This window comes from Ictidomys tridecemlineatus, chromosome 1 (assembly GCF_052094955.1).
Source record: "Ictidomys tridecemlineatus isolate mIctTri1 chromosome 1, mIctTri1.hap1, whole genome shotgun sequence".
Lineage (NCBI taxonomy): Eukaryota > Metazoa > Chordata > Mammalia > Rodentia > Sciuridae > Ictidomys > Ictidomys tridecemlineatus.
In genome coordinates this window covers 12,616,310-13,095,517 of record NC_135477.1, presented here as the reverse complement: position 1 = coordinate 13,095,517, position 479,208 = coordinate 12,616,310, and the positions used below count along the sequence as shown (strand labels likewise).

The 479,208-nt window shown below is 44.3% G+C and overlaps 7 protein-coding genes and 2 pseudogenes across 21 annotated transcripts; 4 read left to right on the top strand and 5 right to left on the bottom strand.

Annotated features, from left to right (window-relative positions):
* Window positions 1-7,261: 7,261 nt before the first annotated feature.
* LOC101971183 (inactive pancreatic lipase-related protein 1) lies at window positions 7,262-21,830 on the top strand. Its single transcript, XM_005320699.4, has 12 exons — window positions 7,262-7,307; window positions 7,832-7,986; window positions 8,449-8,574; window positions 10,425-10,559; window positions 11,859-11,967; window positions 13,313-13,432; window positions 13,532-13,651; window positions 15,024-15,142; window positions 16,014-16,143; window positions 17,984-18,092; window positions 18,759-18,926; window positions 21,708-21,830. The coding sequence occupies exons 1-12, from the start codon at window positions 7,262-7,264 to the stop codon at window positions 21,787-21,789; spliced, it is 1,419 nt and encodes a 472-aa protein (XP_005320756.2). The 3' UTR covers window positions 21,790-21,830.
* A 9,130-nt stretch (window positions 21,831-30,960) lies between these two features.
* On the top strand, window positions 30,961-48,074 carry LOC101971765 (pancreatic lipase-related protein 2). The gene is made up of 13 exons (XM_040272957.2): window positions 30,961-30,997; window positions 31,327-31,375; window positions 31,819-31,973; window positions 33,220-33,342; window positions 34,150-34,284; window positions 35,049-35,160; window positions 36,794-36,913; window positions 38,157-38,276; window positions 40,555-40,673; window positions 42,576-42,705; window positions 44,266-44,377; window positions 45,235-45,402; window positions 47,962-48,074. Exons 2-13 carry the CDS (start codon window positions 31,327-31,329, stop codon window positions 48,023-48,025), a joined length of 1,407 nt encoding a protein of 468 aa, XP_040128891.1. The 5' UTR covers window positions 30,961-30,997; the 3' UTR covers window positions 48,026-48,074.
* A 14,597-nt stretch (window positions 48,075-62,671) lies between these two features.
* On the bottom strand, window positions 62,672-67,925 carry Spmip5 (sperm microtubule inner protein 5). The gene is made up of 5 exons (XM_005320702.5): window positions 67,670-67,925; window positions 65,165-65,383; window positions 63,657-63,843; window positions 63,149-63,246; window positions 62,672-63,038 (listed from the first exon to the last, which is right to left on the bottom strand). The coding sequence occupies exons 1-5, from the start codon at window positions 67,722-67,724 to the stop codon at window positions 62,893-62,895; spliced, it is 705 nt and encodes a 234-aa protein (XP_005320759.4). The 5' UTR covers window positions 67,725-67,925; the 3' UTR covers window positions 62,672-62,892.
* Window positions 67,926-70,741: 2,816 nt separating this feature from the next.
* On the bottom strand, window positions 70,742-213,960 carry Hspa12a (heat shock protein family A (Hsp70) member 12A). Of its 7 annotated transcripts, none has more exons than XM_040272498.2 (14): window positions 213,821-213,960; window positions 200,452-200,514; window positions 200,196-200,283; window positions 99,304-99,389; window positions 98,311-98,438; window positions 94,973-95,159; window positions 92,800-92,904; window positions 90,491-90,607; window positions 83,085-83,256; window positions 79,711-79,797; window positions 79,088-79,192; window positions 78,220-78,478; window positions 76,190-76,293; window positions 70,742-75,561 (listed from the first exon to the last, which is right to left on the bottom strand). In XM_040272498.2, exons 1-14 carry the CDS (start codon window positions 213,821-213,823, stop codon window positions 74,924-74,926), a joined length of 2,142 nt encoding a protein of 713 aa, XP_040128432.2. In that variant the 5' UTR covers window positions 213,824-213,960; the 3' UTR covers window positions 70,742-74,923. The 7 variants fall into 7 exon arrangements, with proteins under 7 accessions (XP_040128432.2, XP_077899565.1, XP_021579017.2 ...); XM_078043439.1 differs by lacking the exon at window positions 213,821-213,960 and adding an exon at window positions 205,664-205,680; XM_021723342.3 differs by lacking the exon at window positions 200,452-200,514.
* Window positions 213,632-236,677, top strand: Eno4 (enolase 4). Of its 3 annotated transcripts, none has more exons than XM_005320813.4 (14): window positions 213,632-213,986; window positions 217,758-217,886; window positions 218,642-218,832; window positions 220,728-220,873; window positions 223,063-223,232; window positions 223,328-223,459; window positions 224,783-224,836; window positions 225,759-225,815; window positions 227,713-227,880; window positions 230,051-230,176; window positions 231,698-231,893; window positions 234,284-234,351; window positions 234,871-234,988; window positions 236,358-236,677. In XM_005320813.4, exons 1-14 carry the CDS (start codon window positions 213,822-213,824, stop codon window positions 236,498-236,500), a joined length of 1,863 nt encoding a protein of 620 aa, XP_005320870.1. In that variant the 5' UTR covers window positions 213,632-213,821; the 3' UTR covers window positions 236,501-236,677. The 3 variants fall into 3 exon arrangements, with proteins under 3 accessions (XP_005320870.1, XP_040128440.1, XP_077900162.1); XM_078044036.1 differs by lacking the exon at window positions 213,632-213,986 and adding an exon at window positions 214,065-216,060; XM_040272506.2 differs by lacking the exon at window positions 225,759-225,815 and having other exon boundaries at window positions 213,633-213,986.
* On the bottom strand, window positions 236,319-335,827 carry Shtn1 (shootin 1). 7 transcript variants are annotated; one of them, XR_013436659.1, is made up of 18 exons: window positions 335,451-335,677; window positions 320,445-320,497; window positions 310,426-310,486; window positions 303,336-303,430; window positions 298,671-298,839; window positions 296,731-296,828; window positions 294,837-294,918; window positions 290,915-291,009; window positions 286,028-286,174; window positions 282,696-282,849; window positions 280,598-280,697; window positions 275,365-275,447; window positions 267,781-267,890; window positions 264,795-264,848; window positions 259,679-259,799; window positions 255,533-255,725; window positions 238,884-241,217; window positions 236,319-236,787 (listed from the first exon to the last, which is right to left on the bottom strand). XR_013436659.1 is itself a non-coding variant. In XM_078043794.1 (17 exons), the coding sequence occupies exons 4-17, from the start codon at window positions 303,420-303,422 to the stop codon at window positions 240,995-240,997; spliced, it is 1,716 nt and encodes a 571-aa protein (XP_077899920.1). In that variant the 5' UTR covers window positions 303,423-303,430; window positions 310,426-310,486; window positions 320,445-320,497; window positions 335,684-335,827; the 3' UTR covers window positions 236,319-240,994. The 7 variants fall into 7 exon arrangements, 5 of the variants coding, with proteins under 5 accessions (XP_077899920.1, XP_077899780.1, XP_077899865.1 ...); XM_078043794.1 differs by lacking the exon at window positions 335,451-335,677 and adding an exon at window positions 335,684-335,827 and having other exon boundaries at window positions 236,319-241,217; XM_078043654.1 differs by having other exon boundaries at window positions 236,319-241,217.
* LOC101955354 (signal recognition particle subunit SRP54-like) lies at window positions 335,586-343,223 on the top strand (annotated as a pseudogene).
* A 12,852-nt stretch (window positions 343,224-356,075) lies between these two features.
* On the bottom strand, window positions 356,076-357,260 carry LOC101955648 (L-lactate dehydrogenase B chain-like; annotated as a pseudogene).
* Window positions 357,261-424,014: 66,754 nt separating this feature from the next.
* Window positions 424,015-431,044, bottom strand: Vax1 (ventral anterior homeobox 1). Its single transcript, XM_078043278.1, has 3 exons — window positions 429,283-431,044; window positions 428,012-428,199; window positions 424,015-426,248 (listed from the first exon to the last, which is right to left on the bottom strand). The coding sequence occupies exons 1-3, from the start codon at window positions 429,521-429,523 to the stop codon at window positions 425,673-425,675; spliced, it is 1,005 nt and encodes a 334-aa protein (XP_077899404.1). The 5' UTR covers window positions 429,524-431,044; the 3' UTR covers window positions 424,015-425,672.
* Window positions 431,045-479,208: the final 48,164 nt, after the last annotated feature.

Here is a 479,208-nt window from a genome sequence, read left to right as displayed (position 1 = left end):
GTTGTTCTTTTTAGGCATTTTGGTCACAGTCTCAGAAACTTAACTAACAAAATAGCCCATTTTTTCTTTCTAAAGCACAAATCAAACATCCTCTGGTGATCTGCAGGAGAGAATCCACATTCCCTAGGGAGTCTTGCAAGCTCACTCTAAGTCTGCCTTTAACCTCAGATTCATCTCCTAGAACATTCCTTCTGGAACTTCATATTCCAGCCCTGTCCCCCAGGAGGCTCTTGATCTCAGATACTAATGGACACTTGCACACTTTCTCTTCCTAGAATGTTCTTTTTCTGTTTTTCCATCTGTTTAATTCCTATTTTTTCAGGAGGGGGGATTTGTTTCGCAGTACTTGGGATTGGATTGAGGGGTGCTCTATCACTGAGTTAAGTTGTGCAGCCTGTCCTCAAACTTGTAATCCTCCTGCCTCAGTCTGCCAAGTAGCTAGGATTACGAGAGTATGCCATGGTGTCCAACTGTTGGCTCTTAAAGAGTCATGTTGATTTCATTCATCCAGGAAGGCTTTCCTCACCTCCGTTATTCACATTGCCCAAGATTGAATTAGAGTTACAGTATCCCTCTCTGCACTCCCACCAACCCCAGAGTTTCCTCCCTCTAAACTTACCTGTCCATATGGAACTTATAGTTCCATTTTTCTGTAGATACCATTTGTAAACCACATGATATGTGCCTGGTATATGTCTGGCAATATTTAAAAATGAATATTTTTAAAAATTCACTTTACCAACAAAATGAAGCAATAAGTCTATCAAAGTCCAGCACTTAAAATTAGGCAATATCTAAACAAAAATAATAAGAAGCAATAACTTCTTCAAAGTCTAGCATTTAAAATTGGGCAATATCTAAACAAAATACCCTACACGGGGAAGGGATATCCATGCTAGGTCTTACAAGATGGGTAGGGAGATGCCAAGAGGACATGGTGGCAAAGGCACTCCAAAGAGTAGAAACAAGATAGACAAAGATCCATGGGTATGAAAATATGAGAAATTGATAATGCCTTTCTTTCCATATTTCACTAAAATACATTCAGGTTGAGCATGAAGATTTGTTCTTAGGCCATCAATATGTGTCAAGCAGGATGCTTTCTCTCTCATGAACCAAAAGCACCAACCCACACTAGCTTCTATGAGGAAATGTATTGGCTCATGCAGCCGGAAAGTCCAGAGGTCAGAATGGATTTGTTGTTGCAGCAGCTCAATGACTTTTTCTCTTTCCATGCTCTTCTGTGTCTGGTGATGCTTCTCTATCAAGGATGGTTGCCCTCCCACTTGAAGGGAGCTGCAGATCTCCTCTTTCACACTCAGTATAAGAGAGAGTGGGCATCTACCTGCCTTCCCATCTTCCTCAACATTCCCTTTCTGAGATCCCCTCTGATTGGCCAGTGGTAAGGAAAGTGCTGGTTGCCTTAAGTCAATCAGGGCCCACGCCTGGGCATGGGAGGAGGTCAGCATGCCCAGTGTGCATGGAGCAGGTGGAGAAGCAATGGATACTTAGGTGAGAACAAGAAGTTGTCCTCCTGGTTCTCCTCGTAGTGGAAGAATGGAGCTGCTGTTGGCTGAAAGGGGTAATGTTTGGGGAGGAACAGGTTTGGGAGGGAGGTCAGAATGTCAGTTTTAGTCACGTCACACTTGAGGTATTCACCAGACTTCCAGTTGGCCATGCCTAGTGGGCAGATTTATACACATGCTCAGTGTTAAGAATATAGGATTAGTTAAATAGGTAAACTTTGGCATCTTCAGTGTACAAATAACATCTTTAAAAGCCCCATATTCATCTGCAAAGAGATTGGCACAATGCTCTCCACATGTGAGTACCTAATAAATGTTTACTAGTAGCCATGAGTACCTCATGTAAATATTCTGCAGCATTAATAATAATGATGATCAATAAAATCAATGAATAAAAGTATTACTTGCAAATTTATTCAAGTGATGAAGCAAAGTTATTTAAAATAATCCAATTTAAAATACATTTACTATGAAGAATTTTCATTTTATGAAAGTTGTTGGAATCAAAACAGAGTCACTTTTATTCAGCTATAACCACAAAATAAATTGATGAAGCCAGCAGGCTATAATAACGGACTCTCATGCGTGCATGCTGATAACTAGAACTGTTCACAAGAGGCTCTGCCACAATCACAACTATGCTACCTCACACGTGAGGACATCTGTCCACCACCTGTCTGCTTTGTCTGGGACATATGCCACTCTTGCAGCCAATGATTATTGTTTCAAAATATCTCCTCATTTTGCCTTTAAGAACTTCCCCCAGATTCATCCTCCTGATAACACATAACTTTATAGCTTGTGTCTTCCTCTTTCAAAGTTCTGTATTTCCCGAGTAAATATAATTTTCTTTGAAGCATCTCTCTTTGATTATAATTTTTGGACAATTTTCATCATAATAAATTTTTTTGAAAGTCATTTTTTTCAAATGAATAATTTTTTGTCTTTTTCCATTTATTTATTTATTTTACAAATACATGGCAGATAATATATTTTGAAATATTATACATACATGGAGTATAACTTATTCTAATTAAGATCCCATTCTTATGGTTGAACATGATAGGGAGTTACACTGGCTGTGTATTCATACATGAACATCATAGGAAAGTAATGTCTGTCCGATTCATTCTATTGCCTTTCCTATTTATATCCCCCCTTCCTTCCCTTCATTCTCCTCACTCAGTTTTATTTTCATTTCTTCTTCATGGAATATTTGAGTATGTTTTGCAGTGTAATCTTTCTGGTTGTGAATTCTTTTGTTTTTCATGAAAGATTTTTTATTTTGGCAATTCTGAAGCTTAATTTTGCTGGGTGTAGTATTCTTGATTGGCATCCATTTTCTTTTAGAGCTTGGCATATATTATTCCAAGATTTCCTAGCTTTGAGGGTCTGGGTTGAGAAATCAACTATAATCTGGATTGGTTTCCCGCTAAATGTGACCTGTCATTTTTCTTTGGCAATATATTGATGGACACTGTCTATTCTGTATGTAAGATATTTTCATAATAATGTGCCTTGTTGGGGTCTGTTATAATTTTGTATATCTGGGGTACTGTAAGCCTCCTGTATCTGATTTTCCATTTCATTCTTAAAATTTGAGAAATTTTATAATATTATTTCATTGTGCATTCCTTTGTTTTGTATCTCTTAGCCTTCATCTTTCCTGCTAAATCTTCAATTGTTCTTTTCATGTTACCCCATATTTCTTGGAAGTTCTGTTCATAGTCTTTTAAAATCTTTTATTCATGGCCAGCTTTATTTTCAAGATTATATATTTTGTCTTCATTGCCTGAAACTCTGTCTTCCAAGTACTCTGGTCTACTGGTGATATTTTTCCATTGAATTTTTAATTAGGTTTATTGATTCTTTCATTTCAAGGTTTTATGTTTAATTTTCTTTTCAGAATATCTATCTCTTTATCGAAATGATCTTACATTTTCTTTGTTTTCTCTCTGATTTCACTCCTTACATCATCCTTTACCTCACAGATCAGTTTAACTATGAACATTGTAAACTCCTTCTCAAACATTTCTTTCACTGTGGTGTTGGAGGATACTGTTATTGAAGTATCTTAGTTCTGGGTGGGTGATTTATTCCCTTGCTTTTTCATGTTGTTTGTGTGGATCTGAGGCAGTAAAGTTTCTACCCTGTGTAAGTATAGTGTCCCTTAAGGTTTCCAGAACCTCACCATTTAGGAGGAGACAAAGAATAACAACAACCAAAGCAAACAATATACAGCATTAAACCAAATATTTCCTGCTATGACATCTACAATATTAGTTGTCACAATAAACAGAAATGATGTGATTAGTTATCACCCACAGTCATAATAGTAAGTTTGCAAATGGGTTTGTAGTTTTGAATGGTGAGCAGGGAGAGAACAGAAGTGTTGTAGAGTGTGAAGATTATGGAGGAAGGGGAGAAAAAATAGCAGTAAAAAATTAAAGGAAGAGTGAAAGAGAGAATAATAGGGATTGGCCATCAACAGAAGAAAAGAGAAAAAGGGAAACAGATAAGTGAGAGAAAAAATATAGAAAGTAAAAAATTTTAAAGTTAAAAATAAAAATAAAAAATTCAAAGCAAAACCAAAATATAATTGGTTCCATGTTCCAAGTTGTATGTTTTCTCTCATATGTGGGAACTAGGGAGGAAAGGGGAAAGGAAAGGTTAGGGGGTGGATCTCATAAAAATTGAAGGGAAGCCAGTAGAGGAAAGAGACCGAAAAGGAGGAGAGAAAGGAGAGGGTAAATAAATAACAATGAGTCCTACCATTATAAAGCACCAATAAAAATACAGCAGGGAGAACGGTGCCTCCTCACACTTCCCAGCCCCCAAATCTACTCTGAGGATAAAGGGAAATAAAGCCTATAGAGTGCTCATTTGTAAATTACCCTTTTCATTAATTCACAACCATTTTAATGTTGGGTTCTAAAAGTTGGGAGTAGAGCAGTGGCCCAAACAGGTGAAGTCTCTGTCCTCTTGGCAGTACATTCTAAATGGGAAAAACACAACTGCTAATAACTAGGCTGATAAATAAGGAAGATCATGATAATTTGGGTCAATTGATCTGAAGGAAACAAGGTACTGTGGACAGGGGTCTGGGACCAGCCAGTGGCTACAGTGGAAGGGCCTTAGCAATGAAAAGTAAAGACCTCATTGATGAGATGACTTGTAAATTAATTTTTGAATGACAGAAAAGAGCCAACCCAGTGAAGGTCTAGAGTTCAGAGTTTTGGGCTGTAAATGCAGAAGCCCCAAGGTGGGAAGGACTTGGTCCCTTGATTGGACGTCAGCATGGCCACTTATAAAGAGTGAAAAGAAAAACAGTAGAAAAGATATCCAAGAATCAGATGGACCTCAGACATCTCCAGCCAACCAACCTCCTTGTTGATCCACCACTAGGCTCCCACAAGTCTCTTCTAGTGTCAAGCAGGCTATGCCAAAGGAAAACCTAAATGCCTTTGACTTCACCACAATCTACAATTCTCTAGCACATTCCCAGACTACAGGAGCTGACTTCCAAAGCTTCAACACATCACTAGACTGGTCAACCAGATGGCTCAGTCCTGGCTGAGTTTAGGAGAAGTCTATATTCTTTTTTTTTCATGGTTGGTATAATTTTTTTCTGCATTACAATTTTTATTACACATACAAAGCACAATTTGTCATATCTCTGGTTGTATACAAAGTATATTCACACCAATTTGTGTCTTCATACTTGTACTTTGGATAATAATGATCATCACATTCCACCATCATTTCTAACACCAAGCTCCTCCTTCCCCTTCCCACCCCTCTGCCTTATCTAGAGTTCATCTATTCCTCCCATGCTCCCCTTCCCTACCCCACTATGAATCGGCCTCCTTATATCAGAGAAAACATCTGGCATTTGGTTTTTTGGGATTGGCTAACTTCACTTAGCATTATCTTCTCTAACTCCATACATTTACCTGCAAATGCCATGATTTTATTCTCTTTTATGGCTGAGTAATATTCCCTTGTGTATATATGCCACATTTTTTAATCCATTCATCTATTGAAGGGCATCTATGTTGGTTCCACAGTTTAGCTATTGTGAATTGAGCTGTTATATACATTCATGTGGCTGTGTCCCTGTAGTATGCTGTTTTTAAGTCCTTTGGGAATAGACCAAGGAATGGGATAGCTGGGTCAAATGGTAGTTCCGTTCCCAATTTTCCAAGAAATATCCATACTGCTTTCCATATTGGCTGCACCAACTTGCAGCCCCACCAGCAACATATGAGTGAGCCTTCTGGGAAGTCTATTTTCTACTGTGACTTATTCTACTTATTCTACGTAAGCACCTCCCTTCCTCTATGTGATTGAGGCTCAACAGATCTTGTTGATGACTTGCTCAGCATAACAAGTTGTTCAGTATTCAAGAACTCTTTATTTCACTCTGTGCAGCCTGGATCCAAATCCCACCTCTTTGCCCATTGCCTGTATGACTTTGTAGGAAATTTATTTCTCTCTTTTTGGGGGTCTCCATTTCCACATCTGTAAAGGGAGACCAGTACTCACCCCGTGTGTCTGCTCTTGCACTTAAATTAGGTAATGCAACTAAAGGGTATGGAACTCTGGCTGTATTTGGTGAGCCTTAGGGACTGTGGCTGCTCTGCTCTTCATTACTCTGGGGAAAGTTCTTTTCATTTTCTTAACAGAAAGGCCCTTAAGCCTGCCCGCCCCCTCCACACAGTGTTCAAGCTATTCAGAAGTGCGACATTTGACATTGAGGCATATTTAACTTGGGGGTGAGGAGGGTACCCGCAGTGTTTGCCCTGGGGAGGCTTATCTTTCTTGTGTGTGAACTGGCCAGGCTGCACACAGATGGGCAGATCTGTGGGTGAAGCATGATGGCCTCACAGGGGCTGCGACTTTCCTTCAGGTGTTCAGTCTGTAGGACCTGGGAAAATGCAACAGATGTGACATTGGACTGCTGGTGTTGGCTTTGGGGGGCTCTAACTATTCAAATTATAATGAGACCATACCATGATTGCTGTTGTTTTTAACCATTATGATTCAGATTGTTTCCTTGCCTAGTGATAGTTAACCGGTAGTAGTGGGGAGACTGTGGGGCCATTGTGAGGGCTGACGAATCTGTCTCCAGAGTATGTGCCCAGGTGTTGCCAGTCTGCCAGAGAGAGAAAGAAGGCAGGTGGGGCAGGGGGGGGGGATTTTCTTAGACACTTTTCTTTGCTTTCAGCTATGTGGGGGCATTTCCTTCCATTCTGGTGGAGACCGACCACCCTGAGTTTTTAGGGTTTGCTGCTTGTAAACGACTTGGTGATGAAATAGAAAATAGAAAAACAGGACCTATGGGATGCACAGGTCCTTGCAAAGCTGCAGAGGCACAAAGTTGGTGACTTTCCTCCCCCTTTCATCAAGTATTCTTCCATCTTCTCAGACTTGTGGGAAGACTGGCCGCCATTACTAATCTCGTTTTGTGTATTTGAACAGATATAAATATTAAGTACACACGGCATGTGCTATCATCACATGGGGACCTGCTTCAGAGCATGCCCTCTGCCCTGTTTCTTGTCCAAATGATAAGGCTGGAGTATAAAAGACATCCCAGGGAACCCAGGGGAAGGGAGTGCCTGGATTCTCAGACAAGGTAAGCCACCTCTGCATTAGGGTCCCTCATCAGCTGAGGAGTGGAGAGTTTTTGTTCACTGCCCTGATCCTGAGTGTGGTTGAATTTATTGCAGATGATGATCTTCTGGACAGTCACACTTTTCCTGCTGGGAGCAGCCAGAGGTAAGAAATACCTCCCCTCCCCTGTGGGAGGGGCACAAGCCTGAGTTCTCAGCACTGGCCAAGGAAGCTCTAGCCCTGCTGGGCTTCAGAAACTGTAGGTTGCTGCAGGTTCCAGGAAGAGGCAAGTGGGGCGACACTGCCCAGTAGGGTGGACTGGGCAGTGTGAGGGGGACCTGCTTCAGAGCATGCCCTCTGCCCTGCCTTCATGCCCAAGGTACTGTGGCTGGAATTCTCTAGGAAAAGCATTAAACACCTGCCTGGATTAACCTACTGACTTATCAGTGCCCATTATCACATTAGTTGAATTATTATCAGAAGAGTTTGGGAGGAGACTTAGAAATCCCAAGTTTGAGATGGCAATTGTAAATGAAGGCTCCATTGGTGTCCCTGTAGAATTCATGGGGACTGGGCCAGGCCAGTTGGTGAGCACGAGGGGCCAGAAGAGAGGTAGAGGTGGTGCATTATTGTCTGCAGTCTGCCCTGAGCAGAAGAGGGACACCTGGACCCTGGCCTTTTCTCTTTAGGAAGAGAAGTTTGCTATAAGGACGTTGGGTGCTTTTCTGATTCTGAGCCTTGGGCTGGAACTGCAATCAGACCCCTGAAAATTCTCCCCTGGAGCCCTGAGAAGATCAACACCCGTTTCCTGCTCTACACCAATGAGAACCCAGACAACTTTCAGGTGAGACCTTGGTCCACTTGGCATCCCTAGGACTGAGTGAGGGGCTGTCCCACCCCATAGATCAGGAGTTTCTGATCTCTGGGTCTGTTCCCTCCACCCTACCCCCTCCCAGCCCTCAAGTTTCTCCCACCTGGACCTGGTGACTCAGAGCAAGCCTGCAGTAGATGGTGGCTTGAGTGAGAGACTGGTTCATACGTGCAGATTCTCTAGCTGCTTATGTGGTTCCGGGCTAAGCAAAGGGCTTACTGTCATCCAGCCTGACCCATGGGAAAGTAAGCCTGCAGCCACAACCCAGATCCCATGGAGGCCGGGGAGAAGGACTTGGGGAAAAGAGGTTCATGGAAGAGGTGGCTCTGCTCTAGCTGTGAAAGGCAGGGGCATCAAAACTTGCGGAGGAGGGGAGGTGGGGAATGGGCTGAGGGCCGGATCGCAGAGCCATGAAGCACTCTGCATCTGTCACAGATGCTGCAGCTCTCTGATCCATCGACCATCGAGGCATCTAATTTTCAAACGGACAGGAAGACCCGGTTCATCATCCACGGCTTCATAGACAAGGGCGATGAGAGCTGGGTGGGAGACATGTGCAAGGTAGGAGCTGGCTCTGGCCCCCGCCGGCTGCCGCTTTCCACTCACCGACTCTCCGACTCATTTTACCCAATCGCAATAGATGATTCTGATAACAGGAAACCCACGCGTATCTGTTCTCTTTGTGCACTCAAAATGCTTCTCTTCACAAACTTCAAATTCCTGTGTTTCCAGACCATTTCTGCAGCTGGAAGCAGTAGCATTTGCCATGTGAACAAATAGACCCACTCTCTCGTTTCTGGTTAAGCAAGGCTCAGTGTTTTCTGTTTTCATGTTTAGTGAGTGTATTTATGTATTTCTGCAAGTGAGGGGATTAGGTTCTTTCCTTTCAAATCTTGCCCACATCTCCTGGAGTCAGAGATGTGTTGCTGGAACTATCTACTTGAGATACGGAGACCTAAGATCTACCAAAAAGGCAGAACAGCCACAATTACATGTGAGACAGCATCTGCTGGTCAGAAGGACAGCCCCAGGGGAATCAGACAGGTTCCGTACACACGTGCACATGCACAGACACAAACGCACACCTGGACATCTGTGCACACCTGGACATAGGCACACACACGCACACACACACACAATATATATATATATATATATATATATATATATATATATATCACCTTTCTTTCTTTTCACGTGTACTTTGAGATTCAATCTAGTTTTCTGTCACCTAAGAATTTATCTCAGGAGTCTGCCTTCCACACATACATTAATAACAACATCAACTGATAGTGTCAACAGGAAAATCACAAACCCCCAAATTACTCACTGTGCATTTGGCCTTGGTTTACTGAGCTTTTAACTCTTGGCAACTTTCCTGTCATTAATCAGCATCTTCTCAATGTGGTTTATACCCCCAATTTTCCAGGTTTTTAAAAGATTCCTCAGGGTCCCGAGAAAAAGGAAAAAGGAAAAGAAATCTCGGCATGTCTCTGCATATGTGATCACACGTGTTTGTAACATATGTGTGAAACAGTTCCATGTGAATTTTAAATTTATATTTCTAAGTTGATCATGTGACTGCCTGGCAGAACTCTTGAGGACATATCAGTTCCTTTGACATCTGGGGAGCTTTTCTTTCAGAATTTTTTGATCTCTTTTAATCAGTAAATTTCTTTATTTTTTTATTTTAAAGTCTGAAGTATTTTCCCCCAGGAAATTCTGTGTCATCTTGACTGTAAAGAGAGAAGCCTCTCTCCCACTTTAACGTTCAAGAGATGTCCAGTAGGCTGAGGTGTCACCAAGAGGCGAGAGGACCCCTCGAATCCATAAGGTCATTTAGACACCAGCCCACTGGAGACTGTCCTTGAGACTTTCTTTTTTAAAAAACAGGACACTTCAGCGAGTGCAGTGGTGCACACCTATAATCTCAGTGATTTTGGAGGCTGAGGCAGGAGGATTGCAAGTTTGAGACCAATTTTAGCAACTCAGTGAAGCCCTAAGCAACTTAGGGAGACCCAGTCTCAAAATAAAAAAATAAAAAGGGCTGGAGATGCGGCTCAAGTGTTGAGTGCCCCTGGGTTACATCTCCAATAACCCCAATCCCTCAAAAAACAGAACTCTTTGAAGGATGCAATTGTTTTATCCCACCTGATAGATGTTGCCTGAATTTGATTGAAGAAACAAGAAAGTGCCCAACTTTTAATTAACCTGCAAGCTAGAGAGGAAACCACTTGCCCTTCTCCTAAGGTGCACCCTGGGGTCAGCCCCTGCTGGACTGTAGGATCTCTGACAAAGTCTAGGTCATGGCAGTGCCCCAAGTAGGAGAAGACAGAGTGGCCCTTTCTGAGCCCCAGTGGAAGGGATTTCCTGAGTCCCCGTGATAACACCTGGCCTCTCCCCAACACCAGAACATGTTCAAGGTGGAGGAGGTGAACTGCATCTGTGTGGACTGGAAGAAGGGCTCCCAAACCACCTACACACAGGCTGCCAACAACGCGCGCGTGGTGGGCGCCCAGGTGGCCCTGATGCTTGGCATCCTGTCGGTGAGTCGGCAGCGGGGGAAGCAGGGCTGCTGGTCTCTGTTGAGCCAAGGAGCAACTGGGAGCTACAAAGAAGTGGTGTTTGTCTCAGGGTCTTGTTTTTGGAACTCTGACTATTGCCTCAATGACACACCAGGGAAAGAAAAAATAACAGCTAACACTTAGTAGGCGGGGGGCTTTGATTATCATCTTCAGTTTGCAGGTAAGGAAACTGAGGCCTAGAAAGGTTAACTAGTTTGCCCCCCAAAAATTATAGAGCAGATAAATAGAAGAGTTTCCGTTGGGGTTCAGACTACCAGCACCAGGGGCCACCCTTGACACAGTTAGGCTCTATTTGGAGGAAAACATAGCGTGACCAGGGAAAACCAAACAGAGCCAAACGCCAAGTGTGCAGTTGGCAAGCTCCAAACGTGTCGGCCTGTGAATGTGGATCCTATTGATTCTGGGAAATTTCTTCTGCCATAATCATTCCAGTTGTTTCTTCCTACCCTGGTCTTTCATTGTAGCTAATTTTTTACACCTTTCATTCTTTAAATTAATTCAGTAATTCTTCATGATATTTTCTACACAAGGCCAAGGTTCCCGTCATTTCCGTCTTATAGCTAACAAGTCTACAGAAGAACCAGTTGGTTCTAGCTATTTCTGCACCCCTGCAGAAATCAAAAACCGGGGTGTTGGTACAAGAGGCATTGCAGACCAATCAGTGAGAGGCATCGGGTGAATATCCTCGAGGCCAGCCTGTGCAAACACCTTAGAGATTTATTGGCTTTGTTTGTTGCGCTCATGATTTTTGGAGGATGGTGTCCGGAGCGTGAAAGGAGGTAATCGAGACAGATGAGGTCCCAGGCCCACAAGGAGCTTCAGGGAAGATTTGCAGTGACAGTCGTGTGAGCTATTGGAGATGGGGACAGCGTGGGCCTTCTGGGAGTCCATGAGACAGGGAAGCCAGAGTGGTGTGGGGGTGTTGAGACTCCTAAGTGGGGAGCTGAAGGCTATTTGATGTTGGCTGGGGCGGCTGAGCAGGGGGCTGGGAAAAAATGGGACTAACCAGGCCCAGAGGTGGGGGGTGGGATGTACTTGAGGGCCTGGAAACTCATCAAAGGGTTTGGTTAGAGAAGAGGCTAGAAAAATAGCTGATGAGTCAGGAAAGCTCAGAGGCTCTTCATGATAAGATGGGGCTCAATCCCAAGGGCAGGGGGAGGCATGGCAGGATTCCAGCAGAATAGTATCACCATCAGGTGGGCATGTTAGCAAAACCAGAGCACAAAAACGCCCTGAAAATAACCCCCCCACACTCTCCAGACGAACTACAGCTACTCACCTTCTCAAGTCCACCTCATCGGCCACAGCCTGGGAGCCCACGTGGCGGGAGAGGCTGGGAGCAGGACCCCAGGCCTGGGCAGGATTACTGGTAAGGTCCCTATTGAGGCCCCAGGGTTTGTCCTTGGTAGCCCAGAATGTGGTCACAATCTGCAACCCATCTTAGAGCCACCCAGAAGGAAGGTGTCCCCTACAGCATGGCCGGGCTGGGTGGAGCCTGCACCGATCATTTTAGGAAGTCCCCAAGAAGCTCACGGGCCATCTTGGTGGCAAGGATGGTGGTGGTCCTGTTCCCCTTTGCTTCTTCTACCTCCATCCTGGCCCCTCCTCTGTACGTCCAAGTTCAGCCACTGGACACCCAGGAAAATACATAATAAGGCTAGTATGAGTATTTGCAAAATAGGATTTTAAAGGAAACACATTATCACCCTTTTCACCTTTTCTTGGAAGTCCAGGGCAGAGTAGAATCTGAAAATTGTTTTCCACTTTCTCTGCTGATAAAAAATTTCTCAGTCACCATCATTGTCAAAGCATCCTTTAAACCCTAGGAAAATCCTTGAATTATAGCCACAACAAAATATGTTCATACAATACAATAATATTAGTGCTATTATAATGATTTTGGAAAGCACAAATTCAGTGCCTGATTCTCCCCAATCCTGCACACTGTGCTTGACATTTCTTATTTAATTCTCAGAACTAAAGCAATGGGCCCAGGAAGCCCTATCTTTATAAGAAACATCCCCTTTTCTATCAGTAGATGGCCATGTTCATGTACATACCTTTTCAGCTGCTCTGATCAAAATTTCAAAAAACTACTAAGAAATCCAGGATCCCTGCCAAGAAGGAAATACAGTCAAAAGGAAATAATAACAACTAATGTTAATATCAGCTAGTATTAATTAATATTATTAACTAATATTAAATTATTAAATTAAATTAATACTAAATAAATATTAAATTAATATTAACTAATATTAAACGCCCATGTCTACAAACAGGCACAGTGCTAAATGCTATGTACTAATTTACTTAATCTATAACAACTATATCAAATAGATGCCGTGTTACCTTCATTATATCAAATGGACAAACTTACAAAACAAAAGGTTGGGTATTCTGCTCAAGGTCATATAACTTGCCCCAAAAATAGGAATTTGGAGCCAGGCAACCTAGCTCTAGAATCCTTGTTCAAACAAAATCTAAATTTCTTTACTCATCTGCACGCCTCTGTACTAGCCACCAGAATTCTCTTACAATGAGCAACATTGGAACTTTGTGTCTCCATATTCAGTACTCAGAGCCACAACACTGCACCACCTCAGAATGTGCCGCCCTTTGAGTTGGGCAGCATATAGCCTAGGCAACTGGATACTTCTGTCCTTCTGGTGCCAACAGTCAGGACTGTTGTTCTACACTGCTGCCATCTCTTTCAGGACTGGATCCCGTGGAAGCAAGTTTCGAGGGCACTCCTGAGGAGGTTCGACTTGACCCTTCGGATGCTGCCTTTGTGGATGTGATTCACACAGACGCAGCACCCTTGATCCCATTCCTGGGTGAGTCCCGCAGTGCTCCTGCTGCAATCCTGTGCGACTGTGTCTGAACCACAAGAGCCCTGCTTTACCAAAGGCATGTTGCTGTTCCAAACATCACAGGTTTTGGAACAAACCAAATGGTGGGTCACCTTGACTTCTTCCCCAATGGAGGAGAGAACATGCCGGGGTGCAAGAAGAATGCCCTGTCACAGATCGTGGACCTCGACGGCATCTGGTCAGGTAACATCATGGAGGGGACATAGGTAGGGGTAGTGTCAGGGAGGACATCCCTTCCTTCCCTGGGGTGAGCAGCACCTGCCATTGGAAATACAAGCAATGAAAACACGTCTTCCTTAAGAATATGCAACCCCTGCTTCTGGACCTGATTTCTGAAGAATAGAGCATATCTTTGTTGGAGTTCAGCTCTACTGTTTTCTATTTCCTTAAAATGTTGTCATAGATGTCCTTGAATGCACAAGCAACAAAGAACTACAAAACTGTTGGTTAAAGTTGTAGCTCCAAGAATCCGCGGGGAGCTGCAGAGCTTGAAAAGGAAATGTTATATCAGTAAACATCCTTTGTACACCTAAGAGAATTTTCCTGCATGCTCTGTCTTGGGAGTTAGTGATATGGTTCAAACTTATCTCACCTCAATATAGTAGCCATGGCTTCCATGACAAAGCCATTAGCACCATGAAAGTCACTGAAGCAGTCACAGCAAGGAGGCTGGAGGAGACCCATCTCTCCGCATTGACTAAACATAACTGGCATGAAGGGCATCTTTCAGATACTGCTCTGACCCTCTATCTAATGAGCTCAAAGGACAATGACCAGGTACACTTTTCATCCAAACTCATCATCCAGTGTCACTATCCAGGTTAAAACTTTTAATGGTCTGACCAAATCTATTGAGTATAGATTTTTATTGAATTTGCTCAAAATGGTTTGGATGTCTTCAAGGCGTATATTAAGATAGGACATATGAGGGTTTCCATGGAAAAGAGTGGCCCAGACTCTTTTATCAGTAATAGCCAAGCAAGTCCAGGCCAGGTCTTGAAAGTGTGCTGTGACATGTGTCCCTTGGCATGAGTCACAGGGAATAAGATGGTGTGGAGAGGATGCGTAGATAAAGCCACCCAAAGCCACCCAACCATCCCTTTTATTCGTGTAAGTGCTGGTTTTGTCACTTCTGGGAAGTCACATCACATCTGGATGTGTCTTTGCAGACTTCCAACCTGATCCTGGGACACAGAATGGCACAGAGGTTAGAGGGACGGCTCAAGCACCCGATGGGCTTGGGTTTCATCACAGTAATCTCACTTACCCTGGCAGCTTGTGAATCAGAGGCTGTAACCTGTAGCTATTTCTGTAACAGGCACAATTGGTGCCGTTCCTAGGAAAGGTGAGGTTCCATGGACAATGCCTTTAAAGTGATCAGAGCATTGCCCAGTCACCCAAGTTCCCTCTACATGTTCACTGCCATTGTGTGACTGAACTGAAGTTCTGAAACTGTGGTCCTACTTTGGAACCATTCCACTTGTCAAGAGCACCGTAGAATCTGTCACAGCCCGCCCCCATCCACCTGTACAGACTCACTCCTTTTCCTCCCCAGGAACCCGGGACTTTGTGGCTTGCAATCACCTAAGAAGCTACAAGTATTACTTGGACAGCATCCTCAGCCCTGATGGGTTCACTGCGTACCCTTGCACCTCCTACAAGGCCTTCGAGTCTGTAAGCTCCTGTTCTCTGTGACCTGGGCACTGGCCCACGGTGGGCCTGTGGCCTGCTTTGTTGAGGGTTTGCAGTGCTTCTCGTGGCATGTTTGCATTTCCCCTCGAGTTCGTGGTCCTGCAGGGTGAAGGAGGGGGGAAAGACTCTAGGCAGGAAGTGGCAAAGACTTAGAGCAGATGAGTCATATGGGAGAGGAAGACCCCTCGGGAGGTCAGAGAAGAGCAGACCTGGTCCACATAGTCTAGAAAGGCTCCAGCAGGAGGCCACTTTGGCTCTGACTTGCGAGATGACAGAGATTAGAAGGAAGAGGGGCCGAATTTCTAGGGAGGGCAGAGAAAGCATAGAGGACCTTGAGAGAGGAGCCAGCCACTCACCCACAGGAAGGGAAGGCAGTGCTGGGGGCCATGTGCCAGGAGGCCACAGGGAGAGACGGAAGAAAGCACCCCCTGGAGCCTGCCTATTCTGGCTCCCCAGGGCCACTGTGAGCATCCCTCCCAGCTCTGTGTCATCATGGCTGCAGGCTGAAATTGACCAGGACCAGAGTTTTTACACCATCAAAACTGGTAAATGCTACAATCAGGACTTTTTGTCCTGGAAACCAGCTTCTAATCACTCACCAGCCTGCTCCTCTACAGAAAGTGGCTGATTGAGCCTGGGCCCAAGGCCTCCATGCTTTTTAAAGCTCCCCAAATCAATCTAGTGTGCTGGGCCTCAGGGCTGGGAATCCAGTCAGAGATGGAGGCAGTTCAGAGCTCATCTCCTCCATCCTCTTTCCTGTTACAAATGAGGACCCGGGGGCTGTAGGGAAATTGAGCATCACTCTCCCAGCTGGTCTGGTCCTAAGAAGATGAATTCTGTCTCCTCACAATAGAACAAGTGCTTCCCCTGCCCAGATCAAGGGTGCCCGCAGATGGGTCACTATGCTGATAAATTTGCTGGCAAGACGAGTGCAGAGCAGCAGAAATTCTTTCTGAACACAGGCGATGCCAAGAATTTTGCACGTAAGTTGCCCTTGACTATTTGCCCAGGTAAAGAAAGTGTCGTTTCTGTTACAAATGGAGTCACATGGGAGAGGAAGACTCCTCGGGAGGTCAGAGACCTCCTAAAATATGTGTGGCTCATCTTAAACATCTTCAAAAAGATGCATCCATTCAAACTATCCCATATGAGACTCAGCTATGGCATGAAATGGGTGGTGGCCAACAGTATGATTGATGGGATTAAGGCAGTTGGCCTGGCTTTGCGATCAACTCCCTGAATTTTCACCACTCCACCCACAGTGTACCCTCCTTTTCCCTTTTAAGATCATGTCAAACACACCTAAACAGCAAACTCATTTGGTAGTAGCTCTTTGCCAGATTGAATGGGCCCCTTAAGAAGTCTACCTGCAATCTCCCTGACTTCCCCCATCTGTCTATGCAGCCCTGATGCCTAGAGGCTGCTTCTCCAGTGGAATGGGGAGTGGGGTCCAGGATGATTTCTTTCCAAAGCATGCTGAATGGACTAGAATGTAGGGTAGAGGTCAAGTGTGTGCCACTTTCTGACAACCTGCCCTGACAGCTCCATAAGGTGTTGCCAAAAAAAAAACAGATTGTGTTTTATGTAAATATAGTATTTATAATATTAAGGCAAAATTCATCCTTTTAGTGCAAGGTTCTATGCATTTTGACAAATGAGTAGATGTGTAACTACTTCAACTATCAAGACGCACATGGTCATCATTTTGTAAGACACTGACTAATCAAGCCTTCTACCAGTGTAGTGATGCACAAAATACTTGCTCATATTTTAACAACAAAGTAAGCATTCGAGAACCTTGCACTTATTCCTTAACCAACAGTTATTTATGGACCACAGATATGGACCACTAGACCCCTGTAGATGTGGGGATGAGCAGGACACTCCACTCACAAAATTTATAATCCATCAGAGAAGATGAAAACTGAGCAGCTACAGTGGTGTTGGGCTTGGAGGGTTGCTGCTGTAGCCTTAAGGGCAGGGGAGCTGGCCCTAACCAGAGGGCAGGACAGGGGCAATGTCTCTGAGGACATAAAAGATGCAGAGGAGTTAGACACAGGTATGTATCTGTGTATTTATATACATATGTGTGTTCGTGTAGGGGTGTGGTTATGGTGTATCACTGTGTGTATGGAGTGTGTGTATGTTTATATTTTAGTGTATATTGAGTGTGTGTTTGTGTGTGTGTGTGTAACTGTATAGTTTACATGAATCTGTGTGTGTGTGTGTGTGTGTGTGTGTGTGTGTGTGTGCAGGTATATATGTGCCCTTGGATGGTACTCTGTGCATCTACTCAGTGCTGGAGGCTTCCTGGGGCCTGGAGAATACAAAGATGAGACACAGAGCTGGCCTCAAGGGCTCTGCAGTCTGTGCTCCTGAGCAACCTTCCCACATGTGACTTGGACCCTAGTTCCTTTCCCACCTTGACCCACAGCCCGGCAACTCTAGCGTGGAGCTGTCCCGCAGAGCTTTCTGCGATGATGGGTGTGTTCTGCCCTGTGGGATCCAGAAGCCATTCACCCACCTGGCAACTTAGCACCTGAGGATGCAGCCAGTGAGCCTGAGAACTAAAATTTTAATTTAATTATAATTTTAGTTTTCATGAAGCAGCTACCTGTGTCTAGTGACCACCTTCCTGGGTGGAGCAGGTCTGGAGGGGGCCACTACTGAATGCATACTCCCTTTGAGGCCTAGTTTGAAGTGTGCACTAATAAATAGAATTGCTCATGCTTCCATGCCTCTGTGTAAGGATTAGGGCAGGATCTGGGATTTGGGTCACCTGTTTTGGGTGAAAAAAATCAAACCCTCCCATGCTCTGTGCAGGCTGGAGATACGGGGTTTCTGTAACACTGTCTGGAAGAACAATCACTGGTGAGGTCAAAGTGGCTTTGTTTGGAGATAAGGGAAACACTCGCCAGTATGACGTCTTCAGGTAACCCTGCTTAATGCCTCATCTCATTCTGTGCTACACGCGGCCTTCACACCTGCTCCCAAACACTGTCATCTCATTCTATATCCATGGGTTTTACTTTATGTACTGAAGTTAACCTCAGACTTCTGCTAATGATTTTAATTTTCTCTAAACATAGCATTTAGTTCTCTCTCTTAATAGGGACAAATTTAAAAAATAATAATAAATTTAAATTACCCCAGAGATCCTGTTCTCTGATTAGCATAATAACACAATGTTAAATTAAGTGGCTAATTTATTACAATATAAATAATTCTTCTAGAAAAAAAAATAATATGAAGAAATTAAATCATTTTCTATAGGAAACTTTTGAAGAGAAATTAACCTGAGTTTGAGAAACAATCTTTAAGTAGCGGTTTGAGGCTTCTGGCATATAGTCAGGTTTTGCATTTCTCCACCCTTTATTTGTAAGCTAATTTGGAAGGAGACTTTTATTTTTATTGGTGCGTTATAATAATACATAATTGTGGGATGCATTATGCTATATTTGTACATGCAGGTAACATAATTTGATCAATCTCATTCCTAAAGACTGTTATTAATCTGAGGTAAAGAAAAGACTTTAGCATGACTGTCCCTGGCCATTACAGTGCACTTCCATGAATAGCTTCTACTTCTCGTCTCAAGGGGGATCATCATGCCAGGCTCTACCCACTCCAAGGTGTTCGATGCAGAGCTCGATGTCGGAACGATTGAGAAAGTCAAGTTTCTTTGGAATAACCACGTGGTGAACCCGACCTTCCCCAGAGTGGGTGCAGCCAAGATCACTGTGCAAAAGGGAGAGGAGAAGACAGTGTATGTACCTTTGCTGGCTGTGTCTCAGGGTGTGCCAAGGGTCATGTCTTTGATGGGAACTCACCCCCAGAAAGTCAGGTGTGGTCTGGCCAGAAAGGCCAAGGAAATCTGCCCATCTGCAGCACTTTCTCCCCAGCAAACAACAGCTGCCAAGAGCAGGAGGCATTTCTGTTGGACGCACAGCACAGGGATTCTTGGCACGGAATTGCCTGTGGCAATATGGCAGACAGCATCCAGCCTTCATGGAAAAATAAGAAAGTTAAACAAGGAAATCATTTCTAAAGGGTAAAAGGTCCTAAGTGTGAAGGGACAAGCAGCTACATTTTGAAGAGGAGAGGACAAGTGACCTTTCAGGATAGACGAAGGAAAAAGAAATCAGTTTTAAGGAAAGATAATAGAAAGTTTTGAGCTCCAACAGGAGAGCACTGAGATGGCAGGACTTGAGGAGTGGAATCTGACCTGAGCCCCCTTGCTGTGTGCCTGGATGGGCACAGGGCCTAGGCTAGAAAGAGAAGGCAGTTGGTGTCCCTCTGAGAGGGACACAGAAAAGCTGACCCCAAGTCTGGCCAGCAGGACATTCCTGGTATGGCTTTGTGGGAAGGGAACCTGAATTCTCAATTGTGACCTTGAAGCTGGGGAGTTAGAGGGGGCCACCAAAGACAGGGCCCTAGGAATGTCACTCCCCCAGGTGGGAAGGGAGAATTGGCAGATTGGCCCTGGCGTAGACACATGTGTCATCAAGATGGATGACCTCTGAGGTCCTTCCTGTCTCCACGAGGTGGGAGGACAGAGAGGCTGGCCCAGCAGGAGAGCCAGCAGAACCAGAAGTCCTCTCAGCTGGAGCGCAGCAAGGAGGTGGCAGGCCTGGCTCTTGGGGGCCCCCAGCTCAGGTAGCAGACCCAGCCCAGGGCTCCCCTGTCAGTCCCACTGGAGGACACAGCTCTAAAGTCAGTTCCAGGGTCATTTTGGGTGTGTCCCATGGCCTGCATCCTGCGACAGTGTGGCTAAAAGTATCGGAAGAAGGTGGCATAATTGGAATATTGAAAATGAGAGGTACTTTCAGGAAATTTCCCACAGGTAAGAAATATGAGACCAGGGCCCGGAAGCTTCCAGGTTGATAAGCAGCAGGGCCCAGCAGCGTCCAGGTTAATAAGGAAAGACCAAGGCCTATTATCTATCTATGGATGAAACAGATGTAGCTGAGTTCACCCCTGAAACCCTGTACCCATGGGCTGCCCCTGAGCCCTCCCATAGCTGAGTCCATCCTCTGCAATGGACCTAGAGAGAATCTTTGGAGAAGCCGGATGTCAGATACCAGGCTTTTAAAATATAGAAAGTTCAGCAACAGCTTCAAACCTCACCAACTACCTTAGGGAATAAAAGACTCGCAATTAGTCAAGTTTTTCAGATTATTTGGTGGTATGAAAATAACCACCAATGTTTTCTTAAGTAGCACTGATAATTGCAAAGTTAAAGAAAATCAAGATTTGGCTCCCCCTCAGATGCTTTAGTCACCTGGAGAAGGTTTCCAGGGCTGCCCTGAAGACTAGAATTCCCTCCAGGGGCAGGAGACCAAAAGAGGAAAGTAGTTCTCCCCTTCTTCGCTTCTCCAGCCCCCTTATCCATGTCAATGGGTCTCGGGGCTGAAGGCCTGAGCCTGCCCTCAAGGAGTTCACAGTTCAGCTGTGGAGAAAAACCAGACTTAAGGCGCACGTGAAAGTTTATGTGACTCACCATGAGGGGCCCATGTGGAAGTGGCCCCCCAAGGCGGAAGTGTGGGAGGAGGGGCCCACCAGGCTGGGGAGATGTAGGGGGAGGGAGAGGAAGGGCAGGGAGAGGAAGTTCCAGGAGCAGGAACAGGTGTGCACAGGGCAGGAGGCGGCCAGGCCCTGATGACAGGGCTCAAGGTGCAGGAAGCCAGGTTAAGGCTTCTAGGAAAAACAAATCCAGAAGAGAACACGGCAGCGTGTCAGGAGGACAGGAGAGGAAGTGGGACAAAGCTTCAGAGCTCAGAGGTGGTGAGCCACAGCGAGGCCCTCAGTCCTTGAATAACCGTGACTTATATCTGCCTTGTGTGGGTGCTCGTCAGAACGCCTTTCACATTCATTGTCAGGGGATATTGTCAGGGGATTCTCGACAATTGCATGAGGGAGCCTCTTCTGTAAGGAGAATAGCTTCAAGTGACAAGCTGCATCTGTGATAGGAGATGGAAGGGGCGTGGGAAACAGGAGAAAGCAGGCCAAGGTCAAGGGAGGCTTGACATGGGACCTGCTGTAGCAAGTCAGGACTGGCATCAGGTGGGCTGTATTTGTCTCTTGGTTCTTCCTCTTACTAAGAGCTCTCTGTGCCTCAGTTTCCTCTCCCTAAAGCAGAACTCATGACCAGACCTCCTCAACGTGTGGTGAGGGTGGAGTTCACACATGGGGATTGTTCAGTGTTGTTACAGCTATGAGAGTAAGGCAGTGTATGGTATCCACCCTCACCCCAGATGGTCCCTAGAGGGAAGTGTCCCCTTGAAACCAGGCCACTGCATTCACAGAGGACCTGTGAGATTTAGAGAAGGGAGGGGTGCCGCCTCCAGGAGCCACAGTCCTGACACCTGAAGGTCCAGCCTCAGGGACATTCCAGGGTGACAGCAGGCCTGGTCCTGGGCCTGGTGGGCCTCTCAGACTGGAAGCCCGCGTGCCTGGCTCCTCGCATCTGAACTGTGAATCAGCAGCAACCTTTGATGAACAACTGAGGACACCCCAACATTTAACAAGCATTCATTTTTCTCCACAGGTACAACTTCTGTAGCGAAGAAACTGTGAAAGAAGATGTTCTGCTCACTCTCACGCCCTGTGAAACTCCAGACACACTGTAATCCCGTGTTAACACCAATAAAACCCTCTGCTGCCTCTGTCAGTGCACAGCGCCTGTCTCAGACATCAAAAATCTCTTGAGCACTTCTGCGTACTTGGGTCTCTTGCCGTTGACTTGGATCCCACACCACCATTTCCCCCACCTTCTCGGTCCCCGTGCTCACTGTCTTCCTTTCCCTGAGGGGATGGAGATTAGCAGCACACACAGACAGTGATGGGGGTGTCCTGTCCAAGCCCAGCTGGGCCAGGCCAACAGGTAGGTTGTAGACAGGCCAAAGGATATGCCCAGAGACAGCGTGCAAGACGTATGACTTATTGGGGAAAGTTTACGAGAGATCAGTGACTGTTCCAAGACAGTGGTGACAGGCTGAACAGATCGCATCCCTCTCCCCATCCTGGACATGCTTCTCCAAGCAGTGCTTCCCCTCCCTCATGACATTTTGTAGTGGTGGCTGGCTGGACAAGTGACATGTACCCTTTCCACAGTGCCCTCCGTTCCACACCTGTCCCATGGAGAAAGGGGATTTATATGTTGGGCTGCAGAAGCAGTGACATCATCAGCATTAGCTTGCTTAGTTAGCTGTCTGAGCAGCATCCAAGGGACAGTGGTCCTGGCAGTGCATGCAAGAGCACAGCCTTCTACAGATAACACCAACTGTATGCACGGGAGAAGCCAGCGTCCTTCAAGATGATCTGGACCTGGACCTTCCGACCCAGCCTTGCTCTCATTGTTCCCTTAACCTGGCTAGGTTTGGGGGAAGAGCTGGGTGCAGTGGCGCTTGCCTGTAATCCCAGAGGCTGAGGAGGCTGAGTCAGGAAGATCACAAGTTCAAAGCCAGCCTCAGCAAAAGCCAAGCAACTCAGTGAGACCCTGTTTCTAGATAAAATACAAAACAGGGCTGGGGATGTGGCTAAGGGTGAGTGCCCCTGAGCCCAATCTCCAGTATACTGCCCCAACCCCACCAAAAAAAAAAAAAAAAAGGCTCTCAGGGGCATGGTATTTTTCTGTCCCCCTTTCCTTTAAGAATGACACAAGGGCTCTCAGCAGGCCCACTGTCCCCACCCCTCATCTTGCAGGGAGAAGCTGAGGCACAGAGTGGGGAGTTGGTCGTATAGACTCCCAGAGTACATTAGTGTCCCTATCAGGATGAGGGCCAGGCCCTGCCTGCACTTTCCATGCTCCTCCCTGACTTAGAAGGATCCTGGAAAGGGATCGTGAGCACAGGTGCACAGCACACCCAGACTTCCAGGCCCCAGGGCCCTCTTCCTGTCTTCCATGTAGAGGTTGTCCCAGGGCAGGGCTGGGCACTCAGGAGGGTCCTGGAGTGAGTCTGAGGAAGGCACAGTGCAGGCCTCTGCTGGGGCAGGACTCCTCTGTCATCCAATTGACCAGAGCCCTCAGCCAGTCAGCCTCACCACAGGCCCCACACACAGCCAGCCTGGAAGGAGAGTGGGTTTCCAAGGTGGCCCCGCATGGGCCAAGATTGTCTGGGCAGGTCACTGCCTCCCCAGCCGTACCCGCTCTTGGCCTCCAGGCTCCATATTCCCCCACAGCGGTTAGAGTGACCCAGCTTCTCTTTCTCCCAGTGGTCATGTCAAGCTATCATTGAGCTTCAAATTTGAAGGTGGATAGGCTCTGAATTGTCTCCGGATGGCAGTGCTGTGGTGAAAATGGAAGGAGTGACCGAATCAGAGAGCCCCACAGCGTAACCAAGGGAAAACCTAAACAAACCCCTAGCTTCCCTGGTGTTCAGTTACTTGCTTGTAAAAATCACTAATGCTGGAGGTCACACCGCCCAATAATGTGTTATTAGATTCCCACCTAGGGTGTGGGTTCTGAGGATGATGGTCACCTAGGTTACTTGAAGCTACTGAGGCTGCTATGGTGGAAAGCACCAGCTCTTCGCTGGGCCCACGCCTGTCTGAGGGTGACTAACATGGAGTGAAAATGCTGGTATCTCTGCATCTATGTGATACCTGTCTCCTTCGCCATCTTAACCTTTGGGTCAGACTATTTCTGCTCAACGCTGCACAGACACTTTAGTCATTTAAGAAATGTTTATCTGGACCTGGTAGGACAAGGCTACCTTATCCCAAACTTCCCGAGTCTCTCTCTTCCTCCTTCAAGGCTGAAGACACCAAGAAAAGAGTAAAAAGGATATTTTCAGGATTTACAGGGGCAACATGACTAACAGATTACCAACCACCAGGTTTTGTAACATCCCATTCCTGACTACTATAGAAGGACCTGGAAGTGTCCAGTCACCAGTCTTTTCTGCTCCTGGCCCCCCGCCTCCCCGCTTGCTTGAGGATAGAAGGAGCTTGACATCTGGACTGAGTGAAGGTGGTCATTTTCAGACATCAGTCCACCATTTTACCACTCTTCTGTCATTCCAAATCTTTTTCCTTGCCACAATGACTTCCCCATTCACTTTTCAAATGGTGAGTAAACTGACGTGGGTTCAGTAACAATGTCACAGGGCAAGGTGAGGGCTTAATAAGCCATGGTACGGAAGGTGATAAAGATGACAGTGGTGGTAGAGTCACTCAGCACTCAGCACCTTGGAACCAAGTGCACTAAGCAAGAGAGAGCAGAGTCCCGGGGTGAAGTCAGAGATGCTGAATGCACACAGCCCTTTGCCAGTATAAGCCAGCATCGGCCCTGAACCTACACCCGGGCAAGGAGTACCATATTGGCAAAAGAAGTCAATCAGTGCAATGTAGATTCTAGAAACACTTGCACACCAGGTCTGTTCCTGCCACTTGCCAGGCACTGGGGACAGAGCTGAGGCCACCAACCCTGCCCTCAGGAGTATAAGAGGCAGGGAATTCTGCACCCAAATCAATAGCACTATACTGCTTTCTGGGCACAAAAAGCAAGGTATGTCCACCAAGAGGGTGCCAAGGGCGGGAAGGAGTAAAGGCTCCACAGAGGCGGTGGTTCTAGGACCAGCTCGAAGGAAGACATCTTCCAGAGTCTGCAGCCTGGGAGGACAGCGACGAGAAGTTCCTGGAGACTCATACTCAGGACAAGTGGAGTCCTTGGTGAATGTGATGAAAAAGAATTTCAGCACACGCCACTGATGGGTTTATTTAAGAAAGCAGAGACACACTCAAGGAAGAATGTGGGCTACATCAAGGGAAAGACATCTTTTGGGGTAAAGTAAGAAATACACATTCAAGGGAGCATGCAGGCTACCTCCAAGGGGAGCGACAACTACCCCTTGGCATAGGGTGCTAGTATTTATAGAGGAACAGTAGCTAGGAACTGGACTAGAGGTGGAACCAGGGCAGAGCAATGCAATTTCACTCCAGTTGTTCTAGAACTTGGGCATTGCCTTCATGTTTCTTCTTTCAGGTCAAGGGTCAGGGGTACAGGCCAAGGGCAAGGGCTAAGGACATAGGCTGCACTGTTCACCAATGCTTGTTTTGCATTTCAAAGGTTCATGGGAGTTTCCTGAATTCCAAAGGCTCCTGGACACTTCTCTTTGAGCCTCAGTATACCTTTCCTTTTCTGTATCCCCTAATTTGTATCTCAGGAAGACAGCAGACCCTATAGATATTCATGCAGGAGGGCATAAGGACCATCTGAGGTGGCCAATGGTACCCAGAAAGAATGGAGGGGTTGTGGCCAGTTGCCCCCAGGGTGACAGCCCTGCTCCCTGGTCAAGGACTGTCTGTCTCAGCTTGCTCACCAGACTAACAGGTATGGATGATGATGTGGGTAAAATGCTTTAAAATAGGGAGGAAGCTGAGAAGAGTGGGCAGCTATAAAGGGATGAAGCCAGTTGAGAAGGCTCCCCAAGATGGGGGCCATGCCATGCAGCCTAGACACTGCCCTGAGCCTCAGGGTGACCCGAGGTGATCTGGGTTCCAACCACAGGTTCGGAGGTTGCCATGCACTCCAGGGGTAGAAGAAACAGCCAAAGGGACCTCAAGCTGGAACAGAGCCAGGCCTCTGCCCTCTCCTCCCCTTCCTTTCCTGGAACATGTGTCCTTGTACCACACATACACCTGGAGAAAACCCCAGGGAGGCAAGAACAGCAGGTTCCAAGATGGCCACATGGGCCTGGACCACTAGTCAGCATGGTGATCGAGCACCACTTCCCGGTACCACTGGGAAGACCCAACTCAGCCCCACAGATCCATGCTCCAACACGCTGACCTAGGGAGGTGGGGAGGCTGGGACTCTCTGTGGTCATTCTGGAGTAGACCTGCCATGTTGCTGTGGCCCTGGACAAATGTGGTAGAGTCTCCCAAGAACCACTCCCAAGAAGCCCCTCCTCACACTTTAATTAGAGCCTACTTCCTGCGGAGACTTTCATCCTGATCAAGTAATTGGACTTTAATCATTTTGGAACTCACTCGCTGTGTGCTCACTGTCCCTGGTCTGCCGAGTGTCTTCTCTGGGTGGCTTGTTCTTGCTACTCTCTCCCTCTCTAACCTTTGTGAATCGGAGAGACGTTCTCTTCGTATGTCAATAAGCTGTGGGGTTCGTGAAATCATGCTTTGATCATCTCTTTCTGTCCACCTTGCGTAGCACAGATTACTCTTCAGTGTATTAACATAACACCCGGGTTCCACAGGGCCCTCTGTTCCACAGGGTGCAGTGCCTGGTTGCTTGGCCCTGTGGTGGCACAGCACATCATGGCAGGAGCACGTGGCAGAGGAGGCCTGTTCAACTCATAGAGACCTGGAAGTGAAAAAGAGAAACAGAAAGGGGCCAGGGTCCCAACCTCCCCTTCAAGGGCACATCCCAGTGACCTAACTTCCTCCCACTGGGCCCCAGTTCCTAAAGGTTCCTCATCCTCCTAACAGTGCCACAAGCTGGACACCAAACCTTCAACACGTGGGCCTCTGGGGGACATTTAAGAGCCACGTTATACAGAGCACAGAAGGACACCAACACACTGCAGCCATGGGAAAATGGACAGGCCTGAGCAGCCCCCGTGAGAATCACGCATCCAAAGACAGCGGGGAGCCACCAACGGCATTAAAACTGAGGAGGACCTCAGGAGGTCAGGAAATGCAGTGGCCCAGGAGCAGGACACGCAGGGCCTAGAGCCAGGTGCTGCCAGCCAAACAAGGGCAAGGGCAGCAGGAATGAAGGGAGGGGACAGATGTGGGACAAATGCAGGACAAGTGTGTTTAAACGGGCCTCAGGTGCAAGAGAAGGAGGCCCCAAGTCACCCCAGCCCTGGGCAGCTGCTGTGCCAACTGGCAGGGCTCACCAGCTGGCCCTGCTGCCTGTCGGCCATGTGGTTGGCAAGTGAGTTTTCCCACAGGTGCTGGCCTTCACTTCCTTCCCACTGTGGCTGAGCTGACCCTGCCAAGGGCACGCAAGAGGGGGCAAATGAGTGTCCCTGGGACTAGCTGGCCTGCCTTAAGCCACCCTGTGGAAGAAGCCAGGCAGCCTCTGGACTGTTCCAGAGCACCCAGTATGTCTTCCACCAACCACTGGTGACTGTGGCAGGGGTTCCCAGCCCACTCTGGAGGCAGCTGGGTGCAAGGACCATGTTCCTAAATCAGCTTAGAGTCCATCCATTGCACAAGTCAGCAGACTGAGAAGTGAGAGGAGAGCAGTAGCCCACTGGGAGGTCATGGAGTCCTGAGATCAAGGCCAGGCTCTTCCACGGCCCCTTGCACTAAGCCTCTTCACTTTTCTGGGCCACTGGGTTTCCAGCTGTAAGATGGGAATAAGCCAGGTCTCCATTTTTGAGCATTTTCCAAGGAGAATGGATTTGATGGGTGCCATCTTTCTGAGGTCAAGTTTTACATCACCAACACCTAGTTCCTTTCCCATGCTCAGCTCTCTCCATGGGCCCCCACACCTTTCTTGAGACTGTACTCTCCATATATATTGGTTCAGCCCACTTCACATTACCCTGAGCACCATGGCCTCTTGGGTGATTTCTTTTCCTCTTTAAAAGTGGTTTTTAAAGGATGTGCTCCTTGGGATGATTTTCTTGAATCAAAGGATGGCATCCTGCAGCTTCCAATATTTCCTGCTGGATCCCAGATTTGAAAATGACCTTGGAAGTATATTACCCAAGTGAACACCTGCTTGAGGCTTGATTTTTACCAAGACAAAATGTCACTCAAGTGAGGCAGGAACCTCACTCTGCATCAGCAAAGCTCTATTCTATTTTTCAGTGAGTCCAGCCTTGGAAAGTGCTTTCTTAGTGGAATAGATCTGCCGCGTGAGTCCTTCAAGAGCAGGGTGATGATGACCTGCCATTGGCATTCAGAACAGAGGTGGTGACCCAGAAATAAAAAGAAACACTTCTACCTAAAGGAATGAACTGTAATCTTCTCCTTCTGTCTAATTCTGCCCTCTGAGTGGTGCCGACCAGATAAAGCATCTCTAATCCCAGGAGAGAAACTTTCTCTGGATTTCTTGATGCATCTATGGCAAGAACAGGCGAGCATGCATGACAGAGAACTTGCAGATTTTCTGAAAGCACTTAACTAAACCTTTGCAAAAGCCACAATCAAGTCACGGAATGGACTGACTACTGTGAGGACCGGTGAGCAAACCAAACATCAAACAACTAATCCAATAAATACCAATAATACAAATAATCCTAATAAAGACGAAGTCCTCAGTAGAAATAGGGTACAGAATCAGGAAAGTGAGGTGCCCAAGCCCTAGCTAATCCCCCCAAACAGACCACAGGATCACCTGCTCTCATGTCATGTCACTCAGGGGATCATCAAAAGGGCTGCTTACAGAGGGGTAGACAGAACTAAGAACCCGATAAGTAAGGTGATGCTGCATCAGGAGGCAGCTCCTTCTTCCTTGGGGCCTGAAGCATGAAGGGAGGGTGCAGTGATGGATCTGAGATCTGGGGCTAAGGACTGAAGCACTTGAGAGGGCTGCAGCCCCGGGAGAGAAGTAGAGAAGCGGCCCAAACAGCACAGAGGGCGGAAGCACGGGTAAGAACTCCACCTTCTTCCTGCTCCTACCTGCTGAGTGGCCAGCGTCTCCCATTGGCTGAACCCTCCCATAAGGACAAAGCCAAGTCACCCAGGAAGGCAGTGACAGAGGCAGTTCAGGCAAATGGGAGATACCAGCTCACCGATCCATGGAGTCTCATCTCTCCACTCTTACAGCCAGCAAATATTTAGTGATCACCTACAATATGCCAGTGCTGTGGACTCTGGCAACATGGCAATGACTATTCAGGCCTTGACCCTGCCACCAGGCAAGATCTAAATAAATAATCACGGACATAAAATAATTATTTGATATTTTTTGGAAGAAGAAACAATATACAAAGAGACAGGCACTTTCAAGGGGCTACCTGAGTTTCTTGAGCAAGGGAAGGACACACAGGTGTGGCTGGGAAGGAGGCCGATCCTGATAACACTGCACCCTGAAGGCCATAGTGAGGAAGTAGGATGTTTTCCCAAAGCTACAGGCAGTCCCAGGTACCATGATAAGGGCCTAAGTTCATTCTTCCCAATTGGCCATGCCAGTTCCCTCCATAGGGTCCCTAATGTCAAGCCTTAGGCCTGACCTCCTCCCCTGCTGCTGAACACCTCCAGGGAAGCAGGTGGCATTCACTGAGGCTCAGGTGACCCCATGCAGGTTTCCTCATCACTCTATCAGTTCCTGGAGCCTTGGTTTCCTTAAGCCCATTGGAGAGAGGGAGGTTTATTGCTTAGCTTCCACCAGCTCCCCATCGTTGGGTGCAGCCTCATCATTCTGAGAAGGAGGTTTCTCACATATGCATGTAGACAGGCCTGTACTCGCCCACTCACACATATGTTCTATACTTGAAACCCTCAGGAAATTGCTGGCAATCCCTGTACTTCTGGGACTGATTAAAGGGCAGCTAGGGAATGTGGAGCACCGAGCCAACAGCTGCTTGTGGAGACGGCACTGTGTAAGCACCCTGGAAAACTATTCAGCAGTATCTGCTAAAGCCAGTGAGTGCATGTGCACCCCATGGCCCTTATAATTTCCCCGGGTATAAGCCCAAGAGTCATGAGAGCATGGGTTACTAAAAACCTGTCCTAGATTAAAATGAGCCTAGTGGTATCATTCATAAGAGCTCCAAACTGGAAAGAACCCACGTGTCCACAAACAGTAGAATAGATACACACATTGCAATCTCTTTCTCCAAGAATTTCTCCAAGTATTTTACAGACATATATTGGTTCTGCACAGCAATAAAGAATGAACAAGCTACTGATATGTGTAGCAACATGGATGAATCTCAAAAATGTTTTGTGTGAACAAAAGCAAAGCTTTCAAGAGCACATGTGGTATCTCCATTTACATAAAATTTGGGAACATGCAAAACTAGGGATAGGAAACAGATTACATATGGTGACAGAGCTGGTGGTAGAAGAGTCATGACAGGAACTTCTGGCTATGGAAATCATGATCTGGGGCATGTGCATGTATTGTCAACGTGCATTGAACTGTACTTAGTTTGAAACTTTAAGATCTATGCACTTCCCTGTATCTGCGATAGATGCCAGTTTAAGTTGTGGCAATGCAGCACCTGGCTATTCACCCAGGCTTTCCTCTTAACAGTGAGGGAAAGAAAACACCTCCACTTCTAATCTCAAAGGTCAAAGTGCAACCGGGACAACTCACAACACTTTTAAAAGTTCCTAGACAAGGCTGTGTGTGAACAGCATTCGTTTTGTTCCTGAGAACCTCTTGGTTTTCAGGGCTGTCCTCATTTTACAGACTCCGTCTAGGCTCACTGGGGCCAGGGGGCTGCTCGTCACCCACCCTGTCAAGTAGCTGAGGTGCGTGTCTTCACAGACACACACTCCCACTCAACAGTGAGTCCTCAGACTTCACCCTTTCACAGTCTGTCAACGGCAACAAGGAAGCGAGAGGAGTTTGGGGTCTCTGTTGTCTGAAGAAATTTGGTCAAGTCGTCCCCACAGCCTGATGTTCCCCTGTTATCATTTTGGAACAATCTTTTGGCAACTGAACTTGCAAAATCAGATCAATAGGGTCCTTTCCCATCCCCAAAGTTTTGCTCTCCTCCCATCCTACTTCATGCCCAGCCTCTCTCCCGGGTTGAGCTGGCTCTATGTGTTTATGATAACTAAGGTTCAACGCGCCCACGTGAGCCCTATCTACCCTGCCCTGGCCTTCCCCCAGAGGAGTCCAAAGGATAAAGCCTGGTTATAAAAAGCCAGGGCCAACCTGCTGGGCGTGAGTAGAAGTCACCGTGAAGCAGGGTAAGTCACAGTGCCACATGGGCAGGTGGCAAGTGGGAATGAGTAGCATGGGCTGCCAGGGGATGGGCCCCAGAGGGTGAAGCTGCTGCAGGGGAGGACCCTGAGTCTGGAGTCCCAGGGCCTCACCACCTGACTCCCTCTGCCTGGGGAGGCCTCGGCCTCAGTTTCCCCACGCCAAAGGAAGAGCCTGTGCAGCCCCAGCCACGGAGTTTCTTTCTACTCATTCACCATCGTGGGTGCATCTAGGGTTCCTGGCCTGTCTGGGCTCTTCCCTGCCAGCCTTCCACCCGTGCCCATGGGCGTGAGTGTGTCTGTGTTCTCCCATGCAGATGCTGCCCTCCTGGACCCTCGGCCTTCTCCTGCTGGCCACTGTCAGAGGTGAGGATGCTGTCACCATCCCTCTGAGGAGCAAGTGGTGGCCTGTGCTAGGTGTCACGGAGATGCTGAGATGAGCACCTCTGGGCTACAGAGCTCACAGGCACTTGATAAATACTTGATGTTAGATAATGCCCGATGTGCAAAAGGCCAGCTGGGCTCTTCCTGCACGAGACAGTTTGAAGGCCACTGGTTGTGATTCTCCGGCCTGTCTGATGATGAGGGTCTTACCCCAGAACCCTCTGAATAAGAATCTCCGAAGGAGGGCCCAGGGATGTGTACAGCACATGACATACCTATTCATCCAGAGTGCCTGGAGACACTGCTCAAATGAAGATCAACCTTAGCCAGCCCTGGGACTCATCCTGGAGTCTCCCTGGGTGGACATGACATCGCTCCTTCCCAGAACCTCATGAGTGTCCTGTTTGTGACTCTTCCTACCCCAGGGAAAGAGGTCTGCTATGAACCCTTTGGCTGCTTTTCCAATGATGAACCTTGGGCAGGGACTCTTCAGCGGCCTTTAAAGATATTTCCCTGGTCTCCAGAAGACATCGGCACCCGTTTTCTTCTGCACACAAATGAAAATCCGGACAACTACCAAGTAAGAGTGGGGGGGTGGGATGACATCATGGGGGAGGGGGGTTGGGGCTCCACATGGTCACATGGATTTCTAGAGCACAATTCAGTTCACTGCCCTGGAACTTTCCAGAGGCTACTGCACCCCTAATGTGAGACCTAGAGCCATCTTGACTGTAGAGATCATAAATCCCAGAGTAGATGATGAAATCATGTGAAATCATGAAGCCTAACCTAGAAACATCCTCCTTCCCACCTACACCGCTGCACAGATCTTCAGGGGCCATCCAGCACCAGCACCCTGTTCCCTGGGAGGAAGAGTATGTGAGCAGCATCTGCAGAGAAGCCACGTGTATCCCAGAAAAATGGGCAGTGGAGGGATAGAAGCCCCTTAGGTTTGGATGTAAGAGGGTATAAATCCTTCCTGAGGAGCAAGAAGACAATCAGAAAGGGGACGATTAACCACAAAAGAGAAAAAGTGACATCCCTGAAGCAAACTGTAGTGCCAGAAGGTCTGCCAGGTGGAAGCAGGACAGGCTTGTTCCAGGTGGTCAGAAGGGACCAGGCGACAGTTTCAAGGAAGACATTGCTAAGAATTCATGCAGCTCACAGCTCTAGAGAACAGGTGTCTGTCTTTAGGTCCCTGAGGTCATTATTGTGGGATTCTACACCACAAATTCCCCACGGGGTGCCCTCAGCCTGGAATCTGTTTAGACATGGTTGTTGTGTCACTTTGATTATGCGATCCTTCTGGTGTCTGGTCCTGGTGATTGGTGGAAGTGGGCCTGGTATGTTGAAAAGGACTTATCAAAACATTAAAAAAATATATAATATGGGTAGTATATATTGTATATGCTGCTTTTTTATTTCACTAAATAAGGAGATCTACGGGTTGATTTATTAACTATTATAATAGTGAGTCCAAATGACACTTGAGGATATATGAAACAACTTTCATGTGATATAAAAATGTCTGTGACTTCAGTTGAGGACAGAGTCACAGGTGCTGCTAATTCCACTGTGGTTTGTTGCTTGGCCTCATGAGTCATAGAAATGTTAGATTTGGGTTCAAGGTTCATGAAAATAGAAAAAAAAAGTAAGAACTCGAACTTTCTGAATTCTAGCCGTAATCCCAGGTCAGGAACTCTTTCTAGTCCCATCTGGGTGTCATGGGAGTTGTGTCTGTGGTCTTGGACTCTCCAGGACTGGCTGTAGCAGTCCCAGAGCTCGGGAGGACTTAACGTTTGAATTCATCTTTTCTACTTTTCCAGCTGATCACTGCTGACCCAGACACCATTGATGCTTCAAATTTCCGACTGGACCGCAAGACACGCTTCATTATCCACGGCTTCATAGACAAGGGGGAGGAGAACTGGCTGCCAGACACGTGCAGGGTAAGGGCCCACCTTCCTCACCTGGCCACTTCCTGGTGAGTCCGGTACCCCGCACACACATTCAAACTCTGTACCCCTGATGCCCCTGAAGCGAGGAAAGAAAATACTCCAGAGAGAGGGATCTTTCTAAAAACACCCAGGAAAACATGGTTATCTGGGTATTCATTGCCAACTTCTCATTATCCATCAACTTCTGCGGCTGAAGAAACCCAGAGTCCAGTCAAAAAGTCTCAGAGTGAAGGCTACACAACCACCCACAAGTCAAGTAGCCCACGCTGTGTCTTTGATGGTTGATATAAAACCCAAGACAACATTTTAAAAAATGATTAAAATTTGACCTCTAAAACACTGCTATCCCACAGAATGTTCTGTGATGACAGACATGTTCTATAGTTGTGAGGTCCACATCAAGAGCCACTTCCTACTTGTGGTATTGAGCCCTCCATAGGTGGCAAGGCCAACAGGAACTGAGTTGTAAATTTTATTGGGTAGTAGCTTACTTGTACTTGATCTAGGAAGTGACCTTCTGGATCTGGCTGTGTCAATAACCATCTGAAAAATATTAAGACACTTGCCCATTTCAGGCCTCAGTGTCCACATATGTTAAGCAGGGTGAGTGTGTCCAGTTCATAGTGCTGCCCTGTGAGTCAACTTAGGACACAACCAACCGATAGGAGGAATGTTAACATCTGACGTCAACCTGGTACTTGACCGACCTGGATTCATATCTCTGGGGTGTGCAACTTGGAACTGTTGATAAATTGGTCAGAGTCTCTCTCTCTTTCTCTGTCCTCTCATCTTCTCCAGAAAATGTTTCAAGTGGAGGAGGTGAACTGCATCTGTGTGGATTGGAGGAGAGGGTCGCGCACCACATACACACAAGCGGTCCACAACACTCGGGTCGTGGGGGCGGAGATCGCTTACTTAGTCCAAGTGCTTTCGGTAAAACCCTGTCTGGGCCCGGTCGGGGGGGGGGGGGTGGGACAGAGCGAGGGGGTCGGGAAGCACTCCACTGTACCCAAGGCAGCTGGGGACCCGCAGATAGGGGCTGCAAGACAAGTGGCCCAGGTTCTCAGTCTCCTCCTGAAATCTGGCCGCCCGCTTCCTCCCTTGCCGATTGTGCTAAAGACGCAGCACCCATCATTTCCTAGCTGCGGAGTCTGGGAAGACTAATCTCTTCCAACCTCAGTTTCCCCTTTCGAAATACCCCCTTCCTGAAAGGCTGTTCTGGGAATTGGAGAGCAACCTGGGCTGCCCAGCAGTTCCAGCCTCGGGGAAGATGAGTCTTCCTGCTCCTGCAGCCCGCGGGCAAGGCCCTTTACACCTGCCCTAGGCCGCTTCTCCAGGAATCGGAGCCGGTTCCCACCCCCAGGCGCCCGCCACCCGGCCAGGGACCAGGGTCTGCGGTGGGCGCTGGTGGTAGCCGGCCGTCCAGGGGCGGCGGCTGCAGTTGGCGCGGCGGCCGCTGGTCAGCACTGTTGCCGCGCGCACCGTCGCCTGCGGGACTCAGGCTCTCAGGCTGCGGCCCCCCCCCCTGGCTGTCGCGCTGCCCCAGGCTGCGACCTCCAGTGGCAGGTCATTCTTCCCCAGTTCTGAGCTGGGTCTTATCACCACCCGCCCGCCACCCTGGCAGGGACCTGAGTCCCCTGCCCGATCCACGCGTCCTCACTCGGTCCTGGGGTCCCCTGACGCGCTCTCCTCCGCAGACGCAGCTGGACTACAGCCCCGAGGACGTGCATCTCATCGGTCACAGCCTGGGCGCGCACATAGCCGCGGAGGCGGGCAGGAGGCTGGGGGGCCACGTGGGCCGGATCACAGGTAAGGGTCATGTGGAACGACCTGGGTCCCAAGACCCAGGGTGTGGGCAGCGGGCAGCGGGCAGCGGGCAGCGAGCAGCAGAAACCTCGACCCCAGGCGCTTCTCTTGGTGATGGTCACCCTTACTGGTCCTCCACTAGCCAACTCTTTAAGTGACGCCACGGACTTAAATTTTAAAATGATCGTCCGTGTATCTTAACGTGTATTAGCAAACAGATGACTGAAAATTAAAATGAATTTGTAAAACAAGAAAAATGTAAATAGTACATTAAACCAATGATTCAGGGGTTATTATTGCTAGAGTATGACAAAGTTGGGGGAAAAAATTGAGATGATTTTTTAAAAAAAATATTCATTGGTTCCACAAACAGTCCTTGAATATTTTTGCTGTGTTTGGCACAGACAGGAAATGAAAGTAGATACCTGAGACTTGCCACAAAGGAAGTGATTAATAAAGAATGAATGAGTGAGTGAGTGAACCACTACCTAGAATAAATCTACCAAGAAAGACAGACACTGACAACTATTTATTTTGGGCAACCAAATTAGTGTGTAACTTGGGCTGTCAGTTTGATTCAACATTAGATGAGTGTCCCCATTGCTCAAGGCACTGTGTGAGGAATTGAGGGAATTATGGCAGGGTATTAGTTAATAGTTATATAGAATTTTTCAGGTTACAAAATCCTTTCCTTTATACCTTTTCCCGGGGGTTTCACAATAACCCTATAAGAGAGATGTCCTTATTCCCACCTTCTGGATGAGGACAGACATTCGACCTTTAAAAGAACCAGGGCAAGAATATAGGTCACTGTGTGCCACACTTCTCCCACCCCCACCCTCTGCTTCTCTTTGAATATGAACTGGGCACAGGCCCTGCTTCAGGAAAACCACATTCCGGTTCAGGAAGCAGAAAACTAAGCAGGCAAATAAAATTCAAAGCAAAATTAACAAGTTCAAAATAATACAGTGTCTAGAATGGTCTGAGAAAGGAGAGGGTGAGTTTTCCATGAGACTGTGGTATTGGTGCTGAGTTTCAGAGCAGAAAGGTTTAAATGAAGGAAGAATGTGGGGATGGGCACACAGAACTGGGGACAGCATGAGAAAAGGCACAAAGGCTTATAAGTGTGGGGTTTCAGGGACTGGAAATAATTGGGTGAGGCCAGGGAACACACCGTCTCAGAGCAATGGCCAAATGGTAATGTGTGTGGGGAAAACAGGAAAAGAGAAATGAGCTATGACCAGTGTGATTCTGCAATCTGTACAATTAGAAAAATGAGAAATTCTACCCCAATGATTCAAATGTATGAATTGCCAAGATCATTGTAATGTCATGTGTAACTAATAAAAATAAATAAATTAAAAAAAAAAAAGAGAAATGAGGACCACAAGGGACCCACCCAGCCCTCATAGACCCAGGCACTGGAGAATTCCAGTTGTTCTTCAACAGGCAGTGTCCCCATTCCTGGCCTTTCTGTTCCAGCCTCTCTTTCCCAAGCAGACCAGGAGCTATAGACCCAGTCCCTTGACTGATAGCCACTGGGTTTTTGCCCAGACTTCTCACGCCCAGTTGGTGGGTGCAAGGTGTAGATCCTGGTCTTTGTCAGAGTACAGCCTGTCCACCTTCTCCTTTTCAGGGCTGGATCCAGCAGAGCCATGTTTCCAGGGCACACCTGAGGAGGTTCGGCTGGACCCATCGGACGCCATGTTTGTGGATGTGATTCACACGGATATTGCTCCCATAGTCCCTTTCCTAGGTGAGTTCCTCAGTCTCACTTCCTGGTGACCAGCACTATGACTGAAGACATTGAGTCCAAGCAGTCCCCACCCCCAGTATACACACAAACTTTTCAAAATAGTTAACTCAATCTTGAACCATGTCCTTTCCCAATCTACCAAGATCCGCAATGGAAATTGTGTTATAGGGCTGGGGATGTGGCTCAAGCGGTATGCGTGAGGCCGGGGTTCGATCCTCAGCACCACATACCAACAAAGATGTTGTTTCCTCCGAGAACTGAAAAATAAATATTAAAAATTCTCTCTCTCTCTCTCTCTCTCACTCTCTCTCCTCTCTCACTCTCTCTTTAAAAAAAAAAAAGAAATTGTGTTATAATCGACACTTGACCTATACCTACAAAACACAAAATTAATTTTTGAAATTTTTTTCTTTTCTCAAAGTTTGGGTATGGCTTGTTTTATTGGAGACTAACTGTGTCTTTGTTTAATTCTTCTAAAATCAGCATCTTTTTTCCTATATTTTTATATAACCATTCATGACACTTGCCAATACAGGGTGTGTTTTTAATGGTGGTGAAGATGATGATGATCATGACGGCGATGATATCATCACTTAACTAATATTTACCATGTGCTGCACTGGATGTCTTATAGTATTAGCTCATTAATTCTATAATACCCAAAATGTAGATATTATCACTATTTCACAACTGAGGATCAATAAGATTAAGTAATTGCCCAAGATCAAAAGTCGTGTAAGTAGAAGTAGGCTTTGATCACAGGACTTTGTGCCTCTGAAGCACAGCGTCTCATCATTGTACCTCGGCTCTCAAGAGAACAATATACTATTATGTGGTCTCAATAAAGCACTTTAATGTAGAAATCAAATTTTTAAAATAAATAAAGGAATACAACTTGTACCTGATACGAGCCTATTGGTGCTTAATGGTATCAGGGAATATTGGTATTGTCCAGGGCCTCCCCAAGACAGACAGACAGATACACATACAAATGTATGTGTGCACACTCCCTCAGAGCCCACCCCCCCATCTCACTTCCTGTTCTCTCTCCTCCCTCCCCATCCTGCCAAGCTCCCATCTCTCAGATCTTTCTGCAGAGCTGGAGGTAGTGGTAGCTCTGCTGAGGAGAGAATTTACCAGAAGGCTTTCACTCTTGTTAGAATGAGTTGAACATCTCACTTTGGCCATGATCTAACTTTTATACCACTGACCTCCCTGTTCACCTCTGCTTCAAATGTTTCAGGTTTTGGAATGAGCCAAAAGGTGGGCCATCTGGATTTCTTTCCAAATGGAGGAAGGCAAATGCCTGGATGTCAGAAAAATATCCTTTCAACCATCGTTGATATAGATGGACTATGGGAAGGTACGTAAATGAAAGCAGCAACTGCTATATTGGGGTGAAGGCAGAATATGTGGGGTCTGGCCACCATGATGCTGAATTTGCCACCATTGTGGAGTGTGTGCTCTGTGCCAGGTGCCTTCACAATAGTGCCAAGAGAAACTTAATCGGAGTAACTTCATTTTACAGATGCAGAAACTAGGAATCAGAAGAGTTACCTAGCTTGTCCCAGGCCACCCTTATTTCAGCCCATTTTCTAACTGCAAAGCCTTGTTTTCATCCAGCCTGTGGTCCTTCCCCCAGCTGTCAGGATGCTGGGACAATAGCTGGATGGGCACACTGGCAAATACTCCGCTCTGGCTTTGGCCACTGATCCTACCTTCTGCACTTGCTTCTGGAAAAACCACAGAGCATAAGCAAAGATCTGGAAGCCTTGACTTTCTTGTTTGCTGTTATCAGGTCCTAAGAGTAGAAGCAGATGAGATGATAAGAGGAGGAGGGATGTCCTCTGTGGGTTTAGGCTGTGGAGCAGAGCAGGGTAGGCCAGAGGTCTGGGAGACCCCTGGTGGATCTTGGCAATCTTCTGTGTTCATCTAGGAGAGCAGAATCCCTACCCCTGACGTTAGGTGACCTCCCATGTCCTGACCTTTGGCTATTCCACTTGCCCCTTTCCAAAGACCAGGCTTTACTTTTCTCCCTGAAAGAGGAGGCTTTATTTTTTTTGTCTTTATTTTTCTGAACTAGAAGTTCCCCATAGCTAAGAACTATTTCTCAGGCACCCAGATACTCCAGTACCCTGTTCAGGGCCCAAGCCAAAGAGGGCACTGTACACACTCTGTTAAATGGCCTTGGGTTGGCATTTTAATATTCCATGTGCTTAATGTCAAAGAGCAGAGTCAATAAAGCAACATCCAGCCTCGCCTGGCAAATCAGAGGAGCTTTTGAGCTCTCAGCTCCACACCAGGTAACTGTTAGGAAGACGCGGCCATTCCACTCTCCCTGAAGGAACCCTAGAGTCACAATAATAGCTGCCCCCTCCCAGAAATGACAAGCAGGGCACACATAATAGGAAGGAGCCCAGGTTTAATTAAAGAGGCAATTTAGAGTGAACAAGCCCATGAGCGCTAGAGTGTGCTTCTATTGTGTGGAGCTCAAGTCGCCCAGGCGCTGGGCCCTGGGAACAATTAAATCCACTTTCTCCTCTATTATGGGTCCCCGGGCAGCAATTTTGGATGAAAGAAACAATTAAGTTTAAAGCAGGTTCTGTTGTCTGTTGAGGAGCGCTGGCCTTGGCACTGGGCACTGGGGACTGGCTGGCTCGGCTGGAGGGCACTGGGCAGTGGGTGCAGCAGGGCTGGGACCTGCAAGAGTGAAGCCACTCTGGCTCAAAGGGGATGTGCCTTCCAAGGAGTGGCGCATAAAGCCCACCAGACCCCCGAGAATGGTCCCCAGGTGTGTCCAGGGTCACTGCAGAGTGCTCCGTGGGAAGTTTTATACCAAGTAGCTGGAGAAATGAAAAATCAATTTTCCAAACAAGATGAGTTTGTTTGCTTGTTTTTAAAGGTGGTAAATAAAAGGCCATGAAGGAATGGCAGGGTGCTCAGCATAGTGAAGACGAGAGGTGGCTTAGCCTGAGCAATTAGACACAGAAAAGGTGGGCTCAAGGGAAAGGTCAGGTGTGGTCCAGTGTCCTCCTGTGTGGCCACAGCAGTGTGGGTGGCCTTCATGGGGACTGTGGTTACAATGGGAATGCACTGTCATCAGTGAAGCATGGAAAGGTTTTTGTGTAAAACTCAAGATTCTTTTGAAAAATCAGAAGACCAAGCAATCAGATCTTTAACTTGTAACAACCAGCTGGGCTACGTGGCTCCTCTGAAAGCTATTATCTTCTGTTCTCTCTCTCTCTCTCTCTCTCTCTCTCTCTCTCTCTCTCTCTCTCTCTCTCTCTCTCTTCCCTATCTTTTTCTCTCTTTATATATAAATATACATACTGTTTCTATGTCTCTTTCTCTCTGTCTCTGAATTTTTCTGCCCTCTCTGTCTCTGCCTGCCCACCCCCACCTGGCCCCAGCTTCCTCATTTATGTTATATTCCAGCCCCTGGAGCACTGGACAAACGTGCCTGTTAGGACTTGTCACTCTTCAACGCTTGCCTGATCCTGAGCAACCCTCCTAATATGTCCCAAAGTGCTGAGGCGTGCCCCATCCATCCATGCAATGTGGAGGCACAAGGTGTGCAGTGGAATGGCCCACGCTTCAAAAGCGAAAGGCCTCCTCCAGCTCTCTGGCCTCTGCTTTCTCAGGAACCCGCAACTTTGCAGCTTGCAACCACCTACGAAGCTACAAGTATTATGGAAGCAGCATCCTCAACCCCGACGGCTTCCTGGGCTACCCCTGTGCTTCCTATGACGAGTTTCAGAAGGTAGGGCACCCAGGGCTAGGAAGATGCTGTGGCTCTGGCGTTGGTTTCACCCCTGTGACTTAGAACAGAACAAGGAGATACATGTAACTCCGCACTCATGGGCAGGAGTAATGGAAATGCCCAAGCTTCCAAAGCCTTTGTCCTATGGGGCAGGGCAGGCTGCAGGGCAGAAGTACAGCTGGCCATGCTGGGTCCTCCTGGGGTCCCCAGCTTTTCATTTAGGACAGTCTCCAACCTGCACAGAGTTGAAGAAGAGCACAGGAAGACTGTTACACCTATCACCTAGACGCACCAATTGCTAATGCTCTGTATGCGTATGCGTGTGCGTGTGTGTCTGTCTTTGTTCCTGAATGATGGGTAAATAAATTGAAGATATTCGGATACTTTGCTCATACAAGTGTCAGCATTCATCTACTAAGAGCATCATCATCCTCCTAGAGAACAACATTCAAGAAATTTAACTTGATGCACAATTTCTACCATATAACCCATATTAAACTTCTTCAGGTATCTAAACAATGTCCTCCAGAGCTGGACCTGCCTTCTTCCCTCCCTCCCTCCCTCTCTCTTTCTTTGCTTCCCTTCCTCCCTGTCTTTCTCCTTTCTCACTTCCTCCCCTTCCTTCGTTTCTTCCTTCCTCAATCTTTCTTTTCCTTCCTCTTCTTGCCTCTGATTTATTGCTTTGTCTCTGTAGACTCCTTTAATCGGGAGCAGTTTCCCATTTTTCCTGGTCTTCTGGGATGTGGAGTCATGATAACTCCAACCCAGGTATTTGATTAAATATCACACTCTGAAATTGTTTGATTATTTCTTTGTGATTCAACAGGCGATATTAGGTCCTTCTCAGTGAATCACAATCAAAGGCACTGCTTAACCCAACTTTGATTGATGATGTCAATCTTGATTACCTGGTTAAGGTAGTGTCTTCCAGATTTCTGTATTATTAAAGTACTATTTCTCTTAAATAATTTATAGGAGATATTGTTTCCCAACAATAAAACCAGCAGAACTTTTGGGTTCCTATGGAAGATCTGCACCTGAATCAATTACTACATTGCAAGATGCAAAACTCTGATACTTTAAAATATTTTCTTCTCAAAGATAAAAATAAAATGTGCTTAAAGTTAGATCTTTTTTTCCTTTCAAAACAAATTTTGATCTTGGCATACTGAGATGCACTATGAACAAAAGGACTTCATGTCTTATCCCCAAGTTTGGGGAATGTTCTGTGGGCCATGGGGTCTTCTGTAACTATTTCATGCTTCCCAAATCATGAAATCGCTCTGCACACCATGAATTTTGGGTGCAATATGAGGGCAAAGAACAGAGGCTGGTGATGCTGTGCCATAAAGCGCTCACGTGATTTGAAGGCCCAGAGCTCCTGGGAAGCACCACACTGGGATGAATTAATCCGGAGAAATAACTCATATTAAAAAATGAAAATGGGCATGGGTCTTTGCTTCCTCTTTTCATCTGAAATAACTTGCCATCTTTCCCATTGACTTCTCCCTCAAGGATCGACTTGCATTTCCCCTTTCAGACTTTAATGTCACTACTTCTCATGTCTGACTCATCTTGAAGCAATGCTCTAGGATTCCAAGGTGCCCTACTGGGTGCTGTACAGGCCTAGCTCAGTTCTATGCACAGTCCTGAGGACGGATGCATGGATGCATGGGAACGTGGGAGCTTGGGTAGAAGATGCCTGCTTGCATGGATTAGTGGGAGAGAAGAGTGGATGGCCACCAGGAAGCATAGAAGGGCGAATGAGAGGATGGGTAGGACGTGGATAGGTACAGGTATCAATAATTATAAGAGGAGATAGTAATAGATGAGAAAATGAGTTCATGGATAGAGTGAATGAGGCAAAAACCTACTACTAACAGACAATGTTTTTCCCATTAGGATGGCTGTTTCCCTTGTCCATCTGGAGGATGTCCCAAAATGGGGCACTATGCTGACCAATTTAAGGGGAAAACCAGTGCTGTGGAACAAACTTTTTTTCTGAATACAGGAGACAGTGGTAACTTTACCCGTAAGTTTCCATTTTCCTCAGTTAAAAATTCTTGCAAAAAAATGTTTAAAAGTGTACCAGCCATATTAGTCATGGTAGCAACCGAAAGAAACCATCTTTCCCATTGACTTCTCCCTCAAGGATCGACTTGCATTCCCCCTTTCAGACTGAAAGCTGAATGCTATAATGTAAAGACAGGAGAATGGCACTTGACTTGCATTTCATGCTCACCCCTTTAACAATAATCCCAAACAGCTGCCGAGCACAATGTGGTGAGTGACTCTGGCTAGTCACCACGTCCACCCATGCATGTGGCAGGAAGGCTGCATCCCTTAACAAAAGAAGCAGTCACCATGAGGCAATGTCATTTTAAGTCAAGAAGTCACTGCAGTGACAATTGTCAAACTAGTCTCCTACACACACACACACACACACACACACACACACTAGTGGTGGTGGTTGTTTGCTCCACTTCTCATTAAAAAGGAATAAGATGGTAAAAACATCAAGATTAATTTTGTAAAAGGAATATTATATTATGCCTGAAGAGAAAAACCTTATTTTCCAAGGGAGTTTTAAATTCAAAGGAATAATATAGCACTTTATAAAACACTTTTTATATGGAATATTTCATGCAATCCTATATTTTCCATAAAAGATACTAGCTTGGCAGTATCTATAAAGTCCTACATGCTTATACCTTTAGCCCAAACACCTGATTCTCAGAATGTACCACAGTGCATAAGAATTGTTCAAAGGTGTTTACTGTAGCATTGTTTTTTAAAAAAAAAAAGATTGAGGGGAAATTCTAAATGTCCACGAATTGAAAAATAACAAATTGCTATAGATTAAATGCTACATATAGCTATTGAGAAAAAGGATATAGTTCCACGTACTGACAAGAGAAAGCCTGTAAGGTCTGTGAAGTGAAAAAGCAAGTGGCAAAACAGCATGGAATCCAACGTCTTAGTCAGTTCAGGTTGCTACCACAGAATATCACAGACTGGATGGTTCAGAAACAATGGAAATTAATTTCTCACAGTCCTGGAGGCTGGAAGTCTGAGATGGGCCTGCTCATATGGTCAGGTTCTGGTGCACACTGCCAGCTTCTTGTCTTCTTCCCCATGGTGGAAAGGAGGCGAGTGACACTTCTGGAATAAGGGCACTAATCACATTCATGAGGGCCGCACTATCCTGATCAAATTATCTCCCAAAGGCCTTCTCTCCTAATACTGTCATGTCAGGTGTTAGGGTTTCATATGGATTTGGGGGAACATAACCATTGAGTTCATTGCCTCATGAGTCAGGTACAGTGACAGGTTGCCCTTCATTCCTGAGGGCATGTGCTTTCTTGTGCTAAACTCTAATGCTTTCTGCCTTCTGGGTCTCCACACCTCAACCAGAATCTGAATTCCTGGACCCCAATTCCACCAAAGGAAATCAATAGTCACAGGGCCCCTTCCCTCTCACTCCTGAGGAATTCAGGGCTTGATGGATTCATTTGCTTCTGTTGGATCGTTGTTTCAATAAGTTTGTTTCAATAAGATAAGTTTATTGAGCTGATTGTATTTCTTTGGACAGGTTGGAGATATAAGGTATCAGTCACACTATCTGGACAAAAGAAAGTGAGCGGGCACATCAGGATTGCTTTGTATGGAAGTAAGGGAAACTCAGAACAACATGAGGTGTTCAAGTAAGTTACAAGTAAAGTGAAATGGTCATACTTTTCAAAATAGGCTGTGCATAAAAGTTTGGGAATAAACGGATGTATAAACCCAAGTATCTATCCTATAGAACCATTGAATTCTAGACCATCAGAGCTGGAAGAAAGTCTTTGCATCTAACTCAATCATGCCATGTTCCATATGAGAATAGTGATGCCCAGAGAGAGGGGATTCACTGTTTAAAATAAGTCATATGCTAACCTTTGTTGGAATGTCAATCACCTGACTTGAAGTTTTCCTGGGGTCAGGTCGGTCTATGTGACAATTCTTCCTTCTCTAACACATGCTCTGTCCCCCACACACAGGTATACATGAAGCCTGGGGACACCTGCTTGTTGCTGTGGTGGCCTTGGCTCTTGGATTATACTGGATAAATGAGGACCTTAGTAAATAGGTGTTGAATGCATGCATAACCCATGTGGTGAAATCAGCTTCTGTTTTTGCACTAACTTTTAAAACTCAGCATGTGAGTTAAACTTCTTGGACAACTTCGTGTGCTTCATATGATGTGTCGACATTGTCTAAACTGAACCACATGCATCTTTAAACAAAAGACACTGCATCAGCTGTTCTGTAGCAAACTTATAGATTATGTCTCCAAATATTTTACTTCTCTCCAGGGACAAATTAAAATAATGCAAAATTAAAGTCAAATCTTTTTAAAAAGTGCATATTGCAAAAACGAGTGTTTGGGGGCAAACCCAGGATATGCATGAAGTCATCTTTTTGTACAAAACCAATGACAGCAGCTATTATTTGGAGGAATAATAGATTTATCTTGTCCTATGTATTCATAGATAAAACATTTTATCTTTGTATTTTCCAGGGGATCCCTCAAACCAGATGCAATCCACATGCGTGACATTGATGTGAAGCTCAATGTTGGAGAAATCCAGAAGGTTAAGTTCCTCTGGAACAACAACGTGATAAATCTCTTCCGGCCCACACTAGGAGCTTCCCGAATCACAGTGCAAAGTGGTGAAGATGGCACTGAGTGCGTATCTTTTATTCCATCTAAGTCTGGTTATTTCTATTTAAGTGTCGATCTGTCTCTGCAATCTATCCATCTATCCAATCACCCATCTACCCATCTTTGTATGTATCTACCTGCATTTGTCTATACGTGCCTCTGTATTTTTTCTGTACATCCACTTAGTCAGTTACCATCTACCCAGAAACCAGCCATCCCTTCACCTTTCCATCCATCCATCCATTAATCTTTCCATCTGTTCATCTCGACTCTCCATCTCTCCATCTGACTTACTTCAAAAAATCAAATATACTTTGCTTAGGCAATATTCAATTTGACAGGAGCAAGACACTGGTGTTAGCGCATAGTTTCAAGAAATAGGCAAATAGTAGATTGATTCTTCTTAAACAATAAGGGGAACATCCTGGAAGTACTTGGAGGGAGTCTCTGGTTATTTTCAGTTGGTCCAGTTGTTAATGTACATTTATTTGTTTGGAGACGATGGCGTGGGAGGGATGTGAACTGTGCTGGGAATCTGGCTCACAGAGGCGAGCTTTGTCATTCTGAAGGAATAGAATCGTACTTGGCAGGATTTGGGGGAGGGCATAATTGCTTGGAAAATATAGAAAGAAGGGCACCTCAAAAGGGGATAATCCAGAAACAATGGGCTGCTGAGTCTGAGGGACATGTCAATGTCACTCCTCATTTGCTTTCCTTTTAAGATGAAGAAAGAGAGATTTGGAGAGTAAAGTAGCTTATCCAAGGTCACAACAGAAAAGCTAGAGGCTAAATATTGGACTTCAAAATATTTCCCAAAACACATCAAGACCTTGCTCAGCAGCGTGGCTTAACTTTGCTGACTGCAGAACTGGCAATAGTCCTGGTCCCTCGGTGTGTTGTTGGAAAGCTCACACGTGACAGTTGGTGTGTTACTTTGGTGTGTCACCACCTCGTGTCCCTAAGTGCAGAACATTTGATTCATGACAAGGACCAGGACATGGGTCTTCTGATGCCATCAGTGCTCTTTCCACTGAGCCCATTGGCTCACATAGCCAGAGGGGAGCTGAGGAGATGCCTGGCCTTGTCATGCACTGTGAAGAGATCTAGAGGTCACTGTAGGTAGGTGGGGCGGCCTCATCAAGTACAGTATAATCACACACTGGACCTCCCAAACACCCCAGCCCTCACTTCACATGAGGCTCCCTCGCCCCAGAGACAGCCTGAGGCTGAGCCCTGAGGGAGGGCTGGCTCGGCCACATCATTCTCCTTTAGCCAAAGACTCCTACCAGGGAAAGAGTAGGTTGAAAGTGCCCTGCTCCTTGTGGCTTTTGGTGATCTCCATCCTGACCATATTCCATTGCCCCAAACCCAAGAATCTTCCTTAATATTTTTTTTGAGAGAAAGAGAGAGAAAGAGAGAATTTTTTAATATTTATTTTTTAGTTTTCGGCGGACACAACACCTTTGTTTGTATGTGGTGCTGAGGATCGAACCCGGGCCTCGAGTGCGCTACCGCTTGAGCCACATCCCCAGCCCAAACTTTTTTTTTTTTTTTTTTTTGAGAGAGAGAGAGATTCTTTTTTTGTAGATGGACACAATACAATGCCTTTTTTTTTTAATGTGGTGCTGAGAATTGAACCTAAGTCCAGCCCATGCTAGGCAAGCGCTCTACTGCTGAGCTACAATCCCAGCCCTTCCCTAATATTTTTTAAAACCAATATCACTGAGATATGATTTCCATACCATAAAATTCATTCATTCGAAGTGCACTAGTCAGTGACTTTTAGTATATTCAGAGTTGTACACTCATTACCACCGTCAATTTTAGGATATTTCCACACCCCCTCAAAGAAACCCATGCCCTGAGTCAACATCCTTCTTCCCGGCCCTAGATTTCCAATAAGCTGCTTTCTATCCCTGTGGATTTTCCTATTCTGGACATTATGTTTCAATGCCTTTGTGATTGACTTCTGTCACTTAGCATGCTGTGTTCAAGGTTCATCTAGGTACATGTATCAGCACCTCATTCTTTTTTAGCACCAAATAATATTCTAGTGTATGGATATGGAACATTTTATTTGTCCATTTATCAGCTGGTGGACATTTGGATTGTTTCTACTTTGGAAAGATCATGGATAATCTGCCATGAATATTCACATAGGAGTTCTTGTGGAGCTGTATTTTCGTTCTCTTGGGGATAGACCTAGTGTGCTGTGTGTGGGTCCAAAAGGGATGGCCAGACTGCCATGTTTTACATCCTCAGCAGCAGTGTACAGAGGACGCTCTATGAGCTTGACAGGGAAAGTCCCCTCCAGGCTGGTGGCAGGTCACTGCTGGCCCCTGAACTTGTTGCCAGGCCAAAGCAGCAGGCTCAGTGATAGACATTGGTTTGATATGACTGGTTCACTTTCGGCGTGTTAAAAGCCCACAGGAGAGGAAAATGTTCACGGAGCAGGTTTTTGTTGTCAGAATCACTTGGATCCTGCCTGGTGCTGCAAGGCTGTCCAGCCAGAGGGACAGCTAAGTGCAGCGACACGTCTCCACCAGCCAGACAGCCTCATGCTGTGACCATTTCCCTCCACAGGTATCATTTCTGCAGCAGCGACACTGTGCGAGAAGACGTCTTACAATCTCTTTACCCTTGCTAAAAGCACGATATGGCTCCTGTCCCTTCGTGGTAATAAATTCTCTAATGCACATCGTCTCAGGCTGAATATTGGTTTGACATTCTCCACGTTCTGGGGTCACAGTTTGGAAACAATTACTAGGACTGGAACCAAGCTCACCATAGGCAACCAGGGTCTGGAACTTCCTACCCACCCACCTTGTTATCTGTCTTCCAGGACATGGGTGCAGCCTGTGCTAACGCATTTTATTCCCTTAAACTGTGAAATGTTCCTGTTTGGAAAGGACATTGTTGTTCCCAAGTTACCCATCTAGTTTTTAACAACCTGGGGGTGAGGTATAGACCCTGTGGCCTGTGTAACTCCAAACTGTAATGATTCAGGTTAAACTCCACCTGTGACATGAAGGAAGAAGGCCTTAAAAAAAGTTAATATCCACACATCATTCTCGATGCAGAAGAGTATTCTTATGAAAGATATCTTTGTCCACCCTTCCCTTCAAGAATCTCAGTTCTTCCCAGAGACAACTTAAAGGGTTTTTTTTTCCAGAAATATTCTCCATCTACATCACATGTCTTTGTCATCACCCACCCTTTGTGTCCAAGCACAAGTGGCAGCATACTACCATACATGCTGTCACACTGCTTGAATGTTCCACTAACAATAAACTGGGAATCCTCCTCCTAGTACAGAAACAGCTTCCTTTATTTCCAGGGCTTTGTAGATTCCACTGAGAGACACACACAGGGAACACAGTGGAACCCACTGATGGACACCTAAGTGTTTTCCAAATTTCCTTATTACAAATATTCATGCAGTTAATAACTTTTTATGATATTTTCTACTTTATCCTATTTATCCAATAAATATTTAGAATATACATATTTTGATCAATATTGCCAAAATGGGCTGAGGCTGCGGCTCAATTGTAGAGTGCTCACCTAGCACATGCAGAGGCCCTGGGTTCAATCCTCAGCACCACATAAAAATAAATAAATAAAGGTACTGTGCCCAACTACAATATATTAAAAAAAAAATTGCCAAAATGCCCTCTATGATAGTTTTATCAATTGACACTCCAACAATGTGGAAGGTTGAACTATGTGAAGTTGCCACCTTTGCAGTGGGGGGGGGATATATATATATATAAAAAAACAAGCATTGACAATGCCATGTGATTCATTCTAACCTGGGAGTGCTTCATGCCCTCAATAATGTGGAATGTTGTCAAATCTTTAGCCAACTTGATGGGTAAAGTGCTTTGCCTTAAATTGCAATTTTTATTTATTGTGAATAAGGGTAAACATCTTTTTAGTGTTTTGTGACTCTTAAATACTTATTTCTCTGTGAACTGGCCAAATTCTTTGCCAATCTTCGGCATCTTTTTTTTAACATTATTTTTACTTTAAAGATCCCCTTTCATATTAAGAAAATTGGAATACTCTGGCATATGCAGATATTTCCCCCAATGTATCCCTCAGCCTGGGAGGAAATGGGAAGACAATGGAAGGGTCTGAGACTGGTACTTTCAAGGTGGATCCCTGGCTGGCCTGAGCCCTTAGCTGGTATTTGGAAGGTTCTATAGGTACCTGTAACCCCAGTGGCTGTCCACAGGGATCTGACTACCTGGCCAGGTCAAGCAAGACAGCCAGACCCGGTGCCTAGCTTGCTTTCTTGAGCTATATGCCAGCCTCCAGCCTGCCTGGTCTTTCTCCAAGGCTGTGCCCATTTCCTGGAGGCTTGTCACCTCCTCAATGCAGAGCTGCTGGGTCCCAGGCAGAGCTGCAGCCATCATAGCCTGGCCTTCTGCCCATGCACTGCTTCCTTCCTGACTCCAGCAGAACTGCCCACTCCTTTGGGGACCCCAGATGGATAAATGAGCTGGTACCAGCTACAGAGTGTCATTCTCAGGCCTGTGGGCCTTTGGGCATAGTGTACGGAGGATTCCTGGTGGGCCCAGTTTGGAGTAGTCACTGTTAAATTCTTGGAATCCAGAAAAGGCCTCATTTAGCAGATTCCAAGAATGTCATCATAACAGCAATGGCTAGTACATGAAGAGAACCGTAGGTGACTAATCCCCCGAGATTCAGAGAATGAGGATAAAAGGAGTTTGCAGTCCCCTTACAGGGAGGCCACCAATCCAAATCGAAATGAAAGTGCTTCATGAAGCTCAGTATCTTGGGGTTTTCAGCTAATTCTTCTCTTTCCTTTTTCTTAGTATTTTCCAACTTATTTCTTTTGAAGCCCTATATAGCATTTAAAATCTTATGTGTGAAAGAGGCCCTTGTCTGAGAACTGCTAAAAGTTCTAGATCTTAAAACAACCACAAAGTACAAGACAGAGGCTCTCAGCCATGGCTATATATTAGAATCATTGTGGAGCTTTAAAAGAAAACCCCATGTGCAGGCTCCATCCTGGGCTAATCATTATGTTTGGGGTGCAGCACCAGCGTTTTTAAAGTTCCTGGGAGATGTAAAGCCAAGAGTGAGAACCATTGGTACATTTTCTTCTAAGGGTTTATAATGACACTTTCTTTCCCTATCCCAGGGTGTGCATAGGGCTTAAACACTCAGCTCTGCAGTCGGGCCCAGCTGGCCTTGGGTGGCAGCTGTATCTCGTTCTACCTACACTACCTGGGCTGGCTAATTAACTCCTCTGACCTCAACACTTACTCAAGAGTAACAGTAGCCCTGCACACAGGGAGACTGTTAGGATTCAATAGATAAGCCATGCAAAGCCTTACCCCAGCACCCGGCGCATAAAGAGTGACTAATCCATGATGCAGGGAGGGCTGGCCGGCATACGTTGTTATTAACAAAGACACCCAAGACAAAATTATAGGATAAGTGAGGACTCAGAGAAGTATTTGAGGTGGATACAATGAAAGACAAGCACTCAGAATACATAAAGAAAAGAGTGACCCAGTAGAAAAATGGACAAAGGGCAAGAGCAGGTAATCCATGCAGATGATGTCTTAGTCCTTTCATGTTACTATAAGAAAATACCTAATGCTGGGTAATGTACCAAAAAAAAAAAGAGGTTTACATGGCTCACCATTATGGTGGCCAGAAAGTCCAAATGGCATTGTGCTGACATCTGGCAATGGCGCCTTGGCTGTGTCACAACATGACAGGTAAGGGAATACATGAAGAAGCACAGGTGTGAGAGCAAAAGTGAGAGAGAGAGAGAGAGAGAGAGAGAGAGAGAGAGAGAGAAAGAAAGCCAAACCCACTTTATAACAACTCATTCTCATGAACACTGATCTGGTCCCAGGACACCTGACCCACTCCCAGGAGATGACATTAATCTCTTCTAAGGGTGGTGCCCCAGAGCCTGCTCACCTTCCAGTAGGCCTCACCTCTTTTAAATATTTTTTTAGTGTTGATGGACCTTTATTTTACTCATTTATTTATATGTGGTGCTGAGAATTGAACCCAGTGCCTCACACATGTGGGACAAGCGCTCTACACTGAGCCCCAACCCCAGCCCCGAGGCTCCACCTCTTAGAGACCCATCACCTCTCAGTTACCAGCACAGTGGGGGCCAGGCTTGTAGCACGAGAACCTTGGGCACAAACCACACCCAAATCATAGCAGGAGAAAGTTAAATTACAAATGTTTGAGACTCAGCCTCACCAGAGGAATACAAATGAAATCCAAGAAAATAACATTCACAGACATGGGACCATCCAAAATATAACTGTAGCAGAGAAAAAGAACAATGTGGGATCCATTCACGCTAACACGGACAGGGCCCCAAAAGTCCTCTTGAGGAGGAAGTGGAGTGTAGGAAGGTACCCTAGGACACAGAAATGATGCTGTGTGTGTTTTCATTCACCAAAAATCTACTGCTCACCACACGGGTGGTTCAAATAGCAAAATGTGGCCCAGAAGTTCATCGGGACACCTTCTAGATGACCGCCATGTCATATTTCTTTTTCTTTACCAAAGAATTTGAAGTCAATACGATGAAAGATCCATCTTTTCTAATTCTAGGTGGCTAGATTGTCAATATTGTAGTTTTATTTTTTTATGTAAATTTAAGAGAAAAGGGAAGAAGAGAGAAATTGATTGATTCCAGGGAAACTGGGAGGGCTGCCAGGAGCCCACAGTACAAGGAGTACAGTACTGGGGAGTTCAGGACGTGTGGCAGGAGGAAGGTGATGGGACAAGGGACGGCTTGGCTGGCCGCCCCAGGGTGGTGCTGATTCAAATACTGATTTATCTGCCTCCATTCCAAGACCCACGGCAGGCACCTCTCTCCTCTCTCTCAAAGACACGTGTCTGTCACAGCAATCCTCCTCTTCACTTCCCTACAGTCTTGCCGCTTGTCCCTGGTGTCACACTGTCATCCCTGAGCCAAGTGCCACTCCTGATGAGGACCTGGACAGCACCCCACTGGACCAGCCGAGACTGCAGTTGTGTAGACAGCTTTATTTCATAGCACTCACCTTCCCAGGCCCAAGCTACATAATTCCATAAGATTTTCCTGAGTCAAGACGTTAACAAGAACAAAGGTGAGATAAAAAGTCACCCATCCCATCTTTTCAGCTTCTGTAGGGGAGGGAAAGTGAATACTTTACAAAGCTATTTCATAAAATGTGATGTTAAAATGAATAACAAATTACTTTCTCTTTTACTAGCTTTTAATGCTAATAGTGCCATTTTCCCCCTGACCTTCAGAAATATGAGATGTTTTAAATGACAACATAAAAAGAGTTCTTGTTTGAAAACCCAAGCTACTTTAGACTGCATATTATTACTTTTAAGTATAGTGTGGGCTGGCATCACTCATTTTAGCATTCCATTTATATCTAACTGGTATATATTTCAGTTGACATTTATTGTTCTCCTGCATACGTGTCAAATTCCTTAATGATAACTCTGACAAAGGCATGGTGCTCGGGATATATAAATTACATTCGCTACCATATAATCAGTGTTATCTATTAGAATGCTATTTGTGACAAATCATGTTCAAAATAAAAATTGTATTGATTTTTCTGTTATTTTAATATTGTGCCGCTCGCAGCAAGCCTTTGATTGAATCTTAAACACTTTAATGCTCTATTTTTGTTTGAAGCAGATCAGAGATGGAGTTTGTACTATTCACAAAGCTAACACAATTTACGAAACAACAAAATCAAATTTCAAAAAGCATCTTTATTTTCAAGCCAAGGGAATAAATTTGGTAAAACTATCGTTACGGAGGATGTGGCTTGGCAACGAAAGGCACGCACACGCGTTTAATTTCTATGCATCCATTTTCATCTAAATTAGATTTTAACTTTAATGCAGGGTATGAAAAGCCTCTCTCGGGCCTTTGTTTCTGCCTCCTCTCTCCAGCCCTTGCAGGCTTTCTCCCAGCTAATAGCTCCACATCCTGCTTTGTCCCCCTCCCTCTTGGCAGGGGGTGTGGGCAGCCTTCTCAGGGTTCTGGCTGCAGAAGATTCTGTTTCTGGGACCCTCCAAGGGGGCCTCTCCAGGGAGGGGGCCTGCTCCACTGAGATTACCAAACAGATAAATCACAACTAGATTCTGGCCAGCACCATGCTCTCGGCTTAAGTTGTGGTTTAGAGCAGGGGCTGTTGAATTAGGGTCCATGGGCCACTTATTCTTTTGATGCACCCCTAGCCCAGCTAGAATGGATTTCACATTTTTTAGTAGTTTCTTTTTTTCCCCATATTTTTGTTGGTGCATCATCATTATACAAAATATGGATTTGTTGTTGTATATCTGTACCTACACACCATGCCACAGTACAATTTGGTCAATATGGTTCCCCAGGATCTCCCCTTTCCCTTCCTCTCTCTCCCCTGACCCCTCTCCTCTCTTCTTACTGGCCTCCCTTCTATTTTCATAAGGACTCTGTCTCCACCTTTATTTTCCTTGTTTTCTCTCTAGCTTCCACATATGAGAGAAAACATATGATGGCCATTGACTTTCTGCACATTTGACTTATGTCACTTAACATATCGCTCAAGTTTCATTTATTTTCCTGCAAATGACATAATTGCATTCCTTATGGCTCTGAATACCATATTTTCTTTTCCCATTCATCCATTGATGGACACCTAGGCTAGTTCCATAACTTGGCTATTGTGAATTGTGCTGCTGTAAACCCAGGCATGCCTGTGTCACTACGGTATGCCGCCTAGACTCATTCTTCAGGATAAATACTGAGGAGTGGTATAGCTGGGTCATGCGGTGGTTCTGTTTCTAGTCCTTTGAGGAACTGCCATACTGACTTCCACATTGGCTGAACTAACTCCACAATTCCACCCATAGTATAAAAATGTTCCTTTTCTCCGTGTCCTTTCCAGCAGGGTATGTATTATTTGTATTCTCTATGGTTGCCATTTCTGATTGGAATGAGATGTAATTGCAGTGGACTTTTGATTTGCATTTCTCTAATTGCTAACGACATTGAACTTTCTCATATAGCTGTTGGCCATTGTATTTCTTCTTTGGAGAAGTGTCTGTTTAGCTCATTTGCTCATTTGTTGATTAGGTTGGGTTTTTTTTTTTTTTTTGGCAGAGGGAGGTATGTTTTGAATTCTTCATATATTTTGGATCTTAATCTTCTGTCAGAGGAGTAGCTAGTAATATTTTCTTCGATTCTATAGGTTCTCCCTTCACACCCTTGTTTCCTTTGCTGTGCAGAAGCTTTTTAATTTGATGTTGACCTATTGATTAATCCTTGGTATTATTTTCTGAGCTTTAGGAATTCTATTAAGGAAGTCATTGCCTGAGCCTATATGTTAGAGTATTAACCCTACATTTCTACCAGTTGCAAAGTCTAATTCCTAGGTCTTTGATCCATTTTGAGTTGATTTTTGTGCAGGGTGACAGATAGGGATTAATTTCATTTTACTACATAGGGATAACCAGGTTTCCCAGCACCATTGTTTAAAAGACTGTCTTTTCTCCAATGGTTGTGTTTGGAGACTTTGTCAAGAATCAAATGACTGTGTCTATGCAGATTGATCTCTGTGACTTCAGTTCTCTTCCACTAGTCTAGTCATTTTTCTGCCAGGACCATGCAGTTTGGGTTACTACAGATCTGCAATACAGTTTGAAGTCAGGTATTGTGATGCCTCCCCCATTGCTCTTTTGGCTCAGAATTGCTTTAGCTATTCCAGGTCTTTTATTCTTTCAAATGAATTTTAGTACTGTTTTTCCTAGTTCTGTTAAGAATGCCATTGGTATTTTGATGGGGGTTTCATTGAATCTTTAGATCATTTTCAGCAATATAGCCATTTTAACAATGTTAATTCTGTCTATCCATAAACATGGGAGATCTTTCCCTCTTCTAGAATCTTCTTCCATTTTTTTCTTCAGAGTTCTAAAATTTTCATTGTAGAGATCTTTCACCTCCTTGGTTATATTTAGTCCTAGTGTTTTTAAAAATTTTTTAAATTTGTTTTAATTAGTTATGCATGCCAGTAGAATGCATTTATGCACTTTGATAATGCCATTATTTAATTCTTCTTTAAAGTTGAATCATATTCTATTGAATATATGTATCACATTTTCTTTACCCATTCATCTATTGAAGGACACCTAGGTTGGTTCCATAGTTTAGCTATTGTGAATTGAGCTGCAATAAATATTGACATGGTCACATCACTGTAGTATGCTGATTTTAAGATCTTTGGGTATAAACTAAGGAGTGGGATATCTAGGTCAAATGGTGGTGACTTTCTGTGTTTTCTGAGGAGTCTCCATACTGCTTTCCAGAGTGGTTGCACCAATTTGCAGTCCCACCAACAATTTATGAGTGTACCTTTTACCCCACATCCTTGCCAACATTTATTTTTGCCTATATTCTTGACAATTGCCATTCTGACTGGAGTGAGATGAAATTTTAGAATAGTTTTAATTTACATTTCTCTTATTGCTAGAGATGTTGAACATTTTTTCATATATTTGTTGATCAATTGTGTTTCTTCTTCTGTGGAGTGTCTGTTCACTTCCTTAGCCCATTTATTGATTGGGTTATTTGTTGTTGTTTTGTTTTGGTGTTAAGTTTTTTGAGTTCTTTATATAGCTAAGAGACTAATGATTTATCCAAGGCATATGTGGTAAAGATTTTCTCCCAATCTGTAGGCTTTGTCTTCACATTATTTTTTTCTTTTGCTGAGAAGAAGCTTTTCAGTTTAAATCCATCCATTTATTGATTCTTGATTTTACTTCTTGTGCTTTAGGGGTATGTTTAAGGAAGTAACAAAATGAAATTAAACCTCTATCTCTCATTCTACACAAAACTCAAAGTAGATCAAAGACTTAGGCACTAGAACAGAGACCCTGCACCTACTAGAAGAAAAAGTAGGCTCAAATCTTCACCATGTCAGGCTAGGATCTGCCTTCCTTAGCTAGGAAGTCCTAGAGTTTTTATAGTTTTTTTTTTTTCCCGTGTGTGTGTGTGTTTGAGGATATTGGAATGGGCTTATTTCCAGCGAATTCATTATTGGTGTACAGGAAAGCTATTTATTTTTTATGTGGATTTTGTATCCTGTTACTTTTCTGAATTTTTATATTAGTTCTAAAAATCTTCTGATGGAACATCACATTATCTGCAAACAGTAGTAATCTGACTTCTTACTTTTCTCATTTAATCCCTTTGATTTTCTTCTCTTGACTATTTGCTTTGGCTAGAATTTCAAGTATTATATTGAATAAGAGTAGGGAAAGTGGAAGTCCTTGTCTTCTTCTTGATTTTAGAGGAAATACTTTCAGCTTTTCTCTAGTCACTATGATGTTGGCTTTGGGTTGTCATACATAGCCTAGTTTCTTCAGTGTTTTTATAATGAATGGGTGATAAATTTTGTCAAAGGCTTCCACTGTATCTATTGGGATAACTATGTGATTTTTGCCCTTAATTCTATTAATGTGGTGGACTACATTTATTGATTTGCATATGTTGAACCATCCCTGCAACATTGCAATGCAATCAATTTGGCCATGATGTATATCTTAATATGTTGTATACAATTTGCTGATATTTTATTAAGGATTTTGGCGTCTGTTAATCAGGGATGCTGTAGTGTTCTTTCCTTGATGTATTTAATGGTTCCTTAAAAATGCAAAAGACAAGTAATGTTTTATGACATATGATAAATGAAAAATTTCAGTGTATATCAATAAAATTTTATTGGAACACATCACTCATTTGTTAACATATTGTCTATGGCTGTTTTCCTGCTGAAATGGCAGACTTTTTGTAGTTGTGACAGAGTTCGGGTGTCCCCTTAAAGCCTAAAATATTTACTACCTGGTGCTTTATAGAAAATGTTTTCAATCCTGCCTTAGAAGAAAGGTCTTCGTGACCTATGTCCTATTAATGTGGGGGAGGGAGTGGCACCTTCAAGAGGGAAAGACGGGGAAGCATTCAGATAAAACATTGCATTTGTGAAAATCAATCTCATAAAAGCGTTTTTTGGACACACTGGCTAAAAATTTCTCAAAGTGTGAATAAGTAGGAAAAAATGAGGAGAAAAGAATGAAAGGAAGCAAGTCAACCCCATCTTCACAAAACTGCAGATGTGGAAAAATGTGCATGAGAATTGTAAAATTACCATAAATACCCTTAGATAGGTTGACAAATACTTAAAATGCTCACAAAAACTGGGGTGAGTTTCACCAGTAGAAGTGGTTTCAGGACAACTGACATTGGACAGAGTCTGCTACAGGGGACGGACACCAGGTTCTGAAGCCAGGGTATGGCTGAAGGGGGCACTGAGGGACCCAGGGAGAGTGTTCTCCTGTGACCTTCAGGATTGTGCCTATCAGAAACAAGAGCTGAAGGATGACCCCCAGGCCATGGAGTGCCTGGTGCCCCCTCCAGATGGTGCCCACACTGGTCAAGAGAGGCAAGGTACCCACTCCCTCTCGGCCTTTGGAGAATCAGGCAAATCTGATTCGAATCTAAATGTGCACATCCGGCTTTGTTGGAAACACAGCTGCCCACTTGCATGGAGGGTGGGGCTGCTCCTCTATTTTTTTTCTGTCAAGAAGGCCTGCTTTGGGAAATATGATGGAGGCTGCTGTGCCTGACTCTCTCCTACCTGCCAGGTCAGCTGAAGAGGCTGAGAGGATAGACAGGTGGACAGATGTCGTCACCCCACGACAGCTCACACTTGCCCAGTGCTCACCTTAGGTCAGACACCTGGGAAAACTCAGGAAAGTTTCACAAGAGGTAATTTGTTTACAGAAGCCAGAGACATTCTGGGAAGAAAGGAATCAAGACCTCAACTCTTGCAACTCTTTGGATGGGCCAGGTGCTGAGGGACAGGCGTAAGAGCAGGGGAGAGAGATGAGGGAGTCCAGTCTCATGCTGAACTGGACCTTATAGCTCTTGACCTTGCTGTTGTTATCCTTCTTAGTGCTTTTAGTTGCAGTTAACTGACATAGGCCTGCAAGTGTTCTGCCTGCAAAACACCATGCTAAGTCCTTTGTGCAGGTTCTTTCACTTAATTCTCCAAATTTCTAGCAGAAAACTGAGGCTGGGAGCAGCTAAGTTTCCTGCCTCACATCACTCAGCAGTTATATGGCACCAACAGGCATGTGGACCCCTAAAGCTCAGCCCGCAACATCCTCAACCTTGAGGGCCTACCTCCCCAACCACATTACATTTTCACCTTCTTCTTGCCTAGACTCTCATCTGTTTTCTTTCTGAATCGATTCCGTGTGAAAGCATGACTCATTTAGGAGTCGCTCATTTCACTGTGACCACGAGCCAAGGATCCACAGGCCGAGGCAGTATGGCATGAAGGTTAGGTGTGCAGACCTGGCCTCAGACTGCCAGGTCTGTGTGATTCCATGACCCTGAGCATCTCTTTCATCATCTGTTTTTTTTTTTTTTTTTTTTTTTTTTGACAGTGCTGGGGATGGAACCCAGGGCCTCATGCATGCTAGCCAACTTGTCAAGTTGTCTACCCCTGAGCTACAAACCCAGTCCAGTGGCTGCCTATTTTCTTAATCCTTTTAACCTAAACTGTTGGGGTAGGCTGTTTTGTTATCTTATTTTACAAAATAGGAATTTGATGCTCAGAGAGGTTAAGGGAACTATCAGAGTCATATAGTCTGAAAAATTCAAGAAGAGATATGAACATTGAGAGTCTACCTCCTGCCATACCTTTCAACAACGTTGAAGCTCAGATCAAGGTCCTGTTCATTACAGCCAGCGGATCACCATGGTGGGATGAGGAGCAAGGACGGAGAAACTTGATGTCTCCTCCCACTGGCCTCTGGGGGACCTGTCAATTCTTGCCCAGAAAGAAAACCAAGCTACCCCCTAAAGAAGACACGGAGGTTAAACCGTCCTGACAAAAGACCCAGTTTGCCCAGGGAGTTTCGTCTTCCCAGGTAATGGAATTGTTTTTAGTGGCAAGAATGAGCTCATTACAGATGCAGCTTGTGCTAATAATGATAATTTGCTGAGCATTAAAATCACTTCTCTGCATCTCCCCCAGTCGACAGTCGATGCTCTAGAAATTATAGGCTAGGGAGAAACAGAAAGGAGAAAGTCTAAGGGAAAGAATTGCGATGGGGAGCTGCTTCAACAAAAGGGCTCACAGTTCTGCACACTGAACTTGGTGATCTGAATCGCCAACTTGTGGAAAGGAGACGTGCAGAATTTTTGAATTGCCTTTATTCACTTTTGTTACTTCTGTTACTGGGTCGTTCGGGGTTCTGTTTCGGTTTTACAGCTAAAGCCATTTTTTTAAAAGTTGTGCCAAATGAATTCGTCACTTAAATATTGGTATGTAATACGATCCATGGATGAGAACACTTGGGACAGTTTAAGAGCCACATCAGTCCTGCCACCTCCTTACTTTCCTTGAAAATACTGCAACAGACTTGAGCCCCAAGTGGCCATCTGCAAACTGGGTTTGGGAAAAGGGGACAGACAGACTCGCCTCCCTTGTGGCTCATTTCTGAGGTGGGCAGAGATGCAGCCTGCATAGGAAGGGATCTGTCTCCTGGTATCCTCTCTGGGGCTTTGAGGTCCCTCCTTCAGGGTTTAGGAAAACTGGGAAAAATCTCAACTATTCACATAGATTTGCCCTGCCCTTTGAAGAAAGTGCTAGCTGTCTTCTACTGAAATGTGATTTTTAAAATTTAATTTCCAAAGTATTTAAGTATCTTTTTCAACAGTTCAAATAAGGATTTTAAAGATGATATTATTTCTTAGTTATGAATGCAATATCTGGAGGCTGTGGAAAATCAGAGAAAACACAAAGAAGAAAATAAAAGCAATCAGTAGCACCATCTACTAAATGACCATTGTGAATATTATGGGTTAGCCCCCCACCTTTATTAAATAAAAGACATGGTGTGTGTGTGTGTGTGTGTGTGTGTGTGTGACATAGGTTCACAGCTACTGCACATCTTAGGACCTTCCTTTTTCAAGAGCTGTATCGTATATTTCCACAACAGTATTTTCCCTTCACATCATCTTTGACATAGTAGCTCCTACTGCATCCCAAGCCCACAGGGATGGGGGTGGTGGTTATGTTTTGTGAGACCATTACTATTTACAACACCCTTAGGCACTTCTTTGTTCAAGACTGTTCAGTTCTGAGACCCTGTGGCCATCTGATGAACACTGTGGACTTGAAATATGTAAGATTACAAAGGAAATATCACCAAAATATTCAAGAGAGCAAATCTGGGTGAAATAGCCACGTCTTTTTTTAAATTTTTAATTTGTTTTAATTCGTTATAATTGACATTAGAATGCATTTATGCACTTTGACATATCATACATAGATGGGATATAATTCCTCATTTTTCTGTGTGTACATGTTGCAGAATCACATATGTTATATATATATACATAAAGTAATAATTGTCTGTTTCATTCTACTATCCTTATCTCCACATCCCCTCCCCTCCCCTCCTTTCACTTCCCTCTACCTAAAGTAAGGTAACCCTATTCTTCTCAGTGCCCTCCTATTGTGAATTACCATCCGCATATTAGAGAAACCATTCGGCCTCTTTTTTTTGGGGGGGGGGCTTATTTCACTTAACATATTCTCAAACTCCATCCATTTACCAGCAAATGCCTTAATTTCATTCTTCTTTAAAGTTGAGTAATATTCCACTGAATATATACACCACATTTTCTTTATCCATTCATCTATTGAAGGACTCTGAGGTTGGTTCCATAGTTTAGCTATTGCGAATTGAGCTGTTATAAACATTGATGTGGCGGAGCCACTGTAGTATGCTGATTTTAAGTCCTTTGGGATAGCTGGGTCAAATGGTGGTTCCATACTGCTTTCCCTAATGGTTGTACCAATTTGCAGTCCCATCAGCAATGTATGAATGTACGTTTTCCCCCACATCTTCACCAACATTTATTGTTGCCTGCATTCTTGATGATTGCCATTCTGACTGGAGTGAGATGAAATCAGTGTGGTTTAGATTTTCTTCACTGCATGTTAACATGAGAGTAGATTCTGAGGCTCTAGTAACTAATCGTGGAGTGAGGGGAGCATTAGCATGATTTCTAGCTGTTTGCCACACCTTCGTAGGGTACCAAAGGTCCACGGGATTTCTATGGTGAGTACCTGGCTGTGGTGTGCCCTTTACCTTCACAAATGAATGAGGTCTGTAAAACGAAGATAGGACTTTTTCTTATCAAGATTTTTCCATCCTCTGGACCTCTGTCCATGGAGCCTCGGAGCCCAGGGAGCCCTGGCAAAAACTCTCGCCTTGGGAAGCAGTTCCAGGAGCAGCTTGCTGCATCTCCAGCTCTGAGCATTTTTTAAATATTTATTTTAAGATGTCAATGACCTTTATTTATTTATTTGTATGCAGTGCTGAGAATCAAACCCAGTGCCCTTACACATGCTAGGTGAGTGCACCACCACGGAGCACAACCCCAGCCCCATTTTTTAGCTCTTTGATGCTGACGGCCTCCTTAGACCCCCAGCTGCTTTAGATTTCAGGGAACTGAAGGCTGCCAAGTGGAGTCAGGGAGAGACCTGTCAGTGACAGGCAGCAGTGACCAGTGCTAGGGGTTGAACTGTGTCCCTCAAAAGAAGAAAGTCTTGGTCCCAGTACCTGGGAATGTGACCGGTTTGCAAATAAGGTCATTGCAGGTGAAATTAGTTTAGGTGAAGACAGACTGGAGAAGGGGCCTCCTAATCCAATGTGACCTTCTAAGAAGTGGCCACATGACAACACAGACACACCCAGAGAGAACACCCTGTGCTGCGGGGAGGGCTGAGATGGGAGTCACATGGCCTGAGCTGCCACAACCCCCCAGGAAGAGGCAAGGACTTCCCTTCCGGTGTCCGAGGGAGAGGGGGCCCTGCTAACAGCCTGGATTTGGAAATTCCGGCCTCCACAACTGTGAGGCAATAAAGCCACCAGTTGGCCGTACTTTTCTTAGAACAGTCCTGGAAAACTGATGTAGCTGTATCTGCCAGTCGGGGCCTCAAAGGGACTAGGAGTCTAAGAAAGCAGGGTTGGCTGCAGGCCAGAGTTGGGGACATACCACACCAGGACCCAGCATGGCTGAGGTGGCAACAGTGCTGGACTGAGGCTTCAAAGTAGAGCCTGGCCCAGCTACACGAGGTTCCCTTAGGATTTAGGAAAAGAAGGCCCCACCCTGGCCTTTCTCAAGGTCAAGGCAACCTGAGAAAAACCCACAAAGACGTTTAGCACACTGAGCAGTCTCCTCTTTATTCCCACACAACAACAAGATTCGTGATTGCTGACAGCCACGCTGCAGCTCAGGGTGCAGGCCCGGGGGAACTGTGCTCTTACACTTTCCCATTGCCCACTAGGTGTGGATGAGGCACCGGCCCGTGCAACACTGGCAGGCTTCTGCCACTCCCCTGGGCTCCACCTGTCCCTGGAGGTCTAAGCCACATGCTTCTAGACCTCTGCATTCTTTGGTGAGGGCCGTGGCCCTAGATAAATCTTCGTGTTGCATGGAGTACTTAGCCTCTGAGGCGAGTCACATGTCACCGGAGCTCTGGGGTCTTGGCCCCAGGGTTTTCCAAAGGTAGGGCAGCTTCCACCTGGAAGAGAAACCCTCCACAGGAGCGGCAGGCAGGCAGCCAGCTCCGCAGACGAACACACCAGTGCCTTCTAGAACACGGTAGGAAGGAAGGAAAGCACCCTCACTCACCTGCGAGGGAGAAGTCTGGGTTTGGGGGTGTCAGCTCTTCGTGCTGCAAAACTTTTGGAGAAGGAGCATCGGTTTGTGTGGGGCTAATTCCACACAGTCTAAAGTAAGAACAAAAGTCACAGAGTTACTCCTTTTAACAATAAAAATAAGAATAACACACACAGGTCCTGGGGGGGGTCGTGTGTTCATGTCTAATCCTTACAATTTATCCTAACGGTTAGGATTGTTGTCCCCTTTCCAAAAGAGAAAACTGAGGCCACAAGGAGCCACCATATGCAGTGCCCATGGCGTCACCTGCCATCTCCCCCCCTCCATCGGCACCTGGAGTCTCTTAGGTCACTGCTGGACAGATGGCCGATGGGGAGAGCTGAGCTCAGACGGGAGCTGAGCCCTACAGACCAACGAGACAACTCCTATACACCCACCCAGACCCACGGCGGTCCTAGTGCAGGGGGGCTCTCGTCTCTGGGTCTTGCAGCCAGTGGTTTGACCCCCCACACACACTTACTCCTCGTATGGTTTCAGACGTGCTCTCTTGGCCCGCTCCACAATGTCCTTGAAGTCCTTGTAGCAGTTTCTGGCCATGACAGTGTACCTCGTGGCACAACCTAGTTCAGTGACCTTGGCTCTGGGGAGGTAGCCTGCCCAGCCAGGGATCGGGGGCTCATGGAGAGGTTTCTTCATGTTTTTGCATTCTGTAGAGAGACAGATTTCTTCCTGAAGGCTCGGGGGAGTTCTGCAGAGGGCAGTGTTCTCAAGCCAGCTGGCACCCCAACAGTTAGCCCAGGGGAGCTCTTAGGCCAGGTATTGTGGGAGGGGCTTTACAAATAGTATCTCATTTAATTCTCTCCCAAACCATCCAGGTTAGCACCACTGTTACCTCCAGCATAGGAAGGAGGAGACGGAGGCCTGCAAGGAGGTTCAGAGAGACCTGGCTTGAATCACATAGCCAGGAGGCGTAGGGCAGGACTCAAAGCTGGCTCTATGTTTAAAGTCCTGGCTCTGAGACAGATCCTGCTTCCTTCTCAGATTGATGGGGAAGCTTCAGGCTTTAAATAAGGCAGGGAATCGACAGCAGGCCAGCTTAGGAGGCTGCTTTCAGACTTTACCAAGAACCTGCTTCAGGTCCTGACTGTGATCCTAGCTTGCTGGGTGACCTTGGGTAAGTTTTACCATCCCCATAGCCTCCAATGAGGCCACTGAATTGGAGGACATCCCAGGGAGCATCTAGTCAATCCTTTCTTGTTTTAGAAGAAAATATTGAAGCCCAGAGAAGGGAAATAATTTGTCTCGGGCCACACAGCAAGTAGCCACAGAGGTGGGCTAAATCCCAAACTTAGGCAGAGATTCTTGGTAAGGTTTGGAAGATTTTTAAAGCGCAGCAAACATGTAAATTATCATTTGTTCATTTGTTCTTGAAAAAATTTTGAACAATTATAGTAAAAAGAATAAAAGCAATCAGTTTCTGGCTTTTACTATAGGCTTTTAGGCCTTAAAATAATCTAGGTCAAATTGTCGCTGCAATTCCTGTCGTATAATCCCATCACGGTGGTCTCCATTGTTGATATTGGGTAAGAAACCCCTTCCTCCTGAACTGGCACCCGGAGGAGGGGGAATCAGACCCAAGGTTGACCTCAGCACCCCTGCTATGACCTCAGCCGTTGACCCCAGCTCTGGAAGCCTCCCTCCTCCTGTCTCTTAGATGGGAATGACAGTCGTGACCTCACAAAGTCCTGTGGTTGGGGACAACTGTTCCCAGGACAGAGAAACAACCAGAAGCTCCAAGTGTGTTGTGACTGGCCCAGGGCCTCTTAGTGCTCAGGCCAGCACCCTCTGGCCTGACCAGGACTGTGTCCCTCTCCCAGGAAGTGTCTCCCTTGTGTGAAGAGACCGAGCCTGTCCGTGTGCCCTGAGCCCTGGGGACCTGGGGCTGTGCTGGGTACCGTGCTCTCTGTGGCCTGCGGGGATGTGTGCTTGGGGCCAGTCGGAGGGGCAGCTGGTTTGGGGGGCCCATACCCAGACTCAGGGGGTGGTACTTCCGAGTGTACTCGTGCAGAGCCCGCAGGACCGTGTCCTCGGAGCAGATGGGCTTCAGTTTGGGGGCAGCGTCCACTGAACGGTGAAGCTCCTCCTGCCGGTCTACGTATCGCTGCCTTTGCTCCTGGAAGTTTTCCAGGCAGTGGTCCATGTGGTCCTCGCCAGAGGTCCCCTGGCAGCTGAGGTAGGGCACGAAGCCTGCAAGAGCCGGGCAGAGGGCAGCCTTGAGCCAGGCCATCAGCAGGGATTGCAGAACCTGCCCATCGCCCCAGCTCAGCCCACCGCTGGGCAGGTCCCCGCCTACAGCGCTGCGTTTTCCCAAAGGCCATTAATACAAGCAGTGCTCTTGTTTCCACTGAGATGGGCCCTCCCAAGGCCACCCAAAATGACCTTGGAGCTGGGAAGTGAAGGCCCAGTTCAACAAAGGCGATGACAGTCATATTCTTTTATAGCAAAGCCCCTGACGTCTGCCAGAAGGCAAATGCGGAAAGCATTTAATGGTCCAAATGATAGTCTGAGGAGTAATTGAAATTATTCCTCTTTTTAGAGAGAAAGCTTATTTCCTTGACACTTCCCAAATGCAATTTGGGATCTTTCTTGCTGGACCATGGGGAAATTGCAGGCTTATTAAAAGCATAGACCTATTATACAAAAAGGTAAACTCATTATCTGCAAGACCCACCCCAAGAACAGTTTTTCACCGTTGCCCACAAAATAACATATAATCATTACAATGAGTATGGGTAAAACATGAGTATTTATTTAAACTGGATGCTGAATCCTAAGTACTATAATATTGTCACAATAAAACCATTTTAAAAGAACAAATGAGAAAAACTGGTTAAGAACTTGGTTTTAAACCACAAAGTAAATAAATAAATACCTCTCAGTATTAGAGCCCAATGTTTTTGCCTTTGTCCCTAAGGAAAGAAATCCTAGCAGTGGGGTTGAAAGCAGCCCCTTCCCAACCCTTTCCCCCTACTACAAACCACCTCCAGAAGAATCTCATTAATTGACCTTGATAATGAGGAAGTCCTTCACCCACCAACCCTCAGGCAATGAAAAGTACTCCAAGGTCACAGTGAAGATCACAGAAGTCCAGGAGCCTAGCCTTGGTGGCTTGCTACCTCAGGGACTACTTGGATCTGCATAGATTTTACGTGTGTTCACATGCATATGCACACCCCCCCCCCAACACACACACACAGAGGAATATAAGCTATTTTTATTGAGTCTAGCTAAGAACTCAGGTATTTAAAAGAGCAAATGTCACAACAATCATAGGGTGGTCTCTGCAGTGGTGTGCACTGGACCCCCAAATAGACACATCCAAGTCCTAACCTCTGTGAGCCTCACCTTCCTGGGACATAGGGTCTTTGCAGATGCAATTAGGGATCCAGAAATGAGATCATCATAGATTTAGGATGGACTGTAAATCCAGTGACTGGCATATTATAAGTGAAAGGAGGGGATACAGGAGACACTAACTTAGAGGCAGAGGAAAGGCCACATGAAGAGTCCCATGAAAATGGAGGCAGAGATCGGAGAGATGCTGCCACAAGCCAGGGGACGTCTGTGGCCTCCGGAAGCTGGAAGGGGCAAAGGAAGGACCCGCCCCTAGAGAGAGACATGGCCCTGCCCAAAACACCTTGATTTCAGATTTCTAGCCCGAAGGACCAGGAGAGAATAAGCTGCTGTTGTTTTAAACCATCCAGTTTATGGTAATTTGTTGAAGAAGCCCTAAGAAACGAAGACATCTATTTTACTTGAATTTTTTTCTTGCTTGGAAGCTGAGTCATTACAGTCACATGGATGGTGTCAAGCAGAGACTTGAACATCTCTCAGTTTGTCAGCCCCAAAGGCTGGGCAACTGTGGACTGAATGTTCCCCAAGCACCCCTTCCTCCTGAGAACAGCTCTGTGTAAAGGCTGAGGGCCCATGGGGACCACTGGGTTCGTCACCCATGGGGATGTGACAGATTAAGTTCTCAGGAGCCCAGGAGCCTGAGGAGTAAAAGCCTTTGGGAAGGGTGACCAACTGTCCTAGTTTTCCAAGGACTAAGGGATTCCTGGACACAGGACTAGCACTACCATGATTCCAAGAAAATCAGGGCAGTTGACCGCTTCCGTTTGGGGGACACAGGGGGACATGGAAGGATGAAAGCCCTTGTGGGAGACTAGAAAGACCAGTGTGGGGAGGGTCAGGGCCCCCACTAATGTGTTGTGTCTATCCTCACGGCATCCTGTCCATCCTGGTCTAAATTTGTTCAATGGACACGAAGTGCTTCCCATACGGGTCATGTCCCACAGGGTGCAGCCTAAGTTCTCTCTCTCCATCCATCAGAGCCATCTGTCAGCCATCTGCAGCCCTGGGCACTCTCAATGGGTCCTACAACCTGGAGCCAGTTTGTCTGAGAGGCATGGACAGAGGGCCGAGGCAAGCACAAGGACCAGTGCCACAGTTCCCCTGAGTGCTGTCACTTACCACTGTAGCCTGGTGTGACCGGAGGACGTCTAATGAAGGTCTTGGAAGTCTCCATGATTTCGCTGTCTGTTCATGAAGGGAAGAAGGAATAAATTGGTCTCCTTAAGTCTCTGCCTCAAGTACTTACTGTGCCTGTGCCAGAGCCCTTGGGAGCAAAGAATGGCTTTGCCAGGGGCTGGGACTCAGAGGCGGCACCGGCATCTTACTCCAAGCTGGCAGACAGAGCTGGCTTCAGTTACCAACGACGACCTGGTTCCAAGGGGCATCGCTTGTCATGCTACCTTTAGATAACCTTGCAGATCACTGCCCATAAGTGTCTCCCTTCCCGAGGAGGCCCCCCCCACCGTCCACCCAACCGTCATGAATGGTACACACACTGTGGTCATGAAACGTGACAGAGGTGGGGAATGTAAAGATGAACAGGACCCAGGAGCCCTCACATAGGGCTCATGAACCTCGGGGGAGGAAAGAGACGAGGCCCCCACCCTCCAGAGCTAGTTCTTTATGGAGATGGAATGTGGGTGCGGTGGTAATGTCTGCCACCACCCCCTTCAGCTCCACACCATTTGGCAATGTCTGGAGACATTTTTGTTGCCACGGCTTGGGAGATGGGACGCTCCTCATATCTAGTGGCCAGGACGCTGCCAAACATCCTTCAAGAAACAAGAAAGCTCCCTGCAACAAAGAATTGCTCGTCACTTCTGGCTCATAGAGATCAGAAAGTCCCAAAAGGCTGGCATGGAGTCCAAGGGGAATACAGGGTGGCGGGGGATGGTGGCAGTACCAGTTTATGTGCCTGTTGTCTGTGAATCAAGATTTCTTCCCCGCTCCAGGTCGCCAGTGGTTTCCCCAAAAGGCCCAAGGTCTGCATCTCCACGCTGTGGATGCTGCCGTGCCCTGTTCTGCCCACAGGTTCATCTCTAAAGCAATGCCCTTGAGGTCAGGAGAAGGGGCTTTCAGGTGGAGGGGGGCCATGGTCCTGGGTTCCTCAGCGGTGATGGGAGAGGCATAGCAACCCAGCCCCAGCAGGTTGACAGCAGTGAAGACCCAGCCGACCCAATTGCGGCAGTCTATGCCTGGGAGGAGGGACTGGCCGTGCATCGATGCCCAGTACACACTGTCCACCTGCTACCAAAATTTTTCTCCAAGCTTTACATGTGCTGACTCACCAAATCCTCTCCTCAGCCCTGTGACACACATGTGGCACCACTATTCCACCCATTTCCAGTCGAGGATGGAAAAGGCACGCCCATTTCCAGAACACTGGCTCTGCAGACAAGGTGGAAGGGAATCCCTGCAGTGTCCCTCAGGGTAACACCTATTGGGGTTCCCATGTGAAAGATGATTTTCAAAAGGCACAGAGAGATCAAGTAACATGTCCTAGGACTCTGGAGTGAAAGCAGACATGAAGGATGAACTCCAAACTCTCAGGGGCAAGACGGGTTGTCCAAAAGTGTTGTGCTTGGATAGGGTCCAGCATCCAGCCTGCCTGCAGGAGGTGGGCAGTGAGGAGCTTGGAGAGGAGGGGCCCTGAATGAGGGCCAGAGGAGGGGGCTGGAAAATGGACCACATGGACACCAACCCTTCCCTGCCACCTCCTTCCCACCCCAACCCCTGCTCTCACCTGGGTGGACTTGGACCTGGGCCATGCACTGGGCCAGGCCTCGGTTGTCCTGGGCCTTGGGCCATCCAGGCCTCTGCCTCATCCTCCAGGCCTCCCGTCCCATCTCCTGGGCTTCCACTGAGGACTCCTGGTCTCCACCAGCCTCTGATCTCCAAGCCTCCCACAGCCTTTGTGAGCTCACACCTGGGCGGGGCAGGGGGGGTGGAGCCTCAGGCCCCAGAGCCTGCCCCTACCCCCCTACCCTGGGGATCCACCTCCTCATCCCCCTCCTCATCCCCCTCCTCATCCCCCAGCACCAGAGATGAGGTGGGCCCAGTGAACTTGGGGGCACCCATGAACACCCGTTTAGTCCAGCCTTGAGTATGAAACAGACCTTCACCCAACAGATACCTGCCCTTGGAGCCCTGCACAGAGCCTGGTCCCCCATGGGAGGGTACCGCTCGGGGGTCAGAGCCGCCATTCTGCTGGTGTAGAGACAGTGGGAAGTGGGCGGAGGAATGGGCCCCCTTCACTTGTGGGTAAGGGCCAGTCGTGGCTGTGTGAGGAACCTGTGGGCAGGAGAAAGCCTGAGGAGGAGGCGAGGCCTTGTGTCCCCAGTGGCCTAGTAACGGGTGCCTGGCTGGGCCCAGCACAGCCCTGACCCCTTTCTGTCTCTAGGAGGGGCTGGACTTTTCAGGTGCCCGGTGCAAACAAAGGAGCAATTTACCAAAATGAAGGCATGCCTGGGAAGTCGAGTCATCCCTTTCTAGCCGCAATTTATGGGGGTGAAGAGAGCTGGAACCTGCATCTCATTGGATTGAAATCCACCAAGATGCTGCCCAATGACCCAGACAGGGAAAGGATGGCCGAAGCCCCACTGCCTAGTGGCACTACTGCTCTCCCAGTACCTTCTGAAGTTGGTTCGGGGACACCTCCCAGCCTTCTCCACCCCACTCTCTTGGAAAGTGAACTTCAGGTGGAGCCAACCACCAATTTTATCCTTCTTGTGGTCCTAGGACCCCCACCTCTGGCCCTCTAGAAGTTTCTAGAGGCAACTCAGAGTGATCCAAGTGTGGATTCTAGAGGCATCCCAAGGCTCTAGTTGAAGCCAGTTTCACCTGCTAGGATTCCAGTGAGCACGACACTGTCCCAGGCCTTCTGTGTTCTTTAGTGACTTTCATTTGGGTGCAGTGGAGTTGCCCGTGGCCACTCTGCATATGGGCCTACTTGCTGGCTAGACTACTTTCTTCCTGTTTGGAAGAAAACAGGGTTCTGTGGACATGAATGGAGCCTTGGTTCCCAGGAAAGGAAGGGCCAGTCATGTTGGAATGACTGTTAATAAAGCTTATTGCCCTCTAGGAAAGACCCGGAAATCATCCTGGAGATGGGGTGGATAGGGCATCAGTAATGACCCATCTAGAATTCCACATACAAAAACAAAGTGGGGGTAAAAAAAATCCTGGGCCATATGAGATCCAGAGTTTTACTTTATTAGACATCAGTGAAGATAAGAGAGTTTGCAGACACAGTCCTGTCCAGTTGTGAACTGCTGCGACATTCTGTGAAGTTTGGATCTATCTTGTAGTGAACAAGACCCTGAATGGCTGAGATTGTAGAACAGTGTTCCATAATTCAAGCAGATGAGAGGTGTTAGTGACAGGATGGCCAACGACTTTTATACTAGTCATCCACTTAAGTCATTTCCCAGCATCTGTAGGCAGCTTACTCACGGCGATTACATCTCTACAATGTGAAGTTTGATCTTGGACTAATAATGCATTTGACTCCTGTTTATATTGGTGCATGCGATTCTTTGCTACCCTGGCAATTAACCAGACCTGGACTCTAAAAGCTAAACTTGGTCTAAATAACATTCTAAGGGTGGGGCAGGCTCTGTAATCTGGACTCAGCCAACACTCTGCAAATACACTCTTGTGATTCCTCCTCTTTCCTATCATGTCTGTAAGTTGCCTGTCATTCATTAATGCCTCCTGCATACAGAAAAGGCAGTGACAAAGGACATCAACAACTCTGCTTCCAAGAAAGGTGACTATCAAATAATATGCCAGGAGCAACTGAGTAATGGGTCAGGACCACAGGCCTTCTAGAAACCTTCTAAGATTAGGAAATGTGTCCAAGTGTACTTATCCAGTGCTCTTACTCTAAAATATTTCAATAGGGGAAAGGGATGGATTTGGGAGTCTTGTCTAAGGAGTTGGATTACTAGGGCTACATCTCTGGGGCCAGAAGAAAGTCCAGCAAAATTGCCACCCCTTCTCTATCATCAATTTGCCAACACCGTAGATTTCTATCAGTTCATCGAAGAGAACTAGTAGACAAGGAGACATCCTTAATTCAAGGCAGGAAGAGCTTTGCGTTAGCAGCAAACAAGGGACTTGCCTCATCCTTACCCAACAGAAAAGCTCGGTTTATGTACCACTTGATTCCTGCCTTTGACCCTGGTGTACTGAAAACATCCACACATGGACCACACTTTGTCCTCAGAGTCACTACTTTGCCCCACAAGTACAGGTTGACAACCCAACAGAATGCAAAGAGTTTTCATAGGTTTTTCTGCACAGTCATGTTTGGTTACCAAACCAGAATGTTCAGCTCTCAAAGTCTGGACAGGAGAATTGATACATTACGCTCCCTTAAATATAGCTCCTGAATCTTTGGAAAGAATGTGCATGTGGAAGTTGGCGAAAACTGAAGAAGCTGTTGATCCAAGTGGTCCAGGTGTTGAGAGTATTAGCTGACCCCAGGGCACCTCTGCCTAATGCTCAGTCTTGCACACATAATCCATCACTTGGTATCGGTGCAAATCAGTGGTTAGTGAGAGCAATTAAGAAATGAAAATATGAAATATTAAGGGCAGTGATATCAACAAAAATCAAAGAACATTTTCCTTTTTTTAAAATAAGAAAAACATATTGTAGAAATAAAGATTCTATACAAGATTTCAACACTGTATGTACATAAAATTATATTACTCATAACTAAATGGAAAAGTCTTATTTGCAGACTGTGGCTGGCAACACCAAAGAGGGACACACAACATTAAGCTTCTGAAGCAGAGCAGGCAGCAGGAGACCCCGAGAAACACACCTTGGTGCCTGGCTATGAAATCCCACGACTCAAGTTAGGGAACTGGCTTTCTCCAGTTCTGTGCCTTATTCATGTTTCACTTTCTAGCAGGGAAATCTGCAGCAGGCGAAGTGAAAAAGAAGATGGGCTAAAAAGAAACCCGAAGTGCTGCTCACAATCTGCATATTGGCCGTGGTGATGGTTTGCGAATCCAACTTGCATTCAAAGCGCATTCCCTCGTTCTCGGTTCGCGATGCATGCCTTCAGTGACTTGAAATCGGAATGACTTCCAGCAGGTGGAAAAGACTGCTTTGACAGACCAGAAGGACTGTGATTCAGATCCTTGAGTCTCTGTCCTCAGTTGGCTCCTGAATGTTGGCGAAAACTGACTTTGGGTGGTGGGGAGGGAAAAATGCAGACCCACTGGCTGCCTTTCAGGACATCTTTTCCCTGCCAGACCACCCAGTGAGAATTTAAAGGGCCATCCTAGGTGACTAACGGAGCCCCAACCCCACTTACCAAGAGGACAAGGCCTGGGGTCCGCCCTCTTCCCTAAGAAAACTCCGAAGGGAAGAACAGAGGGCTCAGGCTGTGGCCTGTGCTTCAGCTTTGACAAAGTTAGGAATTCTCCAATTCCAGCTGAACCCCATTCACTTCTGGTATACACTACAAATGCAGATTCTGGACCCCTTCAAATTAGCTTCTGCTTAAAAGGGATGGGATCCAGGAACCTGCTCTAAGCGAGCACCCAGGCGATTCTGACGCAGGCAAGCCACAGACCTGCTTTAGAGAAGAAGTGGCTTGGTAAGTGGGGGAAATGGAGAATATCAGGCCAAGTGATAGCCAAGCCCAGAAGCTCAAAGGTCAGATGTTTTCTCTCCTATGCAGAAGCCAGAGTGAAATAAAGGAAAGGACAACAGAAGAAACCATCAAGTGCAAATTCATAGGCGAATGAAAGGAAGTTAGTAGAGGAAGGAAATGGGGAGGGGAGGGAGGGAGGATGAGAGGGAAAGGGGGGGATCATGAACCAAAATCAATATCCATGCCTGTATGAGTTTGTCTGGATGGACCCGATGATCATAAAGCTCTAATAAAAAAGAGAGAGAGAGAAAAGAAAACAACTGGCTTAATTCATCAAGTCTAGATCTATACATGAATTTAGATGGATTTGAAAAACTGGAGATTTTCAATGAAGCATCTCATAGAACAGACTCTCCTTTGATATTTCACCAATGTATTCCTTTCCCAAGATGGAAATGAATGGTCAGAACTCTCAGGGGGATGGAGATGAGCAGGAAGAATGGGGGCTCATTTAAAGTTTGGATGCTTTTCAAGGTTTAAGGGCTATTCTGGAGTCGGGGACTAGGAGATGTGAACAAAGCCATGGCAGCCTCATGTTCTCACAGTGAATTCCTCCAAGATTCACTAGAATTACTTTTGAACTCAGAAATCAGGATTTGGCATTCTGTGAGTTAGATCACAACGTTTGTAGTAGTTTCCCCTCATCCACGGTTTCAGTTACCATGGTCAACTGTGGTCCAAAAATATAGTAGAGTACAATGAGATATTTTGAGAGAGACCACATTCATATAAATTGTGTTACAGTTGTTTTGTACAATTTCCTTATTTTGTTATTACTATTATTCTCTTACTGTGTCAAATTTATAAATTGAACTTTATCACAGATATGGAGATATAGGGGAAAAAATAGTGTGTGTATATATAGGGTTTGGTATTATGGGGGGGTTCATGTCTCTACTGGGGATCTTGGAATGTATCCCCCACAGATGAGGGATGAATACTGTGATTTGGTGTAAGGCAGCAACTCTTCAATATCTTTTTCCATCAAAGCAAATTTTTACCTGCTGAAAAGCTGAGGTGTTAGCATTCCTACTCCCCAAAATCCTAGTGGGGTAGCCAAGGCTATAGTTATTTTTCCCCAAACCTTCTTGGAATTTAAATTATCTCAGAACCTAAAATAGCGCCCAGTGTAGGCAGTCTTCTCCCACCAGCTGACGATGCTCCAAGTTCCCTCTGAGTCACCGCTGTTCATTCCAGGATGAGAAGAAACTGACTACAGATGGGTGGCATTTTATATTGACTGCTATCCAAAAAGAAAAAGAAAAAAAAAATCTAAAAAGAAAAGATCTCAGACGAAGATTTTCTCCTGACTCAAAGATCTCATTTCAAATCTAAAAAGAAGGCAATAGGGCATTCTAAGTTCTACTTGGCAGAGATCTGTTCAAAGCAAGGCTCCACCACTGCTGCAGACTGTACCGATCCCCTTGTCGGGTGGTTGGTGCACCACTTTGGTACCTGTGAAAACTAGCTGCGCTTCTAGGATCCTTGAATTTCCTGTTCCTAGACCTCAATCGTAATTTCTGACCGCTTTTCTGACTCCAGTGTACCTTCCAAAAATCCCTAGTTATTTCTCACCCTGGTTGTTCTCCTGCTAAAGTTCAGGTGGGCAATGGCAAGGGTCAAGGTCAAGGTCAGGACAGTCAAGGATAAGGTCAGCAGATGCAGATGAGCTGGTCCTAGGGGCAGGCGGCAGGGAAGGATGGTTAGTAATTTAAGAAGTCGATCCCCACTTTGACACTCTTTGAGGTGGCTATGTCAATGGCTGTGGCCTTGATCTCGGTGTCCCCGAACTGCATGAGGGTCTGGATTTCCCTCCTGGCAGGCACTGCTGTGCCGCTGGTCCCTGTGAGATCCAGGCGGAGCGTGCCACACTTCTTCACCCCTGGGTCAGTGATGAAGCTGACGGTGTCATGCTCAGAGCTGTAGATGTTGATGACAATGACCAGCTGGGAGGGCTTGGCCGGGGTATAGCTACGTTTGACCAGCTCTCCCAGGGCCACCGACTGGTCGGCAGAGATGAACTTGTCAAACACGTCGGTGCACCAGCGAGTGCCGTCCTTCACCAGCAGCTTCTCGGGCGGGTGCTTGCCCTCCACGTAGCGGTTCAGCACGCCCACCCCGTAGGTGAGCGGGGACCTGCGCACCTTGATGACGGCGGGGTCCAGGCCGAAGAGGACGGCGCCCTTGAGGATGGTGAGGCCCACGTCCTGGGGGATGATGATCCGGCACTTGTCACCAAAGGCTGCATGCACTGCCTGCTGCAGGAGGGGCGCCTCGGCAAAGCCACCCACCAGGAAGAGGAACTTGACCGTGCAAACCTCCGGCTTCTGAAACAGGTCCCCTGAAAGGGAAGAAGATGTGGGAAGGTCACACCAGCAAAAGCCAGCAGGCAAGGGAGAGGCAGGCTGCTCGTCTCTGGGAAGAGACGGAACCACCTGGGCCCCTGGGAGCCTGGCTTGGTCTGAGCCATTGAGTTCTTATCAAGTGGGTCTTTCGTAGAAAAGGAGTTTTCACACCAGTGTGCTCAGCCGTAAAGGCCAGAGCAGCTGCGGAGTAGAAGCCCATTTGAACAGAGAGGCGGTGAACCTCTTAAGAGGAACTTTCTATGGAGAAAGGAATCTCTCCAAAATGAATCACTTCCCACGCCAGGTTCTGGTGGCCCTCTTGGTTCTCACCACAGTTCCTTCTCCTCTAGTAGGTAGGATTCCTAATCTGTCCTGGTCACACAAACAGGAAGCGCCCCCTAGAGTGGCTGTTGGATGACAGGGCTTCAGAGCTCCCAGCTCTCCAACCTCTGGGACCAAACTGAAAGCCCAGGACAGGTTCTCAGCTGCTTTGCAGTAGGAGAGGGATGCACAGCCTGTGTCCAGCAACCTCCCCCAGTTCTGTGGCCGCCAGACCCAGATCCCCTGCCAACCCGACTGCATGGTACTGGTTGGTGATGCTGGACAAGCCCCGCGGATACTCACGGAGGTGCTCAATGATGCTGTCTATGGTTGGCTTAAAAAGGGCATTCATGGCATCTGGACTCATCCTCAGCATACCCTGGGAGGACCACTTCACAAAATCCACGCTGTGGGAAGGTGACACAGACGGGAACAAGAGTGAGTGCCTGCAGGTGCCAGGGCTGCTGGGCTCTGGCATGGGCCCTGGCAGAACATCGGTCACATCATGGGGCAGAAATGACTTTCAAAGTCAAAAGCACCCTTGGAAACCCCCTCAACTGCCAGGGCCCGGACCCTCAGAACCTCAAGAACTGACGTAACCTCTTATATTTCTCTTTGCTTCCAACCTTCCCCTGGGATGATGGAGGCCAAAGTCTAGTGCAAGAAGGAAAGAAGTGCTTGCCCTCTGGACGACAGTGTGCTAAGGCCCACGAGATGCCTTCACTGTGCTACATAAGTTACAAGTGTGTGTGCTGAGGCGTATCTCCTCAGCCTCCAGGCAGCTGTCCCATGGCATGGACGTACAACACGTCTAGAAGCAGAAGTGTGGAACAGCAGGAGCTCTGGACGGGAAGCTAGGTGGCTGGGCTCCAGGCTGGCTCCACGGCTTAGTAGCTATGGGACTTGAGGCACTTTGGCCTCTGTTTTCTTTGAGCCTGGTCTTCTCTGATGCCAAGGATAATGGCACTTGCCTCACCCCCTCACAGGGCAGGTTATGAAGATCAAGATTCTCTCCTGTTCAGACTGGGCAACCAAACTACAAAGGGCAGAACTTTGTCCCTGTTGGAGTACTCCAGCTACACTAACTAAAGAGTTGTCGATTCCGATGATAACCCAGTGGTCACCCAGTGAATCAACAGACCCAGGTAATGCTCATCAGTCCCCTGATAGGATGCAATAGGAAATACCACCACCTGCTAAGTAGATTGCCAGAAATCCAAACTTGAATCCAATTAAACCACTAAGTCTATCTGTAAGCAAAAACATACCAGGGGCAGAATGAAAATCTCTGGGACACCAAGTGCATGCAGTGAGCAAAACCCAGATTGTAGGAAACTCTCGAGCCCAATCAACCAGTTTTGTCATCTGATTAAAAAAAAGGGGGGGGACCCATACACCAGGTGAGACTCGAGAGTTCATTAGGATGCTGATGCAAATTGGAAAACCTTTAGGAGACAGTTGGAAAAACTGTTGATGATAACTGGATATTTGATATCGAAGAATTATTAACTTTAGGTGTGATGATGTCATGGTTACAATTCAAAATTCATCTCCTTTAGAACCATCTGTTGACATATTTATGGATTTGATGACAACCTGAGATTTGCTTTAAAATAACAGGGAGAGGGTCGTGAGATGTAGGCTGAGTGGGAGCCAACAATCCTGAAGCTGGGTGATGGAGTTTCATTTCCACATGGGAAGGTATCTATGAGAGGTGATGGATATGTAAATTTCTTTGTAGTAATCATTTCCCTGTGGATATGGAGATATATTTATATATATATATAAAAAAACTTTAAAGTTATTAAAACCTATGATTTTTGTCTTTTTTTAAAATTCAGCTTAAAACCATCTTCCTAATACATTTATTTTACAACAAATACTTGCTTGTAACCAAGGGTCTCAGAGAAGCAGGAAACCCAGATTCCCATGGGATTTATTCAACAAATATTATATTGAGTCTCTACTATGTACCAGCTTTTCTTCTAGACACTGGGATTTCAACAGTAACCAAAACTACACTTCCCTGTTATCATAAAGCTGATATTCTTTAGAAAACATAATAACTAGCACAAAGGTGACACCTTTCAGGTCTCAAATAATGTGCTTAGTACCTAATGTTTATGAATGGGTTTTATCCTCACAACAACACTAGGAGGTAAGCAGAACTCTTCTCTCCACTTTCCAGATTTAAAAAACAAAAACCCTGAGTAGTAGAGAGGTCAAGTCATTTGCCCAAGACAGCAAATGTGTGGGACTGGAACTCACCACCCTCCCACCTCTGACCAACACAATCCACCCGAGACCGTCCCAAGCCAAGGTAGCCAGCTCACTTGCTCTTCCTCAAGGCGTGTTCCACGCTGTGCCCACGGAACTTCTTGTAGTAGTCGATGAAGGAGAAGGGCAGGGTGATGTTGAGAGGGTTGGTTCTGTCTGGAGCAGCGGCTCTCTTTCGAGACTCAAAGGCAATCATTAAGTCGACCCAGGCTGCAGGACGCTTGATTTTGAACTGTTCGATAAAATCCTCTCCAAATATTTTACACAGAAGTTTCTCAAATTCATAATCTACTCCCAAGGATCCATAGGGTCCACCTGGGTCAGGAATGAAATGGGAGCCCATGATGTCAAAAACCACCAGAAACCAAATCCAAACTCTGAGAAAAAAGCCCACACTGTGTCCTCCTCTGATGCACAAAGAAATGCAAAGTTGGACCCCCTCAGCCAGCGGACTGCAGAACCCTTAGGTTCTCACTCCATATGCAGAGGTTATTTTTTTTCCCACAGAAATCATCAGCAGTCTGTCTAAATCAATTATGTTTCAAATAAGATCAATACATTTAATTAAATAGGAGCAAGAACAAGCTTCAGTTTGGTGCCCTTGGTCCAGATGAGGTGTTGTGAGACCTCGTAGAAAGCTGGCCTTAGCTCTTAAATCATAGGTGACATCAGAACTTTCAGAAACAAGCTCCCTTGGCCAGACTCACCTAATGCTGAAACTCAAGTGGATGTGGTTAGGGCTTAAAAGAACACTTAACTGCATTTTCCTATTGGTGGAGATGTGAATGTCCTGCACCCCCTGTGGTCCCACAGGCTGGTGACAGCAAGAGAAAGAAGCACTTTCAGAAAAGAGTCTGAAATGAGTGAATTGGAACTATCTGGGAAGGGCTCATGGGTGAGAAAACCAGCCGTGCTGTGGCTCACCTGTTGCTTTATACAGTTCCTTTAGGTGTCCCTCGGGTAGCCGTATCTGATGGACTGTCAGGTCTACGGTGCCTCCGCCACTGTCCACAACCACATACTTGTCACCTGGTACAGACACAGCCATTATTTACATAGAACCACTTGTCAACCCGTTCTGAAACAAGCTGATGGATGATAACTTGGTCTACCCAGCTAAGCACCACTGGCACTGCTGGCTAGCACATGGTTTTGCTCATCAGCAGCCTAGCAGGTTATTCAGAGGGCCAGCGAAGCATGGATGATGAAGAACCAGAAGAGGGCTCTGGATGACCAAAGCACGCATGTCACACCATGCCACATACCAGGCACATACCATTACCTGCTGTTGAACACCAGACTTACTCCAGGACGAGGGAGTTCTGGTTCCTACCTTTCTTGGGAAGAGTCTGCATGATTTTACAACATGCAAAACTATAGCTCCCAAAAGGGCTCCACCTGGGTGAGTGGCCTTCCAAACCCACTGATTTTGAACATTTTCCCACAGTGCAGAAGGAACAAATGGGAGTGCAAAAACAGCAGCATACACACAAAAAATAATAAATACATAAAATTTAGCAAGGGCAAAGGATGTTAAAGAATACTACCTTCCTCCAGCTCTGACCAGATTTCTCCTATGACATTCTCCACCAAAAAGGTCCGACTCTGACGATTACGCCGTACGTGTTCCTTAGCTAGCAGCCAATAGAAAGAAAAGGACGATGGGTAAGGAAGCATGAAAATGCAGACAGTCATCTGCAGTTGGCAGAGATAACAGCAGGAGGAGGCTCAGGAATGGCACGGCTACTTATAGGTGATCAAAACAATTAATAAACAGCATTCGGAATCACAAAGCCAGTTCTTCCAAGAGAAGGTGGATCTTCACACCAGCCTTCATCTCTTCATCTCCTGGCCAGCTTTGGCCTGTGCCTGGCTGAAAGCTCACCCTGATGACTTTCCCTTCCTCTGGTGACATTTTTGGGGGAATGGGTTAATAAAATCAATGTCCCAGCTTTACTGCCCCAAGGAGGAAGCCCTGGAAATCAGGCTGCAGTGAGCCCAGTTAAACAACTTCACATCAAGGAACTTTGTCCAATTCAAAGGAAAGTGGAGTATGCCATCTGGATCTCAGGTAAATGGATTGAGCCCTTTCCTGACACTGTTGAAGCCAGTGTGCTCTTCAGCCACAAGGTGGCGCTTCAGCCACAAGGTGGCATCTGAACTCTGCCTGTCCTGGCACTTGCTCACCAATCCTGGGGACAACCTCTGCTTGTGTCCACAGGCCCTGCTGTGGCTTGGGCTGCTGGGACATGAGAAGGATAGGGTACAAACCACCGTCCTCTGTTCAGATGAGGAAACCAGGTCAGGCGAGATGAAGGACTTGCAACTCTTGTCTTGCAGCTCAAAATGAACCCACAGACCCTGTCACACTCATGATTTACAGGGACGTTTGATAAAGTAGAACAATGAGATGTTAGAAATGAGAAAGACACTGTGAAAGGACACAGCCAAGGTGGGAGTTGGGGATAATCACTTAACTCCTCTGAGCTTCATTTCCTCATCCATAAAGTGGGAATGTTGATAGTTGGCCTCAGTTCCTTTTTGGCATATAGTAGGTGATATTGAAGGCAAAGCACCTACTATGAAACCTGGTGCTCATCAAATGACAACTACCGAGTTAGACCAGGAAGAAGGCTCTGCCACCCATCCCCACCACCATGTTGTTGTTGGGATTTTTTTAGTTCCTGAGCTGGTGCTGCTGACTTTGGATTGCCCTTGGTTGCTGGTTACCCAATACAGCACCCTTGGCCCGCAATCCTCTTTCTGCAAGGAGCACAGTGTTTGCAAAACAGTTTCTCTGGGGATCAGAACTTCAGATGCCCCGTCAGCTTGGCTGACTCCAAGTGCTCAAGGCCTAGGTTGGATTGGAGTGGGAAGTTTCCCAGGAGGGCTCCCAAACTCAGGGCTTCTTTCCTGTTTCCTTGGGATGAACCTCTGTTACAGATCTTGCGGTGGGCATCTGCTGTTTGAGACAGTCTAGATGACACATATGAGGGCCTTCATGAAAACAGCCAAGTGAGGCGAACAGAACACGTACTGAGCTCTCAAAAAATTATCCTATTTCTTTCAGGCAGATTAAGCCCACTATTGTTTGTGTGTGGGGTGGGGGAGACAACGGTGTCCTTTATTGATCTCATCCTTACAATAAAATAGCGCCAATGGCAAACCTTGCATTCAGGGAGCTGCATGCCAGCTCTACTCCTTGGGGCCTAACTGGACCCCCTTCATAAGGGAGCCTCCTAGCACCTCGGGCATCCTGAATAAGTGCTCTGCTGCAGCACCCCCTCCTTCTGGGAGAGGCTTCCCAGTTGTAAAGCAAGGCTGACACCAGATCCCCTGCCTTAGGGCCCCTCGGAAATGTGGTGTCCAATAATTTGAGGATTTCAAAATCTAGAAAGCCCTCTGAGCACACAGAGAGAGCAGCACATTCCACGATCCACAGGACACAGACACAGAGCCCTGTGGGGGAGATGTGATTTGTTAAAGAAGAAGAAACACAAAACTGAGCTCTTGGGGAATGCCATGATCAGAAATCAGATTCTCCCCAAAATGTGTCCTGTTCACAGGGGACATAAGGAGAGCTATGCCAGAATTAGCTGATCCTGGCATGAATTTCTTTTCATGAACAACTGAGAATTTACATGTAAGATATAAGCTCAGTCTTTCCCCCTTTTTCCAATGAAAACAATAAAGAAGGAAACCTAAACATGTACATGTTGTCCCAAGTATGTCAGTGCTACCGTGTTTGACCTAGTGAGCTGTAAGGCCAGCCTCGACTTCCCCTGGGGAGCTACAGCATGACTAGGGGGTAATCCAGGCCTAGGATTTAAAGGGAAGCCTGTTTCATTATCTCTGGGGAAATCAGCTCTAAGGCACTATCACACAGCCCTAGCAGGCTGTGGCAGCAGCCTGGTGACAAACAAGCCTACTACTGCCTCCTGGCTGAGGTTTATAGACTCCTAACTCCAGGGATTCAAATGCAAAGAGGAGACCCCCCCCCCAGGGCGGTTGCCCCTGTGAAGAGGAAGAGGAGCAGCCTGGAAAAGACGCCCATATGCAGGGGCAGGAATGTGTATCTTCTCAGAGTCAGCAGAGGCCAGGGCCTTGGGACACTGACGCAGGCTTCCTGGTCCTCATCTGGGAATAAAGCAGAGCCTACAACTATGGAGCCAGGACCCACTGGCACCCATGCTCATGGGGTGCTTTGTCCCTGACCCAGTCTGTCTGCAAACGCTGAAGCCCTAAGAGGCCCACAGAGCCCTGGACACCAGGGAAAACAGTTCTGGGGACCAAGATTGTGACCCACTTGCATGCAGGTAACTAGTTGAAAAATAACTATTAAAAAGGAAACTTCCTCCAAATACTCACCCTGAGCCTCCCCTAGTGGGTGCTCTTCCCACAGCTAAGTGAGCCTCCCCTGGCCAGGAGGTCAGCCCATTCCATCTGTACTCTAACCTCCGCTAAGACACACAATGAGCTCATCACCCAGAAAGCAGCCCCACTGAGTGAGTCAGAAATAAATGGACAGTCTTAACGGAGGGAATAATAATAGGAAACTGGGATTAGAGGGAGAATCAGCTAGTAGGCAAGAAAGATCCAGGGCTAGAAAGCTGAGGCTTGCGAGTGTAGCTCAGTGGTAGAGAGTTTGCCTAGAGAGCATGAGGCCCGGGTTTGATGAACAACTCTCTGGTACCTTCATGTTCTTGACGAAGCCCCTCCAGGCACTTATGGGTGATATGCCAGGTGACCATTGCTTAGTCCTCCAAGAGGCCAGGAAGGGAGGCTGACACTGAGAGGCTTAAAGCCAGCCTCCTCCTAAGGTATCTTGATCCTTCCTGATGGCATTAAATGCCTCTAACATCATCAGAGGTAGAGAAACACCCGGGGCGGGGGGAGGGAGGGAGAGAGAGAGCAGAGGTACCCTGTGCAAACCCCGCTCCTACTGTGTCACTGGCGCTGTACCCATTGACCGCCGCCTTGCCGCTCAGCTCAATCATCTGGTGCAGACGCAGCTTCCGGCAGTAGATGGAGGCGGCCTCAGGCTCCAAGGCAATGATGAGCTGCTCCGAGTTCTCAGGAGAGGCCAGGCCTGCCTGCAAGACAGAAGCTGAGGCTGGGACCGGGCCTCCCTGGGCAGGCTGGCTCAGAGATACCATGTGGCCCACAGGAGGGACAGAGCACACAGGGTTCCTGTCACCACTGTGCTGCTTTGTGGCTGTCTCCTTGGTCTGACACTCCCAAGGAAGGGACACTCACGCTCTGCATGTTTGGGACAGTCCCACGCCGACTTTGGCATACTGAGCCCCAAACACTTCAGGGTGGCTAAAGAAATTGTACAAGCACCCTCAAGAAACACAAGGCTCTGGCCACAGGACCTCTTGCACTTGGGCCTTGATTGGCCCAGAATTGAGAAGTACCAGGGAGGAGGCGGGGTGACTCTGGGCTGTAGGGTGCAGATGGGGCTCTACACCAAGTGGGAAGGACAGAGTTACAAAAGTCTCCAAACTTTGAAAATCATCCCAGGTCAGAGGCAGGTGATCTGTTCCCTGGTGACAGTGGGCGATACAGCAGACCCCACCTTGTAGACCTCAGCTAGGCGAGCATCTGACTTGCACAGGATCTGATCTGCTCTCTGTGGAGCACTGGGAGGCCCTGCCATTTGCCTCCTTGGGGAAATGTATAAGCAGTCACTCCTGGATGAGGAAGCCCCTCCTGGAACCCCAAGGAATCCCTCATTTTCTAAATATGGGCAGTCATCGGCAAGTATCTTATCAAAGCCTTTATCCTTTTCCTAGTGTATATTACATATACATATCAAATATAGTCGTAAACAAGTTCTCATCTGTGGTCTCCATCTGCATTTGGGATCCTAGCCTCCAGGAGGCAGAAATGCTTCAGTTCTGTGACACGTGACCTGTCCCAGTCAAGCCCCTTCCAGGCCCTAAGAAGGGCCATCCATGAAGCCCCAGGACCACCTTCCTGAAGGTGCTCAGAGAAACGGGCCTGGCCTGTAACCAGATCCCTGCCACCTCCTACGGCCCTGAGCTGGAGCAGGAGGTCCACAGTGGAGGCCGCTCAGGCGCACGGGGTTTCCTTGGCTGCCAACAGGAGAGACAGAGCACACATGGTTCTCATTACCACTGTGCTGCTTTGTTGACGTTTCCCAGGACACCTGCCCTCCTGCCATATCCACTTGGGAGGAAGCCCCTTCCTGCAACCCTCTTCTACACCAGACCCTCAAGGTTTAGTGGATTCTTCCCATGGACCAGGCATGGAAGTTTTCCTAATGTCGTGCCTGCACGAAAACCTCTCCTCAGGAGGAGTGGCCTAGAGCCATGGTTGGAGGGGCTGAGGAGGGTCCATCAAGAGCAAGGAACAAGCAGATTCAGGTAGAACATCAGAAATGTGACAGGCCTTCGGAGACTTTGTCCACCTCCTCCACTTAATGTACAAAGACCAAGGCCCAGAGCAGTAGGGGCACCAGCTGTCCCAGAGTGCCCAGAACAAGGGGATTTCCTAGGACATGAGACTTTCAGTGTTAAAGCAGCACAGTCCTGCTGGAAGGTGTCCAACCCTTAAATGGTGGCACCAGCGCAGGCTGGGGTCTGGAGCAATATTAATCAGCATTTTGTTGTGATAAAAAAATAAACAAGAACAACTTAAAGGAGGAAAGATTTATCTTGGTTCCAGAGGTTTTCGTCCATGGTCAGCCAGCTCTGTTGCACTGCGTCTGAGGTGGGGATGAACAGTCTGGCAGAAGGGTGTGGTAGAGGGAAGCTGTTAGCTCATGGCAGCCCAGCAGCAGAGTTGGGAAGACGAGGCCAGGGACATGATATAGTCTTCAAGGACACCCTCCAGTGACCCATGCTTCTCCTGCCTACAGTTTCCACCAGCACCCAGTAGTCCACTCAAATTATTAGTCCACCAAATGAGGTCATCATCCAATCACTTCCCAGAATCCCCACCTCTGGACATCGCCGTCCTGGGGACCCAGGATTCCACACCTGAGCTTTGGGGCATTCCAGACCCAACCCATAACATGAGACCTGCAGATGAGGCTCTTTAAATTGCTACTGGCTCTCCTGCTCTTAGTGCCTCTAGTTACAGATCCCCAGCCAGCCCTGGGACGTGACAAAACTCTCCCGTGCCTCTCACACTCCCTCCTCGACGTTTCTGAGGCACCGTGTTTCACCAATGACTCTGGGACAGTATCAGATGACTCACTGCCTGAATGGGCTGTCAGAAGTTCTCCATGACAACCACACCCACAAGGAAATATCGGCGATGGTGTCCTACCGCATGTTGGTGACAGAAAATCACTCCGTAAATATCAAATGTCTCACAAGTGGCAGAGCCCCTTCTGGAAGATAGGCTTTATAAAACCAGATGGGAGCCACACCTAAGTCCTACACCATCCACAGGGAGCCTCCACCCCTGCTGCTCAGGACCCGCATAGGCAGACGGAGGCCCATCAGCCTGGTCCAGTGATAGAAGAGGCCAGGGCCACCCTGACGTGACACTGGTCCACAGGCCACTGACTAAAGCATGAAGAGATTTTTCCATTGCTTGTTGAAGCAATTAAAAGTTTCCATTCCCCAGCTTCACCTTCTCCCAGGGTCACATTAGACATCCTTTCAGCACTAAGGTGGTTGACAGTTAAGGGGCCCAAAGAAACAGGGTGTGGGTCACACATGTGCAGTGCCACCAAGAAACCTCAAACTCTTGAGTCTCAAGGGTCCCAGAAGAAGAAATCCAAATTAAGACCAGAAGGAACCCTTCTAAGGGACAGCTCATGCCTTGAAGTTTCCATTCTTGCATCTGGTGCATCAAGGGCCTCCTGGAAGAGCAGGAGGCCAGCTTCCCAGCACGGACAGGGAATAGGGAAGATGGGCTGCCAAGGAACAGCTGGGCCTGCATGGATCACAGTCTCTTGCTAAGTTGAGACGAGAAAATAATCTAGGCAGCGGGGGCGGTGAGGACTGTGGGGACAGAGCCCCACGGTGCAGCCCAGAGACTCGGTGTTAAAGGACACAGGCAAAGACCCTGCTGACTCAAAGGCCACATCACTGTTTGTCTGGGATATCAACCTAGAGAGACAGAGACAAGGGCCTGTGCTGTGACAGAAGGGGACAGGAGGGGAGAAGGAGCTACTTGTGAACTCTCGGTTCCTCTGCCTGCCCTGTTCCTGAGATTCTAAGCGGGAACTCCGACTTAGATGGGAAAATCTTGCCATGGAAAATCACATCAAGAAGTCCAGAGGCATGAAGTGCCTCGAGTGAAATGACACAACAGGAGGGCGTCTGGGTGTGCAGGTGACAACCCAGCAGGGCAGTGGGGACGCTCCCATATCCTAATATCAAAAAGAGATACCAAGCTCACCCCAGTCTGCCCCAAACAGCACTGCGTGGACCTGCAGGGGACACCTTTCATCTGTCCTGTCCCTCCCCAGCTGACCTGGCCTGGCTTCCATGGCAATAGTTGTGACACATTTCCTGACAGGGGTTCCTCACTGCATCTGGGAGAAGATACAGACGAGGGGTAAAGAGGAGCCCACTCCAGAGGGGAGCAAGCAGCAAGGTCAGAAAGGGGCTGTTCAGTGTCTGGGTGACCAGACAAAGCGAGCACCCCGTCCGTCACACTTCCCAGCAGAGGGACCTTGTTCCCACCAACAAACTCCTGCAGTGCCACAGAGGAGAGCTGCAGGGTGGGGGCGGGGCAGGCAGCTGGTTCTGCACAAATCCCATCTCCCCAGGAGGAGTCCCAGACTCACTTAAGATTCCAAGAACAGGAGGGAACGGGCCAGACTCTGAAAACTTTTGTTTCTTGCAGCCACTCACAGCCGCAGCCCTCTGGAGACCCGTGGCTCTGTTTGCCTGAGATCAGGCCAGGTCCGCTGGAGCAGAACATGCTCTTCACTGACTCTGCCTTCGGAACTGGTACCCCACTGCTCCTCGTCCACTGTGAGGGGTCCCTCCACAGGGGCCCTGGCCGCACACTTCACAGATTCTGTCTCCACCTACACAGACAGTGCCTTTTCTAAGGGCATCGGTCAGGTCTCCTCGACCTGTAGCACATAGTAGGTGCTCAGGAGGCAGCTGAAAAGGCAATGAATCGACCAGCCCTCTAGCCAGCCTCTCTTCTGCACTTTTCTGACCCTTACCTCTGCTGAACACACACGTTCCACAGGCGCAACCTGGGAATTCTACAAAGTGCCTGAACCAGGAGCCGTGCTACCTGCTACCCCCACTGACTCCTCTGGGAATCTGGGCCAGCAAGAGCAGCCTCCTCATAGTGGCTTTTCAGAGCCTCGCTCTGTGATCTCGAGCTCCACTCGGCAGGGGAAGGCCCTGGGGAGCCCGCGGAAGTGGGTGTTTACCCCGACTGCTCAGCTCCACAGCCCTCCTCCTCTGCAATCTGCCAGGAAGATCCGCCAAGAGACTGTGTCCATAGCTGAGAAAAACGGCCAGAACTGGTAAGTGCTCTGCCGGCCTGTCATCAGGCTAAAGAGGGCTACAGCTGCACCACTGCTGGGTGTGACGCACTTCTGTCCCCTGGTAGGACTGTTTCTCACTGCAGCTTGTTCAGACCAGGAGGCAAATGCAAGCTGCGTCTCCATGTTAGATGAGATCATCGTACATATGGGAACTTCATTTATTTAACAGGTTTCTGGAACCTACTACAGTTAGACATTTTAGGCAAGATGCCTTTAGAAAAATCTAGATCAGTCCAGTAGAACTCTCTCCTGGTTCCAGATCTTTCCCAAAGGCCTTGGAAGGGGGATCAGCTGTTCTTTCCACTACCGTCTTGTCACCAATGCTCTCAAAAAGTCTATACGTATCCTGAGTCTGTGAATTATAAAAGATTGAGGTTTGACTCATTTCTTCAAGAAGCACTGAGACCACACAAGTCCGGGCAGTCCCATAGATGAAATATACCCCCATGCATGGCTCTGCAGGCCTCATGGGCAAAGATGTGACTCACTATCGAGACCAGAGGATAGTGAGCAGAGGGCCATCCCAGGTCTACTCTGCCCCTCTTTCCCCTGCACCTGGCAGGTGGGAGGGTGAAGCCCAGCCCTATGTGACTGTGCCATGAACTTGTACCTGGGAAGCCTCCATAAGCCTGGAAGGGTCTCCACATGGCCCACCCAAGCAGAGTGGAGGTGCCTAGTCCCCCAGCTGCCCTGACTGCCCACCCATCCTACCTCATTCTTCAGGTTCTCATGCCTGAAGTCAGTCTGGTGGGATGCTCTGTGGGCAGACGGACGCCCTTTGAACATGCTCAGTAGTCGCTGGGCTGAGGACTGTGGGTTTTGTTCAGGTGCTGTATTAGCCAGGTTCTCCAGGGAGACAGAACCAGGAGGACGTCGAGATACATACAAAGAGACTGATTGGAAGGATTTGGCTCCCAGTTATAGTCTGACAAGTCCCAAGATCTGCAGTCAGCAAGCTGGAGCCCCAGGGGATCCAAATGGCGTGGATCCTACATCCAGAGGCCACAGGCTGGAGGCCCAGGAAGAGCCACATTTCAGTTTCAGTCCACAGGCAGGGAAAAAACCCAGTGTCCCAGCTCAAACACATGCAGGAGGCTTTTTTCCCCTCTCAGTGGAGGGTCAGTCCTCTGCCCTACTCATTCCTTCAGTGGGTTAGAGGACACCCAGCCACGCAAGGGAGGGTCATCTGCTCTATTCAGTCTAGCCATTTAAATGTCAAATTCATCTAAAACACCCTCCTAGGAACCCTCAGAATAAATTTTAGCCAGATAGCTGAGCATTTCACTGGCCTAGTCAAGCTGACCCATAAAATCCACTCTCACGGTATAGGTATAGTATCTTTTTTATCTATATAACAATGGCGGGGTGGTACAGCATGGAGCAATGTAGCAAGCCTGACTTGGTTCTGCCCCGGAACTCTTCAGAAGACAAGCTGAAGAGACCACCTAAAAGGCTACAAAACAGCCATGTCCCTAAGGCACCCCCTGTAGCCCCACACTGCTCCGCCACGAGCCACCTGTGCACAGGGACCTGTCTAGGCAGAAGGTGAACCCAGGGCCTGCCACAGTCGAGGCACACAGAGGCCTGTGGGCGTGTCTAATGAATAAACTAATGATCTGGCAAGAACGATCTCTGCCATCTTTAAATCCACTGGGCCACTGTAAACTGCACACAAGTATCAAAGCAAAATCATCAAGGGTTAAAGCCCAGAAAATGTCCCCCAGTATGGAAAAGCCAGGCCCTGCCTACAGGGTGCCTCTGGGCTTCAGAAAGCAAATTCACAAGGCTGGACAGCTGTCCCTGACGGGAGCTGCTGGCCCTTTCCTTTCTGAGGGACCATTTTTATTCCAAAGCCCTCCCGGGGCCTGGTGTCCTCCTCAGGCTCTCCAGTGAGGGCCTCAGCCATTCAGAGAGGTCATCCTGGGATGACCTGCCCTGGTGAACTGACCAGGAACTGCACCTCTTTTTTTTCTTATTCAGGCTAAAAATACAATTTGACCCTTTATCAGGTCACAAACTTGTTGCTCAAGCTTTCCTGTGGCCTGGAAACTGTGAGTCAAAGCCCTGAATCCTGAATCTCCTTCCCGAGGAAAGCTCTGAGCACGGGGCGGCATCTTCACAACGTGTTCCCCTGCCCCATCTTTGGACACTACCTCCATGACGAGGGCTTTTGTGAACAGCTAGACGGCTCCTTCCCCCTTTCCATCTTAAAGAAATGGCCTTTTTCTGGAACCTCCACCCTTTTCTCTCATGCCTATGAAAACAAATCTATTTTTGGCAGATCCATACAGGGAGCCAGATTCCCAAAGGAAGGCAAGAGCGGAGGAAGCAGCCGGGAAAGGGGAGCGCGTGCGGGAGGGGTGCTCCCGACCCTTGACGGTTGGCAAGGATGTTCTGGATGCTGCGAGGAGTAGGCCTCCGAGTGTCCAACCCAGGGTGCCACACTAGGGCTCCACGGTCGCTTCACTGTGCTCAGACTCTGTGGGGGTTTTGTATAGAAAGGCTCGTACACGTGGCCACAAGCCACGTCAGAATATCCCCCTGCGAAATGTGGTCAGGATGTCTCCTAAGAGGTGTGATGGAGGCTCAGGGACATCTACTGCCTTGGTGATGGGTCCCAGCTGGGCCTGAGGTTGAAGACACAGAATACTGACTCTCAGGATGTAGAGAGTTGTCCCAGGCCCCGGGACCCTCAAAGTCCCTTCCCATAGCCTCCTCTCTGTCCCCTTGGAGGCCTGTGAATACTGGGTGATACCTGAGCAGGGCGACCGTCACCACCACGGGCATCCTGGGTCCTTCTGCTGCCGTCCCACCTGCCCGGCCTCCGCCCTCACCTGGTAAGCAGCTTGTCTCATGAACTGCTTGGCCGGCTGTTTCCAGATGGCAGGCACCGTGATGACCCATCTGACATCCGAGTTCTCAAATTCCGAACCCGCCTGGTCACTCAGCTCCTACAGTCAGGGAGACACACGCCATGGGTTAGGGGGCAGTGTGAGTCCAGAGGCTTCAGTGAGAATCCAGCTCCCACCAGGGACTTCCCAGGAATCCAGCCTCTGCAACTTTCCAGGGTCAGTGAGGCAAGAGTCTGGTTTTTTGAATATTCAGCAAGAAGAGAGCTCACTGAATGCCACTCAGAAATGAGGGAGGTGTCAGAGGGAAATCCCTTTGGTCACTTCTTAGTCTTTGGACATTGGACAAATGACAACCTCCCAGGCCTCAGTTCCCGTGTCTATACCAGGGGGATGATAATTCTTAGGGGTTGTTGGAGGATGGAGAGCTGCACTTTCTGAGGGCTTACTACGTGTCAGTCCCTTTGAGCACTTTGAAGGGCCTTATCTCTGCAAGAACCCACACAGGAAGGGATACTCACTGGGCCCCTTTCCTGGATGGGAATGCTGAGACTTGGACAAGCTCAGTTCCTGTGACCACTGCATAGCTAGAAAGTGGCAGAGCCAAAATCGAGATCCAGACTCAGGTCTACCTGGACTCTAAAGGCCAAGGTCTTAACTAAATTGTCACATGTCGTCTCATGTCTAGAACAGTGCTGGACCCGCAGGAGCACTACTGGTGCCAGCCTCCATTGAGGGTGTCATCTACCTTACTGCAAGCCCAGCATAGGAGGGGAGCTGTCCTGTCCAAACAGGAAGGGCGCGAATGACATGACCTAACTGAGGACCACGTGGCCTTCTACTTTCAGTTAAGATTATTTTGCACTGGGGGACCCGTGAGGATAAATGGTATGGCCAAAGCATCAGAGGTTTTTCCACTGGCCACCATAGATACGTCACTGTCGGAGATCTCAGACTCGTGTTCTCATCTGCAAAATGGGGAGAATAAAACAAACCCGGAGCAAAACTGAGAAAATTTTGTGGAATGCCTGGCCTGAAGACAGCCTCTGATCAATGCTAGATCCTTCCTTCCTTCCCCTTCCCACTGCTGCATTTACCAGACCAATCTGAGATCAAACCTCAACACACACTAAGGCACTTCTATATCAAAGTTAGCTCTGGGGACACAAGATTAACAGGCTGGTTTAAAAAAAAAAAAAAAGAAAGAAAGAAAGAAATTACTTTTCCTAACGGTGTCTGATATTCCCTATTGTTTCAAATAATTATCCCCGGTCTGACCCACTCTCTCACTGAACTCACTTCCTCTTTGATCAGTAAACATTTTTTTTCTGTTTACTGAAAAGTCCTAATTTAAAAAATTGTGGGGGCTGAGGCTGTGGCTCAGTGGTAAAGCACTTGCCTAGCATGTGTAAGGCACTGGGTTCAATTCTCAGCACCACATATAAATAAATGAATAAAATAAAGGTCCATCAACATCTAAAAAAATATTTTTAAAAAAATTAAAAATAAAAAAATAAATAAATAATTGTGGTAAGAATATATGTGCCATAATATTTACCATCTTAACCATTTTTAAGTGTACTGACTAGTAGTATTAAGTACATTCAGTAAACATGATTTTTAAAACACCCCTGCCCTTGGTCAACATAAAACAGCCATTTTTTATGATTACATTTTGTTTCTTTGCAAGTCCTCGTGGGGCTTTGAAAAGCAGGGGAGCCGGCTGATGTGTTGGACCAATCACCACGCAGGCCAATTTAAACTCTTTGCACAGGAAAAGGGCTCAGGACATGAGGGATGGGCTTCCCTGGGCTGTCTGGGAGGCTGAGGGGAGCCCTTTGCTCCACAGTGGCTGGGGAGAGTGTGGACAGCAAAGGCAGGCAGGCTGGGGGTGTGGCTCAGTGATAGAGAGCTTGCCTAGCATGCACAAAGCCCTGGGTTCAATTCCCAGCACTGCCGCCCTCCCCCATTAAAAAAAAAAAAAAAAAGCAAAGCAAAGGCACCAACATGGAGGATCTTATTATGTCAGGCTCCTCCACCAGCTGCTCTCATACAGCAGGATTCGTAACCAGACTGCTTGGTGGAAGTGATCGGCAGATTCATTCTACCAGAGTTCATTCTGGTCAGACATGCCAGTCCCCTCCCTAACCAGCAACCTCAGAGGCTGCACCCTGCTGTTCTGAATCCAGAGCCTGCGCTCTCTCCCTCCAGGCTGCGCCTCTCCCTCGCTGGCAGGTGCATCAACCTGGAGATGGAGCCTAACATGCTCTGACAGGCATCCACCGCCACCCTACCTTCAGCGCCTGCTCCTTAAAGTACTGCAGGGCGTAAGCGAAGATTTCAAGGGCTTTGACTTTCTTGCCATTTGCTGCTGTCAGGTCTGTATCCATGGTGAGGTCCTGGTGGGGGGCGAAGGATGAAACAATAATAAGACAAAGGAGAGATACACCTCTGACTTTGGGAACTGATGCTTGGAGATCTGGACAATCCTGGTGAGCCATATATGTGTTCCCCCAATTGACAAGGTAGACTAGGATGGTATGGTCCCCCAAAGGGGCCGGGCAGCACTGTCCCTTTACTGCGTAAGAGGCTCCGGTTGTTCCCTATAGACCCCAACGTCCCTCCCTCCCTCTTTCTCCCTGGACCATCTGGAGGTTTCAGGGCAATAGCAGAGGCTGGGAAGAGAAAATGGGCAGCAGACACCACGCCTGGTGCGATTTACATACTATTTCCATATGTGGTCACACATGGTCACCCTCAGAGGCCCCTAGTGGAGGCCTAATTCATGTCAACTCACTGCCACGCATGACTCTAAACAGACATGAAGCTCTCACTCCCCGATTAGCTGCCAACCAAGCTACCAAAATAGAAGAGCTCCTATTTTAAGGTCTGCCCTGTCTAATCCACTGGGAGCGCAATATGGCCGCCTGCAGTTCTCTGCCAGAAACCAAAGCAGCTGCTGCACACAGTCCTTGGATGGAGACTGCTCTGTGGAGCCCAGATGCCAGGTGAACAGAGGTTATTTTAAAAATGATGAGAAAAGCATCTGTGGGGCTGTGGGGCTGTGGGGCGGAGGATGAGCAGAGAGTGGAGCAAAAACCAGGAGGAAGCCCCGGACCAATAGGCTCATTAATGCCAGGAAACAATACGGGCACTCTGGATTGAAGTAGGCTGGGTGACTATGCTCTGCCTTTGGAGAGACAAGCAGCAGCGGGTACAAAACCAGCCTGGTGTTGATATCTGCACGTTCTTGTCCCACCTGCCACCTCCCTCTCCTGGTGCTTAGCAAAGATAACCCAGCCTTTGGCCCCCAGGCTCAGGAAGGCCGGGGAGCACCAGGAAGCCACAGCTCTAAATTAAAAAAAAAAAAAAAAATGAACTTGAAGTCAACAGTGCACTGCCTCCAGCTGTACAGTCCCTGACATTCAGCATCAAATCCCATCAGGAGAGATGACAGGAGTCACTTCCGGCCAGAGTCCAGCTGCATCAGATGGAGAGCCTAGGTACGGTGCTCACAGAACCTTGGAAGGCAGGGTGCTGCCTGCTGAGTCTCCCATTGACGTTTGTTTTGTCAGCTGCAAAGGTTTGCTGGCTGACAAAGGAAAGTGGTGCTAATGGGAGGAGCCCTGGACTTGGCCCTACCCTGTCCCGGGCCTGGTTCTGAGAGCTTTCTGCATCTTCATTCCTTTAATCCTTACAGTTCCCCCCTGAGCACAGAAGGTGCTGTCATCGTCTCCATTTTACAGATGAAGCTGAATGAGGCACAGGCAGGTTAAGTGACTTGTATTAAATGTCTTGAAGGTACGAGAGGCAGCAGTTAAACTCAGGCTGCCTGGACCTGGGGTCTGGGGTCTCAAACCTCATCACTCTCTGCATCTCCAAGTCCGGGGACTTGCAGAAGAGAGTTTAGGGGATGAAAATGCTCAAATTGAAAACAACTCCAGCTTCCTATGAAGCTTCGAGCTTCAATGTCCTCCTTAAATTGGGTGTTGGTGTCCTGAGCTCCTCCTTCCCCACGCGGGGGCTTGATGTGTCAGCTGTTACTGGTTGTTTCTTCCAAACTGATTAGTTAATAACCACTGCCTTGAACCCCAGATGTTCTTAGCCCCTGAGGTGCCCTCTGAGGGGGCTCCCTGTGCTGCTCCCTGTGCAGAGAGGAGCTCCTGATCTCCCAACAATCCAACAACTGAAGGGGGAACTCCTGGGACAGAAGGGGGGCCCAGCATCCTGTACCCAACCTACAGCCAGGGTCCCCTCTGACTGACCAGTTTCCAAGACAAATGAGCAGTTCAATATTCTGAAAGTCTCTCTGCCCACATGGACACCAGAAAGCACTATGTGTCCCACAAAAAGTGTCGCGTGTTCAAGGTAAATGGGCCTGAATTTCTGTGGTGGAGAAACCTGAGGGCCCCTGGGCTGGGACACATCCCGCCCCTCAGGGCTGGCTCCTGAGGAGAACTCTCTCACCCCTGTGGTGTGCAGCTTCATCTTGAACTTCTCCAGATACAGCCACTGCTTGGCCTCGGTGGGATCCAGGTCATGGTAGAAGTCCCTGGCAGCGTATCCAAAGCTGTGGAACTTCCTCTCGGGGGTCAACAAGATGGTGGTCGGGGTCTTCTGGTTGGACACCCCAGGATCGCCTCCCTCCCATCGCCTGCCACCAAGGAAAGGCAGAGGTTATGAGGCCTTGGAAAATCCCAGTTCAGGCAGCACTGAGTAAGCACCCACTGTATGCATAGCTGTCATAGATGTGAAGGGGTAGGTACACTCTGGTCCAGGTGCCTGGCCAGTGGCCAGAGACACGATTTCAGTTAGAAGGGGAAGGGACAATTGCCACGTTCCTGCTCAATAACACGTTCTAATTTTACCCTCTCGTTCAGTACTTATGGAGGAGCTACTCTGTGCCACGTGCTGGTGACACAGGGACAGAAAATTTATGTTCTGCCTTCAAATAACTCAGTCAGGTAGGTAGGTGATTTGTTTTGGATTTTGCAGGGGTTGAGGGTTAATCTGTAAGCACTCAACAGCATCCGGTTGGCCTGAATCCTCTTTGAAAAAATATATATAAATGCCAGCCCTCTTAGATGGAAATGAGGGGACCAGGGAAGTGGTCTGAGGGGGTCAGAGAAGGTACAAGTGCCCATATGGCCATGTGGCCAGGAAAGTGTGCAGGACTCAGGGGGACGGGAGAAGCTAAGGAAGATTGGATCTGAAAGGGCAGAAGGACCGTCCTGGCTGCTGGCGGTGAACGGGTCAGGAGTGGGCCACGTGTGTAAATGAGAAGAGCCACTGCGTAACTGGAAAAGCGAGAAATGAGACTGGGAAAGTGGTTGGCCCTGGCTGGGGAGGACCCTAAGGACTTAGGAAAATCCGTGAATCATGGGGAGCCACCAAAGGCCTTAGATCAGGGCGTGACAGAATCAGAGCTGCTGTTCACGAGGGCAAACTGAACTAAAGAGGGCGGACAGGCAGCCAGCGGGCAGACGCGGAGTGAGGCCTGGCCTGGAAGCCACAGGAAGGGAGAGATCGGGGCAGAGGAGTGCCAAGCCTGCCCAGAGGGAGAAGGGAGCCAATGGGCATGGCCGTGAGCAGGAGCCCGGGCACCCTAGAGCCCGCAAGCTCAGGAGCCCAGAGGAGAGGGCACAGACAAGAGCTGAGAGCCAGGCCAGGGGAGCTGGAGGGAGGGGCGGGGTGTTGAACTTCTGGAGGGAGGGGTGGAGAACAAAAGCCCAGAGTTCATGGGAGAGATACAGGCAGGAAATGAAGCTCACAGATCAGTGACAGCCAAGGTGAGAAGATGGGATGGGAACATGGAGGAGGGAAAGGGCCACCACTAAGGCGGAGCCAGAAGAAAGGCGGAAGACAGACTCAGGTGGTGGAGCAGGGCAGGGGTAGGCTGAACCCCGGAGAAGCTTCCTTCCTCTGTCACCAGAAAGAAAGGAGAGACAGGGAAGTGGGATGGAGCGGGCAGGTGACTCATGCTTCCTCTCTCCACTGCAGAGAAGCCAGGGCTGCCAGGAGCCAGGCTGCTCCCTTCCACGCGACCCTGGGGGCAGCCTCAGGTGGAGACTCAGCACAGAGGGGAAATGAGGCGCTTCCCCTGGCCCCCCGGGGAGGTGGCTACCCCTCTGGCTGAGCTGAAACCTGCTCCCTGCACGGCACCACTGAGCCCAGATGGAGTGCCGACCTCCGGCGAGATTTGCTGCTCCGATGGCTCTGGAACCATCCCTGGCCACTTTCCCAGCCAAGCTCCATCAGGATGCAGCCTTCCACTCCAGGAGCCAAAGTCCCCGAGGTGACTGCATGGAGACTCAGGAATGATTCCCAGGCCAGGCAGCAGCTCTACACGCCACTTTTCACAAATGGACTTGTCATTACTATCAAAGGTGACATTTTCAGTAATGACCCCGTGAGCTCTTCCCTTCAAACTTTGATTCCTTCATTCCTATTTAAATGCAAAATATTACATTCCTCATTCCTACCTTTATCAGTCTGTATCATGGTTATGTTAATATGTTCTGACAGGAATAAAATTCGAGCAGAACCAACATCCTCCAAGGACTCTACAATAACAAAGGCCTGAGCCACAGTGATGGTCGCTCCTTCAGGCAAATAAAATGCTTTTTCACTCTTTCTTTTCTATTTTCACTGCCTGACTCTCCTGTGGAAATAACATTTGGAAGCAGACAAACATTGATTGGCATTATTTTCCATCTGGGAAAGCAGCACAGATCCTGCCAGAGATGGAATCCTAGGGGCCGCTGAGCGCTATGTGGTCTAGTAGAAGTGGCTTTTCATTATTTCCTAATGAGATGACACCCAGGCACCCAAGGGCCTCTGGAGTTTTTTAGAAGGACAGGGGCCTCAGGCTGAACCACATCTGGTTGTCAAGAGAATGATAAGCCAAACCTAGTAGGCTAGTGTTTTACACTGCCGTCATAAAAACACCCAAGATCTTACTCTGGGGGTGATGCATAAATTTCACAATTAACCAGTTAAAGGAAAATCAAAACCATTTATAATGAAACTCAAACCCTCTCCTAGGTGGAAAATCAAGATGATAAATCCCAGGCTTCCAAAGTTTTGAGGGGCCACAGAGTCTGCAAGAGGGTCAAAAATTACCACTGAGAGAGCCAACAGGACAAACCAGAGTCCCAGTGGACATTGGTTTCAAGGGTTGGGTGGTGTGAGGGCTGCCGGGTTGCTCCATGCATCATGGAGGGCACGGTGGGGGTGATCTGGCACAAAGTGTCCAGGAGGCCAGGGTTACTCTGCCTTTAGGGCCACTTGGCTGAGATTCACCCCTCCTGTTTCCTCCCGGGCCTGTGCCTTCAGCCCTTGTGATACTGTCACCTGAAAGAGCTGGTGCTTCTCTGCATGCTGAGTACTTGTTAGGAAATCTCATTTGCAGGAGGCAAATTCACAGGTGCCATTGCTATTGCCATTTCACAGATGAGGAAACTGAGGTTTAGATGGTTCAATCCAAAGTCAGACTGAGCAGCCAGCACCTGGACCTCCTCCATCACAGAGGCTGTGTAGGTCAGCTCCTCTCAACAGGCCATACCTTGGAGTCACCTGGCCAGGCTCCAAGCACAGGGCATGGCCCCTCCCCTGACCAACTACATCAGTATTAAACCAATGCTTCGGAGACAGGCACTGGAGGCCTGTGGGTCAGAAACGGCTTGCTCAAAGTGGCACAGTGGGTCTGGGCTAGAATCCAGGGTCCTCCTCCTACTGCCATTCACCTGCCCATTGACTGCTCTGACCCTGGTGCCGCTCAAGCCTGCCCCACCCACAGCACTCACCTCATCACGTGAATGCATTCTGGCTCCTTGGTGAAGCTGTAGGCATAGCCGCTGGACGTGGTCCCAAAGTCGATGGCCACCACCACGAGAAACGTCTGCTGTTCCGAGACGTTGGGGTCGGCATCATTCTGTAGATACAAGTGAGGCTCTGTGCCCGGGCCAGGCCTCCCAGCCCAGCGGCGACTCACTGCAGGCAGAAGGGTTTCCACATTCCTGCTCAAGTCTGCCACGTGGCAGCCCTGGGGACAGGGCAAGCCAGCCTCAGCCCCACTTGAGTGGTTTGGGGAGACAGAGGTGCCCGAGTGGGGACAGGACACCTGGGCAGGGCACTGCTTGCAGCTCATCAACCCTGCATGCCTGTGGCTAATTATGGAAGTGCTACCATGGAGCAGAAGCCCAGTAGCTCTCTGGTTAGACACTGTCTCCCCCACTGCCCTCCACGATCCTGTGCAGACCTCCAGTGACCGCCCCGAGCACTCTGCCAGCTGTGCATCATCATGCCCCCCAGTGATCTCTCCATCTGTGCCAGCATTTCATGCACCTGAACAGGCTGGGCACACCCAGGACCCTACCTGATCCTGCAAAATGCCAACCACATGACCCTGCCATGCCCATGCCCTCATCTGTCAGAGCCTTTCCTCATCTGTCAAGTCATTTGGGCAGACATTTTTTTTTTAAAGCAATGTAGACTTTCTTTCTTTTAACTCCCACACAACTCCAAATTATAAAAGAGCTATGTGTGCCCAGCCTGCCTACTGGTGCCACTCCCCTAGGCCCTCAGCTCTAGAAGCATGGGCCACATGTAGAAAGCCTTTCTAGGCCCCGAGTGGGGAAGGCGCTTGGCAGGGCTTCCATGGCCAGTACCTGGGATTTGATCTCCACCCAGTGAACATGCAGGGCTGCCCAGGGGCCTGAACAGTGAGAGCAGATGCAGAAGGAAAAGGTAGCCAGCTCACACGCACAGGCGCATGCACACATGCACACACTTCTTACCACGATATGGGAAGGGGACAGAGGCGTTATTCCTGTGTCCCCAAGACTCCGGGCTGGAGATGAATATGCAGAGGTGGGGGCCGTTTCTGAAAGGAAAGATAAAGTCCCCCCTTAGACGTGGCACAGGCTGGCCCGGGGACAGGAGTGAGGCCCGCAGGGTTTTGCTCCTCAGGCTCTGGGCTGCTTGAAAGCAGGGCCAGACCCCAGCCAGGAAGGCAGGGGGTCCAAGTCCACGCCAGCACCCCTTTGGGTTTGGAATTAGAACTTGACCCAGTGAGATGTCCCTGTCCCTTTTCTCCCAGTGACTACCAGGCTTCTCACTGTGCCACCCAACCCCACCAAGCAGGAGATGCTGTTAAGTCCTCCAAAGGCTGGACACTGCACCTATGAATCCCAGGAGCCACACGGGGCTTGGCATGTCCCGCTCCACTCAATGCATAGCCTAATACCTGATAGGAGGGCTCGAGGTGACTTGGAAAGGCATGGCTGCTTCTGAGGGAGCACAGGAGCGGCTCTATCTGCCTCTTCTGCAGAATCACTTTGCATTAATCTCAGGCTCCTGCAAAATCTCTTTCAATTGGGTGGGAACTCAAACCGCATCATTACAGTGAGTACCCAACAGCCCAGGGACAGAGCAATGGTGAGAGCGAATGTGAGAGCTGGAGTCTGCTCAGCTGCCTCCCCTCTCTGCAAGCTCATGATCTCTCTCCTCACCATGAGGCTCAGCTCCAGCTCTGTGAGAGCCACGAGATTACAGAGGCAAAAGGTTGAATGGACATTTCTCAGAGAAGACATACAAATGGTCAGGAGGCTTATGAAAACATGCTGAATGTCATTACTCATTAGATAAATAACGCAAATCAAAACTACAATGAGATACCACTCCACACCCGCTAAGTTGACAATTCTTTAAGGACAAGTGTAGAAAAAAACATGTGAAAAAAATGGAACTCTATGCATTGCTAGTGAGAATGTAAAATGGTACAGTTGTGGAAAATGGTTTGGTGGTTTCTTAAAAAGTCAAATATAGAATTACTATAATTCAGTAATCCTACCCCTAGGTATCTCCCCAAAGTAATTGAAAACAGGGACTCAAAGAGGTAGTTATGTGTGAATGTTCATTACAGCAAGGTTTACAATGATCAGAAGATAGAAACAACCCAAGTGTCTATGAAGAGATAAATGGATAAATAAAAGGTGGTATGTGCATACAAAGGAATAGTATTCGGCTATAAAAAAGGAATGACATTCTTATACATGCTACAACATGAATGAAACAGAAAACATGCTAAGTGAAATACGCTGGACACAAAAGGACAAATACTATATAATTTCACTTATGTTTAATATCTGTAATAGACAAATTTGTAAAGACAGAAAGTAGATTAGAGGTTACCAGAACCGGAGGGAGGAAGAATGGAGAGTTATTGCTTAACGAGCACAAAGGTACTGATTGGGATGATGAAAAGTTTTAGAAATAAATAGCAGTGAAGGTTGCACAACATTGAGAATATCATTCCTGCCACTGAACTGTACAGTTAAAAATGGTCGAAATGGTAAGTTTCGTTACATATACTTTATCATAGTAAAAAATGTTTTTTTTAAACAAGAAAAACAATTTGCTCATCTGGGAGGGAAAGCCATTTCCCATTTATTATTAGCTTCCATGGCCCAGGGATCTCAAAAGAGCATGGAGAAGTCAGCTCTTTTCCTCCACCAGCCTGCTAACTCCACCATCTTCGCTGATCTCCCAGCACAAGGGTCCCACCTTCCATAAAAGCCGGATGAACGCTGCCTCTCCACTTAGGGTCCCAGCCGGGTGATCCTTCCACCTGTTCATGACAGTTCCTTCCTGCCCAAGGCCCCTTAGACAACCCTTGGAGAGACGCCATCCAGCCCCAGGAGCTGCCCTCTCTCCACCTGCTACCTGGAAGGCCTGCGGCCCCGCGGCCACATTTGCACAGAAGGTCTTGGAAGGAACCAAATGTCTAATGGCCCAGAAAATCTGGTGTTGGCAATTAGCAAACAAGCTATTATCCACCGGCAGGCCCTCCACCCTGCTGCAGCTCGGTTCTAATTATCCTGTCACTCAGCCCTTCTCCAAGCTGGCCTGGGTCATCCCACTGACTTGCAAAATAGCATGGGTCCAGCCACACACTGAACATGTGCCTCGGGCCCCCAGGGGACTCCAGGGGACTTTGAGGGTAAGAATCAAGGATTTTTTGTTGTTGCTGCTCTTCTCCCCATATCTCCCTCCCCCACTGCATCCGGGGAAGTACTAAACAAATCATTTGACTTGCTGATTACTCGCCAGGCCTGGAGGCAGTTGAACTTCATGGACTTCTTTCATCAGAAATTAAAATTCATCTACATTATTCAATGACTTAAAACTGATCTGCTGAGAAGGAATGGAGGAGAAAGGTTTTCATAGATACTTGTGTTACTGGGCACATCCACATCTGTACATAGTCCAAGCTAAAGATAATTACCTGTTCATGCCCACCGACCCAGCACAGCAATATACAAAGGCGTCAGAGACACATTTGTTTTCAGCTGATATCTCTACTTTGCCATTTAGAATGTCAAAGTGGTGCGGAAAACTTCAAGGTGAAAAGCCAACCTTATCCCCTAAAGAGCAACAGTGGAAAGTTTATTAATCCTGGTGTGCTAATGATCCCAACAAGGCCTGAGATCTTGCATGCCTTAGGACTAAGCCTGAGAAGGTCAGTGGAGTGTGATCTATTCATCTCTGGCTACCTGAGCTAACAGAGGACGGGCATCACGCGCCCCCTTCAGTCCTGCACAGCCATTACCCACAGTAAGAAAGTCCAGGTACCGTTACTGTGGCCCTGTTCACTCTGCCTCGGTAAAGCTAGTACAATAACATCTGCCCCAGGCTGCTTCCACTGATGCAAGTTCCCAGTATACACAGGTCAGCTGGGGCACACTGGGAACATACGAGAAGCCAAAAGCTCAACCTGAATACAGGTTTTTATATTGCAGGTTTGCAAGAAAGAAAGAAAGCAGAAAAAAAAAGGAATTTCAGGCCCCAGCTGCGGAAACAGGGAAGAGAGACTGCTAAAAGGGAGATGAAAGGAAAATGCTTTATCAGGAAATGTAGTCAAGGGCAGAGTCCAAGGATCCAGGACACTGAAGAATACCTACTCCATCACTCCAGGTAGAGTGCATAAAGACCACCCAGAGCTCCTTCCTTGTCAAGCTCCGAGTTACCCCGACATCCACAACACAGGGTGAGTCCACGGTCTCACAGAATTAGAAATATGCTGACGGTTTCAAGAGTGCAAATCATCAGCCACAAAACTAAGTTAAGCGGAAGGGAAGCAACCCCGGAACTTTCTAATAACTAGAAATGAATTGTCAGGTCTCCTTTGCTATTAGATAATTTAATACCACTTCAGTCTCATAGTGTGCAGATGATCTCTTTAATGAATATAAATATATGAATATATTTATTAATGAATATATTAAGGTTAATGAATATAAAAATATGTTGATCAGGGCTGGGGCTGTAGCTCAGTGGTAGAGCACCTGCCTAGCATGCATGAGGCACTGGGTTCAATCCTCAGCACCACATAAAAATAAACAAATAAAATAAAGGGGACATTCTGTCCATCTACAACTACCAAAAAAATTTTTTTTCAAAAAACAAGTTGATCAAAGTGTTCACAGGTTTGCTCATAAACCTTGAACCCTCCTGTCCTAACACATTCATTTTAAAAAATGAATTTTAAAAATGTCATTTTAAAACCATGTCATCTTAAAACTAACATTTGCAGCAAAAGAAAAAAAAGGATATAAATAAATAAATAAATATTTTGAAGCAATGCACAGGATAAATAAATAAAAGAATCACTCGAACAACAAGTGTCCTACCACGGGGCTTCTTAGAACCCCAAACCAGGCATTTGAGGGGGACCTAGTTTAACTTGGTAATTGAATCCTCCTCACTTGCTTTAATGGAACAAGAATTAAAACGTAGACTTCATCTGGGTTCCTGCTATAAAATGCAAGACATGTACAATTCAAACACATTTTTATTTGCTCCCAGCTCTAATGGCTTTAATCAAAGCAGACGTTCTTAAAATTAAAAAATAGCCTTGCTAAGAGAACCTCAAAGACAGCCATAATTCACAAACTCGCTGCTCTCCTCCTCCTCCAGAGACATTAGTCAGCAAATGGCCGTGAGCAGCATCGCAGGCTTTGAGATACACGGATCGATCTGCTCCATAAATGCGACATTCTTTAAAGATGAAGACAGAACCATTGGGCTGGCTTTATTCTATGGAGCTCCAGACTTATGTGAAAGTGACAGGTGGTCTCAACAATAGCTTAGCGACAGGCTCGACTCTCCAAAGGGTCCTTCCCGCCAGCTTTCAGATTTATGTATCTATCAAAGAAATACCCATTTCTAAAGGATTTTTAAGGTCTGGTCCTTATTTAAAAAATTATACACACACATTTTTTTCCTCATTTTTCTTCCCCTGAAGGCTATAAAAGGACAGGCATTTGCCCCAGTGCCTAAAATCAGGCTGATTGAGAAAAAGCCCTCTCTATTTCTCTCCTGATACACCCTCCTCCCAGTACCATCTCTGAAAATTGATCAGTTCAAGGTCATGTGTAGGTTACTTGCAAATGTCTTTTAAGAAGGAAAATAAAAAATCTTTTATGACCCTCTAACAGGCGTCATGGCTAGCTGAACTAATGCATTATTACCGTAAGCTGAGCCTCCATTTCAGTAAATAATTTATGGGCTTTTATTTTTTTAATCACCATGGTTGATGTCCAGAGTAAATGGAAATTTTATTGGCATGAACAGGAGACCCTCTCACTATGAAGAACCCTGAGTGTAAAATAACCACTCTCCAAATGCTAAATAATAATTACGGAAATGAGTACTCACCGTGGCAGAGACCACAACACCAGGCTCAGTCTGAATGGGGGCGCTGCACCAGGTCCCCAACACCAGGCGGCACCTTCTAGTTACCCTTCCTGCCTCCTGGACAGTCCAAGAGATGAGATGCCCCAGCAGGAGAACAGGGGCAGCTGGGTTTCCCCAGATAGTGGAATCCCGAGTCACTGCCACCCCAGATGGTCAATGGGCAGTTAGTTCACTTTCTCTCTCTTTGCCACAGGTTCATACACTGATTTATGGGCCTCCCACTTGGGCCTCTATGTGTCCAGGCAATTGCTGGGAGAGGTAAGGAAACACTACCTAGATGAATAGTTTTCAAGAATTATATCCAGCAACCTTGCAGCTCCCACCCAGCTGTACCCAGTATCTGGTAGGGCTCTACCAAATCACCCCACACATGGTTCCAAGATGTCCACCTGGCCTCTCTTCCACAGACTCTGCTCAGTGGGGCAGGGCAATGTCTTAGTTCATCTCTGACCCTCAATGTCAACTGGATGAATGGAAGAAGGAACAGTGGACATTGCATGGATGGATGGGGGAATGGGGAGACGGATGCTTCTATGAGTGACCAAAAGTGAACTCAGTAGATATCCAGACTGGAAGGGTGTAAGGAGGGCCTTGGGCCTGAGCCTAAGCAACTCCATTTTAAAACTCCACTTTGAAACCTGCAGTCTCACCAGGCACGCCTACGGAGCCCTCCAATATGATCATCAGGCATAGTCCTGACATAAACAAGTCACTTCTCCCTTCCCTGACAAGCTCAGAGTGAAGTCTCTGGCTTGTTGTCCTCACCCTGATGGGGCAAAGGAACAGACAGACATTCAGCCAGCCGACACTGGCTGACATCTCAACTCTTCTCATGGTTTGCCTGATCCTCTGCATCTTCCTCACTGCTCTCAGACTCTACAGCCACATCTTGACCCTGGTGAGAACCAAACTTCTCCCTACGACCCTCTCCTCAACAGCTCCACCCCAGGAGAAGCCTGCCATGGTCCCTGACCTGACCGCTGTGGTCTGAGTGAGTGTGCACCTGCTGGACTTAGAGCCTAAGGCTTGAGACTTCTGATCTGACACTTGAACTTAGCATGCAGAGGGAATGTCTGTCATGAGCCTGTCATGATTAAGAGTGCTTGCAGTGCTTCGGATTAACCTAGAATCGTTTGCTGTGGATTGATGATGTCTATTGTAGTGCCTAGCATTAAGGATAGTCATTTTCTTGATTAAGAACCTATAGAGTAAAACTGTATTGAATGATTTGAGTAAATACAGCATTGACAAAGGCAGAAGTGCGTGGCCGTTCTTTATTTCTCCCCCTCAACTGCATATGTCGCACCTTTTGCCATCATGACAAAGGGCCAGTGAGGTGTTTCTCAGAGTGGGTAGCCACACCCGGGTTGGGACACTGGCAACGCACATTGTGAGTTACCTCCGATAATTGGGATCAGCTTCCAAATCTCCCGGATGTGCCTCCCTCCTCAGACACCCCTTTTGCCAGGGGAATAGCATGGCTCCCAGACGGGAGATTGCCATACTCCCTCCGTTCTTATCCCATCCCAAGCCCTGACATTCCTATTTCCTCACACCTCCCATGTTCTCTGTCCTCTGCAAAGTCACCGCCATAGCCATGCTCCAGGTCCTCCCAAACTGGACCAGGCTCCTGCTCTGTCTCCCTGCCCTGGGCCTGCCCTGCCCAAGCCACAGTCACCCTGTAGTCAGAGCGTCCTGGTCAAAGCACTGAGTCTGCTCACATTCTCAGCTTTGTCAGAGGGTTCCTGGTGACCATTCCACCCTGGGTAAAATCCAGGCCTTCACGCCCCACCTCCATCCATCTGTGGCCTCCTCTCTCCATTCCATCCTTGGCCAGACCAAACCTGCCCTCAGACCCTAGAGCATCTGTGCCTGACCAGCCTCCAGGGCTCTGCACACACTGGCCCCTTTCTGGAAGAGTGCCCGCCCTGGCTTCCATGGGCGGCCAACTCCGCCTTGTCCTCTAGGACTCCACCTCCAAAGGCCTGCCTCCTAGGAAAGAGGAGAGGCTTCGCAATTCCATGGTACAAGCAGATGGGAAACTGTTAATCAGTGCCTGGAGATCCACTGGCAAAGCCCAGATGAAGGAAATTCCACAATAGCCACATTTCTCCAAGAAATTACCACCAGGGAAATAAACAGGCAAGGAGGGGAACCTACAGACCAGGGGTTCTCAAACTTTGATGTGCATCAGATCCCCCATGGGCTTGTTCATGAGAATGATTCTGGTCCCACCCCGAGAGTTCCTGAGCCAGCAGGCCTCAGGCTGGGGAATTTGCCTCTGACATTAGCTCCCGGGCCCCTCCACTCTGCCCTGAGACCAACTGCTACAGCTTAAAGAGACTTCAAACACTTCAACCCCAGTAACTGCCCTGTGTGGCCATTCATTGGATCCTAATTCAAAAATCAAAACCTTTTTCCATTTATGAGATAATGGGAAATGCTAACATGGGCTGGATCTTGATGATATTAAGGGATTTATTCTTAGTAGCATAGCTATATCATTTTGAAGTCTTTGTCCCCTGGGAATACATTCTGAAATGTTCACAGATGAACTGATCACAGATGAAACGATCTGTCTAGGATTTGCATCAAACCAATGGAAGGGGAAGGGCAGAGATGAACAAGACTGGCCACAAGTTAATAATGGTTAAAACTCGTGGCAGATTCATGGGGGTTTGACACACGAATTTCTCTACTTTTGTATGTTTTAAATTTTCCACAATAAAAGAGTTACTGTTTTAACACACAGTACATAGAAAACTGGGGAGAGCAAGACAAGGATTTTCTTCCTTTCCTCCGCTGACTATGGAGCACCTGGCCCAGCCACAGTAGGCTCCACCAGACTTCTCAAGTCAGTGAGTTTGTTTAAATCAAAAAACACGGCCTTTGAAGGTTTGGGGAGGTTTGGGACCTGGTCTTAGAGCAGCTGAGGGGTCTACTGTGCTGGCTCCTCTAAGGCCAAGGCCATTGAGCTTCAGCAGGTGCCCTTGCCACACAGACAGAATAGCCACCAGCTGGGCACTCACCCACAGGATGGTCTCCAGGCAGCTCAGAGACAGGGTCTTCCTGGTAATCAGCCCACAGTTCTTAGACTTTGTCACCTCGCTGCAAACCTGAGCCTTAAAGGAGGCATGGGGTTGTTCCTGACCCCCTGCTGGAGGCCCTTCCAAATCTGAGAAACAGAGGAGCTGCCCCAGCAGAGAAGCAGGGTCATTTTCAGGACCAGACATGCTCATTTTGCTTTGTCCTTCAGTCAAGCTGGGATCCTGTGCCATACAGGTGGGGCAATGAGTCTCGGTGACAGCCCTGACATCTCTCTGTGATTCTCACCCCAGAGAAGAAGGGCAAGCTGAAACACTGATGTCAGATGTCACCATGTGACCCTCTGTACCATAAGAGCAGGCCCTGAGTCCTCCTGAAAGGTGGATATGGGTGCATGTTGCAGCGAAGTCCCAGCATGCAGCATGCAGCATGGTACCCTTCACTCTCAGCCTTGAGTTGGCCTTGGCCTTGGGGTGGCAGAGGTGGCAGGTAGGGCCATCAGCTTGGGGTAGAGGCCCAAGGAAGCTGTGGAACAGGAGCAAAGCCCAAGTGGGATCCTTGGCTGCTGTTCTTGGAGAAGCACAAGGAAAACAAAATAGCTTCAGACAATGACCAAAAATATTGTCATGGCAGATGGAGGGGACAGAGGTACAGAGTCTGTGAGCCTCGAGATGCTGCTTCTCCTTGGGCCCCTTCTCCCTCTGTGAAGTGAATCCCAGGGCCGCCGTTGCCATGCCTCAAGAGCAGAGGAGACACTGCCTGAGAAGCCCCCTGAAATCACAGCCCACCAACCATTTTCTGAATTCTTCCATGGGTCAGATATTTACGTGTATTTTTTTACTTTAGGCTCTTTTTCAAGGTTATTCAAACTCAAATTATTAATTTGAAGTTATTAGGAATTACAGGTCCAGAAGTCTATCAGGAAAGCTCCCGTAGTCTGCTCTCACTGAAAGTGGACTGTGTGCCAGGCTGAGAGCTTCGCAGGAGTCTCTCATGAAATCCTGCCTCGGGGCTGCTGTGCAGTGCTGCCGTCATTCCCATTCTACGCATGAGAAAAATGCAGCCTAGAGGGTTCACACTGTCACTCGGGGTCCCCCAGCTGGACTTGTCGATCTCTGACTCAGAACCTGACCCCTGCACCAAGCCAAACACAGGCCCACCCGCAAGTTCGGATTTCTCTTAACAGATAGAAGCACAAAATAGATGTGAGTTTGGGGAGCTGGGAATTCCAAGGTCTAGTGGCCAACATTGGGCAAGGTCCTGCTTGCTATGTCATCTCATGATAGAGGGCGGAAGGGCAAGAGAGCACAAGCGAGCAAGGCAGGAAGGGGCAGAACCCCTTCTTTTATCAAGAGCCCACTCCTGCAGGAGCTCACCCACTCCTGCAGGAGACCCATCCATCACCTCCTAAAGGGCCCGCCTCTCAACACTGTTGCATTGGGGATAAGTTTCCAACACCTGCAATTTGAGACACACATTCTAATCACAGTAGATGTGAATGTAAATCTCCATTTCTCAAATAAGCAGATACTGTAGGGAAGTCAGGAGGTCACAGGCACAGGGCATTCCCCAGGCCCCGTAGTCCCTCCTGCTGTCTCCAGGCTCAACTGACCATGTGGCTCATTCTTCCTTGGGCTGCAAAGCTGAACAGGGGTCTCTATTTAAAAAGCCTTTAATCCTTCAAAATCCAAACCCTGAGGTAGGGCATAGAGGTCAGAGATACAAGTTCAGAGATACAAGTTCTATGATAACATAGAGGTCAGAGATACAAGTTCAGAGTCAGGAAAGTCCAAACTCAAATCCCAGCCTGGCCACTTCCTGGATACATGCCCTGGAGTGAGTTACTTAACTTCTTGTTCTGACCTAGAAAACGGTACTGGTGGAGGTGGGTGCTCCTTAAGGAATAAATGAAACAAACCCTGTGAAACCTGGTGCAGTGGCAAGTGCCCAATAAATTATTATTTTGTAACTTATTATAATCATTACCATCACCATCATCTTCAATCATCATCATCAAATCAGTCCATCTTCTACTGTGATAAGGACCATGCCTTTCACCCTAGGACCGGCAGAACCCCGGCTTAAGTACAAAGTCAGCGCATGCATTTCCTTCACCTTTTGCTCCTCTGGGCTTGTGAATCTCACCAGACAGAAACTTGGCAAGTGAAACCTTCAGGGAAAACCTCAGTGATGGGAAGCATGAGGGCCACTGCTGCTGGGGTGCGGGGACCTGTCTGGCCCGACTTCCCACTCAGGCTGTCTGCTCAGGGGCACTTTCTAGACAACCAAAGAGAACTTAAGAAGCCACGTGACCATGACTTCAGCTTTCTGTCTTCTACAAGGAAGCCCCAGTTTCACATTTTAAAACTGAGCAGGTCAATGTACAAAACTCTTCCTCACTCCAAGGAAAAGATTTCACCAACCTGGGCCTCTGGAAGCCCCAGGCTTTTAATTCCCCAATTTAAGGTGAACCGCCTCAGGACAGATCAGCCTGCAGAGGCCATGGTACAGGGCTGCAGCTGTTCTGAGGCCAAGGAAAGCTGCTGTGCCATTCCAGGCCAGTGGGTCTCACACTGAGAAGAATCCTTCACCTCCCAAACGCTCACCTTCTTTCCCTAGGGAGCAGGGAGAGGTCAGAATGTGAGGGCAGGGGAGATGGTAACAGCTGGATTCACCTCCCTTCCACTGCACCCTCTAATGACAGAGAGTTGCACCACTTCCAGATAGGAAGCTCACCTTATCCCACCATGTGCCCTGTGCCTGGGGAAATGGAGCACAAACTTTCAACTCTGCCATCGCCTGCAGAGTTCCTTAATGGAAGCAATGCCCCAGGACAGCTGAGCGGTTTGTGCACTGCACAGAGATACACACCCTGGGGAAGATCTCCCAAGCAGGGCTGCAGCCATCCAAAGACAGGAGCACCATGTTCTCATACACAGGTACCATGCTAAGGCATGAACGGAAGGGCTACATCACCTAGTGGACACCTCTTTTGAATTTTCTTGCACCCAAAATGGGTCTTGCTTAAATCCACATAAAAGCACAAAGGTGGCCATGACACTTAATAGCAACAACAGCAACAAAAAGGGAAATTCCTGTTAAAATACGAAGTTCCCTATCCCTACAAGAGTTTCAAGCAGAGATAAGATTTATCTGAGGTACAGAAGAGTAACAGAGGGCCAAAAGAACTCAGGAAGTGGGGTGGGAACTAGCCTTTAAGGATTGGTGTAAGGCTCACTAAGTGCCTGCCGTGCGCCTGAGCTGCAGAGGCCATGTCTCCCATTAGGCACAGGAACCTTGGTCCTGAGAATATGCCATGGATATGCCATGTCCACCCCAAATCATTCTTCCCTTCTTAATTAGAACAAAAGTTTAGTTAAGAAGAGAGAAAGCAATACCTCCCCCGACCTGGGCTGATGTGTCCAGTGTAAGTCAGTCATGGCGAACCCCGTCCCTTGACAAGACAGCCAAGAACAGGTGTGTGGCCCACACACAGGGGAAGTCTGGCAGGTTCCTGGGAAAGAGACATCCTGCTTCTTAAGTGGGCTCCCTGGGAAGAGGTGGACACACAGGGCACGAAGCCAGTACACAGGAGTGGCCACCACTGGATAAACCTCAGTGAGCTGCGGAGTCCCCTCACCTCGGAGCCTGCTGTACCTCTGGACTCCCGATTTGGGGAATAATTAATTTTCCTTTTGCGTGAACAAGACTAAGTCAGGTTTTCCACACTTTGCCAAATAAAAACTGGCTCCAGGCTATGTAATCTTGAACAAGCTACTAACGTCCTCTGTAGCTTGGTTTTCCTTATTTCCGTATTAAGTTGGGATAATAATAACGCACACCCCCCCCCCAGGATTCGTGAGCATTAAATAAGAACAAAGCAGACAAAGGTTTTAACAAGTGCAGCTATTATTACTTACAGTGTCTCGTTTTATCCCTACCAACGGCCCATGGAGATAGGAAATAGGTAGTTATTTGCCCCATTTAACAGCAGAAAAAAACAAGGAAGAGAAAGGTAAAAGTCGCACAGCCAGCAGGTCCCTTCCTCAGTGGCTGAGCCCCTTCCCCGGGCCACATCCCAGCCCTGAGGTTCAGACTCCATGGCTGACTGAGTCTTCCCCACCCGCAAGGAGCAGCAAAAACAGGGAGCAGAAATGGGAGCGACTGCTAATAGGCAGTGGGCTCTTTACAAGGTGATGAAAACGTTCTGGAATTTAACAGCCGTGATGATGGCACCACCTTGCAAATACTAAAAACCACTGAATTATACACTTCGGAATGAAACTCCTGTTTATATCTCAATTTTAAAAATTAAAGAGCTGCTAGAAACAGCCTGGTAGGAAAACCGTTCCCTGCCCTGCCTGCCTGCCTCAGGAGCACAGCCCTGGGTCCTGGGAGCAACATCCCCAGCCCCTCCCCACCCCTGCCACCTGGGCAGGCTCCTTCCTTCTCCAGGGTGAACCTGGCTGGGGAGTCCACAGTGTGGGGCCAGCACTGCGGCAGCAGCTGGCATGGCCTCTCCACAGCACCCCGTGCTCTGTCAACATAATAACATGCAGGGACAGCACCATCTTGGCTTCATTTTCACTTTTTTCTTAGATATTCTGAAGCCACAGGTCCAAGAACAGCTGGCTACCCCCAAAATCCAGGCATTGTTATGCAGGCAGAGGGACTGAGCTCCGCCCACTCGCCCCATACCCTGCTGGTAAGATAAGCAGAGTCCAGGTGTTCTGGAACAAGAGTAGAAGACACCTAAAAACCTGCAGAAATTACAGCCCCGGCATTGCAGGAGGGCGCTTGCTGTCACCATTGCGAGGGCCAGAACTGTGTCCTGCAGAAGGTGACGGAAAAGAGAAGACAAATGTCAGAGGGCCCAAAAGGTCCCTTGGCTCCCCAAGCCAGGACAGGTCCCTTCGGCCTGGGGAGGAGTCCCCAGGGCAGAGGGACACCCAGAGCCACTGCCCTGCTGGAAACAGCCCGCCCTGGCGTGGGCAGCACCTTCCCGCGTGGCAGCCAGTTTGCAGGTTGGGAGGAAGGAGAGCAGATCCCTTCACAGACGGGCTAAGACCATTTAAGCTTAAAATCCCTAATTGCTCCTTACTTTTTAAATACAAAAACCTTCAGTGGGAGGTTTACGTTCTTACAAAGAAAGAATTAGTAAACTGGGTCCAGTTATTGATTAACGTTACATTTTGCTAAGTTAAGCACTCATGGCAAAATTTCAAAAATAACTACTCTCCAAGGGAGTGGAAACAGAATATCTTAACTTCCAGAGCAGTAAAGGAAGGTAAAACAAATGGAGATTTCACTGAATGAACAGTTGATTCCCTCAGGGCTGGATTTGCTCAAGTCTTATCCCAAGAAATACAAAGCCATAGAAGGGTGCTTTCTAAGGAATGGGGTTTACCTCCTGGCCTCTCCACAGAGCAGGGGGAGGGACCCAGAGCGCCACCCCCCAGCCCACACACACACCGAGCATCCCCTGGCTCACATAACGCCAAGCAGGGTGACGAGGCTGGCAGAGGTCCCCTCTTTTACACTATACCCAACTCAGCGCCTGCCCAGAGAAGGCAAACATTGGCCACCACATTTTGTAAGCTTTTGAATTTGAACTTAAAGCAAATCAGTGTCACTCAAAACAAAACAAAAACTCTGATGTGAACAACTAACAGCAGGAACAGAGCAAACAATCCCCACACTCCTAACCCCACCCTCCTCCCCACTCCTGCCCATGAGTCCCTCCAAATTCTTTACTGAGCTGCAGTGGGGATAGCAGGTCTCAGAGTCCTTAGAAATGCCAGGAAATAACATGGGCTTAAGGGGCCCTGGGGAGATCAGTTGATAGCTTAAAATATTCAGAATTATTGTGGGTGTCACATGGTTGAGTTGTGCATGTCACATACACAGGAGAGATTCAGCACACACGGCCTCCCAGGACCCCTTGTTCCAGCCCCCGCACTCCAGTAACGCAGTGCTTGCGTCCAGGGAACAGGACTTTGCACATTCACAGCCATGCAAGATGGCCAGTGGCCTGAGCCCAGGCTTAGGGGGGAGGCTATGGGTACCCGGGTGGTCTGTCTCTGGTTTTTCATTACTGCAGGCCTGTCCCTCCCAGGATGCAGGCCTGCCCACTTGATTAAGCCTGAAGGACGGCCTCTCTGACTTCACTGTTATCTTTAACAGCTCTGTCTGCAACTCAATTAATCAGCTGGCCTCTCCTCTGCAGAGTGGAATGCTCCAGACCATCACAGAGGGACCACGCTGACTCCCTGCAGGCACACCCCACTGAGCCCGGAATGTCTGAGTCCAGGGCACTGGCCATGGGAGGTGTCCACAGGAAGGCCTCAGATTAGGAAAAGCGGGAGCTAGAGGCAGGGACACCCACACAGGCCCCACTCTCTCAACCTTTGACTTCCTGGCCTCTCTCCCTCTCCACAGACCTAGCCTTGGAGGGTCCTGAATAGTGTAGACACGAAGCTCAGAGCCTTGTGGGTTAGTGAACAAGAAGGTTCTGGAAACTCAACAGGCAGTGGAGAAACAAGCCACAGAGCAATCACTTCAGCCCAACCTGGAAAGTAGGACACCTAGTGGCCATGTGAAATACCCCCTCCCCACCCACTGGCACCCTGTGTGTCTGCCCAGCCCTCCCCTGCCCACCCTACTGGGTGTCCATCAGTCTGGTCTAGAGGACACGCATCACGGTCACGTCAATCATGAGCCTCTGACCACGCATTTTAAGAGAGTGATTTCAAATGAAATATTGCAATTAAAAGCCCTGTGGGCTGGGGCTGGGGCTCAGTGGTAGAACACTTGCCTCGCATGTGTGAGGCACTGGGTTCGATTCTCAGCACTGCATATAAATAAATGAATAAAATAAAGGTTCATCAACAAATAAAAATATATTTTTTTTAAAAAAAAGCACTGAAAACTTTTGTTCTGCGCGTAAACTTCCTATGACGCTGGGGTGAGGGTCTAAGAGGTCTGAGGGCAGAGGACACAGAGGAAGGCGAGTGGGAAGGCAGTTTCTGGGAGGTGATGCTTGACTGGCGGCTGCAAGCGCTGCTGGGCTGAGTGAGCAAGATGGGAAGGGGACAGCTGTGGGGGCTGGGAGGGCAGAGCAAGGAAGAATCTTCCCAGAGGGCCCTTCACCCTCTGCCTCCAGACTGTCCCCGGGGTCTCCTCAGAACCACCAATTTCATCACGTCCTTCCCAGCCTCAAGCTGGAGCTCTCGACTTCATATCAGATCCAATATTTTAACCAATGGGGAGCCTCCATTAGCCCCTGACCACTGCCCCCTGTCATTACTGCCCCTCATACAATCCCCTGGACCAGCTGGGCTGTGCTCTCTGCCATCTGGGAAGCCATCTGCCATCCTCCAGCGGGTCTTGTGCACCGACTCCAGGGAGAAAGGCACTGCTGTCCTTCCTGTGGGAGGAGCTGACCCTCATGGCTGACCTCCAAGCAGACATGGCCCTGAGCCGCTCTTCCAGGGGCGAAGGACGCGTCTGAGGACCCAGAGTTAGCTGGAGGATACCAAGAGGGATACAAAGTTCTGTCCTCGCCAGCTCTGAGGCAGACAGACCCTGTGCCAGACCTTAGTTTCTACAACCACAACTGTCCCACTCACAGGGTTGCTGTGGGTCCCCAAGGGAAGACCTGTGAGAAAGACAAAGATAGACAAAGTATGGCACACCCTTGCAAGGGACAGCTACTCACAACCAAAATGGAGCCTCTCAAAGCACCAGGGAGAATATGAGACCCTGGAAAACAAGGTACACATTCCCCACAACTCCACTCACAGGGAGTTCAAGAACAGGCAAAACCAGTCCAAGGGGTAGGTAGGTACTGGAAAGAGGCACAGAGAACTTTCTGGGGGGATCCAATTTCCTGTATTTGGACTGGCATGGTTACAATGCATGGATTCCTATTGCTGCTATAATAAATTATTGCCATTGTGGGGCACTTAAAACCAGACAAATGTATTCTCTGACAATTCTGGAGGCCAGACGTCTGAAATGGGTCTCGCTGGGCTAAAGTCAAGGTGTCAGCAGGGCCAGGTCCATCTGGAGGCTCCAGGGAGGATCCATACCCTGCCTAGAGGACATCCACATTTCCTAGCTTATGTCCCTCCTCCAACTTCCAACTCCGCTGCCTCCCATTCTCCTGCTTTCTTTCATTTCAAAGGACACTGTGATCACACCGACCACCAGATACTACAGGATGAACTCCTCATCTCCAGGTTCTTCACCCAATCACATCTCAAAGTCCTGCCATGGTAACACGTTAGGAATGTGTTCCTGTGGGGGAAGGCACGGACACTGTCCTGGTCTGCTCAGGATAAACTGGGTGACTGATAAACAATAGAACCTAATTTTTCAGTCCTGAAAACTGAGAAATCCAAGATCAAAGCATGGGCAAATTCAGTGATGGGGGGTATTGGAGATGGCACCTTCTCACAGTGACCTCACATAGTGGATGGGGAAGGGCAATTCTCTGGGGCCTCTTTCATAAGGGAACCAACCCCATTCACGAGGGTTCTGCCCTCATGACCTAATCGATCTCAAAGGCCTCACCTCCTGAGACCATCTCCCTGGTGACTAGGTTTCAACATATGAACTTGGGGTAACACAAACATTCAGACCAGAGCAGATATCTTTGGGGGTCCATTATTCCACTCACCACACACAGGTATATCCATATGTAAAAATCCATGAGCTGTTTGCTAAACTTTGTAACCCTATGGAACATATACTGGACCAATAATATTAATGAAGACTAACAATTAAGCGTCCTCACCTGGGCTGCTGAGGCCATGTCCCTTACCTAGCTTTGTCCTTTGCCCACCCTCTCACTGTGTCCTCGCTCCACCCTGCACCATTACCCTGCTTTACAGAAACTGACGTGTCACAAGGGATAAAACCTCCCTCGCAGCCATCAAGAGGCAAAGCCGGCTTGAATCCAGGTCTGATGATTCCAAGCCCGAGTTCCACGTGCACTCAGGGATCACCAAAGTCTCCTGCACAGGAGTCAGGCAGGTGACCCAAAGAGAGAGGCATTGCTTTTGACGTCTCCCTGTTACTGGGTTGTCCACACGGAAACTTTCCCTTTGCTCTGCCTTAGGAAAACAGCAATACAATTGAGATGAAGAGAGAAAAAAAAAATTCAGCTCAATGGCGGGAACAGTACAGTGTGAAGAAGACCTCGCAAACCGGAGAGCCCGGCCGCTGCAGGGACTGCAGCGCTCTAGCCCAACAAAACAGCCAGAAAGCCAGACTTCGTGTGAACTCTCTCCTATTTTTAATTATAGGCAATGTATCCAATTTATCCAAGATAATGGATGAGCAAACATGTGTTTCCAGGCCCCCAGCTTGTCACCATGAGCAAGGTACACTGCCTCCTCCTCCTATCCAGCTGTACCACCAGCAGGCAGCAGCCTCCCCCCAACAGCTCTGCCCTCTGCAGGACATGGGGCATCAGCATTAGCACCAGCTAATAGGAAGCAAAGCTGCCCTGTGACAAGGGACCTGGAGCAGCTGGAATGAGGCTTCCTGCCCGCTGCAAACACACATTGCAGATGGGAGCAGAGGCCCCGGCGGGCAGGGCGCATCTCTGTCTGCTCTGCTCTATGGAACCCAGCTGCTCCCACCCACTGCCAACACACCTCCGAGGAGAGGGGCTGGCCTTCCAGACTCATCTGTCATTTTGCCTAATGCCCAGCTGAGGGCCTCTGACCACAACCCAATATCTGAGCCAGGGTCACCTCTGCCCAGGCACGAGCCATGCTCTGCTGAGCCATCTTTGTTGGAGCAGCCCCAGTTGAGGCACCACAGCACCAGCCCTGAACCCAAGGAAGAGAGCTAGGGCCACGTTCAGGTCTACTTCTGTGCCTTCTACTGAGCCTGGGGAGTGTCCAGGCCGTTCTCCTCCTTGGAAGGACCAACTGGGTCTTAGGAGTGGCTTTTTGTGGTTTGAGACAAGGCCACAAGGAAATGACACAAAAACTATCCAGGACAGGGATGAACTATCCATGCTTGGGCTCAGAACCATCAGGTTGCCACCACCCACTCTCTCCCTGTGGGGTCATACCAAGAAGATGCGGCTGCTTTTCTTGGCTCCATCTTCAGATTAGGAAACAGAAATGAAAGTTCAGGAAGGTTCAGGGCCTGTCCATGCACCCATCACCGGTAAACAGAAGGGTCGAGGCTAGTTCCCAGGACTTGAGCTGGTCCCCAGTACAACATTGCTTCCCAAAGAGAACACGTGCCAGGGACCCTTCCAGAAGGGGCTCTGGAACTGCCTCGCCCCACCCAGCCCACCCAGGCCCCAGGAGCTACACTTTATGGGTGTTGCTTCTGGCTTCAACTCTTGACCTCCTAAATGGGAATCTGCCGCCCCACAGAGTGGGGAGAACCCTGGACCTCACACACAGCTCCCCTGCTGACCTCCCGCTTTCCAACTGGCAGTGACCTTGGCTTTAGTCATTGACATGGGTGAGAGTTATGATGTTCAGTTGCCAAATCTGGGAGCAAGCCTGGAGCTGGGAATGGCAGGGCGCCACTGGAGCTGGGATGGTCACGTGGCCCCAACAGGTTCCGAGCCATGAGAGGAGGGGGAAACGGGTAGAGGAGCGGTGCCTGGAATTTTGTACACAGATTCAGAGATGGAAGCGGATTTACAAATTCTCTCTTAGAAAGACACCAGTTGTGAGCTGGAGCCTGGGCGAGTGTGGTGTAGGAAGAGGATCCTGGGAAGGGAGTCAGGCTGCTATCATGGGGCAAAAAACTCTTGAGTTTTCTGTGAGTCACAGCAGAGCCACTGCAGGGCCGCTGGGTCTTTGGCTTCTGAGTTTGTATTGAATGTTCACTGAAGGCCCAGTGAGTGCAGCGTTGGGGCAGAATCCACACAGTGACCAGTGTGTCCTCATGGGTTCACATCTGAATGCACCAAAGGAGCCCCCAGGGAAATCAACCAGAAGTTTCCGACTTCTGTCTCTCTCTTCCTGGGTCTGCCTCGCTCTCCCTCCTCCTCCACCGCTATCACTCCCTCTCCCTTCCCCACATGCACTCCCAGCAGCCTCTCCTGGAGTAGATCCGGCAGGACCCCACCAAGCAACAAGCAGAACTAGGTACCTGCTGGGCCTCAGGTACCACTGCCCACCGTCTTCCAATGACACCCCAAAAGGCTGATCTCCTTGGGCAGACAATCCTCTACTTCCCACAGTCCCTGCTACGGTTTGAATATGTCCCCTCAAAGTTCAGGTATTAGAATCTTAATCCTCAAATTCATATGTTTATATTTGCAGGTGGGGCCTTTGAGAAGCGATCAGAATAAGATGAGGTCATGAGGGTGAGCCCCCCCACAGCATTAGTGGCTTTTTAATAATAGGAAGAGAGATCGGAGCTAGCACACTTGCTGTCTGACCCTGTGCTACGCTCTACCAGGTTATGCTGCAGTAAGAAGGCCCTCATTAGAAGCTGAGCAGATGGCAGCACTATGTTCTTGGGCTTCCCAACCTCTAAAACCAGGAACCAAATAAACCTCTATTCTTTATATACTACCTGGTTTCAGGCATTTTATTACAACAACAGAAAATGGACTAACAAATTTGCCTTTTGGGGTGCCCTCACAAACCACCAGGCCCAAGTGGGATGATATAACCCCACAATCCCCTTCTCAGCCTTCTGGCCATCCCCAATACCCCACTGAGACATTCAGAACCTTGGATTGCCCTGAGGAAACAGCATGACCTTATTGCCCACAGGTGTGCTCATCAGCTGGTTGTCACTTTCTAGGATTCTGTTTCTTCATCTGGAACATGAAGAGGTGGCTCACAAAACACTGACAAGATTCTGATAATCTCACTCTGATCATCTAAGTCACACTAACTGGAGTGCTAATGACATTTAAAGACTGCACAGCCACTGCCACCCAGATCTCACTAATTCAGTGGTCCAAAGATGTCTCAATTTACCAAGCGGCAAAATCTCCCTCCTCCCCAAAATTTATGGACCTAAGTATCATCACATGTTTATTTTGCCAAGAGCAGACATGAGGACATTAGTGATATTAATATTATTAAATCCATCATCTATCTGCTGCCATATTCAGTTCAGAAAAGAAAGGGAAAGTAGGATCATACTAGTTACCTACCACTACTAAAATATTTTTTCACACCAAAGTTTAGTGGTTCCAATAATTGCATATGTGCACAGAATTCCGCAATTTGGGCTTTTCTCATCTGGAGTCAATTTATGTAGCTAAAGTCAGCTGAAGGTTTGACAGGCACTAGGTGGTCCAAAGCAGCCTCACTCGGGTCTGATGCTCGGCTGGATGCTCCAGCAGGGGCCTTGGCTACCCTCTGTAGTTTCTCCAGCAGGACAACCTGGATTTCCTAAATAGCAGAGTTACGAGTGGGCAAGTCCCAACACATTGACAGATGTTGCTATAGTTTGGATGTTGAATGTCCCCCAAAGGACTATGTGTTAAAGTCTTGGTCCCCAGGGTACTGAGAGGTGGTAGAATCTCCAGGAGGTTGGGCCTAGTGGAAGGTCCCATAGGAGGTGAAGAGTTTGCTGGGTCACAAGCCCTCCATCATGGCCCTCTGGTCTGGTCACCACCACCAAAGGCCTAAAAGCAACACATCTGCCGATTATAGACTAAGCCTCTGAAACCGTGTGCCCAAATAACTTTTCTCTTTATAAGTTACTTCTCTCAGGTCCAGGGATGGAAAGCAGACGAATAGTCAATGCAGTCTTCTGCTGGTTTTCTTTGCTGACATGCTATTGGCCAGAACAAGTCACATGGCTAAGCCCCAGTCCAGGTGGGAGAAGGTGTGAGTGCGTGGAGACAGGACTTACTGGCTGTTAGTGTAACACTCTCCCACCACAGCAGCGCACTCCCAGAAACTCTGAGATGGAATAAATTCAGCTTCATGAAAACCTACTACCCGGTGCTCTGGGTGACTTCCTCACAGGCCACGGTAGGTTTCACTGATCACAGACTATCACTTACTGACCCAGAGGCTGGCAATTGGGAGATGAGGCACTTAGCAATTCTCACATTCTTTCCAGCAGAGCTAGAAGTGGTCTTGGCCTCCTCAGCAATGTGCTGCAGGTGGCTGGCTCCCTGTGGGTCAGAGATGGCACACACAACTCAAAGCTCTTTGCCACTGCTTACCTAGTTAGGACTTCATCTGCAGAACAGGAGTTCCCCTTGACAAGAGCACACTGGGGAAATAACGCTCAGCCCAAAGGAACCTGGCACCAAATCACGTCTGTGTGACTAAAAGACACTCATTCCAGAGGTGGAACTCCCAGAGCTGTGGCAGTGGCAAGTGTGGGGAGCCCTCCCCAGTCCTCAAGCCATGTCCTTCTGGATGGGGCTTACTTTGACCCTGACACAGGGTCCCCAAACATCCATGCCCAAGTGGCCACATGCAAGCAGGGCCATGCACCCCCACTTTGGGCCAAGCCTCACTAGTCCTGGCTTTCTGGGTGCTTCACACAAACATGGGCTTGTTTTCGGTTCTCAGGCCAGTGGGTTCTCAGCCTCTGCCTGGCAAAACTGCCCAGCTAGGGCCTGACCAAGTTCACCTGAATGTTCTAGCTTCCCTTCTGCAGAACTGACGAGAAGCAGGCTGGGAAGGCCCACGGAATCCCACTCCCAACACTTGGCTATAAAAACCTCAGGGCAGGGCTGGGGCTGTAACTCAGTGACAGAGCACTTGTCTTGCACGTGTGAGGCACTGGGTTGGATCCTCAGCACCACATAAAAAAATAAACAAATAAAATAAAGGCATGCTGCACATCTACAACTACAAAAAAAAAAAAAAAGGGGGCACAGACTGGGATCCTTCCACTGGGTAGACTTCGGAGGTTCCTTCCTGGTCCAGGCCTTGGGATCCCCCACAATCTGAGTTGGAGTCCTCCACAGACAAGAAAAATCCTGTGTGAAAAATTCCCTGAATGATGAAATTCTCCCAGGTTGGAAATATTCTCTATATTGATGTCATGGTGGTTGCATAACTACAAGCCTTTGTCACAACTCATGCAACTATAAGCCTAAAAAGCATGAGCTTCAACTTATGTAATTTATACCTCCATAAATTTGACTTTGAAAATTTTCCCCAGCAGAGAACCCCCCCCCATATTTAGCCAGTTCCACTCTCTAATAGGCCCCTCCTGAGCCTCTCATGTGCCCAGGGGAGCTTTACATAATTACAACAATGCCGTGCTCTGTGGTCAGGGCAGGTTCTTTATATACTTTACATCATCTGATGCTCAGGACCATCCTGTGCTAGCAACACGTTTCAGATGAGGTCACAGGTCAGAGAGGTTGAGTCTCTTGCTCAGGCCAAAGTCAGATGACCAGCAGTGTGAGAGTCAGGACTCCACCAAGACTTTCTAATTCCACTAAGCTTGTTTCCCCCCACTAAGTACCCACCCCATACTAGCTGCCAGGCATGGTGTGTTGGGTGCTTTTTTACACTTAATTGAAGTCCAGAGAGGTCAAACGACTTGCCTGAATTCACACAATTAGGAAGACGTGACACCAGAATTTGAACCAAGCACTGATGGATTCCAAAACCTACTCTGCCCTGGTATCCACAAGACAGGCCTGGGGTCCCTCCCACCCCATTCTACTGCTAGGTCTTCTCCTCAGGGACTGCCTGGCCCTGGATGACTTCCTACCCTAACCTTGACACCCCCCCACACCTATCCCAGCAGGAGTCCTGGCCAAGACTACCAGGGCCAACCAGGAGGAATGGACTGTCTCTAATCTTCAAGACATCGTGCCAAGGCAAGATGATGTATTCAGTATCAGCAGGTCCCCTGCAGCTATGCTTTAACTGCTGACCCAGGGAAACTACAGGGACCTCATGCCCATGGTCTCTTCAAATGAGGCCAGCTGGCCAGTGCCACATGGACAGACCATGGCCCAGCAGGCTCCAGGAGAACATGCATAGGTCTGTACCTTAACACAGACCAAAGGGCCAGTTACCCAATGCAGCATGAAACACTTAGAGCAAACTTTCCAACAGGTTGCCCACTCATTCTCTAGGCATGGGTGGCCACTGACTAGGAGCTACCTACTGCACGTGGCTCACTCAGCTACTGTAACTACTTGTAGGAGATAATCATCTCTGATGGTCAGACAATGCACCCCTTTAATTCCCTCCCCCACTCCTGTGTTAACAAGGTGACTCTATCCTCTGGCCAGGGATAACTGTTCCAGGGTCAGGTTCCCAATCATCCCTAAGCCTAGGGGCATCCTCTGGGAATCTGGACTGGGGAGGGAAAGACAGGAAAACAGACAGATTGGCAGGCCTTCTTAGAACTGGAATTTGTCTTTTCAACATTAGTACCGTCTGTGGCCGCACTGGCCCTCAAGATGGCATGCACATCAAGTGGGTGACAGGCTAGGCAATGCAGAAGCAAGAGAGGGGGAGGAGAACTGTCAGGCTCCCAACACTTGTCACCACCCCGACACTTGTCACCACCCAAATCCTGCACTCCAGCAGCCAACCCAGGATGCTCACTTGAAGTTACCATTTTTACTTCCTCTGGCTAGAGGAAGTTTGGTGATCTGCCACCAAAAACTGTAATGAATGGCCATTTAGCTGATACTATGCAAAGGACAATGCACAGAAAAACAGGCAACCACCAAGGTTAAGTCCAAGGTCAAGTGAGGGACTGTACAAGAGTGCATACAGGAAAGCTCTGCCTGGGCTCCACCGTGAAGGCCTCTTTGATTCATAACAATCTGATTTCACACCTCATTTCTCTGGGTTAAGCTCTACTTCTTCGACAATGTTTTTAAATGTAATTGCTTCAGGGAGGGACAAGTCACTAACTTATTAGCAGCAAAGAGGTCTTGTTGGATCCTCACGCCATCTCTGACTGACTGAAGTGGCTACTGGATTCTGAGCCATCTCTGGGTTCAGCTGGGAGGCAGGCAGAGGGAATCAGCAGGCTGGATTCTTATCTGGGGCTCTCTCTTCCCTCCCCGAGTTCAAGTTGCCAACCTGTAAAGAGAGAGGACGGGCCATGCCTGATGTCTGACAACCCAGGTTCACCTGCCGCCATGAGCTCTGTTTTCTGACAATAACTTTGGAAACAGGACTCCTGAGTTTCGAGCTGGTTTCTATCTCAACTGATAGAGAGATGGTCCCTCATGAACAATGAGAAAAGGAAAAGGAAGGAAGGAACTGACAGGAGAAATTTAGCCTTTAGCCCAAGAAAACCTTGGGGAAAACACAGAGAGGCTGGCCAGAGGCCTCAGTCAGCAGGCTCCGCCCACTTGCCTGCATCTCTGGGCCCCAAAAGGAACCTGGAATCTGTGCACAGGGACCACTGTTCCTGGTCACAGAGAAACCAGCGAGACCATGGGCTGATTTACACAAACTAGGAGGGAACAAGGGAGGTCATTTTGCCAGTTTAGAGGAGACGAAGGACACTGGCCGGACCCTCTGAGGTCTTGGGGTGCTGGCTGGGCGGGTGGATCAGCAGCTGCATCCTACAGAATTGCTGCCTTCCTGGAGCCTCAGTTTCTGGTATTAAAACTAGAAAGTGGCAGGCGGAGCTACCCCAAATGCCTGCAAACACCTGGGAAGTGAAGCAGTCGGGAAGGTTCAGTCCAGACACTCAGATGTGAGGTGAGGATGAGGGAAGTGACCAGAGACTCTTGCTGTCAGCTGAGCCTTGCAAAGCCCCACTCCTGAACTGAGCAAAATTCTTTTAAATGGACACCCATCCCACTCGTCCCACATTAAAGGTAAATACAAACAGCTCTGCTATGATGCGGTATGTTTTCCTGAAAATCTTCATGTCTACAAAACCACACACTCCCCACGTCTACAAAACCACAGACTCCCAATAACAGGATTCACGGGGAAACTGAGATGGTGTACATTGCTGAACACCTAAGGAACCTCACTTCCAGAACTGTTCCCAAAACCAACACAGCTCTAAAGAAATCCCGGCACAGTCAAGCCGACACTAGCCAGGAGCTCCAGCGCCTCCTTGGAGATGAAAGGCCTGGGGGTCTTGCTTCTTAAGAGAACACTCTTATCAGAACTAAAATCCATGCAGGGCCTCGCCTGCACCCACTGCTTTCTCACACAGCAGGTCCCTGCAGCTCCTTCATGTGGCCTCGGCCTCCTCAAGACCTTAAGGGCAAGGACATCACAGAAGCAGCTGTGATGTGTGCTAAAGGCAAGTGTGTCTGTAACTTTTTAGCTTTTTACTTATTTTTTATTTTTCAGTTCTTCATACGTTACTCTTTAACCATGAGAAAGCGCACCCTGGTCCACCAAAACACAAAGGTGCTGGGAAAAACGGCAAAGAAGCCGACACAACTTTCACCCACACCAACACCATTCACCTGCCTGGGAGACGCCCGTTACAGCACAACAATTTTAACTGTAAAATGAACCTGTGCACTCGCAGAAGGTCTTCGGAAGATAGAAGATGTACCCGGCAAGCTGCTGTCTTAAAACGTGATACCATTTGTTAAGGCTTACACTTTGAACAGTTAAGTTAAGCTGATTGTTAGATTAAACACAGTCATAGATCCCAGTGGGGCTTCCCACTGAGAGCAGAGTCTACTTCTCCACTTTTGTATCTGGCCAGTCCTGCCGACTTGTACTGGCCACCAGAATACAGCAGAAGTGATTTTACATGCCTTCCCAGCAAGGCCTCAGGGATCTTGGAACTTTCTCTCTCACCCCCTTGCTGCCTGAGACCACCATATCAAAAAAGCCCCAGCGGCTCCCAGAGGCCAAAAGCCCCACCCATGGCCTGCACCAACCCCCAGGCCTGTGGGTGAGACCATCTTGGGACTGTCCAGCCCAGCAGAGCCACCAGATGGTTACAGGCACAAGCAAGACCAGCAAAAGAACCACCCAACAGAGAAATGCCCACAAAATTATGAGCAAATGAAATGATTATTTTTAAGCCATTAGATATTGGGATGGTTTGTTACATAGCAAGAGCAAATGGAATGCAAAGCTTTTTGTAGATGTTTTCCTAATTCTTTATTTATTTATTAGTTGATGATAGACCTTTATCTATTTATTAGTGGTGCTGAAAATTGAACCCAGTGCCTCCCGCATGCTAGGCAAGCACTCTTCCACTGAGCCACAACCCCCGCCCCTAATTCTTTAATACTCTGATAGTTTTCCCTGCTTGGGAGTCAAGAAGTCTTCTTTCTCATCTCAATGATGCCATGGACCCCTGGGAAAACTCTAAACCAGTTGGGAGAGTGGCAGTGTCTCCAAGGACCCCACTGAATGGGATAAAGTCAAGGACTGATCAACAATCCAAACTCCAGACCAGGCAACATGTAGCAGGTGCAGGAGGAACGGCCCAGGTAAGAACTGTGGAGGAAGCATCGCCAACATTCCAACAGCTCCCAAGGGAGGCAGGAGCCTCTCTAGCTAACACTCCTAAATCCAGGCAGACCCCAACCTCTCTGGCTATGCTGGGCTCAAGAGTAGCACCCTCCAGATGTCCATGTCCTAATTCCCAAACCTATGATTCTGTTATTTTCCATGACAAAAGAGATCTTGCAGGCATGGCTGAACTAAGGATCTTGAGATGGAGAGATTACCCTGAATCACACATGCAGGCCTTATAAGAGGTTCTTACTTATATCAGGGGCCTGGGGAGGCAGGAGGGGAAGGGGCAGAGTCAGAGAGGAGGGAGGAAGCAGAGAGGGAAGAAGGGGCCATGAGAGGTAAGGACATGGTTGGGATACAGCTCTGCCCACACCTTGATTTTAGCCTGGTGAGACCTGTTTGGGGCCTATTTCTGACCTCCAGGAATGTAAGCTAATAAACTTATATTGTTTTAAGCAACTACATTGGTGTTCATCTTTTCAACAGCAACAGGAATCTAATACATTGAATAAACCCTCCTCCCTTACAAGAATAAACTTGATGTTCATTCATAATTATAGCAACAGCTAATAACATAATAGTTAGCACTAATTTAGTGTCTACTTCACGCCCCGTTCTGTGGTAAGTGCTTTTCTCAAATGAATCCATTTCATCCTCACAAAAGCCAGTGAAGAAGACACGATTATAATTCATATTTTACAGATGAGAAGATGGAGCCTTTAAGAGGTTAAGTAACTGACCAAGGTTGCAGAGCAGGTAGAGGACACAACTCAGATTTGAAGCCAGGCAATCTGGCCCCGGAGCCCACATGGGATCATTAAACCTCCCAAATCAGCCTTCTGAAGACCATACAGAATAACACTTACCGTAAGCTCTCCTCATACCAGCTCTTGCTAAGCACTTCATATTGATCCTCTGACTTAATTCCAGCACCCCAGTGCAGCAGGGATTTTTCATCAGCCTTGATTACACAGGAGAAAGTGAGGTGCGGCGGTGTTAAACCCAGAGGCTAAACACATCTGAACCCACAGCGCCTGAGCCCAAAGTCCAAGTTTGACCAAACCCTCCTGCCTGCCTTGCCCCACTTGAGGCCCACATGGCTGAGGAGAAGACAAAGAAAAGTAGCGCAACCCCATGGTACAGCTTTCAAATGGAGATATTTAGAACATGAAAGGAGGCGCTATTAATAATTTCACTGGGACAAGAGGCATACACTAGAACTATCCCAGCAAACAGGACACAAGCACTCTTAAAGATGAGGGCACCAAAATCAAGGCCCAAACTCTGCAGCTCAGGGGTTCCCAGAAGGGGTTCTGTGGAGCAGCTGCGAGCCCCAGGGGACATCTGTAGCTTCCAGGTCACAGTCAAGGCTGGTGGAGGAAGGATGGTCCCAGGAGCTCAGAGCAGCATCCGCAAGGGGCTCCGCACTGCCGGCAGAGTGTGCCTGGGGGTGGGGGTGAAGTCCATCTGAGGACAGAGGTCAAGCAGCATTGGATACAGGCCAAGGACCTTGAACCTCACTGGCTGCCCTAATCAGAAAACTCAGGGAGAGCTTGGAGCTGTGGCAAAGGGCCAAGTGACGGGGCCAACAGTCTAAGATGCACAGCTCTCCGCCAAGGTCTTGGACCTGCTGGACAAAAGGGCTGTGGTTCTTGTCTGCCCCTAACTGGCTGTGGGTTCTCAGGCTAGCCCCTTTCCCATCTGAGCCTTCTGAACAAAATGCATCCACAGATAATGGCCCCACCCACCTCCATGGGATTCATAGTTTAGATAACAATTGCAGATAGTGGCAATGATGACCCATATGCAAGGAAATGTGCTCGGTGCTTAGCCTCGGATGTGGGAGTAAGTAAATAAAATCCACTCGGAGATGTGTACTATGATTATTCCCACTTTCCAGATGAGGAAACTGAGGAGGGGAAAAGGCAGGTAAGTAACTTGTCCAGAATCCCAAAGCTAGGGTCGGAATCCAAGCTAACTGACCCTGTAAATTCTGATAGAACATTCTTTCTTCTCTATCCAATCTCCCCAAAGCAGTATACACTGGTGCAGGGTCCCTGAGAAGACGATCCCATGTCCCTGGTGGACAGGATGTGGCTGTGGTGGCACATGGGCTAGCAGTACATCTCATCCTGGTTCCTCCTGACTTTAGGATTCAATGGTGAATTCTGAAAACACACATTCCCCGTCCCATGTTTCTGGAGGGTCAAATCAGAGTAGGTCAGGAATGAAAATTACAACGTGTCCCCTACGTCCTAAAGCTTTTCTCTTTCTGTTCAATCCCTTTCAAGTCTGATTCCATCAAAGAGAACATATCAGTATGGTGTTATCTCCTAACCCTCTCTAGTACCTTCTAGGCTCCCTTTGGACCCAGAGTGCAGCGTCCGCTCAAAGATTCCTATTGGTAAAAGCGTCTCCTAGAAGTGCAATAACCTCATTTGAGCCTCCCATGCATTTATTCCTGGGCTACCCCCTATTTATGGCGAGGGACACAGGTTTTCTACTTATGGAATTGATAAAAATAGTCTTTCTAAAATAAATTCATTTTTTGAAAAACAGTATATTGATTTTTAAAAGAATCAGTAAATCACTTTGTGGGGAGATCCATACACCAAGTGAATCAGGAGTGATTCTCAAGTGGCTGAAGTTTGGGAAAAGTCTTCTGAGAATATGACATGACATGCCTGTGACCAACAACCCTGAGCTCTGCTCTTGATCATCCTTAGGAGCCGTGTTTCCTGGGGAATGAACATAACTTCTCTGAGCCTCAGTTTCCCCTGGTGAATAATCACCTATTTTGCGGTATAGTGATGAAGATTAAATAAGATGACACAAGAGTCAGGTATGGCCATACTCACCTGTAGTCCCAGCTACTCAGGAGGCTAAGGCAGGAGGATCACTGAGCTCAGGAGTTCAAAACCAGCCTGAGCAACATAGTGAGACCCCAACTCACAATATATACACATATGATACAGGTACAGAACTGAAGCTTAAGAAAGCTTTGCTGACTAGGACATCTCTGAGCCAGGAAATGACCAGTCTGCCACTCCCTGCCCCGCCCCCACCCTCAGGAGCTGTGCCCATGGTTGACACTGGATGTGTGGGACTCCCTAACTGGTAAAATTGACTGTCCACTGGATCACAGTCAGGGCATCAGGACTTGTAGAAGTTCTCCAGGTGATCCCAAAAGGAGACCCACTCAGGTAACTGAACCCAGCAAGGGACATCCTCTGGCCAAAGAGAACAGCTCCAACATGCATGCCCCCAGCCCCCTAAGTGGCCGTTGAGCTGCCATCACTCCACCACCCTCTGCCCCACTGTGGGATCTGCAGGTGTGGGAGGCATGCCCGGGATACCTAAACCACTTCCAAGGGGCTTGCTTCAGAGAGTGAAATACTGTAGGTCTAAAGGAATGGGGATTAGCCCCGAGTCTGAGAAAACTCAGAGCACAGCCTGCCCTTCTCCTAAAGCCTCCCAGCGAGCAGAGCAGCTTGACCCACCACCAAGCCATGCAAATGAACAGCAGTCCTGTGGGCACAGCAGAGGCAAGGAGGCCACTCTCAATCCCTCCTATGGGCAGGTGATGATGGCAAAGCCGTTTCCTCTCATCTATTGTCTTGGCTGGGCAGGGCAGACCTGGGCAGGTTTCGTGCACCCCATTCACAGGCTAGGAAATGAAAGTCTAGCTGGAGTTTTGGCACTCTAGGCCACTCTGGTCCTCTACTGGCCATACGTGTGACAGAACATCTGGGAGAACAGGACAGAGTCATCCTCAATACCAGGAATGTAGCAAGGGTCTGCAGGCCTGGCCTTTGTGGGCCGGTTTCCTTGCTGAGCTCTGCCTCCTCCTCTCTGGGTATCTCCTGGGCCTACCCTGTTCTCTCCTGGGACATCCAGCCCCAGCCCAGGCCTATGTGCCCACAGGGGGCAGGGGCTCCCTCCCTGCCACATGCTACTCATTCATTAAAAGCCCCTGATTCCTCTGCCACTCTAATTATGCACAGCAGTAATAAAAGAGCTCTCTCCCTTACCAAAGAGGCCTATTTATAAGACAAGAGAGCATTTCGCCCCCACAAGATTGAGTCGTCACTCAAAGCCTTGTTGGAATCAAAGCCACATCTCTTCAGAGTCCCCCCTCCCCCCTCCAGCCTGGCCCACTTCTGCGCATCCAAGTTTCTAGAAGTGCCACTGTGGAGGGGGCAGGATATAGATGCCATTGCCTACTGCTGTGTTCTCTCCTCTTACTGATTGACAGTCATTCAACACAGTAAGACATCGATTGAGTACCTACTATGTGCCCTTGCTAAGAATATGGAAATGAAAGACACATTCAATTACCTTGTCAAGAGAAAAGGCACTGAGGGAAACAAGCTTTTGGGGTCCATGACTGACTTGTATCCTGACTTCAGCATTTACTGTCTGGGCAAGTCACCAAATTTCTCTAAGTCCTCAATTGTCCCAGTGGCAAAATGGGGTAATGATGAAACCAACCTCACAGGGTTGGTGGAAAAGTCAACGGGAGACATGCAAAAATGGGCACATCACAGGCACACGATGAACACCAGGGCATCACCAATAGCTAAGTACCAAAGGCTCTGGGACTACACAGGTAGAGTTCACCTGGACACATGGATCCAGGAAGACTTCCTGAGAAGTGATTGCCTGATCTGAGATCTGAAGGATGAATAGGAGTTTGATAGACAAAGAGAGATGTCCCCGACAGGGTGAACTGTATGCGCTGAGGGCCAAAGGGAGATCCTAGGGCTCTGGAAACACAAGACTCTGTATGGGAAGGGTATGTATAGGGGACATAGCTACAGAGGCAGGTGCAGGCACAGAAATGGATCACATCCCCAGAACCCTAACACAGAGCATCACCTTGACCTTCTCTTGGTTCCTTTGGGGGCCATAGACAACACCTTTCCACTTCTACCTGTAGTTTGGCAGCAATACTTTGTATTAGTCACAGGCTCGCTTAATTAGACACTCATCACAATTTCCTGAGGGCCAATGATGTGCCATGCATGTTCTAGGAGAAGCTGCTGGCTTGACCACCCGGGCCCGAGGCCAGTCCCTACTCTTCCCCAGCCCCTTTCCAACTGTGCATCCCTAAATCTGTCAGCATTCTCCTCAGACCTCCTCTCCCCTGCCCAGAGAGTCATTCATTCAACAAGTGTGGTCAGGGCTAAATGAGACAACTCGGTATTCCCAGGTTTTAGCATACACAAAATCCTTGATATATGTCAATGACCAAAATGTCTATTTTCACTGAATGCCAAGTTGGTAAGAAACAGAAACCCACCAGTGAAGCCTAATAAAACACCGAAAGACACACCCTGACCCTGGGAACCTGCCTTCCCACCACTGGTTTCCTCAACCCCCATTCCCAGAGAAAATGAATGGCTGTCCACTGTTCCAGCCTGCCCTAAGTCCGTCACCAGAGGAGCTATCCACTCTGTGCCACTTTTCCCACTCAATTCATCTTGTTCTTCTGGGCCTCCATGTGCCAACATCTCAGGACATGAGGAAGATGTGGGACTGAGGATCACTTCAGCTTCCACTGTCTACACTCCAGAGACTAACGGCTGTCCTTCCAAGTTTGAAAATTAACTAATTTAAATATTCTATTAAGGAAATTTGCAAACATGTCAAAGTAAATAGTAAGGAACCATCATCTACTCAGCACCCAGCTTCAACAACTACCAACATACTGCCATTTTTGTTTCATGGACACCTCCACTTGCTCCTCACCCCAGCATTTCTAGCACCTCCACCACCAGAGGTCCCACTGTACAAGAGTCCCAACACAGTTTGATGCCTGTGGGATTCATTCTTTTGCACCAATAGCATCCTTGAAATAACCTGAAACACAACCACTTCATGTACCAGATAGGATGGCAAGCACTGACCATATCCAGCCCTGGAATCAGATAGTCTGCATCCCAATCAACACTTCTAGATGTGGGACCTCAGACAGGTCATTAAATCTTTGTTTAAATATCCCACCAGTAAAGAAAATGCTGGTAACAAGAGTTAAGAGGCTTTAAAAAATAAAATAATGTATGTTCATTGCCCAGCACACAACATGAAATGAGGAAACCTTAGAAATAGATGTGAAAGGGGACAGACTCTGCTCCTATGAGATACTATTAATATCTCCCATTTTGCAGATAAAGAGATGGCACCCTAGAGAAGCACAGTGAGCTGCTAGGGGAAGCCTGCTCTTCCAGTTGCTGTGTCCTAAACCTGTGCACCTGAACTCACTAGAAGCAAAGAAACACTCTAACGGAATCCGGTGAGTGGTGGCAGGTGACCAAGCACACCCTGCATGTGTTTCCCCGTCCTGGGTGGGGATATCTACCAGTTGGGTGTGTGTGTGTGTGTGTGTGTGTGTGTGTGTGTGTGTAGAGTAGGAGTGCTGAATGATTCTATAAGACAAAACGGTGGTGCATAACTGTGGGTGCGTAACTGTGCTTGCAATTCTGACTTGACAAATCCTATGCCCAACCTTGTTTGATTCAACCACCCACACTTTATCTCAGCCTGAGAGACAAGAAACTAGCTCACTAACTCTCAAGCTTTAGCAATTCTGACACTCCTCAGGATCATCCTAAATTTTGTTTTCCAATTTAAAGAAAAAAAGGTGAAGGAAAAATGAGCCCATCCAGCTGCTGAGGGGTGTTCAGACAAAGACAGCTGTCAGACCCTTGCCGGAGCCTGACCGCTGAGGAAGGTCGAGGGAGAGGGGCAGATTCTGAGTGCTTGGTGTTTGGGCACTGCTTGGGCTCTGCACCTCCCCTCCCAGGAGTGAGTCAAGTCAGGATCCCCCAGCCCCCACCCGCACTCCCCCATCACTGCAGTGCGTGTGGGGAGGCACCTCCCAGATCCGCAGGAACAATGGGCTGGGGAGGGGGTAGGTGCATCTCCAGTGCAGCAGAGGGCGGGGGCCACGGCCACCAACCGGGAGCGCAATTTCAATGGTGGCTGCACTATTGGTGCTCTTGCTGGCCTCAGTTTCCCCGACTTTGGGGTCCAGGCAAAGCTGGGCGAGCCTTTTCTGGCTGGATTTCCCTTACGTCCGGGCATTTTAATTTCGTCCTCCCAAGACGGCTTGCCTGGAGCTCCAGGGAAAGCCGCTGGGCCGCGCTCCTCTTGGGGGATTGCTCCCGCCAAGGCCCTGCAGGTCAGGGACGCCCGGCGTCTCTGGCGCCCAACTTTCCCCACTTGGGACTCACAGGAAGACCGGAATCCTGGCCAGCCAGTTCCCACCGCGGGCGAAGGTTGATTTACTGCCCTGGGCTCAAAGAGCTGCTCCTCCTCTTCCTCCGGCCTCATTCTCCGGTTCTCTCTGGCTCTCCCTCCCTCCATCTGTGCCCGAATCACTCCCCAAAGAGAGCAGCCCTGGCACCTGGGCCAAAATACAAATGTCCTTCCTCCGCACTGTCCCCACCCTACCTCTGGCGAAGAGGGGACTGTCAAGCCCCTGCCGCTTCGCCCTTTCCAAGCTCAGGGAATCCTTGGAGATGGGTGGGGAGGGGATGGGATAACCTAAGGCGGGAGCTACTGCTCCCACTCCAGGCGCGTGCGTCCCGCCGCGGCAGGCTGGAGTAAGGGGACGGGTCCGAATCTCCGACCTCCCCTAGGATCCCACCCTCGCCTCGCTGAGTCACGGAAATGACCCTCTGGGGATACCCGACCACCCAGCAGCCGGCCATTTACCGGGCCAGCGCTGGCATCCCCAGCACGGTGCACAGGGATGGACAGAAGGGCGGTTCTTATCCGAACTCGTAATCGGCCCCGCCGGAGGCGCCACCCAGAGGCGGGGACAGAAGGGGTGCCCCAGCGGGGGCTGCAGTCCTCGTCGCAGTGTCCGCACCCTGGCCGGAACAGAGCACGTGACCCGCGGGCCACCTCCAGTTCCCGGAGCCCTCTTCCCTCCTAGGCGCTGACCCTGGCCTCTCCCTCCCGGGAGGGCAGGTTGGGTCCAGGGCACCCACTTTTCCATCGTCCACGAGGCGGTTATGGGGCGCCGGTCAGAGCGTGCCTCATCCCTCCCCTACACTGACAGCCGCAGCCGCAGCCGCAGGACGCGCGCCCTGAGCTCACCTCGGGGCCCGGAGTCGCTGCCGCCGGCCTCCTTGTCCGCCATGGTCGCTCAGCCCTGACCCGCGAGAGGAGCCTCCTGCGCAGCGCCGATCCGTGCCGGTGCGGGCTCCTGTCCGCGTCCCCGGCAGTGCTCGGGCCGGCTCTGAGCCTCTTGGCAGCGGGAGCACTGCTCTGACGCGGCCGCCGCAGCCCGGGCTCCTCCCCGCGCTCCTCCCCGGCCCGCCCCGCGCCCCGCGCCGCCCCGCCCCGCCCCGCCGAGGCCAGGCGGCCGGGAAAGGCTGGGAGGCCGGCGCCGCGAGGGGCCCCGCCCGAGGGCTCCGCGCCCCACCCGCCCAGAGTCGCCCCTCCAAGGCCAGGCCCCCTCCTCCCTCTTTGCTTTGGAGACCCGTCGCTCGCCTCCGCGTTGGCGATGGGGGCGATGGATGGTGGCGACGGATGGTGACGCGCGCGGAGCTCAGCGGCTCGCCCATTTGGCCGAACGCAAGGAGTGCGCAAGGTACCCGGCTTGGCGAGCAGCTGGGGACTGGTGTCCGAGACCCTGGGACCCTCTTTAGAAGGCACCACATATCGAAGCCTGAAGCCTACCACACAAAACCTATCCTCCCGAGGATGCTGCATCCAGTCCCCACCAGTTTATTCCCCACCCCCCATCCCACTCCTCAGTTCCAGAGAAGCAGTTCAGGACAAGCGCGGTCCCGGCGCGACCCGGAGCCAGGCTGCGGACCCAGGACCAGTGCAGCCAGCGAGCCCAGGACACCGCCTCCGGCGTTCCCCTCCCGGCCGCCTGCGGGACTCCATGGCAACTGGAGACCCAGGGAGGTGCTTGCAGCTGAGGCCGAGTCGCGCCTTCCATATATGGGAGGCGGCCCTGGCCCCGTTAGAAGTCTGAGAAAAACGACATTAATAATGCAGGGCTTCCATGGTGAATGATTCATGTTCTCTGTCCTCTGGCTTTGCCACACACGTGCCACCGGCACCTGTTAAGACCTGGTTAGGCAGCCGCTGTGTTGACCGTGCCACTACCCTATCTTGGCAAGCAGGGCAGTGATGTCCACAGTCACTGGGTCTTTCCCTGAGCCAGCACTATGATAAGTACTCAAGTTCATATCTCCTTTCTCCTCATAACTGAAACATTTTGCAGATAAGGAAAGCGAGGCTTGGCAGGTTTATGTGATCTCAATATCGGACACACAAGCAGGTGAATGGGGTAGCTAGGAAACCTACACAGGTGGCAACTACCAGCTATTCCCTAACTTCCTTAGATGCACAGATGGTATCTCCCAAAAGCCACCCAGGGAGGTTTGTCTTGCAGCCAGGTTATGCTAATGGAGTGGGTAGGGGCTGCTGGGAGAGCCCAGACACTGGGCTCTGCTCAGAAGATGAAACTTGGTCTGGGGACACACAGCTCAATGGTAGGTACACTGTCTGCCTAGCATTCACCAGGCCCTGGGCTCAATCCTCAACACCAAGCACCAAAAAAAAAAAAAAAAAAAAAAAAGAAAGAAAAAAGAAAAGAAAAATAAAAAAGAAACATCTTCTGTTTGTTGCATTAATAGTCCTAAATATCAGGGCTAGAGTTGTGGCTCAGTGGTAGAGCACTTGTCTGGCATGTGTGAGACCCTGGGTTTGATCTTCAGCACCAAATAAATAAATAAAAAGATCCATTGACAACTAAAAAAAAAGTCCTAAATAACCACTGTATGTAAGTCCATAGTCAAGTTGTATAATCAGTCTGAGCTTTAATACCCCCATCTTTGAAATGGGTATAACAGGAGAATCCATTCAAAAGACTGAAGAGGATTAGATGGTATGCTTAGGTTGGGATCTAGCACATGGTAAGCAGTTCAAAACACATTACATCGAGGAACCTTTTTAATGACAGACCATGGCCAGCTGTGCAGGGCAGTGGAGGAGGTACATGGAAGGCACTCCCAGGGTGGACGGTGTATTCCCACAGAGAGCACTTTCTCTACCAAGACTGCTTGCTGGTTGAGGTAATACCTGCCGTGTCAGGCAGAACCCACAGCGGGCTCCCAGTGAGGGTCCTGGAGACCAGGAGCCTATGGCACCCAAATGCAGACAGGAGGAAGGGTGGAGGCAGTTATGCTGGGCACAGACTGGCCCAGCAGGCTGAGAACAAAGAGACAAAGAAGGGGAAGGGCTGGCCCTGGCCCTTCATCCACACTCCACAGCGGCCTCCAGATTCTGCTCCTATCTCCCCACTGAGAAAATCTGGCTGCGCTGAGTCTACATGAGTTGGAGTGTAAGAGGGCAGGGAGAGCCACGTGCACTCTGTGCACTGAGTACCAGAGTCCCATGGACATATGTCTAGACATGGTTGCCCCACACAGCTGGCTACTCAACGTGGTCTGATTGAGTCTTTCTTGTGTCAAACTCTTGCTGAGCTCCCCCTTCCCCCCCCCACACACACACAGGAAAAAGCTCTCACTCTTTGGTGACATACTGAACACCTTTGACACCCACAGCCCCAAACTTCCTCATCCATAGTGTCTCCCAGGAAGCCTTCCTCCCCACCCTTCCTTATCAGGTTTACAAGCTGCTTCTGTTTCTTATCTCCTTCACTTCCCTCCCTTAGCAGCCTGCATCTGAGCATCCTTCTGGGTCCCAGTCCTGTGCACCCATCCCCAGGCTCCTGTGGTACTCTGCACACCCACACAACTCTGTTGAGCTCCATCTCCACTCTGTCAGCTCAGCACTCAGGAGGTTCCTCTATCCGTCTGTAGTGATGCCCACCTCTATACCCAGGGCTGACCTTCCCCTAGGACTCCAGACCAACTGAGCAACTCCCAAGGGTATTACCCAGGGTGCTCATACTAGAGGAAAGCCCAGGCCATCCTCTCCTGCCCTCTCTCCTGGGGGTGTCATCTCTGTAAAGGTGGCACCACCCACCAGGGGCCAGGTCAGACACCTGGGCATCCACTAACTCTCCTCCCTCAGGTTTATCCAAGTTCAGTCAATCCCCAAATCAAGTGTGGCCCTGTGGCTTTTGAAACCTTCTCTCCATCCTCCCTAACCCCAACTTTGTCCAGGTCCCCAGCTCCTATGACCTGCAGCAGCCTTCTCAGTGGTCTCCTCTTCTGCCCCTGTGACTACTCCCTGTGACTCTGCCCTGCCCTGCTGCAGCTCCCCATCATGGATCCGGTCCCTGCCTCTCTTTTACTGGGATTTCAAAGATATGGAAGTGTGTTGGATGCCTGGATTACAGGTTCCCTCATTCCCCCCCTCCCCACCAGCAACCTTTCCTGGCATGGACCTCCCAACTTCGGGAAGCCCTCTCCACACCCCTGGGCTGGCCAGTGTGCCCCTCTCCAGCACCTGCATGGGACCCCGTCCCTCCTCATCAGGAACCTGGCCTGGCATCAGGACATTGGCCTTGGCAGCCCGTCAGAGCCAGCAGGAACCATGCAGCACTCCCCCATCTGTCTCCTGCCCTCAGCAGCAACCCAGTTGCAGTGATGTGAGGGCACATGAAGAGGATGGGAGATGACACGCAGGCCTCAGTCTAGGGGCAGAGAGCAGGCGGTTTTGATATTCAGGGGAGCATAAAAGGCGGTGTATGCTCTGCCTCATGTTTGCCTTTAAAATCCATGGAGGGCTGGGGTTGTGGCTCAGTAGTAGAGTGCTCGCCTAGCATGTGTGAGGCACTGCGTTCAATCCTCAGCACCATGTAAAAATGAAATAAAAACATTGTGTTTCCACCTACAACTAAAAAATAAATATATATAAAAAATTCATCATGGAAATGAAGACGCACCCTGGTGAGCACAGGGTCCCTTGGCCAGGGGCTCTCTCACCTAATTCTCCTGGTAGTCCTTGCTGTTTTCACAGGACAGGAAAGGGAAGGAGCCAAAGGCTGAGGTCACACAACATCAAGAAGGGCTCCCACCTTCTTCCCTTGATCCTGTGGTTTCTTCCCCAAGAGCTGCCCGAGTGAGGTCACATCACTCTTCTGCTACCAGGTCCTACAGGAATTGGTCTCCTGATGCTTCCATGACCAAATGCCCCCACCCAAATGCACACAGACATCCCTGATTTGAATATAGCAAATCTGCTCCCATATCCCAGGAGGGAACCACAGACCTCCCTAAGCTATGGCCTCGCCCTAATGGAAATCGAGTCAGAAGCCCATACTGCAGCCCAACTAGAGCAGCACCTGGCATAGGCGCCTGTTATCCACTCTTCCCCTAAGGTCTCTGTGTGGACATCACTTCCCCCAGGACACCACCTGGCCCTCCAAGACAGCAAGAGACCCCTCCTCTGTCCTCTGTGCCCAATCCCCAGTGCAATCCTGTCATTGCTCTTATCACAACGACTCTGAGGTCAGGGTCATTATTAACTACATTGTACAGATAACAGAATGAAGGCCCTAAAAGATCCCCGAGCCCAGAAGCTGCAGAGCTTTGAGACTAGAACTCAGGTCTTTCCCACTTCAGGTTGCCCATCCCTTCTCCAGATGCGAACTCCTCAAGAGGACATCAGCTGCATCCACAGCCAGACCCTCAACAGGGCCTGCCACAGAGATCCAAATAGCCGAGGAAACACAGGTCTTTCCCATTCTCTCCACGCTCCTCTTTGCCAGCCTGCCCACAGACACTTCTAACCAATGACATCCCCTCCCCCACCATACCAACGCATGTGCAGAGAAGCCAGAACCCAGAGGCAGGCCCAGCTAACTCCACCAGGCAGCCTGGACACCCTGTCACCAGGCAGCGGGGACCTGGGAACCCAGGAATACACCTGGCTGAATCTGTTTCTTCACCTGTAGGAAGGGCGTGATGGCTACAGGGAGGATCATTGTGGGAGACACAGATGTAGAACCTTCAGCTGAGGGCTAGACTACATACAGCCTACAGTGTTATATAATTTTCATATTTGGACCACAAAAATGCCTTTTCCTTGTAAAGGTTACAGAATGGATTGAGGTAAAATGTCCTTGCCTGATGAGAACATGCAGAAGATACGGATGGGGTAAGTCACTTTTTTTTTTTTTTAACGTTTATCAAAGTATTTTTTTTAAGTTTAAGAAACACTAAGACTAATTCAAATCTGAACTTTTACATAGGAAGCGTCCAGAAAAAAAAAAAAAAGCTGCTTTGGAGTTTATGATATGCCTCTAGAATTATGTCTAAAAACAATATCATAAAAGCAACTCCTTTGTAACTAGGATGTCCAAGGAAACAAATTACAGGGAAAGTCTGGGCATGTGTCACACTCCTTGTCCTCTGACCTTCAGCACATTCTGAAAATCCAACCTCAGAACCAAATCCCGGTGGCCAGTGTATACATCCTTTCCCCCTGGTCTCCCACCCCATCTGGTGTGAGTCAGCCTCTCCATTAACATTCCAAAACACCCTTCACATATACAACATGAGCTGCCACATGACCCTTCCAGGGCAAAAATTCAAGGACCAGAGGAAATTATTTCTCTAAATATCACAGTCACTTGGGCTGCAATGTAAACTTTTGAAACGCCTGCTCAGGTGATAGAGGGTTATCCAAATATTTTTCAGAAGTATTTCAAACAGCAGAGGGATCTGTGGTTACTTTCTCAGCAGCCTTCTCAGAACTGCTCAGACCCTGGCCCTACAGAACTCCTCGTTCACAATAAAATGGGGCATTCTGAAAGCCACATCTCAAGGAAGAGAGAGCAAAAGAGAGACAAGGTTGAGAGAAGGAAAACTGAGATGATTGCATGGCTGGGAGAGCTTCCACCAGGGCTGCCAGGACCCAAGATGACTACAGCCAAAGGTTTCAGGCATGAAGCACAGCTACTGTGACCCTCTCCAGCTCACAGTCCATGCCTGGCTTGCAATGGGTGCTCAGTAAGAGTTTGTGGAAGAAATAAATGGATGGTCCAGTACACAAATAATGGAATGAAGACCAGAAGCCAGAGAAGCTAAATCTCTTGTCTAGGGTCAAGTTGTAGTCCTCCACTTCCCAGCTTAGCTTGAATCTCATTGACCCTCTCTGTGAAGTGCTGAATGGGAGAATGCTCATGCCCAGATGAAGCACTCAGCTACAGTCACCAAGGAGTAAGTGGCAGAGAAACAATTTGTCCCTCAGCAGTCTGCTCTTAGTAGAGTGTCCTGGTCTATCCTCCTGCACTGAGGAATCTGTCCAGGGCTGTGTCTCCAACATCTGGCACAGCACCTGGAAGGGCCCCAAGGAACGTGTCAAATAAGCAAATGATCCCACTGGAAGAGAGAGCGACGGTTTACAAAGCACCCTCACATCGCCTCTTGCTCAAATCCTACCATCCTACCGCAGCACAGGGAGGGAAGCATCCTTATTCCCAAATTTTTTAAGATGAAAAAACAGCAGACCCAGTGAGATCAAGAGCAAGCTGGGCTTGCAGTCATGATTCTAAAGAGCTGCTTTGAACTATTTGTTTCTTTTAAATCTTGTGCTTTATTTAAAAGTTGCATTATATTTTGCCTTCTACTGCATTCTATGTCTACATTTTCTAAGCAAAAACTAACATCTCAAGTTGCTATCAATCGCTTATAGAATGTTTTACTGTGAAAAATTTCAAGCATTCACAAAAGCAGAGATATTGCTATCATGAGCCCCCAGGTACCATCACCCAAATTACTTAATTTGTAAAAACCAACTTGTTATGGTTTGGATATGAGGTATCCCCAAAAGCTCCTGTATTACTGCGGAAGGTGAAATTACTACATTATGAGAGCTGTAACCTAATCAGTGGATTAATCCACTTTCTGGATTCATAATCTGAATGGACTAACTGGGTGGTAACTGTAGGCAGGTAGAGCGTGGGTGGAAAAGTGGGTCACTGGGGCATGCCTTGAGGACTGGTCCTGTTGTCTCCTCCTCCTTCTCCTCCCGCTCTCTGTTTCTGGCTGCCATGGCTTGAGCCTCACTTTGGGCTCAGAGCAATGGAGTTGGTAGTTCATGGACTGAAACTTCTGAAATCATGAGCCAAAATAAACCTTTCCTCCTCTAGGTGGTTCCAGTTCAGGTATTTTGGTCACAGCAACGAAAAGCTGACTAAGACACAATTTCTTAAGTAAATTGACTCCCAGGAAGAAATCACAGCAGCTGCCATTCACACTTTACATGCAAACACGATCATTTAATTGTCACGGTCCTCCAAGAAGTGCGTACCTCTACTACAGCGGGGGCAGAGCTGAGAGTCACCTAGGCAGTCTGCTTCACCACCATGGGGCAGGGCCAAAAGCCTTGGAGGCAAAGGCTCTAAGACAAGGCAACAGGATGGGTGCAGGTCCTCTTTCTTTTAAGCCTAAAGCTTGCATTAAAACTGCTTGGTTTCTAGAAGCAGCCCACTCCCCATCATCCAAGCACATGGATCCTCTCCCTCACCATTCTCTCTCGCCCTCTTCTCCATCAGACTCAGAAACATAAAGTCCACCCAGACACAGACCCAGCCCCCCAGGAGCAGGGAGCCTTAGTGAAACGGAGAGACGGATGTAACCAAAATCCCTAGCAGAGTTGGTGAGCATCCTAGCATGTGGAATTTACACGGATGTTGCTCCAGGCCTTGCCCACCTTCTGTCTCCTCCATCAGGAAGCAAGGGCAGGCTCAGGGAGCAGAGAGGGTAAGGGAGTGGGTTGGAGAGTTAGATTATACTGGGGTTTGAATCCTGGCTCCTTCCTTTCCCTGCTTTGCTGCCTTGAATGAGTCACTGACCCTCTCTGATTCACTTATTTGAAAAAAAAAAAGTTGACAGGACCCCCATATGTTATGGCCGTTAGGATATTACATGATAATGTATGACCCGGTGTCGGCAGAAAAGCCAGCTCTTCGTCCATGTTGCCATTATAATTGGCTATTACCCATAACCAGTACTCACTACTCTCGGTGACAAAAGTGAGCTCGCCTATGTGAAGCAGAAGTTTGTAGGAGGGCACACATCTGCAGGTCCTCTAGGATGCTGTTTTTGCGCTACTCCCCCCTCCGCCACAGTGCTAGGGACCAAACCCAGGGCCTCACACAGGCCACACAAGCGCTGGACCACTGAGCGTCGATCCCAGCCCCCAGGGTGTTTTTCTTAACCAGCCTCCCTTAGGAAAGTCGGCAAGTTTGGAAAATAAATAAAATAAAAAATAAAACCCAGCCTTCCCCACTCGGCTGGCAAGGGATGTCGGCCACGTGTGAGAACAACAATCTGGCAGTGAGTGGGGCTAGGACAAAGATACCCTGTTGTTTCCCAGGCTGGCGCTGGCACTTTGGCACACGGGCATGCCAGCAGGCGCATTCCATGATCCTGCTGGGCAAACCCACGCACAGTAGAGCTGGAACACCCAGAGTGAGGATGTCAGGCGTGGGCAAGCCCAGGTCCCCTGTGGCCTCTCTCCAGGACCTCCTGTGGGTGGATAAGGACCAAGAGCACCCCAGCGGGACACCTTGCAAACAGCAAGCGCTCATAACTCAATCGCTATGAACCCTGGTGACAGGGCATCAGTCCTGGTCTCAGGACACGTGGCTCCAAGACCAGACTCTGTCACGCATTTGTTGTGTGGCTTTAGACAGTCACCTAGCCTCTGATGTCTGGGCATATTGTATGTATAATGCTCTAAAACTATGCCTTTTAGGGATAGCTACTGCCCACAGAAAAATCAGGCAGTCCTGCTAAGGTGTGGGGAGAGTGAGGGGGCCCTTGTCCTTTTCAAGCTCCCTTTAAGACTTTATCATGGCACCCCCCTCTCTAAACGCTCTCCGGAAGCTGAGGCCTCACTTCCGGGCGGGGCCTGTATCCTGCCTCCATGACTCCTCTTGCACCCAAGCTCTGGAAGCAAACTGGCCAGCAGGTATGTGAGAGCAGACAAGGGATCTCCTGCAAAGATCTGCAGTCGGAGCCAACACACTGCAGGGAAAGCGCGGGGGCCCAGGACTGAGAAATGTCAGGCCCCAAGAAGGCCTTCTGAGGCCCGCAGAGTGAGGTCAGAAGGGCTGCCCTTCCCCAAGCTTCCCGCCAGGGCAGGCGCACAGGCTCGGCCCATGCCAGGGGCGGCTCACTCCACCTCCATCTCCACAGGCCCATGGCCACCTCTCAGCCTAGACTGGAATGACAGGAGCTCACACTGTGCCAGCCATTCTGGAGGGCTTGTGGATCTACATGGTGGGGGTCCTTCATTCATCCACTCATTTATGATCTCCAATAAGCATATACTGGGGAACCTATTATGGGCCAGGCCCTGAGGATAAATACGACAGTGGGAAAACAGGGCCCCTGCCCTGAAGGAGCTCTTGGTCTCAGGGAGAGATGGGAAACAAAAAGATACAGCTTCCAGTGGATCGAGGTGGGGCCAGTCTGGGTGTAAAGCTGAGCCAGTATCAGAAGCCAGTATCTAATGAGCACTGACTAGATGCTGGACAAGGTCCTGGGGCCTCACAGAGTAGATAACTCTTGTAGATCATGCTTAATTCACTTACTCTCTCAGTGACCCTAGAGATAGGTCACAGGGTTATTCTCAAGTTACAGATAAGGTCTGGAGGGTTAGAAGTTTGACAACTTCTAAAAGGCTGGTGAGTGAAGTCTGAGGCCTGGGGCCCTGAGCAGGACTGTCCACTCCAGCACTCAGTGGATCGAGGTGGGGCCAGTCTGGGTGTAAAGCTGAGCCAATATCAGAAACCAGTATTTATTGAGCCGTATTTATTTATTGACTAGTCCACAGTATGGCTTATCAGGGGGAAAAGGGGTGATCAGGAAAAAGAAAGAGCCCCCCCCCCACGGGGTTCTGGGGTTCTCTGTGTGCTATGGTTCAAATATGATTTGAAATCACGTTGAAGTCTAATCCCCTTGTGAAGTTGAAAGGTGGAAACCTGATCAGATGCGGTATTTAGAGGTGGGCTTTGGGGAGGTGTTAGGATAAGGTCAAAACCCGGACCCCATCCTATTCAGTCCTAATGGTTTTATAGGAAGAGAGAGACCAAAACACAGCTATGCACTCCTTGTGGGGTGGCATACGATGCCCTGTCCTACCTCTGGACTGTGCCAGCAAGAAGGCCATCCTCCAAAGTGGCCCCTTGCCCTTCCACCAAAACTATGAGCCAAAATAAACCTCTTTTCTTTAAAAATTTCCCAGTCTGGGGTGCTGCGTTATTAACAACTGAAAACAGGCTAAACACTGTGAGGACTGTACGCCGGTGTCCTGAATCCTAAATCCTGCGAGTGGGGTTAACCACATGAGTCTGCAGATCAAGCAGACCTCAAGTGGGCTAAGTCCCCCAGACCTGAGGACAAGACTAAGGATCAGGTCCAGACATTAGAAATCGCTCACCTGCGTAGACAGCCACACCTGTCTCCCAGATCACCTGACCTCCCTGCAAATGCCCCCTCCCTTCAGCAGGAAGGGCGACAGGTTAGTTTCACCGAGTCCACGTGAGCCTGGAGAAACACCGCATCACATAAAAAGACAGAATGTCTTGTGGGCTGACACGAGGGCTGTAGAGAGGCAGGGCAGGGTCAAGAGCACCAGCCTGGGTTTCATTCCTGGCTGCATCTGTAAATAACGACTGCACCTGCTGCATAGGGACGGGTGTGGAGAGTACGTGAGTGCACACCTGCGCACAGAGCAGCGCTGACGCCGAGCCAGTGCCAGTAAATGTCAGCTACTATTGACTCTGGATTGAGTGAGCAGAGCCACTGGCTAGATAAGTTCAAATGCCATTGATCTATCTATTTTTCTGTCCATCTACTTATAATCATACAGCGGATGCGTTTAATAAAGGCTGGAAAGAATGTACTGACATATTGAGCAGTCATCTAGCTCTGCATACTGAGATTATGAGTGATTTTTATTTTGTTCTTTTCACTTCCCTTTGTACAGTATTTTCAACACAGAGCATGTTTTTCTTTTGTAATCAGAACAGAATACAGAAAGCATTCTTTAACATCGAACCCCCTCTAAAAGCGGGGACAGGTGGCTTAGAAACAAAGAGTGGATCCAAAGGTCTGCTTCAGTGCTCCGTGCCTAACGTCATCTGAGGAAGGGACCTCTAGGCAAGGATTTCAGTCCCCTTAGAATCTTCCACATCACCCCTCCGTTGACCCCCTGCCTTCTGAGAAGCATTGCCATCTCTGCCCACCCCATTCACACTAGCTCTCCTTCCACCCTGCACATTCCATACCTCCCGTAGACAATGCCTGTGACTTCTGGTGGCTGTTTGTGGACTACCTGATATATGCCGAGCTCAAGGACAGTTACCATGATGGTCACCTCTGAGCTGAGGTTCAGAGAGCAAACAATTTGCCCAGGACCACCCAGCCAGGAGGTGATACGGCTGGAATTCAAATTCAGATCCTCTCACTTTGAGTCCAAGGCTCATCATACTGGGCAGCCCCACGATCTGGAGAAGTCGGGAGCTACAGGAATATGGCCCAGGGCCAGAGGGTGTGGTGCCTGTTTCCTGCTTAGAATCCTGGCCTGGGATCATTTGGGTGTTAACTGTGCACACAAGTGTGCTGGTGTACATGCATATGTATGTGTGATCCTGTGTGTGTCTTAGAGAGAATATATTTATCAAATGTTTTTCAAAGACTCTAAGAATAGATAGCAACACAAGCAGTTTGCTCAGGTTTTTCAAAGAATCAGAGAAACTGAATTTAAAGCCAAGAAAATAAAGAAGATGGACTCCAATGAGTAGAAAATGGAAAAATGTGACCCTGGGAAATTCTTCAGGGAGAAGACAGGCTTGGGCTGACTTTAGATCCTGGTTCCTGACCGCAGAATCCTGGAGGTTCAAGGTCATAAGGAACCTCCCTGGTTGATGTTGTGGGATCCAGCTCATGCAGAAATTCCTCCTGCCACATCCCTGGCAGCCAGCTTGCTTCCGTGTCTCCCTTGAAGGGAACTGAGTACCTGAAGGTGTAGCACGTCCCTTCATCTCAGAGTGATGACAGTGGCTCTCCTCTCATAGCTGTCTTTCCTTTGATCTATTAGCTCCATCCTCTGAAGTAATGCAGAATAAATCTGTCCCTGTAACCAAGATAATTTCTGTATCCATTAGGATATCTCTAGCTGCAAGTAATGAGGAGTCCTGGGGCAATAGCAAGCAATTCAGAAGTAGTTCTGGGCTCTGCCCAGTTCCACTGTTGGCTTGGCCTCACGGGGGCAGCAAGATGGCTGCTGCAGAGCCATGGTCCTGCTGAGCCACAGTATCCAGAGGAAGAAGGCAGTGTGTCTTCTTGTGGGTCTTTCTTCCCGGAAGCCCCCTAGCCCGCCTCTCCTCACTTCTCAATAGGCAGAACTAAACCACATGACCACTCTGGAGTCACAGCCATCCATGGCCAAGGACAACAGGAATACCTTAGTTGGCTGAGATGGACCTGGGCTTACCCCTGAGCTGAGGACAGGGTCACTTTCCATGAGGAAGAACAAAACCAGGGTTCTTTCACTAAAGAACAAGGGGAAATTAACGCTGAGTAAACAAGAGTGGCTTTGATCACTTCGATACTTGGTTTGCAGAGTGGAAGACATCTCCAAGGGTGACATTGATGCTTTGTGCCCACCCAAGATCCGTCGTTCCCTGTCTGCTGTTGGCAGCACCTTTTGTGGCTCTAAGGAATCACCTCTCCTTGAGACCAGCAGCCCATCCTCTCCAAGGGACTGATCAGATGTTCTTGTTTTCCTACGAGCTGCCCATATCTTTCTAGTAGGTTCATTTTTAGCTTCAATATCCAGATCCAGTCTCTGTTGCTTGCAGCCAAAGAACTCTAACCAGACCACCAGGTTCAAAGACCCTGAGAGCTCCTTGATCCGTTTTTTTCTGGGCTGGTGGTAGTCTAGAACAATAAGCAGATCCCTGGAGATTAGAACCTGGGATCAAGGGTCCGGATGTGGATTCTCAACAACCTCTGACTAGCTGTGTGACCACAGAGAAGACACTTGACATTCCTGATCAGTCAGCCCCTGGCATCCCCTTGTCTCCAGCAGGAACTGGTTAAAAAAAAAAAAGCACATGAATATTCTCATCCAACTCAAGAAATCTCACTGTAGTCAGGGCACCTAATAATAAGCCACAAATCTCCATCTACTTGTTTAGTGAATTATCAAATTCCAAATCACATCACCTCTCTATGCCTCAGCTTTTTCACTGGTGAAACAAAGATACAAATAAAATCATAGGGTTTTTTGGATAAGTACTTGGAATATTTATAAAAGACTTATTCCCAGTATGTGCTGGCGATGTCAGCTTATTTATTCACATAATAACTAAATAATCAATATTAAGTGATAAATGTGTTCAGTTTCTCCCCTCCCTGGTTCTAAAAGGATGCTTTTTGCATACGTACCTGGTGCTTGGGTTCCTAGGCTATTCGTGGAGATAAAGGGTAAGATACCTTTAAACATGTACACAGCCCGAGAAACCGGGGATAGGCATGAGGGACTGGAATGCAGGAGGAGAGAACTGCAATTCTCAAGTGTTAAAAAATGAAATTAAAATAAATGTTTAAAAACAGCCTTGATTGGGGCTGGGTTGTGGCTCAGTGGTAGAGCGCTTGCCTAGCACATGTGAGACACTGGGTTTGATCCTCGGCACCACATAAAAATAAAATAAAGGTTATTAAAAAAAAAAAAAACAGCCTTGATCAAGAAGGTGAAAGTGGAAAGTGAAAAAAAAAAAAACCAGATCTTAAGAGGAAAGTCTGCAAATCGGGAACGAGAAGAGAGATGTCGGAAGCGGTTGTCATGAATATGAGAAGCAAGAGGTGGGGTGCGGGCAGGCAATGATCATTTAAAAAAAAAATGGTTTATAAAAGTTTTTCCGGATGGTCCCCCTTGGCATTTTCGTGAGAAACTGCAGGAGAGTTTTAATCTGCTCTCTACTATTTTGGAATACTGCACTGAGGCCTATTTGAACGTAACATGGTGCTAAGCTGGTTTGAGTGGCAGCCCAGTTTTTTATGGATGACATACAAATATTCTCCAAGCTCCTCAAATGTGCCAGACATTGTGCCAGCTCCAAATCCACCATGGCTCTGTGTTGGGGGGGGGGGGGGCTTAGGGTGCAGCCCAAGCATCTGGGCCCCTCCCTGCCTCACCTTTCTCTCCTGGGCGTCGCCTGCAGATCTCCACAATTGTTCCTCTGCAGCCCCACAGGCGTGTCTTCCAATCAGGCCCTTGTCATTTCTCACCTGATTCCTCAGTCAATTTGTCTCCCTGGCTCTTGTCCCAACCCCTCACCCCTAATCCATTTTCTACACTGCTGCCAAAGTGTTTTTTAATAAGATGCAAATCCGACCATGGCTTGCTTCTATTTTAAATCTTGACTTCATCTTTGTCCCTTACAGGATGAAGTCATAATGCCCAAGCTCTTGGCATCTGGGCCCGGACTAGCCCATGACCCCTCCTCCTCCTTATCCGCTACATCTCATGTGCATGAATTTTCTCATGCCTGGAATCCCTCTGTCCCACCAAAATCTTCCTTTTCACCTTAAAATCTCCTCTTGCTCCTTCAAAACCCAGCTCGACATCGCCAGCCTCCTCTGGGAAGCTATCCTTCACCCTCACCCCTACTGCAGGCAAAGCTCACCTTCCCTGTCTAGGGCATTTCTCGCTGAACACCCGCAATTGCCTGTCTCTGACACCAACTGCCACCATGGTCACCTCTCATACAGCTCCGGGCATGTGTAGATGCACAAAGAAGTGTGTGGCTCACCGTGACAGAGCTGTCAGGGTATAAGGAGGGAGCTTAGCATTCACCTTGAACTCATGTCTGGTGGAAACTTGCTGAATGAATCTTGTTTTCCCCCATCTCATGGCGCATGTGAGCCAGGAGAAGGAAAATCAACTTTTAGCTAAAATTTTTAAAGAAAATATTTTCAAATGACACCATTGAAACACCTTTATTTTCAAACACTAACCAAATAACAATAAATGTAAAGACAAAAATAGAATCTCTATGAACATACCACCCAAAGACACCACTGTGACATTCTGATGGTGGTCTCTGCAGACCTCCTTCCTGTGCATGTCATACGTCTGTATAATGTGACATGATCTCGTCTTTCCATGCCCACAGGGCTTCAGCTTCCCAGAATCTGGGTGGAACTGCCTCCAGCAGGGTGGGGCCAGAAGACCCTCTCTTAGGGGCCTTGGCCCTGGGCAAAGCCACAGCTGGCCCAAGTCCCAACTTGGGGCTTTCTCCAGGCAGACACAAAGGGGTCATTTTTCTTTCTCTTGGGTACAAAATGTGCTCTGGGCTGGAAGTTTTTCTGGGTTACGAGATTCAGCTCAATAAGAAAAGATCATCTGAGGTTTTCCAAGAAAGTCAGATTTAAAGACAGCATAGACTCGAGCTTTACTTTTGTCCAAAATAACCATGAATTATGAAAGCTATTGGAAGCTGGGAAACAGCAGGCTTTTGTAGGGTATAATTTAGGGGCTGGTAGGAAGCAAATTACCAGAGGCTCTTCTGAGCCCCTCACTTCCTTCTCTGCCTCCTTGGGTGGGGGACTGCAGGCTACAGGTAAGTTAGTGTTGGGAATCTCCCAGTGCCAGGGCTGAGTCTCAGAGGACTCACGAGTGGGCCTCTGTCATGTTGAAGTCCTTTATAACCAGCTTCAGGGGGAGCCCATCCACTGGCACTACCCTGTTGTACAGTTATGATTGTATGTGAGTTTACTCTTTGATCTGGTAGGTCCCACAGCTAGGAATCTACCTACAAATAGGAGTGACAAGGCAAAAGGTTATCCTCATAGAATGATTTGCATTGCAAAATATTGGAAACAAGACAGATGGTCATTCATAGGCAAGGTCAATATAAACCATGGTATACTCACTCAATGAAATTCTATACCTCCATAGAAATGAACGAAGAAAATCCCTATGAATTGACACAGTACAATTCCCAAGATCTAAATTATTAAAGACAAGCAAAGTACAAAAGATTGGATAGAAAGAGTATTCTACATTGGTCACTCTGTCTTGGAGGGAGGCAAAATGTGTTCCTAGGGGATGTCAATCCTCTCCAGAAAGTTCCTGGGGATGCCCCTGCCCAGGCCTTAGCACCTGACAGTAAGAGACAAAGTAGGTTTCCTGCCTCCTCAGACAAGGCTGCCCCTGACCTCAAGTCCCCCATGATGGCCTCATTCCCTTAAAACTCAGGAGCATTCAGGACAAAGTCCTTTGCTTCCTCTGTGATTTAAATGCCATAAAAAATTAACCCAGATTGTGATTTTTCTCCCCATAAGTCAGTCAGCGTGGCCTGGCTGATGGGAATCCCATTCATTTAACCACGTTTCTCTTCAAAATCACTCTAGCTAGGAGCAAGGTCCTCCATCCCTGTATCTATGGTTCAAATTGTCTCTCATCTGTTCTGACCTCATAATTTAATAAACCACTGATTTCATACAGCAACTTCCTGTAGATAAAATGCCAGGGATTTAAAAAGAAAAAGCTAACATCAGCACCTGCAAGTTCCGGGAGCTCTGGGTGAGTGTCTCCAACCATCCCCAGGCAGATCTGTCAGGCTGGTGGGAGCAGAGGGCTGCAGTCCCCGGTGCCTGCTGTGACTGCTGCAGTCTGCTCCTGGCTCAGGACCCTCAGGTGGGCCAGCTGGGGGATGGGGTGAGGGCTGCAGGCCTCCTGGGGTTGCAGGAGGGGCCCTGGGCTGGCCCTGGCAGGTCTGATGACTCAGTTCCATAGTGCTGCCTTCTCTCCTGATGGACTGGGAGGGACAACTGGCCCAGGGGACACAGGCCTTAGGAGGAGGCAGCCAAGGTGATCAGAGGGCAAAGACCTGGGACACTCAGGTTGGAAGAAGCAAAGGGCTGCATGAGAGAGGGGGATGTGCTGACTCCCCTGCACCCTGCTCCAGGTTCAGGGCTGTGACGGACCCCAGCCACAAACCTCCCCTACCAGGGATGGGGAGGAAACCAGCCCTGCTCCAGCAGGGTACCTCTCCCAAGGAAGGGCAGACAGGACACAGGACCCTGCAATGGGAGCTCTCGTGGAGGCTCAGCCCTGGGACCTAGGGAGCTTCCCCAATATTCCTCACCCCCACCTGCCCTGGTTTCCAGCCTCAGCCCTTCATTCCTTCCACAAATGGCCTATGGGGAGGCATGGGATTCAGCCAGCTCTAGGTTCTTCTCCTAGGGCTCCGTGCAGTCTCTCTTGGCTCTGTGTTCCCTCATGGCACCCTCTTCTATATCTCAGACCCCCAAATCTCACAAAGGCAGCCTGTGAAAACAGTGGGGCAGTTCCTCAAAAGTTAGACTAGAATTATCAAGTAATTCTGCACTCCCACTCCTCGCTGTGTATGTAAGAAACCGGGAAACCTAACTTTACCAAATACCTTTACGTAAGTGTTCTCAGCAGTCCTATTCACAGTAGCCAAAAAGGTGTGTATGACCCAAATGTCCACCAGCAGATGAATGGGTAGACACGACGTGGCATGTCCTTATGATAGAATATTACTCATAAAAGGAATGAAGTACTGACACATGCTACAACATGCATGAACTTTGAAAATGGTGTGCTAAATGAAAGAATCCAGACACAAAAGTCTACACGTTGTATGGTCTCATTTATGTGAAATGGGCAAGGTAGGCAAATCCATAGAAACAGAAAGTGGATTAGTGGTTGCCAAGGGGCTGGGGAGGGAGTAGGAGCAGGAAGGATGGCTAATAGGGATGCAGTTTCTCTTTGGGGTGATGGAAATGTTCTAAAGTTAGATAATGGTGATGGTTGCAAAATATCATGAACTATATAGAAACCCCACTTTAAATTATACATGTTAAAATGGTGAAATTTATGCGATATAAATTCTATCTCTTTTTTTAAAAGCAGCTTGCTGGAGGCCCCTGACTTTGACTCCAGCACAGCTCCACCCACCTGGACCAAGGTTGCTCATCTAGGTCACCTTTAACTCCAAGTCCCTGCTTTCCCAGACTCCCCCAGCCCTATGTGTCCCCGGGAACACACTCTCTGGTTGGTACTTGGTTTGAGCCACAGGGTTGAACACTGAGATTGTCCCAGGCCCAAACATCCTCAGTGTATGAGAGCAAACTTTCAGGGCAGATTTGGAGAGAAGAAGGGAGTGACATTCAGCACAGCCTGGTGAGACATGAAAATCAGACCACTCAACCCCTCCTTGTCCTTGGAAGTCCCTTGGTCAAGCCATCACCAGTTCTCCTCAATGACCAATGGTGGCCTGGGCCTCCCATTCCTCCAGCCACAATCTTCCCCCTGTCAGTCAAATAGGCCTAAGGTGTGGTCTCTCTGGGAATTTTCTACAAATGCTTTCCTCCCCTCTCTGCTCCAGCTGAGGAAGCAGGAGGCAGTCATGCAGAGGTGGGGCCCTGACTTGGACCCCAACTTCCAACATGGAGCCCTGTCATCTCCAGGGAGAGACGCAGCCAAAGCAGGAGGAGCTTGCCCACAGGAGCTGTGTCCTCCTCTCTGGTCGTTACTTTTACTTGGAATGATGCTGTCATTAAGATTTGCATATCTTCCCCCATTGCCACCCCCACACCAGTCCCGGCCATTTTCTTGGCCCAGGGAAGCTTCTCGATCAATTTCCTCATCTAAGAGCAGGACTGGAGCCCCGCATGGCTCAGAAACATGCTAATTAGGTTTAGGCAATAGAGCTCAATAAATTAGAGCAAAACAGCTATTGATTCCGTTATCAACTCCCCTGGAGATGCAGAAAGCCGTGCTCCAAAGACCACAGAGAAACAAACAAACATTCAGAGGCCTGTTTACTCTCCAAAGCTTTGGTCTTTATAGTAATTTGGTTTTTTTTGTTTGTTTGTTTGTTTGTTTTTGTTTTTAAGAAAATGCAGGCTGAGGAAGACACCTTCACAAGGGCAGGCCTCGCCTTCTCCTGCTTAAAATTCCTCCCATCTTCCACCGGAGGCCCCCTCACTCGAGCACCAGCTCTATGGGATCAGGCTGCGAGAGGCCAACGGGTGCAGAGCTCCAAGGTCACCGGGGCCATTGTCCTGCCTTGGAGTGGCTCTGGGCTCCAGCCCTCCTCGATCATTCAGACAGAGGGACACCAACCGGCAGAGGTGTCCTGCTCTTACTCGGTGGTTCCTCACACCAGGCACTCAGCAAGGCCTATCTTGGCCCATCCTCCAAAGAGCCTAATAGAGGAGGTACAACAGTGTGTGTTCCTCATGTTGTGGATGAGCAATCAGGGCTCCGAGAGGATGTCCAGTCACACAGCTGCAGAGCAAAGAGCAGAGACTCTTAGCTGTCATGGAACTCTCAAGAGTTTCCTTCTGTAGACCCCATGAGCTCTCCTGGTGAGGTTCAGAGCAAGTCCCCAGAGGAAAGGCCTCCTGCAGCTCTGTCCACAGAGGCAGAAGGTGCAGACACAGGGAGCCTCTCCCAGAACCACTCTTGTAGGCTAGTATGCCCTCTTTTTTAGTTGGGCATATTTAAGAAGCTCAGAAAAGGGTGCAGAATGGTTCAGGACCATGACTCAGAGCCAGGAGGTACTGGGGACAGCAGGAAGTGGACCAGGAGGCAGCCAGGTATGGGAAAGTGAGAGGTGACTGAGGTTAGGCAGGAGGAAGAAGGGCCACCTGAATGTGGATGCAGCCAGAGGTTGTCCTGGGCTCAACATAACCCACAGGCCTCCCATTTCCACAGTTCCAAGGCCCCACCAATTGGGCCCCCACCCTGAGTCTGAGTGGGCTGCCCCAGCGTCCTGGAGGTAAAGGAGGACAAGGACGCTCACTGGGAGCTGGTGTCCTCAGCAACCTTGGCTGAGGAGGACAAGCCAGGGGTGGGGAGGACTGAGATCAAACCTGGAAACCTAGGAATGAGCCAAGCAGCAGGACAACCAGAGGCCTGATGGGGACACGCCTCCTGTGGGAGACAACTCGGGAACTGCTGGAGGAAGGGGGGTCACCAGAATAGTGCGAGCTGTGCGAGAGGCCAGGGCAGGCCTGGTCTGAATTACTTCCAGGTTGTGGACAGAGGGACCCTGGGAGGATGTTTCCGGAATGAATAAATCCCAAAGGATGGAATGGCAATTGCGAAATCCCAGCCCGGGGACTCCCAGTCTGCCAAATGGGCTCAAAGCAAGAAAAGGGGGAGGCAGGCGTCTCCCTGCAGCGATAGAGGTTTCTCTCCCAGTCAAGGGGAACTTCCCTGTCGACCCACAGGTGGCCCAGGGAGCCTTGGATGGCACAAACAGAGCTGGGGAGGTGGCAGCTGTTCTACCCACACTGATACCAAATCCAGTCCAGACAGGCTGCCCCAGGAGTTGGGCCCAACCCGCCCAGGACACGCTTGGACAGTCCCCACCTTATTTTCCATTTCTCACATTTTCAGGTGAGCTACACTTGATGATCATGGTGACAGGTGACATGGGAGAGGGACAAGCACAGGGAAGAGGCTGGGATATGTGCTGGGGCAGATAACAGGGCATTCCCAGAGATGAGGGCACAGGAAGGGCAGGAGTGGCAATGAGGACAATGGAGGTTCTACCTCGAGACAAACCAACCTGGGCATCTCTGGGACGTTCAAGTGGACATGTGTAGACAAGGCTGGATCACAGGGGACCGTCAGCACAGGGGTGGGGGAGAACTTGACGTCAGCAAATGGAAGAGCTGATCCTGGAGCCCTCTCACAGAAGAGAGGAGGGCCAAGGTGGGAGCCCCAGAGTGCAGACATTCAGGCGAGAAGAGGCCTTCAGAGCTCGCTCGCTTGCTCCAGCGGCCGGGACCTCGGGCAGCACACTGGCCTCTGGAGCTCTGTCTATGTGGAGGCACTTGCTGGGAATATTCCTTAAAGTCCTTTTGTCAATGTGGGAACTGAGACCAGCGAGGTTAACCACAGCTCGAAAGCAGGGCAGCCACTGGGGCCTGAGTCTGTGTGGCTCCAAAGTTCCAAGTTTCATCCCTGGACCCTGTCACCTCTGCTCTCACAGAACCTGTGGTTCCTCAGAGAAAGGGCCTTCTCTAACCAGGACCAAGGCCCATGGCTGGACTACAAGGGAGAGTGGGCCATGGGACCCCCAAACACCTGCGGTCTCGTGCCTCTGTTCGCTCCTGAGGCCTCCTTCCTTCCCCTCCTTTCCCTCTGAGCAGCCAAGTTCCAGTGAGGCAGCAGCAGGCCCACAGCAGAGGCCTGGATCAACTTCTGGCCTGGGACGAGGCCCTCCTCTCTTGTGGACGCTTCATCTAGCAGCCCTCCCTTCTCATACAGCTCCCTTCTCAGAAAACTCAGCTCTGGTCTGAGACCGCCTGGTGACGCCAGCCCAGTAGGCAAGCAGGGCAGAGGCCTGGGGATGTGCCTCGTTCAGAGGGAGCCAGTCGTGAGAGGGAGCGGTCTTCCCGGCTCCCTGCAGGTTATAAAAAGAATGGCATGGCCAGGATGCGTCCCACAGTCCTACTGTCACCTCTGAACCTGAACCTCACTGCAGCCCTGACTCCCCATAATACCGGTATTAATTAACTAACATTAATGTCAATAATATTAACTCATGAATAATAAGCAAACAAATTGTTTTCCTCCTTCTGCTCCCACCAACCTGCCAAACTCTCAGGGGTCTCTTGGCCAAGGGTCCCCACGGACCAGCCCCAGGCAAGGACTCCACTCAACTGCTCATAGTTAAGAAACACTGACGGTCCCAGGCCCTGGACAAGAGAAAAACTGCAAAACAACCCACAGGGAGCTCACAGTGCCTGTGCTGCTGCTGCTGATGATGATGAAAGTCACTTTCACAGTGAAAGAGTAGAGGACTTGGAGCCACAGACCTACCTGCCAGTTATGACTCTCCCACCATTCAGCGGAATGCCATGGGAAGGTGACTTACCCTCTCTGATCTTCAGCATCGTTAGTGGTGACATGGGTGTGTCTGTGTATTATCTGCCACTGAGCCCACTGTGAAGATCCAGGAGAAACAGGGCCAAGACCTAGGTCAGTAGCTCTCTGAGTGTGGTCCCTGACCACCAGCATACTGCGACCTTAATAGAAATGCATGTTCTCGGGCCTATCTCAGATCTACTGAACCAGAAACTCTGGGTGAGGCCCAGAGATGTGCTTCCCACTGTCCCCAAGGTTTGAGAACCTCAGAGAAGGAGAAATGCCAGCGATACTCTTCACACTCTTCAAGGATGTGGCCCTGCCAGCGAATATCCCTTTTGAAGCAGGAGTTTGTGGCCAGACACATCTCTTAGGAAAAAATACTACAGGGGGGATTGAGGGGATTTCTGTGCACCCCTAATCCCTGCCACAGAAAAACCCAGGGGTGCCATGTAGGAAGCTCCTCCCCTGTGGTGTGCCTTGCCCCTGAGCCACTGGCCTGATTCTTCCCTGCAGACCTCTGGATCCCTGAGGACCCCCTGTCCTGGTCCCCAGCCTCTGCAGGTCCCACTCCTCCTGTCTCCCAGCCTCCAGCTGGCATGTCATGTTGGTAGCACTGCCCAAGGCTTAGCAGGTCCAGCTTCTGCCCTGTCATTCCCTCCTCCCTCCTTCAGGCTTCCAGTCATCCCATATCCCAGCTAACTGTGAAGCTTGACCACCCGCCCCCCCGCCCGGCCCGGCCAACAGGCTCCTTCTGCTGGACATGGCCTAGCGCTCTCCCCACCCACTACACCTCCTCCCAACTGCACTACTGCTTTGAGGGACCCCAGCATTCCTTGCTCCCTCCTCCAGTCCATCCTGTGGCCTCTCTCTGCCCTCTTACTCTTTACTGATGCCCGACCATAAGCCTGGCATGGGTCCCCCCAAGGGACAGTGCCAGAAGCCGGTAATGGCAATTGCTGCCATTGACTCAGTAATTACCAGGTGCCAAGAAAATGTGTCCTCACACTCATTATCTCCACGACTCACAAACCAGAAAGGGGGCACCAGGACCCCCACCTATCTGTGGATGAACTGAAGCTCAGGAAGGAGACCCAGGGTCACAGAGCCATCAAGATGGGAGCCTGGCTTTGAATTTCTGCCCATCTGGCTCCAGAGCCAGCTCTGTCACCCCATGGCAGCTTTTAGGAACGCTGCAGAGTGAGTGAGGGGCCATTAAGTGGCAGCCAGAGGAGGCAGTCTTCTAGAAGCAGGAAATCGAACATTGACCGTGAACTTGCTTCCTGCCCTTCCTGTGTTAGAACACCTTTCCTCCTAGTCTTGAGGATGTGTCTGTTCCTGCTAACAACCTCATGGTACTGGACATGCAGGGCACCTGGGAGCCCTGGGAGGAGGCGCTCCCTTCTCTCCCCGACAGGGATGCTGGGGTAACTGCTGGCTTCCCTCGGGGGTGGGTGGAACGGCGCTGGGACCATTTCATTTGCTTTTAAGGGAGAGACAACACCCAGAAGACCAGAGAACTTGGAGGTGTTGAGCAGGGAAGGAAGTTGGGAGGTTCTGAGCCCTTTCCCAACGCCTCATGGATGGAATAGCCCTCAGCTCCAAGGGCTGCATCCAGGACATCCACGCCAGATACTTCCCCAAAGGTGGACGCACCCTGCTGCTTGGTGTGGAGCTACTGTGGCACATGGCTCTGCCCCTCTGCAGTCCCTCACAGCCCCAGAACACAGCCAGCCTGGAAGAGACCTGCCCTCGTATGTGCTGCTTCAAGGACCAGCCTGAGCTGAGGGTAGCGAGTGGCATCAAGGACATCAGTGCGGCCTCAGGGTGGTGATAGGTGAGAGGGTTCAGGTCCTGTCTGGCTTCCAGTTAAGTCATCTGTCCTGCTCACATCTGCTCTGCTGCATTGACTAAACCCCTACACACACACACACACACACACACACACACACACACACACACACACACTTTGACTCTCCCCCACAACCCAGGACGAGCTTCATTGCTTCTGGTTCCCTGGTCATGTCTTCAGGGGCCACCTTGCCCCAACCTGTCTCAGCATCTTTATGCCCCTCTCCTGGGTCTTCTGTGGCACATATGCAGGTTTCAGGGGTGGACACTGGAGCATGTATACATGGACACCTCCTCGCCTCAGGATTTCTTTCACAGTGGCTGGGGTCGTGGTCCCTCAGCCCCTGTCTTGTCCCTCTCCCAGCCAGGGTAGAACACTGTTCCCTCCACCAAGCCTGGGCACTTCACTTTCATCACGTTTTGTTGTAAAACCCTGTGATCAAAGTCTGCCAGTGTTGACTTTTCATATTCAGAGGGAAGCTTTGGAATTTAGAAAAATGTCCTATTTCTTAACAAAGCCCGGCGTTCAACACTATGGTTTTGCCAAGGAGACAAAACGGAATCAAGTCTAATTTGATTGTCAAAGCTGAGCGATGGCTTTATTATTATTCTAGCAGAAACCTACCCATTCCCGGAAGTACTTAAGTCATTGATTCAATGAATGTACAGAGCATCAAAATGTAAGGACAATTAAAAATAGATGATTTTTAAAAAAATATTATTTCTGCATATGTTCAAACTCCAAAAACTGGTAATAGTATGGACTTAATGTAATCTCATTTAGCTAGAATTATAAACACTATTTAGAAATGTATTTTTTGGTGCAGATATCTTTAAAAAGGGTGATGTACATAAGATAAGTTAGGAATGGCGAGCATCTTATAAATTGGTTAACGGCTGTACTGGGAACCTGGACGAGGTTCAAGAATGGGAGATATTGACAACTTGGCCTCCGTTCAAGTTTGCTTTTAATTTGATTTACTCTTAAAGCATCAAAGAAGCAATACAAAGGAGAAATAGAAGCAAAGAAAGCTTCTGGGTGCTCCGTGGTTCTGATGTATCCCACTGACTGCTGAGAGGTGATGGCCAGGCTGGAGGGGTACCAAGCTGCAGACTCTCCTTTTGTCCCACAGCCTCGCCACCACCTGGGCGTTAAAGTCTTGCTGAGTGGCAATGGGCACTCGCGCCACATCTGAGACTGCACTGCAGTCTTTTCCAATTTTCTCTCTCAGGAACTTTCTGTGGGCAGCTCAGGAATGGCCTCCCACACTGACAAGTGACGGAAATAATCTAAATAATAAAAGAAATAGTTTAAAATAGTATTTTTGGAATAATGATCACCTGTTTCTTTGCAAAACTCCACATTTACCAAGAATTAGGAGTCCTCCGGTGAACAGAGCCACAAGGCAGCTGCCGACCTTCCCTCCCTCCCTCCCTCCTTATCTACTGTCTCCACCCTCACACCCTGTCAGTACCAAGGAGCCCACACTCAAGCTTCCTCTTACCAAAACTGGACAGGGACATCTGCTGCAGAATGGGGCATGCCCAGAAGCATGTTTGCAAATGTTTAAAATTGGCTCTCTCGTGGCTTATTTCTGCATAGGGTTTGCAGATTTCTGGGGCATACATATTCCCACGATGGCAAATTTTAAGCTATGAGCATGCTGTCACTGAAAAAGGAGCTGGCAGAGAGGCAGCACACGATTAATGCTACGGTACTACTACAGGAATGGTGTCATGCACCATTACAGCTCAATTATAGTAGTGTTTCCATCATTTAGCTACAATACAAATAACAAGTGCATAAGATGATAAAATGTACGACATTAATTAGGATTGAGTTTTTGTTATTATCTTTGGTTTTAATAAAATTTATTTAATTGTAATATTCTTTCATTAAATTTTTAATAATGGCTGTATTTAAAAACTGGCTCACAAACTTTCTGCAAATTTAACATTATCATCTCTTAGGAGCCGCTTTGGGCTGACTCCAAGCCATCACTGGGCTATGGCCTCCGTGGGCAGGGTTGGGAAAAGAAAGGGAAGAGCATGCCTCTGCCACTAGACACAAGATGACATTTACAAAACAATAGAGCTTTTAAATATGCACATTCTTGCTGATCTCTAGTAGGTTTTTCTCCTGGCAAATTCACTTAACATTGTGTAGCTGTTAATTCACAAAACAATGGCGCTGACTATACACACTACAACCTCAAGGTGGCGCTCTAACAGCAGACCCTGAACAGAAGGTTCAGAGAAGGCTCAGTGCCCTGAGAAGCTAGTTCAAAAGGTGCTGCATGCATACAGGAGCTTTGTGTTGTTTGTCCTGACAACTCAGGGACAGGAGAGTCTTCTTTCTTGTCTGTAATTCTCATGACCCATGCCTGGCTTCATCAGAAGGCCATGGTAGAGTGGAAGGGTCCATCTGCCCTTCCTTGGGCAGCAAAGACACTGAGTTTGGTTAATTCCTTTCAAGTGAGGCAACAAAACATCCTTCTTAAGTTCTCAGCATCCCTCATAGGGTGGGATTCAAAGCCAGCCCAGGTCTTCATCTGCTGGCGCTCTCTTTGCTGCCTCACACGTCACAGAATCATGGATGGACTTGGGCAGAGGGCCTTAGAACAGCTGCAGTGGTGACCTGTCAACACCAAAGGGCCAGCACAATTTAGGTCTGCAGTACTCTCGGGTACGCAAACCAAGCATGAGAGTCTGAGAGTGAGACAAGTCCCCACTGACGGACCAGGCCAGGGGGTCTCAGGTGGGTCTGGGGGGATGATCAGAGATGGGACAATGAAGGTACAGCACCTCAAGGTCACGGTTCCCTCCTTCAGATAATGACATCCCTGACCTGATGACCTCAAGTGTGGTCACAGGATTCTCCCTGTCCTAAGAGATGTGAGGGGAAGTGATACTCAGTGCCTGGCTGCCATCTTCCTGCTCTCCTGCTAGGGGGCAGGGTCAGTCCATACTGGGTAGAAGCTGCTCTGTCCACCTCAGTCCCTGAATGAAGTCTACCTGGAGCAGAGCTGCACCCAGCCCAGGAAGGGATCTGGGGGTGTTTTGTTTCCAAAGCTATTGTTTGTCCATCCTGCCCAATATAGAGCAGATGGAGCAAAGTTTGGCAGTGGAGGAATGCAGGGCAGGCTGGGAACAGCACTGAGCCCAGTGTGGGTGGAAAACAGGGTGAGGTTTCTGTGGCCATGGAGGAGGAGGTAGCAAGGAGGAGCAGGGCCAGGGAGCAGGGCCAGGAAGCCGGGGAGGGCTGAGCACTGCATTCCCACAGTCCACCACCCCTCCGCACCCTGTGGGCCCTCAGCAACCCAGACTCAGAGGCTGCAACAGCCCAATTGCTTAGAACAAGAACAGGTGCCAGTCTGGACGTAGGGACTTTAGATCTACTGAGATAAGGTGGACACTAGGTGGGCCACTATGAGAGACCAGAGCAAACTGCTGGTCAGCACCAACCCATTCTCAGCCAAAGAGCAAGGGCCTGCTGTCATCCACAGGGACAGTCCAGCAGGGAGCAATAAGGCACAGCAGTAATTGCCTGACAAGCTCTGTCTCCCCTCCTGCTGAGCTGATGGGAATGTCCTCCTTGTGGGAGAAGGGTCCTCACCCCAGAGTCTGATCCTCAGCTTACCACTGGAGGAAACCTAGGGAGCCATCCTCAGAATAATACGTTCAAATACATAAAACACATCACAGGATTACCAAGGAACCTAATTATTTTGTCAATGAGAATACCAAATTCTTTTAAAAATTCTGAGCGCTGGTTCGTTCACACATTAAATAGCAAAGATCCAGTAGAAGGATATAACAACCATAATCTCGACGAAGTAGATTTTTCAAAACATTGTCCAGAACAATAATGCCAGGGTGAAAGTATCTGTGACGTCTATAGGTGACATGCTGACACTGGTTTGTGGCCACACTCCTAATTGGTAGGTAATGCTAAATTTCGGCCAGAGACTAATGAAAATGAGATCATAAATTTATTCGTACTCAATTTACTGATCGCCGGAGTGGAGCCTTCGGCCCCTGCCTGGGGCTGTCTCCCCCCCTCCATCAGTGACACCGTCCATCATGGTTACGATCCACGCGGCGCAGCCAGCCCCAGGGCTTTCACATGGCGCACGCGCAGACGCTCTCCGGGGCGCTCCCCCTCTTCCCCGGGAGAAGCGCGGGCTCCAGGAAGGGGCTCAGTCTAGGCGGCGGGCAGGCGGGGGGAGGGGTGGCAGTGGGAGCCACGTGGCCGCGGGTCCAAGGTGAGGCCAAGGGTGCCCGCTCCTCCGCCTGGCTGCGGTGCTCAGGAAGTCTCTTCCCCCGTCTGCCCACGGTGATGGCTTAATTGTTGCTAAAAGGATCAAATTCAAAGCACTCAGCCTCCCCCTCTCTTCCCGGGTCCTTCTCTCCCTGGCTCCGGTTTTTAATCAATCTCCCAGCTGTCAGTCACGCTGAGAGCCCCGGGGGGTGGCCAGCAGCGGCTCTGCCTGCCCTGGGGGTCCTGGCCACCCGAGCTGAGCCGGTTCCTGGGTCCCTGGGTCCAGTTATTTAACGTGAGTCAATCCAGAAAGGATTTCTCAGCACACGCACGCCACGACAGAGAAGATGGACTCACTCTAGCAGGTAAAATTAAGAACACAGTGCTCATCAAAAGATGCCAAAAAGACAGCAAAAAGAAGGTCTTGGACACGGGGGCGGGATTCATTACACCCGTAACTGACAAAGGACAGGGTGAATAAAAACGCCTACAGATCAATATTCAGAAGACACCGCACGTGAGACACAATGAAAAATAGGAACCACTTCACAAAGGGCACCCAAAGGGCAGAGAGGCATTTGTAGAGATGCTCAACCTCAGTTGTGACCCGAAAAATGCAAAGACCGTAACAGGCGACGTTTCTGTACCCCCTAGATGATCCGCAGCGATTAATGTGATGATCTCAAGGGCGGTGAAGTTGTGGGTGCTCATTAGGAATCCTTAGGCAGACTTGGTGAGAGGGTAAATGATTCCAACCTTAGGAGAGAAAATTGACAGATTCTGGAAAAGGTAAAGCTACGTGAACTTTTATACAGTGATTCCACTCTTAGCATATCCTAGCACCCGCACCTTTCATAATAGCCAAAATGCTAGGGGTCAGGTGGGGGGGCAGCAAAACACAAAAACAAGATATCCTTTGATTGGAGAATAGACGAATACATTGGCATCGGCATTCCCATGGAATACTATATAGCACGACAAAGGGTACCCTGGCAGGTGTACATGGCCACAGGATGTCTCAGGATGGTAATGGCCGACAACGGAAAAAGCAAGTCGCTGAGGGACACCCGCGGTGGTCCCACTTTCATGAAGCTCAAAGCCAAGCAGACGGAACAGATTGCTCAGGTGAGGCTGGATACACGTGCTGTGAACTGCTTTTTAAGTAATAAGGGAATAAATAACAGATTATTGGGGTGGTGGCTCGTGGTGGGTAGGGGAGGGAAGTACTCGAATGGATAGAGTCACAGGTATGGTGAAGGGCTACTCCTTGGGCTGGGCAGTGGACTTCCAATGCTTGTTTCACAAAATCACTGAGTGTCCGACTCCCAGGCAAGGTGCCAGGCAACCTGCAAAGTCCAAGAGGACACAGGGCCACTCTGGTGGGGTTGGCGCTGCAAGTCTTGGAAGTAACCCAGAGCAGCAGAGAACAGCCAGTGCTCAAGGTGGGGAAGGGAACCCACAAATACCCAAGGGGTGAGAGGTCCCTTTACATGTAATAAACACACACACACACACACAGAGAGAGAGAGAGAGAGAGAGAGAGAGAGAGAAACGTGTGAAATGAGTGCCAATCGCACCCAGTGCAAAGATGGGCAAACTGAGGCTCAGAAAGGTTGAGTCATTTCTGGAGGAAGAACAGCTGAGAAATACTGAGGCTGGCTCACCTCCAACCCAGGTCCCTCTGACTGCATAGGCTCTGCTTCCCACACCACCCACATGGCCCTGGGCTGATCAGAAGAAGCTCCTGAGGAGGCCGCTCTGAAGACGGGCCTGGAAGGACATGGACGTGGCAGCCAGCCAAGGAGCCTCATGGGAGGGAGGCCTGGCCTGGACCAGGTGCAGCAGGCATCACTAAGGTCCGGGACACAGCAAGCAGGGACAGCAACAGGGTCTGGTTTATGGGGCCAGCCCAGGGCCCAGGGTCTGCACATGATTAATGACCGTCCAACATCGAGTATGAGCATGTGGATAGACTTGGCCTGAGCACAGGCTGCACCTGCGCGTGGACGGAGAGCCACAGCCCACCCAGAGGCAGCTGTGGCAGCCACCTAAGCCATGTCCTGCTCCCCCTGGGCCCTCTCGTCCCACCAGCCAGAGTGAGCTTTATCAAGTATAAACTGGAGCACATTTTCCCCAAACTATAAGCCTTCAATGGTGTTCGTGAGATTTTTTAAATTATCATTTTGATTTTCTTTTCTTTCATGATACATTCTTCAGTGAAAAAAAATATGCAGAATAGTGTGAATAGTGAGCACAGTGCACCACCGTTTATCGTTTTTTGAATTTCACATGTGTAGGTGTGTACTTACATATCCATGAGAGCTCTTGGGAGGAGCACAGAAGGGCCTGGTTACAGTGGTGACCTCTCAGGGAACCAGGTGGCTGAGTGGGATGGAGACTGGCCGTGTGTTCCTAGCCAGTCTCATTTCCTCTGCCTGCTCACACAGGAAGTCCACATTTCCTAGCTAACCTTGTGGTTCCATAGGGGCCATGTGACTAATGCTGGGCAATGGACAGTGGTGGAAGTGATGCCTGTCCCTGCAGGCCAGGCCACTCGTGAAAGATTCTCTGCTTCCTGCCCCCCTCCCACAAAGCTGGAGGTGATGCACTCCAGGGAAGAAGAGGTGCTGGATGGAAGGAGATGGATCTCTGGGAACCATTTAGGGGCTGGGGGCAGTGGAGAGGGAGAGGATGCCATCCAGGGAGCCTGTGAACTCTCTTGAACAAGATGTGCTGCTGGTGTGCCATGTCATTGAGATTGGGGCATGTTTGTTACTGTAGCTCAGGGGAATTTCCCTGACCAATACAAGAGGAAAACTTCACCATATACTTTCATGTATTTTAAATTTTGTGCCATCTGCATACATTATATATTTTTTTAAAAAAACAAATACAGCTGAAAGAAAATAACTTTCCACAGGCTCCTCATATGCTCATAATAAAATCCAAACTCCATCCTAGCCACGCGGCCCCACATGCCCTCCTGCTGGTCTCTTAACACTGCAAGCTTGACCCCCACTCAGACCCCGTCCTCACTGCACCCTTGCCTGTGGTGTTCTGCATGTGATCTTCACCCAGGTGACTCCTTGCAATTCAGGTGCCAGTGTCAAGGGTCTCTGGCCAGTGTCTGTAGCACACTGCCCTGTCTCCCTGTCCTGCTGGGCCTTTCTCCTGACCTGATAATTATTTTCTTCTTCTTCTTCTTCCTTCTTCCTTCTTCCTTTTTTTTTATGGCCTTTCTCTTCCAGAGCAGCAAGAACCTTATCTGTCTTGGTCACTCTGTAAGCCCAGCACTTAGCGTAGTGCCTGGACTCTAAGTATTTAGTGAAGCCTTGTGGATGAACAGATGGATTAATGGATGGACAGATGGATGGATACATGAATGGACAGATGGATGGATGGATAGATGGATGGACAGATGGATGGATACATAGATGGATGGATAGATGGATGGATGGATGGATGGATGGATGGACGGATGGACAAATGGATGGATACATAGATAGATGGATGGATGGATAGATGGATGGATGGGAAGATGGATGGATGGATAGATGAATGGATGGACAGATGATGGATACATAGATGGATGGATGGATGGATGGACAGATGGATAAATACATGGATGGATGGATGGATGGATGGATGGATAGATGGATGGATTTCTAACAATCAAGTTTCAAAAGTCTAGCTGGCGTATGTTTGACCCTGTGAGGTCAGCTGCCCAGCCCCTCCTTAGGAAACACTCTTCCTGTTCCTGCTTCAGGGGGTGCCTTTGGAGTTACCATGTTCTTAAAAGGGTCTGTGCCTCTGGGCCCAGCTGATTGATTGAAGAGTGAGTCCCTTCCCTGGGATCTCTGAGTTGAGATGAGATGGATAAAAATCCACATCGACAGGGTCTCTGTGTGTGCTGAACCTGCGCCACTAGATCCTGAGCTGTGTCTGGCTGGCGAGGCTGAGCATCCTGCTGCATAGGGTCAGGGGAGGAGCCAGGGACCAACAGAAGGGCCAGGCCTGCTGCCCAGGGGGCATCTGGGAGCACCATGATCTAATCACAAGACCCACTGACAGAGGAGTTCTGGTCCTCACACCCAAGTGAGTCCTGCCTGAGCACCCAAGGACCAGCAGAAGGCCCTGGGCTGGATTCCAGGGGACACGTTTCCCAGAACCCTCACTGCGCCCACCTCTCAGCTGGCCCAGAGCCCCCCATTCCCGCTCCCGACGCCTTTCCTTCCTCATCCCGCCCTGCCATGGTTAGAGTGCTCAAGCCTGGGGTGGGGGCCGTGATTTCTAGAAAACTGGCAGCCGCTGATTCCTTGTTTGGGTCCCATCAGAGCCTCGTGCCCCTGTGGGAGGAAGGGCTGGGCCCAGAGCTGCAGCAGAGGGGCAGCATGAGCACCCCGAGCCATGGGCACCCGGCAGTCCTGGCACCAGGGAGGCGGCCAGAGAAGCAACCTGGCTCAGGCCCTGCCCGGAGCTCAGGACCCAAGTCCTTGCCTGCCCCCGACCCTCCCTCCACAGAGGTGTCTACAGGTGTCCGTGGCAAACACACTTGCCCTCTGAATGCCTCTGTCACCTGTCCCCAAAGGTCCCAACCATCCACTGGTTACCTCAGCCAGTAGCCAGGTGTCCAACTGGTCCTCCCACTAGCCCACTGAACCCTGCCCTCCTCATCCTAAAACCCCAAGAAATAGGCTGTTCCCTCCCTTGTCCCTCCCACCATACAGACTGCTGGTCCCCCCCATGGCCCTGCCTGGACCCTGACAGAGTGGCCCAACACAGCTCCCCTTTTTTCCTCCCCCTGGGGCCCAGAGACATCCCGGTTAATCTGCCAGTCACGATTCTCTCAGCGGAGAATCAGCCCACACACGGGCTGCGAATCTCTGCTGTCCCTCCAAGTTCACCTGCAGGACTGGATCAGAGACGTCCCCTGGAACTTCTTGGGCTATTCTGCAGGTGACAGGAGGGGGCTCTGGAAAGGAGCCTTCAGAAGATCTCAGCAATGGGGCTCAAGTTAGGCCAGGGTCTACCTGGGGCCCCAGGCGGAGTGTCCCGGGCCTGGGCACAATGAGGTGGGAAAGGCCAGGCACACCCACGGGGCCCTGTCTTTATCCTGGGCCTATGTCTTCAGGAGGTCTGAGGAGGAGCTCAGGGGTCTGTTAACTTAAATCACACATTTTCCTGGACATTAAGATTCTGTGCCTTTGTATGCTTACGTCTATGATCCAAGCCAGATCTAGATCACTGTTCTCAAAGAAAAATGTTCATCTTCATTTATAATTAAAGAAATGTAAATTTAAATCAACGAGATATTTTTCATCTGTTTCAGCGGTGTTCAGCCATGCCTGCCCCTTAGGATCTCCTGGAAAAAAATATTTAAAGGCCAACAACCAGCCCCCTCTTCCTCAGAGATACCCCCCAACACACACACACACACAGAGTCAGACTCTGCTTTGATCCATCCGGCATACAGAGCAGGGCACAGGAACTGGCCGTTTTCCAAGAGCTCCCTGGGTAATTCTGACTGGGATCGAGATTGAGAACTAGCGGCCCCTCCGATTGGTAAAGTGTGAAAACGTCAATGGCATCTCATGCATTCCGGATGGGAGAGTGCAAACCAGCTAGAAAGTTCTTTGGAGAGCAGTTGGCAATGCCTACTAAAGCTGAAAGTTCTCGCAACCTCTGACCAGCAATCCCACTCCTAAGAATTCAGCAGATCTTGCTCCAGTGCTTCACTCTCTGTACGGGATACCCACTGCCCACTGCTCCTAATCAGCAAAAGATTGGAAAGGGCCCAAATGTCGCCCAGTAGGGGATGGTTAAATCAAGCGTGGCACATCCACATAATAGAATACTCTGTAGCCAGCAAGAAGCCCCCGCAGGCAGCTCCCTGTGGACTTGCGCAGTTTCCAACATCCCTGGGAAATGCTGGGAGCTGGGAGTGGGGTGTGGTTTTTGAACACAGCCATGCGCATCTATATTTGGATATGCACTCAGAATCTCTGAAAAGGTTTGCCTTTCTAAAGCACTTAATGGTTATTGCCTTTGGGGAGAAACCAGCAAGTTGGGGAGGGGGGAAGGGGGGACTTGGTTTTCACCCAGTACCCTCTTTCACGTTGCTTGACTTTTTGTCATGAATATGTACTATTTTTTTTTCAAAAGAAAAAAAATTAGAAGGAGAAAAAGAAGAGGAGGGAGGACAGAAGGGAAGGTGGCAGCTATTTGGCACAGGAACTAAGATGACAAGGACCAAGTCACAGAACTAAGATGACAAGGACCAAGTCACAGAGGTGGGACCCACACAGAGCTCCAAAGGGGCCTCCGCCTGAAGGCAGGGGACACCGTAAAGGCCCCCTGTTCAGGTCAGGTCCCGGGGGTAGGAGACTGCTGGCCCTGAGGTGGGTGAGAAGTGCAGTGACACCCCTGTGGAGCCAGAGGGGTGGGTGCTGAGGGCAAATCCCTTCCTCAGGTCACCTCCGTGGGACGCCATCGAAGTACATTTTAAATTGCAACCCCGAAAGTAGAAGAAGGGGAAGCATCTGTGTCACAGCGCAAAAATGGAAGCCAAAGGACGTACATCCGTCTTTGCTCTGGCGCTGCCCAAAGCACACCCTGCAAAATCTAGACCCCTGAGAGCAGCGGGAGGCGGCCGGGCGCTGAACGTCCTGCAAACACCGCCCTCTTGTGGTGCGGACGGCGAACTGCGCACAGGTCCGCAATCCTGCCGCTTATGCGTTCAGACCTGGAGAAGAAAAAAGTACCTTCTGACGGGAGAAGCACCCTGCAGCAAGAAAAGCACAGACTCCATTCAAAATGCACAGCTTAAGAGTGGTTCATGGACTGACTTTCAACTAACTCTCCTCCCAAAATAAAAATAAAAGAACTTGTTTTTTTTTTCTCCAAAAAATGTGTTCTTGTGGAAAAAAATAATGCTGAAAGAGAAGAGACACCTGTGATCACCAGACTGTGAGCATTTTGGTGCACAGTCACCCAGACCCTCTATCAGTATGGATGCTCAGAGATGCATGCGAATTTACAGTGCACACTGCTTTTTAGATTAATATTTTTTCTGTCTCAATAATATACCGTGGACATCTGAACATTAAACACGTTATAGCATCATTTTAGTGTCTTAAATTGTAAAAGCTATATTTGTGCAAATATATGGAGAGATCAACTCCCACAGATGAGTCGCTTATAGTGTAGCCAGGTGGGAGAAAGAGCTAGGACAGACAGACAGACAGAAACCTCTCCGAGGCCAGGGTTTCTGGATAATAGGGCTCAGAGACCACGGACGCAAGCCAGGCCTCATCAAAATCAGGCCAGATCCTGTGTAAGCAGAAAAACTAACTGATTGGACCAAAGGGCATATGAAGAGGTCAGAGACACCAAGTGCCTTACCCGGGGTTGAGTTGGGGGCTAACTTCCTAAACCCTGTCGATTCATATAAACCCCGAGACAGCACACCCCCACTGGCAACCCTCCCAGGAAACCCCTCCTGCTTTGGGAGCTTGGCTGACTTGCTTTCTCTTCCTCTAATAAGTCCTGGTCTCACCCTTGTGTCGGTGGATTTCATTCCAAGAATTTTTGAGATGGAACCCACCACCCATGCTCCCTGCACCATAGTCTGTACATTCACTAAGCAACTACTAATCCAATGTGCTGCTGCGGAAATGTGTCTGATACATCACGTCATAAAATAAAATTGTACCATGAAGTTATGTGCATTCAAGTGTCCTGCTTTAGCTCGCAAAGATTATTCAAATATTATCTAGTATTTATATTACATATAGAAAGAAAAATCTGCCTGCATCCGAGGAGAAAGTGTTTCTTGAAGGATACTCCAGAAACTCTCTAAGGGAATAGGATGGAGAGCTGAGGACAAATTTGACTCACCTCTGTATGATTTCAGGAAAAAATATATTATCCTTCATTTATTTCGAAGCCTGAAGTTGCCACATCATATTTAAATAATCTTCTGTTAATGAGCATTCAGTTTAGTCCTGATTTTTTTACTAGGAACAAGGCCACAAAAGCCACCTTGTATGCGAGTCACTGTGAACTTCTCTGATGATCTCCTGCGGGGAAATCCCTAGATGTGCAAACCCTGGTTCAGTTTTCAATGCGCATCTCTGTGACATGGACCGTCAACATATGGCAAGTGAATGTGACATAGGCTGGAGGCTCAGTTCTTCTAGCCCAACTGTCCCCTACCAAACTGCTGCTATTTGTGGCCTCATCTCCCTGTCTGCTGTCACCCGAGTCTAGTTTCCTTGCAACAGCCGGTGGAAGCCTTCTACCACAGAACCTGCTCAGGGGCTTTATTCCATACCGCCAATCAACCCAAGGTCCAGGCACAACGTCTCCCAATGACTCTTCCAGCTTCGTGTCTTCTTCCTCTTCCTGCCCTCACTCTGCTTGGGCCAGATATGGACTAGCTTGCTGTTCCTGGAAATCCAAGCATTCTCCAGCCACAGGGCCTTTGCACTTGCTCTTCCCTCTTCCCAGAATGCCAGTCTCTTTAAAGAGTCACAAGTCTCTTTCCCTTGCTGTGTCAACATCTCAGCTCAAATGCTTCTTCCTCTGAGAAGCTGTCCTGACCACTTGGCCACGAAGGGCACTCTCCTTTCCCAGACTAATCATATTCCTTTCTCTTTACAGCCCTGAGACGATAGTCAACACCTCTGTGTTTACTGTTCTTTGAAGTTCCTCTCTAAGTTAGAAATGATCAGCCTCCCAAGAGCAGGAGACAGTCTTGTGGTGCCATGGCACCCGGGACAAGGCTGCTGCACACAGGCCCTCTGTAAGTGTATGGTACAGGAGCCACCGGGGAGCTGTCATCCCCTGGGTGGCCGACACTTGAAAAGCCTAAATCTGCCACTTTTCTGGACTGCCCCAGAAGGAGGTCAGGCGTGTTGAGATCTCTTCCACAGACGGGATTTTATCAGGAAGACCTGACAGAACCTTTTCAACGCAACAATTTGGGAGAAAATTTGCAAATAGGTTATTACAGGGGAAAAGAAAAAAAAACACCTTTCCTCTAAACCCAAGCAGCACATCTACCCACCGCACTGACTTCTTTAGAGAGAAGCAGAAAGGTTAATATCGCCCCGTCAGGGTAAAGGAGCCAATTAATGCAACTGTGATTCAGAAGAAGAATAGAGGTTAATTGCTTGGAGTCCACACGTCTCAAACGCCTAATGCTCTCTCATTATTTTTTAGCTACATATTATTCATTTCATACACTTAAGTCTTCCACCTTATTACTAATTAGTAATTCCTTATCCTCAAATTTTACCCAATTCAGGCTGTCATCATAGGGCCCTCCTCAGCCCCCATTCTCCCCAAGATGTAACAAAACTGTTGAGAAGACTTCGGCACCTCCTGCTCCTGGCTCCCACCTCCAGCTCCCACCAGCAGCTCCCGGGTTCCCCTCTCCCCTCCCTTGGGTCCGCAGTTCCTCTGGCTGCCGAATGCTGGGATGTTCTGTCTCTGCACCCAGGCCTCACTCTTGCCCTGTCCTCAGCATCTGCCCGTGTCCAGGCATGGTTCCAAGCTTATCTGTTAGGTAGACAAAAGATGCAAATCATTTCTTTTTCTTTTTTTTCCTCATGTGACCTTGTTCTTTTGAAAAGACCCACAACTTGTTGCCTTGGAAATGGTTAATTCAACGAATCAGTATCTCCTGGGAGTGTAATGATAACATTAGCAAGAATCACCGTGGCCAGACAGACCTTTGGAACCTCTTAGGTCCTAGCAGGGCACTAGGAACTCCATGGGTGTGATGTGACCCACGCGCGCCGTGCGCATGCTCGGCAGATCTGTGCACCCAAGGGCGGCCACCTGGAGTCCAGACCCAGATCTGCAACCGGGGGGCCTGACAGGGCCACGGGAAAGCTGCTCTCTTGTTCAGGTCCCACTTCTGCTGTTTGAAGTCTGTGGCCTTTGCCAAACCTCACATCTTAAGAGGCTGCGGGGGGGGGGGGGTAGGAGCTTTTCGGGGCACCTGTCCTCTTTTGGACTGATCTCTCTCTCGGGGATTAAAACCACGCTCTTCCTTCTCCCCAGCAGAGAGACATGGGTAAGGAGAGGCAGGATGCGATCCCAGCCAGAATCCCAGTCCCACCTTGGCCTTGCTGGATGGCGCAATTCTGCCCTAGGAAATGGTGGATTTTCAAAGTTGTCTGTGGAACCAGTTGCAAATTGAGGAACCTGGGGTGGAGGCCTGCGCTGCCTCTCCTCTTCCTTATGCTTCCGATAAAATGAGGGGGGCAGCGGTCCCTCCTTTTCTGGAATTAACAGTCGTAGATTGCAAATCAATGATGTTTACCCAGAGACCAGCTTAGATGCATGTGCAGGGAACAAGAAACTCGAAAGAGAGACCAAGTTGACTTGGGAAAGAACAAAGGCTCCAGCGCTGCAGGGAAGGACGAGTGCGGGCACACCTCCTGGGTAAGAGAAGCAGTGGTTGGGAGACACGTCCGAGTGGATTATCCATTCAAGAACAAGAACCAGACAGCGTGAGAGGAGGTTCAGAGACAGAGTAGAGATCAGGGGCTCTAGGAGGAAAGTGGTGAAAGGAATAGAGGTGATGTGAGAGGAGAAAAGGGTGAGAACCTTCCGGAACTAAAACTATCAATATCTGAATTTAAAAACCCAATAAGTGCCAAACAAGAAGAATAGAAAGATGCAGGGCAGAGATCTGGGGCAAGGTGTCCAGTCCTGGTACGTCTCCTAGAGCTGAGATCCTCAGTCCAGCCTACCCTCTGCTTGGAGGCAAACCGTGTGGTGGGAGCAGCCCCGTTTAGAGGATAATTGGCCTGTATAATTTGGCAAGAGTGATTTCTTGAGATGGTTGCGGCCCTCCTCGCACCAGGAAAACTTCCAAACTTCCCTCTTGCGGGGAGGGGGGCTACTGCGGATGGAAGGGGTGGGGCTCTTTTCCATTGACCTACATCTTCATCCCATTTCACTTTATTTTGAGACAGGATCTCGCTAAATTGCTTAGGGCCTTGCTAATTGCTGAAGGTGACCCCAGCCCCCGGAGTCTCCGGGATTACAGGGGTGCACTATGGCTCTCAGGCCAATCTTTCATTTTCCAATACGCTCTACATGATTTTTCTGCATCGTTCCGAGATGATTAGCAGAGATAGTACGTGGGTCCTTCCTTTGCAACATTTTCCCTTTCCCTTAACGATTGTTCCTGCCCTTGGCGACGTCCTTGAGGTCCTCCGGGGAAACCCCACTGAGCGAAACCCACCACCACCCTGGGATGCGCTTTCATTCCCAGCAGCTGGCTGGGAGCACTGACTTTCTGCAGCCGCCAGGGGGAGCTATATCTTTCTCTTTGGAGCCCTGAACTCCGCAGCCTTACTTTCTTGTCATTTTGCTAAGCAGAGAGGTTCTTGGGACACCCAGAGACTCACGAGGGGACATGTCTGTATGAACCCGATCTACTCTGGGGGCGGATGCACAGAGCAGACAGTTTTGCTAAGGGCTGCTTCCTCATTGGGGAGACTTAGATTGTGGACCAGCGTCGTGGATCCCACAGGGTTTATAGTCTGATTGCTGGGTGGTGGAAGGACCCAGCCACCAGGAGTCAGACACTAATGATTTTCAAATCCGTGTCATGAATAGGTATTCTGCTCGCTCAGGGAGCCTAAGGGAACGACAGTCGTGAACGTGTCACTTGTAATTAAAAGCACAGGGAGAACACACACCACACCCTGGAGCCACCAAGGAGGAAAATACTAAAGACTGGGCCTGGGGACCAGAGGGCACAGCAGGCTTTACCAGAAGCCCAGAAAGAAGGACATCCCAGCAGAGGGTAATTTGGGCAAAGACACAGCAGTGGAAATTATACAGTTTCCATTTGGGGGAAATAGGGGCTTTGGAGGGATGGTAGAGGCCAGGACTCTACATGCAGGACCTTCCAGGCCAGGCTGGAGGGACTGGCTCTGTTGCTGCAGTGATGATGTGGGCTTTTGGAAGGGGAGCGACATGATCAGGTCACTTGCTGGCAGTGTGGATGACAGAGGGTCGGAATGGGAGGCAGGGGGAGAGGCAGGAAGCTCCTATAATCTTCTAGAAGCCCTCTGAGATTATGTGGCCACCAAGGTGACCAGCTGTTCTGGTTTCCCTGGGATGAAGGGGACTCCCAGGACGTAGTTTTAAAACCAGGAAAGTGCTGGGCAAACTGGGGCATGTTGGTCCCCTGGCTAGCCACTGACAAAGCTGTGCCCCTCACTCAGCAATTGTGGAGTGAGTTTAGCAGCACAGCACCATCCTTAGACACAGTCTTACTCAGAAACTCAACACAGAAAACACAAAAGTGCAGCCACTTGGGCTGAAGGGGAGGATGGAACAGGATGGGAGAAGACTGACCTGCCATCCCGGGGCCCCAGCTCACCTCTGCAAACCCCCAGTGAGCGTGACAGTCACTGACCTAGACAGCAGAGGGTTCCACCCAGCTTCATGCCTACAAACATTTGTTGAACTGAAAACCCAGTGGATTCAAACCAATGTTCTGGTTCAATAGCAGGCTAAGGAGCAAAATTTAAACCCGATCCAATATTTGGCCCACCTCTTTGAACTGGAACTAAATCTATATTGTTTCTCCGATTATTGTCTGGGACTTACCTCCAATCCCCCTATGAACTGACCTTGAACCAAATGACCATTTCCTCTGCTTGAGTGGCTGACAGCACACTGCCCAGCCAGCTCCATCCATGACCACTGTCAGAGAGGGCAGAGAAGGACCAATGATGAGACGCTCCTGGTGTCCCTGACACTCATTGAGCCTTATGCCATCCCTAGGGGTCCAATTGTCCACTCCTACAGCCTGGTCAGTTTGCCAGGTTCAGAGGCATCTTCCACCTCTGGACATGGAATCAATTTTCTTTGCCCTGACCCTCAGCCACAAGCAAGGGGCCATCTCTGAGCCCTGACCTGTCCTTTTCCCCCCACCCCCCAGCCATGCGCACAGTTCTTGGCATAGTCTCGGCACAGAGCTTCCTGTGCTCACTTCCAACCTGTTCAGGGCGTTCCCTGAAAAAGGGGGCTTCTGTGGCTTCATCCACTGGACAGCATCTTGGGGCCCAGCTTGTGAACCAAACAGCACGTCTGGAGGCAGGAGAGATGCGGGCAGTTCTAGCTTCCCACATACAGCTGGGTGACCTGGGTGCATGTGCACACCCACAGACACGCTGGGGTCATTCCTCTGTTCTTACCAAGACTGACCCAGTGGAAATGGACTGGAAGATCCTAATAGAAAACAGGTTAAACGGCGTAGCTTTAGGAGATCTCAGAACATGCTGTGCCGTCTCCTGAGAGGTCCCTGCTGAGCCCACACCCACGGGATCACTGCCTGTCTCCTTGAACTGCAAGCTCATTACGGGGTGGGCATGGCAGCCTCCCGGTGCCCCACAAGGAGTTGGTGCTCAGCACCTGCCTGGTGAACAACTTACTTCCCTTCATTCAGAATGATATGTGGGAACCTATGGGCCAGGCCCTGCACCAGGGGCCAAAAATACAGCAGTGGAGAGAGCAGGAACCCCCTCCTCAGTGGTGCTTAGAATTCAGCCAGCAAATGAACAAGGGGGCAGGTGAAGGATATTCAATGCTGTGGTTTGGTTTTTTCCAAGGAAATCCATTAGGAAAACCCACTTCCTCTTACAGGAATTCCATCTCACCCGCCTAATACCCAAAATGGAAAAGGATGAAATAGAAACCCTTTTCTCCCACAGAATGAAAGCCAAGAAAGCTGACACCCGGGGAGCCTGATCCTCGATCCAAGAGAATTCCCGGTGAAAGCCACGGCTTTAGTGAGAGCAAGTGCGTCCCTTCAGTGACAAGATGGCCTTGTAGGGAAACAAAAGCTTTCTTGGTGGCCTCAGCCTTGTCCCCCACTCATCCCAGCTCCCAGAGCTGATGACCTCCGACCCCAAATCTTCCCTATCACAGGACAGCTTGGTGTGTCACCATGTCCCAGGCCACCTTATGAGTGGGTTAGATTATGTGGGTTCCCAAGTCCAACTCAGCTCCTAGATCCCACTGTGTCCCGAGGGCAGGAGTCGCAGCTCTGTATGAAACCCTGTCACTCCCTTGTGGGTACAGAGGCTGGTGCATGGGTGAGCAGGAGCCCCCAGCTGCCTAGCACTGCCTGGCTTTGCAACGGCCATGCTAAACCCAGGGGCGCCTGCAGTGCCTCACAGTCTGTCTCTTGTCATCTGAATGCCAGCTGATGACAAGAAGCCCAAAGGGGCCTTGGACTTTGTCTCCCAGGGGGAAGGAAGTGGGGTAACTTACAGGGTGCACCTTGCCTTGCTGTCCAGGGCAGGCTGGGCTCTGAGGCACTGTCACCTTACAGGTCTCGAGGCTACACCAACACTTTCTACATTCCGACGAAGCCCCTCATCAACAGCTTTCTGAATGCAAACAGCAAAACAGTCATCCAAAGACGCAGCCGTGAGCGATTCTCATTTCACCCTTAATGTACCACAACTGCAGTGGGGGCAGGGCAGAGGCCAGGTGGCAGCACACATGTGCACAAAAATCTCATTTCTTGGCCCAGGACACTGCCTGCCTGCAATTTGCTCTGACTCTCTGATGCAGAAGGATATGAATCACAGTTAAATTCTACCCAATAAATAAGCTACGTTTTAAAGTTCCGTAAAACCTACAATTTTAGAAAAGCTCAATGGTGTTGACCCTAAATTGAATCCAACATGTCCTATTTCCAGTCTAATGCTGGGTTCCTTTCATCAAGAACAAACATACCCACAATGGCTTGATTCTGCGAATGGACTCGGTATAAATATGCAGAAAGCGCCCGCACTCACGTTAGTCCCCTGCCCCTCGCCTTTTTAAAATAATAATAATAATAATAATAAAAGATGGTGTGCTTTGCTTCTCCGAGGTTATTTCCCACCAAGTTTCCCTGGCATGCCAATCTGAGGTTTTCAGGTGTCACCGTCAATCACGCTGCAAACTGAAAGCACACTTTGGGATTTTCATTTTAGTGCTTGCTTGCTAAGGTCAGAAGGTGTCCCGAGTGTCAAGAGTCCCTGTGCTGAAGGTGACTGAGGGAACATTGGAGAAAGTGAATTCTTGGTACCTGGGCACCATATTGAAAAACTGGACAGCCTGCTTTGTCCTGGATCTAAATTCAAGCAAGAACTCCGAGGAAGGGCGTGTCAAACAAAAATACACAACACAGAGGGGTGGGGGGAGTTTATTTCTTATGAACATACCTAACATGTTTTAAGTTTTAAAAGCTTTGTGGCAAATTTATAGATGTGATAAAATTTTATAGAACTATTCACCAAAAGAAAAAAAAAGAGCGCTTATAAAAACTGATGAAAAACAATTAAGGCTTAGTTCATAGTATGGTAGCAAAGTCACTTTCCTGGTTCGGGTCACTGAGCTGAGGTTATGTGAGAGGCTGTCTTTGGAAGGTGCTGGGTGAAGAGTACACTGATTAGGCTAATTTTTCTGTATAAAAGAGTACAGCCATGGGTTGTTCTAGGCTTGTGGCCTCTAAAATTATTTCAAAATGAAAAAAAAAATCATATGGGCTGGGTAGAGACAGGCATGCTTGCACACTTCGCTGGATGTGGGTAAACACCAGCACAGACTTTCAGGACAACAATCAGACAATATCCATCTAAAGGTAAAATATACTAATCCGGCCATCCCACTTCTAGGAATCCAGCGTATCAAACTACGGGTACGAGTGCATGTGAAATATTATTCACAGCATTGTTATCACAGGGCAAAAGATGGAAGCAAACCCAATCTCAAGGAGTAGGGAAAGAAGAGGTCAACGTGGAACACCGAGGAAACAGAGCGCACCCAGAGAGCCCAGGGAGCTCTGCGTGAAGATACCTCTGGTTCACTACCATCCACAAAATGTGGTCACAAAGCCCGCAGAGCTGTGGGTGTTGCCCCCATTTCCCTGGAGCCTTAGATATGTGATGCACTGATGTAGTGCTGCGAGCATAGAAACATCTGGAAGGCACACCCTCGACAGGCCAGAGCGATTGCTTCTGGGATAAGATGTTCTTCGCAGCTATGATAAAGGTCACTTTGACTTTGTTTGAAATATACGACAGTGAGAATGTGTTACTTTCAAAATTAGAACAACAGAAGAGAGAAATAAGAAAGACAATGGCGGCGTGGTGGGAGACCATGAAAAGTGTGCAGAGACTTGACCTGAGAACCCAGGCAAGGCTGACCCACCAGGCCACAAGAAGGAGATGGTGGAGCCCAAGTGGCTGGGCACCAGAGGCAGGCTGAGCCCATCCTGGCTCACTTGCCCTTGTCCCTGTGCAAAGCGAGAAGCTACAGATGTCCCGGTCTATGGCCATGAGAGATGCAGAGGCCTTCTCACGGGAAGAACCTCCTTCCCTGCCCTGCTGTTAGGTTTGCATGCATGACTGGCTTCTGCCAGTGGGATGTGAGCAATGGAGAAGTGTTTGAGCAGAAGTTTTAAGAGCCACTGCTTGGGTCCACCAGCTCTGGGCCTCTTGTCTCTTTGCATGTCCCTGAAGGGGGATGCCCCTTTGGTCTGGGCCCTGCCAGGAAGGAGACTCCAGTTGCAGACTGACAGGCAGCTGGCAACGGCCATGTAATGAGGGCAAGAAATAAAGCACAGTTGCAGCAAGCCACTGGGTGGGGGAGGGAATGTTGGTTCTTGGATGCACTGGCATGGAGCTTCTGGGGTGCACGGGGAGAGAGGGATGGTGGGACTGGAGAGAGACACCTTGAGGAGGAGGAAGAGCCCACGTTCCAGGCCCAGCACCCTTTGTGTGTCTGTATCTGACACCACAGGCACTGGCCAGGCTGAATCGGGGCACTAATAAGACATAAAAGCAAGCCGACAGGTTAACCCTCTGCCCTTCAAATCCAAGCTCCCGGGGGCAATGCTCAGCACTGGAGATTCTGGGTGGGCCCTTGGTTCCAGGGAGATGGACTGACTACTCAAGGGCCCTCTGAGTGATTATGTTCTGTCTTGGAAACAACCAGAGTGTGACTTGTTTCCAGAAACCAGCTGTTTCTCCTTAGGACAAGGTGCACCTTTCTAGAGAAGCCATTCTCTTGCAGGAGACAGAGGGAGGGGAACCCCACAGAGGGTGTGAACTCCAGGTATTCCCTCCTCTTCCTTCACTGGGTTTTCACGGTTCATTCGTAATCTGTTTCCGACAAATGGGCTACGCTGTCCTCCGAACCTGCACATTTCTGCTCAGACTTTCCCCATTCCGGCTCCTTTCCAGTAATGTCACAGGTAGGCCACTATCAGGTTCTTCTGTAAAGGACCGTCGAGTGAGTACGCAGAGCAAAACCTGAGCCTCCGACCCGGCCTCCTTCCCCGCCCCACGCCCCACCCTCTGGGCCTCCTTCCTGAAGGTCTCCTTTGTGGGGAGGTGAGAGGTACCTTTGCAGCCCATTTCCGCCCTTCCTTCCCGTCTTTCCCCTTCCTTTCAGGAGTGCACGCTTTTCTTTCAAACTGTTTGTTCCCGATTTTCTCCCTGGGCATGTCCAGGGTTCATTCCCGAAGCTCTGAGTGTCTGCTTGTGAGCAGTTTGGGCGGCCGTCAGCTACTAAACTCACAGAACGCCCAGCTGCACTCGGTTCTGCAGGGAGACGCCAAAGGAAAGGAGAACCGAAGCTGGGTTTGCCAGGAAGTTATCCAGGTCACCTTCGGGCACAGGTGGCACCAGACTTCCTTGGCATTCCTGCTATGGGAGGGGTTGGGCCTTAGGAAAGCAAAAAATCGGGGCGACCTCTGAGTCTCAAGCTCCAGAAGGGGCTGAAGAGTCTTCACCCTGCGCAGGCTGTGCCCTCCCTGAGTCCCTCGCTCCCAGCTGAGTGGGCCGCAGTCTGACCCCTCACCTTCCCAGCCCCAGCCAGGCCACAGCAGGACCGCTCAGCAGAGGTTGGGGAGAAGAAATGTCCCCGTGTGTCCCTATGCAACAAAATCGAGGGTATGTGTAGGGTTCTGTTTTTACAAACTCTCCTCCTTGGTTGTTATAAGATTAAAACAATTTTCTCCCTCAGTAAATGCTTCCCTTCAAAACCACTGGAAGCACATAATTCGCCGGCCCATTTGCAGCTCCTATTTTCTTGGGGCTGGGAGGAGACCGCAATTGTGGGGCCCGTTTCCTCAGAAGAGGCCAGGTTGGAACGAGTGACGGACACGAAGAAGTGATGTTTCCATGACAGCTCTGACCAATGTTTCATTTATTTCTGAAGTTCAAAAAAGATAGGTGAGCATCTCAGGGCCTGTGGGAAGGCACAGAGTGTGGATTTGGAGGTAAATTACTCTTTTATCCTCACTAAATTTAATGGACACTTTCATTAAAACTGCAGGGAATTTTAAGGTAGTTCGGTGCCTATTTTAAAACTACAGTTGAGGATTTTTCTTCTTCTTTTTTTTTTTTTTCTTTTTCCCTTTAAACTCCTGGATCATTTCTGCTGCTGAGAAATCTAAACATTTTAGCCACGCAGCCCATTTTATTTTCTTTCACAATGGTGAGAAATTCACACATACCGGAGGACATGGAAACACCATTTAAAACCACAACAGATTTCAAGGGAAAAAAAATGTATACAAAGGAGAAAATGGAAAAGCTGGCCCGGCTGATGTGGGGTGGGGGAGACACCAACTTATGTTTGTCCTTGAAAAATAAAAAAATACATTCACCTGTCACCGATCAAGGATGCCAGTTCGTCACCGTGCAGCTGAAAAGTGTGCCTGCCGACTGCAAACGGCTCCGTTGTGTGACTGTTTACATAATTACACGGCAAAACATTGCAATCTTTCTGATTTAATACGTGTTTTAACAAGCCCTTCAACTCCGGTGTAGGCTTCTATAATCAAATCAAGTCTTTTCAATTAAAACACAATTAGAAAAGGTGTCATGGTGTCACTGCTACACTTGGTTGCATGAAAGGATTCAAGAATCACTTGGCTGGAAACCTGAGCTAACCGGGTTGCCTGCGCTTGAACACTGCTTTGGACCACCTTGGAGGGCACCCAGGCTGGGACGTCCGTCCTAGGGGAGATGCGGAATGTCATCTTTGGTCTCTGTGTGATCAACCAAAGGCAGCAGCTGAAAACCCACGTGGCCCTAGAGGGCCTGAAGATATCCGTGACTCTGAGCTTGAGCTCCGGGTGCCAGCAGTGTGTCTGGTGGGTACCAAGTCACCAGAGAGATAGCCCACCTCGCCCTGGCATGGGTAAACAGCCCAGTGGGGTTCTAGGGGAGTAGACTGTTTTAGACATCCTTCATCTCACCGCTTCATTTTAAAGATTGTCAGACAAGCCTCATAGAAGACACCTGATTTGCCAAAGGCCGTCATGTGAGTGATTTGGAGAAGCAAAGGACAATGTGCCACCCCTCTGCCACCCCCCTAACTGAAGGCTCATCGTTTAAAGCAGATATGGAGCTCTCACCCCAGCCCAGTTCTAGAGGCCTTCAGGTGACAGATGGCCCCTCCATCTCCACTCCTCAGTTACCAAGGTCAGATGCGGAAGTTCGGTGTAGCGGTGGGAACAGTGGTTTCCAAAATGGATGTGCTTATATCAAACCCTTGAACCTGGGAATGTTGTGGTGTGGGGAAAAAGGACCTTTGGAGATGTGATTACATTGGGGACCTGGAGACAAGGAGATCAGCCTGGACTACCTGGTCATAAATCCAACGAAGTGTCTTTAGAAGAGACGGACACACAGACCCAGAGGAGAAGGTAACGTGAAGATGGAGGTAGAGATCCGAGCAACACACAGGGAACCAGAAGAGGCAGAGAATTCTCCCCTGGAGCCTTCAGAGGGATCGTGACTCTGCCAACACCCTGAACTTTTGGTCACCAGAACTGTGAGAGAATAAATTCCTGCTGCTTTAAGCCACCAGCAGTAGTTATGTGTTATGGTAGTCACAGTGGCCCCATGCCCACTCGGCCCTCCATCCAGGGAAGCTGACTTGAAGAGTCGCTCGGCAGGCCCACCTAGCTTCTGGCAGGGCTCCTAGAGATGTGAACTGTGTCTCCTCACGGAAGTGAGCCGGCGCGCTCAGCCCAAGGGACCCAGCTCCCCTCAGCGCAGCTGTCTCAAGGGATTCCCAGCTCCTGGGCCACTGGACTGGCCTTCCCTCCCCTTCCAGCTTCTCAGCTCTGCTGCTCATCCTGGTCTTACCTGCTGTTCTGCCCATTCCTTGGTAAACAGTCCCTCTATCAGAACATCCTCAAGTTAATTGAGTTCTTCGCGAGCGTCCTGCCAAGAGCCTGGTTCACATGGTTTACTGAAGTAGCAGGACTTCTTATTTTACGGTGCATTTGATCTGTTGATGCCATATTTTATCTACTTTATGGCACATTTAATTCCATCTACTTTATGGCACGTGTGATTTACTGTACAGTACACCTGCTTCTGGGCGTTTCACTCAGCACAGGTCAGTAGATCATTCAGTCTGCTTCTCTGTGAAATAGGGATGGTGGGTGCCTCGGTGAGGATCACAGAGGTGAAGTGTCTCCCCGACTGTTGTGCTGCAAGTGTGGAGCAAAGCAGGTCACAGTGCAGCCGCAACCCCCACTGCCAGGGTCTTTCCAGACTAGGTTGTAGTCCAGGAATGGCGGCACATCCCCGGTCTGCTGGCTGCTAGTGCCTCACATCACTACCAGGGCAACATCGCTAATCAATCATGACATTTGCTCAGACCAAGACCAGGCTTCTCATTCTGTAGCGCTCTGGGAGGCCAGATAACAGATCAACATTGCTACACAGGGGTGCCCTCTCTGCTCCTATCCAGTGGGCTTCCCTAAATGCCCTCTGGATCCCCCCAGATGTCTACAGGGCAGGGTTTCCCAAGGGCACTAGTTCTCTAGGTTCCAAGGCAATGCCATCTTTTTCTTTGGAGAGAGCTGTGGGTATGTGGATTATCTGAGGGCCACCAGGCTTGAGGGGGATCAAAGACTGGCTAAGGAGCCTTCTGTGGCTGGAGAGGACCACCGGCTGAGGGAGTCACAAGGTAGAGAAAGGAGCTTGGCTAGTGGTCACTCTGAGATGGAAAGGAAATGTCTGCAGCCACTGGGGAGGGAGCTTTGGGGGAGCATCTGGAGAACCCAAAAAAAAAAAAGAGAATTTGGGGAAGTTTAGAAGCAAGCAGGATGATGTGACTCCCTCCTCCTTTGGTTACCCCTAGAAACCTTTGGTAAGAAACCACCTTACTGTGATTCCTTTGCCATGTGACTTGTGTGCTCACAGAGGTGCCATGGTACGAGGTGGACTTCCAGGCTGAGCTCTACAATAACCTGTGAGCACATCAAGGGCTCCGTGAGTCCTGCAGCAAGGGCCTGCGAGGCTTCAGCACAGCATTTCCCTGCACCAGCATATTTCCAGAACCTGCTTTTTTGTCATTCAATGGATTCAGGTCCAGTGTGCATCCTATTCCACTGAACAGCCTGATGTGATGATGACAGGATCCACAATGCTGCTGCCCTCTTGCTTCATTTGAATTATGATTTAAGAGTTCTTTGGAGGACAAATGACTTTTAAATCCAGGTGGCCCTTGACTTTTGCAGCTCATACTCTTGTATAGTGTTTATTTATGGATATCCCTGCGCTGCCTGCCCTGTGTCCTGGTCAGACCTGACCAGGGTAGGGCTAGGGCATGGTGGCGCCTGCACCAGGCAATGATTCAGTGTCAGTCCCCCAGCCTGGTGGGGAGGGGGAAGAGAGGCCAGGAGGAGCTTCCTTCCCTAGTTTTCCTCCTTCTTTAATGATTGCCATCCCCAACTCCATTGCCCCCAGCTCCACAAGAAGCCAGGCTTGGCTCCTGCTTCCCAGGATACGTACCCATCTCTGGAGAAAGGGAAGACCTGTGATCATCAAATATCCCCTGCAGCTCTGCTCATTTAACAGACTAGAAAACTGAGACCCATGGTAATGTGGTCTAGCTCCTTTGTTTATTCACCCAAGTATGCAACACCATGCTAGGGATTAGAAATCTATTCATGAAAAAGACTGATGTAAATGTGGCCCTGTCCTCATGGAATTGAAATCAAACAAACAACAAAAACAGCAAAAAAAAAAAAAAAAAAAAAACCCAAAACACCAAACAAAGAAGATCACCACAGGGTGTGATTAGCGCCAGCAGGGAAATAAGCACAGGGATAAATCTGAGATGAACGGAGAAAGAGCTTCCTGGGACCAGGTAGTCAGGGATGCCTTCCTGGAGGAAGTGGCACTTCCACTGGAGCTAAAAGCTCCCACATTTACAGGAGGCAGAGGCCAGAACTTAGGCTTGGCCTCTTCCAGAAAAGGAAAACGCCACTGGGACTTGGTGAGTGAGGAAGGGACAGACAGACAGACAGACAGACATGGAGGAGTCATCTAGGGCCTCTGGGCCACACACTGAGTTCCCAACAGAGCCACACTAGGACCCTTGGCCCTCAGGTCACCTCCTCAGGACTCCTGCTACCTGCCCTCAGACTCCACCTGTTGGAAGGGCCTTTGGTCCAAAACACCAGTCCAGCTTCTAGGACCTTCCAGGGCCAAGGAGCTCCCTCCAAGGAGCTTGTCTCACCTGGAGGAAAGGCAGCCGGCCAAGCTCTGGGCAGTTCTCCTGTTCTCCCTCCGTGGGTCTGACTGGGATTTCTCTTTTGGATATTCAAAGAAGTGATCGGCCTCGTCCTTCCCACCATCTCTTAACGCAGGCTGGACATCTTTATGTCCATTACAAGATGGTGTGACAGTGTGGGGAAGAAAGTGAGTCCCACAATCAAACTGCCTGCGCCTCAGTTTCCCCAAATGTAAAGTGGACTTACTAGTACTAACCCTCGTGCTGTCACTCTATTGTGATGTTTAAATGTCTGGAAGAGATCCAGTAGGCATCTGGTGGGGGTTAGCTGCTCCTGAAGTGCTCAAAGGCTACTTCCCATTCACCGCACCCCACTGTTGGGCACCATGGATCAGCAGTCACCCCCAGGTGGCAGGCCAGGCCAGGCCAGAATATGGTGGGACTATTCCTGCTCCCTCTGGCCATGTGCATTCTAGAATAAAACCAGGGTCTGACTGAGAGAGAAAGAAGGGTTGCCACTATATTCCTTCAGGGAAATGATCCCTTTTCCACAGGCTGTGACATCAACACATTTTGTATGTATTTGCTCCTTGTTCTAATGAAAGAGCTGGACTCCCACAGCACTCAGGGAAACTGGCTTTGTCCTCTGTGTGAGATGGAGTGGCTCGCAGCAGACCGTCACCGTGATTCGCACCAGCAAGCAAAGCTGAGATCAAATCCAGGAATCTTTGCACAATGGAACTGGAGAATGCAGCAGCAACCTGGGCTTACGGGGACAAAAAGTCTCAGAGGAGGGACGAGTGGATGGTGAGATGAGCTGACACTCGGCTGCTATGTTCTACTGCAGGGAGTTTGCTAATCCTGGGTATGAAGCAAGACACTGAGGAGCTGGCAGTGTCATGGGAATGAGACCCCCAAATTAGGGATGTGTGGGGTCCAGATTTCTCCAAAAAGGCAGGGCAGACAAGTTATCCCCACTTGCTCCCCCTTTCCCTGTGAGATGTTTGCCAAGTTCTAAAACTAGCGCAGGTGGGAGAAGGCTAAGACGCTAAGCAGGACATTTTTGAAAAGCCAGAGAGGAGTTTCCACCTGTCTTGGGGATGCTAAAATGATAAGGACCTGTTAGAGAAGAGGGGCCCTGGTGAGCACTCTAGGCTCAGCTGTAGCACCTGTAAGTATGACCATCCAACAACAGCAAGCTAAACACAGAAAGAGCTGAGACCTTGACAGGGTTAGAGTCCCCAGCTGCCACTTCATCTGCCACAAAGGACAGAGGCCCCTTCAGAGTTCTTCACATTTTTATACACAATGTCTCATATTCAAAAAAAAAAATCTAAAAACATCTAGTAGCAGACTAGACAAGCACTCAAGCAGAACTGAATCATCAAAATCAGCCAGGGGAAAAGATAATAGAAACTCACAGGCAATCCAGACACTGGCATTAGCATACATAGGTTTTAAAGTAGCTCTGATGAGAATGTTCAAGAAAACAGAAAAACAGAGGGAGGAAATAGATGGAGAATTTCAGAAGAGTGTTAATTCAAGTGTTTAAAAAAGAGCTAAAGGGAAATTCAAAACCTGAAAATATAATAAGTAAAATCAAGAAGTCAAAAGATGGTTTTAAGGGTAGATTAGACCCAATAGGAGAGAAGATCAGTGAATGTGAAGATGTGAGAAGAAAATATTCAGAAAAAAGGCACCCAAGGAAAAAATACGAAGAGCCATAGAAGATTATAAGAGACTTATAAAAACTTGTGAAAAGGCGTAAAAGTCAGGTTACCAAGACAGAGGACCAGCTGCCAATGGGTGTCCTTACAGAGACCCTTCTTTTTGCCTCCTAGCCATTCCCTTATCTTGCTCACCTGTGACATATCTCAGCAAGTAAAAAGCCACATTTGTTATCTACACCATAGGTGTATGTTTTGCAACCATCGGTGAATGTTTTTCCCATTTGACTTGGTACCAAATTCCAGTCAATGGTGGGCTTCAAGATTTTTGCTAAATTGGAAAAACTGGAAATTCTCTGCTAGAAACACATCCCTTATCTAGCTGTGTCCTAATGAAAGGGCCACACCAGACTACTTAATGCCAAAAGGGGAAGGACATTTCTGGGACCACTGAGCCTCCTCTAGGTAGGGACAAGGGAATAAATGCCATAAACCAGTGAAAAACTGGTGTCATACCTCATTCGACTCCCACCTTCCTGTTACAACCTAGTAACACTCCTATCCTCTACAGAAATGATGATTGGTGGTAATTTTTTTTTTCAGAATACAGCCTATGCTACAGAGGAGAAAGGAAGTCCCAGAGCTATAATTTCCTAAAATCCATCAGATGAGGAAGAAACCTTTCAGATGGCCCCCTCATTGTGTAGCTATGCAGTTGATTTATGCTGTTGACTTTGGAACCTAAACACGGAACTCTAAATTTATCCAAACCCAAAATGTTTTTTGTTTTACTAGCATCAACTCTTTTCAATCAGTCAGCCATCCTCTCCCAACTCTGAGTCACACAAATCTGGCTAAAGTAGTGGATTCCATTTGCCTCCGGTCCAACATACAAAAATACAATAAAACAAACAAACAAAAATCCTGGAAAGGAGCTAGGAGATTGTTGCCATTTCATAAAATTGTGCGGATTACCCAGGATAATGCAGGCAGAGCCAGGGAACCGCCATTTTCCTTTGGACCTGCTCACCTCCACCCCCACCCTGAAGCTGCCAGTCACAACTTCTCCCCATCAGTGTGTTCTGCCAGCTGCTCAACTCCTGCTGTTGACAAGGCTCAAAAACCCAATGATGCAGCTGGGGTTGAGGCTCAGGGGTGGAGAGCTTGCCTAGCATATGTGAGGCACTGGGTCCGATTCTCAGCACCACATATAAGTAAATAAAATAAAGGTCTACTGACAACTAAAAACAAACAGAATGATGGTGGATGGGTGGAATTGTTGCACTCCTAAGCAGTACACCTCTTAGACACAATATGCATCTACCAAGGATTCCTGTTTCTGCTCTGGATCTCAGCTTCCTCCTCAGACGGAGGCCTTGGGCTCATATAGGAACAAATGTTATTTGAGCATTTATTTAGTGTGGCCAGGTGCTGTGCCAAGCTCTACAGTCTCAGTCAGGCCTCCGACACACTCTCTCAGGTGAGGACATTATTTCCTCCTTTTAGGAAGGAGGAAACCAAGGCTTGAGAAATCAAGGAAGTAACAAATGCTGGGGAGGGTGTGGAGAAAAAGGATCCCTCTCGCACTGTTGATGGGGATGTAAATTAGTTCAGCCGCTTGGAACCCGCAGGGAGGTTCCTCAGAAAACTAAAAATAGTGCTACCATCTGGTCCAGCTCTCCCGTTCCTGGGTGTGTACCTGAAGGAAAAGAAGTCCGCATACAAGAGACACCTGCATGCCCGTGTTTATTGCAGCACTATTCACAATACCCAAGACACGGAATTATCATGGGTACCTGTCAACAGATGAATGAATTAAAAATTAAAAACAGAACAAAACCCTTAAAGCTGAAAAGAAGGTAAACGCAATCAAAGCACGGATATTAGCATGTATGGAGATGCCCAGTGAAACCCATTACCTTGTACGATTAATACATGTTAATAATCATTCAAATAGAAAAGGCCAAGGCACGTGCAGGCGGGTGGCAGTTGGTGAGCGCACATCCCATCCTGGGTCCTCGCCATCTGAGTCACCGCCCCGAAGCCACCCGCGTACCCTCTCTGCACCACCTCTGCAGCCCCTTCCAGCTCCAGATCGTCTATTCTTTCTGCAACATTTGTATCCCCAGGCCCACGACAGAGGAGCGACTGCAGACATCCCAGAAAGCATTGTTCTCCAGCTCGGCTGCCACCTCCAGAGGGAGAGGACGCCCGCGGGTCTCCGCACCCGGCACCCGGAGCAGAGAATGTTGGCCAGGTGCCAGGCTGACGAGGCTCCAAACTGGAGTTTGATCAATGCACTCACGACCTCTTCTCCCAGGCCCTGGAGTTTTCAACAGCGCCCACCCCCGACTCCGCGGCGCCCAGCTCGTTCCTCGGAAGCAGCGCGGAGGAGGCGCTTGACGGCTCCGCAGACTTACCCACGCGGCCGGCTGACACGCCGCCACTGGAGGCACAAAAGGTGCCACCTGGCTCCAGAGAAGCAGCGCCCAAGTGGAACTCAAGGCCTGAGCCGCCCATTCCCCAGAAATGTTTTGCTGCTGCTGCAAAAAAAAATGCCTTAAAAACAGGGGTCTCCTTCTTTTCCGGGAGACGTGCTCTTTCTCATGAGACGTCACAAGGTCTAAAATGAATCCTCAAGAGATTATAGCCTAAGAGGCTCCTTTTCCTGCTGTGGGTTACAAAATGCTTCCAACTACACATTTGCTTAGCCATTGTATCGGGATGGCCTTTATTTTTCTGATGGGGAAATCCATCGTCGGGGTGTGTGAGAATAATTCCAATGAGGTGGGGTGGGGGGACAACCAGTCACCCAAAGAAAACAGAGACACAATTTCAACAGCTGAAGTCATGACCTCCGTGATCAGTATCCTTCTTTGTTTAGACCTATCAACTTGTTCTGTGGAATATTGAAAAAGGAAACCTGCAGTTTGCCAGAATCATCTGGATTGTTAACTTTAAACGGTATTCTTTAAATCAGATGGGAATAGTATTTATTGCAGCCTATCCCCCTTCCCTCTGATCAGACTTAGTTCATATTATTATTATTATTATTTTACAATTAACAAAAGGAGAAGCCAAATATGCTATTGTGTGTGTGTGTGGGGGGGAGTCTGGGTATCTGGAATTGAAATTTCTACTGCTAGTGGCTTATGATTTTCTCTGGCTCTTTTGAAGCCTCTGAGATCAGTATTTTTTTTTTTTTCCCTAACAGAGGCTTTGTCTGTAGTGCATGAATCCTGGCTACAAAGTCAGCTTTCTTAAAACAAGGGAGTTCTGGAGACAGTGGGAAACAAGGTGCTGCTTAATGTGCTGGGCACTAGCCTACAGTAGCACAGCCTCATGCAGCCATCTCAGCCCAACTGATAATGCAAGTTCAGGAATGGTCTCTTCTTCCCTGTGCTCCTCTACAGCTTTGGCAGAGGAAGTCCAATGCAGCATTCTCATTTCTACACATAATGAGTCTCTGTTCAATATTTCTTTGTGCTCCATCACCCTAGCAACTTATCACTGATGGTTCTTGGGATCATATTTTAAAAGGGATGTGAAATGAACAACCCAAAAATGAAAATAAGAAAACAATTACATGTTGGGTACAGTGGTGTGCACCTGTAATCTCAGTGACTCTGGAAGCTAAGGTAAGAGTATCACAAGTTTGAGGCCAGCCTCAGCAATTTAGAGAGGCCCTAAGCAACTAAGGGAGACCCTGTCTTAAAATAAAAAATAAAAAGGGCTGGTAATGTAGCTCAGTGGTAAAGTGCCCCTCGATTCAATCTGCAGTACCATAAAAAAAAAAAAGAAAAACAATACAATCCATTTAATAATGTCAACAAGAAAAAAAATATTAGGAATAAATTTAACAAAAGAAATGTAGAACTCTGAAAACTACAAAACACTGATGAAAAGGAACTAAGGAAAAAGGAGGATATTTCATATTCATGGATCAGAAGATTTTTAATATGATTAAAATATCAATATTCTCCAAATTGACCTATGGTTTCAACACAATCCCTAAATTTATAAGGAAAAGTAAGGGATCCATGTAAGACAACAATCTTGAAAAAGCAGAAGAGAGATGGAAACTTACTTTCTGATTTCAAAACCTACCATAGAGTTTCAATCATCAAGACAGTGTTGTACCTGCATAAGATTGGAAAGTAGATCAAGGCAACAGAATGGAGAGTCCAGAAATAAAGCTTCCCATTTATAGCCAGTTGAATTGTGTCTGTGTGTGTGTGAGTGTGCGTGTGCACACACACATGTGCATGCATACTGGGGATTGAACCCAGGGCCACTTTACCAGAGCTGCATCTCCAGTCTTTTTTTTTTTTTTTTTTTTTTAATCTATTTAAGGCAACATCTCTCTAAGTTGCCAAGCCTGGCCTCAGACTTGCCTTTCTCCTGCCTTAGCCTCCCAGGAGTTGAAATTTCAGGCATGTGCCTTAGTGCCTGGCATAGAGTCAACTGATTTTTGACAAAAGAATGTTAAGATAATTTAATAGGTGAGCGAATAGTATTTTAAATAAATGGTACAGGGACAACCAGTGGCACATCCACTTGCTGGAACAAACTACATGAAAAAAAAGTGGAACTGGACTCCTACATCACACCATTCGCAGACATCACCTGAACCTATTGTGCTTCCATTTCTTGTGCTTCGTTGATTTTGCAGTTTTTACGAATTAAAAGAGTGTGACAACCCTTTGCCAAGTAAGTTTATCAGTGCCATTTTTCCAACAGCTCAGATCATTATTAGTATTTTTTAGCAATGGTTTTAACTCAGACATATTTTTAAAATGATGTTATTGTACACTTAACAACAGACTGCAGAATAGTGTAAACAGACTTTTATATACACCGAGAAACCAAAATTTCATATTACTAGATTTATTGAGATATTCACTCTGTTGTGGAGATCTGGAATTGAACGGCAATATTTCCAAGATGTGCATGTATAAAAAAGAACTCAAAATGGGTGAAAAAGGCTGAATGTAAGAGTGTGAAGTCACAAAACTCTCATTAGAAGAAAGAGTAAAGACATAGATATAAAATTTTGTGACCCTATTATTATACAATGGTTTCTTAGAACATGATACCAAAAGCACCAGCCACAACAAGGTAAAGATGAATACTCCGGATTTAACTGAAACTGAAAGCTTTTGTTTTTAAAAAACATCATTCAGAAAGTGAAAAGACAACCCACAGAATAGGAAAAAAATTACAAATAATACATATTACAAGGAAGTTGTATTTAGTATATATAAAGAACTCTTACAAATCAATAGTGGAAAGACATAACCCAATTTAACATTGGACAAAGGATTTGAATAGGTATTCCTCCAAAGAAGAAATACAAATGTCCACTAAGTACATGATGAGATGCCAGTATCATAAAGTATCAGTAAAATGCAAATCAATGAGCTATCACTTTGCATCCATGAGGATGATAATAACCAAAACCACAGATAACATAAAGTATTGGCAAGGACATGGAGACGTCAGGACCCTCAGACACTGGTGGTGGGAATGTAAAATGGTGCAGATACTATGGAAAATGGTCTGGCAAATTCTCAAAAGGTTAAATGTAGAATTACTATATGACCCAGCAATTCCACTCCTATGTATAGACCCATAAGAAGTGAAAAGATATGTCCACATAAAAACTTATACATGAATGTTCACATCAGTGTTCTTTATAATAGTTTAAAAATGGAAACAACTCAAGTGTCCATCAACTGATAACAAAATATGATATATATATCCATCCGTATATATATGAAAACAATATATATATATAATTTTATTTTATATATACGTGTGGGTGTATATATATGTAAAATTTTATATATACATGTGGGTATATATATATATAATTTTACATATACGTGTGGGTGTATATATATAATTTTATATATACGTGTGGGTGTATATATATATAATTTTATATATACGTGTGGGTATATATATATAATTTTATATATACATGTGGGTATATATATATATATAAAATCCAAACATACAATGGAATACCATTCAATAATAAAAAGAAGTTCTGATATATATATACTATAATATGAAAAAACCTTTAAAACATTATGCTAATTGAAAGAAATACAGCCTATAGTTTAATTCCATTTATATGAAATGTCAAGAATAAACAGATCTATAGCAGTAGGAAGCGGCAATTAGTGGCTTCCCAGGGCTAGCGTTTTGGGGGGAAGTGAAGGAAGAGTGACTGTTAATGGGTGTGGGGTTTCTGGCGGGAGGATGAAATGTTCTGGAGCTGCCTGAGGTGACGGCTGCCCCACTGTGGCCTGCTCAAACTCCCGAGTGGTGCCTTTGAAGGAGTGGACTGTGCAGTCTGTGCATGAAGCTCACTAAGTTAGAATTCTTATAAAGGGAGGGGGGGTGAACACATGGGGTCTCCGAAGGTTGGAATCCCGTCCCAGGGAGAAAAGCTGAGGAGGCTGTCAGTGAAATGGAAAGCCTCTGGGGAAGAGGCCACCTTCAGGGAGCTGCAGCTGCATCATGTGGGAAGGGAAGTGGATCTCTGTGGCTGGGAGGCAGCCTCTGCTTCCCCATCTGCACTGCTCGCCACCCCACACACCCAAGAGCCCCGAGGCACCGGTCACTCTCCGCCTGGCTGTCACCTCCCGGGGAAGCCTCCCTTTGTGCCCCTGGCCCTCAGTTTTGCTGCACGTTGCCCATGCTCCTCACCTTCAGAGCGCTTCCCCTTGTGATGACAGAATTATTAGATGACACCCTGAGAACCTTATTAATAACCAGCCCCATCAAGGGACCCAGGTGTCCCCATGTCATTCATCTCCCCAAAACTTATCCCCATGCCTGGCATGTAGGAGGTACTCAAGCGTTTGTTAACTGAGTGGATGAATGAAGCCTAGATGTCGTAAACAACCTCCTGAGAGCCAGCGCTGTCCACAGGTGCAATGCACTGTCCCATACAGCTGCACCTCCCTGCCCTGGTGCCACTTGAGCACACAGGGCCAGAGGTGTCACCTACGGAGCTGAGGAAAGCGCCAAAGAGATGATCAGATGGGATCAGATGATCAGATGGGTAGCATGGGACGGCCTGGCTTTCCTCTATGCAGCACCCCATTATACTGATGACCAAAACTTCAGTTAACAGGGGATTATGTTACTGCATGCTTAGCTTGTGCCAGACACTGTGCTCTACACTCCAAGTGCACTCGATTCTCCTAAAACCCTCATATTATCCATATTTCATATTACAGACAGGGAAACTGGGGGTTGGAGAAATATGCTCAAGATCATAGACTAGTGAGTAGCAGAACTGGACTTTGGCCCCAGCCATCACTCATGAATAAATGAATGTGCACTCAATTGCCCCCATCAGGGCTTCTCTTAGTCCCTTATTAAAGCTCTGAATCTCATGCCACTCGTATCTTCTGGGTCACAGTGTCCTGAGGCTAACAATGGGTAATTCTGATAGTACCAAGAGCTTTTCTTTGGCTCCTACTCCCCAGTTATTGGAGAAGTCTTCCTTGAGAGGAACCTCAAATATCTCCTGGGGTAAGACTCTCCATGTCTCCCACTGTCCAGACCACTGGCACCCACAGAGCCATTCACAGGGCCTCCTCTGCTGGTAAAGGCCATGATTGGCCACTTCTGGCCACTCCCCACCCTCCACTTGTTGCTGCTGCTACGTTGCTGTGTCCACTTCAAAGATGCTGGGGCCACCTCTCCTGCTGGTACAGGTGCTGTTAGTGCTGGTGCCACCGCCACCGCCAGTGCTGGTGCCACTGCCACCACGCAAGTGCCACCAACACTGCCAGCGCCGGGCTCACCGCCGCTGCTGCTAGGTGGCGTAGAGGAGCGAGGAGCTTTTGTGTGCTGTTTGCTCAAGTTTGCAGGCAGATGGGGGACAGACTGAGTGACAGGACACCATGAAGCACAGTCATCCCTCGTTATCCAGGTGGGACTGGTTCTAGGACCAATGCGGTTATCAAAATCTCAAGTTCCTTTACAGAATGTCACAGTATTTTTATGTGACCTGTAATCCCCTCCTTCATACTTGAAATCCCTTGAGATGACTTACAATACCTTATACGGTGTAAGTAACTGCTATGCCAGATTTAGAGGAAATGACAAGAACAAAAGGAATATAGGTGTTCAAGGCTGATGCACATTTTCCCAAAAAAATATTTTCCATCCATGCTTAGTCGATCAAACCCATGGATATGGACTAGAGGATGCTAGGGACCCGCTGTATTCAAATAAAGCTTCACTCAGGACTCTCTCGGGATTTTCAAGAGACAGATTACTTGGTCCCCCAGGCAAACAGATTCCTAGAATGCCCAACTCACTCCCAAGACATCTGTACAGGTGGGGGGAGACAGTGAGGGCCAAGTTGAGACCTGCTTCCTGCCCCCCCACCACCCAGGTGTAGCCGATCAGGTGTCTCTTTGTTCTGCTGTTAGGAAGCTGAGGACACATTGGAGGCCCACCTTTTAAGAGTCAACAGGACCTCATGGCAGTCAAGCTTACCCTTGACTTTGCCCAGTTCTCCTGTCAGTCCTGTTTCTCAACAGTATCTGTATCATTTTATTGTAACATATGTCTAAAATGTCCCTTGTAGAATGATACAGAAGGCTACACAAGTAAAATAAAATTAAAAACGAACAGCTGGAGTAAGAATGTTATGTTACACATTTTAAAAAGAAAAGCCCATTTCTAAATTTGTTGTGTTTCATTAGGGATTTTTTTTTTTTTCCTGTAGGCTTCAAATAAGCTGAAAATCTTGACCAACTGACTTGGTATTTCCAGATAGAACACAGAGCTCTGGGACGCTTACTGTACCAGAATTACAGGTGACTGTTCACCTCTACGCCCTTGATGGACAGTCATGGAGACCACCGCTGGACCTGGCTGGCACAGCCCCACCCTCCACCTCCTCCACCCAGACTCCTTTCCTGGAGTCCTGCAGCCCAGGTGGGCTGGAATAACTAATTCAAGGTAAGGTTTTAAAGCTGCAATTCCACACCTTGCCGGCAGACAGGTGGCACGATCCCCAAAGGAGGGGGGTCACATAATTCATAGAACCCAATGTAAAATGAAAATGCAGGACCCCTCATTCAAGGGGCTGCAGGTATACCTGAGTGGTAGGGACATGGGTAGAGTGTACAAGGCCCTGGATTTCATTCCGAGTCACAAAACAAATACATCAAATTCAAGATGACAACGATAGACCATCAGACCTCCAAAGGGCCTTGTGTGACCGCACAGTCAGGTGTCCAGACAGCCTTGCACTGAAGATATATAAAGGTGTATTTCAGGAAGTTATTTTTATATATAACCACAAGTTCTGATCTTCATGGAAGAATGCTGAATATTTGCAAGTATTTTTAAAAAATTGAACAGAAAACCTTGCAGTCATGCCATTCCTACAGAGGTACCAGTTGGCTCAGTGCTGCCATCTGATTCTTTGGGTGCCAAAGCATGAGGAACTCCATCATACCTGTTACCATGTTTTCATCCAAGCCTCCATACCCTGCCAGAGTGCTGCAGCAAGGCAGGGAGGGCGGGGGTAAGGCCCTTGTTCCCGCCAGAGACCATCAACAGAGGTGAAGGAGAGGGTGCTGTCCTGGAACTCTACCCGACTCCCCAGATCTCATGTGAGTATCGTATACACATTCATACACATATAATTATATTCATATACATATAATTAATTTCAACTTTCTAAAATTTGACCAACATTGACTTGTCTTGTACTCAGGCTGTCCTCGGTACTTGGTCATTAGTCAGCCTGGCCATTACAGGGAGCACTGTGGGTGTTTGTGGCAGACAATGGCACCTGTGCCCACCATCATGAATAAGGGCAGGCTCTGGGAACTAAACGATGAGAGGAAATGCTTGAACAAAGGAGGACTTGTCACTACCTGTGACAGTGCAGGGAGAAAGCTAAGGAATACTGTCCCACCTGGGCCTCCTCTTCCTCTGCCGAGCTTTGTGACCCACACATATCACGATGCACCCAGGCAGAGCTTGGGCCAGGGTCACATTGCATCATCCCAGCTACCAGGCAGCCAGAGGAAAGCAGGATGCAAAGTCAAAGAGACCAGGTAACACAGGTAAATTCCAAAAGGCTGCAACTGCTCTTCTCTCCCCACCTCTCTTGCTTTCTTTATAGATACAAATACATGAGCATGTTAATTTATGTATATAGCTATATGTGTAAACTTTGGTACATGTATCTCTATGTGTTTGGTATATATGTTATATATGTGTATATTAAATATTAAATATGCATCTATGTACATATATTAAATATGTATGTGTATGCATACATAAGGCAAGAAGACAGGAATATATATGTATGCATACAAGTGTAGATATAAAATATGCATGTGTATATATTTGTATAGAAATACATAATAAATATGAATATGTTATATTATGCATATATGCACATCTATATGCATATATAAAGAGCATGGGAGGCTGAGAGAGAATGTGAGTATCATATACACATACATACATATATACAGTACAATTAATTTCAATTTTCTAAAATTTGACCAACATTAAGAGTCTCTGCCATGTCTAGGCCTTATCCTGGGCACAAGAACACAAACTTCAACGAGTGTCACCCACCTCAAGGAGCTCACCATCCAGAGAGGAGACAGACTAAAACCTCTAATACCCAATCTATCAGCATGGTGGCATTTATAAAGGAAGGCAGCATAACTTGGTGGATCTGTGTTGAGGGTGGTTGATGACAAGGACTTCAATCAGCCACGCTGGCTGGTCCAGCTCCTGGCCCACCACCTTGAACCAGTGCAACATCAAACATGCAGCTTGAGCTGCAGGATCTTCATCATCAACATAAAGATCCATAATAGTGCCTTTGTCACACCGGCTTCAATGGCACACCAGTGGAAAGCCCTGATGCCTCCTGGCATCCAGAGGCCCTCAATAAAAAGAAGCTGTCATGATTACTATGATTATTGTTACAATGATTAAGGACATAAGGTTGTGTAGGGGCACCAAAGAGAGAAAGGTCAATCTCACTTGGGAGGGATCAGCAGCAGCTTCCTGGCAGAGGTGAGATGGAGGTGAATCGTCCCTAGGAACAGGTGCTTGTCAGGAGAACAAAAGGGAAAAGGGCTCATTCTGAGGATAAGGAAGAGCTTGTTCAAGGGCTCTGAGGCATGAAACATCCCAGCATGTCCAGAGAACTGCAGGCAGATCAGGACCAGAGTAAGAGTTCACGGACAAAGAGAAACTAGAGCCAGCTCTGGAAGGGCCACCCAAAACCCTTCACAATGGAATAATAACTCAGATCTGCCTGTCACAAGGTTTAGGAGATAGTCACCAGAATGTGACTTCACTTTAGGAGGGCAGGCTCCCCCCTGGGATCAGGTATCCTGAATACCCCAGGAGGACATTATGCCTTAAGGCAGAGGACTGTTCATCTGCCCTATCCTCCTCTGCTCACAAATCTTCAAAAGCTTCTTGTTTTAGTTTTCGTAACTAATTGGCTTATTTTTCCATGCTGATCTGGATGCTGTTGAGGGCTTTCATTATAACTAATCCTTTCCAGAATGATTTTTAAATACTCATCTTCCCAACCACAAGGAGAGTCTTAAGTGGCCACTTTTTAGCTCTTATGAGAGCCACCCAAATCGTTTGCCCTCAGAGAACAAGCAGCAGTTGCATTTCTGCAGGTCCGGACTCAGAGACAGAGGTGGGTGTGGGGGGCAGAGCCAAGACAGGAGTGAGAACAGGTTCCTAGGAGCAAACAATGCCCCAGACAAAACCAGCATGAGTAAACAACAGTCCAGGCACAGGAGCAGCCAAGAGACCAGGAGGTCACCCAGAAAGAGGAACAAGAACCTGTGCTGTGGCGGGAAAGGGGCGGACCCAACAGGACAGGGCAAAAGTGCAAAGTAGATCTTTACAGGGAAGTTGGTGACAAAGGAGGTCCCTGGTGGTGGGGACTTTGAGACAGTCAATGAAACCGTTGGACCCTGTCTCCATCAATCTGTTCACTCATCATTCATGAGGTCAGCCGATTAGTCAATTCTATTTATTTCTCTTTGTTCAAATGTGTCCCAGACTCTGAAGCTGCGGAGCCCAATCAGCCTCTGGTCTGTGGCCTGGAGCTCCCCTGCTGGCAGGCGGAGAAGGTAACTCCACACCACAGGACGGGGACGTGGCCGCGACCAGGAGGGTCTGTGAGGGCGGGGAGGGGGTCACCTGGCGTGTCCCAGATATCGTCCTAGGTGTGCTTACCTCATTTGTCTTCTTCACTCTCCTTTGTCAAAAATAGACAATCTACTTTTCCTGGCCCCAATTTACACTGTGTCATATTGGAGAACAGAGAAGCAGTAAGTGGGGAAGGGGTGCTCAGACAAGGAAAGGAAGAAGAGAGCCCAGAGCTCCCGATGCCTTCCTGTTAGACCTCCCGCTCCTTCCCAGGACTGCCTCTGGATTTGGGCTTAGATTTTCATAAAACAAACATTGACTTTTCCATTTCATGCTTTCCTTTAATTTTAATGCAGCATCCCTCCCCAGATGCCCTTGTGGGAATCCTGTCATCGTGGTTCACAGACCCACTGAATGTACACGTGAATTTGCTCAGACCCAGCAAAGGAGAGCCATCATCCCTGCAGGACCCGCTGAAGCTGGCACAGGTGTCCCATCACCGTCATGGGACCATCTCCTTGTGTTGTAGTTGCTGCAGCCTGGGGGTGACATTATGCTTGTTTTATGATGTTATCAAAGCGAAACAGAAAGCAAGAGCATATCAGCCCATAATGTGGGACTTCACCTCTGCAGGTACTTTATGGTCAAGTAAGAAATTCAAAGAGCACTTCACAATATTTATCAGAAGTTATCAGGAGAACCTCATCTCTAACAATCATTATTTGTCTCTCAGGCATCATTTTTCTCCTGAAAAATCAAATCAAACAAGAAACTATTTAGTGAGCACCTACTATGAGACAGGTACTGTCCAATCCAGCAAACCTTCTAGGATGTTTTTTTCATTGTCATCTTTTCTTTCTTCAGATATTTAAGGTAGGGATCAGAATACTTCAGTTTTCCCTTTAAGCAGTTTTATTATTTGCAACGTCCTCAGAAGTTTAACACTTTAATGGGTACCAAGAGCTTTCTGTGTAGATTTTTGTTTTGTTTTTTTTCTTGCTGCTGTTGTTTATTACCCAAAGCATTCCTTTTCTTTTCCTGCTCTCTGATTTTTAGGGAGAAAAAAAAAAACCTAGCATCTGGGGTCTGAGACCACTTGAAACAGTCTGGGCTGGGACTGCTAATGACCTCCCAGAGATAACCCAAATTGCTGATTTAGCAAAGCCCATTCTTGACCTTGACACAAGACAAGACAGGCAAAGGGGAAGGACTTGGGAGGGGGTCGTGAAAGAAAAAGGATCATAGAAGCGCTCAGATCTCGCCAAGCCCCCTCCCCCATTCAGCAAACACCTGGCTGAGTTGGAAAACATGACCGGTCCAACCTTCCTATTGGCACCAATTGAAGCTGTCAGCTCTCGCTTGTCACCAGTTGCACTGGGAGGCCCCGGGCAGCCACAAGAGCCCTAATTAGGCAGAAATGACACTTCTACAACTGACCTGCCAGGACCTTTGGCAAACCATTTAACATCATTAGTTAACATTTTTTAAAAGTGTGAATGTAAATGAACAGCCAGTGGCTTTCAATGGAGTTTGTCGGTGGCATCTCCCCCCTCCTTACTCTTTCTCTTTTTACATGAATAGTCCACTTGTTTTCCCCAGAATTGGAGGGAGGCACCGAGGAAGAAGGAGGAAGAGGACTGGTCCTCTGAGCTCAGAGACATGTTAGAGCATAAACAAGCTCAGAACAGCAGAGAGACCACCTCTTCCTGCCTTTATAAGGGCTTGAACAGAGACAATCTCCCAGGGCCACCTGAGCAGAGCAGGGAGACGGCATGACACTCCCACACCCCACCCCCGAGGCCAGGCTGCAGCCAGGTGCCCGGCACTCATGAGTGTGGCCAGCCACAGCCCCAAGAGTCATCTCCTGGCTCAAGGGTACCTCTGAAATACCCTCTTCCAAACCTCTTCTGACTCGTTGGCATTCTCAACAGCAGACTATGTGGCTGTGACTTAGCAAATGTCTTGCATGTGACAGTTCTTATGTACCCAGTCCCTCTGGGAAGGTGCACAGTTCTGGGGGTGGTTTTCTCAGACACCAGTTGGATACTTACACAAATGAGCTCATTTCCTACCTGCAGCCGTTATTTCCCACCTCGAATCACACTTCATTTTGTTCTTTGCTTTACACCCACAGAATCCGTACACGCCAACACTCTCCATCTGTGGGAGGGGAAAAGAGTTTCACCGTGAACAGGTCATTTTGTCGGTTTCCCCCATAGCTCAAAAGTCGCCCACTCCTGCTGGCTGACAGTGGGGAGAGGTGGAGGAGAAGACCAAGTTGAGGGGGACCGCAGAGGAGGTGGGCTCCTAGGGGGCCTTTGCACTTACCACCCACTTGTTGTTGTGTGGCCTTGGGCAAAGTGTTTGGCCCTGAGTCTCAGATGTTTTCATCTGTAAGACAGAGATAATGCCTCACTGTGTCAAGTGAGAAGAGAATAGATGAGTACCACGAGAACCGGAAAGCACAGTGTACCCATAAGGACTCCACCGATGAATAAGAGCTGCTAAAACCAAGGAACCGCGCCACGCTCTTGTCACTCTCTTATCCTGGAGAGATGGCATGGAGAAAGTGTCCCCCTGCTTCCCCAGGCACACTCCTCCAAGTCACCAGCACATCCATCCCAGGCCCCCACCCGTCCTGTCCTCCCCCATACTCTACTTATTCTCAAAAGGGCTGTAAATACATCAAGACAAGCGCAGCTGGGTAAAACAAATGCCTCAACACCCTGGTCCCTTAGTTAGCACAGGGCGGAGGCAGAAGCTCTGCACACAGCGGCGGGTCCATTCAGACGCACAGTGGATGTTTAACCAAGTTCAAATGCAAGAACGCAGCTTCCAGATGTGGCTCTGCAAGGGTGGCCCAGGTCCTAAATTGTGAGTTGGACTTGTCCCTGAACTGAAGATGAGTGAAACCAAGCAGGCGGTGTGTGCTGCATGCCTGTGACTAGCCGTGAGAGCGAAGCCAAAGAAAACAATCTGAGTTTGGGGCAGAAAGAGGGAAAATACTGAAAAACGTCCTTAATAACAGCAAATGGAGAGGGGGAAACTGCTCATCACGATGGAGCGTTTAGTGCTTTTAAGCTAAATACCTCAGCATATTAAGCAAATAGAGAAAAGCCAGCTAGAAGATGTCATCAAATTGAACCGCGCAGTGCTCAGAAAGCCTCTAGGAGGTGTCTGCTTTGACCCCTTTTCCCGTCACATGCCTGGTCCCAGCCTGCTTGTTTAGTATTGCCGCTCCCCTCCAGCTGCGGGGCTTATTGAAAAGCTCTCACTCCCTGCCTGGTTTTGGCACATTTTCCGCAGGTGCCTCCTACTGCGGCCACAATGGGCTGCTCGGGAGGTTTAGACCTGTCAACAGCTACAGGGGAGGAGGGGCAGGAGTGGAGGGGGCACAGTCATTGTCTTAAAGGGCCAGTGACATTGTGTGCCGCCACCGCAGAGCCTGCAGCACTGGCACCTGCTAATGAGATGAATCCTTTCTCCCGCTCCCTCTTTCTCTCTTTAATGATTTAACTTGATCGCTTTGGTTCCTTTCTGGAAGGGGAATTGCTCCATTGATCATATAAAGTAATTGCCTGTAAAACACTGCTCTGCAGCAACTACGACTACTTCCCTGGCTGAAAATGTCACAGCAATTGAAAAGCTCTTAGCCCAGTTCAAGAATGAGGTTGCTGAAGAGAACAGTCTGCATTCAGCCCCCAAGTACTCGTGTGTTGGGAGAGTTACAAGTTTTGGGGTGTGACGGATTTTTTTTTTTTTTAAGACAGAGGGTTTACCTCTGGTGATAGGGTGTGATTTTTGCACGAGATTGTGGGAAACTCACCAGACACATCAAAACCAAAAGCGAAAACTCCCTCAACACTAAAAATCAGATATTTTCATTCAGGAAAAGAAATTGTTTCCTTAATTTCTCATGGGTTCAGAAAGACACCCCCATGGACCCAGGGCGGGTTAGGAGGAGAGAGAAGAAAACCAGACCCTTGCCCAGGAGGGGGCGGGGGCCTTGGTTTTGGAAGCAGGGAATGATGCTCTAGTTGTCTAGGGTTGATGTTTCTGACCTGTCACTTGGCGGCAGCAGCGACACACTGTGGGAACGGGGACCACACACTTGAGGAGTTTTCATAAATAGCTTTATTAAATAGTCGTCGTTGCCACGCCAATGTGAGGGAGTAATTCTCCTGGGGGAAAAATCACTTTGTGATAGGGAGGAAACTGCCGGGGGAAATAAACATGAAGCCTGTTAGTGATGGTGTCATTGTCCTCTGACAGGTGAAAGCCTCAGTTTGTATCTGAATAAGAGAGACTTTTTCAAGGTAATTGGTGGGAAGCACTACTTGCTGCATGTCAGGCTGCCAGTGACCAATTTAGGAACAAAGCTTCAGGTGAATCACCTTTCATCTGCACGAGCCAAGGGTTTTTTTCTTTTTTATTTTTGGTAGCTGATGAACTAAGGGCAGTAGATGTGCTTATTACTGTACTTTCTTAAAAAGGCAAAAACACCCATGCATTCTGCAGAGGCATAAAAAGACTGTCTACAATTATAAATCTGAAAAACCTGTAGGACTTTTTTACATTTAAACTTTGTGAAAGATCATGGTACAAGTTCCATAATTGTACATAGGTTTTTACATTTTATTTTCTTGGATTTTAGGGACTTGGGATCTTACATTTTAAAGTCTTTTAATATTGTAAGATCATATAGGATACTCAGGGTGATTACACATACAATACCAAAATATACTACATACACTAAAATGTATTTTTTTTCTCCTATACTGAGAATTCCAAAGGAGGGGGAGGTGTGTTTAAATTTAAGTCCATTAAGTAAACTAATTCCTGGATATGTAAAAATTAGGTTGAAACCAGAAGCTTAAATTTTAACTCTTATTGGAAGATCTTTTATTTTTGTCTGTAAAATGAAATAATAAGATATATAATTAGACAATTACTATAGAACTAGATCAAATATAGAACCAAATGACTTCAAAAGTTCTGCCTGGCTTTGAGTCCCTTATCTAAAAAACAGTTTAGACAGCCTCTTATCGAAAAAATACATTATGGGAAATAGAGGAGTGGTAAGTACGACCACAAGATTATTCTTAGCAACTTTGCCTATTAGGAGGTCAGGAGAGGAAAGTGGGTTGAGGTTAGCTCAAGAACAGGGGAGTCTGGAAGATCCTGGGGTAAAAACCAAAGGCCCACTGGCAGAGAACAGCTCAGGAAGCTGGAATGCACAGGGGAGGCCCGGGAAGGTGGCTCTCTGGCTGGGAAGGAGCCCAGGGTGGCCTGCCTGCTGCTGGCCCTTGGGCTGGGGCTGCATCCTCTGCAGGACTCTGGGAGAGAGAGTGCGTTGAAGAGGAGAAAATCAAGCCACACAAGCTCCACATCAGAGGAATGACTGTCAAATCTGACGGACGGGCTCCACTTCTGTATCATCTTCTGCTTTATTTGTGCATTAAGAGGTCTGACTAGCATCCAGAGTTCCCCAACATGAGATCCTGCTTTACAGCCTGTTCTTCACGGGACCTCTGCAGCACATTTTAGACCACCTGACTCCACAAGGCTGAAATTAACCTTTAGCTATGGAGGTTTGAACTTCATACTAAACAGGGCTTGTAAAGATGTCAGGCAGGCATTTAAAACTAAAAGAATGCCTTTTCAAATGTTACGTTATTCCTGTGCCTATGTACACCTAACTGATTAAATGTACCCAGAGTGATGAGAATTATATCCCAGGCTAATATGGGATTGGCCTGAGTGGTAACTGCTAACTCTTCCTAACTCAGACCTGTAAGTTTGCTCTGTAGTAAGAGTCACAGACACTTCACCCTGAACACTTTATTTACTTGGTATATCCATGTGTTTATTACAGAAAGGATCTCATCCACCAAAAGTTAACACATAGAAATGCTAAGATCCTTTATATAAGAAATAAAAAGCTAACTTCAGGCTGATGGGTAAGGGTACCTATCCAGACATTTGTATCTAGTATAGAAGGTTCATGTGTTTTCCAGTTAGAGAATGATGTCAGTCTGAGCTTTGCTTTGTAGCTCCTGAATGAGCACAGAACCACCAGCTCAAGGGAGAAAAAGACTGTACAGTGTTATGCCTCTGCAGAATGCATGGGATTGCTCTAGATGAAGATTTCAGCACGGCTGTGTGTTGCAGGCAGACATCACTGAGGCTGTGGGAACTCAAGCCACTCCCTCCTTCAGGAGCAGGCTTGCTCCAGGTTTCCATTCCCTACTTTTTTTTTTTTTTTTTTTTTTTTAGTATTCCATCTGCAAAGCTTCCAGTCTTTCAAAAGTCAGAGAGCACCGAGTAACCCAAAGAATTTCCCGTACTCTTGGTTTTCTCAGCTTGAAGCAGATCACAGCTCCCTCCTCCAATCAGATCCTTCCAAAGTTACAGCTTACTTAAAAATATCCACTTAAAATGGATGCGCTTTACGAGTATCACAAGTGTGGCTGATTCCCAGGACCAGTTACAGATGCCTCCTCTAAACAAAGCCTAAAATCTTATTTACATGTTTTGTCAAAAACAGATGAGACAGCAGGACGTAATGAGCTACGTAATCCCCAAGCCTAAATTTAAAGAGCCAGGTAAATCTGTCATAAACGAAAGAATCATAATATGGACCAATCTGGACGTGACTGCTAAGCCTTAACCCCAGAGGACTCAGGCAAATGTGTGACATATCTGACCACCAGCCAGGGTCTAGTTTGTGCCAAGGATAGTGCTTTTTTTTCTTTTTTCCCTTGGCATTAAGGCTTGAAAAAGAATGTGAAAAGTTCAAGGCAGGCCCTTAGTGAATCTGGGTCAAACACACACACACACACACACACACACACACACACACACACACTCTTTTTGTTCTTATACAACAAATAATATTCAGGGATAAAGTCTATTGTACACATAAATCAAAAAAGTTCATATAATTCAGAATTCTTTGTTTTGATTCCATCTCTGGCTTTTGCAGATTTATAATTATCTCTCCCCAAAAGGCAACTAATTTTCCGTGTGTCTGAAGCACAAAAAAATATTAATTGAATGGATAATATTTTCTTTGCAAACATCTTCCTTAAGATTTTTAGGGCTGGGATGTAGCTCAGTGGCAAAGCATCTGCCTTGCATTCGCAAAGCCCTGGGTTTGACCCTCAGTTCAAAAAAAAAAAAAAAGATTTTTAAATGGCTATATTTGTGGTAAAGCAATAAATGATGATACACAGAACACAGATGATACTTTAGAACACTATTTATTCTAAAGCTTATAAAGTGATAGACATAGTTTATTTATTTTAATATTCTTTAAAATGAAAAAAAGTTACAATTATAACTTTGTTCTTATCTTAAAAATTATGGCCTTTGATTCTGTCTTTTCAAAATCAGTACAGGAACTCTATTTTCCTGACAGCTTGGCTATAAAGAAAAACATTTAAGATCAGGCAAGAAGTTCAGATTAGATCCACAAATTAAGTCCCAGAAATTGCTGGCATGAAATAATTCTACACCAAAAAGAAATGTTAGTAGTTACCTCAAATAGGAATTCTTCTTTAAAAATTCTAAAGGTAGAAAATTCCCGTAGGAGGAACAGAGATCTGAGCTTAACTGAGATGGCTCTTCTCTACAAAATGCCCTGCTTTGGGAATTAGTTTCAAATCTTGTCGATTTTCAAACTCTCGTCAAGGTTAAAAGATTAGAGTGCAAATATCTGGATGTTAACCCTGAGAAGGACGATCACCTAGCAGAGCTTGGTGATAACTGTAGATCAACGGACTGTTCTTCCGTCTGACAAGAGTCTAACAGTAGATGCTGAACATGCTCAGCCTGGGTGGGGAGGCAGCTGCTGGAGTTCAGAGGGAGAATGTAGACCTGGGTTGCTTCCCCAGCTCACCTTGGCCCCATTTACAGGCACAACAGAAGAAATGGGATCAAGGCAGGCACCCAGAAACTTCTACTGCAAACCTCAGCTTTGTCTCAATATTTATTTCAAGTCAAAGTACCTTCTCATAAAAGCCTCCTCCCACCATCGACTCAGTTTTCCATCCTGAGTACCACTGCATTAAACCCCTTGGACTTTCCTATCTGCAAACTGCAGCAGTTGAAAGAGCAATGCAATGACAGTCCAGGCCAAACGTGAGCATTGTTAGTGACGTGTTAAAAGCACTTCCACTTGAGCAACATCTCAGTCTTTCATCTCAACAAACTTTTCTCCTTCAAGTATTAATGGAAATACCATTTTCTGAAAAAGCGATTCTGATCACACTACTATTTCTATAAAATCCACTTAAGGTTTTGAATGCACGATCACAAAATATAACCATTTTGCCACCGAATCATACATTATCAGGATCAATCACATTCTCCTTTGCTAGAATATAACATAATTCGGTGCATCAAAATTTCGATATGGAAATTTAACCAAATGCATTCAAGATTCATTTACATGTCACCTTATATGGGTCCAATGATGATAATTTATATGACAGTCATATATGAAAAAGATGCGGTTAAATCAGAATTGAGAAATTTGCTTAAAATGATCTTATTTGCTACAAGTCCTGGGAATGTACTCCCCCCAAATCATAATTCTTCAAGAAACATAATTCTCATTCTGCATTGTGGCCAGTCTTAAAAAAAAAATACTGAAAGAACTAGAATTCTCAGATTGCTTAAACAGAACAAAATAGGTGTCATTTCCAAAGGGCAAATCAAAGCAGAAAAAGAGAGAAAACAACAATCATGACACAAAACAACCACCATCCTATAGTTGGCTAATAATTAATGTTAAAAAAGTTCTGTCTCAATTTTTTGACAACTGATTTTTTTAAATGCATAATAATTTGGGGGGAGCTTTAATACCTCCATGAGATTCATGGCCAGGCCTGTAGAAATCATCAGATATAAAGGCAGAGACGGTCTTTTGATTTTGCTAATAAGAAACAGATAATTCCTCTTAAGCAGATTAACTTAAAGTACATTTTTAGGGAAGTTAAAATCCCCTTCAATCAGGTTCTTAAGTTTAATTACGAAAGTCAAACAATTTGTTAACTCTCATTCAAGCACAACGAGACAGAGAGGGGTGCATCTCCCAGGGGCTGGCACACCAACCCAATCGATATTCGCAAGAGTAACAGAGGAAGCACTTTCGGCCACAACTTGATGGTCCTCTTCATTCAAATTCTTTCTCTTCTCTGCTGCCTCTATGTAGAAAATATGTCTAACATTTTCTTCACCCACAATAAGTTAAATAGCCATCTTTATTTTGCTACTTGTATATGAAGAAAAGAAGTACAGACAAAAAAACTCGGGCTTTACAGGACATTTCATAAGCAATTCTTTTATTTGTCCAGCACTTACGCCATGAAAATACCAGTAAGTTGCATCTACTTCTATGAGGTTAAAAAATTATCTACTTAAAAATGGCCAAATAGCTTGCTTAAAGAATGTCTTTGCCTGATCTCTTCCTCGTCTCTCTACTGTCTGAATTCACTGGATAATTGCCCTACTTCCAGTTTCACTCTGCCCATACAGAAATTGTGTGTCTGTTCCCTGAAAAATACCAATTAAACTGCCAGCGTAGCATCTCCAGCAGTATCTTTGGGTCTTCAGTGTCAAAGGCCTTTGAACAAATGACCGGAAGGCAGAATCTAAAACAGCCTTTGATGGGATGCCAGCTCACTCACTCACTTCATGACTATGGGCTCTAGCTCTCTGCTTTACTTGGGAAGCCAAGACAGAAATAACACATCAACTTTATAATTCTGCATGAATGTAAAAGGTTAAAATAAAAGTGTTAGATTGCCAGCAAATTTAATCCCACCTGAAAGGTCACAAATGTTGTTTTTAAAAGGTGGGGGGCCTCTTTATTCAATTAAATCTGGATTCCTGTACAAAACTAAATAAAGGTTTTAAAAAAATACTATAAAATGGATAAAAATGTCACATCTCCTTTTCCTTTATTTTTTTGTCATTATTTTCAATAATAACATTGTTTACTCTGTGTAAGGCACAATAGGAAGAAGGAAGCCTGCATGGATTTTTATTTAATCTCACAATGATACTATGAAATGGAAATAATTCAATGAAAGTCATCTAGGAATTGGGTTCAGAGAGGTTAAGTAATTTGGTCACACAGCTGGAAACTCAAAGAACCAGGATTTGAACCCATGACATATGATTGCAACATTCAACACTTCTAGGCTTTCTTGGCTGCATCCATTATCAAATCATTTCCAGGTGAAGGCTTGGTCCATCTTTTAGAACAGTGGTTCTCAACCTCGGCTGCATGTTAATAGTAATACAAATATACACAAATATGTGTGGGCCCCATCCTTTAGAGATTCTGATTTAACAGGCCTGGAGAAAGGCCCAGGCATTGGTATTTTACAATATGATAGTGGTGAATAAAATCAATGTGTGTCTTTATAGTGCTAAACTTCTAGTGGTGCTTTGATTCCAGTAAAATCTAGAATAGAATCCCTAGGTAATCTAATGTGTTGACTGGGAACCGGTGACGGAGGGAGTTAACACCACTTACTTATTCAGAGTCCTTTCTCTAAGACCTCAAGGTGACCAACTCTGGTTCCTTCAGACAAGGGCACAAGAGTCTAGCAACAGCAGGCCTGATAGAGCAGAACCTACAAGAATTCTAGCTTGCAGAAGCAGTGGAGCAGGATGGGAAGGCAACCCACAGGCATCGGCACTGGAATCAGCTAGACCTGGGTTCAAGTTCTACCTCTGCTATTTATTAATGGTGTTAGCTTGGCCCGTGACTTACCTTTGACAGTGGTTCTGCAGATTCAGTGGGACAGTGGAAGTAAAGTTCCAAGCTTATGAAAAAGCTCAAAAGCAGCTGTTGTGTGTGTGTGTATGTTTGTTTTTGTATATAGTATTACTACCACAGGGGTATTGACTACTGTCAGGAGATATCAGCAATTAAACAAAAAAAGGTTAAAAAAAACTACTTTTTTAAAAAAAAAATTGGTCAAACCATCCTAATACTTTTACTTAGCACCATTCGTTTTACAGGGACCCCTGGTTGGCGATCCTGTTTCCCATTCTATTGGTCGGGGAAGGTTAGCACATCATCACTTCCATCTTCTGGATGAGCAAAGGCAGAACTTTCTGTCTATTCTGTCTCCAGTTTCTATGATTCTATGATTAAAGGCACCTGCAATCATGCTCATTAGTTCCCTATGAAAATGATATTCAACACAGATGTCAAATGCAGGGAAAAAGAATTAATAAGCACTTGATAACAACCCCAAAATAACATCTAAATAATCACTTCTGAACATTAAAGTCATGGCAAACAAGTTCCAATTTAAATGAAGGTATTGGGTAGGAAGAAGGGAAAATGAACAAATACATTTCCCTTTATCCTCATTCATTTAGGAAATGTCTGATAGAGTTAGCAATTCTTTTTGAATGAAGAATGATTAATTTCCTCTAAGAAGGGTCTTCCAGTAGCAGGTTGGAATAGACTAATATATCCTGATATTTTATCATGGATCAGAGCTACAAAGCAGAAGAGATCTAAGATGGAAAGATCCAATTCAGTAGTTCTCAACCAAGGTCACGGAGAACATCCTGGAATCTGAGGAAGGGGCCCCCAACTCCATACATTTACCAAACAACAACCCCCAACACTGAATAAGGGCTTGTTGGTACATGTGTTCTTTTTCACATTTCATTCCTTAAATGAAATACAAAGGCGTCTAGAAGTACTACTGAATTTATGGTCATTGTATGTAACTCCTATGAAATGCTGGGGGTGGTAGATGCTTCATTTTTGTTGTTAAAAAGGAGACTTCATATCTGAAAAGTTATAAAACCTGATCAGTCCAAACATCCTCCCTCTTTACTGAGAAGTCAAGATCTTTGAGATGACTGGGATCCCATTCCAGGGTTTCTCATTCCCAAATTCTCCCTGCCTCACATCATGCATGCCTTCCTGAGCAGGCACCAACTCACAGGATGGCAACAGTTGGGCCTCTAGCCTCTCCCCACTTCCTCTTTCTGAAGGAGGACAGCTCAGTCCCACCCTCTCTACTTGGATAAGTTCTAGGAACTTTCTAGATCTACTGAGCCTCTCCAGATTGATTATTTTCCTTCCTTCCCATCCCCAACTCCTAGGTTGATAATTTAAGGCTTAGCAACACCTTCAACCCCTTTCATGCTTTGGAACTGTGCCAGGACATTGAGTATCGGTGTGAAATGGAAATTTGATCAGCAAGGTGGTAAAACAAGGAATATGTGATGTGAAAAAAAAAAAGCACAAGTACAAGCATAACTGCTGGTGCTTCTAATAACTATGGAAAATAAGAAAATGGGAATATTCAAGAATCATCATTTTATTGACTCTGGATCTGTCAACACTAACAGGCTGCTAATAAGTCCATGCAAACAAACTTCCAAAAGGCTTTCACTTCTATTATTTCAGTTTATTGCATAATGACTCTCTCAATGTGCGTGCTACTGTATCACCAGAACTTGTAGTGTCACTCTAAGTCTCTAAGTGTCATTGCTCTTTTGTCAGTGCCTAGGACAGTGCCTGGCACATGGCAGGCATTTAATAAGTATTTGTTAATTGAACAATGAAAGAAGAACAGGATGGCAGCTCACCATTATTACTGTTTATCTTCAAATAGTCTCTTCTCAATCTTCAATCCTCCAATAACCTTTGACTTAACATCCTTCCCTCAATGTTTTTTTTTTTTTTTTTTTTTTTTACTTTTTTGGTACTGGAGATTGAAACTCAGGGATGCTCTACCATTGAGCTACATTCCCAGCCCTTTTTATTTTGAGACAGGATTTCGATAAGTTGCCCAGGCTCCCTCAAATATTTTTAATGGAATTTTTTAAAGTTACATGAGAAACTCATTCATTTTAGGAAAACTAGATATGACCCATATATTAAAAGAAACTAAAAGTTCCCTACGATCCTATCCCCCAAGGATCACAAAATTAACTTGCTCAGGGCCAGCCTTTCAGACTTTGTTCTACACATATGCACCCACACAAACACCCATTCAACATGTTCCCAAAAGTCTTTGCCCTGGACTTTGAGATTCAGAGTTTTTCCATTCTCCTTATGTTTTTTTTGTTCATTTCCCAGTAAGGCTCCTTGTCCTTCTCCTACAACCTAAATCTACTCCTTCTCTAATATTTATATCCTTACTTCAAGAGGATTTTCCCCCCTCCCATTACCCTCCAGAGCATTCATCTGTCCTTATTCCAACTTGAAACCCATTAGGATGATTTTGATCAGCAACTTGGGTCTTCCCATTGCACTGGGATGTCAGTGCTCCTCAAGTCCCACCTATCTTTAACCCAGTGCAGCATGTTCCATGGAGAAAAGTCATTTAACCCATTTCTGACAAATGCAGAGAACTAAACCCTACCTCAGGAGTCTTTGGTTTCCCATCCCCATCCAATCACACAGAGCCTTTTCCATCCTTCCTTCCTGTTCTGGCTCATCCATCTATTCTCATTCCTACCATTATCATTTAGACCCTTACACCTATATTATTTTCTACCTGGGTCTCCGACTTTCTGTACAACCAAACACCCATCAATCCTACCTATTACCGCCAGTTAACTGCTTCTATTTTGTCCATCCTGTATTCAGAAATTTGTGCTTCTCTCTCCTACTGAATGGGACTTTAGTTCCTACACAATCTCTCCAGACAATTTGTCATCCTCATTTCTCATTATTCCTCAAAACAAACCCTTTGCTCCAAACCAGGCTGGTGTATCATCCAACTCCAAAACACTTGTGAGTTAAGCATTTATTAACCAATTATAGGAAAAACGCGTTAATTCATCCAACAAATATTTACTGAGCACCTGTTCTGTCAGGTGACGTACCGATGCTGTAGACACAATGGTGAAAGAGACACACCAGGTCTCTGTCCTCAAAGAACTTAGAGGTCAATGGGTTATTGAGGGCAGCCCCTGAGATTTGTTGGTCCCAGCCCAGGACACTTTCCACTTTTCCATTAAAATGTCAAATAAGTCAATATATCTGTGAAGACTGAAATTGGGGAAAGAGTTCAGAAGAAAGGAAGGGCTGGCCAGAGGGAGAGTTGTGGCTTGCAGCTTATTTAAAGATGTGGGATTCAACCTAGATATTCAAAGATGGATGTAGGAGAGTTCTGGGTATGGTCCATCCGGGGACAGAGGAAAGGCTCAAAGGTGGAATGGAAACAAGGGCAACAATATTGGCTCCATTGGTATAAAAGTTCCCTGGGCCCCTAGTCAGCAGAGCACAGACTCTTTCTTGGCAGGGCCCCAGGCTCTGCAGTGGCCGAGCAGATGACTCAGCATCAGCTCCTAGCATCAAGGGATTTCCATCCAGCAAGGAGGATGAGGCAGGTCGGTGATGCTCTCATACCACAGAGAGGGAGACATTTCATGAGAGATTCAGAGAAAATACCGAGGGAGCATATCTGTGGGTAGATGCATATCTGTGTTTGTGTACAATATTTATAGTCGCTTAGTTTTATTCATCTACCTTCACACGTGCATTTATGGAAAATAACTATCTTGTTTCCAGGTGCTTTCTAACTTGCTTCCTCATTTTATGCTAAGTGACTTAGGAAGCAGGCAGAGTAGGTAAGATAATGTTTTCCAGACAAACAAGAGCAACGTAGATGTTTTAAGTGAACTGCGTAAGTTGGGAAAGTAAACAGGCAAAAGTAGAACAAGTACACCCTGTCCATCAAGGCCCATTTTTTGCAGCAGTGGAAATATCTAGAGCAGAAGGCGCACTTTAGGAAGGTCTGCAACCTCATGAATGATACCTGTGTAAGGTGCTCAGTAAGGTGTAAGGAAGCCAGGCAGGTAGTTTGGACTTAAAAGGAAGGAAGTAGGCAGCCTCCCAGAAAGGGAACATGAGCCAAGGCCCTTCCTCCATTCCCCTTCATCTCCCAAAGTCCTGCCTGCATTACCCCACTCCTAGACCTATCCTAACCATAACCATCCTTTAAGGTCCATTGCCCCCCAACCATTTTTCAGCTCACACTGTGCTTTCCTCGCATTGCTTTCACTCCCACTAACCTCCCCGGGGAGAGTGCATAACCGTTTCTCTCCTGGGCATCACAGAATGTGCAGCCAGCACATTGCTGGGCTCAGAGCAGGTTGTTTACAAATATCAGCTGACTGAACGAATTCCTGGGACCGCCACAGTTGCGTACCAACAGCCTGGGTTCTCTTGTCCCTGCCTCCAGGGGACGAGGCCTGCCAGGCGCGGGCCACCCTCGAAACCAGAGGAGCTCGCTGGCCTCGAGGAACGAGGAGGCGGACGGCGAAGGCTGCACCGCCGAGTCCCAGGGCCACTGGGAAGCACGAACTTGGGTTCGTGCCCCAAGTGGAAGTGGGGTCAACGCTCCCCTGCTCCTGCAAAACGCCCTTCAGGGAATGGTTAAATGTTTCCCCATCTGGAAAATCGTCGGGGAAAAGTGGTGAAAACGAAGCTGGGACAGTCTCAGAGCCCAACCCCTGAATCAACCCCTCAGGAGAGGGAGGGAGAGGGGCGCGAGGGGGTCGGGAAGGAGTGAGAGGTCCCAGCGGCAGGTGGAACCTCGCGAGATCTGGGGTCGGGATCTCGTTGCGTTGCGTTGCCTAGCGACGAAAGGACGCTCGCGGGCCCCCAGGCTAAACCCCGCTGTAGCCTTAAATCTCCTACCATGGGGGAAGAACGCGGCGGCGGCAGCTGTGGGATCACTAGGGAGCTGCAGAAGCTGAAGCAGCAGGCGATGGAGTACTACCGGGAGAACGACGTCCCGCGCAAGCTGGAAGAGCTGCTCAACTCCACCTTCTACCTCCAGCCTGCCGACGTCTACGGACACCTGGTAGGGACCTGGGACGCTCACCCTCCTCCCTCCAGCCCCTCTCCCCCCGCCCCACGCTGCGGCAACGCGCTGCGCTTGCGCCAAGAACTGCGCATGCGCGGCGGCGCCGGGACTGGTGGTAGGGGTTTGGAGACATTGGAGGCGGCGAGAGAACGAGGCAACGACCCCTGGGGCGAAGGGCTCTCCACAGGGAAAGTGCCGGAAAGGAGGCCGCCACAGCACAAAGGACTGTATACAGATTTGTAGCTGCGGCGACAGCTCAGAGCCTGGCTGCCCCTGTGCCTTCCTGCCCCGTGGTCTTTTACATGCGGATTGGAGTGGCTCCTTCTCAGTCATCAACCTTCAATGGCCCCATTTCGACCGGGGGACCAACGTCCTGGCATTTGCTAGGATTTGGCCTCAACCCATCCAGGGCCTCATCCAGCTGGCTCCCCTTGCTTCCAAGTGTCACTCGAATTTCAGGCCTATGCTCTTTGGCTTGTGCCAGCTCCTCTATCAGGGCCAGCTACTCCTTAAACTTCACCTTTTCGCGCAGAAGCCCTGTCCACATTTTCCTGCACCAGGAGTCTTTGGGTGGATATATCGCATTTCCTATGTGTACTGTATTCCTTTGCATCAGCTCTAGAGAACTGAGCATAGGGGCCTTTCTTACCATGTCCCACAGTCCTCTGCCCAACCCTGAAATCTGGCACATGCCTTAGCCTTCCTTAAGTGGTGAGCAGTTGAAAGGAAGGCATGTGTTTACAGATCCCTAACTACTAGGCAACACAGCATCTGGAAGGCAGTGTGGTTGGGCTGGTGGAAGTTTGCACTATGGTAATGGGAAGCGAGGAGGTGGCAGAAGGACAAGCAAAGTGTGCAAGTACTGTGACGGAGCATGATGTGCTGTGAGTGCACAAACTTACGTCTGAGCAGTTGACAGAACACTGTGAATGTACCTTCCATCCATGGTGTATACATCAAAGGTTTTTGGAGGGTCCAGGTGCCTTATGTTCACTGAGACCCTGTGCTTTGTGCTGAATGTTATCTCACTAATCCTTAGAACCACGGTGAGGTAAAAGTGATTCTCCTTTTCCAAACAAAGAGCCTGTGATCCTTGAATTTAAATTATTTTCTCAGTGATGAGGGGGAAAAAATCAAGCCAGCTCTGCGTCCTTTTATCTAGCAGAGTACAAGTATCTGGCAGCTTATAAATTGTTTAGGGACACTAGTCACTGATATAATAAATGGAGTAAAAGCTATGGTGATAAAGGATTGTGTGCTAGATTGAGGAATAGCTCACTTTGTCTATTAAAGGAATTCTGGGATGGGGAAGATCCCTGTAGTCTGTATTGGCCAAGAGAGCTTTGAAGGATGTTCAGAAATTGCAATGGCAAAAACACAACCTCCTTTCATTTTCTTAGTCATTCCCTAGTTTGGGCCATCCCTATTTCATCTAGTCTTTCCAGTCCATTCTTCATAGTGCTGCCTGAGTTCCTCACACTCTCTCACCCTAATTCTCTTGCTCGGAAATCTCCAGAGATTTCCCTTTCCTTGCTAAATAAGATCACACACTGTGGTACATGGTGTTTAGCCGCTCCCTCCAGTAACAGGCTTATCTTCTACTTCCCGATCCCTGCTCCTCTACACTGGACTGCTGTCCCCTACTGCCTGAAGTTTCACCTGCTTCTTCATGCTCATCTGCCTGAAGTATCTATCCTCCACTTTCCTGCATGTCTGCCTGTTGAAATACTATCCATCATCTAAGTGTTTACCTCAATTATCATTTCTCCTGTTTCTCAGGCTTCATAGGAATTCAGGGATGGAGAAGATCCCTGCAGGCAACAGCAATGTAGTGTGTTTCCTCATCATAAAACTCATGAATGAAGGAGCCTTGGTTGGAAATCAGGCAGATCTGGGTTTGATCCTTAGCTCCAGCACTTACTAGCTGTGGGAGATTATTACATTTCTGGGCCCCCAATGGACACATCTCCAATGTGAACCTCTGATGGAAGTCCCTTCCACATTGACTCCAGGCTCAGCCATGTGACTGGCTTTGATCAATAGGACCTTGGCAGGCATGTCCAAAGGCTTGGTAAGTGCTGGCATATTGAGACTTGTCTTCTTGGAAGCTAGTCCTCATGCTGTGAGGAAGTCCAATTATCCTGCTGGAGAGAGAGAGATCATACAAAGAGGCCTTGGCAGATGTCACGCAGCCAGGGTCCCTGTGAGAAAGACGGCTGCCCAGCCAGCCCCTGGCTATTCTGGCCCTTGTCAAGCTTCCAGATGATTTCATCTGCATAGGAGAACCCAGACACAACCAGTGAAAGAATGCCCCAGTTGAGTGCAACTCAGCAGAATTCTGAGCCAATAAATGGTTTCTGCCACTAAGTTCCAAGGAAGACTGTTTAAAGCTTTAGATCATTAAAACATGGGAATGCAATCTTGGACGTTTTATTTCTCTGGAGCTCAATTTGCTCCTCTGTGGAATGGAGATGATACCACCTACCTTAAACAGATTGGGAATCTGATAACAAAATATACACAGAGTGCCCAGGGATGAGTCTGATAATCATTAATTTAAATAATCTATTTATGCCAAGCACTATGGTGTGTGATACCATAGTGAAAGGAAGACATAGTCACTTTGAGGTCCATAAGAATGCTTCCACCATGCTTGCCAGAGCTGGTGGAAGCAGAGGAGGTAGAAAGGGGCCTGGCAGTGAGCACGGCCATAGAGTGGGTCAATGAAAAGTATTAAGCACTTGGAAATGTTAGTTCCTTTCCCCTCCAAACGCAATATGGTACACTGAAGGTCCTAGGCACTTGGTACTTGTTGAACACAAATTATATAAGCTTAGTAACATTTTTCATCCCTTAAGTATATCCACATTCATTTAGGCACTTACTTTGTAGCACACAAACCACCATCCTTAAATGCTCAGATGGCTGGAAATTGCTTCTGCTTCAGGTCTGCAAGGCCCCACCTTTGAGCTGGCTTGTTGCTGTGTTAGAATACCTGTTGTCTAGGCTGAAGCCACTGGCTCTTTAAATGAATGACCAGAGACCTAATCTGCTAAATGGAAATAAAGAGAGTGAGGAGGGTGCAGCTTCGCTTTCCTTGCTTCTATCCTCTCCTCACCCCAGTTCCTCTGCAGTGAACCACCACCTGGAGATTTTTCACTCAGGGTCCTGGAGTGGGCTTTCCACCTTAGCTTCCTTCTCTTTCCTCACTCTCTTCCTTGGATCACTTCCAGTTGGCTTCTGCTTTTCCACCTCAGTGAAATGGCTAGTTCTAAGTTCCCTATGAGCTTTTTTGCCCATGTAGGACTACGCATGAGCTAGTGCGATGCAGTGACTGCACTAGTCTTCATCCTTTAAAGATCAGGTGCCTTGCTGGGAGGGATAAAATTCAGTCCTCCACAGGGTTATTAAATTTGAACGTGTCACAGAGTTCTAGAGATATATTAGGGAATTGAGTTGACTATCAGAAGGCTTTCAGGAATGACATGAGACCTTAAAGTTTAGATTAAGAAAAGTATCATGGTTTCCATTGAGATTTCCAATGACAGCACATTGCCCCATGTGCCAGAGACTTATCGTAGGGTAGAATCCAAATCTCAATGATGGTGAGAGCAAGCCTATTCCCATGGAGCTGTAGTCTAACCCCAGTGCCAGGAAGGACACTCATGGAGAGGTTTTGTTAAACTAGTGTAAATGTGAACAACCTTTTGAAGATAAATTAGATGTGCTATTCTGATTTTTGTTTTTGTGTGTCTGTGTGTGTTGAAGGCAAACTACTTTTCTAAACTTGCAAAGCCTCCCACCCTATGCAAAATAGTGGGTAAAAATGTACTGGATGGACTGGGGCTTCCAACCCTACAAGTGGAAATATTCTGCACCATTCAAAATTTTCCCAAGGTATGAGCCAGTTTAAAATGTGTTCTTTAACACTTCTTGAATCCACTGCATTTATTAGCAACTTTTGTCTAAACTGTAGAAAATTAATGCTTTCAAATCCAGTGTTTGTAAAAAATATAGTTCATAGCTAGTCGAGTAAATGTGAGTCAACCAACCATGATTTATATTTTTGTTATGTTTAAGTGTAATTTTGATACAAATGTGACATGCTAACCTGAGGAATATCCAAGATGAACAAAAAAAAAATGAGGTAAAAATAGTTTTAAAACTCTGAAATTACTAATGTGATGAGTTTAATAAATCAACATACAGGTTTATAGGTTTGTATATTTATATATAGATTTATAGATATGTAGATTGATTTAAATGATTCATTTAAATAATTTCAGAAATTCATTTTAATTCGCCTTAATTGCACCATATTTGTTAGAAATTAATTTTGCTACAAACTCTAGGAGAATAATTATGATTAAACATGTTTATATCCTTATAGCTATTTATTGAAGAGGTAGTGATAAAAAATAAAGTTCAGTGTAGGGTTTACTACATTTTAAGAAGTAATAATTTTAAATGTTTCATGAAGTCAGGTTTTACAGTTTCAACAACTATAAAAATATCTCAAAGAAAATTATACATATTCTCATTTCCTTTGGAATTGGTGATAAAGACCATGCATGTTAAAAGATGGATTAATCCAATTTCCTATTTACTGTGAGAAATAGAGAAACCATAGATCACATTCATGTTATTTTCAGAACATCTGCTCCGTCATGATCCCCACTCACTTTGAGGTCCACGAGAATGCTTTGCCAGAGGTGGTGGAGGCAGAGGAGGTGGAAAGGGGCCTGGCAGTGAGCACCGCCATACAGTGGGTCAATGAGACCATCACCGAGGAGTTGCGGGGCCTGGTGCCCTCCAACCAGGCCCAGGTGGATCACATGCTCAGGTATAGCCTCCATTGAAATAGAAACCATCAAGAATATATAGAGTCTATTGTCTACCTTTCACCTGCCAATAAGTCAGAAATTTACAGAGTTGGGAAGTCAATTTAAAAAGCATATATTAAGGCAGCAAAATTTAACATAAAATATGGTCTTTCTGCTGAAAATCCTGCTATTAAAATCTTACTATGTAAGGTTACATAGGGCCTTTTTGTCTTTTTCTCAGGCATACAGCATCCCTAGGATTCAGCACAAGGGAAGGATCAAGTTACAAATCCAGATAATGTCCTCTCCCTCTTCTCACCCCTTCAGGGGCCACCTTTTGAGCTGCTCATGTCCTTCCATGTAGTCACAATGGCTGTTGCTTATACCCTGTCCTCCAACAACCAAGTCTTTTCATGCTTAGCTCATGGGTTGACTCCAAAAATCAAAAACCAAGGAAGCATTTTTCAGAAAGGGCTGTGTAAGTACAGCTCGGTACTGCACCAAGTAACGGGTTAATCACTTTTCCTGTTGTGCAGGCCTAAGGCCTCAACCCCCTTGGCCAAGCAAAGGCCAACTGGATTCTCTTTCCTTAAGCTTTATCACTTTTTAAATTGTGTATAACGTTTTAGTTTGCCTCAGAGTCTTTTACCTTTGTAAAAGACTTGGTGAAGTAGTTTTTGGTTCTCTTGGAGGTTTTGAATGCCATTCCACATATTAATTTGGGGGAGGGGGGCTTGCTCCTGGACTGGTTCCTCTCTGGGTCTACCATAGAGATATCATAAAGATTTATGTTCTCCTGTTTCTGGATTCCATATTTTCCTTTTTTGACTTGATGGATTCTATTAGAAAGTACAGGTGAGAGAGGGTATATGGGAAGTAAGGTTGTTGAGTTCTGATGTATGTGGAAATGTTAGTACTTTGTTTTCATGATTGATAGTTTGGCTGAATATAGAATTCTATGTCCAAATCAATTTCTCTCGGTCCGTTAAAGGCACTGCCTCACTAGCATCTAGATTATTTCACAAATATAATGTAAATCTGATTCCCATGTCTTTTTATTTGCTTGCTTTTTGTCTATGGAAATTTTTAGTCTTTTTTTTTAAATTTATTTATTCTGGGGGAGTAAAATTGTTGCCTAGTTGCACTTAAGTAGCGTTTCCCAAACTTTTTAAAAGTATTCCCTTTAAAGACCCCCAGTTTCCTCTTCCAAAAATAAGACATCAGCCACATACTGCTTTTTGTGTATTCCATTGTGTATTCTTGAAGGATTTGTCTTCCGAATGTCATTTATACAAAAATAATTGAGTAGCCCTTCATCAAATTAGGTTTTTAATTTTTTTATATTTATTTTTTAGTTTTAGGTGGACATAATATTTTTAATTTTATTTTTACGTGATGCTGAGGGTCGAACCCAGTGCCTCACGCGTGCCAGGTGAGTGTGCTACCACTTGAGCCACATCCCAGCCCCAGGTCTTTAAATTTTACTTTGAAATTGCAAACAGAGGGCTGGGGTTGTGGTTCAGTGGTAGAGCCCTTGCCTAGCATGTGTGATGCCCTGGGTTCAATTCTCAGCACCATGTATAAATAAATGAATAAAATAAAGGTCCATCGGACTAAAATGTATGTGTGTGTGTGTAATTTTTAAAAATGCAAACAGAACTCAAGTAATTTAAAAAATGAGCCCCTGAAAATCATTAAACATTTCTTTCTAGGCCAAAATGAATTTCAGTTCTTGAACACAGTTTTATAACACCAGCATTCTTTTTAGGTCTTGGAAATTAAAGCTGACTTGTCCTTAAGTTGCCATAGAGCATATTATTGAAGCACACTGGGGTCAGGTCAACTCTAAAACTCAACCAAAAGCACAGAGTGGTATTCCTAAATGTCACTGTAAAGCTGTTTTCTCGCCATTAAGGTTATTCTTCGCAAATAAAGTACAAGAAGACAAGGAAAGGAAAGAACTAGAGAAGAGCCTGGAAGAGTCAGTAGCGCCAGTACCTCCACCTGTAATGCCACCACCACCCGCTCCGCCTCCTGTCAAAAAGAAAGGGCAGAAGCCAGGTTGGTGGCCAGACATCTTCAGAACCTTTAGTGACAAACATGAGAGAAAGAAAGGCTGGCTGGCTCTCAGCCAAGTGCCACCCACCCTCCATGCCATGTCCCTGCTTGAAGCTGCTGTGCTAAGTTGGACCCACATTACCCTCCATTTTTATTTTTGAGAAAAAATGATTAGTTTATCACTTAGAAGTGAACACTTGGTAAATTAAGTGCATTGAGGACTGTGGGTGAAGGTCAGTGTAGAGGTTTGATCTCCAGCACTACAAAAAATAAAGAAAGAAGTTAAAGTACATTGAACAGTGGCAATGAGTGGTAGGGTGGGGATGGGATGACACTGGGGAACTTTCATCTCCTCAGTAAATTGCCATTAAGTAATCAAAGGGCCACTCCATATTTTAGAATACTGAATCCTTTGATATAATGTAAATCCGACACTTTCTGAAACCAACACTTTCTCGGGCTTATGTCACACGTAAATAAACATTTTCTTTAAGCAACTTTAGTATTTTAAAGCAAATTATACAGGTATCACTTTGCCCTTTGCTTCCTGTCTTCCAATAGGTAGCTAACATTAGCCCCTCCGGTGTGTGAGTGCTGGAACTTCTGCTGTAATTGTGCTTTTATGTCTACTAAACTGAGGGTTCCCTGCGGGGATGAGTGACTCCTGCCTCATTCAGCTTGCCATTGCTAAAGTCTAGCATGATGCCAGGCACAGCCAACCACCCAGTAAATGTGGGTACCGATGAATAACAGAGCACCAGACCAAAAAGTGACCAAAGAGACCATGGAGACAGGTCCTTTATTTCATTAATAGCAGCTGCTGAGGTCCAGCAAAGGGAAGAGAATTGACCAAGGCAAAATGTTCCTGGGACCCAGGCCAGAGGCCTCCCGGGGTCCCAACTGACTAGATTCAATCACCCACCCAAATCTGAAATGAGAGAAAATGATACAAAAAGAAAAATGAATTTAATCATAATTTGGCCCAAACTGGAAAGACAGCTAATCTGCCTTCTGAATATTATGATTTATAGGAACAAAGCCAGGAAATATACATATGTAGATTCAGCCAGGCTGTGCTAGCTGAAAGATTATGTTATGATTCTGATTTTCCAAATTGTGCTGGTGCCAGAGATTTGGGGGCAGGGGCAGTTTAGCTTCCATTCTCAGTGTGAGACTATCACCTGTAGGAAGCTGTGATAGAGAAAATAGCTTAATGAATAGGTTAAGGGGAAATGGCTGAGGCTAAGAAGGAAAAAACAATTTGGGGCTTTTAATTTTAAATGGGCCCCATTACGAACAGAATCATGCTAGACCTGTCTTCTGTCCCAAGAGTGAGATGGTCACTATTGAGTTACAATACAGGCCACCAATGGATGTTCATTTGGCAGCTGCTTCTGACTGAAAGAACTTAGACTTTATGAGAGGAGAAAATGTAGGAGGGGACAGTAACTTGCTAGGCACTAGATATCTAGGTATCTGGATATCTGCTGGCTGCTTAGGCATCTCATTTCCACTGAGGACCTGAGCCAGGGTCAGTACCTGTGGTGGGGAGGACAAGAGAACATTACAGGTTGATGATGAATTCTGTGGTACCTGATCAGACAGCATGGCTGAGAACCTGTGAAAGATGGCAAAGATTCTGGGTAGACTACTGGGCCTAAGGCATTTCTAGAAATGGTAAATAACACGGAAGCAAACATGAGTTTAGGATTGGTGAAGAAGGTGGCAAGTTAGATATACACATTGACTAGATGCTTAACAGAAGGTGGGGTATGCAGCAGCTCAAAGAAATGCAGAGAAGCAAAGGAGTTAGAATTAAAAAAAAAAACCATCCAAATCCTTTCTTCATTCACTTTTTGTAACATATTGCACAAGTTTTTTCATCTCTTGAAGCCCCAGCTCACTTACATAGGATGTTGGATAACAAACATCTACCTCATTTGACAACTGAAGGAGTTGATATTGCATTGGCCTCAAATTGCTTAGACAAAATTCACAGTTCAGAATTTTGGGGGGATCGGTAAGTGAAATCAAACAGAAAACTTCTGGGCACTTGAGGTGGAGAACAGGTTCTTCCTAGCCTGTTTTCAACCTTCATTTTTTGCTGGGCATTCCCAGCTATCCGTGAAGCATTTAAGGTACAGTTGTGTGACAGTCCAACTTCCTAGAATCTTTTCTCCTTTTTCCTCCAGGAAGGAAGGAAACCATCACAGAGAAACCTATCCCGCCTGCAGAACCTGCTGAACCCGTGCTCTGCGGCAGTATGGCCATAGGAGCTGTGTCACTAGCTATTGCCAAAACCAGCGCTATACTGGGCAGTATTCCTCTGTACTTGAACATTGCATTGCTGAAGCACAATCAGGTTAGGATTTGTTTTATTCCACCATGAGAAGCCCTGAGGGGCTCAATGTGAATGAACCACATTTCTCATTTTCCCCTTCTTTCCTCTTATTTTAGGAACAGCCAACAACACTAACTATGCCTTTGCTGATGGTATCTCTCGCCAGCTGTGGGAAGTCATCACCTGGAAAATTAAATTTAATGAAAGAAGTGATTTGCATTCCCCATCCTGGATTGACAACCAAACAAGTATCTTATATTACTCCCAGACTACATTTTCTTAAAAAAATTTTTTTTAAAGTAAAGAAAAAACCAAATACTCCATCATTGATGATTTTTTTTAAACATAGCTCCCTTATGACACCAAAGGGAAAGAGAATTAAAAACAAGAAAAAATATTTTAGGGAAATCAGGAAAGTGGGAAGAAAGTAAGACCCCCAAAGGGAGCAGACCCCGTTGATGTCTGGTTTGACACAGCACTGGCTCATGCCTCTGAATCAGAGAAGCAAGGAGCAAGTGACTCTGGAGACCTCTGTGGTGAGGGATGGTTGTTACCTGGGGGAGTTGGGAAGTCTGTGCCCTTCATTTTTTTTTTAATTGGCAGTAGCTAGTGGAAGCTGGCACTTTCCTGGCAGCCCACTCTGTGAAGAATTCCAGGCCTAGCAGATTGCCTGGCACGTAAGGGGTGTTTAGTGCATATATATGGAAGGAAGAAAGGAATCCTAAATTTCATCCTCATTTCTCAGAGGTGGGCTAGTGTTGTCTATGTTGCTCTTCAGTGGCCTGAAAGAGCCATTATGCCTCTTTGGATCTCCACGAATTGTTCTGCCAGTCAGGAGAGCTAAAGGTGTATGTTCTGCAGTCTACACGCTCAGAAAAAGTTCAGGAAGCTTCCTCTCACACCTCCCGGAATAAAGACTGATATTTTTCTAAGTTAGTGGAACTAGGTTTTAAAATAAACCCTCAGGATGCTTTCTTTATGAGAATTCTTTCTTCAGCAAAATCATTATTACCTTGCAATTGATTAGTCACAGAAGACAGATTGCTGTCTTGCTCACCATCTGCCAGGTCAGATTTGGATCCCCTCATCAGGATCTTTCCTTTGGATAGTACTTGTGCTGCTTGGCACCAGAGGCCTCAGCATGCCTTCTTTATGTCATCCTCAGAGCACACTCTTGAATTTTTAAGTGAAAGTGGATTTAAACTGATTTGGCCACTCTTATCCAGACTACGTTGTTGACCTGTGACACGTATTGCAATAATGTTGACTAGGTTGGCTTAAAGACCATGAAAGAGTCTGAAATTAACTTGGTCCAATCACAGGGCTAGTCAATTCTGAGCAATGAGGAGGCTGAGACAGAGGCTTTTGCTCATGCTCAGTCAAATGCAAGCTGGGGGCTGGAGATTTAACATTTAATCTTCCAATTCTGCAGCTCACTCTGTCCACCAACTGGGGGCCATTTTCAGGGACTCTACAAATATTCTGAGTTAGGAACAGACAGGTGGTGTAAGTGTTCGCATTTAATATTTGTAGACAACAGTTTTAGAAGATGATGGTTACTCTACTTACAGGGTGTGGAGATGCTTCTGGAAATTCAGAAACAAATTAACAAAGTAATGGAATCGGTAAGTAACGATCCATAGTGTCTAGTTACTGACCTTTGCCTTCTAGCATCGAACTCCTATTTCATTTTGTCATTAAGTCAATATTGGTATTACTGCTATAGAAAATACATTTATTTTGGGTTTCTTATGCAAACCAAGTGCATACATTCCTCATTTGCTATGGATCCATTTTCTAAATGTATTAAACAATCTCAGTTTGAAGATTTATTTTTTCTTTTTTTGAGACAGGGTTCATTAAGTTGCCCAGGCTAGCCTGGAACTTGTGATCGTCCTGCCTCAGCCTCCTGAGAAGCTGGGAGGACAGACTCTCATTTTGATTTCTGAGGTAGCTGGCTCTGTGCTAACATCATCCTTAAGGAATTTGTAAAGGATTTAAGGACCATTGGCTATTTCCAAAACCCAAATCCACTCTGCAAGAGAAAGTGTGTGTGTGTGTGTGTGTGTGTGTGTGTATCACACACACATATATATACACACATACCCTGAGAATATTAGAAACAATATGTTGGGCCTATAGAAGCAAATCCAATGGTAGAAGGTAATAATACTCCTTAAGACCAAGAGGGGATTTTGCATCCTCTGGCAAAAGAGAGCAGGAGTTCCACTTGATGTGCAAATACTTCATTCCCAAGAGTAGAAACACAAATCTATGGGTATGCACACCCCTGTGTGTGACTGGGGGCAGAAGGTAAGGGTGAACTAAAGGAAATATGTGCCTGAATTTACAGAATGGGACTTAAAAAAGTAGGGAGTAGCTGGACTTATCCTCCTTGTGTATATGTGCGTGGGTGTCTGTGTCTGAGATTTGCAGTGTGGCTGTGCAGTCCCCATAAGTGGATAGTTAGAAGATCTTAACTCTTCTTGCTGCCACAGCTAAGTCTCAAAATCCCAAGTGGTTATGTTTTTACCTTCTATTCCACAGCCCCCTCCTCCAAAAGTGGAGACCAAAAAAGGACCTAATGGAAGCAAAAGAGGTCAAGTGCGTATACAAAGGTGTTCACCACACTTCTGTAGGGTGCTTTATGTAACCTGCTTCGTTTTCTCTCCCATAGTTACTTTGCTTCAAGACAAATGGAAAACACAGGGTGATGTTGCTTTAAGGGCACCAACCCAGAGCTGGAACATCAGTTGGCCACTGCCTTACCAGCAACAGGCTACCTGGCCATGGCTGCCAGCAGCTGTCAGCCTGCCAAAGTCTCAGAGGACTCGGGAGCATTTATGAGGAACAGGATTATATCTGACCCTACAGTGAAGGGCTTAGGAAGCTGAATGTCCCCTTAACTAGCTGAAAGGCTTTTAGATGTTTTAGATTTTAATTCTGCCACTACCAATGATAGAATGAAAATGGCACAAAAAGATAGCCATTCCTTCTCTCTGGTTTTGAAAAGCACTACGTGAGAGGAGCCATTGTGGGAACTCAAGAGTTTGCCAGGAGAGTTCAGGCAAACCATCCTTGTGAAAAGTGGCCACTTGGCCTCCAGAGCCTTGGGAGGTCAGCTAATTTCACTGGTCAGTCACTTTGGTGATTGTGGATGCTCTGATACATGTACCTATTATATATGTCTAACTTTCCAAAGTATCTTCAGTGAGAACTCTGGAGGTGATGCAGGCGGGTGGCCTCTCAGGTCTACAGCGTCTCTGGGTAAGGCAGCAGTCCCAGCACACAGTCAGGGACTTCAGAGTCTGTTGAAGTCAACAAAGAGGGGGCAGCTCAGAAAGAAACTTAAGAAAATGTGAATAAATTCATCAGCAACTAAAATCCTTGGCAGTTATATGTTGGAATGAGCACAACACTCTAATTAGGCCTTGTAAGAGAGGTGGGGATGGAGAAGCGTTGACCAATTAACATTGTCCTCTTCATTCCAGCAGGTTGTCTTGCATATACTGAGAGGCTGAGGCCAAGATCTGCCCTGTGATCAGCTTCCCTTTAAAAAAAAATTTGTTTTTTTCCCTGTTAGAAACAGGTTAGATAATAGGTTCTGGAGAAGCTACCACACCAGAGTTAAGGTGTGCCAGCATTAAAATCTGTCCCAGATCACGTCATCTTGGTAAAATGGAGATAATGGCAGTCCTGCTTCATGGTGTTAGCATAAGGAACAGGTGCATTTGCTTCATGGAATTCAGCTGTAGCTTTACTAAACTCAATCAATAGGCAAAAATTTCCCAGTTGTTTCTTTGCTTGCTCAATAGAAGCTTCCTATTATTGACATTAAAAATGTTGGATGTTCTTATAATTAGTGCCATTACTAATATTTATACCTAGGTTCACATCTACTCTTAAGCCCTCAGAACCACGGGTATTGCTTCACCTTGCAATCATAATGTAACAATATAGGTGAGGGCACGTCAAGGCTGACCTTGCAGTAGAAACAAACAGCTGCTTTTTCCTGGGGTCATTTGGGTCCCCAGATCTTCCTTACTAAAATCTATCCCCAGTAATGCATCTTTTTAACCAAAGTCTTCAATCCTTCTGAAAATAAGACTTATGCTGAAGGAGGATTACATTTTTTAAGTTTTAGCAGTTATGTTCATTTACAGGAAAACAGAACATAAGAAAGGGCAAGTTTTGAGGAAGAGGACTGGTGAGTTGGAGTCTGGTGGACATTTACAGGGACAGCCTGGAGATTTACTGACCTAGTGGTGGTGGCTTAGGCTAGCTAGCCCCATGCACAGTGACAGAGCTGATAAAACAATAATATAGGCAGATAGCGCAGGTAAATCATATGCCCAAAGTCCTGAAAGTGGGACCTGGAAAGTAGGATTAATCAAGAATGGAAGGACTTGGTCTTGGAGAGCTGTGTCCCGTCATGAGCTAGGACTATCTCAGGACCTTAATGTGCTGGGCTGACATTCATCATTTTCTTCTGACCGTGTAGCCACCCATCACTAGCAAGATGTCCCATCTTGGTTGTTTGATCATTACCTGCGACACCGTAGAACAGCTGCTGCTTCTAATACAGGGAATCTGTGCCAACTTGGGGCTGGAACTGGGAACCAATCTGCATCTAGCCATCAACTGTGCCGGCCATGAGCTGATAGACTATGTAAGTTTCTACTTGAGAACATTCACTTCTTGTTAAGGTCCATGATTTTTAAATGAAAATTCAAAAGAAGGGCTTACTGGAATATTTTCCAACAGATGCCTTTTTTTTTTGGTTTTAATATTGTGTGAGGGATCTCATCTAAATGGAGTTGAGAAAGCCAAATTAGCTAATCACCAATGAATAACAACTATATAATTTTTAAAAATAATAAGATAAAATGCCATGCTCATATATAGGAATTCTATAATAAATGAATAAAATAGGTAACTTACATTGCAATCATGAACGCTACTGAAAAATAACCAACTGGTATATTTTACTGAGTGTAGTCACTTGGTAAATGCTGAATTTGTCAAGCATGAAAAGTGGATCAGTTGTAGCAAGGACTTGATAGACAAGTGGTTCTTAAGAATTTATGCTGTGACTCACTTCTTATTTTTGCAATTCTGGGGATCAAACCCAGGGCCTCACACTCGATAGGCAAGTACTCTACCACCGAGATGCAACCCCAGCCCTCACTTTTTATAGAAAAATATTTCTAGGTGATTGAAGTTTTTATCCAACTAGATACATTAAAGTATCATCCCCAGCCTTGGTTGGGGAAACAGACTCTCAGTGATGACATACTATCTGCTGATCAGGCCACTAGAGAGATCTTTTAAAGAGGAAGAAAATGGAAAACAGGTTCTGTCCTTACTTCCTCAGATTCATACAACTAAGTACCTTTACACTTGGGAAATCTGTATTCTAGGAACTCTGGAAGCTTTCTGTCTCACACACATATATACTTCCCATTTCCAAATATACAAATACTGAGTCTCAGTTTTATAAAATGGCAGCATATTGACAGGCATTTATAGAGTTGGTAATTAATGTCAAATTCAGGGGACGTGACAAAATACGTTTTTTTCTTTAACTGTGATCCTAACTTTGACTACAAAGGAAGTTTTGAATGGTATATAAGAGCCGTAAGTTTGGGCTGCTTTCTAAAGTTCTTTTACTTTTTTAAAGAAACTAAGCACATAAAGGAATGTTTAATTCCCAAGTCTTCACATAATGATTGGTTCCTAGGCATACCATTAAGAAAAATAATTGCATGTTTTCATCAGCAATGTATACCCAGAACTATGAAGATACTGATTGCTACAGCTGACTAGATGGGTATTTATTGCTTATATTCAGTAAAATGTATTAGCTTTATATCATATAATTCTTATAATCATATTAGTTCAAAGTCATTAGCATTTCCTCCCTGACAAGATAGGAGTTTAAAGTTATGCATCACAGAAGCTAAAAGTTCTTAATGCTTTATAAAGGAAGGAAAAAGCCCTATAAAATCTCTTCAATTATGGACTTCTTAGGAATCTTCTTAATTCCACGGTTTGTCAGCAGCAGTGGCTGGAAGCCATCAGCAAGCAAAACAGCCATCTCTCTGTCCTATCTCCCTCTCAGAGCCCGGATACCCCAGGCACTACCCCTGCACATAGCTTTGAACGTCAGGAGCTTTGGCAAAAAGACAACCCTGAATCTTCCAGCCCTGTTTATTTCCATACTTAATAACTCAGCTAAGTGGGATTGCCCTAGAATCTCATTTTAGGACAGTATGGTTCCCTCTGGAAGTTTCATACTCCCTGAAAACAAAGTGCCTTCGTTCACATTCCATATTGGTTGTTAGTACTCCAAAGCCTAGCCCTGTTTTCAAAGTTTAGAATATTTACAGTAAAGGAAACAAATCATTTGATCACAGTGAGTTGCAAGACAGTGGGTTCTAGAGAGTGGGCAGGTTTGCACTGCTATTCTGTTCATTGTTTTACGAATTCATGCTATTGTCCACCTACCCAGGCAGCTGGGCACCTGGCACCATATCAGAAGTCTAAATAAAAAACAAGTCCCCTCCCACTCTGTACCTGTTGGGTTTTTGTGCAGAAGGCTTCATCTGATGTCTGTGGGAAGAATTCCAAAGGCATCAAGAGGAACAGTGACTTGGCTTCCTAGGATAATCTTTTAAAGATATTTGAAGCCAAATGCATAAATTTATTAGAGGAATGTGACTTGAATCTGCTGACAGTATTTCATATGAAATGAACAGAAAGGAATTTGAATTGCATCTTTAACATCTGAAGAGTCCATTGCTTATTCTTTGTTTTACCGTTTTCCTTATACTCATCAGAGCAAAGGAAAGTACGAGGTGATGGCGGGCGTCTACAAGAGCGCTGCCGAGATGGTTGACCTGTATGTGGATTTGATCAACAAGTACCCTTACATTATAGCCTTAATTGATCCTTTCAGGAAGGAGGTAAGCAGGGCCCACCTTTTATATTTTATAACATATATTTTACACGCTATAAAGTAAGCAGGCTTACCTTTTGCATTTTACAACAAAACAGAATAAAACCTCATTCTTTTGGATCTCTGACATTTGGAATGTGTTATAATTTGGGCTGGGGTTAACTTGCTTTCTTTTGGCATTTATGAGAAAGGCACTTACTAAGCAAATGAATAGCAGAAACACAATTACCTGGGAGCATGCCTGTCTGTGGAATGAAACAAGCCATTCGCCAGCCCTTCAGGAGTACCTGTGTATTTACAAGCAACCTAGCTGATGGAAGCCACCCCCGCTGTGCTCGCTGGTGCTTCAGTGGGTTAATCATATGTCATTTTCATGTGCTCATGGAAACAGGACTTCTGCGAGGCCAAATATTTTTTAACCTAAATCCAGTTACTATATATGCATAAAAGTAACAAAAAGCCATCTTTTAAAAAAGGGTTTGAGATACTGAGATTTTTGTCCTGTTTAAACAAATGCACCCGACAAGCATTGTCTACAGATCATAGAAGGTCATCTCTCCCACCTTCAAACTCCAAAATTAGAATTCTTGATTTAATGAATTTGAGAGTCCATAGTATATTGAAAAGACAGACAAACATCCTTTCTTATTGAGACCTGGGGACAGTTCCTTCCATCCTTTCCTGGCCTCCGCTACTTATCAGTACTCTCAGAAGACACCCATTGAACTCATGCCAGACTCTCCTCGTGAGGACAGTTCTGAGGCTCTGACCACAGCTTTTTTTTTTTAATATTTATTTTTCAGAAGTAGTTGAACACAATAACTTTATTTTATTTATTTTTATGTGGTGCTGAGGATCAAACCCAGGGCCCTGCATATGCTAGACTAGCGCTCTACTGCTGAGCCACAACCCCAGCCCCCAGCCTCAGCTTTTTTTTCCTGTGATAGGGGGCACCTGTGTGGTCAGTTCTAATGGGGTAGGTTGAAATTAGCCTAGTGAATGACCTTGTGTGTAGATTTGTGCATATACAAATATATACAGACACACACACCATTTGTTAAATAAGCATTTCATTTCATATGACACCCTCACCAATAAAAACAGGGAAGGGCCTTCAGAAAGATGGCAGAAAGCCCTGGCAAGGTCCTATCTTTTCAGTTTTACGTTTATCAGAAATAACAGAAAAATCTTCTATCCAGTGAGTTGTGAACAGCATTAGGGGTGGTACAGTGGATGAGAACAGCCTGGGTTTTCAGAACACCACAGTCAATGTGGGAATGGCATTTAGCACATTCACATTTTATTCACAAGATTTTTTAATTCAAATTAAATCACTTGAAGTTTATCTTCCTTGAAGCTTGCTAATTTGTGTGGCTATGGTACAGGAATCACTCAGGCATGGATGTGAAAGAAAATGTTTTGTGTATCTCAGGAAAAGTGTATGACTTTGATTATGTGCTATATGATTCCTGAGGCTTGTGATTGTGTACTGTACATTAGAATGATCAATTCTTAAATATTTACCCAGGACGCTGAACAGTGGGACAGCATCTATAATGCTCTCAGTTCCAGGTGCTACATAATTGCAGGAACTGCATCCAAAAGCATTTCTAAACTTCTAGAGCAAGGAGGTATCGGCAGCCCCAGATCCCATGGACTGATCATAAAACATACAAACCAAACTACTATGTCTGACTTGGTGGAAATAACCAACATTATTGACAGTGAGTAAAATACAGATCTGAAAGACTCATAATGATCTGGTTATACAAGAAGCCAAAAATATGAAGTGTACCCAAGTTACTAAAAAGCAAGGAATAAATCTCCAAAGAAAAGAAAACCCAGCCATTTTATGGGAGATTCAGTGCTGGAAAACAAACCATAACTTGGTGATTCACAAGGTTCCAGAAACAGCCCTAGTCTACCAGGTCATCCCCCATACTGAGGGCCACCACACAGGTGTGATCAAGGCTACCCCATCAGCTTCACAGTGGGAAGGGCTTTTCAGCCCCTAACAGGAGGAGCAAGGCCTGATTTCTTATAAGGCACAGCCACTAGCACATTTCTCAGTTTGCTTGAGGCTGTGAGCTTAGGTGATAGAAAAGCTTTAGAGAAACCCAGAACCTTACAGCTAAAGGCTAGGTCACGGACTCTGAATAGTGGACAGAATAGTGGACAGAATAGCTGGTACTCCAGTCAGATTTCTAGACAGAGCACAGTGTTGAAAGCTCAGGAAGTCAGCTTAGCACTCACAAAGGACAAGGTGTCAGGCACCACCAGGGAGCTGCAGAGACAGAGACAGAGACAGAGGCAGTTGGCCTATGTCACTTGGCTAAGGTGTTACAGATTCCCTCTGTTCACTATCACTTTGTGCTCTAGAGAGCAGAGCCTAAGTACAGAGTAAGGATGTAACGTTACTTGATTGAAATCAATTTAGCCACTTGAACTTGCCTTGCCTTAGGGAAGTCTGGTGGAGGGATCAGAGTTTGAACTGGATCACCTGCAGCAGGGAATGGGTCTAGTTCCCCAGTTAAGAAAAACAGGCAGCAAGAGGACCCCATCAGCACAAGCAGGCAGTTTTCTGTTGAGTACAGTGACTAGGGGCAGAGGCAGGTTCACCTACAGCAATGGGAAGCTGCTGGGCAGGTGGGCAAATTGGGTAGCATCAAGGAAGCATCTGGAAGCAGGTCCTTAGCCCAGCTCTGGGGACAGCTGAAAAGTTTTGTTTTTGTTTTTTTTTTTTGATTGGCCTGGAATGGCAGAGAAGAGCATCTCTGTGTAGTACATAAGGCGTTTAGCTTTGGTTTTAATGCTCACTGCAGCCCTGTGAAGTGCACAGCACACACTGTCCCTCCATTTACCTAAGAGAAATGAGCCATGGCGGGGTTAAATAGCTTCCCCACAACACTGTGCTCATCCCACTGCCCATGCTTACTTTTTTAATTCCGAAACTTTCAAACTCTTTCCTACCTCTCAGCCTGCACATGCTTTTCCTTTGCTCTAGAATGCCTTTCTCTGGGCCATCTACCTGGCTAGCTACTCATCCTTCAAGTCCTAAGTGAAATGCCCATGAATGCATAGGCCTCCTCAGACCTCCCCCACCCTGATTCTGCTCCGAACCTTCCTTGTACTATCGCATATTTTCTTTTTGTAGTGCTGACCACAATGTCTGATTATTTAATGGCTGATATCTCCCACTGGACTGTGAACCCCAGTGAGTTCATGGGCATCGTGGGTCCTTATGTACGGTGCCAGACACATGAATACCATGAACAGGCTTTGGAAACTAGACACAAGGGCAGTCTCAGACCCAGAGCAGGACTAAGAGCCTGACTGGCAGCCAGGGGCCAGGGCAGGTGCCAGAGGACGGAATGGCAGGCAGGGCAGTCATCTGAGTCAGATGACCTTTCCCCTCAGGCCCACCCCTCAGTAGGCATTCTGTCATCACTGTAGATGGCAAACTGTCGCCACAGTAAGGACTCTGGCCTGTGCCCTTCATAGGCTTTGGCAAACTTTAAGGGTCCTGAGGCCTTCAAATGATTAAATACTACCCATATTGCTCTTCTAAATATCCATAAAGACAGATGCCTTTGAATAAAATTCTATATGAAGTGAGAAAGTCATAATACAGGCTATCAACTCCACAGTCGCTGCCCATGTACTTACCACAGTTCACTGACTTGAAGACACGTATTTTCTTATGTGGAATAGCAACAGAATGAATCATGTCTTGGAGCTGAGGTCCTAGAAACATGTCGATCCGAAGTGAACATTTCTTCCTTTCTAGTGGTGATAAAATGGCAGTGCACCTCATAAGTAACAAATCTTAAATGTGATGAAATGTGGTATATAGTGCCCACAGCACCTAAGCTACTAGAAAGAAGACTAAACAGATAAACCCAGCACAATGTTCAGATGAGAAAATGCAAGTGTCTACCTTAGAACTCTTAGGTGGTCAAATAATTGACTCCGCTCTCTGTTCTTAAAATTAAAACTTTTAAATTCTTAAAGTTTAAGTTTTAAATCTCTGGCCAATTTCTAATTTGAACCCCATGGCTGTTATGTGTGAACTGCTTCTGCCACCACACAAAACTGACAGGAGTTGCTCTCCCAGGTAAGAAGCACCTCACCATCCTTGGAAGTACAGAAGGAGAGTCTCCTGATGACAGCCTTGTCGATTTGGTAAGTGCTGAACACTGGTCAATTGCAGAATTGCCAAAACACTGCTTTTATCACGAATTGGTATTTCAGAGAAATGCTGTCTTTGGTGGAGAAAGTCATGTAACCTTTTATGAAATAGACTTGCTTCCTCCCAGACTGCTACCTTTTGTAAAGAGCTAATCTTTGAACTTTTAAAAAAGCAGCAAAATTGAAGTCCAAGGAAAATGACGAGCGCACTTAAATGACTGGGGTGTGTCCCTGCAATCTTCCCTCCTAAAATGAAGTGAGAAAGGCCAGCCTATTCTTAGATAAAATCAGCATGCTTACACGACTAGTAAAGCGCCTGATGGACAGTCAGTCACACCATCTGCCTGCCTTTCAAACTCTCGGTTTGTGAGCAGGTCACTTTACTTCCATAAAGATACAATATGAAGATACAAGGGGGAAACCCCTGCACAACACCGCGACAGCTCTTCTCTTCAAATCATTGTTGTAGCTCAGCAAAACATGACCCTCCCATCCAAAATGTTTCCTCTTCAGGCCGTTGGACTCGGGGTCCGGTTTATCAAGTTGGGGGGCCTTTCTCGTGGTGAATGGGTGACTAAATACAACCGCCTTCTGACTATAGAGGAGGAACTGGTCCACGAGGGAACGCTGGGTACGTGCTGCCTTCTCCTTTGTTTTCACTTCGCCATGAATAAGAGAACAAAGATTGGACCAGGGGGAATAGAAGTCCCTCGGCAGGAGGGCAGGGGAATCCAAAGACTATAAATAAGTGCTGACAAAACTAAGATGGCACTTGCCACAATGCACATTGTTGCCTTAATGGATTATCTGTTTACCTGAGTATTAAAATCTGGCCTGATGCTTTTCAATAGAATTAATTGATTGGAATCTCCAAGACTACCTTTTGTCATGGTCCAAATTATCCTTAAGGTTTCTTTGCACAGTTTGAAAGTTAAAGGCAGATGTTTTTCTGATGGTTCTTGGGGGCAACCTGGTTTACTTAAAACCAGGAGGCAGTGTGCTAATTCTACTGTATATTGGGAAGGCTAAGATCTCAAGAGAAATCAACTGATCGTTTAAGAAATGCTACCTTTATAAATCTGATATGAGGAAGCACCTTGTGTAGTGGTTGGAGAGAAACATCCTAAACATACATTTTTATTTTTTATATTACTATTGTGATACCTGAAAGGAGACCGTGGCATGCAGGGACATTTTAAGAGACCAGTAAAAATTGTGATTTTTAATCCACAGAAAATGAAAGTATAATTGAGAGACCAATTTTGAGTCATGTAAAGGTATCAACAGTGAATCTGGTTGTTTAAAAGTGTGTAACACAAAAGCTCATTTTTTTCAAATGTGTTATATTGTATTGTTCTACATGTTGTCTGTCATCTTGACTAGAAGAGGCCACAGTTTCCTTAAATGGCCTCTCACATTTCCAGCCACTTCACAAGGAACACAGCTGCTTCAGAGCATCACAAACCTAGGAACCAGAGGGACAAGCCCTCCTCAGGTGTTAGTGCAGCCATCTGGGGGTTCCAAAATGGATTAGTTGAGAATTTCTCAGACACTGGTCACTACATGCTAAGAGGACCCAAAACAGTCAAAACCAATCTCTCCACTACCACCTTTGATTAGAGGATATTGGCAAAATCTCAACCACTAAAACTACCACTGTGGGCCTGATTGGAATAGTCCAAGTCTGCCCCTGGTCCTCTTGGAGCAGGTGGTCTGCATTCAAGCAGTGTGGGCCTCTCCTCTAGTTTTTCCTGGTACCCTTTTCTGCTAAGCTCTGTCACAGCACATCAAACACTGTAGAATGTCCTGTTAGGTGTGTATGGTATAGCACAGTTAATGCCTAACCAAAGGCGGACCTGGTTTAAGTGGTTCTGGGTACTTTTCTGATAGTGATGTGACTCCTATTGATAGTTTTGGCGATGATGTCATTCAAATCATGTGATATATAATATCAGCACAGCTACATTAGACAGTAAATTTATTTTTGTTGTTTTTAATAGGTTTCAAAGAAGAACACACTTTTTTTTACTTTAATGAGGATGCTGAGAAGGCCCTTGAGGCGGCTGCTGGTGCTGGTGAGCTGCTTGAGCCTCCAGAGCCCATCTTCCCCACGGAGGTTGTAGAGGAGTTGGCCAAAATGTGAGCCTCTTCCAGCCAGGGGCAGTAGTGCAAGGCACGGCGTGCAGTGAGTGTCGGGCTGACAGCTGTGAAGTACATCCCTGCACCGAGTCTGCTCTTAAGCACCACCAACTCATGCGCTCTTTTTTTTCTTTTAATTTAGCTGTTTGGTAATATACTCATATGGTGTGTTTGCCTGAAATTTTATCTGTGAACTTTTTTTTTTAAGCCATCATATTTCCATGGGAACACGGGATCTTTTGTCCACTTTTCAAGATCATGTTCTGCTTTTATCAGAGGCCAATACTTGTACTGTTGAAACAAAATAATTAGTTTAGCTCTGGTTTTGTTCATTTAGTTACAACTGGAGTCACACTTTTGGGGCACCCTCTTTTGTGTGACATGTTGGCATTCAGTCAAACACCTCACCCTTTACCGAGCAGAACATCTCAAAAGCAAAAACCTAATTCAGCAAGAAGCTCTTGGTGCTGGAAGTAGGTGCCATCTCCTGGGCTCATCTGCTCCCCAACCCCACCTGGCCTTTCTGTGGCCAACCTCATAGGAGCAGAGCGTCGCCTTGTTTTCAACCACCAAACAGCTTTATTTCACTTCTCTACAAGCAATTCCCTTTCCTCTCCTTCCTGCTTCCTCTTAAATTTTAGTTTTCCTTATATATTATCTTTGTAAATCTCCTTAGATCTGTTTTAGAACAAGAATGGGTATAGATTAATAAGTACAGTACATCAGTGAATAAATAATCCTGTGGTTCTTAAATATCCAGTTGTTTATACAGCACCATTTAAAAAGTGATTAGCGAGTGTTTAGAAGTGAGATGCTGCTGACCTGGCTCTCTGAAAGCTAGTGTTACAGCAGAGGAGATAGTAAATAAACTCAAACACACATCTAGAGATATGATCATGTCCCACTGCTTTATATGGCTGGGTTCTCTGTTAAAAGGGCTACCATTTCCTTTAGTTAAAATTTACATAAATTGCCATGAACTGACCTGTAGGAGAGTTAGCTGAACCTGGACTTCAGACACAGTCTCTACATTTTTACCAAGCACACAGAAGGCCTCTCCTTTTGAAAAGTATGAACAAGGAGACTTAATGACCTTTTGGCAGAGCTGAAGTTACCATCTAAAGTTGGCTCCATGGCAGACTCAGAGCAGTTCAAGTTGGACTTGGACTGGGATAGAGAACTGGTTGGTATCACTCTAAGCTGGGAGAACTGTGTCCACCTCTCCTGACCAACACTAGGCAGGACAAACTGGAAGGAAAGTTCATTTTAAAGGGAGGACGAATATCCTCAGATGCACACACATACATAAATCTTAAGTGTGCCCCCAAACTGTGACATGAATTATAATAAAATCAATGAAACCAGAGCAAAAACTAATTAAATTCAATTAACCAAAGAGGTGACTTATCACCTTCACCAGATCAGCACTTTAATTTCAACACAAAGCACAGTCCACTCACGCTAACCTCACTTGAGGTCTGGGCTCACCTATGGACAGCAAGCATTTAAATTTAGACTTAGGGCCCCAAGAATACTTTCTATTTATAGTCTCTCTTTTATGTAATATAAAACATATATAATAATAATTCCACTATCTGCAAAATAGATGAAAGAAACTAGGCATATCCCAGTTTAAACCATTCTGACCCTGTCGCGAGGACTGCCTGCCCTTCTGAGGTCAGTGGTGATGGCGGGCGGTTACACACCACCCACAGCTGTCAGCACAGAAGCTGAGGTTATCACATGATGAAGTGATTACACACACGTAGTGTGCATTTAGGAAAATAACTCAGGCTCTGTTTTTAAGATTCCCTGACACAGACTTATCATTTACCTTACACTCAACCTAAGAATGTTCTGGAAAAAGAATCAACAGTAATTTGTACCTGTACTACTCCATTTCCAACAAACCTTTTACTGTTAACAAAGGTAAGGAAGGAGGAATTATTGATGAACAGTTGGAGCCAAAATATCCATCTTCTTTTTACTCAGACCAAACAAGGCTGGGTGCTAATGGCCCTGGTGACCCTGACAATCAGAACTTCCATGGGGCTGATCAATTGCTAAAATGACTGTGGGTGAGGAGTTTGAGACTAGCTCAGACACAAAAGGTGCAAGAATTTTAATTCAATTCTTCTTATTCTTCCAGAGAAGAGAGAGACATTTTTTCTTTTTTTAAGAAGCAACAGCATACAGGACCTCTATTCCTCTGTCTCACTGTGGTTATGAAAGTATATCAACGTTAGTTAAGAAAACTAGCAGAGATTTAATCTATTATCCCCCAGAGAGAAGGAGAAACAAATGCCCTTTTAGAGAAAACAAAAACATGGGGTTCCTCCCAGTTTTAAAGTGGTATATGTTTTGGGTGTAAATAGCCAAGAACATACCTTTAAGACAGAAACACTGGTCTCCCCATTTCTTACTATCTGGGACCAGCTGCTTTGTTGACAGTTACCCCCAGCAGGGGCAAACCTGAAAACTGAGGTGAAAGGGAAAAACTGTAGGAAAAAGGTGAGTAAACGATCTTCAAATATCTTTATGTCACAGTAACTTAAGGTGTGTCGTGGTCACGGGGGAAGGACAGTAGGCAGCTTGGAAAGAGAACATGGCACCAGGTGCGGACTGCAGCCTGGCCCAGGTGGCACGTCTCACCAAACAGGAAGTATTTTTACTGGACACAAAGGTGTTTTTATAACCATGTTATCCTGCTGGCATGCGTGGTGTTCATATTCCTAACCACAAACAACGCACACACCAGCAGGCCATGGCAGAAACAGAGGAGAGCTGCTCAATGGAAACCATTCTGTGTGTCATCAAAAATTACTAAACTCATCAACTTATACAAATATCTTATTAAAGAATGTCAAGGTTGGCTGAGTTTTGGGGTTGGGGATGTAGCTTCGAGGTAGCATATGCAAAGCTCTGGAGTTCAGACCCCAGCACCACCAAAACCAAAACCAAAACAACAAGTCAATAACCACAATTGACCCTTAATGGAAACTGTTGGTGCTTTTTTTTTTTTTTCTCTCTCTTTTAATACTTTCTGGTGAGGAGAGTTCAAATCACAGCATAACAGAACTCATCTAAGCGAATTCATCAGTTTGTAGTTAAATACCATAGAGCAGTATTATTCAGTTAGGGAAATATACAGTTGAAAATCATTACATTTTAATTCCTCACGAGTAAACTGATAGGAAACTGGAAAATCATCACTGGAAGAACATGGAAGGAGTTGAGCATAAGGAACCTACAGGAAGATAATTGTCTCCACTTGGAGGAAGTATGTTCACTGCCTCCCACCTCTCCAATGCTCAAGCACACGTGCAAAAATACAATACGACTACTGCAATTATTACTATCATTTTCTCCTGCCCTTAGGTGAGAAACACCTGACAGCTACATGCTGAGTCATGCTAACAAAACTAAACCTTTCACTTTCTTTAATAGTAAAATTACCATTACTGAATCGTTGTCATAAAAAAGTGCATTCAAGTACATTACCACTTATTTTAAATAAACACCAATTTTGAAACAATCAACTTTGAAAAGCTGCATAAGTTTTTTTTAAAAAAATCCCTGATTACATTTCTATTTATTCACTGTGGTAGCCTGAAACATTGTATTTTTAGAGACTAACTACCACTTAATTTCTTTAAGGGAAAAAAATAAATAAACCTGTGTAATGTAGAACAGCAGTGAAGCAAGAAAAATGTGTGCTTGTCACTTATCTTCACTGTACATAAGAACTGTGACAAAATATGGTACTTGTGCCACATTCGTATATGGGAAAACACAATTAACTCATAGGACAGAAAACATGGTTTACCAAGATATTACTGTGAAATTCGAGGTTTGGACCTGCCCCTCCACTCTGTATTCAGGCAACCAGAACATTCCCACTGAAGTCCCAGTTAACATCCAACAGTTAACACAGACCCAAGGGACTACTAGTTTGATGCCAGCTCCTGAGTTTGAAGTTTATCTGCATTTATCCTTGAATATTATTTGCATGCCACAGACCCCAACCATTCCCAAGCTGCTGCAGTTTGTCCATCAAGAGAGGACCAGACCCTAAACAGAAGCTTCTTGGGGGGGCTTTTTAAATCATGTGGAGTTGGTCAGTTCTGTTTACCCAATTATCTATAAACACCTTGAACTTTCAGCCTTACTAAAATTGATGAGTGTAATGCACATTTCCTAAAAAGATATCAACATCTGAGTCTTGTAACCTTCTAAAAGAAGTCATACTTAATACATATAGTAACTAGGAAATACCTTATCCCTATAAAGATCAAAAAACAAAAACTACTTAGAATGTGTATTTTGCTAAATAGCTCACTTATGCTTATAACAGTTGCTACTTACAAAAGTGACACCAGGAAAGACCTATTGAGTACAGTGACCAGAGAAAAGTGTCTATAGCCCTTGACAATACACCAAGATGAGTCATGTGCTTATTGAAAAGGACTTCCCAAGAGCCAGCCTTCTGGTTTGCAGATCAGCAGCTGGAGCTGTCCGTCTCTCTCGTTGTTTCAACGCTGTCTTCTTTGAATTCTGGTTCAGTTTTGCCTTCCTCCTCCTTGCACTGAGTTGGATCTTTTTCAACAACCTGGTCTTTGGTTTGGGGTTCATGTGAGGAAACAGGATCTAAAACTATAACTGGTTCATCTTGTTTTTCACTGCCAATGTATTTTCTCCTGTATCCAATGTTACTGGGAGGCCTGTGGATGAAGAGTTAAAAAGAAACATAAAAAGCAGAGAGAGAAAATATTTGTCTTCCATATTTCTGAATTCAGACCAACAACAACAAACTATAACGTTCCAAGTTTAATCAACATGCACATAGCAGTCTTTGAGAAGACAGCCATTAAAGAAAAAATAATAACGAAGCTATCAGATTACATATTAGGAGCACAAGGCCAGAAGGAGGAAGGCAGAAAGAGTCAGAGCGATTAACTACAGGAGCGTTAAAAAGCCAAAGCACCTACCTGCTTAATGGCTTGCTCTTCTCAGGAAGTTCAAAGCTTAGGGATCCCTTGGGCATCCCCCCCAGGGCCTGCTGCCCAGACCCCTTCCCTGCTGCCCTGCTTAGCTGGAAGGAGCCAGTCTGCTCCCTACCTACTCTGGCCCCTGGGTACAGCTGGCTGCATGCAGATTAGCTGCAAGGAGACTGCATGAAGAGGTGAGGAGTGTCAGCTGCAGCCATTACCAATAAGGACAGACCTGACCTCAAGGGTGGCAGGGGATGAATCAGAGAGTTCAGGAAATAGGCTCAAATGCTAAGACATCATCAACTTCTCCAACCAGGAGGACCTAGCTCCTTGAGAAATCTGACTGAATTTTCAAGGCAGTTTATTTTCCCACAGAAGCCATCTGTTTTCTGATGTATGAAACTATTGCTTCTTGGGCTGGATGGGTGAGTTTCCTTGTGGAAACGAGGTGTCCCTCAAGTGTTTTCTCTTGGAAATCAGGCTGCTGGCACCCAGTCCTCAGAAGCTCTGGCCTGAGTCCCCATGGGAGGCATGGGCTGCTGCACGGTGCCTGAAGGTCGAGGCAGCCATGGTGTGGGGCTGGGCTCTCCACACTGTTCTCGTCCTCCTGGACAGTTCCAGAATTAAGCTCTTTTGTTCAGAGAACTCAGTGTTAGCTGTTAGCCCACACTCCACTGTCCTGCCTGATCTGTGCTGGGGAGCTGCTGGCCAGCCCCTCCTCAGGAGCTGGATCCCACTATTCTGGCCTCTTGAGCCAGTGGGATTGGCCGGCAGACGCTCTTACCACCTAGTAGTTCTCCCTTGGTGGACTTACCACAGTTAATTAGTAGGTGTTTCATGTCTGCCTCTTCCAATAGAATGCAAGCATCCACAAGGTGAGGGTGTTCAGTTATGTGCACCTAGCACAGATCATTTTTGGAATAACCGAATGCACAAATGCTAACAAACCAGCAAAGATGCAGAATGAACAGAGAGAGACCAAGGTTTGGTGTGAATGGTTGGAGATCTCTCCTATACAACAAAAACAACAGAAAAAATGATCCACTACAAGAGAAAGTAGCCTGCCTGACCCATTCACAGGCACAAAACACTAAAACCCAAGGACCACATTTTTATCAAAGGCTTGGAAATCATTCTCTGTGGCCACTGGGTTATATTAACCACATGGCTTGGCTATCATCATACATGAGTAACATGTGAGTTTGTATTCCTTGGGGGTGGTGAGATCAAAGAGATCATCAGGGACCCAGGAGGATGGGCCTTGCTGCAGGGTGGACAGATCCTTCATCTGCACCATCATGACATTGTCCATCTGTGTTGAACAACAAGTCACTTTTTGAGACATACGCTACTATGCTCTGGGGATCAGTATGGGATGTAGTTTCCCCACTGGCACCATTTTGACTTTCTCTGACCCAGGCAACATGTAAATGCTGATGAGAGAAGCAGAACTAAGTGATGTGAAGAATCTATCACAGGAATTAGACCTTAGGCCGCGGGGGGCGCTAGCAGACAGTCCATAAGAGTCTTTTACCTTGGCATGTGATGCAGGCCCTGAAATCAGCTATTCTGGAAATTGGGGGCCTGGGGTGGGGGGATGGCTTTAAAGTGGCAGAGACTGAGGACAAATTAGAGATGCATCTGTCACCCACAAGCATTGATCCTGATGATGCACACACCTGCAGGATAAGCTTGCACATGCACCTGGCCCCAGGATGTGGAGGAGCTGAGGAGGAAGTTGGTAGAGCTGGAGAAACCAAGGGCCAGCCACTGCCACATGCCAGTTAGGTATGCTAGCACATCAATGACACTGCGCATGGGCTCCACCAGAGCCTTCCCCATACAGACCTTCACAGCTAAAAAAAAAGCTCATTTTAAGGATGACAACTTCACTTCTGCCATTTAAATCTCATGCAAATTTCTCTTCTGGCCAATTCTGGAAACAAATGGAATGGGTAAGCAAATTCTAGGAAGCAAAGCTGCAGCCTAGCTTAGGTTTCCACGAAAGCCACAATGAAGTCTGCAGGTCAAGTCTGGTCTGACTCCACCAGATTAAGTCTGAGACCTCTGCTACAAAAGCCAGCCAGTCCACTCAAAGCATGCAAAGGAGGTATTTGTCTCATTTGGCATTCTGGGTGGGCAACTTCCATGAACCCATACCAACCTTCATCACTTTGGCAGAACATGGAGGTTTTCATGTCCTGTGTATCTGCAGGTGAACTATCCTTAGAGAAAGCTGTCGTCAGCAGCTGGGAGATAAACACTGCAGGCAGTGCTCTCAAGTCTCCACAATGGCAAAAAGGAAAAGGTTGATTGAACTCAGAAACCTTGTACTGTCAAACTGCAACTGTCCTGGAATCATCTCAGTCCAGAGAACCATTCATCTGTCCTGAAGTTAGCTTCGCAACTCCAGGTTAGCCTCCTAGGTCACTTGTGGGCCAGTCTGAGAAACCCTCTGTTAGCTGTCACTGAATGAGGCACAGTGCGCAATTTCTCTGAATCTTCACTGAAGCAGAAAAAATGTTTTTTCAAGGATAATGACCACTGCCTTGGAACCCCAGTGTGTTAAAGCAGAAAGGGACTGGGGCAATCCTGTAGTCTCATCTGTCCTGCAATGAAGATGACAAGGTGTGCAGAAGAGAGGAGAGCCTGGCCTACACCACACAGCTCAGCAGCAGCAGTCAGGGTAAGAGTCGGGCACTGGCTCCCATCTCCTGCCTCGTCCACAAGCACCATGCTGTTTCCCAAAGGCATCTTCTCCTGTGGCATGGATACCACAGGCTTATTCTAGCCTCTTTATGGATTTATTTCCTTCTAAACTCCCATTTACATCTGCGTCTTTCAGATCTGTGAAAAAATAGTCCACCCCTCAGGCTATCCCTTGGTTTGTTTTTCTTTCCTCTGCAGTTTGGACTCCCCCTGGTTTGATATCATTAGGCCCATTCTTTGTTTCCCTGGGGAGCTGCCCAAGGTTCCTTCTGGAATGAGGGGCCTTCCTGTGCCTCATTCTATTCTATCCCACCCTATGGGACAGCGAGAGAGCTGTCCCTTCAGGGACAGTGCCGAACCCAGGCTCTTGTTCAAGGCAGCCACAGTGGCAGTTCTAGAGGGATAAGTCTAAGCTTCTTGCCCAAACAGAAATCCTGGAAGCACAACTGCAGCAATCCAATAGGGAATGTGCTTGACTACTATTCTTTTCATTTTTTTCTACTTTAATACAGCAACTAAAGACACTGACCAAAAATAAGCAATGACAAGTCAGTATTCATGAAAAGTAATGGCAGCCCTCCTCCCATATGCAGCCAAGTCTGCAAGTAAAACTTACACGTTATTGGTGGTAGGAAGTCAGACTTCAACCCTGGGACGCTCTGGCCAGAAGAGATCACTGATGTGAGCTAGTCTAAGTCTGTTACTTGTCAGGAGAAGACTCCAGAAGAGTGAGGTGAAATGATTTGTCCAATAGCACACACTTGTTAACAATGGGTAAAGGACAAAGACTCTGGAATCCTGATTTCCTGGCCAATACTTTTTCTTGCTACAACATACTGGCAGTCATTTATGGTCCATTCAAACAGATTATTTTTCATGAGTCATTTTAGACCATGTGCTCAAAGGTGATTTTGAGACAAAAACAAAAACCAACAAGCAAAATAAAAGTGAGGACACAATATACCAATCTACCCTACAAAGCCTCACACCCAAGTACAACGTGGGTGCCCTTTTAGAAAGCAGCTACTGTTCCCAACTGCAGGAGAGCCAGGATGTGGGCCTCTGGCAGGCGGGGCTCCTTGCTGGCAAAAGGAAAGACCTGACTCCGAAGCCTACCAGTACCAGAAGAATCAGAACAACTGCAAATGGTTCTGCCAAAGCTGAACTTGATAAAAGGATTTGGTGATTTCTCAAACTGTCACAAGAGAGGAAAGCGCAGCATTCTAATTTTTAAAAAGCACATCATTGTTTGCATTCAATGAAATTCCTTTCAAAATCAACTTTCCACGTTCCAATTATATTCAACAACATTCGAGCTAACATTTCGACTGCAATTCAAATTAACTAATGCCCAAAAGAGCCCTAATCGACATGGTTCTGAGCTCAATTGAATACAATCAAAGCTCATGAAATGAAGGGGGAAATGCTTATTTCATGCAAATTCTGCATATCACTCAAGCTTAATTTTACTGATAATATAAAGGTGGGACATTTTGAACATTACAGTGAATGAAACTTTTAAGCGGTGAGAGTTATTTTATAAAATGCTACCTCTGAAAAGCTGATTGCCAAACAGTATAAAAATGGTTTGAGGCATAAATGCCAAGTTCATTTTTATTTCACTTCTGAGGTAACTATCTTTCAAATCGCAACAGCTGGACTATTTAACACAATCTGGTGAATCAAAGTATAGCTCTTCTCTGGTCTCCCAGTGGGACGTCTGCATTAGTCTGTGGCAGCCATCCAACAAATGACGCACAGCCGGACGGTCTGAACTCTGTTTCATTTTCAATAAAAATGGATAAAACCACAATCATATTTACCACCTTCAAGGCCAGAAAACAGAAAGATTTAAATTTGTCTTTACAAAGTAGTTTCCTGGGAAAACTCCAAAGAGGAAGTCAGCTTTCTACTTTCCCTAGTGTAAAAATAAGTCTTACTTTTTTTTTGTTTTTTAAGCCTTTTACAGATCTTAGAGCAGTGAACAGAAGTGGCATTACAACTGGGATAGTTTTTATTACTTCTTTCTCAAACTCTATTTTGTAGGAGCTTCTCCCATACCTGTCTAAAATTTTACAAAATAATGTTTCAAACATAAACATAAAAATTTCAAACTGAAATTCTATCAGTTCTAGTACTTACAAAGGAGGCAGAACAAAGCTTGGTTTCTTTGGCTTTGTGTACTTTAAAAAATCTCTTTTAGGGCTGGGGTTGTAGCTCAGTGGCAGAGCACTTGCCTAGCATATGTGAGGCACTGGGTTCGATCCTCAGCACCACATAAAAATAAACAAATAAAATAAAGGCATGCTGTCCATCTACAACTACCAAAAAAAAATCTCTTTCAGCTTAAGATGTATACTACTTTTTCAATTCAGTTCTGTTTATTTGCAGGGAAAATAAATAAAAATACATAATTTTTATTTATAAATAGCAATGTTGTTCAACAGAATATGACTGTTTAAAAACCTAACAGCTTTTAAAAATGATTTGCCCTCAAGATTAACAAGAGTTCCTTGGAACACAGATAAAAATGGCTGAACAAGGACCCCCTGTGTCCCCAACTCAGAAATATTTCCTTTCGTTTGGTGACTGCCATGCAGGCATCCCAGCCTTGGGCTTACATCCCAGAGCCCGGGGCACACTACAAAGCCTGTACCAGTTCTTTTCTTCCTCTTTTGTTACATGGACCGCAGACATTTATAGATTCTGAAACTGGACCATCCTCATCAGCAAAAGCAACTCTGATAATGAGACAAGTAACTGGTTTTAGCTCAGGCAAAGGTTATGGGACACTTGCGATACTTTTTAGAGGCTACTTTTTTAGCTTTCTATAATTCTGCACAACTTTAAGTCAGCATGAAAAATACATCAAGATCCAAGATATTAAAAGCCGAGTGTTGGTCTAGGCATGTAGCTCATGGTGGAGTGCTTGCCCAGTGTGCAGGACTCTAGTCTGATCCCCAACACCACCAAAAAAAAAAAAAAAAAAAAAAAAAAAGTCGGGGGTGGGGTGCTAACAGGGCTGAAACAAAGCCACACATGACACTGGCTCCTAAAAAAGCTGCCAGGTACACAAAAAAATGCTTGTATTTTCAAGATAATTTTTTTAATTATAATTTTTCTTTTAATTCATATTCTATACTTCAAACTCTGTTTTAAGATGGAAACTCACAAAAACTCAGTTGGCCACTTTTCATATACTTATGTGAAATGATAAAGTATATGCCCAATGAAATGGTGTTGATCAGCTTGAAAAGTTAGGTAAATTTATGCTGAGATCTGAAATTCCTTTCGCTCTAGTGGGCTACTTCTGTTTGAATAAGTTTTTAAAATGACTTACTACATACAAATAAAAAGAAACATAAATACTGTAAAGACTATTGAAAATTGGTTTAAAAAAACTACAAAGTACCAAAAGCAAATGATACATTTTATACAAAGTCTTGTGAAATCGTAGGTGCTTGAGTCTGCAAGGCAGTTAATTCTCGGGGAGAACTGAGTTACTCAGCAGCAGGGTGAGGGTGACTTCCAGATTTACTGGGCAGCATTTACCAGCCACTTTCACACTTGCTGTAACACATCCTCAACCGCTAATCTGCAAGGAGCTGCTGTCTACACAGCACCTCGAAACACACACGTGGAAGACAATACCGGCTGCTGATCTTTCCGGCAGCCCACAGGATAACTCCTTGGGGGGGAGGAAGAAAAGACTAAGTGAGGGGATCTCAACTTCCAGAACATCCAGTTGTTCTGCTAATTTTGTTGTTAAAACTTAATTGTCCATGTACAGGCCACATGGAGAACCATTGTAGTGGTGCTTGGCTGAACAGGGCTGCTTCCTGCAGCGTCAGTACACAATTCAGCAGTACTGAGATTACAGGCGAGAGCACAGCAAATCCTTTAATTGTTTAAGAGCATCAGATTAAGCAGCAAAGTCCATGTGCTTCATTCTGCGGGCTGGCGGACCTTCTGAGGAAATAAATGTTTACTAAGTACCAGGAAGGTGCCTCCCCACTTCCTGCCATGCAGGACAGAAGGAAATAGGAAGTGATGAGGAAAATGGAAGGGCTGGGAATAACAGGAGGAAAACCAATCCTTCCAATGCAGAGCTACAACTTCCCTGGTCTCCAACTGAACAAAATGGGGACCTAAACCTCTCTGTAAAAATGGTTATTTGGCCAACAAAATTAATTTTCAGCTAAAAGCAACACTGGAGAGAATGATTTTATGCCAAGTTTCCCTAAGAGAAAATTAAGAATCTCAATTTCTATTTGCTAATATCTTTCAAAAGCTCCAACTTAAAATACAGGACTTTCCAGTTCATTTTTCTGTGTTAGCAACACACTGAAAAGAATGAATAAAACTGAAGGGCCAGGTAGAGGTCAAACAATGACAAATCAATCCCACTTTTAATTAAAAACCTGAAAGGCAATTAGATTTTTTTTTTCATGGAAATGTTTGATTGGTCACACAAACCATGAGACATCTAAAATTTCTGTTTTATCGGCTACCCTTTGGTATTCACTAAGTGACCCCAAAAAGATGAACTCTTACAAAAATAAATTTGTGTGGGGCCAAAAGTCACATGTTATTTAGAGAGACCATAGATACAGAAATTAAAGGTGAATTAAAATAAAAATGGTTTCACTGGAAATGGGACATTTTTCTATGGAAATTGAAGTCCTCTAATTGCTACATGGGTTTTTGTTTTTTAAATTATCCTAGGGCAGGATGTGACCTCTTTTGACCCCCTAAACAAAAAAGCAAGCTAACTGCCTGGTGGTTTAAAAGGAAATTGAAAAGCACTTGGTGAAGCCTACAGTTTGGGGGCACATGGGGCGGAAGGGAAGGTGGTAAATTAGAGAAATGTTAACTGGAAGAGCCTCTGGCAAGTGGGCCTCAAGAGGACCTTTGAGAGTGACGGGGGGAGAAGAGGACGGGGCTGGGAACCCTCACATCACACGGGTACAGGAGAACCTAGCTCCCTGGACAGGGGCTCTCCCTTTTGGAAAATCATCTTGAGGCTGACCACCTTGTTGAATTGTAACTGCTAAGAATCATTAGTGGAAAATGTGGATATGGATGAAAAAGCTCAACTGAGAAGAGCCAGGCCACCTCCAGATGACAGTTTCAGAGACAAAAAGCAAGATAGCAACACCACAAAACACCCCAGCTCTGGCCAACCGTGAGGCAGAAAGCTCTACGGTCAGCGCCGTTCTTTCCATGCTGCAGGCCCATCTGTCCTGCCTCTTGATAAGGTGTCCTAAACCTCAGGGTCAGAGGACAATGAAGCACAAACTTGAAGGACTTACTCAGTAATGGGACCAAACACAGTGCTCTCTCAAAAGGGCACAGTGCAAAGTGGACACAATGATCAAATTTATGTGGGGCTTTAGAATATATGTTTTTAAAACAAGTAGATTCACAGATAGTGATGCACCTTAAAGCACCTTCCTAATCCAATGATTAGAGCCAGACAGTTTCAAAGTATTTGACTTCTAGAAATAAACTATTCTTTGACATGTTTGAAGCAGCCAATAAAATAAAAAAGGTGTAAATGAAACACACACTGAGGACTAAAGTAGCTTAGGCTAATTTCCAAAGTTCATTTGGAAGCATGCCTCTTCACTGGGTATTTGGCACAAAAAATGTTAAAATGATCTCTTCCCAATTATCTTGCTAATTCAGATTGGCTCTCCTTTTCAGAAATCTTGGTTTTGAAGGTGACCTTTTCATTGCTTAGACCAGCCTTAGGAGGGGGAGGAGCAAAGGAGGAGGATACTACCCATTTGTGTGGAGGATCCGAGGGCAGGATGTATTACAAGGCCAAGGAAGTGACGTAATTGTGCAGAATCCCTGCTTCCTTGAGGAGAAAGCTTTTGATCATTTGCTCCTCTACCCTTCCTCAAGCTCTTAATACTCAGAATGCTATAGCTCAAAAAGTATGGGCTCGGGAGACAGAATAAAAAAGGTTCATATGCTATCCGACCCAACTATCAATTAGGAGTATCATTCTGTGCAAGCTGTTTATCCCACTGAGCCTCAGTTTCCTCATTTGTGACACAGGGATAACATCTAATCTATAAGTTTGGGAGAATTAAAAAAACACAAGAAAATGCCTGGCTTAATAAACTTTAGTGAAATACAGTGACAACAACAAACCATCATGGAAGCAAATTCCCAAATCCCAAACTTCCAAACTAGAAGCCTGTTCTATTGCCCATAGTCTCTGTCTCTAATCAACAAATACCTCCTACCTGCTACAAGTCCAGCACATTTCCTCTTGGATGTATACTGTTTTACTATGACTATATATGGGTGAACAATAGAGAAAATATTTACTTCTAGCACATGCACACTGTGCTGAGCTCACATGCTCTAATGCTGTAGAGTTTTTCTAATTTATTGTGGCTACATCAATCAAGAACATCAGACTTATGCATTCTGTTGATAACAGAGTTTCAGGATCTTGCATAGGATTAAAATGGAAGACAAAGGTCACCCACATCTAAGTCCACTGGGTTTTCTTAGTTATTGTTCAGCCTGTGCTTCTATTTCTGAAATACTAATCTCTTCCTTGCCCACCAGTCAATGTGCCAGTGCGTAGGCACGTGGGACTAGGCAACCTGAGTGAAAGCAGGAAGGCTACCCAGAGCCAGGTTCAGCCTGACTGTGCTGCGTGGCATTCTGTGTATGTTGCTGGGAGTTTGATCAGGTGTCTGTGTCACAATAAACCACATACATGCCAGCAAAGGTGGAAAACTGATGGTTACTCCCCTAAATTAAATCCACTTTCAAAAGCCAAAGTCTTTTGGAAACATGTTGAATAGTCAGTGGTAATTAAAATGGGAGACAACATTTTTTGATGCAAATAAGTACTTAACTAAGTCTCTTATAGGACCAAGAATGGCTCTGAAGTGGTCTTTCCTTCTCTTCTACTTTTTCTACCCCAAAATAGTCAGATAGAAAATTATTTCCTCTGAGACCAGGTGTTTCTAACCCAAACAGGTCTAAAAGCACTTGGGACAACAGTAATTTGAATAGGACTTAGGTGTGAACCCTGTGAGTTCTGATCATTTAACTTAAATATTAATTATTTTACACTTCTAGGTTTGTGTGTGTTTTACAGTAAGTTTATAAAGTAATGAAACAAGGTTGCAGGCAGAAAATATGTACTTAAATCTTGTTTCTAATTGAACATTTCTACCAAGCAACCACGTTTGTTAGGAATTTGGAGGAACCAAAAGGGACTCAGCAGACTCAATATCAGAGCATGAGGAACACAACAAACGGGAAACAAGACATGAGTGACATCCATGGCTGTGGGGTGGCATGGCAGCAGAGCCCCTGCCTGGCATGCGCCAGTCCTGTGGTTCCATCCCCAGCACCATACCCATTCACTAAGACTTGTCCAAGGTCACCTGGCCCACATTGACCAAAGTCTCCGGTATCTTAGCTTTCAGCTCTAACTCTTGTCCTTGGTGATCCATTATCCCAGCATTAGAATTTTAAGATAGGAATGTACTAAAATACTTTTCATATATTATCTGATTTAAACGACAACCATGCAGGGCGGAGGTTACCAAACACAATTTATGTAAGAGAAACTAAGTCATAGATTAAATAATTTGTCAAGGTCAAAGACAGTGAATAGTAGATGTGAGATCTGAACACTAGTCTATCTGATCTGCCACCCTGAGCAGAGGTGGAAAAGGCCAGGTTTAGAAAACTGATCACACTGTTTCTTTGTTGAGTCCCCTTTCTCCCAGGCTTTTGTTAATGAAGACACTACCATTCTAGTTTTTCAGACTATGCAACACTTGGATAGCCTATTTTCAGGTATTATAGCTGCCTGAAAGTAATAAGATAGTTTCTTTTCGCCACACTGGGGATCACGCAAGTGCTCTGCCCTGAGTTAAACCCTAGACCCCAAAAGATAGTTTCTTTTAAAAATTCTGTAATTTAGAACTTCCCCTCTTTTAATCTGACCATCTCACCCACTGAATAGCCTGAATCAAAGAATTTACTACATTTTAACATCATTGGATTATCAGATTTTAACAGTGTCAGGGAAAAGAGCACAAAAGCAAAAATTAGGTGTAAACCCTGTTCATTGCAGAGCTGACTCTTCACCCATCCAAACATAAAAGGAGGTTGCGAGCATAATTCCCATCTGCATTACAGCCACTCAAAGTTAATAAAATTTAAATTCACCCTGAGATTTAAGAAATCATGACTACGTAGTATATATATACTTACTGGAAATAATAGGACGTTATATTTTAAAAGTTATTATTAAAACAGAAACAGAAAAAATAGATTTCCATGCTCTGATTATCTTTTATCTTCTTGTTTCAAAACAACAACAACAACAACAAAAACACCCCCAAACCTTGCTTTGCTTATACTGGAGACAAGAATACTGATTCTAATTAATCTTTGTAATTAAGTATTAAGAGTGTCTCTTGATTTGTCATCGGTCCTTAGGAAATAAACCAATATGTATCTGACACATAATTTTCACACAAGAATTACTTACATGGGGAGCACACATGTATTGATTTTAGGAACTTATTGAAAGGAAAAAAATTTCCAGGCAGAGTTTGAAGTTATTCAATTTTCTGGGTAAGTGAAGACCTTACACAGAAAACACCTTTATGACTACCTTCACGCTGGAAAACTTTCTGGTTGATTAGCAAACTTTCCTGTCTATCTGAGCCATCCATTGTTTTATTCATATTAAAAAAAACGTGCTCACCCATTCACTTGAGAGCCTACTGGTGTTTGAGAAAACCAGAGAACAAATCAAACCAAAAAGTCCCTAAAAGTCCACTGAGCTTACACTTCAGTGCAGGGAGAGAAAAAGTGAACAATGAAGAGAATCTGTGTAGAGAAAACCAGCAGGTGACACCTGCCAGCAGGCGGGGTGGGCAACCAGAGTTTGGAGGAAGAGGGGCTACAGGTAAGCAGGTGGCCAGGAGACTGCATGAGAAGATGGGGCCCAAGCACAGAGCTGACAGAGGTGAGTGGGTGGGCCAGGCAGGTCTGGGCAAAGTGTGCTAGGCAGAGGAGACCACACAAGCAAAGGGCCCAGTGGGGAATGGGACCTGGCCAAAGAGGCCAAACTGGAGAGAGGAGAGGAGAGCAGGAGGGTGAGTGATGAAGGGTAGGTAAGGGGCACACACACACATGCTGGGGAAAGATGTGTGTACCAGAGGCCCCACTGACTGGCAGGCACCCTTGACCCTGACTCCTGTCAAGGGCAGAAGGTGCACGCACCTGAAAAGCCACGGTGGTCTTGCCACTGATCTAAACCAAAGTGCAATCCTTGGGTGTGAAATTGCTTTTTAAAAAGTAAAGGAACATTTCGTTTTTTAATTGCTGTCCTGACTTCCTAGTGCTTTGCTAGTTCAAGTCCATAAGGCGGGACAATGTGGTGGTGTCACAATACATATTAGTATAGCAGAGCCAGCCAGAAGCAGCCCTGGAAATAACCCTTCTCGTTCCTGGTTTCAAGAGATCCTAACAAATAACATGAGTTTTTACTTTTAAAGCCTGCAGGTAACTACATTAAGTTAAACTCTGAGTCATTACACTGCTAATCTACACACAGATGAATGAAGAGTGCCTGTCTAGGAAACGAATAATTGCCCTGTAGATACCCCAAATCCTCTGATTCCTTTGGTCTAGCTGTATTGAGGGAACGGAGTTCTCAGAAAGGTACTCTTATTTGCTGAACGCCTGTCAATATGAAAATAGGTGGCAGTAGTTATTTCAGCTACAGAATGTCAAGAACTGAATAATCAAGCATTAGGTTACAAAGTTTAAAAGTTAATACAGCAGCACAGAGTATTTGTATTAGTGCTTTAAGTGGATAAATTAAATTGAAATGTGTCCCTTAAGCAGTCATTGAACGAGCAAGATGAGAAATAAATTGAGCTTCACATCGGCCTTTATGGCATCTAACAACTGTGTCTGTCAACACATGGATCCTTTTCACTGTCAATTCAACACACATTTTGCAGACCTTGGGCCTGCAATTATTTCATTTCCTTTCTTGGAAATGTAATTTCCACTTACTTTTGGAGAATAAAAGGCAGACAAAAGGAAGAAGGAGTTGCAGTATTTTCTGATTAAGATTATCTGTGTAAAATGGTAAAGGAAAAAAAAATCTATACACACACACTGAAGCATTTCTCAGAAACTAACTTGTCTCAGCTAAATTGCTTTTGTGTCTAGGTATTGGTTCAAATGTAGCCAGACTGTTGATGTCAAATTAGGTGTTAAACAAATTTAATAGGAAAGATGAAGAGTGAATATAGATCATCTTTCTGTTAGAACTGTGCAAATGACTCCAGTCAAAAGAAAGGAAATATACGACTGCAGGAGAAAATGTGCTTTTAAACACAATGAAATTAGATAAAACTGTAAATCAGCAAGGAAGGCCATTCATTCCAAAAGAGGGGGGGGGAGTTAATAGCACCAATGAGAGAAATGCAAAGAGAGGAAGAAAATACCAGTTGGCAAAAATAGATCCAAATTGAATTTCAACTTCATTTGTCCAGGTTTCACCTTTTAAGCTAAGACAGCTAAAGCTACAAAAAAAGGGGCTCTTTCTCTCTTGACAGAACAGGAAATCAGAGGTTTAATTAACTGCGATTACAATATTCGGGTGATCTGATTTGCCTCACCTCTTCCTTTTCTTCAGCTGACAAACTAGCTGACATCCTGGCAAGAGAACTAAAGCAAAAGTGTAGACTAATTTCAAAAAGAGCTTGCCATTGTTATAAAACAAATTGATCTTCCACGAGAACTCACTGACAAAGTGTCACTTTGGAGCCAGTCTGCGTACACGACTCCTTACATAGGATGTTTTCATCCCAGGATACAGCAGGGTGGAGGCACATCTTTCACAGAGGACCAGGAAATACGTCTGTACAAAAGAATGCTTCAAAGTGGCTTCTGCAAGATCTAGCACCTTCTCCGGTTGCTCAGGAACCATGAAAGACAGATGAACCTAACATTTAACTTTGAAGGACTAGGTGTCTCCTGATACGGAATTTGAGTATCAGCCAGGTCAATTCTTTGTGTAGAAAAAGAACCTGTTGCCAAACCAGTTTAGGGAAGGAATTCCCTTTAGACATGGTATTTGCTCTGGATCTGAAGGAGAGCTCTGGGGCAGGTGCTTAGAAGCAAAAGTTGGCTCATCAAAGGAAGGAGGAAGAGAACTGTCTAGCCAAATCAAAACCTCTCTGAAGAGAAACAAACCAAAGAAACACAAGTTAGTCATTACAGATTCTTCTATATACTACTTAGTAAAGAGCATCGTTACTTACTGAAACGTAACCTTGGAACTTGTGCATCCTTCCAATTTACGGGGCCCTTCACCTGGCTCAGGTGTTAGGGGGGACGAACTGTTGAATTCTGCCTCCAGAGTTTTCTTGGTCAAGGCTGTTTTTGTTACACTGGATACAGAACCCAACACTGGCATGGATTTGGACTCTGAGGTGGCTAATATCCCGGTAGGACCTTAAAACCAAACACATACCTCAAGTTTAATTATTCCGTGTGATGCTTATTAATATGGTACTGAAAAACAGATTAGGTGAAAACCCTCAAGAAGTGAAAAGGACAAGTTGGTTAAAAAATTTCAAGAGCATGCTGAAAGTGTTCCTACTGGAAATCAGCTGCTGCTTTTCAAAGTACCAGGGACACGCTGAGGAATTGTGCACAGAGCTCTGGGAAACCATAAACCCCAACCATGGCTCCCTCGCGGACCAGAGTCCCCAGTGGCCCTGGAACTTCGAAAACTCTTTTCTGTCCCCAGAATATGGCTTTCTGGCAGCCCTGCCCAAGCCATCTTGCCTTTCAAGAGTTAATTCTTCCCAAAACTTGGCTCTGTGTTTTACATGGAAAATGGAACGATGTCAAAAGGCTCTTTTTAAAAGGCTCATGAAGGCTTCTTGAGCATTAAACAGCTTTTATGAACATTTTCATTTTAATGTGAATGAGAAGTAAGTGGATTTATTGCCTCTTAAAATACAGACACAGGATTATGAAAATTAAGAGGCAAAGGGTTTGGCTGTTTACCTTTTAGACTTTTCTGTTCTTTGGGATGGCATTTAACAACTACAATAGGGCTTGTTATTGAAATTACTGGCAAACTGGTCTAAAACTGCTGGGCATGTGAACAACACCTCATCCTGGTTTCCTTCTGTCTTTCTATAGGAAGACTGTATCCAAGGCAATTTTTCCTTAAAGCAAACTTCCAGTATGTCTTTCCTGAAACTTCAGAAGGCATGCTTTTGAAACAAAGAGATTTATGAGATAAGCCATAGATATGAAAATTCAATGACAATTTCTAAAAATTTGTTTGAGAACAACCTTGAAAGGTAATACTAAGAGGAGGACATAATTTGGGAGTCTCCATATCCATAAGAGATGTCAGATCATCTCTCAAGATGGAAGCTTCTGGTAGGTACAGTCTAAAATGCTAGCTCATCCTTGGTTATTAATATTTACCTCTGGAATTTTATTCTTAAATTTGGCTAAAAATTTGCCTGGGAGACACAACCCTCTGGACTGGAGAGAGTGCCAGCCCACAAAGCACTGGTGTGTAACTTCCTTACATATTTCATCTGAACCATTTGGGCAGACGGTTGGTGACACTACTGAATATTCAGATTGAAAAAGCCTTTTCCTTTTGGCTCTGTTAAGCCTTGTGTTGCAGGGGTGTGAGAGTAAAAAGAGAAGGGCAGAAAGACCCAGAGCGCTAGCTCCTGGAAACACAGAAAAGAAGCTGAATCCAGACTTTCTGCAGAGCAGCTCTCTTCTGCCTCCGGGTAACTGATGACTTCAGCCCTAGATAGCTTGAAACAATCTGCCCTTGTGGGAAGGCGTGATGCGTTTCTGAACACACCAACCCTGCTGCTTGTTCTGCAACTGAAGCCAAATCAAAAGGAGGGAGAGTAGTGAGCTGAGCCAGAGCTCTTATTTTTCTTACATACAAAAAGAAATTTTAAAAAATGCACGATGTTTGAGATTATTATTGCTGCACCCTGCTTGAGCCAACCCATGCTCTCTAAGAGGCACTGGCTGATCTTTAAGTCATCAGTTTGGCAGGCTCCAAGGCTAAGGAAAGCAGGGGAACATCACTCAGCACCAGAAGAAAAACTCAAGAAACAACGGTGCATGCCTGGCTGTTGGGGCGACACCCTCCAACCCAGGATCTGAGTCCTGCCCAGTCTGGACCACCTCCCTTTTGACACTTCCTTTGTCCAGGGTGTCCTCCCATCTACTTTTCTGTATGATTTTGTGTGCAGAAGCAAACAATGTCAAAGACTTCTCTGCACCAGAGGCACAAATCAATCCAAGACCTCAGCTCTGTCATTTGACCCCTGCCACGCAGCTGCCAGGCTTCGGCTGCTTCTTCAATCTCTTCCCTGGAACTTTACAGTTTGCCAGTCCATGACCTCTAGAAAAAGATGCAGGGAGTAAATGCCTCTTCCAGACTGATGCAAGGAAAATGTCTGCACCACAATGGAATGATTTCATTTGGATGAAGAGAGCTTGCCAGTCTGTTGTTTCCTTTTCCCTTGGCTATTAGGAAGCTCAAAGAAAATTTCTGTTCAATTACAAGTCACTCTCTCAGTATATCTCCACTTCACCTCACCAATGATAGTTCTTATTTCTCTATTCATGTTATTAGTGGTTCTACTGAATTTATATCATTAACTCTAACTTCCCTCAAGTGATACATTGACTATTTGGACACTGGTGAAATATAATCAGAAAAAACAAAAGGTCCTTACCACGCCTCTAAAATATGTTCCTTTCTCCACTTAGAATTATTCCTATTTCCAATCTGACTAAAATGAAAGTGTCTCCTCATTTCTTCCAATGAAAACTAACTGAAACTGTGAGAGTTGCATGTTTGATCAAATTTGTGAATGAAGAAATACTTCTGGAGGAACAAAAAGGTCTATGGCAAAGCACGAACTGTAAATGACAGCAACTAAAATGTCACCCACAAAGTCCTAAAACACTAAGCTGAAATACTGGAATGAGTGACTCAAGCACAAGACACCAGATGAGTAATAACTCATATAGAAGCTGCATAAACACTTGTATAGCAACCTAAGAGTGTCTCATGCACCCCTTTAAATTTCCTGACAGGTGGTTATTTTAGGGATTAAAAGGAAGAGTCCTTGCAGGATTTTAACAGGATTTGCAAACCAAACTGCAGACTGAATAGCTAAATTTAAAACAACAACAACAGAGGCTTCATCCTTTTATAATAAAGTTCGGCTAGAATGTTGCAGATTTTGATTCAAGGAATCAATTCACTCAGTTGTGTAAGTAAAGTCTTTAAAAAAAATACTAGTGCTTGAAGCTGGGTGGTACACACCTGGAATCCCAACAACTGAGGCAGCTGAGGCAAGAATGCAAGTTTGAGGCCAGTCTGGGCCACTTAGTGAGACCCTGTCTAAAACAAATAAATTAATTAAAAGAGCTAGGGATGTAACTCAGTGGTAGAGTGCCCCTGGGGTCAATCCTCAGTGTTGCAAAAACAAACAAACAAACAAAAAAACTAGAAGCTAATCATCAAAATCCCACCTTTAATATTCTTAAAACTTAAATTTGGTCAACACGGCTCAATTGTTTGCAGATTTAAAAGTTACAATGGACTATATAGAATCAACCTAGTTGAGCCTAAGAGATTCAGCCCATCAGCTATGGCTGTATTTCCACCTCCACCTCCAAAAGAGGGAACCTATAAAGGCTTCTGCTAATTCCCAGGACCAAGCTGATGAAAACAACCAAAGATATACAAAGTCAGTTCTGGCACACATTTTGAGGCCTAAAATGTGGCTAACATGACTGGAACCCATACTGAGCCCAGGCTTTGTTCAGATGGTACACCTTTAGTCTGGGACAGGGTTGGCCATGAAGAGAAAAGATAGTCTCTCTGCATTTGTAACTAATATGTAATTACTACTAAAACTACCAATTATCAGGTGCTTACTTGGGCCAGGCACAGTGCTAAGCACCTTTCCTGTATTCACTTCCTTAACCCTGAGAACAAGCCCATGGAACAGTGCTTTCATTGTCCTTATGCTATCAATAAAGAAATTGAGGCCTAAGGACAATCGGCAAGCAAGTGACAGAGATGGGAGGCAAACTCAGGCAGTCTGGTTCCAGAGCCTGGACTCAATGCTATATTCTTGGCCAAACACCAAATCAGGCCCATAAATGCCTGATTACCTACAAATGAATAAGTAAACAGACATACCAATGAATAAAAATATGTGAGTTCTTATGAGATATCCATGAATACCTTTGCCCATCCACTACTTCTCACTCATATTAAAAATAAGCATTTTAACAGTAATTTTTAAAAGATTATTTCAAGCTAAATAGGGATTTAAAGGAAGAGGTTTCAGAGGTGAAGAGTAGAACTATGGAGAATTCAAACGGCTTACTACTGCTATCTGCTTCTGCTGTCAACTTTCTGCGACGCAAAATCCTTTCTAACTCAGTTTCACTGTTTTCAGGGTCAAGGGATTTTAAGCTTCTTGAACTAGTGGATTTGTTAAGTGTCCCCTAAAGTAAAAACAAAACAAAAACAAAAAGGTTAATGTCTTAATACAATATACAAAAAAATTACAAAAACCAAACCAACAGAACATTACCAGAATTTGAATGGAATTAGGAAACAAATTTGCTGTACATATATTTTAAATGTGCACATCCTCAACAGAGGGTTGAGCATTTAAGAAGATGTTGCTGACGAGGGAGATGCTGGTTTTGCATCAGAAGAGCAGAACGAGAACACCTCTTGATGATGAGATGAGTATGAAATTCACCACTGGGAAAGTCCTTGCCCAATGACCTTTAAGATTCTGATACGTGTTGATCAGTGGAGAAGAGAATGGATATATCAAACTCACCTTAGAAGGGTATCTTGATACAGCAGCCATGAGCCACCGAACCCAAATCCTTGAGGCACTAAAAAAGTGTGTGGCTGATTCTTCAGAGAGAGGGACCCCCCATTGCACACTTGGTGACAATGGTGTTGCGGCTGCAAAGGAAGCAGGCTATGTTCTCCCAGGTGGCCTATCTGAAGAAGGACTGCCCTGATCACACCTTGACTTCAGTGTGCAAGAAGAGAGTTATAAGCACACAGGGAGGCATCCAACTCCATGTTCCTAACAGAGGTGATAGTGGAGGTGCTGTGCAGGGCCCAGAAGACACTGGAGGAAACAAGAGAAGCATCCCGCTGTGCTCCTGCTTAAATTGGCACCGACTTCCAAGAAGACAAAGATCCCTGCAGGGGTTCCCTGCCCCTGTGACAGAGGGAGAGCGATGCTTTCCACCTCCACTTCTAGTCAAGGGTTTGTAGAGAATATGGGTGATGTGCTTCTCCACTGTATTAAGGATGTAGCACTTCAACATTACCAGGTTTTCAGAAGAAAGGTCCGCTCTTTCTGTGAAGTGGTTCTCCTCAGCTATGCCAGAGGCTTGGGGTGGAGGGAGGAGCCAGGAGAACCATGGTCTTCTGATCAGAGGATAAAGGAACTCAAGTCCAATATAACTGGCCAGACTTCATGCCTGAGTCAGAAGGAGCTGTTGTCCACCCAGGCTAATTACCAAGCCAGCGTCTGAACAGCTGAACTCACTAAGCTCTGGCCTCACTCCTGTTCCCCCCTAATGCCAACTTCTGGAAGATTCTAAGAATTCTACCTGCTAAAAAACAGTAACCTGTGTTTCTTCTTTAGACTATAAAATAAAAAAAAAGGTCCTTGTAAAATCAGACGTTTACAAATTTCATATTGATATAGGTTATTATGTTGCTTTTGTTTAGGAAAAGTGCCCCACTCCCCCACCCCCTACTATCTGTTTGAAGTTATAAAAAAAGTATCCTGCTGTCTGGAGGGAAATTGACTAATAAGATTAGGAGACTATATTATTTTGCTGTCAGCTACCTTCACAACTCATGTGTGAAATACTTAGATAAGGCTCATATTTCAATCAGATAAGGCTCATATTTAATATAGTACTTCTTTCTATGGAAGTACCTCTTTTTGCTTTGCACTTACTACAAAAATTCATAAGACATATGAAAAGGAAAGTCACATCATATATAATACCACAGTAGCTTATTTTATAATTAAAAACCACGATGACCTGTTAAATTTAACATTGCAGGTCAGTATTTAGTTATTGAAGAGAAACAGAGTGAAGTATGATTGTCATTGACAAAACAGAACTATAGCTACTTTATAAAACTTGAAAAGCGTGTACTAGAACAACTATCCCCATATCATGTGTATTTATAATACTTCATACCATCTGTATAATATGCTACCAGATGTTTGAAAACTTAGTTATCACTACTGAAATAACTTATAAAATTTAATACTTTGTTTGAATGTCAAGGACACTATGGTTTTTCCTAATCGCTGGTATTAATTCAAAGAAAAAGTGTAGGGTATTTTCTATTGTTAAATTTATCTTTCACAACATCATTTAGTTTTTTTCATGTGGATAACACAATTATTCCCCCAAATTCCTGACTATAGTAAGCTATCCTGTCATACCTGAGATGGAGGAAGTCCACTTTCCAAGTTCTTACCTTTGAGCCTAACTTCTTCCTCCACTTACTGCCTGATGTGGTTGAGTAAACAAATACAAAAGCAAACTTTAAATCTACAGGCAACTTGGATGACAAAGATTCTAAACTCTCAGCAGAAACAAAGAGTTGGGCTCATAAAGTAATCTTGGTTATCTATGGTAGAATAACAGAATTTGAGAATGAGAAATTGGCTCATTAACCATGTGGTACATACAATTCCTTCATTTTACAAAGAGAATTCAAACTCAGTGGTGAGCTGAAGGGTCTGGGCAAGGTCCAGACTGACCTAGGCAGTGCTCCTTAGAACTGAACACTGGGTAACAAAATCTTCTGTTAATTCTCAAACCAGGGTTCCTTCTACCTCACACCACCCTGAACATGAAACCCTCTTAGGCTCCATGTTTGCTAAGTGCTCACTACACTGATCTCAGATGGCAAAATGAACTGTTCAACAATTCCTATGTACTTTGAAAAACTGAAAATGTTTGAAAAAGACCTAAGACAATTTGTTTAAAGTTGTTTTTGTTTTGTTTTTGTTTCTTTGGTTTGGAGCTAACTGAATTTAGATTTATTCTTCAGGAATCACCACTGCCACTTAGAGTGGCTTTAAAATGACTGAAGTGATTCGGTCATTTCCTAAACCTTAAAACTTGTGTAGTAACTATGAGAGATGAACTACACATATTTTATCTAAAAATATACAGCTTTAAAAATTAACTGGAAGTAGGTTTGGAATAATGAGTTGCACCATACTAATACCTTAAAAATTGTACAACTCAAAATATAGAGTAGAGTTTTCCAACTCCCCCCAAATCAGACATTTGTTCCTTCATGTGAGATTTGCTCAGCAGCCGACCAAATCTCTAAGGCTTAGTTAGACCTTGAGTCACATTCCACTGCAAAATATCCTTTACTGAGCTGCTTCCTGGTTCAGTCCTGGAAGAGAACTAACTGAACACATATTTCCTAGTGCCTCTTGGCACACAAAGGTGCTTGCTCTCCACTCCAGCGTGAAACTATGAGCTTTTTGGTGTTTTTCTACATTTGCTTCTCATTTGCTGTGATTGTAACGCTGGGTACCACCCTTGATAATCCTAATAGTCAGAATCCTGGCAAGAAGCACCAGAAGCAAGGTGAGCTGGGGGCTGGTTCTGCCTCTCTCATAAGAATGTGCCTGGTTTCCTGACTCCAGTTGATTGGGAGTTACAAAGAGTCTGCTGTCCCTCAACAGAAACTTCTATTGGGGTACAGGAGAATTGAAGCTTATTGCAGAGGTGGGTACAGGATCATGAGGTCCATTTTTAAAAGATACTTAATACAAAGAAATTATATTGCCAAAATAATAACTACTAGAGATCCACTAATGCCAAATAAGGTAGAACAATCTAATAATAGATCTAGGGCAAGAAGGATGGGAGCAACTTGCAAAATATGACTTTAAAATTTTTATAATTTGTAAATAATTTCTCAAATTTCTCTCCTTGGAGTGGCAAAAAATTATAGAGAATATTATACTTAAGAATATCTTTGGAGCTAGGGGTGTAGCTCAGTGGTAGAGCGCTTGCCTGACAAGGGTCATGTTGTTCTGGGCCTCCCTCTCCCCCAAGAAAGTATTGCTGAGATCCAGTAACTTGCCACCATCCAGAATTGTCAGGGAGGGGAGTAACCTGAATAATCAAGTGTTACCATGTTTCTCATATAAATTTCTAATTTTAAAAATAAGCCAAACACATAAGTCAAGTGCAGTATGTTCTCTATACTAATAGAGAGGATCAGAACTCTCTCCAGCACCTCAGAGTGCTCCTGGGGACATCTTCATCAACATTAATTAGCATCCTAATGCAGAGACAATAAAAGGGACTGTCCTAGGCAGTGCTCCTTAACTGAACACTGGGTAACAAAATCTTCTGATTAAAGAAGCCATTAGATAATAACTACATCGCTTTTTTTTCAGTGGTTTTAATCCTTGATTCTGTAGGTAGACCACCACTGTTAGCCAGTGATACACCTCTCTTCAGGGCTAATCCCACTCACTTAAAACTAAAGCAAACTAATTAAGCCATTCTACGTTAAGTCTACTGTTTGAAGACACGCTTGATGAAAATAATTCTGTTTGCCGTCATTATGTGATGTCTGCACGCAACGCATAATTAGCACAGTAACAACAAACAGGGGCGTATCAGTCCCGCACCTCCGCCCCCACATCACAGACTCACTGTGCAAAATAACGGGATTGGGACTGGAACAGGGTCTGAAAATAGAGCTCTGTGTCTGAAGCACTTGCTACGTGAGGCATTTGTCTCTGAAAGGGACATTTGGAGAGGGCAGCAATTTCCTCCATTGGAAAAAGCTCCCACTTTGGAAAACAGAAATAGAACTAGAGATGGACGTTATGCACTCTTCCAACAAATATGAATTACCTTTAGAAAATGAAATTAGCATATAGAAAGGGTCTCTTATTGTACCCTCCAATTTTTCACTAAATAATTGCTTCAACTGTGGGAAAAAGCAGACTGTGACCCTGAGATGAACATATCTGGGTGGGAGCTCAGGTTTACATGTAGGTGTCAAGAATCCCACTTTCACCCATCAAGGGAAAGCGCTCTCCATGTAAAGCACTACCCATCTATTATAGTGCTGTTATTCACAGACACGTACTGATCCCCACATATGGCCAGACACTTGACCTTCATGCTACAATGCCAGGATTAGAGGGCAAGAACAGGAAACAATGACTTTGGTGGAAGTGTAACCACTCTTTCAGAGTAGAAAGAGCAAAGTGATATTTGATACGTTATTCGAACATGTGATAGAGAAATCCATAAGTACAATCAAGTGAGCTGTCGAAGGAAATGTGAATTAAATGGAAATAAAACAGACAATCACCATAAAAAAATAGACAGTAACAATATTTTCCTTTCCTTTATCCATTAATTAAACAATAAACCAGTATCTATTCTTACCAGTATTCCTTTTAGTTCATTCACTGCACTTTCAGAGCCTTTTGAAGATTCTGGCTACAATTTTGAGAAGGAAAAAAAAAATTACTAGTTATTCAATTTAAAATTACCAACGATATTTTGTATTGCAAATTGTTGACAGCTTATATTGGTGCAATGTATGGCTATATAATTTTAAATTACATCTACGTCTTAAGGTTTGGAAAAAATATTAGCCATGTTAATGTTCCCAAGCTTGAATCGAACCAAAAATTAGAAGTTATACATTTAAAACAAAAGGGCTTGTGTTACCATCTCTTAAACATCATTTTGTACCTCTTGATTATCATCATAGATGGGAAAGATTTGGCAAACATCAGATTTGAAAGATTTGGTTCCAAAATGCTCAGAATTTTTTTATATCAACTGTTCTCTACATGCACAGCTGGACCTCTGCCAATAAACAAGGAAGAAAGAGAAGAGGGTGCAGAGCAGGGAGCTGGCGAGGGGCTAAGCCTCTCTCTGCTCCAGTAGCTCCAGGAGGGACTGGCAGATCTTGTTTCATGAATCTCACAAGAGGACTGAGTTAGGAGAGAAGGAACTGGGAAGAATATAGCTCACATTAGCATGCCTGGCTGCCAGAGCAGTCAGGGGCCTCTGAGGGGCAGCCCAATTATTGCATCTCATGAGGAAAGGTAGGATTTGAGGCAAGTGTTTAGAATCCAAGTCCAGCTCTCTTCTGGACACACCAACAATGAAATAATTTTAAATGAACTTCTGGGTAATTTCTGCCTATTCCACAATACCTAACAGTCTCTGAATTCTCAACCACCTTAAAGGAGGGCAAATTGAGCCTGGGCCCTTATGAAAAGCAGCTCAGGAAAGGCCTCAGATCCCCTGACTCCCACTTCCTTCCATAAAGGATTGAGATAAAGAGAAAACTTGGCAAGATATAGTGATGGGACCCTGGAGCCTCCCATGGCCAGAAAAAGAGTCAAGAAATGGGAAGCAATCAATAACACCACATTCCTTTCCCCTCCAAAGGTAGTAAAAAAATAAGATCCCATTTCAATTTTTTAAAAAATGAAGATAGAAAAAAAACAGACTGAGGCATTCAGTTCCCATGGGCTGGGTTTTCTGTGAATCACACACGCCCGCAGTGGAGCCCAAGCTCTGAGACACCAACTCCAGCTGTCCATCAGCACCACTGCAATGTCAAGGAACTTCAAGACCCTGCAGGTACATTAGTATTTCCCAAGGCAGCAGGACTCCTACAGGGAAGCTGTGCACATCTCAACTCTCATTTCTGAACAAACTGCCCTGCGAGAGGCATGAAGGTGCTGCCTCGCCCCGTGAGCGGCCCTGAGGCGGCCACCTCTGGCAGCCTCTCACATGGGATGGCTTAGAAAAGCGCTGATGGCACTGGGGAGGCAGTCCACACTCGAGCAAGCAGTGACCCTGGCGGTCACTCAGCCCTAGTCTACACAGTTTAATAGTTACCAGCGAATAACCCCGGCATCCACTGATGAGGGATGTTTTCTCAATTTTGAACTGACATTAAACCATGTATAACTGCTGGAAGAGTCATGGGAGGAAAGAAAGATTGCAGAGTGATATTCTGAAAATGAAAGGTACGTGTAGAACATGAATTGCTCACGGTTTAAGAAGTTTCCAACATTGTTCTCTAAACTAATTTTGCTTCTTTATGACACTGCATTTTTCTCTAGTAATAGTCTGGGTTTGCTTATTCTTTCCATAATAGTTGCGGCACGACAGTCGTAAGAACGTATTCTGTTTAAGACAAGCACTCAGACCCTACATTTTCTAAAGTGTTTTCATATTTTATTTCATTTGATCCTGACAACAACTCATGAATCAGAGAGGGCAGATGCTGACCCATTTTGTACAGGAAAAGCTGTAGGGAAGCTGGTGGCAGTGCCAGGGCCCTGATGCCAGCCCTCGACCCGTTCCATGGTCATTCTACACTGCTTCCCTTCTGGTTAATTTTTGTGACCTTTGCTTGGGAAACGGCTTCCAGGTCATTGGGGCACAGACTGACCTGCTCTGCCTGGTTGGCTGAAGTTTCTGTCCCACCAGGTGCACCTCCACTCTTGGAGCTGTCATTCTGCCCTCTTTTTCATCACCTACCCATGCACAGCCATGCCACAGCCACCCCTCCTTGCCTGAGTATCTTGCCTGCCTGTGACAAAATGGTCACTTAACAGTTCACCAGAATTACTACTAGTCACCACAGCAGGAGAGATTCAGGAAGTGCAGAGGGGCACCCTTGAGTACAAGAGAGAAAAACCAGAAAGTCTGGTGAAAAGGAAGAGAAAGAAGGAAGAAAACCTGTCTGTTCACACCTGATCAGAGTAGAAAAAGAAAGAACATTTTTCAAGAAAAATGTCAAGAATTGTTACTGGGTCTCTTTCCAGGTGACACACACATAGGGAGGGGAGCAGTACTGACTGGACTCAGCACCTCGGCAGACCCCGAGGGCTGGCTGCATCTGGGTTGGGAGGCAGCAGATGAGGTACAGGTCGCACAGGCAGACCATCCATCCTCACTCGCTCCTTCAGTTCTGTACTGCCTTAGCTCTGCTCTCCCCTTATCCTGTGACCCCACTAACGTGGAGCCTCAGAAGGCAAGAGTGCTCTCTGTTCTGTCTACTGCCTCATGGCCCAGTGCCTGGCACAGAGGACTCAGCAGATTCCTGACAAAGACAGGAAAGGGAGTCACAATTGTTAATCCCTGTTTGACGTGACAGTACATATCAAAGTCCGTCTAGAGGGGACAGCAGCTGCCTGCAATATACATGGCTTACTTTCTATCCTGATTAGGTTCACACCAAGGGTCAAAAAGTCCCCCCAAAACAGGCTTATACAGAAGTAAAAAGCTTTCATGATACCTTAGACTTATCTGAAACTCAAAAGTTGGTCCTGTAACTTCCAAATTTTTACATTAAAAAAAGGAAATATCAAGGGGAAAGGAGCAAGTGGCCACTGCATACCTTTGCCTTCGGTCTGGCTGTCTGATTAACAGGTCTAAGATGAACTCCCTTCTTAATTCTATCCATCATTTCTTCGACTGCTTGCCTCTTCAGATCCGTGACTTCCTCCGCTGTTCAAAGAAAACAGACATAAATCATCTTAGGTTACAAGAAAACAGCTAATTCCTATCTTTGGTGACTGAAGATTGCACTATGTAATTAATCACAGTGATTTTTCAGACAGTTGCTGAACATAATAATTTACTAAAGTTAGCAGTCACCAGGCAGAAATGGTTTTTTTAAAAAAATTTCTTAAAAGATCTGAAGAGTAAAACTTATACCGATTAAGATCAAATTTATAATATGGAAGTAAATATTGTTTCACCTAGGTTAAAGTAGATTTTGTTCATTCATCAACATAAGAATAAACTTGGATATCTCTAGGTATTTTAAAAATGAGACTGTGTCCCTTTCCAAATAATCATTCATCTTTTCCTCAAATTTCTTTTTTATAAGTTACAATACATTCTATGTCAAAGAAATCAGTCCAAAGCCTATTTGAAAAAAAGATCAGAGATGTTTTTCTTGTTGGAAGAAATCCATAGTCAAAAGATGGATAGCAGAGAAATAAAATCTATTTTTAAACTCCCACCTTTTGTTTACGAATCATGTGGAATGGAAACATTTAAACAAACCTTTTCAAGTCTTTTAAAGCTCTTTATGTTAAAGAAAACATACAGCCAGCAATAATTGTGATTAGGTAATTAAATGTGATTAAAAATTTCAACTATTATCTAACCTTTGAATTATTTTGCTGCAAAACAAATAAACCTGTTGAGGTGTATATCAACTAGATGAATGCAACTGAGTTTAGCTTAAACCTGTTGATTAAACCTCTCTCTTGTAGAATATCTTGGCCAAAAGCACAGAAACACTTTGGAACACTTGTCACCACTGATGTGGTTCTAGAAGTTCTGTTCATCTCCATTTAACTCAGCCAATGTATTAAATTGGAGTGTCTCATGAGGACCTTCTAGTCGGTGCCTTCAGTAGATACCACACTGCCTGACAAATGGTACTTGACAAGGACTTAACTGACAGATGACCTCTGAAGTTTTGGCTTTAACTGGATATTAATATTTTTACTATTTGAGTGAAAATAACCCCCAAAGGCTGGCTTCTAATAGGAGGAGATCACACCTGTACCCTCCAACAGATTGGCACTTGTGTTAGGCCTTGAGCCACAGAGGCCTAAATTTTGGCTGGTGCTTTTGGAAAGGTCTCAGGTTAACTACGGGTATTCCTTCCTCATACAGGAGTGCCCAGGGGAGTAGTGAGGGAGTCGCGAGGTTCCCCCAACCTCTGCAGCAGCACAATGACGGCATCTCTGCCACACTCACCATGTCTTGCAGGCTGCTGATGCACTCCGCACTTCAAAGAGCATTTTGTCATCCTAAGAAGTCACCAAAAAGCTGGGAACTAAAATTTCTCAATATCCAAATAACAATTTTCCCTTCAAAAGTCAAAATAGTATCTTTATCAGGCAACATGGGAAACCTGGTCACCAAAGGTAGAACACATGCACCAGGAAATGAAAAGTGACAGAACTGCAGGCCCATCAATCACGGGCCCTTAAGGGCATCTTCTCCCAATAGCCTGCCAACACCATCAGGTGGACAGACAACACATTGCTGTGGGGGAAATTCGTTTGTTCACCGGCGCATTCATGTGCTACCTGAATCTCTATTGTACACTCTGGTGCTTTTGCTGACCCTGTTCAAAATCAGGAGAGATAAAACCCACATCTGCCATGAGTATGAGATTCATTCCTGGGAACTGAGAAAATAGCTACAAAACACACTTGATTTTTCAGAGAGGCTGCCATTTTGAGTGAGACTGGGAAGAGCTGCGTGGCAATAGGAACACCGCCTACAAACAGATTAGCACTCTGCAAGGAATGACTGAAACCCAATTAAATGCACCATACAAAAACTAATTAAGGCAGACAGATGGAGAATTATGGTCAACACCATTCAAATCTGCTACAGCATCTAACATAGCAGGAATTTAAAGTAGTTTCTTATATTTGCTTGCCAGAATCATAGTGATAATTCAGAGAAGTGCCACTATCTGTATTGTGTACAGATTATAAACCAGGCTTTAATTTCTCAGCCTTTTTCAAATGTAAAAGCTTAATTGGTCTTAAGGAAAAGAAATCGCTCTTATCAGATTCCCTACTCAGGCGCAACACAAGGGCAGAGCTAGGCTGGCTGCACAAGCTTTCTCTCTCACAGACCCTGTTTTTGAAATCGCAAAAAGCAATCTATATGAACTTCTAAACTATTAAGCAGTTCTAATAAATTGGCAAGAATTGCCTACAGAGAGCTCATGGTATGTTTTGTAATTCTTTCTGCAATCACGCAGTTGGTAATTGTCTCACAAAAGCATGTAATCAGTGGGACAATAGAAATATGCAGGATACTGGAGATTAAAGAAAAGGGACAAATGAAGACAACAGGTCTAATGTTATTGAACTGCCACAGGAAAATAAAATCAAATGTTCTTTGAGTTAGTGCTTCAAGGTCAGTCTTGGATCAGAAAGCTACATGTAATTAATTGGGGCTTAAATTTTAAGACCCACTTGAAAAATAAGTTAGCTCCTCAAAAGAAAATAAAAAAGAGAGGAAAAAAAAAACCCCACAGATGAAACCATCACCTTGTTACTCAATAAAATCTTCTGTTACTACCTAGAAGAAGCTAAAATAAATTTCTAAATCCCACAGAATTATTTTTCTATTTTGCTAACTTTCTTTTAAAAAAGAAAAAAAAAAAACCCTCATGGCTTTATGCCATGATGTACAAAATTTAAAAAAAAAAAAAACCAACCACATTGTGGCTGAATAAATTTAAATTTTCTGTATGGTCACTACAACATTGCTAGAATCTACTGAAATCAGCACTTTCCTTGTCTTCCCATAGAACAGGTGCTATCTTGCCCATTTTCCTTAGCTACCATTTTGAGTATTGTCTATGTGCTGGGTCCTACATTTTTCATGGTATGAGACCCAGAAATCCTCAGAACAACTCCATAAAATAGGAATTATAGTATTTATCCCTTACCTACAGGAATGTGTTCCAAGATCCCCAGTGGGTGCCTGTAATCTTGGAAAGTACTGAACCATTTGTATACTAGGTTTTTCCCTATATATACATACTTCTGATACAGTTTAAATTAGGCATAGTGAAAGCCTAGCAATAATAACCAAAAACAGAACTATGATACCAATATAATGTACTAAAACTCATGTGAATGTGGCTGTTTTTCTCTCCACTGTGTTGGTAGCATATACAGTGTGGATACACTGGAAACATGAGATTTCATCACAGTACTACTTTAAATAAGCAATTTAAAACTTATATTTGTTTCTAGAATTTTCCTTTAATAGTTCCAGACTGTGGTTGATCAAGGGTACTGAAATACAGAAAAGTAGACTATAGAAAAGAAGGACTACTGTACTTATGCCTGTTATAGAGATTAGCAAGCTGAGTCACGGAGAGGTTAAAATAAAATCAACAAATTAATTCCTGAAATATATCATAAACTGCAGGCATAACTTTGAAATCTTAGAATTGACCTACTAAATATTCTTATAAACAATCAGCGCTATTAATTCCAAAGTTTATAATAATTTATTTTACTCAGATCTTAAAACTACAACTAAAATATTCCACTGACCTAATTTATTACCAAGCTTTCTAAGGGAAAAAACCTAGGAATTCCCCACTCATAAATTCTGAAAACCTTATCAACCAAATTTTAAAAACCATCATACAGTACTGACATAAGAAAGAAAACACAGTGATAGTGTGACAGTCCCTACATTATAAATGAGAATCCCAACATGTCCCAGATGATACTAACATTTGATGCTCTGCATTTGTTCACTGTATATTTAATAACCATGTGCACAATTAAGGAGACACTATCAGTAACCACTCTGCCAGACAGATAGGATGCTGCTCCGGCCACCTCTAGCTACAGTACATGTCATTCAAGCTGCATAATTTTTAGGTCTCTTCATTGCAAAAATCTCATGAGCAACTTCTGTGTCAGTAATTATTTAAGATTTCCAAAATAACAATCCAGTAGCTCAAGGATATGGGAGGAAATACCGCCACATTTCATCAATTGTTAATAGAATGTCATTTGCATGAGGAAAATACTATGGCTCCTGATGCTGAGGGTTAAGAAGTTCTAGAATACGTTTTTTTAATTAGAAAGATTTTAAATTAAAAATACTTAAATTTTTTGTTGAGATTAGCAAGACAATGTGATCTGTTTTGAAGGAAGAAACATTCTATTCTGATTGCCCTCCTTGAAAATATACTAATTGTTCCCCTAAAAATATGAAAAAAAAATTTCATTCCTGTGTCAGGCAAAATCAATAGCCCGTAACTCAAGAGCAGAGCTGCCCTGGAAATCACCAAAAGCCTCAGGACTACTTGGATTCCTGCAATGCCTCTTGCAAAACAGAATTTGCCTCAAAGTCCCGTAAACATGAAGAAGAACAGATTCCAAAGGGCAGCAGGAAGCAGGCATAGAAAGCCAATTCCCAGAGATGAAATCAGCTTTCATTTGTTTTGGTGTTGCAAGGTTCCTGATCAGAAAAAAAAGACTAAATCCAAACCCAACCCATTCAATACCATGAGTGCTGTCGGCAGCTGCAGAGAAGAGTAAACCTGCAAAAAGCTTGTAATCTGCTCATGGAGCAGACAAGTAACTGGAAATATCTCCAACACCAGACTCCAGAGCGGAAGACATTAAATACTTAAAGGAAAAGAATATGAAGTCGGATTGGGAATGTGGCTCAGTGGTACAGCATTTTCCTGGCATGCACAAGGTCCTGGGTTTGATTCCTGGCAATACCAAAAAAAAAAAAAAAATTAAAGTGAAATGTTATAGTAACTCATACTAATGAGTCATTCATTTGTATTATTAATACTAATTAGTAAGAAGAGGAGAAGGAAGCTCCTGGAACACACAAGTAACCTATAGGCAGAATATAAAATGTGAGTTCTGTGCTCATGCAAGGAGAAGCATGTCATAAAATGTAGGACAACACAATTAGATCTATGATCAGAAATTGTCACACTATCAATGACATGCAACAGCTGGCCTGAAGTGGGGAAAAGAGGTTCTAGAAGGATCTCATGTGTATACCTGGGCTCCATCTAGGCAAATGCTGATGCTTTCTAATAGGTCAGGTTCTACAGGCCTAAAGTGATAGGGACAGAAGTGAGTGGTGGGAACAGGAGGCTAAGGGGATAATTCCATAAAGTGGGCCTACTGTGCTGATCTCTACATGCTTTCTTTTCCAAAAATCAGTTTACCTGCAGCCCTATCTGGCTTAAGTGGACAGTATATATCACATTCCTCAGCAGACTACCTGTTATCTGCAGGAGAAAAGTAGGCCCCAAATAATGTTGGTAGAAGGAACCCAAGCTGGGCACGGCAGCACATGCCTGTAATACTGGCAGCTCAGGAGGCTGAGACAGGAGGATCATGAGTTCAAAGCCAGCCTCAGCAAGAGCAAGGCGCTAAGCAACTCAGTGAGACCCTGTCTCTAAATAAAATACAAAATAGGGCTGGGGATGTGGCTCAGTGGTCGAGTGCCCCTGAGTTCAATCCCCAGGACCAAAAAAAAAAGGAACCCAAGTTACCCTGAAGGGGGAGACTTTTGTGACTCTTTTCACAGATCAGATTCCAGAACTCAAGGAGATAAAGATAGTTCCTTCTAATCATAAAATCTGTAAGAATGTATGGTTAAGAATCCAATTAGAACCAGTCAGCATGGGCCAAGTGACCCAGAGTTGTCATGGCAATGGGGACTTGAAAGTCTGATGTCATTCTGCTGTCAGTCACATGTCAGGAGGTGGACCTGGGCTGGACTCTCTGGAAACTTCTTTGAAATTCCCAACAAAACTAGAGTTCAGGAGAGGCATGCTATCCCTCTCCTGAGAGGACGTCTCCCTTGATAGTGTCCCCTTTCCCTTTTCCTGTCCTTCAATAAACTCATGCTTGTTATTCTGAGTTACATGTCTGTAATCTTTCTGACTTGATCACAAAAATCTGAGTTTGAAGGAGGGCCTGTGTGCTGCCTCAGTTTCCTGGAAGGCCCAAACCTTAACAAAAGGAGCAAGGTCTGGCCCTGCAATTTTCAGCCTTTGCTGTCACAGTGGCTGCCCCCAAACTGCTGACAGCTCTGTGCATCTTCTCCCTCCATTCTGTCTACTGGTGCTGTCTTCTATTTCTCCATCTCCAATGACTTCCAGAGTCCTGTGTATTCTGCCTCTCTCAGCAGTTCCTGAGTTCATCCATCATGCCACCATCTGATCAAAGCCACCGTCAACATCCACCTGAATGGCTACAATCTCTTCTTGTCTATTCTCATCCTTTACAGTCTATTCTCTGTTACTTATTGCAGACAGTGATTTTTTTCTTAATTTAGAAAAGACAAACCTCATCATGTTACACCCCTATTTTAAAAGTTCTCCTGCTCTAGGGCTGGGGTAGTGGCTCTGTGGTAGAGCGTTTGCCTGGCTCATGTGAGGCCCTGGGTTGGATCCTTAGCACCACATAAAATAAATAAATAAATAAAGGTATTGTGTCCAACTACAACTAAAAAATAAATATTAAAAAAATAAAAAGTCTCCTGCTCTTAGGAGAAACTCCAAAATCTTCTCTCTAGCCTCCAGAATCTGGCTCCTGCCTACTGTCAATCCTCCTCTCCGGCTCCCATGCTGCAACCTTAGCAGTGCTCTCCTGGTTTTCTAGCACACCAAGCTCCTACCTCACTTTGCAGTTTTGAACATCCTGCTCGCTACCTGGACTGCACTGACCCTGAACACCTCACCCCGATGTCCTAAATGTATGGCCACTCAGCTTGAGCATCACCTCTGACACCAGAGGTCCACTCTATAACCTCCAAGAAACCTGTACTCCTCCTCCACTGTACTCGCCAAAACCTGTATTTAAACAATCACATATTTGCACAGATGCTCACTTGTTCATACTATGTGTAGTCACAGTGGAATGTGACTTTTATATCTTACATTTCCAGTACCTGACACTGTTGTAGTCCACTCTTAAGTCCCTGATAAAGTCCCATTCGCTTGCTCTCAATTCTACGAAGTCTTTCCTCTAATCCCTCATTTGGGATCACTGCCTGTTACACCCCAAAGCACTTGGTTTTTAATGAAAACATATTTCCCAGTGTACCTTCCATTAGAGTGCCATGTGCATGCACTTATCTCCTCCAATCAATCGACTGCAGGAAGGCAAGGACAGTCACCTGCTTCGCTCTTTCTTTCTTTCTTTTTTTTTTTCCTTTGATGCTGGGGATTGAACCCAGGGCCTTGTGCATGCAAGGCAGGCACTCTACCAACTGAGCTCTACCCCTAGCCACCTGCTTCACTCTTGTAGCTGCTTTCACTCTTCCAAAAACCTGTTCACAAAGTCACACTATTCATATGACAAATGTGTGAACTGTTGAAAAGTTGACATCACCAACTGCTTAAGGTAACCCAGACAGACATGATGCTTACTTGTTTCTGGTGGAGTTGCCTTTTCTTTCTTAGCACCACTGCCACTGGGGTGGGACCGTTTCCGGATCATGGACATGAGGGATCTTTGGTAAAAAGAAAAAGACCAACAGATCTTACTGGAGATTATTATGTACCTTACGATCCAACAGATAAAAATGTACAGATCCTAAATAATCAAAGTCCAACTCTTCTGCAGATGCATGAACACAGAATTTATGTAATCTATTTTCATTTTTGATACTGTTAAATTTTTTCATCTTTTTGAGGGAAAGAAATATGTCTCATTCCTTTCTGTGCAAAACCAAAGTAATCACCAGAGGAAGGGACTGCTATGGTTACTGAAACAATGCATACATATTTACAAAGGAAAACAGATACAGGAAAATATTCACTATGTAAAAATTCATATGTAAAATTCAGAAATGGCTATCGATTTACTACATTTTAGGGAAAAAGAAGAGATGAGAGAATTAGGAAATGTTTCATATAAAAAAGCAGTATATGTTATCAATAAATCTCTACTTGTCAAATATTGGCATAAAAATATCTGAATCTATATGCGATAGACCAACTATTTAAAGATAAAATATATTTAGACCACTGTTTCTCTAGCCTATTTTTAAAATGTATATAAAATTCAAATTATGATAAATTGAACCACATTAAAGTTTTAAAACCTCCATGCGTTAAAGGATATTATAAGGACTAAGAAAGACAAGTTACAAAATAATTTTTTTAAAAAAATCAATGAAAACAGCAGACAACACAATAAAAAAAAATGGACAAAAATATTTAGCTACTATAGAAGGACATCCAAGTTTCTGATATACAAACAAGAAAGCTGTCTGATTCCCTTAATTTTTAGGGAAACAAAAGTTAAACCCATACTGAGATATCACTACTTGCTCATCAAGTATGAAAAAAAAAATGTCTGATAAGATCAAGTGTTGGTGCTGAAGAATTCTCAAACCACAAGGGTATATACACCGATAGTGCCATTTTGGAAAATGGGCATTATCTGGTGGAGCTGAAGATGTACATATCCTGTGATCCAGATAATCCACAACCTCAGACTTTACAGAATCGAAAGCAAGCACCTGGGCTCTAGGATACATGTGCAAGAATGTCACACTGAATTTCTATAATTCCCTGAACTGGTAAGGACTCAAATGCGCATCAGCACCGTGATGGATAAGCACCTTTTGAGACATTCATCAAGTGTATTACATATCATGCACAGGAATGAACCTCAGTCACACAATATAACATGGAGAGTCAGAATCTATTGTGGTGTAAGAAGAGGAAGACACAATGGACATATAAAAATTCCAACTACACAAACTTCAACAACAGGCCACACTGATATTTATAGTAGTATAGAGGCCACTGGGTTTCAGAACACACTACTACAAAGTACAGCACCCTGGTATGCTTAGTACTTTAAACTGAAGGACACTGAGATGGCCCTGGAGGGTCTCTCCGACCTTCTGCTGCCCTCCTGTCTCCCGCCCCTCTTCTTCTCCCAGAGTAGGTAGGACACAGAAACTAGCAATAATACTCTAACCTTCCCTGGTCTTTCTATGTAGGAACTGGCCATAACGAGATCCTCTGACCTACTTGTCTGACAGTAGGTCATGACACTCTCATTCAGAGGGGTCCAACCTTATCCTCAAGAGGAAGGAATGCTACAGAGGCCAGGAACCACTGAACACACAGGCCTTGCTGGGTCCCTCCTCGGCCTACTACCATTAGCTCTACCCCTCCCTCCAGTCACATTTCCATGTGGCTGGCTGTTCCTCCTTAAACCTAAGCATATCAACAGTTTCCCCTAGGTCTTTGGGACTCTACTCTCAAGACATTTGTGTCACATAAGTAAATGGGTTTTGCTTATCTCTTGTTAGCCTGTCTTTTGTTAATAGGAGTGTCAGCAGTGACCCTTACCACCAGTGAAGAAAGGTACGATGCCTTTCTCTATCCCTACAGGACACATATGTAGACAAGACAAAAGTGCATTTAATAAAGGCAAGAAAATTATGCCTCTGTGTATCACCATTTCAACTTCACCATATCAAGCTTCAAACCACTGTCACCCTACATGGAATTATTCAGTGGTAATTTCTACCTCGTAGTTCTTCAAGAACTGTTCTTGTTAGAAGTGGAAGACACAATATCCTATGAACTATGGAACATGTGTATGTCAACCTGACTGGGCCAGAGAGTGCCCAGATATTTGATCAAAGGTGTCCTGGGTGTTTCTGTGAGGGTGATTTAAATGAGATTAACATTTAATTAATCAGAAGACTGAGCAATGAAGACTACCCTCCCTGATGTAGGGGGCCTCTTCCAACAGCGAGCACAACAAAAATGCTGGCCCTTCCCCCAGTAAGGAAGAACTGCTCCTGCCTGACACTCTTCAAACTGGAACATCAACCTTTTCCTGCTTTCAAACTTGAACCATCACCATGTGCTGAATCTTGAGCCTGCCAGCCTCTGGAATGGATCTATGCCACAGGTTCTGAGGGCTCCAGCCTCAGACTGGAACTGTACTACCATTCTTTCTCTATGGTCCCAGCTTGCTGACTCCCCTACAGATCTTGTGACTTATAAGCCTCCCACAACTACATTGGGCCAGTTCCTTGTAATGAATGACTGACTCTACTTGGTCATGTGCCACATAACAATGTTTCAATGACAGAGCATCATATACAGTGATGCTCCCAAAAGAGTATATTATTGCCTAGTGACATCATAACCATCTTAGTTTGTGTAAGTATACAGCATGATGTTTGCAGATTGAAACTGTCTTATTTGCATTTTCTCAGACGGAATTTCCATTGTTAACAACACATGACTCTGTTTATAGCTACTGACATCTACATCTGTACTCACACCTCCTGCTGGGTCTGGAGTATTTTAACTAATGTACCTAGCCCTCTCCCCAGGAACCATACTTGTCCAGGACCTGTCCTTCCTACACTCCTTGTTATTTAGGTCGAGGGGTTCCCCAAAAGCTCCTAAGTGAGACAATGCAAAAAAGTTTAGGGTAAAATGATGGGATTATGAAAGCCTTCACCTAATCAGTATGTTAATCCACTTGAATATTAACTGGGTGATGAGTGTAGGGAGGTAGGGTATGGCTGGAGGTAGGTCACTGGGGGTGTGCCTTTGGGGCACACATTTTGTACCTGGTGAGCAGAGCTCTGTTTCTTGATTGCCATGTCCTGAGCTGCTTTCCTCCTCCACACCTTTCCCCTGATGTGCTGCCTGGGACCAGAGCCATGGTATCAGCCATCTAAGGGCTGTCACCTCTGAAACCAGGAGCCCCAGAGAAACTTCTCTTCCTCTAATTGTTCTTGTCAGGTCTTCTGGTCACAGTGCCAAAAAAGCTGACTAAAATACTCCCCTGATACAAAATGAATAAGGTATGGCCTCTTCCTCTTTCTCCTAAAAGGTAATAAAGCTACTTAAGCTATGGGTCTTAGCCCTCAACCCCCAACACACTTTCCCTTCTACCTATTATCTATACCAGGGTAAATAAAGCACATGGCTCAGGAACAAAGTTGGAAAACCTTGACTGACAGGTTTGAAGTCCATCAAAACGTTTAAAACACATGCAAATGTTTCTTTGACAAGAAAGTATTTCTCATGCATAAAAAATTTCTAAAAATTATCTCCTCTACTATTTAAACTCATCTTAAAATATAAGCCATTCATATTATTCAATAAAAATTGTATTGAAAGAGGCTTATGAAAGAGTTCATGTCTGAGATATACAAAATCCTGAACTTATATCCATTTCTCAGTCTATTTGTAAAGTACTCTTTGGGGGAAAAAAATCTATTTAGGTAATACTTTACTTTTAATTCTAGGGGCTCTGAACATTTCTGAGACTAAAAATTACAGGCCAACAGCAAGATTGTAATTGCTTTTTAACAGTTTTCCCTCCTCAGAGAAGTGACCTTTCCTATCAGCTCAAAATTCTAGACCTTAGAGTAAGATCAAAGTGATGAATGTCTAATTTTAAATGTCAAATTTGGAATATCTCCTACAGATTTAGCTACCCAGGAGAGAAAGAATTTAAAATACCTAAAATTCTTTCAATTAACTCTTGGATCTATCACGTGTAAAAATTATTTAGCCTTAGCTACTTCAATGGCTTCAAGTAGATTATGTCATCCCCTACTCAGTAAGGAAAAGTAATGAGAATCTTTTTAAAAGGCAAAGTTCCATTTTCATAGTCATGTGGGAGGAACATGCTACACATTCTATTCAGATGGATCAGCAAAGGTGCAAAGCAGGAACAAATGGCCTCTCTGTGTGAAAGGATTAAACAAATCACATGAGTTAATGAAAGCTAAAAAATCTTGCAAAAGTTTAAATACCATTTGTTCAGGAATAAAGTACACAAAGCATATAACGCTGTGGCCTGAGGAGGCAAGTGGTCACCACTGCAGGTAGGCTGTCTTCTCTAATTGTGCATGGCAGTCTGGGGAACCACAGAGGCCAAAAATGACTCTAGATCTCCTGAGCCCATGATGCTCCAGAGAGGCCCTTCACTACCATCATGTACCTTGGTCTTCAGAAACAGTGAATTCCTGTCTGCATATGTGATTTCCTTTCCCAATAATTTAGGTGTACATTATTTTCCTTATAAAAGGTTCCTCTTTCAGCCTTATTCAAAATTTAAATGTGTGGCTAAGGATTAAAAAGAACAAGCACTTCCAGATTAATTACTAGTTTGTGACAATTAGTGGGCTTAGGTATTAGCTCAGTACTTTTATTTTAAAAATAAGTAAATCAACTACAACTTTTCAAATTCAAATTAGTGAGAGAAAATGATGAAAATACTCTGGAGACATTCCTTGGTCCTACAGGAATTTTACAAAGAAAATCCCAGTGCAACGGAATGAAATTTTTAAAGTGGAGTATCCAAGATTAAAAAAGCAAGATTCTAGATCCTGGGTTTGGAACACCCACATGGAATCTCAAGGTCAACAACAGATGAACACGTTGGCCATGAGAACTTCTTTACCAAGTGTTTTTTTTTTTTTTAAGCCAATATTCTACATATTACAAGGAGGGAATAATACATTGGTCTTTAATTTTTTTCACAAGAGAAGCAACCGTCACTCTTTTATGCTTTTTACCAACTCTGTCATGATTCAGTATAAACTGGTATTCAAAAGAAAAAGGTGACCACCAGCACTGCCACAGCAGTCCCTCTAGCACTTACCGGATGGGATTGGGCGGAGGAGGGGGCAATGGTGGTGGAGGCGGAGGTGGAGGAGGGACTGAATTTTCAGACTGGTTCACCCGTTTCTGGAGTTCATCAACTGCACAGAGGCAAGCATTCAAAACAGAACAGAAGTAAGCAACCTAACATCTTTTATCCATGTAGAAGAAGAAACATGACCTCCCTCAAAATCAAGTACTTTTCACTGAGGCAAAGTTAGAAATTTCAATATGAAACTGCAGTCATTTTAAACTGTTCATTATCTAGTCTGTCACTAAGACAAGAAAGGTCTTCCATCTGGTACAACAAAATTGTACAGTCTTTCTCCTGCATATGCAACTTTAGAAAAAAATTCAAAACTAAGGGGTGGGAAGTAAGGATTGAGTAGGTTGAAGAAATATTTGTAACAATGGAGCGCATACTACTGGAACACTAAGAAATTGTTAATGCTTGACTTTAAATGTGTGTGGATCAAGAGTTACTTTTAAAGATGACATTTAGTGATGGATTTTAATAGCTGCATACTTCTCTCCTCCGCTTAATTTCCTTCAGAAACTTATTGTAAATGCGAATGTCCTTGATTTTAACCAGATTCACATTCCTAAATGCCTGTAACTCAGAAACTTTCTGCTCTTTTGAAGAGCATTCTGGAGATATAATGTATTCATTCCATTCATCCAAGTCACTAATGAGACACATTTATTAAGGACCCACAATGTAAAAGACCCCATGAATAGTGTTATTGGAGACACAGTGTTCCTGGCTTTAAGGAGCTCAATTTAAATGTATATCACAGGGCTTGAGATGCAGCTCAGTGTACAGCACTTGCCGAGCAAGCCCATGGCCCTAGGTCCATCCTCAGCACTGAAAAAAATGTTTACATACAGATGCTAATCCTGTCATATGGGTTAATGGGTGACAGATACCACGGAGTACTGTGTGCACCCAGAGGTAGCACATACTGTCCATTACTGACTTCTGCTTTCCCCTACACACTACAATAGGCAGTGTGGACCAAGCTCTCGACACCAAGAATCCTCTAGTTATTCCCTGTGCATGCCTCACTCTCTTTAAAGGGATTCTGAGATCATCAAAGACAAAAGGGCATGGTTTCTTTTCTTCTGTATATATTTTTTTATATCCTGGAGTAGGACTGAGTACACACACTACAGCAGATTCTACATAAAAGCATTTAAATTGAATTTAAATCTCTGCCACTTCCATTCATCATAAAGATGGCCTTGGTTACTCTGCTATTTGCTTTAAAGAATGGAAAAATTCTTAATTTTGGATCAATTTTTATAAAACAAATTGCAATCAATTTTCTCTGTGGATTAAAAAGCATTGAATGTTTTTAAAAGGGGAAAAAAACCTACATGGTTCTTCTGCAGATTTCAAAATTCTAGTATAAAATTAACCAAAAGTATCTGAAGCGAATATTGAAGCTGTTATAAAGTGAATAGCCCTGCCTTCTTAAATTACCCACCTTCTCACAGAGACTTAGACTTACGTTGCGTAGTAATCCAACTTGCACATTCCTGCTAAGCCTTCCAGCCCTGAATGAATAAATCCTTTGATTTAAGCATCCCCTGGTGCTTTAAAAGTTTTTCCATTTAATATATATATTGTTGCCCACTTCATTGTTAGGTGTGGCACAGGAAGTATTATTTCAGGTGTATAATTAGACACCGAAGACAAATGGGAGTATAAGCACCAAAGATGAAGGTATTATTTTTTTAAAGTTTAATTCTTTTTAAAAAGCACTCTAAAATGAACAAAATAAAGTACTTAATGAACACTCATCTCTGGAGCCCTGAGAAATGCTGACATTTTTGGTCTCCCCATGCTAATGGCATCTTTAGGTCTTAATTCTGTACGTGATGTTCACAAAGGCTCCGTGTCCCAAATTGAAGTCTAAATATTTGTGAATGACTGGATTATAGACACTATTCTGCTGAATGGTCATAGTTAGAAATGAAGGGATTGAAAAACAAATTTTGGCATTTTTCTATTCCGTACAACTATACGCCAGGTTTTGTCCTTGGCATGAGATCCACAGGTGAACAGAGAGAGAGAGGAGCCTACTCAACAAGTTTACCAGAGTGCTTTAAATTTCTGGCCTTCTCCTCAGAATTCTGGTATTTCAATTCCAGTTCCTTCTTATCTTCTTCTAGAAGCTCCAGTTGCTGTTTGAGGTTATGGATCTCTTTGTGCAGTGTCTCATTTTCTAGTTGTTCCTCTAATTCTTTGACCTGTAAATTAGAAACAAACAATGTGGTTTTAAGTTTTCCTTTGTTGACAAGTAGGGAATTTTCATGTGGCTTTACAGAAAGATTGTAACCCATCTTAAAGTCACACAAATTCTGATAATAAATCATTACCGGTTCTTTGATTTCATATAAACTTACTAAGGAGTTATATACCAAACACTTAAATTTTTAAATGTGAGTCACAAAAGTAAAATAATACCTAAAGTAGATTCATATACTTTCATGCTCATTTTCAAGGTAAAAATTCAAGTAGTAGCTAAAAAGGTCCCTGAGGATCACAATTTGGTAATAAGTTAAAAAAAAAAAAAAAGGTTAGGCATGATGGTATATGACTATAGTCCCTGCTGCTCAGGAGACTGAGACCCCATTTCAAAAAAAAAGTAAAAGAAGAGAAAAGACCCAAAGGCCTTTATGATCCAGTAATACCTCTTTGAGGAATTTAAAAAAAAAACTCAAATATACAAAAATGTACAAACAGATTCACTAAAATGTTCCTTATAGCAGCAATGAAAGGCTGGAAATTACCTGAATGTCTACCAGTCTCTCTACTGATTTATGATATCAGGATGTGTCATTAAATGTAATACTATGCAGCCATTTAAAATCATATAACTTACTATATACTGAAAGGTGAACTGAAAAAAATGAGGTTATAGAAAACTATGCATGGTATGATTCCATTTAAAACACACACATATTCATTAAATCATCTACATATAAAGTTTAGATATGTACCAAAATATGATATTCTTGGGTAATGCTAATCTTAACTTTTCTATATTTCAAAAATTTATTATTAATGACCATATGCTATTTTTATAATTGCAAAAAGAATACAGCTGTGTTTAAAAGATTTTACTGATTTTCCCAGGGAATTTTTCAAGAAGAAAGAAATATTTTAAGCCACATACATGAAAGATTATCCAAAATAAATGTTCAGTATAACTACTGTGGAAGTAGTGATTGCTACATCATTCCTAACTCTTATCTAACTTCAGCATCTCTACCTCTTCCAAAACCAATTTAGTCCTGTATTTAGTTCAAGTCTGTAGGTTGCAAGCATGTATTATATACAAAATAAACTATAAGTAGTTCAACTTTTCAGAACCAAAGGTTAAATTCCAGCACAAACTGGGCTTGGTGGCAAATTCTTATAATCCCAGCAGCTCAGGAGGCTGAGGGCAGGAGGATCTCAAGTTCAAAGCCAATCTTGGCAATTTAGCAAGACCCTGTCTCAAAATAAAAAAATAAGAAGGGCTTGGGATGTGGCTCAGTAGTTAAGCACCCCTGGGGCCCCTGGTTTCAAATTCCAGTACCAAAAAAAAAAAAAAAAAGTGTGTGTGTGCACGCATGGGCACATTCCAGTATAAGCTGAACAAACGCATTTTCTCCCTCTCTGTATTTGAAATCATGGAACAGGAAAAAAGAAATTCCTTCTCTCCCACCTGTTCCCTAGTCCTCTTTCCCTGGGGGCAATCGCTGTCACCATATGTCCACCAAGAGGTTCTCCATACATACCTAGGCCAACATTTCTTACTGAGGAAACAAAACATCAGCCAGACCTCACTACTACCTTGGGGAAAACTTGAGAAGTTCCAAGGATTACATGTCCATATTGTTGCTCAGGGAGAATTTGACAGGTGAATACAAACAGAAGCTCACAGCCTTTCCTCACTGCTAGGTACATTGTAAGTAGTATAAATATTAGTGTGATTTTCCTTAAGTAGCTCCTTTAATTTGCAAGTCTTTGTTCCACCTCATTCCTGCCCCTTCTCACCAACCACAATGACTGTCCTCTCTGTCCAGCACAAAGGTCAGCTGAAGACCTCCACTTGTGCACTGAAATAACCACAGAGGAAGACTTTTACACATATCCATTTATGCAAAGCTGCACAATCAGAAATTCTCTAAGCAAATCATTACCACTAACATGGATTTTTCTTTCTCTCCCTGTTTGAATAAGAACTATGCCCTGCAAGCTCTGTGAGATTAATACACCATCCTCATGTATGTCATCTCTAAAAACCAGTTAAGTTCTTCTCCATCCCCCCTCCCCCCTCAAAAAAAAGATTTCTAGACTATGCATCACCAGAGACATTTTTTAATCATAGCTCTTTCCCCTTGCTTCTTCAAGAATATTCTTCAATGACTGTTTTCAAGATCTTTATAAAGTCTACAAAAGTGTGCTGCAAGGCCAAATGTGGTAGTGCATGCCTGTAATCCCAGTGACTCAGAAGGCTGAGACAGGAGGATCATGAGTTCAAAGCCAGCCTCAGCAAAAGCAAGGCACTAGCAACTGAATCAGACCCTGCCTCTAAAAAAAAAATACAAGTGAAATCAGCCAATCCCAAAAATAAAAATACTGAATGTTTTCTCTGATATAAGGAGGTTGACTCATAGTGGGATTGGGAGGGAGAGCATGGGAGGAATAGATGAATTCTAGATAGGGAAGAAGGATGGGAGGGAAAAGGAGGGGGCAGGGGATTAGCAAGGATGGTGGAATGTGATGGACATCATTATACAAAGTACATGTATGATGACTTGAATTGGGTGTCAACATTCTTTATAAACAAACAGAGATACAAAAATTGTGGTATATATGTGTATTAAAAGAATTGTAATGCAAAAAAAAAAAAAAGAATAGTGCTACCTTAGATTAGGTAGAGGGAATTGAAAGGAGGGGAAGGCAGGGGATGTGGGGATATGAAAGATAGTAGAATGAAACAGACATTATTACTGTATGTATGTGACTGTATGACCAATGTGATTCTAAATATGTATACTAGAAAAATGAGAAATTATATCCCATTTATGTATGATATATCAAAGTATATAAGTGCATTATACTGTCATGTATAACTAATTAAAACAAATTTTTAAAAATTTTTAAAAATACAAAAAAAGGCTGGGGATGTGACTTAGTGGTTGAGTGCCCCAAGTTAAATCTCTGGTACCCTCTTCCAAAAAAAAAAAAAAGTGTGCTACAATTTCAATTGGGCAATAAATTAATTCGGTAGTTATTCTTTCCCAAAAGATGATTGGAAGGACTTAGTAACTAAGGTCAATATGGAACTATAAAAGACTAGACTGACTCCTTTCATTTTAATATGTCTGTGTAAGTGTGTGTGTGTGTCTCAGCCCCCATAATAAAATCTGTTACCTTTTGCTGATGCTGAATTCTCTCTTCTTCAAGTTGCTGGGTAAGTTTTGCATTTTCATCTAAAGCTTTCAAAAGCTGCTGGTCAGGGACAGAGCTCTGAAGCAAAAGGTGGCTTTGTCTCTTTAGCTTGTTTTGTTCTATGAACATCTGCAAAAGTTAATTACAAAAATATACATACCAACCAATTCCACACATGTCCTCAACTGCAACCTAAGCAACAGGAAAGTATTCAGACATCAAAGGGAAGTCCTGAATTGTATAACAGTCATGGAGGAGGTGACTGCTAAGATTTCATTTCCAACAATCCTCATATCTTCATCTGCCTCAAAGGGGAAATATATACAACAATCCTACCCCTTAACTTCTAATATTTTATTATTGCCTTAAAATACAATTACTGACATAGATAATATCGAGAATTTCTCTTGTGCCAAATACTCCACAGAGTATTTCACAGTCCTAATTTTAATCCTTACATCAACTCTGAGTTAAATACTTCTGATACAAATAGATAATCTTTAGTAAATGCTACATGATACCCATAGTTATAATCATTACATTATCTAATCCTTAGGCCAATACTGTGAAGTAGAGACTGTCATCCCATTTTACTGATAAAGCAACTGAGGATCAGAGGGGTTAAGTGACCTTCCCAAGGACACACATAAATAGCAAGACCAGGATTTAAATCCATATCTGTCTGATTTACAAGCTCAGATTCCTAACCACCTGCCTAATGCCTGCTATTTACTAGACTTAACGTTTTAAGACAATTTGTTTTCCCTTCCAGTGATGAAAGTAGTTGACAGTAGGAAGACAAGGGGAGAAGGGAATCAGTATCCTATTTGCTGAGCATTTTATAAACAACTTACACTATTATTCATCTAATTCTCACAACTTTACATGATTGAAAACATTACTTTCTATTCACCTATTATTTCTTTTCCTTAATACCATATCCAAGTTGGCCAGTGGGTGATTCCAAGCACAAAATGTTTCACAAACTCTGAAATCTCTAAACAGTAGAGTTTCACACTTTCAGATTCTTAACAGCATCTTTAAAAAAACATTTTAACTTAATGGTAAGATCTGTATGTAAAGTAACTTTCTGTACAGCACATATTCGTTTGTCCAATAACTTCCATTTATCATGTAACAGAAAAAGTCAGCGAATAAAATTCAGGACAAACAATTACTTTCTATCAACCTTCATATGGAAAGACCACAGCTTTAATGACCGATGCAAACGTTAAACTTAATCCCTGGTCAGTACTGATTTCCAAATCAAAATCCAGTTGTGAACACAGTATATTAAAATGCTCACACTGTCTTCCCATTAAATCTTCCTATGAGGAAGAAAAACTGTCTGAAGCCAGCACTCTTTGCCTGTGCAGGATTTATAAAAAGCTCACTCAACTCTGACAGTGTAATGCAAAAACCAGAACTCTGCAAAGCCAAACAGGTAAATCCACAATTATACATAGTATGTGAAATCTGCATCCTTCCACTTGACTCCTCACCTCTATAGGAGTAAGCATGAGTGTGCATGTGCACATGCGTGCAGGGCTAGGGAAGAAGGAGCCTAGAGGCTTGAAAGTCCAGAAGAGTAATCAATAGTTCATAACAGTGCCTAGAATTTTAGACCAATAGTCTAACTAAAGTAATTTATTTCTGATTACCATTACTATTATTATAATAATTTCCTTCTTATACATTTCCCCTCTTGAAAGTAATTAGCTGGGCTCCTGGGGCCCACCTCAGAAAGTGCCTCAGGCAGTCAGCAGGAGGGGCCTGCAAACAGCCACTGACCTGGGGTTTCCTTCCACCAGGTGTGTTTGAGGCCAAGCCAGCAGGGTGACCAACCAGCAGTAAAACCAAGCAGGCACAAGCTGCCCATCAAGATAGCAGGGCGACAGCTTTGGACTTGGCTCTCTCTTGGCAAAAAGGAACAGTGCTCCTCGTCCAGGCAGCGCTCTGGAAAACTGTTCACGATCGCCTGAGTACAACCACCTCAACTGCGTCATCAACACATGTGACATCGAGTCAAGGTTGTTAATAACATGAATTCCTTTTGCAAAACCTCACAATAATCCCTGAACAGTAGTGTTGTAAGAGGAAGACATATATAGAAGATTTCCTTTAATAATAAGAATAACTTGAAAAAAGTACTCAGTAGACTATCTTCTCTGAACTTCAAGATGCCTAAATAAAAAATTACAAATAACTCCTCTTCTAAAAATAAAAAATATTTCAAGAGAATTCAGTCACCAAACACTAATGAATTTGATTTTCAGCTCTGTAAGAACTTGCTGGTTCAAATCAGGAAGCTGGTTTCATTTCAGATGAATAACACTGCAGGAATAAGAATTTCTGAGAAATTTTATAAATCTTTTCAAAGAGTAATAATGAAAAAAAAAATCTTATGTTGTTAATTTAATTCATTCTTTTCAAAATAATACTCAAATATCTAAAGTATTCAGAAAGAAAAAAGAATCATGTAACAGTCTCATAGTTTACTGGGAATACAGGTAGAATAAAGCATCTGTGTCTTAGAAAAGGAAAAAACTACACTGAAGAGCAAAAAAGAATTTTTTTTTAATTATACAAAAGTCTTGTTAAAATTTCTGAATCTGTTGAAATTTTAAAAACTTAACACAGCTAAGAAAACATCTGACTTTTTGTTGAAGGGAATTGTATTTTTCAAATGAACTAGTATGAGTAGGAGTCATTATACATTTGAGAACTGATTTGTGTTTTTTACAAGTACGAATATCCCTTTTGCAATTAAAAAGATAAAATAAATAAACTTTAAAAATTGATTTCTAGGCTCGAGACTCTAAGATCCAAAAAGGCAGAGCTCATCTTGCTTTCTTCAGCATTTGATCATCACGTCAACAGCGTCTAGTGCAATCAGATCTGCTACAGGTACTAAGAACAAAATGTAAAGAGGGAGTCCCTCGTGCTAAACTAAGCCATGTGTCTCTTAGCAGCTACTGTCTGCTGAAAACCTGAAAATCTGCCAGCCATGGGCAGGGGAAAACATACTGGCTCCAGTGGAGCACTATTTTTTAAAAAAGTTTTCTTCTCACTATTCTGTAGATCAACACTATATGTTTATGCCACCAGTAACATAAGCACCAACCCTCTGGCCTTCCCTTTTCAGAGGTCCTCCTCCTCACTCCAGGCTAATACAGTGCAGCATGTTCGCTCCCCTGCTAGAGGATAAGGCCCAGCAGCTGAATGGCTGAGTAAATCATTCACTTCCAAGCTCTTGCTGTAGTCTTGCTTCTCCTATCTATCTCCTCTGCTGCTGCACCGCCTTTGAGTTTTCTTTGAGCTGCTTTGTATTATAACATCATTTTACAAACAATACATGGAAAATTGAAAATGTCTTGAGATAAGACCCTGGCATCTGGGTCAAACTCAGTCTCTCTTTTTCAGTTTTGCAATGGAGGTGTCTTTGCATTCTCCCCAGCCTCCCACCCCCTCCACTGTTTACCTGGTTGCATTATTTATTCTGCTAAAGCTTTTCCACAGGGCTCTAACACACTTCAATTCTGTTTTCCTTTCTACCAGTAATAAGAACAGTATTCACTCATCTTTCATTAAACTCTCTGAATAAAATGAATCATAATATTTCAAATCAGCGGCACTTGGAGTTAACCCTGTGTAGAGTTCATTGCTAGCACAGCTATGCTCAAGCACAGAAAAACCCCACACACAAAACCATAATCTCATTGTTGAAATATCATTCCCATAAAACCCTGTCTTCGTCTACAGCCTTGATTCCTCTCCCTCGGTCTGTTTCACACCTCCTTAGCTTTTTCCTTCACCCCAGGTTATCCACACAGATACAAAATACTTAAACAACTTGGAGATCTCACTGCAGATCAGCTCCATACCATGACTTGAACCAACTAGCGATTCCTCATTCCCCTGGAAACTATCCCCAGAGCCAGGGGACACCCAATGACTGCATATCAACAGAGTCAGAACTAGAGAAGCTCAAAGCTTATCTCTAACGTGAGAGGAAAATCATCACACTGGTGAGAGGCTGAGACGATGGAGGCACAAGATGGTGGTGTTCCACAGCCAGTGGAAGAATCAACTCACGTAGTGAGTGCAGCAGAGAGAAGCTGGAGAGAGAGGAGGATTCCGTGGTGCTGTTATCTCAGATGACAGGTGGACTCAAGCCAGACTTCTCATCACAAGTGATGGGTGCCACTAAATGCAATTCCTTCCTACCATAGAGCACTTTATAGTTTAAAAAATACTTCTTAAAAATCATGCCATTTGGTTCTAAAATCCTTTTGGTTCAGTTTATGTATCAGTATCTATTTTACAGATGGCGAAAGTGGACTCTCAAAAGAATAAGGGTTGTTCTGAGAGAATAAGACTAGTATCTGACATGGCCAGAATCTGAACCCAAACCTTCCTGCACCAACTTTGGTGAACTTGATACCATTCTATAGCTATGTCTTGACCCAGGTACTCCTTATTGCAAACTGGTAGGTTTAACCTCAAAAGGTGTTTTCCCCCTTATTTCTAACTGATACACAATAAATGTGCATATTTATGGTGTACAGTACGATAACCCAATACTTGTGTATGTGCACATGTGTATGTATGATGATTAAATCAGGGTGATTAGCATTTCCATGTCCTTAAACATTTATCATCTCTTTGTGCTGGGAATCTTCAAATGCCCCTCTTCTAGTTCTTTATGAAATATATAATAAATTGGAAACTATAGTCATCCTACTGTGCTGCAGAACCCTAGAACTCACTCTTCTTAATCTGAATGTATTCTCATTCTTTTTTTGTTTGTCATCAGCAAAGTCCCTTGAGAAACAAAAACAAAACACCAGGTCTCCGCGAAATACCCACCTCCTGTGCAAACGACTCTGCTTTCTTTCGGAGGTCCTTCTCCAGCTCCAGGTTCACTTGCATCTCCTCATACTCCTCCACTGCTAACATGGACACTTAAAAAGAGGAGGAAAAGTAAGACTGTGTGCCATACAAGTTATCAGGAACACAGACAGGAAATAGTGTGGGAAAGAGACTGAGGCCTACGGGACCCTCATCCATTCCTGCTTGGCATGTAAAATTGATAAAGGCTTTTTGGAGGGTGTCCTGGTAATATGAATCAAAGATCTATAACTATTCATATCTTTTGATTTGACAATTCCACTTCTGGGAATGCACATCCTGAAAGAATAAATCACATATACACACACAGGTACGGATGCAAGGATGCTATGTGCACTATTGCTGAAAATAATGAAATCATCTAACATCAAAGGATCAGCAAAAAATTATTATGCCACCAAAATTATAATATTGCAAACACAGAATTAGTGAATGAGAAGACATTTATGATATATATTTTAAAATAAGTGAATTTCAAAAATTAGTGCAAAATTAATTCTTCTTTTTAAGCCACAGAAAACACATCAACAGGCATGTCACAGGACAGGAAGCATATAAAAAGTCAATAAACATGTAGAAAAATGCTCACTGTTATTAGGCATCAGGAAATGCAAAGTGAAGTACTTTTCTTTACCGAAAGAAGAAGAAATTTGCAAAAATTAAAGTGTGGATATCTTGTTTGGGAAGGGTATAGAATGAGATCAGATATACTGCTAGGAGGAGTGTAAAATGACATCTATTTGCAAAATAATCTGGCCTTACACAGAGAAACTGAAGATAAAATTTTACATGTGGCATATATATTAGAGAAATAAGGAGACATGTATGAGAACTTTCATAACACATAACTTAGAATAGCAAAATACTGGAAATAACTCAAATATCTGCAAAAAGATCAATGCATAAGTGAATTCTGATAGGGTTATCTTATGGAACATTAGGTAGTAGTGAAATAAATGCCCAACGTGAATAAATCTGCAGAGGTTATAGCAAAATGATTCCGTTATAGCAAGTCCAAAAACATGCAAAATTAAACAATGTACTATTTAGGGATACATATATATTTGGCAAAACTATTAAATAAGAGAAAGAAAAAGATAAAATTCAACAGAGGGGAATAAGCAGAGAAAGATGGTTATGGGTTTGTCAGGTATTAGTAGGTAAAGAGAGATTTCCTTTACTAGTATTCTCTTCCATATATATTGTAAACATATGTAACAAAAAACTTAATGGATACATATGTTTTTTAATTAGAAGAATATATTCTATTCCTGATCATCCTGTGAGCTGCTTCCCTCTGCCACACTCTTCCACCATGATGTTCTGCCTCACCTCAAGCCCTGAGGAATGGAGCCTGCTGTCTATGGATTGAGAACTCTGAAACCGTGAGCCCTCAAATAAACATTTCCTACACACTCACACACACACACACACACAAAAAAAAAAACCCATATCCTAAAATGTCAATAGTGCTTATCTCTGGATTATAAAGCTTCCTTTTCCTAGAAAAAATTTCAATTTTCTACCAAAAAAAGTGTAACCCAATAAAAGGAATATATATGTGTGTAAACACACACACACACACGCACACACATATATATTTTTACGTTACATATAAATTTCAAGTTATGTGTGTATCTGTGTGTGTTATTTTCAAGTGTTCTCTATGTTTACAATGAAGGGAAACAGCCTTAAAGACACCCAGGGCCAGAGGACCAAATGATTCCACAGGACAGACACCTTCAAGAAGAAGGTCCTCTCAAATAAAAGTGACACGCCTTCTTTCCTACTCTTGCCATTTAATGGCCTACTTTGTTAAATAATGGCACAGACAGAATGAAGGGGACAGTAACGCCACTAGAATTAGGAATGACTCCGGTGGCACCACCCAGTTGCTTCTGGTGAGGCGCCCTGTCCTGAGCTGAGTCATGTCACTAAAATTCTTCAAAAGGCCCTCTTAATGGCTGCTTTCACTCACTTTTCCCCAGGCACTTCAGTTCTAACTGACTAAGGACGGGTTTGCTGTGTAATGACATAGTATTTCAAACTCCACTCTGTAAATCTACTGCCTCCCCAGACGAAGGGCGAATAGTCTTACTCAAGTAAAGTAATGTAAGTGGTGGTTTGTGGTGTGAATTATAGGTCCCCGAGAGCTAAATGATTTTTAAAATCTATTTAAGAAAAGAAATTTTGTGAAGAAAACAAAGAAGACTACGACTATCTGAAGCCCTGGGCAAGATAATTGACTCTTTTCTATGTCCAGAACACTATAATAAAAAGTGAATTTTCACATGTCCAGGTCCCTTTGACTTGGATTCTGAAAGAAATGAGGTTGGTCCTGGTGCTGTGTTTATTGATAGCCGCCTCTCTGCCCACACGGGGGGCTCTCTGAAGGCAGGGCTGTGTGATCCACCTCTGCAGAACCCTGTTTCCAGCGCAGAGCCTCAAGATGGCAAATTCCTCGATACATTTCTACCTACAAATGAGTCTGGACCTAAAGAAATGCTACCATCCAATGCATCTCCCACACTTAACTACCAGGTCTTTTGTTTAAAAATCCCAGCTGATAAGTGGCACGAATTGACAGCTGTCACCAATGACAATGTGGAAAGCCCTAGGTCCAAAAGACTTCCTGTTAGTGTCTCAGCTTCTAGAGTAGGAAGCCAAGTGGCTGGGGGTGGGGGTGGGAGAGAACAAGAAGCATACTGGAGTCTCTGATACGGTCTGCATGAGGTTTGTCACCCAAAGGTTCATGGTCCCCGATATGGTGGTATGAAGAAGACCCTTTAAGAGGAGGGGCTTAGCCTCAGTAATTACCTCATTGTGTCTCAGAAAGGAGCAATGTTGTTCTCACAGAGTAGGTGAATTCTCACTAGAATGGACTGTTATTAAAAGAGCAAGACTGGTCCCTTCCTCAGCTACGGCTTTCCATCTTGCCATGTGATCTTGCCCTCTCAACCTGCATTCCCACCATGATGCCATCCATCAAGCTATGACTCAACCAAAGGGGGCCCTCACCAGCACCAAACACATGCTGTGCCATGCTCTTGAACCTCTCAAACTGGGAACAATAAACATCTTTTCTTTCTCAAGTTTTCAACTTTTGGTACTTTGTTACAGCAATGAAAAATGGACTGACAGAGTCCCCTCCCTTGGAATAAACTTTCTCCATATCTGTACTTAGCATCACTCCCTTAATTGGGGACATAAGCAACAGCCCCCAGAAGACTCTTACGTTTTACAAGAGTGATATGGTCACTGTGACAATTAGAATTACATAGTTTTCCTTGGAAGTAGTCACTGGAGACATTGTCTTCTCACCATGAGACCAGGTCTGACTTTCCTGATCGTTAGTTTGTTTTTACTAATTCGTTTAAATGGTTATGAATCCTTCATGACCTGCAGCTCAGAGCCGGATTTCAGACACAGACATGAGAGCAAGCATGCATCCACTCTCTACATCAATTTATACTCTCAATTCCCCTTTGTTCCATTTCCCATCCTCATAACTTAAAATGTTATCTCTTTGCAAGTAATCACTGTAGATGTCCCAATCTTTGCACTGAGATTCACTAAATGACCTATCAAATGCATAAATGCAGAAGTGTCAGCCCAGATGACTGTGGTCCCAGGACACATGTAGGACAGATGTGGCATTTATGTCTAAAGTTGCAAAACAAGTAGTTTCTGAGCTCCTCAATGAAACCACTTTCACATGCCCCCAATGACAAAAGAGTGGGAATGAAAGAGACCCACTGCTAGGAAAACAGTCCAGGAGATTTTGGACTGTGAGAGTCTTTAGGTAAAATGACACAAAATACATGTAAACGAAACAAATGACATACGCGGTGGGTCGAGAAGAAAGACTGGAACGACATACCTCTGTTGCATTTTTCTAAGACTTTTCTCTGTTCAAGAACTTCTGAATTTAAAACAGCCTTTTCTTGTTTAACTTTATTTACCTAAAAATGTAAGATTTTGAGGGGAGAAAACACCCAACATTGTAAAACGAGACATATGGCAACGTGTGATTCTCAAATGGCTGTTCAGTTTTCAACACAAAGTTTTCAACAGGAAGCTGCAGTGCTAAGCGAGACGGTAGGCATCGCCAGCGCTGTCCCCACAGCTTCAGAGGTGGCTATTCAAGGACGATCCCTTGGTTCCTAACTCAGACAGTCATGCTGGCACCAGCACCAGTTTCGAAAGATGACCATATCCTAACCCTTTAATGCATATATTTTGTATTTTTAACACAAAAATCTAATGATGGGTCACCCAGAAAATACAATCATTTAGTCAAGAGATCCAATACTCAATGAGGGGATGAGTTTCGAACTTTGGTGACTGTTTTCCTTACACAGAATACACATGAAAATATTCTCCCCCAAACTTAAATGTCTGAAAGAACATTTGACATCCATCACCACTCAAATACATTAAGCAGGTATGTTTATGTAATCTAAAAATACTCCAAACACTATGGATTGTACTAAACTTATAAATGCAAATGGTGAGCACCAAGTTCGGGGGAGCTGGGCAGGAGTGAGAAGAGGCAGCTGGAGAGGCACCAGCTTCCTCACTCGCCAATCTGTGTGTGCTTAGCCGGGCAGCGGGTAGAGGATGCTCGTTATTGTGCTCGTTGTACCTTTTCAGATGTCTGAGACAGTCACAATAAAAATACTTTCTGAACTGTCTTCCAATGACACCTCTAGGAGGAAGGAGAGAGAATCATCAATAAATGACCCCCACTATGGTTTGGGGGGCAGAAGAATGCATTTCCTGCCCCTCTCTGGTGGTGACTCGACAAACAAGCCAGGATGAGGATCCTGAAAGCAGCCGTGAGGCCAGCAGCACCTCCAGAGAGACTGTGAACCGGCATCTTTTCCTAGAAGCCTTACTTTTGCTTTTTGTCACTATCCAACAGGAAAGTCCCTACACAAGTATAATCACCCTTCTTCCCATTCATTATAATGTCCTGCCATAGTGAAGGACAAGCAGCAGGGCTGGGAAGGCTGGTGGGCACTGCTTCCCAATCTTTTTTACATCATGGCCTTCAAGGAACTGGTGATATATGTACAGGAATGGAGGAAACTGGGGAAGGCTGCTCGCTGGTGGGATCAAACCCTGGCACGTTTGGCAGCCACCTGAAGTGCTGTTGCCCATTCACTGTGAAATTCTTGAGCTACAGAATCTGAGAACCAGAGACAAGTTAAAACCATATGGTGAAATTAGACTCTCAGCCTCGAGCAAATACAAGGCAACTGTGTGGTCCTGATCTTAAAGACACCTCAAAGGGACAATAGAAAGAGTCTCCAAATCCCTGCTTGAACCCCCTCTCACATCTACCCTATCTGCCTGTGCTGGAGGGACACAAAGGAACAGCCCCTTTAAACGGAGCCAGACCATCCCACTGGAGAAGCAAGATACTCTCTTCCTTCTTTGCCAGAAGCAATGAAGTGCGTGACCTGAAACCGCTACCATTCTTACAAATCTGCCCCATGTAAGAAAAAAAAATGGGGACAACAGGGAGCATGTCAATGCTATCTAGTATTGCGTCATTCAGCTAGGTAATGGGTACCTGAGCGTTCAATGACCATGCTTCCTAACCCTTTTTGTATGTCTGAAATGGGGCAAAGGAGAAGATCAAAATTGTTACACAGTTCTTATATCAAAAATTAGCTAGCAATACCAAGTGTTTGATAGAGCCAATCCCAAAAAAAGACTTTTGGTTTGAAGACACATAAGGCCTTGCCTTTCAGGCCTAAGATACATACTTCTTCAATTACTTCTACAAGTTTGCTCTTCAGATTTTCCAACTCAATGGCTAATATCTTCTTTTCCTCCTGAACAGATACAATTTGATCTCGAAGTTCTGCATTTTTAAAGGAAAAAAAAGAAAAAGGTTTAAAAAATAAATAAATCAAACATATTCAAAAGAACTGAAAATGCCAGCCCTACGGCTTATGATCAAGGTTATTTGGCAAAAAGAAGGAAAATAAAAAAGCAAAGGACAATGGGAATCTCACCTGCATGCCCCACCCCAAACACTCCTGGTTCTATACCAGGCAATTTCACCATGTTAAATGTACCAAAGTGAGTTTTCTTTGCAATTGATCAAATCCAAATTTGAGAAAACTATCCAGCAATTGGGAAGTTAAATTTCTTCGGCTTATGCTTAATGCACCATACTAATTTCTTTTTTATTTCATAAAGACCATGGCTCTTGTCACAACACAGTATAAACAAAAAATTGGGCAGTTAATAATTTGGAGATTTTGATTTGAAGGAAAAAAGTCCTGACTTCCTGCCAATTTATAGACCATAAGCATCATTCCAACTAACTCAAAAATGTAAAGAAGGGTTAATTTTAGTAACTTTCTCTCCAGAGTTGTGGGTGCTTTATTTCTTAATTTATTTCTACTTTTTATTATTGTGATGTAATGATAAATGTTACTAGAATGCAAATATTAGCAACTTTAAGTACAAAAGCTTCTGATGTTAAAAGTTACCTCTGCCACTCAAATGTTTAAAAATACACATGGATTAGCACAGATTACTTAAGTTTTTATCCAGGCCTACTGTTTTGCCTCTTGTTTTTAATTGCTTTTAATTTCTTATCCTTCTCTGAGGGCAGTAAGAAACCTGCTATGTGGTTATTTAAAAATTGCATTAAACTTTGTACGTGGACCCAGCTTGAAGAAGTTCTCAGTGATTTGATTCTAAATCACCTTCTCCACTGGCTGGCTAACTACCAAGGAAGAACATGAGACCATATTGCTCAAGACCTAAAGAAAGGAGAATAATGAACAAAAGGAAATCCTTTAAACCTCCTCTCCCTCTCAGCCAGCATCAACTCTATTTTGTCTTGGGTTAAGAGGCTGAAGAGTCAGGTAAAGCCAGGTAAACCCTTCCATGTTTCTACCTGTACCTGAAATTTTATCTACCAAATAAACAAAAGAGTAGTACTTCTGAATGTGTACCAGGTTAAAATGCTCTGATAGTCATTAAGCCAGAAACTGCTTTGTGACATCTTTAACAAAAACAATGTGTGTGTGTGTATACACATATTATATACATATACATATATGTATATATGTACATTTATAAACATAAATAAAATTAATTTGCACTGAAGAGAAGTCTCCTATGATCTTGACTCTATGGCACTATTTGCTAGCCAACACAGTTGTTTAATACTGAGTATGCTTTTAGCTCATCGCTTAAATCAGATATTCTTAGAAGGCAGAGACTAAGTAATTTAAGGAGGAATCCAACACAGAACTAAACTGAAAGGGAATATTAACTAAACACATAGACACACACATATCTTTTGGTGCTAGGAATGGGATCGGGGCATCTAGTGCGCTAAGCTCATACTCTACCACTGAGTCAAACCCCAGCCTCAGAGAAATGAATTTCTATCTTGCATAACACATCTAAAATTCTCTTAACACCCAGCCCATACTCTTACGGATGTGGTCTAACTGGCTGTTTCTGGAGACAACACTCTCAAAGGTGTCAAATTCCAAACAAGAAAGCCACCCATAAAGCATAAGTGCTATACCCTGTGATTCTCAAATAGCCTCTAGGGGTGGGCCTGAGGCATCAGTGGTTTTTTTTTTAAGTTAACTATTTAGCATTTTACAGCTTCTCACGTGGCTCCAACATGCAGTCAGGGAGATGGAAGCCTGCTCCGTAGTGAGCAGGGTCCCACCTTTGATCTGCCTCTGACACTGCACTGACACACAGGTCTCCGCAGCTCCGTCTGTGTCCCCAGCAGGGTCCTCCTCGTCAATGTTTATCTCCTCGGTTATGACATCTGGTCCCAGCTTGGCCATGTACAACATGCTGATCCTTTTCAGTGTTTTATTTTCTTTATTTAGCTAAGAAAAAATGCAAACATAGTTATTTTAACAGCAGTCAAATAATTATCTTGGGTTTTTAAACAATAGACAAATTAAGCAGGTTTTTGTCTTGCATATTCACAACAGTCACAGCAGGACACAGGATTAGCAGATTCACTAAACAAGGTTGTGTTCACACGTTTTAATATTAGATATGTTACTTTAAGTAAGAACTGGTACCTGGATTACAGCCAGCAGCAAGTGGAAATGCTAGTCATGACCAAGAGGAAATACATATAAGGAATTAAAACACCAGTATTTCTAGTTATTAATAGTCTTAATATACATTCTTTATTTAAAGTAAATTTTCATCTTGATGCTGTACTGAAAACACCTCTTAAGTGTCTGCTTGCTTAAGTCCTTTCTTTTCTGGACATTTCCACTCATCTCCAGTGAGCATGTGATTTCTGTGGGAAGACCATACATCCCCAAAGCCTTCCCCAGCCATTAGCCACAGCTAGTAAGTCCAGAGATGAGACACGTGACCCAAGTTTGGCCAATCAGATCTCTTTTCTAGGAATTTGGAGGCTGGAATAGAAATGAGTTTCCCTGTGTCTGGACATAACAGAGGCTGGCAACCACACTCTACTACTGACCTGAGGAAGGGAGAAATGCAGTGTGTTGCAAAGGTGAAAATGAAGCTGATATGGAGAGAGAGGCAGAGAAAAGCAAGGAGAGAGGGTTCCCCAAGCCCCAGTCCACTCCCAAACTGCTCCTGACTCACAATTGGGATTCTCCAATATTTGTCTCTAACAAGTTCCCATATCTCTTTTCTTGCTTGAGCTTGTTCAAGATGTGTTTCTACTACCTGTACACAGAATTTTAATAAACCACAATACAAGAAAATTCAAGGTAGTTCCTGTTATCTCTTCAAAAAGAGTTCTAATTCACAGCAGTAAAAAAGAATCCTAATTTGTTAATGTATTTGTTATTCCTTAATAAAGAATAAGCAGGTTTGAGTTTAATAACTGACACTGGAAATAAATGAACATAATGTCACTGGGATGCTAGTTTATCTTCTTTATTGTAAACTTGACACCAGAACAAGAAGTTTAGTATGATACACATCTGTCTTCAGCCCATTTGTGATCATAATTTGGCCCTTCTGGGTTTCTCACAGCTCACTTCAGTCTGGAAGATCTGATTCTTATCCCAATAATTCAGAACAAAGTGCCATGGTCTGGAGCCCAGGAGGTTTCCCTAACTTCCCTGAGGAATCAGGAAGAATCTCTTAGAAAAAGCTATAAAAATTCCATGGATTCTTCCAGGGAAGACCCAGAAGCTCTACTCAGGGAATTCCTTTTTCCCAGTCCCTAGTCCCTATCTTCCCATGTTACTCTACGGGATCAGGGATAAGAGATGAGGCCCATAAGCCCCCAACCCCTCTTCCTTAAGATGGAAATTTTAGGAGATGCTGTCGTGGGTCCTGTGAACTAAGAATGCTACAGCTCAGCCTTCCAAGAGGCTCAAGGAATCTTGTCAATTCTTATACTATGACATCTTTTCTGAGTGTGAAACATCAATTTAAGAAGAAATTTTTTAAAATGAAGACAAATTATAACTCTGCCTTCTAATATTTAAACAAATGACTCCCATCCCTGCACATTACAATCTCTGGAGAACAACAGATTCATGTAAAGAAAAAAAAAAAACCCTTAAAAATGCGCTGTAACTTATCCAAGTCTCTGACCACACGGCCAGCATAGTACTGTTTCAGACTCAGTGAATCAACACTGAGCATCACGGATGCAGACTGATGGGATGCCTTAGCACACACGTCTCGAGAACTAATGTAATCCTTCAGTGTCTCATTTCTCATCAGCAAACTAAGGATAAAAACGGTTTCTATCCCCAATATGAAGATCAAATGAGATATTACAGATCAGGTTAGAGTTCAGTAAGTGGTTTAGCTACATCTACTAAAAAAGGAGGCTTAGTTTTAATTTTTCTTTGAAAAATCATTTATCAGCTAGTTTTCTTCAAATAAGGTGTGCATCTATACATTTTCTTCTTCCAGGATATTCATTAAAATGCTGATTTTTGCCATGTGGTACTTAATATATTTCTTCCCAGACCATCACAGTACTACTTGGTAACCTGAGAGTTAACAGTTCTACTCTCAAAAGAGCTTCAAGCCTCTATCAAACCAGGCACTCAAATCCATCAGCTACGGGTCATCTGTAATACAACTACTCAGTAGTCATTAGCTTGAGGGAAAAACTCAACCACATAGCATCCTAAGTCTTCTCTCAAACACCATTTTCATATTTTGAAAGAAGAAATACAAGATTTGCAATGCCTGATGTCTTATGAACATTTTTGAGAAGTCTGTACTCACTGATTTTGGCTAAGCAATTTCACTGCAGCTACTCATCAAGTTACAGATTAACGGCACACTGCCTGTTGCGTGGAATCCTTGTAAGTCATGACCCCCCCCCACCAAATGAACCTATTACTGTATTCAAATTTAAATAGTTTTTATATTGTCATAGTTCAGTGAATATTTAAAGAAACAAAGTAAGCAAATTAAATGGCTTTGAATTTTCTGACTTAAAATAATTGGTATACATTTATCAGTTTAGCTTCCACATTTTAGCAAACTATCCACACTTTTTTTAAGAAAATTATGAGGTCAAATTACATTGTAAGAATTAAATATTCCATTTGCCATTTATCTGAAGGCAAAAGTTTAGGAAAATAATTAACTTATAGAAAATTCTCTGCTCAGAAAATGGAGTCTACTTTCAAAAAATGAGAATTGATACTGAAACAGAATGTTCTATTATCACTTAGTGTCACACATAAAATGAAGCTTCCAAATTCTGCTTTCATATCTGCTGAGCATGTCTATAGATTAATAGGTTAATCTATTACTTAATGCTGGATTAATTCTGCTTCTTGATTTGTTTTTCACTCCATTCCCTATGAATTCACATCGCACCCTCAGAAACAAACTACATGTCCATTTTCAAGAAGGCTTCTTAGGATAGGAAACAAGTGGTGTAAGTTAAAAATCCAAGATGCAAGAATGACCTTAGGGATTAGGCAAGAGTGGTTTCTAAGTGGAGACAGCACTGGATACCTGGCAGCTTTCCAACATACACACGCCTGGACCATGCTCCTGGACCAAGGGGATCTGGAGAATGCCTAAGATGACAACCTTGGTCCACACAGACACTCAGAACATTTGGACTATATGGCTCAGAGAGGCAAATTCTCTTACCAAAGGCTACCTGTTTAATAAAGGTGGGCCATAAACTCTGCCAATCCTGAGAGGTGACCAGTGTCTATAATCCAACTGGAATTAATGTTAAGAATAAGAGAGAGTATAGAGGCTATCTGTAGGCCCCAGAAGAGTCACAGCGGCTACTCTGCTCTGTATATAATTTTTTTTCCTCTGCCTATTTCAAAAGAGATAAAGGAAATGGTAGGAGAATTCTTACACCATCGTGGACTGGGGAGCTCCGGTGCTGTGGCCCAGAGTAAAAGGAAGTAGGAGCACCCAAGCTCTTGGTGTTTTCAAACCAAGGGCCTTGGTTGCTATGCATCCTTCAGACAAATAACAGGAGAGAAGTCACACACACACAAATTTATGTTCTTAGTTAAGTTCTGATTGAATATCTTATGAATTCTAATGCAGTGTCGTTATGCAAACAATTAAGCAAATACCTCTCGCAAGCACACTGCTAATGCACACAAATTAAATTTATTTATTTATTTATTTATTGGTGGTAGGATTTCAGTCACATCCAAAGAAATACTCCCGAGGTGGTGGATGTTGGGAGGTTGGGGGTGGAAAAGAAACACAACCAGCATTACTAATGAAATTTGGTTGAAAATTGCTGTAATCCATTTTCTGATGAAGTGGTTCAGATGCATTTTACCCAACCCAAAATACATAAGACAGAGATAAAAACATTCTTTAATAATAATGTACTTCTGATGAGACAGAATATAGAAAATTACACACTTGGTAAATTCATCAGCTAGAGGCAATCAGCAGAGCACTGAGGTCACCTTTTGCATGCCCTCGCTTTGCTCTCACAAATAATCACCTGAAATGTAAGGCTGGAGGCTGGCTTTCCCATCAGTCCCAGCAGGGCCCACTCACTGCTCTTTCATGTAACACCTGGTTAGTTTTAAACTTGGTTAGCACTGAACCAAATGCAGAGATGGAAAGTCCAACACATTAACAGACTACTCCGGAACCCTGGTCCCAGGCAAAAAAAGCACAACTGTGGAAATACACACAGGCAAACCCTCCTTTTACAATCAAAACCACCTCTGCATCGAGGCAAATATTTACATAATCCCATTCCAGGATTCTGAGACCCGCATCCCTCTCTTCACCCTCAGAATAGGGAGATGAGTGACTGCAGTACTGGCAGAGCCAAACAGGGCAGAAGCCGCTCCCCAGCAAAACAAGCTGAAATCTGAAAACTCAAGAAATATCCCTACCTTGAAGAGAGACTCACCTTTGTGGCCAGAGCTTCAGCGCTTTCTCGACAAGTCTTCTCAATTTCAAGATGGTTCTGCATGAAATTAACTTCCTCTATAACCATGTGAGAAACTAGGAATGAGGGGGAAAAAGTCTCAGCATTCAAGGATTAGTCAGCTATTCCAGAAGCCCACGCATCGTCCCATGATTACGAATACTTCAATTCTTTCTCTGGCTGGCCTTTAGCCATTATCAAGAAAAGTTTTTAAGAAGCTGCCCTGACTTAACTTAGTTCATATTTGAACACAGAAAGAAAAAAAGAACACAACAAAGAACAGGCACTACTCTAACATACATTTAGGAGGTTTATAAAGCATATATTTTCTATGTGGCTATGGACACTACAGACATGTCGGCTAATTTAAATAAAAGATTCTCCCACAAATGAACAGCAGCAAGATGTCTTTCTTAGAAGAATATAACATGTGGATCTAATAAAGAAAATTAGGTAATAAGAAGTAAAATGAAAATAAATCTTAAGTTGACTGACATAACTATGTGGCAGCTTAACTAAGAGTTGTAATATTACTCTGTAAGAGTGACAAGCCAGTCACTGTTATTTCAAACTCCAGAGCACAGAAGCATAGCACTGAGATTTATGTAGCATGTGATGAAAACAGGGGTTTAAATTGTTTCTATCATAGGCTATCAGTAGGAATAAGGGAAAAAAATCAAATTTTACTTGATTTTTTTTACCAACATTTAAGAAACTGTTTTAGATTTTTGAGTAGTTGGTTTATGCAAATTGAGATTTAAAGGTACAGAGTCATTTAGAACTTGGATTATATTTTGAGGCTCAAGATCAACTAAGAAAATGCCAATTCCACTCACCCACATTTCTTGTTAAAAGAAAATCCCCAGAACCTTACACCTAACTGTAGACATGTATATTTATTGACATTTGTTTGACTTTAAAAAAAAAATTAAAGGACCCAAATGTGAAACTCAACAAAGTTAGGCAAAAAGCTCTGGGCTCACATAACACAAAGAGAGATTACTTTTGCTTCATTTAAGCTTAATTAACCTGCAATTATGATTAAACTCAGAGGGAAAAAAATTCTCTCCAAATTAAATACAAAAAATGTATTACTTCCTAAGTCTGTCCAAAGTTCTTATTATGTTAATATTCAAATTCATAAAGCAGCACTAAATGGCCAGAAACATCTCTAACCTTGACATTTTTTCAGGGGTAATAATAATCTGCCGCAAATGCAGGCCAACCAAAAACCACTTAACTAATTAGTAGTTGCAGTCACCGAGAAAAACATGAATCAACACTGTTATTACAAGTGGCACATTTGAGTGGCATCTAATTATGACTTGATGAGCACGATACTTGCATTATCAACATTACTACTGCATCCCATCAGGGCCTAAAAGCTGCTGATGGCATTGACTTCGAGAAACTCCCACTCAATGGTACAGCAGCACCCAACAATCGGCTTGGCAGGGGCCCCCCTCACTAAATGACACGTTAAGCGTAATTACTGGTAGACATTGTAAATAAACAGGATTGGAAGTGAAAATTGTACCAAGTGCATAAGACACAATCTGACACATTGGAAGTGGCAGCCTTAATTGAGAGTTTCTTTGACTGCTCAAGATCATTTCAACTGCATTTCTCAGAGGACAGTGATTATAACTGTGGAGACAGACGGCATAATGGTATCAGCACTGCTGACAGAGCAGTGAATTAAATTGTATCTGCTGTGGTGTGAAAGCCTTGATGAGAGGTACAGATGCCTTAGTGGTCTTATCATTACAACACAATGGTCATGTTGTCATCAACCTTTCTGGCTCCAATTGAAAAGAAATGATTGTGTGTTGAAGCTCCCCCACACCACCCCCCTTGTCCTCTTCTATCTCTTGTTCTGAATAGAACCAATTTTCAGAGAGCTATGAAATCACGCAATAGGTCCTAAAATGCAGCTGCTTGGCATACAAACGGGTCCCCATTAAACTGGAATCACACACAATATGTGTTTATGCCAGAAGAACAAATAGAAGCTGAACACAGGCCAAGTTTATTCACACACACAAAGCCCATGTAGCTCTTCATCAATATAATTGCCTTTTATATTGTAGTTTAAATAATAGGCTCTATTATTTCCTTAAAATCCTAATATTCCTGGCATTTTATCACTATGTTTACAAGGTAGGTTCTTCAAAAATGTGAAGGAAAGAGAAAAGAAACCTATACAATTTTTACAACATCAAATATTACTTTGAATTTTTAGCCTTAACTACTTGACATCTTCTGCCACAATCTGGTATTTCTACTCTCATAACAAAAACATAAACACTCTGCATTTTTCATAGGAATTTGACTTTTTATTCAATAACATTCTTGCTCATGAAAGAGTAAGAAAAATCATTCCACAGTATTGAGGTTTAGGCCTAGCAAAAGGGGGCGGGGGGGGGCATTTATTTTCTAAGTATTTTGTAAAAGCTGCGCTGTGATTTAACTTGATAGACTTGGCCAAGGAGTACCTGCCCACATTTTTTCCAAGGCTGATGTGGTAGACTCCATCAGGTGGGGTCTTCATTTCTTCCTCAAAGAGGGAAGAGTAGGAATTCTTCATTGTGCTATGATTTTTAGTTTAAGAAATTATCCCAATGCTAAATTAGATAACTCACTAACCAACTTCCTGGGTTCCAAAGGGAAGAATACTTTAAAGGCCATTTATATTTTTAGAAAAGCAGGACTCCATTTCCAAATGCAAAAGTCAGGTCACATGATATAAAGCAGAAATAGTCTTAATACAGAAATTTATGTGTATACTTTCAAAGAATGAAAGTTTTTAAAACCTTTAGCTGTCTATTTTTATGGTCCTGAAGTAGGTCTTCTTCCTAACATCCATGATCTACAGCTACCATACCTATGCCATTGCACATTTTAATGAAATAAGGTTTTAAAAAGATAAACTCTAAGAGAACTTAATACTGCAGTTATGCTTTAAAGAAAAAAAACTAATCTTTTAAGGAGTCCATAGTAAAATAGGTAGTGAGGAAATATTAAAATGACATAGTTACTGGCATCAGTTGTAAAGTAAGAGGTCAGTAGTAAGAGGGCCTGTGTACACAGAGAAAACATGATCAGCCAGGCTGACAACTGTTGACGCTGGACCATGGACATTTGAGGGTTCATTGAACTATTTTCTCAGTTTTGAAAAACTCTGAAATTTTTTAAAATAAAAAAAGGCCCTAAGAACTCAATAGTATAACTAAAAGCACATAAACTGTTATTTCCACCAGTCTAGCTGGATTAGCAAAGTTGGTCTTTCCTCATCTGTGACCTCAAAGCACTCTCACCTTTATGCCACCCACAGGACATGTCACATTGCAGGGAAACGGGGTGGCTTTGTTTTAATTTTTGCTCTTGTCTTCCACTAACTGTGACCATTAAAAGAGGGATTTTTGTTTCACGTGTGTCTGGTCCTTTTGAATCCAGCATGATGCTATGTACAAAGGACGTGCTCCTATTTGTGGGGAGGATGGAGTTCATCGTGAATACCCTCTTACAAGAACGTTCCCTGTAGTGGAGAAATGCTTAGGCAACAACTATCATCACCATTTGCTGAGCCAGATTATGTGTCCAGCCTCATGCTAAACCCTTTATACCTGTTCCCCTACAAATCCTCACAATGATCCTACAAAGTAGGTTTCATCACAGTAGTTTTATATCTGACAACATCAAGGCCTCCTAGTTGTTTGGGAGGCTGAGGAGAGAGGATCTCTTGAGCTCATGAGTTTGACATATGCCAAATCACAGAGTTCTACCAGGAAAAGCCAGGCCAAATTCACTCCCAAGGTGACTCCACTTTTTCACTATCCATTCTAGTTCATTATAGTTAAAGGCATCATTTTAACTACAAGGCGTTGTTTCCTGAGCAAAATTCCTGTCCATCTCCACCTCCCAGCAATATGTAGAAAGACATCTCTGCAGCACCCAGGGTGAACACAACACAGCTTCTCCTTCAACATCAGACTCCTCAGGAAACAGCCAGGAAGTGGGGCGTGGTGGCGCACGCCTGAAGTCCCGGATGCTCAGGAGGCTGAGGCGGGAGGATGCTGAGCTCATGAGTTTAAGAACAACAATAGTGAAACCCCATCTCAAAAAAAAAAAAAAAAAAAAAAAGAACCAGCCAGGAAGTTGGCACACATGTATGAAAACTGGTATGACCTAAAACAGAACCCAGACTCCAACTCTGGGGCTTCAAGTACTTGAAAGGACTTTATTTACTTCTCCTTTCACAAGAATCCGTGTTTGCAGAAACATGGTGTTGCTCTGTGTATAAAGACCAGGAGGCAGGCTCAGGGAGAACTGGCAGAGGACCAAGAATGGCATGGAACTATGGATAGGAACATATGTCCCCGAGGAAAAGCACACTGCTCTGGGGCCTGACAAAGGTGTTCCTGAGCCTTACTGAACTGCTCTTCCCACACTTGGAGAGCGAGGCCTGGCCCATGAATATCACAAGGATTCCAGATTTCAACTCTGCCAAAAGAAACTTTTCCCCACCGCTGTCCAGATGTACAGACCCATATACACCAACTTCCTAAAGGTCAGCAACATGAACTCTTACTACTTAATGGAGTCCTGACATTCTGGATGGCTTAGGAGATAACATAGTGGTAGTAGCCACTAACATTCATTAAGCACTTACTATATGACAGGTATAGTGTTAAGTGTTTTTACATAAATTACCCCATTTAATACTTAGCCTATAAAGCAGGACCATTAATCTCAATTTTACTAATGCAGATAAGTATCCACTATCTGGATTCACACCAAACGGAGCTCTTCACTGGTGAAAAATATGGCCAAACCCCCTTCCAGATCTGAAATTCTACCTCTGTTCAAAAGTCACGAATTGTTTAGCTCAGATACAATTTTTTAAAGAAATATTTAAGGCTTTCTTATTCCCCATTTTTTTTTACTTTAATTAGTAGGCCTAATAAAGGTAAAAATTAAAGGCATACAACGATACCGACTGTTGTGCTAGCTTCAATTAATCCTTTCAGGTCTTAACCTGAGTTTCTCAGAAGGAAAAAAATGTAAATTCTTTAAACTATCAAAGGTGTTTAGAGGAAGACACAAAGGAAAGGGAAATGGAAGATGGAAGCAGAGTTTACCTGTTACTCAAAAGGCCGAGGGGGGGGATTTGCTTCCATTTTTGCATAATGCAAGAAGCAAAATCCTTACCATCATCTGGATCAAAACCTTTTGTGATAAATCCAATCATAGGAAACTTGAACTATCCCCACTGTACACAATACTCCAATCCTCTATCAATAATTCAAGTACATTAATTGGTAACAATGCCAGTGGGATCACTGTTTCAGAGGTGATGGGTGCCAGCACAGTGTAAGCATACCCCACTGATCCTGCACTAGCCAAGGAGAAAGTCACGTGCAACTGCAATTCATGCATTCACAAGTAAGAGGTATTTCTATCACAGCATACCAGCCTCCCAAGATAGGTTATACCCGCAAGATTACCCTCAGATTTTCTTTCTTGTAGTCAGATGCTGAAATAAAGTGGTTATTGAAATTTAACTATAATGCTGCATTTTTATGGCTGTTTTACCTTCCAGAAGTGTCTAATGTTTTGAAGTGCCGTTACCAAGTCAACACTTTATGATATAATCAAATAACCTGACTGAGATAGCATCAGCAGAATGACAGAGAAAGCCTTTGCTTCCAAAGGAAGGGGGTCACTTTCCCTGCTACTGTCTGGCTCTTTCCCGGAGACATATTTCCATCTGACACTTCTGGGTCTGATTGGCTATGTTCTATCTTAGGGAATAAATAACAGATTTATGTCACATAAAAAAATAATAGTAAAAATTTAGAAGAATATTATTATTACTTTTGTGGGAACATAACTTTCCTTGGTTGGTGAAAGCGTTATTTCAAACATTCAAACTCTTAAACATACCTAAGCTCTGTGACCCTATAACTGCTTTTCTCTTTTTTTAACCATTTTATTAAAGCATTAAGTGACATGTAAAGAGCTATACGTATTTGATGTATATAGCCTGATGAGTTTAGGGGCAAGTATACACATCCATGAACCATCACTCACCATTAAGTCCTAGATACATCTATTACCTCCCACAGTCTCCTCCCACTCTATCTATCCATCCATCCATCCATCTATCCATCCATCCACCACAATGCCTCATGCATGCTAGGCAAACACTCTACCACTAAGTTATACCCCAACCCCTATGATTTACTTAGAACACTTAACATAAGATCTATCCTCTTAGTACATTCTAAGTATATAACACAGTATTTTTAGTTATAGCCACAAAGATGCAGAGTAAATCTCCAACATAATTCCTTTCTAAGAATTAACCTAAGAAACTAATCAGATTACTATAAAGCTGTGTACTTTGTGTACTTGCCATGACATTAATTTGTTAAAACCCATAAATAATCTATTAATGAAAGAACATGGTACCATTATATGATGGAATGCTATGGGCAACAATTAAAATGTACAGCTCTACCGACATGCAAATGTGATAACGTACTGTCTACTGAGAAAAGTAGGCCACCAGACCAAATGCAAAATATGCATTTTGATATAAACATATTACACAAATTTAAAAAAAAACAGGAAGGACAAGACTATAAAATGGTAACATTAGCTTTTCTCAAGTAGCCAATGTAACAAAGTAATTTTTTCTCTTTTAACTTTTTGTACAGTAAGATTTTCTACTAAAACTATAATAATAATGCCCTCATAAAATAATAATACTATTCCATTTCTTTAAAGATCACAGTAATATGGGCTGGGAATATGACTCAGTGGTAGAGCACTCACCTAGCACGTGTGAGGATACTGGTTCAATCCTCAGCACCACGTAAAAAAATTAATAAATAAAAATAAAGGAAATGTGTCCATCTACAACTAAAAAATGTTTTAAAAAAAAGATCCCAGTAATGTCAAGGCACCTTTTGGGCAAATGGAAAGACAATTTTAATTATATATCTCTACTCACATAATACAAAAATAGGTATATATGCATAATAATTCCACTGAAGTGCTTACATACTTTTCTGAAATTCTTCCAGTTTTTTAACAGCTTCATCTCGTTCTTGCCTAATTTTGTCACACTGAAATGAGAAAAAAAATGTTAAATTTATATCATAAATTTTAAGTTTGGAAAGGTGAACAAGGCAGCAACAATTTTCTGAAAACAAAACAAAACAAAACAAAACATCTTTAAAAAGCACCAATAGTACAAGATGGCTGTTCGGCTCAACCAGCACAGAACTGTCCAATTTTCTTAGACCTTCTAAGATAATGAGTCACCCTATGGCTCATTATCTCCTCAGTAACAGACCAATTTAATATCCTTGAGTTAAAGTGTACTCGTTCTTTAAGAGAATGTTTGCACTTCTTTTTAAGTAGAGAATGTTTGCACTTCTTTTTAAGTAGGTATGTTTGTACCATTTTTTCCCCAGATTAGGGGATCAAACCCAGGGTGTAGCACATGCTAGCAAAGACCCTTCCACTGTGCCACTTTGTGGGAGTGTGCATCTTTCTCAGGTGCCCCTGGCAGCCAACACCCTGCTCATCCACAAGTTGAGTTCCCCATGGGTTCAGCAACCCAGCTCACTGCTATACTCTTGGGGGCCAACGGAGATAGAACTGAATGAAGGCAAGGTGCTGCCATACACCCTTGCACACTCTCACCCAGGAAAACACGACATGCCATGCCCCCTCCCAACCCCCCAGTATTTTGGCTGCAAGGTAGCAAAGGAGAGAAGATAAACTTAGTTCACAATAAGCATGTATCATTTATAAAACTGGTTTTTAATTCAAAAAGGTGAGAGAAGTCCTTGAAAAGACTTTGAGGGACAAGACCATAAAAGGCAAAAATAACTATTAAAACGTGACAATCTTTTAGACATGTTGTATAGAAACAAATATCTCCTGTTTCAACAGCCCAGGATGGCATTAGTGATATTTTTAGGAATCAAAAAGTCATTATGAGAATTGAATTCAGTTCACCCTGAGTTACATGAAACAGGGAAGACATGATTAGAGATATTTTTATCAAAACTACCTGAAACTTTAAAAAGCAACTTTTAGTTATCAGGATAATAATTTAAAAATGATTTTTTACCTGGCATGGTGTACACACTAGCAACTGGGGGCTGAAGCAGGAGGATCATAAATTTGAGGCCAGCTTGGTCTAATAGCAAGACCCTGACTCAAAATTAAAAATAAAAAAGACTGGAGATGTAGCTCAGCAGAAAACGTCCCTGGGTTTAAGGCCCAGTGCCGCAAGGAAAAAACTGAATTTCCTGGGAATACTTAATTCCCTAAAAGAACCAAATAAATAAAGCAGAATTTTAAGACGCATTTGATGACTAACACGTCAAATAAATACAGTGGGATTTCAACTCGTTTTTAAATTTCAAATTCCAATGATTTGAAAATTATGATGCCACTAATAATGACAAATCCAGATTAAAATAGTGAGATCATTTTAGCAAAAACTAAAAAAAAAAAAAAAATCTGAGCACTTGAGCATTCTAAAATCTGGCAATTCATATTCTGCTGTATGTATAAATTAGGATAACTACTTTGGAAATAATATTCTATCAAAATTGATAACACACATCCCCTCTGAGTCAGCACTGCTGTTCCAGGTGTCTACACCTGGAGAATTTCCAGCCATGTTACAAGATGAACTGTACGAAAATGTTCAGGTTTTTTGTTTTTTTTTTTTAAATACCAGGGATTGAACCCAGGGGTGCTTAACCTCTGAGCCACATCCCCAACCCTTTATTTTTTATGTTGAGAAAGGGATCTTGCTAAGTTGCTTAGGGCCTCACTGAGCCTAGCTTTGAACTAGTGATCCTCCTGCCTCAACCTCCTTAGCCACTGGGACTGCAAAATGTTCCGCATTTCTAATAATGACAGTCTTGGTATATTCACAAAATACACTATAGAACAGTGAAAACGAATAACTTAAAGCCATATATACGCACACGCACACGTATATTATAATGCTTAATAAAAGGAGTAACAGAACACATATCAAATGATGTCTTCAGCACACAAAAAGATTTCATATATTTATATTATATGTACATATATTTTGATATGTATGGTATATACAAAAATATATGAGCATGAAATAGAAGGATAAATATAAAATTTATGACAGAAGCTGTACTCTAGGACAGGGAAAAGATTAGGGATGAATGGCACAAAAATCTTCAACCTGTGACTGGACTCAAGGGCCTGAGTCATGAGTGCTGATGAAATATCTATATCTGCTGTATAACTTCTGGATTAATTTTGTGTTAATTTTCTGTTTTACTCCTGAATTAATTTGGCATTTCTGAAAGCGTGGGATGCCCTGTGAAAACTGCCATCATCCAAGAGTTGGTGTTTGATAGTGGTTCTTCTGAAGGAAACAGAGGTTCATCCAAATCTCACATAGCTTGAATTATCACTAAGACTGCATGACAAGAACATAAACAGGAATCTCCATACTGCTCACCATAAGAGTTGCGCCAATCTGCAGTCCTACCAGCAATGTATGAGTGTGCCTTTCCCCCCACATCCTCACCAATATTTATTGTTGATGATTGCCATTCTGACTGGGGTGAGATGAAATCTTAGAGTAGTTTTTGATTTGCATTTTCTAGTTGCTAAAGATATTGAACACTTTTTCATATATCTATTGATCAACCATATTTCTTCTTCTATGAAGTGTCTGTTCACTTCCTTGGTTCATTTATTGAGTCAATCCCCAAAAAACAAAGGTTGAATGTTTTTTCTGACATGTGGATGCTAATTCACAATAAGGGGTGTGAGGGGATAGAGAAGAATATTGTTATTTTAGATTAGGTAGAGGGGAGTGAAGGGAGGAGAGAGGGCATGGGGGTACGAAGGATAGTAGAATGAATCAAGATGTTATTATCCTATGTACATATATAACTATATGACCAGTGGGATTCTACATCATGTACAACTAGAAGAAGGAGAAATTATACTCCATCTGTGTATGATGTATCAAAGTGCATTCATATTTAACTAATTAGAGCAAATTACAAAATAATAAAAAATATTTAAAAAGAGACATGAACAGCTAAGAAAAACAAACAAACAGACCAACCACCAGCCACCAACACAGCTACCATTTGCTGGTCGTCTCAGACAGGCGGGTACCAGTTACCCAGAAGACAGACTTTTTGTCTATGCTCTCTACTCATAAGGCCCAGGGAGACAGGCTCTAGCTAATAACAGGTCTCCACATCAGTCTCAGGCTGCCATGCAGGTAAGCAGTTTTGCAGTCCAGCTCACACTAGCCCTCTACTTAACACCAACAGATTCACATGGTCTCCCCCTAAGCCCAGCTGTGTTCCATCAGGGGCCTTCATATTGCTTTGCTTTCTATTTTCTGCAACCACATTATGATAGAACTGGCAGTCACAGAATTTACCATCTGCTATGCTGAAAAGGGTGTGTGTGTGGGGGGGTGAGTTTACACATGCTACAAATGCAGCTCACTTACTCCAAACTAGAACTGATCAAAATATGAAAGATGTACCCATTTGCTAAACAAGAATTCAAACGCCCACTTATTTCATTTTAGGTAGATCCAGAAACATCTCTTGCAATCTATCATTCTATAAACAGGGAGAAGTTAGCAAAGATTAGGGGTCTTTTTGGTAGAGATGCATCTTTCTGCCACACAGAGGCCCCTCACCCATCCCACCCTTTGCTCTGCCCTGCCCATGCAGCTGCACCATCTGTAAAAACTGCTTCTTTTTGTGTTGAGAATTGCTCATGAAGACTTTGCAAAAGCAACAGATGTTCCTGGGCCCACGTCATTTAATTAGGATGCCCAACAATTCTCTGCAGCTCAAGGCTGGGGTAAGACTTAGCAGCGTGAGTGCTGGCTGGTTTAAGCAAGCTGGGTAACTCTACAGCTATTCTAGAGTTTCAATTCTGGCTCTCTGTGGAGTAGTGAATTGACCAAACATTGGCCTCGCTAGTTTTGAAAATCCTTAATATCAGAAGCTCCGGCTATTTTCCATATCTCTTCTTTGAGCCTCATCCAGGCAGATAAAACCAAACCAGGATCTCAGAGTGCTGGCAGGCTGCTGTGCAGAGCAAAGTCCCTCTGGTGTGAACTAGCATCTCCGTACTTTCCCCCCTCCACCATAGGCTACTCAGTTCTTTCCCCCTCGACCATCATCCAACTATTGCCAACACTAAAGTGGCTGTTTACCAGGGCTCAGGTGAAGCACAGATAACTGATACAGATAGTAGCAAGATAGCTTTATCTTTTGCTTTGTATATATTTTATGCAAGAAAAACCTTCAACATTCTCAATTGTGTCTAATTTTAGTTACTATAAAATTCATTTTTATCTTTCTGGTACACAATGCAATGGAAGGTTGCCATCTTCTAGACAGGACAGTTTGCGACCCAAGAAGCAGATACACGCACCTGCCTGCAAACATCACCAAGAGGGGACAATCTATATACAAATACCTTACAGTTGACTGAATTGAACTTCTAATCACATGCCACCTGTGATTATTGAATATCTGGACTTCAGTCCTCAGAGCACTGAACAAATTCATGCCAAACCTATACCTGCCAGGCACTGTGCTAAGCACTGAGAGGAGTGTGGAACCCCACAGACACTGTGTGCTCATAAAGCATATCTTTACCAAGAGACCAACAATAAAACAAGCAATTTGTGAGGACACCTGGTAAAACGAGAAAAATGCCACACTGCTGTAGGAACACAGAGCAAAAGCAATGGCACTGGGTATGGAGAGGTCTCAACCCTAGGCCATCTCTCTTGCAGTCCACTTCTTTCATATCCGGTTACCATATTTTAAATTGTAAACATGCATAGCATCAGAATTATGCAGAATTACCTATTTACTTGCTTTTAGAATCCTTGGTAATGCGGTGAGAGGACCATCAAAACATTTTTAGTAACTGACACTTCTACTGTTCCACCTGTGTAAGTCTGGCTAGTACTCAACTGTGCTTTCTGGATTTCTACAGGTGTATCCTTAAAGAATGTGAGACATTAAATCATTCCCACTAGCATGGAATTCCTTTTACTCTCTTTCTCTTTTGGTGTTCTTTCTTCCAATTCAAAGTTCTTTCCCTCCAATTTTCATAGGCAATAAAGAAGTAGTAGCTGTCCCCCCAAGCTGTCTCACAGCATTCTCCAAATTCTAGGTCTTGTGTGTTAGATGGAAACACATGTCATCAGAACTGAGATCCTTGCTCTTTGTTTCTGGATAGATTGCTGTTAATAAGAGACTCATTTTCACTTTCAAACTGCTAAGTAATTACTTTTTCTCTGGCACAACCACTTGCCACTCTGTCTCAAAGAAACTGCATGTATGTGGATGTATTATGCATGAATAGTTAGCATAATGGATGCATATCTTGTTCTTTAAAGTGGCTTCTTTATGGGTTTTTTTTTAAATAAAATACTTTGGGACCTTCACCTCTGAATATTACACAAGAGGAAGAAATTTTAACAATAGACAACTGAGCCAACACGCAAACACTATCATATAGCCTGCTTCTTGAAACACAACTCTTGGAAAGTGTCTGCCTCATTCCCTTTTCAGTCATTGTTCCTGGCAAGCTGACAGAGCCTCCTGATGCACTGGTACAGCAGCTCACCCAAACGGCTCCTAATCAGCCACTTAAACATTTATGCATTTCAAAACTCGATCTCTGAACATAATATTAAACATAAATACTTACTATTTAACGACAGACATTCTTCTATTATACAGAGTTCCTTCTTTCTCTGCACACTCCACACACACCCCCGCCACCCTGAGAAATGTGAAAGCCATTCCATTCAAAGCCCAATAGGACTTTTCCCCCATATAAGCAAAAAACCCAGAGGATTATGACAAAGATGCTGAGTGAGTCAGAAGAGAATGCCCTTCAATTGTAAAAGCATGGCTGACCTTTAAATATGGTGACTGCTACACAAGCAAAGGGACACACTTTTATTTGGTTGATTCTAAATATATCATCATCTATTTTGCCAGGCCCCCAAATACAGACTTAGAAGAGTTGCTGCCTTCAATGTGATAGGCTCTCTGATTTTTTCATGTACAATTGATGATGCTACTTAGAAAATGGACAAAAATTAATGGTAAAAGTAGCAAATAGCACTCTTTCACAATTCCCACTTACCTTGATGTTAAAACACAAAAGTCTCAAGATTTTTTTATACTTTAAGGCAACCTGAACCAACTGCTTAGAACCTTTTTAATATTTTGATAATAATGAATTCTGGCTGATAAATGTGACAAGTATATAAGAAATATGCAGATGTTTTACTATAAAAAGCAATTAATTCTGCTTTTGAGAGAGTTCGAAGAGATTTTAAAAAAAAAAAATAAGTGACATATAATCCAAACATTCAAGTTGACCCAATTTTGTCACTTGGGAAGAACAGAAACCTTGTCTTTTTATGTTTTATTCCATTCCACCACCAGGCTCCAGACACCTGCTTATACAATGACTGCTAGCTCATCATGAATACTTGTCAACTTGTCTGTGCCCTGGACAGAGTTTTAACTCAAGAGTAGAACATTCATGTATTTTTCGTTATACTTTGGTGCTCAGAAGGCATCTGACAGAAAGGTTTTCCTTCAAAAAAGCTTTCCTTATAAACTCAAACAGAATCTGATTCCATCCTTAAAGTTATTGATAAAAACCATAAAATCGTCAACATTCTGTTGCTACTAGTCAGAATCCTGCAAAAGAGGGAGGGAGACAGAAATACAGAAACACACACACACACCCCGAATTCTTCTGACATGAGACTGATTTCATTTTTCAATTTTTCAACACAAACTGATGAATGGTAAAGGCACATGACCCAGAAAAGTACTGAGTCTGACAATTTGCTGTGGGAAATTCACACACCAATGATAAAGAATAAAATGAGGACTTTTGTGGGAAATGAGTCACTTTGCTCCCATCAGTTTACCTGCTTGTAAGAGAGCACTGTGTTGGAAGACCCAGGTTTGAATCTTGTCTCTGACACTACCTACCTGTTTGACCTCAGGAAACTCACTCCAGCTGAGGTCCAATTCATGCACGGATGAAATGGAGCCAAATGGGGCTATTTGGTGCATTAGATGAGGGAGATAGGAGGACAGATGTCCCACAATGGCTTCTTAATAAACAACCTCATAAGCAACTGCCTTCCCTGAAGACCATGGATCCTGACACTTGCCTCAACAGAGAAGACCCAAATCAGGCAAGAAGACCCTACCCAAAGGAGTCACATCCACTGCCTCTTCCAATTGACAAGGCTCCTGCCTGGCAGCTAAGATAATCAGACCTAACAGAAATACATGGAAGGGAGAAATACCTTGCCATCTATTTTTCTTTTCCCCTACTCCTGCCGAATTTCCCCATATCGAATTAAATACGGCAAAAAGGAAAAAAAAAAAAACAAGCCTTACTCTAGAAGGCTATCCCTGACAGATTTAACTGGACTCTAGGTGGGGGCCATCAGACAAAGATGGCGGCTTGTCTTTCCTGAAGTGGACAGCACAAAGCTCCCCCAGCCCGGCACAAGAAAGTGCTTTCCCAGAGAAAATGGTGTCCTCCATTTACCACCTCCGGAACTAAAGCTGCTTTTACTCATTCTATGTTGTATAAAAGGCTTTTATTATATGCTTCCCTCCTTTGTAACACGGCCCCCCTTTTGGGGAAAAAAATCTGCAGTAATAAGCAAGCTAGTCTTTTAACAGGAGGTAAACAGAGTGCAGTGAACTTAAAACCACTCTACTTTGTTTTACCCAACCACACAGCATTCCTTATTGCTTTCATTTCTTTTCTTCCCCTTTCTGTTAATAGTTATTTTTAAGAATTAGGACAGAAGCAGGTCAACAATGCCTACAGATGTTACAAAAGTATTAGGCCACACTCTGCACAGAGACGCATGTAAACAGTTAATGGGCTGGGCTAACGTATAATCCTTCTTTGACCAAATGCATTTTACCTATAATTCCACTTGCATAACAGACGGCTCACTTAAAACCTCCCTGCAGAAAGTGGCTCTCAGTTAAACAGCCATCACCACCACCAACAAGAGATGCTTACAGAGCACCTCCTATTTTTAGGGTGCTGCTAGGTCTACATAGTAAGGATTAAGGAAGAAGAAAAGATAAAGCTAAAATGATTTATGATTTAGTCTTCTCATTCCTCTGTTACTGACTTCTGTCTGCATCCTTCTTTCTCTACCACATGAAGACACGGGTTTGCTTTGTCCCTCACGTCTCCTGGGGTGTGTCAGAGTGTTCTTCTGAATCAACCACCTCCCAACTTGCCTTGCTCTCACCCTTCCAGGGCCAGTAGCAGCTAAGCAAGACTCCATGAGCTGACGACTTGGCAGCCTCTTTCTCCTCCCTAGTGGGAGGATGGGTAATTCATGAAAGAGGATCAAGCTATCTCATCTAAGCACCATGCAGTACATGTGTTTTGAAATTATCAGGCTTCAGGCATGCCAGATCAAGCACACCCTCTTCACCTGTTGATACGTTCAGTACATCTATTACTAGGGTGGTTATGGTGAGGGAAGTAGAAATATCTGGCCAAGCCAATTTCTATGGACGCTTCCCTTAACACAGAGGTGAGGACCAGCCACTTTTATCACGGACATTTTAGTCATCCCCACCTAGCATTCCCTGAATTGTATGATGAAGGAAAGAGAAGAAACTTGAGATTTCACAGACCACCAGGGGTTAACTTATAAAAGAACAAAGGACCCTTAAAAGTAGGTGGAAAGTAATTATCCAAAAATCTATTATAACCTGCTTTGAAACAGAGTACTTACTGTTAATATCACTGACCACACCACAACTAAAGGTGGCAAATTAATATGAGTGAAACAGTTAAACACGATTCTCCATGGCCCAATAAATAATACCAAATAAGCCACAAGGTTTACAACTATTTAGCTCACTACCAATTTTTATTACAATGTTACTCTGAAATTTTAATGATGAGATTTCATAATTTATAGTAGTGACAACTACCCTTCTTATTTAATAACCACTACAGACCTTTTTTATTAATTTCCCACTAGGGTTATAATGATTTAAAATAGTTGGTCTACACAAAAAAAAATAATTTTTAAAAGCAAATTTCATTTATATCTAAAAACAACCACAGACAATACTGTTTGCTACCTCTTATTTTTCATTTTCTACTCACTCCCTCTACTTTTCTGACCTTCTATTTGTCCTCCCTTAAATTTATAAGGGGCTACAGACATACACATACACACATGCATACACGCCACACATGTATGTATATGTGTGTATGTGTATATGTAGGTGCCACACATGTATGTATATGTGTATGTGTATATGTAGGTATGCACATGTGTGGGCGGATGGATACACAGACAGATATCAGCAAACATTTTCAAATCTTATATGGACATTGCTAGAGTCAAATGGATACAGTTTATAAAGAATTCGGCTACTTAACAGTTAAAAAATTAAACTGCCAGACTTCCCCTTCACCAGGTTTCCCTTCTTCACACTGGGTGCTTTTCGACTTCTCTCATATTATTCACACAGGCAGAAGAAGTATCTATACAGCAGGTTTATGGCAGCCAGGTTTCTGGGCTAACCACTAAGCACCAATTCCATGGAGTTCTCTCCAGGATCTTACATGTCTAGGTCCTAAAGGCAAATGTCCCAGGCCTTTAATTTCATCCCTAGAATCACAAATCTGACTGTCAGGAAAAAGTGCAATTCTTGGGGACTCACTCGCTTGGCCCAGTGCCTCACCACACATTTAGCTGTGTCGTTAATCTCCCAGAGCTGCGCCTACTGTGGCATGCCTGCTATTCTTTACCATCTGGAGCCTGGAGTTGATATTAGCTTGAACCACACATGCAAGAGAAAAGAAGGGGGAAAAAAAACCCTCATTCACATTTAACTGAAATTGGTGGCTGAACAATACACTACGCTGCCTAGGCTTTCACACATGGAAGAAAAGGGAAGAAAAGGGTAAAGTACAAACCTTCTCCTTTGTTTTCTGGTTCTCTGCTCTGAGGTCTTCATATTCGCCTATTGCTAAAAGAAAAAGGAAAGCAACATTACAACTCAGAGGAAAGTTTGCTGTGGGAAAACCCAAGAACCCAACTAACCCCACCGGCTCTTTACTAGGCTGGGAAGAATGGAGAAGAAACCAGGAGGGCTTCTGCTTTGGAGTGTAAAGAAGAAAACATGGGTTCTGGGTCATTAGGAAGGTGAGAGCCAGAAGTGCCCCAGGGCAAGCCGCTCCTCCTCCTCCATGCTCAACACCCTGTCCTGTGAAAAGATTCTGGAGGTGTTCCGGGAAGTTCCTCCAACACTGAGTCTGTGGTGTCACAACCAAGAGGTTTATTTGGGAATGGACCTCTAGAAAATGAAGCATACCTTTCAATGCCACGTAGCAGCTTTCTCCAGAGCAAAAAGTTGACCCCATGAACATCTGGCTAAGAACAACCATTTCCAGGCAAGACTGGCAGTCACCAAGCCACCACCAGGAATTGCCAGGCTCAGTTCACGGAGTCAGGAATACGTGTAAATCAGACGTATTTCCAACTATGTGGGGGGAAAAACAGTTCCCTACTGAAAATTCCCTGTAGCTAGAAAAATAAAATCACTAAACCCCTTCATTCAACTTTTAGCAAAAACCCCATTCTTAGGTATCCTCAAGGTAAACCTGAGACAAAGTTTTGAGCAACCACCTAAGATCATGGAGGGAACAGAACATCTAAGGTAAATCTAGAACTGCTTCTCACCTACCCCAGCTACCCCAACCACAAAGCCAGTGGATTATCAGGCTAGACATTCATCTTTTAAAAAATTAATTGGGATTTAGCTCCTAAAAAATTCTGTTTTTCTTTTTAAAAAAAAAAAAAAACTTCCTATCTCTACGAACAATCTGACAGAAATAAAAAATGGCTTCAAGAACATTCCAGATAATGTGGTCACTGGTTCTAGAAATGTATGATTGTGTGATTCTAAGTACTGGAGCAGAGAACATCCCAGAAATAAACAATCAACATGGGAAAGGGCACTCTGCCTTTTCAAGTGATCCTACAGGTTCAGAGAACTTGCAGTGATGGCAGCACCTAAATCTTAACATCTAATCTAAACTTCTTCCATTTAAAACATCCGATAATGGCTTTGCAAGCTTTTCTAAAACATGCATGCTAATCTTCCATTATACTGCCAATTCTACCCACAGGAAACACTGCAAACTCCCAATCACTGGGTCTTTATCAAGGGCATTTATTAATCCCACGTTTATGAGATTACACCAGCAATGTCCAGAAGTTTTATTAGCACCCCGTAAACAAGAAGTAAGAATTAATGTCAACTTTATTAAAGCCCCCCACACCCCCAAATCCTTGAACATTAGATAGCCCACTAAACAGCTCTGAATGTATATCCATAGAGATAAGAGCACTCTGAAAACAATTATATTTTCAACAGAAAAGATTTGACTGATCTCAGATTGAAGCCCTTTACACTTCAGCCCCTCATCAGCCCCCACCACACATGCCCCCACCACTGAGGAAAAACTAAAGTGTCCTTGGATCTTAAAAATCAATGAGATGGGCCCCCTTTTAACTAAGAAAGAGATTCTACAAACATCCACTTCTGCCATTGGTCATGGTTCCGAATCTTATTAATATATCTAATACTGCTTCAAAAAAATAAATACAAAAATATTTTATTAAGAGACTTTGATTTAGATTACTTGACATTTAAGAGTATCTGTAGATGAAGTTGAAAAACCAAAATTGATTTAACACTCTATTATTGGTGCCCTACTTTATAGACCTCCGCACAAACAATAAAGGCTTATAAAACCATAATCTCATATTGACATTAAGAAATTTTTTTCTATTTAAAACATCGGATAATGGCTTTGAAAGCCTTTTTAAAACACCCATACTATTCTTCCATTATATTGCCAATAGAACCCAGATGAAACATTGTAAACTCTCAATTACTGGCTCTTTATTAAAAGCATTAATTAAGAACCCTTCACCTATCACATTTTAGTGCAAAACACAGAAAATATGCTTTCTTGTGACTACATGAGACTCAAAAACAAAAAAAAAGCAAGATGCAAGGAAAGGAAAGTATTAAGAATTCAACCACTTGGCACCAAGCAGGGGATAACTGAGAAATGGGCATAAAAGAACAACAAAGCATGTATTTGGGGTTTAAAAACCAAGTTTGCTGCCATAAATAATACGTATACGTGCATATACACAATGCATATACACAAGTATCAAGGGGACACACGGGTAACCCCATCCTCAGCAAAACTTGTGAAAACTGAAGTGACCTATACTATTATTCAGACCTTTTTTGGCGGACAGCATTGCTAGGGGTCATAGGGTTTCTTCTTATTTCAGGACTGGCTCAGAGTTTGCAAATTTTAAATAATAAGCTTGCACAATTTAAGTGATTTGATAACAGAGATCCTCCAATCCTGGATTGATCCGCACAGCTTGGGGAGACTTCATCTCCTAGGTATACAGGTATAACAAATGTCACTATACCAAAGGGTCATCTAGGACAGTCATTAAAATGTACAGCCTACTTTCAGCTGGGCACTCATAGGCTCTAGGAGCTGGTAAAAGTCAGTTAATCTCTCAGAGTCTCGGGGTACCTCATCTGATAACAGTGTCTCCCACAAAGCTGTTATTAAGAGAAGATTTAACATGTGTGTCTAGGCACATGAAGTGTTCCACACATGTTAGCGATGGTTATTGCCAAACAGTAAAGTACATCAAATCCTGAGTGCATGACAAAAGAGATCAGGTTGCCCTGATATCCTGGGTTACTTTTGTCCCACAGGGCCCATAAAGATGGCCAACTGGAAAAATCTGAAACCCAGGGCACCATCATCCTTCACCAAATAAAGGGAGGGGTAAAGGGGTTAAAGATCAAGTGTGAATCATTTGTTGTAAAGAAATGTTTGCTACAAAGCAGTGGAAGCACATCTGAGGGACATACTTTTCAATCCTGCTGCACATTAGATTGGGCTGGGCAGCACTGCAGTCACACAGACTCCAGGCCCCTCACCTCCCACACCAAGATTCTGCTGTGACTCGTCTAGGTGGGGCTCAGGCACCCTTTGCTTTTCTTGAGAATTGAGTGCCCAGGTAATTCTAATGTGTAGCCAGGGTGGGGAACCCCACATAACTGTACGGAATGGAAGAAAAAGGAAGATGGTGGAGAAAACAAGGAGAATAGCAGGCAGAGCACGTGTATCCAGAACCATGCTGGTTTTCCATTTTCTAACTCCCTAATACCAAGAAAAGGAGTTTTCATTCCAAGCTGCAAATCATGAAACAGTCAGCTCAGGAGGCAGCTGAGTAGACGTATTTGTTTAAAAAAATGTGACAACTAAAGTCCATAACCACAAGTCAATAACAATGCCTCTGGCGAGAGTTAACAACCTTCATGGCTTGCCTGGGACTGTCCATTTTAGCACTGAAAGTACAACATCCCTGCACACTTCTCAGTCCCATGTGGACTGACTGACTACCTCTATTGGTATCTCCAGACCAGCATTTCCAACTAGCACTTTGTAAATCTGCACTGTCCAATAAGGCAGCCACTGGCCACCAGGAGCCATTTAAATATTTATCAATTAAAATGTAAAGTTCTGTTCTTTAGGTTCATTAGTCACAATTCAAGTGCTGAACATCCATGTGTGGCTACTGGATACCACTCTGGACACTGGACACAGAACCTTCTTAACACAGCAGAAAGTTCTACTGGTCAGTACTCTTCTGCACATCTCTGTCCTGATGTCCTATAAGCGCCTCAACTCAACATGTTAGAAAGTAAACTCAGCAATCTCCCTTCACTCAAACTTCCTGCTTCCAGCACACAGGGTCTCCTTCACTGGTGTCACCGTCACCTTCCACCCAGCCCCCAAGCTACTACCCACAGGGTCTCCCTTGAGTCCACTTCCCTCTACCTACACAGCATCAAACTCCTATATCTAAAAATGTCTCTCCAATCTGCCCTTCCTCTGTAGCCAGGATCTCTGTCCCAATTCAGACCCTCAATATTAACAAAACCCTCCAATCCAGCTCTACCTTCACTTTATCCCAAGTTGTTCTTTACACAGTGGGTGGTCAGCATATTGACAAAAAAAAATCCTTATTCCATCTTCTTGTTTAAAACCTCCAAAACCTTAGCTTCACAATCTGGAACCCACTTGACTGCCTGCCATTCAGTCTCAGAGTCCACCACAAGCTACTCCATCACACCCAGAGTCCAGGGCTTCCCTGAATCCTGTAAGACCTTTCATACATAGGTGCCTCTGCAAATGTTTTCTCTTCTGCCTGCAAGGTCTTCCCCATCTCCTTCCTTGCAATGCAGGTCTTCCAAGAGGCTCTCCTCATGTATCTCAGGCAAAGTCAGCACTTCTCTTTTAACACCAGAAGGCCCTGTTCATATAGGTTAAGCAGCCCTACTCCAAAAATCAGAAACTGGAAATGCTCTGAAATATGAAACTTTTGAGCACCAAAGTTTCAGATTTTGGAACATTTTGGACTTAAAATTTTCTTGTTAGATATACTCAACTAGTAATGTCTATGCAAATATTCCAAATTTTTAAAAATACAAAGTAAGCATCTTGGATACAGGAACTAAACCTGAAGCTCTGTTAGAGCCCCTACACACAGCCATCATAAATTAGTTGCATATAGGTTGTTTTCTCACCTTTCTTTCCACCCAACTGACTGAACTATGCCTGTGCAAAATACCAAACACAGAGTTCTTGCCTATGTTGAATGAAAGGCTATGTCCACTCGAATCTGTGATGCGAAACAATTGAGCCAAATATTAACATCCCCATTTTACAAAGGAAGACAGAAATCCACAGAGAAATCAAATCCCACAGTTTTTGAAAGCAGAACCTGTCTCTTGATTCCCAAAGTCATTCAGGGAAGAAGACAGTACTGAGCATAACTGTGCACAATGCAATAAAGCACTAAGTCGGAAATAATCCTCTAGGGTGAAAACAGTGCCTTCATTCATCCAGACACCCACATCCACATGATGCCTGACATATAACAGGCATTTGATAAACTGAGCAGGAAGGAAGAATGACTAAGGCTTCACACCAGCAACTCATGAAAGAGCACATACTCTCCTCCCTATAGGTCTTCTGCATCCTATGTTACATGGAAATCCTTAATCAAAATGAAACTTTAAATAGCCACCAAATGTAACTGGAGAAACACTGCCTCATGAGATCTTCTAATGTAGCTTTACATTCATTGAGTCTGTACCTTTGAGACTCTGGGAGCCCTGAAATGTTACTAATGGGGAATGAGGACATGAGTCACAAAAGACGGTGTTCAATTAGGGCTAGATTCCCTTCTGCACACATCCCAATGGGTCCTCCTCTTAAAGCCAGAGTAGAAAGAGAAGTCATTTATACCTCACTTGTTAATTAAATCATTATAAAAGCTGGGAAAAACACTGCTGGAAAAAAAACTGATCAAAAAACAAAGGTAACAGATTTCATATCTGAAAAGAAATTATGGCAAAACAGAAATTCACTCAATACTTGGTAGAACATACAATCTGGTGTTAATGAAGTAATGATGATTAAGAAGTACTCGCCACAAAACTGTATTAATGGCTTCAAATTAACCAACAGAAAAGAAGGAAACGGAGTATCTTTAAAATACATATATGTCGGATTTCTAATCTGGCATGTGAGGACCCTATAAATCACTTCTTTCTCACAAGGAAAAAAAAAGCAGAACATGCTGAAAATCAACAACTCCTCTTAGGTCTGTCAGAGAACTAATGTCACAAGGCCACCCCCCAAAATTAGAGGAACCCACAGGCAGATACAGACAACCACAATTTATGGGAACAGATCCCAGGAGCAGAAACCTCCTCAGAAACCAATAGCAAGACAGGAAAATCTAAGCTATAATTGACAAATTGCTGGAGGCTCCGTTTGGACAAGTGTGAAAGTTAAAAGTGGGTATCTGGGTGGGGGTGCACACTTGTTGGTTTTACTTTTGAGAACCTGGCCTGGTTTGTACAGAGAAGATCAGAGAGGGCAGGCTGAGGAGGAAAGCAGCCATTCTGAAATATGCTCAGGGGCATTCTGTTCTTAAAGCCTGGCCTCAAGAGAAACAGTAAAGCCTGGCCTCAAGAGAAACAGCCGTATTGGAGTCTAATGGATTTAAGGCAGGGCAATGTCCATGTCCAGCCTCCTCCAGCTTCTGTTCCACCTAATTAGAGAAGTGGGAGCTGAACAGAAGTGGGAGGTCACAGTCCAGGAGCACAGCCTCATAAAACCCAACCCGAGGATTCTGATCTAACCAGAACTACAGACTAATTTCATACCCTACCACCACTCACCAATGTTCAGAACATCGTTATTTATAATTGCTCAAACTTGGGAGGAACCAAGATGTTCTTCAAGATGTGAATGAAAAACAAACTGTGGTATATCCGTACAACAAAATATTATTCAGTGATAAAAAAAGAGATAAATGAGCCATCAAGTCACGGAGGGGAAACTTCAATGCATATTGTTAAGTGAAAGAAGCTCATCTGAAAAGGCTACATCTAGTATGAAAACAGCTATGTGAGATTCTGGGAAAAGCAAAACTGTGCAAGAAACAAGAGAGATCAGTGGTTGCCCCAAGTTCTGGGGGAAGGAACAATGAATGGGTAGGTCACAGGATTTTTAGAACAATGAAACTATTCTGTACTATACTGCATGAGACTTGTATGTACATCATATATTGGTAAAAACCCATAATTGTACAATACAAAGAGTGAACCCTAATGTAAACTGGACTTTAGCTAATAATAATTTATTAATATTCGCCTATCGGGTCTAACAAATTCACCACATTAAATAAAGCAAGATATTAATAGAAAAAATAGGGCTGAGGGGAAATGAGGACATATGTGGGAATTGTCTACTTTCAGATCAATTTTTATGTAAACCTACTTCTCAAAATAAGTCTTTTTTTAAAAGACTCCTAAATGAGCAACACACATTGCAAGCAGAAATCATACCTAGATTTGTGTCATGAGACAAAACCAAGTTACTAAAAGGATCTTGTACATTACTCTTCATGGTACCATATAAAAACTTCAGAATGTATGTTTGAAATGTTTAGCCAGCACAGCAAGGAAGAAAAAAACAAAAATTATATATGTTTTACATTTTAAAGCAAAGTCTAGCTGTGTAACAGCTTTAAAGAATAAAATCTAGGGCTATGGATGTGTTTCAGAATTTGTCTAGCATGCATGAGGCCCTGGGTTCCATTCTTAGCACCACAAAAACAAAAGTAAGAATAAAATGTAAAGCAGGGCAAAGTTTAAATGTTTCAGATTCCTCAATTTCACTTTTAAGAATTTTTCCTACTACCCATAGATAAATTTTCCCTTTTACCCATGAATATATACTATTATATAATTTTTTTAAAAATTGATGTTTTTAAAAAGAATTTGTCCTACAATTGTAATTACAAATATATGTACAAGAATGTATGCAGCATTATTATTTTTAGTAAACTTTAATTTTTTAAGCTTTAGAGAGATAAAAAAAACTCAAAGATAGTAAAATCATCCCTTGGTATTCACAGGGAATTGGTGGTTTAAGTGGATACCAAACTCTGGAAATGTTCTTATATAAAATGATGTACTATTTACATACAATCTACACATACACTCCCACGTTCTTTATATCATCTCCAGATTACTTACAATATCTAATTCAATATGAATGCCATGGAAATAATTGAATGCTGTATTATTTAGGGAATAATCATAAGCAAAAACAATACCTGTACATGTTCAATTTTTTTTTCAAATATTTTTGAACTGAAGTTGGTTGAATCCACAGATGTGGAACCCATGGATACTGGAGGGCCAGCAGTACAGAGTGCCCCTGTCTTCCCCTGTCATGAACATAAGCATTACTATGGCACATTTGTTACAACTAATGGACCCACAGTGACACCTTATTGTGAACTAAAGTCCACAGTTTATTCAGGTTTCCTTAGTTTTTACCTAATTTCCTCTTCCTCTGCTCTGGGATCCCATCAGACATGCCGAATTGTATTTAGATGTCATATATCCTTAGGCATTTCTTGACTTTGACAGGTAGACTGGCTTACAGGTTTTTAGGAGACAATCACAGAGATAAAGTGCCATTTTTATTATACTGTATCAAAGACATGAGTTATCCACATGACTTATCCCTGTTGATGTTGACCAGCATCACCTCACTGAGGCAGCGTCTGCCAGATTTCCATGGAAATTACTCTACTCCGCCTTTCTTACGCTGCAATCTCTGGAGAGAAGTCACTGCGAACAGCCCCCACTTAAGGATGGGGGAGTTAAGACCACACCTTTTTTAAGTGGGAGGAGCTACATAAATTATTTGAAATTGTTCTGCATTAGAAATTTGTTTCTTCTCCCTGCTAATGTATTGAATTACTTCTATTAGTACTGACTCAGAAATATTTATTTCATACTTTGGGTTACAATACAATATTTTTTTTTCAAATCGTGCTGTCTTTGCCCACGGGAAGCTCCTTCAGTTGGCTCCTGTGTCTCTGACAGCCCCATCACTGTAGGGTTATTAGTTTGTTCACTTCCTTAGTTTTGAGCACTACTAGATGCCTCAGGCTCATCTTGTATGTTTCTTTCCTCATTCTAGAATCTTCCGTTTCTCCCAATAACCCTGTTCCTTTCATGGTATTAGTTCCCAGCTCTGGGTGCTAGATGTGTTCACTGCTACCAGTGCATCCTGACTCTCATCTGGCAGAACAAGAAAACACATCTGTCTGCACTAACCCAACTACGTGTACATATCTGTAAGAATTTTAAAGATAACCATCTTTATCTACATTAAACTAAATATGAATTCATACTGATGTCTCCAACTTGAATCCATTACTGCAAACATTACTTTAAACAGCAAAAAAATAAAAACAAGAAACAGAAATATCCATCCAGAGGACATTAAATACACTGTGGTAGATGAATACAGTGAAACACTATCTAATCAATTTTTTTTTTTAAAGAGAGAGTGAGGGGGGGGACAGAGAGAGAGAGAGAATTTTAACATTTATTTATTTTTTTCTTAGTTCTTGGCAGACACAACATCCTCGTTTGTATGTGGTGCTGAGGATCGAACCCGGGCCGCACGCATGCTAAGCCAGCGCGCTACCGCTTGAGCCACATCCCCAGCCCCTCTAATCAATTTTTAATAATGTGACTCTCTATGTGCTGACATAAATTACATATTAGGTAATAAAATATGTGTGTACACAGAAATACACAATTTCTGGAAGGAAACACGGCAAAAGATTAACAGTCAGAAACTTTGAGAAATGGGAATGGGGTAGAGCAAGCACTGTCAATAGGGAGTAATATCATTCTCAACAAGGCAAAAAAGATCTTAGGTATTATGATGGTTTGTGGCCCTTCAAAGGGTCACAGTACATAAAATGTCTAAAAAGGCTCCTGAGGAGGAGAAGAATAATAAAAGAACTACTGAGAAACAATGAGTTATATAGAACAGATAACTGTATTTTTCACTTTATAAGCATGAGATTATTTTATGATTTAATTTTTTAAATTTATTTTTTAGCTTTAGTTGGACACAATACCTTTATTTTATTTATTTATATGTGGTGCTGAGGATCGAACCTAGGGCCTCGCATGTGCTAGGCGAGCGCTCTACCGCTGAGCCACAACCCCAGCCCATTATGATTTAATTTAAAAAAAAAAAATACAAGACTCACCTACCTATGGGAAGTATTAAGTGAAGAGAGGAATTCTGACTAGAAGATGCTACTCGCCAGCCATGCTAAGCACCGGGGTCTTGGAGGGCTGCCGGCCTGGCGTCTCTTCGGCAATGATTCACGGACTCTGGGGTTGGCATAACTACAGCCATCCTCCTTTCCCCACCCCCGCTGTTTGAATACTGTTCTTATTCTCAAGAGATAGAAACTTGCTAGCTGTGTTCTCTCCTTGAGAGATAAAAACCTGCCGGTCTCTGTTCTCTCCTTGAGCGATAAAAAGTTGCTCTTCTCTGTTCCCAAGGAACTGTAACTTGCCTTCCACAAAAACCAGGTGATGCTTGCTAGGCCAGTCACAAGGGCTAAAACCACCTCTAAAGAGTGGCCATGATTCTGGCCTCTAAAAGTCATGCTCAAGGGGGAGTTGCTGCTGCTCCCCACTCCCGCTGCTCTCCCTTCCTACTGCTGTTCTCTCTGAGCCAGAGAGAGCCTTGTCAGGTGCCTGGCAATAAATCTGCTTATGCCTCTACCTTTGATGTGCCCATGTGATCAGTCCTGCACCGTTTTCTTTCACCTGGGAGGAAAGTAAGTTTCTAATACATATCTGGTAACTCAAAAGTAGCTGGTCCCGGGGCTGGGGATGTGGCCCAAGCGGTAGCGCGCTCGTCTGGCATGCGTGCGGCCGGGTTCGATCCTCAGCACCACATACCAACAAAGATGTTGTGTCCGCCGAGAACTAAAAACAAATAAATATTAAAAATTCTCTCTCTCTCTCCTCTCTCTCTCTTTAAAAAAAAAAAAAAAAAAAGTAGCTGGTCCCTGGACCACACTTAGGAAAACACTGGTGTAAGGCCAAGTTTGTGCTTGAAACTAAGGCAACCATTTAATTCCAAATTGCTTTCTACTGAGTGACTTCATGTGGATCAGTGACTGCAATGCTTTAGCTTTTCCAGACTGATAGGGTCACTGTGATAGGCAACAGTGTGGGCCCCTTCTGACAAAATAATCCTCCTCTGACCCAGAAGCCAAGAGAACACTAGAAGCATACATAAATTACTAGCTCAGCTCTAAGAATGAGTTTTACTGAATTTCCATCTGAATCTTAAGCACCAGCTCAATAACTTGGGGGAAATGATATTAATTATAAAAGTGAAAGGAGGTTTCCTTGTTATAAAACCAATCATCTGAGCTGAGGATGCAAGCTCAGTGGAAAAGCCCTTGTCTAGCATGCACCAGGAGCTGTGTTTAATCCCCAATACTGAAAAAAAAAAAAAAAAAAAAAAGCTAAAGAAAATCCATTTTAGATAGTATTACCCAAGAATGATCCATACATTCGGGGAATTTGTTGTTGTTTGGTCTTACATGAGAACATCCTTAGTAGGGTTAGGGCTACAGCTCAGTGGTAGAGTGCTTGCCTAGCATGGCTTTGATCCCTCGTACCACCCACAAAAAAAAGAACATCCCTACTAGTAAGCAGCAATCACTCTCTTCAAAACTTTTGAGCTCCACAGGGCGGCCATTACTATTCTGACTAGGTTAGTGGGCACCTGTTGTTTATGTCACTCCAGTTGTATCCTCTCTTCTGATGATGGCAGGTCATTCATTCTGCTTTGGACAACTACTCCATTGCATGGATCTTCACGGAGGCTGCCAATCACAATGCTTCCCGGCCAAAGGATGTGAATCCATGACCCCATCTAGACCAATCAGACACTCTTCCTGGAATATGCATGCCTGCCATCATCTTCAGGCCAGAACTCCTCACCAGCAGGGACCAGGTCTTACTCATCTCTCTATCTCTGATGCCTAGCACAGTGCCTGGCCATGAATATTCAGCACATGCGAGTTCAATGAATTACACAGAAAATCAGGCACCTTAAACAAATGCTGAACTAAGTCTATCATTTTCCAACAGAATTCCGGAGAGGAGCAAATTGTGTGGTGTTTTGTGAGGGAAATGTCCACTTTAGTAGCTAGGAAATATGCATCGGAAATAGTATCCAAAGTTGCCATTTCTCTGTGCATTGAAGATGTCAATCAGTCCAATAAAATAAAGCCAGAAAAAAAGACAAAAGGAGAATTACCTCATTACCTCAACATCTGCTTGAACATAAGCAATCACACATTGGCTAATTTTTTTTTTAAGGGACATAATATAACTTTCTAGAAAGACATAATATAGCTAATTATACCATTCACTAGAAGGGAACATACAATGTTTTGAAGTAATTCAGAAGTGGGTGTGATTTATAAGACACAGAGCTTAGGGAATGGTAAGTATAAATTAGAGATTGTTCATATTATGACAGACTCCGTCACTGCATTTCACAACTTTTGTCAAAAGCAACCTCATTCACCACACCACTGAAGGCGTCACATGAGGGAAACTGCTGTCAGAGCTGCAGTTTAGACCTTCTTTCTGCATACCCTCCTGAGGAATGGGTTCGAATTTGAGACTTAAAACTCACTAAGGAAGGAACCACATGATGAAACTCAAACACCCGATAAGCACATAAAAATACCTCCAATTTCACCAATAACAAGGGCAATACAAATTTTTAAAGGTACCATTTTGCCCACTTGGCTGGCAAAAATTCAGAAACTTGTCAAGCTGTCAAATTAGTAAGGATGGCTAACAGTCAATGTTAACCAGCACGTGGGGATAGAGAGGCTACTTGGGGAATGTGAACTGATATAGCGATACTAGGGGGCATTTTTTTCAATATTTATTTTTTAGTTGTAGTTGGACACAATACCTTTATTTTATTTATTTATTTTTATGTAGTGCTGAGGACTGAACCCAGGGCTTCACATGCACTCCACCACTGAGCTAAAATCAGCCCCCTATAGGGCATTTTTTTTAACTCTCTAGCAGAACTTTATTATGTACATGACCTCTAACCCAACAATTTCATGTCTAAGAATCTATACTAGAAAAAAAATGGGTAATTGTACATTTATCAGTGTGATTATTTGATTAATGATATCTATGAGACAAAAAAAAAGAAAAAAAGCAAAGACAAAAATTTTCTAGTTCACTCCCTGGGCCCCCAGTGCCTAGCACATGGGCCCCACCTGTGGTAAAACATGTGTTTACTTGGAATTAAAAAAGGAAACTAGTATATCTACTCAATGATGGTTCTTCTCCTTCCTATCAAACAGGGGTAGTGAAATGAGGACTCAAAGCGTTAATGGGTAGAACACACCGAAACTTTACAAAATTCATCATAATACTGGAGACACCCAAAGAGCCTGAGTTCTCATTTCAAATCCCTAGCTTTCCAGTTAGTTCCATAAGTCAAGCAACAATTAAATACTCTTGAAATAAGTTAACTGTTATCACAGTCAATGATCCAATGGTAAATGCCCTGCTTTGAGATATATAAAACTCATACTATGGGCTGAAAAAAATCCTCACACCTGGATAACTAGACTCAACATCATTAAAAAAAAGTGTACTTTTAATAAACACAAATTTCAAAGTCAACTGTTCTATTACCTTTGATATGCCTTTAATCAAGGAAATATAGCCTCTGAAAATACCAACACCATGGATGTTTCCTAATACAACAGAAGAAACATAAACTTAGAAATACACCCTTTTTCCTCACTCCTTAATCCAACATGGAGACAGAGAACATGTTCCAAAATCAAATAAAAACAATTTGTGGGTTACTTGCATTGTTAATCTGCCCTTAAAAATATATACAGAATGAAAAGGAAGTAACTTTTTATTATTCGAAGACTGAGCATCCATCAAGAGATGTGATATCCAGTAATACTAATAATGAAAGTTCCATGTGTCCAGGAATATGAATCAAGAGTCTAGAAATAACATTCAAATAGAATGCAGCCCTTAATAAAACTTGAGATTTCCTATAAAGGAAATTCTGCCCATCCAGCAGATTCACTGGTTCTTGACTTCATGCCCTCAGGCTAGTCTAGGCTGGGAAGTGAGGGTGCTAGGACCAAGAAGACTAACATCTATCCAGCACATTCCAGATACTAGATATCAAAGAGAAATGTGCAATGTCCACTTTAGAAAAGTTAAGTAATTTCCTCCAAGGTCACACAGTACATGGTCCTATTAAGAATTTTTTGCAAGGAGTACCCTTGCAGATGGGAAGATGGTGTAATCAAGAAGCAACAGGTTATACATAGTACTGGACAGGAAGGACAATGTGACGTCTGGTTTAGTCCTTGTTTTTAGACAGGTAAAGCTTGACTGAAACCACAAGATCCAAGGAAGGGCGGACATTCCTCCAAGTTCACAAAGCTTCTGAGCTGAGCCAAGAGAAGCAGAAGAACTGAGACTAAACACAAGGGTTAGCCAAAGAGCAGGGCCCCTTTCACTTTCTGGCCATGTCAGCAAGTCACTTAGAGAAGCACAAGTACCTACTCGTTTTTTACTTCCTAAATCTCCATGTTCGGCTCCTTCTTGACCCACATTCTCAGACCACCCTTTGATCAGGGTAATAAGAATTTTTAAAATGTGTTAGATTAACAATGGCTCTCTGATCTGGCTTTGTTCAGAAGGGTGATAATGATGAAAATGATTGAAACAGCTCTTTATTGAGGGATAATCCCCAGTTACAAGCAGTAGAGAAACGTGTGCACAGGGCCTGGCTGCCCTGTGCCCAGCGCCAACACTGTCCATTCAGGAAACCAGGCGCACAGACAGGGTGTTGATTCACTGACTAATACACTGCTAAAAATGGGAAGTGATAAAAACACATCGCGGCCTGAGAATCCTGGCTAAGGAAAGAGGAACTGCACCGACCCCAATGAAATGCTGGAAAGGCTGTGAAGCAGCGCTGCAGGCCCGCGAGCGCCCCAAATGTGCAAGGGTGGGGCCAAGGCCAGGAGCACGGCCAGCTGAGCCGCCCAGAGCCGCCCAGCGTCCGGCCCCACCCGCTTCTCCCGCGTGGAATGGGTGTCGCGCGCCCCGGTCCGCGCCAGGTCCTTGTCCCCGGCCCGGATCTCCAATTTCGGGCCAAGGCGGCAGCGCCTCTCCCACTGCGGGGCCCGACCCTCCCCGACACTCGCACCTCGTCTCGGCCTGCGCTCTACTGCAAGGTGACGGAGCTACCGGGTGACCGCGACGGCCGCAACGCCCCCCGCCCGGCTCCCACCTGCCGCAGACCCGGCTCGCGAGCCGTCCCCGCCCACGGGCCGCGGCTCCCACACCTGGCGCCCGCGGGCCCGCCTACCTTGCTCCTTCAGGCTGGTGATGAGCTGCAGCTGCTTCTCCTCGTCCGAGCTGTTCATTTTGGCGGGTGGGGCTGGGAATAAAAGGAAAGGAGGAGAGGCGAGGGGGCCCCGGGGGAGGGGGAAGAAGCAGCAAGATGCCGGTGGCGTGCGGCGGCACTACCCGGAAGTTGGATCCGCTCCCGCTCCTCCTCCTCCCGGCGCCGAGCGCGCGAGTGAGATCATCCCCACGCACCTTCCCGGCGGCCGCTTCACCTGCAGCGGGCGGCGGGCAGGGCCCCGAGGCGCTGGGCCGCGGTGGGGGCGGCGGCTGGCGGGGGCGGGAACAAGTGTCCCAGCCCGCTGCGGCCGCTGCGGCCCGGGATCCTCCCTGGAGGCCCGCGCCCAGGACGCGCAGGCGGGGGGCGCGCGGCCCTGCGTGCGGCCGCTGGGCGCTCCTGCACCCTTCTCCCCGCCTCCGCCCCCGGACACGCGCGTTCAGAGAAACCGGCCTTGGGTTCTTAGCGCCGGTGGGAACTCCACCTTGGACGCAGCGCGAAGGTCACTACCCGCGCCACTAAGAGCCAACGATTTAGAGCGGGAAGTGGCGGGCACTAGAAGCCCCGAGTTCCCACGCAGTGGTCTATCGGGGAGACCTTTAGAGGCTGGAAAACCTAGGGGCCTGCACCTTGCGAAATAGAGCAGGGAGCGAAATAGGCCATCCTGCGCTTTGCGGGCCGCCCAGCTGGTAAGGTCACCACACAGTTGGGAGAGAGACATGGTAGTCGGATACCAGTTCTAGGGCCCTGGCGGGTTTCTCCACCTGACATCAGGTTTGAGTGGCTGGAACATGGGCCCTGAGGCGCGTAGGGATCTTGTGGTTGGCTTGAGAGGACCTTCACTCTAGGGGGGGGCGACCACTGCCTCTCAAATGCCTAAGGCAAACAGCTACCTGGCAGGAGAGCGTGGTGTTGTGAAATGAAGGCCAGCACTTGTTCCCCTTCACTGCCCTCTTGCCCTCTGCACTATTTAAACCCAGCTCTAGAATAGACCCTGACCAGGAGAGAGGCTGTAAGTCTGACTGGTTGAAGGGCAACTTTCCCCAGGCCCAAGTTGCTGGCTAACCTTTGGTCTAGTCTCCTGTGCTCTTTGAACTGCACCTAAAGGATGGGAACAGTAATAATGCCTACTCTCCAGGAGAAGGGTAAGGATTGAACAGAGAAGAAAAAGATCAAAACGCCAAACCAGAATGCAGCATTTAGTTGCTGGTTTTTTTTTTTTTAATTACCGGTATGAGAAAGGGTTATGGTTGCTAATTATAAACTGAAACAGGCAAAGTTCTTTTACACTGATCAGTTAGCATAGAAAATAAATCCAACCTGGATTAGACCTATTGCACATCTTGATTTTTCTATCCTAAACTCATAGGTAGGACACCAGCACAGTGCTTCTGATCACTCTTCATTTGATATTTTATGCAAATGTCCAACTCCATTTGCTGTGTCCCTCTCTCCGGTATAGATGGGCAGGAGGCCTGGTAATTTGATGAATCCTGTAACCAGTATCTTTCGAGTCAATAGTTAGTATATTACTAACTATTGACTCGAAATAAATTGAAAAAATGGTTGCACTGCTTTCTGCTTTTATAAAAACGGCAATATAGTGTTTTAGCATGGGTCATTTGGTAGTAGAATGATCTAAAAATAGCAACAAAGTATTTTTTAGTGGAGTGAATTAAAAATTAAAAAATAATTAGTTTGAGTTTTTAATCATTCAATCCTTTCCCTAATTTTTTCATAAAATAATTCAAAGTACTTGCAGATCAGCTGAAGATCTCCAGAAGACAACCACGTGGCCTTTTCCCTGAAACTGCAGTTTAGTCCTCAGAATTGAAAGAAGAGGCTAGAAGTATGAGCCAATCCAAACTTGACTCCACGAAAATGTCCTGCCACTGGGTATTTTGTGAAAAGAAATAATTTCTTTCCAGAGGGGAGTAAAATACAGGAGAACTGAGTGTCAAATCATGGCCATCTAGCTCTTGCATGGCAGTGGGGAAACATGGTAAACCTGAGCTGTCATTCTGACTGCTGGGCAATTTGGAAGAGTTCCCTCCAAACCTAAATAACCAGAGTATTTTCTCACATTCTACCAAACATAAGCAGAGTGTCCATTAGGTATTTGTATTCTTTTACAAAATTCCATTCTCTTAAATATCTGGTTTTATTGTGTACTCCAATTACACTTAGATAATATTTTTGGAGTTTAAGGATAAGTTAATTATCAAATCTATAATCAAACTAAGTGTTCTGGTCCCACACTCAATCCGAAGCCCTGAAGCCCCTTGAAATTAATTCCATTTACCCTCCTTGAAATTAAAATAGCCACCTGAAATACAATATGGTATTATCCTGAGGGCATGGAATGAATTATTAGGATGACTATTAGAGTTACTTATTGGGATGCAGATCTCCCATTACTTTATGGTTTATTTATATGATATGAATATTGATGAGAGGATAGAAGTGGTATAATTAGTTTTTGTTCTGTTAAATAATGCACATAGGGATTTATGTTACAGGCATCACATTGGAGCTATTAACCTGCATACAACATGCAATTTAAAACATTTAAAAATGAGTTTGTTTACATACATACATGTATATGTAGAGAGAGAAAAAATGCTTTCTAAAAATGAATTGAAAATATTTGTACAAAGTTCAAGAAAATTACTTTCTTCAGGCTACAAGAACAGGTCCAAGGGGTCTGGGTGGAGTGGGAAAGTGCTGTAGTAAAAAAGGATTCTTTCTTTAATATTTGTTTGATTTTTTCATTCTATATTAGTGGGTCCATCTTAAAAGGCTTCAGTACAGAGCTACTTATTGTAATGGTAATTATGATGCAAAAATGCAACATTGGAATATTATTTAGCAATTAAAAAAAGTACTGACACATGATATAACATGTATGAACTTTGAAAACATTATACTGAGTGGGGAAAGACAGAAAAGTCCAGATAGTGTATGACTGCATCTATATAAAATGTTAAAAATAGGAAAATCCATGGAAAGAGAAAGCTGATTAGAAATTTGTATGAAACTCAAGGCATGGGGGGATTACAGAGAAAATAGAAAATGGCTATTGATAGGTATGTGGTTTCTTTCTGGGGTAATAAAAATGCTCAAAAAATGCTCCAGGCAATGACATTCTCAGTAAGGCTCTGAAAACTCAGGAAATAATGCCAAGAATTAATAAATGGGATGGCATCGAATTAAAAAGCTCCTTTTGCACAGGAAAAAGGAAACAGAAATGAGGAAAGAATTTATAGAATGGGATAAAATCTTTGCTAGCTACTCTTCTGACAAAGGATTAATATACAGAATACATAAAGAAATTAAAAAACAACAAAAAAGTTAATAAATAAACAAATGAACTAAACAGACACTTCTCAAAAGAAAAAATACAAATGACCAAAAATATGTGAAAAAAAAGATTCAAAATCATTAACAATTAGGGAAATGCCAATCAAAACTACACTAAGATTTCATCTCCACTCAAAATGGCAGCCATCGAGAATAGAAAGTTAAGAGTTGCATGTTTTCTCTCATATGTGGAAGCTAGAGAGGAGAAAGGAAAAGGAAGGTGTGTATGTGAGTGTCTCATAAAAACTGAAAGGAGATCAGTAGAGGAAAGAAACCAGAGGGCCAGGGTTGGGAAGAGAGGAGGGAAAGGAGAAATACTGGGGAATGATATTGGTCAAATTATATTGTTATATTGTGTGCATGTACGAATACGTAACAACAAATCCCACCATTTTATACAACTATAATACACCAATAAAAATACAGAAAAATTGTGCTCATGGTTGCACAATTCTATGAATGGATTAAAAACTATAGAACTATACACTTTAAATGGGAGAATTTGATGGCATGTAAATTATATTTCAATAAACCAGTTATAAAAGAACAGATTTTTCAGCTATAATAACGAAAACTGCATGGTACTGGGCATAAAAACAGACTCATAGACCAATCATACAAAATAAAAGACACAGAGACAAACCCACGGAGATAAAGTCATCTCATCCTTGACGAACATGCCAAAAACATACGTTGGAGAAAAGACAGACTTTTCAATGACTGATCCTGGGAAAACTGGTTATCCATATGTAGAGGAACGAAACTGGATCCTAATTCCTCACTCTGCACAAAAGTTAAATCAAAATGGATCAAAGACCTAGAAAATAGATCAGAAATTATGCACCTCTTAAAAGAAAACATAGGGTCAACACTCCAGCATATAGGCACAGGCAACGACTTTCTCAATGAGACCCCTAACACTCAGGAAATAATGGCAAGAGTTAATAAGTGGGATAGCATCAAATTAATAAGCTTCTGCACAGCAAAGAAAACAATTGGGAATGTGAAGAGAGAATCTACAGAATGGGAAGAAATCTTTGCTAGCTACTCTTCTGACAGAGGATTAAAATCCAGAATAGATAAAGAACTAAAAAACTTTACACCAAATAATCAAATAGCCCAATTAACAAATGGGCAAACATTTTAAGCAAACAAATCTCAAAAGAAGAGATATAAATGGCCAACAAATATATGAAAAATGTTCAACATCATTGGCAATTAGGGAAATGCAAATCAAAACCACACTAAGATTTCATTACACACCAGTCATAATGGCAGTCATCAAGAATATAAATAATAGATGCCCCATTTCGGAGTTTCCCCAGAGCACCTCTTGGATCTAATCCCTTTTTCTTAAAGTAGCTCCTAGAGGCCTGGCTTTCTTTCCTAGTTTGTATCCCTAGAGACCCTATTTTGCCACTAACTTTGCTGCCTCAGTTATTTAATAGTAAAAAAAGTAAAACCAAAGCCAATCAAAACAAAGAAACATCTCCCCAGATCCTTTTGGAAGTATGTCCTCTTCCAGAAAGACTGGACTATGCTGAATGATGTCATCTCCTCATGAGGCAAAAGAGTTCCTCATAAGCACATCTTAAAGTTTTCAAGAATGTTCAAGCAGACCTTGGAAGAAAAATAACATCATTACACTCTTTGGGCATTGCCACCATCATCAATGAAGAGGTATTAAGTGCTATGCTAAAAGAAGTATGTAGAGCATTATTAGAAGTGGATGTTAAACTAATGAAGCAACTAAGATAAAATGTTAAGTCTCCTATTGATCTTGAAGTGATAGCATCTGATCTTAACAAAAGAAAAATGATTCAACATGTTGTCTTTAAAGAACTTGTGAAGCTTGTAGACCCTGGAGTTAAAGCATGGACACCCACTGAAGGAAAACAGAATGTGACTATGTTGGCTGGATTCCAAGGGAGTGGTGAAACAACAATGTGTTCAGAATTAGCATATTATTACCAGAGGAAAGGTTGGAAGACCTGCTTGATACATGCAGACACATTTAGAGCAGGGGCTTTTGACCAACTAAACCAGAATGCTACTAAAGCAAGAATTCTATTCTATGGAAATGAATCCTGTTGTCATTGCTTCTAAAGGAGTGGAGAAATTAAAAAATAACATTTTTTTAATTATTGTTGTTGAGACAAGTGTCTGCCACAAACAAGAAGACTCATTATTCAAAGAAATACTTCAAGTTGCTAATGCTATACAACCTGATAACATTGTTTATGTGATAGATACCTCCATTGGTTAGACTTGTGAAGCCCAAGCTAAGGCTAAGATAAAGTAGATGTAGCCTCAGTATGAGTGACAAAACTAACAATCAGTGAGGTGAAGAGAGAGCCTACATTTTGGAACAAATCTTTGCCACACACACATCAGATAGAGCACTAATCTCCAAGATATATAAAGAACTCAAGGAGGCTGGGCTTGTGGCTTGGGGGCTGGGCTTGTGGCTCAGAGGTAGAGCGCTCACCTACCATGCTTGAGGTACCGGGTTTGATACTCAGCACCCACTTAAAAATAAAAGAAAGAAATTGTGTTCACCTACAACTAAAAAATAAATATTAAAAAAAAGAACTCAAAAAATTTAATACTAAAAAAAAAAACAAAAAACCCAATCAATAAATGGGCTAAGGAGCTGAACAGACACTTCTTAGAAGAAGATATACAACCAATCAACAAATATATGAAAAAATGTTCAATATGTCTAGTAATTAGAGAAGTGCAAATCAAAACTACTCTAAGATTTCATGTCACTCCAGTCAGAATGGCAGTTATCAAGAATATAAATAACAATAAGTGTTGGCAAGGATCTGGGGAAAAGGCACACTCATACATTGCTGATGGGACTGCAAATTGGTGCAACCACTCTGGAAAGCACTATGAAGATTCCTTAGAAAACTCAGAATGGAACCACCATTTGACCCAGCTATTCCACTCCTCTGTCTATATAAAGCAGCCACATCAGTGTTTATAGAAGCTCAATTCACAATAGGTAAACTGTGGAAGCAATCTAGACGCCCTTCAATAGATGAATAGATAAAGAAACTGTGGTATATATACACAATGAATATTACTCAGCATTTAAAAAAGAATAAAATCATGGCATTTCCAGATAAATGGATGGAATTGGAGAATATCCTGCTAAGGAAAGTAAGCCAATCCCCCCAAACCAAAGGCCAAATGCTCTCTCTGATAAGTGGATGCTGATCTATAATGGGGTTGGGGGAAAATGGGAAAAAATGGAGGAACTTTGATTGGGCAAAGGGGAGTGAGGGTAGGGGAGGAAGTATGGGGGCAGGAAAGATGGTGGAATGTGATGGACATTACTACCCTAGGTACATGTATGACTGCACCTAGGGTGCAAACGCTACATCGTGTACCATCAGAGAAAAGTTATGCTGCAATTGGGTACAATGAATCAAAATGCATTCTTTTGGGCTGAGGTTGTGGCTCAGTGGTAGAGCACTTGCCTAGCACATATGAGGCACTGGGTTTGATACCCAGAACTACATAAAAGTAAACAAAATAAACGTATAAAAATATTTTAGAAAAGTGCATTTTGCTGTCATTTATACCTAACTAAAATAAATAAATTTTTTAAAAAAAAGAGTGATGAAATTTGATGGTCATGCAAAAGGAGGTGGTGTACTCAGTGTGATTGCTGCCACAAAAAGTCCAATTGTTTTCATGGGTACAGGGGAACATATTGATGACTTTGAGCCTTTCATCAGCAAGCTTCTGGGTATGGGTGACATTAAAGAACTGATAGATAAAGTCAATGAGTTGAAATTGGATGAAATGAAGGACTCGTAGAGAAGTTGAAACATGGTCAGTTTACATCGCAAGACATGTATGAATGATTTCAAGATGTCATTAAAATGGGCCCGTTCAGTCAGATCTTGGGGTTGATCCCTGGTTTTTGGAACAGATTTTATAAGCAAAGGAAATGAACAAAGGAGTCAATGTCAAGGATAAAGAAATTAATGACAATAATGGATAGTATAAATGATCAAGAACTGAACAGTACAGATGGCACCATGGTTTGTAGTAAGCAAACAGGAAGAACCCAAAGAGGAGCACAAGGATCAGGCATGTCAACAAGAGATGTCCAGGAACTTTTGATGTAATATATCAAGTTCACACAGATAGTAAAAAAGATGGGAGATATCAAGGGACTTTTCAAAGGTGATGACATGCCTAAGAATGTGAGCCAATCACAGATGGCAAAATTGAATCAACAAATGGCCCAAATGATGGATCCAAGAGTTCTTCATCACATGGGTGCCATGGCAGGACCTCAGTCAGTGAAGAGGCAGTTTCAACAGGGTGCAGCTGCCAATGGGATTCAATAATATGTAAAGAAGATGATTTAATATAAACTGACTTGGTTGATTACATTATGTGCTGAGACCTCAAGAAATTTCCCTCCATTTTGCAAACAGGGGAAAAAAAGAGTTTTTCTTGCCTTCTTTTTCTTTGCGTTTTCACACACACACACACACACACACACACACACCTTTTTTTTTCCTTTCTTTCTCCTTCCCTCCCTTCTTTTCATGTAAGGGAAGAATATAGGGTTTTTGTGAAAATTATATTTCTGTTTGAAAATTTTTCTTTTAGTTTTCATCATCTTAACCCTCCTTAAGTTAAACAAATCATGATGTCAAATTTTAGTACTTCAACGGTTTTAATTGTCTCAAAGGCCAAACATTACATTTGTAAACAGTCCTGATCAGTAAGTTACATGATGTCTCAATAAAAGTGCTGTAAAATAAACTTCTAAATGATTATTAAAAGAAAGAATGCAAATAGTAAACTTGTCCAATCTCCCCCCAAGATTCCTTATCTTTCACTGATGATCATTCAGTTTCTTAACATTTGCTTCCAGTAAAGGGGTACTTATGTGCCGCAGTCTGGCTGGGCACAAATCACCCAGCCGCCACAAAGCACTTGTATGTTCAAACAGGAAACTTTATTGCCTGAACTCCAACAGCACTCCACGCACACTCCCCGGGAACTCTCCCAAACGCCACCCACACCCCACACGGCTCCTCTCCGGCACACCACACCAACAGGAACTCCCTCTACCGGAACTTCCCCAATCAACGAAACTCCCCAGGAAATCCTCGCCTAGAACTCCAAAGCAGCGGGCAGCAGGGGTCTATATACAATTGAATCAATCCAGCATCATCTTAATGGCTCGCCTCACAACCATTACTTCTGGGCAAAATGGCTGTGGCTCTCAACACTTATGAAGCTCTCAAACCAGTTTATTCCATTTTTAAACAACTCTAATTGCTAGAGGATATTAGTTAAACTGTTCCACCATGCCTACTTCTGTCTCCCTCCTGCCTCCAGAATGACACAGGAGAGTTGTCGACAGGACTGTCTTAATGACTCAAATTAATGAGCATTGGATTCACTAAGGTTTTCTCTTTTTCTGTTCCAAATACCACCAAGCCTGTCACACATTCCTCAGACGTGAAGATTTTGGAAACCCTCCCCATTCTTGTCATCTTCCTCTGGATATGTTTCAGACCCTCGATGTCCTTCTTAAAATTCACTATGAAATAAATGCAATAAATGAACAATATATAACTAATACCATTGCATCTGAAGACAGCACACGCAAGGAACCAGAACCTTTGGCGATTTGGCGACATCATTCTCCCTAGGGGAAATAAAATGAATAAACTTATTTTAAAAAAGAATACAAATAATAATACATGCTGAAGAGGATGTGATGAAAAGGAATTTTATACTGTTGATGGGATTGTAAATTAGTACAACCACTATGGAAATCAGGTTCCTCAAAAGGCTAGGCGTGAAAGCACCGTATGAACCAGCTGTACCACTCCTGGGTGTTTATCCTGAAGAATTAAAGTCATCTTACTACAGTGATACAAGATTGCCCATATTTATAGCAGCACAATTCACAATAGCCAAACCATGGAACCAGCCTAGGTGTCCATCAACAGGTGAATAAATAAAAAGGAATGTAGTTATATATACAAAATGGAGTTTTATTAAGACATAAAGAAAAATGAAATTATGTTATTTGCAGGGAAATGACTGGAACTAGAGAATATTATGTTAAGTGAAATAAGTTCAACTCAGAAAGTCCAGGGTCATGTGTTTTCTCTCACATGTGGAAGCCAGAGAGAAAAGAGAAAAAGAAAGGTGGAGGTGGATCACCTAAAAATCAAAGGGACATTAGTAGAGAAAAGGGACCAAGGGGTGGAAGGTGGGGAAGAAAAGGGAACGTGCTGGAGAGGGATATTGGCCAAATTATATTGTTGTACTGTGCACATGTACAAATATGTAACAAATCCTATCAGTATGTACAACTATAATGCACCAGTAAAAAAAAAAAGTGGAAAAAAAATCAGATTTTCACATTCTTAAACATGTTTCTTCTGCAAATATTTTAATTTTCAAATATTTGTGTACATAATACTTTGTTCTACTTTTTACTAAACAGTATTTCTTGTTTGTGTACTACTGTGGTTTGAACTGAGGGTCTTGTGCCTCTACACAAGTTCTCTGCGACTGAGCTACATTTTTGTTCTTTTTGTAATTTTGAGGGAGAGGCTCACTAAGTTGCCCAGGCTTTCCTCCAACTTGTTATCATTCTGCCTCAGCATTTCAAGTAGCCGGGATTATAGGTGTGTGCCACCACACCCAGCAACTAAACAGTATTTTGTATGTACTTCTTCTTAAGCAAACTTAGCCCTCTTCTTCCATTAATCAAGTAATACTAGCCATTCTCAAATTCTTAGACATTTGGGTTGTCACTAAAATTTGTCTGTTTGTAAATAATGCACATGAATACAAGGCCCACATCTAGACATATTGTAGTGGAGCTGCTAAAAGATAACATCAGCTACAGAGGACGGGAGTTGTAGCTAAACGGTAATTTTGTGCTTGTCTAGCACATGTGAGGCCCTGGGTTCAATCCCCAGCACTGGGGGAAAAATAAAAGCAAAAACCAAGGAAAAATACACATTATGTATACATTTACAATAGCACTAAAAAATGTACTTATGTATAAACCCAGCAAAATTTGTGGAAGATCTAGATGCTAACCAAGTATAAAGCATTGATGAAAAATCAAAGACTAAATAAATGGAGAGATATATTCATTTTGAAGACTATATTTGTAAGACATCAATTCTCCTCAGTGGGTCTCTAGATCCAATATAATCCCAATCAAAATCCCTACAAGCTCATTTAGAGTCTCAATCCTCTGATTCTAAAATTTGTATGGAAAGACCAAAGATCTAGAATAGCCAGGATGACTCTGAAAAAGAACAAAGTCAGACTTTGTTTGAACAAACTTAAGCTACTGATTTCAGGTAGCTGATTACTGTAGCTTTAACTCAGCATAAAGCTATAGTAATCAAGACAATGAAGTACTGGCAAAAAGACATACTAAAAATTGAACAGAATGGCCAAGTCAGAAGTATGTCCACAAAATGCAGTCAACCTCTTTTTTAAGCAGCAAAAGCAATTCAATAGAAAAAGAATATTTTTTTCTCACAAATAGTGTAGAACACCTAAAAATCCACATACAAAAATAAACCTCAACACATACCTTAGATAAAAATTAATTCAAAATAAAATATAGACTGAAATTGAAAACCTAAAACAGTAAAACATTTAAAGAGAAACACAGAAGAAAATCGTGTAACCTGAGGCTTGACAATTAATTCCAAAAATAATACCAAAACATGATTAATTTAAAAAGCTGATATTTTAGGTTCTACTAAGATTAAAAGAAGTTGGAGATTATGAAGACTTGCTATAGATTAATATATTTGCAAGTCACATACTTGATAAAGTGTTTGTATTCAAAATATAAGAACTCTTAAAACTTGATAATTAAAAAACCAAACCTTTTATTGGCAAAAATATTAATAGATATGTTACCCCAAAAAAGATTCTTAAACAGCAAACAAGCATATGAAAAGATGCTCCACATCGTTTGAAACTAGGGAAATGAAAATTAAAACAACAATGAGATAATACTGAATTTCTGTTAGGATGGCTAAAATTGAAAAAGGACAATAGCAAATGTTGATAAGAATGCAGATCAACAAAAACTCTCTTATTACTGAAGTAACTTAAAATGGCACAGCCATTTTGAAAGACAATCAGTTACTCCTTATAAAAAAATTAAACATATGAGGTGTAGCACGCTTGTGATCCTAGTGGTTTGGGAGGTGAGGCAGGAGGATCACCAGTTCAAAGCCAACCTCAGCAATTTAGCAAGACCCTAAGTGTTATGCTTTTGATGTGAGATGTCCCTCAAAAGCTTATGTGTGAGACAATGCAACAGCGTTTGGAGGAGAAATGATTGGGTTATGAGAGCCTTAACCCAATCAGTGAATTCATTCCCTGATAGGGATTAACTGAGTGGTAACTGAAGGCAAGTAGGAGATGGCTGGAAGAAGTGGGTCATTGGGAGCATGCCTTTGGGGTATATATTGAGTGAGCTGAGCTTAGTCTCTCTCCGTTTCCTGATCATCATGTGAGTCACTTCTCTCCGCCACATTCTTCTGCTACCATGTTCAGCCTCACCTGGAGCCCGGGGAATGGAGCCCGCTGTCTATAGACTGAGACCTCTAAAATGGTGAGCCCCTGAATAAACCTTTCCTCCTCTAAAACTGTCCTCATTAGGTCTTTTAGTCACAGCAGGAAAAAAAAAAAACTGACTAAAATACTAAGCAACTTAGTGAGACCCTATCTCAAAATAAAAATTAAAAAAAGGGCTAGGAATATAGCTCAGTGCTCAAGCACTCCTGGGTTAATTCCTTGGTATAAACAAACAAACAAACAAACAAACATTTAGCATACAATCCAGCAATCTTATACCTCCAGATTTATCCAAATGAACAAAAACTTATGTTCATAGATAAATATATATATATAATTTTTTGTAAATGTTTGATTTATAATCACCAATAACTGGAAATGACCAAGAAGTCCCTCAATGGGTGAATGAATAAACAGATTATAGTAATCCACAAAATGGAACATATACATCGATTAAAAAAAAATGAGCTACTTAGTCACACAGCAATCTGGATAGATATTAAATACATTTTGTTAAGTTGAATAATCCAGACCCCAAAGACAGTATTATTAATGCATGACATTACTTCACTAAAGAGGAACAGTAAAAACAACCTTACCTGAGTAATCTAAGAAAACAGAATTTTCACTGAATACTGTAAATCTAAAGAGAAAAGAAACTGTCCATAAATACAAGTTGATAAATTTGCCTCATACTGGAGTATGGATTTGCAATTCTAAAACTTCTCTACAGGTATAGTAGAGTTGAATAAATAAGTCAATAAACCATAGATGATGGGCCGTGGGTTTCTCACTGTCAGATAGATAAGTTAGCCAGTTCTGCTGCAGCATGTCTTATGCATTCTTAAAAGTCATCATGCTGTGCAGAACTGCACAATAAAAACCATAGATGTCATGGGGGAAATGAGATTAGAAGCACAGCACTTAAATGCTTCTCCAACCACAAATAAATAAAATATAGAGAACCTAATAAAATCAGTAGCATCATTTTACACAGGTTAAATGATTAAGAAATGCATGATGCTACAAATAATTGGGCATTTGGCTTGAAAAACACCCAGTGTTCATGAGCATGGGCATCCTGAAGGCTGCATCTTTGGAGTCATTGTGAAGTGGTGGGGGAAGGGTTGTCTGAAATCCATTGGGAAAGTGGTAACACTGTCTGTGGATGGGTGTAACTCCTTGTCCACAGTTTGATGTTTGGACTCCAACATCACAGTCTTTCACAGTATTATTTCCCGAGGCTTTTTTTTTTTTTCTGAATTTGATTCGTAGGTCTTTCAAGGAAAGCATTTATAACCAAATTAGAATACCAATACAATATAGAGCATTCTCCAATTAACTTCTATACCACCATTAGAACTTCTCTTCCTGCTTTCTCAGCTGGGCTTGCTTTTCCCTGCTGAATTCTGAACCTACCAGCTGAAGGTTTGGAAATTGTGGTCATATTTGCAACCACTAACCCAGCCACTATCAGCACCAAAAGGAACCACTTCTGCAGGATGTGGCAATTTCAGATATCCTGCTTGCTTTGTGATTGTGAGAAAAGATGCTTCTGTTTTTTTCTGTTTGTGCTCAATTCATAAACTCAACAATCTTTCATTTCTTCTAATTCTTTAGACCTTGTTCTTATTGACGTCACAGTACTTGAGGTTATGCCATTGTAGATTATTTTTATTTTCATAGTATCATCTCTGATGGTCCACATATGGATCCTTTTATGCTTGTTGAATGAGAGATATTATTTGTCCTTTTATTTCTTTCAAAAACGCTTTATTATTCCAATCTTTTCCACAATACATATGGCTTTCCCTTTGCATTCATTGCTTGGTGTTTTTGAACCAGGACACTTAAATGTGTTTGGGGTATAGGAGGTGTGATGTATATGTCACTCCCTCATAAATGCAAAAGAGCAACAAAAGATAACTTTGTTGAAGACACGTGATGACTAAGGTAGCTATTGAAATGTGAGTGTGCACACAGGTTTTTTTGTATTCTACTTCAGCCTAATTACACTGGGTGTAGTTTCTTCTATTGATTTAGCATTCCTTGTAGATGAAATCATGCAAAAGTGAATTTCTGTTTCCAAAGCAAACATTGCTATCAGAACCATATCAATATGGAAGAAAGGAAGTCTAAAATGAATGTTGTGATGCTGGAGTACAATCAAAGATATCAGTGTGAATTCATGTTTCTTTTAATAGTAGACAAATAGGTAAGTAGATGAAGATGTGTGTGTGTGCATGGGTTAATGCACATCGCTATCTCCTCTCTTCATCCACTGAGAAGGCCTAGACACAGAGTTATACCAGTATCCATGAGCACAACCTAAACCAGATCTTGATTCCTAAATTCGATTATGTAAGAAAGGGAACCAGAACTCCTCAGGGAAATGGTTAATTCTGAGGTTGAAGCAGGAGGGATATAAGATGATACAACATGAGCAGGGAGTATATTGTCCATATTGATAGAAGTCAAATCATTATGTATAATTCCTCATAATGAGGAAGAAAGAACTCCAACTAATATATGTAAATAGTCCCCCTCCATGAGGCAGAATTTAATCTCCTTCCTTTATATGTAGGCTAGACTTAGAGACTTGCTGCCAAAGAGAAGAAATGGAAAAGGAAAAAATAGTAACTTTAAAATGGAGAAACTTAGTAAACAGCATTTGAATGGAGTGATCAAGGTTAAGTCACAGTAATATGTCATGTTGACAGCTTGTGCCCACTGATATGACAGGATAAGAAAGGTATTCCCTTTCTTGGTATTTTTCCTAAACCAATAACCTCAATCTATTAAGAAAAAATGTGAAGGAAGCACAAATTGAGGGACATTTTACAAACTTCATGACCGGTACTCTTCAAAACTACTAGATCATAGAAAACATGGAAAGACTGTCATAGACCAGAGGAGAGGAAAGAGGCATGACCAAGTGATGTGGTATCCTGGAGCCGACCCTGGAACAGAAAAGGGGCATTAGTGGACACACTGGCAAAATCCTAATAGAGTTACATTTAAGAGGATTTGTGCCCATGTTAATCTCTTAGTTTTGACCAATACAATGATCATTTACCTCGAGGGCTAGGTAAAGGGTACATAGGAATTTTAGGTATACTTGTACTATCTTCACAAGTTTTCTATAAATCTAAAATTATTCCAGAATAAGAAGTTAAAAGTCAATAGGCATCCACCATATTAATGGCAAAAAATAAAAATCAATATGATTCAGATCACATATAAATAATTTATATGTCTATGTAATTACAATTAGCAGAGAGTCAAACTTTAAAATTATTCCAGTTTTAATAACACTGAAAATAATGAAATCATTTAGCTTTACCAAAAATGTTATGTGAGATCTATACACTGAAAAATTTTTAAAAACTGCTGAAAAGTCAAAGACATAAATAAATAAAATGTTATACCATGCTCATGGACTAGAAGACAATATGGTTAAAATACCACATTCATCTATGCACTTAATGTGATTCCAATTAAAATTCCAGTAAGTGTTTTTTGTAGAAAATGTAAAGTCAATTCTAAAGTTTCTGGCAAAGAAAGGACATAGAATAACCAAAGAAATCTTGAAAAACAAGAATAAATTTGGTTCACTTATATAAAAGGAATTGAAGACTTAAGCTACAATAATAAAGACAGCGTGGAACTGGCATAAAGATAGACATACAGATCTTTGCTTAACACAAAGGGGCTGAGGATATAATTCAGTGGTAGAGCACTTGCCTAGTAGGCTCAGGGCCACAGGTTCAATCCCCAGCATAAGTGACACATAATCCTTTCCACAGAGCTCTCAGTTCCAAGTTGGGCTGCAGAAGCAGTGACATCATCAGCATTAGCTTGCTTAGTAAGATTGTCCAGCATCCAAGGAGCAACCATCCTGGCATACATGCAAGAAAGTAGCTTTCTACAGATAACACTAACTTGCCCTGATTCCCAGTGTACATGACAGAAAGCCAGTACCCTTGAAGGTAATCTGGACCTTGGACTTTCTGACCCAGGCTTGCCCTCATTGTTCTCTTAATTTGGCTCAGTGTAGAGAACAGAAAAGAAGCACTCAGGGACAACATGGTGTTTTACTGTCCCCCTTTCTTCAAGAATGAGACAATGTATAAATATAAAGGAACTAAAGTAGCCAAGATAATTTTTTTTAAGTGGACTCAAGGGATCCTCCTACCTCAGCTTCCTGAGTAGCTGGGACTACAGGCATATGCCACTATACCTGGCTCACCCATTTTTTTAAAATATAATGTTCAGTCCAGCATTATAGCTAAGTATGACTTCATTAATATATTTTCCTAACTTAAGTTCAACCATTGAGATGCCAAAGACATTGAAACAGAAAGTGACTGTTTTTTTATTTGACTTCTCAAAATTAGTAGCTACCCGTTTTTTATTAAAACTGATCTTGAGTATCAAAAGAAAAATAAAGTCAGTAAATAAGTGATACTCTTAATGAATCAGCATGTAATACCTGGGAGCCCAAAAGCTTATTTTTAGCCCAGGGCTCAACCCTACAACGTGTACTTCTTTTCTGTATCGCAACTGTTTGAGTGACAGACATTATTTCATATGAGAATACTCATAGACTTGGAGTCCAGGGAAGAGGAGAGGTTCCCTGGCTTAAAACTCACTGTCATGAAAAATCAGATTACTTTCTCAGATGAGCACTCGAGAACTAAAAGCACTTGTGATTTTCTTAGTTTTCTAGAAATAAATTAGAGTGGCTCTCATCCCACAGGTCTACCACTAGCCCATTACATGAGCAGACCTTTATTATCATTAGTATTATTGCACAGATTATACAGATGGAAGACTACATTATTCTTTGCAAAAATTCAAACATGGGGTTACTCATTCTCTAAAATAACCAATATGACAAATCATCTAATTTTAAATTTCCAAATCCTTTTTCTGATAGAACTAACCAAATGATAATACTGAAAGAACCTAAAATATCATCTGGTCCAACTTTCTCATTTTTACTGAAGTGGAAAATAAGATCCACAAAGATTAAATGACATGTTCTCATGTGCACGGGAAAATCAAAAGCTAATACCAAGCTTTTCTGTCCTAAGCAAGTCAGTTGATTTCAGGTCTTCGGGTGTATCTATGCTGGTGGAGAAAGGGAGGAGGAGGAGGAGGAAGTCGTGAGGAGGGAGAGAAGGAAAGCAAAACTGCATTTTGGTTTTTCACAGCACATTTTTGCCTTTTTTTTTTTTTTTTTTTTTTACATTTACAAGCCATCTTTGCCAAGATTGGTAGCTCACTGGCTTCAAAACCAAAAGGCCATTTGATGTTCAAAACAACTGCTCAAAAGTAGCATTTCCTATGTAATCAGGCAATTCTCATGCTGAGGAACTCCACCCCCTCATTACGGGGTACATCTTATTGCCTGTGATAGAATAGAACTCAGGCTACTCCCCAGAGCCAAGGATACATTCCCTGGTGATAAGTCTGAGATGTTCCTTCCACTGGCCTCTATCCTAATACAGAAAGTCCCACAGCAACATTAGCCATCTTTCAGTAATTACATTTGATAACCATTCAGTACACTCATTGACTTCTCTAGAGAGAAAAGTAAATGCTTCCTTTTATCATGACAACCATCCAATCTGGTGCAAAGCATTCCCAGATAAGGCTCCCTTGGGGATGCCTTTTCTTTATGTTCATGATCAATAGCTCTTGCACAACTCCTCTTTCTTACTCTACCAAATAATGTGGCATTGATAAACATAATCACTTAACTTGTATGGAGTTGAAAACCTTCCTAATAAGTACAGGTCATTGAAAGCAGTGTTTTAAGTAGTAATGAAAGATCATTGAAAGCAGTATTTTAGATGGACATGATAAATCCATTCTTATTTTTCCATGTATTTTTTCTCATTTACTTCACTTGATTTTCAGACAAATTTCCATCTCCTAAAAATGGAGCTTCATTGTTTACTGGGTACTGAGTAACTTGATAAAATAGAGAGGGGCTTTGTAGAGGAAAGGAAAACACAATGAAAATTGTATACATGGAGAAGAATGAGAAACAAAGGGGAAATTTGCATATGTTTTAATGCTGCAAACATTAAGTGATTCTCCAGGGTCAGCTTAGCTCCAGAACTATTTTATTAGTCTGTAGATTGCATGCCACATTGAAAATTGATTTTTAAAATAGTTTTTGAAAACTATCAAGGTAATGTTTGCTCTTTTGGGTCCAAGTATATTAATAAAGTGAGTCTTTGGCTCTTCCCCAACCCATACACTCTACCCAAGCATGACTGTTACTGTGTTTCATAGATATTCTTCTGGAAATGTTAATACATACTTCTATATACATATTTTATAAACATGGCTCATTTGCACTATTCTACCCTCTGCTTTTTCACTTTATAATATATTTTCAAGGTCTTCTCATATTGTCACATTAATTTGCCTTTTAAAATTTTTTTTATTATTTAAACTTATTTTTATTAGTTCTAATCAGTTACATTTGCCTTAGTTTTAAAGCTACATGGCATTCAACTATATGTAAGTAGACTACTTGTCTACTCAACTACATAAGAACCTTATAGATATTGAAAACAAGAGGCCTTAAAACTGAATAAAATAGATTATAAACAACTTTGATGATAATGATGCAATTTGTGTCTGAATAAGATATTCCATGTAAGATATCATTCTCAAAACTGCCATAAATATATGATGTAGAGAATCCATTCTTGAAATCTATGCTGACTATTCTATATCAATTTGAAGGCAAAGAAGCAATTTAGTTGGGAACCTATAAGTACCCCAAAAACAGGGTCAAAAACATTATAGCTTGGAATTTTTCTGACCTAACAGAGTGGAAACATCAGAATTGAAAAAACATGTCTCTGAAAACCTCTTGGAAAAGTTGAGCATAGTGTGCCAAAACACCCATGAAGAAGTGAAAAGGACGGGGCTGGGTTGTGGCTCAGTGGTAGAGAGCTTGCCGAGCCTGCAGGAGGCACTAGGTTCAATTCTCAGTACCACATGTCAATAAATAAAATAAAGGTCCATTGACAACTAAAAAAAAAAGTTAAAAAAAAAGAAAGAAGAAGTGAAAGGACAGTCAGAATATTTCAATGTAAAACCCAACAAGGAGAAACAATGAAATCTCATCATTGGCTTATAATCTTTTTTACTGAAAGTTCCAATTTTGTCTTACTAAAGCGTTAAAAAGAGGGCTGGGGTTGTGGCTCAGAGGTAGAGGGCTCGCCTACCATGTGTGAGGCACTGGGTTGGATCCTCAGCGACACATAAAAATAAAATAAATACATTGTGTCCACCTATATTTAAAAAAGCGCTAAAAAGAAAGGATGTTTCTGAGTGATTCGTGTCATTTAAAAATTCAGCTAAGTTACATAAGACTATATATATATGGAGAGGGGAAAGGAGAGAGCAAGGGCTTAGATCAGACACCAATCCACATCTTAATTAATATTAGCAGGATATTCTGACAACTTCCCAAACTTACAAAATCTATCTTGGTGGATTATTACTGCCAAGCCTTTCTATAAGAAATGGAAATTTGTATTAGTTGCAAATTCTTTTCTTTAATATTTTTTATTTGTTTGTTTGTTTATTTATTTATTTAAATGTGGTGCTGGGGATCAAACCCAGTGCCTCATTCATGCTAGGCAAACACTTTATCACTGAGCCATAATCCGGGCCCTTATTTGCAAGTTCTCAATTCATTATTTAAAAATAGTCTGGAATGGTGTTGGCCAATATGGAAGAGTAACAAAACCTGGAAATTCTCCTTTTTAAAACAGCAATGAGTAGATGGAGAGAAACAAGGGAAGGGGGGAGGGAAGGGAAAGAGGGAAAGCTGGGGAATGAAGGAGGGTAAATTCCACTAGGTGTGTGTCTGAATGTTCCACAGTGAGTTCCAATACTCTATATAACTATAACACATCAATTAAAAAATAAATAAATAGAAGGAAAACTAGTATGGTAGAGGAAGGGGATCAAGTGGGGAAGGAGGAGGAGAGAAGGGTAGTGCTGGGGATTGAAAGGGAGAAAACTGTGTTATATGCATTTACAAATATGTCAAAATGAGCCCCACTATTATGTATAATCATAATGCACTAGAAAATTAAATGCAAACACTGAAAAGAATTGCAAAAAAATCAACTTTTTCAGAAATCTAGAAAATAAGCAAAAGTTTGCATCAATCTAGTGGGCATGTATTAAAGAAAAATATATATTATATTTTTAATATATAAAATATTATAGTAAAAACTATAAATTTTATGGCATTTTAACTCAATCTATTCTCATCCATCTCTCCCCAACTCCATAGTAGCCTTAATTAAATAGCAGTAGTCTTTTTTTTTTTAAGCACATTAAAGCAAGCCTGGGATTTGATTCTGTAGCCCATATCACATATTAAATAAGAAGCAAATGACCCCTATACATGGATGGAGAATAAAGGCTCAAGGTGAATCACCCTGCAGTGTTCCAATTTCTATAGCATGGAGCTCAGCAGTCACAGGTCTTTTAGGTCCTTCTGGATGTCCCACAGGGTACATCACTTTTCTTGAGCTGAGCAACCTCATCATCCTTCAGCTTCTGGTTGATAACGCTGGTTAATCCCAGAGCATTGAGGACTTAGGGAAGGCTCAGAAAGATTTCATTCTCAATGCCATACCTCCCTGTCACCATGGTTGAGACTGGATGAATCCTGCATAGATTTTTAAACATGGATTCAATGAGGTCAGCCACACTTCACTCAACAGCCCAGTTGGTGTATCCTTTTAGTTTGGTGACATCATAGGCACTTTCAACCACCATTTTACATACTTCTGTCCAGCTTTCACTCTCATTGTTCCCATTTCTGGATTTAGTTCCTGGAGAGAACTACCAGCCACGTTGACTCCACTCCACACAGCCACACTTGAGTGGCCATGTTCTCCCAGAATCCATTCATGGCAGCTGCTAGGATGAATGCCAAGTTTCTCAGCCATAAAATAGCAAAATCTAGCAGAAGCCAGACTGCACTCCCTTCTAATCACACGGTGTTGGGTAATCCACTTAGTTTCCAGGTAACATATGTAAGAATGTCCACTGGGTTGGAAATCACAATTCTGATGCCATTGAGAGACTGTGCTTGATGATCTGAGGAATAATGAATCTGAAGACATTGACATTTCTCTGCACCAGATTGAGACAACTGCCCCGCTCCTGCCGACGGACTCCTGCAGTTACTATCACGATCTTAGAACTGGCAGTCACTGACTAAACTTTATCTGCTACAGTTTTGGGTGTTTGAAGAAATAAGCTTCATGCTGCAGATCCATCCTGTCTCCTTTGAGCTTATCTTCTAAATCATCCACCAGGGCAAGTTCATCAGCCAGAGAAATTCCCAGAATGCTGATTGCACACGCCATATCGACTTGTCCAACAGCCATTACAGTGATCTTATTGTTTGGGAACTTCTGCCTTCTCTTCTGCAACTGGTGCAGTGAGCTTTTCCTTAAGGGTCACAACTTCAAGCAGGTGAGAGAAGGCTCTCCAGACCACTGGAAGAGTCTTGTGAAGACAATGTCAGAAGCGCGCAACTCCTAGGGCGTAGCATCTGCAGCCCAGTGGTCCTAAAACTATAGTGAAAACAGTATCACAGGGGCCTCTGGAGGAAGCAGAATGGAGTTAGAGTTCCTCTACAATTCCCTTTCCAGATACTGTTACCCTTTGGTCTTTATGGCAGTTGCCCAGAAAATCCCATTCACAAGGCTTATCTTTATTTGCTCCAGCTCAGAGCTCACCCATTGCCAACAATCACAGGGCATTTATTGAAAAGAATCAGCAAAAACTCAGGTGACAAAAACAGTTGGGGTAACCAATAAGCCAAATGAAACACTTGGAAGGAACACTTAGGGAATGAGAGGTGCTTGGGTATATTAAAAAGTTCTGAAATAAGGACTGGGGGTGTAGCTCGGTGGTAGCATGCTTTCCTAGCACGCGGGTTGGTTCCCCAGCACCACAAAGGGAAAAAATAGTTCTGATATAGTCCTAAAAATCTAAAAGGTTACATGAGTGCTTAGGATATAAGTCTATATATTCAAGAAGCTCAATAAATTCCTGATAGGGTAAACTCAAAAATCCAAACCTAGTTACATCAAACTGTCAAAAGTCAGAGAGGTCAGACAAGTGGGAAGACATAGTCAATATGCTTAATAAAAGATTGCCAACCAAGAATTCTGTAGGATAACAATGACAAGGGTTGGGGAGAATGCAGAGAAATTTGAAGCATCATCCGTTGCCAGCTTTGGAATATAAAATGGTGTAGGCATTCTAGATTTCTGTTTGCTTGACTCTTTCTTGGTTGGTTGGTTGTTTTCTGATAGGGTCTCCTTATGCTGCTCAGGCTGGCCTCAAACTCCTGGGCTCCACTCATCCTCCCATCAGCCTCCCCAGTAGTGGGGACCACAGGTGCACCACCGTGCCCAGCAGTTCAGCCATTTCGGGAAGTGTTTGGCCACAACCCAAAAAGTGCAGCACAGAGTTACCATAAGACCCAGAAATTCCACTGCCAGGAATATACTCCAGATCACAGAATGTGTATGTTCATACAAGAACTCGTACATGGATGTTTGTAGAAGTTTTATTCATAATAGTCAAAAAGTGAAAACCACTGAAATGCCCATCAGTTGGTAAGTAGATAACTAAAATATAATATATCCACACAATGGAATAGCATTGGGCAGGAGCAAAGTACTTGTGCATACAAGGACATGGATATCCTGGAAAATATGCCATGGAACATTATATGACTCCATTTACATGAAATGTCCAGATAGGAAAATCCATACGGATGGAAATCAGAGGAGTTGCTTCCAGGAGCTGGGGAAAGAGGTAATAAGTAAGGAATGACTCCTGCTGATAGGAATGGGGTTTCTTTCTGAGGTGATTAAAATGTTCTGAAATTGGGTGGTTGTGATGGTTTTCCACTTTGCGAGTACATTAGAAACCACTTACCTGTACACTTTGAAAAGAGTGAGTGTATGGTATGTAAAGTAGATCTTGAAAATTATTTTTCAAAAACTGTCAATCAGCACTGAGAACTATGCACTATTAGACTTAGCTGATAAGACAGAGGAATACAACAGACAAACCAGTCTGTCAAGGAAAGCAAACAATTAATAAAAGATAATTGCAATACAATATACCATGGCTGTGATTCTACTGTTTATTGATGTTCAGATACAGCCCTGAGAGAAAGGAAGCAATGGTCAACTCTCTCTGGTAGGATTAAGGACTATTCCCCCCAAGAAATGGATTTCAAAGATGAATAATTGCTTTTCAGGGGATATACAGGGAAAGGAAACTCTAGACAGTGAAAAAGAATATGCAAATACACAAAGGCAAAAAAAAATACTATTAAAAATTCAGCTTGACAGTACAGTCTTAACCAACTCTGTGCAACTAAACTGAGTTTCCTTTCCTTTATTAGATGTCATCAGAATGGCTGAGAATAAACTAAAGAAGATTAGGTTTCTAGGAGTAGAAATGCATTTTATTTCTGTAAAAGGGGCATAGTCCAGTGAAAGAGAGGGAAGCCATAAAATCCCACATGGATAAACAAACTCTAATAGTAAACACGGTAAATAAGAGCACAGCAGTAACTCTTGGAGTATATAATTAACATTATGAATAAGATTAAGTGGGTCTGTGTGCTGAGGTAATGTGAATATCCCCATCAGCTCAATCAGACCAAATAATGACTTCGGCATAACTTATCTGCGTAAATAAACCCGCTCTTATTGTTTTCCTACTCCAACAACTAACTAATCAGCCCTCATTCATAAAGAGAGCGTCACTGTGATTAAATATAAATTCCAGATAGGAAAGATTCATTTTACAACTTTCCCAGCTGATTAGACACATGGACACACTCTTGTTACCTACCCCCTTCTCTCAGGCAGACTTGATCAATCTGGAAAAATGAAGGCAGACCACTGATTGGAGGGCAAACCTGAAAAGGATTAAACACTTAGCATGGCATTCTAAAATACTGTAATTACAGTGCAATTAACCATACTGCATATTAAACGTGCAACTCTGAAATGTGTTCAGACTCCCCAATTATAACTAGTTATTCTTCAAAGAATTTTGCCGCCCACATTGAATTTCTCTAGTGCTTCTTTGTTATAATTCAGGTGTGACAGTCACTAATATATCTAAAAGGACAGTTAATAAAAAGTAGACATTCTTTACTGTAAACCTAACACATGCATGCCAGGTAATACCCGACCATTAGCACTAATCATCATGTTTTAGACAGGCAGATCTATTATGCAATTGGACTTTGCCCTCTTTAAAACATATTTAATGGTCAGCTATGGGGAGGCAGCGAGATGGAGACAAGAAGTAAAGGCCTGGTGGGAGTCTAGAAACCAGTGTCTGTTCTTGATTTTTCCCACCTGGGAAAGCTGCTGAGCCTCTGAGTCTCAATTTCCTCATCTGCCAATTGGGGCTTATTTCTACCCAGGATTTTAGGGAGGACCAAAAAGCTTAACCAACAAAAGAACTCCTCACTCGTTGGTCATTCTATCCAATTCTAAGATGTTACCCTATTGTGGGCAGAGATTGTATCCCCCAAGAGGAATCAGTGGGAAGTGTCAGAGATGTTTGCAATCATCAAACCAGGAATGTTCAAGCCAGCGATGCTGTTCAAGCTATTTGACCACAGCCTCCACTAATCAGAAAGAAGACAGTTTTAAGCAACTGGTGTAGCCTGTAGAGTGCACACCACCTAAGGATCACCCTACATCAAAGCACCAGAGAGTTCTGGAAATAGGGTAGAAAATGACAGAATGGTTGGGGGAAAAAAAAAAACAAAACACCAAACTCATGGGGTTTAACTATCTTAACTACCTTTTTGTTGATGGGAATAGCGTTTCTGTAAAAGGGAGACAGAGGTCACCCCTGAAATCATTCGATTATTTGTCATCTCTGTCAGGTAGGGTCATTAGAATAATGAAGACATCTGCTTTAATCATCTGTATATTCCTAACCAGCACAGCTCCTGGTGTAGGAACTCAGTGATTTCTGTTCGATTAATGAATGAGTAAATGGATGAAAAATAATAAATAGAAAGTCCAAGTCTATTTTGCAATATCTGGAATCATCCAGAATTCTACATTCTAGGGACCAGTATTTAAGAGAAGAATGAATAAAAGAGAGGGGCTGTGGTGGAGAAAACTAAGGTCATTAGCCTAATGACTGCAGATTTTGTGATATAATTGGTATCTTAAGTATTTTTCTGTATGAAAGTTCATGTCCAATTGTGTGGGGCTTAGCTGAAATAATAACAAAAGGGACATTTAAACTGCTGAATGCTTACATCAAAAACTAGGAAAGATGTTAAACCAATAATCTAAATAATCATCTCAAGGAATTAGGAAAAGGAGAGCAAATTAAATCCAACTCAAATAGAAGAATGAAATAATTAAAAGAAGTTGAAAACACAAGCAGTAGAAAATATTAATAAAGCAAATGCTGCTTCGTTGAAAAAATATCAATAAAATGGATAAACATTTAGCAAGATTGAGAAAGATAAAAAGAGAAAATACCTAAGTCATCAATACCAGGAATGATACCAAGGATATTACTGTAGCCTTTAAAATTGTAAGAGGTGAAACAACCAGGAGGTCAAAGAAGAAATCACAGGAGTAACTAGAAACACTTTGAGATGAATGAAAATGAAATAACAAAATATCAAAGCACATGGGATAGCTGGGAGTGGTACTGTGGAATCCCAGTTACTAGAGGGCTGAGGCAGGAGGACCAAAAGTTCAAGGCCAGCTTGGGGAAGGCAGTGAGATCCTGTCTCAAAATAAAATAAAAAGCGGGGGATGGAGCTCAGTGGTAGAGCACCCCTGGGTTCAGTCACCAGTACCAAAGGGGTGGGGGGCTTACAGTGAATGCAGTGCTCAGAGGAAATTCCCAGCTGACAATGCCTACACCAAAAAAAGAGAAAGATCTCAAATCAGTGTTTTTAACTCTGCATCTATCAATACACTATTGATAGAAAAGGACTCCCTCAACCAGTTAAAGGACATTTACAAAAATTTAAAACTAACATAGTATCAGACGGAAAGTTTTCCACCCACAATCAGGGCAAAATAGACTGAAAGCTTTACCTGACCTCTGAACTGAAAGCCCTAGATGGAGTAATTAGGCAAGGAAAAGGAAAAGTTATGTAAATTGTAAACGAAGAAGTAAAACTCTCTATTCTCGGATGGCGTGACTTTACATGTAGAAAACCTTACAAATCCACAGAGAAAGCACTAGAGGTAATAAATGAATTTACCAGTACTGTATGATACAAAATCAACCCGTAAAAATTCTTTAGGTTGCTATATAAACAAGCAACGAACAGCATAAGAGAAAAAAGAAAATAATTTCTTTAATAAGAGCATAAAGAAAGAATGAAGCCAGGTGTGGTGTCGCACACCTGTAATCCCAGCAACTCAAGAAGCTGAGGCAGGAGGGTCACAAGTTCAAAGCCAGGCTCAGCAACTTATTGAGGGCCTAAGCAACTTCGTGAGATCCTGTCTCCAAATAAAAATATTAAAAAGAGATGGGGATGTGGCTCAGCAGGAAAGCACCTCTAGATTCAATCCCTGGTACCAAGAAAAAAAAAAGAAAGAATGAATGAATGAATGAAATACTTAGGAATAAATTTAACCAATGTGATACAAGATTTACACTGAAAACTACAAAACATTACAAAAAGCATTTTATTTTATTTTAAAATATATACATATATATATATATATATATATATATATATATATATATATATATATATATTGTAGTTGGACACAATGCCTTTATTTATTTATTTTTATGTGGATCAAACCCAGCGTCTCACATGTGCTAGGCCAGTACTTTACTGCTGAGCCACAACCCCAGCCCCAACAAAAAGCCTTTTAAAAGACCTAAATAGATGTTCATGTATTAGAAGACTTTAGTGCAATCACTATCAAAATTCCAATGGCTTTTTGTCGCAGAAAGAGAAAACCTTAAATTCATATGAAATTGCAAATGATTCCGCAATTTTCCTTTTGGGCACATACGCTAAAGAATCGAAAGCAGGGTCTGGAAGAGATATTTGTACACCCATGTTCATGCCAGTATTATTCATCAGAGCCAAAATATGGAAGCAACCCAAGTCTTCATTGGCAGATGAATGGATGAGCAAGATGAGGCACATAATCACAATGGAATACTATTCATCCTTAAAAAAGAAATTCTGACACGTATTACAACATGGAGGAAACTTGAGGAGATGTTGTAAGTCACAAAATGATAAACACTGTGGATTCCAGTAACATGAAGCACCTCCATGGTCATATTCACAGAAAAAAAAGAACATGGTTGCTAGGAGCTGGAGGGAAGGAGGAATGGTGGGTTGGGGTTTAAAGGGTACAGAGCCTCCATTGTGTGAGATGAAAAGAGCTCTGGAAATGGACAACAACGTGAAGGGACTTAACACCACTGAATGCACACTTGCTATATCTTGTGTAGTTTACCATAATTATAAAGCTGAAAAAAATGGCAATTCACAAATAATAATAATGGTAACACTAAATGCTGGTGAAGATACAGAGAAACTAGGTCACTCATACATTGCTGGTGGGAATGTAAAATATTTCACCACTCTGAACAGCAGTTTGTCAGGGTCTTGCAAAACAAAAACACCCAACCACCATATAACCCAGCAGTTACACTCTGGGGCATTTATCCCAAAGAAATTAAAAAAAAAAAAAAAACTTATGTTACTCAAAAATCTGATCTATTCACAGCCGCCATGTTTGTAATAGACAAAAACTGGACCTTGAATGAGCAAATGGCCAAATACATTGTGATACATCCACACCGTGGAATGCTGCTCAGCAATGAAAAGGAACAAAACCTTCACACATACAACAACATGGGTCTGTGTCCAGAGTGAAGAAAGCCAATCCCATGCTTCCATACTGTGTGACTCTACTTCCATCATATTCTTGAAATGACAAAACTATAGAAGTGGAGGACAGATCAGTGGTGGCCAGGGCTTGGTGGTGGAGGCAGAAGGGATATGACCATACCTCAGTGGCCCCTGACTAAAGAAAAGATACAAGCAGCCCATGATCTGGTCAAACAACAATTAGCGGAAAGACATATACAACCTTCTGTATTTCTCCATAATACTCCCATTTTTGTCATCAAAAAGAAATCTGGTAAATGGAGATTATTGCAAGATTTAAGAGCCATTAATAATGAGATGGTTATTATGGGACCTGCTCAATCAGGGATTCCTCAATTGTCTGCTTTGCCAAAAACTTGGTATGTTTTAGTTATAGATATTAAAGATTGTTTTTTTTTTCAATTCCAATTCATCCTGAGGATAGTCCACGTTTTGCATTTACTATCCCTGCACTGAATCATGAAGGTCCTGATCAGAGATATGAATGGAAAGTACTCCCTCAAGGGATGGCTAACAGCCCAACTATGTGTCAAATTTATGTTAACAAAGTAATCCAGCCACATAGAAATCAAAATCCTGAACTACAAATATTTCACTATATGGATGATGTATTATTAGCACACAAAGATAAAAACACATTGCTAGAAAGTTATGCCACACTTACAAACTTATTAAAAAATTATAATTTAGAGCACCAAGCTCTACCTTTTGAGCTGATTGTTTGGGTACTAAAAATGTAAAAGTTTGATCAGGTGTAACTATTGCTGCTGTACCATTATTTGACCTATCAGTGAATATATTTGGAGCATTCATGATAGGTGTTTTTCTTGTCATTTTTGGAACCATACAAGGCAAAAGAAGGAACCTTGTTGTGATAGATCTGTTCTGGATCTTGACCGTATCGATGCCAGTATTCTGGTTGTGATGTTATTGTATCACAGTTTTGGAAGATTGTACAATTGAGGGAAAACTGAGTAAAAGATACGCAGGATCAATCTGTATCATGTTTTGCAACTACATATGAATCTACAAGTATCTCAAGATAAAATGTTAAATTAAATACACTTAGTTACTTGCCATTTAAAAATGTGATTAACATGCAGCATGCTTACTATAATTTTTAGTGAAATGAAATATATTTTAAAATTTCTAACAGAATAAATGTCGATAGATATAATTGGCTGAAAGAAAAGCTTTTGGAGCATCCTGAATAATTTTTAAGAATGGTGTGAGGGGCTGGGGATGTGGCTCAAGCGGTAGCGCGCTCGCCTGGCATGCGTGCGGCCCGGGTTCGATCCTCAGCACCACATACAAACGAAGATGTTGTGTCCGCCGAGAACTAAGAAAAAATAAATGTTAAAATTCTCTCTCTCTCTCTGTCCCCCTCTCTCTCTCTCACTCTCTCTTTAAAAAAAAAAAAAAAAAAAGAATGGTGTGAGAAAGGTTCCCCTGCAGTAGGCCAATAGATTTAGAAGCACGTCTCCATTTATGGCAAGAGTAGTTGCATTTAACCTAGAACTCATGTGACTTCTAAGAATTAAAAACAGAGCAACATAATGGCTTTCCACCCTGTTTGTCTCTTCAGCAGTCATCTACATAACCAAGGAGACCTTCCAGAAATGTATACCACACCCAAGAATTTCTTGGGTAGATAACATGGAATACAAAAGGAATCAAATTCCAAGCAGGGTGGCACTGTTTTCAAGATAACTCCACTGTCTTGCAGTTTGTTACAGAGCCAAGAGTTTTTTCAAGTACAAATGTTACAGAAAGCTTGTGGTATTTTTTTTTAATATTTATTTTTCAGTTTTTGGCAGACACAACATCTTTATTTTATTTTTATGTGGTGCTGAGGATCGAACCCAGCGCCCCGCACAAGCCAGGCGAGCACGTTGCTGCTTGAGTCTCATCCCCAGCCCCACTTGTGGTGTTTTTAAATGGTTTATGACATGGGAAGTGAGAGGACCCTAACAGGGTGCAGTGCCTAATACAGAGTATCTCTGCATGCTTGGTTCTGCCAAAGACCTTGGCTTCTAATAAAATTTTTTTTTTAATCATTTATTGTTGAACTACTACAGGAACCTAATTTGGAAGAAACGAAAACACATTTTTTGAACAAAATGGTCAAGGCCTGCTGATATTGTTCATATTATGTTAACACTCCATTATTATGCATATTCAAGACAACTCCACTGTTATTATATCGCCTGAAACTTTGGTGTATGTCTAGATAACTGTTCCTTTTTCAATAGGTTTTCTACAGAAAGGGCAGGTCATTCCACTTAAGCCTCTGAGAAACCGAAGAGTCAGCACCAACCAACTAGCCTTCCTCTACAAAACATATATATCAAAATAGCATTCTCTGACTAATGTGTGTGCAGTTATTTCTTCCTCTGAGTTGAACTGTAGGTAGGTTATAATGGTATTTCATGCATTTGCTTTATATTTAAATGATCTCCAAACACTATTAGCTTTTGCATTGCCATTGAACTCAAAAAAAAAAAGGGGGGGGGGTCAGATAAGTACTAATAAGGAATTTCAGCTCTCCCTCAAGAAGAATTCCTTCCTATTCCAGGCAACGTGGCCTCTTCAAATTATCTGCATAACATTTTACACTGGTCTACCTCTTAACCCAACTGTGTATTCTCTCCCCGATTAAAAAAAAAACTGATTATAAATAAAATACTAATAGTAGAGTGAAGGGGAAAATAAATCTTAGCTCTCCTCTGCCAGGAAGAGAATTATATGATTTACTCATAAAATGAAAACATTTGCCCTGCAGTCAAAAAGATTTTTCTTCATAAATTTCAAGTATTCTTGGTCAAATAAAGTTCAAAACACAAAAAAAAAATCCTGAAAACTGTGCTTCCTCCTCACTAAACCAGGTTTCCTACCAGGAATCTTCTCACAATTAAGAAACTGGACATCTGTGAATTAACTTCCATCTAGAGGTTTATGTGGAAGAGATCCCACCAGATTCTGGGCCATGATGGAAGAGCATAGGTTTTGGGTGAGAAAGCCTGGATCAAACATCAGCACTGACATCTCTGAGGGTGCCTCCCTTTACCTCAGCTACCTTTAGTAGAAAATGGAAATAATAATAGCATTGTTGTGAGGATTCACTGAGACACTGCAATGTTCATTACAGGTATTTAACAAATGGTACCCCATGCTCCCTGATCTTCCAGTATAACTCACTGGGAAGAAGACATAAGATCAACAGGCTTTGAGTTAAGCAAGTGGGCGTTCTCTGGAGAACACTACCCCCACATGGAGATGATCTTGTAAATGCCAGAAGGGAAATTGTCATTAACATGCTATCAGTCCTTTTGCGATTCAGAAGTTCTTATCCCTCTCTTCATTTAGACCTTTTACTAACTCATTCTCTATTGTTGTGTCTCTTAGTCCCAAACCCCGCTTTTTTTTTCACTCTGCTTCATAATGCTGTGGCTGGGAGTCTAAATGACACTTCCTGTGAGCCTCTATTATAGGAAGCATCAGCAGGTCAGCAGAAAAGAGAACGAGGGGAGCCCCACTTCACCCCCCGCCCACACCTGCTTCAGACAGCAACTTTGGAAATTAAGTGGATCTGTCCTTTAGCGATTCCAGTTTCAACACCAGGACTCCCTACTCCAATATCCCACCATTTGCCACAAGGGTCCTTCTGGGTTCTAGTTAGTGGAGTGGAGACTCATAGCACTAATATCAAGTTCCCTCACAGGCTCTCCGGCCCTCTCGGTCCTACAGTGCAATGGACTTCCTGGATCAAATTCATTCTGCTGAAATATGTAAAGAGGTTTCATTGACATCGCTTCCTATTTCTCTTGGGAAAAAGTGAAAAACCCTTGGTGTGGTCTCAAGATTCCCAAGCCTCAACGAGGTCCTTCCTTTCTTGAATCTCCAGGACCTTTGTTCTTTTTCAAGAACAAAGGCCCTTGCCTCAGCAATGACAAGGCACTAAGCAACTCAAGGAGAACCTGTCTCTAAATAATATACAAAATAAGGTTGGAATGTGGCTCAGTGGTCGAGTACCCCTGAGTTCAATCCCTAATTAAAAAAAAAAAAGAAAACATATACTTCTCACCATACTCCACCAAAGGAAAAAAATAACTAAAAGGGTAACTTCGGATTAAAGGACAGTCCTGGAGATTAAATATTCAGTTTTATGAAGAAGTCTCTCTGCTGTGCTCATTTCCGCCCGCTCAGCTAGGCTCAGGGGGCAGCCACCACGGAGGACCACAAAACAGGAAGATGGGGGTCATCCATTCTTATTCTTCAATTTTCTAGTCATCTATTCTTATTCAATTGTCAGTGAACTAGATAAAACAAGTGTTTTGGTTCCAAGCTGGACTTGCAAGTAGATGTGCCAACCCTGCGGTATCTGTGGCTGCCAAACAGACACTATCCTGAAACCACCCAGGGACTATGGAAGAGTCAGGAGGAACCCAGGAAGATCATTTAATCCAGCCCTCCATACCCACTCTCAGAGCCTCGGGCTCCATCTTGTCTCTGAGGACAGAGCTTCTGCCTCTCAATAGGAATGTTCTTTCACAAACCGCCATCCTCCCAGGCAATCTCCCCTGCATCACTGTCATTACTGTCCAAAGTCCCACACAATTGTATCAAAAGAAAGCCAGTGTCTAATTGAACCTGACTGATTGTTTTTTGGGCAAAATCAATGAGACTCGTATGAGTCTCTGCAAGCTGGTTTTCCAAAGCTGACGTCGGCAAACTGCTGCCGCTACCGTTTGTTAAAAGGTTTCTTTCAGAGGGTTCCCTGTTTGTCTTTTTCGTGAGCGCTTCTCCCAGTGCTTGCTTCTCTTATGGCTCTGCTAATATTAGCACATGATCATCATCCCACTTAAGCAAGGTGGCCTAATGGACAGTGTCCAGCAGACAGCTCTTCACAACTCCTCAAGAGAAGGAGAAGGAGGGCTTGGGTGTAGCTCAGTGATGGGGTGCTTGCCTGGCATGCAGAGAATGGATGCTGTATCTTTGTGTGTGTGTGGTGCTGGGGATTGAACCCAGGGCCTTGTGCATGAGAGGCAAGCACTCTACCAACTGAGCTATATCTCCAGCTCAGTGCTATATTCTTTATCCCCATACCACATTATTGTCACTTTCAACTATTTTCTGAAAACTTAAACTGAATTTTTGAGTTTTCAACAATGTATACTTTGATGCCATAGCAACTGCTTATGACCTAAAATACAGTTCAAAGAAAGCCAGTGGTATACTGGAAAGAACATGGGGCTTAGATTTCATTCACTCAACTAATGTTTATTGAGTGCATTTGCCTCATAGCAGACACTACTCTGGACACTAAGACTAACACCAAAAATAAGACAGCAGACAGCAGATAAACACATTATTGTAAAACTGTGGAATACGTGCTACCAAAGGAGTTAGAACCAGATACCTACAGATGCCCTAGTCATCCAGAGAGAGGGCTCCTCATTCAGGCTTGGGGGGCGACAAGCTTTCCCTAAAGTGTTAAGCAAAGATGGGAAGACCAGCAAGACCTCACCCAATGAGGAAAGGAGAGTGGGAGAAAATGTAGGAGCTTTCTGGACAGAAGGACCACAGACGTATGGCCCATGGTCAGAAAGAACTAAGACCATCAGGGGAATGTGTGCCTGAAGGAGAAAGAAAAATGAGGCTAGGAAGCATTAGGTTCTGAAGGCCTCGAGAGTTGAAATTTATCCTGAAAACAATGGGGAGTCACTGGAGAGTTTTGAGAAAGGGAAAAACAGGAGCAGACTAAATGTTAGTAAGATTCCCAGCAGTAAGGAGGAGAACATTTGGAGGGGGCAGGACTAGAAATAGTGAAGTGCAGCAATCCAGGGGAAAAATGATGAGCCAAATCAAGATAACGGCACAGAAGTGGAAAGGCAGACGGAGAATCTATTTAGGAGATAGAATTAGTCGTATTTGGCAATGCGTTGGGTGCAGTAAGGTGGAGCTATCAAGGATGGACCTTGAGTTTCTAGTATGGACCAAGGTGTTATTTACCGAAAAGAAACATGGGATAAAGAGTAGCTCTGTGTGCCAAAGGAAATTAAGGTAGACCTGTAAAGAATCTGAGGTAACTTTCTAGTCTCCAAGTGAAACTGTCAGAGGCCAGATAGACATTCAGGTGTGGAGCCTGGCAGGACTAGAAATGGAAACCCATGTACATGCAATCCCAAGAGGCTGAGGCAGAAAGAATCCAGGAGTTCGAGGCCAGGCTGGGTAACATAGCAAGACTCCATCTCAAAAAAAAAAAAAAAAAAAAAGTAAAGAAAAACCATCAATTTCTTGTTTCAATCTGGGTTCAATGTCATTACTTAATGACATTAAATAATTACTGTTAATTTTGCATAGGTATAAAAATGGCATGGCAGTTGTGACTTTCAAAAGCCCATATGAAATGGTATTTGCAAGTGTAACTACATGATGGGAATAATTGCTGCAGCTGAGCCAGGGCACATGGGCATGCATTACACTGTTGTCTCTACTTTTGCTTGTGTTTGAAAACATCTGCAATAGTTTTTATTTTTTTTTCCAAAGACTCATTTGCCTATAGAGGAAACAGTGAGAAACGGATAAGATTGCTCTAGAATAAGAAGGAAAGGGGAAGGAGAACAAAGGAAAGGGAGGTGAGTGGAAGCTGGAGTCCCGAGGAATCTCAGTGTTTAAGGAAAAACCTCAAGAATAGGGATTACTCAAGAGGAAACGAAGACTCTGCTGAAGAGGTTGGAGGAAGCAGGCAAGGACCCAAAAGCCAAGAAAGAGCCACAGACAGCAGGAATAATCCATAATGTCAAATCAGACAGTGAAAGGATTGAGAAGCTGCCAGGATCCCAGCTGGGTCGCCCAGCATAGTAGCAGGCACCAACCAGGGATTTCAGGTTGAATGGGAAACCAGGAAGTGGGGAAAGGGGTACAGACCACTTAGTGACTTAGTTCTAAAGGGGAGAAGAAGAGGGTTGTGGCTCAATGGGAATGTCAGACTGTGAAAGGGAACTGTGGTTCTTTAGATGGAAAAGAATTGGGAGAAAAGAAAAAAAAGAAAGAAAAGAATTGAGTGTGATTAAAGGAAGTGGGTGGTAGCCTGGGTCACTTACTAATCATGAACTTGTGTAGGTCACGTTTGTAAATTGGGACAATGATTGGGACAACCCTTCATGATTCCAAGAAGAGAATACAAAGTAAGGTCCTCAGTTAACTGTCAAGTGCTGATGTTATTTAAGTAGGTAAATGATCACTGCTAAATGTAGGAAGTCCAAGCAGCCTTACTGTTCTTCTGGTTTCCACTCCGTAACCAAGGAACATAATATCTTCACTAGGATAGAGGAAAAGAGAAAGATCAGAGCAAAATAGCTAGTGACTATAATCGAGAGATAATACAGGCCATTTTTCTGTTGGGCATGGATGAGGTAGTGATTTATTCTTCAAAGCAAATGAATCAGCAACCATTTTTTATTAATGATAAACAGGAAAAATATTTAAAGCCTAGTAATATGTAGCCAACAGATCGTACACGTTACAAAAGCAAATGTAATAATAAAGGAAGTAGAGTTCTATAAAAATGAAATAATGAAAATGGTATTCAGAAACCCATTAGCAAGGAAGTATGGTGCTAGAAAAAGTAGCACTTTCAATGTAAGCAAAGACCTTTGCTTTTAAATCCTTAATGAAGATGAATCCAAAAAAAAAAAAGTACTAAAAGCTACAGGAAAGTCTTCAAAATCAAACTGTCAAAAAAAAAAAAAATCCAGCTGCTGCCTTGATGTTCATAATGGACCCTGAAGTCAATATTAGTTCAACTGCAGCAAACCCTCACTAAGTGGATATGAGAGGAACATTCTGTGTGTCTGTTGTGGTGGGATTCTTTCCCTGTTTAAATTATGGTCTATTGCTTCAACTAAAAATTTTCAAAACTCCAGATTCTATTTTAAAGCCACAGTCAGTGGAGATTTTCTTTTGAGTTCCCTATCGACTGCCTGTGTCCTTCCATCCTCATCTGCCCTTCTGTCCACGTTCTCTACTTTCTTCCTCACCTCCCTATCCCCAGCAAGGTGACTGCCAAGAATTGAACAAGAATTTTTTCTTTCCAAAAGAGGTTTTGAAAGATCAAAGCTAAAATACAATTGTGCTTCATTTTAAAAATATTCTGTTTGTCTTTTCTACTTGCTATAACAACAAAACAGTGATTATCTTACATGAATCAGAAATGTCATCTAATAAAAAGCCATTTTACAAAGTTTAAGCAAAATGAATGTTGGAGTTAAACATTCGTTTTTTAGTGCTCTGCTGTGCCCCCTTGCTAACAATGATTATGCTGTTTCCTCGTGAGTGACACTTTGCACTGGTGAAATATTTATTTTATCAGATTTGAAAGTGTATGCTCAGTATCTCCTGTATAACTATACTGTCAAAATAAGATATGTGTCAGGGCCCCCTAAATGGTGATTTGATAGTGAAGGGAATGAAATCTACTGCATGGAGGAACTGTAGTAGGACCTCCAATGGTGTTACTAATTATCCCATCATACAGATAAGAAGACCAGGGCCAAGGGAAGTTAAGAAATTTCCTATGATCACTTACCTAATAAATGATAGAAGTAGGATTTATCCCCGTTCTCTCTCTGAAGTCCACATTCTTTTCATATATATTAATGAACTACAAAATGACTTAAAACCTGAGATTTTTAGCTGCAGGTCAGCCCAAAGGGCTGGGCTTTGGGGACCTTGACTAAGATAAATAGGCAGCCATTTACTTTGCTTCTGATAATGGTTCTCTAAGCTGACAAAAAAAATCATCAGAATTGTCTTGAAGCCTAGGATTCTGTTGCAAATCCTTCTATCTATTGTATATGTCACTACAAATGTATTTGTGCTAGCAGGGAATATTTGATAGTGCATAAATTCAAATTTCTGTGGCTTTCTTGAGAAAGACAATAATCTGTTAGCTCAAATAAGATGCAGACCCTTTCTAAGGGATGCCCTTCTATAAGATTAATAACCAAGACTTTATTCCTGAAAGGAAGTTTGCAATTCATACTTAACTGTGGATGTCAAGACTGTATTTCTTTCTTTTGAACAATCATGTCTACAATAAAGGAAGGAAACTTTAGTTCAAATACATGGGTGATTTTACATAACAATAGGACCAGACAGGACCCCCAATTAATGAATTGTGAATAGTTCAAGCAATCATTTATTCAATCATTTACAAAAATAATTTAAACCTCTTAAGCACTAAGTCCTAGCTAAGCCAACCAGAAATATAATAATAGCTAATATTTATTGAGCACTTAGCACATCAGGCCTTTTTCTAAAGGCTTTACATCTAATATATTGTTTAGTCCTCCTAACGCTCTGTGCAGTAGACAGGAGCAAGAACAAAGAGGAGGACCCTCGCCTACTCCCTTCCTCCTCATCCACAGAATTATTTCTGCACCACACAAGGAGGTCTGTGTCAGTGGGTGTGGCCCACATTTGGATGCTTTGACCACCCTCCCACTGCAAAGAGCAGACCCTGGGTTACCGTAAAGTCTCTGGATATGCACACTACTGCTGCCATCTGGCTCCAGGAGGATGACCTGGAGCAAACCCAGCCATCTCTAGAAGGGTCCTTAGAGCTATTTGGGCAGGAAAGTTTTTATTACAAGTATGATCTATACCAGGAGATAGAAGCAGATTCTTTGAGCCCTATGTACTGCTGGGGGGCAAGAGGGATGATGTAACCAGGGTAGAGTGAGTTGTATCAACTAAAGCACAAGACCCAGGGCAGGAACCTGGTTACCCAGGTCTCAATAGCGGTTTCAGTGAAGAAGATACTAATATTATCCACAATTTGAAGATGAGAAAAATAAGATGAGGAAAATTAGATGAGAGGTTAAATAGCCCATCTCAGGTCAGGTAGCTAATAAGTGGAAGAGCAGGCATTTGAATGCAGGCAGGATTTGGAATCAGACTGCATGCATTTGAATCCTACCTCTGCTCATTAGGTTGTGTCGTCTCTCCATATATTAATAAATAAATCAGCCCTCTGTTGAGGTAGAGTACAGTGAAGGCAGACAACAAACAAGTTTTTTTTAAAAAAAAAAGATATAACTATCTATTTTATAATATATAAATCATATAATTATAAATGCTCTGAGCATTTATAGGGATAAATAAATGATAGTGATAGAAAAAGGCAGGGCTGGGTTTGTAACTCCATGGTAGAGCACTTGCCTAGCACGTGTGAGGCACTAAGTTCAAACCTCAGCACCACATAAATAAATAAATAAAGTTACTGTGTTCATCTACAACTAAGATATATATATGGCAAATGCAACCAGTGGATCAGGGGCAGCAAGCCATTTTGGACTGGGATCATCAGAGGCCTAAAAAGAGGTTGCTGTAAGATGACAGCTAAAAATGAGAAATGATCATGTAAAGCCAGGTGGTATTAGAGTAAAGCACCTGGAGAACCATTCTGCTAATTTAAGCAGTGGATTTTGCCCCTTGTCATGGTTCTTGAGATGGCCACCAGCATTAGCACCCTACAGACATTATCCCTCTCCTGAACTAGCTGAGGTTTTTGCTCCAGCTACCCACAGCCCCAAATCGCTCCAGTCCCCACAAAATATGTCAGGATTTTTAGAATGGGGGAAGGGCAGAGTAAGCACTAGGTGGGGTGGAGGGGTAGAGAGCACTTCTCTATTAAAAAAAAAAAAAGTCCAGGCATTTGGGAAATATTAGTTTAAAGTACATAGTTTTCTCCCTTTTAGCTCAATTTAGCTAATTCTCTTTTTTCTAATTGTACATCCATATATTTTCATTAGAAAGCTAATGGTCTCAAACCACTCTCAGCAAATACCAAATGACCCTGTTGTGACTCCCTAATAGTCTTTGTGCTGACAGTGTCAGAAATTAATAAAGTATGTGTCAATGCATATAATCAAACTCTGTGATGGGGTGCATGCCTTTAAAATGTATTTCATTTTTAATAACAAATTCATAGGCATAAGCATCTCTAATACTCCTCATTCCCCCAGGATCCAAATCTTAAAACTTAGGAGAGTCCTTCAGTTAACACATCCAGCAAAAGTCCTTAATTTATAGTTCGTGAACATTCAATATTATATGCAAAATTATATGCATCTTGTCAGGGAGAAGATCTGTAACTTCTATCACATTCTCAAAGAATCCACCACTTCCCCAAAGTTGAGAATTGCAGCATTTCAGTGGTATCACCACAAATCTTAGTTCCTCCCTTGTACACTTTTGATATATATATAAATTTATTTCTGGACCATTTGGGGAAGTATAAGGATTTCGATTTTAGTACTTTGTGTCATTTCTATCAGAATAATTAGAAGAACAGGAAACCAAGGATGGGAACAGGAAATGCAACAGCCAGGAGGGCAAGAGTACATAAGAAGACCAGGGAAAATGACCTGCTTTTGCACTCATGGTCCTCAGGGAGAACAGGCAGGTGGCATACTATGGCTCTGGGTAAAAGTAAGACTCTACCAAAGGAATCCAGACAAGCACTAGTGCTACCTGGGGCTCCATTCCTCAACACCTCCAAGGGAATTTGGGATTAAAAAAAAAAATCTTAGAAGAAAAAGATCCTTTTGTGTATTATAAAATAAAAATATAGACCTAATGAACTGAACTTTACACATCTTAATTAGTAGAAATAGAAATGTACTATTGTTTTCCATTGACCTTTTCCCGGCTGGTAGAAATGTCCTAGGATCCCCTTTATCTAGAGTTCCAACATAGCACTTAGGACTCTGCTTTGCTTCACTATAGACACTAGGTCCTGAGAATCCTTTGTCCCTCAAGTCCGGCTCTCCAAAAAAGGGGCTCCCTAGGTTACCAATCAGATAAGGCGGTGCTGTCCATTTCTATACCAAGTTCTACCTGTGAGTCTTACAGTGATCCTGGTACAAACCACAGAATACCACAAAATAGCTTGTGTGGTTAAGTCATTGAGTCAGCCCGGCACCAAAATCACAAGTTCTTATTCTTCAGTTATTATCAGATAAATACTAAACACTTTCTTCATATCAGGCATTTTGCTAAGCATTGAAGGTACAGCAGTAACCAAGACCAGCCAAACAGTGTCCAATTCCATGGGACTTCATGGAATTTTCAATCTGGTGAGGCATACAAACCAATAATTAGAGGCAATTATCATGCAGTTTAATAAGCATTGTGGTGGGAGTGAGGGTACACATTTAAAGGGGACCTAAATGTGGCTGAAAGTGGTCAGAGGTAGTAATGGTTTAACTGGGACATGAAAGAAAAATTGAAATTAGTTAGAAAAGTATGGGTCAGAGGAAGAACTGAGAGCACAATGGCTAATAACAGTATTAAGTGCAGTAATATTAGAAAAATCACATACAGAGGTAGTAGCTAGAGGAAAGACAGAGAGGGCTCAGACTGTGAAATCTGTGGGAGTCATGTTAAAGAACTGGGACTTTTCCCTGAGACCAATGGAAGGATGTTGAAGGACTTTAAACAGAATACTTGTAGAATGATTTAGAAATATAACTTTGAGTTCTGCATGAAAATGGGTTGAAAGGGCCAAGATGAAGGGCAGAGAGCCCAGTTACAAGGGGGAAGCGATGGCTGTCTAATTTAGGAAAGGGAGAATCAATAGGGGTAGAAAGAAGCTAATGGATTTTATGGGTGGTCAGTTCCATCTGTGGTGCTACCTGGTAGAGTGCTGACCTAAGGCTCAGATTCCCTCTGCTTCAACTTTATGTCTTTTTCTTAGGATTTCACTGGGAAAACTAGAAAAAACCTCCTCCATCCCTCACTTTAAAAAAGTGAGCAATGTCCATTCCCAAACCCATCATCTGAGGATATCAACATAAGGGAAATATACCATAACAGAAATTCTCAAGTCTGCAGATGAAACAAAAACATGCATCAATAAACACATGCATGCCACAGTTTCACATATGGTAACAGATTACTACGCTTACTCAGAGGCATTTAGGTATGGTGTATAAAAGTCACCAAGAATTGTCATCATTTCAAGCATTCAAAGTTAATCTGAATTTCCAACTCAAAGTTGGGGCATCTAGAAAAAAAAATCAGCATGAATTCTTATTCTTAAAATGTGAAAAACACTTAACATTGTGGAAACAGAACAGGGAGGAAAAAAAAATGCCTCTTGCTAATTGGTCCAAGGTCATGTAGAAGCCTCTGAATTTTCATGTTATGTGCATGAGAGTGAAACCAATTTACAAGTTTCTGGGGGAAAAACGGTGGCAAACAGAAAGTAATTGCACAGTATCCATTATGATTAATTTGAGATGCATAAAAATCTCATTAGTGCTGTCTTTAGTGGACTAACTTATTGCTTTCTTGTAGCAGAAGAAAAGTTCTTAGAACTTTCCTTGGTATTCTCAGACCCTAGTACCTCTTGTTTTATTTCTTCATATTATCTTAAACTCCCCCAGCACAAAAGAAGGAATATGGAGTGACAAATATTAAAATGCCTCACTTCTGTGAACAGGCACAGTATGTTGTGGGTTTCATAAGCCTTCTCTCCAAGTAGAAAGCGTGGTAGAGTGCAAGCTTTTCCCAACTGCTGATGGGAAAGAGGAATGAAAGAAGCTAAATGTGCATTTTGACTGAAGATCATGGAGAGTTAAGGTAAAAAGACCTAGTTTGGAATTGCATGTGACTTGTAACGTGACGAAGTCAGGCTTATCAATGGAAGTTGTGGAGAATGACTGTCTGAACCAAGGTAAACAGGGATTTTCATTTTGCTTTTCTTTCTTTTGTGATACTAGGGATTTAAACCCAGGACCCTGTGCATGTGAGACAAACACTCTACCAACTGAGCTATATCCCCTACCCGGAAAACAAGGCTTTTGTTGGCAAGTTTGTCCTCAAGAGAAAGGATGACTAGATATTTATAGCAATCAGCCTCTATGGAGCAATCACTCAAATCTTTAAAATTATGATTTTGATGGACAAGGTTCCACTTTGGAGGATTCATCAGCTGTATTTATGTTGATCACTAGCTCCACATGCCCAAAAGGAGAAAAGGATAAACTGCAAAGAACGAAAGTCCAAGTCACTTTCTCTCTACACTCAAGACACCAAGTAACAAACCCTTCTAAAATAATACTGATGCTACAGGAATTTTTAACTAAATAAAAGGTCACATATTAAGTTGAATGTGGAAGAAAGGTTCATAAAATGAATTTTATAAAGTTCATTATATAAACTAAAAGGTAGAATTTTAAAAGAGAATCTTTAAACATAAAATTGAGCTTTAAAAGATATGGGTTAGGAATTTTATAGTCTATTTCATTTTCCTCAGATTCTACTTGAGAAGTCAGGAAAGAATTTATATATTTCTTAATTTATTAAGTTGGATAAATGAAGTAGAAAAAAATAATTAAGCCGATACATACTCAGTACCCATGAATAAATGTATCCCATGAATGAATGTATCATTTTATTTAATTGCTCCAAAATATCCATGAGCTAGTGCATCAGTGTTAAAGAAAAGGAGACAGTAAAAGGCCTCATTCCTGAAGACCTACTTCTGTTCCCCAAAACCTAGCCAAGTTAAGGGAACAATGAGAACAAGGCTGGCCTAGAATTTCCATGTACATATTATCTTGTAGGAACACTGGCTTTTTCCTATGTACATTGGAAGTTAGGAAAAGCAATGTTATCTGTAGAAAGCTACTTTCTTGCATGTATGGCTGGACAGGTACTGATCATACAAGCAAACTAAGCAAGCTAATGGTGATGGTGTCACTGCTTCTGCAGCCTAACATATAAAACCCCCTTCTCAGTGGTTATTGGCATGGAACTGAGAGCACTATGGAAAAGACACATGTCACACATCCAGCCACCACTGGACAATACATGGCGAGGGTGGAGGTGTTATCTGTTCAGCCTCTTGCCACTGGACCTCACATAAGCACTTCTCAATAAAACCACATGCCTCATATGCCATTTCCAGGTGATTTCTTTGGTCTCTAAGCAACCTGTTCCACTGCTGTGGCACATGTTGTGTGTTTGACAGGGAGGTAAGTATACATTTTACAAATGAGAAAACAACCTCAGTAAGTAATTTACCATAGTGACACAGCCAGTGTCTAGCAAAACAAAGATTTGAATTTAGATCTCTCTCTTTCCAAAGGCCAAGTTACTAACCTCTATACTTTGAAATAGTAACTAAAGCAGTAAATCCATGAGGAAAATCAGACAAGGAGGATGGAAAGACTTAGGAATCAGCCCCACCCACCATGAGACAGATTGGGAACTTGCCATTGATCTCTGTTTGTAGACTCTAAGAGGTCATCCAACCATTTAGCATGAGGTCCACAGTCATGCAACACTATTTTAAAGGATAAGATTCATAAAACCACAGTCCTGAAATACTCAAAAAGGCACATAATGTAGGGTGCTTCTGGAAAATTCATAAGACATGTTAGTATATTAAAAGACATCAGAAGTCCCCATATTGATGAAACCCATTTCGTTTGTGTCCCTAGCAAGTAAAAGATGGTACAAACAAAAAGGCTTTGCCTACTAGATAGAAAGCAATTGCAGGACAGATAGATTTTCAATCAAAACAATGGAAGCCAGAAAACTATGGAATAGCATTTTTTAAAAAATGCTGAAAAAAAATAACTGCCACTGTAATTCTATGCCAAGTAAAATTAATCTTCAAAACTCAAGTTGAAGTAAAGATATTTTCAGATCAACAAAATGTTATGAAAAGGGCTTGGGGGTATCAATCAGTGATAGAGTGCTTTCCTAGCATGCACAAGATCCTGGGTTCAAACCCCAGCACTGCAAAAAAGGAAAGAAAAAGAAAATGTTAAGCGATCCAGCCTGCCCAGGTCCTGAATACCTCCACACATCCTTGCTGTGTATGCCAAACTTCGAGGCTTGTCCTGAGCTATTTCTGTAGCTATTCACAAAGGCAATTAAGTAGGTAGCATGACTACCTTATAGCTTGTCACTTCCTGGGGGAGGGGTGTGTCATCCTTGGAGAAAAGGAGGACAATTAAATACCCTGTCCCTGAAGTGGCCCTCTCTGTTCCAAAGAACCTAACCAAATTAAGAGAACAATGAAAGTAAGCCTGGGCTGGAATGTCCAAATAAATATTATCTTGAAGGACACTGGCTTTTTGTTATGTAGGCTGGGAATTAAGTAATTAGTAGTATCTGTAGAAAGCTGCTTTCCTGTCTGCATGCCAAGTTCCTTAGGGCTGGTCATACAATGGGACAAAGCAAGCTAAGCTGATGTTGTTTTTAAAACCTAACTTCTAAAACCCCCTCCCCGCAGTGGATCAGAACACCTTGGAGAGGGAAGTGCTTACCTAGCCAGCTGCCACTGAACAGAGGGAACGGACGCATTATTTTCTGGTGGAGAACCAGTGGCACTGTGTGAATCAGAAGTACAACTCTCCAGCCTCTTGCCACTGCATCTTTCCCACAACCATTTTTTCATTAAACCGTATATCTTACCATCCGATCTCCAGGTGGCTTCTTTGGTCTCCTATCCCACTGCCCTAGCACAACCGGGCTATGGACAGTGCAAGGGGGTTGGCTTGCTTATTGCTTCCTATAGCCTTTGGACATGGGTTCTTCACACCTCCCGCCATGTTTGTGACCATCATTGATGGCAGCGTGATCCATTATTGTACCAGACGACTTGTGGGCACGGAAACCATGGCTATCACACTCAAACTAACACAGCTTGCTGTGCTGTGAGTAATCAGTTTTCTTGAATCTACTGAGTCTTGTTATCCTCTTTGGGCACCCACAGAGTTTTGGTAAGATTGAGTTTCTTCCCTGACAAAATTGGAACAGTGATTAGGGTACCAAGATAGATAAGAATTCATGAAAGAAAAGGCGAGGATCCTGTACCCTGGATTCTGAGATATGACACAACTCTCTGGCAGAAACAAATGGTCCCACCAGAGTAGTGGGTTAAGGGAGGAATAAGACATGGCTCACTATACTATCTGTTAATATAGATGAACCGCGTCAATAGTTTGCGGCTAAGTAGTGACTGGTGTGATTGAAACAAGCTTCCCAAATGATATAATTGTTGGTGGCTTGCTCTTCTACAGAATAAGGATGAGAAAAGTGCTCTGAGTACAAGCAATGAGATTCAGGACTGTAACGAGAGGGAAATCTAGGGCTGCTTGGGTACTATTACAGATTCACTGCTAGGTTTCTGAAAAGAGGATGAGAGAGTCAATGGCAGCAAAAGACTGTATCATATGTGAGCCTTCATACAGACTCTCCAGCTGGACCAGAATCATGCCACAGAACAAGATTTGCTACTTTGGATTCCCTTGTCAATCACTACATGACAGCCAACCTGGAGAGACTTCCATGAAGCTCATAAAATCCATGGGAGATCTATTGTATTAGATAGGTCTATCTAATATCCTTTGCTCTAGCTCTATATATCCTTTACTCTTAGATCTATGGGACTAGATAGATCTACCTATCTATCTAGTACCAAAGCTATTCAAAACTTTGGGACTAGATGCCATAAAAATAGAGAGGAGATATATGGAGTAGAGGAAAGGAATTGAGGGAGAGGGAGAAGGGACAGGAAAAGGAAGGAACCATGGAATGAAATAGACAAAAGTATGCTAGGTACATGTATGAATATGCCATGGTGAATTCCACCTTTATGCATACCTATAGAGCACCAATTTAAAAAAAAACAATCAATAAATAGAAGGAAGAAGTGGAGTAGAGGAAGGAGAAGGGGGAGGGAGGAAGGAAGGGAAAGAGGAGGCACTGGATTGAAATGGAGCAAATTATTTTCCATGCACCTATGATTATGTCAAAATGAACCCCACTATTATGTATCACTCTAATGCACTAATAAAAACATTAAACCAAACTGTGAGGGTGATAGCTGCTCTAGTCTGGCTGTGCAATGGTCAAGGGATGAATCCCCTAGGTTGGCACATTAATCTTGACAAGATACAAGAACCAGCCACGCAACTTAAATTTGTAGGAGCAATATGGTCTGAGGCTGAGAGATCAATCCCTAAAATAGTAAAAGTTTCTTACTTATAGCTTCCCATTACCAAAAGGAAGTCTAGCTTTAATTGAACTGTTTGTGTACCAGAAACAGTCTCTGCCTCACCAATGCTTTTTGCTGGCCCCCATGTAAACTTCCACCAGAAGATGTGCCAAATTTAGCAGGCAGCATTATAAAGAATACCACAGGCTGCCTTAGTAGCCCTGTCCTTAGGGCCTGAAAACTCAAGAACCCTTTTGAACTATAGGTATCTGTTGCCTATAGTCTGATAAGAGCCTCTGGCAAAGGGAGCAGCTTCCATCCAAAGGTGCCATCATTCCAATATGGTCAACTACCATATTCCATTCAAGAAACAGCTACTGGATGGCTCTCGCATAATGAAAAGACCCAATATCTTACTCAGGATCTCCAAGAAACACTGAATCCAGATATCCCTCTTCCTGAGTTGGGTCTACTCAGACGAAATCAGAAAGGAGCAAAGGATAATCAAATTGGATCCTGTAGGTATAAATTCCTTCCAGGACATGTTAAGAGCTCACAGGGGCAGCATTTGGCTTCCTGGGGACTCTGCTTCCATGAAGTTTCAAGGGCTGCTTTGACTTGTTTTATTGATGACTGAGCTAAACTAAAAGTTGATGGTGTCCACTGGGCAGCAGTAATCCTCCAGCCTCAATGACATGAGTGTCCTGGACCCTTGACTGTGGTAAGGGCCAGTGAACACAATGGGCAAAGTTGAAAGTCATTCCCCTGATTCCACCTAGACAATACTAAAGACCAGATGTGTCATATTTTCACTGACTCTTAGCCTATAGCTAATGGCTTAGATACCTGATTGGACCCTTGGCTGATGACTAACTGGCATATTAAAGATGTTCTCTGTCATGAGCACTAGAAAGCCACTACTGCAGCCCAGAAGATATTTATGTAACCTACATGGATGCCCATGGGAAGAATCCAGACCCAGACCAGACTAAATGGAACCAAGTGGCCAATAAAGCCAATACAACATGGCAGTCAGCATCATTACCCAATTCTTCATTAGACCAGGCACAGCAAACCTACCAACATAACCCAATGGGCTCAAGATATGGGCTTCCATCTGTAAGTAAAAGAAACAAATTGGTCTGTAAGGATGGTGATTCCTATCAGCAGTTGACTTACCTCTTTCTGTAGTGAGTATCTGCCTATTCCTGCCACAGGATCTTGTGCCTTTAATATTTACTCTGGCTATGGAAGTTTCATAACTATGAGAGTAGCAGATTCTGATCACATCATAATAGTACTTGAGAATAAACTTCTGCCATAATTTTGGAAACAAGGGTGCCATGTTTATGCTCCTGGGGTTTGCTATCCTGTGACTAATAAACAATCTTGCTCTGATCCATTGTGTCTATCTTTAGCACCTATGCAGTTTAAAAAACATTTTTTTAAAAGTACCTTTTGGTGTCATTGATTTTATCTACTGTTTTCCATTTCATTTATTTCAGCTTTAATTTTTGTTATTTCCTTTCTTCCAATTACATTGGATTTAATATACTTTACTTTTTTTCTGGTTTCTAAAATTCTTATAGAATATTAAACTACTGATTATAGACTTTCCTCCTTTTCTAATATGTGCATTCAGTGCTATAACATTTCCTCTAAATGGTGTTTAGAGGGACTGCTCTCAGAAGTTGTAATGTTTATTTTCATTTTTACTTAACTCAAAATGTTTGTATATTTTTCTTGAAAGTTCTTCTTTGATGAGTGTGTTATTTAGAAGTACGTTTTATTTTTTCTTTAATGTTACTTCTTGAGATAGGTTCTCACTAGGTTGTCTAGGCTGTCCTCAAATTCCTAAACTCAAGAGATCCCCCTCTCTCAGCCTCCCATGTAGAGAGGCCTACAGGAACATGTCACCTGCCTGGCTTAGAAGTATCCTTTTGTTTGTTTGTGGTGCTGGGGATAAAACCCAGAGCTTCACACATATTAGAGCTAAACTGCCAACACCTAGAAATATGTTTTTCAATCTGCAGCTATTTGGGGGATTTTTCCAGCTATCTTTATTCTAGATTCTAATTTAAGTCCATAGTTTTTGAATTTTTTAAGATGTGATTCATAGCCTAGAATGTGATCTATCTTTGTGATTGTTCCATTTGAACGTGAGAATATACAGTCTTCTGCAGTTGAATGAAGTATTCTATAAATGTCAACTAGATACAGTTGGCTTGATAATTCAGTCCAACTATGTCCATACTGATTTTCTGCCTGCTGGATTTATCAATTACTGATAGAGGGGTGTTGAACTCACCAACTATGATACGGGATTTACCTGTTTCTCCTCACAAGTCTCAATTATTATCTCACATTAAAATTGTTGTATCTTTTTGAAAAAAGGAGCCTTTTATTATTATCCATTGTCTCCATACCAATGACAAATTTCCCTGATCTTAAGTCTGCATTGTCTGAAATTAATATAGCTACTCCAGCTTCCTTTTGATTAATGGTAGTATGACATATCTTTCTCCATTCTTTTAATTTAAATCCATTTAAGTCTTTATATTTAACATGGATTTTCTGTAAGTAACGTATCATTGGACTTTCTTTGTTTTGTTTTGTTTCGGTCTTTTAATTGATATATTTGGATCAGTCACATTTAAAATGATTATTGATATATTTGGACAGGTATCTACAATATTTGTAAATGTTTTTCATTCATCATTCTGTTCTTTTTTGTTATTGTTCTCCACTGTTTTCTGACTTCTCTGGTTTTAACATAGTATTATATAAGATCCAATTTTCTCTCTTTTCTTATACTTCTCAATTATACTTCTTTTAGCAAGAATATGGAGAAATTAGAAAACCCTCATGCACTGCTAGTGGGAATATAAAATGGGGCAGCCCCTAGGAAAAAGTGTGTGGTGATTTCTCAAAAGTTAAACACATAATTACCATGTGACTCAGCACTTCATTCCGAGGTAGATACCCCAAAGAATTGAAAACAAGGACTCAACAGATATTTGTACACCAGGGTTCACTGCAGTGGTACTCACAATAACTTGAAGGTGGAAACAACCCAAATGTCTATCAACAGGTGAACTGAGAAACTAACTGTGACAATATACATATAATAGAATATTATTCAGTCATAAAGGAATGAAGTTTCAGTACATTCTACACCATGAATGAACTTTGAAGACATTACACTGGAGGAAATAATCCAGACACAAAAAGACAACTATTGTAATTCCACTTATATGAAATATCTAGAATATGCAAATGTATAGAGACAGAAAGTAGCTTAGAGGTTACAAGGAGATGGGTGAAGGGGGAAATAGGGAATTATTGCCTAATGAGTACAATCAGGCACCAAACAGGCAATAGGTTTATGTGTTGAGGGTAATGAAGACATTCTGGAAATACATAATTGTGATGGCTAGCTAATGTTATGAATGTACTTTAATGCCACTGAATTATACACATAGGAATGGTTAATAGGAATTTTATGCTATGTGTATTTAAATCAATTATTTTAAAAGAGCATAAGGAAAGGTAAGTAGCCCTACTATATGTGAAGACTTTGTTTAAAAAAAAGCTTTAATAATTAAGACAAAAATCAGGGCTAGACAAACGATTAACAGAGAATACAAAGCAGACATATTTATTTAAAACTGACACTTGACAGATGACATGGCAGATCATGAGGATAAGGGGTGACTGATAAATGGAATTATTTAACATGGATTTTCTGTAAGTAACATATCATTGGGCCTTTATTTTCTTACATGTAAGAAAATAAAAATGGATTCCTAACTCACACCATGCACAGAAACAAACTAAAAGTGCATTAAGATTTTAATGGAAAGTAAAATTTTTAAACTTAAAAAAAAATAGGTGATGGAGAGGAAAAGAGTTTTTAAACAAGACACAGTATGAGTTATAAAAGGTTATAATTAACAGAATTGGCTACTTTAAAACTGAGAGTGCCTATTCATCAAAAGGTGACTTAAAGTAAAAAGATGAACTATAAAATTAGAGAAGATTTTGCAGTATAACTTATAAACTTATAATAGTTCAATGACATGGATATACAAAACATCTTCTATAGAAAAGATAAAGATTAAAAAAAAAAAAACTAACTGAAGATTGGCAAAGTGGTGGAGCACAGTGGTGCACACACACCTGTAAACTCATCTGCTTGGGAGAGTAAGGCAGAATGATCACAAGCCAAGGCCAGCCTTGCAAACTGATAAGAACCTGTCTCAAAATAAGAAATGAAAAATGCTGGGGATTTAACTCAATAGTAGAGCAAACCTGGGTTCTTTTTCCTTCACTGAAAAAATGAAAGCACATTTGTACCATGGAGAGTTTTCCCCTAACCCCATTTTTCTTGTAAGCTTCACCTTTACTGGGTGATTTTAAATAGTCCAGTAATTTTTAGTACACAAGTATTGTGTCAGAGCAGAACTAACAATACATGGGTAATGGAATCACTTATATTTGGGTAATATAATTCTAAATTGGCACAGTCCCTTTGGAAAATAAATTTGACGGTAGCTTGTAAAGCTGAACATTGACACATCTTGTAATTCAGCAATTCCACTCCGACACGGACAGCTGAAAGAAAGCCCTGCACATGTCACCAGGAGACAGGCTCAAGAATACTCATCACATAAATATTTGTGATCTCACAAAAAAAAAATATGGAAACAGTGCAAATGAGTACTGAAAGGGAAACAAAAATGTGAAATAGTCACACAATGAATTGTAACATGGTAATAAAATAAAAAACAGACTGCAGGTGGGAAAAAGGGAAATCATAGGAGACTTTGTGGAACATGAGGTGCGTTTATAAAGTTCAAAGATATGCAAAATTCAAGAATGGGTTGTTTAGGCCTGTGTGTGTGTGTGTGTGTGTGTGTGTGTGTGTGTGTGTGTGTGTGTGTGTGTGGTGTCTAACTTTAAAACAAAATAAAGCCAGGTAATGATGGACACAAAATTCAGGATGGTGGTTACCTCTGAAAAAGAGATTAAAGAGTGGGATGAGGGAGAACATTCAAGCAGCAGTAATTGCTATTGAAAATTTCTAGTTCCTGAGCCAACTTTATATTCATTATAGTAATCTAATTTGTTTAATTGGGGTTCAAATACAAAGTATCAGGAAAACACATTCTCATTGATAAAGAGCAGATTTTAATGCTTTCAAATATAATTAACATTTATTTTTAACAAATATAGATAAAAATACTTTAAAGGAAATGAAAATAATCACCTTTGTCATAGTAAGATGGTCACATTTATTCACAGGTGATTAAAATTTAGAAATGTTCCATTATAAGGCATTGCCTAAATTTTAATATTGGGAGAATTGGTTCACATAAAAGCCACTTTTCAAATTATACCTTCTAACTTTTCTTTTTGCCTTTAAGAAAATTTTCAGTAGGCCATAAGGTGAGAAATAAGCACAAAATATCAACGAATCCATTAGAAAAGAAACTGAAATTCTAGCCTGAGGGGAAGGAGAAGCTGAGTCATTCCCAGAAGGATGAACTCCCAGCTTTCACAGATGCAATTTCCTTCCCCTTAATTTGTCAATTTCACGGCCATCCATTAAGAAGTCAGAATGTCTGTACTCAGCAAGTCCTCCAATACAGGTGTGCAGATGACGGCACCTGTAATGTGCAGCCTGTTTACTTTGCAAGAATTTCGTCCACAGCATTATCGCTTGTGTCTCTGGAAAGAGTCTTTGATCAAATTCATTCAGGTACGAACTTGCCTTAAGTCTGCTGCTGAAACACAGATACTTGGGTCTCTTTTTAGGCCCATTTCCTAGACCACACACACATAGGGATCTTGTCTGGGGCACTTTCAGTAAAGAGGACAAAAGTAGCTCCTAACAGACCATGAACATGAAAGTGCCAGGTCCCATGGTTCTTGTTGTCCCTATGACCTGGCACATTATTGATGAATGCTGGTGCTACAGGGAAAATGAAATCCTATAATCTATACATAATAGAGCTCCATAGACCCACCAAATCATTTAAGCCCTGTGCCTAACCCAGGGACAGGTGAGTCAAAGACGTGAGTTCAGGTCCCAGCAGACACAAATCACCATCTGTGCATAGACAAGTGAGTCAATCTCTCTGGGCCTCAGTCTTACTATCTATTTAATGAGGTGGTTGCTCTTAATCTTCATCCGGGTGCCCTCATAAGTCTGTTTCCAATCTTAAGGTTCTAAACTCAGTGAGTTAAATCCTACTGACTCAATCGGTTCCCATTAACTAATCAATCAACAAATTTGGAAATGTATCATCAGGAACCATAAATGGTTTTGCACCTAAAGAGCTTAGAGTCCCAGAATTCACATGGAAATGCAAAGGACCTATAGTATCCAATACAATTTTGAAAAATAAAAGAGCTAGAAGATTGACCTAAGTCTTTAAATCTTGGGCTTGCCTGATCTAAATTCAAGATTTAATTTTTTAAAAAGCCAGGTGCAGGGCTGGGGCTGTGGCTCAGTGGTAGGGCACTCGCCTAGTGTGTGTGAGGCCCTGGGTTCAATTCTCAGCACCACATATAAATAAATAAATAAATAAATAAATAAGGTATTGTGTCCAACTACAACTGAAAAATAAATGAAAAAATAAAAAACCAGGCGCAGTGGCATACACTTATAATCCTCGTGGCCCGGGAGGCTAAAGCAAGAGGACCATGAGTTCAAAGCCAGTCTCAGCAACTAAGCGAGGCCCTAAGCAACTTAGCAAGACCTATCTTTAAATAAAAATATTTTTAAAAGGGCTAGGATGTAGCTCAGTGGTTGAGAGCTTCTGGGTTTAATCCTAGGTACAAAAAAAAAAAAGAGAGAGACTTAGTATAAAGTTAAAGCAACCAAAATAGTGTGGCATCGGCCTAAGGATAGACATGTACAGATGAACAGAGCAGAAGAGAGTTCAAAAGTAGACCATATATACATCAACTGTCAGTTGATTTTCAACAAAGGTGTCAGGAAAATTCATAGGTATAAGACAATCTCTTCAAAAATGCGACTGCAGGGAGACAAAGAGGAAGAGGAAGGGCTCATAAATTCAGCCCTTACCTCACAACATGCAATAAAATTTACTCAAAAAGGATAATAGACTAATAGACTTAAATTTAAGAGTCAAACTTATAAAACTTCTCAAAGACAAAATATGGGAAATCTTTTTTTAAAACTTTATTTATTTATTTATTTATTTTATGTGGTGGTGAGGATGGAACCCAGTGCCTCACATAGGCAAGGCAAGTGCTCTATCACTGAGCCACAACCCCAGCCCAAATATGGGACAATCTTTATGATCTTGGGCCAAACAAAAAATTTTAAGTGGAAAAAACCCAAATCATAAAAGAAAAAGAAAAACCTCGTAAATTAGGTATTTCTCCAAAGATGCCTGAAAGGCCAATCAGCACCTGAAAGGATGCCCAACATCACTTTTCATTTGGAAAATACAATTCAAAACCACAATGAGGAGGGAGAGTGAACACTATTTTAAAAAAAAATTGAAAATAACGGTAGCTGGCGATGATATGGAGAACCTGGAACACTTGTGCCCTGTTGGTGGGCATGAAAAACAGTGCAAACACTATGGAAACACTCTGGTATTTCTTTAAAAAAAAAATTAAACATAGAATTCCCATACAATCCAGCAATTCTACATGGAAAGAACTGAAAGCAGGGTCGTGAAGACACATCTGAACACCCGGACAGCGGCAGGACAGCGGCATCCCTCACCATAACGAAAAGGTGGAAGGGTATAAAGGTCCATCCCTGATGAATCCTGTAATGGAATGTGTTCTTCCTCAAGAAGAAAGGAAACCCTGACCCATGCTGTATGCAACCTGGAGGGACCTTGAGGACATCCTGCTATGTCAACTTTAAGTCATAAAAGACAAATATGATATGATTCCACTTGTGGAAGCCCCATTCAGAGACAGAATGGTGGTTTCAGGAACTGGAGGCAGGAAGGAGGAAGGGTTGTTTAGTATAGTCTCTGTGTGGCAGGATGAAAAGTTCTAGAGATTGGTGACACAAAAATGCGAATATACATTGCTAAACTGTACACTTAAACATAGTTAAGACGGTGAAATTTATGCTATGTGTATTTTACTGCAGTTAAAACCATAACCAATGAGTGGGCTCAGACAGGAGTTCAGAATTCAGGAGGAAGCCAGGCTCCGGAGCTCAGGCCTGTCATCCCAGCAGGTCGGGAGGTGGAGGCAGGAGGATTGTGAGTGTAAAGCCAACTTCAGCAAAAGAGAGGTGCTGAGCAACTTGGTGAGACCCTGTCTCTAAATAGGGCTGGGGGTGTGGCTGTCAAGTGTCCCCAAGTTCGATCCCCAGTACCAAAAAAAAAAAAAAAAAAAAAAATTCAGAAGGAGAGAAAGCCATCACCTGTGACTACAGGTTGTCCTGCAGCAGAGCACCTAACTAGGGTCTAAAATCCAACCTACACTCTGTTCTCCAAGCCAAACACCCTACGGAAGGAAGGAAGGAAGGAAGGAAGGAAGGAAGGAAAGGAGGGAGGGAGGGAGGGGAAGGGAGAAAGGGAGGGAGGGAGGGAGGGAGGGAGGAGTGGGGAGGCGGCCTGAAGAAGGACAAGGTCCTACCGTGTCTGGTGGGTTTGTTCCCAGGACTTTTGCTTTAAAATCATCTGAACCTATGAGAGAATAGCACAGAGTGGCTCAGAATGACTGTTTAGGATTTATGCTTCCCATTTCAAACTGTATTGTGTGTGGAGCTGTTAGCAGATTTTTCTTGGGAAGGTAAGGTTGAAGACCTGGATGACTTTTTCTTCTTCCCAATGACATCGCGGTGAACAATTCTGCCCTTTCTTTCAGTCAGATACCGCCTTCTTCTGAATGGAAAAACTTCTGGGAATCGTCAACACATCGATGTTAATATTGAAGCTTATTTTTTGTGCCAGGGACTGGTCCAAACACTTTACTTGGATTTTATCACTTAATCCTGAAGCAATCCAGATGAGCTAAATAGTATTAATATCTTTTTCAAGTTTTTTTCTATTTTTTTCCAAATCTGGTGGTGAAACCGGGGCCCTGTGCATGCTAGGCAAGTGCTCTGCCCCTGAGTTGCAACCCCAGCCTGTATCATTAAAATGTTAAATATTGTAGATGAGGAATCTGAGACTCCGGTTAAAAAATCAGCCTGAGGTCGCACAGTCAAAAAAAAAAAGATCTGGAAATACACACTTTATTTTTCCTTAAATAACAGACGTGACCTTTCCTTTCAAAACAGAAAGTAAACAAATTAAAGGCTGGCATTCTTTGGAGGCCATCTCCTTCCAGAGGGAGCTGGAACCTGCTAGGTTGGCCTGGGGGGAGAAAAACCAGGAGGCAGCCTGGAGATTGCCATCCACCTCCCAGGGGCCTCTGCTACCAGGCCAGCTCTGCCTCAGGGCTTGTGGCTTGGAGAGCACTGAGTTTCTTGCAGTTTCTGGCGTAAGACACGCTTTCTTTCTGTTCCACTGGGAGGACAGAGACCTGGCCCCACTCTACCTGAAGGACTCTGCCTATCTATCAGGATGGAGGTCAAATACCAGGGTCTGTAGGAAGACTTCCTCCTCCTCCCCACCACCCCCAGGATAAGCCCAGGGCACTTACCACATGACACAAAAGTGATCTCTTTTCCGTGTCTGCCCCTCCAGTTAAAGCAGACAATATCTTTTTTTTTTTTCCTTCAAAACGCTATGGATTGAACCTGGGGCCTCCCATGCTGCACCCCCAGCCAAGGCTATTTTATTAGGGACTATGATTTGTGTGATCACTGCTTTACATACAGCATCTCATTTAACTCCCCAAACAATCACGAGGTTGGTATTCTCAACCCCTTCCTTCAAAATGGGAGAAATGTTTTGAAGCAGGTAGGTTCTCTAAGCCAATAGGAGACAGATAAAGGCTGATCACAGGTGTGATCCCAAAACCTGTACATGTAATCTCTATAAATATTTCCCACATTCAGCTTTGTATTCTCCATGTCCAACACCATAGCTTGCAAATAACTGATGTTTAGGAAGTGTTTCCTGACCTGATTTGAAGCCATCAGCTAAATGAGCTGGTATGAGGATATGTGACATGTTAGCTGAACAGATTCTGGTAAATGAAGGATGATGTTTCCTAGCTCACCACTCTCCCACACCGTATGTCCAGAATTTTCATCAAATGAAAAAGTTGGATAAACCTGTAGGAATAAAATATCTTTTGTCTTTAAAATAAACCAATCCACACAAATGTAGGTACAGTATTTAAAAATTGTGAAACTTTATCCCCTTTGGGGGCAAATTAAACCAAGAAACACAAAGGGTCGAAGAGGGCATTCTCTAGGCCCATCTGGCTGCACCCAGTGCATAAGGATCTGCCAATCACCAGGCACAGTACCCAGCTGGTCCAGGTCATTGAGAGAAAAGCTGCATGCAGATAGCTCATATACTGGAATAAATCAAGATACATAAATTATCATTTTCTGGAGAAGAGCAGACTTATTCAGGGTAAGCATCACCCTGTTGCTGACTTTAGAGAACAAATTTTAGGAAAAATGAGGGGCAGAAAAGGGAGGGACTGAGGCTACATGGTTTAAAAAAGAGGGTCAGGGCTCATGGGTAATACTTTCTTAACCTCCTAGAAATGAAAAGCTGGGTTGAGGAACTGTTTTACTAGGGTCCCCAAATAGTGATAAGTAAAGAATCTGGCTGAGCTGAAATTCAACAACTCTGAAAGTTTCACAATAAATTCAACACTAACTAATGTTTGTGTTGAAGATTCTGTGCAATCTGCATGAAATGAGATAATGTACGTAAAAAATTTAGCATGGCATCTGGTACTGAGTTTCCCTTCACTAAATGTCAATAGACATTATTATGTGTATTCGTGTTAGTATTGCTATTGTCGGTTCACTTGTTCCTCAAAACACTATGAGTATATACTATTATCATCTCCATATTACATATGTGGAAGCCCAGACAGGTTTAGTGGTCTGTTCAAGAATATACACTTAGAAAACAGAGGCAGCAGAGCCCAAGCACAGGTGCCCTGGAGTGCAGGAGCTACCATTGTAAGGGTCATGGAGGCCACCATTTGTAGGACAGCCACTAAAGGCCATCTGTGCTGAGCATTCACAATCACCTTTACTGACCAGCCCTGCAAAGTATTATTATTCTTCCCTTTAAATTAAAAAAAAAAAAATGAGGCTTGAAGAGGCAATGCCCAGTCTCTCAGCTAGCCAGCATCTAAGGATGAATCCAAACTCTGTTCTACCTGGACCCAAAGACTGTGCCCTTCATGATACCAGGCTGTCCTAGCTCATCCTCTGTCAAACACGGTGAACTTGCTTGGGCCCACCTGTACTGGCCCTTCATGGCCCTGCACTCTGCAGGTGTTTTTAGAATAAATTATATACAATATATATACAATTAGTTTTTAGAATAAATTATATACATATATATTTTGAGGTGCACACTAAGCTTTCACTCTCACTGAGCTACACCCCATCCCAAATTTGATATATTTGAACTAAATGTGGAACTCAGGATATATGGTCTTCCCCAATTCAAGAGCTTCCCAGACACATCAAATCACAAATGTCACAAAACAAATCACAGAATCTCTCTCCCTGGCACACTCTGCCCCTCTGCTGCTACTCTGGGGCTCTGCACTGCTCAGATGGAAAAAAAATGTACTGCCCCCAAAAGACCTAAGAAATATCAAAAGGAGCATAAATGACAGTTTCTGCCTTGATTTATTTTGGTGTCACAGATGTTGCCACACGGTGCAAACTGTATGATAATACTTGCTGATTACAATGGCAAAGCATAGACTTCAGTTTGGATTGAAGTATTATCAGCACCACAGGAAACCACAGGTCTTACCCTGCAAAAATAAATGTTGAAATTCAGTACAATCTGTTAGTTCTTCCTAGGGTTTCACCTTCCCCAGTTTTCCCCTCCTCAGGAGAAAATCTTTAAAACCATTTCGTAGATAAAAATAGGTTTGGAGTTTCACAGGGGTAGCTTGTAATTCTGTGCCTCCAGACTATGACTGCACATCTCCTTAGAATACTTGGGTCAGTCTAATTGAAAAGCTCAGCCGACATCCCAAAGCAATTGTTCTGATCATTGCTTAACACACTCCTAAGAAGCTTCCCGAAGATAAGCCAAGTTCCATCCTCATTTCTCTGGTTTGCACTCAGAAAGAAACGTAAGTATATGTTATCCTTCAGTGTGAGTTGCGATTTTAATTACTGGAAAAAGAAATGTTATTAATTCTGATCAGGTTTACTCCAAAGGTAATAAAGATAAAAGCTGTCAAAATTAATTAAGCACATATTCATTAAACCCAAGGTAGCGTCAGTTTCTTTATTGCTCAAATACAATTAACACTTAGTCTCGGTAAGTTACATAATCATGTGCCTGAAAATAAAGGGAGGATACAACCTTGGCCTTCTCCGTTTTACATGGGAAAATATTAATGACGCTGACATCAGAGACAATTAGACAGTGTCAGCCGATTGTTTTTAGCCAGCTTTCTCTCACATCTGTGGTGTCTACAAGCAAGAAGGCTCATTGTTTCCACAGGCCTCCTTCGGGCCTTGGCTTTTTGTGTAAACCGTCAATCTCTTGGCGAATATCAAAGCCGTGAGGAAATTAGAACAGACCAGCTCTGCTGCCCCGCACTAAAGCTTAGCAGGGTGCATCCACTATGCTACTAATTAGGCAGTGACCAACAAAATAACCTGTCAATGTCCGCTAGCCATTTCCCACACACCTGCATTTCATACCCTAATAAGCATACAGCAAGAGAGAAAAAGGCATAACTGTTGAAGTGTGAAAAATGAACAAAATATAACAATGTTTCCATCCCCACCTATACTTCTGGCAATTACCATTTAACATTAGGGGGACTCAACATGTCTGAGGACTCACAATACAGTATCTGAAACTAAAACCCAGGGGGCAAACCACACATTGAGACTGTATTAAGGTTTGCTTCGAAAATATCACACTAAGAAGAATCTAGAGTTATGTATAAAACCCAGGAAACTGAAAATGACCATAATTTAGATTAGGGACCAGGAGGCTGACTTTTTAAAAACATTTTCCATTCAAGCCATTGAAAGAGAAATGCATACTATTCTCTTCATCGTTTCCTTCCATAAAACCAAAATATATAACAGGACGGGGACAAGAATATCAGGTGGTCCCACTTTTCCTCAAACGTGCCACCCGGATTCAGTAAGTTTGGGATCCATCGTTCATCTGGACTCCCATATATTCATTGATTTCTCTTTTCAGGTCTCTTTTTTTTCTCATGGGTTCCCACTGTCTTCTTTTAGACAAGATTCTGAAAGCAGCATTTTAGTTTCTAGTACTTCCATTCATAGAGAAAGCTACATGCCTTGCAACAGAGGGAGCCCAGAAGGTGCTTCGCTAAGTGGATTTAAAAACACTCCGACTTTGTCCCTTGAGCTTTAAAATGTATTTGGAAACTCGTCACCCACGTCCACACGTGTAGAAACAGGTCCCATTACACCTTTAACATCAGTCGTCTACAGAGATTCCACCCAGATCTCTTTTTAAGACTCTGCCCAATGACTTAGTTCACAAAAATCTCTTTTGTTTTTACTTTAATATCTTTATTGATTCCAGTCTTCTTGAACATAGAAAGATAAGAGTGCTGCTATCAAAAAAAAAAAAAAAGAAAGAAAAGAAAAAAAATGGTTACTGTGCTTAAAAGGAAAACAAAAATACCTCGACCTCTCTCAAACTGAAGGGTTAAAAGCAAACAAACTTTGCACAATGACTCCAGTTTATTTAGCCCCAAACAAAGATTTTATGATACAGGTATCCATATGATAGATTTCTTCTGAAAAGGCTACCAGCTTTTAAGACCCTATATCTTTGGAGCAGCTCCTTTTTGTGCCTTTGGATCCAGCTGAACTTTTTTTTTTTTTTTTTTTTAATTTAAGCGGGAACAAGAGAAGTGTAAAGACAAAATTGTCACAGGGAGCAGTAGCGTCACCACATCTCAGTGTGTGCCCAGGAGCCTATATTGTGAGTGCATCCTCCTCGATGGAACTGCAGACAATCTAGACCAACATCCAAATGGTATTTGTTAGATCCTTCTGAACACTGCTTTTCTTTCATTCGACTTTATCCAAAAACAGCGTTTTCAATTATAAATAAAAACTTTCTCCACCTCTTCCTACTTGAACCCGAGTACAGAAGGCCCCTATTTAAAATGCAGCTCCGGAGCCGCCACCAGGCTGCCTGTTCAGCTGCCAGTGGCTTTTGTGTACAAAGATGTTAATTGGTCCTAATCCCCTCCTAGAAGCTGTTTTGGTAGCCTGACCTGGCACCCTGAAGAAGGACACCTTGGTGTGAAGAACTAAAGGGTCCATTGAGGAGGGAGTGAAAGGCAGCCACGCATTCCAACACATTTTAATTTCAGGAATTAAAAAAGAGGAACATCATCATGGAGATCCTAGAGAAATCGCACAAAGCTTTAATACCAGTGAAGTAAGTTCTACAAACACCCAAGCTGTACGCACGCGCGCGCGCACACACACACACACACACACACACACACACACACACACATACACAAAGAGAGGATAGGAAGCCCCAGAGTGGGGCAAAGGGAAATTTGGATTCTCAGATTCTCCATTTTATGACTTCAGCTCATAATCTGGTTCTCTGAGAGCTGAACTTGGCTAGTTGTGACATTTGTTTTTTTTCTATCCTAATTGACCAAACTGACATGCTTATGAAAATCAGATCCCCATCCTGTCCCACCCAGAAGGACTTCTGGAATGCATGGTCTCATTTGGTTGAAGTGTAGCATCCAACTCAATGACTTCTTTTAAATTTGTATGACAACTCCCAGTTTCTGGAAGAAAAGGTGAAAAGAAAAGAATAGTAATTGTTGCAGAAAACTTTTCATTCACTCGATCACCTGTCAAACAAATAACCTTCCTTCTCAGCACATGGCCAAGTACCATCTATGCTATGTGCCAATTTAGAGAACATACATTTACACCTTGGGTGGCACATTATGCTAATGAGGTGCCTGATGGACAATGGTGAGATTTTGAAGTTTTTGACAGAGTTCAATGATCAACTTCTTGGGTCAAAGGAGCTTGCCTTTCACCTAATAAAAGCAGAAAGATAAGGTTCTGGAATACTGAAAGGGTACCAAATGCCAGATTTTCAACCATGACCCAGCTTATACTTTAATCTCCTCGCTGATTTTTGAACACCACCACCCCCCCCCCCGCCCCTGTTAGCACAAGAGATGCAGATAAGGGCAGAGAGTTGGGAGGCCCTTCCGGAGGACACGGAGGACACAGAAAGGTGCTTCACGTGGTGTGAAGCAAGTAGCCTCAGGACTAGAGAGGCACAGAAGATAAGGTTTTCTGCCTCTAGGGGCCTGCAATGTGAAATGGCCTCACCTAGGGAATAAGAGATTCCGATATCAAGATGCGGTCTCTGTAATGTAATCAAAGACTAAAGACAAGCCCGAAGTATCAGCAGTCCTGATTTGGTCAGAAACTCCTTTCCTATAAACTGAACTTGTTCAGCGGCATTTTTTTTTTTTTCTAAATGTCCACAACCTGTAAAAACCACTGAGCAAGCCCACCAAAGTCCACCCTGAATATGAGTACTTCCCTTTGAATATAAAATCTCATTTAAAAATTATTTAATGGAGGCCTAGCATCAATCCATGTCACGTTGTTTGTTTTGGGTCTCAGGATACTAAGGCTAGAACTAAGGTAACTTCCCCAATTCACAAAATAGTGAGATTAAGATTTGCACCATATCTGGGTCATAAAAACTCACAATATTTTTAACCACACCTTGATGCCTCCCTAAATTATTTTAAACTCTTACTTACTAGAGACAACTGAGATCTAAAGGTGCTAGTCATTCCAAGTGTCTATCACTACCATAATCATATAGCAAATGCTGAATGAGTATTTGTTGAATTCAATTTTATTGATCCTTCCTTGCTCTAACCTTTGAAGTCTGGTTTAGAAGTCTAGTTCTTTCTTTACAAAGCCAAGTGGCTCCAGACAAGGTACTTTCAGTCTCTCATAAAATGGATAAATAACTGTCTATCAGACTGTCATAAAGAGTACATGCATGTAAACCACCAGACACACAGAGGTCAGAGCCCAACCATGACCATCAGGCCAACACCACCTGTTTTGTATTTATGGTGCTAGGGATTGAACCCAGGGCCATGCATGTGAGAAACAAATGCTTTACCACTGAGCTCTATCCCCGGCCCCCCACCTGCTTTTATGAATAAAGCTTTATTGGAACACTGCTATACTCATTTCTTTATGCATTGCCTATATCTACTTTCACACCATGATGGCTTTCTTGAATGGCTATAACAGAGACAGTAGGCCCCAAAGCCCACCATCTTTTCTATATGACCCTTTACAAAAAAAAAAAAAAAAAGCCAGAACTTGAAGTAGATAACTCCACAATGGGGACCAAGCTTCCAATATATGAATCTTTGAGGGGACAAACCAAATCCAAGCCTTAGCAGAAAAAAAGGTAAAAATTGAGGGTGGGGTAGAGAGGATCACAGAGGACCTTTTCGGCCTCAGGAAAGATTTTGGATTTTAGGCTAAGCAGGAGGATTTAAAGTGACATAATGTAATAACTAAATGGATAGAAGAGACAAGAGTTGAAATAGGGAGCTTCGACAGCTGAGAAAAGGCTAAACTCTAGGTCTCCTATGTCTCCGTTGATTTTCTTTTTACTGCACTAGGCTGTTTTGGGGAAGGTAGTCACATGATATGTATATCTGAGTGTTCTCCAAGCTTTGATTATTTCATCCAAATGGGGGCTTCAGGGACGGGCAGTTACATAGTCATGTGGGTGTGAAGACTTAAAAGACAAAGTGGTGGCTACAAGTTCTTCTGTTGCAAGCCTCAGGAAATGAGGCAAGTTGGAGAAATTAGGTTCAACATCAAGAGACAAGAGAACATCTGGAGAGTGAAGAGCCACAGCCCTGACCCAGAGAAGCAAAGTAGCAGGTATCTAGGAGGGGGAGGGCAGGCCCTGAATTGTCTTGTGTTTAATTCTGAGAAATCAGTGAAGAATTCTCAAGTGAAAGAGGGACCCAAGAGGGCAGAGCAGGGGCCAGTGGGTGACAGGATAGAAGAGGGTCCCAGAGGAAAAGGAAAACACGAGCAAGATGTAGTTTATCTCACTAGGAGTAAGAACTTTCTAACGCAGAGCTGTCCAAAGAGAGAAGAGCCACCCTGGGCGGGTGGCTGAAATTACTTACTCAACCTCATTCCAAACTAAGTGCTAGAAGGAAGCTCCCTGCTGGCTGAATTAGGGGACCCTGGAGTCCATGGCAACATGAGATTTGATGGTTGACACAAAACCTGAAAATGTCCCTGTGCCAATTACAAAAGTAATTGATTTTTTAAAAAATGGCGTAAAATAACATCATGAGGGGAATCAAGCCTTGGTCCCTGTTTTAAAAAACCGACCTATCTCCATAGCAAGACTAGGATTCTGGCTTTCCCATGTCCGGCTGGGGGATGGGCACTGCTCTATCCTAAGGAACACTGGACCTGCTGAACACTCTAAGCAAAGTGCCTGGCATGACAGAGAATACCCCAAGTACCTACATTTCTAACAGGATGGTAAGTCAGCCAAATCTCAGATACCAAAGTATTTCTCTTAAGGCAGAGACCGAGATTAATTCCCGATTAGGTTCTGCAGAGACCAAGGCCTTGCTACTTAAACCGGACACGCTGAAATGAATTTGGCCAAATGTTCAGGGACTTATTTTCCTCTCACTTCAAATACCTGAGGAAATGGGCTGCCAGTGAAAAGCCCTGCATTGTTAGAAAATCCAGACCACGACGTGCTTCCTGGGATCTGAAAATTAGCAGGCGCACCCTGAGCTTCCTGCCCTAGTGTTTTCTTGCCTTTTTTCCCCCCTTCACCAAGTGGATCTGGTTACATTTGTTTCACCTTTCAGATATTTTGGCAATTTTCCTTTTAGAACGGAAGAATTCAGTTCCTTTCTTAAGAGTCCAAGCAGGAAAGGCAGGTGAAAAAGTTAACTGAAAAAACTTAACAGTGCCAGTACCATAATTACCCAAGGAATAGAAAGCTCTATTCTCTCAGTGATGAAAAAGGGGGAATTACACATGTAACTTCCATTAACATTAATGGGACTTACCTCCATAAATCCCTTACATCAATGGGAAGAATGGACCCCGCATAACTATTGGCCCCAATCCTTCACTCTTTCAGTCACTTCTATTATCTGATTAAAGGGCAAGGAGAGCAGCGCTCGGCAAACCAGACCCACGTGAAGCTCCACACCACTGAATTTATCGTCACCTGCCTCTTCAGGACCATTTTGGCAGAACAATTATAAAAACTGAGGTCTTTCTTTTCTTTCTTTCTTTCTTTCTTTCTTTCCTATTTTCCCTGCCTTATTCTTTTTTTTTTTTTTTTTTTTTTACCTGATGGAAAGAGAACCCAATAAATTACATGAGATTCTTATGTATGTTTTACACAAGATTTGCCTTGAAAGTTATGGAGTTTGAGAACTCCTGATCCTGCCCTGGAATACAGTTATTAGCAAATCTTTGCTGGACAGAGATGCTTACCTGGATACATGGCTGAGGATCAGACTGATGGAGAAGACCCTGTTGTACTCAAATAACACAAAATGAAGTGTGGTGTATTGCTGGGCAAGTACAAACTAAGAAGGCTTATTTCTTGACATCCTTACTAAGAAAAACTGCCTACTCAGGATAAAGGGAAGATTTCATGAAAGAGGTAGTACCTGTACGGGGCCTTGGAAGCCAAATGAAATGATCTTTACCACAACCCCTCAGAAAGAAATGAATGCAGAGAACACTTAAAAAAAAAAAAAACAGATGAGGCATGATAACAAAAGTCAGTGGGTTAGACAGTGGGTTGGGGCCAGGTAAACCTACATTTGACTCCTGGTTCTGATCAGCCAGGGGCTCACAACAAACTGTTTCTGCACCCACAAGATGGAGATAATGCTGCTACATCACCAGGTTGTCAGTTTCCTAAATGAGGCAATGGTGAAATTTACTAAAAGCTTCAGCCCTAAGACTGATAATATTAATTGCTCATTAATTTGCAATTATCATTAACATTATTTGCTATGAATAGCCTCCAAAGTGAAAGTCTGATATGTCTGACTTTCTGTAGGAAGTACATGGTTGGATGAGATCCCAGCCGGGCTATCTCCCTTACCTCTGACACCTTCAGCCCCACTGCAACCACCTCTGGTCACTACCACACAAGGCTCCCCTGACCTCAGGTGTGCACCACTCCACATGGCCCAGATCCACATCTCTGCCCAGAGAGCTGTCCCAGACCACCTGAACCCACAGCGATGTCCACAAATCTGCCCCTGCACATCTCAGGTGAGGTGATGCTATGTTTATGTGAACGCATCACTTCCCCAACTGCACAGCCAGTGTTCTGAGGCTGAGCCTGGACCTTTACTGCAGAGGCCTCAACAGCACCAAGCACAATGACATCTAAAAGGTATACAGTACATATGAGCCACTGACAGGTCCTAATAAGCAAATGTTATAAAATAACTATATTCATTAACATATGTGCTTTATGGTAAGCAAACATCTTTTCCTTGGATGATCATACAGAGTATTCCTGTAAATCTTATTAAATAAACAAATTAACAATTTTTGTTCTTATTATTGATGAAGGAACCAAGATCCAAAAGGTCAAATGACGTGCCATAGTCACATGGCTGGTATTTGGCTGGTCTTTTGATACTAGCCCTATTCCTCATAAGCATAGGACCTGTTTGCTACTGTAGGTTTTACCAAATTAGTCCAGTAATAAACCATGCTGACAGTATGTTTTCTAAACAAGGTAAGAACATTTATGCATAGGCTTGCTTTTCAGTCTTTCTGGTTTGGCCTTATCCCCTCAAAATGATCCTGATTTTAAAGTACCAGATCAATGAACTGAATTTAATAATGAAACAGTTCTAACAGTGTCCTCTGTTGAGGCCAGAGCCACGGAGGGGCAGCAGAAACAGAGCTTCCCAATGACTCCACCTGTGTGCATCCTTCTCAGCTGTAAGCCTTCAGGATCAATAACCTGGGAAACAATTGGGAGTCCAAAGCAGCAGCTCCTGCAGGCTGCAACGTGGGCTCCCCAGCCTGATGGTCACAGTCAACAAAAACAAGTTCCCCATTCCCTTTCACCCTGGGTTTTGACTCCTCCCTTCCTTATAATTCTGGGGAGCAGGTCAGATGTTGGTCATGTTCTCCTTACACATTTTTGTCTCCATCCCTGTAACCGAGTTGCATTGTTCTCTCCAGGGTGCTTTTCATGCTTATGTCTCCCAAGATTGTCCTTTAAAAGCTGTCAGATTGGGGCTGGGGGCTTAACTCAGTGATGGAACAGTTGCCTAACATATTCAAAGCCCTGAGTTGGATCCTCAGCACTGCAAAAAATAAAAAACTCTGGGCTAGGGATATAGCTCAGTGGGTAGAGTGCTTGCCTCACATGTAGAACACCCTGGGTTTTATCCCCAGCACCACGAAATATTTAAAGAAAAAAATTTAAAAACCTGGCAAATGACTTAGCCTCTCTATATCTCAGTTTCCTCAAACTTAAAATGGGGGAGGGGGGACGAACCTATTTGCATGGTTGTTTTGAAAAATAAATAAGTTAATGCATGTGAAGTGCTCAAAATAATGCCTGGTGTGGTAAATTCTCGATAAGTATTTGCAATGAAGATGACTTTAAAGAGAATACCTTAGCCAAAATCCTCCACTTCTTTCCCTAGCTTTGGCTTATCTCTAGTAATGAAGACCATAATAAAATTAGTGAAGCACTGAGCACGTGCTGTCTGCTGGGTGGACAGCAGAGTGATTAAATGATTCCCATAACAACTCTAAAAGGCAGGATGTCATTATAGTCATTTTACAGATCAGGAAATAATCTCAGAAAGGTGAAGTCCTTTGGCCACAGTCACACTGCTCAGTGAGGCTCAAAAGACCAGGATATTGGGGCTGGGGGTGTGGCTCAGTGGTAGAGCACTGGCCTGGCATGCAGGAGGCCTCTGGGTTTGATCTCCAGTACTGCAAAAAAAAAAAAAAAAAAAAAAACACCCAGGATATTAGGATATTGATATTGATGCCCACATGATGTCCTCTGCAGTCTGTCCCCAGATTGTAGCCAGCAAGTCAGTTTCCGGAAGCCCTCCCCTGGAAAGAGAGGCAGTGAAATACAAGCCCATCCTCCCCTCTACTGTCACCAACAGCAACCACGCCAGCTCCACAGCTCCCATGTGATTTTTGAATCAGTTTGGAAAGTATGTGCAATTATCTAATTTACTCCAGATATGTATGTCAATCTGGGTTTAAACTGTCATAATATGATGAAAACCACAGACTGAAAACCACTCAGAGTGTGCTTGACAGCAGCTGCAACTGAGGCAAAGCCCTACCTACCCTGTCTCAGGGGAACCCACAAAGCCCAATAGGCAGGAAGAGCAGGCGAGAGGACAGCAACCCTAACTCTGTAACTCAGTGGACGGCTTGCTGGAAGTCTTCAGAAGTCTGGAGAAAAGCTAAGGGGAATTCCCTCAGCGATTCTGTGAAGTTTTCATAGATGAGATGAACTTTTCCCTGAGTTGCCCACTACTGGTCACTTTTGAAGAGTGGTTAAACCTTGTAAAATATTACCCTGGGCTTCTGATTACTATTTTGTTCCCTAGCTTAGCTAGGGAGCTATTTTCTTAACCACCACTTGAAATTGTGGAGATTGCCTGGAGATGTGGCACACACCACTAATCCCAGTGACTTGGGAAACTGAAGCAGAGCGATCCCAAGTTCCAGACCAGCCTTGACAACTTAGGGAGACCCTGTCTCAAAATAAATATAAAAGGGCTGGGGGTGTATCTCAGTGGCTGGGGGTATATCTCAGATTAACTGGGGTTAATTGACTGCCCCCCCACAAAGGACAGAGAGACTGGGAGGCTTAAAAAGTTTATATTACCACAGATAAAACTTATTTTAAATTAGTGGACATGAGCTAAGTGATCCTGATGGGAAGAGGGAAATTGAGAGGTGAAAAATTTAGGCATTGTACCAGCTCAGGTGCTGTTCTGGCTCTAGAAATCTTTAGCTGTATACCTTGGGCAAGTTATTTAATATGAGTCTCATTTTTTTTCCTCATCTGTAAAATAATGTCTATATAATCCTCCTCAGAGAGTCTCAAAGTGGTGTCTGAACCAGCAGCACACACATTACCTAGAAATCTGATAGAAATGCAAGATCCTCACGCCTCCTGCAGACCTATGGATGAAAATGGAGGGGACAGGCCACATGCACCTTCACAAGAGCCCCTGATGATACTGATGCAAACTAAAGTTTGAGAACCACTGGTCCATAACAGATTTTTAGCCTTGATTTTGTAAATCTAGACAATCTCTAAAAGAAATGATGCCTTGGTCCCAGCTCCATAAATTTTGGTATAATTAGTCTGAGGCATGGGCCATACCCCCAGGAAGCACGCACACGTATATATACACATACACACACACACACACATACACACACACACACACACACACACACACTCTGCTGCTGCTGCTCCAGTTGATTCTAATATGCAGTCAAGGTCAAAACCCTTCCAGAAATATTTCAGCATTAACTGACTTAATTTATCTTCAGCAATTAGCACACTGTCTTTCACATGGTAGACACCCAATACATAAAGGCTTTCCTTCATAATATCTTTTGATTTGATACTGTTTTTATTAAAATTCCAGGTGAGAAGGAAATTCACCAAAACACCAACAATGGTTTTCTCTGAGTTGTAGAATTAGGATGATTTTTAAACTTTCTTATTTTTTTTTTTTACTTTTCTAAAGTTCTACAGAGGTATAGCCATATATTCCATTTATAATCACAAAATTAAATGAAACTAAATTTTAATAGAGGAAAGAGTCTTTTGAGGTTCTTACCTTATAATTATCCTCTCTGTGTCAATTAATCAATGAGGAAATCACATTATTTTAATTTTACAGATGGAGGAACTGAATCAGAGGAGAGTGTGCCAAGTTTATACCGGATTCTGCTGGTTGTTATGGTCAAAAGAGATAATATAATAATTGCAACTAATTACTCTTCTTTGGAATATCTCTCTTGTCCCTCAGGAGAACAGTCTTCTTTCTCTGTATGACACAAAATGGGACCAACAACACTCGGTTGTGTAGGTGCAGGCACCAACTTCCTCAACTAGACCTCTAAAGCTCAAGAAATAAAACCAAGATGTTATCAAATTAAAAAGCTTCTGCCAGCAAAGGAAATGATTAAGAGTGTGAAGAGAGAACCTACAGAATGGGAGAAAGTCTCTGCCAGCTATTCCTCCAATAGGGAATTCATATCCAGAGTATATAAAGAACTCAAAAAAACTTAACACCAAAAAAAAAGAAAAATAATAATAATAACTTGATCAATAAATGAGCAAAAGAACTAAACAGAAAGTTTTCAAAAGAAGAAATACATGGGGCTGGGGTTGTGGCTCAGCAGTAGAACACTCCCCTAGCACGTGGAGGACTTGGGTTTGATCCTCAGCACCACATACAAATAATTAATCAGTCAATCAATTAAAGGTATTGGGTCCAACTACACCTAAAAAATAAATATTTTTAAAAAGGAAGAAATACAAATGGTAAGAAACATACAAAAATATGCTCAGCATCCCTAGTAATCAAGTAAATACAAATCAAAACTACACTTCGATTTCATCTCACTCCAGCCAGAATGACAATTATGGAGATCACAAATAATAATACATGCTGGTGAGGATGTGGAGGGAAAGCTTACACTCATTCTACAAATTAGTACAACCACTCTGGAAAGCAGCATGGAGATTCCTCAAAAACTCAGAATGGAACCACAATATGACTCATTCCTTAGTATTTATCCAAAAGAACTAAAATCAGCCTATTTTAGTGATGCAGCCACTTCTATGTTTATAGCAGCACAATTCACAATTGCCAAATTTTAGAATTAGCCCAGATGCTCATCAATAGGTGAATGGATCAAAAAAAACGATGGTATATATACACAATGGAGTTTTACTCAGCCATAAAGAAGAATGCGATTATAGCATTTGCTGGTAAATGGATGGAAATGGAGAACATTAGGCTAAGTGAAATAAGTCAGGCTCAGAAAATCAAGGGTCAAATGTTTTCTCTCATAGGTGGAACTAGAACAAAATAAGGCAAAGGAGGTGGTGAAGGGGTGGAAGGGAGGTATCGGATATCAGAGATATACAGGGAAGATCAGTGGGGTAGAAACAGGAGACTGAGAGAGAGGAAGAACAGAAAAGTGGAGGAAATATGAAGTGAATCAAACACAATCATGCTATTTGCATATGTAACTATACCACAGGAAATTTCACCTCTATGTATATGTAGAAAGTACCAATCAAAAATAAATAAATAAGCAAAAGGAAGATCATGCCTGTTTGATTTTGTCAAAATGAACCCAACTGCTATGTGAAAGTATAATGTTCTAATAAAAACAGGACCAAGGGCTGAGTCCACCTATTACCTAAGCGCTACCTTGAGTCTCTGTCACCAACTGGCCATGTCACCCTCCTCTTCAAAGATGGCCCAGCAACTGCACTTACATATTGCTGTCACCACAGAAGAACTGGCACATCGTGCTACTGGGATTGCTAAGGAACACTGCAAAAGTCTCAGCCAGAGGGTCCAATTTGGGTTCTAGAACAACCACTACCATGTATGCACTATTCACTAGATATTGGGCACTAGGCTCAAATTTTTATAAGAATTTACAAAATGTGGGTCTGGGGCTGGGACTCAGTGGTAGAGTGCTCGCCTAGCAAGCATGAGGCACTGGGTTCGATCCTCAGCACCACATAAAAATGAAAAAGATATTGTGTCCACCTACCCCTTTTGCCTTTAAAAAAAAAAAGAATTTACAAAACGAGGCTGAGAGCAGTGTTTCTCAAACTTTAGAGTGTATCAAAGTCACCTGGAGGTCTTGTTACATAGACAATCAAACTTTAGCCTGAAATTCTGATTCGGCAGATTCTTAGGATGGAGCCAAGGATGAATTTCTCACAAGTTCCCTTGGTGATGCTGATGCTGCAATCAACCACACTTTGAGGACACTGATTATCTTAAGGACTCTCTACCCCTGACACTCATTTGAACTCGAGCCCCCAACTCTTATCCTAGGGTCCCACATGGAGACTTCCAGATGAGCCCCATAAATCCCCAATGTTTTGGTCACAATCCCCCATAATCTCCCAATGGGCAGTTTCTCTTTAAATATGAATCCAGCAAAGTTAATGCTTCAGCCCCTGAGGTACTTGCAGGGACCCTCCGCAATGGGGAAGGCACAACCAAGTCCCAACCCTGGGAGCACACAGCATTTCTCTTAACAATCTATCCCTGGTTCTCATAAGCAGCACTTCCCGTCAATCCCACACACAGGCAATGAAGCACCCTGGCTCTGGTTGGTGTCCTTTCCCACCTCACTAAGGCTGACATTGTACATGAAAGCCTTTTCCTCCTTCCACCGACAGAGGGCCTGGCCTGCTATGAGGAAAAAGAGAGCCCCGCACTCCAAAGCATATGCTTTAAAATTTACAAAGCACGACCACACCCAGCCTTTCATTAGGGCTTCATAATAAAACTCGGAAGTAGGCATTATTATTTTGTTTTCTCACTGGGGAAACAAAGGCTCACCTAGGTTTAACAATTTGGCTAAAGCCCCACAGTTAGGAAATAGAGTCAGGACAACTAGAACCCCTGTCCCCATAGCCCTAGACATATTTCCATAGCCTCTTGATCCAAATTATGAAAAAGTTCCAATTAAATTTCTCTCCCTGACTCCCTTCTTCCTTAGCATATTACCAAGAATGAATCATTATGGGTAAGTAGACGAAGAACTCTAATTGCAGGTCTCGGAATGGAGATGTTTAATTACATAGTTACACATGTGATTTATCAACCAGTTTTGATCCTTGACAATTCTCTTTAAAGAATTCTTTTCCACTAAAAATTAAAATAATACATTTTTTAATCTGCCCTGGAATGCTTTGTTTTCATTCAAATAAAGAGCTGACTGCTTCTTATGAGTGTCATGATTTCTAGGCAATTGGTCTAATGTCAGACAGGCATTAATTCCTAGTAGATTTACCACGATCAGGTATGAAACTGCAGAGGCTTTAATCTAGAAACAATAATCATTTTCTGGACAGAGAAGTAGCAGGAATTTATCTGAAGTGGGAAGGGCCATTTTTAAGAAACCTTAAACCTGCACCCTTGATTCCCTTGAGCAGGAATATCCTCTAGATACAACCTAAAGAATCCTAAAGAATGATGCTGGCACAAATTTGATTTTACCTGGGAGAAGGGAAAGTTGGAGGGCTTTCGAGTCAAAGCAGCAAAAAAGGTCAAAGTTCTCCTGCATTGCTGAGGCAGGAAAAGAATGAGGAATGAGCTCCACCTTCCTAAAAGTGAATTCCAGCTTAATCCCAAGATCAGATCTAAGGACACTTACCCCTGGAGCATGTTGGAGCAATGCTGTCAGTCTGCCTCTACATTCCTCTAGGGACCAACTCTGGGCCCAGATCCCAAGAAGGCTTTTCTTGACCATCATGGAAATCATCTGTTTTCTACCAAGTAGCCATATGTATTATTGCTCAGAGAGGTTGACTTTTTATTAGAAGAACAGCTGAGCTGGGTTTGTAACTCAGTGATAGAGCAGTTGCCTAGCATGTGTGAGGCACTGGGTTCTATTCTCAGCATCACAAATAAATAAATAAAATAAAGATCCAATGATAATAATAACAACAACAACAACCACACAGCTTATAAGTAGAGGAACCAAGATTCAGCTGCCCCATCACTACAAAAAAAAAAAAAAAAAAAAAGATTTGGACCCAGGTAGAATCTCACCCATTAATTGAGTCGGTAAATATCAATTAAAAGCCAGCTAGTTGATGGGTAGAATAAAATGATCCTGAAGAGTGCACTGAAAGGCTTGTGCTGTAACTTAGTGGTACAGCACTTGCTTAGCATGCCCAAGACCCTGGGTTCTATCGCAGTATTACAGGTGGGAGGCTGAGGCAGGAGGATCACAAGTTCAAGGCGATCCTCAGAAATTTATCCAGACCTAGCCTCGAAACAAAAATAAATAAATAAAAAGGGAGGGCGGGAGACGTAGCTCAGTGGTAGAGCGCCCCCTGGGCTCAATTCCCAGCACCGCAAAATAGAGGAGTGCAAAGGGACCACGTAGACAAGGGGCAGAGGTTTCAGGCTGAGAAGAAGGTGGGGCTTCACGGAAGTTAAAAAGTAGAGGGTCCGTGAAGCCCGATTGCACTTACTTACATTAAAGTCGCTCCTGCATCCAGACAGAGCCCGGGCTGGTGCAGAAAGCAGCTGGCCCTGCTTCCCCCCATGGCAGCCTCCTGTAAGGCGCCTGACTTCCCACCGCACATTCAGCGCCTCCTCTACCTGGGGAGAAAACTACACACCCGGCAGGAAGCAGGCCCTTGGATAGCCGGGTTGCTCTTCTACACCGCAGCTCCCATTAGAGCAGTCACTTACTAATGGTACCCTTCAAAGTGGCAATTTACCAAAGGGTACTAATTTAGTACCTGGTCCTAGAAGAGTTAACTCACCTCCCTCTAGAGGTACCTAAGTGACTCCTGGCTGGAGAGGTGGTCCAGAGCGCTGCAGTCCTCCCAACCCGCCCCAGGCTTCTGCTGCCCTCCGGTGAGGCATCAGAAATTGAAGTGCAGCCGGTGGTGGTGGCGGTGGTGGTGGTGGCACAGGCCTGTCATCCCAGCTCCTCAGGAGGATGCGGTAGGAGGCTCAGCCTGGGCCATTTGGCAAGACCCTGACTCAAAATAAACGATGAAGGGCTGGGATGAAGTTCAGCGTTAGAGCACACATAGGGCAAGGTCCTGGGTACAGTTCCCCGGACCACATACAAAAAAAAAAAAAAGAGTCCTTTTTTAAAGCAGTATTTCAGGAGTCCAGAGGACAGGGTTCGAGTGGTGGTTCTGACGCCAAGTCCCTCTGCTACAGATCCTTCCCCTCTCTGTGCTTCTGTTTGCTCAAATTTGAAATGAGGGCGTGGGAAGTGGGAAGAGCCATTTTTAAGAAACCTTAAAGGACTTTGGATTCCTGCCATCCTCCTGACAGTCTAAGAGGATGATTCCTCACTCTTTTGGAGTCTTAGATTCCTTTTAAGAATCCATGCTAAGTGTCCATCTCTCCATAAAATTTGGCCTACAGTTTCAGAAAATGCATGGAAATTCTAAAGTTCAAAATTCTTGGTTCAATATGGGCTCTGAAGTCAGACAGGTCTGGAATTGAACTCTGGAAATAACCTCTTCCCCCCACCCCCAACCCATCCCAGTCTCTTACCTTTGAGCCTCAATCAGAAAAATAATACCAATAGTACCTACCTTGCAGTATTGTTATAAGAAGGAAAACCAATTACATACAAGAACCTGGCTCACAGCAGTTGCCCAAAAAATGACAGATAAAGAAGAAAGGAACGGCACTTGTGATACGTGCTCTGGAACTGTGTCATGTTCCCTTTGCCCGCGGTAAACCTCAGTTATCTGTGCACTTCAGGTGTCCCTGAGTACTGTTGCTTGATCGTCAACCCTAGCTTCTCTCTGCAGGTCGTTCTCTTCACTGGGCCCTCTCCTTGTGCTCAGCTGGACTATCACAAGTCTCCATCTGTCTTCGTGTTAGGCCCCTCTTTCTGTGTCCCATGCTTCTCAACAGAGTCACACGAATCTTCCAGAAATTAGCACTTAAATTGTGACACACTCCTCAGAGCACATGGATGCAAGTACCACTCTAAGGATTTCTTCAAGTGAAATAAAATGGCACTCGCTTTATTGAGTTTTACTATAAACCAAACACTGATTAAGTCAACAGATTTCATTTAACCCTCTCAACAGTCTTATGGGCAATGTAGTATATTGTGTATAGAATATAATCTCTAAAATCTACTTGATATTGACCCTGAGTCCTTGATTCACTAGCTATATAATCTTGGACAAATCATTTGTCCTCTGTGCCCCTTCGCACCCTCATCTGTAGAGGGGAGATAGAAACTGGCTTACAGAGCCATTATGACCCTCAAAGGGGATTATACATTTCTAAATTATATGTAATGTACATTATATTTTTTAGAGACTTTATATTTATATGTGGAATTCAGAAACTCTAGATTTGAATCTGCCATTTGGTAAATGCTCAATAGATATGAGCTATGTGATCTATCATTGTTCTGTTCACCTTACAAACAAGCAAAATAAGACCCACGTAAATTGTAAAGCACCAGTCCCGGATCAAACTGCTACCCCTCCAAATCTCTATGTATTAGAAAGCCAGTGTCTGTTATGATGTCTTGAGTTATTTGGCCTTCATTCAAACTCTCCCAGAACCTGACTCCAATTCCTACTGTTGGGTGCTTATACAAATTCTTTATTCCCACCTAAATTTATTTTCCAACTTTTGAATGATGAGACATTTACTCCTCAAAGGCCAAGCAGCCTGGAGTTGCCAGATCACTGCATTTCCAGTACCTGGCAGTGACCACGGCAGCTGTTTGTTAAATCACATCACAGGTCCATTGCAGCATTCATCTGACTTTTATATTCTTTTTAAATGTAATTTAGCAGCCAGTAAACACTTATAGAGCATCTACTATGTGTCAGGGACTATTATTTCTTTATATTCCCCTATTTGGTCTAGCTTAGTATAGACTACCTACAGGAGCTCAGGAGAAATGGGATCATTGTAAGATTCCTTCAGAATCTCAAATTCTTCAGATTCCTCAGACCATTTGAGAAGGTAGTTGCAACATATCACCTACGAAATATTCTGGCCAACTATGTCTAAGAAATATGGTCGTGAGAAATACAGGGGATAGAGAGACAAGTTAAATGACACCATGAGGAAACCATCAGACAAATCAAATCCATCCATATCACATTTTATTCTACAAGACAACTGATCCAGACTCCCCAAAAGTCAATACTATTCAAGAAAAATAAATCAGACAACTCTTCTAGGTTAAAAGCAACACAGATGGCATAATAAAACAAATGCAATCTCTGAACCCAGAGTGAAACCAGCCTTCTGGATTTAAAAGACAAAGGGCTAAATAAAAATAATAATAATAATTAATTAAAAAAAGACAAAGGGATAAGGGCATAGCTCGGTGGCAGAGAACTTGCCAAGCATGCACGATGCCCTGGGTTCAACCCTGACACTGAGAAACAAAAATAAAAGAGACATCATTGACATTGGTGAGACAATTGGGAAATTTCAAATATGTAGGGGATGTTAGGTGATATCTCAAAATGATGATTTTTTAGATGTAATAATGGTATTATTACAGTTGTGTAGGAGATACATTCTAACATATTTGACATAAGTGTCATAATGTGGACAGCACATGCTCAGATAGTTTAGCAGGGGGATGTGGAGAGTGAAGTATGCATTAAAAGTGAGGGAGACCATGCACGTAGACATGTGTTGAGTTTCTTCCTCCAGCTTTATTGTGGTATAATTGACAAAACATGCATTTATTTAAGGAATACAACATATTGTTTTATATAATATACATTGAGAACTGATTACCAAAATTAAACTAATTAACATACACCTCACCTTTTTTTGGTGTGTGTGTGTGTGTGTGTGTGTGTGTGTGTGTGTGTGTGTGTGTGTGTCTGGTCCAAACACTTCAGATGCACGTTCTCAGCAACTATAAAGTACCTAATACATTACTATTAATTATAGCAATCTTCTTTTATATTTGGTTTCCAGAATTTATTCATATTATAACTGAAAGTTTGTACCCTTTGATCAAAATCCCATTTCCCCCACCCCTAGCCCACAGGAAACCACCTTTTTGCTCTGTTTCTGGGAGTTCAAATCCTTCAGATTCCACGTGTAAGTGAGATCACACAGTATCTGTCTTCCTTTGCCTGATTTATTTCATTTAGTGTAATGTCCTCTAAGCTCATCCAATGGCAGGATTTCCTTCATTTTTAAGGCTCCATGACACGTGTGTGTGTGTGCATGTGTGTGCATGCATGTGCACATGCATGCACCCATGCACACATGATGTTTTCTTGATCTGTTCATCCCTGCATGGTCACCTAAGTTGTCTCCTTTTCCTGGCTATTGTGAATAATGCCTCACTGGATGAGGAATCTCTCCAAGCTTCAGATTTCAGTTCCTCCATGTACACTGTATACTCAGAACTGTGTTTATTGAATCATTTGGTTGCTCTACTTCTAGTTTTTTGAGGACTCTCATTGTATTTTCCATAATGTGCACCAATTTACAATCCTTCAAACCATATAGGGGTTCCCTTTTCTCCACACTCTTGTCAACAATTGTTAACAGTTTTTTTTTTCACAATAGCCACCCTAACTGATATGAGGTTAATTAATCTTTGACAAAGTCACTAAGGAGAAAAGATATTCTCTTCCATAAATGGTGTTTGAAAAACTGGATATCTGCGTAGAAAATCAAAAATAAAATAAAATTAGAACGAAGGAGAAAAGATATTCTCTTCCATAAATGGTGTTTGAAAAACTGGATATCTGCGTAGAAAATCAAAAATAAAATAAAATTAGAACTCAACTAAAAATATATTAAATAAAATAAAATATATAAAATAAAATAAAATTAGAACTCAACCCAAAATATATTAAAAATTTAAACGCTAGACCTAACTCATAAAAATTGTAGAAGAAAATAGGGAGAAAGCTCCTTGATGTTGGTTTTAGCAATGATTTAATGACTATGACCCTAAAGGCATAGGCAATGGAAGCAAAAATAAACAACTGGGACTTCATCAAACTAAAAACATTTTGCACAGCAAAGGAAAGAGTCAACAAAATAAAAAGGCAACCTCAGAACAAGAGATAAATACTTACAAACTGTATGTGTAATTAATAGAGGACAAATTCCCTCCAAACAGATGGAACTTCTAAGACTCATTAGCAATGAAACAAAAACAATTTTAAAAATGGTCAAAAGACCTGAATAGATATTTTTCCAAAGAGGATATTCATATGAACAACAGGTGCAGGAAAAAGATCTAACAAGCACCAGCCATTAGAGAAATCTGAATCAAAACCACAAAGAAAAAATCACCTCACACCTGTCACAAAAATGCTTTTCAAAGTATACCTAGAAATCACTAGAAGCTAAATAAGCTGTCCTAATAAAACAACTTTATCATTCCAGACCTAGAAATAGCAATCTGAACTGTAAAAACAAACGAAGAGAACAGTGAGATCTCTCAACTTCTCTGTAGATTGTTAAGATGGATGATAATTAAAGCACTTTGTTACAGAGTCCAGCCAATGCTTCTACCACTTCGGAGGGTTCCTGGAGAAGTTCCAGTGCCTCGGGTCTTCACAAGTCCAGAGAAAAGTGAGGATGTGACCTGATAGGTGAGGACTTCCCTGGGTACCTTACAAAGCAGGGGGGCTATCCCCCTCCACCCTTCTCCACCTGTGACTGGATGGTAAATTCAATTCCAGATGGAAAGTAGGAGTCAACCTTGACAAACTGAAAAAAAAAAAGAAAGAAAAAAGAAAAAGAAAAAATGCTAGCAGAGAGAGAAAGAGAATTTCAAGAGTTATTTTCTGACACTTAAATGTGGAACTGTGTTTGGTACCTAGTTTTCAGTTGATTCGAGCCAGAGGGGTAGGAGGTGAGCAACGGGTACTATTGGCCTCCAGTAATGATATAAATGACCCCTGATCTTGGGCCACCCAGCATCTTCTATTCCGGATGACCTCAACTTGATTCTGCATTCCAGATTACTGTTTCAAACATATTGCAGAAACATCACAGCTGGTATACTGACTTGAAAGAATTGCTAAGCTTCAACGTCACACCAATGGCCTTGGCTTCTACCTGGGGTTGATGGGACTTGGACAATGAGTGAAAAGGACCCCCAATTTAAGCCAAAAGCCTGATGGCAGAGCACATGTGGCAACAGCAAAACTCTAGTTAAACACAATCTTTGGAGTGGTACATCAGGACTCAGAAGAAAAAGTTAAAGTTACATTCCCTTTACTCGCAGACTGATTCTTCAGGTTCAAAACAAGATGTGATTTGCTTTTCTGGCTGAATTTCACATGATGTACATGTATGGGGTGGGGCATGTTCTGGTATGTTAGTCAACAAATGCTAAAGTGCCTATATACATACATACATATAACACATAATTCTTTACCTAATACTTATTAACAACGACCATGGTCCAGGTACACTGTAATGGTGAGCTAAGTTGAATAAGATGTGATCCCTACCCTCACAGGACTTATATAATAGAGTATTAGGGAAGATAGACAAGGAAACTAATAGTTACATTAAAGCCTGAAAAGTGATAGGAAAAGCATAGGGTTCGAGGAGAACACAAAGAAAAGCATTTGTTGCAGACTTGGAGGGTGAGAGAAGGTTTCTCAGTAGAAGGGACATCTAAGTGAGGCCTTAAAGAGGGATGGAAGCCATTAGGTGACCAGCATATGGGTGCGGGTGGAGGAAGAGTGAGTTAACAGAGAAAGAAGCTCCACCACAGGGAACAGTTTGTGCCAAGTCTGAAAATGTGTTCAAGTTCATAAGATTGAGGTATAAAGCACAGGGGTGTAGAAACCGAGAAAAATAGCCCAGGTTTGGTCGAAAGTGGCCTTGTAAATTGGATTTGCCCTAAAGCCATTGGGAAACCATGGAAGAGTTTTGAGCAGAGGAGTAGCTTGCCTCTATTCATTCCTGAGAAACATTCCTGTGGCTGCAACGTGGAGAAGAAAAGCGAGCAGTGAAGGAGGAGACTGCCTCGCTGACCCAGGCACTGCAGCCATGGTGGCCTAATGGGAACCAGAGGCGAGTATCCTCTTCTCGGAGAAGTAGAAGGCCAATTACAAAACCTACCACCATTCCTTTTCAGAGGTTTCCTGTTGCCTTTTCTTATCCTGAGGAGAGAATTTCCTTTAGTCACCCAATATCCCTCCCTTCTGAGAAATAACACGCTGGACAAGGAGGAGACTGGCTCTTGAATCAAAATCATGATACTGTAAAAACAGGCCCTATCGTCTTGGAGAAGCGAGGCCAGAGGTTTAACCCAATAACTCGGAGAATGGAGCATGTCATAATAAATTTAGTAATTATTGCCCCACCTGGAAGCAGAGTCTCTATTTTATAGAAAGAAAAATAAACTCATTTCATTCTTCAGTAAATCCCAACCACACTCATACTTTTTCATGAGGTGCCATAACTCATCTTGAAGGAACAAAAGCATGACTTCCCAACCCCAAAATAAACTTTTAAAAACTAAGAGATGAGTTAGGCAAGGTTGCAGGGTACAGGGTCTTGTAGGATCTCGTAAGGATCTTGCAGGGTACAAGATCCCCAACACACAAAGGAGGTAGCTGGATTCCCAGTTTGATCCCATCCTCTCTACTCTGAATAGCCGGGGGACAGAACTTCTGTCATCTCAACCGAAGACTAGAGGTTTATTTTCTGGACACAGTGAACCAGAAAGACTATTGAAAAAGTTAGAGAAAAAAGACCACATGAAAAAGGGGGAAGGAAGCCAGGAATGGCGCTCACCCTTCATTCCAGCAACACCAGAGGCAGAGGAAAGAGGATCACGAGTTTCAGTTGGCCTCAGCACTGTTAGTGAGGCCCTATTTAAAAATAGAAAAAGGCTGGGAATGTAGCTCAGTGGTTGAGTGACCCTGGGTTCAGTCTCCAGTATTGGAAAGAGAGAGAGAAATTATGAAAAAAAAAATCAAGAAACATTTCCAGTGACTTTCCAACCAAGAAGTCTCACTGAATACTAGCACAATGGATATAAAAATTACCAACTCCAAGCTCATTTGGTGAAACTGCAGAATACTAAGGACAAAGAAAAGACCCTAAAATCTTTGAGAAAGGAATAAGAGTCGTATTTAAAAGATCACAAACCAGAATATCATTGGACTTGACATCAACACTGGAGGGTAGAAAACAATAAAGTAATGTCTTCCAAATGCTAAGGAAAAGGAATTTACAACCAACTGTTCTATTTATTTGCCTAGCATATAATTATGTAAGTGTAAAGTTAGAACAGAAATACTTTCAGACATACAAACTTCAAAAAAAAAAAAATCCCTGTATCATTCCTCAAGGAGCTAAAGAAGGAAGTGTTCCACCAAAACAAAGGAGTAAATCATCAAAGAGAAGACATGGAATTGGAATCTCAGAAATAAGACGTCCACCCCAGGAGAGGATAATGGTGCTCAGAATTAATGGTGAAGAGAGTTTCTAGAAAAACAACTGTGTCACAGGCCAAGTGAATCAGAAATCTTGTCTGGTGCAGGACAAAAACACCTAGATGTCTCTAGAAAGATGGGACTGGGAGGATATTGGCTGTGTATGAGTTTAGAGAGAGATTTACACGCATGGTAAAGTTTGAAGAAATGAATTACTCACTAGCATACAGAGAAGAAATTTTAAACGTAAGGAAACCCTTATCCTAGGGCACACAAGAAAATAAATGGATTCATAAGATACATGGTACACAGCTCAACTGTGAATAGACTTGTATTGTCATTATAATGTGAAAAGTAGAGATTGATTAACTCCCCCCCAAAATTCTAAAACTAAACTGAGATATTTGGAAGAGAAGAGCTAAGGTAGAAAGAGGAGATGAATGAAAGGAATTAAGAAATCAAGGAAAATAGTCAATAAACTGTAGGTTGAGGGGTTGGGGCTGTGGCTCAGTGGCAGAGAGCTTGCCTAGCAAGTGTGAGGCACTGGGTTGGATTCTCAGCATCACATATAAATAAATAAAGATCCATTGACAACTAAAAAACAAACAAACAAAAAAAACTGTAGGTTAGTTGCCACTTTAGAATGAGAACCCAAACAGATTTTTCTTTTAATGAACCTTGGAAATTAGACTTCTTCTCACTTTTGAAATAAATCTTTTTAATTTTAGTAAGGTTTCAATTATATAAACAATGAATAATCAATCCAGAAAAGAAACGGAACGGCCAGGTTTTGCAATAACTTCAGGAATTTATGTTGTATGCATTTTGAACACTAATTTTTTGAGAAGTTAACACAAAAGAGTCTCAAATGAATAATATCAAAACATTACATCTAATTTTCAGAAACTGTAGGTGAGAATATAAATCATTCAACTTTTGATAGTACCTACTAAAATTTTCAAAATATATATCCTTTGGCCCTATAACTCCACTTTCAAGAATATCAATATATATACAAGAAAGTTCTCAGAAATATATTAGTAAAGGTGAAAAGAGGAAAAAGGAGAAGGAGAATAAACATACACCAATAAGTGAATGGCTAAACAAATTATTATACATCCAATTCTAAAATATGAAGTTTAATGGAATAAGTGCTTCTATGAACAGTACCAACAAGATCTCAAAGACACACTGTTAAATGGGGGAAAAGTCACTAAACAATATGTATAGTATGAACCTATTTATGTGAAAGAAAAATAAGGACCTTAAAATGGTGTGTGAGAACCCAAACAGCTTTTTCTTTTATTGAATCTTGGAAATTAGACTTCTTATCACTTTGAAAATAAATCTTTTTAATTTTAGCAAGGTCTTTTCTTTGTCCTTAGTATTATCCTAGGGAACACAAGAAAATAAATGGATTCATAAGATACATGGTACACAGCTCAACTGTGAATAGACTTGTATTGTCATTATAATGTGAAAAGTAGAGATTGATTAACTCCCCCCCAAAAAAAAATTCTAAAACTAGAATTCTCACCATTTCATTTGAGGCTCTTTTGTGTTAATTTCTCAAAAAAAATTAGTGTTCAAAATGAATACAACATAAATTCTAAAACTCTGTGTGTGTGTGTGTGTGTGTGTGTGTGTGTGTGTAAATGCATAAAAATGACCTGGAAACACCAAACTATTGCAATTATTTCTCATTCATTCTCCCAATTTGCTATTCTGTCATATTTTACTTCATAGTCAACAATTTAGTGACACTTCACACACATTGCAGAAATACCAAACTAGAGACCTTTATTCTGTAAGCCAAGGGAGAAGTTTCTGGCAGGGCGATGATAATGGAATCGAATGCCAGGTTTTGGGGTCATAGGAGTGCATGTAAGGGAGAAAGTTGGTGAACAGGCAGGGGCTGAGGTCCAGAATTCAGCTGCACTTGGGGAGAATGGAAGCTAGGGAAGGCATAGGTGGTTGTGGCCCCCCTTCCTTCCCACAAGCCTCTGCAGGAACTCACCAGCCTCAGATACCTCACTCAGCCCCTTCGCTGTTACAGGTTCCATATCTAATTCCCTTTCTGATGCCAGGGAAACAGTCTCCAAGTTCCACCTGGACCCATCTTGAAACCAATCATCTCTAGTCTGATCCTAAGAGAGGCTAATTTTATCTCAGCAAAATGCCTTGATCTGCCTCTCATCTCCATTTCTGTTGCCACGGCACCAACTGACCCACCACCAACATGATCATTTCTGTCTTGTCCTTACGGGATTGGTTCCCTAATGGGTCTTTGCCTCTGAATCGTTGTTCCCATACCCCTCCTAGAATTCTCCCTACCCTGCCAAAGCTCTTTCAAAAATTCTGAACTATGATTTCATGATCTTCCCTGGAGAATTTTTTAATGACTACCCATTATCTTGAGAGTAAAATCTAGATGTCATTAACGTGGTATTCCAGGACCTGTCTCCTCTTCCCCTGTTGCTCTCAGTCATCCTATGCAGAAGACCCTCAGTGCTTCCTCCCCACTTGTACCAGTTACCATGCTCTTTCCATACGATTTCATTCAACCTGACTTCCCCAAGAAATAAGGAGATTTAGCACTCAGGAGTTTGTTATGGAGTGCTTCACTCCAACTGGGAAGGGGGAAGGAGGAAGCTGTAATGGGGAGAAGTCAAACTGCCTTGGGATCTCAACAGAAACCTCAGCCAACCCTTCATGGAGTTTGGAAGACGGGGTGACCCTGTAGAGCTATCCAAATACAGGGTGCAAAGCTTTTTCCCATGTCTATCAGTCATGGGAAACTATCCTAGGGAGTGGGACATGACCTTGGGCCATGTGGCTCTCTTCAGATGAAGCAATCCCCACAGGACTGAGAATGGTCTAATAACTGACAGCCTGAGGTCTGTCTGACAAGTTATTAAAATAATAACTTATCATTTGAGGTTCAAAAAAAGAATGCTGTGAATACTAATGGTTGTGATACCCAAGTCCAAAGGCAAGGGGAGTCAATTCCATCATAACTGGCTCAACCACATTCCAAAAGCTTCTTCAGGAAAGGACTTTAGGCTAATCCCCTCATTCCACAGATGGGGAAACTGAGGCCCAGAGAGAATCTCAGATCATCAGTTGCCACACTATTACAGTCTTACAATAAATAATATTGGAGGATCTATACTAGGCTTGTGCTAGATGCTTTACATTTCTTAGCCAATTAAATATCGTGACAATTCTATGCAGAAGGAGCCATGCTCATTTTCATTTGACATACATAGGAGTAGGCTTAGAGCAGCCAGATAAGTCATTTATTTCAGACTGTACTCAGTGGATTTGGGATTTGAGCCCAGGTTACTGTGACTCCAGAGCCCCCAACTAGTAATCCTAGATAAAATTGCTTTTCCTCTATGCACCAAACCAGCATCCTTAGCCTCGTGAGATACAGAGGAATGTGTATATGTGTGTATAAATGCATACGTTGTTGTTATATACATACTTACCTACCTAGAAAACTTTTTATATGAAAAAGTTCATGTGAAGTTTTGTATGAGACTTTTATATGAAAAATTATATATATATATATATAATTATATATATATATATATTACATATATACGATGTGATTTATTTATTTATTTCTAAGAATTGACACAGCACTACCACATAGAGCACAATATTTATTTTCTGTTTGGGGGTGGGAGAGGTTAAGCTAATATGCGTCTAAATGAGAAATACATTTCATATTGAATATAAATCAGAGATTACCCAAGTGATTTTCTGCTTCTATTCCCACTCCATGTCAGTTTCCAACAAAAAGAGGGGTGCGTCTGAGTGCCTTTCAGCAAACCTGTAGACTCACCCCCTTTCCAAACCACCAGCTCTGGAGGGAAGCAGCCTCCCCAGCAAAGTGGTCAAAGTTAGATTTATAAAAGACGCCTGAAACCTGAGAAACCACCAAAGTTGATCCCTCTTTCCTCTCCTGCTCCATCAAGATGAAAAATATTCCAGTTTAAAAAAAAAACAAAACTCCCAAATGTAAGAATTTCCCAATGTAAAAAGTGGTGTTAAATTACAATAGTATGACGTGGTCCAAGAAACTCAAACCATGTCAGAAAAGTGAATTAATTTGTTCAACAAGCATTTGTTGTATTGCTACCAAATGCCAGGCCCTGGGCTAGAGGCTGGAGGCTGCAGGCTGCTGTTTGGGGACTTGTCATTTATACACTGGTTCTCAATTGTTAGTGCAATGACAATCACTTTGAAACTTGTTTAAAATGCACATTTCTGAGTTCAATCCAGAGCTTGTGATTCCTCGAGTGGAGTTGAAGCTTAGGAATCTGCCTTTTAACCTGTTTTCAGATGATTCTGAAGCAGTTGGTCTTCAGGTTAAATCTTCAGAAAGCTTCTAGCAATTTTTAACCTCTGATCAGCTATTTAAGTTAAGTTACTTAAATTCAATATGTCAGGGGATTGGAAGAGACATGATTTTTAAACTTTTGGAAAAGGTTTTCTACGGAACAACAGCCTACCAGTAAGATGCCACCTCTTTCAAAACCGGAAAAAGACACTGTGTCATCATGTAGAAGAAGCTTAAAGGAATTCATTGAACAAGTGTGTATGTGTGTGAAGATTCATCAACTTGTATGCTTATGTTTCATGTACTTTATCACAGGGAGCTTACAGCAAGGATGTTGTACCTCAACTTTTTTGAAAAAGGTTTTTGTTTGTTTGTTTATTTTAAAGGAAGTATAAGATCAAAGAGGTTAAGAGGTTTAAAGAAGCTGTTCCTGAGGGAAGTGAAGAAGCAAGGTGGGAGACTGGCCAGGAGAAATTCACATGCCTTGATAAAGGCACCAGGTGAAACTCAGCAGCTGTCACAGAAGAAAGAGACTGGGAAATGGGAGTTAGCAGATATGGATGCAGAAAAGTTAAAGGTGGGATGAATGAGACAGCATGGACAGGGAGGGAAGGAAGGAGGAGGGAGGAAGGGACAGATGGAGGGAGGGAATAGGGGAAGAGAAGGAGAGAGGGAGAAAGAATCCCAAACAGGAAGAACCTGGACCTACAGAGAGCTCATGATCTTGTGCCTGGGAATTACCATGTGATTTTGAGCAAACCATTTGCTCCAATCCTGTATGTGAATCTTCAAAATGGGGTTGGACTTCCAAAAGCCACCATTAGGAATAAAAGAATGGTCTACATGAAATGCGATTTGTAAACCACAGACAGCTGCTAAATGTTATTTAATAGGAATACATTCTGACCCAAGGTTAGGACAACTGCAAGCGTGGATATGAGCAAGTGCCCCAGCTTAGCTCCTCAAGTGATTCCCACATCTTTCCCACCTGATCACCAACACACAGGGGTTAGTGAGAGGATTTCTTTCCTTCTCTGCTCTGAAACAACTTGGATGTTGCTTTGTGTGAGCCTGAGTAGAGATTCCTTTTAGCTCCACCCCCCCCCACCTCCCAGGCAGAGCCTTTGGAAGCCTTTGCCTCTTCCTTGCCCTGTGAGTGTCCAGTTAGAGGCCAGCGACCTCACCAAGGCAGCTTTCTGGGCGCCTTTAGGGGAGGAGGCAAAACAAGTCAGGTACTAAAATTAAATGAATTGTCTACAAATGTTTTTTTAATTAAAATTGTGATTATTTTTCTGAGCATAAGAGGCTCTTTAAGAACAATTGCTCTTTCTGAATGGCAGATGAAGAGCTCAGCAGTTCTGCCCAAAGCCAGCTAGGGAAGGGAGGTGTGCACAGAGAGGTGACAGGTGATGGGCACTCCCCTTTTAGGGATAAGAAAGACAAGGCGAAATGGGAGAGGTGGAAAGACAGATCTGCTTAGAAAGGTCTCAGATTCAGGCTCCTAAGAGAGAAGGCTGAGCTGGTTGGGGACCCAAAGCTTGATTTTGTTTTTCTTTTGTTCCATAAAATTATACCATCTTCTCCCTCCTTTCTCACCACTGGGGGACCCCAGTCACCAACCTTGAAAATGCAGCCAGAGCCACCCACTGCCTTGGCCCTGTGGCAACCAGGGGAGGAGAAGGAAGAATCCAAAAGGGGGTGTGTGTGTGTGTGTGTGTGTGTGTGTGAGAGAGAGAGAGAGAGAGAGAGAGAGAGAGAGAACGCTCAGAGACACTGGAGAGAAGCAAGGAGGAGGGGGGAGACAGACCACTAGAGAGGAAGGAAAGGGGTCTACAGGAGAGGAGTAGAAAGAGTAGAAATGAGAATCATCTTCAAGAGAGAAAAGAGGAAAGAGAGGAAGATCCAAGAGCAGCAAACAAAAGTGAACACTCCGGAAATGGCTGCTCTGAGTTCAGCAAAACTGCCAGCTCAAAGCCAAAACCCAAACCAGCAGCATCCCAGTCCCATTGAAGGATTTCACTGGCCACACTGTGCCACAACCTCCTTTTGGATACACCAAAGTGGGGGTGCTGGCAGATGCACCCAGATATGCAGATGCCACAAGCTAGGTCCAGAGCTGGGTTTCTGTATTGGGTTCCTGGCGCTGCACCCGGGGCGGTCCACACTAGCTTCCCCAGATTTCTGTCTACATCCAGCATCAGCGCTTATGTCCTAGGACCAAATGGAGGGAGAGGTCTTCTTGCAGGAATTAATATCTATTTCAGTATCCTTCTTTCTCAAAGTTTCTCTTTGATGGCAGACAGTCTTTTTCTAAGTCAGAAGAAAAGAACATTTAGCCTGTCCCCCTCATAACTGCACAAAAGTCCAAATGCACATGCAATTGGAAAACTCTAGAAACTGACAGTGTTAGGAGGCAGGAACTTTTGATTGCCCCAAGACAAGTTCCTAAATAAACCAAGAAACTTGTGGGGGATAGAGGGGATAGAATCCAAGGGACCCACGCCATAGAAACAAATAGAAGCCAAGAGCAAGACGATCAAATAAGTGGACCAGGTCCTCTGTAGTCAGGCGTCTCTGACTGCCTGGGAACCCAAATGCTCCCCAGACCTCATGCCAGGAGTTCAGGGTACCAGTCGCAGGGCCCCTGTTCTGCAGGGGCTGCCACCCTCGGCCTTTGGAGTCCCTACACAGAGACTCATAATTGGGTCTTCTTTTTCATCTTCTTTCTTTTTTTTGTTTTTGTTTTTATCTTTCAAATATAAGACAAAAAATACACCTTATTTATCGTCATAGATATATATATTTCACTCTCACCACATAAATACAAAACATCCAAATATCCAAAACATTCAGAACAAAGTTAGTAGCCAGGATTCAGTGACACCTACCCGCGTTTGAAACGTTCATTATTTTCTCCACTATTTGCCTAAGGGGGGAAAAGAAAAGGAAGAAAGAAAGAAAGAAAAAGGGTGGTGGTGGTGGGGAGCTTCCGACGTAAACAATTTACAATAAAGTTACTATTTTTAAAATGTTTTGCGTTCGCTTCGGATAGATGAATACATTCTAGACACTGCAGCAACTCGCGGTCTGGGTCTGTGATTTTGGTTAAAATGCGGGTGGCTGTGACTGTGGGGACTGTCGCTGCTGCGAGGGGTGAGGCCGCGCCAGCGCCTGGCGGTCGCGGTGCTGACTTGGGACCACTGAAGCCCTGGGGTTAGGGTGCGGGAGGGGATACCTTTCCTCTCAGCCACGCCAGGGAGCCTTCTGGACAAGGAGACAAGCGACAGAGGCCAGACCTCCCGGCGATCTTGGCTGCGTCCCTACCTCCTCTTCTGCAAAATCTGCTCTGAGATCCAGGAGTTTCCTGGATTGAAAGGTTTTGTGAACCCAAGAATCTGGGAAAGGAGGCAATGGGTGTAGATTCGTTTCCAAACCCAGCAATTCTGCCCTGAGCCAGCGTCTGGGGGACGGTGGGACGAAGAGCAGGAGACCCGGCTACTGCTCTCTCCCAGAGGAGCGGAAAGCTATCGGCCACCGCCCGGAACAGCCTGGGAGAAAAGATTCGAAATTTTCTTTCATTAAGCGGCGTTTACTTTTCTTTTGCTTCCCCCCGCCCCAAAATTTTTGTTTAAAATCACAACACTGGGAACTTTAATTTTGCATTGCCCCATGGCGCATTTCCTGTCCTGAATTTTCTTACCCCTGCCAAATGCCATTATTATCAGTATTTAAAAACTGGTTCCACTTCATCTGGTTTTACGTAGTAATTACTCTTTATTGCTGATTAGATTAAATTTATTACCACCATGCCTACTATGATGCTCTATTTATTGTTTCCTGGGGTTAAGGGAGACCGTGATTGGAGTTTTCCTAAAGGGGAGAAAACTCAGCGGGATGTGTCTCGCCAGGAAGCTGAGTGTGCACCGACTATCCAAAGAGGTCTGCAAAGTGGGGCCCAAGGACTTCCAAAAGCCCTAATTTCTCTGGCAAGAGGAAGGAGTTGTCCTCCTTTTTGGTCTTAAGAAACCTGCAAGCTTCTTCATTTGCGTGCAGAATTCCTCTTTCAAATATTCATAGGAATAATTCGCTCGGAGGCCCGATCTAGACCAGGTGTTCTGTGCCGTGGACTGAAAACCAGTCTCTTCCCTCCAGGGCGGGGCATTGGTTGGCTAATTCGGGCATTTCCCCCAATTCTTTGGATCACTCCAGGATTCAGAAAGAAGTTTGAGGGGCGGGAACAGGAAGGAAAGGTAGAGGGGGAAAATAGCCTAAGTGAGATGAAATTGGTCGCAGAGCCCGTGGGATAGATGAGCTGTCAGAGGCCTGGTGGGAGCCAGGAGGCCTGCGCAGGAGCCCTGGGCGCCTAACGCGCTAGAGTCCATAAATAATCACCACAATAGATACTATAAATATAAATACAGGGAAACACTTAAAATCAGTCCAGCGCTTTTTTCTCGGCCCCTTCTTTATTGTTGGTCCGGGAGTAAGGTTCGAAGGCCGAGGAGCTCAGATATCGCGCGGAGAGTTCTTGCAAATTTCCGGCTAGCGAACCAGCCATTGTCAATGGGGCGGAGGACAGGCGGCTGGCGACCGAGCCTAGCAGCGAGGGCACCGGCAGACTGAAGAGGCCGTGGCCGGCGGCCGGCGCTCCCGCGTGCAGTCCCCCGGGCCCGGCGGGCCCCGGCCCGGGAGCGCCGCCCACAGCCGGCGGATGCTGAGATGTGGCGCTCGCGGGGCCCGGGGCGGCGGCGGCGGCGGCGGCGGCCGAGCTGGCCGCGGCGCCCGCTCCCAGGGCGGGTAAGCTAGGCCCGCGCAGCGCAGACCCGAGAGCGCCCGTGGCACACGGTGGCAGCAGCGCGGGCAGACCAGGCGGCGACAGCAGGCGGCCCTGCTCCAGCAGCCGCAGCACGCTGCACGTGGCCGCGGTCTCCGATACCACCGAGCGCAGCTCCGAGTCCTTGCCCTGGTCCTTCTTCTGCTTGGTGCGCCGGTTCTGGAACCAGACCTTCACCTGCGCGCGGGGACGCAGAGAGGGTGGGAGAGAGGAGTAAGGAAGACGAGCGTCAAAGGGAGCGGGCTCCTGGGGCGCGAGGGCTCCTGGGGCCCTCCCCCTGCCCCAGCCCTAGCCACAGCCCCACCCCGAAGCCCGAGAGGTCCGGGCACCCGAGCTGCGGGGGAAGCTGGCGCCACCACGAGGGGGACACAGCTCTACTGGGCTGCGCTTCCGGGTCATGGAAGCAGGCCCGGGCCGGGGCCGTTTAAAAAAACCAAAGTGATAAAAATGTTCACAACCAGAAGGGATTTCACTGGGCTGCCGCCCTACCCCCAGCAGGATTGGGGGCTCACAGACAAGTGAATCAGCTCAGCCTGTGAGCCCGAATTTCAGGTAAATGCTGTGAGGCCTTAGGCATGCAGTGCTAGCGGGAAGCAAGGAGGATGGGGAGGAGTGTTTTTGGCCTTCCTGGACCAGGCCCCTGGCCCAAGGCTCAAATTTAGCTCCAGAAATGCTACTCTTGTTGAAGGCTGTAAAGCCTGCTTTTGGGTTAAGAACTGACCAAGAACTAACAGCAAGCAGGAAAGGGGGCTCTAGGAGAAATAATTTGGGTGAAGAAGTATTTCACAGGCCAAACTTTCTCCACTTCCTATCACTGCCAGCTGAGTTGGAAGGTCTGCATGTTACTTTTAATCTATCATTCCTGTTGCTCTCCATCATGAACTTTGGAATCATGGGAAGAAGACCAGAGACTGAGATAGACTACTACCCTACCCCAACCTCCCAGCTCACTTCCTCTTCTGCCCTTCTTCTGGCCTAGTGGTTACCTAGAATAGAATGTAGCAGCTATATGGAAAGGCTACCTTGTCTAGAATAATAAGTTATGATGCCAATTAAACCTCTAAAAGAACATCCCATCTATTCTATCCTCAGTCCTCAAGAGTTCCTCCAAAACTCCAGGCCTAAAATGCTCCCACCTACTTCAGAGGTGAGCATAGGGAAAGGACTTGTCATCAGAAAGAAGACTGCCTTAGTAGGTCAAACTGGTAACATGGCCTGGTCAGCCCCAAAACGGCCTTTGCAGGACAAAGCTCTCAACTCTACAGTGACTCTAGGCCCAGAATTCACAAGGCCAGCTTCAGGGACAACATATGGATTCAATGTAAAGAAGAAGACCTAAAGACAGTCAGCAGTACTAGCTCCCTGGACCGACCCTAGATCTATCTGCTACCCTTCCCATACCTCACCCCACTGGCACAGCAGGCAGAGCCTCCTAGCAGTTCAGAGTGGTTTTCATCACTGTGTCCAGAACAAACACAGGACCAGGGCAGACATATTTGCACAGGCAGGTCTCTGGGAGTTGCACACCTTTCTGCAAAATGGGTTTGAGAGTTGTGTAAAGCCCCTGACACAAAGTGGTCAGTGACTGGAAATCCGGCCAATAATGGAGTGCCCAAATAGGCAAAAAGTCCGTCTTTATAGAGTAGAAGTAAGAAACAAATTCTTAACTCTGGGATCCGGGAACCAATAAGAATTCCTAAAGGACAAGATTTGGTACTGCCTGGGCCAGTCCAAGGTATGCAAGATTTGGGGATGCAGAGGGAAAAGGCGACTTGTAGAAGGGGAGGAAGCCTCTGCCCTTTCTCCTCCATTGGCCCATCTCCTCCACTTCCCCTGGGAGGTTCTGTCCAAAGTCAAACTGAGTAGTGGGAAAGAACAAGCTGGGAGGAGGATGGGAGGGAGCCTGCTGCAGAACTGTGCACAGCCTGGCTGCCTAGTACCTGGGTTTCAGAGAGGTTGAGCTGCCGGGCGAGCTCTGTCCTCTCGCGGCCCACCACATACTGGCAGCGCTGGAACTCCATCTCCAGCCGGTAGAGCTGCTCCGCCGTGAAGGACGTGCGTGTCCTCTTGGGCCGGTCCAGGTCCAAGCCTTTCGGCAGGATGATCTCTCGGATGGACCCCTTGGCATCTGGGGAAGGGGAGATGTCAGGCATCAAGAACCCTCCCCTCTCCTTCCGCCTTCTTAGCCAGAGCTGGCTAGAGGACACAGTACCCAGTAGTCTGCAGGGGGGTGAGGGTGCGGCCACAGCCGGGAATCAAAGGCACCGTGTGTTTATGTGGGGCAAAGGAGCTAACTCCACACCACTGACAAGAGGAGGGACCAGACTTTGTCTATGTAGAGCCCTCCAGACAAGGGAGGGGAAAAAATCAATTCCAAATAGACTGATGTTCCTTCTGGCCTAGGGGACCTCGGCTGCGCGACCCGGGTTCCCTGTAGCCTGAGGGTGCCTTCACTGACCAGCCCGGGTCCTGTGGGCATCAGGCTGTGGAGCAGCCTGCGTTCCAGAGCTCCAGAGGTCCCCACCCCCACCCCGGGTCTCTGGCCCTCCGGAGTTCGGGCGGCGGAAGAAGGAGGGAGGGAATCCCGGCCCGCAGGGCCTGGCTATCTGCTGGCGGGGGCGGCGCCGGCCCGAGGCCGGGCTTCGCCGCCGCCACTGCCGGGGCTGAGCGCACGCTGCGCCCCAAGTAAGGCCGAACCAAGCCCTAAGTCGACAACCGCAGCCCTGCAACCCAGCTCGGCCGATTTTCCTGGCAGCGGCGGCCAGGCCCGGAGCGCAGCGCCTAGGCCCTCGGCCCAGCGCGCCAACTGGCCGGCCGAAGCCCGCGCTCCCTGGGGTGTGCTCAGCCTGCCAGGGCGCAGGAGCCTGCAGGCCAGCTCTCTGCAGGTCCTCCAGCTCTTAGGGCGCGCTCACATCCTCCTGGAGTTCCCAGGTCGGAGGCCGCAGCCTGGTGGCCGGCCTCGTCCGCTCAGCCCCTCGGCTCTCTCGGCAACCTGGCCGGCGGGGCCCCTCCGAGTCCCCTGGAGAGCGCGCTGGTGAGCCCCAAGCTCAAGTCCCAAGCGGCCGGCCGCACCCTGGCAGGGAGGGCCAGCAACTTTCTACGAAGTCCCTGCCAGCAACCCCTCCCCGCCGGCCGTGGTCGGTGGCGGCGCGCTGCTCGGGGCCTGGAGTCGCCCCCAAAGAACGCGCCCAGCAGCCCTGCCCATCCCTACCTCGGACCAGGATCCGGCGGCAGTAATCCGGGTCCGCAGCGGAATTGGATTTACTTTTGTTACAGTCTTCCGCAGCGCCCGACGCGGAAAAGGCGCCCTGCGGCTCCTTGAGGAAGGCGGCCGGGAGGCTCCCCTCGGCGCCCTTGATCTCGCGGCTCTCCTTATGCGTGTTCTTCGAGACCCGGGCGGCCTCGGTGTCCGAGTGGCACCGGACGTCCATTTTGTCTGGTTTCCCGAACATAGGCAAAACACACAGAGAGAGGGGAAAAAATAGAATGATAAAAAAAAAAAACGAAGAAAGAAAGAAAAAAAGGAGAAAGGGAAAAAAAAAGAAGCAGAAGGGGACAAAACCCCTACAACGCAGCCTCTAAGCTCAGTCTGGAGAGAGGCAAGCGGCAAGAATGAATGTCCCCCGCGGGGCGGCTTCGGCGGCCGCCGGCGGGTCAGCAGCGACGGAAGAGTGGCGCGCTCCCAGAGAGGCGGCGGGTCTGGTCCAGGATCCCGGTGCAGCCGCGGCGAGGCCGCTTCGTCAGCGCCCGCGTCTTCTGAGCACGTCCAATGTCCCCAGCCTGGCGATCAGGTAGCGAACAGCGCAACTCCGAAATGCTGCGGCTCCCGCCAGTTACTGAGACGGCGAGTTGTAGTTGTCCGACACCCGGGGGGACGCACACTCGCTGTTGCAATTGATTACGGGTAATTTCGCAGCCCCCACGTTTCGGTTACCTCATGAATACACTAAATTGTTTGGATAATATATCAGATCGTAATGGATGGTTTCTGTCCTTGTCCCCAATCAAGTAGGGGTTTAGCCAGTGAATAAACGGAAATGATTGGTCTTGCTTTCAGGAAACACACAATCAAAGACCTACACTTCCAGAAAAACTTTTGACAAGATTCATCCTGAATTGTTAGTACCATTAGCAGGCATTATTAACTTTCCCTTTGCCTTTGACCCTCCTGTTCACATACTGGCTAGAGGGGTTTTCTCCACACTCGCCAGATAGCGCTGAATGAGGGTGGAGGGGGGAGGGAAAATACCCCTCACACACCCTGCAGCAGCAGAAGAAAGCAGTTGCCTCTGGGTGGGGAGAGCGGGGGAGGAGAGAAAGTTTTCCCCAAAAAGTATCTCCCCCACACTCAAAAAAGCCAAGCTGTCTCCCCAAGCAACTCCTTAACACACCTCGACGCTGACAGCCATCTTAAACTGCCACCTCTCTTCATTTAGTTCCAGTTGGATTTTTTCATGCCTGCACCTCCAGCAGCCCTGAGACAGCCCATTCAAAGGGCAGCTTTGTGCTCAGAGAGTCCAGCAGGAGAGAGAGAGGGGGAGAGAGAGAGAGAGAGCAGGGAAAATCTCAACTGTGAGATCTGCTTCAAAAAAAAAAAAAAAAAGTTTTCCCCTAGCTATTTCATTGTCTCTGCTACAATATCTTTGAGAAAAGCAACAGCCAGTAATCCAATAAGAGCATTGATTAGGCTACAATGATTCAATTCAAGCGCATGGCCTTGTGCAAGGAGCATGCTCCAGCCCTTCTCGTCACCTTGCCGGGGCAGAAGCCCTCTCCACGCCGCTCTCCCCATTCATTCCTTTATGGGAAATGCGGAGCAAAAGGAGTGAAAGATGGCAATTATCTAATTGGACTATTAACAAACAGTCCTCTGAGTGCGGCGGTCTGGCGTGGCTCCTGGGCGGGGGAAGGGCCGTGTTCCCTGCCCTCATTCACAAAGAGTGCAGGGGCCGCGGAGGAAAGGGGGCTTTTAAAAGGGGGTGGGGGGGAGAGGAGAGGTGGGAGGTTTGGCTGAGAATTTTTCCACACAATTCCAAGAATGGGGCGGAGGCGGGCGGGGGAGGGGCGGGGGCTGGGGGCGGGGGTCGCGGCGAGATGGTGGGAGGCAGCGAGGGAGCGGGGAGGGCTGCCCGTGTGTGTGGCGGGCCCCGAGGGGCTCCGGCGCTCACCGCCCGCCCCACCGTCCGGCCACCATCTCCCCTCCCTCCGCTGCCACCGCTCAGGACCCCATCAAACCCCGGGCCGGGAGGGGTCGGCCAGAGCGGGGTTTTCGCCCCCCTCCCCCAGCCCGCAGTCCCTTAGGAGAACCGCGCTCAGCCCGGTTCTGGAGGGCGTCTGTGACCCTGCAGGCAGACCTGGGGCTTTCACTTCATATTATTGGGGGCAGCGGGAGGAGTATCCGGAGCTGGTCTCCACTGGGCGGCGGGTTTCCTAGGTCTCCACGGATTGATGACCCGTCGGTCTGCTTCGCCGCCAGCGCCGCGCTCCAGGCCCGACGCCTGCCCCGCGGCCCGAGGGAAAGTGCCTTTGGTTGCCGGCTGTCCCCCGGCAGGCCAGTGGGAGCCGAGAGGAAGGGTCATCGCGGCAGCCGCGTTCTGAAGACGGGTTTTGACAAATCCAGCCAACTTTCCGGTTACTTCCCGTAACGCTCAACCCCCCGGGTTGGCGCCTGGAGGCCCCCAGGGCTTCACTCCCCAGATGACTGAGCAGTTGCGAAGTGCGGCCGCGGGGATTGGGCTCCCATTACCGCGTCTCCAGTGAGGGTACTGGGGACTCGAGTGCTCGGACGGGGGTCCTGGTTCCCTGCAGCTCCTGAAGGCGGGGCTGGGAATCCGGAATCCCCGCCCGCGGGCCCTTCCCTGCCACTGGGTCTGGGTGGGAGTGCAAGTGGGACCCACCAGACGCAAGTCGGGCGCGCAGGAGGGTGTAGGATTCCCCTCCCCCACTTAGGAGCCCCGCGGACTGCGTAGGACCGGCTACAGCCTGGATCAAAATGGGCCACCTCCGGGTGGCTCCGGGTCCCTAGCCTGACGGCTCTGCGGCCTCCTGGTTTCCCTTCCTGGGAGGCCTCTGCTGCCTGAAAATCCCACGAGGACACCTGTGGCGCTCGTTTTTTTTTTTTTTTTAATAAAAATAGCCCAACTTGCCACTTCTTTTAGGTCTGTGGGGGAGGAGGCAGCTGGGGAGCTAACAGTGACCTACAGAAAGGACTCCGCTACTCAAGCATGGTGGGCAGTGGTGACCAAACTGTGGCCAGATCCCAAACCCAAGTTTCAGGTTGGGTTTTGGAAATCCCTGCCCTCCTTGTAAGGGACAATAGTGGCATACTTTGTTATAAGTTGGAATTCCTTATTGAGCACTCACTTGGGGTGCATAGTCCCTTCCTCCACGGGAAGTAGCATATCCCAGTTTTATAGATAAAAGAATGGACACTCCGAGATCAATAACTTGTCCAAATCACAGGGATAGTAAGTGCAAAATTTGAATTCTGCTTTGTCTGATCTCAAAACTACTCATGCTCTTCTTTGCCAGCTCCTCAGGGCCTTTTATTTTTTAAATTTCTATTTATTTATTTTTAAATCCAAGCCTGTCCCCTGCTTTGAGTTTTCCAAATTTCCAATTGGTCATGGTTTGTACCAAAGATGCACAGAGCAATGACTTTAATGTTAATGCCAGGAATTATGAGTATTAGACTGCAAATTTCATCGGTTGTGACCAGACAACATGAAATAGAAGTGGAAACATGAAATTCTTGTTTCTGATAATGCTGTTTACTTCTAGCCACATTCTTAGGAGTCTATCACCCTTCTGCATCAAGCTGATATGGAATGAGTAAAATTCAGTTTCCTGGATTTCCTACTTGCTGGTTAAATACCTGAGAGCAGCATTAAAGAATATGCTTTACTAGCTGGTTCCTGAGGTGATTTTCCTGTAAGTTAAAGTTGGAGAACTGTACCTTTTAAAGTTGGGGGACAAGGGCACCCTCCATACATGTTGGAAATGCAAATGCTTATTGGGGAAGGGGAAAAATGGGAACCTCTAGAAAAACATCCAGTTTGATTAAGCAGAATTTACCAAGAGTCTGGAGATGTTAGATGTTAGACTCAGGGAGACCCCTAAAGCATACAGGCTTCCCTCTATATCTTCTAGGAAAACCCTGTCAACTAATAGAAGACATGGTTCCAGGTTGGCAGCACAGCAGTACTGGTCAGCAGTATCACTGCACTGCCAAACTGTGCCGCCAACCTGTGCCCCTTTAGGTTCCAAGCCCATGAAGTAACCAAACTAAATAAGAACTGCTCATGCCATAACCTGGTTTCACCTTTTGTTATGCATAGTACTTTTTATTCTCCCTTTCAATTTTCCCTTTTTTCTTTCTTTCCTCCTCTCTTTTGTGTGTGTGTATGTGTGTGTTCACATGCACGTGCTTGTGTGTGTGTGTGTGTGTGTGTGTGTGTGTGTGTGTGACTGGATTAAAATTCTGTGGGCATCCATCCAGAAAAACCATGACAGGTTTCTGAGAGGACACAGTGGAGGACGGAAGCCCTGGGATGGAAATTTCAGAAAAGCAGCTGCTGCTCCCAGAAAAACTAAAGCTGTGTGTCCACTGGCAAAGAAAGGAGGGAACTCAGTCAATTATTTGGATAATCTGAGGGTCTGTACCGCACAGTGCACATGAGCACACAGGGCTGCTCCAGGTGAAAGTATTTTATTCTCTTGATGAAATTGCCTCCCTCCCCAGTGCCCTTCCTACCCCCACATCACTGACTGCAGGTGCAGACAGACCCAGAATAGAACTGTAGAGCTGGAAGGATTTTCAGAGATCATCTATTCCATAACCTTCATCTGACTTGACAGATGAGGAAAATGAGACTGGAAAGACAAAGCAACTTGTTAAGGATTAGACAACTAGTTAGTGGGGGGCTCTGTGCTACACTCCTGATCTCCTGACTTAAAGCTACACTCCAGCCTCCATCCAGCTTCCAAGAGCCCAAACAGGAGGAATTTGTTCTTTGAGATTGGGCAAAATGATGCCCATATCAGTGAATTAAATTACAGCCTGAGCCTTGGTCTGCTTTGTACATTTCCTGCCTCTGCCCACTTGCTTCCTGTCATGGCCCCAGAAGGCAGGATTCAAGATGGTACAGAGTGCTTTCCTTTTCCATCTTTCCTTTTTTATCTCAGAAAGAAGTAGGAGGTGAAACATGCTAGCAGAAAATTTAAGATCCTCAGACTGAGAGTGGTTTGGGGACAGCATACTTAATGTCTGAGACATCATTTTAAAAAGAACTGCATCAGAGGAGATGATACAACCAGAAATTAAGTCTCTCTAACAGTGACTCAGGGTACCTGACGGTAATGACTAATGAAAAGCAGGAATGCCTGGCATCAATACAGGCATTTATCTTTCATCAAAGATGCCAATGGTGGTGAATTATCTAATTGTTATTCTTTCTAATTTGCAGAAAATAGTTGGGGTACTGGAGAAGTTACTGAAATAACCAAGGTTGAATACCCAAATTAAAAACACAGCCTCACATCCAAATAGTTCTTCCCCATTTTAGCTAAAGAGATTAATAGCTAGTGTAATAGAGATATAAATTCCAAATGAGTCTAAGCAATCCCATTGGACTCCATTTCTCAACTTTGCCATTTGTACCAAGAAGCTAAGTTCTATCAATTATGTAAGTATCAATTTGCATATGAAGCATCATACAATTTTAAAGGGCCTTCAAGTGATACAACTCGCTAATTCTATAGGCTCACTTATTCAAGAAACCAAACAAATGTGGGTTCTTGAGTCAGCCACACTGCCTGATTTATATATTTGTATCCCAGCTCAATTACTTGCTAGGTTCACACTTCCAGCCTCAGTAACCTATCTGCAAAATAGGCTTGACTCTAGTATCTATGAGGCTGCCATGCCAATGTAAGTAAAGTGCTTAGAACGTGCCTGGCACATAGTGAACACTGTCAATAAATATTTGCTATGAATCTTTTTATCTGGATATTTCCCATGGGGCCAGTCCTGTATAGATAGGACCAGAGATACCAACAAGGAACCAAGAGCCAGGCAGGATACTGACTGGTCCAAGTTGTAGGAGGCAAAGCTTACTGGCTTCCTGATGATTCAATATTGTATAACAGTAATAAGAAACCTAGTAATGATTAAGTATTGATTGCCATTATTCATTTAACTCCAATAACAACTCTTGGAGAAAAAGAACAGTTATGTATGCCTACTGTTTGGGATTAAGAATGGCTAATAATTCTTTTCCATTTCTCCCATCAAGAACTACAAGCCATTTACCCTTTGCTGAATTTGGAAGAGGGTAAATAGCTTGTAGTTCTTCATGGGAGGAATGGAAAAGTTTTGCAACACGCTTTGATCAATGAAATGAGTTGGAAGTGACCTTATGCTAATTCTGGGTCTAGGCTTAAAGAGGTCAGGGAGATTCTGTTCTTCATAGAGTCCAGCTCTTCTGCTGTAAGGTAGGCAGCCTAGACTACTAAAGGAAAAGAGTCTACATGGAAAATTGAAGGGCTGTGCCTAATGATACCAATTTCCAGCCAAGCAAGTGAGGCCATCTTGATGTTCCAGCCCTAGCTTAACTTTTCTCTCCATGGCCTTAAGAGGGCTCCCAACAATAGCAGGTGAATCTAGGATGAACCATCCATGCTGAGCCCTATCCAAACTGCAGAACTTAAAAAAAAAAAAATGTGGTGGTTGTTGTTTCAAGCCACTAAGGTTTGGATGGGTTTGTTATGTAGCAATAGGTAACTGAAACCCATACTATGGATGAGAAACTAGGCTCAGAAATGCTAAGCATTGTCACATGGTATCCCAGCTAGGAAACAGTCAGTACTGCATGGATGTAAACCCAAGACTATCTGGTGCTAAAATCCATGAACATAAGCAATGAATTCTCTAGCACCCACTACAGCATTACCAAATTCCAAATAATAATTTGTAAATTTATTTTGGTTCTTTCCCTATTTCAGATATTACCCAGCACAGGGTGAACTAATAAAAGATTTAAAATGCCAGTCTTATGATTTAAGAGATTAAAAGTGTTAGAGCTAGACATGAAGCAAAAGTGGCCTTGTCAAGACCTTTCTCTTCCTGAAAATCAAAAGGGGGCATCTCACTGGGAAATGGGTACACAGCTCTGGATCTGTCTTTCTTTCTTTCCTGAAAAAACTAAAATGCAAATGAACATGTTTTTCTCTCACTTTTAAGAAATTGGAGAAATGTTAACACTTAGGCTGGTGAATGGAAAATGACAACAGGTGGTTATTTAGCTCTTTGAAATTCTCCAAGTGAAATTTTCTGGGAGAAGGAGAAGAAAGGGTGATTTTATTACAACATTTTCTGGGTCACAAAGAACTTTGTGGTTTTCCTGGAAAGCTGGCTTACAAATGTGTATCTTTCTAACAGGAGTACATTTGTGTTTCAAAGTGTCTTTAAACCCATCATTTTCTAAAATTTCTCCCTGCCCCCAAAGCGGCTGGAACCATTTATTTTCAAGCAGCTAGGGACACCTACTCTGTGCATGTCTCTAAGAACTCCCTGCATCAAACCGTGAGGTGCTTTATTCAAGGTGCAGGATTGCGTGTCCAAAAGTCACTTTTTCTACACAAGTCACCTCATCCAGAAGAGAACCACAATGCCAAAGGAAAAAGATGGGGCCCCTGAGTGGTAAAAGTCTGTGTATCACAATCTGTAAACTTCAACTGGGATCTTCTCAGTCCCTCATTCAAAGTCTGTTTATGCTTATTTTTTTTTTAACCTAGTGCTAATGAGTTTAATTCTCCCACTTCCTAGCTGGCAGGAGATGAGAGGCAGCAAGTGGGAAGGGAAAGAATGGGTTGAAGCAGGAACACTGAAGATAGTGGAAATGTCCACCAACAGCAGGTCTAGAGAGGAATAGAAAACAAACCAAGAAACTCCAAAAGCATTGCTCTCTAGGGTCACTTTGGATGCAAGTAATGACAACCTCAAGAGCTCTTGAGGGCATGAGCACATTAGAATGCAGGGTGATGACTGATATGCAGGAAGATGACCCTCAAGATTAAATTACGTTTCATTTGAGAAGGCACATAAAACACTGGAGACATATTTTAATATAAAACAAACACAGAGAACATTACAATTGTCTCATACCTTATTCCTCTATAGTAAGGGAGAAGTCACCATGACCGTCAAAGGCAAAACTGTACTATGTGGAAGGCAGTGCAGGCAACTTCCTTTGCTACTTAAAGCGGGCCAAGGTGAGGTGTGTCATCAGGAATATAGAACTGAACATGAGTGTGTTTTTATCCCCAGAGATTTTATGGGAGCTCCCTTGCAACAAAGGCAAAGGGATGGTGAAAGCAGAGAGATGAAATGATTCATTCCACGGTGCTCAGCAACACTATTAGCCCAGACAAGAGCCCAGAAAAAGACAATGCCTGGTGCATGATGGGTACTCACAAATATTTGCATAGGGAAAAAAGAAAGTTGGAAGTCTTTCAGCTGTGAGAGGTGGAGACCTGTGGTCACAGGACTGCCACAGGCAGATGTAAGTGGCCCTGGAACCCAAAGGGACCCAAAAGGAGGCAGAAATATTCTCAGTGGAATGAAGCAATGATTGGAGCTGGCCCACGCATGCAATGAGATAGGAGGATGGCATTTGTGGACTAGAAATGCTTTAATACAGTGTGTTGAGTAACTCCTAACCCTACCCCTTGGTACTTCTGTGGCACTTTCCCTCTTCAAAAGGGCTTTACAAACATTAACTAATTATATCAGCATGACTTCTCCAAGGGAAAATTGAGCCTCTTTAATCTGTTTGAATTCTCTGGAAAAGCTAATAAAATTAAGGTATAATGTTCATGAAGAGGAGTACATAGAACCATAAACAGCTTTTGTGAGAGATTAAATATTGAAGTGTGGCAGTAGCATTTGATGTCCTCAGAAGCTGTTGATGGAGACGTTGTGCCTCTGTTACAACATGGATCATTGCACACTGAGTTGCAATCACCATGGAGATTCTCTCTGGGGACAGCCTGGATATCTGTGGCAGGCTGGGGTCCCCTGTCCTGAAGGTTTCTTCTGGGTAAGATTTGTCTGAGTTCTGGGAAGATGGAAGCAGGAATGAGGAGGAAGCTGCCTCACAAGCAAACCAAATTCTCTCCACCATCTTTACAAGGGGCCTTCTAAAGAGTCATTGGGAGCAGATGCCCCACATCAGTGCTCTGCAGTAACCAGAGGTCAAATACTTTGTACAAAGCACATTCAGCCCCATTCAGGTGATTGGTTGCTGCTGCCCGACATATAATGTTTTAAAATATCCATAGTTTTGAGACCTTTACAGTGCCTTCTCCCATTGCATTATTTTTTAAATATTTATATTTTTTTTAGTTGTAGATGGATTTATTTATTTATTTATTCATTCATTCATTCATTTTTATGTGGTGCTGAGGATCGAACCCAAGACCTCGTATGTGCTCTACTGCTGAGCCACAACCCCAGACCCCCCCCCCATTGCATTCTTATTCTGGACAAGTTATTTCATTTGTTTTTATATTTCACCATATTTTTCTAGAAGTGAAAAGGAGAAGTTGCTACTCTAGTTTAGAAAACAGGAGGTGATCAGTTGAAGAATACACAGAGTGACGAGTTTGTATAAGAATTCCTGAGATACTGGGTTCTGCTGGTTCTAATCTTGACTTTAGCCACAAAGCAGGCCACCGTCCTGGCCACTCATCCATTCTTCCTTCCTTTCTTCCGTGGCTTGGACTCCCAGTAGCTCAGAGGAATGCTGCTTCTCAGGAGCTTGTGTTTGGGGCTGAAGCAAAGACAATTACTGAATAGCTGAAAATGGAAGCGCTTGGAAAAGAGGAAGAGAATAAACCAGCCATTGGGAGATAACACTATTGCTTCAACCGAATCACAAAAAGGCTGAGACCCAACCCCACATGGCCTCCACTTTCCCTCTTGCTGAAGCAGGTCAGGGTGATTCCCAGAAGCCTCTGAGCTCCCATGTGCTCACATTCCATGAGCACACATTCTGAGCCTAAGGAGTTTGGAGATTACTTGCTTATGGTAGAAACATCAGGCTGTCTGAACTATTTAGGCAAGTCTGGCCTGAAGGTGGGATGGGAGACATTCCATGTGCTGTGACCACAAACATCTTCCCTTCAGTCACCCACAATGTCTGTCACCAGTGCTATGACAAGGCACCAAGTCCCCTGTAAAGGTACACATAAGTCACAGGGAAGAGCAACGTTGAACATCTGTCATACGACAGTGTGGATTAGTTTAAGCAGAGGCTTAAAACTTTTTTTTTTTTTTAATGTATTTTTTTGGTTTTTTTTTTGTGTTTCATATCCACACTCATCAATCACCTATTAAAGACATTTGTATTTCTTTTTTTTTTTTAAAGAGAGAGTGAGAGAGAGAGGGGGACAGAGAGAGAATTTTAACATTTATTTATTTTTTCTTAGTTCTCGGCGGACACAACATCTTTGTTGGTATGTGGTGCTGCTGAGAATCGAACCTGGGCCGCACGCATGCTAGGCGAGCGCGCTACCGCTTGGCCACATCCCCAGCCCCAGAGGCTTAAAACTTGAGCCAAATCTAGCCTATGGTTTCGGATTTTGATTTGTCCACATTGAACTTTGTTAATTCAATTTCCAATAGTTTAATGAGGAGATTGCACCTGAAAACTCCAATGTCCAGTTTCTCTGGAAGAATTAGGTGACCTGTTTGCACAGGGCTGTTTTGTCTTTTTTTTTCCTTCACATCAGCAATCAGCTGGAGGTGAGAAGTGAGTGGAACCACTGGAGGGAGGGGCTGTGTCCCCTGAGTCCCCACAAGGCTGGCCCTCAGGCTCTGCTGTCACTTGGTCCTCGATGTGGTAGTATTAAAGGGAGTGGAACCTAAGAGGTAGGTCCTCGTGGAAGATAATTAGGTCTCTGGGGTCGAGTGTTTGACTTCTTCCACGTCTGAATTGTTATAAAAGAGCAAGATGGGCCCCTTCCTGCCCTCTGGCTTCCTGTCTGACCAGGTGATCTCTTTCAGACTCACTTCCACCATCCGCAGTGAGGCCCTCACAGGAACTGAGTAGATGTTGGTGCCATGCTCTTGAGTCTCAGAACTGAGAGCTAAGTAAACTACTTTTCTTTATGAAGTAGCCAGACTCATGCTTTCTGTTACAGCAACAGCAAACAGATGAATACAGGCCTGGAGGCCTCGGATCTAAGAGAACACCGTGAAGAACAGTCATTCTGGATTATGTCTGCCAAGCCGGCAAGCACACGAAGCGGGGGTGGGGGGGTGTGAGCTCCTTTGCCTGAGGAGCTAACAAAGCGAGAGCCCCAGCATCAGGCTTGGATCTGCTTGTCATAACTGAGAAGCATGTCACCAAACTGCACACTGGGTTTGTGCCATCCATGGGGTCACTAAGGAAAGGGGCCTGGATCCAAGGGAGGCCCATCCGTTCTTCCTCTCTAGAAGGAGGATCCAGCCCTGAAAGAGGACAAATGACCGACTGTGGTGGAAGCCATGGGAACAACCACATCCCCCTGGGGTATTACGAGCTGCCAAGACCTTTCATGTTGATCCTCCCACAACTTGTGCCACTTCACAGTTGGGGAAGCTGAGGTCCCGAATCCCAGATGACCGAGCTGTAGGAAGCAGAAACACTGAGGAGGCCAGCCCATGTCTTCTGTCCCAGGGTCCTCTCCTGCCCCCAGAGAGTTTGTGGCAGCTCCTGTGGACTGGAGTTTATCGTGCCTGCATGGGGGACAGTCCATGGGTGCACAGGAGAGTTCTTCAGCTCCAGAAAGAGAGGGAAAAAAAAAAAAAGGTAAAGGCCATAACTGACCTGGACAGTCAGACCCCAGCCTGCTTCAGGCTGGAAGGGAGAATTAAAAGCACCAACACAGATCAGTGACACTAGCCTAGCCTTTTAGTTAAAACTCTCTCTAAAGGGCAAATCTTTACATGCCAAAAGTTAGGGAAAGAAACAGAAAAAATGGAGCCCGGTCTGTAGGGCACAGCCGCTGGAAAACCAAGTGAGCGCCTCCTCACCGTCGGTGCGACTGGGAAACACAAGAGGAGCACCAAGGTCTAGATATGGTTTGGTTGTTCCCCCAATGTCCCCGGGTGGTGGTAAAGGGAGGTGATGGGACTTTTAAGAGATGGGGCCCTAGTGGGACATCCTTAACCTGCTGGGAGTGCTGCCCTCCAAAGGGCTTAAGGTAGACCCCAAGAGGTCTCAAGAGAAGGTTGTGTAAAAGCCCGGCCCCTGTCGTTGCCCTGGCTCCTTGTTTGAGATCTGATCCTGCCACACGTCCTCTGCCTTCTGCTACGGGGCCCTCACCAGAGCTGCACTATGTTGTTCGGACTTTCCCCTTCCAAAACTGAGCTAAATAAACCTCTTCTCTTTTTAAAGTTAGTTCCTTCAGGCATTTTGTCGTGGTAATGAAAAACTGACAAATACAGATGCAGAGTGTCCTGACAGGCAGAGAAGCGACATGGTGCCAAGAAGGGAGAGGAGTGACAGTTAACACTGGACAGACAGAGTAAGCCTGTTGACAAACCCAAGAGGGCTAGTTAAGGGCATAGAATCACTGCCAATGCAGAACATGTTCAGAACTTTGTTTTTGTTTTTTTTCTCCTGTGCTTCCTAACACTGATGTTTTATACAAGTAAAAACTGCTCAAGCCAGTCTTCCTTGATGCCTGCCCCCAAACACATCACATAGCTGCCTCTCCTCTGAACCTGCCTCCCCAGAACATCGCCTCCCCCTCCTCTGCCCACTAGTTTAGGACCTCTCCAACCTCCTTCCCAGGAGATGTTTTCTCCCAGATGTCCGGTTCAGGAGGGCACCACCAATAATGCTGCATCACTGTCCTTCACTGAACTCGACGGAGCCTGCTCTCCTAGTACAGTACAAAGAGCTAAGGCTACTATCGTGTTCTGGGGCCTGGCACGTATCAGCTTAATCTTTGACCATGCCATGATGAGGAAAGGACTTTTTTTTTCTCTCCTTTAGCTCCATTTTATGGATGAGGAAACTCGGGCACAACAGAAGCTGGGACTCATCAGGCTGGCCAGCTGGTTAGTGATGGCACATGTCTTAATCCGCTAGCACTGTCGCAGCGAAACACTACCGGCTTGCACCTTAAACAAGAGGGATTTATTGCCTCATTGAATGGAGGCTGGAAGTTCAAGATCAAGGTGCCATCAGGCTGGTCTCTGGTGAAGACTCTCTTCTTGGCTTTAGATGGACACCTTCTGGCTGTGTCCTCACATGGCTTCTCCTCTGCTCATATGGATAGAGAAAGGCTTCTGGGGGCTCTCCCTTTTCTTATACGGATCCCCATCTCATTGCATCAGGATCCCCCTTGATGACTGCATGCAACCTCCATTACATTACTGCATACTCTCTTCCCAAACACAATCACCTTGGGAGCTAGGGTTTCAACATATGAATTTGGAGGAAGGACCCAATTCAGTCCTTAAGAATGTGACATAATTTTTTCATTTGTTCATTTACTGAATGTCTCCTAATTGCTGGACACTCCTAAGTGGATAAAGACACAGCAGTGAAGAAGGTAAATACAAGGCACACACTTGTCAATCAAGTAGACCAACTCAGCCAAAGGCAGTGCTGTGAAGAGATATGAATTGAAGACATGACTGTCACTCTTTTGGCCAAGCATCTACTAAACCAGAGCTTTCCAGGCAGAAGAAAGACAAGTGCCAAGGTCCTGAGGCAGTCCTCAGAAATGGAGGGAGGCTGGTCTGGCTGAGGCAGGGGAGCAGGGGGAGAGGTGTTGGGGAAGGAGAAAAGGCGCCAGGTTGTAGAGGGCTTTGTGGGTAGCGGGGGGAGTTGTGCATTCACTCTAAGAGCAATGGGCAGCCATATGAGGGTTCATGATCTAATTTATGCTTTTAAAAGACTTTCTTTAGTAGCATGAAGAATGAGTCATGGGGAGGTAAAAGTGTAATCAGGGACCTCAGCAAGAAGACTCTTCATTTATTTACCAACAGATATTTACTGAGCACCTACCTGCCAGATGATGTGCTGATACCTGCTTTCAGGGAGCACAGAGCCTCTGGTTTATCGGAGGAACCCCTGAGACATGGTGGCACAGCTCAGGACACTTCCAATCTTACATTACAAGATCAGCAGTTTGCTAGGAGTGGTGGCTAGTGGCATAGGCGCAGCTATGATCTCTGTGATTTGAGAGGCTGAGGCAGGAGGATCACAAGTTGGAGCCTTGTCTTGGCCACTTAGCAAGACCCTGTCTCATAAAAAGGAGGGACTGAGATGTAACTTGGTGGTAGAGCACCCCTGGGTTCAATCTCCAGGATGGATAGATGGTTGGATGGATGGATGGATGGATAAATAGACAGACAGACAGATAGATCAAAACATCCCTGAGGGCTGAACTTTGTGGTTCAGGCTGAAATTGGGGAAAGAGTTCAGAAGAAAGGAAGGACTGGCTAGAGGGGGAGCCGTGGCATGGAGAGTGGCTTCACTGAAGATGTGGGGCTTAACCTGGATATTGCAGGGTGGGCTTGGAGAGTCTTGGGTATATTCCATCTGAGGCTGGAGGAAAGGCTCAAAGGTGGAATGGAAACAAGGGCCACACTGTAAGGCCTCCTTTGTACATTGGATCACTGGGCCCCTAGTCAGCAGAGCAAGACTCTTTCCTGGCAGGGCCCCAGGCTCTGCAGGGGACATGCAGATGACTCAGTGTCAGCCCCTAGCATCAAGGGATTTCCATCCAGCAAGGAGGTGATGTTCTCACACCACAAAGAGGGAGACATTTCATTAGAGATTCAGAGAAAATACCAAGGGACATGAGAGGAGTGTATGTGTCTCTCATGTGTAGCAACAGCTGCAGGAAGGTGTATGTCCCCCTTCCTGTGCATGTACACACGGGCACAGCGAACACTTGATACCCTTGGGGAGCCTTTACATGAGTGCCTTGTGAAACATAAATGGGAGATGTTGTGGTTTCCATGTGAATAAATAGAACACTCACTCAGCTAAGACCCCACCTGGGGTCTGGACCGCAGCCCTACCCAGCCCCACACTTGCCCTTCCACCAAGCTCAAGTGCACCCACACAGGGGCAAAGGCAGTGAGAGGAGGGGATGGACTAGGGACAGTGAAAAGATTACAGAGAAAATCCATACGGAGGGGGACAGGAAACAATGGTGTGTTGATGGGAAATAAGAACAGTTTTCATGGAAATAAGAAAACAGCTTATTCTCAGACAAATATGAGTGTCCATGCTCCAGGAATCAAACTCAGGTTAACAGAGGCTCCCAAAGGACATGGTTCCCCAAGGACGCGTCCCTCTGTGAAAGAAATTACATGGGCTTTTATAGTCACAAAAGAAAGAAGTGAGGGTCATCAAGTAGCAGACTCCAGAGAGGCCAGGAAGCCTACAAGATTCAGAGGGGGACATTCCTACAGGATTCAGGTGCCCGCTCATTCCCAGCCTTAGGTTGGGAGAGGACAGATGTCTGTCAAACAGCACATATTTATCAAGTAGTCACAGAAATGCCAGTTCAGACACAGAGCCTGAAAAGAAACAAAAGATAGTCTGATACCTCTTTGACTTCCTAATGTCCTCCATCTCCCCACAAGGTCTGGATGTTTCAATCTGCAAAATTCAAACAAGCTTAAAGTGCCCAAATGCAAATGCAGCCTCTGGAAAACTTTGATTCACAAAAGAGATTACCACTAACCAAGGGCAGTGGTGCATGCCTGCAATCCCAGACACGTGGGAGGCTGATGTAGGAGGACTGCAAGTTTGAGGCCAGCCTCAGCAACTCAAAGAAGTTCTAAGCAACTTAGTGAGACCCTGCCTCAAGATAAAAAAAAATATAAAGGGCTGTGGATGTGGCTCAGTGGGTAAGCACCCCTGGGTACAATCCCCAGTACCAAAAACAAACAAACAAACCCCTCCTTGGTTTAGCTAGTAAAAGGCTGTTTGATTCTAGGCAATCATTTTCTTCTTTCTTTAGATCTCAGTTTTCCTTCTTTCTTTTTGTACTGAAGATTAAATCACTTTACCACTGAGCTACACTCCTCAACCCTTTTTTTTCTTATTTTTTGTTTTCTATTTTGAGACAAGTTCTCACTAATTTGCTAAGGCAGGCCTTGAACTTGTGATCCTCCTGCCTCTGCCTCCTGAGTTGCTGTAATTGCAGGTATGTGTCACTGCACCCAGCTTAGACCTCAGTTTTCGTATCAGTAAAATGTAATTATTTAGACTCAGTTACTCAAGTCACACATATATGCATATATTATCATATTTGCTGCATAATATACCAAAAACTATAAAATGAGATGAAGAGCATTTGTATAACTGCCACTAAGCCCAAGATGCAGAGGAAACCTATATATTTTATTTATTTTATTTTTTATTGGTTGTTCAAAACATTATATAGCTCTTGACATATCATATTTCATACTTTAGATTCAAGTGGGTGGGAACCTATATTTTAACAACAGAAGGACCTTTGTGCACCTGCTCCCATGAACCCCTCTTCCCTCTATCCCTCAAAGAATCATACCACCATGCTCCTGAACCTACCATTTATCATCTCTAATACCCTTTCAAGTTTTATAACAATCCTATTTTTCTCCTGCAGTTTATGATTTAACAAGGTCTCCTATATATTTTTAATTTTTTTAGTTGTAGATGGACACAATATTTTTATTTTTTCATTTTTATGTGGTGTTGAGGATTGAACCCAGTACCTCACATGTGCAAGGTTGATGGGAAATAATAACCACAACCCCACAACCCCAGTGCCATATATATGCTTTATTTGTAGTTGACAAAAAACTTCTACAGACCATCTCATCTGATTTTCACCAGGTTGTGGGGTGTTCAAGGGGTGCTGGCTATGGAGGGAGTCCCCAGCTTTACAGTTGTCCCAAGTGAGGTCAGAGTGGGGTCTGCTGTCACACTTCTCTTCTTGATCCCATTTCCATCACATCTCATGCCTTGCTTTCTACCTCTAGGTATCCTCTTGTGCACATTTGTGCCCATAACTAGGTCATAAGTTCTTAAGAGCAAGGACCTTTCCTGTTGCCAGTGTGGTGCGGTTACCAGGCTTGGGCTTCCGTCCAAGAAATAGCAAAGAAGGGAAGCAGCCCACGTGATGGGGAGGCTTCTATATTCTGGGCTAACAGGAAATAAAGAATGTAGGAACTGGATGGAAAAAGAGGAATAGGACAACTGATGCCCAGAGAGTAACCAGGAAAGAGCTTCATGGGGGCTGGGCTGTGGTTCAGAGGCAGAGCGCTTGCCTAGCATGTGTGAGGCACCGGGTCCATCCTCAGCACCACATATATATATATATATATATATATATATATATATATATATATATATAAAGTTCTATTGACAACCAAAAAATTAAAAAATAAATAAATAAAAATACAAAAGAAAGAGCTTCATGGATCAAAACTCAGGGCAGAACATACTGGGCACAGTTTCTCTCTTAGAAGCAAAGCCCCTGATGTTTGAAAACATACAATGAGAAAGTTTTTAGAATAATTAAAGAAATATAGGGGTTACTTAATTCATTTGTTAGCTTGTCTACAAATGTAACACACATCCAGTGATGATAATAGCATCATTTTATAGCTCAACCAATGTAGTTCTGTCAAAAGCACGACCCTTTCAAATACTGTCTAACACTTCAGAATTAGTAAATTCAGGACTACGAAACTCTAGAGCAAGAGGACTAAAGACAGCCCATAACACTCTCTCTCTCTCTCTCTCTCTCTCTCTCTCTCTCTCTCTATATATATATATATATATATATATATATATATATATATATATATATCACAAAAAAATAGAGGGTATCTCTTTGGTTCTTAGGCTTCTCTGAATCTCAGCCCAGCAGTGGGGAAATAGAAACTTCTTACAAGCTGCCAATCAACTCACATGGTTGCGGTTTACTTGAGAAGTAGGTCTCTCCAATTTTAGGCATTTCTTGTGACACATGTCTCATATTCTTAAAGAAAAATAAAATATGATGTCCTCAACCCTTAGACTTACATGGAACAATTGAATGCTCCTGTTTATTCCTGCTTCTAAAAGCAAGATTTAGGGGATGGAGGTGTAGTTCCATGGTGGCGTGCTTGTCTAGCATGCATGAGGCCCTGGTTTCATCTCCAGCACCATTAAAAAAAAAAAGTCAGAAAGATATCTGGGAGTTCTGTAAAGAAAGAATCATCATGACTGTGAAGACCACTGTGATTTGTAGATGGTATCATGAATATGTAATCCAAACATACCAACTGAAAAAAGTTCTCCTCAAACCTAACCCTAAGTCTTCTGGGAACTAAGAGTGAGATGTGTAATCGTAGCAGCCACTGAGTGAGATTCCAGTGAGAAGGACACACAGGGGACAACTATAAGGCTGGCATCTTGGATGGATGGTTCTATTCTTTGTATGCAAAAATCACAATGATGATCAATAATATTGAGTATTGAATGCTTTATGTGCACCTTGTCATTGAGGCTTTCTAACACATAATGGAGTCCTGTGACTTTTATTTCTCCTGTTCTTAGAGATCAGGCAACAGAAATTGAGTGCCAAGTCTCTTGCTCAGGAGAAAGCCTCGGGGAGCCAGGATTCAAACAAATTTGTTTGCTTCCCTGACCCCCCAACTCCTTAACCCTGTGCCATCTTTTCCCTCCAGTGGCTCTCATGCTCTCCAATAGGACCTGAGCTCTAGCTATCTCTCTGCCAGTCATGTGGGGGATAGGTTTGACCCACCAGGCTATGGGGCTGCTGGAGACAGGTCTATTCATCACCCTTTCAGAGCAAAGCCAGCAGGGTAAGACCTTGGTCTTATTAGCATGGGATTCAATCTCCCCAGGTACCTAGTCATGGCCAATTATACTTTCATTATATGCAGCTGTTACATTTGGACTTCTCAAGTTACTTATAGCTAAACAAGAGTAATAAAGTGATAGCAACAACTGGAGCCAAGCTGACAACGGATTTGCCTCAAGTTCAAGGGCAAAACAAAGTTGTAAGTGTCCTACTGACTCCTCAGCTCCAGGACAAACAAGGCTTTCCACCACTAGTTCTATGAAACATTTTTCAGGTGAAAACATTTAGGGCTGGAGGCCCGTGTGGGTGCAAGCGAGGCAGGAGGGTCTGAGGGTTGATCATCTGTGGGTTTATTTTACTTTTTATGGATGATCTCAAGTATGATGCAATTGCTCCAAAGAGTTATTGCCCATCAACATTGGTCATGAATGCTAGAAATTTCATATCCCCCTGTGTCTATATATCCTCCTCTCTAATGTACTTATGCATTTAAAAAGAAGCAGAAATGAAACTCCATGGGCTAATGGGAAATATCTGAGATCCTCTGGTTTCTAACCTTTTGAGGTCTGGTATTCAGCAATAAAATGTTACAAAACCCCTCTTAGGGCTTGCTATTCAATAACACAAAACAAACAAACAAAAACCAAGAGAACCATAAATAAATCCTATCCGACTGATTGAAATGATGGAGTTCCCACGCTTGAGCAGATCCTCTCCTCTCGGCCAAAGTGTGACTTCTCTTGATTGAGAATCGAGTTTCTGTGCTATTTCTCAGAGAATGAAATTACAAAACACAAGATAGCAGATTTAAAAAAAAAAAAATTGTCACCAGGTATCCCTGCTGGATATCAAGTGACTGGGGCAGAAACTCAGTCGGAAACTCTGCTTAAGCAAGAGCAGAACAAATCCCTTTCGCCTGGGAGGCCAAACAGAGCATTGTTTTAGTTCTGTAGGAGATAATGACAATGGAATAGAACATTGTCCCCGGTAATGGTCCCCCGCTGGTAGGGAAATGCTGAGGCAAAAACAAACAAGGGGTTGAACCACTACCTTCTTTTTAAAGCAGAAACTGTTGATTCCGGAGCCCCTCGGAGCAGCTTCCATTCGGTTGTAAAAGTCTCGAATTTGGAGGTGCTCAGAACTGGGGTGTCGCTGGGTAGGGAGAGGGTAGGTAGGGTACCTGGGATAAATGAAATACTGGCTCTATAGTTTTTTGAACTATAGAGAGAGAACCTTACGTGGTTTGAATTTCATCAACCACTGGACAAACAGGCTTTCCATAAAAGCATCCTCGGCAGCCCACTTTGCTACTAGCTAGGATCCTCTTGCTGCCATATCGCGCCCAGGTCCCCTCTCTCCACTTGACAATTGATGATCAGACTGACATACTTTGTATCCATATAGTTCTGCATTTGTTGGAGAGAAAATCTTTATAATATTTTTTTTTAAAAAAAGTACCAATTAAGGATGCCTAAAGAAAGAAACCAATAATCCATTTGACTCAAAAACTCAGTACCTCCCTACTTCCCCCCACCCTCTCTCTCTCTTTGCCTAGTAAACATAATATAAAACGCAGAGACTTTCTAAAGTGTACCTCAAATCAAAATTTAAATCAGATACAAAGTAAGAAATGATTTAAAATTTGAAAATCTGGGAAAAATAACAAATACCCTTTCATTTTTGAAACAAAAATACATGAAAATCAGGGCCAAAGTCGTCCTTCAGCCAACTGAAGTTTTTGTAGAACACCCAGTTTAAACTCTACCACACAGATGGAAAATAGTCCAAATGCAAGCTGGCATTATTCTTTCATTCCATGAACTTCCACAGTCTCCATTAAACCCGAATAGCATTCAAAAGTTGAGGTCCAATTCATCTTTGCTGTTAATGAGACATTTTTTTTACAAGTACGCCCCTCCCTTGGGAAATTTTTTTTGAATTGAGTAAAACAAACGAGAAGGTGGATATTAAACACACACACACACACACACACACACACACACACACACACCAAAAAAACAAAAACCAGCTCCTGCTTGGACTAATAATTGACTTGCTTAGAATTCTCTGAGCAAACATTTTATTTCCTGAAAATGGCCCTTTCCCCTCCCATTTTAAATTCTCTGCCCTTGGGGCTGACAGAGACATGGAAATAGTAATTTGTTCTTCTCAAATTCCTTTCAAATATTTCGATAATAATTACATCATCTCAGGTATCCCTCCAAGTTTTCCACATCCTCTAAAGTCAGACCTCTCTATAAAAAAGGACACAGAACAGCTTGTTTGTAATGGGAACTGAGCATCTGGGGTTAGACATAGAACTTTTTGATAGTTCATATGTGTTTTATGGTGGACCAATGGATATAGGCCTGAATACCCACTGGAAGGTGGCAATTTATATTTTGTTATAATAATTAATTGAGCTTTCTAATTTAAAAACATTCATTTGAAAAAAAATCCAAAAGTGAGACAAAAACAATGTTTTTGCCCTCAATTGCCTGTTTGTGATTATCTCATTTTTCTCCCTCACTTTTCTGGGTTGGCTAGGACTCCCTGAGAAAAAAACTGTTTCCAGTAGGTGATGTTACTTTTGGAGGTGTGTTGGAAATTTGCTCAGTAAATGAACAAACATTTTATTATTCTTAAGTGGTCGTGAGAATAAATGAGGACAATAATAGGCTGAGCTGGTACACGGATAAAGTTAAAGGGGACAACTTAAAAAAAAGATGTAGACGCAGAAAAAAATCTTTGATTCAAAAATCTATTTGCTAAAGAACAAAATCAAAGTATATGAATTTGGATTAGGCAGACTCAGTTCAGTTTATTACAAAAAAAATATGGCAAGAAACCAAAGCAAATAGTTCTTTGGTGACCATTCAGGTACTCAGAGCTGACCAAACGAAACGAGAACTGGAAAAAGGATGATAATTAGTAATAAATATGAAAGCGTATAGACACTTTGGATAACTCCAAACATAATACCTCCTCTTCCTCAGCATCAGAGTGCTTCTGCAGACACAAGGGACTATTTTGAATGCTGTCTTCAGTCTCCATGAATCCGGTCAGGAGTTTTTGTATTTCTTCTCAGCATGCCCAAAATATTTGCTGGGATCCCACACCCCAAATCCTGACCACCCAGATAGGCATGGGATGACTAAGCCTGTATCATTTCAGGATTTGCCATGGGCAGAGATCTGCAGGAATGCAAATGTTTCTGCCTGAAAATGTTGGAATCCACAAGAGTAAGAGCTGGGCATACAGGGAAATGTCTGAATCAAAGACTGGCAGGAAAATGGATGGTTGGGTTCCAACTCCTCCTCTTCCTCCTCCTCCTTTCCCCTTTTATTTTATTTTTAAAATAACGAATCCCAGAAACATTATATTTAATGTGAAATTTCTTCAAGAAAAAGTTCCTAGGAAAGTTTCAGGAAAGTCTATCTGGTAAGGGCAGAAGTATACAGCTTCAGAGCCTTTTTTTTTTTTTTTTGAAGAAACAAATTTCAATCACTTTAATACACACTTTAAAGGCAATTTATGATAACTGTAGCCCTCCGATGACTAAGGTTATACTGAACTTTCCAAGTTGAAACATTCAGCCATTGTATTCAGGGAAAGTCCTCTCAACAATTTTGAAAAATATTAAAAATATGGAAGCAATTGTAAAATCACTTTCACCTGTGCAATATCCTTTTTCATGAATGTGTCCAATTACATAGCTAGGGTTACAGATTTTCACAAACACAGTTTCATTTTTGATAGTTATGTGGCTGTAATTCCAGGCTGCTATTTCACTCTATTGAAAGGCATGGGGTTATCTTTGCCCTCTCTTCCTGTTGCTTAAACCATCCAAGAAAACATCAAGAAACTAAATTAGAAGGGAAAACAAGAGGCAGAGATTGTAGTCACAAGACTGACATCCATCACATGAGAAGAATGAAGTTTATAATAGTTGGGGTTACCTCCCTGCTCCATGTCTTCCACCTGGGCAATGGGCTAACGTCCCTGGGCTGGGGGTGTCTGAGGAGAATGAAGTCCTCAACCGCTGAAGAGGTGCTAAGAAAACTGCCAGCTGTCTCCTGACAGAGTTTTTGAAAGCTTTCGGGTCTCTACCGGGAAGCCGATCCAAATGCACCCCTTGTCAATTTGCCTCCTAGAAGCGACTGGAGACGCACACGGGTTTGAGTGGTGCTGACATTTTTGGTTTATTGGCTTTATGGGAGTTGTTGGGGGGCTCTATCGGCGACAAGTAGAATAGTGGGGGCGGGGGACAAGTGGAGAGGAAAGAGGTCGGCGAAGGAGCTGGGGGAGGGGGAGAGAAGCAGAAGGGTGGAAACCCCCAGGAGAGAGAGGAACGACTAAGGCACAGGACTGAGCCAGGCGTGGGACGGCGAGCAGGGAGAGGCAGGGTAGGGCCGGAGCTGCGTCCGGCGGGGCAGGGACCGCGCGGTCCTGGGTCCCTTGGCTCGACCTGGGAACTCGGCCGCTGCCTCTGTCCCCGTCTGGGTTCCCTTCGGGGACTCTGATCTCCACCGGCTTCCCTCTGCGGGCGATCCCGGAGACCCGCGCGCCGGGGACTGAGCCTCGGCAGTGGCAGTCGGGAACCTCGCCAGGCAGGGTGGGGTGCGCGCGTTTCCCGGGAGGTGGCGTCTGCAGAAGGAGAGGAGACAGCGCCACCCGGAGCCTCCCTGGGCACTGCGGCCCAGGCTGGGCCGCGCCGGGCAGGAGCAGGAGCGCGGGTGCTTGTCGGGCTCTGCTTTCTGCTCCTTGCGGGTGGCCCTCGGACCCCGCGTCCTTTCTTTGTGCGCGGGAGACCACCCCCTCCTACCCCTAGTCGCTCGCCCTCGCGGTCCCCGGGCGGACCCGCACGGAGGGCTCCAGAGCACAGTGGAGAGCTGGTGGCTCGAGTGCCTCGGAGCGTGCGTCTCCCCGCGCGCCGACGGGTCCTTCTGGCAGCTGATGTCCCCGCTGGCCGCGGACCTCACCTCGGCCTCTGGCCCAGCCTGGGGCCTGGAGGCGCGGACCTGTCAGCGGCCGTACCCGCGCCGAGCTCAGAAGCGCCTTCTCGCTCGGTCCTCCCCGGCAGAGCCCTAAACTCGTGCAACCCGCTCAGGAGGGGCGGGAAGACAAAACCACCGAGGAGAATCTCGGTGGCCCTCCAAGCCCGGGGTGTCGCCTCCATTAGCACCTTGCGGGGCTGGGTGTCAGGCTGGGCCACTCGACGGATCCCACCTCTTAAAATTCCTCCTTCGCTCTGCCCCTCCCTTAAGAGAAAAAGGCCGCTCCCGCACTCAAAGGTAACCCTCGGGTGACCCTGGGAGCGGGGCTCTAGGGCCTTGGTGGGGACCCGGCTGGGAGTTAGAGGTTTCGGTTGCATCAGGGAAAAGGTGGAGGCGGGGATCGGCCTAAACCTAGTTGATTTTAAAGGAAAAAAGTCTCAAATTGTCCAGTTTGTCATTTTGTTTCTATTTTAAAGAATTAATAACTATTTTCCAGTGGCACAGAAAAGATGAACGGCAACCCATGACGGTGGTTAGTCTTGCCTCATTTGCGTCGTTTCTTCCGCAGTTGTCCCAACAGTATCCACCTAAAATATTTTCTTGTGTATACCACTTGTAATAAAATGGAATATTTCTATTTGGACGGTTCTGTGTCAAAGAGGGCAGCAGCGCCAAGCTTTGCAAATGATTAATGAGAGGACATTTCCTACAATAAGGTAGAGTCAATGCAGTGCCCGCTTGCCCATTGATTTTCATCTCTGTGTGGTCACCTTGTTGTTCACTTTCTTCCAAGATTATGACAATAATAGCCATAATAATAACAACCAGGACACAAACAGCTCTTGAGAAATCATTTGTAAATACCTCTTCTGGGAGGTGAGAAACACACACACACACACACACACACACACACACACACACACACACACACCCCTGTGGACCTACGTTTTATTTCTGACTGAGGAGCTCAGAATTGTTTTTTTTTTCTTTAAAAAAATGATCTATTTGCAGACTTGCTAATGTGTGGGGAGAAATCTTGTTTATCAGCCCAATAGTTGTGACAAGGTTAGAAAACCAGTTTAAACTGTTAATCGGCCACAAAAAGGTCTCCAGATTGACGTCTTTCACTTACCTTTGAAAGGCTATAAAAGCGACACTGTACATTGGGATGAAATTAGACAGCGACAAAATCATTACCTTGACTTCCCACAATAAAGACAACCTTAAAGAGGGGCTATTGATGGTTTCAAATTACATAACGGTGGTTTATAAGTTCTTCCTCGGCGCTCACAGAAAGCAATTTTGAAGTGTGAATTCTTCAAAGAACAGTTAGCAGCGTTCACACACCTACAAGCAATGCTGTTTTATTTTGTTTATTGCAAAGCGCCTACCAGAAAAACAAAAACAAAAATCCCAGCAAAGGAGGCCGAACCCCAAGAGAATCAATCATGTCTGGTTTCTGTTTCCTCAAGCTCCCTGAGCTCACTCCTGGCCCTGGAGCCAGAGGGCTCGGCATCTTGCTCCTGGGCGGGACAGGGTGTGGAAGCCCTTCGGATGGGGAAGCCCCTCGGATGGGGAAGCCTCGTGCGCGTCACCGGTCCCGTCTGCCCATTGCTTCTGAGGATCTGAAGCTGGACACAGACTTCTCTAGGCTAGACAGAAAGGCGGCTCCCAAACAACACGGACTCCAGGGCTGGGGTGGGCCTGCGACGTGTCCTGGAGCGAAAGGCCATCACCCAACTCCACCTGTCCTTCTGGGATGGATCTCATTTGGCCGAGAAGGGGCCTCCGCCTTCTGTAAGACCTTTTCTAGGACAGACTTCTACATGCATCCGGAAAACGATCGCAAGACGGGGCCCGCCTCGCGCACTTTCTCTTGCTCTCAAAGGCGGTATTTGCATTTTCGGGGACTTCAGCCCAGGTGGAAAAGGTCTCGTCCTTCCTGTAACTCTACCCGTGCGCTCGCGGCCTGCAAAAACCGGAGCCGGTACCCCGCCCGCTTCCCGGCTGACGCTTTTCTAGGGCCAAGTCAGTGGTGGGAAATCAACTAGTGGCCTCTGCCTTTATCAGGTGAGGACAGCCAGGACGTCCGCACTGAACGCTGCGCGCGCAGGGAGAGGACCGTGACCCTTTAGCAAGTAGTAGGGCAACCCCGCCGTGGGGTCAGTAGCGCCCGGGAGGAACTTTGCTGCGTATTTGAGAGACCCAGGGGATCTGGAACGAGCTGCCCTGGGCGGCCGGCAGGAGCTGGGTCGCATTCGCTGCGCAGTACTGCCCCCTGGTAGCCGGCCTCGGAACTGCCCCGCTCGGCGGCAGATCTGTCTACGCCGCTCTCGGGGTCAATCCTTCTCTCCTTTCCTGGCCACATCCCTGACAGCTAGGGGTCTCGTGAAGGCCTCGTGAAGGCCTCGTGAAGGCCCCCACGCCTTGCTTCCTCCCCGCATCTTAAGGCTTCTCCTCCCCCCAAAAGGACCCAGCCCCCAGCGTGGTTTGCAGCGCTTCACTTCTTGACTTTGGTGGATGTTTACCAGCAAAGGGGTCGGAGATGTGGAGGCTGCGGGAAGACCTCCGACTGCACACCAGGGGAACGGAGGAGGCTTGTGTACAGAGGAGACCATTTGGAGCTGGGAATGTTCATTCTTTAGTGAACACCAGATCTCAGTCATCTTGCGTGGTCACTTGGTCCCTCTCCCGAGAGGAAGAATGGAAGCCGGTAAAGGGCCGGATCCTTCTGGTGCCCAGAGGTGGAGAGGTGCTCGAGGTCCCTGAAGACCCGCCCAAGGGCACCTGAGACATGGGGTAAACTTGGCTGGAGCCCTGAGCGCCTTAGTACAATCTGGTGGGGTGCTAAGGTCAACCTCCTTTCCATCCGTTAGGTCTGTCTGGCACTGAAGGTACCTGCAGGAAGAGTTTTTCAACCTGTTTTGGCCTTTAGATGCTGTCCTGGTCAGAGGGGCCAGGACCTCAATACATGTCCAGCCCTTCCCAGCCCAACCTGATGGCTTGTCCCAGGTTTGGGGGCTAAGCTTGATAGAGAGGTAGGCGTTCAGACCATCCTGGGAAGGGGAGGATCCTCCCATCAGTAGACAGATCCGGTTGGGTTTCCAGCTTGGCCACCTGGCTTTGTGACTTTGAGTTACTTTGCCCTTCTGTACACCAGTTTCCTTTGCTTTTTCCGGGATGTGAGAATTGAGATAATGTCCTTAAGGTGCTGTCAGGTGCTCATCAAGGCCACGCTTGATGGTTGTCCTTGGCTGCTGAAAATTCCCCCAGGAATCTTGCTATAGGGTGTGCACCTGCAGTACCACCCAGGAGTGTCTCAGCTGCTGGTCTTCAGGAGGGGCATATTCAGCAGTGTCATCAGCTCTGAAGTGCCAGAGGCCCAGACTCTGGAAGGGGGAGTCTCTCCCGCAAGGGTCCAGACTTTCGATATGTGGAGGGCTTCACACACTGTCTCTGCTCCGCCTGGGCTTGCATCTAGACAGGACTGTCGGAGAACACGGGGTCTGCCAGCTGCCACCTGCCCAACCTCTGCCAAGCATGCAAGCACAAGGCTCCTCGCCATGCACTCACCATCCCATTTCATCCCACTTATCCCGAGAGAAGCCGCTGTTAATGTGTTTAAATTTCCATTTTACAAAGCAGGAAGCAGGCTTGGGGAAGTTAAACAACTTCCCCATGATCACACAGCTGCTAAATGGCCGAGCATGGACTTGAACCCAGTCTTCCCTCGGGGGCCCGCCTCTGAGCTGTGTAACATTAGAAAGCACAAGTTTTTGTTCTTGGGTTTCAATCTACTTTCTTTGCTTTGCCCCGCGCTGTCACTAGCAGAAGCTGAAAACAGGCTCCCCGGGATCCCCCAGCTGTGGCATTCATTCCCGTTCAACCAGCTGGTTCCAGGGGTGTCTTGAGACCCACTTGTTGAGGCTCCTTCTTTGACTCACCCAAGCACCACGCTTGCCCTAGGAAATCCCAAAAGGAACCTCCCGTGCCCCAGGCGAGGCCCTGCGGCCACTGAGAAACCCACTGAAGAAGTTGCGGTGGAGCCATGCCTGCGGGGTCCCAGGGAGGCGACAGGAGGCGACAAGGGTCGCCTCTGGGCCCCACGGTCCCCAGGCCTCCCCATTCGCCTACCTACACTGAAGCTCCAGTGACTCGGGCACCGAGATTGGAACAAGTGGACTTGGCCTTGTGGCCTCTTCGCCGGCTGCTCCCTGGGCTCTTCAGCCAATACTTAGGGAACACCTTCTGAGTGTCAGGCCCTGCCCCCAGCCCTTACCCAGTCACAGTCAATGCCCAAGTCAACCTCTCTGTCCTCACCCGCGACTCCCCAGTGGCGGAGCAGAGTGCCCACCACTGACCTGAGAGTGCTTTCGGGTGGGCCAGGGAACTCTCCAGGCCTAGTCGGTGGCATCCCGCGCACCCTCCGCCGCACCCTCCACCTGCTCCCAGACTCGCGGGACGGCTGGCGGGGCTCGGCGCCCCCTGGCGGCAGGACGCCGAGGGCACACCCCGACCTCGGGCTCACGGCTCCGCCCGCGCGCGCCCCCGGCTCTCCCAGCCGCAGCCAGCCTTGTCCCCAGAGACCGTAAGGGTGGTTCGGGGCTTTTCCTGGCGGGCCAGGCGCGAGGCTACCCGGAGTCCTGCCACGTCCAGCAGCAGGCTGATTAGAGACCCGTGACAAGCTGGACAGCTGGGCAGCTCGGGCAAGCACCAAGGTTATGACACCGGGGACAAACACACAAAACCCCGCCCCCCAAACAAACCCCACCCACGTTCGCGGTGAAGAACCCGATGCCCCTGGGTGTTCAGAGATTGCCCCACCCCCACTACAAATGCACCCCCCAGCCCATCTGCACCCTCACGCGGGGTCTTAGGAACGCCACCGGGCCGCCACCCTCCCCCCCGGCTGTCACCTGTGTGTCCCTAATGCCCGTGTCTGCGTGCTAGGCAGGTTCCCCCCAAGCCCCGCTGCGATGGAGAGAGAGGCTCCTCTGAACCAGAAATGAGAAAAATGATTCTGCGATCATTTCCCCACCCGCAGGCGACGGGGAAGGGGAAGGCGGCCTCGCACAGGTGCCCAGTTCTGGCCAGTTCTGGCCTCGCAGGGGCGATCCTCTCCCTGGTCCTTGGGCCACGGTATTTCCACGCCCTTCTCTCAGTTTTACAGGTCAGAGCCCGGGAGCACCCAGAGAAGTTCATTCACCAGCTACAGTCTGCCAGTGGGGTTGGGATGGGGATTGTGCTTGGGAGTCTAGTGAGATCTGAACTGGAAGATTGTACTGAGCCTATTTCTGATCACACTTGGGAGTCTTGGGGTTTGGTGCAGAGGCTCAACGCTGGTAGGATTTTCTTTTCTTTTTAAGGGCTTCTTGGTTATCCTTGGGTTTCATCTCTAGGGTCAGAACCACATGGATTTTGATTTTTTTCACTTACCTGAAGGATAACTTTTGGCAAGTTACTTACCCTCTCTCTCTGAGCCATGTGAGGTACTGGTACCTCTCATGGTTGGTATAACAAATAATCTGGACAAAGAATTTTTTGGAGGGAGGTACTGGGGCTGAATCCAGGAACACTCAACTCTGCAGCCACATCCCCAGCCCCATTTAAACATAGACCAGGGAATGATATCTTGATTATTGATCTTAAAGCCAGAATTCAGTGAGATTTTAACTGAGGAAGGAGGGTTTGAAAGTTGAATTTGAGGCTGGAGTTGGGGACATTACTACAAGACTAACTTTTTATGTGTATATTGAGAATTGAACCCAGGGCCCAAGGCTACAGCCCCAGCCTGGGGTCAGTGCTTAGTCCAGAGAAGAAGGATGAACTTCCAAATGAGCTTAGGTATGGTGGAAGCCTGTACCAGCAAGAATAATAAATTTTCCAGTGCCTCTGCTGATTGGTGAGCCCTTCACTCAGCCACCAGCAAGGCCTGGGGCACTCATGCCTCATCCTTGGCTTAATTAATCCTTCCCTTTCTGAAAGGGTCAAATTCCCCCATCATGTGCTCTCAGAGGACCACACACCTTCTCTTGACAAGACTTAGCCTTGTTAAAACTTCACATTTATTTGCCTGATTATCAGCTTATCTTGTCTTGGGCTGTCCGCCACATGAGGGTGGAGGTCAGGGCTGTTTTCTCATCCTGTATCCTCAGCTCACAATGGAGAACTGTTGAATGACTTTTCAAAAAAAAATTGGTAGCTGGATTTAGAAACCTGTTTAACCCTAGCCCTCACCCTAATTATTAGTCAGAGTAGACTATTCACAAAACACTATTTCAATATATTGTAAGGGAAGTTAGCCTCCAAATGCACGACCAGGCAACCTGTTCTAGAGGTGACAGGATAGAAAGGCCTGCAGAGCAAGCTTGGATGCTTGAGTCCACAGAGAACTGAATACATTTAAAATAGTGAGAAGCAAGAGGAAAGAGATGGCGTGAGTCGAGGCATAGGTGGAAGCAGGTGCAGAGATCTATCACGAATCTTGGGTTATGCAATGTGCCATGTTCACATTTCTCTCTCTCTCTCTCTCTCTCTCTCTCTCTCTCTCTCTCTCTCTCTCTCTCTCCACCCCCTGTCATTAACTTTCCCCCTTAATACTGTCATTACGAGGACCATAAGTAGGGTAAGTGAAGGGACCAAAGGTGGCCAGGCAATGACACACACTTCACTGTTGGAAAGCTATAGGGAGGAGTTCCCCTGGCCACAGCAGGAGCACATCCATTCGCCTGCTAAACAGCTATGTATTTATCTGTGTTTCTTGGGCAGAACACAATTGGGACCATAATGGTGTCACCAATGGGTGTCTGATTTAGGGGAAACAGCTGTCAGTCCCGAGGTAGCATGGCTGGACCTTGCAGCTGGTCCTTTACCTCCAACGGCACGTTGCGCTCTGGTTGGTTCTATCACATATGCCATTTACTCTAGTCACCTCTAACACGTCACACAGGCTGCTGACTTACCATCTGTGAGTTCTGCCCAAGTCTCCTGAGGGATTTGTTAATCCTCGCTCTACAAGAAACTCCTACGAATTTTACTTGTGATTGCTGACTTGCTTGCCATCATTACATTACACCACGGAGGGACTGAATGCATCTTCTTTTGTTTTTTTCTTTCCTTCTGTAGCATGATTCACCTTTTCCAAATACCACGCACAGAACACTTGTTACATGCCTACTGCGTGCTGAGCATCACAATGAACCCCACGTGACTCCTCTGCAGCCTTTTGTCCAGTGGAAAGGTGTGGTCAAATAACCCCTGGAGTCCTGTGAAAGGACCCACCGTACAAGTGCTAGGGAGGCAGGGAGAGCTGTTGTGCCCAGATCAGTGTGGGCAGGGAGGGCTTCTCTGAGGAAGAGGCCTTTGAGCTGGGTTCTGAAAGAAGCACACTAAAGTCCAGGAGTTTGAAAAATTCCTAAAAAAAACCCAACCCAGGTGAAGTGGAATCCTGCCCCCTACCTATTCCAGTTTTGAGTCATATTTAGCTCCATCCAACAGGCTGGGACCACTCACCTGTGCTAGCCCTCCAAATGCACAAATGTTATGTTTTACACAACAATGAGAAGGAAACACACCTATTGGCAAAAGACGCTGCAGAACAGCATTTAGGCTTATAAATGGTTCTAACGGAGATCAACAGCCTATAATTAGAATTTAACAATCCAAGAGAGGAGTAATATGCACCCCGCGGGACAGATTGGAGTCTTTTTCTTTAGTTCGGCAGGTTTGGTGGGTAGATTGGCTCCCACTTGCCTTCTATAATCACTGTCCCACTGAGGTAAACATGTCACAAACAAGAACAATGAGATCACCAATAATATAACACTAATACTATAAACAAAAGAAACGCCACCTTTGGCTCTGGTGGAATGAAAAACACAATGTGGACCAACTAACGGAGCTATTTGAAAAACAAATTACTCACAGCCAATCTCCTTTGCTCTCCAAATGCAATTTCCCGGGAACCTCGGTACAAGTCGGGATTCTTCCTGAAGCGCGCTTGCCTTTGCTGGTTCCGATGGTGCCGACGGATGGGAGGCACGGGGTAAAGTAGGAGGTACCCTCTTCAAGCCACCTCGACGCCTTTCCCCCTGATTCCTCCTTATTTTTCTTGCAAACCAAGACATTTCTAGGGCCATGGGTTACTGTGGGTGGGTGTGTGCATGCAGATCCCACTGAAGCCATTTTCCTCAAACGGCAGGCTTTCCCAGATGAAGCCCTCTGGTCACAGCCCACTCTTCCCTGGGGAAGCTGTAGTTTTAAAATTTTTCTTGGAGAATGGGTAAATGGACAACAGATGTCAGAGCTACAGTGGCATTTTAGAATGATTTGGTCCATCCCCTTCACTTTGTGGATGAGGAACAGGCTCCCCGGAGCAGGCGGAACTGAGACAGCTCCCTGCCTCGGGGAAGCCCAGCGCATCCTTACACAAAGGCAGAAAGAAGGCAGATTGGGGTTCAGACCAGAGTTGGATGCTTGGCTCTTTCCTCCTGGGCATTGTAACTGGCCCTCATTCCATAAATCGACTTGCCTGACCAAAGGATGAGCAACCAGAATCCTCAATCAGCTTCCATGTTGCTAGACCAGAGAGATGGGGACCAAGAGCAAGCCCAATGCCAAGAAATGGGATGAGTACCTTGTCACAGTCAGACTGGCATTCGTGGGAGAACAGATGCTATGCTGGATAAGACCTTCCAGCCAACTCAAACTGGGTCATGAGGAAAAAAAAGGTGTTCCTAGATCACAGACTGATTTCAAGCACAGCGGTATCCAGAGACCAATGATGTCATCATCCAACCACTGTCTGTCTCTCGGAATCCTCATGGTGACAAAATTGCTGCCAGATGCTCCAGGCTTGCATCATCGCAGGTTTTAAGTGTTGAAAGAGAGTGCCTATCTCTGTACAATCACAGCAGGTACCCGAAAGCTTCTGACTGGGTTGTGTGATTATGCCTCCACCAGTCAATGTGACCAAGGACAGTGACACTCTGAACCTCCAAGTCTGAGTCATGTGCACTGCTGAGACGGCATCACAAGCATCCTGAAAGTGAGTGAGAGGCCTCTCTGGGGAAAGACTGAGGGGAAAAGCAGGCCAAGTGCTGAGTGGCGAATACAAGGGCATCCGTCAGAGTGACACAGGACATTCCTGGGGCATCAGCCTTCCAGAGGCAGAATCGAGCCATACTGTCCCTGAGTCCCGGTGGCTCTTCTGAGTTCCCCAGAGCTCAGCCTCCCTCCCCCACTGGATCAGCAGGAAGCACCTCTGCTTTGGGTCATCTGCTCGGAGGCCTTAGCGTACAAAGTCATTATCATCTTGGGGACTGTCCCTTAAGCAGCCTGGAACTCTCTCTGCTTGCAGTTTGTCAGAGACTTGGGGATGCTGGCCTGCCTCAGTTTCCTCACCTGTGCAATGGGAATAAAATAACAAAAGTGAAGACTTTTTGCAAATTATAAAACACCCGACAGGGGACAGGAGGGTAGCTAGGGGAAGCTGGGAGGGGAAGGTCCGTGGCCAGTGGCGTGGAGGCCCTGGGCCATTTCAGACGAGGTACCAGCTGGTGTGTGGTTGAGAACCACAGGTGAAGGGCCTGGTCATCCCTGAACAGGACCCTGCTTGTGCACCACCTCCGATGAGGAGTCCAAGGTTTTGACCTGAACAAGAAGCAAGGGAGAGGGGCTGGGGATGTGGCCCAAGCGGTAGCGCGCTCGCCTGGCACGGCCCGGGTTCAATCATCAGCACCACATACCAACAAAGATGTTGTGTCTGCCGAAAACTGAAAAATAAATATTGAAATATTCTCTCTCTCTCTCTCTCTCTCTCTCTCTCTCTCTCTCTCTCTCTCTCTTTCTTTAAAAAAAAAAAAAAAGAAGCAAGGGAGCCAAACTCCCTGTGAACCCAGAAACCCGGAGGCCATCGTCCACCCACCTCAGAGAGTCATGATTCACACGAGGCCTGGGACAGTGGCAGTTTCTTGTTGGTCCTGATGTCAGCTTGGTGAGTCGAAGTGCCCCCCCGGGGAGTACCTGCCGGTGCAGACCAGGGAAACTGAGGTGCCCCCCAGAGCCTTGGGGCAGTGATCTCTCAGCCCTCCAGGGGAGCCAGGGGACACTGTCCTCTGAAGCCAGACCTCACCAGCCGCGGCTGCCGCCTGCATGCTCAGCTCCTCTGCTGCATGGTTCTCCTGGTGCCCGTCTCTGCCCTCCTGTGTGCAGGCGGGGGCACCTGGCCATGTCGGCAAGTCCACTTCCCTGGCTTCCTCCAACTCTGGAGCCCACTAGAGCAACCCGTGCTGAACCCCAAAACCTGCAGTCAGGGCCAATCCCTCGGTTTCCCCCACTAGGTCAGGCCTTTGTGCTGCGCGAAAACCAAAGGCCACAGGCTCAAGGGAACACCTTTTGTTGCCAGTTGTCTCTAAACACCTAGAAAAGGAAACAGCTGCAGGAACAAAATAATCCTTAGAAGGGGGGGGGGAATTAAAAAGTGGTTGTGACATTCTTGCAGGTTAACAAGAAAGAAAACCTTCTGAAGTCCAGCTGTTCTTCAGCACAAGTCGCCTAAGGTGGAACCTGTCACACTTCTGGCTGTGTCTCCTGCTGGGAGAATCTCCTCACCTCGTCCTGGCAGCAGACACCCCAGGGCCTGCATTCCCAGCCCAAACCCAGACGAGGGTCTGCAGGGAAAAGGGACACAGGGAAGCTAGTGGCCAGAGGGCATTTCTTCTTGGATGACACAGAGTCTGTCGCACTTGTGCTGCCACCTTTCCACGGGGCAGCTTGGGGAAGAGGGAGGCCGAGGGGCAAAGTTGGAACTCCCTCATGCTGGGAGGTCACACAGCCTGGGCTCCCTTCAGGCGCAAGAGCAGTTCAAGGCTGGAGGAGAGGGAGACTGACGCACAGAAAGACAGGACTCTGCTTTGGGGACCATCTGAGTGACTCCTCACATCTGGAACCAGGGAGGACAGCGGTTCTGTAAGTCTGCAGCTCCAGCATCATCCCACCACGTGCTTCACGAATTGGGGGTGCAGGTGAAATGCTGGGCTTTTTAGGCTGATATTTGGACCAGCTGGAACAGAGAGCACCCTGGTCCCTTCCTTTATAAACCCACGGGGAGCAAAACCCAGTTTTATCCCTGGAGTTCCCTCTGGTGGTGGTTCCCCAAAGTGATCCAGCTCTGGTTTTTCTAGAAGTTTAGGTCACGGAGGCTTCCTGGGCTTTCAGCAGGAAACAGGAGGAAAGACCTTCTCTTCTTATGGTGGTGGGGCAAAGAGTCAGCTGCCTGCTCTACAAAGTGACTTCCTGTTCAGGTTATTATTATGATCATTTTTATGGGGTTACTGGGGATGGAACTCAGGGGCACTCCACCACGGAACCACATCCCCAGCCTTATTTTGTATTTTATTTAGAGACAGGGTCTCACTGAGTTGCTTAACAACTCAGTTTTGCTAAGGCTGGCTTTGAACTTGCCATCCTCCTGCCTTAGCCTTCTGAGCTACTGGGATTACAGGCATATGCCACTGCGCCCAGCTATTATTATTATTATTATTATTATTATTATTATTATTATTTGCGATATTGAGGATTGAACTCAGGAGCATTCCACTTCTGAGCTACATTCCCAGCCCTTTCCAACCTGGTTCTCACCCAGGTTGGCCTTGAACTTGTGATTCCCCAACCTCAGCCTCTGGAGGAGCGAGGATTAAAGGAGTGAGCCATCACCTCTGGCTTGCCTGGTCATATTCCAAGGAATCTGGATGTCCAGCCCTGCTAATGTGCCCGCGTGTTGTGGGGAGGCACTGGTTTGTGCAGATGACCTGAAGTCTGTGCTGTGCCTCTTTGGCACTTGCACCGCGGCTGCCCTTTCCTAGACTGGCCTCAGGCCTGCGACAGACGGGCAGTTCCTTTTGGGCTGGGCTGTTTCTTAGCCTGCTTTGCAGGAATCCCCCTCCCTACTTCTCTCCAGCCTCTGGCTGGGGCTTGCTGACTGGAGGACTTCCTGAAGGGGCTCTAGATCTGAGGCAGGTCACAGGTCAAGGGCAGCGCGCCTAAAGGCCGGTGCAGGCTTACCCCTGGACTGCATCAGCCGCTTCGCCTGTCCTGCTGGGTGTGTCCTCACAGGTCCTGGCAGATGGCCGCGGCTCTGAGAGCTCCTCTGCCCAGAGTGGACAGCGTGCTCTGTGACTGCTCTCGGGCCACCAGCTCTGATTCAGAGATTCAGACTTAGAAGAGCTAATGCTTTTGGCCTGGGAGAAGATGGCCAAGGATGGGGGATGTTGGTGGCAGCGGTGAAGGGAGGTGAGCTGTGGGTACAACAGCCTGATGTGCTGTGTCATCACATGGGCACAACCTCTCTGAATGCACCAGAAAAGCTCCAGGGGGCAGGAGGCTGTGACTCCAAGAGCACCACAGAGGCCACTGGACCTGAATTCCAGGCCCGCTCTGTGGCTCTGGGCCAGTGACTGACCCCTCTGAACCAATATCTAAATCTGTAAAATAACCTGGCTGGACCTGATGCTTTCTGAAGACCCTTTTCCAGATCCAGTATTCTCCTTCACACACACACACACACACACACACACACACACACACACACACACACACACACACACACACACACACACACACACACACACACACGTATTTAAATGGCTGATGGTTTAAGTGCTGCTTTTCAGTGATACTCAGAATCTGCACCTGGAGATTTCCTTACTAATTTGTTGCTCTACCGGGAGGCCATTGTCTGGACACCACCGCCCCCTTGTGGCAGCTAGTGTAGATGGTCGGCGATAAATTTACTTTAAGGCGAGGTTTACCAACAGGGATTTAGGAGGGAGTTGGATGATGTCTCCAAAGCCTTACCCTTCCTGGGAAGGAACACGTGCCTGAAACTAGATCAGTTGACTTAGCTTCTTTCCCTCTTAATGCCTTGCTCCTACTCTCAAGAATCATTTAAAGGCAATCTTAATCTTAAAATGGGTTTACAGATGGATTACCTAAATCCACTTGCAAATTAACTCACAGATTACAATTGGCAAGCTCCTGAGATCCAGTGTCTCCTATTTCAAGGTGGATTAATTAAATCCTGAGCATATTAAACATCCCATTTGAACAGAATCTGCTCTTTTTATGGAGTTAAACTTTACATGACTTAAAATCAACTGTTTTTATGTGAACAATTCAGCAGCATTTAGTACATTCACAATGTCATGTAAACCATTACTTCTTTATAGTTCCAAAATATTTTCATCTTCTTCAAAGAAAGCTCGGTACCCAGTATGCAGTCCCAATTTTTCCCCAGTCCTTGGCAACCACTGATTTTGCCTTCTGCCTCAATGGATTTACTTATTCTGGATATTAATTAAAAATGGAACCATAACAATATTTCTTATTTTGTGCCTGGCTTGTTGAATTTCACATAAGGTTTTTAAGGTTCCCACAATTTGTAGCATGTATCAGTACTTCATTCCTTTCTTGGCTGAATAATATTCCACTGTATTAGTCAGCTTTGCATTACTACAATGAAATGCCTGAGGCACTTAACTTTTAAAGAGGAAAAGGTTTCTTAAGCTCATAGTTCTGGCGGTTCCAGCCCAAGGCTGGGTGGCCCCACAACTTTAGGCCTCTGGGGAAGGTGCAGGATGTCCATTGTGGGGAATGTATAACAGAGCCAACTGCTCAGGTCCTCACCAGGAAGTAGAAAGTGAGCATCTAGGGTCCCACAATCCCCTTGATCCAAAGTCCTCTCATAAGGTCTCACCTCTTAAAAATTCACGGCACCTCCTGGGAACCAAGCCTTTAACACACGGACTTTTGGGGAACACTGGTCCAAACCACGGCGTATCCACTGTATGTACATAGCAATATTGCTTATCCACTCAGCCCTTGATGGATGTTGGGGCTGTTTCTACCCATTGGCTGTTGTGAATAAATGCTGCTATGAACATTCTTGGGCAGGTATTTATTTGAGTCCTTGTTTTAATTTCCTTTTAGCTCTAGGTTTTACTTTTCATGGAAGCGTCTTTCAAAGGAAGCATCATCAGGGAGAAAAGACAACATCCTCCGCCATCCAACAACTCGTGACAACTCCTTGGTCATTCTCTGATCTGGCACAGGTTTGGGGGCTTGTGTCAACTTTGCTTCAGGCAGAAGAGTTCTGGTGGGCTCCTCGTGTCTGGGGCCAACAGCTCCCAGAGAATGCTCTTCATATGGTGCCTAGCAAGCGGGGGAGGCCAATCCAAAATGCAAAAACATGGAAAACCTGTTCTGGTTTCATATCTGCTACCATTTCATTGGCTAAAGAAAGTCACATGACCAAGCCCAATTTTAAGAGAAAGGAGATGTTAATCTTTTTTTTTTTTTTTACATTTTTTTATTGGTGCCTGATAGTTATATTACATTATATTGGTGCATCACACTTTTTTATTGGTACATAATGATGGGATTTGTTGTTATGTATCCATACACACACAATATAACAATATAACATATGTGGAAGCTAGAGAGGAGACAATTTCATTTTTCTTTATGGCTGAATAAAACTCCATTGTGTATATAGACCCCATTTTTTTTTTATCGATTCATCCATTGTTGGACACCCAGGCTGGTTCCATAGTTTGGTTCTTGTGAACTGTGCTCCTGCGAACATGGGTATGCATGTACTACTGTAGTAACATGACTTTAATTCTTCAGGGTAAATACCAAGCAGTGGTATAGCTGGGTTGTATGATGGTCCCATGCCTAGTCTTTTAAGGAGTCTCCATACTGATTTCCGTAGGGGTCGTACTAATGTACAATCCCACCGACAGTGTGAAAGCGCTCCTTTTCCTCCACGTCCTCTCCAGGAGTTATTATTATTATTTGTATTCTTGGTGGCTGTCATTCTGACTGTGTGAGAGGAAATCTCAGTATAGTTTTGACTTGCATTTCCCTGATTGCTAATGATGTCGAACATTTTTTTCATACATTTGTCAACTATTTCTATTTCTTCTTCTGAGAAGTGTCTATTTAATTTGTCCATTTATCAGTTGGGCTTTTTAAGTTTTCTGGTGTAAAGCTTTTGAGTTCTTCATATGCTCTGGATATGAGTCCTCTGTTAGAGGAGTAGCTAGCAAAGATTCTCTCCCGTTATGTAGGTTCTATTTTCACATTCCTAATTGTTTTCTTTGTTGTGCAAAAGCTTTTTAATTTGATGCCATCTCATTTATTAGCTCTTGCATTATTTCCTGAGACCAAGGGTCCTGTTGAGAGTTGTTGCCTAGGTTTATATGCTGGAGTGTTGGTCCTATAATTTCTTCTAGGAGTTGCATAGTTTCTAATTCCTAGGTCTTTGATCCATTTTGAGTTCATTTTTGTATAGAATGAGAGATAAAGGCCCAATTTCATTCTTCTACATATGGATGACTTTTTCCCTAGCACTATTGGTTTAAAAGGCTGTCTTTTTCCCCAATATATGGTTTTGGCGTCTTTGTCAAAGACCAGATGACTTTATCTATGTGGTCTTTTATTGTGTCTTTTATTGTGTATCATGGTCTGTGTGTCTGTATTACACTGTTTTTCCTACTATAGCCAACTATGGACTGCAGTTACATGCAGTTTTTGTTACTATTAGTGGTGGAGGCGCTCGCCCTCCCGCTGTCTTGAGAAGGTCACAGTGAAGAGAAGTGCTGGCAAAGCCGAGCTGGTGGGAAACCGAAACCATGAGACCCTTTTTTATGTACTTGGGACTTTTTATTTTCATGCTCACATTCTGACAGGAGGCATGAGTATGTTAAACCGAATTAAATTTCAGATGGCTAGAACATAACAGGTAGTTCATGCCTTGAAGGCTGTTCTGCTACTTCTGAGCATATTGAGGACAAAATAGAAGCCTGTTCTAGTATCTTGGTACATTGAGGACAAAACTGATAATGAACTACAGTCATTCTCCGAAAGGTCATAAGAACTTTAGGCACCACATTGATTATATCAACTAAGAACCCAAGCCCATATCTCTGGCCTCTTGGAAAGCCTAATTATTATGTTTATTGCACAAAGCCCACCATATGTAGTTTTGTTTGATTAAGGGAAAGTTAAGTTATACACTTAGGAAAGTTAAGGCAAATAAAGATGCATTCCCCCCCTTTTCTATAAATCCTCTTTTACCTCACAGAGAGACTTATGATGAGCATAGTTAATATTGGCAGTAAGTGGACTGATGCTCAGAACTTGCCTTTCAGTGAGAGAGATTACAAAGATATAAGAACTAGTATACCTTGACTAAGAAACAAACTCTTTGAGAAAGCAGCTCAACCAGTTTTATGAGAATAAATATAGGAATTGATTAAAGTAGCTTTATAAGACACATTTTCAGAATAATGTTAAAAATATTATTTTATTTAGATTCTTAAGTTTAGAATTCTTAAGTTTTTAGCTGTATGGGTCCTTAAGATGCTTTAAGAATAATTTATAGACTTTAGGATATTTTAAGTAGAAGATTTAAGGGGACTTCTTTAGATGGGAATCTTAGATTAGAAATAAAGTCCAGGTGTACTTTAAACTTAAAGGTTAATGATAGGTTGGGAGACTTAGAGTCTGGTTACGTAGTTTGGCATCTGTTAATAAGAAAATAGTACATCTTGGGAAAATCTGAAAAATGCAAATTAGTGACACATTTTATTGATGATTTTGTTCCCATAATGATTTATAAGAAAATGTCACATCTTGGAAAAATGTAAATCGATGACACATTTTTCTATACCCATAATGTTTGTTAAGGAAATGTCACATTTTGGCAAAATCTGGAAATTGTAAAATCAATGGCATATTCTGAATCCATAATGATGAGAAAATTTGTAATAAAAGATGACCCAGAGAAAGCTGCTTTAGAGCTCTCTCTCTCTGGAGATTGCTCCAACGGAACGACTCCTTGTCTCATCCTTCAGGACCCCCTGGACCCCCTGGGGCAGGACCCCAGCACTATAGCTCTATAGTATAGTTTGAAGTCAGGTATTGTGATACCTCCAGGATTGCTTTTTGTTTTGTTTTGTTTTGTTTAGCTTAGAATTGCTTTGGCTACTCCGGGTCTTTTATTCTTCCAAATGAATTTTAGGACCATTTTTTTCTATTTATGTGAAGAATGACATGGTATTTTGAATGGGTTTGCATTGAATCTGTATATTACTTTTGGTAGCATGGCCATTTTAACAAGTTCTGTCTATCTATGAACATGAGGTCTTTCCAGCTTCGTAGGTCTTCTCCAATTTCTTTCTTCAGTGTTTTATAGTTTTCATTGTAGAGTCTTTTACCTCCTTGATTAAATTTATTCTGAGGGTTTTTAAAAGACTATTGAGAATGAAATTGTTTTCCTACTTCCTGATTCCTTTCTTAGCAAATTTCTTGTTGGTATATAGGAAAGCTGTTGATTTTGTAACCTGCTACATTGCTAAATTTGTTTATTAGTTGTAACAGGATCTTCTAGGTATAGGAAGGATCATATCATCTACAGTGATAACTTCTTTCTTTCCTATTTCTGTCCCTTTTATTTCCTTTTCTTGCCTAATTGCTCTGACGAGAATTTCTAGCACTATAATAAATATGAGTAGTGAGTGGGAATACTCGTCCCAGATTTTAAAGGAAATGCTTTCAGTTTTTCCCAATTTACTATGAGATTGGCTTTGTTTTTTTTTTCATATACCTTTATGATGTTGAGGTAGGTGCCTTCTAATCTTACTTTATTCAGTTAAAAAAATTTTTTTTAAATCATAATGGGTGCTGATTTGTGTTGGAGGTCTTCTCTGCCTCTATTGAGATGACCAAGTGATTTTTGTTCTTTATTTATGTGATGAATTACATTTATCAATTTGTATATATTAAATTATTCTTGCATCTTTGGAATAAAACCAAAGTGGGTATGGTGTATAATATTCTTACAATGTCATTAAACATGATTTGCTAACTAATATTTTTGCATTTAAGTATTGCACTAAGTATTTTTGCATTTAAGTTCACCAGGGATATTGGTCTGTAATTTTCTTTCCTTGATGTGTCCTTATCTGGTTTTGGTATGAGTGTGATACTGGCATCATAGAATGAATGTGGAAGTTTCCATCCCTTTCTATTTCATGGGATAATTTTGAGGAGTATTGGCCTTAGTTCTTTCTTAAAGGTTTGATAGAATTCAACTGAAAATCCAATTGATCCTGGGATTTTCTTTGTTGGAAGGCTTTTTATTACTGCTTATGTCTCATTACAAATTGTTGGCCTGTTAAAGTTTTCTATGTCTTCTTGATTTAGTTTTGGAAGATTGTGTTTTTCTAGAAATGTGTGCATTTCTTCTTGGTTTTCCAAGTTATAGTAGTATAAGTTTTCAAAATATTCCCCAATGATCCACTGAATTTCTATGATGTCTATGGTGATTTCTCCTTTTGCATTTCTAATTTTATTAATCTGAGTCTTCTCTCTTTTTCTTTTGGTTAGTTTGGCTGATGGCTTTCCAATCTTATTTATCAAAGAACCAACTCTTTTGTTGCATTGATCCTTTGAATTACTTTTTTCTCAAGTTCATTGATTTGGGCTCTGATCTTAATTATTTCCTTCCTTCTACTGGTTTTAGAATTGGTTTATTTTTCTTTTTCAAGGGTCTTGAGATGCATCATTAGATTGTTTACTTGGGATTTTTCTTCTGTAGGTACTCATAGCTATAAACTTTCCTCTCAGAACTTCCTTTATAGTTTCCCAGAAGTTCTGGTTTGTTTTGTCAATATTCTCATTTGAGTCCAAGAATTTTTTGACTTATTCATCAGTCAAAAGTATATTGCTCAATATTTATGTGTTTATGTATTTTCTTTAGAGTTTTGGCATAATGATTTCTAATTTCATTTCACTATGATCTGATAAGATGCAAGGAATTGTAGCATATTTTTGTATTTGCTAAGAATTGTTTTGTGGCCTAAAATATGGTCTATCTTGGAGAAGTTTCCATGAGCTGCTAAGAAGAAAATGTATTCAGCTGTTATTGGACAAAATATCCTATAGATGTCTGTTAGATCCATTTGATTTATAATATTTTTTAGGTCCAAAGAGTTGTTAACAAGTTTATGTCTGGATGACCTATTTAATGGTGAGAGATGTGTGTTGAAATCACCCAGTATTATTGTACTGGAGTCTATCTGAGACTTCAATTTAAGTAGTATCTCTTTTATGTCATTAGTTGCACTCATGTTTGGGTCATAAATATTTATTATTGTTATAGGATTGTTCTCTTTACCAGGTCGAGGTGACCTTCTTTGTCTCTTCTCATTAATTTTGGTTTGAGGTCTGCTCTGTCAGACATGAGAGTAGCCACTCTTGCTAGTTTTCAGGCTCCATTTGTATGGTATATCAATTTTCATTCTTTCACTTTTGGTCTGTTGCTGTCTTTGCCTGCAAAATGCATCTCTTGCAAACAACATATAGTTGGGTCTTATTTAATCCATTCTGCTATCCTATGTCTTTTTTTTTTTAAAGAGAGAGAGAGAGAGAGAGAGAGAGAGAGAGAGAGAGAGAGAGAAGTTTTTAAATATTTATTTTTTAGGATTCGGCAGACACAACATCTTTGTTTGTATGTGGTGCTGAGGATCGAACCCGGGCTGCACGCATGCCAGGCGAGCGCGCTACCGCTTGAGCCACATCTTCAGCCCTATCCTATGTCTTTTAATTGAAGAGTTGAGACTACATTCAATGTTATTATAGAGAGATGTTTATTAGTTCCTGTCATTTTGATTTATTTATCATGTTTAATTTGGTTTTGTTTCTCATTTGCTTAGCTACTCCTCACATAAAATTTTTTCATTTCTGAACTCTGGGGTTTGTTTTTAATTTCTTCTATGTGAAGTATTTCTTTAAATAAGTTCTGTGGTGACACTTTAGTAGTCATGAATTATTTTAGTTTCTGCTTTCTTGGAAGAATTGTATTTTTGCTTTGATTTTTAAGGATAGCTTTGCCTTGGTTGACAGCAGTTTTCTTTCAGAACTTGGAACACATTCTTCCAAGCCCTCCTGTTTGTTAAGTGATTGGCTTGCCTCTAAATATGACCTGATGGTTTTCTCTTGAGGCTTTTAAAATTCTATCATTGTTCTGTATGTCAGGCATTTTAATTATAATGTGTCATGGAGAAGTTCTTTTTTGATATTGTCTATTTTGAGTTCTGAATATTTCTTGTATCTGAATGTCCATCTCATTTTAAAGGTTTAGAAATTTTTCTGTTATTAATTCCCTGAAGAGGTTATCCATTCCATTAACCTGCATCTCACAGCTCTTCTTAATTCCAATGATTCTTAAATGTATTTTGCTAAATTTGTCCCAGAGTTCTTGTATATTCTGATCATGGTCACTTATTTTCTTCTCTTTAATGCTGTCTGAATGTTCAAGGCTGACCACTTTGTGTTCCAGCTCTAAGATTCTGACTTCAGCAAGGTCTACTCTATTAGACTTTTAACTAAACATTTTATTCAATTTATTGTGACTTTCATTTCCAAGATTTCTGTTTGGTTCTTTTTAAAAAAACTTTTTGATAGTTTATATTGCTACATCTTTAAAAAATTTTTTTTAATATTTTATTTTTTAGTTTTAGGTGGACCCAGTATCTTTATTTTTATTTTTATGTGGTGCTGAGAATCAAATCCAATGCCTCACGCACGCATGCCAGGCAAGCACGCTACCACTTGAGCCACATCCCCAGCCCTGATTCTTTTTCAATATTTCTACCTCTGAATTGAATTTCTCATTCATTTCCTATACTGACTACCTCAATTCATTAGTAGTTTTTCTGTTTTCTTGGAATCAATTGATCATTTTCACAATGATTCTTTTGAGTTCTTTATCTGATATTTAATTCACTTCCATATTTTTTGTGATTATGAATTATGAACTTTAGGAGGTGTCATGTTAACTTTTCTTTTCATATTTCTTGTATTCCTATGTTGGGTTTTATACATCTGTTGGGAGAGATATCTCTTCTGCTCTTTTGTGTGGTCCGCTTTTTATGGAACAGTTTTCACTTGCCCAAGTGTCCTGGAGTGATCTGGATTGAGACCCCCTTGTAGGTTGGTGTCCACAGTCTTTGTGTTATTTTTCTGTTTTTGCAGTGATGTTTGTAGGTGGGATCTGGGGGCCTACCCCTAGCCATTTCTATTTGGGGCCTGGTCATTAGTTTGAGTTTTTATTTCTTCTAATCTTTGTATTAAAATATAGCTGATCATTAATTTGTGGTGGAGCAAGGTGTGCTGTCTTTTGGGTGAGTTTAGTTCAGAAGCAGAGTCTCTACCCTGTGAACCTGTAGTATCCCTGTAGGTTCCCAACACCTCACAGAATAGGGGAAAACAAACAATAGCAACTACCAATGCAAAACATACAATATGAAAATAAACACCTGGTTTCTACTATGACATCTACAATGTGAACTGCTACAAAAACAAACAAGCAAAAAAACCAAAACCAAAAAATGGTGGGGTCACAATTGCTCCAATAGCAAAAACAATAAGTAACCATAAACCAGATCTGGCATTAAAGCAAACAACAGGTGTCAACTATGTCATCCACAGCAGTAATAACTTTAAAAGTATCAATGGTGGGGCAGAAGTTATATAAACCAATCAGTTCTAAAAGATGGTAAAAATACAGTTAATTACGTGAAAACAAAATGTGAATGGGAAGGTAGAAAAGAGTTTACAATTTTAAGAAGTGAACAGAGAGACTGCAGCAGAGATGTAGCAGGTGATTGCTGTAAGGAAGCAGGAGAGAAAGTAGGATGAACAAAGTAAAGGGGGAGAGGAAGAGAGAACAATAGAATTTTCTATTATCAGGAGAAGAGAGAAACAAAAGAAAATAATACAAAACCAAACCAAAATATACAAACTAAAACCCCTGACCCTCAAAAGTCAAGGTAAGGAAAAATAACTATATTAAAACGATGGTAAAGGTGAGAAAAAAAAGAAGCAAATATGTTTATGTGTATGTGTCCATGAGCCAATCAGCACGGCAATAAAACACACAAAACACACACACACAAAACACACACACACACACACACACACAAAAGGAAAAAGATTCTTAATGAAAAATGAAGGAGTCATTTCCACTGAGGTGGTCAAAACAGTCCATGAGAAGAGAAGGTCGCTGTCTATGCCCACCTGTCTTTCTTTCTTCCTAAGCTGTGGACTGAGTGTGAGAAAGGGCTGGGTATTGTTAACTGCTTCCTCTTTTGTGTGGCTATCTAAGCTGCTCCTTGGAGCGGCCTAAGAACGAAGCTGGTTGAAATGATTCTCAGCTTCCCTTCTCAGCAGTCTGAGGTAGGATGGGACGGGAAGCTGGAGTTTGTCTTCTGGGACCAGATTGGTGTGCTCCCAGAGTGGGGCTGGGGCAGTTCTGGGGGAGTTCAGGTGGGATTTAGCTCTAATCAGCCTCTGTATTGGGTCGTGTCTGCTCTGGAGAGACTGGATCACAAACCCCCAGGGCCTGGATCTCAGGAGCCTCCCAGGAATTCTACTCACGGGGCAGGAGCTCCACACACTCTGCTGCCCAGGGACGCCACCTTCCCAGCCTTCACCCCTAGAGCACTCACAGGCTTCAGCTGGTCCCACCTGCCAGACTCACAGGAGAAGCCCAAGGGGCTCCCCTGCGCGTTTCTCACCTGAATCCCCCTGGCACAATCTCTCCTGTGCCTGCTCTGCCTCTAGGTACACCCTAGGCCGCCAGGCGGGCGCTTGCTGGGACAGGGTGACAGTGTTTGCTCTGATTTCCAGGCTCCCACAGCAGCAGCAGCTGCAGCTTGGCCACCTCTAGATGGCTCCAGATTTCTCAGTCTCCAGCACATTCTGACTAACCAGTGTTGGATTTCAGGGAATGCCCTTTTTCACCCACCTGCTGAGAAGCAGTACTTCCCGTGGCTTGGATTCCAAGCCCCAGAGCAAAGGGGAAGCAGCCTTCCTGCAGCCGCCACCTTGACCCTTAGAGAGGCTCATGTCCAGGGGTATCAGGCCCCAGCCAGGAGCCCAGAACTGGGAGCACTGATCTTCCCCACCATCCTAGAGAAGCTTCTTAGCTGTTACTTTAAATGTGTACTTTACCTTTTCTCTGCCATGATTTACGTTTTATCAGAGCTGCTCAGGATCTTGATGTGTAAGCATCTACACTGTGGAATATTTCAGTTAGACAGTTGTCATCCCCCCCCACCACCACCACTCAATGGAAGACTCCAGGCTCTTTTGACCTTAGCCTCTTAAGAAATGGGCATCGGGTATAGGGCGTAAATTATGCATTGCAAGGAACATTCTCAGAAATGGGCAACAGGTTGGAGAAATGAGCCGCAGGGTGTGTGCCCTTTGTGGTGTTGAACTTCTGCTGAGCTTCCGAATGACTTCCCCTCTCTAACATTAAAGCATTAAAAATTCAGATCTTGGGGAAGAATGAATCTGAGTTGCACAGGGATTTCAATGCAACTGCGTGTTTCCTTTGTAGACACGATTAACTGGCACACCAGCCCTCTTCTGCAGGGCCACAGGAATGCACATGTCCAAGTCTGGCTCAGCCAGTGGACCCTCTGCTATGGAAGCCAGAATTAGACAGGCAGTGAGAATAGAGAGGTAAATCAAGTCAGGTAGGATCAAGGAGGCCAGTTTGAGTGAGTCTGGGAAGTTGGACACTGTCCCCTGAGGGATTGAAATGTTAATTCCTTCAGAGCCCTTCCTCCACCCTTATCTAGAACCTTCCCCTGCTCTAACCTTTGCCAAGGTAACCTGTCCCAGGAATTGCCCCTCCCTACAGGGAGTTATGAAGTTGTTAATTAATGTGTCCTTGGCTGCTGCATCCACCCTTCCCCCTTCAGCCCTCCTGTATCTCACCTTTGGGCCACCCCACCAAGCATTCCTGGGCCTAGTCAGGTAAGCAGGAAGGAGAAAGATCAGGGGGAAGAGGCCGGAGAACAAAGGAAGCCTAGGACAAATAAGGAGGGCAGAACACCTCCCTTCTTGAGATACCAGGGTACCAGCTATGGCCCCCTTCTCCCTCCCAGGAGAAGTCTCTGTTACCCCTTTTAAAATAAACCTGCTTCATATGCCTGCCTCGGCGCGCTTCTCTAATGTTCAGACTTCAACATGTGGGGAAGCAGGACTTGTCACCAATAACTGGCGGTATCAGTCTCCTGGCCACCCCAGGACTGGCCACGCTCTGTTGGGAAGGGTCATTTCTACTGGAGGACAGAGACATATTTCTGATGTCTTAGCCGGGCGTAGTGGCACACATCTGTAATCCCAGTGGCTTCCAGAGGCTGAGGCAGGAGGATTGTGAGTTCAAAGCCAGCCTCAGCAAAAGCGAGGCACTAAGCAACTCAGTGAGACCCTGAATCTAAATAAAATATAAAACAGGGTGTTGGTAAAGGTGGTGCCTGGAGGGCTTCTCTTCCGGGAGTTCAGGTACAAGACACACTGAACGGAGTGCGAACCGTCACCTCCAATCCCTGTGAATGGTGTGAACTTTGAATGGCACACCTCCAATCCCTGAAGTGGCTAGAACTTGCCAATGAAGAAGTAGCAGCCCACTTGCCCTGCGCCTCCTCATCCTGTGTTAAGCCCAAAAGTATCAATACCCTGTGTGTGCTAGCTTTCTTACTCTCCCCCTCTCTTACTTTGCCTCTCTTACTCCCCCCCTCCCTCCCTCCCTCCCTCTCTCTCTCTCTCTCTCCCCCCTCTCCTCCCCCCTCTCCCTCTCCCTCTCCCCCCCCCCTTCTCTTCTGCGACTGGCCACTATGGTCTTGCTGATAAAATCTCAGATAGGTAAACGGTTGTTTGGGCTTGCTGAGTTTATGGAGCTTTTCCACCCTTCCTTACATAGGGCTGGGGATGTGGCTCAGTGGTCCAGTGCCCCCGAGTTCAATCCCCTGTACTCCCCTACCTCCCCCCCCCAAAAAAACAGAAAGTCTGCCTCTTTGGAAGATGCCTTTCAGAATGAGGAAAACAAACATTTATGAGACACCTATTATGGGCTGCATCCTCAAAACCCCCTTCCCCCTGGTGGTCTCTGTTGGGGCAGGGCTAGCTGTCTTGGTTTCCGCAGATTCTTGGTTCTTTCTGCTCAACTCTGGGGATCCACTCAGCTCTGACACAGTTCCCCAGCCCTGCCACACCTAGGTGCTGTGCGGCAGGGAGCTGGGCAATCCTAGGTGTCCCCTCTCTCAGGATCACTGTCCTTGGTTGCCTGCTGTCCAGTTTAGAAAAAAAATTACTTCATGTAACTTGTCTCTTTTTGGGTGTGAGGGTCAATCTTTTTAATGCATCTCGACTGGACTTATGAACTAGATCTCAGTTCACTAATTCTCTCTTCTACTGTGCTTAGTCTTCAGTCAAACTCATGTAGCAAGACTTTTTTTTTTTTTTTTTTAAATAGGCTTCATTTGGGGCTGGAGTTGTGACTCAGTGGTAGAGCGCTTGCTTAGCACATGTGAGACACTGGGTTTGATCCTCAGCACCACATAAGTAAATAAATAAAGTTATTATGTCTATTTACTACTATATGTGTGTTTATATATATATGTATATATTTTTTAATTCATTTTTTTCAGAGCAATTTTGGGTTTATAGCACAGTTCAGCCTAGAGTGTCTCCCCTTCAGGCACCCTTCCCCACTATAAACTTTCCACCCCACATGGCACATCAGAGACAGGTTCATTCTACACTTGTGCATCATTATCAATTGAAGCACCATGGCTCATGGTGTTGTAGAGTCTATGAGTTTGGAGAAGTGAATAATGATATGTATCTACCATTGAGCGTATACAAAATCGTTTCATTAAAAATCCTGTCTGTTCTGCCTACCCATCCCCCCCTCCCCATTCCCCTGGAAACCACTGATCTTTTTATTGTGTCCATAGTTTTGCCTTTTCTAGAAGGTCCTGTAGTTGGGGGCAATGTAGCATGAAGCTTTTCAGATTGGCCCCTTTTACTTGGTAATACGTATTTCATGGTCAGATAGCTAATTTTTAGTGCCAAACAACATTTCGTTGTCTGGATGTACCACAGTTTATCTATCCATCACCTACTGAAGGGCATGTTGGTAGGCTTCTAGGTTTGGCAACTGAATAAAGTTGCTATGAATATCTGTGTGCAGGTTTGTACGTGGACATAAGTTTTCAACTCATCTGAGTAAATACCAAAAAGAGTATGACTGCTGGCTTATATGGCAAGAGCATGTTTCGTTTTTTTGAGAAACTGCCAGACCATTTTCCAAAGTGGTTGTACCATTTGGTCTTCCCACTAGTAAT

Excerpts from the sequence above, each read along its gene's own strand:
- Spmip5 (XM_005320702.5), bottom strand. The coding sequence starts at position 67,724 with ATGGAGACTTCCAAGACCTTCATTAGACGTCCTCCGGTCACACCAGGC. Across the intron at positions 65,384-67,669 it reads GGTCACACCAGGCTACAGTG|GCTTCGTGCCCTACCTCAGC; the intron begins GTAAGTGACAGC and ends CGGCTCTTGCAG. Across the intron at positions 63,039-63,148 it reads CCCAGACTTCTCCCTCGCAG|GTGGAAGCTGCCCTACCTTT; the intron begins GTGAGTGAGGGT and ends TTTCTCTTCCAG.
- LOC101971765 (XM_040272957.2), top strand. The coding sequence starts at position 31,327 with ATGCTGCCCTCCTGGACCCTCGGCCTTCTCCTGCTGGCCACTGTCAGA. Across the intron at positions 40,674-42,575 it reads CCTATGACGAGTTTCAGAAG|GATGGCTGTTTCCCTTGTCC; the intron begins GTAGGGCACCCA and ends TTTTCCCATTAG. Across the intron at positions 44,378-45,234 it reads GAACAACATGAGGTGTTCAA|GGGATCCCTCAAACCAGATG; the intron begins GTAAGTTACAAG and ends TGTATTTTCCAG.
- Shtn1 (XM_078043654.1), bottom strand. The coding sequence starts at position 335,508 with ATGAACAGCTCGGACGAGGAGAAGCAGCTGCAGCTCATCACCAGCCTG. Across the intron at positions 275,448-280,597 it reads CCTCCGCCCAATCCCATCCG|ATCCCTCATGTCCATGATCC; the intron begins GTAAGTGCTAGA and ends TTTTTACCAAAG. Across the intron at positions 255,726-259,678 it reads AGCAGAAGCAGATAGCAGTA|GTCCTACCGGGATATTAGCC; the intron begins GTAAGCCGTTTG and ends TTTGGTTTTAAG.
- LOC101971183 (XM_005320699.4), top strand. The coding sequence starts at position 7,262 with ATGATCTTCTGGACAGTCACACTTTTCCTGCTGGGAGCAGCCAGAG. Across the intron at positions 7,987-8,448 it reads AGAACCCAGACAACTTTCAG|ATGCTGCAGCTCTCTGATCC; the intron begins GTGAGACCTTGG and ends CATCTGTCACAG. Across the intron at positions 18,927-21,707 it reads AAGGGAGAGGAGAAGACAGT|GTACAACTTCTGTAGCGAAG; the intron begins GTATGTACCTTT and ends TTTTCTCCACAG.
- Eno4 (XM_005320813.4), top strand. The coding sequence starts at position 213,822 with ATGGGGGAAGAACGCGGCGGCGGCAGCTGTGGGATCACTAGGGAGCTG. Across the intron at positions 217,887-218,641 it reads CCATTCAAAATTTTCCCAAG|AACATCTGCTCCGTCATGAT; the intron begins GTATGAGCCAGT and ends TGTTATTTTCAG. Across the intron at positions 225,816-227,712 it reads ATGGAAGCAAAAGAGGTCAA|CCACCCATCACTAGCAAGAT; the intron begins GTGCGTATACAA and ends CTGACCGTGTAG.
- Vax1 (XM_078043278.1), bottom strand. The coding sequence starts at position 429,523 with ATGTTCGGGAAACCAGACAAAATGGACGTCCGGTGCCACTCGGACACC. Across the intron at positions 428,200-429,282 it reads CCGCCGGATCCTGGTCCGAG|ATGCCAAGGGGTCCATCCGA; the intron begins GTAGGGATGGGC and ends CCCCTTCCCCAG. Across the intron at positions 426,249-428,011 it reads TCAACCTCTCTGAAACCCAG|GTGAAGGTCTGGTTCCAGAA; the intron begins GTACTAGGCAGC and ends CCCCGCGCGCAG.
- Hspa12a (XM_040272497.2), bottom strand. The coding sequence starts at position 133,711 with ATGGAAAAGTGGGTGCCCTGGACCCAACCTGCCCTCCCGGGAGGGAGA. Across the intron at positions 78,479-79,087 it reads GGAACTGTATAAAGCAACAG|GTGGACCCTATGGATCCTTG; the intron begins GTGAGCCACAGC and ends TTCCTGACCCAG. Across the intron at positions 75,562-76,189 it reads CAGCATCATTGAGCACCTCC|GGGACCTGTTTCAGAAGCCG; the intron begins GTGAGTATCCGC and ends CTTCCCTTTCAG.